Source organism: Homo sapiens, chromosome 7, assembly GCF_000001405.40.
Source record: "Homo sapiens chromosome 7, GRCh38.p14 Primary Assembly".
Lineage (NCBI taxonomy): Eukaryota > Metazoa > Chordata > Mammalia > Primates > Hominidae > Homo > Homo sapiens.
In genome coordinates this window covers 66,959,707-67,536,422 of record NC_000007.14, presented here as the reverse complement: position 1 = coordinate 67,536,422, position 576,716 = coordinate 66,959,707, and the positions used below count along the sequence as shown (strand labels likewise).

The window sequence follows — 576,716 nt, the reverse complement described above, 5'->3', positions numbered from 1 at the left end:
TTAAGCTCTGTGTTTACCCATCTGCATGCATCTATTAAAATCAGCACATATACACCATGGAATACTATGCAGCCATTAAAAAAGAATGAGTTCATGTCCTTTACAGGGACATGGATGAAGCTGGAAACCATCATCCTCAGCAAACTAACACAGAAACAGAAAACCAAACAGCACATGTTCTCACTCATAAGTGGGAGTTGAACAATCAGAACACATGGACACAGGGAGGGGAACATCACACACCAGGGCCTGTCAGGGTGTTAGGGGAAAGCGGAGGGAGAGCATTAGGACAAATACCTAATGCGTGTGGGGCTTAAAACCTAGAGGACGGGTTGATAGGTGCAGCAAACCACCATGACACATGTATACCTGTGTAACAAACCTGCACGTTCTGCACATATATCCCAGAACTGAAAGTAAAGTAAATACAGTAAAATAAATAAAGTAAAATAAAAATTATAAAAATATTTAACATAAAAATTTCCCTACCTAAAATTTCTATTCTCATCCCAAGATGGCCACTGTTGAGGAATATATATATATATGAGCCACTGCACTCTGCCTAAATTATTAAATATTTTAAATAAATGTTATTTATATATATTGTGTACAAGCTAGCCCTCTTTTATTTTTATTTTTATTATTTAATTTATTTTATTTTTATTATTATTATTTTTAAATAGGAACAAATATATATATATGTCTATGTATATATTCTTCCGGTATTCCAGTATTTTTAAAAATGCATATTGTAAAATAAAAGAACATTTTTCTCAAAAAAACAGTCACAGGTTCTGGGCTAGAGGGGTGCGGACTATAACTCGTTTAAGTTGAACTTGGTAAGAAAAGAAACATTCATAAATATTTCAATTTGGAGGTTTGAAAAAAAATAAAAGAATGAGGAGGACCACCAGCGGCTGTCCTTGGAATCCTGAATTGTTAGCGAGAAGCCTGGCATCAAGAAGTGAGAAAATGCCGACAAAACACCAGGCAGAGTGCAAACACACTTGTCAAATTCACAGAGCCAGAAAAAGCGATTCCTGCAGTTTATCTACCCCAAGTGGATTCAATCTAGTAGAGAGGTGGAGATTTTGTGGCATTTACAATTTTCGTTGTTAAGTTTGAAAAAAAAAAAAGGAGAAACATGGGGAAAAGAAAATGAAGAGAGCAAACTAGGAGGTGGGAAGCAGAAAAGCAGCTTCGAGAGTAGGTCAAAGTCCCCCTTTAAGAAGGGAAGAAACTAATGCCTAAATAAGTAACGTGACTCACCCCAAAGTCCTTAAAAAAAGGTTTTAAAGGGTACATGGATATGATTAGTCACAGACATTGGGAAAGGGAAATGGGGAAATTGTCCAAAGTCAAATCTCACAAGTTATCTCTCCCCAACTGCATTAAGTTTCAAGGCTTTGAAAAAATTCTTTGTGCTTTATGGCTCCAGCCTCTCAGCTTATGGATCCACCATTATTCGGCCTACCATAGGGTCCTTGATAATTTTGAAGACTGCAAAGGTGCCGGACACAGTGGCTCACACCTGTAATCCCAGCACTTTGAGAGGCCAACATGGGCAGATCACCTGAGCTCAGGAGTTCAAGACCAGCCTGGCCAACAGGTGAAACCCCGTCTCTACTAAAATTAGCTGGGTGTGGTGGTGGGCACCTGTAATCCCAGCTACTCGGGAGGCTGAGACAGGAGAATCACTGGAACTCGGGAGGCAGAGATTGCAGTGAGCCAATATTGAGCCACTGCACTCCAGCCTGAGTGACAGAGCAAGACTCCATCTCAACATAAAAAAAAAAAAGAAACAAAAAAAAATGCAAAGGTGAAGCCAAGTTTGAGAATTGCTTCATTAAATCAGATGTGATCAGTAGATCAGTAGTTAGGGGTGAAACAGAGGGGAGAGAAGGTTGATTCCAAACATATTGTATTAGTCCATTTTCACGCTGCTGATAAAGACATACCCAAGACTGGATAATTTAGAAAGAAAAGAGGTTTAATGGACTCACAGTTCCACGTGGCTGGGGAGGCCTCACAATCATGGCAGAAGGTGGGGAAAGAACAAAGACACATCTTACATGGGTGGCAGCAGGCAAAGAGAGAACGAGAGCCAACCAAAGGGGAAAACTCCTTATAAAATTATCAGATCTCATGAAACTTATCTACTACCACAAGAACAGTATGGGGGAAACAAGCCCAGTGATTCAATTATCTCCCACTGGATCCTTCCCACAACACATGGGAATTATGGGAATTATGGGAGCTATATTAAAGATGAGATTTCAATGGGGACACAGTCAAACCATATCACATATCTTTCCCCATAATCTGCCAGTGACATACTCTCTTACTCTCTTTTGATTTTTGTTCCAATTATTCTTGCCATATAACAACCCACCCCAAAATGTAGAGACTTAAAACAGCAGTCATTTCTTTTGCTCATGGATCTGCAACTTGGGCAGGACTCAATGGGGACAACTCATCTCTATTCCATGATATCTAGGGCACAGCAAATAAGCCTCAACCACTGGGGGATCTGAAGGCTTGTTTACTAACATCAGTGGTTGATGCTGGCTGTCACTGGGACCTCAGCTAGGGCTGTTGACTGGAGCACCCACACATGGTCTCTCCTTGTGGCCTGGCCTTCCTTGCTCCATGGTGGTTGGGCTCCAAGAATGAATATCACAACAGGACAAGGCTGGAACTTTATTGCCTTTTATGACCTAGCACCAGAAGTCACATAGTGTCACTTTTTCCATAATCACATGTGACACAGATTCCATTGACAGGAGTGTAGACCTCACCTCTCAGTGAATCATATTGATGTTAAACGACTGTTAAAAGAACATTTGGAATGGGAGAGATTATTGACACCATCTTGGAAAATATATTCTGCCACAACTTAGACAGGGATTCTTAACTTAGGATTGGGTGGAAGGAGAAGCCTAACCCTTTTTTAGGCTACTTTGAGGTTGTAGGGGCTGAGTTTGAAAAAGCATAGTAAAAAATGTATAATATTATTCATATTTGTAATATTTTCACAACAAAGACTTCAGAAAATAAAGCTTAACAGGCTTTTCTTGACTAGTAGGCATATTCAGATAATATTATGGCTCCCATTGAAGGAACCATGTCAGAATGGAAGATCAAGACTTTTATGTTCAGAAAAGAGAGGCCATGTGTTTGAAAGGTTTGAAATTTGCTGGCTGAAGACTGTCTTGCAATAAAAGTGGAACCTTCCAGAAAGGCTGGTACATTTGCCTGACTTTGAGTTCATCCAAGTGGGGCACAGTGGCTCACACCTGTAATCCCAGCACTTTGGGAGGCCAAAGCATGTAGATCACTTGAGCTCAGGAGTTTGAGACCAGCCTGGGCAACATGGCAAAACCCTGTCTCTAAAAAAAATACAAAAATTAGCCAGGTGTGATGGCATGCACCTATAATCCCAGCTACTCAGGAGGCTGAGGTGGGAGAATCACTTGAGCCCATGAAGTGGAGGTTGCAGTGAGCCAAGATCACACCACTGCACTTCAGCCTGGGTGACAGAGTTAGGCACTGTCTCAAAAAATAAAATAGAATAAAAAATGAGTTTCTCATATACTTTTATGAAATGAGATTTCAGTGGGGGTGACAAAACATGCCAGGGTCCTAAAATTGTGGGTGGAAGAGACACTGCCGAAATTTGAATAATAGCAAAAAATAGAACTCTCTCATCATTTTTTTCAGGATCAGCTCTGCCTAAAAGGGCCACTGGTCCTAGTTGAAACTGCACAGCTTTTTCTTGTGATATTAATTAGTCCTTCCAGAATGTTCTGAGAACATTCAGCATATGCTGAGAGTATTTGTGGAGTCAGAGACCCACAAAGCTGGAGGGGTCTTTATGGATGATACAGGAATGGTAACCATGCCTGCGTCCCTTCAGGGCCACAGCAGACATTACTAACTGATCAAAGCACTCTCCCTGCTAAGACCACAGCAGACATTACTAAGTCATTGAAGCACCCTTCCAGCTGAATCCAGACAACCTCAGGATCCTTCTCAACAGCTCTCCTGGCACCCAGTCTCTAATGGATCTGATCTAATGTAGCAGTTCTCAAACTTGTGTCCAGGATTCCTTTGCATTCTTAAAAATTAAGGACCCTACGGTTGGCAGAATAAAGGTGGCCATAAACCCAGAGGACAGAGCCACAAACCACAAAGAATTGTTTCCAAACCTTGAAAATTAATGGTGATTGCCTGGCTGGATTTCAAAATTGCTTAGGATCAGTGATTCCATTTTTCCTTCCACTTTCTCCCTTTGGAATGAGAATGTCTATAACTGTTGTCCCATGCCCATTCCACCATTGTATTTTGGAAGCAGATAACTTGTTTTCTAATTTCCCAGGTCCACAGATGGAGAGGAGTGATGCTCCAGGAAGAACCGTACTCAGGATTTCACCCACACTTGATTTAGAGGGAGAAATTTGGAACTTTGGAGTTGATGAGATTTAGATGACATTTTTAGACTTTGAATCGATGTTGTAATGGTTTGAGACGTTGAGGAATATTGGGATGAAATTAATGTAATTTGCTTTGTGGGATAGAAATCAATCTTTAAGGGACAGTGGGTAGACTGTAGTTGGCAGAATAATTAAACCTCAAAGAAGTTAACATCCTTATCCCCCAAACCTATGATTATGTGACTTTTCATGGCCAAAGGGAATTTGCACATGAGTTTAAAGGTAAGAAAATGGGGAGATTATCCTAGATTATCCAGGTGGGCCCAATCTAATCACACAAATCTTATCCATCTGGGATCAGATTGGGAGCTGTGATTATGGGGAGAAAGAAATGCATCATTGCTCACTTTGGAAATGGAGGAAGGGGCCACAAACTAGAGAATGGAGGTGGCCTCTTTAAGCCAGAAAAAGCAAGGAAACAGATTCTCCCCAAAAACCTCCAGAAGGAATGCAGCTCTGCCCCTATCTTGATTTCAGCTCAGGGAGACCTATGTCAGAAATCTAACCTACAGAATTATAAAATAATAAGTTTGTGTTGTTTTAAGTTACTAGATTTGTGATCATTTGTTACAGCGGCAATAGAAAACTAATACAAACTTCAAGGAAGTCTTATATCTATTTATCTATTGATATTTATTATGTTGGAAATTATACTAAAAATATCTTCAAATGTTTACTTATTTAAAATCAGAATAACAAATCAATTATGTATTCTCATGGATAACATATTTTTATTTAAAATACAAGTATTTTCTAAACAATCATAATAAAGTGTGGCATTGTCTTACATTTTTATAAATCTCTGTATTATCAGGCTTAATATAAGATAGCTAGATTCTCAGACCTGCTTCTGCATTCGGAAGAATTAAGATATGTTGTTTTGGTCAAAGTACATGAAGAAAATCCAGCCTCATACAAAAATGTAGTTGAAAAGGAAAGGGAACATTTAATAACAGATAATTGTGAATATTATTTGATACTACAATCAAAATGCAACATTAGGTGGGTCTTTTGGTTTTTTGGGGGGGACAGGGTCTTACTCTGCCACCCAGGCTGGAGTACAGTGGGGCAATCATGGCTCACTGCAGCTTCGACCTTCCAGGTTCAAGTGATCCTCCTGTCTCAGCCTCCTGAGTAGCATGTGCCACCACAGGCACTACAGGCATGTGCCACTACACTAAGCTAATGATATGGTTTGGCTGTGTCCCCAGCAAATCTCAACTTGAATTGTATCTTTCAGAATTCCCATGTGTTGTAGGAGGGACCCAGAGGGTGGTAATTGAATCATGGGGGCCAGTCTTTCCTGTGCCATTCTTGTGATAGTGAATAAGTCTCATGAGATCTGATGGGTTTATCAGGGGTTTCTGCTTTTTCTTCTTCCTCATTCTCTCTTACCACTGCCATGTAAGAAGTGTCTTTCACCTTCTGCCATGATTCTGAAGCCTCCTCAGCCATGCGGAACTGTAAGTCCAATTAAACCTCTTTTTCCTTCCAAATCTCAGGTATGTCTTTGTCAGCAGCATGAAAATGGACTAATACAGTAAATTGGTACTGGGAGTGGGGCATTGCTGAAAAGATATCCGAAAATGTGGAAGCGACTCTGGAACTGGGTAACAAGCAGAAATTGGAGGTTTGGAGGGCTCAGAAGAAGAAAGGAAAAATGTGGGAAAGTTTGGAACTTCCTAGAGACTTGTTGAATGGCTTTGCCCAAAATGCTGACAGCGATATGGAAAATAAGGTCCAGGCTGAGATAGTCTCAGAGGGAAATAAGGAACTTGTTGGGAACTGGAGTAAAGGTGACTCTTCTTATGTTTTATCAAAGAGACTGGTGGCATTTTGCCCCTGCCCTAGAGATCTGTAAAACTTTGAACTCAAGAAAGATGATTTAGGGTATCTAGTGGAAGAAATTTCTAAGCAGCAAAGCATGCAAGAGGTGGCTTGGGTACTGTTAAAGGCATTCACCTTTACAAGGGAAGCAGAGCATAAAAGTTTGGAAAAATTTGCAGCTTGACTATGCGACAGGAAAGAAAAACCCATTTTCTGGGGAGAAATTCAAGCCAGCTATAGAAATTAGCATAAATAGCAAGCAGCCTAATGTTAATCCCCAAGACCATAGGGAAAATGTCTCCAGGCCACGCCAGAGACCTTCACAGCAGCCCTTCCCATCATAGGCCCAGAAGCCCAGGAGAAAAAGATGGTTTCGTGGGTCAGGCCCAGGGTCCCCGTGCTGTGTGCAGCCTAGGGACTTGGTTCCCTGTGTCCCAGCTGCTCCAGCCATGGCTGAAAGGGGCCAACATACAGCTCGGGCTGTGGCTTCAGAGGGTGGAAGCCCCAAGCCTTGGCAGCTTCCACATGGTGTTGAACCTGAAGGTGCACAGAAGTCAAGAATTGAGGTTTGGGAACCTCTGTCCAGATTTCAGAAGATGTATAGAAACGCCTGGATGCCCAGGCAGAAGTTTGCTACAGGGGTGGTGCCCTCGTGAAGAACTTCTGCTAGGGCAGTGCGGAAGGGAAATGTGGGGTCGGAGCCCCCACACAGAGTCTCTACTGGGGCACTGCCTAGTGGAGCTGTGAGAAGAGGGCACCCGTTCTCCAGACCCCAGAATGGTAGATCCACCAACAGCTTGCACCGTGCACCCGGAAAAGCCACAGACACTCAATGCCAGCCCATGAAAGCAGCTGGGAGGGAGGCTATTCCCTGCAAAGCCACAGGGGCAGAGCTGCCCAAGACCATGGGAACCCACCTCTTGCCTCAGCGTGACCTGGAAGTGAGAACTGGAATCAAAGGAGACCATTTTGGAGTTTTAAAATTTAACTGCCCTACTGAATTTTGGACTTGCACGGGCCCTGTAACCCCTTTGTTTTGGCTAATTTCTCCCATTGGGAAAGGCTGTATTTACCCAATGTCTGTACCCCCCAACTCCCTCCACCTTGTATCTAGGAAGTAACTAGCTTGCTTTTGATTTTACAGGCTCATAGGCAGAAGGGACTTGCCTTGTCTCAGATGAGACTTTGGACTGTGGACTTTCGGGTTAATGCTGAAATGAGTTAAGACTTTGGGGGACTGTTGGGAAGACATGATTGGTTTTGAAATGTGAAAACATGAGATTTGGAGGCGCCGGGGGTGGAATGATATGGTTTGGCTGTGTCCCCACCAAATCTCAACTTGAATTGTATCTTCTAGAATTCCCACGTGTTGTGGGAGGGATGCAGTGGGAGGTAATTGAATCAAGGAGGCCGGTCTTACCCATGCTATTCTTGTGATAGTGAGTAAGTCTCATGAGGTCTGATGGGTTTATCAGGGGTTTCCACTTTTGCTTCTTCCTCATTCTGTCTTGGCACTGCCATTTCAGAAGTGCCTTTTACCTCCCACTGTGATTCTGAGGCTTCCCCTGCCATGTGGAACTGTAAGTCCAATTAAACCTCTTTTTCTTCTCAGTCTTGGATACGTCTTTATCAGCAGCATGAAAACAGACTAATACAGCTAATTTTTTTATTTTTTGTAGCGATGAGGTTTTGCCATGTTCCTCAGGCTGGTCTCAAATTCTTGACCTCAAGGAATCCTACCACTTGGCCCCCCGAAGTACTGAAATTACAGGTGTGAGCCACTGCGCCTGGCCACATGAGGTAGTTTTTAAAAGGTTGAATACAATGTAGAATCTGAAACATATGAATGAAGTTTTTATAATCTATTTCATTAAAACCCATTGATCTACCTGCCCTTTGGCTCTCTTATTGGAACATGAGTTTGTCACATCATGCTTTGGTCATTAGAAATATGCTACTTCACTGAGTTACATGGGTCTTCAAGATGTGGACACACTATAAGATACAATATCAAAACAAATAGCATATTTGTCAATATCTTCACCAATCTCAGAAAAGTCATTAAGTATTGGGAAGCTGTCAAGCTCATGGTGACAGATACAAGTTTTCCAAAAATCTAATATTCACTTAAAAGCTAGAGTTTTATCCTTGGTAATAAATACTGTGATTTGTTTGACTTGAAGTGACAGGCTCACTTTGTTAATTTCCAAGAAAATGTGTGTCATAGCTTGTCTGTCAATTGTTACTTCGATTAAAAATGTGTTCCATGAAAAAGCCGACTAGTTCAACTTACATCTCCAACTATCCCACCTGAGGTTCTTCTCAAGGCAACCACTGTACCTTATTATGCATTTGGACAATCAGAATAGTAGAAGGAGGTGTACTCAAGGGTGGAGATTTAATAAAATCAATAACTTTTACTGCTTCGTCAAGGACATTCTCAAGTGAAACTCGCTCTTTTTTTTTTTTGCTTTGCTTTTTTTTTTTTATAACTGTGCATGCATGATGGTAAAGAATGTCATGAGACTAGCACAGTTTGAGGTCACCACTAAGGCACGATTGTTTGCACATTCAGTGCAAATGTCAACTCAGTGAACACAGCAAACCACACCTTAATATTCTTGTAGAGATGGGATTTCACCATATTGGCCAGGCTGGTCTCGAACTCCTGACCTCATAATCCACCAGCCTCAGTCTCCCAAAGTACTGTTAAGCTGGGCATGCCTGTAATCCTAGCACTTTGGGAGACCAAGGCAGGTGAATTGCTTGAGCTCAGGAGTTCGAGATCAGCCTGGGCAAAAAATGATTTGGACTTCATACATGTCCTGATAGTGTCTCTGGCACCGTCAGGAGTCCATGGGCCACACACTTTGAGAACTGCTCATCTAATGTACCATTTTCATTTTGTATATGGAGAAACTGGGGCCCAGAGAGGGAATAAATGACTCCTGGCTTCAACATTGTCTCACTGCGTTGTCACAGGTTGGATTCCCCAGCAAGCTGACTCTGAGATGGAGTTGATGTACAGGAAATTGTTAAGGGTAGGGGGAAGAGGAAGTTCTCCTTTCTATACCTGTGAAGAGCTAGGATGTAAGCAACAGTGGCTACTTCCACTGTCCCAATGACAGCCTTGTTACCTGAAAGGAGCCCTGATCCAGACTCCAAGAGAGGGCTCTTGGACCTCACACAAGAAAGAATTCAGAGAAAGTCTAAAAAGTGAAAGCAAGTTTATTAAGAAATAAAGAATGGCTATTCCATAGGCAGAGCAGTAGCTTGGGTTCTCGACTGATAATACTTACAGTTATTTCTTGATTATATGCTAAACAATGGGTGGATTATTCATGAATTTTTCAGGAAAGGAGTGGGCGATTCCTGGAACTGAGGGTTCTTCCCCTTTTTAGATGATCTAGGGTAACATACGGGCATTGCCATGGCATTTGTAAGCTGTCATGGCACTGGTGGGAGTGTCTTTTAGCATGCTAATGCATTATAATTTGCACATAATGAGCAGTAAGGACGACCAGAGGTCACTTTTGTTGACATCTTGGTTTTGGTGGGTTTTGGCCGCTGCTTCACTGCAACCTGTTTTATCAGGAAGGTCTTTATGACCTGTGTCTTGTGCTGACCTCCTATCTCATCCTGTGACGGAATACCTAACCTCCTGGGAATGTGGCCCAGTAGGTCTCAGCCTTATTTTACCTAGCTCCTATTCAAGATGGAGTCACTCTGGTTCAAATGCCTCTGACAGCCTCAGTCAACCATCTGAAGCTAGAACCACCTTTCAGAATTGCCCCGAGTTGCCCTTACCTCCCATCTTGACTTACTCATTAATAAATTATTTCTGAAAGTGGTTCAAGGATTAAATCAGTTAGCACATCAAAGTCTAACATGGCCTTATTATCATTAGATTCTGGCCTCCTCAAGGTCACACATTGATACTGGGAACGTGCAGGTCGTTGAACCCAGGTGCCCTGTTTTCCATCCACTTTGCCTCTCTCTGTTTCCCTGTCCTTTCCACACTGCCCTAAAAAATAATGACTGAGAAACAGCCCTGTGTCTCCAGGCAGGCTCACTATCCAAGGCTTCTTGCTGAAAGTTTATTTGCACTGAAAATGGTCTGTCCTTGAAATTGACAGGCTGTGATTTTGAACAGATCTGTCCTACTCAGAGGCTTAAGGGTTTCATTTGATTCCACTTCAAAGCCATCTCATGCTCCCAAGGTATCCCCAGGCTCCCTGGGACCTGGGTAAATATTCTATTTGCTTGCATAAAGGCCTCTGAGAATGCCTCATTACTCGACACAATAGGTGACTTAATCTGTGGGTCATGGTTAAGTGACTGCACCACTTTGCAACACAACGCAGACTGCATAATCTCCCGGGATGCTCAAGTCAGACAAGAGGCTGAGGGCAGCTCTGCAAGGCACCAGATTGCACGCTTAGTGCTGGGGTGCACCAGCAAATGTGGCTGCTTCCAGGCATTGCTCCCCTGCCCACACCTGCAACCTGCACAACAGCCACCAAGTCAACCTTCAAGATACTCATCAGAGGTCATTCCACCTCCGAAACTTTCTGCATCTCTTGGTAGGCTACCACATTGAGCTCAAACTCCTATCCCCTTCTCAAGGCCTGTCATCGCCCCTTTGTAGCAGGACAAGCTGCAGACAAAACCCCTCAGACACCGAGTTAAAGAAGGAAGGGCTTTATTCGGCCAGGAGCTTCAGCAAGACTCATGTCTCCAACAACTGAGTTCCCCGAGTGAGCAATTTCTGTCCTTCTTAAGGGCTTACAACTCTAAGGGGGTCTGCGTGAGAGGGTAGTGAGCGATTGAGCAAGCAGGGGGTACGTGACTGGGGGCTGCATGCACCGGTAATTAGAACGGAACAGAACAGGACAGGGATTTTCACAGTGCTTTTCTATACAATGTGACTTTTGAACAGATCTGTCTATAGATAACATAACCGATTAGGTCAGGGGTCGATCTTTAACTACCAGGCCCACAGTGTGGCACTGGGCTGTCTGCCTGTGGATTTCATTTCTGCCTTTTAGTTTTTACTTCTTCTTTCTTTGGAGGCAGACATTGGGCATAAGACAATATGAGGGGTGGTCTCCTCCCTTACCCTCACCTCTAACACACACATCCTGCTCCAACAAAACTGGCCCCTTTCTGCTCCCTCCAGCACATTGCAGTCACACTGACCACGTTGCCTCCCAACCCAGAAATTGTCCCCATTTCCCCATGTCCTTTTTAAAGCAGGTCCATCATTCAAGGAACAGCTCAGTTCAACTCCTCCAGAGAGCTCTGCTGATGATTCCAGCCCTATCCTTTGGACTATTTCTATTCAAATTATCTGTCCCATACAACGTGGAACTTGATCATATTGTCAGAGGTGTTTGAACAAGAGTCCATCTCGAATAGGGGCTCGGTAAAAGAAGGCCGAGACCCACTGGGCTGCATTCCCAGGAGGTTAGGCCTTCTAAGTCACAGGATGAGATACAGGTTATAAAGACCTTGCTGATAAAACAGTCTGTGGTAAAGAAGCCGGCCAAAACCCACCAAAACCAAGATGGCGACCAAAGTAACCTCTGGTCATCCTCACTGCTCACCATACACTAATTATAATACATTAGCATGCTAAAAAATATGCCCACCAGTGCCATGACAGTTTACACATGCCATGGCAACGTCCAAAAGTTACCCATAAGCTCTAAAAAGGGGAGAAACCCTTAGTTCCAGGAATTATCCACCACTTTCCCAAAAAACTCATGAGTAATCCACCCCCATTTAGCATATAATCAAGAAATAACTGTAAAAGTGGGCAACCAGCAGCACTTGGGGCTGCTCTGTTTATGGAGTAGCCATTCTTTTATTCCTTTACTTTCCTAATAAACTTGCCTTCACTGTACTCTGTGGACTTGCCCCAAATTCTTTCTTGGGCAAGATTTGAGAATCCAAAAAACAAAACAAAAGATTCCAGAACCCTCTCTCGGGGTCTGCATTGAGACCCCTTTCTGGTAACAATATGCCATCTCGGATGTTCACCTTTGTCTCTTGGCTTATAATCAACTCAGAGCAATTCACTGAGGTATTACTACATTCCACAGTCTGAGCTGAATAGATGCAAAGATGAACCAAGCATCTGCCCTGTCCTGAAGGAGCTGAGGCTGGAGCCGCACCCACCACAGCTGTGCAATGAAACAGGCGGTTGCTATCTTCTGAAGAGTCCCCTAGCACCCAGCCCAAGGAGGAAGCACTGGGCAGTGGGAAGCTTCAGTTTTGGAGCCAGCAGATCCGGGACACATGCCCTTCCACCTGTTAGCTTACAACTACTCTCTAACAAGCCTTAAACAAGTCTGCACCCCTTCCCAGTTTAGTACCAAAAAGCAGGCACCTCCTCTACCTATGGATAAACTCACAGCTGAACGTAGAGATAAATAATAATATAGTATGTGCTGAGCACATTAAGTGGATTAACACACTTAATCTTCTTAACTCTATGAAGTAGCTACACCTATTATTACCCACATTTTATGCTTGTGGAGGTAATGACTAGTCCAAGATCACACAACTAATAAATACAATAGCCAAGAGTGGAACTCAAGTGGGTCTCATTCCAGAGCCCCAGCTCTCAATAACAATAATTATCTTCAGAATAGCAGCCAATGTTTCTGAGCTTAATATATAGGCACTGTGCCAAGTATATTACCTGGATTAGCTCATTAATCCCCCCAAATCAAGTTACTGGAGCCACTTTACAGATGAGAAATAAACTCTTGTGTTGCAGATAGTGACTATCTGAGGCCAGTGTCGTGTGGGCAGTAAGAGAATCTCCCAAGACAGTCACAGGTAAACAAAAGCAGATTTATTAGAGAAAGTATGAAAATACATTGCAAGGAAGCAATGGGCAGGTCAGCAAGATGGGGGCTGACTGCAAAGAGATGACAAAGGCTTGCTGACGATTTTATGGAATGGTGCTTGTGCTGTGTGGTGAAGAGGGCTTTGTACAGTCTGATAATGCCAAGGCTGCAGTGAATTAACTTGCATTTTTCATCAGCCAAGGGTCTGGTGATAGCTGGGTGCAGGAAGATTGTGGGTTATTTGCACAGCAGGCCTATGTGTTCTGGACCATGAAGAAAGGCGGACTTATAGCTTATGGTCTTTCTCTTTTTGCTTTCCCTTGGTCCTGCCAGCCCAACTCCCCCTTCCTAATTAGGACTCCACATCTTGAAGAGGTTAACTTGCTCAAGATGTCACAGCTAAGTAGAGTAAAATCCCAGGCAGCCTAAGGCCAGAAACAACTGTTTAATTCACTTGCAATGATGCCTTCATCTCAGCTATCCGGAATCCAGACAATGGCATAGCTGCCTCTTTTAACAGAGTCATCTGTGACCCAGCGTGAGATCCTGATCAACTACCACCCTGGTTCACGCCCTTCTTCTGTTTTCACAGAAAGTGACCATCTTTCTCTGATGAGAGTGAAACAGCAGGGATCCCCTTTTCTTTTAGGAGCCTGCAGACCTCAAGCATGGAGATTAAGGAAAATCTCCATGCTTGAGGAAGTTCTCTCAAGGGAAATTCCAGGCACCTTGCTAGCCCCAGAAGTAAATAAGTAATTTGTTAAATAAGAAGGTAAGAGTAGCCTAAACGAATATAACCAAGGAAGCTGAAGTTCTACAGACATTTGCATTCCCTATGGAAACTGTAAACCAAAAAGTATCTGACATGAGTCTCAATCAATTTGGAAGTTAATTTTGCCAAGGTTAAGGACATGCCCATAACACAGCCTCAGGAGGTCCTGATGACATGTCCCAAGGTGGCTGGGTTACAGCTTGGTTTAATACATTTAGGGAGACATAAGACCCCAATCAACACATGTAACATGTACCTTGGTTTGGTCCAGAAAGGCAGGACAACTGGAAGCAGGAGCTTTCAGGTCATAGGCAGATTCAAAGATTTTCTGATTGGCAATGAGTTGAGTTCATATCCAAAGACCTGGAATCAATAGAAAGGAATGTCTGAGTTACAGTAAGGAGTTGTGGAGACCAAGGTTTCATCACGTAGATGAAGCCACCAGGTAGCAGGCTTCAGAGAGAACAGATTGTAAATGTTCCTTATCCAACTTAAAGAGTCTGTTCTATCAGTCCTAAGGCCTTTGTGTTGATGTTAACGCTGGTCAGCCATGTGTAAATTCTAAAAAAGAGGAAGATATAATGAGTCATGTTAAGCTCCCCATTCCCATAATAGCCTGAACTAGTTTTTCAGGTTAACTTTGGAATGCCCTTGGCTGAAAGGAGGGGTTCATTCAGATAGTTGGTGGTGCTTAGAATTTTATTTTTGATTTAAAAAAGTAAAGATAATGTTACAGGAAAGGGGTCTCCATCCAGACCCCAAAAGAGGGTTCTTGGATCTCACACAAGAAAGAATTCAGGGCGTGTCCATAGAGTAAAGTGAAAGCAAGTTTATCAGGAAAGTAAAGGAATAAAAGAACGGTTACTCCATAGACAGAGCAGCCCTGAGGGCTGCTGGTTGCCCATTTTTATAGTTATTTCTTGATTATATGCTAAACAAAGGATGGATTATTTGTGCCTCCCTTTTTTAGACCATATAAGGGAACTTCCTGACATTTCCATGGCATTTGTAAACTGTCATGGTGCTGTTGGGAGTGTAGCTGTGAGGATGGCCAGAGGTCACCCTAATGGCCATCTTGATTTCGGTGGGTTTTAGCCAGCTTCTTTACTGCAGCCTGTTTTATCAGCAAGGTCTTTATGACCTGTATCTTGTGGTGAACTTCTATCTCATCCTGTGACTTAGAATGCCTTAACTGTCTGGGAATGCAACCCAGTAGTTCTCAGCTTCATTTTATCCAGCCCCATTCAAGATGGAGTTGCTGGCCGGGCGAGGTGGCTCACACCTGTAATCCCAGCACTTTGGGAGGCCAAGGCAGGTGGATCACAAGGTCAGGAGATCGAGACCATCCTGGCTAAGAAGATGAAACCCCGTCTCTACTAAAAATACAGAAAATTAGCTGGGCATGGTAGCAGGCACCTGTGGTCCCAGCTACTTGGGAGGCTGAGGCAGAAGAATGGTGTGAACCCAGGAGGCGGAGCTTGCAGTGAGCCGAGATTGCGCCACTGCACTCCAGGCTGGGTGACAGAGTGAGACTCCATCTCAAAAAAAAAAAAAAAAGATGGAGTTACTCTGGTTTACACACCTCTGACAATAACATCTTAATGTATGTCCCTGAGTTGATTTTCAGTGGCTTGGACCCCCACTAGAGAACCCTGTGGAACAGATCAGCTGGCACTAGACCCCAGATAAGGGGAAAGTGAAGACCAAACCTTAACTATCACTCTTTATTATAAGTTTCTTCCTGAGGGGCTTGAGGAAAGTCAATCCCCCTTGAAAGCTAACTTTCTTTTTTCTGTCGACTTTAAATTTTTAAACAAAGCTTCTCTATCTTAACCAATTGCAAATCAGAAAATCTTTGAGTCTATCTACAACCTGTAAGCCCCCGCTTCAAGATATCCCACACTTTTAAGCTTAAACCAATGTGTAACCTCCATGTATTGATTTATGATTTTGCCTGTAGCTTCTACTTTCCTAAAATTTATCTCTGCCTTTAAAAACTCTTGCCTGCAAGCCATTGGGGAGGTCAGGTCTTAAGTATGAGCTACCCAATTCTCCTTGCTTGGTGTCTTGCAATACATGCTTTCTTTTCAATTGTTGATGAAAAAAGCCAAACTCTGTAAAATATTTGAAGAGGTTTACTCTGAGCCAAATATGAGTGATTATGGCCTGGAACACAGTCTCAAGAGGTACTGAGAACATGTGCTCAAGATGGTGGGGTTACAACTTGGTTTTATACATTTTAGGGAGAGAGAAGCTACAGGCAAAGACATAAATCAATACATGGAAAGTATATATTGGTGTGGGCTGAAAAAGCAGGATATCTTGAGGGTGTGGAGCAGGGCTTCCAGGTCATAAGTGGATTCAAAGATTTCCTAATTGGCAATTGGTTGAAAGAGTTAAGCTTTGCCTAAGAGTTGAAGTCAGCATAAAGAAATGCTTGAGTTAAGATAACAGGGGTTATGGAAGCCAAGGTTCTTGTTACGTAGATGACACCTCTAAGTAACAGGCTTCAGAGAAAATAGATGGTAAATATCTCTTTTCAGATCTTAAATGGTGTCAGACTCTTAGCTAAATATCTCCTTGATCAGAAAAAAGACCTAGAAAAGGAAGCAGATTCTTTTTTTTTTTTTTTTTTTTTTTTTGAGACGGAGACTCGCTCTGTCACCCAGCCTGGAGTGCAGTGGCGCAATCTTGGCTCACTGCAAGCTCCGCCTCCCGGGTTCACGCCATTCTCCTGCCTCAGCCTCCTGAGTAGCTGGGACTACAGGCGCCCGCCACCACGCCTGGCTAATTTTTTGTATTTTTAGTAGAGACGGGGTTTCACCGTGTTAGCCAGGATGATCTCGATCTCCTGACCTCATGATGTGCTGGCCTTGGCCTCCCAAAGTGCTGGGATTACAGGCATGAGCCACCGTGCCTGGCCCAGGAAGCAGATTCTTTACAGAATGTAGACTTCCCCCACTAGAGACTGCTTTGCAGAACCATTTCAAAATATGTTAAAGAAATATATTTGATTTCCTTTAGGGCCTGCTATTTGTCATGTGATGCTATACCAGATCAGGTTGGAATTTGGTATCTTATTGCCACAGAGTCTGTTTTGTGGTTTCATTATCTCTATTTTAATGTTAGTGCTGGTCAGTTGTGCCTAAACTCCAAAGGGAGGGGGTAAAACAGTGCATATTGGACCTCCCCTTCACCTCATGGGCTGAACTAGTTTTTCAGATTTTCTTAGGATCCCCTCAGCCAGGAGGGGGTTCGTTCAGTTGGTTGGGGGACTCAGAATTGTATTGCTAGTTTACGCTATTGTTGCAAAAACCTCAGTGTGGATATCTAGTTTTACTGCACCAGGTAAGTGAGCCCCAGTTCAGTCCTATTACAAGAATCCAGTTCTGTGGCTAGTGGGCCACCTGACTGCAAAAGCCAGCCCCAGACAGAACCAAAAGATGATGTCCACAGAGCCCCTCCTAGGAATCTGCAGGCTGCCCCACGTGACCCAGGTCCCTCAGCTCAGCAACACCGTGAGGCAAGAGTACAGGACATCTGACTTCTGTGCAACCCTGGCTTTGCTGTCTCTCCTCAAGTGAAAGTTCTTTTTTGAGAGGCAGGGAGGCCTTGGGCAAATCCCTTCCCTCTCTGGCTCGCTGTTCCTTTGTCACTGAGATCAAATGAGAATGGGTTTGGCCTTCCTAGAAACTCAGGAAACAGGAGCTATAAATGAGAATGGGTTTGGCCTTTCCAGAAACTCAGGAAACAGGAGCTATAATTAGTGACAATTGTTACCGGCTCTGTGCCAGGCTGCCTGAATGGTTCCCTGCTTCCTCTGGGATCGAGGGGCCCAACTCAGGGAGGGCCTGGATGGACCCACCCAAATCTCAGTCCTTCCAGCTCCCTGCTCCTCTATCACCTTCATCTTTAGACTGAATTTCCATCTAGAAAGAGCAACCTCAATCTCGGCCCCTGCTTCCCATGCATCCCTGAAGTCGTCTCTAGGATGTCAGCTGGACATAACCAGTGTGCTCAGTGTAGGCAGAGAATAACGCTCTGTTACAGCCTTTCTATGTACCCCATTTATCCTAATGTAAAACTATATGATATTTTAAAAGTTAAAATTGTGATATGTATCTCAATTAGCTACCCACGGCCCAACTAAGCAGAGGCAGTAGGCTGGGTGCAAGGGAGCCGTGGGGCCCACAATGAGAGATGGGAACCCACAGACATCCTACCAGGTGGGCCAGAAGTTAGGGAAGCCCAGCTCTGGTCTGAAGTGCCCATGAGAGCAGCTCCAGAACTTTCCCACATTGAAGGCTCCTGGCTTCATTACATTGACAACGTGGCCTCAAATCTTCCTGTCCTCGTGGGAAATGCATTTCTTAGGAAATTGTTCTATAGCCAGTGTTTCTCAAAATTGCATTTGAATACCAGAGATGTTCAAAGCAGGGCAGAGGATGCAGCGATGCCCACTGGGGCCCATTGAGGGGGTTCTGGGTTAATTTCTGGTGTTGCACTAGGGAGGCAGGAAAGTGGGCATGCTGGTTTGTGAAAAGGGCCATGAAAAGTGTTTCTCTCCTGTTGAAATGTACACACATATTATTGCCTTTTTTCCCCATAATCACTCACTCAAACCAAAGCCTTATTACTTTAAAAAAAATGATAGAGCATCCTAACAATAGTCCATAATTACTTTGCAAATGATTATCTGGAGTAATTATGCCATTAGTCCAAGTGCCTTCTTCCACTTCAAAGATTTCTCTCTCTCTCCTTGGTGTCATCTATTTGGCTTAGGGAATGAGAGGGAGCTCCCAGGAGCCTGAGTGATAGGAACCCAGGCTGTAGGCAGAGGATTCAGAGATGCTTCTCTTAGTGTGTCTATTGTCAAACCAATTATTCCTGCAAATGGCACCTTAGCAGACCACTAAGGCCGTCTTCCCAAGGGAAACAGATTAACCATCAGCCTGACAAAATTCAGGCAGCTGCCTTGAAGGATTTCTGGCCACACTAGATAGAGAAAGGGGCCTTAGAACCATCTTTGGCTTTACTGATCAGTTTGGATTGACAGGCTGTGACCATGTGAAGGTCATCCCCTACCCATAATTAATATATCCAAGTGGGGTTGTTACAGGGAAGGGGTCCCGAACCAGACCCCAAGAGAGGGTTCTTGGATCTCATGCAAGAAAGAATTCGTGGCAAGTCCATAGAGTAAAGTGAAAGCAAGTTTATTAAGAAAGTAAAGTAATAAAAGAATAGCTACTCCATAGACGAGCAGCCCTGAGGGCTGCTAGTTGCCCATTTTTATGGTTAATTGTCGATGATATGCTAATTAAGGAGTGGATCATTCATGGCTCCCCTTTTTAGACCTATAAAGTAACTTCCTGATGTTGCCATGGCATTTGTACACTGTCTGGGCGCTGGTGGGAGTGTAGCAGTGAGGACGACCAGAGGTTACTCTCGTTACCATCTTGGTTTTGGTGGGTTTTGGCCAGCTTCTTTACTGCAGCCTGTTTTATCAGCAAGGTCTTTATGACCTGTATCTTGTGCTGACTTCCTATCTCATCCTGTGACCTGAAATGCTTTAACCATCTGGGAATGCAGCCAAGTAGGTATCAGCCCCATTTTACCCAGCCCCTATTCAAGATGGAGTTGCTCTGGTTCACACTCTTCTGACGGGGTGATCTTCTGTGGTTCCTGTAAATCCTGAAGGGGGGGACAAAGTAGCACAGACCACCTTTTCTCAGGTGCCTGTCCTGTGTCAGCTCCTGGACTGGGCACTTCACTCATATTAGGTAGTAATCTGTGCTGTATTTATTGCCCCCGTTTTACAGGTGAGAAACTGAGGCTTAAAAAAATGATGAACTCACACTAGGGTGAAACTCCATCACAAAAAAAAAGGAGAAAAAAAAAAGAGCTCACTATCCAAAGTCACACAACTGGGAAGCACCAGTGCCAAGATTAACACACAGATCTGTCGACCTGCAAACTCAGTGTTATTTTCTTTACAACACTCCGCGCTATCATTCTAGCTTCAAGAAAACAGGTTGGTCCTGGGTTCAATGCATCATTCACTGTTGCATGACGTTGTCTGAGTAGTAAATTCGCTTCCCTGAGCTTCCGTTTCTCACCTGCAAAATGGAGCCGATGATACTTCCAGAATAAAGGACTACATTAGGAATAGGTTAAAGATGAATGTGGAATGCACCATGATGGAAGAACTAAGGAAACCTTGCTGGTAATCATTTGAGTTTGTGTATCTGAAATTGAACCAGAGGCTCTAAGCCAGGAAAAGCAATACCAGGGCTTTACGAGCTCAAAGCAGTTTATGCCAAGCTTATTATAACCATCACTACCACTATGACCACAATCATGACAGGTACCATTTAGTAAATGCTTACAAGGGGCTGGGCATTGTGTAAAGTGTTTGCATTTATTTAATATTGTTTCTGACTAATATGCCAGCAACAGAGACATGAAGTAACACTGGCTCATAAACAAAATTGAGATTTTTCTTTTTCTCCTATAAAAAAGTCCAAAGGAAGGCAGTCTATGGAAGTTGTGATGATTCCATAAAACCATCCACGCCTAGCCTTCTCCAGTGTTTCTGTCCCAGCATCTTTAATGAATGGCTTTTATCCTGGAGATTATCCCATAGTCAGAAATGGAGCCCCAGGCATCATGCCCATGCTTCAGGCAGGAAGAAAGAAGATGAGGTAGTGGGGAAGCAAAACACCCCCTTTAAAGAGCTTTTCCAAATTCCCACCTGATAATTTCTGATTCAATCTCATTGGAAACCCCATCACCAGGGAGATTGAGAAATAAGAATTTTTAGCCAAGCAAGACCTACCTTCAAAAATATAGGGCTCTGGCTGGACACAGTGGCTCATGCCTGTAATCCCAGTACTTTGGGAGGCCAAGGCGGGTAGATCGTCTGAGGTCAGGAGTTACAGACCAGCCTGGCCAACATGGTGAAACCCTGTCTCTACCAAAAATAGAAAAATTAGCTGGGTGTGGTGGCCCATGCCTGTAATCCAGCTACTCAGGAGGCTGACGCAGGGAATCACTTGAACCTGGCTGGTGGAATTTGCAGGGAGCCAAGATCACGCCACTGCACTCTAGCCTGGGTGGCAGTGAGACTCCATCTCAAAAATAAAATAAAATAAAATAAATATAGCTCTGTAACTAAAGAAGAAGAGATTGGACATTGGGTAGTAGCTTACTCCATTTGTGCAGCTATAACAAATTACCATAGACTGGGTGGCTTAAACAACAAATATTTATTTCTCACAGTTCTAGAGGCTGGGAAGTCCAAGATCACAGTGCCAGCAGGCTGGTGTCTGGTGAGGGCCCAGTTTCTGGTTTGCAAATTGCTGCCTTCTCCTTATATCCTCACACAACAGAAAGAGAGCTAGAGAGCTCTCTGGGGTGCCTCTTATAAGGGCACTACTCCCCCTTCACCCTCATGACTTAATCACCTCCTACAGTAAATTCCTATCATTTTATGTTGCATCCGTATCCATTCTGAATATGTTTAACTTTTTCAAACCTGAAGCAGGACTCACTCCCCCTTGACATGGTTTCTAGTTCTACACCTCCTTCCAGTTCCTCCATGTGGTCAATCCAGATATCTACATGTAATGAGAATGATACAACAAAGGTTCCTGCCTAGGCCTTAGAGGTAGAAAATCATACTCAAATGGCCCAAGGCAGATAACCTCAGGCGGGCAGATAACCTGAGGTCAGGAGTTCGAGATCAACCTGGCCAACATGGTGAAACCCGTCTCTACTAAAAATATAAAAATGAACTGGGCATGGTGGCAGGCACCTGTAATCCCAGCTACTCAAGAGGCTGAGGCAGGAGAATCACTTGAACCCAAGAGGCGGAGGTTGCACTGAGCCAAGGTCGTGCCACTGCACTCCAGCCTGGACGAAAGAGCAAGCCTCTGTCCCAAAAAAAGAAAAAAAAAAAAAGGCTTGTCCCACCTCTCCAGGCTCCATGCCTCTGGCTTCTCATTCTCGTACCCACCCTGCACAGCACAGTTTCTCAAAGTGCTATCTGAGAGCCCCTACATCTAAATAGGCTGAAATGCTTGTTAAAATGTAGATTCCAGCCAGATGCAGTGGCTCATGCCTGTAATCTCAGTGCTTTGGGAGGCCAAGGCACAAGAATCCCTTGAGCTCAGGAGTTCTAGACCAGCCTGGGCAACAAGGTGAAACCCAGTGTCCACAAAAAATACAAAAAATTAACCACACGTGGTGGCAAATGCCTGTCGTCCCAGCTATTAATACTCAGGAGGCTGAGGCAGGAGGATTGCTTGAGCCCAGGAGTTTGAGGCTGCAATGAGCTGTGATTGTACCACTGCACTCATCCTGTGCGCAGAGTGAGATCCTGTCTAAAAAAAAAAAAAAAAAAAAAATGCAGATTCTGACCAAGCATGTGGCTCACACCTGTAATCTCAGCATTTCGGGACGCTGAGGTAGGAAGGATGTTTCAGTTTCAATATCAACTTCTGTGTCCAAATCTCCCCCTTTTTTGAGAGACGAGGTCTCGCTATGTCACCCAGGCTGGAGTGCAGAGGCACCATCATAGCTCATTGCAACCTCAAACTCCTGTGCTCAAGTGACCCTCCCTCCTCAGCCTCCCAAGTAGCTGGGATTACAGGCATGCACCACCATGCTTGGCTATTTTTTATTTTTATTTTTATTTTTTGTAGAGACCACATCATGACATGTTCCCCAGGCTGGTCTTGAACTCCTGGCCACAAGTGATCCTTTCACCTTGGCCTCCCAAAGTGCTGGGAATACAGGCATGAACCACTATGCTGAGCCCCAGATGTCCCTTTTGTAAGGACTCCAGTCATGCTGGATTAGGGCCCACCCTAATGACTTTCTCTTGACCACATCTGCAAAGATGCTATTTGCAAATAAGGTCACATTCTAAGATACTAGAGGTTAGGGCGTCAACCTATCTTTTCCGGGCAGACACAATTCAATCCACAACAGTTACCAAATCTTGGAAGTGACATCCCATCATTTTTGCCATATTCTGTTTATTAGAAGCAAGTCATAGGTCCAGCCCTGACTCAAGGGCAGGGGATCACACGTGGGCATGGATGTCAGGAGGTAGACAGCATCGAGAGCCACTTTAGAAGCTGTCTCCATGACCCATATCCATAAACAGGGCTTGAATGAGCAGTCTGTTATCCATTTACTTCTACTGCAATTGTTTGTGAATTTATTTCTATGTTCCTCCAGACTGTGGGCTTCCCGGAAGCAGGGCTCCTGTCAAATCCATTACTAAAACATTCCTAACACCTAACGCCGGACTCAGCACGTGATGGGGTAGGTGCCCAGTCAATATTTATTGAATAAACAAATAAATAAGCAAATGAATGAGAAGCAGATAATGTTTCTCTCTGTCAAAGGGAAAAATTACTCCTAAAATCTTAGCAGGGGAGCATTGCAATAGGCCGTTTGCCATTCTGTGTCTGTGATTAAACGGATTCTCCTCCAGCCAGCCCAATCTTAACTATTGATCAGCAAACTAAACACTTGTTTATTTAAGGGGAGAAAGGCAGCGTTGTCTGCATACAGAGAATTCATGGAACAAGTCAGATGCCTGATGAGTAATTTTCCCTGCCGTTTAATAAGACCCACGAGGTACATCTGTTTCAATCACTTTGATTGGAACTAAAAACAAGCTCAAACAAGCTGCCTAATGCAGCCTCTACCTGACAGGTGTAGAGGGAGCGATTATATTGTCTCTTTCCATCCCTGGAAGCAATGAATGAAAGCCCACATGACTGGCAGCTTCTGGAAGAGGCGGGGAAAGGAGCAGATAGGAGAAAACTGATTCCACGGGGCAGGCTATGAATGGTGTGTGAAGAGCTCAGCTGGAGTTCCTGATGGGAGAAGAATGAGGGCTGAGGCCAGGGCGCTAATTGGGATCTTGTACTCAGAAGAGGAATTAGACAAAGAGATCTGCCAGCTCTCAACAGTCACGTGAAACACAGCAGATTAATATTAGTAAGCCAATTTGTCACAATCAGTATCCTCAGAGCATATGTGGGAAGTGGTGTCTATTATTCTGGAAGGAATAGTGAACTGGAATTCAGGAGTTGTTGGTTGAAATCCTGTCTCTGTCCCTTGCCAGCTCCGTAAACCAAAAAGTGTCTGAGACAAGTCTCCATCGATTTAGAGGTTTATTTTGCCACAGTTGAGGACACACCCAGGAAAAACAGACAAAAGTTACAGTAGGATCTGTGGCCTGTGCATTCTTCAAAGAGGATTCTGAGGACCTTAATAGTTAAAGGGGGCTGGGTGCAGTAGCTCATGCCTGTAATCTCAGGACTTTGGGAGGCTGAGAGGGGTGGATCCCCTGAGGTCAGGAGTTCGAGACCACCCTGGCCAACATGGTGAAACCCCATCTTTACTAAAAATACAAAAATTAACCAGGCGTGGTGGCAGGCACCTGCAATCCCAGCTACTGGGGAGGCTGAGGCAGGAGAATCGCTTGAACCCGGGAGGTAGAGGTTGTAGTGAGTCAAGATCGCACCATTGCAATCCAGCCTGGGCAACCCAGCAAGACTCTGTCTCAAAAAAAAAAAAAATTAAAGAGGAAAGAGCAGGCAGGAAGGGAAGGAGGAAAGAAGAAAAGGGGAGGGCAGATGGGGGGTGACAGGTGGCGATATTCCTGTGAGGCTTTGATCAGCCCTCACTGAATTTACATATTACATGTGAAAAGAGACAACAGGGTCAGGGGGTCAATTATGCATTCATCTAGCTCTGAGTGGATCTACATTTTATACAAGATAAAGTGAGCGTGTGAAATTACAGCTCTGTTTGTGGACAAAGGGAAAGCTGTGTTTGCATGACTCAGTTTCCCAAGCTTAACTTTCCCTTTGGCATAGTGAGTTTGGGGTCCCAAGATTTTATACTCCTTTCACAGTTCCATGACCTAAGGACACTGGCCTGAGCCCTCAGTCTCTCCAACTATAAAATGGAAATAATGGTTCTCATGGAGAAATGACATTGCGGATGTTTGCATATTATAACGTCTGTGAAAGGGCCCACTCAACACAGAGCCCAGCTCAGAAATGCTTCTCAAGACATATTCAGTCAATCAGCTTCATGTTGCCTTAGTCAAGCTGAGCCTCCATCATTTGGAATGAAGTTTAACAAGGATTTCTATTTCCTTTTTTTTTCTTTTATTTATTTATTTATTTATTTAGAGACAAGAGTCTCACTCCATCACCCAGGCTAGAGTGCAGTGGCGCGATCTCAGCTCACTGCAACCTCCACCTCCTGAGTTCAAGTGATTCTCCTGCCTCAGCCTCCCAAGTAGTTGGGATTACAGGCATGTGCCACCATGCCTGGCTAATTTTTGTATTTTTAATAGAGATGGGGTTTCACCATATTGGCCAGGCTGGTCTCGAACTCCTAACCTCAGGTGATCCACCCTCCTCGGCCTCCCAAAGTGCTGGGATTACAGGCATGAGCCACTGCATCCAGCCTGGATTTCTACAAAATAATTCTTTTGGGCTGAAGGACTAGGGGGAAATCAGTGTGTCTTTTCTGCAGAGCTGCATCATTGGCCCTTGCTTCTGTGGCTTTGTGGTTTTGTCCTTGTATTAGTCAGTTCTTGCATTGCTATAAAGAGATACCTGAGACAGGGTAATTTGTAAAGAAAGGGGGTTTAATTGGCTCACAGTTCTGCAGGCTGTACACAAGGCATGGCGCTGGCATCTGCTCGGCTTCTGGGGAAGCCTCAGGAAACTTACAATCACAGCAGAAGGTGAAGAAGGAAAAGCAGACTCACCGTACATAGCCAGAGCAGAAGGAAGAGGCGGGGGGAAGATGCTACACACTTTTAAACAACCAGATCTCACGAGAGTTCACTCTCTAGCACGACACAGTACCAAGCAGGAAATCCACCTGCATGATTCAATCACCTCCCACCGGGCCCCACCTCCAACGTTGGGGATTACAACTGGACGTGAGATTTGGGCAGGGACACAGACCCAAACCATATCAGTCCTTTTATCATATCTGTGTGCTTGCATATGGGTGCATGTGTACATGTGTGTGTGTATGTGTTCACATTCATAGTTCCACATACATGTGTGTACTGAATATCTGGGTCTCCAGCAATTACTTGTGCTGTCAAAGACTTCAATAATAGCAGGTTCTCATTCATATGCTTAAAAAGTCAATCTCATGGAGGAAGAAAGTAGAGTGATGATTCCCAGAGGCTGAGAAGGGTGGAAGGACAGGGATGAGAGGTTGGTTAATAGGTACAAAAATACAGTTACAGATGGAATAAGTGCTAGTGTTTGATAGCACAGTAGAGTGACTACTGTTAACAATAATTCATTGTATATTTCAAAATAGCTAGAAGAGAAGAACCGGAAAGTTCCCAAAACAAAGACATGATAAATGTTTGAGGTGATGGATATTCTAATTACCCTGATTTGATCATTACACATTATACAATATATCAAATGTCACATGTAGCCCATAAATATGTATAACTATTACAGAGCAATAAAAAAGACTTTTGATGGCCAGGCGCGGTGGCTCACGCCTGTAATCCCAGCACTTTGAAGGCCGAGTCAGGCGGATAATGAGGTCAGGAGTTCGAGACCAGCCTGACCAACATGGTGAAACCCTGTCTCTACTAAAAATACAAAAATTAGTCAGGCTTGGTGGTACGTGCCTGTAATTCCAGCTACATGGGAGGCTGAGGCAGGAGAATCACTTGAACCCAGGAGGCAGAGGTTGCAGTGAACTGAGATCATTGAGATCATGCCACTGCATTCCAGCCTGGGCAACAGAGCAAGCCTCCATCTCAAAAAAAAAAAAAAAGAGTTTTGATAATGGGTATGTATTGAGTCCTAACAAAAGCAGGGTGACGATAGCCCATTTCTGGGTGTTGTGTTGACCCCATCACATGGAAAATCATCTGTCTACATCCACCGCTTAGGTAAGATATCATGTCATGTTTAAGAGCACAGGGCCTGAGTTCAAATGTCTGCTCTACCCTCTCGTGGTGATTCAGAACATAGAAAGAAATTATTTAGGCAGATAGTGATAGTAAGAGTCCTTGGAGGAATTTCCCTTTTTACAAAAAAAAAGCGGCCTCCAAATCATTTCTTTTCTAACAAAGAGCAGCCTGTAAAATCAAGCTGCAGACATAGAAAAGCAAGGGGGAAGCTTGCACAGGTGAATGCCGGCAGCTGTGCCAATAGAAAAGGGCTACCTGGGGGCCAGGCATGTTCAACATGGAGGCTCCATCTTCCCTTTTCTTTGTCACCACGTGTACAGTAAAGAAATGGGCAACATGGTGCCGGCCAGGTAGATAACCCATCTGCATAAAAAAAGATTAGGGACAGTACCAAGCGGGAAATCCACCCCCATGATTCAATCACCTCCCACCAGGCCCTACCTCCAACGTTGGGGATTACAATTGAACGTGAGATTTGGGCAGGGACATAGACCCAAACCACATCATATGAGAAATTCGCACCCTATGCAGATGGCACACCTAGCACTATCCAGTTTTTCATGCTCTATGCAAATGACACACTGGTCCAACCAATCTCTCGTGCCCTATGTAAATCAGATGCCACCTCCTCAAGCTTATCTATAAAACCTCCTGCATTTCACCCTGGAAGCAGCAACGCACTTCTCAGGGATCCCTCTCTACCGCAGAGATCTCTTCTCTTTATTTTGCCTATTAAACTTTCACTCTGAACCTCATCCTCTGTGTGTCCACGTCCTAGTTTTCCACAGCCATGAGACAACAAATCTCAGGTATTTACCCCAGACAACGATGCTGCTTCAATGGGACTTTGAGCCAGTTTCTTACCCTCTGTGCCTTAGTTTCCACATCTGCAAACCAGAGGTAGTCATGGACCCACCTCATAGAGTTGTGATGCAGATTAAATGAATTAGGCTTAGCTCAGCATCACAGCCCACACAGCAGGCCTCCTGGTCCTAACATGGCTATGTTCTGAATTGCTTGGATGACTCTGGGAGGCAGATCACTGTCCTTCATTTCAATGTGCACCCTGAGGAGAGCTGCTTTATCTAGTAACCAACATGCAATCCATGCAGATTCAGCAGATGAAAATGAATGAATGAGTAAATGCAAAGAAATGCACCTGCTGAGTCCACTGAGAAAGGGAAAACCCAGTCTCTGTGTTAAATCTTCTACAAAGCAGTATACGTACATTTGTCTATCACTCAACAGGGATAATACTAATTACTCTTCCACCTTTTTGTGTCCTACTTATTACTTTGCACTTTCCCTACATTATTTCAAACAATCATCTAATAATATTGACAAACCAGATGTGGTGGTGTGCGCCTGTAGTCCCAGCTACTCAGGAGGCTGAGGTGGGAGGATTGCTTGAACCCAGGAGTTTGAGGCTACAGTGAGCTATGATTGAGCCACTGCACTCCAGCCCGGGCAACAGGGCAAGACTCCATCTCTAAAAATAAATGAATATAGATATAGATACAAATGAATATATCAGTGATTGTTATCTTTCCTTTACAGACATTAAAAAAAAACTATAGAAATTAAGACTTTTCCAGGCACAGTGAAGGAAGGCACTGACCAGTATTTTAGATCCAAGGGCTACCTTGGTAGTAAAGGTGATGTGAACCTAAGTATAAGTGATAAATAGGACATAGGCACACATGTGGTGTCAAACAGCTGCCACTCCAGTGGGGACCACTGGGGCATATTGCCTTTTCCTTCCAAAGCAGAACTGGGCTGACAGTAAAAGCCAGAACATGGCAGAAAGAAGCATAGGTGGCATCAGGGTGGGTGTAACACCAAGGCCTTGCCTAGGTGGGAAATTAGGATCTCATCAAGCTGAGAAGTTCAGGAGCAGCCAAGTTAGCAAGGAATTCAAAAATCAGGTTGGCCAAACCCAACCCTTTGTGCAACCCACGAACCACGCTTTCATGGTAAATAAGCACATAAAGATAGCACTACTATGTCCTGGAGCATGTACCTGACACCAAGCGTCCAGAGATCCATGAGAAATGACCCCCTCTCCTTTCACAGAGTCCTTGGTCTGGGCCCAATCAGCAGAGCACAGAGAAGTGCAATAGGATGAGACCACGCAGAGATGGGGTCAGCACAAGGAGCTACGGGATCTTAGAGGAAAGTGCCCACCCAGCCAGGGAACAAAGGAACAGCAGTTCCATTATTTAACAAGCCATCCCATTGAATTGTTTGTGTGCATTCCTTGTTTCTCCAGCACTTCTCACTATGGCTTAAATGTGTTCCCTCCAATATTCATGTGTTGAAACTTAATCTCCATTGCAGTGGTACCAAGAGGTGTTCAAGTGCCCACCTTCCCCAGGAAGCCCCTCTTATTGGGCCAGCTCTCAATGATCTCTCAAAATCATTGAGGAAGTGATTAATCACTGGGGAATGATTAAGTCATGAGAGCTCTGCCCTCATGAATGGATTATTATAAAAGGGCTCAAGGTTAAAGGGAGCACTCTCTTGCCCTTCTGCCACGTGGGAACACAGCGTTTCTCCCCTCCTGGGGATGCAGCCACCAGGTGCTCTCTTGGAAATGGAAACCAATTCCTCACCAGACACTAAACCTGCCAGCATCTTGGCCTTGGACTTCCCAGCCTCCAGAACCATGAGAAATAAATTTCCATTCTTTGTAAATTACCCAGTCTGTGATATTTTATCATAGCAGCACAAATGAACTAAGACACTTCTGTTGTGTCCGCAAGGCCTGATGCAAGCAGAAACAAAATAAGGGCTCAGGGCTTGTTGTTAAATGAAGAGAAGAATCCAACAAGAAAACAGATTCTGATTCAACTAATTTTGAGCTCTTACAAATTATTTCATCTAACCCCCTCTCCCCAGCAACCCCATAGGTAATATAATTGTCTCCATTAACAGATGAATCAGCTGAAGCTCAGAGAGGCTACATGATGTGCCCATGTTCACACAAACAGTACATGGAAAAGCCTATGAGAAAACTAAAAACAAAACCAACTTAGTCTCCCATGCACCTTCCACCAGGCCAGGCAGCTTGTTTTTCTTTCTTTCTTTTTTCTTTTTTTTTTTTTTTTTTTTTGAGACGGAGTCTCGCTCTGTCGCCCAGGCTGGAGTGCAGTGGCTGCAATCTTGGCTCACTGCAAGCTCCGCCTCCCAGGTTCATGCCATTCTCCTGCCTCAGCCTCTCGAGTAGCTGGGACTACAGGTGCCCGCCACCACACCCGGCTAATTTTTTGTATTTTTAGTAGAGACAGGGTTTCACTGTGTTAGCCAGGATGGTCTCGATCTCCTGACCTCGTGATCCACCCGTCTCAGCCTCCCAAATTGCTGGGATTACAGGCGTGAGCCACCACACCTGCCCCCAGGCAGCTTGTTAAATACATGCATATTGCACACTTTGTTTTGCCCTCTACTCATGCTGTCTAAATGTTATTTTGTAGGAGGAAACTAAAGGAAATGTATCTCCTCTGTCTTTTGGCTGGGGAATAGAATGTTCTTGTGATTAAGCAGGACTGGACAGTTTATGGGGTGAGGAGAAGGGCTGGCCTGGGCAGCTAATGGAAGCCCGACCATGAACCAGCATCCCCATGACAGCAAAGACATGTCTACTCTCAACACAACACTCATATGGCCCAAAGCCCTGGGGCAGCCATTCCCTTCTGGCCATCCCCAGTGCAAGACTCTTTGAAAATGTCCCTTTCCTCATCTTGTCAAAATCCACCTCCTGCATAACTGGGAAGCTGTCAGTGTGATCTATAGCCCCCAGGCAGGCCTGGAATATGAGCTAAATTGCCTGAGTCACTAGCAATGATAGAGTCATTCTGCAGGAAATTGGAAATCAATTCTTGTCATCACTGTACAGAACTCCTTTATCAAGAGTTCCAGCTCACTGTATAATGCAACCAAGAACTTGAAGGCCAATACAAACAACAAGAGAAAGTTGTGTGAGTGTGTGTGTGTGTGTGTGTGTGTGTGTGTGTGTGAAAGAGAGAGAGAGAGAGTATTTATCCAAAAACATATCAACATCCAAAGATCAAGTCAAGGCCCCTCCAGCTGACAGAAGACCCCAGTATCCAGAGGATGGAGATGTTGTATTCAAGGGAAGGTTGAGGACCATATAAGCCATGCACCCACCGTACAGTCAACTTGACCATGACCTCTGCTTATGCTGAGTTATTGCAAAACAAAGAACAGTAATAATAACCCTCCACCTTTGCACAGCACTCTGACATTATCAAGGAATTTTCCGGTGTGTTTCCCCAATTTTTAGCTTGAAGGGTTTTGGTTTGCTTTTGGTTTGTGATGCACTTTGCTTGCATTGTATGAGTCTTTGTTTGGTAGTTTGAGGCAACAAGATTCTAGGAGTTATCTAAAAGAGCTGAGCTCAGGTTATCACTCTTATTTATGCACATTTATACACACACACACACACACACAATCTTAGAAAAAGTGCAAATTTTCCTGAACCTCATTTTAAAAGATATTTTCCATAAAATACAAAAAGTAGCACACACCGGTTGGGGCACGGTGGCTCACGCCTATAATCCCACCACTTTGGGAGGTGGAGACAGGCAGATCACTTAAGGTCAGGAGTTCAAGACCAGCCTGGCCAACATGGTGAAACCCCATCTCTACTTTAAAAAATATAAAAATTATCCAGGCGTGGTGGCAGGTGCCTATAATCCTAGTGACTCAGGAGGCTGAGGCTTGAGAATCACTTGAACCCAGGAGGTGGAGGTTGTAGTGAGCTGAGATTGTGCCACTGCACTCCAGCCTGGGCGACAGAGGAAGACCTTGTCTCAAAAAAAAAAAAAAAAAAAAAAAAGTACACATCACAGAGTTATGACGAGTAAGGAAAACAAGCTTGTACAAGGAGAACTGTCTTGTCAATTTGCAATGATATACAATGATTAGTTGCTGATATTCATATAGCCACTGACTCATTAGGCAAATGGGTAAACTAAGCCCCAAAGAACTGAAATGAGCCGTCTAAAACTAGTTCATGTGGAAAACATGAGAAAGAACTTAACATTTATGTTAGGTTTATAAGAAAGAACTTAACATTTATGTTAGGTTTATAAAACAGTTACTTGTCTCTTATGCATTTTGGATAAGGGCCTAAGAAAACATTCTCCTCCTTCTGCTAAGGAAGACGTTTGAAGACCTTGGAGAAGAGCTCACAAAATAGGAATCAGCAGTCTTAGTCCTATTTTCTACCCTTCTTAGTGGTTCTAATAAGCTCTCCCATGAGAAGAATCATTCTAGAGATTTATTTATTTATTTATTTATTTAGGTACAGGGTCTCGCTCTGTCACCCAGGCTGGAGTGAAATGATGCCTTCATAGCTCACTGCACCCTCGATCTCCCAGTCTCAAGTGATCCTCCTGCTTTAGACTTCTGAGTAGCTGGGGCCACAGGTGTGCACCACCACATCAGGCTAATTTTTTTTTTTTTTAGCAGAGATGGAATCTCACCATGTTGCCCACACTGGTCTCAAACTCCTGAGCTCATGTGATTCTCCCACCTCGGCCTTCCAAAGTGCTGGAATTATAGGCATGAGCCACACTGCACCTGGCCAAGAATTCTGAATATTTCAGGCTCATACTATCAAACTCCCCTCCATGATCACTAACAGGAGTCTACACATGGGAAAGAAGGCATCTAACAGCTGCTGTCACACACGTACTTATCAATATCTCACCCTCCCACGGCTTGGCTCAAGCGCCCATCTCTCCCAGGAAGCCTCTCTTATTGTGCCAACCCTCAATGATCTCTTGAAATCATTACTTTGTCCCAGTTATTTGGCACCTATTTCCTGCTTTTTTTCCATATTTCTTTGCATATGTAAATCTTGCCTCCCAATCTGACCATAAGTCCCTTCAGGGAGGGGACCCCGCCTATCTCCTTGAGTGTCCAGGCTATGCTGTGGATTAGGGTTGCCAAGAGATGTCCAGGAAATCTCTGATGAGGATGAGGGTAATGAAGTATTTCCATTTCTCTCTGGGCATAAACAGCTGTAGGTCTCGTGGAGGGGCCAGGGCTAAAAGTCACAGAGGTAGCAGATTACCCTCCCCGCATGATCACAGTCCTTTACATAGGTATTCACCCCAAAAGCTTTGGCCACATGGGGTTCTACATTATGCTGGGGTCTCACAACACAGCTAGAAGATAAGGAGAAGAGTCAAATCAGTTGTAGAATGACTGGCTCTGGGAGAGTTAACCTGGGTTCAGTAGACAGGGCCCAGGACCACAGTGAACTAAAGCATAGTTCAGGAGTACACAGAGGTCCAAGGAGGCCTATGCAGGGGACAGAACACTGATGAGTAGCAGATGACACTTGGTGTTGACAGGGAGCAACTTCACAGTCCCAGGCATCAGGACACAGACCGGGCACGTGAGGGAAGCCCAAGGGAGAGGACTGGTGTAATCGAGGCTGACTCCACTTTTAATGTTTGACTGATGATAGGTTTCAAGTCTCACTAAGTCTCCTTCCCCTTCTGCCCACATCTCAGCAAGATGATGAGAAAGCCTGGGCTCTCCCTGCGTTGGCATAGGTGGGAAGTTTAAGTCATACAAGCCTCCACTCCCATGTGCATGGGAACTCTCACTCTGGCTCCGACCTCTAGGCCACCTGCTATGAACCAAATTCTGCCCTCCAAAATCCATATGTTGAAGGCGTAACTTCCAATGGGATGGTATTTGGAGATGGTGGTGTTTGGGAGATTTTTACATTTAGATGAGGTCATAAAGATGGGGTCCCCATGATTAGTGTCTTCATAAGAAGACACCAGAGAGCTTGCTTGCTCCCTCTCTCTCTCTCTCTGTCTTATGAGGACACAGCAGGAAGGTGGCTGCCCACAAGCCAAGAAGAGAGCCCTCACCAGAATCTGGCCATGCTAACACCCTGATCTTGGACTTCCCGGGCTCCAGAACTATGTAAATTTTTATTGTTTAAGCCACCCAGTCTATGATGTCCTATTATGGCTGCCTGAGCTGACTATGACACTACCATAACACCCCAAGACAGTCTTCTCTCCCTGCTCTCTCATGCCATTGCCAGACCAGCTCGAGAGCACGCCCTGTTCCCTCCAGAAAGCCTTATTACCTGAGTAATAAATCCTCTCATACTCTCTTAGTGTGTGTGTGGCATCATCAGCCTTGATAATATATAAGTCAAATTTTGGGGGCAGGGAATGGCCATCTCACCTTTGCAAGGTGACCACAGCAACTAGCAAGCCCCAAAGAGGACTTCTGCCTGCCACAGTCAAACAAGTCAGTGATCCTAGCTGGACTGACATGGATCAGAGGTCAAGAAACACTAAACTTGAGAAGATCCATGCAACCTTAAGCTCCCACGAGACCAATGGTGGGACACTCTGGTGCTCTGGGGCTGATTCGGGTAACTGCAGAGCTGAGCCTACAAGTAGAGGCAGGCAGATTGCCACCTGGGAGGGGCTGAGGAAGCAGGGGTTTTATTTAGTACAATATGGTTATGTGGAGGGATCCTCTCTCTAGGGAAAATTATGGCACAGCCCTAGCCACGCCCACCAGTAACCTTTGGAGCAAAGCATTTAAGTCAAAAGCTGAGAAAAGGCCATTGCAGCCGCTCATGCCTGTAATCCCATCAATTTGGGAGGCTGAGGCAGGTGGATCACTTGAGGTCAGGAGTTTGAGACCAGCCTGGCCAACATGGTGAAACCCCAACTCTACTAAAAATTAACCAGGCGTGGTGGCAGGTGCCTGTAATCCCAGCTACTCAGGAGGCTGAGGCAGGAGAATCACTTGAACCTGGGAGGTGGAGATTTTAGTGAGCCGAGATCGTGTCACTGCACTCCAGCCTGGGTGTCAGAGTGAGACTCTGACTCAAAAAAAAAAAAAAAAAAAAAAAAAACACCTAAGGAAAAACTGCAGATTGCCTTCCCCAACTATTCCAAGCCCTGTGTTTCTCCCCTTCTTCTATTTAGGAAAACTAAAATATGCAATCTCCAGTCTCCTTTTCAGTTAGGAATGACAGAGTTTTGGACAAGGAGATATAAACAGAAATTTAGTAGAGAAACCAACCCTTTCAGATTGAAAAGGCAAAGCCCAGCAAGGAGAAATTCCTTTGTCTCTTCCTCCTTCTTCCTGCCTGGAATGCAGGTGCAAAGCAGTGCAGTGCAGCAGCTACTTTGTGACCCTGAGGATGGAAGACACATGCTAAGGAAGATGGAGCAGAATTAGAGAAGGACCTGAACCAGCCACGGATTGCTTGCTCATGAGTTTCTGATTATGTGGGGAAAACAAACTCTTGCTTGGTTAAGCTATTGTAGTGGATTTTTCTCTTACTCACAGACAAACATTTTGTCAACTGACACATCAGCAATGCAAGAAGAGAACCTTACAGAGGGCTGGTGGATAATCCCCACCTCTGACTTCTTGCAAACTGGGTGGACTTGGGCAAGTTACTTATCTTTCTAACCCTTAGTTTCTTTATCTGAAAAACAAATATGACAATAGTATCCCTTGCAAAGAGTGGACATCAGACTTAAACGCAAAGCTCTCAGCCCAGGGGACTGGCACAGAAGAAGCCCTCAAAAAATGTAGGATATTTCTGTTAAACTGGGTGTTTCAACAAAGTCTACGCTCCATTTTCCTTAAAAGAACAATTCTGGATAAACTAATTATACCTTTTTCTTTTCTTTTACTTCCAACCATTTAGAGGCTTTTGTGCTGCCATGATATTCTTGTTTCGGGATCAGCAGATCACACAAATGAATCCTAAAGAGTCACTTAGACAGACACTGAAATTGTCAACTATTACCCCATCCTTAAAATTGACAGCAGTCTTTTTTAAAGTTTTATTTTAGGTTCAGGGAGTATACGTGCAGGTTTGTCATATGGGTAAATTGAGTGTTATGGAAGTTTGGTACAGAGATTATTTTGTCACCCAGATAATACGCATAGTACTCAATGGATAGTCTTTTCATCCTCACCCTTCTCCCACCCTCCACCCTCAAGTAGGCCCCAGTATCTGTTGTTCTTTTCTTTCTGTCTATGTGTACTCAATGTTTAGCTCCCACTTACAAGATAGAACATGCAGTATTTGGTTTTTTGTTCTTGTGTTAGTTCACTTAGGATAGTGGCCTCCAGCTCCATCCATATTCCTGCAAACGACATGATCTCCTTATTTTTTATGGCTGCATAGTATTCTATGATTTATATGGACCACATGTTCTTTATCCAGTCTATCATTAATGGGCATTTACACTGATTCCGTGTCTTGGCTTCTGCGAATAGTGCTGCGATGAGCATCCACACACATGTGTCTTTATGGTAGAATGACTTAGATGCCTTTGGGCATATGCCCAGTAATGGGATTTCTGAATTGAATAGTAGTTCTATTTTAAATTATTTAATAAATCATCAAACTGTTTTATACCATGGCTGAACTAATTTGCATTCCTACCAGCAGTGTATACACATTCCCTTCTCTCTACAGCCTCGCCAACATGTTTTTTGTTTTTTGTTTTATTTTTTTATTTTTATTTTTATTTTTATTTTTATTTTTATTTTGAGACGGAGTCTCACTCTGTCACCCAGGTTAGAGTGCAGTGGTGCGATCTCGGCTCACTGCAACCTCCGCCTCCCAGGTTCATGCCGTTCTCCTGCCTCAGCCTCCCAAGTAGCCGGGACTACAGGCGCCCGCCAGCATGCCTGGCCAATTTTTTTGTATTTTTAGTAGAGACGGGGTTTCACCACGTTAGCCAGGATGGTCTCCATCTCCTGATCTCGTGATCCACCCGCCTCAGCCTCCCAAAGTGCTGGGATTACAGGCGTGAGCCACCGCGCCCAGCTGTTTTTTGTTTTTGAGACAGAGTTTCGCTCTTGTTGCCCAGGCTGGAGTGCAGTGGTGCGATCTCAGCTCACCACAACCTCTGCCTCCCAGGTTCAAGCAATTCTCCTGCCTCAGCCTCCCGAGTAGCTGGGATTACAGGCACCCGCCACCACACCCGGCTAATTTTTTGTATTTTTAGTAGAGACAGGGTTTCACCATGTTGGGCAGGCTGGTCTCAAACTCCTGACCTCAGGTGATCCGCCTGCCTCGGCCTCCCAAAGTGCTGGGATTACAGGCGTGAGCCACTGCACCTGGTCCAACATGTTATTTTTCCAGTCTTGTTTTGCTTTTTGTTTTTTTGTTTTTTGGGGTTTTTTTTGAGACAGGGTCTCACTTTGTTGCCCAGACTGGAGTACAGTGACACAGTCACAGCTCACCGCAGCTTTGACCTCCCAGTTTCAAACAATCCTCCCACCTCAGCCTCCCAAGTAGCTGGAATCACAAGCATGTGCCACCACACCTGGCTAATTTTTATATTTTTGGTAGAGACAAAGTTTCACCATGTTGCCCAGGCTGGTCTCAAACTCCTGGGCTCAAACCATTCTCTTGCCTTGGCCTCTCAAAGTACTGGAATTACAGGTGTGAGCCAAGGCACCTGGCCTTGACTTTTCAATAACAGTCGTTCTGACTGGTGTGAGATGGTATCTTATTATGGTTTTGGTTTGCATTTATCTACTGGTTAGTGATGTTCAGCATTTTTGCTGTGTTTGTTGGCCGCATGTATATCTTCTTTTGAAAAGTGTCTGTTCGTGTCCTTTGCCCACTTTTTAATGGGGTTGTTTGTTTTTTGAAGAGCAGTCTTTAAAAGGGTATTGAGCGGGTCACAAGAGGAGTGTCAGGATCAAGCCCTTGCGTTCTTAGGGACAGTGGATGGGGCTGGTTTTCCATTAAGGAAGCAGAGAGGGCAATTTAGGGAGCAAAATATCAGAGATGTCAGGAAATCCTTCCTGCTGCCCTCTCTCAATAAAATCTTTCTAATGGGTAATTGAAGCCTTATTTCCACAATTAACAACCAGCTTTAAATGCAAATCCACTGGGGACATGAGATGAATGAACCCAAACTCTCTTTAAAGTATAGATGACTAGCACTGATGTCTTTCTGGAAATCAGTTTCAATGCAGTGGAGGGAAGTAGAAAATGTGACTGCAGGGAGAGGCAGCCAGGAGCCCAGTGACACACTTTTCAGTGTTCACAAATTTTGCCAGAAATTGGTCCTCAGTTTTAATCCAGTAAAAAATGGTGAGAAACAAGTTCTGTCCTTGTAGCATTTTCTGGGCCCAAGACTCAATGGTTTTCCCCACACAGAGATCACATCCAATCGGGAGCCAAAAATAGCTGTAGGCACAATTCACAATAGCAAAGACATGGAACCAACTCAAATGCCCATCAGTGATAGACTGGATAAAGAAAATGTGGTAAATACATACCATGGAATACTATGCAGCCATAAAAAAGGAATGAGATCATATCTTTCACAGGGACATAGATGAAGCTGCAAGCCATTATCCTCAGCAAACTAACACAGGAACAGAAAACCATGCACAGTATGTTCTCACTCATAAGTGGGAGCTGAATGATGAGAACACACGGACACAGGGAGGGGAACATCACACACCAGGGCCTGTCGGTGGGGGACAAGGGGAAGGAAAGCATCAGGACCAATAGCTAATGCATGCAGGGCTTAAAACCTACGTAATGGGGTGATAGGTACCGCAAACCACCATGGCACACACCTATGTAATATACCTGCACTTTCTGCATGTGGATCCCGGAAGATAAAATATAATAAAATTTTTTAAAAGCTGTAGAACACACGCTAGGCAAGTGCCCAGTCACCTCCAAGACACAGGGGAGCAGGGAGCCTTTCACCTTCCACCTTGGGATCATCACACAAAGGCTTGCTACGGTCTGCAGACCCCACATCCTAGGGGTCTCACAGCCGGCTGTGATGATGATGTCCACTAGGGCTGGCAGGATCCATCCAGCTGGTGGGGCTGGAGCAGAGAGTGCACACTGAGCACTCACGGACTCACTGAGAAACCTCCACACATGGCTGCCAGGCTCTGACCCAGCAGACAAGCCTCCCCTCTCCCTTGAGAGGAAGTCAATTCCTGGGGAAAACAGAAATCCTCCCTCTTTATTTATTTTTTAGAGACAGGGTCTTGCTCTGTCATCCAGGCTGGAGTGCAGTGACACCGTCATAGCTCAATGCAACCTCAGTCTCCTCGCTTCTAGTCATCTTCTGCCTCAAACTCCCAAAGTGTTGGGATTACAGACAAGCACCACCATGCCTAGCTAATTTTTTTTAACAGATGGGGTCTTGCTATGTTGCCCAGGCAGGTCTCAAACGCCTGGCCTTGAGTGACTCCCAAAGTGCTGAGATTAGAGGCACGAGCCACTGTGCCCAGCCAATCCTCTCTTTAAAGCAAGAATGTGAATACACACATACACATATACACCCACACACACATACACTCACACCCATATTCCAACATAATCTCCTTTGATCTTCTCAATGGCCCTGTGAAACAGTCTGGGCAAATACTATCCCAATTAATAGGTGATAAAAGCGAGGCTCGGCAAGCTAAACTAACTCAGCCAACTCAATCCAACGAGTAACTGCAGGCCCAGGCTCCTGGGATGTCACCACTCTCCGCCTTTCTGCGTAATTGCCCTAAATAACTCCCTATGCTCAGTGCAAAGGATCATGAAGCCAATTTGCCCCTCAACGGCAGCAGGGAGGTTTTAAATTTTTATGTTTTTAAATGAGGAGATGTTTTCAATTGTTCCCGCCTCTGTAAGCCTTCTCCTCTGGATGAAAAAGAATCTGGCTGGCAAGCCTGCCCTGCAGATGGCCACAGCCAAATGCCTAACAGCTTCAGTGCTGCATTTGATTGCGAGCGATGAAGAAAAACAGAGAAATCCTTAAACTGTGAAGGGGCCTGCCTGGCTTCAGGACATTCTCTGGTGCCTATATTCAAGATGTGTGCAATGCCGCCTTTCAATAAGTTTTAGTGCATTCTTCTCTAGGATCTTTGAAGTTTCTCTGATGGAGAAAACATTTTCTTTAGTTATTAGCTTTTGTAAAAAGCAAAATATATGAGCCTTACGATCTTCAGTCTCACAGCTCATAAATACTTCTGCAGAAGCACAGCCAGTCCCGCGAGGACTTTTCTCCGTTTTCCAGGCAAAATCAAAGAAATGTGTGGCCCAGCTACCACAGCCCCCTTAGTCAGAGGGAGAAGGGAACATGCTGTCTTTGGGGTCTCCAAGTCCCTCCCAGAGATCAACAAGGAGGCTAAGGACAAAGCCACTTTTCTAAGTCAGTAAGCTCAGGACTCATCTGAGAATCAACACAGCACACAAAATTTCTCTTTTTTTTTTTTTGAGACAGAGTCTCACTCTGTCGCCCAGGCTGGAGTGCAGTGGTGTGATCTCTGCTCACTGCAACCTCCACCTCCCGGGTTCAAGCGATTCTCCTGCCTCAGCCTCCCGAGATTACAGGCGCCCGCCACCACGCCTGACTAATTTTTGTATTTTTAGTGGAGACAGGGTTTCACCATGTTGGCCAGGCTGGTCTTGAATTCCTGATCTCAAATGATCCACTGCCTCAGCCTCCCAAAGTGCTGGGATTACAGGCATGAGCCATTGCACCTGGCCCAGAATTTCCTCTTAACACATCTCCCTGCCCTTTCCTTTCGCTGAAGCACTGCCTTGCACCCAATGGCAAATGACAGTCTTTCTCAAATGTCATTTCTGACCCAGCACTTTCTTTTCAGGAACCTTCCCGGGCTCCCTGAAACCCAGCCCGCTGTATCAAATCAAAACTCCCTAGTCCCAGACCCAAGCGCCTACCTCTCACCTCCCTTCTCAACCTACCCACTGTGGCAGCTCCATGGGGGTCCCCTCTCAACTGACCTCCATGCCTTTGCCTAAATGCTTCCTCCTTCTGTCATACTCAGTAAATGACTCATGTCCCCAAGCCTTCCTTGTCCTGGGTCCTTCAAGGTCTTCCTCCATCATGGTGTTTGTGAAAATGTCATCTTTGCCTTGGAATCAGGAAGACCTGAGTTCAAATCGCCTCTCTGCCACTTAATGGTTGTTCGAACTTTTTGGATAACGTGACAATGAGAACTAAAGTCAACAGGATGACACACATGCAGCTTCATGCCTGGCACGGAGGAGACATTTTGCCTCGTCTGGGTAGAGACACTTACGAAAAAAAAAAAAGTTTTGACAAATTACATTAAACAGAGTTTTTTGGGTTTTGGTTTTCTTGAGATGGAGTCTCGCTCTGTCACCCAGGCTGGAGTGCAGTGGCGCAATCTCAGCTCACTGCAACCTCTGCCTCCCGGGCTCAAGCGATTCTCCTGCCTCAGCCTCCTGAGTAACTGGGATTACAGGTCCACGCCAACACGCCCAGCTAATTTTTTTTTTTTTTTTTTTTGTATTTTTAGTAGAGACAGGGTTTCACCATGTTGATCAGGCTGGTCTCGAAAAGACGGGGTTTCACCATGTTGATCAGGCTGGTTTTGAACTCCTGACCTCATGATCCGCCCTCCTCGGCCTCCCAACGTGCTGGGATTACAGGCCTGAGCCACCACACCCGGCCTAAACAGAGTTTAATCAAGCAAAGAACGATTGCAAATCCAGCAGCTCCCCCTGATCAGCCACGTGGCAAGAAAAGATTTATGGACAGAAAAAGGAAAGTGAGGGCTCCAAAACAGAAGTGAGGTGCAGAAACAGCTGATTGGTTACAACTCGGGGTTTGCCCTATTAGAACCTGGTTTGAACAGGTGGCCGCCTCTGACTGGCCAAAACTCAGTGATTGACAAAGAGTAAGTGTCTGTTTACACATCCAAGTAGGTTAGTTAACTGTGGACAGAGAAACCTTTAGGTCAGGGGTGTCCAATCTTTTGGCTTCCCTCCGCCACACTGGAAGAAGGATTGTCTTGGGCCACACATAAAATACATTAACACTAACAATAGGTAATGAGCTAAAAAAAAAATTAAAAATTGCAAAGAAAAACCTCATAATGTTTTAAGAAAGTTTATGAATTTGTGTTGGGCCACATTCAAAGCCATCCTGGGCCTCATATGACCTGTGGGCCACAGGGTGGGCAAGTTTGCTTTACACAGAACTTAAAATATGTCAGGAGGAGCCAGAAGTGGTGGTTCACACCTATAACCCTAACACTTTGGGAGGCCGAGGCAAGCGGATCACTTGAACTAAAGAATTTGAGACCAGCTTGGCCAACATAGCGAGACCCTGTCTCTACTAAAAATACAAAAATGAGCTGGGCGTGGTGGCAGGCACCTATAATCCCAGCTACTCCAGAGGCTGAGTTAGGAAAATCACTTGAACCTGGGAGGCAGAGGTTGCAGTGAGCCAAGATCACGCCACTGCACTCCAGCCTGGGCAACAGTGCAAGACTCCATCTTAAAAAAAAAAAAAAAAAAAAAAAGTTGTCAGAGGGCTGAACTTAAGATACCCAAGCACTTTCAACTACGCAGCTGGAGAGAGTCAAAGAATTAGAGTTTTAGGTGCATTGACGGAAAGCCTCTTCCTTTCAATAAGACACTAAATGCATGTAATGTATGTATTGTTAAGATTTCCAAGAGAGCCCTTTTCCCAAGGATCCTATCCTAACTTACCTGACATTTCCCAATATCCCTTTCTTTCTTCCTATTGAGACCACCAAATTGGGGGCTTGGTGTGCTTTCTTGCCGATTGTTTCCTGGTCGAGTCTTCACTTCTTTTGCATTCCCCATGGTCTGCTAATCCTCATCCTAAAACAGGGCAGTTTACATCAGGGCACACAGGACCAAGGTCATGCTGATCAGAGGAGAGGAAGAAGAAAGGAAGAGTGTGAGCAAGTATTAGGGCAGGCCCAGGGTTCCGGAACCTCATCACAGAGGTTGGTCTCGGTGGCGGAGCAGCCCGAGAGCTAAGATCCAAAAAGTCATCAGGAAGTCTGGCTTGTCCCCAGTGGGGCCATGCCATCTGGCAGTCTGGCAGGGCCCGGGGATAATCCCTGCTTGGAAAAACAAGCAAATGCAGGGACAAACGAATAGATTGCCAAGTTCTGGATCTTCCAGAGCAGAGTAGCCACTTCCTGCTTCTGAACAACACAGGGATACATTCAAGGAACCAGATGTTACCCAGGTGCTTTAAAAAATGAAGGACTGGGCCGGGCATGGTGGCTCACGCCTGTAATCCCAGCACTTTGAGAGGCTGAGGCAGGTGGATCATCTGAGATCAAGAGTCCGAGACCAGCCTGACCCAATATGGTGAAACTCTGTCCCTACTAAAAATACAAAAATTAGCCAGGTGTGGTAGCATGTGCCTGTAATCCCAGCTACTAGAGAGGTGCTTGAACCCGTGAGGCGAGTGGTGGTTGCAGTGAGCTGAGATTGCGCCACTGCACTCCAGCCTAGGTGACACAGTGAGACTCTGTCTCAAAAAAAAAGAAAGAAAGAAAGAAAAGAAAAGAAAAAAGAAAAAAAGAACTGGTTTGTTAAATGACCATCTCCCTGATAATGTACGGCTGGAGGTGGTCTCACTTGCTGGACAGACTCAGGGGATAATGGAGTTGGGAGAGTGGCAGAGTAAGGGTGACAGACACAAGCGGCCAATAATCATGTGAAAAAATCTCAACATCACTGATCATTAGAGAAATGCAAATCAAAACCACAATGAGATACCATCTCACACCAGTCAAAACTGGCTATTACTAAAAAGTCAAAAAATAACAGATGCTGGTGAGGTTGTGGAGAAAAAGGAATGCTTATACACCATTGGTGGGAGTGTAAATTAGTTTAATCATTGCGGACAGTGTGGTGATTCCTCAAAGACCTAAAGACAGAAATACTATTGGACCCAGTGATCTCATTACTAGGTATATACCCGAAGGAGTTATATACCTAGTAATGATTTATAAATCATTCTACCATAAAGACACATGCACACGTATGTTCATTGCAGCACTGTTCACAATAGCAAAGACATGGAATCAACCCATCAATGATAGACTGGATAAAGAAAATGTGGTACATATACATCATGGAATGCTATGCAACCATAAAACAGAATGAGATCATGTCCTTTGCAGGAACATGGATGGAGCTGGAGGCCGTTATCCTTAGCAAACTAACACAGGAACAGAAAACCAAATACTGCATGTTCTCACTTATAAGTGGGAACTAAATGATGAGAACACACGGACACATAGAGGGGAACAACACACACTGAGGCCTACTGGAGGGTGGAGGGTGGGAGGAGGGAGAGGATCAGGAAAAATAACTAATGTATACTAGGCTTAATACCTGGGTGACGAAATAATCTGTACAAGAAACCCCCATAACACAAGTTTACCTATGTAACAAATCTGCACTTGTACCCCTAAACTTAAAAGTTAAAAAAAATAAAAAAGAGTAACAGCTATGAAGGGCACCTAGAGGAGAAGCCGGGAAGCTAGGAGATTAAGATTCTCCCCACACCACCAGGAGCCCACAGTCCATGTGACCAGCTCCATGGGGTGCAGCAAGCTCAGACCTCATGGGATGAGGCTGGTGTTGGCTTTCAAAGGATGCACAGTGTAGTTAGGGAGCTTGTCTTACTCAGCCCAGGCTGCCCTAACAAAATACCACAGGCTGCCTAATTTGTAAATTTCCAGATTGGGTGGCTGAAACAACAGACATTCATTTCTCATAACTCTGGAGGCTGGGAAGTTCAAGTTCAGTGGTCAACGGTGGGTTCAGGTGAAGGCTCTCTTCCTGGCCTTGTAGATGGCCACCTTCTCACTGTGTCCTCACATGGCAGAGAGAGAAGGCTCTGCATCTCTTCCTATTCTTATAAAGACACTAATTCCATCATGAGAGCCCCACCCTCATGACCTCATCTGAACCTAAGGTCTCCCAAAAGGTCTATGTGCAAATACCATGACATTGGGAGTTAGGGCTTCAACATATGGGTTTTGGAGGAACACAAACCTGCAGTCCATAACAAGGGTTAAATAGGGAGCTGATGTTCAAAAATCATCCAGAATTAGCACCATCTGTACGACAATCTAGTTTTAGATTACTCCATTGGCAGGGAAGGTGTATGCAATGTACTGTGTAGACCAGTTTAGCAGATGGTGGTAGCTGCAGGTTTTTTTTTTTTAATTATGCTTTCTTCTGATAACAGAATATATTCTGCTTTCAAAGGCGCACCCATGAGGCCAGGCACAGTGGCTCACACCTGTAATCCCAGCACTTTCAGAGGCTGAGGCGGGTGGATCACTTGAGGTCAGGAGTTCAAGACCAGCCTGGCCAACATGGTGAAACCCCATCTCTACTAAAAATAAAATTAAAAAATTAGCTGGGCATAGCGGCAGTCACCTGTAATCCCAGCTACTCGGGAGGCTGAGGCAGGAGAACCGCTGGAACCCAGGAGGTGGAGATCCCAGTGAGCAGAGACTGCACCATTGCACTCCAGCCTGGGTGACAGAAAGAAACTCTATTTCAAAAAAAAAAAAAAAGAAGAAGAAGCACCCAGATGATGGGACAGATCCCATCTGCATATTTAGGGACAGTTATGAGATTTGGATCTACATAATTAGACTACTCCATCCCCTTGCTGCAATAATTGGTCAGTGGAGGGTTACATGAACCAAGCTGAACCAATGAGAGTCATTCCTGGGATTTTGGCTAGAGCTGTTGGTGGGGGTGGTAGGGTGTATTAGTCCATTCCCATATTGCTATAAATAGTCCATTCCCATATTGCTATAAATACCTGAGACTGGGTGATTTATAAAGAAAAGAGGTTTAATTGGTTCACAGTTCTGCAGGCTGTACAGGAAACATGATTCTGGCATCTGCTCAGTTTCCAGAAGGTCTCACTAAACTTACAATCATGGCAGAAGTCAAAGGGGGAGCCATGATGTCACACGGCTGGAGCAGCCAGGTTGGGAGGAGAAGGTGCTACACACTTTTAAACAACCAGATCTCATGAAAACTCACTCACTCTCTATCACAAGAATAGCATCGAAGATGGTGCCAACCCATTCATCAGAAATCCACCCCTCTGATCCAGTCACCTCCCACCAAGCCTCACCTCCAGCACTGGGGATTACATTTCAACATGAGATTAGGGTGGGGACACAGATCCAAACCATATCAAGGGGGGGTGCACTCTTTCACTGGGATTACCCAGCTTCAAGGACAATGTAGGTCAATAGCTGTTGGAGGTCATTCTTGCCAACGCATGGGGAGAAAGTCTGTCTGAGAATGAAAACCACCCAGAGAAAAAGAACCAGGAAATAAAAAAGAAAGTCCTGATGATTAGTCGATGAAACCCTAGATCGAACCGTACCTGAAAACCATACTCCTCTCCCTTGAGCTTCCCTAGGGCATGAGCCAGTCACTATCTCTTTTTCTTTCAATTCAGGTCTCCATGACTTATAACCAAAATCGTTCTGACGCACACCACATGTGACTCAATGCCTCAGGAATGGGCTGAGGTCCAATCTTCTGGTGTCTTGCCTTCATTCCTGGGTGCTAGGCAGGACTGGGACAGACAGGGGCCATGTCTGGAGAGCAGCAATGTACAGAAGCCCCAGCCCCACAAAAGCAAGATGAAAAGCTCATGGCACCTCCCAGGGTACACCCTCTTGGCACAATTTTAAAAACACCCAGAATTTGGCACCAGGCAGACTGTATTCAAGTCTTCATCCTTCCATTTACCAGCTATATGACCTGAGCTGGCTATTTCATCACTCTGGGCCTTCATTTCTCCATCTTTTAAAAAAAATGATAACAACATCTACCTCGTAGGCTTTTTGTGAAGTTTTAATGAGTTCGGGAATATAAAGGACTTGATCCCATGTCTGGCACACGGCAGGTGTTTGATAAATGGCAGCAATTTCATGTCGCCGTGGTATACCTGTCCTTGCATGTTCAGCATGGGGAACAGGGGCAGCATAGATTATTGAAATTTTACATAAGACCCTCAAAAGAACATTTCCATCAAATGTTTCCATCTTTCCCCAGATCTCTGTTTTTTTTTTTCTTTTTTAATCAAAGCTGCCAACTGTCAATCAAATCCCCCTGAGATAGGAAAGGAGGAGAAAAATCACAGGGTTGGAGCCTCTGGGTGATGAGGACTGGACCCAAGGTGGCATCCACAGCTACCAGCTTCTCTTTTTTGTGGTGGAGAATTGGGCATCGGAGACTCTGCCTCATCCCCGAAGTGAGTACTTACTCTTTGCATGTGACACCTGCAAAGTCTGAGTGTCACCTCCGGCCCTCCTATGCCACCCTGTCCCATCCTGTCCTGTGTGGAAGTTTCTTTTGGGTAGCGCTGGTCTGGACAAGCCTTGCTTCTCTAAGCAGAGTCTATATCTCAGCTCTGGTCCAGTGCAGAGGCAGCGTGGAACAGCAGCGCCCACCCTTGGTGAGGAATCTGGAAATTCAAGTTCTATGCTGGGGGCAGGTGGCACCTTTCACCACCACCTTTCACGCCAGCTACTCTTGGCTGGACCTCAGTTTCCCCATCCGTAAACTGGGAATGCAAACCAGATGGCCTCGAAGGTCTTCTCCTGCTAGCAGCCTTTGTGTCTGTGAGTTTACAGAGACCAGTCTTAATTAGCACTCTCTCTACTTTGTTTCAAAATAATGGTCCTTCCTGAACCTTCCACAAACTCTTCCTCAGTGGACTCCAGCTCATATCCTGTTGTTAGAGGTAAGTTCATATCAAACCATAATTTTGTCCTCCTGCAGCCAGTATTCAGGTGTGTTCAGGGATGGGGAGTTTACCAGGTGACATGGTTCTCAGACCCATAGCATCAGCATCACCTGGGAACCCATTAGAGATGCAAATTCTGGCTACTCATAATCCCAGCACTTTGGGAGGCCAAGGCAGGAAGATAACTTGAGGCCAGGAGTTTAAGATCAACCTGGGCAACAAAGTGAGACCCAGTCTCTACAAAATAAAAATGTTAAAAACAAAAAACAACAACAAAAAAAGCTAGCCAGGTGTGATGGTGCATGCCTGTAGTTCCAGCTGCTCAGGAGGCCCAGGCAGGAGAATTACTTGAGCCCAGGAATTTGAGGCTGCAGTGAGCCATGATCATTCCAGCTGCCCAGCCTGGGCAACAGAGTAAGATCCCATCTCCAAATAAAAAATAAAAATTTAAACTAAAAAGAGAGAGATGCAAATTCTTAGACCCCGATTCAGACCTCCTGGAGATGGAGCCCAGGAGTCTGTGTTTGTTTGTTGTTTGTTTTGATTTGTTTTGTTTTGAGACGGAGTTTCGCTCTTGTTGCCCAGGCTGGAGTACAATGGCGCGATCTCAGCTCATCACAACCTCCGCCTCCCAGGTTCAAGTGATTCTCCTGCCTCAGCCTCCCGAGTAGCTGGGATTACAGACATGCGCCACTAGGCCAGGATAATGATGTTATCAGAGCCCACCAGTGTTAGGACACAACATCACAGCCTCTATAAAACCCGACATTGCAATGACGGCACACTCAAACAACACAACAATTTCCAGCATCTCAGCATTACAATCAACATAAGTCACAGGCATCGTGGCCTCCATCAATGACAACCAGGTCGCTATGACCATGCAAACAAGGTCACAGCCATCACACCATATGGTAACACACCATAACATACCATATGGTAACACACCATAGCCATTGCCAGAATTACATTATTGTTTTGTGCATGCTAGCACCCTCTTGTCCGCTACCCCATGACTGGGGGTCCACAATGGACTTGGGAAAGATGGCTTATCCAGGAACCTATACTACAGGACTCACTGCCACAAAGCTCTCAATGGCCATAGGGTTTGTGAAGGCTGTCTGTGGTCTCTGATTCCCAAGGATGCTGAAATTGACATTGAGAATCAGGCTTCCTGTGTTGCCATGGAAAGTCTCCTCGTCAACTATTCCCAAGCCCAGAATGAGACGTCACTGTTCATCTCAGAGGAGAGGCACCTATCAGCTTCTTATCCACACCCGCGGAGGAGAGGCTGTGGCCCTCCAACCAGGAACTGCTGGTCATCCGGAAAATCCACTTTGATGAGAACATCCTACTGTCAAGACCGTCTCCAGGTTGCCAGACCACAAGATGATTAGTCAGTTTCAGGGAGGCTCCTAAAAGGGGTGTTAATGGCTCAGACAAATGGATAGCAATGATGATTTTTACAAGACCACTAATAAAATAGAAGCAATGTTGTGGTTTGTTTGATTTTACCTGCTCTCGTGGCCTCTTAGCCTCACCCTCAAATATGGCCCATTGTGAAGATAATAGCACCAATTAACCCCGGCCTAATAGCTGTGATTAGACCAGGACTCTTCTAGAACTAGAAGCTAGTAGGTTTGCAGGGATAGGTGGGCAGCTTTCAGACGGTCCTGCCACTAGCAGATGCTCATGAGGCTGCCGGTCTCAAAATAGTAATTATAAGTTTCCCTGGACCATAAGCCGGAACTATAAGCTCCACTCCTGGCCAGGCGTGGTGGCTTATGCCTATAATCCCAGCACTTTGGGAGGCTGAGGTGGGAGGATTGATTGAGGCCAGGAGTTCAAGACCAGCCTGGGCAACACAGCGAGACATCATCTCTACCAAAAAATATGCATATATACAAAAATTAGTGGGGCATAGTGGTGTGCACATGTAGTCCCAGCTACTCGGAAGGCTTATGCAAGAGGATCGCTTGAGCCCAGGAGTTGGAGGCTGCAGTGAGCTAGGATCACACCATTGCCCTCCAGCCTGGGTGATACAGCAAGACCTTGGCTCTAAAAAAAATAAATAAAAGCTCAGATAGATCCTAAAGCCTGCATTCCTGTTTTGCTGATATATGAACAAAACCAAAGATGTCCCCCACCCTCAAGTGACCCCTGAATGGAATCCACCGTGTCTTTTGCTCAGCCTGGCAATTAAAGCCAACATCAGGACATGCACAGGGCTCTGGAAAATACACTGGGCTGGAAGTCAAGAAAGAGGAATCCGAGGGCCAGTCCAACTGCTTGTTAAGCCTCAGTTTTCTCAGCTAGAAGAAATGGGAGGGGGATAATTAAGTTTTGCAGTTACGGCTATATCATGAATCACTCCAAACTGAGCAGTGTAAAACACCCATTTCTTAGGCTCACAGATTCTGTGGGTCAGGAATTAAGACAGAGCAGAAGGGGAATGGCTTATACCTGCCTCACGGTGTCTGGGGCCTTAGATGGAGGATTTTAACAGCTGAGGCTAGAACAGCTGGGGCTTCTCCAGCCCTGTCTCTACATGGTCTCTCCTTGTGACCCCTTCTGCACGGAGGCTTCTTAGTGTTTCAAAGACACGTGTCCTGACAGAGAGGCTGAGGAAGCTTCGCCACCGTAGGTGACACAGCCTCAGAAATCACATTGCAGCTGGGCACAGTAGCTCACGCCTGTAATCCCAGCACTTTGGGAGGCCAAAGTGGGTGGATCACCTGAGGTCATGAGTTCGAGAACAGCCTGGCCAACATGGTGAAACCCCATCTCTACTAAAAAAAAAAAAATAGCTGGCTGTGGTGGTATGTGCCTCTAATCCCAGCTACTCGGGAGGCTGAGGCAGGAGAATCACTTGAACCCGGGAGGTATAGGTTGCAGTGAGCTGACATCGTGCTACTGCACTCCAGCCTAGGCAACAGAGTGAGACTCCATCTCAAAAAAAAGAAAAAAGAAAAAAAAGAAATCACACTGCATTCGTTTTGCAGCTTTCTATTAACTAGGCCATTAAAAAGTCCATCCAGGCCAGGTGCAGTGGCTCATGCTTGTAATCCCAGCACTTTGTGAGGCAGAGGCAGGTGGATCACTTGAGCTCAGGAGTTCCAGACCAGCCTGGGCAACATGATGAAACCCCGTCTCTACAAAAAAAAAAAAAAAAAAAAAAATTAGCCAGAAGTGGTGGCACGTGCCTGTAGTCCCAGCTACTCGGGAGACTGAAGTAGGAGGATCACTTGAGCCCGGGAGGTCCAGGCTGCAGTGAGCTGTGATCGTGCCACTGCACTTCAGCCTGGGCAACAGAGTGAAAGCCTGTCTCAAGAAAAAAAAAAAAAAAAGCCAATTCATATCCAAAGGAAGGAAATGTAGACCCCCACCTCTCAATGGAGAATGTCAGTGTCACATCGTAAGAAGAGCATGGGATGGGGTAAGATCAGTGTGGCCATTTTTGGAAAATACAGTATGCCCCAATAATATCTTCCTTAAAGAGCCCGCGCAAGGATTAAGCGCTGTGTGGCTGTAAACTCACTCGGGTGATGTAAAGTATTGCCTTCATATAGCCCGTCTAGTTGAAAGAGGCAGTGTGTACCTAAATCACTCTAATTCAAGAAAGCACATGAAAGAGATGAGTTGCTACAGACGGGGAGATTAATAAGGATGTAATGTAATTAGGAAGAATGAACAGGTGGACAGACCAGGATGAATGAGAGAAAGTCCTCTGCAAATAGTCAAGGGCTTGGTATTTCAGTGATTGCGATAATGATGGCTGTAATCTGGAGAGAAATATAGGAAGACACATGAATTGCCCAACTTTTTTACTCTTGGAAAAAAACATCACTTCCCCATCCCAAATCTAAGATGCATTTTTTTCCATTCAGTCAATCATTCATCCAACAACTATTAATGGAGGGTCTAGTACCTGCCAGGCATGATAGAAAACTGGAAGATGAAAAATACTTGGTGTCAGCTCTTAAATGACCGGTCCAAAGTGGGTACAGACGGAGAAAGTTGGCAAATGACACATGTATACGCTGCACCCCGCTGCACCCTGCTACTTTTCCCAGGTTGAATTCGACTCTGGAAAACAAATCCCCACCAGCTAGGGCTCTTGTCCTTGCTCAACCTCCACCAGAGAAGGACGCTAGTCCCCAGCCACAGCTAGGTTGCCCTGCAGTTTCCTTTTCTCTCTCCTTTTTGGCACTTCTCTAGCTCCTGCCCTTCCTCCGGGGCTGGCCTCCGCGGTCACGATCCCCATGTCCGCCTCCAGTCCTTCTTCCCCACCCAACCGGGGGTTAACATTTTCTAATGTTCCCTGCAGGGTTTGAAGTGCAGCTGTTACTGCCATTTGGAAATGGCTTTTTCAAAAAAAAAAAAAAAAAAAAAAAAGCTCAGCTCCTTCTTGGAAACACCCACAGTGCCATCCTCTGGCGAAAGTCAGGAATTCCACCTGCTGCAAGCTTCACGCTGCAATTAGGGGATGGCCTTTAAATGTCTCCTTGGAGATACTTGCAAAGAACTCCCCCGCTCCGCATGTGACCTCTCTATCTCCCGCAGCAGGAGTCTAGAGGTTAGTTCTGCTTCCCACGTGGAAATTCTAGGAATTGAAAGCAAGTTGCCAGGGAGGCTGGGTCCTCAAGGAAAAAAGGAGGAAGGGATGTTACAGCCCCAGGATATGAGAATGAAACTCTTTATTCTCTCTTTTGGTCAGCAGGCGAGAGGTTGTTTGTTTGTTTGTTTGTTTGTTTGTTTGTTTTTGAGACAGTCTCACTCTGTCACGCAGGCTGGAGTGCAGTGGCACGATCACAGCTCACTGCAACCTCCACCTCCTGGGTTTAAGTGATTCTCCTGCCTGCCTCAGCCTCCCGAGTGGCTGAGATTACAGGCATGCGCCACCGTGCCTAACTAATTTTTGTAATTTTAGTAGAAATGGGGTTTCACCATATTGGCCAGGCAGGTCTCGAACTCCCGACCTCAGGCAATCCACCCGCCTTGGCCTCCCAAAGTGCTGGGATTACAGACGTCAGCTACTGCACCTGGCCAGCAGGTGAATTTATTGTGCAAAACAAGAGTGGAGTGAGTTGGAAGACTCTCTCCCCAGACATGGGTTCACTGGCAGAGGAGTGATGCTTGGAGAGACAAACACGCAGTGAGGCCAGTACCCCGATTGGAACTCAGTCTGCATTGGAGCTTTCTGCCCAAGAAAAAAAAGGAATTAAGAAATCTTAGGCCTCCCAAAGGCCAAGAAGGGACGATAACTTGAGGCCAGGAGTTCAAGACCAACCTGGGAAACATAGCAAGACCCCAACTTTAGTTAAAAAAAAACAACAGCAGATGTTTACATGTAGGTCATACTTGTTGGTATCTGGTATTTTCTCCATAAGTAAATTTAGATTCACCTATTCATTTGTCTAGATTCATTTGTTCCTTCAACAGATAGTTTTTGGTGCCTGGCGCTAACCCAGTGCTAAGAATACCAAATACACAAAAGTTCCTGTGTTTGTGGAGGAAAAGGAGACACAGAATAAAAAAAAAATAGGTAAGTAAACCACATAGGATATTAAGAAGGTGCTAAGTAAAACAGCCACAGCCACAAAAAGCAACAAGGAGTGATGGGGTGGTGATGGGGGAAGACCTGGAGATGGTGAGGAATAACCTTTGGCTTCTGGAGGAGAGAGGGAACTCCAGGCAGAGGGAACAGTGCGCACTAAGTCCCTGAGATGGGAGGGTACTCGCCATGCTTAAGAAACCATCAAGGAGCCAATATGGCGGCAAGAGAGAAAGTGAGAAGAATAGATGAAGAAGACGCAGAGAGATCTCTGGGTCCAGATACTATAGGAACTTGCAGGCCATTACAGATGTTGACTTTTCCTCTGATGAAAGGGGATCCTTGCAGGGTTTTGAGGACCTAGTCTGATTTCTATGTTAACCTCTGCACACATTCTGCTGCACGTTCAGGGCACAGTGGTAGAAATGGTACAACAGTTGGGAGGCTGTTACAGTAATCCAAGCAAAAAGAAGAGTGTGGATTGGACCAGGGTGGTAGCAGTGTGGGTGGTAAGAAACAGCTGGATTCAGGACACAGTAGTCCCTGGTTTCAATTACCTGCAGTCAACTGTTATCCGAAAATAGTAAATGGAAAATTCCAGAAGTCAACAATTTATAAGTTTCAAATTGCATGCTGTTCCGAGTGGCGTGATGAATTCTCTCACCATTCTGCTCTGTCACACCCAAGATGCGAATCATCCTTTTGTCCAGTGGATCTATGCTGTCTACACCACCCACCCAATAGTTACTTAGTAGCTGTCTCAATTATCAGATGGACTGTCATGGTATCACAGCATTGGTGTTCAAGGTCAATAGCAACCTAACGCTATGTCACGATGCCTGAATCATCCACCTCACTTCTTCTCAAGATGTAGGTGTTTTATCATCTGGTATCATCACAAGAAGAAGGAAAGGTACAGTACAATAAGCTATTTCATGAGAGAGAGAGATCACATTCACATTACTTTTACTAAAGTGTATTATTATAAGTTGGGTGCAGTGGCTCACACCTGTAATCCCAACACTTTAGGAGGCCAATGAGGGTAGATCCCTTCAGCCCAGGAGTTAGAAACCAGTCTGGGCAACAGAGCGAGACCCTCATCTCTACAAAAAAAATTGAAAAATAGCCAAGCGTGACAGCACACGCCTGAAGTTCCCAGCTATTCAGGAGACTGAGGTGGGAGGATCACTTGAGCCCAGGAGGTGGAGGTTACAGTGAGCAGTCATTGCACCACTGCACTCCAGCCTTGGTGACAGAGTGAGACCCTGTCTCCAAAAAAAAAGGATATTATTATAATTGTTCTGTTTCCTTATTATTGTTGATAATCTCTTACTGTGCCTAATTTATAAATTAAACTCTATCATAGGCATGTAGGAAAAAGCATAGTATCTATAGGATTCGGCACTACCCACAGTTTCAAGCATCCACTGGGGGTCTTGGAAGGTATCCCCTGTGGATAAGCAGGAAATACCGCATGTTGTGATGGTGGAACCAAGTATGGATAATACTGTAAGGTCAGATGTGCTGCAAACAGAAAGAAGGTAGGCAAGGAGGACTCCAGGGTTTTTAGACTGAGCAGCTGCAAGGCCTCCATTGCCATTAAGTGAAATGCGGATGGCTGCAGGAGGAGTAGGTTTGGGGGAAAGATAAAAAGTCCAACATTGAAGCGTTAACATCTCCAGCAGATGCCAATGTAACTATGCAGAACCACTCGATTGGAGTATCTTCCCCCATTCAGGCACTACATAAACACTGGCCCAGAAGATACGGTGCTAACTGGTTTCAAAAAGTTAGGCTGGGGTGTAGTGGCTTGCGGCTGTAATCCCAGTACTTTGAGAGGCCAAGGCAGGAGGATCTCTTGAACTCAGGAGTTCAAGACCAGCCCGGGCAACATAGGGAGACCCTATCTCTACAAAAATTTAAAAATTAGCCGGGTGTCGTGGTGCACGCTTGTGGTCCCAGCTATTTGGAGGCTGAGGTGGGAGGATCGCTTGGGCCTGGGGTCTTGAGGCTGCAATGAGCCATGATCACACCACTGCACTCCAGCCTGGGCAACAGAGCGAGACTGTCTCAAAAAAAAGGAAGAAAGAAAGAAAGGAAAGAGGCTGTATGGGTTAAGAAAACAGGCCACCCTGCAAAGGCTAGCCAAGAGCTGAAGCTCTGATGGAGAGAAGGTTGTATAATGTTGGCAAGTTCAGACATAGCAGGAGAAAAGGCCAGGAAGCTAAGACTAGGGGCAGCTTCAGAAACATCCCATGATCCCTCAGAGAGGACAAAAGCCACCCCGGACCCAAAGGCAAAAAAGAGTAGGTTTGAGGAGCACCTTGGATGGGGCTTGTATGATGCATATTTTCGAATGCTTGCCCCAGCCAGGCCTCCTTCTCAACGAGTCTTTCCTCACCCAGGGTCCCTGACACTCTAAACATGTTTTATTCCAAGAGGCCTAAGGTCGCCCCACCTTCGTTCTATCTACCTCCCAATGGACACAGCCAGTTGAACCAGAAGTGTGGTGGATACTGACACAAGGTTTCCAAATGCTTAGTATGTCAAAGACCCATCAAATTCCCTCCTGAAACTCTGAAATAAGAGACAAAGACATTTGATGGTCAATGGCAGGTACCAGAATGGAAAGGTTATCAAGTAGAGAGAGAATGTGATGAGCAGACTGGGGGTCACATGCAAGAGAGTACACAGAGAAATATGAATGAGAAAGAAGAATGGGGCAGACACAAAGATGAGCAGAAATGAGAGTGATCACCTCACACCTGATGGATGGAGAAAGAGGCCTCAGTCCTTGGCTCTCCCAACCTCTATATTCAATGCCACAATGTTGTACAACTCCAGAGATCACTATGTACACCTCATGGTCCATGCAAACAATACCTTTGGAATTATGCAGTGCACAGCTTGTGCAACTGAACATGGCAGTACTGTCTCTAGCTATATTTTATTCCTGTGACCATGACATTGCCTTTTGTGTCCTCATAGTAATCCTTTTCCATGAGCTAGCACAATGGGTTTCTGTTTCTTTCCAGCAAGAGTTTTGACCAAGCACAGGCTCAGGAGGCACAGACCATTATGCTGGATTCCTACTCCCTAGACCAATTGGATCTAAGATCATCAGTATCTCTCTGTTGTAGATTTCCAGGAAGTGTCATTCACCTAGGGACACTGGACCTAACTGTTTGAGGACCTGAAAAGCAACTACACATAATCTGCTACTGCTGGGAGAAACGGCCACCTTCTTCTTTAATGAAATTTGTGATCACGATCTCTTTGGTATGTTTGTAGTGTGTTGGCATGTAGACCTATAAAGATAAGACTAAGAGAGATGGTGGCCAGAAACACTGGGAAACTAGTTTGGTAAAGACCGGAGTTTTATCCAGGCTAGAAAATTTTGATCCAGTGCTGAGTGGCTGGCAGATCCCATATCTGGGATTGCCTAATTCCTGCATAAAATTCTCATCCCTCTTAAGCAAATTCAACTATATGCATATTGCCTCTCCTCGGGTCTTCACCATCTTTGCCTAGAAGAGAAGCACATAATACACAAGAAAGCCTACAGGCACCTAAGCAGAGGGAGACAGGTGATCAAGGATGTTTGAAAATCATTTTCCTGGCCGGGCACCATGGCTCACACCTGTAATCCCAGCACTTTGGGAAGCCAAGGCAAGCAGATTGCTTCAGCTCAGGAGTTCAAGACCAGCCTGGGCAACATGGCAAAACCCTGTCTCTACCAAAAAATACAAAAAATTAGCTGGGCATGGTGGCACACACCTGTGGCCCCAGCTACTCAGGAGGCTGAAGTGGGACGTTGCCTTCAGCCCGGGAAGCAGGAAGTGGAGGTTGAAGTGAGCTGAGATTGTGTCACTGCACTCCCGCCTGGGCAACAGAGTAAGACCCTGTCTTTAAAAAAGAAAGAAGAGAAAATTATTTTCCTTTTCCCATCTTCTTCCCTCTCCAGCTGTCTGAAGTCTGAGGTCCCCTGCACTTAAATCTCTAATTTATCTATGTTGTAGCTCATGAAAAGAAATTTTTAACAGCAAGCATTCTATTCATTCATATTTCATGCACCTTCCTATGTCAGACAAAGTACATTCCTCAAAAGAAATTCCTCCACTTATTCTAAGCACATTGCAAAGCCCACTCTTCGCATATGCGTTGGTTTTGTGACTATCAGAGTCTCCTCCCCCCACCCCAGGCTGCCACTAATAAATCAAATCACTTAATGCTGTTTTGAATAAATGGAAAGATCAGAGTGCAATTCTAATGCTGTGGTGTTAGGCATTTGTTTGATGGAGGTAACATTTTTCACAACAAGATACATTTCTGTTTCCTCGAGTTATCATTAAAAACAGAAATTGAGCCATATATTGATGGACTCAAACTACAGTGCATACATTTTGTGGATTCTAAAAACAAACAACCAAAAAAAAAATGATGGAAAGGCTGAAAGGCATTCTGGTGCACGTGGTCTCAAACAGCGGTTCTCAGAGCAGGCCCCAGCCCAGCCACAGCAACAACCCCTGGGAACTTGTGGGAAGTGAACATTTGTGAGTCTCACCCCAAACCTACTGACTAGGCATGCTGGGTTCTGGGTTTTTTTTTTTTTTTTTTTTTGAGACAGAGCCTTGCTCTGTCACCCAGGCTGGAGTGCAATGGCATAATCTCTGCTCACTGCAACCTGTGCCTCCTGGGTTCAAGTGATTCTCCTGCCTCAGCCTCCCCAGTAGCTGGGATTACATGCATACACCACCACACCCGGCAAGTTTTTGGATTTTTAGTAGAGACGGGGGTTTCACCATGTTGGCCAGGCTGGTCTCGAACTCCCGACCTCAGGTGCTCTGCCCCCCTCGGCCTCCCAAAGTACTGGGATTATAGGCATGAGTCACCATTCCCGGCTGGGTTCTGGGGCTTTAAACTAGGGTTTTAACAAGGCTTCTAGGTAATTCCGATGAATGATCAAGTTTGAGAACTAAAGAGTTCTGGTTATTGGAGCTCGTTAAAAGGAGATCATTATCCTTAGCAAACTAAAACAGGAAGAGAAAACCAAATACCTCATGTCCTCACTTGTAAGTGGGAGCTAAAGGGCCAGGCATGATGACTCACGCCTATAATCCCAGCACTTTGGGAGGCTGAAGCAAATGGATCACTGGAGGCCAGGAGTTCAAGACCAGCCTGTTTAACATGGTGAAACTCCATCTTTACTAAAAATACAAAAATTTGTTGGGCATGGTGGCGGGTGCCTATAATCCCAGCTACTTGTGAGGCTGAGGCAGGAGAACCGCTTGAACCTGGGAGGCAGAGGTTGCAGTGAGCCAAGATCACACCACTGCACTCCAGCCTGGGCAACAGAGTGAGACCCAGTCTCCAAAAAAAAAAAAAAGAAAAAAAGAAAAAAAGCTAAAGGATGAAAACACTTGGACACACAGAGGGAAACAACAGACACTGGGCCTATTGGAGGGTGGAAGGTGGGAGGAGGGAGAGGATGAGAAAAAAGTGACTAATGGGTACTAGGCTTAGTACCTGGGTGATGAAATAATCTGTACAACAAACTCCTATGACACAAGTTTACCTGTGTAATAAACCTGCACTTGGACCCCTGAACTTAAAAGTCATCTAAAAACTGGCAATGAGTTACTGGTTCAAGAAGACAAATAGAGATTAGAGAGCAAGAGAGAGAGATGTTCCCAAGCAGCAGTACCGGATAGCAGTAAAGCCCTCACCCCACTGTTTATCTGTAAAACCCTAACAATAGGCTTAGGGCTTCACCGCTATCAGATACTGCTGCTAGGGTTAGGGTTTGACGGGATCATTCATTTAAAAACATCAATGAAGCCAGGCACAGTGGCTCACGCCTGTAATCCCAGCACTTTGGGAGGCCAAGGAGGGTGGAACATTTGAGGTCAGGAGTTCGAGCTCAGCCTGGCCAACGTGGTGAAACCCCATCTCTATTAAAAATACAAAATTAGCCGGGGCATGGTGGCATATGTCTGTAATCCCAGCTACCCAGGAGGCTGAGGCAGGAGAATCGCTTGAACCTGGGAGAAGGAGGTTACAGTGAGCCAAGATCATGCCACTCACTACAGCCCGGGCGACAGAGTGAGACCCTGTCTCAAAAAAAAAAATAAAAACATCGATGTAGCAGGCACAGTGGCTCATGCCTATAATCCCAGCACTTTGGGATACAAAGGAGGGAGAAATGCTTGAGGCCAGGAGTTCAAGACCAGCCTGGGCAACATAGCAAGACCCTGTCTCTATAAAAAAATAAATAAACAAAAATTAGCTGGACATAATGGCACTCACTTGTAGTCCCAGCAACTCAGGAGGCTAAGACAGGAGGATTGCTTGATGAACCCAAGAGTTCAAGGCTTCAGTGAGGTATGATGGTGCCACTGCACTCCAGCCTGGGCAACAGAGCGAGACTCCTGTCTCTAAAAAAATAAAATAAGAACACTGATGAAGTTCCCACACTGTGCGAGGAAGTAAGGATTTGGAGCAGAATAAGAGATAGTCGCTGCCTATAGTTTTTTGAGACAGAGAGGTAGAAAATCCTAAGGATAATTACATGTCATAGGTGTTAACTCAGATACATGGGCCAAGGGTGGGGTGAGCACAAAAGGAGCCCTCACTCTGGCTGGGGTAATAAGGGATATCCACAGGGGAGAAAACCCTTAAACTTGACTTGAAAGAGCAGGGGGAGTGTGTAGGAAGGAGTGAGAACTACACATTAAACAGGGAGAGCTACATGTGAAAAAAAAAAAAAAGAGCGAGATTATTAAGGGACCTGGATGTGCCCTGGGAACTCAGATACGTATGTGGGAGGTTTGGGTTGCTTGAAGATCATGCTTCATTCTCCAGGGCCAGCAAAGATGCCAATTTGTGCAGAAAATATATGCCAGGTGGTTCAGAGTTACATTCAAAACCAGTACGCAGACCGGCTGTAACCCCGCCTGCTCCCTGCCTCAGAAGGATTTTTAAAAGTCAGCTCCTCATCAAATGCTGGAATATATATATATATATATATACACACATATATATTTTTTTTTGAGATAGGGTCTTGCTCTGTTGCCCAGGCTGGAGGGTAGGGTGCAATCACAGCTCATTTGGGTCTCAAAATCCTGGGCTCAAGCCATCCTTCCACCTCAGCCTCCCAAGTAGCTGGGGCCACAGGCATGCATCATCATGTCCCACTAATTTTTTGTTTTGTTTTGATTTGTTTTGTTTGGTAGAGATGGGGTCTCACTATGTTACCCAGGCTGGTCTCGAACTCCTGGCCTCAAGTGATCCTCTCACTTTGGAATCCCAAAGTGCTGGGATTACAGGCATGAGACAGGGTGTCCAGCCTGGAATTTTCTAATATATATATATATTTTTTTTTTTTTTTGAGACGAAGTTTTGCTCTCGTCACCTAGGCTGGAGTGCAATGGGGTGCCCTCGGCTCACTGCAACCACTGCAACCTCCACCTCCCAGGTTCAAGCGATTCTCCTGCCTCAGCCTCCCGAGTAGCTGGGATTACAGGCATACACCATCATCACCATCATCATCACTGCCATTATCATCACCATCATCACCATCACCATCATCACCACCATCACCACCACCATTATCACCATCATCACCACCACCATTATCATCACCATCATCACCATCACCATCATCACCATCACCATCATCACCACCACCATCATCACCACCATTATCATCACCATCATCATCATGATTATCATCATCACCATCACCATCACCATGACCATCACCACCATCATCATCACTTTTATCATCATCATCACTATGACCATCACCATCGCCATCACCATCATCACCATCACCATCATAATCACCACTATCATCATCACCACCATTATCATCACCATCATCATCATCACCATCATCACCATGATCACCACCACCACCATCACCACCATTATCATCACCATGAACATCATCATCATTTTTATCATCAATATGACCATCATCATCACCATCACCATCATCACCACCATCATCACCACCACTATCATTACCACCACCATTATCATCACCATCATCATCATGACTATCATCATCATCACCATCATCACCACCACCATCATCACCACCATTATCATCACCATTATTTATCATCATCACCACCACCATCACCACCATCACCACCATCATCATCACAATCATCATCACTATTGTCATTATCATTATAACCATCACCATCACCATCATCATCGTCACTACCATCACCACCATCACTATCATCACCACCATCAGCACCACCACCATCATCATCCAGTCTCTGCTCAATCCCCGAGCCTAATAATTGGAGATGGGAACACCAGGCTAGTGTTATGACAATAGCTATTCACAGGCAACTAATAAATATAACTAAATATATTTCCTTTTCCTCAAGCCAATCCCATTGAAGCTTGACTGCTCTCTACAACATCTCCACAAAGCAGTTGCCAACCCATGTTTGTCCACCTATCCTGGTGGGCAGCTGAAGGCCTTCCCAGGCAACTCATTCCAACTGCAAGATCCAACACATTGGCTCTAGGGCTTTAATATTTCTGCAATCTCAAGAACATCCATACTATCCTACTGTGAGATTACTTTTGTTGGTTAGAAAAAAATTAGAAAATAGGCCATTATTTGTGACACCCCTATCCTCTTTAATGTCCAGGGAAACTTTTTTTGTAACTCTTCCCATTGAAAGGTGGATTCTACTTCCCCTCCCCTTGGATCTGGACTGGCCTTAGTAACTTGCTTGATCAGTTAAATGTGGCAGAAGTGGCTTCCTCCAAGGACTCTTGAAACACTCTTGGAATGCAGCCACCACCCTACCAGAAAGCCCAAGAAGCCCTGTGAGACTCCCATGTGGAGAGGAGCTGAGACCCCCAGACAAGAGTTCCCAGCCAACAGCCAGCCAGCACCAGCTTGCCAGCCATGTGAGTGCACCATCTTGGAAGTGGATATTCCAGCTGATCCACTCAGTCCATCTTCCGAGCTAATGCCATATGAAGCAGATACAGCTGTCTCCATTAAGTCCTGCTCAAACTTCAAACTCATGAGCAAACTAAATCATTATTATCATTTTAAGCTTTTAAGTTTAGGGGTCATTTATTATACTGCAATAATAACAAACATCCTGACTCATCTCCCATAACTGAGAAGTACCCTTAGATTCCTTTGAACCAAAGCATTTAGGAGAGCCACCAACAACTGATCATGAATGTGAACAGAAGCACTGTGTGGTTTTAAGGAAACGCAGTGAAGGGGAACATGTGTTCTGCTTGGTGGGGGACGACAGTGAGCTGACTCCAAAGGGATGAAAAGAATTTCCCAGATGGAGAAGAGGAAGGCGATGGAATAGGGGCATGGGGGTTGAAAGGGCCTGCCAATTTCAGGGATCAGTTAGGAGACTTGAGTGGCAAGGAGAGCAAAGGGCGTGAGGCAAAGGTTGGAGAGATGAGGCTGAGAAACTCGGGTTAAATTGAGAAGGACTTTGTAAACCAGGTTGAGTTTGGATTCCATCTTGAAAGCAATGGAGAGCCATGAAGGGGTTTTAAGTAAGGGTATAGCAGGAGATTTGCATTTCAGAAAGAATGGTCTGGCTGTAGCGATAAGCTCAAATTGAAAGAGGGAAAACCGGGAATCTTTTCAATAGCCCAGTCAGGAGATGAGGGTTTCCTGAAATAAAGCAATGGAGATGTAGAAGACATTTCTTAAGACCATTTAAAAGATGCACTTGGAGATCAATTGGGTGGGGCAGAGAAATCAAACAAGGATGATCCCAGATTTCTGGCTTGGGGCGGTGCCATTCGGCCAACTACAACTAACAATTATAGTAGGCAGAGGTCGGGGGGCATAGCATGGAACACACCCCTTTTTGCAAGCTCCTGCTCCAATCCAGGAGTTTGAGACCAGCCTGGGCAACACAGCAAAACCTCATCTCCACAAAACATTTAAAATTAGCCAGGCATGGTGGCAAGCGCCTTTAGTCACAGCTACTTGGGAGGCTGAGGCAGGAGGATGGCTTATGCCCAGGAGTTTGAGGTTTCAGTGAGCTATGATCATGCCACCATACTCCAGCCTGGGTGACAATGTGAGACCCTGTCTCTTAAAAAATAGAAACAGGCTAGGCGCAGTGGCTCATGCCTATAATCCCAACACTTTGGGAGGCCGGGGCAGGTGGATCACCTGAAGTCAGGAGTTCGAGACCAGCCTGACCAACAAGGTGAAACCTTGTCTCTACTAAAACTACAAAAAATTAGCCGGGTGTGGTGGCACACACCTGTAATCCCAGCTACTCGGGAGGCTGAGGCAGAATTGCTTGAACCTGGAAGGTGAAGGTTGCAGTGAGCTGAGATCATGCCATTGCACTCCAGCCTGGGTGACAGAGTGAAACTCAACCTCAAAAAAAAAAAAAAAAAGAGAAAGAGAGAGAGAAAAGAAAAGAACAAAACAAAAAAGACCCCTTTGATCTCTTTCGGGCAGCTCTGACCTAGCCCTTGGGACATCCCAAACCCTGATTCCGTTTCAGATATCCAAAGACAGTCATAATGTCTCAAGTTTCTTGTGTGATTATTTGCTTGTGCCCAGTAACCCTGGTCCTCTTGTTCCTTCATTCCTAATAGAACAAACATGTGCACATGACCCATGGGGTGAATCTCATTTCCTGAACTCCACACCAGGAAAAGACTGACCTTGTTAAGGTTTTAAGGTTTTTTTTGTTGTTGTTTTTTGTTTTAGCGACAAGGTCTCTGTCACCCAGGCTGGAGTGCAATGGCGCAATCACAGCTCACTGCAGCCTCAACCTTGCAGGCTCAAGCAATCCCCCAGTTTCAGCCTCCAGAGTAGCTAGTACCACAGGTGTGCGCCACCATGCCCCGTTAATTTTTGTATTTTTTGTAGTGACAGGTTTTTGCCATGTTGCCCAGGCTGGTCTCAAACTCCTGAGCCCATTCTCAAGCAATCCCCCAACCTTGGTCTCCCAAAGTCCTGGAATTACAGGCGTGAGCCATGGCACCCAGCCTAAATATCTTTTTTAATGTCTTTTTTTAATAGACTATAACCTCAGCATATGGTGTTGAAAATGTTTGAATGTACATAAAAGTATAACAAATAACATTTTAAAAACCACTCGTAATCCTGTTTCTTAGAAATTATTGATATTTGAGAATATTTCTATTTTTCTTCTATTCATATATATATGTGTTTTATGTGCTTAATTTTGTAGTATGAGCATTTTTCTAGGTCTCTCATATTTCCTGGAAAATATGCTTTTTAAGTGGCTAAGCAGAGTTCAACATGCGTGTACTTACATTAAGTTTGTCCCTATAATTGTATATTTAATATGTTTCTGTGTCTGTATGTGTGCATGTGTATACTGTTTTGTTGTTCTTGCTATGATAAAACCCTGTGCCGAGTATGTTTCTGTATAAATCTTGGGTAATCTTTTCTAATTTTTGTTTTTGAGACAGGGTCTTGCTCTGTCAACCAGGCTGGAGTACAGTGGCATGATCATAGCTCACTGCAGCTCACTAGCTCAGGCGATCCTCCTACCTCAGCCACCCAAGTACCTAGGTGCAGGTACACGCCACACCTGGCCAATTTTTTTATTTTTTGCAGAGACGAGGTCTGTCTGTGTTGCCCAGGCTGGCCTCGAACTCTTGGGCTCAAGCAATCCACCCACCCTGGCCTACCAAAGTGCTGGGATTGCACGTGTGAGCCACCATCCCCAGCCTCTAATTATTTCTTTAAGACAAATTACTGGCATGGTCCAAGGATTAAAAGACTTAGCTGAAGCCGGGCGCAGTGGCTCATGCCTGTAATTCCAGCACTTTGGGAGGCCAAAGCGAGTGGAACACTTGAGGTCACAAGTTCGAGACCAGCCTGGTCAACATAGCAAAACCCCATCTCTACTAAAAATACAAAAATGAGCCAGGCATGGTGACAAGCGCCTGTAATCCCAGCTACTCAAGAGGCTGAGGCAGGAGAATCACTTGAACCCAGGAGGCAGAGGTTGCAGTGAGCCGAGATTATGCCACTGCATTCCAGCCTGGGCGACAAAGCAAGATTCAAAAAAAAAAAAAAAAAGGCCGAGCACAGTGGCTCATGCCTGTAATCCCAGCACTTCAGGAGGCCAAGGCAGGCGTATCACAAGGTCAGGAGATCGAGACCATCCTGGCTAACATGGTGAAACCCTGTCTCTACTAAAAATACAAAAAATTAGCCAGGCATGGTGTCGGGCACCTGTAGTCCCAGCTACTCAGGAGGCTAAGGCAGGAGAATAGCGTGAACCTGGGAGGCGGAGCTTGCGGTGAGTCGAGATCGTGCCACTGCACTCCAGCCTGGACAACAGAGCGAGACTCCGTCTCAAAAAACAAAAAAAAAAAGACTTATTTGAACAAGTTTAAGGGTGTTACTTAAAACAAACTTCTTCCTAAAAGACAATGGGGTGATTTTATCAGGTCCTTTTACTTTTGGCCTTTCTCTGGTTGGCTGGAGGGGAAAGCACATGGCCACACTTCTCACAGCCTGGGGTTTCTGAAAGACATTGACAGATTCTTTCTTGGTGGAAATTTGAAACTCTTTTCTCCTCCTGGAATGGGCAACCCCTGTGACTTACAACCAGCCTGTGCCGGCTCAGTGGCTGCAAGTGCTGTCATCACAGCCCATCAAGCAAATGGAAAGAAACTGCCTGGGTCACTCAGGCTCTGAGCAAACACCGGGGAACAGTGGCTGCTCTCTTCTGTTTTCAAAGGAACATGCTGTTTTAATCACACCCAGGAATGCTTTCCCAAAGTCTTTCTACTCCCCAGAATCTTCCTGTCAAGCCTGGGGCCTGCCCTGCTTATTCTCTGAGTCTGCCTTTCCTGAAATGCAATGGCTGGCCAGGCGAGTCCCCCGCTGCCTCCCCGACCCTGAGCAAGGATTGTGGGGCATGGTAACTGACCAGCATTCAAGGAATGTGAACACCATGTCTTGGCCCAGATTATGAGTTCTGGGTCCAAGGGCTGGACGAGCTTCAGCTGGCTGTGTGCACATCAGCCCACTCTAGTTTTTTCTGCAAAATACACGGGATGTCCTTCTCAAAACTGGACTTACGGTCGGGCAAGGTGGCTCACGCCTGTAATCCCAGCACTTTGGGAGGTCAATGCAGGCGGATCACTGGAGGTCAGGAGTTCGAGACCAGCCTGGCCCACAGGGTGAAACCCCGTCTCTACTAAAAGTACAAAAATTAGCTGGGCATGGTGCTGCATGCCTGTAATCTCAGCTACTTGGGAGGCTGAGGCAGGAGAATCGCTTGAGCCCGGGAGGTGGAGGTTGAAGTGAGGCGAGATCACACCACTGCACTCCAGCCTGGGCGACAGAGTGAGACTCCGTCTCCAAAAAAAACAAAACAAAACAAAACAGAAAACTGGCTTACTGATTAGTAGGGCCCGGGGAGCAAAGATGCAGCATGGTTTTAATCCCACCCAAGTGTAAATCACTCTGCAACACTCATGTCCAGACCCCAGAAGAAGAGGTCTGCTCCAGGCATGCTCAGAGCCCTGCACCAAAGGGAAGGAGGAGGCATAGGGAGGAGCCACACATACCCTACCTCATGGCAGATATAGCCCCAGGAAGGGTGGCTGGAAGATGATGGCAAAACTAAGTGGAAATATGCAATGCATTTGGTGAGGGCAGTGCACAAATCTGTGCTGAAGACAAGAGACAGAAGACAAGGGGAAAATGCTTTCATCCTAAGTTTTGGTCCAAGCTGGGCAGACAGATGGTATTTTACTTTAGGAGGGTCAATCTGGTACAATAAGGATACTTGCAGAAGAGTTTGGGACTGTAGGATGTTAGAAAGATGCTACAATTGTCCGGCCAGGCACAGCAGCTCATGCCTGTAATCCCAGCACTTTGGGAGGCTGAGGCGGGTGAAACTCCTGAGCTCAGGAGTTTGAGAACACCTTGGACGACATGGTGAAACCCCATCTCTACTAAAATACAAAAAAATTAGCTGTGCGTGGTGGCACGTGCCTGTAGTCCCAGCTACTCAGGAGGCTGAGGCAGAAGAGTCACTTGAACCCCGGAGCCAGAGGTTACAGTGAGCTGAGATAGTGCCATGGTACTCCAGCCTGGGCTACAGAGTGAGGGAAGGGGAAGGGAAAGGGAAGGGGAAAGGGCGGAGGGGGGAGGGGGGAGGGAGGGAGGGAGGGAGGGAGGAAGGAAGGAAGGAAGGAAGGAAGGAAGGAAGGAAGGAAGGAAGGAAGGAAAGGGAAGGGAGAGAGGGATGCTACAGTTGTCAAGGAGAGAGGTATTAGAGTCCAAACCACAGATGGGGCAGATGGAGATGGGAAGAAGGAGAACTCAGGAGATATGAAGGAAGTAGAAGTGATAGGTCTTGATTTGTAGAACATTCAGGTGAGGACATCGAAGAGACTCCACTTTCCTTAAATAACGACAATAATAATAAGTGCTACAAAGGAGTTCATGGATCAAGTTAAATGACACATAGAAAGTGCTTAGAACAGTACGTGGCTGAATTAGGCTCATTGAAGATCAGGTCCTAAAATGAGTATGACTTAGACCAATATCACTACTATATAAGCTTGCAGGTCAAGGTCAGAAATATAGAGTCGGAATCAACAAATGGATGTCAGTTTAAGGCATCAAAGTGGACCTGATTGCCCAAAGCACACATGCACAGTTAGGAGATTGGAGAGCAGGGAGGCAAAAGGGGGCACCCATGCTAAGGAGCTGCTAGAGAGGAAGTGGTGGAAGAGTGAGAAAAAATAGCTCAGCTTGAACCAGGTAAGAACACGCCACAGAAGCCAAGAAGAAAAAGTGTGCTGAGAAGGAGAAAGTGCTCAGCGCTGCAGACAGGTAAAGTGAGATGAACATGGACAAAGGCCTATTGGATTTGGCCACAAAGAAGTTAAAAGGCAGAATGTTTTAAGGCAGCAGTCCCCAACCTTTGTGACACCAGGGACCAGCTTCATGGAAGACAATTTTCCCAAGTACCAATTCAGTGGGGTGGTTGGGCGGAGGGGGGGGTGGTTTGGGGATGACTCAACTGCATTACATTTATTGTGCATTTTATTTCTATTATTATTACATTGTAATATATAATGAAATAATTCTACAACTCACCATCATCAGTGGGAGTGCTGAGCTTGTTTTCCTGCAACTAGAGAGTCCCATCTGGGGGTGATGGGAGACAGCAACAGATCATCAGGCATTAGATTTTCATAAGCAGCATGCAACCCAGATCCCTCGCACATGTGCAGTTCACAATAGGGTTCATGCTCAGATGAGACTCAAATGCTGCCACTAATCTGACAGGAGATGGAGTTCAGGCAGTAATGAGAGTGATGGGAAGCAGCTGTGAATACAGATGAAGCTTTGCTCACTTGCCTGCTGCTCATCTCCTGCTGCGCAACCCAGTTCCTAACAGGCCACGGATCAGTACCAACCCGTGGCTCAGGGATTGAGGATGTCTGTTTTAAGGAGGGAAGGTGAGAATGCAGTGAATGGAAAGGACAATGGCATTCATGGAAGATGTTCCCCACCACATTATAAATCATGGAGGAAAAGGGGCACGATCTAAGTGCCCAACAAAAGGGGATTAAATATTTTATGTACAACTATGTTGTACTTTTCTTCATGTCATTATATAAAAATACATTTAAAACAATTGTTATTACATAGCAGAGTTCTAAAAGAGAGATGGAGGCTGGGCTTATGCCTGTAATCCCAGCACTTTGGGAGGCCAAGGTGAGCAGATCACTAGAGGCGAGGAATTTGAGACCATCCTGGCCAACATGGTGAAACCCCATCTCTACTAAAAATACAAAAATTAGCTGGGCATGGTGCCGGGTGCCTGTAATCCCAGCTACTCAGGAGGCTGAGGCACTAGAATCATTTGAACCTGGGAAGCGGAGGCTGCAGTGAGCCGAGATCGCCCCACTGCACTTCAGCCTGGGCAACAGACTGAAACTGTGTCTCAAAAAATAAAGAAAAGAGAAGGAGAGAGAGATGGATTAGTGAATAAAGAAAGCAAAAAGACACAGCTTTCAAAGTAAGGCAGAAAGCCTTTTTTAAAGCCTGTTATGATACAAAGGAAAAACAGGCAAGTGGAAAGTGACTGAGACCTCAGCTTGAGAGATGTGTTGACTCTAGAGAATCTGACAAGAGCAACAAAGACAACTCAAGGGCTGGCAAGTATCAGAGAAAACAAGTAAGAGTAGGATATGGTCCAAAACAATAAATGGTGTAGAATGCAGCTTCATGACTTTGCACCAAGGGTAATGAGAAAACCTGGGAAATGTAAATTCTTATGGGGACTCTATATTATAACTTCGTTCAATTCCCCAGTAGGTAGGCAGCTCCATGAGGACTGGGGCTTTCCTCTCTTCCTCTCTTTGGGATTCCCAGTTCTTAGCACACTGCCTAATAAACCTAAAGATAAGAAGAGTGTAAGAAAATGCAAAAGATTATTATTAATACAAAGATTAAGTGAAAAAATCAAAATACTTGCAATATAGTATCTAAGTTCAAATGGCCACCATTCTAAAAGTGTGCACAGGAAAAAAAAGATATAAACATTTTAAGAGTATATTAGAGTCTGGGATTGTGAATGTGAAATTTTTTCTTTTCTTTCTTTCCATAACTCTTCATGCTGGATTTATAATATGCTTAATTATGTTAAAACATATGCAAATACCAGAGAGAAGAAGGAAGGAAGAAAGGAGGGAGGGAGGGAGGGAGGAAGGGAGAAGGGAAGGAGGGAAAAAGGAAGGAAGGAAGAAGGCGGGAAGGAGGGAGGGAGGAAGGAAGGAAGAAGGAAGGAGAGAAGAAGGAGGGAGGGAGGGAAAAAGGGAGGGAGGGGAGGGGGAGGGGAGAGAGGGAGGAAGGAAGGAAGGAATGAAGGAAGGAAAAGGGAGGAAGAGGGAGAAAAGAAGGAAAGGAAAGGAAAGGAAACAAAAAGTGTGAACCTTGGACCCAGATGACTTAGTTTAGATCCCAGCCATGCCACTTACTGTGTGACATCAAATGAGTTCCTTAACCACTCCATACCTCAGTTTCCTTATCTATAAAATTGATCTAATATCCGGGGGTTTTCTAAGGAAGCAACCCAACAATTTGTGTTAGCTCATCCTTACTCACTCTGGGCTTTTGGGTCCCAGTCTATCCATTAATACATTGATGCTGTGAGGTTTGAGTGGCATTGCATTTATCCTCAAGCTCTTAAAATCAGTTGGAGCTTTCCTTTTCGTGGAAATGTCCAGTTTGGTTTTTCCCCCAAAGTTCCAGCCTTGCTTATATCTCTGACCCAAAGGACCTCACTTATAGACACACTGTTGTCCTTTGGAACAGTAAAAGCCAGGAACAGCATGAGTCCCCAAAAGCAGTTAGCAACTAGCTGACATTGGAGGCTGTAATCCTCTATCCTGCTGAGCCAAGTATCCATCTTTGACCTCAGGATGCTGTACACATTAACAAAGAGGGAATACGGTCTCCTTCCCAGTATTCTGCAACAACACCATTTTTACCTGCTAGAAAGTCTGAAAACTCTTGTCAGAGTCATCTCAGATTTCCTGCCATGGCATGGAGAAAAACACAAAGATACCATTTATGATGATCCAAAGTGGCATGTGGCAATTCCCCTGCTCTGCTTGTTGGTATCAGAAATTGCCTTTTTCCTCTTAAGGAGTAGCAGAGGGGTATGCTACACAACCCACGGGGTCCTTAAGTCCTCCAAAAAGGAGTGGACCCAACATATTCTCCATCCCTGGACTCAACCCTGAATCCCTCTCCTTGACTCTCACATTTTATCCTCCAGCTCTTAGAAATCCCAGCCACCATCTCTAACCACTTCCTCCTTTCCTCTTTCTCTTTGCCCTCCAGATATGGCATATGGGTAATGTTCCCCCAGAGCCCATGGGGAGCTTTTTCGAAAAATCAATGCCTGGGCCATGCTCCAGCTGTTGCTGCTGTGGCTACTGCAGAAGACCATGGGGTAGGTGGGTGGGAAGGGAAGATGAACATAAAGTAGAAAAGAGCAAAAACAATCTGCAACCCACAAGGATAGGCTGGACCATGCACTGGTGTCTCATCATCTCTAAGTCTCCACCTTCAATAATGGGGCTGATCAAAGGAGAAAGAAGCAGGTGTCCTTCCTTATGGAGCCAATTGCACACCTGGCCCAGGAATCAGAGAAGCTGAAGCCAATTAGGTGAAGCATAGATCAGTGCCAGCCCACATGAGCCGCAACAGAGTCCCATGCCTGCACTCACCTTCCAAGTGAATCAAGAATATGGCTGCTGTTTCACATCCACCTTCCAAATATTATGTACAATGTCCCTTAAGGCCCAGGTTAAGCCAGAACTAAGCAGGGAAGGTGTCTTAGTTTGTTTTCTGTTGCTATAACAGAATTCCCAAGACTGAGTAATTTTAAAAGGAAAGAGGTTTATTTTGGCTTGGCTTCTGGAGGTTGGAAAGTCCAAGATCCAGCAGATACATCTGGCCGGCTTCTGATGAGGGCCTCGTGCTGCAACATAACATGGCAGAAGGCAACACAGAGTGAGAAGGGCTCACAAGAGACAGCCAACATGGCTTTTTATAACAGACCTACCCTCATGATAACTAACCCACTCCCTTGATAATCCATTAATGTATTAATCTATTCATGAAGGCAGAGCCCTCATGACCCAATCACCTCCCAAAGGTCTCACCTCTCAATGCTGTTGCACTGGGGACCAACTTTCCAATACATGAACTTTTGGGGGACACATTCAAACCATAACAGAAGGGGATTTCAAGAAACATAAATCCAGCTTAGCTAAATAGGCACGGTATGAATCTACCATACCTCCCCTCTTTCTTTTTCTCTCTTCAACTTTCCCTCTCCTTTCTCTTTTCCTTTTTCCCTGCAAATATCTCAAAGCATTTTCAGTCATGATGGTTTGCTCCTATGTAAATCTAAATATTTAGTAAGAGCCTATGTGTGTTCAACTTTGTTGAACCCTCATGAATGGGATTAGTGCCCTTAAAAATGAAACCCCAGGGAGCTCTCTGCTCCCTGTCATGCACAGAAGGCAGCCATCTGTGAACCAGAAACCAGGCCTGCACCAGACACCGAATCTGCCAGCAATTTCCAGTCTCCAGAGCTGTGAGAAATGAATGGCTTTTTGTTTAAGCCACTTCATCTATGGTATTTTTGTATTGTCCATTAGCAGCACAAATGGACTAGGATGAAGGAGATAGGGGAAAAAAAGAAAGAAGGAAAAAAAGCTATCTGGTAAAGTTAGTGGAGGAAAAACCCACAGTGGAAGTCAAGTCTTCACCTACCACCCAGGCCAAAGGTGCTACAGGGGTCCGCATTGGCCCACCTCTGTTGGCTGAGCCCCTCAAGGTCAGAATCCAGGACCCTCACCACTGCTCAGTGTATCTATGGGTTGCCCTGACAAAGGTCCATGCAAATAAGAGTTGTCCTTGGGTCTTGCAAAAACTGTGACATTGTCCCTAGATTCTTTATGTTTAGAAAGGCTGGTCCCCACTGCTCCCAGCAATGCTTATCTCTGAGAAAACTGAAAATTATAGACCCAATGAGCATCAGACCTTGAAAAGATACTAGCATCATAAGTTACAAATGAAATGGAGGTGCTGGAGAGTCAAATAACCCATCCAAGATCACTCAGCCAGGAAGCAACAGGTTCATGCTTCCAAACCAAGTTTCCTGACTCCTGGCCAAGGAAGTCTTTATCCTCTGTCAAGCAGCTTTGTGAAATAAAGACTCAGAAAGTCACCAGATTTGGCCCCCAAGGGAAGGGCTCAGTCAGCTAAGGCTTATAGAGGAAGCTTCCTAAAGTGGTCTTGCTAGTAAAGCTTGAGTCTACGAAAGGTGGTAGGGTCCCCTTCAGTAAAGTCAAAGTTCTGTTAGCTGGAGAAGAACCACAGACACTGACCCAAAGATCTGACTTAACCCAATAAAACAGTCTTCCCTCCAGTTGAAAGATTTTTCCTAACTAAGGCCCACCAAACCAGGTATTCCTCCATGAGATCCAGAGCAGACCTTTCTTTGAAGTGAGAGTAATGCCTCAGGGAAATAAAAATCCATCTGCTCAGAAGGGATCATTTGGAACTGGGGCCCTCTTGTAGAATCTGCTGGCCTTTTAGCTGAAGCAGTTAACACGTGCTCTGCTGTCTCTTAGAGGGCTCAGAGATGAAACACAGCCAGCCGCCACACTTCCCAGCACAGCCAAAAACAGTCTGCAGGGGCCCATCTGGAGCAAATCAGTCTCACTGGAGTGAAAAATAGCAGATGTCGGAGTGCGCCAGCAGCCCCGGGAAACCCCAGCCCTGCTGCCCTCCGCTCTGCCCTCACAAATCATCCTTGCACAGATCGCTCACTCGCACAAGGCAGCCTCTTGGCTCCCGGCTTCCCTGCTGCCCTGGAGGCCCATCTGTGGCTGAAAAACAGGTTTGCAAGCTGGAAAGGAACCCTGGCATCTCCTTAGGGGACATGATCCAAGAGATTTCTGGACTCTGAAGTCAAAAAATCATAGACTCATAGGACATTTGAGCTCAAATGGACCCTCAGGGTCACTGGGTCCAACCCCACCACTTTACAGATGAGGAGGCTGAGGTCCTGACTCAGCAAGTCAGCCCTGAGAAGTAGACAATGACTGTTGCTAAAGCCAGCCTTGGAAAAACCAAGCATTCAGGAGATTTTCATTGAGCACCTACTGTGTGCTGGGTTCTGTGGTACCCTAAAGGCATTCACGGAATAGTGATGGAAACATACACAGATCATTTCCATCTCTGGCCAGTTTTGAGAAAGGAGGCTATGGAAAGAAAGGGAGGGGCACTTAGCACAGCCTGGAATTCAGTTTCCTAAACAAGCCCCGTGCACCAGTATGAAAGCACCAGGTAACCAACAGGACAAGCAGGTGCAATTAAGCACTTCTCCCTACAGAGCAGCCAAGTCTTCCAGCCAAAGTGTCTGTCCAGGTTCTGGTACTTCACATCCTCCTCCCAGGATCTTTTCTGTGGGCTTCCTGGCCCACAGGACCGGTACTTTCTTTCTTTCTTTTTTTTTTTTTTTTTTTTTTTTTTGAGACAGAGTCTCACTGTCACCCAGGCTGGAGTGCAATGGCGCGATGTCCGCTCACTGCAACCTCCGCCTCCAGGGTTCAAGCAATTCTCCTGCCTCAGCCTCCCGAGTAGCTGGGACTACAGGCATCCGCCATCACACCCAGCTAATTTTTGTATTTTTAGTAGAGATGGAGTTTCACCATGTTTGTCAGGCTGGTCTTGAACTCCTGACCTCAGGTGATCTGCCCGCCTTGGCCTCCCAAAATACTGGGATTACAGGCGTGAGCCACCACATAGGCCTAGGACCAGTACTTTCTTAAGGCAATTAAGTCTCCAGAAACCAGGTTGGGCTCCCCAGACTGCTTCATTTTCTTAGAGTTACCTGCTTCAGCTGTCTCCTCCTGGGGCATGTCTCTTTCTGCCTTTTCACGTCTGTGCACATTACACTGCTGAACATGGAGTTGTTCCCCATCAGGAAAGCCCAGCTCTCCTTTCCTGCTATTGCACTCGGCTTTGGGACTCTGCATTCTCTGTATCGAGCTCCATTTCCCTGCGTTCTAATAACCTGGGATGCCTTCCTAGATTCCACCTCTCAAAGCTGCACTCTTGCAGAGTGTGGTGGCTCACACCTATAATCCCAGCACTTTGGAAGGCCACGGTGTGTGGATTGCTTGATCTCAGGAGTTCAGGACCAGCCTGAGAAACATGCCAAAACCCCATCTCTACAAAATATACAAAAATTAGCTGAGCATGGTGGCATATGCCTGTAGTCCCAACTACTGGGGAAACTGAGGTGGGAGGATCACTTAAGCCTGGAGGTTGAGGCTGCAGTGAACTGTGACTCTGGCACTGTACTCAAACCTGGGAAACAGAGCAAGGCCCTGTCACAAAAAAAAGAAAAAAAAAACTGCACTCTTGTTCTTTGGCCACCTGCCTTTAGGGGTAAATTTCAAAAAGTCACCACCCTAACCTCAATAGAGACAAGCGGCACTATTGAGGTTAGGATGATGACTTTTTGAAATTTACCACTAAATGGCACATGCTTGTGGACCCCTCTGGTTACATAAGCCCTGTTGGTCAGTCTTGAGTTCACCTGGCTGCACATCTTTCTGATTTCTTCACTTCCGACACCTTTAGCAGATTAATCCTCAAGGAATCTTATAATGTTCCTCTCTGACCCCTTACCAGCCCCACTGTTGCCCCGAGGAATGTGAAAGTTCTCTCTCTTCCTTTCACCTTCTTCAATGAGATCTGAATGGCAGCCCTCCGCTAGGGGCAGAACTTTAGACCCAAACATTTCATCAACGTCTGATGATCTCCAATCCCTTCCTGGTTTGTTGGCCTAAAACACCTGAAATGTTACCTGCCTAAGGCCACAACTGGTCAGTTTCAGGCAGGTCAAGCCTTGCAGGTGAAATGCAAGGAAGACTAGGGGTGGAAGGAGGCAGAAAATTGGCTTATTCAATTAGCCACAGATTGAGTGCTTTTTCTGCATCAGGGCCCTGGGGATTCTGGAGCAAATAAGACAGACTCTCTGCTCTCAAAAATATTTTATTTTAGTGACGGGAAATAAATACATAAATAAATAAAAATGCAATTTCAGAACACCACAAGGGCCATGAAGAAGGAGGGACCAGACAGAAGAATGGAAAGGGATAGGGTAAGGAGGGAGCACTAACTACCAAGCTGAAGTCAGGGTGGAGAGAAGGGAGCCACTGGGCAGAGATCTGGGGGAGAGATTTGCTGGGAGCGGGGAGAGTCTCTGCAAAGCCCTGGGGGCAGGGGTGGGGAGGTAAGGTCATTGTGTAGCCGGGACAGAAAGAAGGCCAGAGAATAGCCGGGCAAGGTGGCTCATGCCTGTAATCCCACACTTTGGGAGGCCAAGGCGAGTGGATCATGAGGTCAGGAGATCGAGACCATCCTGGCCAACATGGTGAAACCCTGTCTCTACTAAAAATACAAAAAAAAAAAAAAAATTAGCCAGGCATGGTGGCATGCGCCTGTAGTCCCAGCTACTCAGAAGGCTGAGGCAGGAGAATCACTTGAACCCAGGAGGCAGAGGTTACAGTGAGCCGAGATTGCGCCACTGCACTCCATCCTGGGGAACAGAGGGAGACTCCGTTTCCAAAAAAACAAACAAACAAAAAAAAAAACTAAAGGGCTTTTAGGGTTGAGCAGAAAGACAATGATCAGAAAGTGAGTTACTTAATTCTAGTAACCAACATGGTGAAACCCCATCTCTACTCAAATCACACAAAAAAAATTAGCTGGGCGTGGTGGCGTGTGCCTGTAGTCCCAGCTACTCAGGAGGCTGAGGCAGGAGAATCACTTGAACCCAGGAGGTGGAGGTTGCAGTGAGCTGAGATCACACCAGTGCACACCAGCCTGGGTGACAGAGTGAGACTCTGTCAAAAAAAAAAAGAAGAAAAAGAACAGTAGCTAGAGAAGAGTAGAGTGGGTAAAAGTGGAGAACGGGCTGGGCAGGAGGATGAGAGGGAACAAGTGGGAAATTTGGTATTTATGTTACCTCCTGAAGAGGGACTGGAATTGTGTTGCCAGCATTTGCAGCCTCTTGTTTGCTTCTACCAGCAAGCTGGTGATACGGGAGGGGGGCAGGGAAGTGCTGGGTAGAGAATGTTGCATTTTCCAAGCCCACCCTGGCCCACCACACCCCCATCTTGTGCCTATAAAAAACCTGAGACCCTAGTGGGCATAGACACAAGCAGCTGGACATCGAGAGGAACACACTGGCAGAAGAACACACCAACAGATACCAGCCGACACCAACTGGTCATCTACGGTGGAAAGACGTGGAGTTCGGCTGAGGGCAGTCAGAGGAAAGTCCGGCCACTGAGCTGCCCAACTCCAGGGGAAAACCACCTTCCCACTCCATCCCCCTTCTGGATCCCCATCCATCTGCTGAGAGCTACTTCTACCACTCAATAAAACCTTGCACTCATTCTCCAAGCCCACATATGATCCGATTTTTCTGGTCCACTAGGGCAAGAACCTGGGATATAGAAAGCCCTCTGTCCTTGCAATAAGGCAGAGGGTCTAACTGAGCTGATTAACACAAGCCGCCTATGGACGGCTAAACTAAAAGAATGCACTGTAACACACGCCCACTGGGGCTTCAGTAGTTGTAAGCATTCACCTGTAGACACTGCAGTGGAGCTGGATCCCTACAACCTGCCCATCTGCAGGCTCCCCTAGAGGTTTGAGCAGCAGGGCACTGAAGAAGTGAGCCATACCCCCATCACAGGCCCTACCGGGGAGATAAGGGAACTTTTCCCATTTCACTGGTAACTATCCCACCTCGGCAAGAACCCCCTGTGCCAGACTGTATTTTCCAAAAATAGCCACAACCATGTTTCTGCTCCCACATGCTCTTTGAGACCCTCGTCAATTGCCCCATCAAGAGGTAGAGTCTACATCCTCCCCACCCCTCGAACCTAGGTGGCCCCACAAGACTTCCCTAACTAAGAAAATGCAGCAGAACTGACCCTATGGGACTTCCAAGGCCAGGTCATAAATGGGGATACAGCTTTCATGGGGCTCCAGTGTAACTGCCCAGTGGGTTCACCTTGCTCGCTGCCTAGAAAGAGCTGATTTATCAAGACAGGGGAATTGCAATGGAGAAGGAGTAATTCACGCAGAGCTGACTGTGCAGGAGACCAGAGTTTTACTATTACTCAAATCAGTCTCCCTGAGCATTGGGGGATCAGAGTTTTTAAAGAAATTTGGCGGGTAGGGGCTTGGGAAGTGGGGAGAACTGATTGGTCAGGTTGGAGATGGAATCATAGGGGGTCAAAGTGAGGTTTTCTTTCTTTTTTTTTTTTCTTTTCGAGATGGAGCCTCACTCTGTCACCCAGGCTGGAAAGCAGTGGCATGATCTCGGCTTACTGCAACCTCCGCCTCCCATGTTCAGGCAATCTCATGCCTCAGCCTCCCAAGTAGCTGGGATTACAGGTGCCCACCACCATGCCTGGCTAATTTTTTGTGTGTATTTTTATTAGAGAAGACGTTTCACCATGTTGGTCAGGCTGATCTCGAACTCCTGACCTCAAGTGGTCCGCCCACCTCTGCCTCCCAAAGTGCTGGGATTACAGGCTTGAGCCACTATGCCCAGCCCAAAGTGATGTTTCCTTGCTGTCTTCTGTTCCTAGGTGGGATGGCAGAACTGGCTGAGCCAGATTTTTGGTCTGCGTGCTATTAGCTGATCCATCCAGTGCAGGGTCTGCAAAATATCTGAAGCACTGATCTTAGGTTTTACAATACTAAAGTTATTCCCAGGAGCAGTTAGGGGAGGCTCAGACTCTCGGAGCCAGAGGCTGCATGAACCCTAAACTGTAATTTCTAATCTTGCAGCTAATTTGTTAGTCCTGCAAAGGTAGACAGGTCCCCAGGCAAGAAGGGGGTCTTTTTGGGAAAGGGCTGTTATCAATTTTGTTTCAGAGTCAAACTATGAATGGAAATCCTTCCCAAAGTTAGTTCAGCCTATGCCCAGGGATGAACAAGGACAGCTTAAAGGTTAGAAGCAAGATGGAGTCAGTTAGGTCTGATCTCTTTCACTGTCGTGATTTCCTCGGTTATCATTTTTGCAAAGGCGTTTTCACCAGGGCATGTGATAAATCCAGGGGTGTCTTGGCTGAGTTGGCAGCTGTGATTTTCTCCTTCTGTTCCCTACTGTCCTGACATTGTAGGGTCCCCTTAGATAGGTTGGACTAACTCCCCAGAAGGTGTTTAGACAGTAATTCTCATTAAGTCAATGATGGTAGAACCACAGGACATGCTTTATGCAGACATTAGGAAGGCTGCTCATTAAAAAGTATTTGAATGGTTTTTAATGATCTGGGAGAATTCTTTCATATAATGTTGGGGTAAAATAATCAAAATATACAGTCATATTCATAGAATAAGCATGACTTTTTTTAAGCATAGGAAAAAGACAGGAAATACCTTATGCGGTGGTTGTCAAACTTGTGTGGACCACAGCATTACCTGGAGGGCTGAGTAGCATCCTAGGGTCTCAGAGGTAGGAGGGAAAAGCTGGGGCCCAAGAATTTGCATTTCTGACAAGCTCCCAGGAGATGCTGCTGCAACTGTCCAGTAACCACATTCTGAGAACTGCTGTGCCAAAGGTTGGCAGCTTCTTTTGCTAATGTGCTTGTGCCTCGTTGCCATTTTCATTGTTACATTCTCTGAATTTTCCAAATTTTCTACAATGGTGGTCTGTTAGATGTGCAATCAGAAATGAAAACAAGGCCAGGCATGGTGTCTTACATCTGTAACCCCAGCACTTTGGGAGGCTAAGGAGGGAGGACTCCTTGAGGCCACGAGTTTAATACCAGCCTGGACAACATAGCAAGACCCCATCTCAACAACAACAACAAAAATGTTTTAGTTAGCCAGGCTTGGTGGCATGTGCTTGTAGTGCCAACCACTCAGGAGGCTGAGGCAAGAGGATGACTGGAGCCCAGGAGGTGGAGGCTTCAGTGGGCTATGATCTCACCGCTGCACTCCAGCTGCAGGGGCCGAGTGAGATCCAGCCTCCAAAACAAAGACAATCAAAATTTTAGATGAAGTATCGAGGGTGGGGCCAGGGGAATGAATTAAGGGCACAAAAGCTTTGTGAAGTGGTTTGGGCTGAGGTTCCCACTGCAGTTAGAAATCCTAACTGTGTGATGGAGGCAGTCAATCTGCTTTTGGCATTTCTCCCCTGCCTGTCACTGCAGCGCAGGAGTCTGCAGAGAATGAACAATTGTGAGTCAGAGTCTCTGTTAGGGAACACCAGGTAGACCCAGAAAGCCCTCCTTCCAGCTGTCCTTTTGCCATCCAAAGGAGAAGGGGGTCATCTTGAGTTGCACTGGGAAGACAGCAATGAACAAGACAAACATTTGTACTTCCTGAAAGCCTTGGAGAGAAAATGCCACCCCCCACCCTTTTTTTTTTAAGACAAGGTCTTGCTCTGTTGCCCAGCCTGGTGTGCAGTGGTATGACCACAGCCCATTGCAGCCTCAACCTGGGGAAACTGGGGATGCTGGTTCAAGAAGAGTTGCAGTGCCGGGCATGGTGGCTCACGCCTGTAATCCCAGCACTTTGGAGGGCCGAGGTGGGCAGATCATGAAGTCAGGAGTTCAAGACCGGCCTGGCTAACATGGTGAAACCCCATCTCTACTAAAAATACAAAAATTAGCTGGGCATGGTGGCACACACCTGTAGTCCCAGCTATTCAGGAGGCTGAGGCAGGAGAATCGCTTGAACCCTAAAGGTGGAGGTTGTAGGGAGCCGAGATCACGCCACTGCACTCCAGCCTGGGTCACAGAGCAAGACTTTGTCTCCGAAAAAAAAAAAATGAAAGAGGAAGGAAGGAAGGAAACAGAGAGAAAGAAAGAGAGAGAAGGAAGAAAAGAAGGAAGGAAGGAGAGAGAGAGAGAGAGAGAAAGAGGAAGGAGAGAAAGCAAGAAAGAGAGAAAGAGAGAGAGAAAGAGAAAGAGAGAAGAGAAAGAAAGAGGAAGGAGAGAAAGGAGAGAAAGCAAGAAAGAGAAAGAGAAAAAGAGAAGAAAGAAAAAGAAAGAGAGAGAAAGAAAGAAAAAGAAAGAAAGAAAGAAAGAAAAGAAAAAAGAGAAAAGAAAAGAAGAGTTGCAGCCAATGGGGTAGGGAGGGTTGGGCTGAGGACCCTAGAGCCTGAAGGGGCTAACACATTGAGCAAGGAGGAAGACATCAGGGGTGCCGAAGTTCCAAGAGAAGGCTCAGGGAAATATGGCGGGACAGAAGCTGTAAGGCACCTACCCTTTCTCCATCCCTTCCTTTGGGCCTGCCCCCTTCCTTCCCCAAACCCTAATTCCAACCACCCCAATGCTCCAGCAACTCCCTCCAGGGACATCCTAGCTGACAGCTGTTACCCTCTGAGGGCTTGACTGCCAGTGGTTTCACAGCCTTCTACTCCATTTACTGAGTTTCATGGAGGCCATTGAGGCTTGGAGCTCCTGAATCTTCATGGGTGAGGACATCTGGAAGGAGGGGAAGGGAATAAGATGCCAGGAGAAGAGGCAACCGGCCCAGGGAGCTTAGCTGCAGCAGCCACCCCAGATCCTTCCGCTTGTCCCTCACCACACCAAGGTGGATTTCAAGGTCTGCCTTTTACCCTGGGAGGCTTTGGGACAGGGCAAGAGAAGAAGTAAGGCAGTGGTTCCCCAACTGCACAGTGCAAAAGAATCCCCTGGAAGGCTTGTTAAATCCAGATCACTGCTCCTCCTCTGAGTTTCTGATTCAGTAGGTCTGGGGTGCAGCCTGAGAATCTGCATTCTAACAAGTTCCAGGTGACGCTGCAGCTGCTGGCTCTGCATTTAGGGAATGAGAACTATGAAGACAGGCTGTTGGCCAGGTGCAGCAGCTCATGCCTATAATCCCAGGACTTTGGGGAAGCCAAGATGGGAGGATCACTTGAGGCCAGAAGTTCAAGACCAGCCTGGACAACACAGCGAGACCCTATCTCTTCAGAAAGTACAAAAATTAGCCGGGCATGGTGGTGCATGCCTGTAGTCTCAGCTACTAGGGAGGCTAAGGCAGGAGGGTCGCTTGAGCCCAGGAGGTTGAGGCTACAATGAGCTGTGGTTGCACCACTGTACTCCAGCCTGGGCAACAGAGCAAGACCTTGTCTCAAAACAAAATAAAAAACAAACAAACAAACAAACAAAAAGAGTGGTGGCTGTCCCTGGAGGAATTCTCTCTCCGAGGCTTCTTTCAGGAAGTGTGAATGTTTGTCTCGTTCATTGCTCTCTCCCGAGTGCCAGGTAAACAGTCAGTCTTCAACAAAGATCTGTTGAATTGACATATTTCTATATAAGAAAATTCGGGCCACAAAGCTCAAGATAACCCACCCCCCTCCTTTGGATGGTAAAGGCAACTTGGAGGCAGAGGACCAGTCCCTCCACCCATTTTTATTCCTCAGCTGTGGTCACTGGGTTCAGCTCAAAGGAGATAACTGTCCCCACCCCAACCACTTCCTCCTTTTTTCCCCTGAGCCTGGAGCTGCCTCATTGACATGCGGCCAGCGCAGCTGCGGGGCTCACTTCTGGATCACTGAGAAACAGGTCCGATTTGAAAATGTGAGGATCTCGTTAGCAATTCCAATGGCCGCAGCGGTAATTATGCCTTTTCATGTTCCTGTGTGTTATACCGCATCAAAACTGACACAGACGCCTGGTTTTATAATATCACGGCCTGGAAATAAATGTCCAAAATGATATGAAAATGTACTAGGAAGAGATTAATAACTGTTCTTCCAGGAAGAAAGATAGCCCTTTTCAACCAGTATATTATATATTTTTTCCTCTTAAAAAAAAGCCTCTCTGATAGCATCTCTCCTTGAGGGGAACTGAATTATATTATCACTCACAGGAGGTAATCAGGTCTGTCAGCTGCAGGGCTGAGCCTCTCAAGGCAGAAGAGGAGTGGGAGGCGTTGGAAGGAGGGAAGTCCAGAAGGCGGCCCCTGAAAGGAGCACTCCTGACCTTGTCCCATCCCCAACCCAGAGCTTTTTTCAGAGTAGGCAAAACCTGGATCTGCTGGTATATAAGCAGCTTTTCACGGCGCAGGGAGGTTAGATAGAAGCAAAGCGGTGTCTATAGTATGTACCTGGAAAGACCCTGGCTGGCCACGTGGGAGAGCTTTCCTCTCTATTGCCACCAAGGACTGTCCCTCTGAAGAGTCAAGCCAGGCTGGGCACAGTGGCTCATTCCTGGAATCTCAGCCCTTTGGGATGCTAAGGCGGGAGGGTCGCTTAAGGCCAGGAGTTTGAGACCAGCCTGGGCAACATGGCAAGACCCACCCCCCCCAACCCCCACTGTCTCTTCAAAAAAAAAAAAAATCATCAAATGGCAGAAGGTGAATGAAAGTGGGCCCAACTCCTGCTGTCAGGGGCAGCAAATGGCTCTGGGCAGTGGGTTGAGGCCAAGAAAGAAGGCTCTGAGCCTGATGACCAATGTCAAATGTCAGCCCAGCCCCTGGAGAACTGATTCTAAAGGTCCCAGCTCTCATAATAACTTCAATGTTTTTAACTGTCTCTGTGCATGCATCCCCACAAGCACCATAGGAAAGGAATTCCAATGTTTCCTCACTCTCCCAGCTTTGGCTCTGTATGAACACACACACACAAACACGCACATGCACACACATGCACACAATCGCATCACACACGAACACACAATATACACATACATATATACATATCCAGTCACACATGCATAGACAGACTTTCACACACAATACACACATACATACATATACACACTCACGCACATACATACATACATGCACACACTCATATACACACATACATACACACAAGCACACAATACACACATACACATTCACATATATACGTACACACAGTCACAAATTTACATATACACACATGCATATATACACATTCACATGCAATACACATACACACATGCACACACATACATACACACATACACACTAATGAATTCACATATACACACATGCACATATACACATTCACATATAATACACACATGCACACACATATACATACATACACACTCATGTATTCACATACACATATGCATATACACACATTCACACACACACATACACACATGCATACATATATACATATGCACAATACACGCTCACATATTTACATACGCATACATGCATATACACACATTTGCACATAATACACACATACATATACACACACATACACATATGTGCACTCACTTGCACACACACGTGCAAACATGCACACATATATACATGCAAACACAATACATGCACGCATATAAATATGCACTCATATACACTCACAGGTACACATGCACACACGTGCACACACACACAGATCTATACACACACAGACCTATCCACATACACAGAATCACACATACATACACAAACATGGACACAAACACACAGTCCCCCTCCCAGAGTCCTCTGTCACACCCCATTTCTGGCCTCAACTTGTCCTGTGGGCCACACACTGATACCACCTCTGCAGCCATGACCTTAGCGCCCCCCTTACTTATACACTGATTTCTCAGCCTTTCCTCCAAGCTGCCTCAGTCTACCCTCAATATACACAATCTCTAAGTCATGCTGGCTCCAGAACGTGTTGCCTTAGGGCCTGGCCTCCCTGGGTACCATTTCTGGCCCCATTAGCAAAGCCCAGATTAAAAGGATGGACCAAGATGGCCAAGATGGACCATGCTTGGTCCACTGCTTGGAGGCCCAGCTGGAAAGACATTCTGGACAGCTCGGAATTCCAGGTGCAAAGCATTGGAGTGGAGAGGAGGCCCAAGATGAAATATTTAACTGATTGTTATCACTTAAATACACATACACTTGGCTCCTGGGGGTGCCAAGGTGTACATGGGTGAAGCTCTGTGCCCCTGACTTCATGCTCTGTAACCTCAGAGCACAGCCACAGCCCAGAAGCAAGCCCCCACCTCCTCCCCTAGAGAGAGGCACCTTCCCCAACACCAGACCTCAGACAGGGTGACCGGCACCAGGGTATTGACCAGTCCTCAGGCTCTTGACCACATTTTTGCGGCAGAATCGGGAAGTACAATGGAGAGATGAAAAACAGCACTGAACAGAGGATCGTTTCTAAAGCAAACCAGCAATCTTCAAAAGATGGGAATCGGCAAGATTAATGAGGCTGATTACTGCCAGCTGCTTAAAGGAACTTGAAGGCTTTCGATGTCAGTACATTTATGATGACAGAGTAATTAGAGCTAATTAAGAAAAAATGAAGCTGAGAGCAGCGCAGTCAGATCGTTCCGGCTGAGCCTCAAGGTGCCTCAGACTCTCTCTGCAGACTCTGGAAAAACTCTCAGGTGAGCAACCTGTGGCCACTGGTCCCCTCTGGCCTCTAGAAATACGGGATCAACTAAGGGCAGGGAGATAGGGAGGCAGGCTCAGGGTAGCTCACCCAACCCAACAAGTTTCATAGGATGCAGTGTGGGGAAGGAAGCCTAGTTCAATCCAAAAATCAAGAATCTGGTTTGTAATCCCAGCACTTTGGGAGGCCGAGGCGTGCAGATTACCTGAGGTCAGAAGTTGGAGACCAGCCTGGCCAACATGGTGAAACCCTGTCTCTATTAAAAATACAAAAATTAGCTGAGTATGGTGGCACGTGCCTGTAATCTCAGCTACTCGGGAGGCTGAGGTAGGAGAATTGCTTGAACCCGGGAGGCGAAGTTTGCAGTGAGCCAAAATTGCGCCACTGCACTCCAGCCTGGGCAACAGAGTGAGACTCCATCTCAAAAAATAATAATAGTAATAATAATAATCTGTGGGCCAGGCACGGTAGCTCACACCTGTAATCCTAGCACTTTGGGAGGCCAAGGTGGAACGATGGCTTGATCCCAGGATTTGGAAACCAGCCTGAGCAACATGGTGAGACCCCCATCTCTACAAACAACAATAACATTTTAAAATAAGCCAGGTGTGATGGTGCATCCCTGTAATCCCAGCAACTCAAGAGGCTGATATAGGAGTCGCCTAAGCCCAAGAGGTTGAGGCTGCAGTGAGCCACAGTCACACCCTGCACTCCAGCTGGGTGATGGAGAAGACCCTGTCTCTAAAAAAAAAAAAAAAAAAAAAAAAGATTCTGTTTTGTCTATGTGAGAACTAGTAACCATTCCAAAAAATTTCTCTTTCAGTCAAGTATGCAGGAGTCACACAAAGTTCGCTAAGAGGGAGAGCCCTTGTTAGATTTTGTCCAATGAAGATTTACATCAAAGCTGCATCTTCATTGGACAGACGCATCCCAAGGCATAAACTGATGCACCATGCTGCTTTTTACTGTGGTCACATGACCAGTAGGTTTTCTAACGGGTGGGTGTGTCTTAAGCCATCCATGCTCCTCACTCCAGCTTCCACTGCACAGACTTACAAGGAGGCCAGCCCCAACTGGGCAGAAGTTGCTGGTCTGTAACAGAAAGGAGGTAACTGCTCTATCCCAAACTCAAGATGCTGGAAAGCAGATGGATTGACAGCTTGGGAGCAGCTCATGACCCTTGGTTTATCTGCCACCTTCTCCCCTGATCTTCCTAGAGTTGTTCAAGAAAGCTTTTTGCTGTGGCTTGAATGTTTTTCCCCTCCAAAACTCATGCTGAAATTTAATCCCCAGTGCACCAGTACTGAGAGGTGGAGCTTTAAGAGATGATTGGGGTGCAGTGGCTCAGGCCTGTAATCTCAGCACTTTCGGAGGCCGAGGCAGGCAGATAGCTTGAGCCCAGGGGTTCAAGACCAGCTTGGGCAACATGGCAAAACCTGGTCTCTACAAAACCTATAAAAAAGAGCCGGGCATGGTGGCTTGGGCCTATAATCCTAGCTGCTTGGGAGGCTGAGGTGGGACGATCACTTGAGACCAGGAGGTCGAGGCTGCAGTGAGACAAGATCACACCACTGCACTCCAGCCTGGGCAACAGAGCAAGACCCCGTCTCCCCCCGCAACAACAAAAAAAGAGGTGATTAAGTCATGAGGCCTCTACCCTCATGAATAGATTAATTCATTCATGGGTTAATGGTGTTATGGGTTAGTAGATTACAAGGTTATCTTGGGAGTGGGACTAGTGGCTTTACAAGAAAAGGAAGAGAGAACTGAGCTAGCATGCTCAGCCCCCTCGCCAAGTGATGCCCTGTGCTGCCTGGGAACTCTGCAGAGTCTCCACCAGCAAGAAGATCCTTACCAGATGCAGTCCCTTGACCTTGGACTTCTCAGCCTCCATCATGGTAAGAAATAAATTCCTTTTCCTTATACATTACCCAGTTTCAGGTATTCCAGTATAAGCAACAGAAAATGGACTAAGACACCATGTCCATGGCTTATTCGGAGATTAGCCTTGAGATATCAACACAGAAAGATCAGGGAAGCCCTGGAGAGCTCCCAGACCCCACACCCACCATTGGCTTTCTCATCCCTGAACCTTGCTACCACAAACCAAACCCTTTACCCCCACCCAGGGGTAACCCAGCTCAAAATGCAAATTCCTCCAGGCATGAGTCATGAGCACCAAAGTTCTAACTCAAAAGTAAATGACTGACTCCTCCCACTGAGCCAACATGCAGGAAACCCAGCCCGGGTCCAGCCATTCCCTTCATCTCCCACCTCCCCACCCAAAGCAGACCCTGATGGGCCAACAGCACGGTAGGGTTCTGCAGGGGTGGAAGCAGAGCAGATTTTCATCACTATAGAAATAAAAATGAACAATAAAGTCTGAAGCTTGTCTTTAAAAGACCCACCCCCACCAGATGGAAGTAATATGCACTTGTCAACCATTTAGTTATGGTCGGCCTATAGGCTCAGAGACCTTTAAGGCAAAGGCAGAGTGGGAAAAAGAAACACAAGTTCATAAATGAAGCAGTCAGATTCTTCTCCAACAGGCTGAGAAAGCCAAAGTACACGTGCTAATCCCAATGCCTGCCCTCACCAGCTGCTCCCACTGGCCAATGTACTCATCTGCAAAGTGACTGAGAGAAGACACATGACTTTTCCATGCTCCTCAATGGGTCTAAGTTTCTGCACCCATCTCTGATTCTTAAGGACTGTTGCTTAAGTGGAATCACAGGGAGGGGGTGGAAAACCTCTATAAGAACCAGTGGATGTATTTCTTGGCTAAAATAAAATGAACTACATCCCTGTTACAGGCATTAAATCAAGAAGCATCCTGAAACCATATGATCAGGGCATAAGAGACATGTGAATCCAATTAAAATATTTAAGTTCATTCTCTTTCTTCAGAGGATCACAAAGTTTAACTACCTACACATGTCTGGCATTTTTCTGAGGCTCATGATGAGGTTTTCGCCTGCATTGTTTGGGGTTTGGATTTTATTGGATCAATACCAGGTGTGGGTCATGTAACAAGAAAAAAAAGGTAGGAAAAAAAAACATCTGGTATGTTTTTAATTCCTAATGGTTTCTATGCTTTCTTTGATTTCTTTAGCCATTTTAAACATACTGTATTTGTTTTGTCATCTCCGTCAGCCTGTTGCTTTGCTATCTCAAGTGCTCTTGTTCTTTTCATTAGAGATAGAGATCTTTGTTGGGTATTAAGTTTCCTGCTTTATCTCCATGACATCAAGGCAAGTGACCAGGAATGCTATTGGATGAGGAGCTCACGGGCTTTCCTGGAGAAATCGTGATGAGGACCAAGTAAGTACAAGCTTGAGATTCCCTTTGTATTGAAGATGGAGAGTATCATTCTAACGAAAAGATGGAGATTAATATATAAAAGAGTTAAAGGCTCCTGTGTCTAGCCAGGTGAGGTGGTTCACGCCTGTAATCCCAGAACTTTGGGAGGCTGAGGTGGGAAGATTGCTTGCAGTCCAGGAGTTTGAGACCAGCATGGCCAACATAGGGAGAGTCCATCTCTACAAAAAAATTTAAAATTAGTTGGGCATTTTGGTGGTGCCCACCTGTAGTCCCAGCTGCTTGGGAGGTTGAGCAGTGAGCTGTGATTGTGCCACTGCACACCAGCCAGGGCAAAAAATAAATTAAAAAAATTTTAAAAAGCTCCTGCATCTTATACTGAGAAACTAGTTCATTGAACACAATGGCTTAAACAAGTTAAAAGCATATTTATCTGTCATTTAACAGTCCTGAGACATCTCAGGGATAGAAGAGCAGTTCTGCTGTCCTCAACATGCAGCTTCTGTCTCTGGGTCCAAAGTGGCTGCTTTGGCTCCTGCCATTACATCTACATCTGAGCCAGTGCAGAGGAGGAAAGTCTAAAGCAAGTGCATGCCCATTTCTTTTAAGATTATGTGGTAGGGGCTGCTAACTATGCATCAAAAGCTGTTGTCCCCATCAAGGGATGCTACATTTGTAAGCCCTCTTGCACTTGGTTATGATCATATGACAAAATTCTCTCCAATAAAATGTAAGAAGCAGGGGATTCGTGGAGAGGACCTACAGGCATACATTAATTCTACCCCCTTTCGTTGGCTGGAGCTCTGTCCCATGGCCCCACCTACCTGCAAAGGAGGCTGGGAGATGCCTACTCTCATGTCCTGCCTTCATCATTAAAATGTCCCTGTATTAGTCCATTCTCATGCTGCTAATAAAGACATACCCAAGACTGGTAATTTATATAAAGGAAAGAGGTTTAATTGACTCACAGTTCTGCAGGGCTGAGGAGGCCTCAGGAAACTTACAATCATGGCAAAGGGGAAACAAACATGTCCTTTTTCACATAGTGGCAGCAAAGAGAAGTTCAGGGGAACTGCCCTTTATAAAACCATCAGATCTCATGAGAATTATTCACTATCCCAAGAACAGCACGGGAAAACCTGCCCCCATAATTCAGTTACCCCCCACCGGGTCCCTCCCACGATACGTGGGGATTATGGGAGCTACAATTCAAGATGAGATTCGGGTAGGGGCATGGCCAAACCACATCAGTCCCCATGCAAATGAAAGAGAACCCATGCTCATGGTGCAGACACCATGGATCAGTAGCTGTGCTGGGTCCATTGTAAATATTTGCTTAGTTAATTCTTTGTAGTAAGAATAAAAATTTTCACTTAGCAAATGAAGCTCGAGAAATTTGCTCAAAGTCATACAACAAAGCAAGGCCACGATACAGACACAGGTACTTCTCCTCAATCCTTGCATTTCCCTGCACCCCAGGATATTTCTGGGTTCTTCCCCTGCTAAACACCTTGGTCTTCCCCATAGAATGGGCTTCTTTGACTTTTTTTTTCTTTTTTTGAGACAGAGTTTCACTCTTGTTGCCCAGGCTAGAGTGCAGTGGCGCAATCTCAGCTCACTGCAACCTCTGCCTCCTGGGTTCAAGCAATTCTCCTGCCTCAGCCTCTCAGTAGCTGGAATTACAGGCATGCGCCACCACACCCAATCAATTTTTTGTATTTAGTAGAGATGGGATTTTACCGTGTTGATCAGCCTGGTCTCAAACTCCTGACCTCAGGTGATACGCCCGCCTCAGCCTCCCAAAGTACTGGGATTACAGGTGTGAGCCACTGCACCTGGCCCCACTTCGTTATATTCTTATCAAAGAATAGATGAGATCTTCCTTCTAGAGTCCCAGATGAGCAAAGGAAAGCTGTGATCGAAGGTCGCCACTGCCATCATCTCAGATCTCAGGGCCCTCCCCTGGGAAAGCCAGGCCAAGCTCACAGAATTTGCCCAGAAACAAAACTCTCTCTCTTTGTCACCCTCCCCTATTCATTTAGGGGAAACATTCATCCAGCAAAGGACCAATAGACCATGGAGACTATTACCTTATTTCATAATATTATCTTGAGTAGAAAAATAAAAGGGCCTTTGTTTAAAATCCCTTCGGTCTCATGTCTAAGCCTTAGTTCAGAATCTTTGGTTCACTGCATTAGAAAAAGAATCAAGACACCAATTAGGGCTAACAAAGCAATCAGGCCTCCCCTGATCTCTGGCTGGAATGACCGAAAGAGTATTGAATGCTTTGGGAGGAGGCAGGTGTTTCAAAAGAGGTGGAGCACAGACAGTCAGCAGGAGTGAGGATGGGTCTGCAATGAGGTCACCAAGCAATAAGGAGAAAGAAAAAGGAAAGGAAAGGCAGGAAAGCTTGCAGCCTCAAACTCCTGGGCTCAAGGGATCTTCCTGCCTCAGCCTCCAGAGTAGCTGGGACTACAGGCATGCACCACCATGCCTGGCTAATTTTTAAAAATTTTTTTTGTAGAAACAGGGTCTCACTATGTTGCCCAGAATGGCCTCAAACTCCTGGCCTCAAGTGGCCCTCCTCCCTCAGCCTCCCAAAGTGCTAGGATTACAGGCATGAGCCACCAGGCATGGCCTGGGAGCTGACTTTTGAACTCAATCTATTCTGGAGCTCATGCTATACTCTCTCCTAATAAAATGAATGAATGAATGATTCCAATTCGGGAAAGAAAATGAGCAAGTAGGAATATTGGTGAAAGGAGAACTAAGATTGGAAAGAAAGAAGAAAGATAAAAGGGGTAGCAGAGCTGGGATTTTTTTTTTCCCAAGCATCCTCAGAAGAAGCTAAGGAAGTTTCCTCCCAGCTAGGGTGTGGTGAGGGCCAAGGCAGCACACCAGTGCATCCTGCTTTCTTCCACTGGGCTCAAAGGGCAACAGTAAACCTGACCAACAGCAATAAAGACATCAGTTCTTATGAATAAAAGAAGCCTGGGCGTTGGCAGTTCCAAGTTGAATGCAGTGGCTCGACCATATCATAAAAGACATAGGCTCCTTCTGTCTTCCTGCAGTACCAACCCCAGGGTGTTGGCTTTCTGTCCTTAGAATTGTCACCTCATGATCACAAAAGGGCTGCTGAAGCACCACAGAACCACATTCAAGATGGGAAGATGGGAAAGTTCAGGAAAGGGGCTTTGTTTCTGTAGCATCCTCTTCTGTTAGAGAAAGACATCTTTCCCAGGAGCCCCCCAAAACTTGTATCCTGTCTTATTGGCTGGAATAGGTCTCATGGCCATCCCTAAAGCAATCACTGGCAAAGAGGAAGTGGATTATCATGACTGATCTGGGAAATTTAAGGTTCATTCTCTGGGTTGAGGGCAGGTTTACCTTCACTGAGCACATTGCTGCCTGAAAATAGAATAAAACTAGGATCTCCTGGCACAGAAGGAGGAACTATGGATGACAGCTGAGTAGGCCAAGCTCTAGCATGGAGTGTTCCTGCCTAGAACTAATGCTTCAAATCCTTGGGCATTGCAGGGATTAGAAGAGCCATCCTCTGGCCGGGCGCAGTGGTTCATGCCTGTAATCCTAACACTTTGGGAGGCCAAGGTGGGTGGATCACCTGAGGCCAGGAGTTCAAGACCAGCATGGCCAACATGGCAAAACCCTGTCTCTACTAAAAATACAAAAATTAGCCAGACATGGTAGCACACACCTGTAATCCCAGCTACTCAGGAGGCGGAAGCACAAGAATCGCTTTACTCCTGGAAGCAGAGGTTGCAGTGAGCCAAGATCGTGCCACTGCACTCCAGCTTGGGCTACAGAGTGACATTCCATCTCAAAAAAAAAAAAAAGAAAGAAAAGAAAAGAAGGCAAGAAAGGGATCTATCTACAGCTTGGCAGAGAATTCCCAGCCAGCTCAACCTCCCAGAACCATGTTTGGTTGCTTTAGTTTTCTTTTGTTCTTGTTATTTTATTTTTATTTTTAAATAATATTTATCATCTCATCATTTTTAAATACGTAGTTCAGTCATGTTAAGTACATTCACTTTGTTGTGCAGCCAATCTCTGGGACTCTTTTCATCTTGCAAAACTGAAACTATTAATATATATCCATTAAGCAACAACTCCCAATTCCTCCCTCCTCTAACCCCTGCACCTGTAGTCCCATCTACTCGGGGGACTGAGCAGAGAGGATCCCTTGAGCACTGGTGTTCAAGGCTGCAGTGAGCTAACATTGCTGCAGCCTGGGCAACAGAGCAAGACCTGTCTCTTCAAAAAAAAAAAAAAAAAAACTCAGCTCCCCACAACTTACCAGATGTGGGAACTTGGGCAAACCAGTTCATCTAACCAGGCCTAAGTTTCCTCCAAAAATTAAAAATAGAATTACCAAAAGGTCCAGCAATTTCCATATCTGGATGTATATGCAAAAGAATTGAAATTAGGGTCTCAAAGAGATATTTGTATATCCATGTTCACAGCAGCATTATTCTGTGTTCAAATTTCCTCTCTTTTTTAAAAAATATTTCTTATAGGCCGGGCACGGCGGCTCGCGCCTGTAATCCCAGCACTTTGGGAGGCTAAGGTGGGCTGACCAAGAGGTCAAGAGATGGAGACCATCCTGGCCAACATGGTGAAACCCCATCTCTACTAAAAATACAAAAATTAGCTGGGTGTAGTGGTGCGCTCCTATAGTCCCAGCTACTCGGAGGGCAAGAGAATCATTTGAACTCGAGAGGCAAAGGTTGCAGTGAGCCAAGATCGCACCACTGCACTCCAGCCTGGTGACAGAGCAAGACTCCAACTCAAAAAAAAAAAAAAAAGAAAAAAATTCTAGAGATAGGATCTCATTGTGTTGGCCAGGCTGGTTTCAGACTCCTAGCTTCAAGTGATCCTTCTCACCTCAGCCTCCCGAAGTGCTGGGATTACAGACATGAGCCATTACACCCAGCCAAATTTCCTCTTCTTATAAAGACAACAGTCAAATGGGATTACGGTTTGCCCTAAAGACCTCTTTTTAACTTAATTATCTCTTTAAAGAACTTATGGCCAAATGCAGTCATATTCTGAGATACTAAGGGTTCGGACTTTGTCTCTTAGCTTATTTTCTGTTGCTTATAACAGAATACCCAAAACTGGGTAATTTACAAAAATAAAATAATCTCTCTCTCTCTCTCTCTCTTTTTTTTTTTTTTTTTTTTTTTTTTTTGTGACAGTCTTGCTCTGTAGCCCAGGCTGGAGTGTAGTGGCACGATCTCAGCTCACTGCAAACCTCCACCTCCCAGGTTCAAGCAACTCTCCTGACTCAGCCTCCTGAGTAGCTGATACTGCAGGCACTCACCACCATGCCCAGCTAATTTTTATATTTTTAGTAGAGATGGAGTTTCACCATGTTGGCCATAAATTCCATTTTTAGGCCACCATTCCCAAACTAAAAAAGGAATTTATTTCTTACAGTTATGGAAGCTGAGAAGTCCAAGGTCGGGGCACTGTGTCTGGTGAGGACCTTCTTGCTGGTGGGGATTTTCTACAGGGTCCTGAGATGGTATAGAGCATCACATGGCAAGGGTCTTCCTTCCTCTTCTTATAAAGCCACCAGTCCCATTCCCATGAAAAGTGATTCATCCATTAATCCAGGAATAGCTCTGCCCTCATGGCTCAGTCGCCTCTTAAAAGTCCCACCTCTCCATACTGCCACATTAGGAATTAAGTTTCAGCATTAAGTTTTGGAGGAGAAAAACATTCAAATCATAGCAGATTTCAACGTGGTGGGCGCTGGGGGGACAGGACATAATTTAGCTTATCACAGGGGTTAAGAAGACAGACTCTGGGGCCCAAATGCTTGAGCACCAGCTGTGGCAAGTTATTTTATCTATGGCAAGTTACTTAACTACCCTGTGCCCTAATTTCCACATGCATAAAATGAGCTTAATAATAGTGACTACTTTGAGAGGCTGTTTTAAGAGTAAATGAGTTAAATATTAAAATCTTTAGAATAGCCTCTGGCACAGAGGAAGTGCTATATAAATGTTAGCTATTATTATTATTATTGCTACAACTACATCATGTCTGGATTTTACTTTTATGGAATCACCTTTTCCAAGCTGAAATTTTACAAAGTAATGAAAATGAAAGCAATAACACTGCTACCAAGTATTGCTCTCAATAAGCATCAGGCAGAAGCCAAGTGCTTTACAAATTTCATCACCTTGGATCTCGAGAGATACTGTGGTTTCAAAGTGGTCTCAGTTTTTAAAAGGCCAAGAGTGACCAAGTATGGTGGCTCACACCCAGCACTTTAGGAAGCCAAGGCGGGCAGATTACTTGAGGTCAGGAGTTCAAGACCAGCCTGGTCAACATGGCAAAACCCTGTCTCTACTAAAAATACAAAAGTTAGCTGGACATGGTGGTGCACATCTGTAATCCCAGTTACTCGGGAGGCTGAGGCATAAGAATCTCTTGAACCCACGAGGCAGAGGTTGCAGTGAGCTGAGATCATGCCACTGCACTCCAGCCTGGGTTACAGAGCAAGACTTTATCTCAAAAAAACACAAAATTAAAAAAAAAAAAAGGCCAAGAGGATTTTGGGATCAGGTCCCAACTAGACTTGTAAATAAAATCTAGATAAAATCAAAATCAAAAGTTGATGCTTGACCATCATTAGGATTGGTGGTAATTATGCTCTGTCTTACTCCATTTGGGCTGCCATGACAAAATACCATAGACAGGATAGCTTATAAACAACAGAAATGTAGCTGAGTACAGTGGCTCACACCTGTAATCCCAGCTCCACGGGAAGCTGAGACAGGAGGATCACTTGAGGCCAAGAGTTCGAGATCAGCATGGGCAACCTAGCAAGACCCTGTCTCTAAAAATAAAAATTAAAAAATTAGCCAGGTGTGGTGGTACACACCTGTAGTCCCAGCTACTCGGGAAGTTGAGGTGGGAGGATCACTTGAGCCCAGGAGTATGAGGCTGCAGTGAGCCATGATCATGCCACTGTACTCCACCCTGGGTGACATTAGCCCACTACCGTGCCTGGCTAATTTTTGTATTTTTAGTAGAGACGGAGTTTCACCATCTTGGCCAGGCTGGTCTCGCACTCCTGATCTCATGATCCACCCACCTCGGCCTCTCAAAGTGCTGGGATTACAGACGTGAGCCACCGCAGCCAGCCTGAAAATTTTTTAAATAATAATAAATAAAATAAATAAATAAACAACAGAAATTTATTTCTAACAATTCAGGAGGCTGGGGAAGTCACAGGAGCAAGTCGCTGACAGATTCAGCATCTGGTGACACTTTGTCACTGACAGCATCTTTTCATTCTAACCTCATGTGGCAGAAAGGTCTCTCTTGGGCCTCTTTTATAAGGACCTTAACCCCATTCATGAAGACTTCACCTCCCCTTGACCTAATCACCTCTCAAAAGCTCCACCACCTCCTAATACCATCATCTTGGAGGTGGGAAAGGAAAATAACTCTTGGGGCGGCCAAATCACTAAGCTAAAGGAAAAAGTCAAGCTGTGACCTGCTTAGCACAAACCTGCCTCCCATTCTATTCAAAGTCATCCCTCTCCTCACTGAGATAAATGCATATCTGATTGCCTCCTTTGGAAAGGCTAGTCAGAAACTCAAAAGAAAGCAACCATGTGTCTCTCACCTACCTGTGACCTGGAAGCCTCCTCCCTGCTTCAAATCGTCCCACCTTTCTGGAGGGAACCAATGTACATCTTACACATATTGATCAACGTCTCATGTCTCCCTAAAATGTATAAAAACAAGCTGTGCCCCGACCACCTTGGGCACATGTCATCAGGACCTCCTGAGGCTGTGTCACGGGCGTACATCCTCAACCTTGGCAAAATAAATTTTCTAAATTAACCAAGATCTGTCTCAGATATTTGGGGTACAAAGAGGTGAGGGTTTCAACGTATGAATTTGGGCAGGACATAAACATTCTGACCATAGCATGGTCTTAGGATCAGTGTTAATTACTTGGAAGGGGGCAGCATGGGCTACAGGCCAGAGCATGGCTTGGAGACAGACTTCTGTGGTCTCTGGCCCACTTCTGACCAGCTCTCAGCTGCCCACAGTAGGGCTGGGGAGGGAGAGACCCCCTGGAGACACTGTTGTCTCTTGCTGTAGAGGTGAAACCAGCCTCTCAACTTTCCACCATTCATGCTCAGGACATCAAGACCAGCCATTCATGCCCCGCTGTGTTCCTAAAACCATTCTATCCAGAAGAGGTATTGTTCCATCAGCACTTAACATGATGTTTTTCTTTCTTAAACCACATTTGCATATAATGAGTTTCCTTTGGAGCTGAGCACACAGTAGGCATCCAAGGGGGATCTAACGCTCAGTAAAGGAGAAGGGGCCAGACTGAGAGGACAACAAAACACAAACAGAAGGCCTTAGCCATCATCCCCCACCAACCCACATAAGCCTAACAAGTCTTACAGCCTCAGAAAGAGAAATCTTTAACCCAATTATGTCAAACCCCACTGGATACATTTGATCCGGGAAAAATATCATCTCTGGCAATCATAAAGAATATTAAGGTATTAGCAGCCGTCGTTTCAGAATTGCATTGGAAAGAGAGCTGGAAATAATCACACATCAGTTGCTCAAAAATCAGCAGTAAAAGAAATTTACATTAGTGTATAAATTACCCTTCTAGCAATATAAATTAGGATTTTATGCCTCCTAATGACAACAGTAAAGGCCCTGGCTGTGCTAAGCAGAGATTTCCTGGAGAAAGGAGCGGCTGTGCTCTGAATCCAGCAGGTACCTGGGCCCAAGTGCTGAGCTGGGGAGCAGAAGTGATTTGAATCTAACTGTCGCCCGCCTGGAAGCCGACCCTGCTGGAAGATTCCCCAAATCTGCAGAGCACCAGGGAGGCAGAAAAACCTCTTCAAAGCCCAGCTCAGGCTCTGCAGAGAACAAAAGTAATTTGCCTCGCTCACCTACCCGCCGCCCCCCAACAACGGCACACACAGCCCTCCTCAGCCCTCCCTTGGAAACAGAAGCTCTGGATTTACTTGCAAAGCTGTTACGTTATCAGCACTTTTGCTATACACGGTTGGGGGCTAGAGCTGCAGTTTTTCAGCTTTGAGTCAGGGCAGCCTAAGCTATCCAGAATCATGGACTATCTTTGCTGGAAGGGCCAACAGAAAATGTCTAGCAACCCCTTAGTGGGGAGACAGAGCAGGGGCCAAGGATCAGGGCAAGGAGAGTGAGGGTAAGACGAGGGCTTCTCCTGGGTCAGGTGACAGAAGCTAGAGGCAACTTCATTCCACAGGGCAGGTGCATGAAAGGTTGCCACTAGCTACAAGGATAGACAGTCCCTCAAATAATGGTCTCTCTCTCTCTCTCTCCTCTCTCTCTCTCTCTCTCTCTCTCTCGCTCGCTCGCTCTCTCTCTCTCTCTCTCCCCCCCCCCCCGTATGCCTTTGTGTGTTGGCTTCTTTCTCTCCCACTATATAGACTGACTTTTTCCATTCATCCAAGTAGATGACTGCCAACACCTTGTACTCACTGCCTCCCAGATTAACAACTCCTGACAAACAATGAAAAAAAAGCAAAGCAAACACACAAAGAATAAACAGAGCAGTTTTCTCGGCTCAGCCTGAGGGAGGCACTCTGATTGGCTCTTCTTGGTTACACACCCACCCCCTAGACCAATCACTGTTGAGAGGGGATGGAGTATTATGATTGGCTAGGTTTGGGTCACATGTTCACCATTAAGCCTCACTCATGGACCCTCTAGTTTGGATGGGCAGCGGTATTGGTGGTAAGGATGGGGGTCCCACCAAAACCATGAAGAAAGGGAGAACAGTTCTCCCAAAGGAAACAGAGTTACTGGGTCCTCTAGTGAGTGGCTGGTTCAAGGGACCCAAGAAATTCAATGATGAAGCCAGAACCACTGCACCTAGCTAATTTGTTTTATTTTATTTTTTCTAGAAATGAGGTCTTGCTATGTTGTGATGCATTGAGATCACTTGGGGAGCTGTTTAAAATCATAGATGCACAAGGCTGTGTTTCATGACCTACGGCACCCAGAGTAATACCTGGACCGTTGTCTCTAAATGCCTGTGAGACAAGCAGGCTGGGGTGGCCTCTTTCTTAGATCAGCCTCTGCTCCAAACCTTAGAGTCTTCCACTGGGCACATGGCCCAGAGAAAGTGCCGAGGACCACCGGGAGGGGATGGAGGTCCTGGTTCTGGCTTCATAATCGATTTTCTTGGGTCCCTTGAACCAGCCACTCACTAGAGGATCCAGTAACCCTGTTTCCTTTGGGAGAACTATTCTTCTCTCTTTCTCCACGTTTTTGGTGGGACCCCCATCCTTACCACCAAGACCACTGCCCATCCAAACTAGAGGGTCCATGAGTGAGGCTTAATGGTGAACATATGACCCAAACCTAGCCAATCACAATACTCCATCCCCTCTCAACAGTGATTGGTCCAGGAGGCGGGCCTGTAACCAAGAGCCTTCAATGCTGGGTATGCACTGAGATCACTTGAGGAGCTGTTTAAAATCATAGATGGTGTCCAAAACAGCCCTGTTCAAATTGCAAACAGACGGAACAGAGTAAGATGTCAGGGCCACACCACACAAGCAAGTGGCCCCAGATATGTCTGGAGACTGGTTGTGTTGTAGGGTCTCCAGTGAGATCGGTGGTACTAATGGGTGAACCTCTAGAATCACAGACTCACAGCCTCTGCCATGAAGAGGATACTTGGTGGCCAATCCCAGTTTAGAGGTCCTGAGATGAGGAGGTGTCCAGCTAAGGTCCATGCCAAGGTCATGGCTGAAGTGGGAATAGAACCTACACGTCTACACTCCCTCTCCAGTGTGTTTCCAGCAAAGGTGGCTGCGCCGCCTCATTTCCTTCCCCTCCTTATACCAGTAGTCTGTTCCCAATTTAACCTGGGGCTTTCCTTCCCCTCCACTCTGGGGTCCAGTGATAATCCGGGGCCATGACTGTTTCTGCTGTGTTGGGGTCTTACATGCCAATTGGACTGGAAGCCCCGTAAGGGACCCAGAGGGCCTGTGGGATTATGGAGAAAGTGTGCTCCCAATAAGGAAGAAGAAGAGGGTTTGGTACCTGCCTTGCTGTTTACAAGCTGTGTAAAAGCATTCTAATTTTCATTTCTTTTTTTTGTTTGTTTTTGAGACAGGATCTCACTCTGTCACCCAGACTGGAGTGCAGTGGTATGATCATACATAGCTCACGGCAGCCTCCACCTCCTGGGCTCAAGTGATCCTCCCGCCTCAGCCTCCTGAGTAGCTGGGACTGCAGGAATGCACCACCACGCTGGCTAATTTGTTTTTTTGTTTTTTTTTAAGAGATGAGGACTTGCTACGTTGCCCAGGCTGGTCTCAGATTCCTGGGCTCAAGCAATCTTCCTGCCTTGACCTCCCAAACTACTGGAATTACAGGTATGAGCCATCACACTCAACCAGCACCCTAATTTCCAAGGATTCCGGAGCCTCAGTCATCCTCATCCAGATAATGAAGGCAATAGTACCTCCCTCCCCAGGCAGAGGTGAGGAGTGAGAGAAGTGAATAAAGAGATTACTTCTATAAAAATCTAGCACAGCACCAGCCTCTCCAAAGGCCTCAAGCAAATGGGAAGCCAACCACTTCCTACCTCTCCTGGAGGTTGAGGCCAACTCCTGCCCTCTCTGAATCCCCTATGGGCCAAGAACCAGTCCCTGATTGATTGGTCGATTAATTAATGTGAAGACCAGGTCTCCACGAGGAAGTTTTCCGATGACAAAAAAATCTCTGGAGAATGAAATGTTATGTGTCACTTGTCAACAAAACCCAGCATTTTTCAGTGAAATAAGCATCTGATTCTAGAAAAACTTAATTAAAACTGCTGTTGGCGTTCAAATGATTTATGCCATCATTCCCAGCCTTCGCCCGGCAATTCCCTGGAGAGACACCAATTATCTCCCGGGGATGTTGTGAAATTCTCAAAATACTCCTCTAAACAACATGAATCTTTAATACATTTTAACTTTAAAAAAAATCGGATCATGCAGCACTTTTTTCCAGAAAAAAAAAAAAAAAAAAAGCTCCAAAGTTTGGAGTGAAGAGAAATCTAACAGAAATGGAAGGTCAGCTGGGGGCAGTGGCTCACACCTGTAATCCTCCACAATTTGGGAGGCTGAGGGGGGAGGACTGCTTGAGATTACAAGTTCAAGACCAGCCTGGGCAACACATGGAGACCCTGTCTCTACAAAAATAAAATAAAATAAAATTAGCTAGATATGCTGGCACTTACCTGTAGTCCCAGCTACTCAGGAGGCTGAGGCTGGAGGATCACTTAAGCCCAGGATTTCAAGGCTGCAGTAAGCTATGATCATGCCACTGCTATCCAGCGTGGGCAACAGAGCAAGACCCTGTCTCAAAAAAAAAAAAAAAAAAAAGGAATTAAAAAAGAAATGGAAGGCTCTTGCAAACAGACACTGGCAGGCATGGATTTTAACTCCAGGATTTGCTGATCACAGCCCACTGTGTGCTAGTCACTGGGCAGTATCCCAAGCCTGCTCACTTCCCCTTTGACTGGAAAAGAAATGGGCTTTGTAAATACAGGTGGAGAAATCAGACTTTCAGTTTCTCTGTCTCCAGCAGCAAAGCCTGAATTAATCAGCCTCTTGCATGAACCCAGAATTGGCAAAAAACAAACAAACAACAAAAACACACCTGAGAGGCCAGGCAAGGTGGCTGGTGAAGTAATTGTTCCTCAATTTCCCTATCCATGAAATGAGTTTAATTCCCACCTCACAAGGCCACTTTAGGGATTAAATGGCAGTGTCTGCAAAGCCCCACACAGAAGCACCTGCACATAGTGGGCCTTCACAAATGGTGGCTGCAGTGACAGTGGTGATGATATGAAGACAGTGACAACGAAGATGAATGTTCTAATGGGGACAATCACGCCTGAACCAAATTACCATGACACAAGAAAGAATGTGATACCTGACTATGGTATAATCAAATATGTGTTTGGTCTTTGTTCCTAGTTGCTGGAACAAGGCTTCAAAAGCCCTCAGAATTGGCCAGGCACACTGGCTCATGCCTGCAATCTCAGCACTTTGGGAGGCCAAGGTGGGCGGATCACAAGGTCAAGAGATCAAGACCATCATGGCCAACTTGGTGAAACCCTGTCTCTACTAAAAATACAAAAATTAGCTGGGCATGATGGCACACCCCTATAGTCCCAGCTACTCAGGAGGCTGATGCAGGAGAATCACTTGAACCCAGGAGGCGGAGGCTGCAGTGAGCTGAGATCTCACCACTGCACTCCAGCCCAGACGAGATTAAAGGGTTGGAACTTTCAGCCTTACTCCTCACCTCTGGGGAGAGGTGAGGGACTGGGGATTGAGTTCAATAATGTGGCCTATTATGTAATCAATCATGCTATATAAGTTTGTTTTCATGCTGCTGAAAAAGACATACCCAAGACTGGGCAGTTTACAAAAGCAAGAAGTTTAATGGACTCAGAGTTCCACGTGGCTGGGAAGGCCTTGCAATCATGGCAGAAGGTGAAAGGCATGTCTTACATGGCAATAGACAAGAGAAGGGTAACAGCCAAGTGAAAGGGGTTTCCCCTTATAAAACCATCATATTGGGCTGGGCATGGTGGCTCATGCCTGTAATCCCAGCACTTTGGGAGGCTGAGGCCGGTGGATTGCCTGAGGTCAGGAGTTCGAGACCAGCCTGGCCAACACAGTGAAACCCCATCTCTACTAAAATTACAAAAATTAGCTGGGTGTGATGGCAGGCACCTGTAATCCCAGCTACTCAGGAGGTTGAGGCAGGAGAATCGCTTCAACCTGGGAGGCAGAGGTTGCAGTGAGCTGAGATCACACCATTGCACTCCAGCCTGGGGACCAAAAGTGAAACTCCATCTCAAAAAAAAAAAAAAAAAAAAAAAAATCAGATCTTGCAAGACTTAATTGCTACCATGACAACAGTATGGGGGAAACTGCCCCCATAATTCAGTTATCTCCCACTGGGTCCCTCCCACAACACAAGGGAATTATAGGAACTACAATTCGAGATGAGATTTGGGTGGGGACAGAGCCAAACCATATCACATGCCTACAGAATGGAGCCCCAAATAAAAACTCAGGAACTACGAGGCTCAGGGAGCTTCCAGCTTAGTGAACATCCCACGCGCTAGGAAGACGGCACTGCAGGAGAAGGCACAGAAGTTCTATGCCCCCTCCCTTGCCTCTGCATCTCTTCCATTTGGCTGTTCCTGAGCTGTATCTTTCATTATAAAACTGTAATCATAAGCATAGCACATTCCTGAGTTCCACAGCCATTTTAGCAAATTATCAACCCTAAGAAGGAGTTGTGGGAACCTTAAATTTGTATCTGACCAGGCAGAAGTAGGAGTCACCTGGGGGTGCCCAAGACTTGCAGCTGATGTCTGACATGGGGGCAGTCACATGGGCTGAGCCCTTTATTTGGGGGTTCTGTGCTGACTCCAGGTAGTGAGTGTCAGAATTGAACTGAATTGTAGGTCACACTGCTGGTATCTGAGAGTCTGTGTCTAAGTCCGGTGACATGGACAGGGAGCACAAAGGGAGCTTGTGGGGATGGAAAGGAGTGACTGGCAGGTCCAGGTGGGAATGGAGGAGAGACAGCTCCTAGCCGAAGCTGTTTAATATCTCCTCCTTCTCTCCCCCTGCTTTTCCTCCCCAGCCTCCCCTGCCCCACCTTCACTAAGTCCTAGGAAACAGAAAGAGGAATGAGAGGAGGAGATGGGGTTATGGCCAGGGTTGATTAGCGAGGGAGAACCTCGGGCCCCTTTTGCCCATCCCAAGTTGAAGACACGTCCCCCTGGCACCCTGCTCCTGTTTCTGCTCTGTCTGCAGCAGTTCTTTGTTCAACCTGCAGACTGGTGACTCCATGGAAAGAGCATGTGGGGCCCCAGACAGAGGAGGAGAGCCGAGCCAGGGAAGACAAATAGCCGAGGAGTAGCGTGTACTCTCCCAGCAACGTGGCAGCGTAGGGGAAGAAGATCTATTCCAGGGAAGATCTGCTTCATAACAAATCTCCCCCCAGAGTAAAACTCCCTTAAAGTGCTAATAGCAGAATTCATAAGAAGGAAAGTTCCCCGTGAACAGAGCATATTCCTGAGGGGCCACTTTGCTTCTTGCTGTGTAGTTATGACCCTCCGAGGAAGACTGTCTTCCTGTCAATTGCTTGTTTCAAGAGAGCAGAGGGCCTGAGTTTGACAGAACAGGACAAACATCTTTCAGCCAGGCAGGCAGTAGGGAAAAGGGGTGGGGGCAGAGGAGCCAGTAGCCAGAACAATGCATTGCAAAGTGGATCTGGGAGGCCTGGGTTGAAAACCTCAATCCATTCTCTGCCAGTTATGTGACCTTAAGCAAGTCAGCCCTTCCCTCTTCCTTGGCCTCTTCTGTTTCCAACTGGGAGCAGCAGCATCCACTCATAGGGTTGTTTGAAGATAAAATAAAAGGATGCCTATTGTGGCTGGGTACGGTGGCTCACACCTATAATCCCAGCACTTTGGGAGGCCAAGGTGGGTGGGATGCCTGAGCTCAGGAGTTCAAGACCAGTCTAGGCAACATAGTGAAATCCTGTCTCTACAAAAAGTACAAAAATTAGCTGGGAGCAGTGGCAGGCACCTGCAGTCCCAGCTACTTAGGAGGCTAAGGCGGGAGGATCACTTGAGCCCGGGAGGTGGAGGTTGCAGTGAGCCAAGATTGCAACACTGCACTCCAGCCTGAGTGACTGAGCGAGACCCATGTCAAAAAAAAAAAAAAAAGAAAAAAAAAAAAAAAAGATGTATTTTGAGATTCCTGGCCCAGAGGAGATAATCAACCACACGTGTTGACTCCCATATTGCATCTAGCTAGCTGCTGTTCCAACCAAGCCCCACATAAGAAACACCAGGAAATACTCTGAATATGCAGATGCCTGGCCAGGCCCCAGGCTCACATATTCTGAGAAGGGGCCCAGGAATCTGTATTTCTTTTTTCTTTCTTTTTTTTTTTTTTACTTAAATTCTGGGATACATGTGCAGAATGTGCAGGTTTGTTACATAGGTATACATGTGCCATCATGGTTTGCTCAGCCTATCAACCCATCATCTAGGTTTTAAGCTCTGCATGCATCATGCATTAGGTATTGGCCTAATGCTCTCCCTCCCCTTGCCCCCCACCCCCTGAAAGGCCCTGGTGCGTGATGTTCCCCTTCCTGTGTCCATGTGTTCTCATTGTTCAACTCCTACTTATGAGTGAGAACTTAATGGTTTTCTCTTCCTGTGTTAGTTTGCTGAGAATGATGGTTTCTAGCTTCATCCATGTCCCTGCAAAGGACATGAACTCATTCTTTTTTATGGCTGCATAGTAAGGAATATGTATTTCTAAAGGGCTCTGCAGCAAAACACTGAGCCAGCCAATGAGCTGGCCCAGAGCATCAGGACACTGCCGAAAGATAACTAGACATGTGAGCTGGGGTCATAGGGCTGCGAGCAGGAAAGGAATTCTCTCCATATTGTTACAGTTCACCCTTGAACAAGGTAGAGTTGGGGTGCCAACCCCCCATGCAGTTGAAAATCAGAGTATAACGTTTGTCTCCTCCAAAACTTAACTACTAACAACCTACTATTTACAGAAAGACTTACTGGTAAACACGAACAGGCAATTAAGACATATTTCGCATGGCATATGTATTATAGGCTGTATTCTTACAATAAAGTAAGCTAGAGAAAAGGAAATTTTTAATTTTTTTTTTTGAGACGGAGTCTTGCTCTGTCGCCCAGGCTGGAGTGCAGTGGCATGATCTCAGCTCACTGCAACCTCCGCCTCCTGGGTTCATGCCATTCTCCTGCTTGAGCCTCCCGAGTAGCTGGGACTACAGGCGCCCACCACCATGCCCGGCTAATTTTTTGTATTTTTAGTAGAGACGGGGTTTCACTGTGTTAGCCAGGATGGTCTCGATCTCCTGACCTCATGATCCACCTACCTCGGCCCCTCAAAGTGCTGGGATTACAGGCGCGAGCCACCGTGCTGGGCCGAGAAAAGGAAATATTATTAAGAAAATCATAATGAAGGCAGGGCACAGTGGCTCACGCCTGTAATCCCAGCATTTTGGGAGACCAAGGCAGGCAGATCACTTGAGGCCAGGAGTTTGAGACCAGCCTGGGCAACATGACAAAACCCATCTCTACTAAAAATACAAAAATTAGCCAGCCAGGTGCGGTGGTGGGTGCCTGTAATCCCAGCTACTCGGGAGGCTGAGGCATGAGAATCACTTGGACCCAGGAGGCAGGGGTTGCAGTGAGCCAAGATGATGCCACTGCACTCCAGCCTGGGCTGCAGAGTGAGACTCTTGTCTCAAAAAAAAAAAAGGAAAAGAAAATCATAAGGAAGAAAAAATATATTTACTGTTCATTCAGTGGGAGCGGATCATCATAAAGGTTGTCATCCTCATCATCTTCACATTGACTAGCCTGAGGAAGAGGAGGAAGAGGAAGGGTTGATCCTGTTGCCTCAGGGGTGGCAGAGGCAGAAGGAAATCCGTTATAGGTGGACCCTCACACTTCAAACCTGTGTTGCTCAAGGATCAGCAGTATTTATTTATATATATATATTTATTTATTTATTTATTTGAGATGGAGCCTCACTCTGTCACCCAGGCTGGAGTGCAGTGGCGTGATCTCAGCTCACTGCAACCTCCACTTCCTGGGTTCAAGCAATTCTCCTGCCTCAGCCTCCCAATTACTTGGGATTACAGTCATCCACCACCATGCCTGGCTAATTTTTTTATGTTTTTTTTTAGTAGAGACGGGGTTTCACCATGTTAGCCAGGCTGGTCTCGTAATCCTGACCTTGTAATCCACCCGCCTCAGCCTCCCAGAGTGCTGGGATTACAGGTGTGAGCCACTGAGCCCGGCCCCAGCAGTATTTATTTTTTCGTATTGTGGAACAACCATATCTTCCTTTCATCCCTCCCTTAACCAACCTGGCTAAGACAACTGCCTCCATTCTCAAAATGCTTCCTGCCATATTTGCTGATGTGCAAATTTCTAGGCCAGAGGTTCCCAAACTCAAGCCCACTTCAACAACACCTGGTGTGGGGTGAGGAGAGCTTGTTAAAACACAGATCAGGTGGCATGGTGACTCACACCTGTAATCCCAACGCTTTGGGAGGCTGAGGTGGGAGGATCCCTTGAAGCCAGGAGTTCAAGCTAAAAAATTAATTAGCTGGGCATGGTAAGGCATGCCTATAGTCCCAGCTACTTGGGAGGCTGAGGTGGGAGGATTGCTTGAGGCCAGGAGTGTGAGGCTGCAGTGAGCTATGATCACACCACTGCACTCCAGCCTGGGCAACAGAGTGAAACCCTGTCTCTAAAACAACAACAACAACAACAAAATGTAGATCACTGGGTCCTCCTCCCAGTCTGATGCACCAGAATTTACATTTCTAACAATGCCCAGGGGGTGCCTTGCTGCTGGTCTAGGGAGCACATTGCCCCACTTTGATGATGGCGGGACACCATGCTTCATGTTAGTTGAGCCCCACTCAGAATGCCACTCTGCCAGAATATCCTCCCACCTGCCCATCTCCATGGCCTCTATTTCTCCCATTCAAAATCTGTTTGGGTTAAAATTCAGATATTTAGGAAAGGTGCATTGCACCCCAGATCCACTTTTTGCTCTTCTCTGGCTCTTCTCCTCTTCTGGGGGGTGCTGCCAACCTGGACAATATCTCTTAGACTCCTATGTCATCCAGCTTTGGGCAAATAGGAGACAGGGGTGGGAAATCAGATGACAGGAACAGGGAAAGGCTGCAGTGCGTCTCTTCTCCTTCCCTGCTTCATAGCCATGTTCTGGCATCGCAATAACAGCTCTCACCAGACTCCAGGAACCCCATTCCATCCTGCCCCTTTAGACCTAGGGGTAGTAAGAGCTTCCAGATATTGCTAGTCCCTGAGTGCCTCCCCATCTTTTGTGGGTTCCCTTGACTCTGCCCACTGCTCTAGAAGTGGTCCCTTCATTGAGTACCTTATTGTAAACTATCAGCTGAGATACTAATGAATACAAATGGACTATCCGTCAATCATTCAAATGGATGTGAATGATTGGCTGATGTCAATTCCATGTGAATTCACATCACACAAAATTTATTTTTTTATTTTTAAGTTCCAGGGTATATGTGCAGGATATGGTTTGTTACATAGGTAAACATGTGCCATGGTGGTTTGCTGCATCTATCAACCCATCACCTAGGTATTAAATCCAGCAGGCATTAGCTATTATTCCTGATGCTCTCCCTCCCCTGACCACAACCCCCGACAGGCCCCAGTGGGAATTTCTTGATTCTCAAAAAGTCTCTTGATTCTCAAGAATTAAAGTCTTCCTGATTCTCAAAATGATTCTCAAAAATGGCTGCACATTAGAAGTACTACATCATTGAGGCAGGTGGATCACCTGAGGTCAGGAGTTCGAGACCAGCCTGGCCAACATGGTGAACTCCAGTCTCTACTAAAAATACAAAGCAATTAGCCGGACGCAGTGGTGCACGCCTATAGTCCCAGCTACTTGGGAGGCTGAGGCTGGAGAATCACTTGAACCTGGGAGGCGGAGGTTGCAGTGAGCCAAGATCATGCCACTGCACTCCAACCTGGGCAACAGAGCGAGACTTCATCTCAAAAAAAAAAAAAAAAAGCCATACTATATAGTCTTAAAAACAATACTAGCATCTAGGGTCTCACCTCCAAAGATTCTGATTTAGTCAATCTGGCATATGGCCTGGATATCAGAATCTTTTAAAAGCTCCCTAAGTACCTCCGGTTCTGGATAAGATGGAGTAGACACACTTCTATCTATTCCTCTGACTAAATACAGCTACAAAGTACAAAGAAAGAAAACTACAGACTGATATTTCTCAAGATTATGGAGGCAAAAATCCTTAACAAAATATTAGCAAATAGAGGTCAGCAATATATAAAAAGAATTATATACTATAACCGGCTGGGTGCAGTGGCTCATGCCTGCAATCCCAGCACTTTAGGAGGCCAAGGTGGGTGGATCGCCTGAGGTCAAGAGTTCAAGACCAGCCTGGCCAACATAGCGAAACCCCATCTCTATTAAAAATACAAAAATTAGCCGGGCATGGTGGCAGGTGTCTGTAATCCCGGTTACTCAGGAGACTAAGGCAGGAGAATCGCTTGAACTCAGGAGACAGAGGTTGCAGTGAGCCAAGATCACACCACTGCACTCCAGCTTGGGTAATGGAGCAAAACTCTATATCAAAAAAAAAAAAAAAAAAAAAAAGAATTATATACCATAACCAAGTCAAGTTTAGTCCAGGAGGGATACAAAGATGTTTCTTTACAAATCAATCAATGTAACCTAACATATTAACAGGCTAAAGAAATAAAACCATAGGATGATATCAATAGATGCAGAAAAACCATTTGACAAAACCCAACACCCATTTATAATAAAGACTCTCAGCAAACCAGAAATAGAGAGGAACTTCCTTGACTTGATAAAGAATGTCTGCAAAAAACCTACAGTGAATATCATACTTAATGGTAAAAGACCATGTATTTTACCAAAGCAATGTTGTTTCCCTAAAATTGAAAACAAAGTTAAGAATGGTTGTTCTAACCACTCTCCTTTGTGCTAGAAGTCCTAGCCATCACAACAAGAAAGGAAAATAAGGAAGGGTGCTGTGGTTCACACCTGTAATCCCAGCACTTTGGGAGGCCGAGGTGGGCGAATCACAAGGTCAGGGGTTCAACATCAGCCTGGCCAACATGATGAAACCCCATCTCTACTAAAAATAACAAAAAAATTAGCTGGGCATGGTGGGCGCATGCCTGTAATCCCAGCTACTCGGGAGGCTGAGGCAGGAGAATTGCTTAAACTGGGACCCGGGAGGCAGAGGTTGCAGTGAGCCAAGATCATGCCACCACACTCCAGCCTGGGCTACAGAGCGAGACTCCATCTCGACGACAAAAAAAAAAAAAGGGAAAGGAAGGGAAGGGAGGGGAGGGGAGGGGGAGGGGGAGGGGGAAGGGGAAGGGGAAGGGGAAGGGAAAAAGAAAGAAATAAAACTGTCCTTGTTTGCAGAAAATTGTCTGTGAAGAAAATCCTAAGCAATATACCAAAATTAAAAAAAAAAAAAAACCACCCAGAACTAATGACTTCATCAAGGACATAGAATATATAATCAACATACAGATAGTAGTTATATTTCTATATACTAACCATGAACACAAGGAAACTGAAATTAAGCATACAATACCATTTACAATTTGCTCCCAAAAGTGACATACTTAAATATAAATCTGAAAGATGTACAGAACTTGTATGCAAAAAATTGCAAAATGTTGATGAAAGAAAAAAAGAAAATATAAATAAATGGAAAGATGTGTTTATGGATTGGAAGACTCAACACAATAAAGATATTAGTTCTCCCCAAATTTATTTAAACATTTAATGCAATTCTTATCAAGACCCAGCAGGGTTTCTTACAGATAAAGACAAGCTTATTATAAAGTATACATGGACCGGGCACGGTGGCTCACACCTGTAATCCCAGCACTTTAGGAGGCCAAGGTGGTGAATCAGTTGAGGTCAGGAGTTTGAGACCAGCCTGTACAACACGGTGAAACCCTGTCTCTACTAAAAATACAAAAATTAGCCAGGTGTGGTGGCATGCACCTGTAATCTCCGCTACTCAGCAGGCTGAGGCATGAGAATTGCTTGAACCCAGGGACCAGAGGTTGCAGTGAGCCAAGATCACGCCACTGCACTCCAACCTGGATGACTGAGTGAGACTCTATCTCAAAACAAAAAATAAAAATAAAAATAAATAAAGTATACATGGAAATACAAAGGAATTAGAATAGCTCAAACAACTCGGAGAAAGAAAGATAAAATGGGAAGAATTAGTCTACCTAATTTCCAGACTTATTCTATGGCTATAATGATCAAGGCTGTGATACTGGGGGAGGACAGATTCATAAATCAATGGAACAGAACAGAGAATTCAGAAACAGTACTACACAAGTACAGCCCACTGATTTTTGACAAAGATGTAAAAGCCATTCAATGAAGGAAGGATATTCTCTTCAACAAATGGTGCTGGAGATATTGGATTTCCATCAGCAAAAAAAATAAACCTTAACCTAAACCTCACATCTGATTTAAAAAAACTCAAAATAGATCAAAGACTTAAATGTAAAACACAAAGTACTAAAACTTGTAGGAGAAAAGAAACGAGAAAATCTTCAGGGGGCTATGAAGAGAGGTTGAGTAATGGGTCCAAATATACGGTTTGATTGAAAAAATAAGATCTAGCATCTGATAGATGATAAGTATGACTATTGTATACAATCATCTATTTTATATTTCAAAATAACTAGAAGACAATAATTGAAGTATATCTAGCATAAAGACAAATATTTAAGGTGACGAACATCCCAATTACACTGATTTGATTTTTACAAATTATATGAATGTATTAAATTATCACATATACCCTGAAAATTTTTAAAAATATATTTTTAAAAAGTAGGAATAAAAACTTTGAAAAAAAGTCTTCAGGACATAGGGCTTGGTGAAGAGTTCTTAGCATGATCTATAAAAGAAAAAACATGGATAAATTGGACTTCGTCAAAATTAAAAACATTTGCTTTGCAAAAGACCATGTCAAGGAAATCCGGCTGGGTGCAGTGGCTCATGCCTATAATCCCAGCACTTTGGGAGGCTGAGGTGGGTGGATCACTTGAGGTCAGGAGTTGAAGACCAGCCTGGCCAACACGGTGAAATCCTGTCTCTAAAAAATATACAAAAACTAACTGGACGTGATGGCGTGTGCTTGTAATCCCAGCTACTTGGGAGGCTGAGGCAGGAGGATCTCTTGAACCTGGGAGGTGGAGGCTGCAGTGAGCCGAGATGGTGCCACTCCACTGAAGCCTGCAACAGAGTGAGACTCCTTCTCAAAAAAAAAAAAAAAAAAAAAAAAAAAAAAAAAAAAATTGTGGCGTCTAGGCTATAGGGCCCCAGGTTCTGAATTTCTAACAAGCTCCCAAGAATGCCCAAGCTCCTGGTCTGTGGACCATACTTTCAGTAGCAGGGTTCCAATAGTATTTCCTGGCCAAGGCTGGTGGGTCATGCCTGTAATCCCAGCACTTTGGAAGGTGGCGGGCAGATCACCTGAGGTCAGGAGTTTGAGACCAGCCTGGCTAACACAGTGAAACCCCATCTCTACTAAAAATACAAAAATCAGCTGGGCATAGGTGCACACAACTGTAATCCCAGCTACTCGGGAGTCTGAGGCAGGAGAATCGCTTGAACCCAGGAGGCGGAGGTTGCAGTGACCTGAGATCATGCCACTGCACTCTAGCCTAGGCGACAGAGTGGCACTGCATCATGAAAGAAAGAAAGAGAGGGAGGGAGGGAGGGAGGGAGGAAGGAAGGAAGGAAGGAAGGAAGGAAGGAAGGAAGGAAGGGGAAAATGGCAACATAAGCCAGACTGGGAAATAGGGGAATTGAGGGGGCTTGGTCAGCCAGAGGGCCAGGGCCTAAGAGATGGGGAGAGGCACCTAGGAGATGGCAAGAGAGCCCTGAAGACAAAGTCCCATTGCTACACCTTTGCCAAACGCGAGTTTTGGGCACTTACAGGGTTTATGGTCAAGAAAGTGGCCTCTGCCAGCCTTTTCCTCACTTCACAAATGCTGAAAAGCTTTGATTTATGTTAAAGCTGTCTCCTGGGGGGACCTAAAACACATAAAAACTTCAGCACCTACAACAGATGCTACCAGTCTGCCGAGAGGCACATGTGGCCCTATAAATATCTGGATTAACAGGGAAAGGGTGAGTCAGGGTCTGCAGTCCATGGTTCCAGCTCAGCTCTCCTGCCAGGGTGGGATCTGGGGTGAACCTAGGTACCTCTAGGAGCCTCAGTTCCACTAAATGAAAGATACAGGTCAATACATCTCCAACAAAGTTCTTTTTTTTTGTTTGTTTGTTTTTTGAGATGGAGTCTCTCTCTGTCACCCAGGCTGGAGTGTGCAGTGGTGCGATCTCAGCTCACTGCAACCTCCACCTCCTGGTTTCAAGCAATTCTTCTGCCTCAGCCTCCCAAGTAGCTGGGACTACAGGCATGTGCCACCACACCTGGCTAATTTTTGTATTTTTAGTACAGACAGTATTTTACCATCTTGGCCAAACTGGCCTCAAACTCCTGACCTCAAGTGATCCTCCCGCCTTGGCCTCTCAAAGTGCTGGGATTACAGGCGTGAGCCACCGCGCCCAGCTGTACTTTTTCTAATTCTCACAGATGACTGACACAGTCCTACTTAAAGCAGTTTACCCTCCTCTGTAAGTATCACTTTCCACATCTGCAATATGACAATGTTTCATTTAGATGACTTTCAGACCCCTGTGAAATTCTCTGACTTCAGTGAATCACTTTGTGGGCTCACCAGGGTACTGCTCCAAGCCCTCTTGACCGTAGGCTGCTTTTAAAAGCACTGGACCCGGCTTTCTTGAACAAAATCGTCAATAATCTGCTCTTCTCTCATTCCTGAGAGCTCCAACTGAAGCTGTGAATTTTGATCACACCGCTTTCTTCTGGTCATTTCTCCCTGGCTTTCATTATTTGGCTCATTGCCACAGATGTGCACCGAAGACAAGCACACAAAGCCTCCCGCTGGCACGGAAAACAGGAGCATCTGCCGGAATCCATGGGCAGCTGGCTGTGGGTGTCCAATGACAGAGACGCCTGCACTGAATCAGATCCCACTAGGATCTGCACACAGCTCTGCAAGCCATCAACCTTCCGTACGGGGCAGCTACAGGCTCTAGGAGAGTGTTGGCTGGGCTTCAAAAAACATTATGCACAGGAAGAAATGGCTTGGAGTAAAAACACCCCAGATACCTTATTGCCTTCCTTGCTCTTCTCCTTGATGGACATCCTCAGTTTCTAGCTAGCACAGGTTGATTTTAGCAATTCCTTCCTTTTTTCTGTTCTACAAGCATTTCCCTAACATGTCCCCCATGCCAGGCACTGGGTCAGCCTGCACTTACTACCAAGGATTCCAGGGCTCATTCTAGAGCAGGGAGGTCCCCAACCCCCAGGCTATGGACCAGTACTGAGTCTGTGGCCTGATAGGAGCCGGGCTGTAAAGCAGGAGCTGAGCAGCCACTGAGCAAGCAAAGCTTCATCTGTATTTACAGCCACTCCCCATCGCTCATGTTACCGCCTGAGCCTCGCCTCCTGTCAGATCACTGGTAGCGTTAGATTCTCATAGGAACACGAACCCTATAGTGAACTGTGCATGCGATGCTCCTTATGAGAATCTAATGCCTGATGATCTGTCACTGTCTCCCATCACCCCCAGATAGGACTGTCTAGTTGCAGGAAAACAAACTAGGGGCTCCCCACTGATTCTACATGATGGTGAGTTGTAGAATTATTTCATTATGTATTACAATCTAATAATAAGAGAAATAAAGTACACAATAAATGGAATGCACTTGAATCATCCCAAAACCATCCCCCTCCCAGTCTGTAGAAAATTGTCTTCCACGAAATTAGTCCCAGGTGCCAGAAAGTTTGGGGACCGCTGTTCTAGAGTAGCCCACACCGTAGCAGGTTAGAGGCATGTAATCAAATAGTTGCCATATAGTTTGGAGGGTCGCTGTAAGTTTCACAACCACCAAGTAGTACCAGTGTTGGACACATGGCCTGTGGAAGGCTGGAGGATGGATCAGAAAGAACATGGGTTGTGGAGTCCAGCACCACTGACTTCAGACACCCACTCCACTGTTGCCATTTTTCATTACTTTTTCTTTTTTAGAAACGGAGTCTTGCTATGTTGCCCAGGCTGATCTCAAACTCCTGGCCTCAAGCAATCCTCCCACTGCAGCCTTCCCAGGCCTGTAGCCTGAGACTACAGGCATGTGCCACCATGCCTGGCTATTTTGTTTTTTATTATTTTTTGTAGAAACAGGGTCACACTATGTTGCCAGAGAGGGTCTTGAACTCCTGACACCAAGTGATACTCCTGCCTCAGCCTCCTAAAGTCCTGTGATTACAGGTGTGAGCCACTTCACCTGGCTATTTTGTGTGTGTTTGTAGAGATTGTCTCTCACTACATTGTCCAAGCTGGTCTTGAACTCTTGGCCTCAAGTGATCCTCCCAACTCATCTCCCAAGAGGATCATTTTTCATTTCTAAAATGGAGATACTAACAGCCCCTCACAGGTTCTGAGCCATCCTGGCTCATGGAAATCTCTTGCTATTTCTTTGTTGTTGTTGTTGTTGTTGTTGTTTGTTTTTTAGAGATGAAGTCTCATTCTGTCATCCAGGCTGGAGTACAGTGGCATGATCTTAACTTACAGCAACCTCCGCCTCCTGGGTTCAAGTGATTCTCCTGCCACAGCCTCCTGAGTAGCTGGGATTACAGGTGTATGCCACTGTGTCTGGCTAATTTTTGTATTATTAGTAGAGACAGGGTTTCACCATGTTAGCCAGGCTGGTCTCAAACTCCTGACCTCAAGAGCTCTGCCCACCTCTGCCTCCCAAAGTGCTGGAATTACAAGTGTGAGCCACTGCACCCGGCCAAAAACTCTTTTTTAATTAATTTTTTTTTTAATTTTTTTGAGAAAGAGTCTCACCTTGTCGCCCAGGCTGGAGTGCAGTGGTGCAATCTGGACTCACTACAACCTCTGCCTCCTGGGTCCAAGCAATTCTCCTGCCTCAGCCTCCCGAGTAGCTGGGATTATAGGTGCCTGCCACCACACCCAGCTAATTTTTGTATTTTTTGTAGAGACAGGGGTCTCACCATGTTGGCCAGGCTAGTCTCAAACTCCTGACCTCCGGTGATCTGCCCACCTCGGCCTCTCAAAGTGCTAGGATTACAGCAGCCCACCACCATGTCCAGCTAATTTTTGTATTTTTAGTAGGGACGGATTTTCACCATGTTGGCCAGGATGGTCTCAAACTCCTGACCTCAGGTGATTCACCCGCTTTGGCCTCCCAAAGTTCTGGGATTACAGGCATGAGCCACCGCACCCAGCCACTCTCCTGCTATTTCTGCCACTGGTTGACAACTATCAAACCTAACCATCCCCCACCCCCCCACCCTCATGTCTCTCATAATCCCAAAAGACACAATCAAATCCCCAATGTTGACCTTCAGAAAGATCAAAATCCCTAACATCTAAAATCCCAAAAATCACAATCCTGAAACAGTAAAATCCCAAATGTTGAAACCCTGAAATTCAAATGCTGAGGAAGGTTTTAGTGTGTTTGGGGTTGTACAGAGAATAGTAGCATCATGTTAGTTGCATCAAGTTAGGCTGAACTAGGACCTTGTGATTGCCTTTCTTCGAAAATTAACTATGGTTTAAGAAGATGTAATCACAGCATGTTGGGAGGCCAAGAGGGGTGGATCACGAGGTCAGGAGTGTTAGACCAGCCTGACTAACATGGTGAAACCCCATCTCTACTAAAAATACAAATATTAGCCAGGCATGGTGGTAGGTGCCTGTAATCCCAGCTACTCGGGAGGATGAGGCAGGAGAATCGCTTGAACCCGGGAGGTGGAGGTTGCAGTGAGCCGATATCACACCACTGTACTCCAGCCTGGGCAACAGAGCAAGACTTGGTCTCAAAAAAAAAAAAAAAAGAAGAAGAAGAAGACGGGTCTGGGTCCCAAGCTGACAAGGAGTGGACCTACTTCTAGACGTCAGGTTGGCTGGATGGAAGAATAGCTAGAAACCTGGTAAGGCATCATTGGGATGTGTCAGTGAGGATGTTTCCAGAGATTAGTGTGTGAGTCTGAGTGGACTAGATGAGGAAGATCTGCCCTTGATATTGGCAGATACATTTATTTATTTCTCAAATAAACACCTTTTTTAAAATGCAAATCTTTTAAACAATTTTTTTTATTTTTTTTCCAAGAATTATATTTTCAGGATTTTTATCTTTGGAGACTGTGATTTTTAGGATTGAAGACTTGAAGGATGTTGAGCTTTTAGGATTTCCACATTTGAGATTATGGAGTAGTTTGGGATTGTGTCTTTTGGGTTTATGGCCGAAGTCCCCCACCCCCTAACCAATCTTTTCTTTTTCTTTTTCTTTTTTTTTGAGACGGCATCTTGCTCTGTCACCCAGATTGGAGTGCAGTGCGCGATCTTGGCTCACTACAACCTCTGCCTCTTGGGTTCAAGTGATTCTCCTGCCTCAGGCTCCTAAGTAGCTGGGATTACAGGCCCCCGCCACCATGCCTGGCTAATTTTTGTATTTTTAGTAGAGACAGGGTTTCACCATGTTGGCCAGGCTGGTCTCAAACTCCTGATCTCAAATGATCTGCCCACCTTAGCCTCCCAAACTGCTGGGATTACAGGCGTGAGCCACCGTGCCCAGCCCCTCTAACCACTTTTTACCAAGTTTATCAGCAGAACTCAGACAGACATTACCAACCACTCAAATTATTGCCTGATTCAGGCTTCCCGCTAGGCTGAGCTCGAGAGCCCTTCTGAAGTTTGTGGCCGGCTGTTTCTGCCATTCTCTACGTCTTTGCCATCCTTGACCACAGCCCACATGCCAGCCTCCCCCACCACCCACCCCTACCCAGGGTCCTTCTCCTAATGACCCACCCTCCCAATCTCTGGAGTTTTTGTGATGAGAAAAATTTGCTTCCCTAGACCCTCTGTTTCTTCACAAAATGCCGTTTCCCTCTTCCCTAAACTTTAACCCCAGGTACTGGAAAGAGTTTCCATAATGGAGTGGCCAGTGGTAACAAATGGTCCCAAGAGACTAAATAAGATAAGGACAGAACATTACTCTTGGGATTTAACAATAACGAGGCCATTGGAGGTCTCGGTGGAGACACTCTTGGTAGGTCATAGTAAGAAGAAACCAGATTGTAGCAGGCTGAGTTGTGGGTGGGAGATGAGAAAAAGAGGAGAAGTGTGGACAATGCTTTCCAGAAGTTTAATGAGAAGGAAGGAGAGAAAGGGTGACAGATGGATGGGATCAAAGAGCCTAGCAGAAGACACAGATGGAAAGCCACCTTAGAGAGACCTCTGTACCTTGAGAAATGTGCTCTCTAACCCTGTAACAATTTAATCTATTGGTGCATAGACTGACATATGCTACACGTTATTACTTAAAGAAACCTTATCTATCGGCCGGGCATGGCGGCTCATGCCTATAATCCCAGCACTTTGGGAGGCCGAGGCGGGTGGATTACCTGAGGTCAGGAGTTTGAGACCAGCCTGACCAACATGGTGAAACCCCATCTCTACTAAAAATACAAAAGTTAGCAGGACATGGTGGTGCATGCCTATAATCCCAGCTACTCAGGAGGCTGAGGCAGGAGAAGCACTGGAACCTTGGAGGCAGAGGTTGCAGTGATGGCGCCACTGCATTCCAGCCTGGACGACAGAGTGAGACTCCATCTCAATTAAAAAAAAAAAAAAAAGAAAAGAAACTTTATCTATCTAGCCTAGCACACTCACTTTACAGATGAGAAAACTCAAGACCAGAGAGGTCAACTATCCTACCCAAGGTCACCTAGCATCTGAGTGGCAAAATCAAGAATGGGTTCCCCGGTCTTTTCCTCCTCTGAACTTGGTTATGCTCCAAGTGCAGTGCAAATCAAATTCCCTGACGTAAGATAATATCATGCGTGTCTAGGGCATCGTAAACATGGGTAGGTCCGCCGAGGCCCTATTTGCACTGGGAGAGGAATGCTCCCAGCACAATGAGCTTGAGTCTGCAGAAGGAAGCCATAACTCAGAGGGTGGCATGGTGGCCGTGTGACACAGAACCCAGCTGGTCCTGCAAAGTCACATCTGAGTCTTCTGCAGGCAAAGCAGATCTCCATAAAACCCAAATGAGTTGTTTCTATGAAATTCTGCTATGACCTTGGAGCACCAGCCTCATCTTATGGTGACCCTCACCCACTACCAGAGGGTCATGAAGAAAATAGGGGGTGTTCTGCAACCCTCACCACACCTCATGACATCCCACTGCTCTGGGCCATGAAGCAAGAGGCAGAGCAGGGTGGAGCTGCATGGCCAGCTATTGATGGAGAAGCCACAGAGCCTGCGGAGCCTCTATGCCCAGTAGGTCTCCGTGGGGATGTATCCCAGGCAACGTGGCAGTGCCCAGCGAGGGACAGTGAGCAGTGGCCAGGCCTGTCAAGACCATATTTATGAGCCCATGTGAGATACCCCTGAGGGCTCCAGAACCACATGGGGAGAAGTGCTTTGCAGGGAACTTGAGCTCCCACATCTGCAGGTCATACACCAGCAAGAGCTGGAGAGACTTTGAAAGCCATGAGAGCTGTGGAAACTCACGTTGCAAGTAAAAGGTTGATGGAAAAATTATCTCCCTATATCTATGGACATGTCCATTTTCACTATGTCCACACAGTTACTTGTGCAATTCCCGGAACACCCCTCTTCTCTCCTTGCAGCTATCCACAGCCTCTCATTGCCAAGGCCAAGCCAAGTCCCCCCCCACAAGAACTCCTGTCCCCATTTCTCTCTCCTTCTTCTGAGGTCTTGAACTCACAGCATCACCCAGAGGACCTGCCTTAGCCAGTTCACACTGCTGTAACAAGAACATCATAGACTAGGTGGCTTATAAACAACAGAGATGTGTTTCTCACAGTCTTGAAGTCTGGAAGTCCAGGATCAGAAGGCTAGCATGGCCATGTTCTGATGAGGACTCTCTTCCCAGTTGCAGATAGGGTTGATCTCTGGCTGTTTCTTATAAGGGCATTAATCCCATTTGTGAGGGCTCCATCCTCATGACCTAATCACCTGCCAAAGTCTCTGCCTCCTAATACCATCACATCAAGGTTAGGGTTTCAATATATACATTTTGGGGAAACACAAACATTTAGTCAATAATAGGAGTCTTTTCTTTCTTTTTTGAGACAGTCTGCTCTGCCACCCAGGCTGGAGTGCAGTGGTGCAATCTCAGGTCACTACAACCTCTGCCTCCTGGGTTCAAACAATTATCCTGCCTCAGCCTCCCAAGTAGCTAGGATTACAGGTGAGCACCATGATGCTGGCTAATTTTAATATTTTTAGTAGAGATGGGATTTCACCATGTTGTCCAGGCTGGTCTCGAATTCCTGACCTCAGGTGATCTGTCCACCTCAGCCTCCCAAAGTGCTGGGATTACAGGCATGAGCCACTGTGCCCGGCCAATAGGAGCCTTTTCTTGGTCTCTCGCTTTGGTGGCGAGATTTCCTTCCCCTGCTAGCTGGAAAAGCCAGGACATCCTCCTCTGCCCCTAACACAGTGTCAGGCATCCAAGGACCCTCCATGAGCCCACTCTAGTCCACCTGCTTCACCAGGGCAAGCCACCAAGGAAGGTGCCACTTAAAATAGGGCCAATTAAGAAGAAGCTGTGGGTCTCCATGGAGACAATTTCTGCCAGCCTCCCACTGCACAAAGAGTTTTCCCATAGCCACTTCCGAGTGTGAAATCAAACCCTGGTCTACGCCCTGCTGGGACAAGAAGTACAGCTGTCATTAAATTGTCAGGGTCTCTGTGGCTTCTTCTTATTGTCTCTCTCCCAACAGTGCTGTTATGGGCCAAATTCTGTGCCTCCCACCAACAATGCACAGGTTGAAATCTAAACCCCAAGTACCTCAAAATGTGACTATGTTTGGAGATAGGGTCTTTAAAGAGCTAATTAAGTTAAAATGAGGTAATTGGTGATTGAGTTAAAATAAGGTCCCTATAAGAAGAGGAAATTTGAAACCACAATGAGAAACCATCTCATACCAGTCAGAATGGCTATTATTAAAGTGTCAAAAAAATGACAGACGCTGGTGAGGTTGAGGAGTAAAGGGAACGCTGATACATTGCTGGTGGGAGTGTTAATTAGTTCAACCACTGTGGAATGCAGTGTGGTGATTCCTCAAAGAGCTAAAAACAGAACTGCCATTTGACCCAGCAATCCCATTACTGGGTATATACCCAAAGAAGTATAAATCGTTCTATTATAAAGACACATGCACACATATGTTTGTTGCAGCACTATTGACAATAGCAAAGACATGGAATCAACCTAAATGCCCATCAATGACAGGATAAAGAAAGAAAATGTGGTACATACACACCATGAAATACTATGCAGCCATAAAAAAGAATGAGATCATGTCCTTTAGAGGAACATGGATGGAGCTGCAGGCCATCATCGTTAGCAAACTAATGCAGGAACAGAAAACCAAATACCACATGTTCTCACTTATAAGTGAGAGCTAAACAATGAGAACACATGGGCACAAAGAGGGGAACAACACGCACTGGGGCCTACTCTAGGGTGGAGGGTGAGTGGAGGGAGAGGATCAGAAAAAAATAACTATTGGGTACTAGGCTTATACCTGGGTGATGAAATAATCTGTACAACAAACTCCCATGACATGAGTTTACCTATATAACAAACCCTGAGCCTAAAATAAAAGTTAAAAAAAAAAAATCAATGAGTCAGAAAAAAAGAAAAGAAGAGGAAATTTGGACATAGAACAATACACAGGGAAGACCACATGAGACAAAACAAAACCAACCCTGCTGATGTCTTGGTCTCAGACTTTCAGCCTCCAAAACTAAAAGAAAATAAATTTCTGTTGCTTAAGCCATCCAGTCTGTGGCACTTTGTTGCTATGGCCTGAATGTTTGTGTCACCCCCAGAATTCATGCTGAAATTCGCACCCCAAGGTGACGGTATTAGGAGATGAGGCCTTTGGGAGGTGATTAGGTCACGGGGGTGGAGGCTTCATGAATGGGATTACGGCCTTTATAAAAGAGACCTGAGAGAGAACCCTTGCCTTTTTCATTATGTGAGGACACAGCAAGAATTTGCTGTCTATGAACCGGAAACCCGTCCCTCATCAGATGCTAAATCTGTTGGTGCCGTGCTCTTGGACTTCCCAGCCTCCAGAACCATGAGAAATAAATTTCTGGCATTTGTAAGCTACCTAGTCTATGGCATTTTTGTTACTGTACCCCAAATGGACTGACACTTGTACTGGCAGCCCCAGCAAACTAACACACTGGCTGTGTTGCCTCTGAGTGGCTTTTCCATTCCAGGTCAAAAATGAAAATGGCTATTTGCAAAGGGCCTTTATTCTCCTCTCTTGGGGGCATTGCTTTCCCTGCTGGGATTTTTATTCTTTTTTATTTTTATTTTTTTTCTGAGATGGAGTTTTGCTCCTGTTGTCCCGGCTGGAGTGCAATGGAGCTATCTCAGCTCACTGCAACCTCCACCTCCCGAGTTCAAGTGACTCTCCTGCCTCTGCCTCCTGAGTAGCTGGGATTACAGGTGCCCACTACCATGCTCAGCTAATTTTTGTATTTTTAGTAGAGATGGGGTTTCACCATGTTAGCCAAGCTAATCTCAAACTCTGGACCTCAGGTAAGCCACCTGCCTCGGCCTCCCAAAGTGCTGGGATTACAGGTGTGAGCCACCACACCCAGCCTTGAAGGTATGCATCATTCTCAGCCTCCATGAATACATGGCCCCAGAAAAGGAGTATTGGGATGAGGGACATGAATGTGCAGGTCTCTAAAAGCTACTTACCCCCATTCCACCCGCCCCTTAGAATCACACACGAGCCAGCCCCTCCTGTCTGCTCTGCCTGCCACAGGTCCCACTTAGACCAGGTATACCAAAATTGCAAAACTTCCTTCTTCTCTCCTGCATCCCCTAGCCTCTCTCTGTTGCATTCTGAATTCTCTCCAGGAGCCTAAGTACGAACGAGTAGGAAGGATCAAGGGCAATTCACCAGGAAATCTACAAGGGATTCTCTAAATGTTGATGAAGCTGCGGCTCATCCACTGTGTTGAACTTTGATTTATTATCATTTTAATATCTCAGCAAGTGAAGGGCACCCTCATAAAGCATTATCACAGCCTTTAAATGGAGAGAAATTGTTTCCCTTGTGCCAGGGCAATGAAACTGTGGTATCGTGATCTGCAGTCCAAGAGGAAATCTTCAGCAGAGGTTAAGAGCATAAATACAAATTGAGTCAGGTTCTTTTCTAGCCTGCTGAGCAAACCACTTCACGGCCATTAACATGGCAATATTTAAATAGACTTGCCTTCCATTGAGAGAGGGAGCTGGAGAGAGTATCTGCTTGCAGCAGGTGGGTGGATGGGATTGTGGGATAAGGACGTAATGCCATGCAGGTGTTTCCAAGGAGCCCTGGCTGCAGGCTATGCAGGGTCCACATTGCCATTCAACTTCTGTCTCTGCCCACAGCTGCTTCTTCCCCATTCCTCTTGCACAGGTGTGATCCCTATAAACATTTTGCACTCCAAATTCCATCTTAGCATCTGCTCCTGCAAAATGAGACAGGTTGAGAAGGAGCTGGGAGCCACAGCTGGCCCTGCCCAGCTCAGGCTTGGGGACGGGGTATATTCAGGGAAGTGAGTCTGATCTGCCCTGGAGGGGGTCAACATCTTGCCTATACTTGAATGACACCAAGAAATACCCAAGACATATAAGCCTTACCAATAGAGAGGAGTGTCTGAACTTCACATGAGCTGTTGACCATCCCACATCAGATGTTGGGAGTGAGAAAGAGAGATGACAAATCAGAATTGCCAGAAGAAAAGCTGGCTGGGAGGGGAAGGAGGTGAATTCAGTTCTGACTATATTGATTCCAGTGAGATCTGAATTGGAGGGAAGAGAGAAGAGCAAAAGTCTAGGAGGTGGAGAATAAATGGACCCAGAACTCTGAGCAGCAATCTGTCCCAGAGATATACACCTGGCAGCCATTAGCACATTCATGACGCAGCTGAGAACATCTGCACCCAGGTGTTCAGGGAGTTAGCAGAAGGAGAGAAGAGGAGCCCCAAAGACAGGGCACAAAGAATAAGGATAAATTGCTTCCAACCATGAGGCTATGGAAACATGGAGAAAAAGGAAATCCCTATAGATGGGAGTGGTTATCCAAGAGTTCCCCAAAGAGATGGACCTTGAGATGAGCCTGGAGGAAGAGGTAGGCAGAGACCATGGTTACATGATAACAAAGTAGGTGTAGTCAAGAGGTGAGGATGGAAGACACAGGAAAGAAAAGAATATTCAGTGGTGTTGGCCACTCACTGCTCTGTGACCTTGGATGTCATATCACTGAGTCTGACTCTTCCTCTATAAAAGAAAGTCACAGATGACTTCCCTGCAGATTGTTTTATGGATTCAAGGTAATAAGAGGAAAGTGTTTGACACAGTGTCTGTCAGCTAGTAGGTTCTAAACAAGCCATAATTATTTTTTATGAATGGGATATCCTGCTTGTTACAATGCAGCAGCAGATACAGTGGCTTCTTGTTAAAAGAATTTTCCAGGCCGGGCGCGGTGGCTCACACCTGTAATCCCAGCACTTTGGAAGGCCGAGGCGGGCGGATCACAAGGTCAGGAGTTCGAGACCAGCCTGACCAACATGGTGGAACCCCGTCTCTACTAAAAATACGAAAATTAGCCGGGCGTGGTGGTGAGCACCTGTAATCCCAGCTTCTCAGGAGGCTGAGGCAGGAAAATCGCTTGAACCCAGGAGACGAAGGTTGCAGTGAACCGAGATCGTGCCACTGCACTCCAGCCTGGGAAACAGAGCGAGACTTCGTCTCAAAAAAAAAAAAAAAAGAATTTTCCAAGAACAGAACTATGACTCACCATATCAGCTTAAACCTTTTGAGTTGGCAATCTCTCGAAAGCGCAATCTGAAGTGCATTCGGATGTTTAAGGGACTGTGATTTGATCTGTGAGACATGCAGACAGATTAATAAAGCCATGGCCACATAAAGGGACTGCTCCAGTGCAACTGTGTGACAAACACCACCCACCATCTGCAGCCCACAGAGGCAGCCCACCATCTCAGAAAGCAAGACTCATGTATGCAAGGTTATGGGGTGCCAGATGCCTCTAATTCTGTATTTCATTTTGTTCTCAAGACACCCTTGCTGAGCAACTGATATCCTTCTTGTTTTTACAGATGAGGAAATTGGAGCTCAGAGACATTAAAAACCCTGCCCAGGGGTCACACAGCAGCAGGGGGTGGGACTGGATTTGAACTCGCCTGTCTGAACTTGGGGCTCTGACATTCCACCCCATTGCAAAGTTTTCCAAACTCTCTGCCACTTGTCTTGCAATGACCACGGTATACTAAGCCCTTCCCCTTGCTTGCTTGCTTTCCTTCTGTATTAGCCAGGGTTCTCTAGAGGGATAGAACTAATAGGATATATGTATATATAAAAAGGGAGTTTATTAAGGAGTATTGACTCTCACGATCACAGGGTGAGGTCCCATGATAAGCTATCTGCAAGCTGAGGAGCAAGGAAGCCAGTCCGAGTCCCAAAGCTGAAGAACTTGGAGTCTGATGTTCAAGGGCAGGAAGCATCCAGCATGGGAGAAAGATGTAGGTGAAAAGACTAAGCCAGTCTAGTCTTTCCACTTTCCTTCTTTTTTTTTTTTTTTTTTTTTTTTGAGATGGAGTCTTACTCTATTGCCCAGGCATGAGTGCAGTGCTGCAATCTTGGCTCACTGCAACCTCCACCTCCCGGGTTCAAGCAATTCTCCTGCCTCAGCCTCCTGAGTAGTTGGGATTACAGATGCCTGCCACCACGCTCAGCTAATTTTTGTATTTTTAGTAGAGGTGGGCTTTCACCATGTTGGCCAGGCTGGTCTCGAACTCCTGACCTCAGGTGATCCACCCCCACCCCCTCGGCCTCCCAAAGAGCTAGGATTACCGGCATAAGCCACCACGTCTGGCCTGTCTTTCCACCTTCTGCCTGCTTTTTTGCAGGCCCTGCTGGCTTCTGATTAGATGGTGCCCACCCAGATTGAGGGTGGATCTGCCTTTCCCAGCCCACTGACTCAAATGTTAATCTCCTTTGGCAACACCCTCACAGACACACCCAGGAACAATACTTTGTATCCTTCAATCCAATCAAGTTGACACTCAATATTAACCATCACACCTTCCCAGAAACACTTCATCATCTCCCTTCTGTCTCAGTTGGTTCAGGTGTTATGACAAAAATACCATAGACTTGGTAGATTATAAATAATATGAATGTGTTGCTCATGGTTCTGGAGGCTGCCAAGTCCAAGATCAAGACACCAGCAGATTTGGTGTCGGGTGAGGGCCCACTTCCTAGTTCCTAGATGGTACCTCCTTGCTGTGTCCTCAAAAGGGGCAAAGCAGCTCTCTGGGGACTGTTTTAGAAGGGCAGTCATCCCATTCATGAGGGTTCCACCCTCATGACCTAATCACCTCTCAGGAGCCTTGCCTCCTAAATACCATCACATTGGAGATTAGGTTTCAACATATACAATTTGGGGGAACACATATGTTCAGTCCATAACACCTTCTCGCCCTGAGTCCCTTTCCCACCCTCTCCCACTAAGTCCTCAAAGTCCTCTGAATCCTCCTCTTCTGGTTGCTCTAAAGCCACGTGGCCTTGCTGTGACCCATCATGACCCTCTGGCATGACCAGACAATTCCAGGTATGGGCTCCAAGGGATGCAGCATGCATAACTGTGATGAAGGCAGGACCACAGGTAGTCCATAGGGTACAACCCTGGTGCTTTGGGAGACTATGGCAGGAGGATAGCTTGATGCCAGTAGTTCAAGACTAACCCGGACAACATAATGAGACCCCATCTCTTAAAAAATAAAAAAATTAGTGGGACACGGTGGTGCACACCTATAGTCACAGCTACTTGGGAGGCTGAGGTGGGAGGGCTGCTTGAGACCAGGAGGAACGAGGTCTGCAATGAGCTATGACTGCACCACCATACTCCAGCCTGGCCAACAGAGTGAGACTCTAAGACTCTATCTGGAAAGAGGTGGGGGGAGGAAGGAAGGAGAGAGGGAGGGAGGGAGGGAAGGAAGGAAGGAAGGAAGGAAGGAAGGAAGGAAGGAAGGAAGGAAGGAAAGAAGGAAGGAAGGAAGGAAAGAAGGAAGGCAGAGAGGGAGGGAGGAGGGAGGGGAGGAGAGGAGAAATAAAGAGAAGAAACAAAAGAAAAAATAAAGAGAGAATAAGAAAAGAAGGAAGGAAGGAAAGAAAGAAAGAAAAGAAGAAAGAAGAAAGAAAGAAAGAAAGAAAGAGAGAGAGAGAGAGAAAGGAGGGAGGGAGGGAAGGAAGGAGAGAAAGAGAGAGAGAGGTGGCTCTCAGCTGGGCGCAGTGGCTCACGCCTGTAATCCCAGCACTTTGGGAGGCCAAGGTGGGTGGATCACCTGAGGTCAGGAGCCTGACCAACATGGTGAAACCCCGTCTCTATAAATAGAAAAAATTAGCTGGGCTTGTGGCGGCGGGCACCTGTATGTAATCCCAGCTGCTTGGGAGGTTGAGGTGGGAGAATTGCTTGAACCTGGGAGGCAGAGATTGCAGGGAGCCAAGATTGTGCCATTGTACTCCAGCCTGGGCAATAAGAGTGAAACTCCATCTCAAAAAAAAAAACAAGAAAGAGAGAAAGTAAGTAAAAGAAAAAGGTGGATCTCAGGACAGACATGGCCCCCATGAGGGTTCATGCTTTCCAGTTTCTGTGTCCCCACCCTTGGCAGGGCGCTTGCACTAAGGAATGAGTGACTGGTCTTAAGAGGCATTGTCAGGCCCTCTCTCCACGCCCTTGACCTTCAGAGGTTCCAGTCAGAGACCCCACAACACTGTATCCAGGGGGAAAAAAAAAAGGTAAGGTTTCAGGGAAGAGATTAATCAATCTTAAAATCCAAAAGCAGCAGACAGTCAAAGCAGCAAAACAAAAAAGAAAAAAAAATGAATATTTGGGCTAGAAACCTATTCCTCAGCACCAGAAAAAGAATTGCCTCTTCCAAGCCCCAACTGACAAGGAAATGGAGCGAAAGAGAGCCAGTCCACATTTGAAGTAAGCACCACATAAATCCCCACGTAAGAGCTGTCGGGTGTAAAGGTTAAGAATCATTTACTGCCAGAGAATGAGAAAAACTCTTACACTTTGGGACATTGACTTCTCCCTGGAACATCACGATGACAGGAACGTGGCTAGGTAGGTTCCCAACACGAACACATCTCGAAGCTTTCCCACGAACTTTGGCAGGTCAAAGAACTGTCCTCTATCTCCCTGTCCCCCAGACCACACTTTGTGGTTATTAAAAAGAGCTGGGTACAGTGATATACTTTGGATATTTGTCTCCACCCAAATCTCATGTTGAGTCGTAATCCCCAGTGTTGGAGGTGGGGCCTGGTGGGAGGTGATTGGATCATGTGGGTGGATTTCTCATGAATGGTTTAGCACCATCCCCTTGGTGCTGCCTTCATGATAATGAGTGAGTTCTCGCAAGATCTGGTCATTTTAAAGTGTGTGACTCTCTTGCTTTTGCTCCTACTATGTGAGATGTCTGCTCCTGCTTCAGCTTCTGCCATGACTGGAAGCTTCCTGAGGCCTCCCCAGAAGCTGATGCCAGAGCTATGCTTCCGGTACAGCCTGCAGAACCATGAATCAATTAAACCTCTTTTCTTTGTAAATTACTGAATCTCAAGCATTTATTTAAAAACAATGCAAGAATAATCTAACACAGCACTGTATTGAAAGAGACATCTGGCCACTTAAATGTCTCTTGCAGAAGCACAAGTCATTCCAAGGTTCTGGCATGGAGAGTGTATCAGTCAGTGTCAGGTAGGTTATGCTGCAGGAACAAACAACCCCCAAATCTCAGTGGCACAAAACAACAAACATTTGTTCTCTTTCTTGCTACACATTTAGCCAGGGTCAGCTATGTCACACTGCTTCCAGGCCCCAGGCCAATGGGGTAGCCAGCATTTCAAGCATTGCTGGTCACTGTGGCAGAGAAAAAGAAGTGGGCAACACAGACACTGGCTCTTAAAGCATCTGCACACAAAACATTCACTCCCACTCCACTGGCCAAAACAAAACACATGAGCGAACCTCATTTCAAACTGGAGCAGAAGTGCAGAGGAGAGAGAGCCATTTATGAACAGCCCTGATGCCTAGAGGGAGAGAATATGATGAAAGAAAAAGACAGGGGAGGGGAGGAGAGAGGGGAGGGAACACAGAAGGAGAAGGAAGTGGGAGGGAGGGGAGGAGGGATGAGGAAGGGGAGACAGGAGGGACACTCAGAGGAGGGGAGAGGAGAGGAATGCCCAGTTGCCTGAGGCTAAGGTGTCCTCTAGAAAGCCCCTGGATGCTTGAGAACATGTTTGGCTTCTTTGATTAGAGAAAGAGCTTCAGGAAGGTTCTTCTGTCTTCCCTCTTTCTGAGGAGGGAGGGTCCCCCGCCACAGGCTGCCACCCCGATCATTCTGTCTGATTCACCTTGCCTGTCTCCTCTCTCTCCCCAGAGGCCCCTTTAGCCCACTGAATGGCTTTCTGGGAAATCTCATTTCGCACCCTGGCAGCATTCTCAATTCTTCCTGTCAGATCCTGGAGGCAGCCCTATAAATAAGGCCCGAATTCTTTATTGCTGGAGCCGGCAGAAGGCTTACACATGGGATGTCCTCACTCGCACGACAGTCGTATTTTCATAAAACCTATGCAGAGAGCTTTGTATGAAGAGGGATGGGTTGGGAGAGTGAAAACTCAAGCCTGTCTTTGCAGCCAAGGCCCCTCTCCCTTTGGGAAAGTCTCAGGCTAGCACAGAAGACTGGCAATAAAAAGAATTGTCAGTGACCTTGCCCACTTTCAGACAGATGGTTAAACAGTTGATGAATTCTAGGGCCTTCTCTGACATGTCTGGCCTTGTCTCCTGGTGAGCCAGTCCTTGTAGAAGTGTTCTTGCTTAAGCAGGACCACCTAGGGCTAAACTACTAACCCAGCCAAGCTTCTCAATCTCCCACTTTCTCTGGCCCAGAGCCATCTTCTCACGTACTTCCAAAGAGGCAGGCAAAGTGCCACTGAATTCTTCATCTATTCAAAGCCAAGGCATGGGGAAAAACAAGAGTAAAGTTCCCCAGACTCAACTCTACTGCTGGAGCAAGAACTGGGCTCCACAGAGCAGGAAGAAAAATGGGTGTGTACAAGTGGCTGCAGGTGGCAGGGAGTGTAAGGGAGATCTGTGGAGCTGGAGGAAAGGCATCCTCCAGGTTATAAGTCTTTGAAGACATCACTGTAAAGACATTGCACCAATTTGCCTACTTCTCCTATCCTCAAGGTGGATGGATGATTATGCTTCTCAGTTGCCTTGCAGTTAAATAGGTCCATGTTCTAGGGACTGATTCTAGTCAGTGAGTTTGAAAGAAGTAATATGTATTGCTTTCAGGCCAAAACATAACCCCCCAACTATCTCCTGGCTCCCACTCCCATCACTGGATCACAAAGGGGACCTCATGTTGAGACGGAGCCACAAGATCAAAGGAACCTGTATCCCTGAATCACCACATGGAGAAGAGTTGACCTGCAGAGTCCACAAATTCTCAGTGGACTTACAGTGAGCAAGAAATAAATCTCTGTGGGTTAAGCCACTGAGATGTTGGGGTTGTTACTAACTTAACCTATGTCAACTGATATTGTCTTTCCATGTCTGCCCTAACCTCGTCTGTGAGATAGGCACCATCTTGACCATTGGTCAAGTCACCTCCTCTTTGGTAGAAAAGAGGTATCCCAGCTCTGAATCACATCTTTAGAATCAAAGGCCAAGACTGAACATGAAAAAAGTCTTAAACAAAAACTATGCCAAACTATGCTTTCTTGTAAATCTGAGTGTGTCTTAGTTGACATTCTCTCTGTGTGTTGGGTAGATGTACTGTGGTATCCAAGATTAGATTTTGTTTGTTCAGCAGGTGAATGCAGCAGGGACAAGCCAAAATTGTACAGTCTGGTTATCTTTTCTTCACTCTTTTTCCGCTGACTGGCACCTCTCTACCACTCCCACTCCAGAGAAGTTTTTAACTCCAGGCCATGACCACTTTGTGGGTCAAAAAATCAATTTAGTGGTCTTATCCAGCACTGTGTGGAATTGAACAGATCAAATAGTCTTTCACATGCAGGAAAGCTACACATTTATGGAATGTTTGTGTAGTTTAATATGTGTTTATATGTGCATGTGAGCATATAAATGTAAAATGTATTTCTTGTACTTTGAATCATGGTCAAAACGACTCCAGGAAACAACTCACACATTCACTGACAGGTGAGTACATAAACAAAATGTAGTACATCCAGTCAATGGATGCTATTCAGCATCAAAATGAATGACCTACTGATACAATTCACAGTAGAAATGAATCTCAAGGCTGGGCGCAGTGGCTGATGCCTGTAATCCCAGCACTTTGGGAGGCCGAGGCAGGCAGATCACGAAGTCAGGAGTTCGAGACCAGCCTGGCCAGCATGGTGAAACCCCGTCCCTACTAAAAATACAAAAAATTAGCCGGGCATGGTGGTGCATGCCTGTAATCCCAGCTACTCAGGAGGCTGAGGCAGGATAATTGCTTGAATCCAGGAGGCGGAGGTTGCAGTGAGCTGAGATTGTGCCACTGCACTCTAGCCTGGGCGACAGAGCAAGACCCCATCTCAAAAAAAAAAAAAAAAAACTCAAAAACATCACAGACTAAGCAAAAGAAACAGACACAACAGAACGTATACTGTATGATCCCATTTATATGAAACTCTAGAACTGGCAAACTAATCTAGGTTTACTGAAAGCACTTCTGTGATTGCCTGGGGTGAGGGTGGGGTGTTAACTGTGTTGTAAATTGAACTGTGTTCCCCCTTCAAATTTATATGTTGAAATCCTAATGCCCAATACCTCAGAACATGACCTTATTTGGAGACTGAGCCTTTACAGGAGTAATCAAGTTAAAATGAGGTCATGGTGGTGGATGCTAATCCAATATGACTGGTGTCCTTACAAAAAGGAGAAATTTGGACACAGAGACACAACCAGAAGGAAGATGACATGAAGAGACGTAGATAGAAGACAATCATCTACAAGCCAAGGAAGGAAGCCTGGAATAGATCCCTCCCTCACAGCCTTCAGAAGGAGCCAACCCTGCCTACATCTTGATCTCAGACTTCTAGTTTCCAGACCTGTGAGACAATAAATGTCTGCTGTTTAATGCACTCCATTTGTGGTACTTTTGTTACAGCAGCCCTGGAAAATGAATATAGACTGTAAAGATGCATGAAGGAATTTTCTGGGTTAAGAAATGTTCTACACCTTGATTGCAATAGTAGTTACATGGATGTGCATGTTTGTCAAATCTCATCAAATTGTATACTTAGAATAAGTGCACTTTATTATACATGTGTATACCTCAATAAAGCTGATTGTAAAGAATTTTTAATAAAGAACTTGAGGACCTCTAAATCAAGTCACATAGAGAAGCAAGAAGAATCCCCCATTATCACCCACCCACCCACCCACTCACCAGCACTGAGCTGTGTGCCTCAAATACATCATCACTCTTAACCTTCACAGCAACCCTTTCATGGAGTTGTTATCTTTCCTGTTTTAGAGATAAAGAAACTGAGGCTCAGAACGGTCACTTAATCCAGATCACACAAGCTGTGCAGGGCAAAGTCAGCATTTGAACCCAGTCTGTCTGCCTCTCTGCTGGTCTCGGAACAGCCTGCAAAACACAGATTTCTTGACACTCAAGCAGTAGCAGGTTTGCTGCAATTTTATTCCTCACCCAATATCATGAACGTTCACAGGCTCCTATAAATAAGGATAGCTCCTAGGCTTTTAGCTCTGCAGATAAACAGGCTTTTGATGGCCTCTTCTTCACTGTGGTAGAGAAGTTTATGGTACTGAAAATAAAAGTCCTTGGAAGAAAGCCACCGCCAGCCTCTCAGCTGCAGTTGTAATTCAAAGAAAAATACCTCCATCTTCTAGTGAACTCCCCTTGTGTATCAGAATAAGACGTGCCCCAGCAGGAAAATAAACTAGAGACACTATGTGTGGACCATGGAGAAATAACCAAAAGAAGATGAATGAAAAGTAGGAAGGAAATGAAAGATATTGCAGAAAAGATCCATAGTAAATTGGTCATTCTGTCAGTTTCTCAAGTAAGGATTTTTTTTTTGCTTTGGTTTGAACGTTTGTCCCCTCCAAAACTTGTGTTGAAATTTAGTTGCCATTGTAACAGTATTAAAAGGTGGGACCTTAGCCAGATGTGATGACTCACACCTGTAATCCCAGCACTTTGGGAGGCTAAGGCAGGTGGATCACCTAAGGTCAAGAGTTCGAGACCAGCCTGACCAACATGGTGAAACTGTCTCTACTAAAAATACAAAAATTAGCCAGACATGATGGCAGGCACCTATAATCCCAGCTACTCAGGAAGCTGAGGCAAGAGAATCACTTGAACCTGGGAGGCAGAGGTTGCAGTGAGCTGAGATCACACCACTGCACTCCAGCCTGGGTGACAGAGCGAGTCTGTCTCAAAAAAAAAAAAAAGAGGCAGGACCTTTTAAGAGTCATGAGGGCTCCACCCTAATGGGTGGACTAATGCTGGTATCATGGCAGTGGGTTCTCTGTTGTGGGAGTGGGTTCACCCACTCTTGTTCATTTCCTCTCTCTTTGCCCTTCCACCATGTGATGACACAGCAAGAAGGCCCTTGCCAGATGCAGCCCCTTGATCTTGGACTTCTCAGACTCTAGAACCATGAGCCAATAAATTTCTGTTCATTTATAAATTACCCAGTCTGTGCTATTCTGTTATAGCAGCATAAAATGGACTAAGACAATTACTAGATGGTGTTCATTCCAACTCAGGGATATACCAAAAGCACATGTTTCCATGAGACTTACAAGTTCCCAATATTGTCTCAGAAGTTTCAGCCCTGTCTTATATGAGAAGACATTTTCTTATGCAAGGAGTATCTGGATGCCAGACCCTTGGGTGGAATCGAGAATGTCTAGACACAGTCCCTGGTACTGGCTGCCAAGAGCTGGTGGGACTGCTGACTCAAGGTCACACAGAGGGAGAAGACTGCAGAGCCTTAGTTCAACTGCAAAGGGTGCTTATCTTGGGTGCTCAGAATTGAAAGGAAGCCATAAGCCATAGTTGTCTTAGTTTTAATCCCTCAGAAGAAATGCCTGAGACAAAGATTAGAAAGCAAGTAGCTTATCTGGGAGGTGATCTGCTGTGATCTAAATGTTGGTGTCCCCCAAAAATTCACATGTTGGAGCTTAATCCCAATGTGACAGTATTAAGAGGTAATTAGGAGGTAACATGGTCATGAGGGCTCCACCCTCACGAATGGAACTCGTGCTCTTATGAAAGAGGTTGAAGGGAGCTGTCTTTCCCTCTCTGCCATGGGAGGACACAGCAAAAAGGAGCCATCTATGAGGAACAGTCCCTCACCAGACACAGAATCTGCTGCCGCCTGGATCTTGGACTTCCCAGCCTCGAGAACTGTGAGCAATAAATTCCTGTTTATAAATTACTAAGTCTAAGGTATTCTCATTTTAGTAGAAGGAACTGACTAAGATGTGATTCTAGGAAGCTCTGGTAGGGAGTGGGGAAGCAAGACAGGGAAGAGAAGGAAGCCACCGAAGGGTGAGTCATCATGCAGGTTACCAGCGTGAGCAATTGAGTTCCATCTTCCTGAGGGCCTTTGGGACACAATGTAGAGTATACATATCTCAGAGCTTCCTGGCAGAGGGGTAAGGAAGCAGGGGTACTTTTTCCTCCACCTCCTGCCATCATTGGTGAAGGCTGCTGAAGGGCTTGGGGGGTAATCTTCTAGCACATATGGCCTGTTGGACCTGACCAGAGAAAGTCCTCAGACAAAAAGATAATGCTGGCAGTCAGAAGTCCCGGTGGTACATGGAAAATATCCCAGGATATAGGAGAGATACTATATGTGTTGTAAGGGCTGCCATAATAAAGTTGTACAGATTGAGAAGCTTAAACAACACACTTTTTTTGAAGTAGGGTCTTACTCTGTTGCCCAGGCTGGAGTGCAATGGCGTGATCATAGCTTGCTATAAAACTCCTGAGCTCAAGGAAACCTCCTGCCTCAGACTCTTGAGTAGATAGGACTATGGGCATGCACCACCATGCCTGATTACTTTTTTAATTTTATTTATGTATTTATTTATTTTAGAGACAGGGTCTCACTTTGTTTCCCAGGCTGGTCTTGAACTCCTGGCCTCAAGGAATCCTCCCACCTCAGCCTCCCATGTGCTGGGATTACAGACATGTGCCACCACACCCAGCCAACAGCAGACATTTATTTCCTCACAATTCTAGAGGCTGGAAGTCTGAGATCAAAGAGTCAGCAGGGCTGTTTTCCTCTGAGGCCTCTCTGGATTGCTGATAACCATCTTCTCCCTCTGTCTTCACATGGTCTTCCCTCTGTGTGTGTCTGCATTCAAATTCCCTCTTCGTATAAAGATATTGGTCATATTGTATTAGGGCCCACCCTAATGACCTCATTTCAAAGATGTTATCTGTTACAGCAGCATGAAATGGACTAAGGCAAATAACAGCGAAATTATGTTATAGCAGCATGAAATGGACTAAGGCAAATAACAGCGAAATTATGTTATAGCAGCATAAAATGCACTAAGACAATTTCTAGGTGATGTTTATTCTAGTTCAGAGATTTACCAAAAGCAGTCACATTCTGAGGTGCTAGGGATTAAAGCTTCAATATATGAATTTAAGGGAGACACAATTCAGCCCATAAAAGATGCCAGTAGCTCCTGCTACAATACTCAACAAGAGGTGTCCAGTCACAATTTAGAAAATTGGGTTGAGCTCAGGTTTCAAAGTGAACCACTGTAACAGTGAACATGACATAAGTCACAATCTAGGAGGATCAGAGAGAGGTTGAGAGTCATGTCAGGTAGGAACCAGAGCTGCAAAGAATGAAATCGTGTTGGAAAGTTTCTTTATGTGGTGCTAGCTATGTGCTGTTGAGGTGACCAGCATCTATCTGACTCCTTGGCTTCCAAGGCTGGGAGTGGTGGACCCCAGGCCCCTGTCATTCCCCTGCAGACTTATCAAGTAGTGATGGGATAGGTCATTTTTACTAATGGTACCGATGGAATGGGAGCGGTGCACAGGGCCCAGGTTATTAGCATTAAGGCAACCTGGGCTTGGATTTCCTCTTTTCCATTCACTTGCTATAAGAAATAAGGTGAGTCCCTTCACCCATCTTAGCCTCTGTCTCCTGAAGTGTACATTGAGATGGAAAAGAAAAAAACCTGCAATAATCATAGAACCACTCTTAACATCACAAAATATCAATTCCATTTCATATACCATTGGTAGGAGTCAAAATGAGTTCAACCACTTTGCAAAACAGTTGGACAATATCTCCTACAGCAAAAAATACTCCTTCCCTTGGGCCCAGCAATTCCACTCCTAGGTACAGTCCAGTAGAAATGATTGCATGTTTCCACGCAAAAAAAAAAGCTAATGGCTGGGCACGGTGGCTCACACCTGTAATCCCAACACTTTGAGAGGCTGAGGCGGGAGGATCACCCGAGGTCAGGAGTTTGAGACTAACCTGGCCAACATGGTGAAACCCCATCTCTACTAAAAAGACAAAAATTAGTCGGGCATGGTGGCACACACCTGTAATCCCAGCTACTCAGGAGGCTGAGGCATGAGAAGTGCCTGAACTCAGCAGGTGGAGGTTGCAGTGAGCTGAGATCATGCCACTGCACTCCACCTGGGTGACAGAGCAAGACTCCATCTCAAAAAAAAAAAAAAAAAGTACATACCAACTTGATTCACCATAACCAAAAATGGGAAACATCCAATGTCCATCAACATGAAAATGGATACCTAAAGTGTGGTGCGTTCATACAACAGAATGCTATTGATCACATTGATGACATGCACATGTAGCCACATGAATGAGCACCACAGAATAGTGCATTGTGTGAATGTTGAGATCTCTCAAGAGGGTGAAGTTTTCACTGTAGTATGTATATACAATGGAATACTACTCAGCCATAAAAAGGAATGAATTAATGGCATTCGCAGCAACCTGGATGAGATTGGAATCCATTATTCTAGGTGAAGTAACTCAGGAATGGAAAACCAAACATCATATGTTCTCACTTATAAGTGGGAGCTAAGCTATGAGAATGCAAAGGCATAAGAATGACACATTGGACTTTGGGGACTCGGGGAAAGAGTGGGAAGGGGGTAAGAGATAAAAGATGACACACTGGGTGTAGTGTATACTGCTTGGGTGATGGGTGCGCCAAAATCTCACAAATCACCACTAAAGAACTTACTCATGTAACCAAACACCACCTGCTCCAAAATAACCAACAGAAAGAAAAATTAAAAAAAAAAAAGTGTGAAGTTTTCGAAGTCCAAGGACTGGGCTTTATTCATCCCAGTATTTCAGTACCCTGTACAAAGTAGGTGCCCAGGGCAGGCCTCATGGTGCAACAGTAGTGTGTCTGACTCCAGATCAGAAGGTTGTATGTTCAAATCACGTAGGGGTCAAACCAGACATTGTTTTCCCTGATCAAAATAGGTGACCAGTAAATGTTTTTCTGAAACAAATGCGTGTGTGTGTGTGTGTGTGTGTGTGTGTGTGTGTGTGTGTGTGTGTGTGTGTAGGTGGGGAGGGAAGTTCTGGAGCTGGGAGGCTGCCTACATTCAAAGCCTGATCATCCAGCCAGATTACTGCCAGCTGCCACACAGCCCGGGTTCTGACACAGGGCTGCAAGCTGGATGTGTAGCCAGTAAGCCAACACAAGGAATTTTCACAGTTCACCCCAACCCAGCCTAAGGCAGCCGGCAAACCCTCATAACCCAGCATACCCATGGAGGCTGAAGGGCCTCCATGGAAGAAGTCCTCTTGCTCCTTTACTCCTCCATCAGCTCCATGGCTCTCCAAGCTCTAATTCACCCTACAATCGCTAGAGGTTGAACCGGCTTGTAACACATTTGTTACATCTGGAAGCTGACCCCAGCGCAGCATGCACCACTGCAGGTCTCTGCACTCGGCCTGCATCAGGGCAGATGGATTAGCAGCAAGACAGTGCCCTTGGCAGCACCGTGTGGAGCCGGCTCACCCCAAGAACCCCACAGCATTGTGTTTGGATTTCTCTTAAAGCCCTTTTCATGCTGTGCCCCCCATGACAATGTGACAGAAGCAAGATTTATTAACAGGTGAGATTTCTCCTACCTCCCTCATCTCACTCCCTCTCCCTCGTCCTGCTTTTAAAAAAATATATCTCAGACTGGGCACAGCGGCTTATGCCTGTAATCCCAGCACTTTGGGAGGCTGAGGCAGGAGGGTTACTTGAGCCCAGGAGTTCAAGACCAGCCTGGGCAACATAGGGAGACCCCGTCTCTACAAAAAAATACAAAAATTAGCCTGGCATGGTGAGACATTCCTGTAGTTCCTGTTTCTTGGGAGCTGGAGGCTGGATGATCACTTGAGTCCAGGAGTTTGAGGCTGCAGTGAGCTATGATGGGGTCACTGCACTCCTGCCTAGATGACAGAGCTTATTTTTATGTCTCAAAAATAAAATTAAAATCAAATGATAATAAATAAAAATCAGTCTAGTCCCTGGGTTCTAGAATGCTTCATGAGGCCAAATGAGATCTGAGAGGCTTGGGATTGGAGGCCTTCATAAAAGAAGCTAAATTGATTGACATCGTAAAAAGCTGTGGAAAAAGGAGAGGATGCGGTGGAGTCACTAACGCCAGGACTGTCGTGATCTGAATGTTTCTGCCCCCCCAAAATAAATACGTCCAAATCTAATACCCAATGTGATGCTGTTAGGAGGTGGGGCCTTTGGGAGGTGATTAGGTCTATGAGGGTGGGGCCCTTATGAATGGGATTAGTGCCCTTATAAAAGGGACCCCAAAGAGCTAGCTCACCCCTTCCAACATGTGAAGACACAGCTAGGAGACACCATCTATGAACCAGAAAGCATCGCTTACCAGACCTTAACCCTGCTGGCACCTTGACTGTGGACTTTCCAGCCTCCAAAACTGTGAGAAATAAATTTCCGTCATTTAAAAGCTACCCAGTTGGCTGGGCGTGGTGGCTCACGCTTGTAATCCTAGTACTTTGGGAGGCCAAGGCAGGCAGATTACCTGAAGTCAGGGGTTCAAGGCCAGCCTGGCCAACATGGTGAAACCCTGTCTCTACTAAAAATACAAAAGTTAGCTGGGCATGGTGGTGGGTGCCTGTAATCCCAGCTACTTGGGAGACCGAGGCAGGAGAATCGCTTGAACCAAGGAGGCAGAGGTTTCAGTGAGCCAAGATTAAGCCACTGCACTCCAGCCTGGGCAACAGAGTGAGACTCCTTCTCAAAAAAAAAAAAAAAAAAAAAAAAGTTACCCAGTTTATTATATTTGGTTATAGCAGCCCACACAGACTGAAACAAAGGCTAAGGAGGAGAAAGTCTGGGTTTGGCAGGGACTGGTTTGTGGATCTGCCGTGGAAAATGCAAACAAGGGTGGGAAAAGGGTTTCGAAAAGTGTGACTGAGGATTATAAATTGAGACCTTGTTGGTATTCTTTCGGACACATAAAGTGGCATTTTTTAAAATAATTACCACCTAAGGGTCTAGATTCCGCATAAATCCTTAGTGTCATCACTGCCCGCTTCTATTTGGTAGATGGTTCTTGGTGTCACTGACTGCTTCTCATGCCAAACATTGAGTTCTCATTCAAATGCAAGCCCTGTTGCACGTGCTTAGTCCCTGAGAGCAGGCCAGATCGGGATGGTGGGTGCCTGTGACTGCATTCGGTGCCACCCCAAAAGCTGATGCACGTCTACCTACATGCCTCATGGCAATCAGCAGAAGGACAAAATGACCAATCCTGGCCCTGGTAGGAGACTATAGCTTTCTTAGGACTGTCTTTTTTTTTTTTTTTTTTTTTTTTTTTTGAGACAGAGTCCCATTCTGTAGCCCAGGCTGGAGTGCAATGGCGCTGTCTGGGCTCACTGCAACCTCCGCTTCCCAGGTTCAAGCGACCTCCTGCGTCAGCCTCCTGAGCAGCTAAGACTACAGGCACCCGCCACCACACCCAACTAATTTTTGTATTTTTAGTGGAGATGGGGTTTCGCCATGTTGGCCAGGCTAGTCTTGAACCCCTGACCTCAGATGATCCACCCACCTCGACTCCCAAAGTGCTGGGATTACAGGCGTGAGCCACTGCTCCCAGCCTGGACTGTCAAATTTTTTAAACTATGGATTACTAAAGAGAGACTTCTTATTTGAAAAGATTATTGCAGGTGGAGGGAAAGGGGCTATCATAATAGGAGAGGAAACTATTGGAAAAAGAAAAGCACTGTGACAACAAACTCTGCAGATGTCTCAACAGCTAGGCAAAAAGAAAACCAGCATGGTGGCTTACCCCTGGAATCCCAGTGCTTTGGAAGACTGAGACAGGGAGATCACTTGAGGTCAGGAGTTCAAGACCAGCCTGGGCAACATAGCGAGACCCCATCACTACAAGAGATTTTTTAAAAGTAGCCGGGCATGGTGGCACGTGTCTATAGTCCCAGCTACTCAGGAGGCTGAGGCAGGAGGATCACTTAAGCCCAGGAGTTGGAAGCTGCAGTCAGCTATGATCAGCCCGACTGTACTGCAGCCTGGGCAATAGAATGAGACACTATCTAAAAAATAAATAAATAAATGAGAATTAGGCCAAAAGAGATTTTCTTTTATAGAAAGGGATAAGTGAGACTGGAAAGAACAAGGTGTGGGAAGTGAGATGAAAGGGGGTGTGATCAGATAGCAGGTCAGGGCATGTTTTACCCCGAAGCCAGCCTGTTCCCAAGAGGGGCTGTCTGCCATCAGGCTGCTGGCTGGCCACAGTTCAGGGGCCTGGGGGAAGGAGGGAAGCTGGACCAATATTCAGTTAACAAGCATTTTATTCCCACTGATCAGTGGAGACAAGTATCTCAGCTAATTACTTCTAATTACTCATTTTCTTTCTTTTTTATTTATTTATTTTTTTTTTGAGACAGACTCTTACTCTATAGCCCAGGCTGGAGTACAATGGCACGATCTCAGCTCACTGCAACCTCTGCCTCCTAGGCTCAAGCAATTCTCCCACCTCAGCCTCCCGAGTAGCTGGGACCACAGATGTGCACCACCACACCCAGCTAATTTTTATATTTTTAGTAGAGATGGGGTTTCACCATATTGGCCAGGCTGGTCTCAAACTCATGAACTCAAGTGATCCGCCCACCTCGGCCTCCCAAAGTGCTGGGATTACAGGCATGAGCCACCATGCCCAGCCTCGGCTAATCACTTATGAAGCAAAGAATGGGAATTTAGAGGGTCCTCATCTAGCCTTGTCATCGGTAACAATGGGAGCATCTGAGAGTCTTAGGTATTTGGGAAAGGGGGAATAATATGGTTTGGATGTGTGCCTCCTCCTAATCTCATGTTGAAATGTGACCTCTAATGTTGGAGGTGGGGCTTGGTGGGGCTTGGTGGGGGCTTTTCTGGTAGATCCTTCGTGAATGGCTTGGTGACCTCCCCATGGTAATGAGTTCATTCAAGAGCTGCTTGTTTAAAGGGCCTGGCATGTCAGCTGGGCATGGTGGCTCACACCTATAATCCCAGCACTTTAGGAGGCCAAGGAGTGCAGATCACCTGAGCCCAGGAGTTCAAGGCCAGCCTGGGCAACACGACAAAACCCCATCTCTACAAAATATACAAAAATTAGCTGGGTGTGGTGGCGGGTGCCTGTGGTCCCAGCTACTCAGGAGGCTGAGGCAGGAGAATGGCTTGAGCCTGAGAGTCAAAGGTTGCAGTGAGTTGATATTGCACCACTGCACTCCAGCGTGGGCGACAGAGTGAGACCCTGTCTCCAAAAAAAAAAAAAAAAAGACACACATTTCTCGTCATGTGACACACCTGCTCCCCACTCACCTTCTGCCATGATTAGAAGCTTCCTGAGGCCTCACCAGAACCAGATGCTGGCATCAAGCTTCTTGCACAGCCTGCAGGACCATGAGCCAAATAAACCTCCTTTTTTAATACATGTCCCAGTCTCAAGTATTCTGTTATAGCAATGTGAAACAGACTAATACAGGGGGTTTTTGCAGTAAGCCATTATCCAGAACACAAAAGGATGAGGGAGTTTCTTAATGAGGGTTAAACTTCAAGATTGCCAGAATGCACTTGAGCTTTGAGTCTCTCCATGCTCTTTTCCTGAAGGAGGACAGTTGTGGAACCAGCTGGGTGATGCTGGTTAGGGGCTCAGAAGGGTACCCTTTGCCATTAAGAGTCCAAGAAGCACATCAGAGCCTGGTGGCCTAGCAGAGGATGGCGTGCTCAGCACACACCCCCAGTCCAGCAAGGGATGTTCCACACATACTTAACAAGGACAGATGAACCCCATGCTGGGGGAGCATCCTTGCACTTTGTTCAGTGCACAAACCACACAACCATCCATGGCAGGCCTAACCATTTCTTCTTCCAACCAGCATTTTCCAGAGTCTGACCTGCCTCCACAGGGCATATCCAGCCCACAAATAACCCTCCTGTTTGACCTTTCTCAAGTTTCTGCCGCCCCTAAACTGGGCTATGCTCTACTTAACTAGGCTATCCTCTATATGCTGCAGGGAGCTCTCGGCTCACCCTTCAGCTTCCACATCCCCATCTCAGGCTGCTCTGCAACCCCCTGCATAGGCCCAGAGGAAGCAGGTCGGACTCCTGAGGTGCTGGTTGGAGGAAGAAATGGGCAGGCCTGCCACGGATGGTTGCGTGGTTTGTGCACTGAACAAAGGCAACAAGTGGAAGTGGGAGGTGGGGTGGAATTCCAGTGTGTAGTTTGCTGGCCAAGCCACTTGGCATGACACAGATTTCCTTCCCCCTTTTAGGACCCCTTACAGAACTCTTCACAGCTCCCTCCAAGGCATGGAAGAGCCACTGGGCCACTTGATTTGAACATCTTTCACAGAGAGAGACATACTCTTACCATCAAAGCTTTGCCAACACATAGTCACAAGGTGATAAATTCTTGTAACTTGCACAGGGCCAAGCCTGGCAAGACTTGCAGACTGCACTTGGTGAATCTGTTTGCACGAATTAAGTAGCTCAGTCACTAATCATCTCAAAATATAAATGATTTAGATGTCCATCTATTTGAAGACCATGAAATATTTGTATTTTGCTAACAAAATGACCAGTGTTTCAGCCCTGAAGAAGGGCGTGGTATACCAGAAAGCCAGAGCCCTGAAAATCAGTTTGACAATCATGCTTCAAGGTGGTCTTGATGCTGACTCAGAGGAGGAGAGTCATTCCACTCCAGGAGAACAATGCATTGTGCAGACCCCGGGATGTGGACCATCTCCACCCTCAGCTCCCAGAGCTCAAGTACTTTGGCCCACAAGCCCTGGATCCTGCAAACCTATACAGTAACCTCATGCAAACGAGCAGATACAGCACTATGCATGCATAGTCTGGTGAGAGAAGGCATCTTTGTGCAAAGAAACAAGCATCCTTTCCTCTGGGTAGAAGCAAGCCTATGTCATGCCACATGGCTTGGCCAGCAAAACACATACTGGAATTCAGCCCCACCTACACCTTCCATCTGTTGCCTTTGTTCAGTGCACAAACCACACAACCATCCATGGCAGGCCTGCCCATTTCTTCCTCCAACCAGCAGCTCCAGAGTCTGACCTGCCTCCTCAGGGTGTATCCAGCCAACAAATAACCCTCCTATTGGATTTTTCTCAAGTTTCTGCTGCCCCTAAGCTGGTATTTTCTCCTGTTAAATCCATTGGTTCAAATTGTCTGGCCCCCCACTAGGAGGTCTATATACCCATTTCCACCATTGCCACCACCACCATCCAAAATTATTCCATAGTTTGTAGTGTATGAAACAAACAACCAACAGATCGACATTCAAACCTAATTACAGAGGTTCAAGTACCTTCCACTTTCCTATGCAGACTTCCTTTGTCCTCAGGGCTTTTCCTCCCTGGGGAACCCCTGGGAAGGACATGGTGATTTTGAAGCGGCCTCGTTGTCTGGGGTGATACCTGATATTCATTGTCTCATGCCAAGGAAATCAAGGACGCAGGCACACAAGGAGTGATGTTAAGCGTGGAGGTTTAATAGGCAAAAGAAAAAGAAGCGCTCTCTCCTGCAGAGAGACGGTCCTGAACGGGTTTCCCACTTCTGTGGTGCAATGCATGCAGAAGGTTTTATAGATGAGTTTGAGGATGCGGTGTCCGATTTACATAGGGCACAAAAGATTGGTCGGACCACGTATGCCATTTGCATAGGGCAGGAAAAACCGGTTAGGGCTAGGTGTGCCATTTGCATAGGGAGTGAAAAGCTGGTCACCCCACCAAAATCTTTCATTATGCAGATGGGTTCTCTATTTGGCTAGAACCAAGTTGCCTGATTCTCTTTTTTTTTTTTTTCTTTTGAGATGGAATCTCGCTCTGTCTCCCAGGCTGGAGTGCTGTGGCGCGATCTCAGCTCACTGCAAGCTCCACCTCCCGGGTTCACGCTGTTCTCCTGCCTCAGCCTCCCAAGTAGCTGGGACTATAGGTACCCACCAGCATGCCCTGCTAATTTTTGTATTTTTAGTAGAGACAGGGTTTCACCATGTTAGCCAGGATGGTCTCCATCTCCTGACCTCGTGTTCTGCCCGCCTCGGCCTCCCAAAGTGCTGGGATTACAGGCGTGAGCCACCGCGCCCGGCCGCCTGGTTCTTTACTGTACACATGGTGACAAGGAAAAGGGAAGATGGAGGGGGCAGTGGCTAAATAATTTCTGCCTAAATAATATCTATGTCCTGTATCAATTTCTCTCTTCCTAGCATCCCTCCACCCACAGGATCACCCAGCATCATCAGAAAATGCCTCATTCCCAAGACCCCACATATTGCTTCTGATACTGTGTAAAGTATTTGGAGCAAGAAAAACTAAGACCCATTTCCCAGCACTAAATGGAACAGAACAATTTTGGCTGGAATTATTGAGCTAAAATGAAGTGTCTACACTGCCTGATCCCACCAGTGTCAGTCTCCCCTTTAAATTTCTTATCTCAGTGGAAACATCATTTTCATGGAGGAAAAGAAATCCAAGCTGGGCATGGTGGCTCATGCCCGTAATTCCAGCACTTCAGGAGGCCAAGGTGGGAGGATCATTTGAGGCCAGGAGTTTGAGACCAGCCTGGGCAACATAGCAAAACTCTGTCTCTACACAAAAAAATTAAAATTAGCCAGGCGTGGTGATGCATACCTGTAGTCCCAGCTACTCGGGAGGCTGAGGCAGGAGGATCACTTGAGGCGAGGAGTTGGAGGCTGCAGCGAGCTATGATGATGCCAATGCACTCCAGCCTGGGCAACAGAGCAAGACCCTATCTCAAAAAAAATATTTTTTTAAGAAATCCTTTCCCATCTGTTTTGAAGAAAGAAAATAAATAATTTTGCTAACCTGTTAATGATTTCATGGCTTCCAAAAAAATAAAAGATTCTTACAGAATTTTGTTTTTCCTTCCTAGCTTTTTAAGACTGAGCTGAAATTCGCCTGCTAAGAAATGCTGCAGCCCTGTCATTGCCCCTGAAAGAGAAGACATCACCATGATCCCAGGCTCCTGTCCCCCTTCTCGCCAGAAGAGGGATCAATGTCACCGCTAAAGTTTACATGTCATCGAGTTGGCAGTTACCACCGAGCGCACGGCGGAGAGGCGGCCGTCCCACTGACAGCATCAGCTGTTGTTTCGCGTGTTCCCAGTCGGGATGTCACGTACAACAGAAGGAGGCGGCAGGGAAGAGCTTCAAACAAGCAAGAAGTGTCACGCAGAGAGTTAACTCAAGCCCATCCCTCTGCCTCTCACCTCCTGTTGACAGCAGAGATGCCCAGACCCCCTTCGCCCGCTCCTTCAACGCACACAAATGGAAATCCAACTCCGCCTTTGAGCCACCTCATTTACCATTCATTCACTACTTATGGAGTTCTGTTGTTACGGGCTGATGGGGTCCCCTCAAAATCTATATGCTGACGCCCTAACCCCCAGTACCTCCGAATGGGACTGTCTTTGGAGACAGGGTATTTTAAGAGGTGGTTAGGGGCTGGGCATGGTTGCAGGTAACAGAAAACTCAGCTAATGTTCCTTTAAGCAAAAAGACACATGGCCGCATAGGTAGCAAGAAGTCTGGACTTCCAGCTGGGCACAGTGGCTCACGCCTGTAATCCCAGCACTTTGGAAGGCTGAGGCAGGCGGATCACCTGATGTCAGGAGTTCTAGGCCAGCCTGGCCAACATGGCGAAACCCCGTTTCTACAAAAAAAATAATGCCTCCACCTCCCGGCTTCAAGCGATTCTCCTGCCTCAGCCTCCCAAGTAGCTGGGATTACAGTCATGCACCATCACACCCAGCTAATTTTTTGTGTTTTTAGTAGAGACGGGGTTTCTCCATGTTGGTCAGGCTGATCTCAAAGTCCTGACCTCAGGTGATCCGCCCACCTCGGCCTCCCAAAATGCTGGGATTACAGGCCTCCAGCATCTTTTAAACACACTAGACTCCCAGAAATCCCTCCAGGGGCTGAACGGGCCCCAAGCCACAGATGGTGGTTGCAGAATCCACCTGCCACATGGACAGGATAATTCCAAAGGCTTCCATGTGGGTCTGGTCATTGGAAGCCCTAGAAGCCAGCAGGCCCCTCTCCCCACAACTCTCCCAGGTTACAGCCTGGTGTCACACCCTCCAATGCCACCAGCACTAGGACTAGAGTGGGAAAGAGAGAAGGTGGTGTCTGCAGAGCCAGGAGCTGTGCTGTGGGAAGGGGAGGGGGATTACTCAGCTTGCCAGATTACCAGAAAGGGACCACCAGATCTGTGCTGGGGTCATGGAAAGAAAAGGAGCACCAGCAGAAACTAGGGATAGAAAGGAAACGAGGGGAGGGGCAGAGAGTGATGGACAGTTTAGAAGTTGCAATAGATGGGGTGCTCCCAGCATAAAGAGGAGGTCACTGAGGACCAAGCTGGCATCAGGGATGGAACATGACCACTTCTTTTTGTTTTGTTTTGTTTTGTTTTGAAATAGAGTCTCCCTCTGTTGCCCAGGCTGGGGTGCAGTGGCGTGATCTCGGCTCACTGCAACCTCTGCCTCCCGGGCTCAATTGATTCTCCTGCCTCAGCTTCTCGAGTAGCTGGGATTACAGGCACGTGCCACCACGCCCACCTACTTTTTTGTATTTTTAGTAGAGACGGGGTTTCACCATGTTAGCCAGGATGGTCTCGATCTCCTGACCTTGTAATCCACCCGCCTCGGCCTCCCAAAGTGCTAGGATTACAGGCTTGAGCCACCCTGCCTGGCCTAGAACATGACCACTTCTACAGATGCTTCCAGAAGCAGTCAGAGAAGAACAACAGCTTCTTCCTTGCAATCCTGCATTCTGATTTCTTGTTGCCTCCTCTGGGCAGAGACACCAGGAAACCAGAGGGTGGGAAATGAGCTGTGCAGATGCACAACCCAGTGTGAGAGAGCAGGGCATGGAAGGGCAGAGTGGGGCAACTAGAAGGTGGGGCTGATAGCAGCCCCTCAACAGGGCCAGCCCAATCCATACAAAGCCAGCTACAGTGTACACGAAGCTGCAAGCAAGCCTGGGCTCTTCTCCCAGTGCCCACTTGTTCTACCCCAGCACCAGGATGCCAGGCACCACACTTGTGTCAGCTATAGCTTATGCACATGCGGTATTGAGCCACGAGGGACCCTGTGGGCCATCAGGTCTAACACACCTCTGATATAGACATGACAACTGAGGGCCGGACGTGGTGACTCCCACCTGTAATCCCAGCACCTTGGGAGGCTGAGTTAGGCGGATCACCTGAGGTCAGGAGTTCGAGACCAGCCTGGCCAACATGGTGAAACCCCATCTCTATTTTAAAAATACAAAAATTAGCCAGGCATGGTGGTGGGTGCCTGTAATCCCAGCTACTCAGGAGGCCAAGGCAGGAGAATTTCTTGAAACCGGCAGGCGGAGGTTGCAGTGAGCCGAGATCACACCACTACACCCCAGCCTGGGCAACAGAGGGAGACTCTATCTCAAAAAAAAAAAAAATGCAAGCACTGAAACCCAGAGAGATGAAGTGACCTGCCCAATGTACACAGATGGGTAAGGGACCATCAAAACCTCTCTCCAGTGAGGATGAGCCTCAGACATCTCTTTGACCAGATTGGAGTATTATATTGATTCCTGCTCTGGAAAATTCCACCTCTCTGTGCAGCTAGACCTTGCAAAGCCATGACCTCAAAAGTCAGCCAGCATAATGTGCATGGGGCATGGGGCAAAGACCAGGAAGAGACAGCTGTCGGTCAGGGTCTCTGCCCTTACACTGCCTGGGGCCATCCATGGCCTCTAACGGGCAGACAAGCTTGTGTTCAGGGCAGAGTATCTGGTAGCTGCCTGTCTACATCCATGGTGAGACAGCACTGAGCACACTCCCAGGAAAGGGGCGGACAGAAGGCACTTCCCACATGGTAACATGGCATCTTAGCAATTACAGAGTCGTTTAAAGGCACTTTGTCAGCACTCCGCCCATAACAAGAATAGAGGCTCCCAACCCATTATTATATGGGGAAGAAAAAAATAGGTGACCAGGCAAATGTTCATGGCAATTTCTGCTTTGCACACAGTTTTGCCCTCAGTGAGCTTGTACGGATAAGGCTCCCTGCAAAAGGGAACTGTGGGCCCGGGTGCAGTGGTTCACACCTGTAATCCCAGCACTTTAGGAGGCCAAGGTGGGAGGATCACTTGAGGCCAGGAGTTCAAGAACAGCCTGGCCAACATGGTGAAAACCCGTCTCTACTAAAATTACAAAAATTGACTGGGTGTGGTGGCACACGCCTGTAATCCTAGCTACTCGGGAGACTGAGGTGGGAAAATTGCTTGAACCTGGGAGGCAGAGGTTGCAGCACTCCAGCATGGGAGACAGAAAAAGAAAAAAAAAAAAAAGGCAACTGTGTGATCAATGGGCACTTGTTTGCCTGAGGGTTGCCAAGGAAGGATTCGCTTTCTGCTTCCTGTGGGTTTCCCAGTGCGAGCCAGCTAGAGCCCTGGCCATGAGGCTGACCTCTAATACACATTTTCCATTCCCTCCCCAGCCTCTCCTTTTCTGTATCTCCCTCTCCAGTTCCTCTTTCTCTACCACATCCTTGCTCTGTCTCCCTCCCCTCTCTTGATATCTCTCTCTCTCTGTCCTCCTGCCATTTATTTCATCTTTCTCCTTTTGCCATGTCTAAGCCATCACTCCTCCTTTTATTTATTTATTTATTATGTGAGACAGGACCTTGCTGTGTTGCCCAGGCTGAAGCGCAGTGGTGTGATCATAGCTCACTGCAGCCTCCAACTCCTGGGTTCAAGCGATAATCCTGCCTCAGCCTCCCAAGTAGCTGAGACTACAGGTGCACACCATGACATCCAGCTAATTTTTATTATTTGTAGAAACAGGATCTTGCTGTGTTGCCTAGGCTGGTCTTGAACTCCTGGGCTCAAGCAATCCTCCCTCCTCAGCCTCCCAAGTAGCTGAGACTACAGGTGCACACCATGACATCTGGCTAATTTTTATTATTTGTAGAAACAGGATCTTGCTGTGTTGCCCAGGCTGGTCTTGAACTCCTGGGCTCAAGCAAGCCTCCCTCCTCAGCCTCTCAAGTAGCTGAGACTACAGGTGCACACCATGACATCCAGCTAATTTTTATTATTTGTAGAAACAGGATCTTGCTGTACTCCTGGGCTCAAGCAATCCTCCCTCCTCAGCCTCTCAAGTAGCTGAGACTACAGGTGCACACCATGACATCCAGCTAATTTTTATTATTTGTAGAAACAGGATCTTGCTGTGTTGCCCAGGCTGGTCTTAAACTCCTGGGCTCAAGCAATCCTCCCTCCTCAGCCTCCCAAGTAGCTGGGACTACAGGTGCACACCACCATGCCCAGCTAATTTTTATTATTTGTAGAGACAAGGTTTGCTGTGTTGCCCAGGCTGGCCTTGAACTCCTGGGCTCAAGCAATCCTCCCTCCTCAGCCTCCCAAGTAGCTGGGACTACAGGTGCACACCACCAGGCCCAGCTAATTTTATTATTTGTAGAGACAAGGTCTTGCTGTGTTGCCCAGGCTGGTCTTGAGCTCCTGGGCTCAAGCAGTGCTCCCATCTCAGCCTCCCAGGTAGCTGGAACTACAGACATGCACCACCACATCCAGTTGATTTTTAAATTTTCGTAGAGATGGGATCTCACAATGTTGCCCAGACTGGTCTCAAACTCCTGCGTCAAGCCTCCCACCTCAGCCTCCCAAAGCACTGATTACAGACATGAGCCTCCACATCTGACCTCACCTCCTTTTTCTTTTTCTGTGATTGAATTCTAGCTCTAGCACTTTCTCTGGGACTGAGGATCTCAGCTATTTAATCTCTCCACTCCTTCATCCGTAAATGAGGTATGTCACTGTGCCCCAGATGCTGCGGCCTATTCACTTACTGTTCCTCAAGTAGACCAAACATGTTCCCACCGAAGGGACTTTGCACCTGCTCCTCTCTCATTTCATGCTGCAAGCACCCTGTCTATTGCAGCTCTTCAACTGTCCATCACTCTCCAGCCCTCCCCTTGTTTCCTTTCTATCCTGAGTACTAACCCCTGCCTGAGGGTATATTTCATATTTATTGTTCAACCTTCTGTTGCCTGTCTCCCAACTAGAAGGTAGATTCCAAAGGGCAGGGACTTTGTTTTGTCCATTGCTGTATCCTAAACACCTCAAACAGCCCCAGATGCATAGTAGGCATTCAACAGGTATTGGCTGGGCGCAGTGGCTCACACTTGTAATCCCAGCACTCTGGGAGGCCGAGGCAGGTGGATCACTTGAGGTCAGGAGTTTGAGACCAGCCTGGCCAACATGATGAAACCATGTCTTTACCAAAAATATAAAAAATTAGCTGGGTGTGGGCCGGGTGCGGTGGCTCACATCTGTAATCCCAGCACTTTGGGAGGCTGAAGCGGGTGGATCACGAGATCAGGAGATCAAGACCATCCTGGCTAACACGGTGAAACCCCATCTCTACTAAAAATACAAAAAAAATTAGCCAGGCGTGGTGGCGGGTGCCTGTAGTCCCAGCTACTCGGGAGGCTGAGACAGGAGAATGGCGTGAACCTGGGAGGCAGAGCTTGCAGTGAGCAGAGATCACGCCACTGCACTCCAGCCTGGGTGACAGAGCGAGACTCCGTTTTAAAAAAAAAAAAAAAATTAGCTGGGTGCGGTGGCATGCACCTGTAATCCCAGCTACTCAGGAGGCTGAGGCAGGAGAATGGCTTGAACCCCAGAGGTGCAGGTTGCAGTGAGCTGAGATTGTGCCACTGGACTCCAGCCTGGGTGACAGAGCAAGACTCTGTCTCAAAAAAAAAAAATGACCATTGAATGATTGAATTATGTCTGCAAGCTGCCTAGCACAGTGCTGAGAACAAAGTGTTTAGTAAAGTCAGAGGTGATGATGATAATGATCCACATTCAACAAAAACTAGGCCAAGCACAGTGGCTTATGCCTATAATTCCAGTGCTGTGGGAGGGGCTGAGGCACGAGGATAGCTTGAGGCCAGGAATTCGAGATCAGCCTGGGAAACATAGTGAGACTTCATCTCTACTAAAAACTTAAAAAATTAGCCAGGCATGGTGGTGCATGATTGTAGTCCCAGCTACTCAGGAAGCTGAAGTGAGAGGATCCTTTGAGCCCAATAGTTCAAGGCTGTAGTGAGCTATGATCACACCACTGTACTCCAGCCTGGGCAACAGAGTGAGACCCAGTCTCTTAGAAACAAGTTAGGCTGGGTGCTATGGCTTATGCCTGTAATCCCAGCATTTTGGGAGGCCAAGGCAGGCAGATCACCTGAGGTGAGGAGTTCAAGACCAGCCTGGCCACCATGGTGAAACCCTGTCTCTACTAAAAAATACAAAATTAGCCAAGTGTGGTGGTGCATGCCTGTAATTCCAGCTACTCGGGAGGCTGAGGCAGGAGAATCCCTTGAATCCGGGAGGCGGAGGTTGCAGTGAGCCGAGATCGCGCCACTGCACTCCAGCCTGGGCAATAGAGTGAGACTCTGTCTCAAAAAAAAAAAAAATTAAATTAAATTAAATTTTAAAATAAAAAAATTCAACAAAAACTAAAGGGCCAGGGGGCATTCCAAAATGACAGTGTCCTCCCTGCACATGAGTAAGGAGGACATCTTAAAATTCCTAGCCTAGAACTTGCCAAACCGAGACCTCGAAAGAATCACTCCAGGGCCGGGCACGGTGGCTCACGCCTGTAATCCCAGCACTTTGGGAGGCCGAGGCAGGCAGATCACGAGATCAGGAGATCGAGACCATCCTGGCTAACACAGTGAAACCCCGTCTCTACTAAAAATACAAAAATTAGCCGGGCGTGGTGGCGGGCGCCTGTAGTCCCAGCTACTCGGGAGGCTGAGGCAGGAGAACGGCGTGAACCCGGGAGGTGGAGCTTGCAGTGAGCGGAGATTGCGCCATTGTACTCCAGCCTGGGCAACAGAGCGAGACTCCATCTCAAAAAAAAAAAAAAAAAAAAATTCACTCCAAAGTGCGCGTGTTCAATACTAAAGAGTGACATTTAGGTATAAACTGCATCTTGAGACGCAGAACCAGCAAAGAACACAAGCTGAGTTTGGCTGAAATCTCAGGATGAAAAATCATCATGCTGGAAACATTTGGGGACACTGCCCCCGCCCCCGCCCCAGCCAGCCTCCTTTCTGCCCTTGGGCTGGTCCTCCACTGGCCACCACCTCTGGTCCAATAGCTTGCCCTGAGAAAATTTCGGCTTGGCCTCTGCAGTTGAAGTGGCTGATCAGCTGGGAGTCACTTGGGATCTGTTGGTCACAGGGAATAGTAGGAAGTTCCTAAAACCAAGAGTCTGGCCAGGTGCGGTGGCTCACACCTATAATCCCAGCACTTTGGGAGGCCGAGGTGGGCAGATCACTTGAGGTCAGGAGTTTGAGACCAGCCTGGCCAACATGGTGAAACCCCATCTCTACTAAAAATACAAAAATTAGCTGGGTGTGGTGTCACACACCTGTGGTCCCAGCTACTCTGGAGGCTGAGGCAGGAGAATTGCTTGAACCTGGGAGGCGGAGGTTGCGGTGAGCTGAGATCACACCACTACACTCCAGCCTGCGCGACAGAGCCAAACTCCATCTCAATAAACAAAACAAACAAACAAACAAACAAAAAACAAGAGTCTTTCTTTCTTGGGCAGTCTTAAAAACCAAGAGACTTGCTTCTGCTGAGTGTCCTTATGGGCCACCTAAATCCTCTCAGCCACCAGCCACACACACCTAAAGGTATTTCCTTCTTGCTTTGTGATCAAAGAACTGGCTGGTACACATACACCTCCCATCTTGCTTTGGGATATTAACAGCCAAATTGGCAGCATCTCCACCTGTAGTAATACTGCAATACTATCAGAATTTCTAGCTTATATCCCTATATATTGCCATTTACATTCTACCTTCATCTTTTTTGGTTGGGGGGACGGAGTCCGGCTCTGTAACCCAGGTGGGAGTGCAGTGGCACAATCTCGGCTCACTGCAACTTCTGCCTCCGGGCTTCAAGTGAGTCTCCTGGCTCAGCCTCCTGAGTAGCTGGAATTACAGGCACATGTCACTATATCTGCCTAATTTTTTGATTTTTAGTAGATGTGGGGTTTCACCATGTTGGCTAGGCTGGTCTCAAACTCCTGACCTCAAGTCATCCACCTACCTTGGCCTCCCAAAGTGCTGTGATTACAGGAGTGAGCCACCACGCCGGGCCTCTGCCTTCATCTTTCTCTTCCACTTTTAACTTTCCTTTATCCTGATCAATTTTTCTCTTTATTCTTTTTTTTTTTTAATGTGTTGTTTGTTTGTTTGTTTGTTGAGATAGGGTCTCACTCTATTACCCAGGCTGGAGTGCAGTGGTGTAATCATAGCTCACTGCAGCCTCCAACCCTTGGGCTCAAGCAATCCTCCCACCTCAGTCTCCCAAATAGCTGGAATTAGAGGTGTGAGCTACCACACCCAGCCTGTGTTGTTTTAGTTTTATAAGCTGCCTCAGATATTTTTGGAATAGATAGGGAATTTTAAAAACCAGTAAATAGGCCGGGCGTGGTGGCTCATGCCTGTAATCCCAGCACTTTGGGAGGCCGAGGCGGGTGGATCATTTGAGGTCAGGAGTTCAAGACCAGCCCGGCCAACATGGTGAAATCCTGTCTCTACTAAAAATAAAAATAAAAATATATATTAGCCAGGCGTTGTAATCCCAGCTACTGGAGAGGCTGAGGCACAAGAATCGCTTGAACCCAGGAGGCAGAGGTTGCAGTGAGTTGAGGTCGCACCTCTGCACTCCGGCCTGGGCGACAGAGCAAGACTCCACCTAAAAAAAATAATAATAAATAAATAAATCATAGCTAATAATAATAGCACTCACTGAGTCTTTTACCACGAGGAGACACTGAACTGAGCCCATCTCATGCAGCACCTTATTTAATCTTCCAAAGACTCATACAACAGACATGATATGGAAAGTAGGATTGAAACAATTTTTTTTTTTTTTTGAGATGGAGTCTCGCTCTGTCACCCAGGCTGGAGTGCAGTGGCGCGCAATCTCGGCTCACTGCAACCTCTGCCTCCCGGGTTCAAGCGATTCTCCTGCCTCAGCCTCCCAAGTAGCTGGGACTACAGGCGCGTGCCACCACGCCCGGCTAATTCTTTGCATTTTTAGTAGAGATGGGGTTTCACCATGTTAGCCAGGATGGTCTCGATCTCCTGACCTTGTGATCTGCCTGCCTCGGCCTCCCAAAGTGCTGGGATTACAGATGTGAGCCACCGCGCCCAGCCGAAATAATTTTACAGATCAAGAAACTATAGCATAGCGAGGCTATGGAATTTAAGTAACATACATGACAGGTCCTGGCTTCCTTATAGACAGGCAACTCCAAGTAGGGCCCCCCAGCACCAAGCTGACTGCCAGTCCCCAACCCTCCAGAAACACAGAAATGTAAACAGCAGTTCTTCAGCTCCTGTCTTTTTCCTCCATTGTTTATTGAGCTAACTTCGAAGAAACTGTTTCCCAAGTATTCAGAGCAGGTAGTTGGGAAGAAAAGTAGTAACCAATGAAAGTTTGCACTAGCCAATGTCACATTAGCCATAGATGAAAGTACATTTGTGAGATTCAGATGCTGCAAAATAAACCACCGTGAGTGAGAGTATTAACATTTACTATCACAAGCATATTGCAAATCGTGTCTGCAGAAAACTAATTTAGCTGTGTCCTGATTTCCATACAATCATGTTTGCATTATCCGAGAGGCACACTACGGTCCTGCCTCTGACAAGCAAAGGTCTCCTGTCTGGCTTGATGTGAAATGACTCTAGCTGCCTCAAGGAGTCCTTGTCTCAGTAACCTTTGCACTTCTGGCCCCCTACCTTCCATGTGCCATGCCAGCCAGGACCTCAAACATAACAGAGCAGGCACCAGAAAGGGGCAGGAACTACTGGGCTGGCACCCAGGACTTCTGCACTTCTTAATTCGCAATGCTGGGAACAAGATGATCACGTGCCACTCATCCCAGACAAACTAATGCTTCTATACCCCTAAGAAAATGCAAAATGCCTTTCAAGGGTCTGATTTCAAGGGCCAAGCTCCATTTCTTGGACAGAAAAAATGGAAAATGGCCTCCCATCCAAATTGAAGCCACCTAGGGACTGGATGCAAGGAACAGAATCTGCCTGAGATGGTCCTGGAGAGCTTAGACTGAGTCTGCAGGTGCCCTGAGTTCTCCACGCTCTCTCAGGAGGCCCGGCCCACCTCCATCTCAAATCATATGTGCACATGCATGTACACACATATGCACAGCATACACACACACACACCATGTGCCACATGTACACATGCACATACATACACCATGCACACATGCATGCACACACAGCATGCACACACCATGCACATGTACTTATGTACACATGCACATGTGCGGACTATGGACCACATGTACACATGTACAAACATAAATCATGCATATATGCATGCACACACATGCACACACCATGCATCACATGTACATATGTACAAACATACATCGTGCATACATGTGTGTGCACACATGGGCACACCATGTGCCACATGTACTCATGTACAAATATCATGCATACATGCATATATGCATGCATACACCATGTACCACATGTACACAGGTATAAACATAAATCACACATGCATGCATACAAATGCAAACAATATACACATGTACATATGTACAAACACGCATCATACATACATGCATGCACACACATGCACATACCATGTACATGTACGCATGTACAAACATCACACATACATGCATTCACATGCATGCATACACCGTGAACATGTACATATGTACAAACATACATCGTGCATACATGCATACACACATGCACATACCATATACCACATGTACATATGTACAAAGATAAACACATGCATGCAGGCACACACATGCACACACCATGTGCCACATGTACACATGCACACACATGCACATTCACACAGCATGCACTACATGTACACATGCACATACATATATCATGCACACAGAGAATGCACAGACCATGTACCATACATACACATGTGCACATACATATACATACATCATGCACACATGCATGCACACACCATGTGCACACATCCACACATACGTACATATACACACACATACACACATGCAGTCCACACACACTTGCCCCTGACTCTCCAAGCAGCTGAACCATCTATCCACAAAGGCTCTGTAAAGTACACATTACTAACTGGCCTGCCCACATTCATGGTGAAGAGCTCAGGCTGTATGGAAATCAGGCTGAACCCTGGAAGATATGTAGGGAAAATACACAAAGGTCATGTCTACACGGTATTAGAAACCAATCTCTCTAGTACATGGATTTTTTTAGCCAGAAATAGGTCAGAAATAAACAATGCTGGTAGCAAGAGAGTTCCAGATACACTCAAATCCCTTCCAGCTGGCGTGCAGATGTGAGCAGCACCCAGATCTGCAGAAAAGTGGGGTTCCTTTACCCCAAGTGTGGACTGTGACACTGAATTAGAGGGGTAGAGAGAGAAGGAGTCAGACCTAGGAAAGTCCTCAGCTATTTTTCAGCTATTTTCTCAGACCAACTGGCTCTTTTTACAGATGTGAAACTGAGTCTCAGAGGACCATTGTCCACTGTCTACCAGTTTGGCAGGCTGCTGTCTCCCCGCACCCAGGATCCCCACACCTCTGGGGTCTTCCAGAAGCTTCTTTCAGTCTGAGAGACCCTAGGTTCCCTCCTCATCTTTCCCCTTCTTCTCTGTATATTCAAGCCACAGAACTGACGGCCCCATAGGAGCAAAGAATAAACATCCTCTCCAAGAGCAAAGAGCCCTGGCCCAGGCACTGCACCTCCATCTCTGGGCCTCAGTTTCCATCTGTGAAATGGGACGATGGGACTCAGCTCCCTTCTATCTCTGTTGCTCCATGACCCTGTGTTACTGCTAATCCAGCAAAACGGTGATGCTCATGAAGTTTGCCCTTTGTGGTCCTTTATATCCCTGAACTTTTCAGGACTTGCTTCCCTGTCCTGCCCTGGCCCCGGTACAAAGGCCTGAAGCTGGCCAGGCACGGTGGCTCACCCGTGTAATCCCAGCACTTTGGGAGGCCAAGACGGGCAGATCACCTGAGGTCAGGAGTTTGAGACCAGCCTGACCAACATGGAGAAACCCCGTCTCTCCTAAAAATACAAAATTAGCCGGGCGTGGTCGTGGGCGCCTGTAATCTCAGATACTCAGGAGGCTGAGGCAGGAGAATCGCTTGAACCCAGGAGGCGGAGGTTGCAGTGAGCCAAGATCACGCCATTGCACTCCATTCTGCGCAACAAGAGTGAAACTCTGTCTCAAAAAAAAAAAGCCTGAAGTTCTCATATTATCCCAGTTTCTCGGGACAGGGAGAAAAGCTCATTAGGAAAAATTATTCACAATGAAGTATTTTAGCCCGAAATAGATCAGAAATAAACGCTGGTAGCAAGAAAGTTCCAGATACACTCAAATCCCTTTCAGCTGGTGTGCAGATGTGAACAGCAGCCACACCTACAGAAAAGTGGGGTTCCTGAAGAGGACAACACTGAACCCAACGGTGATAGGAACGGCTGAGTGCAACCCTAAATTTGTCATCTGACACCCAGGGCACCTCCTTGACTCTGGATGTACCAGAAAGTCCTGTGTCTTGCAAAGGTCATGTTCCCAGCTGAGGCCGGGATGTGCCTCTCCAGGCCTCTGCAGCTTTGAGGTCCTGGGACGATCATTGTTCTACCCACGACTCCATGAATGCAGCCTTGACACTGTGCCAGGACCATGGTCGCCTTTCATCCTCCCTCAAATCCTGGCAGTGGGAACCAAGGCTGAGGGCACGAGGCCAGCTGCCCAGGCTGAAACAGAGAGAGGCTGGAGCAAAAGAGACTAATGTTCCTCCCCGGCTCGGGGTCTCCGAGTTGAGCCACCTAAGGCACGTGGCGGCTCCCAGCTAGACCATGCACTGGGTCTCCCAGGCCTTTAGACCCCCTGGGGACTGCCAAGCTACAGGCCCAAGACACCCAGCACGTGGGGCCTGCAAGCATCTTTCATGAATCAAGAGTGACCCCTGGTGGCTGCCAGGAGTACTCCTCCCACTGCTCCACCTACTCACAAGCAAGCCTGTGGCCATCCCAGCCCAGCTGCTCCTGTGTGCCCAGCCTCATGACTGATGGGGCTCCCTTCTCCTCCCTGAGGCCAGCTGTCTTCCAGAAGGAACTGTTCAAGAGTTCTGCAGGCTAGGATCTCAGCCCTGGAACCCTACCGTGTGCAGCCCGGGTGTCCTCAGGCTGAAAGGTGGCCCTGCACCAGGAGGGCTCTGGGGCTCTCGGAAGCCCTGCCTTGGCTCAGAAGGCCCTCCAAGCTCTCTACCCAGGCCCGCACTACCTTGGGTTCAACCTACAACTCAAGGACCACCTCCCTGGAACCCTTCCCCAGAACCGTTCCCTAGAAATGTGTCTCTCTTTGGGATCACACTGTCCCAACCAAATTGTGGGATCCAAGGTCTGATAAGGTACGTGGGGGGTTTCTTTGTTTCATTTTGTTTTGTTTTTTGAGACGGAGTCCCGCTGTGTCGCCCAGGCTGGAGTGCAGTGGTGCAACCTCTGCTCACTGCAGCCTCTGCCTCCTGGGTTCAAGTGATTCTCCTGCCTCAGCCTCCCAAGTAGCTGGGATTAGAGGCGTGCACCACCACACCCGGCTAATTTTTGTATTTTTAGTAGAGACAGGGTTTCACTATGTTGGCCAGGCTGGTCTCAAACTCCTGACCTCAGGTGATCCACCTGCCTCGGCCATCCAAACTGCTGGGATTACAGACGTGAGCCACTGTGCCTGGCCTCTTTTTTCCTTTTTTTTGTTTTTTGTTTTTTTGCCACAGGGTCTTGCTCTGTTGCCCAAGCTAGACAGAGTACAGTGGCACACTCATAGCTCACTGCAGCCTCCAATTATTGGGTTCAACCAATCCTCCCACTTCAGCCTCCTGAGCTGGGACTGCAGGTGCAAACCACCATGCCCAGCTGATTTTTTTTTTTTTTTTTTTTTTTTTTTTACTTTTTATAGAGACAGGAGTCTCACAATGCTGCCCAGGCTGGTCTCAAACTCCTGGCCTCAATTGCTCCTCCCAAGTTGGCCTCCCAAAGTGCTGGGATTATAGGCATGAAACTCTATGCCTTGTTACATACTTGGTTGTTTGTTTGTCATTTTTGTTTTTTGAGATGGAGTCTCACTCTGTTGCCCAGACTGGAGTGCAGTGGTGTGATCTCGGCTCACTGCAACCTCTGCCTCCCAGGATCAAGCAATTCTCCTGCCTCAGCCTCCCAAGTAGCTGAAATTACAGGCATGTGCCACCACGTCTGGCTAATTTTTATATTTTTAGTAGAACAACAGTTCCACCATGTTGCCCAGGCTGGTCTTGAACTCCTAACCTCAGGTGATCTGCCCACCTCAGCCTCTCAAAATGCTGGGATTATAGGCATAAGCCACCACGCCCAGCCACATACTTGGTTCTTAATCTTTGACTGGACTGAAACATTTTTAACTTCTCCCAGCATTGTCTGAAACTGAATTAAATTTTTTTTTTCAGTGAATGAAGGTTTTTAATGCATTCATGTGAATGGTGGGTTCTTAGAGGCATATTTTTAGATGCAAGAAATTTTCTCAATTGTGGCTGAATATATATATAACAAAAAAATGTGTCATTTTCAGCATTTCTAAGGACAGAGTTTGGTAGTCTTAAATAAATTCCCATTATCATGCAACCTTCACTGTCATCCATCTCCAGAACTTTCTCATCTTCTCAAACTGAAACCCTGTCCCCATGAAACACTCACTCCCCATTTCTCCCTCCCACCAGCCCTTGCCAACCATCATCCTTCTCTCTGCCTCTGTGAATATGATGATTGCAACAGTGAATTAATGATGTTAACACCATTTAAATCTTCACCTGTCTGTGTTCATCTTCTCCTCCCCAATGTGTGGGAATGAGGACGTGTTTGGGTCTTTCCAGGCCCCTCATAACACACACACCATTCCCAGGACACGGCTATGCCTGGCCCATGATGAGAGTGAACTCAATGAGAAGCTCACTCATTCATGCATTTTATAAACATTCCCGTTTTACAGACATTCGTGCATTTTACAAACATTCCACATGCTCATTGTACACACATTCCTTGATCCTCTGTGGGGTCCAGGCTCATGTTGTGTGCCTGAGACACACCTGTGAAGAAGACAGCCATGTATTGGGAGGCTGGTACTGGGGCCAGGCGTGGTAGTATTGGGGCAGGATGTGGTGACTCACGCCTGTCATCCCAGCACTTTGGGAGGCCAAGGAGGGAAGATCACTTGAGGCCAGGAGTTCGAGACTAGCCTGACCAACATGGCAAAACCCTGTCTCTACCAAAAATACAAAAATTAGCCAAGTGTGGTGGTGTACACCTGTAATCCCAGCTACTAAGGTGGCTGAAGTAGGGACAATCTCCTGAACCCAGGAGGCAGAGGGTGCAGTGAGTCGAGATCACACAACTGCACTCCAGCCTGGGCGGCAGAGCAAGACTCTGCCTTGGAAAAAAGAAAAAAAAAGAACTGGTATTGGAACCAGGGAAATAAGCACCAACCAGGCATGACACAGATGTTGACATGATTCTACAATTGCGCTGTTGCTCTTTGAAACCATTCTGGGAGCTAAAAGGGCATCTCTAGTCAGGCAACAGAGGGGAGGCTTCCTTGAGAAAGCTGCATTTCACCTGAGATCACCAGAAAGGGAGATCATGAGATGAGGGAATGGGGAAAAACGAGGAAATGAGAAGTATTAGGAGGTATCAGCTTCCTATGGCTGCTGTAACAAATAGCCACCAACTCAGTGGCTTAAAACAACACAAATCCATTCTCTAACTGTTCTGGGGGTCAGAAGTCTTGAAATCAAGATGTTGAGAGCTTGCAACATAGAACTCCTGGGCTCAAGCGATCCTCCCACCTCACCCTCCCAAGTAACTGGGACTACAGGTACGCACCACCACGCCCAGCTAATTTTTTTACATTTTTTTTGTAGAGACAGGGGTCTCGCTATGTTGTCCAGGCAGGTCTTGAATTCCTGGTCTTGAACAGCTGTGTTCCTTCTGGAGGCTTTGCAGGGAAATCTGTTTCTTTGTCTCCAACAACTTTTAGAGGCTTCCTGCATTCCTTGGCTGGTGGACCCTTCCTCTAACTTCAAAGCCTACAGCATAACATCTTCACAATCTCTCTGCGTGTGTATGTGTGTGTATGTGTTTCTCTCCATCTCTCTCTGTCTCTCTGTCTCTCTCCCTCTACTCTCTCCCTCTGTCTCTCTCTTTCTCTCCCTCTCCTCTATTTCTCTGTCTCTCTGTCTCTTTTTCTTTCCCTCTCCTCTATTTCTCTCTCTCTCTGTCTCTCTCTCTCTCCCTCTACTTTTTCTTTCCCTCTTCTCTATTTCTGTCTCTCTCTCTCTCTCTGTCTCTCTTCCTCTACTCTCTCTGTCTCTCTGTCTCTTTTTCTCTCCCTCTCCTCTCCCTATTTCTGTCTCTCCCTGTCTCTCTCCTTCTCCTTTCTCTCTTTCTCTTTGTGTCCCCCTACGCTTTCATCCATCCTCACATCCCTCTCTCTCTAATTCTCCTGCCTCCTTCTTTCCTGTATAAGAACTTTCATGACTACACTGGACCCATGTGGATAATCCAAGACAATATCTCCATCCCCAGATCCTGAACATAATCACAACTGCAAAATGCCTTCTGCCATATAGGCTACCCTGTCCACAAGTTCTAGGGATGAGAATGAAGACATCTTTGGGAGCACGTTATTCCACCTACTACACAACAAATATAGTGATTTCCTTTTTCAAGAACAAGAACACTTTTCTGGGAATGCAGATACACTGTTGGTGGGAGTGTAAATTAGTTCAGCCATTGTGGAAAGCAGTGTGGCGATTCCTCAAAGGGCTAAAAGCAGAACTACCATTCAACCCAGCAATCCCATTACTGGGTATCTACCCAAAGGAATATAAATCATTCTATCATAAAGACACACGCACGGCCAGGCGCAGTGGCTCACGCCTATAATCCCAGCACTTTGGGAGGCCGAGGCAGGCGGATCAGCTGAGGTTGGGAGTTCGAGACCAGCCTGACCAACATGGAGAAATCCTGTCACTACTAAAAATACGAAATTAGCTGGCCGTGGTGGTGTCATGCCTGTAATCCCAGCTACTCGGGAGGCTGAGGCAGGAGAATCGCTTGAACCCAGGAGGCAGAGGTTGCGGTGAGCCCAGATCACGCCATTGCACTCCAGCCTGGGCAACAAGAGCAAAACTCCATCTCAAAAGAAAAAAAAAAAAAAAGACACATGCATGTGAATGTTAATTGCAGCACTATTCAAAATAGTAAAGACAAATGTGGCACATATACACCGTGGAATACTATGCAGCCATAAAAAAAGATGAGTTCATGTCCTTTGCAGGGACACGGATGAAGCTGGAAACCATCATTCTCAGCAAACTATCACAAGGACAGAAAACCAAACACCGCATGTTCTCACTCATAGGTGGGAATTGAACAATGAGAACACCTGGACACAGGGTGAGGAACATCACACACCAAGGCCTGTTGTGGGGTGGGGGGCAGGGGGAGGGATAGCATTAGAAGAAATACCTAATGTAAATGTTGAGTTGATGGGTTCAGCAAACCAACATGGCACATGTATACATATGTAACAAACCTGCATGTTGTGCACATGTACCCTAGAACTTAAAGCATAATAAAAAAAAATAGTAAACACGTGGAATAAACCCAAATACTCATCAATGACAGATTGAATAAAGAAAATGTGGTACAGATACACCATGGAATACTATGCAGCCATCAAAAAGAGCAAGATCATGTCTTTTGCAGGGACATGGATGGAACTGGAGGCCATCATCCTTAGCAAACTAGAGCAAGAACAGGAATACTGAAATATAAAATACTAAAAATACCAAAATTAGCCAGACATGATGGCACACACCTGTAATCTTAGCTACTCCAGAGGCTGAGGCAGGAGAATCGCTTGAATCACGTGTTCTCACTTATAAGTGGGAGATAAATGTTGACAACTTATGAACACAAAGAAGGAACAACAAACATTGGGATCTATGTGAGGGTGGAGGGTCGGGGAGGGATAGGAGCAGAAAAGATGACTAGTGGGTACTCGGCTTTAATACCTGGGTGATGAAATAGCCTGTACAACAAACCCCCATGATATGAGTTTACCTATGTCACAAACTTTCACATGTACCCCAAACCTAAAATAAAAGTTAAGACCCAGTGCGGTGGCTCATGCCTGTAATCCCAGCACTTTGGGAGACTGAGGCGGGCGGATCAAGAGATCAGGAGTTCAAGACCAGCCTGGCCAATGTGGTGAAACCCCGTCTCTACTAAAAATACAAAAATTAGCCAGGTGTGGTGGCGCCCGCCTGTAGTCCTAGCTACTCGGGAGGCTGAGGCAGGAGAATCACTTGAACCTAGGAGGCAGAGGTTGCAGTGAGCCAAGATTGCACCATTGCACTCCAGCCTGGGCAACAGAGCCAGACTCCGTCAAAACAAAACAAAAAAAAAGAGATTCGCCTGCCTCAGCCTCCCGAGTAGCGGGGATTACAGGTGTATGCCACCACATCTGGCTAATTTTTGTATTTTTAGTAGAGACAGTGTTTTACCATGTTGGTCAGGCTGGTCTCAAAGTCCTGACCTCAAGTGATCCACCCACCTCAACCTCCCAAAGTGCTGGGATTACAGGTGTGAGCCACTGAGCCCGGCCTGCAACCTAATAGCTTTTTTCCCCCAGGCAAAGCCAAGAAAAATCCCCCTCGCTCCTGACTTCCATGTAAGATTTCATCAGAATGAAAACATCTTGTAATTAGATAGTGGTGATGGACCGGGTGCGGTGGCTCACGTCTGTAATCCCAGCATTTGGGGAGGCCGAGACGGGCAGAACACCTGAGGTCAGGAGTTTGAGACCAGCCTGGCCAACATGGCGAAACCCTGTCTCTACTAAAAATACAAAAATTAGCTGGTCACGGTGGTGCACCCCTGTAGTCCCAGCTACTCAGGAGGCTGAGGCAGAAGAATCGCTTGAACTGGGGAGGCGGAGGTTGCAGTGAGCCGAGGTGGCTGCCACTGCACTCCAGCCTGGGCGACAGAGTGGGACTCCAACTCCAAAAAAAAAACCATAGTGGTGATGGCTGCAGTCTTGTGAATAGCCTAAAAATCACTGTACGCGTTTAAAGGGTGGATTTTATAGTATGTGATGTCTACTTCCATTTTTTTAAGTCAGGGGCAAAGGATCTTATCAGAAGAAAGGATTCCAAGGCTAAAAAGAGCATAACTGTGCTGAGCTGGCTGATGTCAAGGCCCCTCTGCACCTGGACTGGTGGCCTCTGAGGCCGACGGGCTGCTCTAGGTTATTCATAGGGAACCAGTGACACCTAGTGTCCAAAGTATGAACAGCAAGAACATAACGACGTCAGGGAGAAGGCAGCCGGGGACTGCTCAGGACAGGGGCAGACACAGCTCCGGAAAACGTTCCCATGTTCCCATCTCCCTGAATTACACACCAGCAGGGTGCAGTTGCTCAAACACAGCCAATGCCCCATTTCTTGTCAAGTGTTAATAAAACATGGTGAGATGTGAACCTAACCACTTGTAATTGCTCTGACAAAAGGAGGACAAGTCTGGCCTCTGAGGGTGACCGCAGCTCACTCCTGGCCCTCTCTGGGTCTTCTAGATCGTTGCCTCAACTGAAAAACGAAGGAAGGCCAGGCGCAGTGGCTCACGTTTGTAATCCCAACATTTGGGAGGCTGAAACGGGAGGATGGCTTGAGGTCCGGAGTTCAAAACCAGCCTGGACAGCATAGTGAGACCCCATCTCTATAAAAAAAATTTTTTTTAATTAGCCAGGCATGGTGGTGCATGCCTGTAGTCCCAGTTACTTAGGAAGCTGAGGCAAAGGATCGTTTGCACCCAGAAGTTTAGAGCTGCAGTGAGCTGTGTTTGCACCACTGCACTCCAGCCTGGGCAACAGAGGGAGACCCTACCTCTGAAAAATTTTTAAAAATAATAATAAATAAATAAATAAATGGGATATTCAGCAAGAGTTGTACACTCAGTACCTGCCTGGCCAGGTGGGCTCCCCTAGATGACCAAGGGGAAAGCAAAGAGAGAGTATGACACTCCAGTACTCCCACCCCCATCTCAAGCACCCACTGTCCAGCTCCAACTGGCCATTCCCCGCAGGAGCCTAGCCCAGGGGGCCAGAGTGTAGCTATCTGTTCATAAGAGTATCCAGAAACCAAGACAATATGTAAAATCTCTCAGGTTTTAATATTGGCAACTGGTTCCACTTTTTTTCAAAGACTCGGAGCAGAAGACACAACATCGCTTAGGAATTACTCCTGCCAAAAATGCATAGCCCATTTGGAAAACATCAGACAAATCCAAATTGAAGGGCATTCTGCAAAACAACTGGCTTGCGCTTTTTAAAAATATCAAGATAAAGAAAGACAAAGGAAGACTGAGTGACTATTTCAGAAGAAAGGGAAGGAGACAGTCAAGATAGCTAAATGCAGTTCATGATCTTAGAGGATATTCTAAATCAAGTGGGGAAAAGAACTATTCGGAAAGGGCAGTATTGGGGACAATTGTCAAAATGTGCATATGTTCTATATATTACATACTAGTATTACATAAGCTGAATTTCCTGAATTGGGTAAGTGCACTTTGGTCTTATAAAATAATGTCCTTATTCTTTTTTTTGGAGGGGGGTGCTGGGGGATGGAGTCTCGCTCTGTGCCCCAGGCTGGAGTGCAGTGGCGTGATCTCAGCTCACTGCAACTTCTGCCTCCTGGGTTCATGCCATTCTCCTGCCTCAGCATCCTGAGTAGCTGGGACTACAGGTGGGCGCCACCATGTCCAGCTAATTTTTGTATTTTTAGAAGAGAGGGGTTTTCACCATGTTGGCCAGGATGGTCTCGATCTCTTGACCTTATGATCCACCTGCCTCAGCCTCCCAAAGTGCTGGGATTACAGGTGTGAGCCACCATGCCCGGCCAGTCCTTGTTCTTATAATATACACACTCAAGCATGTAGGAGTGATAAGCATGACATCTATAACTCTCAAATGGTTAAGGGGGAAATATGTACATATAGAAAGCAAAATGGGCTGGGCGTGGTGGCTCATGCCTGTAATCCCAGCACTTTGGGAGTCCAAGGCAAGTGGATCACTTGAGGTAAAAGAGTTTGAGACCAGCCTGGCCAACATGATGAAACCCCATCTCTACTAAAAACACAAAAATTAGCTCAGCATGGTGGCAGTCACCTGTAATCCCAGCTACTTGTAAGGCTGAGGCAGGAGAATTGCTTGAACCCAGGAGGTGGAGGTTGCAGTGAGCTGAGATTGCACCACTGCACTCCAGCCTGGGTGACAGAGGGAGACTCTGTCTTGAAAGAAAGAAAAGAAAGAAAAAGAAGGAAAGAAGGAAGGAGGGAAGGAAGGAAGGAAGGAAAAGGAAAGAAAGAGAAAGAAAGGAAGGAAGGAAGGAAGGAAGGAGAGAGAGAGAAAGAAAGAAAGAAAGAAAGAAAGAAAGAAAGAAAGAAAGAAAGAAGAGGAAGAAAGAAAGAGAAAGAAAGATAGGAGGGAGGGAGGGAGGGAAAGAAGAAAGAGAGAAAGAAAGAAGAAAAGAAGAAGAGGAAGGAAGGAGAGAGAGAAAGAAAGAAAGAAAGAAAGAAAGAAAGAAAGAAAGAGAAAGGAGGGAGGGAGGGAAAGAAAAAGAGAGAAAGAAAGAGAAAGAGAGAGAAGGAAGGAAGAAAGGAAGGAAAAGAAAGGAAGGGAGGAAAAGAAAGATGTGCCAAAATGTCAATAATGGGTTTTTATGGTATTCTTGCAATTCTTGGTCTTTATACTCTTGATGTTGTATTGTTGTATACTTTATACTATTGTTGCACACAGTGGTTTATACTATTGTAGCAATATGTTTGAAATTACTTCTAATTTTTTTAATAAAGAGACTGAACAGGGTCTGGCCTGGGACCACAGTTTCCACCCTCAGGATTGGTTGCCCTCCAAGGGGCTTGCAGATCTGACACTGAGTGGCACTGCCCAGGCTGGCAGAGCCAAATGGTGGAGAAGCCCCAGCTGTTCTCACCCTTCCCTGCTCCTTGCCAGCCCTTCCCCTCTCTCAGTGGGAGTGTGGCCTCCTCTTGCCCATGATCGGCTTCAATTCTGGGTGCATTCCCAGCCCAGTTGTGCCTCCAGCTTCTTAGGTGACCCTATGTGAGTTGCTCAACCTCTCTGATTCCCAGTTTCCTTACTGGTAAGATAAGACAGCACTTCTAACAAGGTGTCATCCAGGAATGATGGGCAAGGACAAGGAGTGGAAAGGGGAGGGCACCTGGACAGAGAGGCCCTTGGAGTAACACAAAGACCCCGACAGCAAATCTGGGAGGGCAGGGTAGAAAAAGTGAGGGAGGAAGAGAAGAACAGGACACAGGCCAGGAAGATAACGGGACCCTTCCCAAGGCTCCCACCCACCCAGGAAAAGGGAAGAAACCTCAGGGCCCCAGGTTCTGCAGCCAGAGCTCACCCAGGAATTACCAGGGGTTGGTGTTTTCCATGTAGGTTAATTATCATCCTCAGTCCACAGAACGCCCAGACGGCTTGCCTTGCCACATAGCAAGAAGAGTTCTTGATGCTAATGCCCTGGGGGTTGGAGGGGCTTCACAAAAACTTACCTGGTAAGGGCTATGCAATAGCAGCCACCTCTGCTGGGAGTCTTAAAAGACACCAGGTTTAATGCCCCGGTGTCATTTCTATGTCTCCCATGGTTGGTGCCATGGGGCCTGGCGCATAGAAAAAGCTGTTTTAGTGGTTGATGACTGAGTGATTAATAAACATGTTAATTGCCTCTAAAAATGGGATAGCCAGCAAAGCCTAGAAATGACGAGCCCTGACCCCAGAGCCCACATGCCCAGATTTAAATCCAGGCTCTGCTGCTCTAGCTGGGTGGCCTCATTGGTGAGCCTGATTGCCCCCATGTCTTAATCAGCTCTGGCTGCTATAACACATACCACAGACTGGGTGATTTACCAAGAAACATTTATTCCTCATGATTCTGGAGGCTGGGAAGTCCAAGATCAAAGTGCCAGCAAATCTTATGTCTGGTGAGGGCTCACTTCCCAGTTTACAGCTGCAACCTTCCCATTGTGCCTTCACATGGGAGAGCGTGGAGAGGAATCATCTCCTTCCATCTGCCTTGTGTCTTTTTTTTTTAAGAGACAGGGTCTGTCTCTGCCCAGGCTCGAGTGCAGTGGTGCAATCATAGCCCACTGCAGCCTTGAACTCCTGGGCTCAAGCGATCCTCCTGCCTCAGCCTCCTCAGGAGCTGGGGCTATAGGCGCATGCCACAACACCTAACTAATTTTTTAAATTTTTTATAGAGATGGGGGTCTCACTATTTTGCCCAGTCTGGTCCAGAAATCTTGGTCTCAAGTAATCCTCCCACTTTGCCCAACCAAAGCACTGAGACTACAGACATGAGCCACCATGTCCACCTAAAATCTCTATTTCTCACAGTTCTGGAGGCTGGGAAGTCCAAGAGCAAGGTGCTAGCAAGCCCTGTGTCTGGTGAGAGCCCATTCCCTGAGTTGTAGATGGCAGCCTTCTCATTGAGAAAGTAGAGAGCAATCCTCTCCTTCCATCTCTCTTGTGTCTTTCCTTATAAGGGCACTAACGGCACTAATCCTATTTGTAGGGCTTCATCCTCATGACCTAATGACCTCCCCAATGCCCCACCTCCACATATCACTTCAGGGATTTAGGCTTCAACATATGAATTCTGCGGGGGACACATTCAGTCCATAGCAACCCTTCTCTCAAAGTTACAGGGAAGAGTGAATGATTCTTTGTGATGTGTTTGGAATAAATGAAATGCTGAGGGCAGCCCCTGCCTGTCTCCTGTGTCAATGAGAAGAATCGCCAACCTTGAACAAGTGGATAAGTCTCCCATGGCTGTATTAGACTCCAGATCCCTCAGAAGGTTGACCCCCACATCCCATCACACCTTACCAAGCGTGGCTCATCCCAGCCACATCTAAACAGTCTCAAAGTTGGAGAACACACACCAGTCACTTTCCCAGGATGTGACAGCAAACAAAAACATAAAGATAGAGATCCCAATCCGCCCAGAAGGCGTTCCTCCTACGTTCTCCCTGTTTGAATGCTGCTCTCTCAAACAGTCTCTTTTTTAAAAAATTTATTTCAATATTTTGAGGGGTACAAGTGTTTTTTTGTTACATGGATGAATTCTGAGCTTTTAGTGCACCTGTCACTCAAGTAGTATACCTTATACTTCAGAGGCAGTTTTTTATCCCTAACTCCCCTCCCATCCTTCTACCTTCTGCATCTCTAAAGTTCATTATACTATTCTGTTTGCCTTTGCATGCCTGTAGCTTTTTTTTTTTTTTTTTTTGAGATGGAGTCTCACTCTGTTTCCCAGGCTGCAGTGCAGTGGCACAATCTTGGCTCACTGCAACCTCTGCCTCCCAGGTTCAAGTGATCCTCCTGCCTCACCCTCCCGAGTAGCTGGGATTACAGGCGTGTGCCACCACACCCGGCTAATTTTTGTATTTTTTTAGTGGAGACAGGGTTTCACCATGTTGGCCAGGCTAGTCTCGAACTCCTGACCTCAAGTGAGCCATCCGTCTCGGCCTCCCAAAGTGCTGGGATTACAGGCGTGAGTCACCGTGCCAGGCCTTAGCTCCCACTTGTAAGTGAGAACGTAAGGTTTTTGGTTTTTCCCCCCTGAGTTACTTCACTTCAGTTGATCCATCAATCACTCTGCCTCATCCCTTCTGACCCCCGCTTAACTCCCAGAGGTGATATCTGTGGCCAAAGATCTGTGACCAGATGTTCCCTTCCCTTGCGCCTTCTCATCCTCTGTTACTGCAATAACTATTTGTAAAACTCAAATCAGGACAGCTACTCTAAAATATTTATTTATTTATTTTTAGAGACAGGATCTCGCTCATTCGCCCAGGCTGGGGTGCTGTGGTGCAATCATAGCTCACTGCAGCCTTGAACTACTGGTCTCAAGTGATCCTCCCACCTCAGCCTCCCAAGGAGCTGGGACCACAGGCACGGGTCACCATACCAGGCTAATTTTAATTTTATTTTTTGTAGAGCAAGGTTCTCACTATGTTGTCTGGGCTAGTCTCGAACTCCTGACTTCAAGAGATCCTCCCACTTCGGCTCCCAAAGTGCTGGGATTACGGGCATGAGCCATCGTTCCTGGCCAGTCTCATTTTTAAATGTGTATATTTATTTCTATGGAGAAAAACCTCTTAAGTTATAATAATAAAACCTACAGAGCTATGTATTATCATCTATTATTCTTTGTTGAAAGAATAAAGTTATACAAAAAGACAAACACTGCATAATTCCACTCAGATGAGGTAGTTAGAGGAGTCAAATTCATACAGACAGAAAGCAGAAGGGTGGTTGCCAGAGATTGAGGGAAGGGAGGAACGAGGAGTTAAGTGTTTAATAGGGACAGGGTTTCAATTTTTTTACAAGATGGAAAGCATTCTGGAGACAGATGGTGGGGATGTTTGCACAAAATTATGCATGCATTTAATACTACTGAGGTGTACATTTAAAATGGTTAAGATAGTAAATTTTATGTTATGTGTATTTTATCACAATAAAAAAATTGGGGGAAAACAGAATAAAGTTATGTAAAATTAGGTCCCCCTGGCAACTGCTAGATTTGTCCACCAGTGACAGTTTTTAGAATAACACAACTTTCATGAACCCATCAGCTCCATCTGCCCCTAAAAACATCAGAAATTAAAACCACCTGCCAGGGCTTTGGCCTGGTTAGGCACAGTTGTGAATGCATTGGGGGCTACATTTTTTTTTTTTTTTTTTTTTTGAGGCAGAGTCTTGCTCTGTCGCCCAGGCTGGAGTGCAGTGGTGCGATCTCGGCTCACTGCTGCCTCCACCTCCCAGGTTCAAGCAATTCTTCTGCCTCAGTCTCCCGAGTAGCTGGGATTACAGGCGCCTGCCACCACGCCCGGCTAATTTTTCTATTTTTAGTAGAGACACGGTTTTGCCATGTTGGCCAGGCTGGTCTCAAACTCCTTACCTTAAGTGATCCACTCACCTTGACCTCCCAAAGTGCTGGGATTACAGGCATGAGCCACTGCACCCAGCCAGAAATATTACAATTCTTCGACTGCATTTTCCCAACCAAAAACATGGCATTTCTCTCCATTTATTCAGTTTCTAAGGGGGGTGTGTGTGTGTTTAGAGACACGGACCCACTCTGTTATCTGGGCTGGAGTACAGTGGCGCTGAGAGGTGACAACGTGCTGGCGGCCCTCGCTCGCTCTCAGTGCCTCCTCGACGGCGGCGTCCGCTCTGGCCACGCTTGAGGAGCCCTTCGGCCCGCCGCTGCACCGTGAGAGCCCCTCTCTGGGCTGGCCGAGGCTGGAGCCGGCTCCCTCTGCTTGCAGGGAGAAGCGCGGGCGGGAACCGGGCTGCGCGCGGAGCTCGCGGGCCAGCGCGAGTTCCGGGTGAGCGTGGGCTCGGCGGGCTCCGCACTCAAAGCGGCCAGCAGGCGCCGCTGGCCCCAGGCAGTGAGGGGCTTAGCACCTGGGCCAGCAGCTGCGGAGGGGGCGCAGGGTCCCCTAGTACTGCCGGCCCGCCCGCGCCACGCTGGAATTCTCGCGGGGCCTCAGCCGCCTCCCGGCCGGGCAGGGCTCGGGACCTGCAGCCCGCCATGCCAGAGTCCCCCGCGGTGGGCTCCTCGGCAGCCCGAGACTCCTCGACGGGCGCCGCCCACTGCGCCCGGTCCCATCGACCGCCCAAGGGCTGAGGAGTGCAGGTGAGCACCACAGGACTAGCGGGCAGCTCCTCCCACGGCCCTGGCGTGTGATCCACTAGGGGAAGCCAGCTGGGCTCCTGAGTCAGGTGGGGACTTGGAGAACCTTTATGTCTAGCTAAAGGATTGTAAATGCACCAATCAGTGCTCTGTGTCTAGCTCGGAGTTTGTGGATGCACCAATCAGCACTCTGTATCTGGCTAATCTGGTAGGGACTTGGAGAACCTTTATATCTAGCTAAAGGATTGTAAATAACACCAATCAGCACTCTGTGTCTAGCTCAAGGTTTGTAAATGCACCAGTGTTCTGTGTCTAGCTAATCTAGTGGGGACTTGGAGGGCCAGATAAGAGAATAAAAGCAGGCGGCTGGAGCCAGCAGCAGCAACCTGCTTGGGTCCCCTTCCACACTGTGGAAGTTTTGTTTTTTCACTCGTTGCAATAAATCTTGCTGCTGCTCGCTCTTTGGGTGTGCACTGCCTTTATGAGCTGTAACACTCACCTAGAAGGTCTGCAGCTTCACTCCTGAGGTCAGCGAGACCACGAACCCACCTAGAGGAATGAACAACTCCAGACGCGCCGCCTTAAGAGCTGTAACACTCACGGCGAAGGTCTGCAGTTTCACTCCTGAAGCCAGTGAGACCACGAACCCACCAGAAGGAAAAAACTCTGACCACGTCTGAACATCAGAAGGAACAAACTCCGGACACACCATCTTTAAGAACTGTAACACTCACCTCGAGGGTGTGCAGCTTCATTCTTGAAGTCAGTAAGACCAAGAACCCACCAATTCTGGACACAGTGCAATCATAGCTCACTGCAGCCTTGAACTCCTCAGGTCAAGCAATCCTCCTGCCACAGCCTCCTAAGTAGCTGGGACTACAAGTACACACCACCATGTCCAGCTAATTTTTGTATTTTTTATAGAGATGAGGTCTCACTATGTTGCCCAAGCTGGTCTCAAACTCCTGGCTTTCAGAAATCGTCCTTCCTCGTCCTCCCAAAGTACTAGGATTATAGGTATGAGCCATTTTGCCCAATCTAATTTGTGGTCTTTTCACAAATACCCTCCCCCTCTCACATTCCGTGTGTGTGTGTGTGACTATCATAAATACTGTCATTTTTTTCCATGTTGATGAAAGAGCTTAATACAAATATATAATAGAAGGAAAAAATAAAATTGGGTAATTTTCACTTCGTTGATGTTATTATTATTTTCCAAGCTTTGAAGCAATCACAGATGAGAAGATCTTCATTTGAAAACACATAAAAGTCCTGAAAATAGTACAATTAAAATGAAAAGGAAATTACCAGAGTAAATAATTGCTGTAAATATGACCCACGAAGTGTTAATTTCCAAGTCTTTGGAAAGTCTAATGTATGTCTGGGGCGGGGAGGGGAGCCAAAGAATGCAGGAGGAATGTTCCTCAAAAGAAGAAACACAATTCACACAAAAGGCAATGCTTATTTTTAAATGGTTCAACCTCACAGTAATCAAAGAAATGCAAATTAAAAGTACAATAAGAAATCATTTATCCATTGTAGCCGGGTGCGGTGGCTCACGCCTGTAATCCCAGCACTTTGGGAGGCCGAGGCGGGTGGATCACAAGGTCAGGAGATCAAGACCATCCTGGCTAACACAGTGAAACCTCGTCTCTACTAAAAAAAAAAAATACAAAAAATTAGCTGGGCATGGTGGTGGGCGCCTGTAGTCCCAGCTACTTGGGAGGCTGAGGCAGGAGAATGGCGTGAACCCAGGAGGCAGAGCTTGCAGTGAGCAGAGATTGTGCCACTGCACTCCAGCCTGGGCGACAGAGCGAGACTTCATCTAAAAAAAAAAAAAAATTCATTTATCCATTGTAAATGAGCTGGGAAACCTTTTTCTCGTAATGTTCCTTGTTAGAGAGTTGCAGTAGGAAAGAAATAAAGAAGCTCACTGAAACAATGTACATGAGGACTGCTGGAAACAAGCCCTTTGCAAAGCATTTTGCCAAAGGGTATCAAGAGACTCAACAATGCTCATACTCTTTGATCCAACAATCCCACACCTAGGAACTTGACCAAAGCAAACCATTCTCAAGAGGAAAGAAAGTTATTTGAAAATCTTAGCTCAGGCGGGGCGCATGCCTGTAATCCCAGCACCTTGGGAGGCCAAGGCGGATGGATCACGAGGTCAGGAGTTCGAGACCAGCCTGGCCAACATGGTGAAACCCTGTTTCTACTAAAAATACAAAAAATTAGCCAGGCATGGTAGCACACACCTGTAATCCCAGCTACTCGGGAAACTGAGGCAGGAGAATTGCTTGAACCCAGGAGGCAGAGGTTGCAGTAAGCTGAGATCACGCCATTGCACTCCAGCTTGGGCAACAAGAGCAAAACTCCATCTAAAAAAAAAAAATTAGCTGAAGTTTTTTTTTTGTTTTCTTTTTTTTTTTTTTTTTTTTTTTTTTTTTGAGACACAGTCTCACTCTGTCACCCAGGCTGGAGTGCAGTGACACGATCTCAGCTCACTGCAACCTCCACCTCCCAGGTTCAAGAGATTCTCCTGTCTCAGCCTCCTGAGTAGCTGGGACTACAGGCATGAGTCAATTTTTGTATTTTTAGTAGAGAAGGGGTTTCATCATGTTGGCCAGGCTGGTCTGGAACTTCTGACCTCAAGCGATCTGCCTGCCTCAGCCTCCAAAAGTGCTGGGATTACAGGTGTTAGCCACCACACCTGGCCTAATTTTTGTGTTTTTAGTAGAGGCAGTGGTTTCACCATGTTGGCCAGGCTGGTCTCGAACTCCTGACCTCAGGTGATCCACCCACCTCGGCCTCCCAAAGTGCTGGGATTACAGGCGTTAGCCACTGTGCCCAGCCCACCACAGTTTTATTTGTAAAATCTGGAAAGCAATATAGTATAGTGGAAAGAGTGTTACCAGAAAGGGGTCCCCATCCAGACCACAAGAGTGGGTTCTCAGACCTCACACAAGAAAGAATTCAGGGTGAATCCATACAGTAATGTGAAAGCAAGTTTATTAAGAAAGTAAATGAATAAATAATGGCTACTCCATACGCATAGCAGCAGCTTGGGATGCTTGATTGATAATACTTAGTTACTTCTTGATTATGTGCTAAACAAGAGGTGGACTGTTCATGAGTTTTCCAGGAAAGAGGGGGGTAATTATTGGAACTGAGAGTCCCCTCCCCCTTTCTAGACCATATAGGATGACTTCTGTAAAACGTCATGGCACTGGCGGGAGTGTCTCTTAGCATGCTAATGCATTATAATGAAGCAGCGTTATTTGTCTGGGGTAATACCAGAGGTTTGTTGCCCCACACCTGGAGAAATTGAGGATGCAGACACACACAAGGAGTGAGGTTAAGAGTGGAGGTTTAGTAGGCAAAAGAAAGAGTAAAGCTCTTTCTGCTGCAGAGAGGGAGGGGCTCTTAAGTTGGTCTTCTAGTCTCGTGGTGAAATGCAGGGGATTTTTACAGACAAGCTTGAGGAGGTGGTATCTGATTTACCTAGGGCCCAAGAGATTGACTGGACCAGGTGTGCCATTTGCATAGCATGCAAAGAAGCTGGCCATCCCACCCTAATCTCTTCGTTTCTTTTTTTTTTTTTTTTTGAGACAGGGTCTCACTCTGTCGCCCAGACTGGAGTGCAGTGGCGCAATCTCAGCTAACCACAACCTCTGCCTCCCAAGCTCAAGCGATTCTCTTGCCTCAGCCTCCTGAGTAGCTAGGATTACAGGCGTGGGCCACTACCACTCAGCTAATTTTTGTATTTTTAGTAGAGAGAGGGTTTCACCATGTTGGCCAGGCTGGTCTCAAACTCCTGACCTCAGGTGATCCGCCTGCCTTGGCCTCCCAAAGTGCTGGCACTACAGGTGTGAGCCACCGCGCCCAACCCCACCCTAATCTTTTATTATGCAAATGGAGTCTCTACCTGGCCGTCTCCATGTTGCCTGCTTTTTTACTGCACACGTGGCGACAAAGAAAAGGGAAGAGGGAACTTCCATGTTGAATATACCTGGCTTCCAGGTATCCCTTTTCTATTGGCACAGCTGTCAGCATTTACCTATGCAAGCTTTTAGCTTGCTTATCTATGTTTGCAGCTTGATTTTTCAGGCTGCTTTCTGTTAGAAAAGAAATGATTTGGGGGCTGCTTTTTATTAAAAGGTAACCTTACTGAAGACTCTCTTACCCTCACTATCTGCCTAAATAATTTCTTTCTAGCTCCTGTATCAATAATTAGCATATAATGAGCAGTGAGGACAACCAGAGGTCACTCTCATTGCCATGTTGGTTTTGGTGACTTTTGGCTGGCTTTACCGCATCCTGTTTTATCAGCAAGGTCCTTGTGACCTGTATCTTGTGCTGACCTCTTATCTCATCCTGTGACTAAGAATACCTAACCTGGGAATGCAGCCCAGCAGGTCTCAGCCTTATTTCACCCAGCCCCTATTCAAAATGGAGTCACTCTGGTTTGAATGCCTCTGACAAGAGTAAAAAGTTTCATTTCAAAAAAAGAATGGACTCAAATTCCGGTTGTCTCCCGATCCTTCCCTTGTCACCTTATGGCTTCTTCATTTCCACCCTGTAATTGCCTGTAATAGTGAAGTACATTCACCTTGCAAGCTTTAGGAAAGATTGAACAAAAGGTATTTACACAACTGTGTTGTAACTGACTATAAAAGACAATTTTATTATTTTGATCATCAAAAGGAAGACATGGGAAGAGCCCATACTGCCAACAATAAGAAAAATTTAAGTCACTTATAATACAACCACTGCTGTGGAAAACTATAGCCACTAGGGGCTATAATTACGAAGATAATGGATCAATCCAAAAAAAAAAAAAAAAACACTCCTGATTCTTTCGGGCAGACAACAAAATGATATAATTATGTAAAAATTATGCCATGAATGAGAACAGGAAAGAAAGATAGAATAAAATGAAGACAGCTTCTGCATTTGGGAGGTAGAATTGCAGGCAGTCTTTGTTTATCTTATTATCACTATGATTTGTTTGTACAATAAATAAGAGTTAGACTTGGGGAGAATCACTACTGAATTTTATCAAAAGCCTCGTCCTATCTACTGAGATAACAGCATGTTTCATTACTTTTCCCATAGATTGTGGTAATAGCTTTCCTTCCATTACCCCAGCCTCGGTCTCCTAGGTGAACATCTACCAGATCCTAGTGCATTCCATTTAATTCAAGCCTGAGAACTTTTACTGAGCAACTACTTTGTACCAAGTTCTGCCGCTAAGAGAGGAAGAGGTCAATGGGGGATATTACCTTGGTGAGGGTCCAATCCAGGACCCCAGGACCAGAGAGGGGCCCACAGGGGAAAGAGAAGGGCTGGGGCCTTCACAGAAGGCAAGTAGAATGGGCAGAGTGAGGCCATGAGGGGAAGCACTTTGCCATGAGTGTCAGAGCTTAGCATGGGGCTTGGCACATAGTGGGTGCCCAATAAACATTTTATGAATTGAACTGAACTGTATTGCATGGGGGAGTCTCACTCCCATCCCCAACCTCTCTTACTCCAGACCAGCATCAGGGACAAGCCCTTGCCCTCCCAGCAACTGAAACCACCTTTGCAAAATTATGACTGAGACAGTGAAAGAGATCTAACTTCACTGACTCCATCTTGTTTCTAACCTCCAAGCTGTCTTCGTTCATTCCTGGGCATAGGCTGAACTAACTTTGGGAGAAATTTAGTTTATAGTTTAAACAAAAGCGACTAGATTGCCTTTGTAGGACTAACATTAGCCACAAGATTAGAAATTACGGTTTTAGGAGTCATGCAGCTGGAGGCTACAAGATTCTGACCCTCCCTAAACTGCTCCTAAGACCAGTGCTTGAGATATTTTACAGACCCTGCATTTGATAGAGCAGCTGGCCCCACCCAGACTGATAAACTGGCTCATCTAATCTTGTGGCTCCTCCCACCCAGGAACTGACTCAGTGCAAGAAGACAGCATGTACCCACTACGATTTTATCTCTGACAAATCAGCACTCCCGGGTCACTGGCTCAACTCACCCACCAAGTAGTCCTTAAAAACTCTGCTCTCCTTGGCCAGGCGTGGTGGCTCATGCCTGTAATCCCATAATCCTGGCACTCTGGGAGGCCGAGGCAGGCAGATCACGAGGTCAAGAGATTGAGACCATCCTGGCCAACATGGTGAAACCTCGTCTCTACTAAAAATACAAAAATTAGCCGAGCGTGGTGGCACAGGCATGTAATCCCAGCTACTCAGGAGGCTGAGGCAGGAGAATCGCTTGAACCTGAGAGGCGGAGGTTGCAGTGAGCTGAGATCGTGACACTGCACTCCAGCCTGACAGAGTGAGACTCCGTCTCAAAACAAAACAAAACAAAAACAAACAAACAAAAACTCTGCTCCCCGAATGCTCCAGGGGACTGCTTTGAGTAATAATAGAACTCCAGTCTCCCACACAGCCAGCTCTGCATGAAGTACTCCTTCTCTATTGCAATTCCCCTGTCATGAAAAACTGGCCCTGTCTAGACAGCATGCAAGGTGAACCCACTGGGCAGTTACAGAATCCCCTGACCTTTCTCCCCATGGTCTCCTTCTCCAAAGCCTAGTCCAAGCCAGTGAGAAAGGAGGAAGGAAGAAACCAGTCAGGCAGGCAGTTAGGGTGGGTCCTCAGTTGAGTTCTTTCAAATGAAAGAACAGCCTGCAGGCACAGACAAAGGAACTTGCACAAGGGGGCTTGCCTAAGACGTGCCTATAGCTGCATAGACCCAGCACCTTGGGATGCTGAGGCAGGTGGATCACCTGAGGTCAGGAGTTCGAAACTAGCCTGGCCAACATGGTGAAACCCCATCTCTACTAAAAATACAAAATTAGCCAGGGGTAGTGGCATGCGCCAGTAATCCCAGCTATTCGGGAGCCTGAGGCAGGAGAATCACTTGAACCTGGGAGGCAGAGGTTGCAGCAAGCAGAGATCTCACCACTGCACTCCAGTCTAGGAGACAGAGTGAGACCCTGTCTCAAAAAAAAAAAAAAAAGTCCACACAAGAGACTTGCCCAGACATACCTGCAATGGAAAATTCAATTCCCTGACACATGCGCAGTATGGGGAACAAAGCAATATGAGAGTAACTCAAGCTGAGGGCCCGCATGCACACTAGGAGGACGGGGACCAGAAATTCACACCTTATGCAAATGAGACACCTACCTCTCATCAATTTCTTTAGAAAGCCTCTGTATTCACCTGTGCAACATCGACCCTTGGCCGGGCGCGGTGGCTCACACCTGTAATTCCAGCACTTTGGAAGGCCGAGGCAGGCGGACCACAAGGTCAGGAGATCGAGACTATCCTGGCTAACCCAGTGAAACCACATCTCTACTAAAAAAATACAAAATGAATCAGCCGGGCGTGGTGGTGGGTGCCTGTAGTCCCAGCTACTCGGGAGGCTGAGGCAGGAGAATGGCGTGAACCTGGGAGATGGAGCTTTCAGTGAGCCGAGATCACACCACTGCACTCCAGCCTGGGCGACAGAGTGAGACTCTGTCTCAAAAAAAAAAAAGAAGAAGAAGAAACAGCAACCCTTTTTCAGGACCCCTCTCTGCGGCAGATAACTATCTCTCTCTCTTTCATTTATTAAACTCCTGCTCTAACCTCACCTGGGAGAGTTCATGCCCTTGATTTCTTCAGCCGTGAGACAGAGAACTTCAGGTGGCACCCTAGACGATGAGGCCATTTCACGAAAGCTCTAGTCCTAGTGGTTTGTTTTTGTTTTTTGAGACAGGGTCTTGCTCTGTCACCCAGGCTGGAGTGCAGTGGTGTGATCATGGCTTACTGCAGCCTCAAACTCCTAGACTCAAGCAGTCCTCCCACCTCGGCCTCCCAAGCAGCTGGGACTACAGGTGCACCCCACTATGCCTAATTTTTTTTTTTTTTTTTGAGACCAAATCTTGCTGTTTCCCCCAGGCTGGAGTGCAGTGGCGCAATCTCAACTCACTGCAACCTCTGCCTCCAGGGTTTGAGCAATTCTCCTGCCTCAGCCTCCCAAGTAGCTGGGATTACAGGCATGTGCCACTAGGCCCAGCTAATTTTTTGTATTTTTAGTAGAGGTTTCGCCATGTTAGCCAGGCTGGTCTCGAACTCCTGACCTCAGGTGATCCACCTGCTTCTGCCTCCCAAAGTACTGGGATTACAGGCGTGAGCCACTGCACCTGGCCCTGACAAATTATTTTTAATTTCTTTGTAGAGATGAGGTCTTGCTATGTTGTCCAGTCTGGTCTCAAACTCCTGGCTTCAAGTGGTCTTCCCATTGAAGTGTTGGGATTACAAGTGTGAGCCACCGCGCCCAGCCCTGGCCTTGGTTCTTTGCTCCTACAAAGTGCTAGAAAAAAAACCCTGCCTGGTCCCTAAACAGACCTCCAGGGACCATATTTGATCAACGAAAACTCCATACCTGGGGTATACTGACAAGGCACGTTTTCCGATTTGTAGAGTTACTTGTTTAACAAGCAAAACAAAATACATCCTGCAAAGAAACAAGAAACCATCACAGCTAGGTTTAGATTTAATGAATTACTTTTACTGAAAAGAACAAAACTATGTGAGAAGAGTATAAAACTCTAGTGTGGAAAAAAAAAGAAAAAAACAGCGTATCTATCTTTTTTTTTTTTAGGCGGAGTTTCACTCTGTTGCCCAGGGTGGAGTGCAGTGGTGCAATCTCGGCTCACTGCAAGCTCCGCCTCCCAGGTTCACGCCATTCTCCTGCCTCAGCCTCCCCAGTAGCTGGGACTACAGGCGCCCGCCACCACGCCCGGCTAATATTTTGTATTTTTAGTAGAGACAGGGTTTCACCGTGTTAGCCAGGATGGTCTCGATCTCCTGACCTCATGATCTGCCCGCCTCGGCCTCCCAAAGTGCTGGGATTACAGGCGTGAGCCACTATCTTTTCTTTTTTCTTTATTCTTTTTTTTTTTTTTTTTTTTTTTGAGAGAGTCTTGCTCTGTTGCCAGGCTGGAGTGCAGTGGTGTGATCTTGGCTCACAGCAACCTCCACCTCCCAGATTCAAGTGATTCCCCTGCTTCAGCCTCCCAAGTAGCTGGGATTACAGACATCTGCCACCACATTTCTACAAAAATATAATAATTTTTGTATTTTAGTAAAGACAGGGTTTCACCATGTTAGCCAAGATGGTCTCGATCTCCTGACCTCGTGATCTGCCCACCTCAGCCTCCCAAAGTGCTGGGATTACAGGCGTGAGCCACGGCGCCCGGCCTAAGCGCATCTATCTTTTCTCTGTCATTCATCTTCTGCAGAAGCTGACGATGCATCGTTCTTCTCCTCTTTGAAGGGCCCATCGTGATCCATAATTCCTATTTCTCTTAATATTTTCAAATATCTCTTGGGCAAGCCATCAAGCAATCCGCTTGGCCCATGAGTGATTTTCCAGTCCATTATTTTATTTTATTTTATTTTTGAGACAGAGTGTCACTCTGTTTTCCAGGCTGAAGTGTAGTAGTGTGATCTCAGCTCACTGCAAACTCCACCTCCCAGGTTCAGGCAATTCTCCTGCCTCAGCCTCCTGAGTAGCTGGGATTACAGGTGCCCACCACCACACCTGGCCAATTTTTGTATTTTTAGTAGAGACGACTTTTCACCATGTTGGCCAGGCTAATCTGAAACTCCTGACCTCATGTGATCTGCCTGCCTCGGCCTCCCAAAGTGCTGGCATTACAGGCATGAGCCATCGTGCCCGGCCGATTTTCTAGCAGCATTGTTGTGAGCCCAAGCTGTCCCCCTCCTTGACTGTGTGAAAATGTTTAACTGGGAATTGTCACCTGTAAAAAAAAAAAACAAAAAAAATTCCTCTCGCACAGCAAGGCTTGCCATCAGTTTTCTTTACCTGACCTGGTTATTTATTTTTATTCTGAAATAAAACGTTATAGCTAAGGAATTTGAAGCACACTTCAAGGAACATCACATTACAGGGCGGAAGGAGCAAGCTGCCCAGTGGAAGGGGGCCACCAGCGTCCCCTCAAACCTGGTGGCAGCCGCATGGTTGCTGGGGTTTATGTGCTATAGCCGTGTTCCCCACATTTACTACTCAAAAATGCACCGCTGGCTGAGCGCAGTGGTTCACACCTGTAATCCCAGCACTTTGGAAGGCCGAGGCAGGCTGATCACCTGAGTTCAGGTGTTCAAGACCAGCCCGGTCAACATGGTGAAACCCCATCTCTACTAAAAATACAAAAATTAGCCGGGCGTGGTGGTGGGCACCTGTAGTCCCAGCTATTCTGGAGGCTGAGGTGGCAGAATCGCTTGAACCCGGGAGGGAGAGGCTGTAGTGAGCTGAGATCGTGCCACTGCACTCCAGACTGGGCGACAGAGTGAAACTCTGTCTCAAAAAATAAAAATAAAAATAAACACACAAAATGCACCCCTTTGGCCAGGCACAGTGGCTCACACCTGTAATCCTAGCACTTTGGGAGACCAAAGCAGAAGGATTCCTTGATCCCAGGAATTCAAGATCAGCCTAGGCAACATAGCAAGACCCCACCCCTACAAAAAAATAAAATTAGCCGGACATGGTGGTGCATGCCTGTAGGCTTAGCTACTCGGGTGACTGAGGTGGGAAGATCACTTGAGCCCAGGAGTTGGAGGCCACAGTTAGCTATGATCATGCCACTGCACTCCAGTCTGCATGACAGTGTGAGACCCTGTCTCAAAACAAACAAACAAGAGACCCTGGAGATGGCCTGAACTAATACTTGACCTGATCACGCCATTTCACAAATGCTGGAAGCCGGTTTTTTGCTTTTTTTTTTCTTTTGAGAGAGTCATCATTCTATTACTCAGGCTGCAATGCAGTGGCTCGATCTCAGTTCACTGCAACTTCCGCCTCCCGGGTTCAAGTGATTCTCCTGCCTCAGCCTCCCGAGTAGCTGGGATTATAGGCACGTGCCACCACACCCGGCTAATTTTTGTATTTTTAGTAGAGATGAAGTTTCACCATGTTGGCCAGGCTGGTCTCGAACTCCTGACCTCGTGATCTGCCTGCCTCAGCCTCCCAAAGTGCTGGGATTACAGGCATGAGCCACCGCGCCTGGCCTGGAAGCCAGTATTATTGGAGGAGGTGCAGGATGGAATTTGATTTCCTTTAGGGACCTCAGGCAAGTCACTAGCTCTTCATGGTACTCAGTCTCTCATCCCCTCAAGGGCTGCCCGACAGCCTCTTCCAGCCCTGACATTTGTGATTCCGGTGTCTGTTGTGAGAGTGGGTGCTGGTAACAGCCCTGTGCACTCTTAACTCAGGAAAGATTCCATTTAGATTCCTTGTTGGAAACATGTTGGCTTTCTTGTGGAAGGCGACGATTTATGCTGAAAGTCGCCTCTGCAGTAGGAAGCTAAGATTTCCCTCCCTGCCCCATTTTTTTCCCAACTCCTCAAGACTCATTTGGCCTGAGTGCAACAGAATAAAAGAGGAAAGTTTAGTATCAGCTTCACCGGGTTCATTTTGCAAACCTCACTTAGATTTAGCATTAGGTTTAGGGCTAGAGTAGGGCTTATGGTAGAGTTAGGATTGAAGCTAGGGCTGTTTTTAGGATTAGGATTTGATTTAGGGGTAGGGTTAGGGATAGGACTAGAGTTAAGTTAGGGTTAAGTGATGGCTACGGCTAGGATTCAGGCTAGGTTTAGGGTTATGAGCAGGATTAGTCTTAGGGTTAGGGATAAGGGTAGGGCTAAAACCAGGGCTAGGATTAGAGATATTTGTAGGCTTAATTTTGTGTATATGTATATAGATAGATAGATAGATAGATAGATAGATAGATAGATAGATAGATATACACACACACACATATATATATAATTGTGTGTGTGTGTGTGTGTGTATATATATATATATATATATATATATTTTTTTTTTTTTTTTTTTTTTTTTTTTTTGAGACAGAATCTCGCTCTGTTGCCCAGGCTGGAGTGCAGTGGCTCAATTTCGGCTCACTGCAACCTCCACTTCCCGGGTTTAAACAATTCTTGTGCCTCAACCACCCGAGTAGCTGGGACTACAGGCATACTCCATCATGCCCGGCTATTTTTTGTATTTTTAGTAGAGACGGGGTTTCACCATGTTGGCCAAGCTGGTCTCAAACTCCTGGCCTCAAGTGATCCACCTGCCTTGGTCTCCCAATGTGCTGGGATTGCAGGTGTGAGCCACTGCACCTGGCCAGTAGGCTTAATTTTAGGATTAAAATTGATGGATTTGCTTGGTCAGGGATCCATCATCTCCTTGTGGTGCTTCTTCCTTCTGACTCTTTAGCAGTCTTCTGTACCCTGCAAAGCCACAGGGGCAGAGCTGCCCAAGGCCATGGGAGCCCACCTCTTGCACCAGCATGACCTGGATGTGAGACGTGGAGTCAAAGGAGATCATTTCAGAACTTTAAGATTTGACTGCCAGCCAGGCGTGGTGGCTCACACCTGTAATCCCAGCACTTTGGGAGGCCAAGGTGGGCGGATCATGAGGTCAGGAGATCGAGACCGTCCTGGCCAACATGGTGAAGCCCCATCTCTGCTAAAAATACAAAAAAAAAAAAAATTAACTGGGTGTGGTGGTGTGCACCTGCAGTCCCAGCTACTCAGGAGGCTGAGGCAGGGGAATCGCTTGAACCCAGGAGGTGGAGGTTGCAGTGAGCCAAGATCACGCCACTGCACTCCAGCCTGGTGACAGAGGGAGACTCTGTCTCAAAAAAAGAAAAAAAAAAAAAGATTTGGCTGCCCTGCTGGATTTCAGACTTGCAAGGGATCTGTAGCCCCGTTGTTTTGGCCAATTTTCTCCCATTTGGAATGGGCATATTTACCCAATGCCTGTCCCCTCCTTGTATCTAGGAAGTAACTAACTTGCTTTTGATTTTACAGGCTCATAGGCAGAAGGAACTTGCTTTGTCTCAGATGAGACTTTGGACTTGGACTTTTGGGTTAATGCTGGAATGAATTAAGACTTAGGGGGACTGTTGGGAAGACATGATTGGTTTTGAAAGGAACATGAGATTTGTGAGGGGCCAAGGGTGGAATTATATGATTAGGCTTTGTGTCCCCACCCAAATCTCATCTTGAATTATAATCCCCCAAATCCCCATAATCCCCACGTGTCAAGGGAGAGACCAGGTGGAGGTAAGTGAATCATGGGGGTGGTTTCCCCCATGCTGTTCTCATGATAGTGAGTGAGTTCTCATGAGATCTGATGGCTTTATAAGGGCCTCTTCTCCCTTCGCTCAGCACTTCTCCCTCCTGCCACCTTGTGAAGAAGGTGCCTTGCTTTCCCCTTCATCTTCCACCACGATTGTAAGTTTCCTGAGGCCTCCCCAGCCATGCTGAACTGTGGGTCAATTAAACCTCTTTTCTTTATAAAGAAAAGTAACTCTCATTCAAGTTACTTCATTACCTTTCATCTTCCAGCATATTGTGTTAGTTACTGACTTTTATTTTTCAGAGATAATTTCCTCATAGCCAAATGCACAGATCTTACCTGTGTCATTCAATCAGTTTTGACAAATCAAATTCCCACGTAACCAGCACCTCTGTCAAGACACAGAACATTTTATCACCCCACAATGTTGCCTGTATAGCTTTTCCCTAAAAGCTACCACTGATCTGATTTCTGGGGTTTTTTTTTTGTTTTTTTGTTTTTGAAACGGAGTCTCACTCTGTCACCCAGTCTGGAGTGCAGTGGTGCAATCTCAGCTCATTGCAGCAACCTCCACCTCCCGGGTTCAAGCGATTCTCCCACCTCAGCCTCTCGAGTAGCTGGGACTACACGCACCTGCCACCACGCCCAGCTAATTTTTTGTATTTTTAGTAGAGACAGGGTTTCACCATGTTGGCCCAGATGGTCTCAATCTCCTGACCTCGTGATCTGCCCACCTCAGTCTCCCAAAGTGCTGGGATTACAGGCGTGAGCCACCGTGCCCGGTCCTCTGATCTGATTTTTATGGCTATAGGTTGGTTTTACTAGTTCCAGAACTTAAATGAAATCATACATTATAGACCGTTTGATCTAAGATTTTTTTTCATTGTTTTTATAGAGACAAGGTCTTGCTCTGTCGCCCAGGATGGAGTGCAGTGAAGTGATCATAGCTCACTGCAGCCTCAAATTCCTGGGTTCAAGTGATCCTCCTGCCTCAGCCTCACGAGTAGCTGGGAGCACGCCACTCTATCTGGCTAATTTTTTTTTAATTTTTGTAAAGATGGGGTGTCACTATGTTGCCTAGGCTGATCCGAAACTCCTGGGCTCGAGCAATCTGCCTGCCTTGGCTTCCCAGACTGTTAGGATTACAGGCATGAGCCACCATGCCCAGCCTAATATTTTTTTTAAGCAGCACAATATTTTTCAGGTTTATTTATGTTGTTTGTGTTCTACTGACTTTTTTAGTACAAGACTTATATTCTGATATTTTTAGTACCAAGTACTTTTTCACTATCTGCCCAAAGCCTGTCACAATTAATGTATAAACCTACCGTCTACAGTGTTAGCTGTGACCTCGGTTCTCATACAAAGTGCTCTGCTGAACCATCTGTTTCAGATGATTTCTACACTTAAATTTGCTTTCATTAAATAAAAGAGGGACCCATAATTTATTCCAAGTGAGATGTCATACCTCACATGTCAGCACCTTCTTCATTAACCCATCCAATTTGCACTGAGAAGACTTGGAATAGAACCTGTGTGGCAGGTAATGGAGGTATGGCGGGGGGTGGAGGGTGGAGAAAGCACTTCTCCAATAAGGGTGGGGAGTGATATCTTTCTGGAAGCAGAGAACCTGGTCAGAAGTGGCTTGTCTTAATGAAGAGATGGCCAAATACAGAGCTGGGAGAAGGCTGGGTGTAGCGGCTTATGCTTCTAATCCCAATGTTTTGGGAGGCCAAGACAGGAGGATTGCTTGAGGCCAAGAGTTTGAGACCAGCCTGGGAAACATAGTGAGACCCTATCTCTTAAAAAAAAATTTTTTTTTTTTTTTGAGAGGGAGTCTCATTCTGTCACCCAGGCTGGAGTGCAGTGGTGCAATCTCAGCTCACCGCAACCTCCACCTCCTGGGTTCAAGCGATTCTCCTGCCTCAGCCTCCTGAGTTGCTGGGATTACAGGCACCCACCACCACACCTAGATAATTTTTGTATTTTAGTAGAGTTGGGGTTTCACCATGTTGGCCAGGCTAATCTCAAACTCCTGACCTCAGGTGATCTGCCCGCCTCGGCCTTCCAAAGTGCTGGGATTATAGGCATGAGACACCACACCCGGCCATCTTAAAAAATTTTTTTTTAATTAGCTGAGCATGGTGATACATGCTTGTAGTCCCAGCTACTTGGAAGGCTGAGGCAGTAGGATGACTTGAGCCCACAAGTTCAAGGCAGCAGTGAGCTGTGATCATGCCACTGCACTCCAGCCTAGGCAACAGAGCAAGACCCTGTTTCTAAAAACAAATAAATAAAAAGTTGGATTAAAAATGAGTTTTAGATCCAGCTCGGTCACTTGGCTTCACAACTTTTGGCCAATCACCTAGGGTCGCCTCCTTTATAAAATGGGAATGACATAATTGCCATTGCAATAATAACTAGCATTCGGATATTGCCTTAGACAGCAAATGAGACCCTGAAAAACAGCAGACACCTGCTAAAAGTTAAATGAATGTAATCAAAAGTGCCTTGTGGGCCGGGCGCGGTATCTCACACCTATAACCCCAGTACTTTGGGAGGTTGAGGCAGGCACATCGCTTGAGGTCAGGAGTTCGAGACCAGCCTGGCCAACATGTTGAAACCCCATCTGTATAAAAAAAAAAAAATTTAAATTAGCTGGGTGTTATGGCTGACACCTGTAGTCCCAGCTACTCCAGAGGCTGAGGCAGGATAATTGCTTGAGCCTGGGAAGTGGTGGTTGCAGTGAGCCCAGATTGCGCCACTGCACTCCAGCCTGGGTGACAGAGTGAGTCCCTGAATCGATAAAATTAAAAAATAAAGTTCATTGTAAACTGTAAAATGTGTGTTGAAGCCTCCGCCCATGGGCTGCAGGGACAGGGACAGGTCACACAGTCTGTCCTCAGGAATCTTGCAAAGTTGGCTTCACAGAATGATTCACCCGCGGACCTTCCTTTGACTGCATCACGAGCACAAGAGTTTTTCCAAAACCCAGCCTCACCGCAGAGCCGTCCATTCAGAATCTCTAGGCAGAGCCCCGGAGCTGACTGTTTTTAGCTTTCCTGGGTGATCTGGATGTCCCATCAGGGGACAGCAATGAGAGGGGGCTGCTCCTTTTTGGGGAATGGACCTTATGGAGGCAGTATGAGGAGAGTAACTCCCCAAAGAGAAGACACCCTTGGGTTGGGCCTGCTTTTTTTAATAGAGACAGAGTCTCAATCTGTCTCCCAGGCTGGAGTGCAGTGGTGCGATCATAGCTCACTGCAGCCTCGACCTCCTGACCTCAAGCGATCCTCCCAGCTCAGCCTCCTGAGTAGCTGGGACTACAGGCACATACCACCACACCTGGCTTTTTTTTTTTTTTAAGACATAGGGTCTCACTATGTTGCCCAGGCTGGTCTCAAACTCCTGGCCTCAAGCAATCCTCCCACCTCAGGCTCCCAAAGTGCTAAGATTACAAGCATGAGCCACAGTGCCCAGTCTAAGATTTTTTTTTTTAAGCAGCATAATGTTTTTCAGGTTTACTTATGTTGTTTGTGATCTACTGACGTTTTTAGTATAAGACTTATATTCTGACTTTTTTACTGCCCGGTACTTTTAGACAGGGTCTCACTCTGTCTCCCAGGCTGGAGTGTGCTGGTGCAATCATGGCTAACTGCAGCCGCCAACTCCTGGTCCCAAGCCATGCTCCCGAGTAGCTGGGACTGCAGGTATACACCACTACACCTGGGTAAGTTTTTTATTTTTTTTCTTTTCTTTCTTGCTTTCTTTATTTATTTTTTGAGACAGAGTCTCGCTCTGTCACCCAGGCTGGAGAGCAGTGGCACAATCTCAGCTTACTGCAACCTCCGCCTCCCAGGTTCAGGCAATTCTCCTGCCTCAGCCTCCCAAATAGCTGGGACTATAGGTGTATGCCACCACGCCCGGCTGATTTTTTGTATTGTTAGTAGAGACGGGGTTTCACCGTGTTAGCCAGGATGGTCTTGATACCCTGACCTCATGATCCTCCCGCCTTGGCCTCCCAAAGTGCTGGGATTACAGGTGTGAGCCACCGTGCCCAGCCTTATTTTTTAATTTTTTTAGTATAGGATCTTGCTATGCTGCCCAGGCTGGTCTTGAACTCCTGGCCTCAAGTACTCCTTCTGCCTGAGCCTCCCAGAGTACTGGCATTAGAGGTGTGAGACACCATGCCTGGCTTGCTTTTATATCAATGCATGTCACTGCCTTCCATAGGTGGGCTGACTCCTGGAGGCCAGATGGTGGACACCAGCCCACAGCAACGTGCTAATAAAGAGGGTGTCTGCCGTGGCCACATGCTGCCACCTCCCAAAATGCCAGGGAATCCCAGGGGGAAGCAGCTGTGCAGACAAGTTCATGCTCACCAAGTGTGCCCTCTGTACCCTGATCGTCCCCTGCCTTCCTTACAAACCACTTGAAAATGTGTAACCAGTTTAGACCAATGGACTGTGTGAACTTGTAAAATATATATTTAGTCTTCGTCCCCTTTCCTGGCACACAACTCCCAACAGCCTTAGAATCCTTAAAGTGATCATCTTTTTGTATGTTAATGAGTAGCTTCAGGATAGGGGCTAAGTCACCCAAAGACCAAGGAAGGATTAGAGGGTTGGGACTTTCAGCCCCACCCCTAACCTCCAGGGAGGAGAGATGGGCTCAACGGTGACCTGAATCACCAACAGCCAGTCACTTAATCCATCATGCCCTATGTAATGATTCTATAAAAACCCTAAAGGACTGGGTTCAGGGGGCTTCCAGAAGGCTGAACAAGTGGAGATTCCTAGTGGGGGTGGGGGGGTGTTGCACCCAGGGATGGCATGGAATCTCTCCATCCCTTCCTCCATACCTCACCCTATGCACCTGTGAAAGGAAAATATCTTGAGCTCCTTCAAGCTGGGATCTGCTCAGGGCAAATCTGCCTCCCATTCTATCCAAAGTCATCCCTTAGCTCACTGAGATAGATGCATATCTGACTGCCTTAAAGGCTACTCAGAAGCTCAGAAGAATGCAACCATTCCTCTCTCACCTATGACCGGGAAGCCTCCTCCCTGCTTGCAGTCTTCCAGCCTTTGCTTCAAGTTGTCCTGTCTTTCCAGACCAAACCAATGTACTTCTTACATATATTGATTGATGTCTCACGTCTCCCTGAAATGCATAAAACCAAGCTGTGCCCCGACCTCCTTGGGCACATGACGTCAGCACTTCCTGAGGCTGTGTCATGGGTGTGCATCCTCAACCTTGGTAAAATAAGCTTTCTAAATTTACCGAGACCTGTCTCAAATGCTCGGGGTTCACAGTCCTCTTCCTCTGTAGCCTTTGGAACATCTTTTATAATAAACCAGTAAATGTAAGTGTTTCCCTGAGTTCTGTGAGCCACTCCAGCAAATTAAGCAAACCCAAAGAGGGAGTTGTGGGAACCCTGATTTATAGTCACCAGTCAGAAGCACAGATAAAACAACCTGGGGCTTGTGATTGGCATCAAAGTAGGGAGTAGTCTTGGGGGCTGATTTCTCAACCTATGGGATCAGATGCTGTCTCCAAGGAGAGGATGCCCAGCTAGTATCTGCTGCAGAATGAATTACGTGTTTGCTAGTGGGGAGAAATCCCTAAACATTTGGTCACAGAAGTCTTCCGTGTTGGTTGTTGTGGGGTGAGAGCAGAGAAAAACCAGCTTGTGGCTGAGTGTGGTGGCTCACGCTTGTAATCCCAGCACTTTGGGAGGCCGAATTGGGCAGATCACTTGAGGTCAGGAGTTCGAGACCAGCCTGGCCAACATGGTGAAACCCCTACTAAAAATACAAAAATGAGCTGGGTGTGGTGACACACATTTGTAATCCCAGCTACTTGGGAGGCTGAGGTGAGAGGATTCCTTGAACCTAGGAGGCAGAGGTTGCAGTGAGCCGAGATCGTGCCACTGCACTCCAGTCTGTGCAAGAGAGAGAGCCTCAAAAAAACACTGTTTTTTCCACACAGAGATGTTGCAGTCTCCCCAATGCACCACAATGTAGCAGTCTCTCTTTGTGAGGTGTCAGTCGGAGTTCTTTGTCTCATGACCAAGAGAATTAAGGAGCGTGGACACATAGGGTGAGGTAGGAGTGAAAGTTTAATAAGTGAAAGAAAGCTCTCTGCAGCAGAGAGGGAGCCCAAATGGGTTGCTGTTTTTACAGTTGAATGCAAAGGCTTTTATAAGAAACTGATGAGGGCTGGGTATCTCATTTGCATAAAGGCACAAACTTCTGGTAGCTCCCCACCCCATTCTCCTAATGCACATGCAGCCCCTTAGCTTGAGTTCTCTATATTGCTTTGTTCCCCTTACTGCACATTTGTCAGGAGATGTACTTTTCCATTGTGGGCATGTCTAGGCAAGTCACCTGTGTAGGCTTTTTTATCTGTGGAGCTGTGCGCATGTCTCAGGCAAGCCCCCCTGTGCAAGTTCCCTTATTTGTGCCTGCAGCTTGATTTTTCAGGCTGTTCTTTTGTTTGAAAGAATTCAACTGAGGACCCACTCTAACTGCCTGCCTGTCCGGTTTCTTTCTCCTCTCTCAGAGACTGTGACAAAAATGACATGTGTTACCTCCAGGTCAAGGCAGTTAAGGCCAGCATGCCTCATCCATTCCTCTCTTCCTTCCATAGAGATCTCAAAGACAACATGTCTTCTGTAATGTCTCCTCTAGCCTGGGGCCCTGAGTGACTATATGGAGCAGAGAGACACTCCTGTTGGCTCTCACTGGAGATGCAGCATGAGCAAGGAATAAGCCTGTGTTGTGTAAACCAGTGGTGATTTAAGGCTATTTAGTTGCAGCAACTAGTAACAGTAATCCTGACTAATGCAATTGTATATCCGGTGGTTTCTACTTACTCTCCCAGAAACTAGAATGCTCTGAATGTTAGTAGAAGAAACTAAGGACATTAGCAGATTTAATAACCACCAGCAAGAATTCCCAAATGATGGCCGGGTGTGCTGGTGGCTCACATCTGTAATCCCAGTGCTTTGGGAGGCCGAGATGGAAAGATCACTTGAGCCCAGAAGTTTAAGACCAGGCTGAGCAATATAGTGAAACCCTGTCTCTACAAAAAAAGAAAATTTTTAATCAGCCACACCTGTAGTCCCAGCTAATCTGAAGGCTGAGGTGGGAGGATCATGTCAGCCCAGGAGTTTGAGGCTGCAGTGAGCTATGATTGCACCACTGTGCTCCAATCTGAGTGACAGAGCAAGATTCTGTCTCTAAAAAAACAAAAAACAAAGAAAGACTTCCCAAGTGAATAAGTCTACCTCCTAAACACCTTGGAACAGTTCTAAAAGAAGTCGATCTGAGTGCACAACATCAGAAATTCTTAAGATATCGCCCTGGCTAGGGACACCCCAGGTGTTACCCCTGGCCAAAAGCCAAGCGCTGGCCACCCATTCAGCCCCCTTGGTTATGCCTCATAAACATTTTATGGACCCTGTTCAATTGAACAGCGATTCACACTATTAACTCCCATCACGGTTTTATTGTGGAAAGATGTTGCAAGCTTGGTCCATGCAAGCAGAGCCATGCATCAGTTCAGGAATCACGGCTGCCAAAGCCCAGCTGGAGCAGGTGCAGATGCAGATCGGCAACTCATGGCTAATGGACTGCTCCCAATCTCACCCCAGCCAGCTGGCACTGAGCCCTGAGGCTTCAACCTCCCAGCAAAGGTCCTGGAAATGGCTGGACTGAATTAGTCCCCAATATAACATGGGATGATGTTGCATTCACCCCAGTGGGATGTATGATCATAAAAATCTGTTCTATCAGCCTTCCTGCCTTCATCCTGCACCCAGGACAGACCCATGTCCTATTACTGCCAATGCAATTTCACATCAGACATCTATAGGGTGATATCTATTCAGGAATGACAGAGAGAGTGACAGAAAAGGAAGACTTGGGCCCTTGACATGCTGAGCATGAGGAGTGAGGGGTAAGCAGTCTGGGTGATTCCCCTGCCCAGCCCGAGATACTTGCATAAAGCCGCATTTCCCCCAGCAACAGTCTCTGGTCCCTGTCTGTCCATTAGCTGACTCCAGTCCTGACCAGCCTGTTCTCAGTCCTCCTGCCAGGACACATTCTAAAGACCGTGGGAGACTCAGCTCAGCCTCACTCCTCCCCAGAGCCAGATTACAACCTTTTGAGGCTCTAAGCATTGACTATGGTGATGCCCCCAGTCACTGTCCCAGCCCCTCACTGTTCAATTCACAACAAAACAGTATTTTGCAGAATGACACAAAACTGATATTGATACTGGAATTCAAATAGCCTTATTCTGAATTTTCAGATTGCAAAATCCTGTATAAGTTTGTCAAGAATGAGCGCCTCTCTGTCTCTTCGGGTGTGTGTTCTTGTGTGAGTGTGTGCCTGGATGTGGGTGTGGGTGACTCTGGTGTGAGTCTGGATGCAGGGGTGTGAGTATGTGTGTTTCCTGGCTTTTTATTTTTTGGTGGGCAGAGTCTCGTTCTATCACCCAGGCTGGAGTGTAGTGGCATGATCTCAGCTCACTGCAAATTCCTCCTCCTGGGTTCAAGCGATTCTCGTGCCTCAGCCTCCCGAGTAGCTGGGACTACAGTTGTGCATCACCACGCCTGGCTAATTTTTGTATTTCTAGTAGAGACGGGGTTTCATCATGTTGGCCAGGTTGGTCTTGAACTTCTGACATTAAGCGTTCCACCCACCTCAGCTTCCCAAAGTGCTGAGATTACAGGCGTGAGCCACCACACCCAGCCTTTTTTTTTTTTTTTTTTTTTTTTTTGAGATGGAGTCTCGCTCTGTCACCCAGGCTGGACTGCAGTGAAGCGATCTCGGCTCACTGGGTTCAAGTGATTCTCCTGTCTCAGCCTTCCGAGTAGCTGGGATTACAGGCATGCACCACCATGCTCGGTTAATTTTTGTATTTTTAGTGGAGATGAGGTTTCCCCATGTTGGCCAGGCTGGTCTCGAACTCCTGAACTCAGGTCATCCGCGGCTCAGCCTCCCAAAGTGCTGGGATTACAGGCATGAGCCACCACACCCAGCCTGTTTCCTGACTTTGATTGGCCCCTGAGTCTGTCTCCTCACCCCTTCTTCAGCATTTATCTCCTTCACAGCTTCTCTGTCTATGGAGGGCCCCAGACAGGCTTTGCTTCCCAAAGGAAACCAGGCAAAGTGATTTTGGGATGTGACTGGAAGGCCAGGATCATGCCAGGGAGAGAGGGCAGAGGGGCAGGACGTGGAGGCAGGTGCTGAAAGGATCTGGACACAAGGAGGGAGGGCTTGAGGCCTATCAAGTAGGGGTACTTCCCTGGATACCCACCCATCCAGATCAGAGGGACAGAGGGACAGGCTGAGCCCAAGGCCCTGTGGCCAATGCCACCCCATCACCATAATAAGCTCCTACTATGTGCCTTGTATTAGGTGGTTTGCATACACTGTCCCATTGAATCCTCACAACAATCCCAATGCACCCCTTTTTTTTTTTTTGAGACAGAGTCTCACTCTGTCGCCCAGGCTGGAGTGTCGTGCTGTGATCTCGGCTCACTGCAACTTCTGCCTCCCACATTCAGGCAATTCTCCTGCCTCAGTCCCCCAAGTAGCTGGGATTACAGGCTCCTGCCAACACACCCAGCTAATTATTGTATTTTTACTAAAGAGGGGTTTTGTCATGTTGGCCAGGCTGGTCTCAAACTCCTGACCTCAGGTGATCTGCCCACCTCAGCCTCCCAAAGTGCTACGATTACAGGCATGAGCCACCGCGCCCAGCCCCTATGTACTCTTGTTCCCAATTTTACAAATGAGGACTGGAAGCTCAGAGAGGTTAAGTGACTTTCCCAGGGTCACACAGCTGGTAAATGGGGAGCTAGGTTTCAAACCTAGTGTGCCTCGCTCTAAAGGCTGTGCTCTTTCTGCTAAGTCATGCTACCTCCAGGGAGGAACACATCAGGTATTAGAAGTGGCAGGACTAAGCAGACGCCAGAGCCAAGGAGACTCACGTGGATAGGCAACAAGGATACAAGAAAGTGGGAAAGTCTAGGATAAAGACACCCCAGGCCAGGCACGGTGGCTTATGCCTGTGATTCCAGGATTTTGGGAGGCCAAAGCAGGAGGATCACGTGTGGTCAGGAGTTCAAGACCAGCCTGGCCAACATAGTGAAATACAAAAATTAGCCAGGTGTCGTGGCACACGCCTATAGTCCCAGCTACTCAGGAGGCTGAGGTGGGAGGATCACTTGAACCCAGGAGGCAGAGGTTGCAGTGAGCCAAGATCCCACTCCACTCCATCCTGGGTGACAGAGTGAGACTCCATCTTAAAAAAAAAAAAAAAATACCCCAAAGGCTCTTCTCTTGTCAGACTATGGAGAGAATGTGGGGCCAAGCAAGAAACTCCAGTGATATGAGGTGGGGTGGGCAACTGTACCACCAGATCTTTTTTTTTTTTTTTTTGATATAGTCATTCTCTGTCACCCAGACTGTGGTACAGTGAAGCAATCATAGCTCACTGCATCCTCCAACTCCTGGGGTCAAGCGATCCTCCTGCCTCAGCCTCCCAAAGTGCTGAAATTATAGGCATGCACCACCATGCCTGGCTAATATTTTTATATTTTGTAGAAATGAGGGTCTCACTATGTTACCCAGGCTGGTCTCGAACTCCTGGCATCAAGTGATCCTTCCTACTCAGCCTCCGAAAGCGCTGGGATTACAGGTATGAGCCACTGCGCCCCTGCCTCATGGTCTCTTATGTAATCCCAGCACTTTGGGAGGCCGAGGGGGGCGGATCACGAGGTCAGGAGATCGAGACCATCCTGGCTAACACGATGAAACCCCGTCTCTACTAAAAATACAAAAAAATTAGCCGGGCGTCGTGGCGGGCACCTGTAGTCCCAGCTACTCAGGAGGCTGAGGCAGGAGAAAGGCGTGAACCCGGGAGGCGGAGCTTGAAGTGAGCCGAGATCGAGCCACTGCACACTCCAGCCTGGGCGACAGAGCGAGACTCTGTCTCAAAAAAAAAAAAAAAGAAAGAAAGAAAAACTATAAATTCCAGCAAAACAGAATCCTCCCTCTCACTGCATGTCCAAGGGCAACCAGCTGACACTTCATAATCTTCCAAATTCCCCATCCCATAAAATAGTGGCAATGACCAACCCAGCCCCACGACCAAGGATCTGCTGCAATACAGTGACCTATTTCCTCAAGTCGGCAAAGACCATCGAGCCCCCTATGGAGAGGACAGCCGGACAGCAGGGTGGATGCTCAATGAGCTCTAGGGGACGGGTCCTTCTACAGTTCATCCTAACCGCACCTTGCCTTCTCCTTCATTAGCAGTTTGCAATCATTCTGTTCAATTGCTTGTTGTACTGACGTTTGGCATTGCCTTTATTTACTTTGCAAATGACCCATTCTCAGGCTGAGGCGTTCAGATACTTCACTTCTCTCTCCGAAGAGTAAGCATGACGGCCCAGTGCGGTGGCTCATACCTGTAATAATCCCAGTGCTTTGGGAGGCAGAGGCAGGAGGATTGCTTGAGGTCAGGAATTCAAGACCAGCTTGGACAATAGAACAAGACCCTGTCTCTACAAAAAAAAATTAAAATTAGCCGAATGTAGTGGTTCATGCCTGTAGTCCCAGCCACTCAGGAAGCTGAGGCAGAAGGATTGCTTCAGCCCAGAACTTCAAGGCCACAGTGAGCTATGACAGTGCCACTGCTCTCCAATTTAGGTGACAGAGTGAGACCCCATCTCTTAAAAAAAAAAAAAAAAAGGTTGTTTTTAATTCGCTGGGCATTGTGATGCATACCTGTAGTCCCAGCTACTCAGGAGGCTGAGGCAGGAAGATTGCTTGAGCACAGACGTTCAAGGTTACAGTAAGCTACGATGGCACCATTGCGCTCCAGCCTGAGCAACAGAGCAAGATGTTTTCTCTAAAAATAAAGATAAAAATTAAAATCCAAGTAAAATAAATCTTTAAAAGAAACAAAGTGCTTCTCAAACATTCAAGTACAGGGACCTCGGGTAGACTGAAAAAATGAGCCACTAGTGCCTTCCCTGGAAACAACTCATTAAACAACTTCCACGTGATCATTGTTACTTATAGTTTACTAGTCAACATGCTTAAAGTCTAATTAGAAAAAAAATCCCTGGATATTAAGTTGGGAAACAGACCCAAGTCTGTATCTACATAAAGGTCACCACCTTGGTGACCTTTGGTAAATTTCATTTTTGTTCTTTGATTTCATTTTCTTTGAGAATGAGAAGCTGAAAGCTTTAAAGCTTTCTTCCCATAACTCCGAAATAGTTTATGAGCTCAAAAGAAAATATGACTAAAAGAAATGTGTGGTCATCAATACCTGGCTGCCCAGTATTTTCATGGACACAGACTTGTAACATATTCTGAAAGTTCCTTTAAGGAAAATAACTCTGTAGATATGGACAGCAAGGGAAAAGGGATCAATAAGAAAAAGAAAGGGAAATGAGTTAATGACAAAGGAGGAATGGTAGGTAGTAGAAATGATTCCCCACTTACTTGTTTTTTATCTATAGTCTAGTTATTCCTATTTGAAAACCTACTGGCACCAGGTATTATCAACAGGGATGAGTAATATGTAATTTTTATCTTTACTGGGTTACATTTGGCACATGGACAGTTGACAGCTGTCAGTCAGGTGGCTGGTCAATGAGGAGATACATATAAAGCTGCCAAAATATTTTTGTTGCTTTAAATACTTACAAGTAAACCATTTTAGCTGGAAATTTTGTTGCACTGAAATTAAATAGGCTGATATTTAAAATATAATTAATTGAAGTTAACTACTGGGAGAATCAAGATTTTCCCTATTAATATATAAGGTTAAATAACATGTTTTTCCAAGTGTCTTTCTGAAACAGGAAAACAATTTTTCTCCACTGTAAATAAGCTATCTGTAAGATAGGAAGATAACTTGCAAATAATGTTTAAAATGCATATGTTTTAATGTTAAATATTTAGAGCAGGTGTAAACCAATGCTACTTTAAACTCCAATATTTTATTAAAATAAACCATTCCCATACATTGAGGGAGTTGGCATAGGTTTTTTTGTGACACAATGTTGAAGATTTATTAGAAAGGACAAACATAGCTGCATGGTAGACAAGAATTTACAGCTTCTCATAATGAAAATTTTAAAAAATGGGATTTTAGACTAAGTCTACAACTCAGGCACAGCTAAAATGATAAATTTTAGTTATTTTGAAATATTTGAGCTATATTTAATATTATTTCCAATAGCTTCATTTATACTTAAATAATTGACAGAGTCATAAACAATAGTTTGGCAGAAGCTTTTGGTTTGCTTATACTTAATGACAATGTAATAATTATAGCCAATGGTAATGCATGTGAAAACTTAACAAATACAATTCTGAAGTTGACATAAGAACACATGTTGTTCAGTTTTGCAGTAACTATCATCTTTAAAAGTAAATATTGTGATTGTTTAGGAATATAGTATTTAACAGACTAGAAAAATATAAGTAAAATTTTCAAGTGCATGAAATACATACTAATTCTTTAAGAGACTAATGAAGTTATTCTAAAAATTTAGCGACTATAGTTACTCAGGTGTCTGAATCAATATAATGAAACATAATGAAGCATGACAAAATATATATGAAAGTAGCAGCTTGAAATCGCAATAAATACATATATATTTTTAAATGTTTTAATCATTTGAAATATATATGTAACAATTTATAATAAAAAGTATATTTGGATTTTAATGTTTTAAAATAGGGGTTCATTAAAATGTTTGTGGGTAACGTTATGTTTTTAAAATATTAGCTATTTTGTTTGGGTGGAGTATTTCTGATAATTTTTTAAACCACAAATGTTTCATAATTTTCAACAGTAATTACAACAGTTTAAAAGAGTATGTTAGTTATACATTTGTGGCATATCCATGTCGTCACTGATTTAAAAATCATTTCAGGTACAGTGGTCATTAAAAAAGTCAGACCTTATTTTTTTTCCACTATAAAATCATGTGTTAAGGATGTAGATTTAAAGTTATTTATGGGATCATCAGAATAAAACAACTGCCTCATAGTATTAGTAATTTATATTGGTAGGAGTCTTTTCTTTCTTAAGCACCAATTCTACCCCCCACAGCCCAGAAAATTGATTTTATCCATAATAATTTATAGCATTCTTCATCAATGTATACTGTTGTTTCTTTTAAATTCATTAGCCCATGTTGCTTGTGAATATGGAATTTGGTTATTAAAATGGTTTCATATGTTTACTATGTATAGGCTCTAGCTTTGAGCTGCTTACTTGCTTAAATAAATGTTTTCAATTTACTATAATACAACAATTTGTAGAGAAATGCTGTGAAGCATAGTTAAAAGAATGAATCCCTGAAATAGAATCACTTTTTAAAAATATGCCCTAACATGTGGTCTCATTTTTTCATGTTTTGCATTAATTAAAGTCCTATTCTGAAAAAAATATTTTTGCCTAAACTTTTGAATTAACAAAATAAAAATAAAAAATATACAAATATACGAATTTTGGAAATCAGTGATGTAAAAACATGCTTTAATACCGTCTTGGTTGTTAATTTCAAAGATTTTTCTCAAAAGACACTCTTTGTAAAGTAATGAGAAAATATTGCCACTTTTAATTATTAAATAATATTTACTACAATACAATTTACTTTTAATTATTAAACATGCAATATATTTTAAATTATTTAATTATATATGCAACGTATATTTTAAAAATGTATTAAAATAAAGTTAATTGCATGTTCTCTCTAATCATGTTCTTGTAGCATGCACACATTTTAAAAAACCCAGTACATGTAATTTTTGAAAATAGTATGTACCATTACACCTTTTTATTTGGGAGATTTATTAGAAAATAACTTTTTATTCAGAAAAGATTATGACAGAATTAGATAAAAAGGAGACTAAAATGTGTGTTAAATCATGTAATATTATAAATGTAATTAACTCTTCATCTTCCAAATATTGAAAACAGTAATGAAAGAGACCAATATTTAAAAATAGAATCTTTTTTTAAACCTAAAAAAAAAACTAAAAAATTGTTATATGGTAACAGCTTTACTTTCACATAAGGCAAACCCACTGTTGAGTGAGTTGGCTCTGATTCCAATGGTCTCATCAACTTTGTGAACACAGGTACCTCAGTGGTGCCTCTTTCAAGACAACAAAATTAACTTTTAGAGATTAAAAAATATATTTTGGCAATTGAAACTCACCAGTGCCTTTCTGCTTCTCCAGGAAGTTGTACCCGTCAGCACCTGCTGAGGGCTTTGTTGTCCAAACCCTGACAGGTAAAAAAATTCCTGTAGAATAAAGCCAGACCAGCTGGCTTTGAAGAGAAACCCCCCAGTTTGGGCTGCGTTTGCCTCCTCTCCTTTTCTATGAAGACCGAGGCTTTGCCCCCTTGATCGTCAAGCCGTGAGATGCGTGATCTCTCTGCACAAGTGTCTGGCAGGCCGAGGTGCACCTGTTTCTGTCACTCTGGAGTAAATTTAGCTGTAAAGGTATCACTGACAACCAGACCTTTGTCAGTGCTGGCAAAAGAACACAGAATTGCTTCCCTCCCCTCCCCCCTCCCGACCCCCTATGCTGCTAGTTCCAATGGAAAATATCCAATCGGAAGTCTATCCAAAAATCATTCCTAAAAAATGAAATTGCTTTCATATGGTATAAAAAAGTAAGTTTCCTCATTTCAAGCAGATTTTAAAATTACATTTCCAAGAATAATCTTGGAACAAGACAAGTTTTCGTTCAATTAATTGTGGCTGGAAACTTTTTAATGGAAACATAGCACATACTTACTTCATTTCAGGTTATTAAATTGTGTTAAGCATAAAAGTTATTTGCCATTCTTTGCTGCAGCTCATTTGTTCTTTTCGATTCTAAGAAATATTAGAAGGTTAAATAACTTATCACATAGGAGAGATTATTCATACTACCAAAATTAGAATGTGTGTAGTTCTGAGGGACTGAATGTCAAAATTGTATGCTCATAGCACTAAAACTATTGGGAATCTAGGATGACACTGGAACATGTAAAATGGCAGCTAAGGTCTATGGAAACCCTTCATGTTTAGAAACTGGCTAAAGCTTGAGTTCTCTTATCTTTTGGTTAAGGTAAGGACATTTATCATTTATGTGAATGTTTTAGACTAATTTCTTTATTAGTGGTTTGAGCAATATTCCTTTTGAGGAAAATAGAGAGGCAGGCAATATTCATTAATATGTCTGACATAAATAAAATAGTCAAGATATATAAAGCAGCCCAAGGAGTAACATCCTTAGCCAAAGCATTCTGAGCTTCTGCCTTAATAATTATGATTTCTTAAGTGGAGTTAAAAAGAGTTGTACAGAGTACCTGTTCTACCATATTATTGCTGTTTACAGGAGTTGGGTGTGATGAGAAAAGGAAAGCTGGGTCAAAATAAAAAATGCTTTGTAAAATAAACAAAGTTCCTATTTACTTACTATGTATAAACAGCCACTCACCAAGCCTCGTTTCTCCACAGGGCACCATTTTCAGATAAAAACATAGACCTGAATGGCATCATCCAGTATCCAAGGAAACCATGTAAGTACCTCTCTCACTGTGTACTTCTGTTATTCAGATCTTAAAAGCTAGCTGAGTACTGAATAAGTGAGTGTTTTTATTTAATAATTATAAGGGAAGTACTTTTTAGGAGCCTGCTAAAAAGAAACAGGTTCTTTATTGTTATGTGCGTCATAACAAAACTCTCATGTTTTCATCATATTTCATAAAATTATGTGCTTAGTACCACTCTCTCCATCAATTCTCATTCTTAGGTACAAAATAGTTACTCAAAGTCCTAATGAATTGGAAGTTTCAAACTTTTCCAAGACCCAAACAATGTTTCAGAGTCCTTGTGCCGGGAGTACTTTATTAATTGTAGTTAAACTTGTTAAATTTTAAAAATTAAGAAAAAATTCCTTGGAAAATAATGGTTTATTGGTAAACAAGTATGGCAATTTATTTGGCTGTAGGCTTGCTTGAAGAGTGAGCAGGTGAGCAAAGAGACAAGATTACATGTTTAAACCAAGAAAAGAATCTTGAAAGTAAGTGTAATGACCAAGATGCAAAAATCTGTTTGGGGAAATTGTTGGAAGGTTGGCACATTATTTTCTTTATCCCCTCCCCACAAACTAATGTACATTTCTGCAGCTAATATCAAAGTTTTAATTCATGTTCAGGAGCTATGAAATCTACTGTGGAAATTTAGTTTCTAAACAACATGCTACTCTGGAGAAAGACATTCCTAAAATATTTGAAATTTCTACTATTACCGTACTTCGACTTTTTTTTTTGTTATTTGTACTATCTCCTTTTAAAATTAAATTATTTTCAATGTGAAATGATTATTCATTATTGTTTATATACCTTTTCACGAAAACACTTAACATTTTCTATATACTCATGTAATTATAGACCTCGTTTTTTACCTTCTAAATTCACTATATGATTTACCTACTCTTTAAATACAGACATATTACTTTTCATTGAGGGTGGTTTCAGAGTTTTTCATATATATATTTTTTTGCTTTTGTCACTCGTGTGTATTTCTACTTTTCCTCTGCAGCATGGCTCCTTGCTAAGCATAAATGGTAGAGATTATCTCACAGTTTCTCTGAAGAATTAGAGAGGTCCTTCATGTTCAATAACTAACTGCAGGAGCATTTCACTTTATCACATAATTATGTCAAATTCTATTGTTTATGCATTTGCATATTTCTGCCTTTTAATATATGTTACCAAACACATCTTTCTGAATTGAGAAAAGTTGTCAGACTAAGGAATTCGCTGGAACTTTGGAAGGGCCTCCTCACCCAATAGGAAGACCTGGCTAGGAATTTAATTTTTTTTTTTTTTTTTTTTTTTTTTTTTGAGACGGAGTCTCGCTCTGTCGCCCAGGCCGGACTGCGGACTGCAGTGGCGCAATCTCGGCTCACTGCAAGCTCCGCTTCCCGGGTTCACGCCATTCTCCTGCCTCAGCCTCCCGAGTAGCTGGGACTACAGGCGCCCGCCACCGCGCCCGGCTAATTTTTTGTATTTTTAGTAGAGACGGGGTTTCACCTTGTTAGCCAGGATGGTCTCGATCTCCTGACCTCCTGATCCACCCGCCTCGGCCTCCCAAAGTGCTGGGATTACAGGCGTGAGCCACCGCGCCCGGCCAGGAATTTAATTTTTTATGTAACTCGCAAACTTCACAAGTGTGGAGTCTGAGACCGGAAGTGCTACCAAACTCCACTGAAAGTGAAGTTTGAGGCCAGAAGTGGGATTTCCTTGCTGCATAATAAAAGTGGGCTTTGGCTGAGTAAAATTGGAAGCAGAGAGGGCTTAGAATAGATGTTTATAAAGAAAGAAAATCCTAATTGAAGGGGAAGACCAGGTAATGTTATAATTCACTATTTTGAGAAAATGGAATCTTTTGAATTCATTCTCCTTGTAATACAAGGGAAATGAAAATCTATAGTACAATGCTCATGGCACAATTTTAACTGTTTACATTAAAATATAAATTTTTCCAGAAAAAAAATTTAAATTTGACATATTTAATGAAACCTCCTATAACAAAAGGAAAATTGCTATAGAAATAAATGTATATATATATATATATATATACACACACACACACATTTATGTATATATTTGAGATTTTCCATTCATCAGTAGTAACCTCTCTAATGTAGACCAACCTTGTTTAGTAGAACTTTCTGTGATAATGGACATGTTCCATAGCTGCACCATCCAATATGGTACTCACTAGCCATATGTGGCTATTGAGTACTTGAAACATGGCTAGTGCAACAGAGAAACTTAATTTTGAATTTTATTTACATTTAATTAATTTAAATATAAATAGCCCACATGTAACTAGTGGCTACCATATAAACAACCTAGCTCTGGTCTAGATCACTTAGAAATGTGGGGAGAGTCAAATATGTATAGATTTGATATCACTATCAGTTATTTCTTATCTGTATCAACTACCATTGACCATTACTGAAATCATTAATGCCTGAAGAAGTGTGCTCCAACATTAATTTAGCAGGATTTTGAGAAATACTGTCATGTGATAGGCCAAATTGTAAAGAGTACTATTTTGTTTTCATCAGAAATTAAATACCCTCTTGCGGAGATTTTCTATTTCTTTTGGTATTCTGTCATACAATATAATTTTTTATGTTTACTTTAATATTTGAATTATTACAGTAGAATTTCTTTATGATACTTTCTCAGAGATGAATGCTTTTCATATGGTCGATAGGAAGACATTATAAAATTACTTTATAAGCCTGGGACAGCAACTTTTAAAATGGCCTTTGTAAACAAGACTACATGAAAAAGATAAATACACTAATGAAAATTCTAACTATGGGGACAAATATTTTTAAAAGTTTAGTTATAATTGGCTGGGTGTCGTGGCTCATGACTGTAATCCCAGAACTTTGGGAGGCCAAGGTGAGTGGATCATCTGAGGTCAGGATTCAAGACCAGCCTGACCAACATGGTGAAACCCTGTCTCTACTAAAAATACAAAATTAGCCGGGCGTGGTGGCAGGCGCCTGTAATCCTAGCTACTTGGGAGGCTGAGGCAAGAGAATCACTTGAACCCGGGAGGTGGAGGTTCCAGTGAGCTGAGACCACACCATTGCACTCCAGCCTGGGCAACAAGAGTGAAACTCCATCTCAAAAAATAAATAAATAAATAAATAAATAAAATAAAAATAAAAAAAGGAAAAAGTTTTCTTACAAGTTCTGCAATGCAACTTGGCAATACAACTTGGCAAATAATTCCAAAAATGTAATCGGCCTCAAAAAGTGCTCCCTAGCCTTGTTTCTCCAAAAGCTGATTCTACTTCCAAAGCACACATCAGAGTTTAAATCTCCCATGACCTTTTCAGGCGTTTAGTGGAAATGATCATTAGGATTTGTGATGATACTTTTATAATAATGCTAGACAGTAATATTATAGATAGGATAATTGCGTATAAAATAATATTGAAAATTTTAAATTTGTATAGATTTTAAAAGTTAGTAAATTCATATCTTGAATGCTGATTATTTGTAGGACATTGAACCTAGAGACTCTGGGAAATATTTTTTTAAATGGGAGACATCCGTCCTTTTAGGAACTCCATTTATTGGACCTGGGCATGTTCTTTTGGAAGGATAGGATTCAGATAAGCGAGAGAGAGGAGACTTCCTTTGGCATAACCTTGGACAAGCTACTGAGTGTTCCTTCTGCAGTGAAACAATAGGATTCTGGATAAAACATACTTTCTAATGAATTACTTGACTTCAGGAAACTTTTTTAACAACTCTAAAGATCCTTCTTCCTTGCCTCAGGATGAAAAAATTAAAAAGCATGAGGTGAAACTGCTGTTGAAGAGTAATAAACAAACAGGAAAAGTGGGATGGACAATTAAATTGTATGGGTTGTATTTATTTGCAAAGATACTGTTGGAAGTATAGCAGTCACATGCTCTATTAGACTGCTCCTAAACCGAGCCTTATTTGAAAAAAAAAACAAGGAGAACCAACAACCACATTTGTAGACCCAGTTTTTTGGTGTCCTTTTTTTTTTTCCTTTTGGTATCTTCAGTTAAGTAGCCAACCACTTTCATATTGTCAGATCTGTTTTCAGAAAGAGGGCCTACTTTTGCTCAGAAACCAGTGTTCTGTGTGGAGAAAACATGGGTCTCCATTGAAGGAATCCTACAAATCTCTGATATCTGCATGTTTGAGAAAGTACTTTCATTCAGACACATGGACTGTAACTTCTGAGTCCTTAACCACCACCTCAAATTAGTATTTGTCTACTTTTAAGTGTATTTAACTTTTTGTTATGAAAATTCAGAATATATTAGAAAAGTAGAGGGAAAAGTGTAATGAAATTTTGTATAACCATACCTACCTTCCACAGCTATCATCTCATGGGCCAGGTTGTTTCATAATTGTTGTTTCCACTTTCCACTTCCACCTCAAATTATTTTGAAGCGAATCCCAGACATGACATCATTTTATCTGGTAACATTTCAGTCTGTATCTTTAAAAGATAAGATTTTTTTAACTTAAAAATGAACCACATCTAGAAAATTAACCACACTTAAAAAGTCAACATTTTCTTACTATTCTCAAATATACAAAACCAATATTCAAAATTTTCTGGTTGTCTCCTAAAGTTTTGTATTCTTTACTGTTTGAAGCAGGATACAAATAAGGTCCATACATTGTAATTGGTTAATATGTCTCCTCTTTTAATCTATAGGTTTATGTTTATTTTTCCTTGTTTCTTAAGAAACTGGATTGTTTGTGCTGTAGAGCTTTCCATAGTCTGCATTTGCTGATGCTTTCCTGCAGAGTCATTTAATGAGCTCCTCAGCCCTGTTTCTTACCTGTTAATGGGTAGTGAAGACTCTAGAAACTTGATGAAATTCATTTAGGGGATGGGGGGCAAGACTACTGGCTCTTTCTCTTTTTGTGACGTTAGCAGGTGTTGTTGATCATTGCCTACATCTATTTATTCCTTAGAGCTTGAAAAATGGCAATATAATTGTCATTTCTGGTTTATTTATTGCGTGGAATAGTTCTATAAAGATAAACTAGTTTGTTAGAGTTTCAATTTATATAAGAAAATCAGGATGGATGCTTTATTCTCTCCCTTTATCAGTTCTTAATATAATGTGTGGTTCCTTAACATCCTCTAAAGTTTACCAATGGTTTAAAAAATTTCATTGTGAACATTAATGCGCTTCAAGCTATTGCAGTTATCATACTTATGAATGCCCAGTTTGCCACATCTCTGATTACTCAAAGTTTATCTCAGTTGGTTCCTCTGTGTTTTTGAAAGAACCTCAAGTTTTTGAGAGCTTCCAGGATAATTGGTGTGACAAAATATAACAGGCTCATCTTTAATATTTCCTTTCCAAACCTGGAATCAGGCAATTATCCAAGAAATTTTAGTTCTTTCTTTTTTTTTTTTTGTCTTGGAACTAGTACTTGAAAACCGTAATCTTAAAATTAGTGAGCTCATTGCTACTGACTTTGTCCTTAATCTAGGCCCTTTCAAAGGAAAGAGCTAGAAAAAGTGTGTGTATGTGTGTGTGTGAGAGTGTGCGTGTGTATGTTTAATTTTAAGACTAAATACATCAGGAGCTCACACTAATACTTCCTATTAATATACAACCCAACAGGATTTTAATTTAGTCACATAAATCTTGTATCATATCAATGTCCTTTCTTCCCAGCTGACCATCCTACAATCTTAATTCTTAATGATAGTAGCGTACTTATTTGCTTATGCTACAAATACACTTATAACAGGCTCAGAATAATAATACCAAGACTACTACCATCAGTAGTGATGTACACATCCTGTGTACACCCTGTGTACAGCCCCCTTCTCTTTAAAGATGTATGTATTACTGAGGTTTTAAGTCATGTAAAATTGTTTCTTTTGGTGTGATTATGCCACCAGCTAGATATAGATAGATTCACTTGGCTCTTTTTGCTTTCAATTTTTTGGGATTAAAATGTTAGCTAGGAGAGACCAGAGCAGTGCATAGTCTACCTCATTTCTCACTACTGAGGTTCTACCTAATTGCATATGAATTAAGAGATTTTCCATTGTGACTGGTGAGAAAAGGCCTATTTCCAGCCCTAGGAAGGTGCCAGGTACTGTTCCCCGTATAATTATTTCCGATGCTTCTTTCCTCAGCCTTGGGTAGCTTCCTCATGCACATATCCAGATCTCTGAGACTCTCTGCAGATTTCAAGAGATTGTTGTCTGTGCATCTGCTCTCTCCTGAACTCTGTCCTGTAAGCTCTAGCTACTTTATTATCCCATATCTTTAGCTCTGTTTCCTCAATTCATGGAGTTTGCCTCCCTTGAGTTAGTTGCCCTTCCTGTGCCACTGCTAAGAAACCTTCACGGGCTTAAGCCAGAGCCTTCATAGGATTCACCTCCCTCAGGGATCAACGTCCTTTGTGGTCTGATAGCTCATGTCTTGACAACCATTGTTTCATATATTTTGTCGGGGTTTATTTTTGGTTGTTTCAGGAAGCAGGGCACATCCAGTCCCTTTCAGTCCATCTTGGCTAGAAATGGAAGTCTCCCCAGTTGTTTCTTAAAAAGGTCAGCTATAGCTTATTAATCCAAACAGTTTCTTAATATGAAGCTCAATATTTAAATTAAATTTAAAAATATTCTGATTGATGTGTGTTTGTTCGTGTGTCGGAAATCTTTCTGAAACACTGCTGTAGTCTTAAAGCTACCAGTTCCACTTCAAGACCTCTTCTTGGCCTATTTCCTCCCAACTAGGTTTCCCCCAACAGATGAGTCCTTTTTTATTTTCTGCCACTTAGAGGCAATTTTTGGGTTCACTCATTCATTTCTTTAACAGACATTTTTGATTACCTATTATGTGTCATATGAAGTGTTGAGAATACAATGGTGAATAAAACACCACTCATTCCCTTAAAAATGTTGCAATTTAATTTTCACACAGAAATTTGAACATGAATGTTCACAGCAACTTTATTTGTAATAGCACCAAACTGGAAATGCCCATATGCCCATCAATGGGTGAATGGTTGGACAGACTGTGATATAAGCATGCTATAGACTACAGCAATAAAGACTAACAAACTGTTATTATGGGTAACAACCTGGATGAACCTCAAGGAAATTGTGCTGAGTGAAAAAAAAAAACCTGTCTTAAAAAGATACATTACTGAATGATTTCATTTATACAACCTTCATGAAATAAGATCATTATGGAGAAAGATTAGTGGTAGCCAGGGGTTAGGGAGGGGAAGGGGAGAGGGTGGGGTGTGCATAAAGTGGTAGCACTAGGGAGTCTTATGGTGATGGTACAGTTAAGTGTCTTGATTGTGCTAGTGGTTACTCGAAGCTACACATGTGATACAATGACATAGAGCTATACACACATACAAACAAAAATAACTGTATGTATAGCTGGTGAAATATCTATGGATTCTATGAAAAGCTCCATGGATTGTACTATTGTCAGTTTCCTGGTTTTAATATTGCAGTTTTGCAAGATGTTAACACTGAGAATGAGGACTGGATGAAGGGTGCACATGACCTTCCCGTCCATTTCTTTGCATGTTTTTTGTGAAATTTTAATTACTTTAAAATAAAAAGTTAAAAAATATCTTGCAATTTTGTGGAGGGTACAAAGAACTAAACAGCCAATTATAATAGCCAATTGTATACTACCTTTCACTGAAAATTTTTATTAATTTTTATTTTCTGAAATAATAACTGGTTGTTCACTAAATCCTTTAAAATTTCTTCTAAGAAGACATTCCAGTGTATGTCAGTAGTATAGTTGACAGAGTATTTCTCTCTCATCTTCTGGTAATTTGTGGTGACTGTGTAGTCCTGATTTTTATTATGGCCATGGTCTTTTTTGTATCCTTTCCTATCTCTGTCTCTATAGCGGAGAAAACCATTAGTTATTTCTTGCGCTTATTTCAGCAAAGGGGAAGTAATACATACATATGGGGGAATACCTTATTCCCACTCCCAAGTCATAAGACAATGTCTCTACTACTCTTGTCTCTTAAAGCTTCCCCATCAGGTCATGCTTCTATTTGCAGGACATGTATTAGCAGTAGTGCACTAGCAAAATAGTTGTGTTGATTCTCCTCTACCCCCACCAAAGTAATGTGCCCTCCTTTTATAGCCTCAGTAAAATACCTTAACCATACAAGGCAAACATTTTGTAAGAATGAGCATGTATTACTACAAAGCAACAGGAGGCTCATGTTCTCACAACATGTTCAAATGTAAGCACAAAGACCCACTCCAGATTTAAATATCAATGAGTTTTGGAATACACACAGCTTTGGCTCATTTCTGGCCCTATTCTGCCATCAGCATGTATCAGCCAAAGCTTTACTCTGACCCATTTAGAAATAGCCTTTGTACGTGAAGATGAACGCATAGTTGTAGTGGGTTTTTTACATAGTCACTTATTACTATAGCTTATTTTAATTTAGTGACAGATTGTCATATATTTTGAGTTTTCTCAAGTTATAAAAGTTTTTTTTCTTTCTTGGAACTAAATAGAATATATATTATTTCTGATATGTTGAGGGAAATTTATGTTGGTTTTGTTCATATTACTAGAAAAGTCACTCAATATGAATTTGTGCTCTTGTGACGTTGTGACAACTCAGTTGTCCTAGAATTTTTATTAGGCTGTTTCTAAATTTCACAAATCCATGAATAGGTGAGTTTACAATATATAGACTGGAAGTACTTTATTTTTAAAAATTTTTCCCCCAAAACTCACCCCCTCTTCTCAGTGTCAGGAAAACCTCTTTGGAGTTCTATTGGACTAAGTGTCTGAGTCTGTGCCTATGTGGGTTGCTGGAATATTTATTTACCAGGCAGAAAACATTCTTGAAGTTTTTAATTTGATCTGTCTCCTTGAAATAAATATCATGAAAAGAATATATAGGTACCTTTGGTTTGTGTCCTTTACCTTGAAAAGTATAGCAGCCAATTTGAAATTGCCTAGGTCTACTTTGTGAAATTCACCACTTAGTTCTACCTTTGATCTCATGCTTCTTTTTAAAAAATTGATGAATTCATTGGGTCTTGGGCCTTTTTTTTTTTTTAATTTTGCTTATATAGTCATAATGTACTTTACATTTAACAGGTCATTTATGGTTGATTCAATCCCAAGACTTTTCCTCATTTTTTGTTGTAGTCAATTGTGTACTACTTTTCACTTAAAATGTTTATTGATTTTGATTCTCTGAAATGAAACCCATTTTTGTGCTAAATCTTTTAAAATCATTCTAAGAAAATAGTCAAGTTTATGTATACTTGACTTAGAATATTTCTGATAATTTGTGGTGACTCTGTGGTCCTGATTTTTATATGGCCATGATCTTTCCTGTGTCCTCGTCTTCTCATATCTCTCTCTATAGCTGAAAAAATTACTAGTTATTCCTTGTTGTTAATTCTTTAAAATGCAGTCATAAGGATTCTCAAAGTTACACAACGTTCCACAAATTCTATACTTTTTCTACAACCTTAATTAAGATTGCACCAGTGCTAAAATGGATATACACAACCATACTATTAAAAATATTACAAGCATTTTTGGAGAGGAATAGGAATTAACAGGAAGCAGTACGCTTTCCATAGATTTGGAAAGCCACCGAAGAGGAATTTTTTTTTTTTTTTTTTTTTTGGACAGAGTCTCGCACTGTCGCCCGGGCTGGAGTGCAATGGCGTCATCTTGGCTCACTGCAACCTCCGCCTCCCAGGTTCAAGCAATTCTCCTTGCCTCAGCCTCCCTAGTAGCTGGGATTACAGGCGCCCGCTACCATGCCCAGCTAATTTTGTTTTTGTATTTTTAGTAGAGACGGGGTTTCACTATGTTGGCCAGGCTCAGAAGAAGTATTTATTTTATTTTTATTTTTATTTTTTATTTTTTATTTTTTTTGAGACGGAGTCTCGCTCTGTTGCCCAGGCCGGACTGCGGACTGCAGTGGCGCAATCTCGGCTCACTGCAAGCTCCGCTTCCCGGGTTCACGCCATTCTCCTGCCTCAGCCTCCCGAGTAGCTGGGACTACAGGCGCCCGCCACCGCGCCCGGCTAATTTTTTGTATTTTTAGTAGAGACGGGGTTTCACCTTGTTAGCCAGGATGGTCTCGATCTCCTGACCTCATGATCCACCCGCCTCGGCCTCCCAAAGTGCTGGGATTACAGGCGTGAGCCACCGCGCCCGGCCAAGTATTTCTTTTAAAGTTGCCTAAATATTCTTAAAGCGTTGATTTTGGAACAAGAGTTGCATAGGCACCACTATAATCCCTCCAGTTTATAAAGAGAAGTCATTTGCCACATCTTCCTTCCCTCCTCTGCTTCTGCCTGAACAAAAGTGTGCAGAATCTACTCCCACCTGCAGCAAACCTATCAGTCCCTGGACCAAACTCAACAATAGGAAGCATATTTGGAGCCTTTGACTCTCTTTTCCTCATTGGGTACATATAGTGGCCCTGCTACTACTGCTGGGCTCCCGTATTATTGCTCATTCTGAGCTGGAATCTCTGCAGTTCACTAGATCTGGGAGGCCATGATTCCGAATTATATCCTAGGGGCCAGTGTGGCTCTATAGATATGGAAATTGTCCCCTTCTGTCTACACGGTACTAGGCCTCTGCTAAGTTTCCTTGGATCTTTAGATGCTGTCACTATGCCCTAATTCCACTCTGTGGTGTTTCATGAAATAGAATCAGATCTGATGATGGCCACCATCTGCCTGATTTCTAAGTATTCCTGATAGTCTCTGCTACTTCTGCCTGATATGATACCCTATTACTTACAGCTGCTTGCATGACTTCAGTGCTCTTTCTGCCCTTTGAATATGGTGCCTTTCTGTCTTATGGATCTGTGGTTGTCAGTTGTGAATAGTTTCTGCTGTATATTTGTGATCCCAAATGTGTGTCCTGGCTGGTATTGCTAAACATCCCTTGTGCTTCACACCTGTATCAGAGAGATGGGCCTCAGACATAATGAGTCTTTCCAAGCTCTGAAGGGTGGCATCTCACTGATTGCACCATAGTATGAGTCTCATTCACTCTGTTTCTCCATAGCTCTTCTTGGTTCCAAAACGCTATCTTGGTAACTTATGATAATAAAACCATTAAAATAAGGATTAAAACAAAGGCACGTAATAAAAGGGCGTAGGATAAAACTAAACCAGAAAACCAGGACCTCCCTCAAAGATCCTGCAGTTGAATAACTTGAATTTTAGGCTCACCTTTCTGCCAGTTGGAGAAAAAGAGAGGCATAGAAATGATGCCACCTACTATCAGATCAGAGTAGGGCAGGAGATTCCAGTTCGTCAGGAGAAATGTTTATGTTTTTCCTAGCTATGGGGAAGCATGTGTTGAGTAGCTTATTATTTTTATATCAAATAATCATATTAAAATGCCAGTGCATCCTTCCTTTCTAGCATGATATACTTCAAAAAATTATTCTTCACAATGCCTTTAGACATGCACTAATCCAAGAGAAATATGTGAGCCACATATATGATTTTAAATTTCCTAGTATCCACAGTAAAAAGTAAAAAGATATATGTGAAAATAATTTAATGATATATGCATTCTAGTCAATATACCCCCAAATCTTATTATATCAACAGGTGATCGATATAAAACTATGGACGTATTTTATATTATTTAAAAAATAAATCTTCGGGCTGGGCACGGTGGCTCACACCTGTAATCTTAGCACTTTGGGAGGCCAAGGCGGGAGGATCACGAGGTCAGGAGATCAAGACCATCCTGGCTAACACAGTGAAACCCCGTCTCTACTAAAAATACAAAAAAAAAAAAAAAATTAGCCAGGCGTGGTGGCACGTGCCTGTAGTCCCAGCTAGTCAGGAGGCTGAGGCAGGGGAATCACCTGAACCTGGGAGGCGGAGGTTGCAGTGAGCCGAGATTGTGCTACTGCACTCCAGCCTGGGCAACAGAGCGAGACTCCGTCTCAATAAAAATAAAATAAATCTTTGAAGTGCAGTGTGTATTTTACACCAATGGCACAACTCAGTTTGAGAAAGTTACATTTCAAGTACTCAATAGCCACATGTGGTCAGGGGCTACTGTATTGCAGTGTGGCCTTCCACAATGCGGCAAGTGGTGCAACGGTAGGAGGGCACCTCCTGATTGTTAAAATATTCTTGTGATACTTGCAGTCTTGAGATTCCTCAGCTACAATTACCATCAGGAACCATGAAAGGAAATTTCTTCAGTGTTCTTCATACTGAATGGCCATTAATTCAGAAGTTATAATTTTTTTATGTCACCAAACTAACTTGATGAGATGAACAAACAGATTGCTGTTTTTAAGAAAGTGAGTAACTTACTCTGAAAACCTCTGGACCTTTACTTTCAATGCCTTCATCACTAGTGAATTCACTAATTTATGTAATCAGGGAAATTCTCTTGAACTATTTTTAATGGCACCTACTTCCTTAAGACTTCCATGATTTCACCTGCTTTCTTTCCCGAGGCTTCAAAGGGAATCAGTTTGTAATTTTTCAGTGATATTCATGACTTTGTGCTTGGCATGCAGTTACTTGTTAATTTCTTTTTTAGCTTCTTGTTGAGAACTGAGACTTGTTGGCTGTCCTCCTCCCTTTTAGTGCCTTGCATGGTGTAAAGTGTAGTCAGTAACGTTTGTTGAATGCACATGTATGTACCTTCTCTGATTTAAGGTCTGGAAGGCAGGACATGGTTTTCTTTTTTAATATATCCTTTCATATATTTTTAGCTGCTAGCATAGTTTGGTTTATTCAGTTGGTGCTTAATAAATTCTTGCCAGCTGGACTCATAACTTATAAGTAGCCTCCCAAGTCTTAGTCCGCAACTATGTTCATCAAGTTGTTAAATTACATATTTGAAAAAAAATCACCATTTTCATTTAGAGGAACAAATACAAACAAATATATCTACCAACCTACCTTGATGGTTCTATGAAACCTAACTGACTCTATGAAAAAAACGAAAAAGTTAACTAAGAGTGTACTACTACTTTTAGTTAAATGCCAATGAAGTATAATATATAGTTGTCAGAAGAAAAAACATAAGTATTGTTGTAGTTCATAAACATTATGATAAAATAATTTAGTTCATGATATTTGAATCATTCAATTCTTTCATTCAACAAACTGACCACCTATTATGATTAACACATTGTGTTGGGCACAGGGGATAAAAAAAGATAAGTTTGACCCTCAAGTTGCTCACATTTTAGTTGGAAAGTCAGATCATGCCAAAGAATTCTCTAAAACATTTGTAAGTTTAGAGCAAGCTACTAATGGGAGAAAGGCTCAGTGAAGTCTACTTTTTATTATGTTTTCCTTATATGGTGTCAGCTAATAAGTATTTGGGGAATAAATGTGTAGATAGTGGTCTGTTTAAAAGAAGTTACATTATTTGGCATTTATTACATTTTATTTTTCTTAATTGATTAATTGCAGTTAAATTACCTTAGCATGCAAGAGCAGATTTTACAGATTTTGACGTATGATTAAGCAGCATAAAGCATAACTAATGTGGTTTTAGTGGCATGCTATGTATTAAGGCATGAAATTTAAATACACACTTCATCAAGATTTTTTTGCAGTTACAGTGAATTAGAAAGATTCAGATATTGGAACTCCCTCCAACTCCTGTGTTAGGGAGAGGCAGGAATTTTATAATTGAGATTATTATAGAAGAGTGTCCTGACATAACTGATTGACTTTAGTGATGTGCCTTGAAAGTTCAAATTCAAGGTGTGCACTTATTTCAGTCAGCTTGTCCTGAATGTTTAAATAAGAAATACTCTTTCTGGGTATTCTGAATAACTCGTTGTACATTTATTCCTAATAGTGAGCATTTGGACTAATGATGGATTACTAATGAGCATGTAAACGTACCACCTGATTACATTAATATATGATCTTCCATGACGAGGTCTGAAATGAACATTTCTAATATGTATTTCTTTTCCCCAAATGGCACTGTGGTGTATACTGAGCGGGACTGAGATGAGGGTGTTTTTAAGAGCCACTGATTTAGTCAATTATCAAAAATCACATTATAATAAATGCTGTTCTAAGAATTTTGATAAACCTTTAAATAAATGTTACTTTGGAGAAAAAAAAATCTGCCAAATGCGTTAATGATAAATTGTGAAGTGGTAGTAATTGCAAGTATGGCTTTATAGATAATATAGTTAATTGATACCACCCTCTCAAGCATATACAGCACATCAGCTGCTATGAGCCTACGTGATAGTAATGGTGTCTATGGCATTTATGATGCATTGAGGATGACATGAGTAAAATGAAAACTTAGAGCACTCACCAGGGTCATTCTTTCATGGACATCTGTTGCCCATGGTCAAGTAAATTTTTAATGACACATAGTCACTACACACCTTTCAGCCTTCTGGAGAGGTAAGTGTACATTGATCTGTCCTAATTAGCCTTGCAGAGTACTTCAGACATCCCTGCAGGAACACTATTATTTAATAAAATAGAAGCTGTTTTTTCACAAGCTCAGCACTTGCTCCTTGGATAGCTGTATTGTTTTTTTGCTCTTCTCTCCTTTTAAAACTCATATCGCATGTCTCATGTTCGTCTTTGTCTTTGACAATGTAGTATTAATGCAGCTGCATGAAAAAGTAAGCAAAATTAAGGAATGAGTCTGATTATGAAGGTTCATTGCTATTCTAAGAACCCGTAGAGCACACATCCATTCCTTCCCTAATGACCCCCAAAAAAGGCAGCTTGACCCAGGAAAGTAACCCTTTTAAATTGTGGCATCTGGGCTGGGCGCCATGGCTCACACCTGTAATCCCAGCACTTTGGGAGGCTGAGGCAGGCAGGTCACTTGAGGTCAGGAGTTCAAGACCAAGCTGGCCAACATGAGACTTTGTCTCTTCTAAAAATACAAAAATTAGCCAGGCGCGGTGGCTCATGCCTGTAGTCCCAGCTACTTGGGAGGCTGAGACAGGAGAATCACTTGAACCCAAGAGGCAGAGGTTGCAGTGAGCCGAGATTGTGCCACTGCACTCAAGCCTGCGCTACAGGGTAGGACTCCTTCTTAAAAAAAAAAAAAAAAGGTGGAGTCTGGGCTATAGGGCCCAAGGTTCTGAATTTCTAACAAGCTCCCGATAATGCCCAAGCTCCTGGTCCATGGGCCACACTTTCAGTAGCAGGGTTCCAATAGTATTTCCTGGCCGAAGCCAGTGGCTCATGCCTATAATCCCAGCACTTTCGAAGGCAGCAGGTAGATCACCTGAGGTCAGGAGATTGAGACCAGCCTGGCTAACATGGTGAAACGCCATCTCTACTAAAAATACAAAAATCAGCTGGGCATGGTGGCACACACCTGTAATCCCAGCTACTTGGGAGTCTGAGGCAGGAGAATCGCTTGAACCCGGGAGGGGGAGGTTGCAGTGAGCTGTGATTGCACCACTGCACTTCAGCCTGGGTGACAGAGCAAGACCCTGTCTCAAAAAAATATAAAATACTGGCTGGGTGCAGTGGCTCATGCCTGTAATCCCAGCACTTTGGGAGGCCAAGAGGGTGGATCACCTGAGGTCAGGAGTTCAAGACCAGCCTGGCCAACATGGGGAAACCCTGTCTCTACTAAAAATGCAAAAATTAGCCAGGCATGGTGGCAGGCACCTGTAATCCCAGGTACTCAGGAGGCTGTGGCAGGAGAATCGCTTGAACCCAGAAGGCGGAGGTTGCAGTGAGCTGAGATCACACCACTGTACTCCAGCCTGGGCAACAAAAGGGAAACTCTGTCTCAAAAAAAAAAAAAAAAAAAGATGTCTATTTATTCAAATGAGGAATGCACATATACAAAATTCCAAAGGTACAAAAGAGTAAGCTGTTAGAATTTCATGTTTCTCTCCTGTCTCGCAGCCACGTTGGTTTGTTCTCCTGAGGGAAGAGCTGTTTCCAATTTCTTGTGTGCATTCTCTGAAACGGTTATGCATATACATTCACATCTGGGTGTATACAATTTTTTTTTTTTTTGAGACGGAGTCTCGCTCTGTCACCCAGGCTGGAGTGCAGTGGCATGATCTCGGCTCACTGCAAGCTCCACCTCCCGGGTTCACGCCATTCTCCTGCCTCAGCCTCCTGAGTAGCTGGGACTACAGACACCCACCACCACGCCCGGCTAATTTTTTGTATTTTTAGTAAAGACGGGGTTTCACCGTGTTAGCCAGGATGGTCTCGATCTCCTGACCTCGTGATCCGCCCACCTCGGCCTCCCAGAGTGCTGGGATTACAGGGGTGAGCCACCGTGCCTGGCCATATAATTATTTTTACACAAACTGTATGCCATTTACACTGTTCAGCACCTCACTTTTCTCACTAATGATATATCTTGGAGATTGGCCTCTGTGGGTGCAGGAAGGCTTCCTCACTTTTCATGGCTGCAGAGTCTATGGTACGGAGGTCCACAGTTTTATTTCATTTATTTATTTATTTAATTTTGAGACAGGGTCTCACTCTGTCACCCAGGCTGGAGTGCAGAGGCACCATCTCGGCTCACTGCAACCTCCCAGGTTCAAGCTATCCCCCTGCCTCAGCCTCCCTAGTAGCTGGGATTACAGGTGCCCACCACCAAGCCTGCCTAATTTTTGTATTTTTAGTAGAGACGGGGTTTTACCATGTTGGCCAGGCTGGTCTTGGACTCCTGAGCTCAAGTGATCCGCCCACCTCGGCCTCCCAAAGAGCTGGGATTACAGGCGTGAGCACCATGCCCACCCATGCCTCCTCTTTTTTTAAGAGAGAGAGTCTCACTCTGTCACCCAGGCTGGAGTGCAGTGGTGCAATCATAACTCACTGCATCCTCGAACTCCTGGGCTCAAACAATCCTCCTGCCTCAGCCTCCTGAATAGCTGAAACTACATGTGAATGCCACCACACCCAGCTAATTTTTTGTTTGTAGAGATGTAGAGACAAGGATCTTGCTATGTTGCTCAAGCTGGTCTTGAACACCTGACTTCCAGCCCTCCTCCTGCCTCAGCCTCCCAAACTGCTGGGATTACCAGAGTGAGCCACCTCGCCCAGCCTCCAGACCTTTTTGAATTCCAGAATTGAAAAGCAATTTTAGATCTATAATATGGTTTTTAGAAGATTGCTGAGGGCCTTGATAAGAAACAACAGTGGGGAGAGGAGAGCTTGAACTAACACTTACTGGAAGAAGACAAAGAAATCCTAGGCTGGGCACAGTGGCTCAGGCCTGTAAACCCTGCAGTTTTGGAGGCCGAGGCAGGCAGATCACTTGAAGTCAAGAGTTTGAGACCAGCCTGGCCAACATGGTGAAACTCCATCTCTCCTAAAAATACAAAATTATCCAGGTACAGTGGCACGTGTCTGTAGTCAGGAGGCTGAGGCAGGAGAATTGCTTGAAACGAAGAGGCGGAGGTTGCAGTGAGCCAAGATCATGCCACTGCACTCCAGCCTGGGTGACAGAATGGCATTTTGGTATTTTAGATACCAAAAAAAACCATTAAAAATTAAAAATAAAAACATAAAAATCTGCCCAGAGGCCAGGTGTGGTGGGTACACCGGTAATCCCAGCATTTGGGGAGGCCAAGGCAGGAGAATCACTTGAGCCCAGGAGTTGGAGACCAGTCTAGGCAACATTGCGAAACCTCATCTCTACAAAAAATACAAAAGTTAGCCAGGCATGGTGGCAGGCACCTGTAGTCCCAGTTACTCAGGAGGCTGAAGTGGGAGGGTGCTTTGAGCCCAGGAAGCAGAGGTTGCAGTGAGCCGAGATCTCGCCACTGCACTCCAACCTGGGCAAGAGAGCCAGACTTCATCTCAAAAATAAATGAATACATACTAAAATAAATAAAATGTATTTTTAAAATGCCTAGAACATTCTGTTCTTCTTTTTTTTTTTTTTTTTTGAGACGGAGTCTTGCTCCGTCACCCAGGCTGGAGTGCAGTGGTACAATCTCAGCTCACTGCAACCTCTGCCTCCCAGGTTCAAGCGATACTCCTGCCTCAGCCTCCTGAGTAGCTGGGATTACAGGCGCCTGCCACCATGCCCAGCTGTTTTTTGTATTTTTAGTGGAGCTAGGGTTTCACCATGTTGATCAGGCTGGTCTCAAACTCCTGACCTCGTGATCCACCTGCCTCGGACTTCCAAAGTCCTGGGATTACAGGTGTTGCGCCACCGCACCTGGCCGGGTTTTGTTTTCTCATTTCTGTTGTGTTTGTTTTGTTTTGTTTTTTCGAGATGGAGTCTCACTCTACTGCCCAGGCTGGAGTCAGTGGTTCAATCTCAGCTCACTGCAACCTCCAACTCCCGGGTTCAAGCAATTCTCCTGCCTCAGCCTCCCGAGTAGCTGAGATTACAGTCGCTCACTACCATGCCCTGCTAATTTTTGTATTTTTAGTACAGACAGGGTTTCACGATGTTGACCAGGCTGGTCTCAAATTTCTGACCTCAGACGATCCACCTGCCTCTGCCTCCCTAAGTGCTGTAATTACAGGCATGAGCCACTGTGCCTGGTCTGTTTTTGTTTGTTTGTTTGTCTTTTGAGACAGAGTCTAGTTGCCCAGGCTGGAGTGCAATGGCGTGATCTCGGCTCACTGCAACCTCTGCTTCCCCGGTTCGAGATTCTTCTACCTCAGCCCCCTAAGTAGCTGGGATTATTGGTGCATGCCACAACACCCAGCTAATTTTTTTTTTGTATTTTTAGTAGAGATGGAGTTTTCACCATGTTGGCCAGGCTGGTCTCAAGCTCCTGACCTCAAGTGATCTGCCTGTCTTGGCCTCCCAAAGTCCTTGGATTACAGGCATGAGCCATCATGCCTGGCCAGCAGGCAAGACATAGGGTTTATTAAGGGGACTTACAGGGTAGTCCAGACATGGCAGGTGGAACAGGAGAATCACACCTGCTTACAAAAAGCATGCAGTTGGGCCGGGCGTGGTGGCTCACGCCTGTAATCCCAGCACTTTGGGAGGCCAAGGTGGGCGGATCACAAGGTCAGATTGAGACCATCCTGGCTAACATGGTGAAACCCCGTCATCTCTACTAAAAATACAAAAAATTAGCCAGGCGTGGTGGGAGGTGCCTGTAGTCCCAGCTACTCGGGAGGCTGAGGCAGGAGAATGGTGTGAACCCAGGCGGCAGAGCTTGCAGTGAGCCGAGATTGTGCCACTGCACTCCAGCCTGGGTGACAGAGCAAGACTCTGTCTCAAAAAAAAAAAAAAAAAAAAAGCATGCAGTTTATAGAGCATTTCCACTTAGCACCCTCCCCCTAGCACCCTCCCTCTGGCAAACCTTCACTGAACCCCAAACAAAGGCCACCATCCCCTAGATGGTCCAGGGGTTCAGATGTTCCTCACAGATAAGAAATGAATCTCTGGGTTGGCCACTCCTGGATTCCTTAGCTTAGAATTTTCAACACATACTCTTCTTAAGACCATGGGGTCATTTTCAAGGTATGCTGATGTTACTGTTGTCAGATGTGTTTGCCATGCATCATAGCTAACCACTAGGAAGTTCTATAAGTGAGGCAAGGCCTTAAGAACATACTCTGAGCTAGAAGTGTCAAGTTGGAGGCCCTCGACATTAGAAGCCAGAGACTGGGTACACCCCACATAGTGAGAGAAGGTGAGGGATGTGGGGATGTGTCAGCTATATCCATTGCTACCCAGCAAACCATTCCAAGTCTTAGTGGAGAAAAATAACTTTTTTTTTTTTTTTTTTTTTTTGTCAGAGGCAGGTTCTCATTCTGTCACCCAGGCTGGAGTGCAATGGTGCAAACACGGCTTACTGCAGCCTCAACCTCCTGGGCTCAAGTGATCCCCCCCACCTCAGCCTCCCAAGTAGCTGCAACTACAGGCATGCATCACCATGCCCCAGTAATTTTTGTATTTTTTTGTAGAGAAGGGGTTTTGCCATGTTGCCCAGTCTGGTCTTGAAGTCCTGACCTCAAGGTCTCCACCCGCCTTGGCCTCCCAAAATGCTGGGATTACAGGCATGGGCCATCACACCCAGCCTGATGTTACTACTATAACTGTTTTGGGGTACCACGAACCATGCCCATATAAGATGGCAAACTTAACAAATGTTGTCTGTGTTCTGACTACCCTACCAACAAGCTTCCCTGTCTCTGTCTCTCTCCTCAGGCCTCCCTATTCATTCCTTGAGACATAAAAGTATTGTAATTAGGTCAATTAATAACCCTCTTAAGTATCCAAATGAAAGGAAGAGTCATATGTTTCTCATTTTAAATCAAAAGCTAGAAATGATTAAGCTTAGAGGCCAGGCGTGGTGGCTCATACCTATATTCTCAGCACTTTAGGTGGCCGAGGTGGCAAATCACTTGAGGTCAGTTTGAGACCAGCCTGGCCAACATGGCGAAACCCTGTCTTTACTAAAAACAGAAAATTAGCCGGGCACGGTGGCAGGCACCTATAATCCCAGCTACTCAGGAGGCTGAGGCAGGAGAATCGCTTGAACCTGGGAGGCGGAGGTTGCAGTGAGCCGAGATCACGCCATTGCACTCTAGCCTGGGCAACAAAGCGAGACACTATCTCAAAAAGACAAAAAAAAAAAAAAAAAAAAAGAAATGATTAAGCTTAGTTGAAAGCCAAGACAGGCCAATCAATAGCTAGGCCTCTTGTGCCAAACAGCCAAGTTGTGAATGCAAAAGAAAAATTCTTGAAAGAAATTAAAAACGCTACTCCAGTGAACACACAAAGGGTAAGAAAGTTAAACAGTCTTATTGCTGATATAGAGACAGTTTTAGTAGTCGGAACAGAAGATCAAACCAGCCACAACATTCCCTTCGGCCAAAGCCCAATCCAGATCAACATCCTAGCTGTCTTCCATTCTATGAAGGCTGAGCAAAGTAAGGAAGCCACAGAAGAAAAGTTTGAAGCTAGAAGTTAGTTCATGAGGTTTAAGAAAAGAAGCCCTCTCCATAACATAAAAGTACAAGGTGAAGCAGCAAATACTGATAGAGAAGCAACAAGTTATCAAGAAAATCTAGCTAAGATCATTGATGAAGGTGGCTACACTAAACAATGAATTTTCAGTGTGGACTAAACTGCCTTATATTGGAAAATGCCACCTAGGACTTTCACAGCTATTGAGGAGAAGTCAATGCCTGGCTTCAAAGCGTCAAAGGACAGCCTGACTCCTTGTTAGGGGCTAATGCAGTTGGTGACTTTATGTTGAAGCCAATACTCATTTACCATTTTAAAAATCCTAAGGCTCTTAAGAATTATGCTAAATCTACTCTGCCTATGCTCTATAAATGAAACAACAAAGCTTAATGATATCACATCTGTTCACAGCATGGTTTCCTGAATATTTTAAGCACATGGGTGAGACCTACTGCTCAGAAAACAAGATTCCTTTCAAAATATTACTGCTCAGTGATAAGGCACCTGGTCACCCACGAGCTCTGGTGAGGATGTACAAGGAGATCCATGTTGCTTTTTTCATGCCCACTAACACAACATCCATTTTGCAGCCCATGGAACAAGGAGTAATTTCAACTTTCAAGTCTTATTATTTCAGAAATATATTTCATAAGGCTATAGCTGCCACAGTGATTTCTCTGATGATTTGGGCAAAGTCCATCTAAAACCTCCTGGGGTTAGGCATGGTGGCTCATGCCTACAATCCCAACTTTTTGGGAGGCTGAGGTGGGAGGACTGATTAAGCCCAGGAGTTCAAGACTAGCCTGGGCAGCATAGTGAGACCCTGCCTCTACAGAAACAAAACAAAAACTAGCCAGGTGTGGTATGCAATCTGTAGTCCCAGATACTTGGGAGGATAAGGCAGGAACATCACTCAAGCACAGGAGGTTGAGGCTGCGGTGAGCCATGACTGCACCAGTGCATTCCGGTCTAGGCAAGAGAGCGAGACCCTGTCTTCAAAACAAAATACAAAAACCAGAAAAAGCCAACCCCCCATCTGGGAAGGATTCTTCATTTCATCTCATTTCATTATTTCATTTCATTTCATTTCATTTATTTATTTATTTCATTTCATTTCATTTCATCATTCCATTTCATTTCATTTCTTCCTTTCTTTTCTTTTCTCTTCTCTTCTTTTCTTTTTGAGATGGAGTCTTGCTCTGTAGCGCAGGCTAGAGTGTAGTGGTGTGATCTTGGCTCACTGCAACCTCTGCCTCCTGGGTTCAAGCAATTCTCCTGCTTCAGCCTCCCAAGTAGGTGGGATTACAAACATGCACCACCACACCTGGCTAATTTTTGTATTTTTAGTAGAGATGGGTTTTTGCCATGTTGGTCAGGCTGGTCTCAAACTCCTGACCTCACGTGATCCACCTACCTCAGCCTCCCAAAGTGCTGGGATTACAGGTTTGAGCCACTGTGCCTGGCTGGGATTCACCATTTTAAATGCCATAAAGAACATTTGTGGTTCATGGGAGGAGGTCGAAATATCAACATTAACAAGACTTAAGTTGATTCTAACCCTCACGGATGACTTTGAGAGGTTTAAGACTTCAGTAGAGGAAGTAACTACAGATGCAGTGGAAACAGCAAGAGAACTAGAAGTAGAAACTGAAGATGTGGCTGAATTGCTGCAACTTCATGACCTTGAACAAATAAGGAATTGCTTCTTACGGATGAGCAAGGAAAGTGGTTTCCTCAAATGGAATCTATTCCTGGTGAAGAGGTTGTGAATATTGTTGAAATGACAACAAATGATTCAGACTATGACCTAAACTTAGCTGATAAAGCAGCACCAGGGCTTGAGAGAATTGACTCTTGTTTTGAAAGAATTTCTATTGTGGGTAAAATGTCATCAAACAGCATTTCATGTTACAGAGAAATCTTTTGTAAAAGGAAGAGTCAACAGATGCAGCAAACTTCACTGTTGTCTTACTTTAAGAAATTGCTACAGCCACCCTAACCTTCAGCAACCACTACCCTGATTAGTCAGCAGCCATCAACATGGAAGCAAGACCCTCTACCAACAAAAAGATGTAACTCGCTAAAGGTTCAGATTGCCATTAGCATTTTTTAGCAATAAAATATTTTTAAATTAAGGTACATACATGTTTTTTAGACAATAGTCTTGCACACTTAAGAGACTACAGTGTAAACATTACTTTCATATGCACTGAGAAATAAAAATTTTGATTTTTTGACTGTGTGACTCACTGTACTTCAATATTCACTTTATTGTGGTGATCTGGAACTGAACCTGCAAGATCTTCCAGGTATGATGCCCGTATATGTTTCTAACAATTTGGAAAACAAATTTTTAGTAAGTGCAGTTTGTTTAATAGTAGTGGAACCAGCAAAAATAAGAAGAAAGGAATTAGATCAGTGGTTCTCAACTGAGGCTAATTCTGTTCCCCAGGGGAGATTTAGCAGTGTCTAAAGATTTTTTTGGCTACCTGAACTTGGTGGGGGAGCAGGGTACTACTGGTATCTATCTAGTAGATAAAGGCCAGAGATGCTGCTAAACATCCCACCACGGCAGGACAGCCCCGCAATGTCCGTAGTGCCATTGTTGAAAAATCCTGGATCACATGAACAATAGACACCAAAGAACCAGAATTATAAGGAGAAAGGGAACATTCTTTAAGACAACAGACCCCACCTCTTCAATTATGTAAGAACAACATATCATTTTCGACAAGACATACTTAAGTCTTTACGGCTGAAGTACCTATATGTCCATATTTTACAGTAACATAGCAAAAACAGGTGAAGCAAATATGTGAAATATTTGGGAAAGGGAGACTGAGAAAAGGCTACTGGCTTTAGGAATTAGGAAGTCATTGGTTTGGAAAGAACAGTTTCAAAGAAAAATGGGAAAATAAGCTAGGTAGCAAAAAGGATTCAGTTAGTTGGACATTAAGGAAGTAAGGAAATACTACCCTAAAAGGAAGGATGGAAAAAAAGAGTAATTCACAGAGGAGCAGAGTCAAATAAAGATTCAAGAGCCTATATACATTTATAAGTGGAGAGAAGAAAATAGTGGGGAGGAAGAAATTAAGGATAAAATGGGGGAATTACAATGATAATTGACTAAGCAAGAGCCCAGAGAAGCCAAAAAAAAAAGAAAGAATAAGAAAAATAAAAGAAAGATTCACAGTGTACATAATTTAAAATCCAGGATAGATTAATACACATAAGCTTTTAAGATCAAACTGACAATTAAAAATAACAAAAGAGAATGAGAGAAGTAGAAAGTTTCCTTCTCTAATGATTTAGAATGGAAGAGACCTTTTGTGAGGGCTAGAGAAATAGCCAAATGATATGGTCAGACATGGTGAGTCCTGCCAACCTCATAGGAGGGGTCTCAGACACTAACAGAAAGTAAGGAGAAAAACAGTAGTGTTACTCTTATGACAGACCCAGCTGATTAAAGATTTCATCAGTGTCAAAGATTTTGCTATGGCTTATGCCCTCCAGTGGTCATCTTTAAGTTTAAAAGGAAACAAAACTACTATGTGCCAAGTGAGGCAATTTACTCATCATCTCATTTATTCTTCACAAAAAGGTGAGATTATCCCTTTCTTTAAAGAAAAGAAAACTGAAGAGAGGTTACATAAGGCTATGGAGCTAGTGACTAAATGGAACAGAATTTAAAGCCAGGAGTTCACTGGAAGGCCTGTGCTCTTTCCATTCCTTGAAAATTTGGCCTCCCTTGTCAATGGTTGGCTTTTAGTACTCCTGCGGTCACTTGCACACTGCACACTTGACGAGTAGGTCAAAACTTAATTCCTTGCATGACAGGCAGGTACAGCACTTAAACTCTTCTGACAATAAGTGCTGACAAAGAAAAACTGAGCAAAAGTGGAATTCGAGAGAACTCTAAATTACACATTATTTGTTGAGCCCACAACCCAGAAAAAAGGTGAGCATTGCAATGAGCCCTTACAGGATGGGTCTATGAAACTATTGCCAGACTCCGTTATTCATGATCTTGAAAGACTGCCCAGGGCCTGATAAGGGGGTCTGTGGCAGAAGTGGGTGCAAGTTGGGAAAAAGGGAAGGAAGAAGCAGGGAACACTCCTCACCTCTTTGTGTTTCTCCAACAGGCTCTCCAGCCGCTCAGGTGCCCTCTGCCCTGGCCCCTTGTTTCTTTCAGCCTCATACTGACGCTGATTGATATCTTCGTGCAGACTCAGTTGGAGGGCAACTCTTACCAGGGAGGTCATCAGTTTCATAGCTTTGAGTAAGGAAAAAGAGATAAAGAAATCATTACTGAGGTCAGAGGAGAGAGGATGAGTAGAAGGAAAAATAGAAGGAAAGAAGGGCAATAAAAATGAGAAGCCAGAGGTAGGTGACCCTAAAATCCTGACTGCCTGTCCTGGAGTGGACTGTTTCCCTCTAACCCTTGTGGTCTTCTTTTAACCATCAGCATACCCTAGTGGTGAGCTCTGACAAAAATACTAAGCCTGGAAATTGTTGCTGTGATCTACCCCTTCTCAAAACTCCACCAGTGAGAAACTGGATTGAAGTTTAGGATAAAAGAGGCATGGCCTTGAAGTGAAGAGCCAAGACACAGGTAGGAAAGAAGACCCTGAATCAGAGAACAGAGGAAAGTCCTATAAATCCCCAGAAGAATGTCCGGAATGAAAATGAATGCTCACCAGCCAGGGTGCTAGTGTGACAGAAGGCGCAGACTTGTGAGTCTGAGAAGCCAGTGAGCAGGGAGATGAGGTTGTCCATAGGGAAGTCATCATGGAGGAGGATGTACTGGCACCGACAGACCAATGTCCCCACAAACTCACAGAAGCTGCCCTGGAACTTCTTCCAGGATAGACCTGGAGCTGTCAGAGGATAGTCCCCCGAGTCCTACAAAAGGATGTATGAAAAGGATGGGAAAGTTATGACCAGGTATATGAAGTCATAGGGGCTTGGATGTCAAAACCCAACAGTCTAGTAAAAATATCTGTTATGCTTCATTTCCTAGCTGTCTCCCCAGTTTGAGAGGCATATTCAGATCTCTTTTACCCCCAAGAGACTGAACTCCACCTTCTAAAAGCTACCCTATTTCACAGAATCAAAAAGAAGGGGATAATAGGCATTGTGTTTTGAAATAAGAGGGGTAAGAGGATCCTGGTCATCTTCTTCCACCTCATTAAACGCTCTGTTAGGTGCTGGATGATCTCTGAGTTGGACATCTTCTTGAACATCTCAGGGCTCACAGTGCCTAAAGAATGAAGGATATGAGGTGCTTACGAGGAAAATAACAGGATGCTGTGATCATTTACAGATATACCTGAATATGAGCAAGGAAACACTGTGCAAAGAGCTTAGGTGGGGAATCAAAAGACCCCCTGGTCAACGGTCTGCCAACATCCAACTGTGTATCTGCTATAAGGCAATCTCTCTAAAAACCCAAAGGAAGGGAGCCATAGGTTATGGTGTAGACACGGCCAAATCCAAAAACCACACCTCACACAACCAGGCTGAAAATTACACAGAAATGGCATCAAGAAACCCCAATCACAAAGATACAACTCTCTTAAGGGGATGGACCCCAAGTTCCTGAGGAATATGTGCTTTGCCAAGAAGCACAACAAGAAGGGCCTAAAGAAGATGCAGGCTGGCCGGGCGCAGTCGGTCAAGCCTGTAATCCCAGCACTTTGGGAGGCCGAGGCAGGAGAATCACAAGGTCAGGAATTCTAGACCAGCCTGGCCAACATGATGAAACCCAGTTCTCTACTAAAAATGGAAAAAATGAGCTGGGCGTAGTGGCGGGTGCCTGTAATCCCAGCTACTCGGGAGGCTGAGGCAGGAGAATTGCTTCAACCCGGGAGGCAGAGGTTGCAGTGAGCTGAGATCGCACTACTGCACTCCAGCCTGGGCAACAAGTGAGACTCTGTCTCAAAACAAAAAAAGCAAAACAAAAAAAAAAAGAAGATGCAGGGCAACAATGCCAGGGTCATGGGTGTACATGCCGAGGCTATCGAGCCCCTCGTAAAGCCCAAGGACGTTAAGCCCACTTGCCTACACTGCCCACCCCAAGCTTGAGAAGCATGCTTGTGCCCACAATGCCAAGGGGCTCAGACTGTACCAGCCAAAGGCCAAGGATCAAATGAAGGCCCAGGCTGCAGCTCCAGCTTCAGTTCCAGCTCAGGCTCCCAAAGGTGCCCAGGCCTGTACAAAGGCTTCAGAGTAGAGATCTCTGTCTGCCAACGTGAGGACAGAAGGACTGGTGTCCTCCTGCACTATTTGTACAAATAAACCTGAGGCAGGATTTGTTTAAAAAAAAAAAAGGAATCAAGCAGTGAAAAACTGTGCCCCAAAATAAACAACAACAAAACAACAACAACAACAAAACAGGCCAGGCGCGATGGCTAACGCCTGTAATCCCAACACTTTGGGAGGCCGAGGCAGGTGAATCACCTGAGGTCAGGAGTACAAGACCAGCCTGGCGAAACCCCATCTCTACTAAAAATACAAAAATTAGCCACGTAGGCCGGGCGCAGTGGCTCAAGCCTGTAATCCCAGCACTTTGGGAGGGTGAGATGGGCGGATCACGAGGTCAGGAGTTCAAGACCAGCCTGGCCAATATGGTGAAACCCTGTCTCTACTAAAAATACAAAAATTAGCTAGGCATGGTGGTGCACACCTGTAGTCCCAGCTACTCAGGAGGCTGTGGCAGAAGAATCACTTGAACCTGGGATGCGGAGGTTGCGGTGAGCCGAGATTGTGCCACTGGACTCCAGCCTGGGCGACAGAGCCAGACTCCGTCTCAAAGAAAAAAAAAAAAATTAGCCACATATGGTGGCACATGCTTGTAATCCCAGCCACTTGAGAGGCTGAGGCATGAGAATCACTTAAACCCAGGATGTAGAGGTTGCAGTGAGCCCAGATCGTGCCACTGCACTCCAGCCTGGACAATCGAGTGAGATTCTGTCTCAAAAACAAAAACAAAAACAAAACAAAACAAAACAAAAGAGAGTAATAAAACTAAGCCAGACGCTGATTTCTTATATAATACAACCTGACTGAGACCATCTGTCCCAATAAATCAAGCCATGGCAGTAAGAGTTCTGGGGGTACCACAGCTACAGAGGAGAAATATGGGCAAAGTAGCTGGGAAATAAAGAGTAAGAAAATAACAGATTATTGCATCTAGAAAGACTAAAAGGTGTCCTCAAATTTGTGCCATAACATAAGCATGATTACTTCTTTTTCCCCAAAGTTTCTTGTCTCTAAACCAACATGGTTCCCTACTGGATCACTTCCCGTATTTATCAACAAAAAATTTAGTTAAAGAAGTGAAACTTTTCTCTCTCTTTTTTTTTTTTTTGAAGACAGTCTGGCTCTGTCGCCCAGGTTGGAGTGCAGTGGCGCTATCCAGGCTCACTATAACCTCCACCTCCTGGGTTCAAGCAATTCTACAGGCATGAGCCACATACCCAGATAATTTTTTGTATTTTAGTAGGGGTTTCACCATGTTGCCCAGGCTGGTCTTCAACTCCTGACCTCAAGTGATCCACCCGCCTCAGCTTCCCAAAGTGCTGGGATTACAGGTGTGAGTCACAGTGCCCAGCCTAAATAAGTAAAATTTTTCTAATGCTTTACTATCTTCCTTTATTTAGGAAATATCTAATCCTACTTATCTAAATGGAGAAAGAATTCATAACATAGGAACAAAAGGCTGGGAATTAGAAAGGGGGAGCAGTTTCCTCACCTTTACATCCACAAGATCAGATGAAAAAGTTAACAAGCTCCAGAAATCCTGCATCCTGGTCTTGCTTGTAGCTATCCAGCCACTCATCTACCAAAGACTAGTAAAAAAAAAATACAGATGACTTCTACTTCTGGCAATATAACAGAACAGAAATCCTATATGATCTTCCCAGTTGAACCATCTAAACTTCTGTAAAACATTTAAAACATCTTTCACAATGTACTGGTGAACTAGAATGAAAGGTAAAATTTCATATAGTCCAAAAATGAGGTGTAGTAGCAACCCTGGGAGGTAAGCAAACTGACTTTTGCCCTAAAGGTTTCATTAATCCCTGGGGACCCTGACTTTGTATCCAGATGGCTGCATGGAGTGCAGAGCACAGGAGGTAGAGTCTAAGCTTCTTCCAAGACGAGTAGTCCAAGAGGAGGCACCTAAATAAAGCTGGGTCCTGCAAAGAGTCACATCCTCAAGGAAGTGAGATTGAACACTAAACCTATAGGGCAGATGGCGACAGCAAGAAAACTAGCTTGTTATGACCTGAGGGTGCAGTGGAGGGGAAAAAAAATAACTCCTCCTTGAGAATTCATAACCATAGTGAGCGCTCAGATCTGGATTTGCAGTCAAGATTCATACCACATACATGATCAGAATAATCTTTTTTATCTTTTCCTTTTGTTTTTTTTTTTTTTTGAGACAGTCTCACTCTGTAGCCCAAGCTAGAGCGCAATGGCGAGATCTCAGCTCACTACAACCTCCACCTCCCAGGTTCAAGCATTCTCCTGCTTCAGCCTCCCGAGTAGCTGGGATTACAGGTATGTGCCACCACGCCTGGCTAATGGCTAATTTTTGTATTTTTAGTAGACACAGGGTTTCACCATATTGGCCAGGCTGGTCTCGAACTCCTGACCTCAAGTGAGGCCCACCTTAGCCTCCCAAAGTGCTTGGATTATAGGCATGAGCCACCACACCCAGCCCAGAATAATCATTCAGATAATTAAAAGTGATTCAGGCTGGGAGCAGTAACCCAAGTAAAGTGAAACTCATGTTGCCCAGGCTGGTCTACCAAAAACAGAATAATTAGTCAGGCATGGTGGCACATGCCTATAGTCCCAGCTATGCGAGAAGCTGAGGTGGGAGGGTCACCACCTTGCCACTGAGGGAGGTCAAATCAGCAGGGAGCCGTGATAGCACCACTGCACTCCAGCCTAGAAAGAATGAGAACCTGTCTCAAAAAAAAAAAAAAAAGAAAAGAAAAGTGATTCTGGAGTGTCCCCAGGCAACTGTCAAAGCAACAGCACGTTCCTCTCTTGAAAACCCACCTTTGGGGCCAGGCGCGGTGGCTCACACCTGTAATCCCAGCACTTTGGGAGGCCGAGGCAGGCGGATCATGAGGTCAGGAGATCGAGACCATCCTGGCTAACATGGTGAAACCCCATCTCTACTAAAAATACAAAAATTTAGCCAGCATGGTTGCAGGTGCCTGTAGTCCCAGCTATTCGGGAGGCTGAGGCAGGAGAATGGCCTGAACCCGGGAGGCGGAGCTTGCAGTGAGCAGAGATCACACCACTGCACTCCAGCCTGGGTGACAGAGCGAGACTCGGTCTCAAAAAAAAAAAAACCCACCTTTGACCTAGGCCCCAAAGAACTCCAGGGAAAATGAGTGGCTCACAATAAACCTAGTAAAACATATAAAGAAACAAGGCACTGACAAAATTATTTCACAAACACTTTAGATAATCATCTATCATAGATTATAAAATGACTATGTTTAATAAAATTTTAAAAATAAAACAGGGAGAGAATGGGCTCAAAAAAAGAAATAAAAGGCCAGGCATGGTGGCTCGCACCTGTAATCCCAGCACTTTGGAAGGCTGAGGCGGGTGGATCATGAGGTCAAGAGATCAAGACCATCCTGGCCAAAATGGTGAAACCCCGTCTCTGCTAAAAATACAAAAATTAGTTGGGTGTGGTGGCGTGCACCTGTAATCCAAGCTACTCAGGAGGCTGAGATGGGAGAACTGCTTGAACCCGGGAGGCAGAGGTTGCAGTGAGCCGAGCTCACACCACTGCACTCCAGCCTGGGTGACACAGTGAAACTCCGTCTGAAAAAAACAACAAAAAAAAAAACAAATAAAAACCCAGACTATATTGTTTAGGGATACTTAGGTGACAAAATAATAGACACAAATAGAACATAATTACCATAAAAATCAGGACCTTGAGGGGGTTGGGGGGAAGGTTTAAGTGGAAAGAATGGAGCGGTGACAATGTGTGTCAACCTGGGAGGTGGTGACCCTGGAGTTCGCTTTGTAATTCCTCAAAATGAGCATTTATGTGCTATTCACTTTTCACAGGGCAGAATCTCTGAACTAACATGTTTAAGCAGCCATATAAAAAAAAAATTATTCTCAAAATGTCTCAAAAAAACAAAAATGTTATATATATACGTATAAAAGAAATATATACACATACGTATATATCTATACATATACGTGTGTATATATATGTATATATACATACACGTGTACATATATATATATATATATATATATATATATATATATTTTTTTTTTCCTAGTCGGGCGCGGTGGTTCACGCCTGGTATCTCAGCGCTTTGGGAGACCGAGGCGAGAGGATTGCTTGAGCCCTGAGAGTCTGAGACCAGCGTGAGCAACATAGTGAGACCCTTGTCTCTATTTTTTTTTTTTTTTTTTGAGTCGGAGTCTAGCTCTGTCGCCCAGGCTCGAGTGCAATGGCTCGATCTCAGCTCACTGCAAACTCCGCCTCCAGGGTTCAAACGATTCTCCTGCCTCAGCCTCCCGAGTGGCTGGGATTACAGGCGCCCGCCACACGCCCGGCTGATTTTTGTATTTTTAGTAGAGACGAGGCTTCAACGTGTTGGTCAGGTTGGTCTCGAACTCCTGACCTCAGGTGACCTGCCTGCTTGGGCCTCCCAAAGTGCTGGGATTACAGGCGTGAGCCACGGCGCCCGGCCTGAATAAATCTTTTAAAACATAAAGGTTTGGGTGAGTCCCTGGCCGGCCGGCACAAATGCCGGGGTGGGACCGCGAACCGGGTGGGACCGCAAACCGGGTGGGACACACTCGTTCCGGCCCGGGGGGACTCGGGCCAGCAGCCGGCCGCCGCGCGTGCGCACTTGGCGCGGGGTGGGGGGGAAGGAGGGGCCCGCGCTCCTACCTGTAGGTGGCCAACGCCGGGCGCTGGGCCGCCGCTCCTGCCTTGCACGTTAGAGAGCCGGTACATGCAGGTGGGAAGCTCCACACGGAGAGGCGCGCCGCGCCCGTGATAAGGTTTTACCTGGTACATCGGCATGGCGGAACCAAAGCAAGAGAGGGTGGCGCGTGCCAAACACCAACGCTCAGAAACCGTCCGAGGCTACGACTGGGGGCGGACATCTCCCTTGTGACCCTGCTGCGGTCGTTCGGGAAAAAAAAAAAAAGCAGTCCGGTGTGCTCTGATTGGCCCATGCTCTTTGACGTCACGGACTCGACCTTTGACGGAGCTAATAGGCGAAAAGGAGAGACGGGAAGTATTTTTTCCGCCCCGCCCAGAAAGGGTGGAGCACAACGTCAAAAGCAGCCAATGGGAGCCCAGGAGGCGGGGCGCCTGTGGGAGTCGTGGAGGGAACTTTCCCAGGCCCCGAGGCGGATCGGGTATTGAGTCCATGGAGCGAGCTGAGAGCTAGAGGTGAGCTGGGCTCGCGGTCTCCCTTCTCGCGCGTCCTCCTTGAGAACCACGGCGTTCCAACCTCCCTGGAAATGGGGGGAACATGGCCGAGGGGCGTGGCGAGGCGTGGAGGCCCCGGAGCGGCGTCCTCAGCGCCCCAGCCATCCAGTGCTCCTTGGTTGCGCCTTAAGGCCGAGGCAGGCTCCTTCGGGGTCTTTGGCTGCGGGCAAAGGATTCGGCCCTGTAAGGAGCTGGGTTCGGCCTGTCCCAGACAGGCCCTGCCCACATCCCATCACAGGGCCGTGAACTTGAAGCCCTAGCGTGAAATCCCCATAGACTGAATGCATTTCCTTTCTACCTGTTCTCTCTCCCCTTTTATTTTTATTTTTATATTATTTAATTTTTAATTTTTTATTTTTGTAGAGACGGGGATTTCGCTATGTTGCTGAGGCTGATCTCGAACTCCTGAGCTCAAGCAATCCGCCCGCCTTGGCCCCCCAAGGTGCTGGAATTACAGGCCTGATGCACGCTGCCTGGCCTTTTTAAAAAATTGAGGTTATTTTGGGGAAGGTAGAGCGTCCAGACACATCCTAATTTGCATAGCTGCGCAGTTTTACAAAATGCAATGCATTTCTACCTGTTAGGATATGTGATTTCTGGCTGGTAAGCTACACCGAATCTTGGCTAGCACAGTTGCATTCCATGTCAGATATGTAAACACAAATTCGCTCTCTGCATTTAAATATATTAGATAGATTTAAGTAACTACATTTAAATGTATTCACATTTAAATACATTTTCGGTCTGTATCTAAATGCGCTCCCTCCTGAAAATAAATATCTGAAGTGGGCCGGGCGCGGTGGCTCACACCTATAATCCCAGCACTCTGGGAGGCCAAGGCGGGTGGATCATGAGGTCAGGAGCTCATGCCTAGCCTGGCCAACATGGTGAAATCCAGTTTCTACTAAAAATACAAAAATTAACTGGGCATGGTTGGCGGGCGCCTGTAATCCCAGCTACTTGGGAGGCTGAGGCAGGAGAATCGCTGGAACCCAGGAGGCGGAGGTTGCAGTGAGCTGAGATCGAGCCACTGCAGTCCGGCCTGGGTGACACAGCAAGACTCCGCCTCAAAAAAAAAAAAAAAAATCAGAAGTGGACTGTAGCCTATAGTGTGTTGCCTAATAAATTTATTTTTAGAGATACTTCTTTCAATTTTCTGTGAGGTCATCTGCAGTTTCACATGGTAGACAGACTTAGGTGAGATTCTTAGCAAGGTGGAATGAAGAGTAAAGAGGTTTGTTTATTTCACAAGGGTTTATTGAAGGCCTACAATGTGGTAAATGCTGTAGGAAATACCCAATGATTTCTCTTTCATGGAGGTTTCCTGCCTTCTCTTAACAAGTTATCAATTAAACGGTTTACTGGAAATTGCTAAGTTAATGAACACACGGGATACATTCTTTGGATGAGCAGACATTGGTTGGGCAGAGGAGGAAGAGGAGAGTGGTTTAGAGAGAGACCTGCTTATACACTGTAGTGTTTAAAAGAGCTTGTGATGTTCAGGAAACAATTGTTCACTGCGCTACAATATAGGGGACGGCCGGTTGCAGTGGCTCACACCTGTAATCCTAGCGCTTTGGGAGGCCAAGGAGGGCAGATCACCTGAGGTCAGGAGTTCAAGACAAGCCTGCCCAACATGGTGAAACCCCATCTCTACTAAAAACACAAAAATTAGCCGGGTGTGATGGTGGGTGCCTGTAATCCCAGCTACTTGGGAGGCTCAGACAGGAGAATCGCTTGAACCTGGGAGGCGGAGGCTGCAGTGAGCTAAGATCATACCATTGCACTCTAGCCTGGGCGACAGGGTGAGCACTCTCAAATAATAATAATAATAAATAATAATAATGGTGATGATGTAGGGGACTTGATGAAGGGAAAGGATTAGAGAGATTCTGAAAAGAAGGTAGTTTTGGGCCCAGTGATGACTAGATCTTAAATTTCATGTAGTAGGAAGTGGGGCACTAGTAAATTTTTAAGAAGAAAAATTATTTGACCAGATCTGTGATTTCAAAAATATCTCTGGTGATAGAGTGGAGGATGGCTTGGAGCAGGGAATAAGGGCAGATAAAACTGTTATAAAACTCTTAAAGTTAGTACAGCAAGAACTTTGAGGGTCTTTGCTAAGACAGCAGCTGGCAGCTTCAGTTTGGAGTAGGGTATCAAAGGCAACTGTGTATAAGGAATAGTTATGTAACTGGTACCCAATTTCTGAGATGATTTTAACTTAAACATTGTGTATTTTCCAGCATACTGTTGGTTTTTCTAATTATGTGGGAAATTATGTTGCTTTCACTTTTTTTTTTTATTTTTGCTCCTTACCCAGGCTGGAGTGCAATGCTGCAATCTCAGCTCACTGCAACCTCTGCCTTCTGGGTTTAAGTGATTCTCCTGCCTCAGCCTCCCGAGTAGCTGGGTTTATAGGCGCCCACCGTGATGCCTGCCTAATTTTTTGTATTTTTAGTAGAGACAGGGTTTCACCATGTTGGCCGGGATGGTCTCCAACTCCTGACCTCAAGTGATCCGCCTGCCTCTGCCTCCCAAAGTGCTGGGATTACAGGCATGAGCCACCCCACCAGGCCATGCTTTCAGTTTTCAAGAAAGACACCATTGTTGCCAAAGATTTTGGTAATTTGAGAGATAGAATGTATGTTTTCTCCATGTGGATCCTAGTATAATTAGATAGTAAGGATCTGTTGAATTTGAAGTATCTATCCAGAAGTATCTTGGGTACATGTTTAAGGATTGTAAAACAGTGTTTCTATTTCTGGATATAATAAATGTATTTGTTAATATAATAAATGAATAGATTAGACCCATAAACTATTTACAGTGTTGAGTCATTTCCCACAGTTAAAATCAGGATGAAAATATATAGCTGAATACTTGCTTTGTTTCTTGTAACATTTCTTTAGTACAGAACCTGCTAAGGCCATCAAACCTATCGATCGGAAGTCAGTCCATCAGATTTGCTCTGGGCCGGTGGTACTGAGTCTAAGCACTGCGGTGAAGGAGTTAGTAGAAAACAGTCTGGATGCTGGTGCCACCAATATTGGTAAGTTTGGGAGAGTTTTAAGCCACAAGAAATGATCAGTGTGTGTTGTTGTAGTCAAGAAACATTTGTTATTGAAATAAGACTATCAAGTGTTGATGTAGTAATAAACTATTATTTTTAAGTTAAAGTTAGCACCTATTATGTGCCTAGTACTTAGCTAGGTAGTAATAATAATAACGACAGCTTTTCTTGTGTTCTTATGGTGTGCCAGGCAGGTGTTATGCTAAGAATTGCACAGAAATATCTCATTTAATTTGCAGAATAGCTGGGCGTGGTGTCTGACGCCTGTAATCCTAGCCCTTTGAGAGGCTGAGGTGGGGGGATTGCTTGAGGCCAGAGTTCAAGACCAACCTGGCCAATTGGTGAGACCTCGTCTCTATTAAAAAAATAAAGTAGGCTGGGTGTGGTGGCTCACACCTGTAATCCCAGCACTTTGGGAGACCAAGGCGGGTGGATACCTGAGGTCAGCAGTTTGAGACCAGCCTGTCCAAAATGGTGAAACTCTGTCTCTACTAAAAATATAAAAATTAGCCGGACCTGGTGGCAGAAGCCTGTAATCCCAGCTACTTGGGAGGCTGAGGCATGAGAATGGCTTGAACCCGGGAGGCAGAGGTTGCAGTGAGCCGAGATCGTGCCACTGCACACCAGCCTGGGACAGAGCAAGACTCCGTCTCAATAAAATAAAATAAAATAGGCGTGGAGTAGTGGCTCACATCTATAATCCCAGCACTTTGGGAGGCAGAGCAGGGCTGATCATTTGAGGTCAGGAGTTCAAGACCAGCCTAACCAACATGGTAAAACCCTGTCTCTACTAAAAATACAAAAATTAGCCAGATGTGATGGTGCATGGCTGTAATCTCAGCTCCTCGGGAGGCTGAGGGAGGAGAATTGCTTGAACCTCGGAGGTGGAGGTTGCAGTGAGCCAAGATCAGATCATGCCACTCCATTCCAGCCTGGGTGACAAGAGCAAAACTCCATCTCAAAAAAAAAACAAGAAAAAAAAAGAAAATAACAAAATAAAATAAACCTAAAAAATTATTAATCAGCTGAGTAACTTTATGAGATAGAACTTATTATCTTCATTTTACAGATGAGGAAATTAAGGAACAGGAAATTTCCTTTTTTTGAGATTATAAAGCTAATAAAATAGGATCCAGGAAGTCTGATTCCAGAACCAGTTGTCTTTTTTTTTTTTTTTTTTTGAGATGGAGTTTCACTCTTGTTGCCCAGGCTATAGTGCAATGGCATGATCTCGGCTCACCGCAACCTCCGCCTCCCGGGTTCAAGCAATTCTGCCTCAGCCTTACGAGCAGCTGGGATTACAGGCATGCACCACCACACCTGGCTAATTTTGTATTTTTAGTAGAGACAGGGTTTCTCCACGTTGGTCAGGCTAGTCTGGAACTCCTGACCTCAGGTGATCTGCTCACTTTGGCCTCCCAAAGTGCTGGGATTACAGGCATGAACAACCGTGCCTGCCCCCGCTTTCTCCTTACTGGGTATGTTAAAATTATTTCTTTCAAAAGAAAAGGCTGGTCAAAGTGCAACGGTGTTAACCACTAATTGATCACAACCAGTTACAGATTTTTTTGTTCCTTCTCCACTCCAACTGCTTCATTTGACTAGCCTATGGACAAAAAAAAAAAAAGAGGAAAGAAAAAGCTAAACTATTTAATCTGGGCTAGTAAATGGCCAGAAAGGGCTTTATAAAAATGAAATATACAAAATGATACTCGTACGTTTAACTAAAGGTATAGTTATGACTCTTCAATTTGCATATGTTATAAATAATATCAATATAAAAGCTTATAGCATGGGTCCATTTTTTTTTTTTTTTTTCTTTTTGAGACGGAGTCTCACTGTCTCCCAGGCTGGAGTGCAGTGGTGCGATCTCGGCTCACTGCAAGCTCCGCCCCCCGGGTTCATGCCATTCTAGCATGGGTCCATTTTTAATAAATACATAAATATTTAAACTTTCTAGATCTAAAGCTTAAGGACTATGGAGTGGATCTCATTGAAGTTTCAGACAATGGATGTGGGGTAGAAGAAGAAAACTTTGAAGGCTTAAGTAAGTTGACTTTTTCTAATCCTATTATAAAATAATTGGGCCACATGTCTCAGAATTTTGAGTAACACTGTCTTGGGAAACGCAAAAACAGTTTTTTAAGCCAGTTACTAGATATCATGTATATCCGTTGTTTTAGCACTTGAGGTATCTTAGTCCTTACTTTACAGTCTCTTTCAGCTCTGAAACATCACACATGTAAGATTCAAGAGTTTGCCAACCTAACTGAGGTTGAAACTTTCGGCTTTCAGGGGGAAGCTCTGAGCTCACTGTGTGCACTGAGGTGATACAATGTTTTTATCCATTCACTTGACCCCTTAGAAAAACCTCTCAGAAAGTTAATTGGAATCGTTATTATTTACAATTTTCTATCTCGGTATCTCAGCTTCTAGCTTCTGAATTCTGTTTTGTCTCACTGCCAATCTAAGTCCTAATACTTCTGAAATGTGGGAAATAAATGAATGAAATGAAGCAAATAGTATTGTTAAAAAAAATGGTTACCCTTATTAGAACAGTAACTTCTCAATTTTAACATAACATATAGGTAATAAATGATAGTTACCATTGCTTTTCATCATCAAATTTTAGGGAAACATTTCACCAAAGCACTATTTAATTATAGCACAGATACTAAATTTTTATAATTATATTTAAATATATATATACATATATATGTGTGTGTGTATATATGTGTGTATATATATATATATGTATTTTTTTTTTTTTTTTTTTAAGACAGAGTCTCACTCTGTCACCCAGGCTGGAGTGCAGTGGCACAGTCTCAGTTCGCTGCAATCTCTGCCTCCCAGGTTCAAGTGATTCTCGTGCCTCAGCCTCCTGAAGAGCTGGGACTATAGCGTGCACCACCACTCCTGGCTAATTTTTGTATTTTTAGTAGAGATGGGGTTTTGCCGTGTTGCCCAGGCTGGTCTGGAACTCCAGGCCTCAAGTGATCTGTGCTCCTCGGCCTCCCAAAGTGCTGGAATTACAGGCATGAGCCACCGCACCCTGCCCTACATATACATTTTAATTATAATATCTTTTGGATTCTTTAAAAATTTTAAAAAAATTTTTTAATTCTTTAAAACAATTTTATTTGAAGAGTAATAACAAAACAAATCTCTATTTGTGAATAAATAAACCTTGAGATCATTTATGGTTTTGCAATTCAACCTGAAAAATGAAATCAAAGCTTTTATCAAAACAAAGCATGTTTAGTGCTCTCTGTCTCGCTGTCCTTTAGATGCCAAACCTTAGATTTTATGATGACTCCTCAACCGTTTAGATCTTGGTTATCTCAGAGGGATCATCAGCTTTTTAAGAAAGTTTTGAGAGAAAAGCAAGTGAAGAAAAACATAGTCAATGCTCAACATCACGGGTCTCTCACTGAACACACCACACCTGGTATTCTCTCACAGCGATGTCACCATTTCTACCTGCCACGCATCGGCGAAGGTTGGGACTCGACTGGTGTTTGATCACGATGGGAAAATCATCCAGAAAACCCCCTACCCCCACCCCAGAGGGACCACAGTCAGCGTGAAGCAGTTATTTTCTACACTACCTGTGCACCATAAGGAATTTCAAAGGAATATTAAGAAGGTACAGTAAATTAATCCTGGTTTTCAAGAGTATTGGTTAATGCACATGAGCAAAAGATTTACTAAAGATGTTTATTCTTCAGTTGATTCTCTTACCATAATCTATTGAGACATGCTTTATTTGCATTTCTCGTTAAAGACTTAACATTAAAGACTTAACTTTAGGGTGATTTACTTTTTTCTTTTCATCACATAGTGTTTATTAGGACTGGGCAACATAGTGAGACTCTGTTTCTATGAAAAATTAAAAAAAAAATTGACTGGGCATGGTGGCATCCACCTGTAGTTCCAGCTACTTGGGAAGCTGAAGTGGGAGATTCACTTGAGCCCAGAAACTTGAGGCTGCAGTGAGCTATGATTGTGCCACTGTATTTCAGACTGGGAGACAGAGTAAGACCCTGTCTGGAAAAATATATAAACATATATATATTTTATTTTTATTTTTTATTTTTATCTTTTTTTGAGATGGAGTCTTACTTTGGCGCCCTGGCTGGAGTGCAGTGGCACGATCTCGATTCACTGCAACCTCCACCTCCCGAGTTTAAGCGATTCACCTGCCTCAGCCTTCTGAATAGCTGGGATTACAGGCGCGCACCACCACACCTGGCTCATTTTTGTATTTTTAGCAGAGACGGGGTTTCACCATGTTGTCCAGGCTGGCCAGGCTGGTCTCGAATTCCTGACCTCAGGTGATCCACCCACCTCGGCCTCTCAAAGTGCTGGGATTATAGGCGTGAGCCACCATGCCTGCCTTATGTACTTATATTTTAATGAGACTATTTCTCTTGGTTTTCTGATAAATGAGTTACTGGAACCCTTATGAATCTGAATGCAAAAGAAACAGCTAAATGTTATGTAATTGTTGTGTTTAAAAACCAGATTATAAAACTATCTGTATTATATGATTACAGTTTTATAAAAACAAAACAGCGGCCTAAATGTGTATAGTATAAAGGCTGGAAGAGTCAGCACTTTCATGTTCTCAGCGGTTATCCTTGGATGTGAGATCTCATGCACTTTTTGCTCTCTTCTTTGTGCCTTTCCATTTTGTATGTGTATTTTTTACAATCTAAAAAGTTACTTAAACATATGCAGCTAAAAACTTTTTTTACTCGTAAAGCATTTGGTGCTAATTTTAACTGTTCTTTTTTTAGACAGAGTCTTCTCACTCTGTCGCCCAGGCTGGAGTGCAGTGGTGTGATCTTGGCTCACTGCAACCTCTACCTCCTGGGTTCAAGTGATTCTCCTGCCTCAGTCTCCCAAGTAGCTGGGATTATAGGTATGTGTCACCATGACCAGCTAATTTTTGTATTTTTAGTAGAGATAGGGTTTCCCCATGTTGGCCAGGCTGGTCTTGCACCCCTGACCTCAAGTGATCTGCCTGCCTCAGCCTCCCAAAGTGCTGGGATTACAGGCATGAGCCACCACGCATGGCCTTTTTTTTAAAGCTTTTTTGTAAGTCAGCTAGCAAGAACACAGAAAGAAATACTCAAATCTCCCTTACCCAGCTGGGGGCTATGTCAGGTTTTATAAGCATAGGGTAATGAGTTGTGATTTGATTGGATCTTGCAATAAAGTAATGCTGGGAGGTGTGATCTGACTGGATCCTGCCATGGGGTGACACCAAAACTCAATCTGATTGGATCCTGGCTCCTGCCATGGAGTGTCCAGTTCTTAAATCAGTCTCAGCTCTTCAGGCCGAGCTTTTAGTTTCCACTCCATGGTTGCATGCTTGGTTAACCTGGGCATGCACAGGGTACATGCCCTTCAACCTGTGGGTCCATGGCAATTGAAAAACAACTGACAACCTCATTACATAAAAGTTGAACTGAGCCGGGTGCAGTGACTCACGCCTGTAATCCCAGCACTTTGGGAGGCCAAGGCAGGTGGAGGTCAGGACTTCAAGACCAGCCTGGCCAAAATGGTAAAACCCCGTCTCTACTAAAAATATAAATATTAGCCAGGTGTGGTGGTGCACCCTTATAATCCCAGCTATCTGGAGGCTGAGGCAGCAGAATCACTTGAACCTAGGAGGTGGAGGTTGCAGTGAGCTGAGTTCATACCACTGCACTCCAGCCTGGGTGACAAGAGTGAAGCTCCGTCAAAAAAAAAAAAAAAAAGTTGAACCAGATTTGGTCTGATGCAGTTACAGATCTACAAACCTCACCCCCACCCTCCTGCCAACACCTTCCACTCCTCATTCTTGAGGGATTAGGGATGGAGGTCATGCTTCTGCTTTGACTTCATGCTGAGCAGGGCACTGAGTCCCCTAAAGTGAAAGGAATGAAACTCTTGGGCTTCTGAGTTCAAATGAGTTCTGGGGTCACCTGGAGTAGCTTGAAAGGCTGGTATTGTTGTAATACAAGCTGAAGGTGGAAGTGTTGGAGCCTGGAGGACAAACAGCTCACCATCCATTTAATAAATAGGACCAAAAAGTAACAGAACAGTGGCCACGAGGGGCCCCAACAGAGGAAGAAACCAGGTGAGGTGCGGTATAGTGGACTCGACTGCCTTCTAAATCTCCGTTGTTGGCCGGGTGCAGTGGCTCACGCCTGTAATTCCAGCAAAAGAAAAGCCGAGGCAGGGTGATCACGAGGTCAGGAGTTCAAGACCAGCCTGGCAAACATGGTGAAGCCCTGTCTCTACTAAAAATACAAAAATTAGCTAGGCATGGTGGCATGTGCTGTAGTCCCAGCTACTCGGGAGGCTGAGGCAGGAGAATCACTTGAACCCGGGAGGCGGAGGTTGCAGTGAGCTGAGATTGTGCCACTGCACTCCAGCCTAGGTAACAGAGCAGGACTCCATCTCAGTCAATCAATCAATCAATCAATCTCAGCGGTTGAACTACCCTTGACATGGTTCAGCTCTGTATCCACACCCAAATCTCATGTCAAATTGTAATTCCCAGTGTTGTGGGAGGGACCTGGTGGGAGGTGATTGGCTCATGGGGGCCGACTTCCCCCTTGCTGTTCTCGTGATATTGAGTGAGCGCTTGTGGGATCTGGTTGTTTAAAAGCGTGCAGCCCTCCCACTTCACTCTCTCTGTCTCTCCTGCTCCAACATGGCCAGACGTGCCTGTTTCCCCTTCGCCTTCTGCCGTGATTGTCAGTTTCCTGAGGCCTCCCCAGCCATGCTTCCTGTACAGCCTGCAGAACTGTGAGTCAATTAAACCTCTTTTCTTCATAAATTACCCAGTTTCTCATAGTTCTTTATAGCAGTGTGAAAACAAGACTAATGGCCCTTCTGGTTGAAGGAATGCAGCCATTCTGCTTGTTTGACTATGTCCTTTCTATTCATCTCTATTTCCTGGGAGGTGTTTATCCAAGTGCAATAGGAGGTATTGGTGACCGCACAGTCCCCTCAGTGTTCTGCTAGTAAATAGTTGAAGGTTGATCAGTGATCTCCTGCGTTTTCAGTCTGGCATGGAAAAGCCCCCATGCAACTGGTAAAGATATCAGTAAGCACCAGGAGGTATCTAAATCCACCAGGAGCCATAGGCATCACGTTGATGTCCATTTACCAGTCTTCCCTGGCAAGATTCTTCTGAATTGTGCTGCCTTGACCAAAAGAGGTATGGGAGGGGCTGGGCGCAGTGGCTTGTGCCTGTAATCCCAACATTTTGGGAAACCAATTCAGGTGGATCATTAGAGGTCAGGGGTTCAAGACCATCCTGGCCAACATGGTGACATCCCATCTCTACTAAAAATACAATAAGTTAGCTGGGTTTGGTGTTGGGTGCCTGTAATCCCAGCTACTCGAGAGGCTGAGGCAGGATAATCACTTGAACCTGGGAGGAGGAGGTGGCAGTGAGCTGAGATTGTGCCATTGCACTCCAGCGTGGGCAACAAGAGTGAAACGTCGTCTCAAAAAATAAAAAAAAAGTCCAGGCGTGATGGCTCACACCTGTAATCCCAGCACTTTGGGAGGCCAAGACGGGTGGATCACGAGGTCAGGAGTTCAAGACCAGCCTGGCCTAGATGGTGAAACCCTGTCTCTACTAAAAATGCAAATATTAGCTGGACATGGTGGCATGCACCTGTAATCTCAGCTACTCAGAAGTCTGATGCAGGAGAATTGCCAAAACCCAGGAGGGAGAGGTTACATTGAGCCGAGATTGCACCACTGCACTCTAGCCTGGGCGCCAGAGCAAGACTCCATCTCGAAAGAAAGAAAGAGAAAGGAAATTCCCCAGGGAAGTACCTCAGCTTATTTCATAAACAGGTACTGAAGGAAGCAGAGGCTTGTGGAGGACTTCCCCACCTCATGCAGCTATTTGGGCCATGGCGTCTGAAATTTATTATTTCAGAGTCACCCCTTTGATGACCTTGGCAGTGGACTGCAGTCATCTGTTTAGGCCTCCCCATGGCCCGTGTCAATGCCGGTATTTCTGTTTGTTGCACATTTGATTTCCTTGTTGTTGGCATTTAGAAGGCCCCCCGTTTCCCAGATCACACCATGGGCATGGACTGCAGAGATTGCGTCTTGTGAGTCTGTAGAAACAGTCAAGGCCTTGTCCTCTCTTAGGTCCAGAGCTCAGGTTAATGCAGATTTTCCCGGCCATCTGTGCTGAAGTCCCTGTGGGGAGGCTCCTGGCTGGTTTCCTGTAGGTAGACAGCTACACGTCCTGCCCTTCATTGGCTTCTTTTCATGAAGCTCCTGCCATCTACAAAACATGTCCCTTCTTGAATCACATCTCTGTTATTGAAACTCTAGAAGTCGACCGGGCATGGTGGCTATGCCTATAATCCCAGCATTTTAGGATGCCAAGGCGGGTGGATCACCTGAGGTCAGGAGTTCAAGACCAGCCTGGCCAACATGGCGAAATCCCGTCTCTAATACAAATACAAAAATTAGCCAAGCATGGTGGCCACTGTACTCCAGCCTGGGCGACAGAGCAAGACTCCGTCTCAAAAAAAAAAAAAAAAAAGAGAAAGAAAGTATCATGCTTTTCTGCATTCTGTGAATTGTTTTAGTGAGTTATCGAACTTGAGGGCATGGTGGGAACCTCCAAATTTGCAGCCAGTTGGTGAGAAGTACATGTGGTCTGAGGACACCCAAGCCTGCAGGTGTGTCTAAAGCGAGGGCAGCCTAGTGGGGGCTGGTGGCCTTAACCTGTGGCATTTGAGGTAACATCAGGGAGTTGACATCAGAATTGCATCACATAGGCTGGGCGCGGTGGCTCACGCCTGTAATCCTAGCACTTTGGGAGGCCAAGGCGGGCAGATCACGAGGTCAGGAGATCGAGACCATCCTGGCTAACACAGTGAAACCCCGTCTCTACTAAAAATACAAAAAATTAGCCAGGCATGGTGGCGGGTGCCTGTAGTCCCAGCTACTTGGGAGGCTGAGGCAGGAGAATGGCGTGAACCCAGGAGGCGGAGCTTGCATTGAGCCAAGATCACGCCACCGCACTCCAGCCTGGGTGACAGAGCGAGACTCCATCCCCCCCCCCCAAAAAAAAAAGACAAAAAACAGAATTGTGTCACATAGGCCAGATGCAGTGGCTCATGCTTATAATCCCAGCAATTTGAAAGGCAAGGTAAGAGGATCGCTTGAGCTTGAGTTTGAGGCCGCAGTGAGCTATGACCACACCACTGCACCCCAGTCTGGGTGACAGTGCAAGACCCCAACTCCAAAAAGAAAAAAGAAAAATCACAAAGAATTGCATGGCAGAGTGCCTGTCTTTCACAGCTTTAACTGCTGCAGGAACTTCCTTTTTTTTTTTTTTTGAGAGGGGGTGAGGAGACACAATCTCTGCTAGTGATTCTCTTGCCTCAGCCTCCCAAATAGCTGGGATTATAGGCGTGCACCACCACGCCTGCCTAATTTTTGTATTTTTAGTAGAGACAGGGTTTCACCATGTTGGCTAGGCTGGTCTCAAACTCCTGCTGGGATCATGGGCGTGAGCCACCACGCCCGGCCACCTTTAGAGTTTTCTTACCACCTGGTTTTCCTCTCTCAATATCTTTCTCTCATTTCCTGCCTTAAAACTCTAGCTTGGCATCTGGGCGCAGTAGCTCATGCCTGTAATCCCAGCACTTTGGGAGGCCGAGGTGGGTGGATCACTTGAAGTCAGGAGTTCGAGACCAGCCTGGCCAACATGGTGAAACCTTGTCTCTACTATTTTTACAAAAGTTAGTCGGACGTACAGACGGGTGCCTGTAGTCCCAGCTACTTGGGAGGCTGAGGCAGGAGAATTTGTTTGAACCCGGAGGTGAAAGTTGCAGGGAGCCGAGGTTGTGCCACTGCACTCCAGCCTGGGAGACAGAGCAAGACTCTGTCTCCAAAACAAACAAACAAACAAAAAAACCCTGTAGCTTGGGATCAGCCTTCTCTTCTATTGTTTTTCTTTAAAAAATAAAAATTAAAAATAGATGTAGATGCTATGTTGCTGAGGCTGGCCTCAAACTCCTGGCCTCAGGTGATCCTCCCGCCATGACCTCCAAAACTGCAGGGATTGTAGGTGTGAGCACTGCACCCAGCCTTATGTTTTTTTCTACATAAAAAACAGCACAGGATTATCTTCCAGAGCTAATAAATATGTTCAAATAACCACAACCCCATTAAGGAAAAATATCACTGGGCAGCAAATAATCAGTCCAGACCAATATGATCACAATTGCTGTGAAGGTGAGAAAAGTTCATTTTTATTATGTTTCCCCAAGAGACGCACTCTATTGTTCTCTTGAAAACACACAGCTCATGTCCTCCTTTAGAACACACATCCTCTTTAAAGTAATATACAAACATGCCAAAACAAGGTAAAAAATTACATCTGAATTCTCACATTTCAAATATATATGAAATATCAAATAAAAATTTATTTTTACAAGAATTTAGGGGAACTACTACATAGCTATAAATGTAATATATATGTTAACTAAGTATCATAGATAAAAACATGCTCCCTTCAGCAGCACGTGTAATAATAGATACAAAGATTGAAAGGTAAAAGATTTAGGATGAAAAGAATCCTCTCTTAAAAAGGAAAACAAAATTATATGTATGTGTATATAACAGTTATAATACCCATCACACAGCTTTATAGAAACAGCATCTATTCAAAAATACCAGTATTTCCAAAATATTTAAAATAATATTTAAAGTAATAATAATATTTAAATAAATAAATATATTTAATAAATATTTAAATAAATAAAATAATATTTAAATAATTCTATACCCATGTTTTTCAAAATAAACCAATAAAATAGATAGTATATATTAGACGTGTTAGTATATATATCTGAGACATGTTAAAAATCACAACTGAATTCTCACAATTCAGTCACAAACCTAAACAGCAAATAAAAATTTCTATCACCAGAATTATGTTTTTTTCTGGTGGGGAACTACCAATAGCTATAAATAGAAGAGATTATTATGGAAGTATCATAGATAAAAAGAGTGCTCGCTTCAGGAGCACATATAATAATACAGAAAAAAATTTAAAGATAATAAAATATTTAGGATAAAAAGAATTGTCTCTTAAAAATGAAAAGAAAATTATCTTTATGTATATATAACAACTATAACTCTCATCAAAAAACTACAGGAACAGCATGTTTTCAAAAGTACAACAATTTCCAAACTATTTGAAATAAATCTATGAATAATTCAATGGCCAACATTTTCCAAACAAACCAATAAAATGCAGAGTGTGCATGAAGCTATCTGTTACAATCTGTGGCACTGATATTTCACAAAAGAATTCTGTGCCAATCTGAGCCCCTGCATTGTGCCTTCAAATGCTCCTGGACTGTGGCAACCAAGTCCGTAAGAAACAGCACCTCCAGGTTCCGCCCCAGGGAGGTTGGAATTCAGCAATATAAAAAGGGTGGTGGTGCCGCAGGAAAGGGTGGAACTGGAAACACTCCTGGTTTCTTACTTTTCTCCAAGGACTCCTAGAAGGACCCCACCCCCCTCCCCCAACCCCTGCTCCCAGGAGGACACGTGATCACTGTATTCAGCTCCATCAAGAATGGTCCAGGTTCTTCTAGATGATCTGCACAAATGGTTCCTCTTCTCCTTCCTGGTGTCTGCCATTAGCATTGGAATAAAGTTCCTGCTGAAAATCCACATCTCCCCTGGGTCCGGTGTTCTGGAAGTGAGAGAGACAATGTCACACTTCAAGGAGGCAGCTCTCTAGACAGGAAGGTTATTCACGTCCCATGTCAAGTCTAGAGTTCAGAGCAATTGAGAAATACAATTTTATCTGCTGCCTTTCATTCTATACCCTGCTTCTGAACCATCGTGTTCAACTGTGAAACTCACATTTTGGTGACCACGACTCCAAAACTCACTTAATACACCCAAGGTCAGCCCCAGTGATCTGCTTCATAGCAAGGACTTTGGGTGGGTCTGCCCAGGGAGTAGGGCACCCTCAGAGAATGTGGCTTTGGACTTCATCACAGCTGGGGCCTTTTGTGTCACTTAAGATCTAAACTTGTAACCATGCTAGATGTGTTTCTAATGTGACAACATCACGAACCACGAGTCCAGAAGCCTAATCCTTAATCCTACCTCCTCATGATGAAGTCTCATGCTCTGTGCTCAACGTGGTTAGCTGCACAAGATGTAAACCAAAGCTTCACTGAACCCTCGACCCAAATCAGTAACTCAAGTGCGTCAATCATAATGAACCTCCCCAAACTCAGTATTTATGATTATTTTTGAGGCAGGGTCTCACTCTGTCGCCCAGACTGGAGTGCAGTGGCAGGATCAGGGCTCCGTGCAGCCCCAACCTTCCAGGCTCCAGCAATCCTCCCGCCTCAGCCTCCTGAGTAGTTGGGAGTAGAGATGCGTCCCACATCGCCTGGCTAATTTTTGTATTTTTGTGGAGAGGGGATCTCACCACGTTGCCCAGGCTTGAAGCCGGATCAAGCAATTGGGTTCTTCGGATTTCCGAAATAGACCCCAATATTCTGCCTTTACCCCGGAGGATGCAGATGTACCTTCTCTCAGGCCGATGACCTCAGGCCTCCACGGTCCCTGGAGCTCTAGGAAAGGTGAGCGCGATCTCGTGCCCACACCCAGTGCTCTGGGTCATAAGCCTGGATCTGGAAAAACAAACGCCCTTTGAGAAGACGGGGACTCGCCAGGATACCCCTCTCTCCCCTCATCCAGCCTCCAGCCCACCCGATTCCTCCCCACCTCCTCCACCTCCCCAGGCCCCACTCACCTCCTCCAACTCCTCCGGGGAAACCCAAGCCCTGCCGCTCATGGAACAGAAGAACTGGAACCGAAGTTTCTGGAACAGGACTATCTGAGAGCGGTTCTTCCTGGCCCTCGGGTTCATGCAACGGCGTAACTGGAACCGACGCTTACGGACCAAGGGTATGCGAGAGCGGTACTTCCTGGCCCTCGGGTTCATGGAACGGCCTAACTGGAACCGACGCTTACGGAGCAAGGGTATGCGAGAGCGGTTCTTCCTGGCCCTCGGGTTCATGGAACGGCCTAACTGGAACCAACGCTTACGGAGCAAGGGTATGCGAGAGCGGGTCTTCCCATACAGGAAGTGGAAGATGTTTTGTTTGGAGTCCTCGTCGTCCTCCTCCATGTCATTGGCCAGGTAGCTGAGGATAGAAATCAGGTTGCTGCTCAGGGGCACCACCAGGAGAGGCCTCCGGCTGAGGTCAGCTTCCCAGAGAGGAAGGTAAGGGACCGTCCCTAGCTCAGGACTGGCACCCACCCTGCAGAGAGCCACGCCTTCCTCAGGAGGGCTCTGCTGGACAGAGACCTGATCAAGGGCGTCTCCCACTCCTTCAGGATGGAGACAAAAACCCAACTGGTGGCCGAGAGTGGTGGCTTACGCCTGGAATCCCAGCACATTGGGAGGCCAAAGCAGGAGGATCACTTGAGGCCAGGAGTTTGAGACGGGCCTGGGCAACATAGCAAGACCCTCGTCTCTATTAAAAATATAAGAAATATGCCAGACGCAGTGGCTCATGCCTGTAATCCCAGCACTTTAGAAGGCTGAAGCAGGTGGATCGCTTGAGACCAGGAGTTGGAGACCAGCCTGGTCAACACGGAGAAACCCCATCTCTACTAAAAATACAAAAATCAGCCTGGTGCCGTGGCACACCCGTTAGGCCTAGCTACTCAGGAGGCTGAAGCATAAGAATTGTGTGAACCCAGGAGGCAGAGGCTGCAGTGAGTTGAGATTGGGCCACTCCATTCCAGCCTGAGAGGCAGAGCAAGACTCTGTCTCAATAAACAAACAAACAAACAAACAAACTGTCCAGGTGTGGTGGCACAGCCCTGTAGTCGGAGCTAATAAAGAAGCTGAGGTGGGAGGATCGCTTGAGCCCAGGATATGGAGGCTGTGGTGAGCTATGATCTCACCACTGCACTCTAGCTTGGGGGACAGGGCAAGTCTGTCTCAAAAAAATAAAAGCAATTGAATACATTGATATTTTGCCAGGACCCTGCCTTCTACAGGCATCTAGTCTAATGGGACTGGGAGTAATCAAGGCAGATGACCTAATCCCAGTGTCCAGGATGTAACTAGAGAGCTACGGGCATGCAGAAGTTGGAAGATGAGGGAAGGCATCACAGAGGCTGTGGGTGAACTGACTTCAAGGAATGGGTCCTTCCCTTCAGAGCCACATGTGTGCGGGACACCCAGACAGAAAACACAAACACAAAGTCGAGTGGAGGGCATTTGGAAGGAGCAGTGAAGCCGAGCCAGGAAATACCAAGATGGTGAGCCAGTGTGCTTGTAGAGATTGTAGAGAGGGTAGAATTGACACTGTGGACCCTGGCCTCGATAGAGAAAGGCATCAGCTAAGGAAGTTGTTCAGGTGGGCAGTGAGGTTGTTGTGCTTTGGAAAGATGTTCAGGCTGCACTAGGAAGCCCCCTGGCTTGGGGAGAGACTCCAGGAGACCCCAGCAGGGAGCATTTGACAGTGGATTCGAGTGATGCGAGGGGGACCTGAACTGTGGCCTCTGTCATGGGAACCCAGAGGAGGTCGATGGCGTTTGTGGTTGATGTGGGAAGGAGAGAGAGAGAAGAACCAGAAACGTCTGCTTGCTGGAGGAAGCGGCATGTCCGCTCCTCCACTCCTTTTCTTTTCCCCTTAGGAGCGGTTTATGGTTCCTTTTGTTTTATTCTTTTATTTGTACACTGGCATTGGAGTTTGTTTTTTTGGCTTTTTTTTTTTTTTTTTTTGAGAAAAAGTCTCACTCTGTCACCCAGGCTGGAGTGCAGTGGCTCGACCTTAGCTTACTGCAACCTCCACCTCCTGGGTTCAAAGGGTTCTCTTGCCTCAGCCTCCCAAGTAGCTGGGATTACAGATGCACACCACCACGCCCAGCTAATTTTTCTAGTTTTAGTAGAGACGGGGTTTGGCCATGTTGGCCAGGCTGGTCTCGAACTGCTGACCTCAGGTAATCTGCCTGCCTCGGCCTCCCAAAGTGCTGGGATTACAGGCGTATGCCACTGTGCCCAGCCTGAGTTTCTGTTTAGAAACAACAGTCTATGATAGTATAATCCTCTCTTTTTTGTACACAGAGTAAAGAGGACAAATAGGTGAAAGAATAAATGAAAGGCTGGAATCCCACTTCCCCCGCTGTCCCAGGGCATTGGATATTGACGGATAGGAGGCAGCAAACCACTCACAGAGCCAGGAAGAAATGAATGCGTTGGTATTGCCAGGAGGGGAGGCCGGCCCGGCTGAAATACACTATGACCATAGCCAGGAGATACTGATGGAGAGAAAGGAACACAGAGAGGGAGAGGTCACATCTTGGAAGAGGAAGATTGTGGAGAGGGGGAATGAGGGTCTGGGGAGGGGCTGCCCATCAGAGAAGGGACCTCAGTGTTGGGGTGACTGTACTCATTTGGAAATTGCGGGATGGAGGGGTATTCGAAGGTCGGATGCAAATCCGAGAAGCCAGAGGAAGGGTTTTGGGTGATGCTCCCAGGATGGTGGGCTCCGATGGGATCTTTGGAGGGGGTGTGTCTGGGTCGGCTGGTGTCAGGAGGGTCTTTTGTGTGCCAGGCAGAGAACTGTCCTGAAGAGCTGAGAGTAGAGGGGCCAGGAGATTCAGGGCTGCGGCCAGACTGTGGCCCAGAGCTCAGATCCCAAAGGACCCATAGGAGAGGCAGGGGCCACTCATTCACTCTGCAAGAGACCAGCAGAATCCTGAGGGAGATGCTGACAAATCATAAAAAGACCAAGAATAGCCGGGAGTGGCTGCTCAAGCCTGTGATCCCAGTACTTTTTGAGAGGTGGAGTCAGGAGGATCACGTGAGCCCAACAGTTTGAGAACAACCTGGGCAACATAGTGAGACCCTGTTTCTACAAACATTTCAAAAATTAGTTGAGCATGGTGGCATGTGCCTAGTCCCAGCTCCTCAGGGGGCTGAGGAAAGAAGATTGCTTGAGCCCAGGAATTAGAGGCTGCAATGAGCTATGATCATGCCACTGCACTCCATCCTGGGGAGCAGAGCTAGACTGTGTCTCACAAAAAAAAAATTTGTGGGTGCCAAGACTCAAGACCATGGGAGCTGGTCGGGCACAGTGGCTGACATCTATAATCTCAGCACTTTGGGAGGCCAAGGCGGGTGGATCGCCTGAGGTCAGGTGTTCAGGACCAACCTGGCCAACATGGCAAAACCCCATTTCTACTAAAAACACAAAAATTAGCCAGGCGTGGTGGTTCATGTCTGTAATCCCAGCTGCTTGGAGGCTGAGGCAGGAGAATCGCTTGAACCCGGGAGGCATCGGCTGCAGTGAGTCAAGATCGAGACACTGCCCTCCAGCCTGGGCAACAGAGCAAGACTCTGTCTCACAAAAAAAAAAAAAAAGACTGTAGGAGCATCTGGTGGGAGGTGGTGGAGGGAGAACTGTGGGTTTGGAAGCTGCGCCCTCCCCCCAGCCATGTGTTGGAACAGGAACAGTTACATGGAGAACAACCTTACCTTGTCCGACACCCTCAGATCTTTGTCCCAGGCCAGGAATCTTTTAATGACAGGATCCTCTGTGATTAGAGAGCAGATGTCAGTGTGAGAAGCAGGACAGGGTTTCCGTGGGAGCAGCAGGGCAGCGAGAAGTGTGCCTCCCGGGGGGAAGTCTCAGGATTGTGGCCGCGGGTGAGGTGGATGGGAGAGGGGAGAATGACTTTCACTGGGCAAGGGAGAGAGGCTCCTGCTCTGAGACTCCCCTGAGAAGAGGCCGAAGGAGGCCCTGGGTGTGAGAATCTACAGGATGTAGAGCTGGGAATCAGCCAGGACCCCCTCCAGCAGACACGGAGGGACCACTGCAGAGTCATAAAGGAATTCCCATCATTTCCTCATGAGACAGTCACATCAGGGTGTGACCATGGCCTTGGGATCCCCCACTATGGATGGAGACACTTAGGTTTAGAAAAGTCAGTAAGAGACATTAAGTTTCAGAGGGCACAGCTGAAACCACTTTCTTTGTTTATTGATTTTGTTTTTCTTTATTTGATTTTTATTTTTATTTACTTATTAATTTATTTTGAGACAGAGTCTTGCTCTGTGGGCCAGGCTGGAATGCAGTTGCCTGATCTTGGCTCACTGCAACCTCTGCCTCCCGGGTTTAAGCGATTCTCCTGTCTCAGCCTCCCGAGTAGCTGGGATTACATGCATGAGCTACTGTGCCCAGCCTTGGTTTTTCTTTTGAGACAGGGTTTTGCTCTGTCACCCAGGCTGGAGTGCAGTGGTGTAGTCACAGCTCACTGCAGCCTCAAAGTTCTGAGTTCAAGCAATCCTCTTGCCTCAGCCTCCCAACGTGCTGGGATCTCAGGCGGGAGCCACTGCGCCTGGCCCGAAACCAAGCTTTCTTATCCCAAGCACTGACCTTTATCAAGTTGACCTAATCCTTTATCATCTCCTAAGTGTCCCTCATGAGTGATCACTTCACATTCCTCCCACATGGAGAGCTCACCCACTGGGGCATATTTTTCCCATTGGAAAAGTGTGGTTATTGGAAGTTTCCTGTTTTTGGAAAGAACAGGATTGGAGGTGCTCTCTGGGGTGTCCTCCTACCAAGCAGCCTGTTGAAGGCCTCGTGGTGCTCAGGGAGCACGAGCAACACTCGCCGTCGCTTCAGCTTCATCTTGAGGCCACACAGCATCTCCGCCACCCAGATCTCCTCAGGCTCAGGGGCGAGCACCTTCCGTGGCTCCTCCTCCAACGACTCCTCAGATTCGTCCCACCACTCCCTCTTCCTTTTCCAGCAAAAGGACCTATGCGGGGGGCTGGGATCTACCCCAGGGGCTGAGTAAAGAAACCAGGCCACGGTGTAATGCTTCTGCAGTTGATCACACTAGAGCCCGACCCAAAACCCCAAACCACTCTCCATCCTCCCCAGCCTCGCAGACTGCTGGCTTCTCCAAGCCATCTTTCCTTCTGTCTGTCTCCTCTGCTGAGCTCCATGTGCCGCTCCTTCTCCTCCCCATTCTCCCGTTTCTCTGTCCTCAGAACACTTCCTCATATCCTTCCCTGGTCCCTGGCTCTCTGAGTCCCTTTTTTTTTTTTTTTTTTTTTTTTTGTTGTTGTTGTTGTTGTTGCGAAACAGTCTTGCTTTGTGGCCTAGGCTGGAGTGTAGTGGTGCGATCTTGGCTCACTGCAACCTCCGCCTCCTGGGTTCCAGTGATTCTCCTGCCTAAGCCTCCCAAGTAGCTGGGATTACAGGTGCCCACCAGAACGCCCAGCTCATTTTTGTGCTTCTAGAAGAGACAGGGTTTCACCATGTTGGCCAGGCTGGTCTCCAACTCCTGGCCTCAAGTGATCTGCCTGCCTGGCCTCCCAAAGTGCTGGGATTACAGGTGTGAGCCACTGCACCCTGCCTCAGTACCTCCATTCTTCCCACACACCCTCCTCACGTGCTCCTTCCTGACTTCTGGGCCCTTCCTTCCTTCTTTTTTTTTTTTTTTTTTTTTTTTTTTTTTTTTTTTTTGAGACAGCTTCTCACTCTCTCACCCAGAATGGAATGCAGTGGCGCTATCTTGGCTCAAAGCAACCTCTTCCACCTGGGTTCAAGCGATTATCCTGTCTCAGCCTCCCGAGTAGCTGGGATAACAGGCATGCCTGGCTAATTTTTGTATTGTTAGTATAAATGAGGTTTCGCTATATTGGTCTGGTTGGTCTCGAACAACTGACCTCAAGTGATCCACCCATCTCAGCCTCCCAAAGTAACGGGATTACAGGCATGAGCTACCACACCCAGCCTTCGTTTTTCTTTTGACACAGGGTTTTGCTCTGTCACCCAGGCTGGAGTGCAGTGGTGCAGTCATAGCTCACTGCAGCCTCAAAGTCCTGAGTTCAAGCAATCCTCTTGCCTCAGCCTCCCAACATGCTAGGATCTCAGGCGTGAGCCACTGCACCTGGTGCGAAACCAAGCTTTCTCATCCCAAGCGCCAACCTTTATCAAGTCTAGCCTAGTCCTCTATCGTCTCCTAAGTGTCCCTCATGAGTGATCACTTCTGAGTCCTCCTGCGTGGAGAGCTCACCCACTGGGGGCGTATCTTTCCCATTGGAAAAGTGTGGTTATTGGAAGTTTCCTCTTTTTAGAAAGAACAGGATTGGAGGTGCTCTCTGGGGTGTCCTCCTACCAAGCTGACTGTTGAAGTCCTTGTGGTGCTCAGGGAGGATGGGTGACACTCGCTGTTGCTTCAGCTTCATCTTAAGCCCACACAGCGTCTCCACTACCCAGGTCTCCTCAGGCTCAGGGGCGAGCTCCTTCTCCGGCTCCTCCTCAGATTCATCTGACCACTCCTTCTTCCTTTTCCAGCCAAGGGACCTACATGGGGGGCTGGGATCTACCCCAGGGGCTGAGTAAAGAAACCAGGCCACTGTGTAATGCTTCTGCATCTGATCACCTTAGACCCCGACCCAAAACCCCAAACCACTCTCCATCCTCCCCAGCCTCGCAGACTGCTGGCTTCTCTAAGCCATCTGTCTGATTTTCTCCTCTGCTCAACCCCATGTGCCGCTCCTTCCCCTCCCCATTCTTCTCTCTCTCTGTCCTCCGAACACTGCTTCATGTCCTTCCCTGGTCCCTGGCTCTCTGAGTCCCTCCTTTTTTGTTTTGTTTTGACACAGAATCTTGCTTTGTCACCCAGGCTGGAGTGTAGTGGTGCAATCTCAGCTCACTGCAACATCCATCTCCTGGATTCCATTTATTCTTCTGCCTCAGCCTCTCAGGTAGCTGGGATTACAGGTGCCTGCCATAATGCCCAGCTCAATTTTGTACTTTTAGTAGAGACAGGGTTTCACCATGTTGGCCAGGCTGGTCTCAAACTCCTGGCCTCAAGTGATCCGCCTGCCTTGGCCTCCCAAAGTTCTGGGATTACAGGTGTGAGCCACTGCACCCAGCCTGAATTTCTCCATTCTTCCCACACACCCTCCTCAGGTTCTCCTTCCTGACCGCTGACCCTTCTTTTCTTTTTTCTTTTTTTTTTTTTTGGGAGTGCAGTAGCGTGATCTCAGCTCACTGCAACCTCTTCCTCCCAGTCTCAAGTGATTCTCCTGTCTCAGCCTCCTGAGTAGCTGGGATTACAGGTGTGCACCACTACCACTTGGCTAATTTTTATACTTTTAGTAGAGATGGGGTTTCACCATATTGGCCAGGCTGGCCTTGAACTCCTGACCTCAGGTGATCCGCCCGCCTCGGCCTCCCAAAGTGCTGGGGTTACAGGCGTGAGCCACCGCACCCGGCCCCCTTCCTTCGTCTTAGTCAATCCTATCCCACCTCTTCTTCCACCAGTCCCCTCACCTGATGGTCCCAACACTTCATCATCCACCACCTCCTGGAGGGGGTACCCCGAGGTGCTCCGCTGGGGACTCTGCTCATTCTGGGGGTGCAGTTGACGGCTGGTCGTGATCTTTCCCGTAATCTGTCCCCTCTTACGGAACCTAGTCTCCGTTCTGTCCATGGCCTTCTTCTGGACACTGCTAGGATCCAGAAGAGTATGTTATCAATTCTCAAGCCTAGGAGAAGTCAGGAGTGGAGAACAGCTCTGAGAAGATACTGTTGTCCAACTGATCTCCAGGCACCACGGAGTCCGGTCCCTCCAATCAGGAAGGTCGGAATCTCTGATGTCATCGTTCATGCCAACCTGGCAACCAGTTTGAAAAAAAAACACATGTAACTGCCAGGCTGATCTCTTGTCCTGGAGATCCTGGGTGAATGGTATCTCCTGCCACTGTCCCAACCTCAGACCATTGTCCAAAAGCATCTTCAGGGACTCCACATCCCTCTGTTCCCTGTCCCAGCAGAGGCTGTGTCCTCTCCACTCAAAGCCTGAAGCATGTTGGGGTCTCTTCGTCTCTGTACATGCCCATTTCAGAGTCCAGGCTGGTGGGAGAGGGAACAGAGTGGGAAAGAAAACTAGGGTAAGCAGAAACGATGAAACCTTATAAGAGTGAGATTATCATGTACAAGAGTGAGATTATCATGTGCAAGAGTGAGATTATCATGTACAAGAGTGAGATTATCATGTGCAAGAGTGAGATTATCATGTACAAGAGATCCCAGGAATACTGACTTGATGAAAAAGTCACATCAGAGCACTCAGTTTGGCAGAGCTTTTCTGCCGAATGTTTACTCACATTCACTGTCCCAGATTCTATACTGGGGGTACACACGTCCTCTGCCCTAAGGCAATTTTGAGTCCAAGAGACATTTTGAGGCCTAAAAATCATAGGAAACTGCCCCTGAGCTCACACATATTTCCAATGGTGTCCCCAATTTCAGGGAATCCATGGATTACCTAAGCCAGCCCCTCCAGTTCGGCTAAGAAACTCTAGTCTATATATCAAGTTTTGTATCATATGTATTGCTCTGAACTCAGAAATTTCCCTTCCATTTATGGATTCTATGAATAAAATATCACATGTACAAAAAGACTAAGTCAAAAAATTTCAGCTGTGCACAGTGGCTCATGCTTGTAATCCCAGCACTTTGGGTGGCCAAGGGAGGAAGATTGCCTGAGGCCAGCAGTTCAAGACCAGTATAGGCAACATGGCAAGAGCCCATCTCTAAAAAAACAAAACCAAACCAAATTAGCCAGGTGTGGTGGCTGGCACCTGTGTTCCAACTACTTGGGAGACTCATGTGACAGGAAGATCACTTGAGCCCAGGAGTTAGAAGCTGCAGTGAGCTATGATCTTGCCACTGCACTCCAGTCTGGGCAACACAGCAAGATATTGTGTCAAAAAAAATTTTTTTGATAAAAAATGAAAGAGTTACATGACATTCAGAGACCATCCAAAAAACCTGTGGGTTCCCGGCTGGGCTCAGTGGCTCATGCCTGTAATCCCAGCACTTTGGGAGGCCAAAGTGGGTGGATCACTTGAGGTCAGGAGTTTGAGACCAGCCTGGACAACATGGTGAAACCCCATCTCTACTAAAAATACAAAAAATTAGCCAGGCATGGTGGATGCCTGTAATCGCAGCTACTCAGGAGAGGGCGCTGGAGAATCACTTGAACTCATGGTGCGCAGGTTGCAGGGAGCCAAGATCGCACCATTGTGCTCCAGCCTGGGCAACAAGAGCAAAACTCCATCTCAAAAAAAATAAAGAACCTGCGAGTGAGTTCCCACACGTTTTCCTAATGGGCTGCTGCTTTCCTAGGAGTCTCTCGCTCATAGAAAAGGCACACACTGAAAGAGGAAGCCGATCCCATTGCTGTGGAAGTCCCATTGTTAGGAAGCTCTGCTTTTCTGGAGTTCAAATTCGCATTCATGACGCTTTAAACCGTCAGAGCTGGGTGGGTCCTCCTACAACAAAATCGTTTGCTCTCTCTTTCCTAGTTAACAGGCTTTCAAATATTAGAAGATCAATGTTCTGACCCCATTGAAATTTCTCTTTTGTGGAATGAAAAGCTCTGATTTAACCCATCTTCAAGCCTGGTTTGCATATTCCTCTCTCTTCCGGCCATCTTGTCTAGACACACTACACTGAGGCCGTGCCCATCGTAAATGATGTTGATACGTTGTCAAAAAATTGGCAAACCAGGCGCGGTGGCTCATGCCTGTAATCCTACCACTTTAAGAAGCAGAGGCAGACAGATCACCAGAGGTCAGAAGTTCGAGACCAGCCTGTCCAACATGTTTAAATCCGTCTCTACTAAAAATACAGAAAAAATGAGCTGGGCATGGGGGTGCACATCTGTAATCCCAGCTACTTGGGAGGCTGAGGCAGGAGAATCGCTTGAACCTGGAAGGCAGAGGTTGCAGTGAGCCGAGATTGCATCACTGCACTCCAGCCTGGGTGACAGAGCGAGACACCATCGCAAAAAAAAAAAAAAAAAAAAAAATGGCTAAACAGCCCAGGTTTGGTCTGATATGTTCAGAAAAAAGCAAAACAGTCACCTCTCACCTTTTCTTTTCCCGCAGTGATGCAGTTGAATACAACAATGGCTGTAGGTATGCTGCAGAAATATCATTCAAGTGAAACAGAAGGGCTTTCCTGGCCAGACACAGTGGTCAGTCCTGCAATCCCAACACTTTGGTTGGCTAAGGTGGGAGGATTTCTTGCGGCCAGGGGTTCAAGGCTGCAGTGAGCTGTGATCCACCACTGCATTCCAGGCTGGGCATCAGAGTGAGGCCTCTCTCTAAAAAAAAAAACCCTTCACTCCCCAAAAAAAGGGATTTGCAAATACCAGCCTTTCAGCATGAGGATCACATGGAGGAACATTAAGATACAGATGCTGGGACCCAGCCCTATTGATTGTAATTCAAAAACTGAGGTGGGGCCTGATTTAGCTCCATCATTGGAATCCATTCCGATTTGAAACTCTCTGGGTTGGACAGTTCAAGAGAGATCCTAAAGAAAGCAAAATCACTGTGGACTGAAATGAGCAGACAAGGTTTTCTGAGCATGGTGAAATATGATCTGGGCCTCGCTTGGGAGGGCTGTGGCCAGGCCTTGAGTCCTTGGCTCAGTGGGACCTTCTGAAACAGCCTCCAAGCTGCGCCCCTGCTTCCTTTGCTTTTGGATGACCCCCTCCAGCAGCTTTGGTGCTGATGGGAATAAGTCGACCTGCAGCGGAAGTTCAGCCCAAGTCTCAGCCCAGCAGCCTCCCCAAACCTGGCCAGGGTCTGGTCATGCTGCCGTCTCTGCGGTTCTCTGTGGAGTTGTGGTTTCTGTACCTTGAAGAGAACTTCCCCTTCTGGGACCCAGAAACCCAGTGAACCCTCAGGAAAAAAGGGAATGAAATTACTGAAGACAACTCTGTGGCAGGGAGAGGGAAAAGAGGCTCTTTGTTTTTGTTTTTTATTTTTTATTTTTTTATTTTTTGAGACAGAGCTTCACTCTTGTTGCCCAGACTGGATTGTAATGGCTCAATCTCGGCTCACTGCAACCTCTGCCTCCCATGTTCAAGCACTTCTCGTGCCTCCGCCTCCAGAGTAGCTGGGACAATAGGCACACACCACCACACCCAGCTAATTTTTGTATTTGTAGTAGAGATGGGGTTTTGCCATGTTGCCCAGGCTGGTCTCGAACTCCTGGCCTCAAGTAATCCACCTGCCTTGGCCTCCCAAAGTGCTGGGACTACAGATGTGGGCCACCGTGCCCAGCCCTCACTGTATGGATTTTCTAAAAAAAAAAAAAGATTACATTTGTCTTACTTACGTTACTCCTCTCCTCTCCTTTTTAAAGAGTATTTCCTTGATAAACCTTGTAATATAAATAACTTCTTTTGTGCCTTTGATATGTACCTAAATCTTTTAAAAAGGTAAATGAACTTCTTGCCAACATTACAACCCAGGATTTTTTTTTTTTTTTTTTTTTTTTTTTTTTTTTTTTTTTTGAGACAGAATCTCGCTGTCACCCAGGCTGGAGTGCAGGGGTATAATCTCGGCTCACTGCAACCTCCACTTCCCAGGTTCAAGCAATTCTCCCATCTCAACCTCCTGAGTAGCTGAGACTACAGGCGTCTGCCACCACGCCTGGCTAATTTTTGTATTTTTAGTAGAGACAGGGTTTCACCTTGTTGGTCTGGCTGGTCTTGAACTCCTGACCTCAGGTGATCCACCAGCCTCGGCCTCCCAGTGTGCTGGGATTATGGGCGTGAGCCACCGTGCCTGGTCACAATCCAGGAATTGTTTTCTTAAGAGCCTAAGAGTCTTGTCTTTGAAATGTAAACCTGGAGGAAAATAGTGTCCCTATCTTCCTGTTGCCTAGGGAATTTAGCCTAGGCACCTTGAGCTGTTACTACCTGCTTGTCAAGGAGATGTGAGAAGTTTTATTTTTTCATTGGATACAGGTAATTAACTAGCATGGATGGCCACGTTGATTTCCAGGTGAATTTAGGATGAGTGTTTAAGAATGCATAGCAGGCCAGGCCTGGTGGCTCACACCTGTAATCCCAGCACTCTGGGGGAGGCAGAGACAGGCGGATCACTTGAAGCCACACAGAAATCGAAAGAAGAAGTTTGAGTCCAGCCTGGCCAGTATGGCGAAACTCTGTCTCTACTAAAATACAAATATTAGCTGGGCATGATGGCACGTCTGTAATTCCAGCTACTTGGGAGGCTTAGGCACGAGAATCACTTGAACCCAGGAGGTGGAGGTTACAGTGAGCCAAGAAGATCACACCACTACACTCCAGCCTGGATGACAGAATGAGACCCTGTCTCAAAAAAAACAAAACAAAAAAAACTGCATAGCAAGTCCTTTTGCATGAGGATGAGTTACTATTTATCTTGAGAGCGTGTATGCAATGGATTGTATCTGCCAGGCTATATAAAAAGGACGCTTTGGCCGGGCGCCATAGCTCACGCCTATAATCCCAGCACTTTGGGAGGCCTAGGCGGGCGAATTACGAGGTCAGGATTTCGAGACCATCCTAGCTAACATAACGAAACCCCATCTCTACTAAAAATACAAAAAATTAGCCAGGTGTGGTGGCACGCACCTGTAGTCTCAGTTACTTGGGAGGCTGAGGCAGGAGAATCGCTTAAACTGGGGAGGCGGAGGTTGCAGTGAGCCGAGATCGCACCACTGCACTCCAGCCTGGGCGACAGAGCAAGATTTTGTCTCAAAAAAAAAAAAAAAAAAAAAGGAGGGTTTATTTTTCTTTGCATCTCATTAATGGATCATCTGTGATGGGCATCACAGTCTGGTTTAATGCTTATTCAATAATAAAATTGTTTGCTTTGTCTTCTGAATTTGTGGAGAGAATATTCTAGGTTAACAGAATAATCTATTTATTTACTTATTTATTTTGAGATGGAGTCTTGCTCTGTCTCCCAGGCTGGAGTGCAGTGGCCTGATCTCGGCTCACTGCAATCTCTGCCTCCCAGGTTCAAGTGATTCCCCTGCCTCAGCCTCCCAAGTATCTGGGACTACAGGCACGCACCACCGCACCCAGCTAATTTTTTGTGTTTTAGTAGAGACGGGGTTTCACCATGTTGGCCAGGATGGTCTTGATTTCCTGACCTCATGATCCGCCGGCCTCGGCCTCCCAAAGTGCTGGGATTACAGGCGTGAGCCACCGCGCCCGGCCCATTGCTGACATTTCTAAACAGCGAAACAAATGCAGAACAACCACCTCAGACTGGTTACCGTGTGAGAGGGTTCAGTGTCTTTTGTGCTTAAGCCACTGTTGACATGGGGTTGTTACTTGTAGCCAAATGCACACGCCAAGACCTTTGTGGTCTCCATCGGTGTCGACTTGTCAGTGAGGGGGTGCACTCACTGAGTCCCCAGCCTGACGGTTCCACCTATGCCTCCTGGATCAGCCTCCTTTTTTTTTTTTTTTTTTTTTTTTGCCAAGAGATAACACAATTTATTTAAATATATTCCAACTCAAGATGAAGGCAAGCGGTTTACTTAGAAAGGTTTACATATTTTAGCTATAGTTTTTCACTGAACCATCTTTTTTGAAGTGCCATTCTTTTCATTCATGCTTCTTTTATTCTCTCTCTTTAGAAGTTCACAGTGTTATATAAGTCAAAAACAAGACAGAAACCACCCTAAACATATGGCTTTATGTACATAAAAAATTCAATAATGTTGCCATAACCCCTAATACAGTGCTGGATCAACCTGCTTTAAGAAGCAGGTGGCGGCAGGTCTCAGCATTGTAGAACCCCAGTATTTAGGTCCGTGTACCCGATTCACAGTAAGGCAAACATTGACACATCAGCGCTTAGGAGCAGAGAAAGATACATTCAATTTGGCCAAAGCAAGAAGGCGGGAGACCTGAACTCTCACAACCGACTGACTTGAACTCTCACATAACTGGGGGCTTTCATGAGTGAGGTGGGTATCCGGGAGGTGACATCCCCAATGATCAACACTGTCTGCACCCCTCGGTGAAACTTCTGGATGCCATCAGGGAGGTCTGCATGACCTAAAGATTGTTGTTCTTTAGAAGAAAGACAAGTTCATTAATCATGCATGCAGCCCCTGGGGGTCAGGATATAAAATTTATCAATGATTAGTGACTCCCCCCTACTGAAATGACTATGAAATGAATCATGCACAAAGAAACAAAAGGACAAAGAAAAAGGAAAATAAGTGAAACAAACACCTTATTTTTTGTTTGTTTGTTGGTTTTAAGTTCTAGGGTACATGTGCACAACATGCAGGTTTGTCACATATATGTACATGTGCCATGTTGGTGTGCTGCACCCGTTAACTCGTCATTTACATTAGGTATATCTCCTAATGCTATCCCTCCCCGCTCCCCCCACCCCCTGACAGGCCCTGGTGTGTGGGGTTCCCCACCCTGTGTCCAAGTGGAAATTGAACAATGTTTTTGTTTTTGTTTTTTTGACACGGAGTTTCTCTCTTGTTGCCCAGGCTAGAATGCAATGGCATGATCTTGGGTCACTGCAACCTCCGCCTCGTGGGTTCAAGCAATTCTCCTGTCTCAGCCTCCTGAGTAGCTGGGATTATAGGCATCCACCACCAGGCCCAGCTAATTTTTGTATTTTTAGTAGAGACCGGGTTTCACCATGTTGGCCAGGCTGGTCTCGAACTCGTGGCCTCAGGTGATCAGCCCGCCTCAGCCTCCCAAAGTGCTGGGATTAGAGGCATGAGCCACTGCGCCCGGCCACCTTATGATTTTTATAACACAGGCTCAGTTGCAACAGGACTCAGACTCTGGAATGGCACTGGGAGGAACCGGAAATCGTGGCAAGGCTAGCTGAGTCTGCTGGCAGGGACAGCACCCTAGGACTTCAGGTTCCAAATAGAACGTTAGTGAGAGGTTGCCACGGTGGCCCAAAGACATCCTGGCCCGAAGTCTCAATTAGTTTCCTGAATCCCCATAGCAAGGTAGAAACATCGGCTGACCCGTGGAAGTGGGGAGACTCAGGCCCTTTTCTTTTTTTTTTTTTTTTCCTTTTGAGATAGAGGCTCGCTCTGTCGCCGAGGCTGGAGTGCAATGGCGTGATCTCGGCTCACTGCAACCTCTGCCTCCCAGGTTCAAGCAATTCTCCTGCCTCAGCCTCCCGAGTAGCTGGGACTACAGGCGCGTGCTGTCGTGCCTGGGTAATTTTTTGTATTTTTAGTAGAGATGGGGTTTCACCATAACCAGGATGTTCTCTCTCTCCTGGCCTTGTGATCTGCCCGCCTTGGCCTCCCAAAGTGCTGGGATTACAGGCATGAGCCACCACTTCCGGCTAACTCAGGCTCTTTTCTATGGAGCTAGCCAGGGACCAATGGGACAGCCCCCAAGGCAGCCCTCAGCAGGTGCACAGGTGATAAGAATGTTGTGGAAGTGGCAGCCGCCCCGTGGCTGGCATGGGGTCAGCCTCTGTATCTGAGGCACACAGTGATGCATGTTGTGACTTGAAGGGTCTCAGGAGCCCACTCCACCCCTAAGAAGTGCCCCACATAGGACAGTGCAGTGGCTCATGCCTGTAGTCCCAACACTTTGGGAGGCTGAGGCAAGAGGATCGCTGGAGGTCAGGAGATCAAGACCAGCCTGGACAGCATAGCAAGACTTCATCTTTATGAAAAAGTTTTAAAATTAGCCTGGCATGGTAGCACACACGTGTAGTCTCAGCTACTCAGGAGGCCAGGGTGGGAGAATTGCTTGAGCCCAGGAGTTTGAGGCTGCAATAACTTAAGATCACGCATACCACTGCTCTCCAGCCTAGGAGACAGACCAAAACCCGGGGAGGGGAGGGGAGGGGATGGAGAAGGAAGGGGAGGGAAGGGAGAAGGAAAAAAAATGGGGGGGAGTCCCTAACCTGAAATTCCAGCACTAACAAATTATTTGATTTTAGACAATGGTCTCTTTCTGTGTCCCCTTTAAACTCTAAGTCCCCACAAAGGAACAGCATAATGAGTGTTCCGTTCCCTTAGAAGATTTGTGTGGAAGAGAAGTCACCAGAAAGCTGAAGGGAAAAGATAGGGCAAGGTCCCCAAACCTTTTCTGGAAAGGGTTGTGTGGTCTCTGGCCCACTATTCACTCTCTGCCATCCCAGCATGAAAACAACCACAGACAATTCACAAATAAATGAGTGTGGCAGTGTTACAACAAGTCTTCAGTTACAGACACTGAAATCAATTTCACGTGATTTTCACATGTCAGGAAATACTATGTTTCTAATTTTTTTCCAACCATTTAAACATGTAAAAGCAATTCTTAGCTCACAGTCACAAGGAAAAAGGTTGCAGGATGAATCTGAATCATAGGTGATAATTTTCCAATCCCTAGGATAGAAACACGCCTGTAATCCCAACACTTTGAAAGGCTGAGGTAGGAGGATCACTTGAGACCAGGAGTTTAAGACCAGCCTTGGCAACACAGCGATTTCTCATCTGTAGAAAAAAATTTAACAATTAAAATTAGCTGGGCATGATGACCTGTGCCTGTGGTCCCAGATACTTGGGAGGCTGAGGCAGGAGGATTGCTTGAGCCCAGGAGGTCAAAGCTTCAGTGAGCTATGATTGCGCCACTGCACTCCAGCCTGGCTAATGGAACAAGACCCTGTCTCGATTAAAAAAAAAGAAGAAGAAGATAGAAAGGAAGGAAGGAAGAAAAGGAAGGGAGGGAGGGAGGGAAGGAAGGAAGGGAGAAAGAAATGTGGAGCACAATGATCATTTATCTAATACTAGGATAATCTTTTATTTATTTATTTATTTATTTTTGAGATGGAGTCTTGCTCTGTTGCCAGGCTGGAGTGTAGTGGCACAATCTCGGCTCACTGCAACTTCTTCCTCCCAGATTCAAGTGATTCCCCTGCCTCAGCCTCCCAAGTAGCTGGGACTATAGGTGCACGCCACCACACCCGGCTAATTTTTTGTATTTTAGTAGAGATGAGGTTTCACCATGTTGGACAGGATGTCTCGATCTCCTGAGCTCATGATCTACCCGCCTCGGCCTCCCAAAGTGCTGGGATTACAGGCGAGAGTGATAATAGGATAATCTTATTATGGGGGGCATAGACTCTTGGCTTCCTAAAGTTTCACTAAAAATCACTGACTTGAGGCAGTTTGATTAACAGGAGAAAAGACACACAAATTTATTTAACGTATATACAGGGGACCCTTCAAAAGGAAGACCCAATCTCCCAAGGAGTTACAGAAACTTAAATACCATCCTGATGCCACAGTAGAAAATGCAGACTCAGCCAGGCTCGGTGGCTCACGCCTGTAATCCCAGCACTTTGGGAGGCCAAGGCAGGTGGATCACCTGAGGTCCAGAGTTCAAGACCACCCTGGCCAACATGGTGAAACCCCATCTCTACTAAAAATACAAAAATCAGCTGGGCGTGGTAATCCCAGCAGGTGCCTGTAATCCCAGCTACTCCGGAGGCTGAGGCAGGAGAATTGCTTGAACCCGGGAGGCAGAGGTTGCAGTGAGCCAAGATAGCACCATTGCACTCCAGCCTCGGCGACAGAGCAAGATTCTATCTCCAAAAAAAAAAAATACACATGCAAATTTCCCCCAAAAGACAACTTTGCAGGGTCCCCACATCTCCCCCTGACAACCTTTTTTAGAGACAGGGTCTTGCTGTGTTGCCCAGGCTGCAGTGCTGTGGCACGATGATCATTTGCTGCAGCCTCAAACTCCCGGGCTCAAGCGATCCTCCCACCTCAGCCTTCCAAGTAGCTGGGACCACAGGCATGTGATTCCACACCCAGCTAATTTTTTAATTTTCTTTTTTAATAGAGATAGGATCTCACTTTTTGCCCAGGCTGGTGTTGAACTCCTGGCCTCAAATGATCCTCCCACCTTGGCCTCCCAAAGTGCTGGGATTGCAACTGACAGCCACTGTGCCCAGCCCAAGGCTACTTCTGTTTACTGGTGAAACAGCAGCCATTTCAAAATATGTGAAAAATATATATTTTGGGGTAAAATATGTTCATTTCCTTCACTGCTAAAAGCTCTGAAAAGCCCCAGCTGGGGTTGGCTGCCTGGGGAAGGAAACTCATCAATCCCACAGAAGTGGGAGAGGCGCTGATTTTGCCCGGCCTCGGTGCTCTGGCTCTGAGTCAGCTACTTAATGAGCTCCCTGGAGCTGACCCTGAGCACAGCAGGAAGGTGTGAACACTCCCTCCCAAAAGAGTGAAAAGGTGGAGAGAGTTTTGTCACCTGCTGCAGGCTCCCGCTGCTCCCAGGGGTAATGGCCTGGGCGGCATTCACACCCCCATGTAGCTGTGGGCAGGAAACTCACAGCCAGGCTGCTGGGACGAGAAGAGCCATGTGACGGCTTGAAGTGAAAGGGAGTCAGAGGGATGTCTTTGGAGAGATGAGAAGAGACTCACTAAAGCAGAATTCGCAAGGAATTATTTTCTTCCTCCTTCCAGACTCAGCAGGATGGAGGGAAAGTCTCACTGCAGACAGGGACACAGTCAGATGACGTGGCAGCCAGGCAGCAGACAGCTTTTGCTGATGATGAGCTATTACATTGGTCAAGACTTTATTGCAGGTGATAAAACCCACTTCCAATACACCCAAGTGAAAAAGAAGGTGATTTGTGTTTCCCATGACTGGGGTGTATAGGGGCAAAGCTGTGCTCTGGAATGATTGAGACCTGACGGGATATGGGCTCCATCTCCAGATCAGCCTCTGCACACAGTCAGTGTGGACAGAAAGAGTCACACTGTAAAATACTTGAGGAGATTTATTATGAGCCAAATATGAGTGACCATGGCCCATGATACAGCCTCAGGAGATTCTGAGACAAGTGCTCAAGGTGTTAGGCAACAGCTTGGTTTTATACACGTTAGGGAGACACGAGACATCAGTCAATACATGCAAGGTGTACATTGGTTCAACCTGGAAACGTGGGACAGCCTGAAGCAGGCGAAGCCGGGGAGGGGGGTTGGGGTGATCTGAGGTCATAGGTGGATTCAGAGATTTTCTGATGGGCAATTGGTTGAAAGAGTTAAGTTATTATCAGGCCGGGCACGGTGGCTCACGCCTGTAATCCCAGCACTTTGGGAGGCCGAGGCGGGCGGATCATGAGGTCAGGAGATCGAGACCATCCTGGCTAACACGGTGAAACCCCGTCTCTACTAAAAATACAAAAAATTAGCCGGGCGTAGTGGCAGGCGCCTGTAGTCCCAGCTACTCGGGAGGCTGAGGCAGGAGAATGGCGTGAGCCTGGCAGGCGGAGCTTGCAGTGAGCCGAGATAGTGCCACTGCACTCCAGCCTGGGCAAAAGAGTGAGACTCCATCTCAAAAAAAAAAAAAGAGTGAAGTTATTATCTAAAGACCTGGAATCAATAGAAGGAAGATCTTTGATTTTTCCCAATATTGAACCCAGACAAGGGGCTGTAGAGACCAAGAATCTTATTTGTACATGAAGCCTCCCGCTAGCAGGCCTCAGAGAGGATGGATTGTAACTGTTTCTTATCAGACTTAATAAGGTGCCAGAGGCCAGGTGCAGTGGCTTGTGCCTGTAATCCTAGCACTTTGGGAGGACGAGGCGGGCGGATCACGAGGTCAAGAGATCGAGGCCATCCTGGCCAACATGGTGAAAACCTATCTCTACTAAGAATACAAAACTGAGCTGGGCATGATGGCACGCACCTGTAGTCCCAGCTACTCAGGAGGCTGAGGCAGGAGAATCACTTGAACCCAGGAGGTGGAGGTTGCAGTGAGCCAAGATCGCACCACTGCACTCCAGCCTGGTGACAGAGCCAGACTCCATCTCAAAAAAAAAAAAAAAAAAAAAAAAATGGTGCCAGACTCTTAGTTAATTCTCTCCTGGATCAGGGAAAAGACCTGGAAGGGGAAGGGGATTCTCTACAGAATGTAGATTTTCCCCACAAGAGACAGCTTTGCAGGGCCGTTTCAAAATATGTCAAAGAAATATATTTTATGGTAAAATAATTCAATTTCTTTTGGGGCCTGCTATCTGTCATGTGACGCTATGCTACAGTCACATTGGAATGTGATACCTTACTGCTCCAAAAAGTCTGTTTTGTCAGTCTTAAGATCTGTTTTAATGGTTAATGCAGGTCAGCTGTGTCGGAATTTCAAAGGGCTGAGAGTATAATGAGGTATGCCCACTTCCATGAAGATCTGAAATAGATTTTCAGGTTTACTTTGGAAAGCCTTTTGCCAAGGGCTGGTGGGGGAGGGTGGTCCATCAGTCAGTTGCGGGGCTTAGAATTTTATTTTTGGTTTATACCAGGGATAAGGGAATGGGCAGTTCTGACCTTTCATCCTTACGTTGTGTGTCCAAAGAGGAAATAAAGCCCCTTTTTTCAGCGTGATTTGCAGAAATCCAGGTAGGTCCTCCAGTTGGTGCAGCGTGGGTCCTGCACACATCCAGACCATCGCCATCTCCAGGGGGCAGCTATAGCAGCTGACCCAAGTCACAGTGATGTGGCCAGTCTCAGGGCCATGACAGGTTAAGGAGGCTGAGCCCCCCAGCTTCAGTGAGTGAGTGTATCCCACAAAAGGGGATGCCATTGTAGGCTGAACAAAACAAATGCCCCGCACAGCACCCCATCCCTCCCACTGTAATTCTGAAGGACATGACTGCCCTCCAAATGAAGAATACGCAAGTGGAATGAGCACATCTCCACTACTCTAAGAACAGCCAAAATAGGCAGTGAAGCTCAGCTTTCAGGAAGCGTTGCTTTCATTCAGAGTGGGTGTGCTGATGGAGACGGGAGAAAACTCAAAAGGGGGTGGTGGTTATTGTCAAAAACAAAAGGCATTTTAAAAACTCTGGATATGCTCTTTCTACCCCTAGGCCTTAAATGGCCTTTCCTGTCTTCTTCATCTGGGAATCTCCTATGCATCTGTTAAGACACTGCTCAAGTCCTGGTGCAGTGGCTCACACCTGTAATCCCAGCACTCTGGGATGCCAAGGTGGGCAGATCACCTGAGGTCAGGAGTTCAAGACCAGCCTGGCCAACATGGTGAAACCCCATCTCTACTAAAAATATACAAAAATTAGCTGGGTGTGGTGGTGGGCACCTGTAATCCCAGCTACTCGGGAGGCTGAGGCAGGAGAATCACTTGAGCCTGGAATGTCAAGGTTGCAGTGAGCCAAGATCACACCACTGCACTCCAGCATGGGTGATAGAGCAAGACTCCATCTCAAAAAAAAAAAAAAAAAAAAAAAGACATTGCTCAACCATCGCCTCCTCCGTGAAGCCTGCCTTGGTTCTCCAAGACAAAGTTGGCATCTCATTGCTGCTCCAGATTCCAAGAGTAGTTTGCATTTACTTCACTGGTGTTTGTTTTTTGTTTGTTTGTTTGTTTGAGACAGGGTCTCACTCTGTGAGTGAGGCTGGAGTGCAGTGGCACCATCTCAGCTCACTGAAACCTCCACCTCCTGGATTCAAGTAATCCTCATGCCTCAGCCTCCTGAGTAGCTGGGGTTACAGGCACACACCACCACACCCGACTAATTTTTGTATTTTTAGTAGAGATGGAGTTTCGCCATGTTGGCCAGGCTGGTCTCGAACACCTGACTTCAAGTGATCTGCCCATCTCAGCCTCCCAGAGTGCTGGGATTACAGGCAGAGCCGCCATGCCTGGCCTCTTCACTGGTTTTTAATCTCTGGCTCATGGGTACTGCCTCTCTCCTGGGTACTTCACTATGTGAAGTTTTTCTTCCAGCATCCCAAGCATAAACCTAACCCTCAGCAGGTGTTCCTGACCAGTTTGGTGGGTGGTTAAACTACACAGCAAGATGTATATTTCCTGTGAGAGATGGTATTATTTACCACGTGGTTTTCTCCTAATAGAACCCACCTCCCATAATAGAGGCTGTAAATTCCACCAACTTCTGCTCCCAGCCTCCCTTACAAATGGAGGTTGACAAGGGACTCATTTATGGTGAATAAGACTTAAGAAGTCTCCAAGGGGCTTTTCCCCCTCCTTGATATAAAGAGCACCTCAAAAGAGAGAAACTCTCTTGCCTGTCCTCTTCCTTCCTGTCGCTGAACACAACTGTGAGAGACTGTGATGCCTGGAGCTGCAGCAGTGATCTTGAGATGATGAGGCAATAGCTGTGGTGGTCATCTTGAGACCGTGAGGCAACAGCTGTGGCAGCCATCTTGAGACCATGAGGCAACAGCCTGGAGACAAAAGCCAACATGTTCAAAATGATGCAGTAGAAATGTTGGAAGTGGGTCTTTGATTATTCATCCTTAGATTCAAGGTGGGTAACATACTTCCATATCACTTCAAAGAGAAAACAGAAACCTCTATTGTTTAAAGGCATTTTTAGTTAGCGATTCCATTACTGGAACCAGAGAGCATGCTCACTGACATATGCTTTCTCACCCATGGCAGCAGTTAGGGACTCCACAGTACAAACATCTTTTCCCATCTAGCACCAGTTTAGAAAAAGGAGGGCCAAAAACTACCTCAAAAATTAAAATTATGGCCGCGAGCAGTGGCTCATTCCTGTAATCCCAGTACTTTGGGAGGCCGAGTCAGGTGGATAACTTCTGATCAGGAGTTCAAGACCAGCCTGGCCAACATGGTGAAACCTTGTCTTTACTAAAAATACAAAAATTAGCCGGGCACAGTGGTGTACGTCTGTAATCCCAGCTACTCAGGAGGTTGAGGTAGAAGAATTCCTTGAACCCAGGAGATGGAGATTGCAGTGAGCTGAGATCACACCATTGCACTCCAGCCTGGGCAACAAAGTGAGCTATGATCATGTCTCAAAAAACGTATATACATATATTAAAATTATGGGTCATGTATTATGGCTCATACCTGTAATCCCAATGCTTTTGGATGTTAAGGCAGGAAGATTGCTTGAGGCTAGGAGTTTGAGACCAGCCTGGGCAACATAAGACCCTATCTCTACCAAAAAATATTTAATAATTTAAAAAATTAAAATTATGAAGGTATTGTCCTTGTTTTGTTTCCAACTATCAATTTATTTGAAGTTAAACACTAAGTGAATAATAATGTTCTGTGGCTTGAGCATAAACTCAAAGATCGGACCTCCTGGTTGGTCACCTGAGTGCATGTCTAAGTCACCTATCTATTCAGTCTTTCCCCTCATGTTTTTGTTTTGCTTTGTTTTGTTTTGTTTTTGAGATGGGGTCTCGCTCTGTTGCCCAGGCTGGAGTGCAGTGGCATGATCTCAGCTCACTGCGACCTCCACCTCCCAGGTTCAAGTGATTCTCCTGCCTCAGCCTCCCGAGTAGCTGGGATTACAGGTGCCTGCCACCATGCCTAGCTAATTTTTGTATTTTTAGTAGAGATGGGGTTTCACAATGTTGGCCAGGCTGGTCTTGAACTCCTGAGCTCAAGCGATCCGCCCGCCTCGGCCTCCCAAAGTGCTGGGATTACAGGCATGAGCCACACAACCTCCCCTCATGTTTGTGAAGCATCATGTCCCTCCCCAACCCTCTGACCCTGAAGATGGCACCATGAATAAGGATGCTGTGCCACAAGGGTAATAGTTCACTCAGTAATTTACTCAAAGGCTATGAATTATGCAAATATGCTGAAAAGCTATGTGCTGAGTTGCCTTAGGTGAAAAAAAAGAAAATCAGGCAAATATGTACTTTAACCATCAAGCCAATGCAATAATCTGAATGTTACTTGCAAATCACAACTCAAAAGTTTGAGTTCAGAAGCTAAGCAGGAGCTGGTCAGGTGGATGGAGGTAGGGATGGGTATTATAGACTGAAACAGTGAGCGGTGGGGAACAGCCAACTGTCCTCAGGCTGATAAGCTATTCCACAGAACTCAGGAGTGAAATGTGTCAGAGCAAGAGGTCGGAGCATGTGGAGCCAGCTGACATGCTGAGGAGTTTGCACTTGCCCATGGGCTTGAAGGAGACATTGGAGGGTTTAGGTGGAAGAGACATGGTCAAGTACACATTTTAAAAGCCAGGTGCAGTGGCGCACACCTTTAATACTAGCACTGTGGGAGGCCAAGGCAGGAGGACTGCTTGAGGCAGGACTTCAAGACCAGCCTGGACAACACAGAGAGACCCCATTTCTACAAAAAAATTTGGCTCATGTCTCTAATCCCAGCACTTTGGGAGGCCAAGGTGGGTGGATCATGAAGTCAGGAGTTTGAGACCAGCCTGACCAACATGGTGAACCCTGTTTCTACTAAAAATACAAAAATTAGCCAGGCGTGGTGGCACATGCCTGTAATTCCAGCTACTCGGGAGGCTGAGGCAGGAGAATTGCTTGAACCTGGGAGGTGGAGGTTGCAGTGAGCTGAGATCGCCCCACTGCACTCCAGCCTGGGCAACAAAGCAAGACTCCGTCTCAAAACAAACAAAATATTAGTCAAGCGTGGTGGCATGTGCCTGTAGTCCTTGTTATTCTGGAGGCTGAGGTGGGAGGATCACTTGAGGTCACGAGTTTGAGGCTACAGTGAGCTATGATCATGCTTCTGAACTCCAGACTGGGTGGCAGACCCAGTTTCTTAAAAAACAAAACAAAACAAAAACAACACACACATTTATGCATTCTAGGATCATTACTCTGGAAGCTATCTGGTGGCTGGACAGAAAAGAGGGAAATGGAATTTGGGTTTAGTCATAGAGTTATAATTTGTTTTGGGATTTTTTTGTTGTGTGTTTTTTGAAACAGGATCTTGCTCTGTCACCCAGGCTGGAGTGCAGTGACACAATCACAGCTCACTGTAGCCTCAAACTCCTGGGCTCAAGTGATCCTCCCACCTCTGCCTCCTGAGTGTCTAGGACTGCAGGCATGTGCCACCATGCCTTGCTAACTTTTTAACTTTTTGTAGAGACAGGGTTTTGCCATGTTGCCCAGAGTGGTCTCAAACTCCTGGCCTCTAGCAATCCTCCTGCCTTGGCCTCCCAAAGTGCTTGGATTACAGGCATGAGCCACTGCGCCTGGCTAAGTTAATAGTTCTTGCCAGTGTCTGCCATTTAAACCCTGAATCTAAAGGGTGTGGGTCATTCACAGTGCCTGGCATATAGGAAGGAGGAAGGGCTCAATAAATAGCCACCGTTATTATTTCTATGATTATGTGTCCACCACCACCATCTGCAGAATGATGGCTAGATAAAATATATCAGCTAGAGGAGTAACTCAGCTGATACTGCAACCTCCACCTCCTGGGTTCAAGTGATTCTCCTGCCTCAGCCTCCTGAGTAGCTGGGATTACAGGCACCTGTCACGATGCCCAGTTAATTTTTTGTATTTTTATAGAGACAGGGTTTCACCATGTTGGCCAAGTTGGTCTCGAACTCCTGACAAGTAATCCACCCACCTCAGCCTCCCAAAGTACTGGGATTACAGGCATGAGCCACTGCGCCGCTGGCTGATACTGTTTCTATCAGCAACACCTAACACCACCAACCCCAGTGACATGCCACACACACTTGCTGACGACCTGCTATGGCAGCCTTTCAACTGCACCTTCATGTTCCATGTAGGCCCCTGTCTTTCACCACTCCACATTCTACCTGATTCACTAGGGCCTCACTTCTCATACTGAACCCCAGCTCTCCCCATCCTAACACTGGCAGTCAGAAGCTGGCTGTGTTATAGAGGAAGTGCTGTCTTCTTCTCCGTTGGGTAGGGTCTAGGTCAGAGATAAGTCACAGGATTCCAAGTCCCTAGGAAGAAATGTTTCAGGGGCCATGGGAGCCTTTCACCAGGAATTACCATTCTGTGTGTGGCAAACAAATGGTGAGAGTTCCCAGACCATCTTGTGCCCCTGCAGACATCACAAATCGATCACTGCACTCTTTCCTGCTAAACCAGATGTGCCTGAATGTCCTCCTCAACATGGTGCCCAGGCAATCATTAGTAACAGGTCTAAGCGAGCACATGCTTCACTAGGGGCCTTAGTCTGTTTATGCTGCTGTAACAGGATACTTGAGACTGAGTGATTTATAATGAACAGAAATTTATTTTCTCATTCTACAGGCTGGGAAGTCCAAGATCAAGGTGCTGGCATTTTGCCAGGGCCTTCTTGCTGTGTCACCACATCCGTGGCTGAAGGTAGAAGGGAGAGAGTGAGAAGCTGGGCACGGTGGTTCACGCCTGTAATCCCAGCACTTTGGTTCACGCCTGTAATCCCAGCACTTTGGGAGGCCAAGGTGGGTGGATTACTTGAGCTCAGGAATTCAAGACCAGCCTGGACAATATGGTGAAACCCTGTCTCCACCAAAAATACAAAAAAAAATTAGCCAGGCATGGTGGCGTGCAACTGTAGTCCCAGCTACTCAGGAGGCTGAGGTGGGAGGATTACTTGAGCCCAAGAGGAGGAGGCTGCAGTGAGTCAACATTGCACCACTGCACTCCAGCCTGGGCAACAGAGTGTGACCCCATCTCAAAAAAAAAAAAAAAAAGGAGAGAGGGTGAGAAAGTAAAAGAGAGCTGAACTCGCCCTTTTATAACAAACCCACTCTAGCGATAACAACATTAATCATTCACTGCACCCTCATGGCCTAATTGTCACAGGACAGACTCCAAAATTGGGCTTCATCTTGGAAGGCCACACGGATTTTTGGCTTTGTGCAGGAAGGAATTCAAGAGCAAGCCGACAGAGTGAAGTGAAAGCAAGTTTATTAAGAAAAGAAAGGAAGAAAAGGGTGGCTACTCCATAGGCAGAGCAGCCCTGAGGGCTTCTGGTTGGCTATTTTTATGGTTATTTATTGATCATATGCTAAACAAGGGGTGGACTTATAAAGAGGCAGGGAATTCCCAGAACTGAGAGTTCCTCTCACTTTCAGACCATATAAGATAACTTTTGGATGCTCCCATGGCATTTGTAAATTGTCGTGGCGCTGGTGGGGCTTTCCTTTGGTATGCTAATGTATTATAATTAGGGTGTAAAGAGCAGCGAGGATGACCAGAAGTTGCTGTCATCGCCATCTTGGTTTTGGTTGGCTTTTTTTTTTTTTTTTCGAGACGAGCTCTTGCTTGCTCTGTCGCCCAGGCTGGAGTGTAGTGACGTAACTATAGATCACTGCAGCCTAGACCACCTGGGCTCAAGCAATCCTCCTGCCTCGGCCTCCCAAGTAGCTGGGACTACAGGCACATGCCACCACACCTAGCTAATTTTTTGAATTTTTAGTAGAGGTGAGGTCTTGCTATGTTGCCCAGGCTGGGATTGAACTTCTGAGCTCAAGCAATCCTCCAAGTTTGGCCTCCCAAAGTGCTGGGATTACAGGCATGAGCCACCGTACCTGGTCTTGGCAAGCTTCTTTACTGCACCCTGTTTTATCAGCAGTCTTTGTGATCTGTGTCTTGTGAAACCAGTCCTGGTGAACTCCTATCTCATAATCATGTCTCATTAGGCCCACCTACCAATACTGTTGCATTGGGGATTAAGTTCCCATCACATGCTCTTTGGGGGATACTTTTTTTTTTTGAGACGGAGTCTTGCTGTGACATCCAGGCTGGAGTGCAATGGCACAACCTCGGATCACTGCAAACTCTGCCTTCTGTTTTCAAGTGATTCTCCTGCCTCAGCCTCCTGAATAGCTGGAACTACAGACATGCACCACCAAACCCAGCTAATTTTTGTATTTTTAATAGAGATGGGGTTTCACCATGTTGGCCAGGCTGGTCTCGAACTCCTGAGTTCAGGTGATCCGCCTGCCTCAGCCTCCCACAGTGCTTGGATTCCAGGCATGAACTGCCGTGCCCGGCCTAGGGGATACTTTCAAACCATAGAAGGGCTCTTATCCCCTATGCTCATGTTTTCCCGCTCTACTGCTCTGGAGTGAATTAGATTATGCTGACACTCCTGGGCCCTCGTCTCTATCCCCTCCTTAAGGGAGGAAGATGCTTCGTAGTGGTGAGAATGGCGTTTCCTAATCCCCACCTGATATGGTTTGAATATGTGTCTCCACCCAAATCTCATGTTGAAATGTAATCCCTGATGCTGAAGGTGGGTCCTGGTGGGAGGTGATTGGACCATGGGGGTAGTTTCTCATGGTTTAGTACCATCCCCGCCTTGGTACTATACAGTAAGTTAGTTCTCATAAGACATGGTTGTTTAAAAGTGTGAGGCACCTCCCCTGTCTCTCTTCCTCCTGCTCCTGCCATGTAAGACGTGCCTCTCCTTTCTCTTCACCTTCTGCCACAATTGTAAGTTTCCCAAGGCCTCCTCAGCCATGCTTCCTATACAGTCTGCAGAACCAGAAGCCAATTAAATATCTTCCCTTTAAAAATTACCCAATCTCAGGTATTTCTTTATAGCCATGTGAGAACAGACTAATACACTACCTGAGCAAGGGTTAATGTGTTGGCAGACAGCCCAAGCCCTCTGATTTACTGAGTCACAGCACAAAGGAACTGCAGGCTCCTCCCTGCAGGTGCGTAGAGGGACCCTCTCTCTCCCATCAGCATGCACACAAATCTTGCAGGGGAGTGGAGGCCCCAGTTGATTGAAAAAACTATTTTGACTTTTCAACAGTCCAAGTTATTTATTTCATCCAACTTCTCCTAAGCCAATAATCAGAGTATAAATTTCTAGTAGTTCTCAGTAAGAGACAATTAATTAGCTACCTAGTTAATTAGCTTCCTCAATAAGCGGGGAGGCAAAGACATTAACGGAGGCTTCAGTGTGTTTGATAAGTGTTTGCAAGTAGAAGAAGCCCAGAGAATTGCAGAACGTTTGCCTGCTGCGATTTTTTTTTTCTTTTTTTTTTTTTTTTTCAGAGTCTCGCTCTGTCGCCCAGGCTGGAGTGCAGTGGTGCAATCTCAGCTAGCTGCAAGCTCCGCCTCCCAAGTTCACGCCATTCTCCTGCCTCAGCCTCCCGAGTAGCTGGGACTACAGGGCCTGCCACCACGCCCAGCTAATTTTTTGTATTTTTAGTAGAGACGGGGTTTCACTGTGTTAGCCAGGATGGTCTCGATCTCCTGACCTCGTGATCCGCCCACCTCGGCCACCCAAAGTGCTGGGATTACAGGCATGAGCCACCGCACCTGGCCTGTGATTTTTTTTTTTTACAAAGATGCGCTGTCTTTGTTCCCCCAGAGATGTGTTGTTTCCCTGACAGTCAGATGCATCCCTGCCTGCCTTAAACAAAGGTCTGTGATCACTTTCTTTAACATCAAGGCCAGAGTTCCTGAAATCAATGAGAAATTCTAAACATACCAGGATGCCTTACAAACAGGTGGGCTTTTTGTTCTCCAGAAAATGCAATGAATTTAAAACATTGTACCAAACATCTTCAAAACCTAGTCATGAAAGTAACATGCTTTATTACATTAAATGAAATTAAATCAGTAGAGGACAAATGCACTAAGGAGGCTAATGGCCAACATGATTAGTCACTGCTAACTTGCATGAAATCAATAGTAACCAAGAGGAGTTCCATCAGTTTGTACTGAAACAAAACGTGAGAGAAGAATCCAGCATACTGGAAGAACAACGAAAAAGATGAAATAATCTTTTAGCTGGGAAAAATATGTTGTTTTGAATATTTTGAGTATATTTTAACTTCAGGATATTATTTAAGGAAAAGCTTAGAAGTGTACTCCACAAAGAATTAAGAAACACATGTCCTCATAACTTTTATTATGTTCTTTTGATTAAAATAATACATATTCATTCCTATATGCTCCTTCATATTACAAATGATTTTTACATCATGAAGATGATGCTATTCTGTGCTCTGTATTCTGTTTCAAACTTAGAATTATACTTCATAAACCTCTTCTGTGACTAAAACTTCTCCAAAAACTTTCACTGGCTGCTGGCGTTCCACTAAAAGTGTCATCAATGACCCCATCAAAGGATATTTTTCTGTCATCCTCCCAGAATTCACTTCTCATTGGCATCTGGTCCTGTCAATTCGTCTTTTTTTTTTTTTTTTTTTTGAGATGGAGTCTTGCTCTGTCACCCAGGCTTGGAGTGCAGTGGTGCGGTCTCACCTCACTGCAACCTCCACCTCCCAGGCTTAAGCGATTCTCCTTCCTCAGCCTCCCAAGTAGCTGGGACTAGAGGTGTGTGCCACCACCTCCAGCTAATTTTTTGTATTCTCAGCAGAGACAAGGTTTCACCATGTTAGCTAGGCCAGGCTCAAACTCCTGGCCTCAAGTGATCTCCCTGCCTCGGCCTCTCAATGTGCTGGGATAACAGATATGAGCCACCATGCCTGGCTGATTAGTCTTTTCTTGATCCACTCTTCCCACTGGATTTCTGTGACTCCACGGCCTGGTGTCTCTCCTAAAACTGTCTTTGCAAAAAATTATAACAGTAAGGAAATTACGACAGTGAAAGATTGGGTCTCACCAATCCCCATCTTGCCTTCAACATCCAAACTGCCTTTAATCATATCTGGGCTTGGGCCAAGCAAACTTTGGGAGACATTTAGTTTATAGTTTAAATGATAATATCCCTTCTCCAAAACTCAACCGCCTTCGTAAAGCTAATGAGAGACCACCAGGCGAGGAGGATGAGAAGAGCCTGAATTCTGCTGAGATGTAGACTAAACGATTACCAGCCATTATTCCAGAGGTCACAAGATTTGCAACCCCCCAATAACTCCTACAGATAACATCACTATTATTACAGAAACTAAGATTGGCCTTTTGAGATAAGGTTTCAGGTTTGTGCATTTCTGACAACCAACGGCTCCACCTGGACCCGCCAAACTCCCTCTGGCCCCACCCAGAAGTGAACTCGGCAGACAAGGACCATTTTTCACACCCCTATGATTGCATCCCCAACCAGTTAGCAGCACCCCTACCCTAGCCCCCTGCCCACCAAATTATCATTACCTCTGAATTCTCAGGGAGATCAAGTTGAGTAATAATAAAACTCCAGTCTCTCATTCAGCTGGCTGTATGTGAAGTAAGCTCTTTCTCTGTTGCAATTGCCCTGTCTTGGTAAGTCAGCTCTCTCTGGACAGCCAGCAAAATGAACTCATTGCACACGGTTACACTCTCATCTCTACCTGCTGTAGACTCACCTCCTCTATTGGAGCTCATCAAGGCTGGGTCTTTCCTGTTCTCATTTTATTCTCTCTCCTTAGGTGATCTCAGCCCTCCTCCAGGCTTCGATTATAACTTACAGGATTGTGATTCACACATTTCAGTTTCCACCACAGGCCCCTCCAGACATGTCCATCTGCCTGCTGTGTTGACTTTTCCCTTTGGAGTCTTGAGGCAGCTACAAGCTTACTGACCAGAAATGAACTCAAGCTCTCCCCGAAGCCTGGTCCTCTTCCAGGATCAGCCAGCCTGGAAGATGGCACTGTCATCCACCCTGTTCTCAGGCCTGCCACCCAGGAGTCAACCTTAGCCCCATCTAATTGTCAGAGGCATCTGAACCACAGCAACTCCATCTTGAGTAGGGGATGGGTAAAATGAGGCTGAGACCTGCTGGGCTGCATTCCCAGACAGCCAAGGCATTAGCCACAGGATAAGATAGGCGGTCGGTACAAGACACAGGTCATAAAGACCTTGCTGATAAAACAGTTGGCAGTAAAGAAGCCAGCCAAAACCCACTAAAACCAAGATGGCAACGAGAGTGACCTCTGGTCGTCCTCACTGCTACCCTCCCACCAGCACCATGACAGTTTACAAATGCCATGGCAATGTCAGAAAGTTACCCTATAGGGTCTAAAAAGGGGAGGCATGAATAATCTACCCCTTGTTTAGCATATCATCAAGAAATAACCATAAAAATAGGCAACCAGCAGCCCTCAGGGATGCTCTGTCTATGGAGTAGCCATTCTTTTGTTCCTTTACTCTCTTAATAAACTTGTTTTCACTTTACTCTATGGACTCGCCCTGAATTCTCTCTTGTGCAAGATCCAAGAACCCTCTCTTGGGGTCTGGATCGGGACCCCTTTCCTGTAACATAATCAATTTGGTGCCAAATGCATGAAGTGTTATCTTCTAGGTCTCTCAAATCCATCCACTGTTCTCCATCCAGGAGAGTGTCACCAGGGCTGGCACAGATGGTTGCATACTGCAGAAAGGTCACCACGCAAGCCATTACCTCTCACCTGTTCCATGAAAATACCAACTCATCTCCTTCCCTTTTGGCCTCTCCAAGCCATATTCCAATCCACAGCTAAAACGATTTCATTAAAATGCAAATCTAATCCCGTTGTTCCTTTGCATAACTGCCCTGGGGAGAGGCCCGGCCTCTGCCTCCCCGAGTCATCACCCATTATGTGCCCCTGGTGTCCCCGTGTGGCCTGGCTCTTCCCTTCACTTCCCACATCGTCCTTCAGCTCCAGCCACTGTGGCCTTCCTGCAGCTGCCCAGGTGTGTCACGCTCCAGTATTTGTCCATTTTCACGCTGCTGATAAAGACATGCCCGAGACTGGGTAATTTATAAAGAAAAAGAGGTTTAATGGACTCACAGTTCCATGTGGCTGGAGAGGCCTCACAATCGTGGTGGAAGGCAAAAGCCATGTCTTACATGGCGGCAGACAAGAGAGAGAGTGAGAGCCAAGCAAAAGGGGAAATCCCTTTTAAAACCATCAGATCTCGTGAGACTTATTCACTACCATGAAGACAGTATGGGAGAAAGAGCCCCCATGATTCAATTACCTCCCACCAGGTCCCTCCCTAAACGTGGGAATTATGGGAGCTATCATTCAAGATGAGATTTGGGTGGGGACACAGCCAAACCCTATCAGCCCCCGCCCCCTACCCCAGGAATTGGAAGAATTCTTCTCTTAGGCACCAGCACAATCAGTGCACGCCTCCTCCCACATCTCTGACTCCATCTCTCCAATGACAATCACCCAGAGACTGTCTCTCTCTTCTGTGGCTCTTACCATCACTTGTATTTGATGTATAATATTTATTTCTGTGGATCTTTGTCTTTGATGAATGTGGCACATCATAATGATAAGAAATATCCTTTCTTTTTCCTATCCTCCTTTTACTTATCAATAAATCCCCTGTAACTAGAACAAAATTGGTATTCAGTAAACATCTGTTGAATGACTTGAATTATCTAGACAATAGAGTGTACTGTAATGATTTTGCCATGCTTTCAAGAAATATTAAATGCCGGCCGGGCATGGTGGCTCACGCCTGTAATCCCAGCACTTTGGGAGGCCGAGGCAGGTGGATCATGAGGTCAGGAGATCGAGACCATCCTGGCTAACAAGGTGAAACCCTGTCTCTACTAAAAATACAAAAAATTAGCCGGGCGCGGTGGCAGGCACCTGTAGTCCCAGCTACTCGGGAGGCTGAGGCAGGAGAATGGCGTGAACCCGGGAAGCGGAGCTTGCAGTGAGCCGAGATTGCGCCACTGCAGTCCGCAGTCTGGCCTGGGCGACAGAGCGAGACTCCGTCTCAAAAAAAAAAAAAAAAAAAAAGAAATATTAAATGCCTCCTGTATTTTATTTTATTTATTTATTTATTTATTTATTTGAGATGGAGTTTTGCTCTTGTTGCCCAGGCTGGAGTGCACTGGTGTGATCTTGGCTCACTGCAACCTCCATGTCCCAGGATAAAGTGATTCTCCTGCCTTGGCCTCCCAAGTAGCTGGGATTACAGACATGTGCCACCATATCTGGTTACTTTCGTATTTTTAATACAGACAGGGTTTCACCATCTTGGCCAGGCTGATCTCGAACTACTGACCTCAGGTGATCCACCCGCCTTGACCTCCCAAAGTGCTGGGATTACAGGCATGAGCCACCGTGCCCAGTGGACTACTGCATTTTACGTTAAAGTTTCCTGGGTTTTGCTATTATTAAATGCTTTAATAATTGTAAGATACAATGAATTTCTCTTCAAAAGTTCAGCCTGTTAACTTCCTTGTTCTCAAACCTAACTTTCTTGTTCTCCATGCCTCCTTGCCCCTAGTTACTGTAAACAACTTTTCTGTCAGCTCTAATCAAGAACTCACATCTGTTCCCTTGGTTACTCACTCTGCACCCATTCCACCCTTTGAAACCACACCTCCCACACATCCCACCATTGTAACTCACATCCCCCTTCCCCCTTCCTTATTTGGGAAAACTATTCACAAATAGCCAATTGGGTCAGTTTAGATTGTGCAGTCCAACCCCAGCTCATGGGGGAGTAACACAGAGTTAGGGATTGCATTAAGAACAAAAACCCCTGTTTTCCTTTGTTCCCTGTGCTCCTGCAATCGTGATTGATGCAGGCAGCACCCTTCTGCAGAAGTAAACTGCCTTGCTGAGAAAAAACTTTTGCCTGAGTGAGTACTGGTTTCACTTTGTGGCACCAAGCATTTACTTCTAACATAAATATCTTTCTTTAAATATTTTTTTTTTTTTTTGGCCAGGCATGGTGGCTCATACCTGTAATCCCAGCACTGTGGAAGGCTGAGGCAGGCGGATCATGAGGTCAAGAAATCAAGACCATTCTGGCCTACATGATGAAACCTCATCTCTACTAAAAATACAAAAATTAGCTGGATGTGGTAGCGTGCACCTGTAGTTCCAGCTACTCAGGAGGCTGAGGCAGGAGAATTGCTTGAACCTGGGAGGTGGAGGTTGCAGTGAGCTGAGATCACACCACTGCACTCCAGCCTGGCAACACAGCGAGACTCCATCTCAAAATATATATATGTGTGTGTGTGTGTGTGTGTGTGTGTGTGTGTGTGTGTGTGTGTGTAATTTTTTTTCTTTAAATCATTTAACCCAAAGGTAAAGATAAAAGTTCTCGGTATGTATTGCCAAACTGCTTTTGAAATATCTGTATTTGGCCAAGTGCAGTGGCTCATACCTGTAATCCCAGCAATTTGGAAGGCCAAGGTGGGTGAATTGCTTGAGCCCAGTAGTTTGAGACCAGCCTGAGCAACAAAGTGAAACCCTGTTTTTACAAAAAAAAATACAAAAATTAGCCAGGTGTGGTGGTGTGCACCTGTAATCCCAGCTACTTGAGAGGCTGAGGTGGGAGCATAGCTTGAGCCTGGGAGGTCAGGGTTGCAGTGAGCCATGCTCATGCCACTGTACTGGAGCCTGGGCAACAGAGTGAGACCATGTCTCAAAAAAGAAGTCTATATTTTATTGTAATATAATACTTTTTAAAACTTTTGCTAATTTTATAACTGCCTGATAGGTTCTTTCTGCCCACTGCACAAACAAAATAGACCATGGCATTGCAATAAAGAAAAACTTTAACTGACACGCCAGCCACATCACGTAGGAGACAAATTTACTACTCAAACCTGTCTGCATGAAGGCTCAGAGGTTAGGGATTTTTCAAGGATGGTTTGGTGGAGGCTGGGCGCAGTGGCTCACGCCTGTAATCCCAGCACTTTGGGAGTCAAGGCAAGCAGATCACTTGAGGCCAGGAGTTTGAAACTAGCCTGGCCAACATGGTGAAACCCTGTCTCTACTAAAAACACAAAGATTAGCTGGGCGTGGTGGTGCAAGCCTGTAATCCCAGCTACTTAGGAGGCTGAGGCAGGAGAATTGCTTAAACCCAGGAGGTGGAGGTTGCAGTGAGCCAAGATCATGCCACTGCACTCCAGCCTGGGCAACAGAGTGAGACTGCAATTCAAAAAAAAAAAAAATGGTTTGGTGAGCTAGGGATAAGGGTGGCTAGGCAGTGGGTGCTTGCTGCCAATTGGTGGGTGAGAGAGAAAATCCTAGGGAGCTTGGCCTGATGTGGTGGCTCACATCTGTAATCCCAGCACTGTGGGAGGCCGAGGCAGGTGGATCACGAGGTCAGGAGATTGAGACCATCCTGGCTAACACGGTGAAACCCTGCCTCTACTAAAACTACAAAAATTAGCTGGGCATGGTGGCGGGCGCCTGTAGTCCCAGCTACTCAGGAGGCTGAGTCAGGAGAATGGCATGAACCCGGGAGGCAGAGCTTGCAGTGAGTGGAGATCGTGCCACTGCACTGTAGCCTGGGCGACAGAGCAAAACTCTGTCTCGAAGAAAAAAAAAAAATCCTAGGGAGCTGAAGCTATCTTCTTGTGCTGAGTCAATTCTGGGTGTGGCCACAGGAGCAGCTGGCAGGTCCAGGCAGAGCCAGGTGTGGAAAAGACATCTCAAAAGGTCAATCTTAGGTTCTACGATAATGATGTTACCTGCAGGAGTAATTGGAGAAATTGCATATCTTGTGACCTCCAGAATAATGGCTGGCAATTGTTTATATTTACAGATAGTAGAAATCAGGCTTCTCTGTCCTCCTCGCCTGATGGTCTCTCATTAGCTTTACGAAGGCAGTTGAGTTTGGGGAAGAGCTATTACCATTTAAACCATAAACTAAATGTCTCCCAAAGTCGGCCCAGTCTAATCCCAAGAATAATTAAGGCAGCTTTAAGGCTAAAGTCAAGAGGGGGGTTGGCTAGATCAGATCTCCCCTGCTGCCATAATTTTCTTGCTGATATAATTTTTGCAAAGGTGGTTTCAATTTGATGAATAAAATATTCTTTTAATTTGCATTTCCCTGGAGAAAGTGAACAGTTCATATTTTGCAGCCATCTGTATGTCCTCACTGATAACACTTTATGTCCCATGTCCTTTGTTCATTCAGCCAGCCAAGTCTTAACATTTTTAAAATTCAACTATATGAGGTTTTTGAGGATTTGTCTATCACACTTCATACAAATTATTTCTCCCAATCTTTGCCTTTTGAGTTTATGTGATGTTTGATATATCAGACGCTTAAACATATTCTACAGTCAAGGATTTTTCGACCTTTCCTTTATGAGTTCTTACACTGGCTTTAGACCAACAATGGTTCTGAAAGTGTGGTCTCTGGGCTAGCAGCATTAGCAGCATCTAATGAAACCACCTTTGCAAAATTACGATTGAGACAGTGAAAGAGATCTAACTTCACTGACTCCATCTTGCTGTCCTTGTTCATTCCTGGGCATAGGCTGAACTAACTTTGGGAGAAACTTGGTTTATAGCTTAAACAAAGATGGTAACAGCCCTTTCCCAAAGCAAAACTCTTCTTGCCTGGGGACTAGAATGCCTTTGTAGGACTAACATTAACCACAACATTAGATATTATGGTTTAGGAGTCATGCTGCTGGAGGCTACAAGATTCTGACCCTCCCTAAATTGCTCCTAAGATCAGTGCTCCAGATATTTTGCAGACACTGCACTTGATGGATCAGCTGGTGCCACCCAGATTGATAAACTGGCTCATCTGATCTTGTGGTTCCCACCCAGGAACTGACTGAGCACAAGAAGACAGCTGCGACTCCCTGTGATTTCATCTCTGACCAATCAGGATTCCTGGCTCACTGGCTTCCCCCCACCCATCAAGTTGTCCTTAAAAACTCTGCTCCCCCGCGCCGGGCGCGGTGGCTCACGCCTGTAATCCCAGCACTTTGGGAGGCCGAGACGGGCGGATCACGAGGTCAGGAGATCGAGACCATCCTGGCTAACACGGTGAAACCCCGTCTCTACTAAAAATACAAAAATTAGCCGGGCATGGTGGCACGCGCCTGTAGTCCCAGCTACACGGGAGGCTGAGGCAGGAGAATGGCGTGAACCCGGGAGGCGGAGCTTGCAGTGAGTCGAGATCGCGCCACTGCACTCCAGCCTGGGCGACAGAGCGAAACTCCGCCTCAAAAAAAAAAAAAAAAAAAAAAAAAAACTCTGCTCCCCAAGTGCTCTGGGAGACTGATTTAATAATAAAACTCCAGTCTCCCGCACAGCCGGCTCTGTGTGAATTACTCTTTCTCTGTTGCAATTCCCCCATCTTGAGGAATTGGCTCTGTCTAGGCAGGGGGCAAGGTGAACCCCTTAGGCGGTTACACTAGGAGCCTTTTAGAAATGCAAATTCTACTCACTGAAGACCTATGATATCAGGATATCAGATACTCTGGGGCTGACCCCAGTAATCTGTATTAAGTTCTCCAGGAGATTTCTGATGCAAAGGAAAGTTGTGGAAGCCACTAGTCAAGAAACAGCTTCCTTACGTAAGCTTTCTTCTGAGCATTTTGTTTCTCCTGATTCCTTTTGGTATATAATAGCACTAAATGTTTTTCTCCCAAACCCCCACCGATTTAGGATGCTTCCTTTATCTTAAGTTTTATAAACATTCAGATTTGCCTCTGTGCTTTCATTCTTTTTTAACAGCTTTATGAGATAAAATTCGCATACCATAAGATTCACCCATTTAAAGTATACAACAGTAAGGGGAGCCAGGCATGGTGGCTCATGCCTGTGAATCCCAGCACTTTGGGAGGCTGAGGGTGGATCACTTGAGTTCAGGAGTTCAAGACCAGTCTGGCCAACATGGTGAAACCCTGTCTCTACCAAAAATACAAAAACTAGCCAGGTGTGGTGGCACACGCCTATAGTCCCAGCTACTCAGGAGGCTGAGTCATGAGAATCGTTTGAACCCGGGAGGTGGAGGTTGTAGTGAGCCAGATCTCACCACTGCACTCCAGCCTGGGTGACAGAGCCAGACTCCATCTCAAAAAAAAAAAAAAAAAAAAGTGTACACAACAATTTGGGGACTTTCAGTATATTCAGACTCGTGCCAACATCACAGTGTTCCCACATTCTGATTTTAGTCATTTGCATCTTCTCTTTTGTTCCTGGTGAGTCTAACTAAAGGGTTGCCAATTTTGTTGATCTTTTCAAAGAACTAACTTACTATTTCACAGATTTTTCTCCACTGTTTCCTTTTCTGTATTTCATTTATTTCCACTCTAATGTTTATTATTTTCTTCATTCTGTTTGCTTTGAGTTTCATTTGCTCTTCTTTTTCTAGTTTCTTAAGGTAGAATGTTAGATTATTGATTTGAGATATATCTTCTTTTCAATGTAAGCATTAACTATAAATGTCCCTCTAAGCACTGGTTTAGTAGTATTCCATAAATTTTGGTGTTTTTATTTTCATCCATCTCAAAGTATTTCCTACTTTCCCTGGATGATCTCTTTTTTTGACCTGTTGATTCTTTAGGATTTTTAAAAATGTTTACATATTTGTGAATTTCTTAAATTTTTTTCTGTGGTTGGTTTCTAATTTCCTCCCATTGGTTGCAGAACATAACTTGTATATTTTCAGTCTTTTTTAATTTACTGAGACTTATTTTATGGTCTAACATATAGTCTATCCTGGAATGTTCCATGTGCCCTTGAGAATAATGTATTGCTAGATGGAGTGTTCTGTCATGTCTATTAGGTGGAGTTAGTTTATAGTGTTACCCAAATCTTCCATTTCTTGCTGGTCTTCTGACTAGTCCTTCTATCTATTATTGGAAGTGGGGTATGTAAGTCTCTATTATTGTGGTCTTTCTCGTATACATTCTGTCAGGTTTCGCTTTATATATTTTGGGGCTCTATTGTTAGGTGCATGTATGTTTATAATCATTATATCTTTCTAGTAAATTGGTCCTCTTATCATTTTAAAATGTTCTTTGTTTTTAGTAGCAATTTTATCTTAAAGTCGCTACATATTTTTTTCATGCCTGTAATCCCAGCACTTTGGGAGCCCAAGGCAGGTAGATCACAAGGTCAGGAGTGATGGTGACCAAGATGGTGAAACTCTGTCTCTACTAAAAATACAAAAATTGGCTGGGTGTGGTGGCGTGCACCTATAATCCCAGCTACTTGGGAGGCTGAGGCAGGAGAATTGCTTGACCCAGGAGGTGGTGTTTGCAGTGAGCCAAGATCGTGCCACTGCACTCTAGCCTGGGTGACAGAATGAGACTCCATCTCAAAAAAAAAAAGTCTCTACATATTTTTAATATTGCTGTAGCCACTCCAGCTCTCTTTTGGTTACTGCTTTCATGGGATATCTTTTTCCTTCCTTTAACTTTCCACCTATTTGCCTTTGAATCTAAAGTATGTCTCTTATAGACAGCATATAGTTGGATTTTTAAACAATTTTATTGTCTTTTTAAAATTTTAGATTCAGTGGGTACATGTGCAGGTTTGTTACAGGGGTATACAGCATGATGCTCAGGTTTGAGGTATGATTAAACCCATCACCCAAGTAGTGAGCATAGCACTCAACAGGTTTCTCTCAACCCTTGCTTCCCTTCCTCCCTCCCCAGTTTTGTAGACCCCAGGGTCTATTGTCCCCATATTTATGTCCATTTGTACCGGTGAAAACAATGCAGTTATTGGTTTTCTGTCTCTGCATCAGTTCACTGAGTAATGGCCTCCAGCTTCATTCATGTTGTTGCAAAGGACATGATTTCATTCTTTTTTTATGGCTATGGGGTATTCCATGGTATATATGTGCCACATTTTCTTTTTTTTTTTTTTTTTTTTTTTGAGACTGACTTTTGCTCTTGTCAGCCAGGCTGCAGTGCAGTGGCATGATCTCAGCCCACTGCAATCTCCCACTCCCGGGTTCAAGCGATTTTCCGCCTTAGCTTCCTGAGTAGCTGGGATTACAGGTGCCTACCACCACGCCTGGTGAATTTTTGTATTTTTAGTAGAGATGCGGTTTTACCATGTTGGCCAGGTGGTCTTGAACTCCTGACCTCAGGTGATCCACCTGCCTCAGCCTCCCAAAGTGCTGGGATTACAGACATGAGCCACCATGCGTGGCCACCACATTTTCTTTATCCAGTCCACTGTTGATGGGCATCTAGGCTAATTCCATGTGGTTTGCTAGGGCAAATAGTGCTGCAATGAACATAGTTAATCCATTCTTCCATCTCTGTCTTTTGATTGGGGTGTTTAATCCATCCACATACTATAGTTACCTATAAGGTAGAAGTAATGTCTGCAATTTTTACTACTTCTTTTTTTAATGTCTTATGATTATGCTCTTCTATTCCTCCATTACTGTCATCTTTTGTAATCAACAGACATTTTCCATTGTATCTTTTAAAATTCCTTTGTTATTTCCTTTGCCATATGTATTTTAAATGTATTCTCTTAGTGGTTAGCCTGGGGATTACAATTAACATCTTAAAACAATCTCTTTTGGATTCATATCCACTTAATTTCAATAGTGGCAGTCAAGAGTCACTCCAATATACCTTTATTCTCTCCTCACTCCCTTGTGCTATTATTATCATACAAATTACATCTCTATATATTATAAGCCCATCAACACAGTTTTGTAATTATTGCTTTAGGCAGCTGTCCTTTAAAACAGAAAATTTACAAACAAAACTGTTTATATTGTCTTTCACCATACCTACATAGTTACCCTTACCTCTGCTCTTTATTTCTTCATCTGGATGCAAGTTAATGTCTGGTGTTCTGGTCGGGCGCAGTGGCTCATGCCTGTAATCCCAGCACTTTGGGAAGCCGAGTCGGGTGGATCACCTGAGGTCAGCAGTTTGAGACCAGCCTGGCCAACATGCCGAAACCCTGTCTGTACTAAAAATACAAAAATTAGCCGGGCGTGGTGGCGTGTGCCTGTAATCTCAGCTACTCAGGAGGTTGAGGCAGGAGAATCGCTTGAACCTGGTAGGCAGAGGTTGTAGTGAGCCGAGGTCGCACCACTGCACTGCAGCCTGGGTGACAGAGTGAGACTCTGTCTCAAAAAAAAAAAAAAAAAATCTGGTGTCCTTTCATTAAAGCCTGAAAAAACTCCCTTTAGTACTTCTTTTGGGAAGGTTTGCTAATGACAAATTCTTTGTTTATCTGGCAATGTCTTCATTTCTCCATTAATTCTGAAAAAGGGTTTAACTAGATAGAACATTTTTGGCTAACCATCTATTTCATCCTCTCTTCTGGCATCCATGTTTTCTGCTGAGAAGTCAACAGCTAATTTTACTGAAGTTCATTCGATAGATGATTTTCAGTTTGTGGTGAAATTCCAGTTTATTATCAGAATTCTAAAATTGGTTTATTTTAGATGTATTGCGCATATTTTCATTGTTTTAGAGGGAGACAGAGTTCACTGAGGCCCCCACTCTGCCGTTTTGGAACTGATCTCATTTCATTTTAATTATTTAGGTAGCATATTTTAATATAAACCAACTTTCACTTAATAGTTATTTTTTCTAAAATTTCTTAACTATTGTCTGTTTGGCTAATTTTTCAGTTGAATGTTAGAATCATTTTCTTAAGCTCCAAAAAGAAATTCTGATAGAACTTGGGATGTTATTTTGCCAACAGATCACCTTCTTAGAACATTCAGGTTTCCCATTCTCTCCCACTTTTATACTGTTCAGCAAACTTAATGAATGTTTTCATGTAGATTGCATTGTATTTTCCTTAGACATTTCAAATGTTCTGTTGTGACTGTGAACTGGGCTTAAAGTGCTGTTATTTTAAATATGAATCAATACATCAATATTTTCTGGGATGAAAGAAAAACACTCATCTATCAATGAGAATCAGGAGATTGAGATCACGAGGTCAGGAGATTGAGACCATCCTGGATAACACAGTGAAACCCCGTCTCTACTAAAAATACAAAAAATTAGCCAGGCGTGGTGGCGGGTGCCTGTGGTCCCAGCTACTGGGGAGGCTGAGGCAGGACAATGACGTGAACCTGGGAGACGGAGCTTGCAGTGAGCTGAGATTGTGCCATTGCACTCCAGCCTGGGCGACAGAGCGAGACTCTGTCTCAAAAAAAAAAAAAAGTTAATGGAATCAGGAGGGTTCATTCTGTAGGTAAGAGGTTTGCTTTTTTTTTTTCTTTGAAACAATAAAATATCTTTGTTCAATTTAAATCTTGAGGCCACTCATGGTGGCTCACACTTATAATCACAGCACTTTGGGAGGCTGAGGTGGGCGGATCACTTGAGGTCAGGAGTTTGAGACTAGCCTGGCCAACATGGTGAGACCCCCCCCCCCGCCATCTCTACCAAAAATACAAAAATTCACCAGGCATGGTGATTTGTGCCTGAAATCTCAGCTAATCAGGAGGCTGAGGCAGAGAATCACTTGAACCCGGGATGCAGAGGTTGCAGTGAGCTGAGATCACACCACTGCACTCCAGCCTGGGTGGCAGAGCAAGACTGTCTCAAAAAAAAAAAAAAAAAAAAAAAAATATATATATATATATATATTAAGCAGGACTTCAATTCATAAAAAAGAAAAGCAGACCTGTGTGGTTGAAAAGAGGTTGAGGAGTAGCACAAAGTCCTGCATGCTCTGCCTCCTTCCTCACTCCTTAGGGCAGCCTCCGAGTTGCTTTCCAACAACTGGATGCTTTGTTAACTCTCCTGTATAAGAGCCCATCTGTGGGCTCCTTAGCATAAGCTCTTACTTTCTAACACTTCATCCTACTTGAAAGACTTTTTCCATCTCTCTTCAGTGACCACTAACACATCTGTGTCTCAGTAAGACCCTGCTTCACTGACTTGGACCACCTGGCCCTGTCTGTTGCATTAAGTCAGTCAGCAGAACAGGGGACTGAACAGAAGCTGAAAGATGTGGCGGGGACCAGGCATGGTGGTTCACACCTATAATCCCAGTGCTTTGGGAGTCTAAGATGGTAGAATTGCTTGAGGCCAGGAGTTCAAGACCAGATTGGGTAACACAGCAAGACCCCATCTCTACAAAAAATTGAAAAATTAGGCATGGTGGCATGTGCTGGTGGTCCCAGCTACTTAAGAGACTGAGGTGGGAGGATTGCTTGAGCCCAGGAGTTTGAGGCTGCAGTGAGCAGTGATTGCACCGCTGCACTCCAGCCTGGGTGACAGAGTGAGACCCCATCTGTTAAAGAAAATTTAAAAACAAAAAACGTTCTTAAAGACCTGGTGACTTGGGCCAATCGCAGTGGCTCACACCTGTAATCCCAGCACTCTGGGAGGTCGAGGCGGATCACTTGAGGTCAGGAGTTCGAGGCCAGCCTGGCCAACATGGTGAAACCCCATCTCTACTAAAAATACAAAAATTAGCCAGGCGTTCGTGGCGCATGCCTATAGTCCTAGCTACTCAGGAGGCTGAGGCAGGAGAATCACTTGAACCTGAAGGCAGAGGTTGCAGTGAGCCAAGATCTCACCACTGCACTCCAGCCTGGGCAACAGAGTGAAACTCCATCTCAAAAAAAAGACCCAGTGACTTCAAGAAAGATAACACTTCTGTGCTACTTTGTCACTATCCCATCTGTGACATAATTTTATATATATATTTGGTATTTAGTCTCTGTCCTCGGTACCTGGAACAGAGCTCTTGAAACCCTTGTAATCTCCTGAGTGCACCCAGCACGGGTGCAGCTTTTATCCTCATATTTGCTTTTTGACCCAGCTCCTGCCATTGAGCTCCAAATCTCTTGGAATGTCCTGGGTTACAGGAGCATCTTTTGTTCTAATGAAGTGGGCTTGCTTTTGGTGGGCTCCTGGATGAGGCTGGCCACCAGAAGGACCGACATGATTAGAAGATTGGAACTTTCAGCCCCACCCCCGATCTGCTGGGGTGCCTACATGATGAAGCTTCCGTAACAACCACTAACTATGGCACATAGGGAGCTTCCAGACTGCTAAATACATCAACATGCTGGGAGGGTGGCACAGCTCAACTCCCCAGGGACAGAAGCTTCTCTGCCCAGGATCTTCCCAGACCTTGCCCTCTGTATCTTTTCATCTGCCTGTTCATTTGCATCCTTTGAAATATCCTAATAAGTTGGGTGCGGTGGCTCAAGCCTGTAATCCCAGCACTTTGGAAGGCTGAGAAAGGTAGATCACTTGAGGTCAGGAGTTCAAGACCAGCCTGACCAACATGGTGAAATCCTGTCTGTACTAAAAATATAAAAATTAGCCAGGTGTGGTGGTTCATGCCTGTAATCCCAGCTACTTGGGAGGCTGAGGCACAAGAATCGCTTGAACCCAGGAGGCAGAGGTTGTACTGAGCTGAGATTGTACCACTGCACTCCGGCATGGGCAATGCAGCAAGACTGTTTCCAAAAAAAAAAAAATCCTAATAAATCCGCAATAGTAAGTGAATTGTTTTCTTGGGTTCTGTGGGCTACTCTAGCAAATTATTGAACCTAAGAATGTGGTTCCTCTGATTTACAGAGGAAGAACCTCTGATTTATGGCCATGTCAAACAGAAGCTGTGGGTAACCTGGGGACCTCCTACCTGCAACTAGTGTCTGAAGTGAGGGACAGTCTTGTGGGACTGAGCTTTTTTTTTTTTTGAGACAGAGTCTTGCTCTGTCACCCAGGCTGGAGTGCAGTGGTGCCATCTCAGTTCACTGCAACCTCTGCCTCTTGGGTTCAAGCCATTCTCCTGCCTCAGCCTCCTGAGTAGCTGGGATTACAGGTGCACACCACCACATCCGGCTAATTTTGGTAATTTTAGTAGAGACGGGGTTTCACCATGTCGGTCAGGCTGGTCTTGAACTCCTGACCTCAGGTAATCCGCCTGCCTGGGCCTCCCAAAGTGCTGGGATTACAGGCGTGAGCCATGGTGCCGGGCGTTGGGACTGAGCTCTTAACTCAGGGAGTCTTTGTTAATTCATTAGCATCAGAATTGAACTGAACAGTAGGATGCCCGGCTGGTGTCAGAGAATTGATTGGTATAGCAAAAAGCCCCACAAATTTGGTGTCAGAAGTGAAGGATTGAGTGGTGTGAGTACAGAGAGAAAAACGATTGGTCTTTCCTGTATTCACTGATCCATGTAACAATACAGAAAAGTATTTTGATTGATTCTACCATTTAGAAATAAGTATGGTGGGGGTGGGTGCAGTGGCTCCCGGCTGTAATCCCAGCACTTTGGGAGGCCGAGGCAGGCGGATCACAAGGTCAGGAGTTCAAGACCAGCCTGGCCAATATGGTGAAACCCCGGCTCTACTAAAAATACAAAAATTAGCCAGGCATGGTGGTGGGTACCTGTAGTCCCAGCTACTCGGGAGGCTGAGGCAGGAGAATCGCTTGAACTTAGGAGGTGGAGCTTGCAGTGAGCTGCGATCACGCCACTGCACTCCAGCCTGGGCAACAGAGCAAGACTCCATCTCAAAAAAAAAAAAAAAAAGAAAAAAAAGGAAAGAGAAATAATAAGTATGGTGGCCAGGTGTGGTGGCTCATGCCTGTAATCCTAGCTACTATGGGAGGTTGAGGCAGGAGGATCTCTCAAGTTCAGGAGTTCAAGACCAGCCTGGGCAACATAGTGAGACCCTGTGTCTACAAAAAACATCAAAAAAATTTAGCTGAGCTTGGTGGTGTACGCCTGCAGTCCCAGCTACGCAGGAGGCTGAGGTGGGAGGACTGCTTGGGCCCAGGAGATTTGAGGCTGCAGTGAGCCGTGATTGTGCTACTGCACTCCGGCTTCAGCAACAGAGCAAGACCCTGTTGCCAAAAAAAAAAAAAAAAAAAAAAAAGAAAAGTGTCCAGTTTTCAACTGGGTAGGTAGATTATATATCTATGAATTTTAATTCAGCATAGAATAGAGGATAGAGTTACAAAAGGTGGGTCTAACAGGGTTTAGAACTGCAGGACTGGCCGGGCGTGGTGGCTCATGCCTGTAATCCTAGCACTTTGGGAAGCTGAGGCAGGAGGATCACCTGAGGTCAGGAGTTCAAGACCAGCCTGGCCAACATGGTGAAATCCCATCTCTACTAAAAATGCAAAAATTAATTAGCCAGGCATGGTGGTGCATGCCTGTAATCCCAGCTATTCGGGAGGCTGAGGCAGGAGAATCAATTGAACCCGGGAGGCAGAAGTGACAGTGAGCCAAGATTACACCACTGCACTCCAGTCTGGGTGACAGTAAGACTCTGTCTCAAAATAAATAAATAAATAAAAATAAAAAATAACTAAAAGAGTATAATTGGATTGGTTTTAGCACAAAGGATAAATGCTCGTGGGGATGGAGACCCCATTCTCCATGATGTGATTATTACGCATGCATGCTTGTATGAAAACATCCCATGTACCCCATATATACACCTAATATGTAGCCACAATAATTAGAAAATTTTAAAAAACTCATGCTGCAAGTCTTTACAAAAGATTATTTTATTAATTCAATTTTTGCATAAAAGACTGTTAAAAGAACTTGCTAACTTGAAAACAATTTTGAGTATTTATGATCTTTCCAACTTGAAAACACCTGAACCTTATAGAACAGATTGTGTAAAGCAGCCAGGGCCACAGGAGTGAAAGAAGATGGAGACCCGCCGTCTGGTCATGATATGAGAGGCCTGGACAGTGACCTCACGAACAAAAAGAAATGATCCTCTTCAGTCCAAAGTGTGTTTGTGAGACTAATGACTCCATGCCCTCACATGGCCACTCCTCTTACAGCAGACAGCTTCACTCCGCTCCAGCCCCGGTACTGCGGTCTGTGGTAATTTACATGGGAATGGGATGAGATCTAGTAGTTTTAGATCCAACGCAATTCTGGGAAGGGTTGGTAATAAACCAAAACTCAATCTATGCAGTATTTAAAAAATAATTGAGAGTTGTGACAACTTCGATTCTTTTCAGGAGGTGCTGTCTTAAGATAGAAGAAAGGGATCAAGCTCTTATCTTAGAAAGCACAGACACGTTTAGCTCAGGGTAGTGCAATTCAATGCTAAGTGGCTGCTCCATGAAATCTAAGGGCCGGGTAAGGGGAAGAGGCCCAGGGACTTCTTCCTTGTCTGACACTCTCGGGACTAGCATTCTGGCAGGTCTTACAAGTTATAATACAAAACCATCAGATAAATTCTAATCACGACTGTGTAGTTCCTCCCCAAAATAATTTTCCTCTTAGAAGTAAAATCAGGAAAGGGGCTGAGTTCTGAAAAGAAACATCGGGGCTGTGGCCCAGGCCCTCTGAGTGTGGACGCTGTCCCCCGTGTCTCCATGTTTACTGCCTTATCGTCTCCTTTGTATGAAAGTATAATTTACGTAATTCGTCCTTGGAGAATCACAGTGGTGTTCAAGAACCTTTTGAGGCCATCCAAGTTTTTGTCCTTCAGTACCTTGAAATCAGATAATCTCAACATCCAGAAATAGCCTTTGATTTGTTCTTTCTCTGATGTCTTGTGTCCTTGGGATCAAAGCCTCTTTCACTGGCACCAAATAATGCCCAGTGAGGAGTTCTGGCCATATAATCCTTTGCGCTGAACGTTTTTGATCCACCACTATCTTCATATTCCTGGATGAGCTCCTGGAAGCGGTTATAATCGATCCATGTCCACCATTCACCACCAATTTTAAACTGGAAAGAAAAAAATGTGTCAAGTCAGAAGTAAAAACATCCCTAGAAAAAAAAAATGAATGTTTTTAAAATCATGAACAAGTCTGATCTTTTCTCCCTATCACGTCAAGAAAACAAAAACAAAAACAAACACAAAAAAACCTCTTCCATGTTCCAGACATGACTTCCTATCAAACCAAGATGCGCTACAATCACAGGAGAGCTTCCTTTCCCTTGGGCCTGCAGTTTTGCTGGGCCCGGAAGACAAGTCAAGTTTATCTCAAGCAGTCCCGCTGACACAGGGTTAAATGTTTCCATGTTACCATGTGACTAATTCAAACTCATTCTAATTCCTGCTGTTGCTGCTTTTGATCGGTTACAAATTTTCAAGGCTGTGTTAACAGCACCTCGTGGAATCCTTTTTAGACTCAACTTGGCTTGAGTTATTAGTGAAGGTTTCATCAATAACTTCTAATTCAAACATGCTAACTAAATGACTCAAACTAGCTTTTCTGGCCTAACGTGGATACAATATCTCATTAGTGGAAAGCCTGAAAAATTTCAATTCAGTAAGAGGGGATAATCCAATTTGTACTCTCTTAAGAAAATTGCTTCTCAAAAGTCACGGTGGAATAATGACCTGGAATGAAGAAAACAGAAAGAAAGTTGAAGAGGCTCAGAAGGAAATACTAATTGAACTGTGAAGGCTTTTAATTCAAAGCTATTGTTTGGCATTCATTTCTGTAAATGTATTAACTAATATGCTGATACCTGACTCATAAACAGACAAGTACTTGTCATGCCACTGTCTTTTTTTTTTTTTTTTTTTGAGACAGAGTCTCACTCTGTAGCCCAGGCTGGAGTGTAGTGGCCTGATCTCGGCTCACTGCAAGCTCTGCCTCCTGCGTTCATGCCATTCTCCTGCCTCAGCCTCCCGAGTAGCTGGGACTACTGGCTCCTGCCAGCACACCTGGCTAATTTTTTGTATTTTTAGTAGAGACGGGGTTTCACCGTGTTAGCCAGGATGGTCTCGATCTCCTAACCTCGTGATCCACCGGCCTTGGCCTCCCAAAGTGCTGGGATTACAGGCGTGAGCCACCACGCCCGGCCCATGCCACTGTCTTTTAAAAAACTTCGACTAATGGCCAGGCACGGTGGCTCACGCCTGTCATCCCAGCGCTTTCAAAGGCCGAGGCAGGTGGATCGCCTGAGGTCAGGCGTTCAAGACTAGCTTGGCCAACATGGTAAAACCCTATCTCTACTAAAAATACAAAAATTAGCCAGGCGTGGTGGTGTGTGCATGTAATCCCAGCTACTCGGGAGGCTGAGGCAGGAGAATCGCTTGAACCTGGGAGGTGGAGGTTGCAGTGAGCTGAGACAGTGCCACTGCACTCTAGCCTCAGTGACGTGAGTGAAATTCCATCTCAAAAATAAAAATAAGAAAACTCCAATGAACTAAATGAACTAAGGAACAATTTCCTGTTCTAGCCACAAAAAAAAGAAAGAAAATACATAGGTTCCTGAATTTAGAATATTAAAATATGCTGAATTTAAATGACATCTGATTTTTTACCCACTAGCTAAGAGCTTTCTAGGGGGAAAATGCTGAATATGTGGAAAAGTTTAATTACTCTATGAATTAGAAGAAATTTTCTTGTAATAAGACCATTCATGGAAATGGTGCCTCAAGGGCCCTGTGAACTCTACAACCCAAGATGTAAAATTTATATCTCACCATCATTTTCTCTCCCAAGACAGACTGTCCCTGAAGTGTTGTCTACTGTTGTGGAGGCAATCACTGTCATTCCCAGGCACTGAGCCTCGAAACTGCAGAGTCAAAGGTGACCTCCTTTTCCCTGGCCGCTCACACCACCTCCATCGATTCTCCCTGGGCAGCACTTCTGCTGCCAGTGGCGTGACTTGGTCACGCAGGCCCTTCCTCTGGGCCACAGCCACTGTCTTCCAGCCAATTGACCTTCTGATTCCAGCTGTGGCTTCTCTCAACTTCCCACAGACGGCCTGAGACTGTGCCGACAGCAGAATTGATTCCTATGATCCTGAATGTAAAGTCTGAGTATCAAATCTGCATCTCTTGGTGAGCTGTGGTCCTCTCACGTGACGCCCAAGCTGTTCCCTCTGTCTAACTCACATGTCCTTCATCCTTTGCTCTGGGAAGTCTTCCTAAATCCTGTTAGTTCGGTTGCAGTGAGAGAGTTCCCATGTTAGACAATTTCTGTCAGTTTCCTGGCCACAGGACCTCACTGTCTTGAACTTCCGCAGACACTATAATGGTCCCTGCAGTTTCCTCCTGCATTCCACCCCACCAAGCCTGCTGGCTCTGTGAATATAGGAACTTAACAACATATGCCATCACCCAGGACATGCGAGGGCCCAGTCTTTCTTCCTCACCTCTTTTTCTTTTTTTTTTTTTTTTTGAGACAGAGTCTCGCTCTGTCTCCCAGGCTGGAGTGCAGTGGTGCTATCTCGGCTCACTGCAAGCTCCGCCTCCCGGGTTCTCGCCATTCTCCTGCCTCAGCCTCCCAAGTAGCTGGGACTACTGGCACCTGCCACCACACCTGGCTAATTTTTTTTTGTATTTTCAGTAGACACAGTGTTTTACCGAGTTAGCCAGGATGGTCTCGATCTCCTGACCTTGTGATCCGCCCATCTCGGCCTCCCAAAGTGCTGGGATAACAGGCGTGAGCCACTGCACCCAGCCCTTCCTCACCTCTTAACAAATCTAGAAGACCATACAAAGAATCAAAATTCCACCCGTTCTACTGACATCTTGAGACATGATGGGATTTTGCTGCTACTGGCTCCATGGAATAAAAGGGACTGCTTCACTGTGTATTCATGACAGAGGCATGACACTCACCCTTGACTGAGCCTGGGGTGACTGACATGACATTAACATGTAATTCAACATGCATGACAGTCAAATGAGGCCAAAAATCATGATCCATCCATCAACATGGGCCAATTGGGACAACTATGGACTTGGCCCAGTTACATACATTTAGAAAATAATTATAATACAACATAGCATGTATAGCAGGTGAGGTTATGTACAAGGCACTTGGGGAGTACAGGGACAGGTGTGATAAATCACACAAGCTTGGCCCTGTAGAGGAGTCTCTTTGGGGATCCCAGTGTTGCTTGCTGAAAGACAAGAGATGACCATACTCTCTTCTTCCCTATTTGTGTCCCTTTGGTGTTTTGATTTCTAGATCTGAAGTCTGACCCCTCTGGTTCATAATCCTGATGCTCCTTCACCCTCAAACTCTAACATGATCATTTACCATGGGTGTTCTAAGAGAGAGTAAAGGATTAGTTTGAGCAATACAATGGACTTAAATTTTTTTTTTTTTTTACCATACCTACAGTCAAAAATATACTTTATATCTCAATCTAGTACACGCAAATATACACACACAAGCTGGGAATACAACTTTCACAAAACTGCAGGCAATGCACTTCATAAGAGAACTGCTGGCTGCAACTCACAAAACCAACTTCCTCACTTCTAATACAGTGTGAAAGCTTCTGCACTAAAAGATCTGGTTTCTTTTGACTCTAAAACTCTGCTCTGGTTTAAAATGGAAGAAATTTCAGTTGCACAGGTAGGACAACTGTAAGCTAAAATCTGACAACTGACTGCTCTGATTCCCAAAGTCTAAAAAACTAACTGGAAGACCAAGTAAATGCAGGACAAAGTAGGAGTATTAGCTCAGGCTGCCGTAACAAAATGCCATAGTGTGGGGGACTGAAACAACAGAAAATTCTTTTCTCACAGTTCTGGAGGCTGGAATTCCAAGGTTCTGGCTCAGTTTCTGGTGAGGGCTCTCTTCCTGTCTTGAAGGCGGCTGCCTTCTTGCTCTTTCCCACATGGCCTTTTCTTGGTACATGTACACGGAAAGTGAGTGAGCAAGTGACTTGGGCCCTCTCATGTCTCTTCTTCCTTTTTTTTTTTTTTTTTTAAGAGATAGGTTCTCACTCTGTCACCCAGGCTGGAGTGCAGTGGTGCAACTATTGCACATTGCAGCCTCAATCTTGTGGGCTCAAGCCATCCTCCCACCTCAGCCTCCTGCGTAGCTCAGATTACAGGTACATGTCACCATGCCCAACTAATTTTTAAATTTTCTGTAGAGAAAGGGTCTAGCTATTTTGCCCAGGCTGCTCTTGAACTCCTGGCCTCAAGTGATCCTCCCACCTTGATCTCCCAAAATGCTAGGATCATAGGCATGAGCCACCGCACCCAGCCCTGATGTCTCTTCTTATAAAGACACTGATCCTATTAGATCAGGGCTTACCCTTATAACCTCATTTAATCCCAGTTGCTTCCTTTGAAACCCCATCTCCAAATATAGCCACGCTGGGAGTTAGGACCTCAACCTATGAACTTGGGAGGGGAGGGGGGCCACAAACATTCAGTCCTTAAGAGTAAGTTATTCTGAAATGAACAGAACCACTAGACCCAAAAGACAAAACTGAACCACATGTGCCGCCTCTCAGGGCAATCTGAGACGAATCATACTGAATAATCACAGCTCAGAAAAAATCAAAGTGTTCCATGTAAAAGGCAGAAGCTGAAAGAGCAAAATTTGGTATGACTGACACACAAACAGCGCTGAGAGACAGCTGCATAAACAGAGGCATGAGACCCCAAATCGTAAAATCTGAAGTTAAGTATCCTGAGACACGAGGTCACCCTGCTAAAAGAATCCCTCGAATCCAACAGTAAGGGAAGAACGGAATCTATGCAGAATTACAAATAAACTCAAAAGGTCATAAATGATCTTAAAAACACACAAGTGCAATAAGATACAGCCTGACTTAAAAAAGCCAGGCTGCTAAGGGTCTGTGGCCTTGCTGGCTAGATGAGGCAATGCAGGCTCCCACTCTCTGCAAGAATCAAACTGCTGTACAAAGGGCCTTGTTCTCCTTATGTTCTCCTCTTTCACACAGGGAGAATTTCGCTAAACAATAATAATGGCATAGGTTCTCTGTTAGTGTAAATGTTTAAAAAGATTCTATTAAAGATGGTAGATTAAACACATGCATTTACTATTACTTCCTCTTGAAACCCCACTAAAATGACAGTAAGAACATTTAAAAAAGATATATAACATAAAAATAAAGCTACCAGGAGAGGAGAAAACAGTATTGGACTTTCAGAAGCTGAACAGATGATGGGTGAGCAAACTGGTTTAGCAGACCCAAGAGAGCTGAATCCTAAGCCAGCAAATAGAGAAATCCAAGATTCAGCCCAAATTATGCTTTAGAATTCCTCAAAGGCTCAGAAACTGGCTGCACTAGTTCCCCCGACAGGAAGCATGGATTGAGGAGGTACCAAACCCACTCCCCACCAAAAACCCAAAGGCAGGTTTATATTCTGTTTAAGACACGATTAGAATCTCAAGTTCCTGAGCCCCCTGCATATATTCACAGCTGAGCACCTGCCCACTCCATGCCCCGACAGATGCTTAGAGGTTTCTTCTCAGAAGACAATTCAGAAAGGATCTGTGGTCTGTGGGACAGCAGGTATAGCTGAGAGCAGGGCTGCCATAATAAAACTATTTCCTTTCCTGTTTCTGGACCACCAGGGACCATTGCAAGCTGCAGAAAATGAGAAGACCCTACTGACCAGCCCAAGAAGACAGATGACAAGATACTGAGGTTGGGATTCCCTAAGGAAATGATCCAGCAGATCACTCCAAGATAGAGTCAACCCCAAACCATTAGGGTGCTCTTTATTTTTTATTATTATTTTTATTTATTTATTTTTGAGACGGAGTCATGCTCTGTTGCCCAGGCTGGAGTGCAGTGGCGCAATCTCGGCTTCATTGCAACCTCCACCTCTCGGGTTCAAGTGATTCTCCTGCCTCAGCCTCCCGAGTAGCTGGGATTACAGGTGTGCACCACCATACCCAGCTAATTTTTGTATTTTTTGAAGAGATGGGGTTGCACCATGTTGGCCAGGCTGGTCTTTAGTCTCCCATTCTCAAATACAAGCATATAACCAATGACCATCAGCCACCTCAGAAAAACTTCTAACATGATAGAGGGATAAAAATAAAAAGAGGCTGGGGGCAGTGGCTGGGCGCAGACACTCTGTCACCCAGGCTGGAGTGCAATGGCATGATCTCAGCTCACTGCAACCTCTACATCCCAGGTACAAGAGATTCTCCTGCCTCAGCCTCCAGGGTAGCTGGGACTACAGGCACACGCCACCACGCCCGGCTAATTTTTTGTATTTTTAGTAGAGATGGGGTTTCACCATGTTAGCCAGGCTGGTCTTGAACTCCTGACCTCAGGTGATTCACCTGCCTAGGCCTCCCAAAGTGCTGGGATAACAGGCGTGAGCTACTGCACCTGACAAAAAAGATTTTTTTTTTAATATTAAAGAACTAGTCCATAAGACCCAATTTAAAACTTTTCTTTTTAGTAGTTCTAGACAGAAAGGAGAAAAAAAAAATAGAAGAGAGGATATATTCATTGAAATAATTCTGGAAATGTTAAGAAGTGAAGGACATGAGTTTCCACATTAAAGGTGTCTACAATGGATAAAACCAGACACACCGTCTGAGGCACATTATAGCGAAATTTCAAAACAATGGAGACAAAGAGAAAATCGAATGAGAAAAACATGGTCATACACAGAGGATTAGGAATCTGAATGCCTTTTGAGTTCTCAATTACTGCAAGGAAAGCTGAAAGACAGCAGGTCCAACCTCAAAGGGGGAATAGTTTCCAGCCAAGAATTCTATATCCAAATCAAATGCGTAGGGAGAATGAAAACACGTTTGGACATTAAAGGTCTCAAAAAGTTGTACTTTTTACATGCCAGTTTCTTAGGAATCTCCTAGAAGTTGTGTTTCCTGTGAATGAAGGAGTAACTTTAGGAAACACAGGATCCCAGAGACATTTCACTCAAGACAGAGCTGGTGATCCCAGGATAACAGCTGTGAACTAGGTGGTAGAGAGTGAACTGTCCAAGGTAGGTGGGTAAGTAAGTGTCCTGCAGAGACTTCTTCAAAAAGATGAACCTGATAGCAAATCCAATGCATCTGAAAGTCTGCGAGGCAATATATTTGAGATGGCAGAGAGTTTGAGAGTTGTTAGCGAAATAACACAGAAATCTAGATGAAGAAAATAATAAAAATTAACCAAAGGTGGCACTGGAAACAAATAGCAATTGCAGGAGATGGCATGGCTTGGCCATGAACAGTGTTCACGTGGTTATAATAATGCAAAAAAAAATCATCTAAATAAAAATCTGGTATGTGTATGTTAGGAGGGTGGGGGAATGGGAAAGGATGTTCCAGGAGAAGGTAGAAGCAAGCTCAAGCCTCATCTTCCATGGTACACAGTAAAGAGATAATAAGCAGCCAGGCATGGTGGCTCACACCTGTAATCCCAGCACTTTGGGAGGCCGAGGTGGGTGGATCATTTGAGGTCAGGAGTTCAAGACCAGCCTGGCCAACAAGGTGAAACCCCGCCTCTACTAAAAATACAAAAACTGGCAGCCTCCTGTAGTCCCAGCTACCCAGGAGGCTAAAGCAGGAGAATTGGTTGAACCCGGGAGGTAGAGGTTGCAGTGAGCCGAGATCGCGCCACTGCACTCCAGCCTGGGGGACAGAGCAAGACTCCGCCTCAAAAAAAAAAAAAAAAAAGAGATAATAAGCAAAATGGTGGGTTGGGGGTGCAGGGGCGAGCAGCAATATAAGTATGCTATTTAGAGATACGGAGATAAATACCAAATGAATCACCTAGAAAATCTGAAAGTGGTTGTTGCTTGAGAGGGGGAAATGGAGGTGTGTTTGTGTTTGAGGAGGGTACAAGGAACTGCTGCTTTTTTGTTTTGTTTTGTTTTTTAATAAACTTGGACTTTTTAACTGTCCATGTAGAATTTTGACAAAACTAAAAATAAGGTTTAAAATAGTGGTGACTGTATCCAAGAAAGGAAAAAGCACATCAACAACCTCAGCCAAAAAATGTAGGGCAGAGGAAAGGAGAGGACTGGCAGGCAAACAGTAGTGACAAATCCTTGTGAAGTGTCCTACTGGGTACTAGGTGCTATGTTTGGTTCTGTATCTTGTGTAATCCACATAATAAACATGTTGTAGTCACATTCCTATCTTTTGAATGAGAGCAAAAGTCCAAAAAAAGCTAAGTGATAGATGTGCTTAGGCCATATCCTAAGGAAGTAGAGGGCCAAGATTCAAATTGGAGGGTGTTAAAGAGACCGTGGCCATTACATGATCCCATGTGACTGGTAGCTTTCAAACTGGAAAATGACAGAACTAACAGTCATGTCTTTCAAATATTTCTCAAGGAAACTGCAAAGAGAGGCTTTTTGTTTTGTTTTGTTTTAGAGACAGGGTCTTCCTCTGTCACCCAGACTGGAGTGCAGTGGTGCAATCATAGCTCACTGAAGCCTCAACTTCTTCGGCTCAAGGATCCTCCCTCCTCAGTCTCTGGAAGAGCTGGGACTACAGTGCATGCCACCATATCCAGCTAATGTTTTAACGTTTTGTAGAGAGACAGTCTTGCTATGCAGCCCAGGATGGTCTTGAATTCCAGGACTCAAGCAATTCTCCCATTTCAGCCTCTTAAAATGCTGGGAATACATGTGTGAGCCACCTCACCTGGCCAGAGCATTGTTTTTTTTGTTTGTTTGATTTTGTTTTACCCCTTATTTGTGTGCAATATCCCTAAGTTAACTCCCTTTGTTTAACTTATCTAAAACTTACAGAAAACAGTGTATATTCCAATTTTTTTTTTTTTGAGATGGAGTCTCACTCTGTTGCCCAGGCTAGAGTGCAGTGGCACAATCTCGGCTCACTGAAACCTCTGCCTCCCAGGTTCAAGAGATTCTCCTGTCTCAGCCTCCTGAGTAGCTGGGATTACAGGCATGCCCCACCACGGCCCAGCTAATTTTTGCAATTTTAGTAGAAATGGGGTTTCGCTACGTTGGCCTGGCTGGTCTCAAACTCCTGACCTCAGGTGATCCGCCCGCCTCAGCCTCCCAAAGTGCTAGGATTACAGGCATGAGCCACCGCACCCGGCCTATATTCTAAATTCTTAAGGTACTTCAACTTCTCTTGGCATTCAGTCTAAACAATGAGTGCACTGAAAAGCCTACTATCTGTTAATTATTTCTCTACTCAAGTACAGCACAAGAGGCCTTAGGCAAACGAGGGGAGCCGAAAGCTTTTTATGCAGACCTCTAAAGTCAGTGTACTCTGCCTTTGATTTCTTTGATTTTATTTACAAGCTTCCATCCCTTCTCAGAAAATAATAACCAAAAAAATAAAACTGGCACAGTGAAGTACATTCTCCTCCCATTACATGAACTAGTTCCTAACAGTTACAGGCAAGAGGTTGCAGATGAAGAACTGACTTCCCATCGGTTTCCCTTGTAACTTCTCCAGAGACTCATCTATACGGGAAATCCAGTCATCTCAAACTCAAAATGTCACAAAGAAAAAACTTGTATCATTCGGCTGGCCCCCAGCCACTGTCTCAAACCAGGTTCTGCTGAAAGTTGTTCCAGCTTTTGTTACAAATACTGCAGAGTCACTGAAAAAAGTTCTAATCATACAAAGGTCTCATAGTTCTACACATTCAAGAGTTGAAATAAGAAGGAAATCTTATATATGAGCTGAAAAAAGAGTACCCCACAAGCTATTTATTAGCATCAACATTGGAGGTGGTTTGTATGACTATTCCTCCACGTAACACTATACCATTCTTTATTTAAAAAGCAAATGGTCAGAACCTTTAGGAAAAAGCCTTTATTAAGAAACTGCTTGATATGGTTTGGCTGTGTTTCCACCCAAATCTCATCTTGAATTGTAGTTCCCACAATTCCCATGTGTTGTGGGAGGGACCAGGTAGGAGGTAATTGAATCATGGAGGAGGGCCTTTCCTGTGCTGTTCTTGAGATAGTGAATAAATCTCACAAGATCTGATGGTTTTACGAAGGGGGGTTTCCCTGCACAAGTTCTCTTCTCTTGTCTGCCTCCATGTGAGACGTGACTTTCACCTTCCGCCACGATTGTGATGCCACCCCAGCCACGTGAACTGTGAGTCCATTAAACCTCTTTTTTCTTATAAATTACCCAATCTCAGGTATGTCTTTATCAGCAGCGTGAGAAAAGACTAATACACTGCTATAGGCAAGGCACAATTCTAGATGCTTTTTATACTTCACTTCATTTAGCCGTCACAATCACCCCAGAAAACAGAGCTACTCCCACATTGCAGTTAAGAATGAGAAACTGTGAAACGAGGATTAGAAAACACATTCACCAGTGCAAAGTTCAGCGGCCCGCAAGACCACCTCCAGATTTAACAGTTCACTAGAAGGACCCACAGAACTCTCTGAAAGCTGTTATATTCATGTATGTTTTATTATAGCATAAGGACACACATTAACGCTAACCGAGGGAACAGGCACGTGGGACCGAGTCTAGGAGAATTCCATGCCTGGAGCTTCCGGTTGTCCTATCGCAGAGGGGTTATAGACAGAGCTAACTTCTCCCAGCAGGGATGTGTGATGATATGCACAGAGTGCTGCCAACCTTGGAAATGCACCTGAGTCTTGGTGTCCAAAGATTTTACTGCAGCTCAGTCACCTAGACACAGTTGACTGCTACATGTCTGACCTTAATTTCCAGCCCCTCCAGAGGTTGAGCCAATAACTGCATGGCCCAAAGCCCCAACTATATGAAACCATTTGGTTGGCAGAGAATATCTGGTGTGGGGGCCGGGTTTGGTGGCTCACGCCTGTAATCCCAGCACTTTGGGCAGCTGAGGTGGGAGGATCACCTGAGGTCAGGAGTTTGAGACCAGCCTGGCCAACATGGTGAAACTCCGTCTCTACTAAAAATACAAAAATTAGCCGGGTGTGGTGGTGCATGCCTGTAATCCCAGCTACGTAGGAGGCTGAGGCAGGAGAATCAATTGAACCTGGGAGGCGGAGGTTGCTGTGAGCAGAGATCGTGCCACTGCATTCCAGCATGGGCGACAGAGTGAGACGCCCATCTCAAAAAAATAATAATAATAATAGAATATCTGGTGTGGCCTAAGGCCTACAAATAAACAAAGGTACTCTTATCAGGCAGGACATTCCAAGGGCTTGGAGGTCACCTCCCAGAAGCTGAGGGCAAAGGTCAGCCCTTTGTTTGGGTAAAATTCATCTATCTGCACAATCAGCATTTCAAAGGCCATATATAATAGACAAAACGGAATAAAACAAAAATAAAAAAGAACACTAATGCAAAACGAATCATTCATATTATTTTCATTTCTACACTCAAGGGCTTTTATGTGATCTTAGTGTCAATTATTATTTTCTAAATGGGTCTTCCAAACATACAATCATACTTACAAGCCACACAGCAGGGGAAGTATTGATGAAAGAAGAGAGGCTACCGGACCTTCTCACAACTCAAAATTAATGTTAACTGTGTGGGAGTAGAGGAAGTCCAGGGGTCGTCTGAGGGAGAAGTGATTTTGGAATACTGAGGGGTGATTTTTAGACTACAAAAAAGAGTATTACTGAAACCACCCAGTGGGTTCACCTTGCCCACTGCCTAGACAGAGCCAATTAATCAAGACAGGGGAACTGTAATGGAGAAAGAGTAATTCACACAGAGCCAGCTGTGCGGGAGACTGGAGTTTTATGATTACTCAAATCGGTGTCCCTGAACATTCAAGCAGCAGAGTTTTTAAGGACAACTTGGTGGGTTGGGGGAAGCCAGTGAGCCAGGAGTGCTGATTGGTCAGAGATGACATCACTGGGAACTGAAGATGTCCTCTTGAGCTGAGTCAGTTCCTGGGTGGTGGCCACAAGATCAGATGAGCCAGTTTATCGAGCTGGGTGGTGCCAGCTGATCCATCAAGTGCAAGGTCTGCAAAATTTCTCAAGCACTCATCCTAGGGGCAGTTTAGGGAGGGTCAGAATCTTGTAGCCTCCAGCTGCATGACTCCTAAACACTAATTTCTAATCGTTTGGCTAATTTCTTAGTCCTACAAAGGCCATCGGGTCCCTAGCAAGAAGGAGGTTTGTTTTAGGGAAGGGCTATTATCATCTTTGTTTTAAATTATAAACTATAAACTAAATTCCTCCCAAAGTTAGTTCAGTCTATACCCAAGAATGAAGAAGGACAGCTTGGAGGTTAGAAGCAAGATGCAGTCGGTTAGGTGAGATCTCTTTCATTGTCTCAGTCATAATTTTGCAATGGTGGTTTCATTACAGTGGTATCTTGTGAACTTCCCAGATTTACCAAAATTTGTTCTTGCTGGTTGTAGCTACAACTGTGTAGTTTCTTCTTTGGGTAAGAAGAGGCAGAGATCACAAGGGCAGACTTGTGATTGCCTGCAATAGTGGAATGCTGAGAGCTGTTGCCACCTTCTTCTGAGTTTACTGGTAATAAGTAGGATTCACATGGTAACAGTTGCCCGTGGAACCATTTTCACAGACAAAACTATAACCATAAGATTACATTCTTGACATAGCCAAGTGCAACTCTAAAAGTTTATCTGGAAACTCATTTTCTGAAGTTTCAACCTTAATCTCCAGTGGAGCTAAATCCTCTGAGCAGTGTTACCAAAATGCCAATTTCCTCTGATATTTCTCTAAAAGCAACTGCTGCTGGGAGCAATCAGGCCTCTGATGAGGGTGAGTTCCACATGTACCACAGTCACTAGGTTTTGCTAAGAGAACACTGGCAAAACCTAAATGGAGATACACAAGTCCCTTCTTATTCCAAGATGGGAGGGTGTGGGGGTGGTGATAGCTCTTCTTCCCCTCCCTTCACAGACTACAAGTTTTATTATCTCCAAAAAGGAGGTCCCTGTGATCAGTGCCTAATTATCTACAGGATCTTAATTATGGCCAGACTCTCAGAGCTAATGATCATGGAGATCAAGGAGACTGCTGTTGGCTGTGCTGGGACAGGGACTCTGTCTCCTGTTTCCAAAGGACATTTCACCTTCCCTACCTTGTCTGTGCAACGTACTTGTTCAAAGTAGGCTTTGTATTTGGAAACACTTGGGATTGAATTCTAGTCGTGTCCTACTTGCCCTTGGACAAGACTTCTACTTTTTTTTTTTTTTTTTTTTTTTTGAGACGGAGTCTTGCTCTGTCATCCAGGCTGGAGTACAGTGGTGCAATCTCGGCTCACTGCAACCTCTGCCTCCTGGGTTCAAGTGATTTTCCAGCCTCAGCCTCCCAAGTAGCTAGGATTACAGGCAAGTGCCACCATGCCCACCTAATTTTTATATTTTCAGTAAAGATGGGGTTTTGCCATGTTGGCCAGACTGGTCTTGAACCCCTGACCTCAGGTGATCCACCCGCCTCAGCCTCTCAAAGTGCTGGGATTACAGGCATGAGCCACTGCACCCAGCTAGACTTGTACTCATTTAAGCCTCAGTTTCCTCCTTTGGAATATGAGAAAAAATAGTATCTATGATCCAATAGACTTTTGTAAGGATTAAATGAGTTATGGCATGTATAGTGCTCACCACGGTAACCTTAATAAATGTTACTGGTTGCTGAATTTATCAGCAGACTCCGAAACTAAGGAATGACACCAGACATTTTCTTCGTGGTGATGAAAGACACTAGAAGATAATGAAATAATTATGTTGGAAGGCAATAGAGGAATATCTTCAAAGTGCTAATAGGAAATACCTCGATTTAGAGTTTCTACTCTGATGATCTATTATTCAAGAAAGTGAAATAAAGATGTTTTGGGGAGAAAAAAGAAGGCTAAGTTTACCACTGAGTTCAGTAAGAAGGAAACTGTGCCAGCAGGAACAGCTGGGAGTGCCAGAAACAAAGGTGAACTGAGAAAGTGGTATGTACGAGGACACATCTAAACAAGTATTGGCCGGGCATGGTGGCTCATGCCTGTAATCCCAGCATTTTGGGAGGCCAAGGCAGGCGGATCACTTGAGATCAGGAGTTCAAGACCGGCCTGACCAACATGGTGAAACCCCATCTCTACTAAAAATACAAAATTAGCCACGTGTGGTGGTGTACACCTGTAATCTCGGCTACTTGGGAGGCTGAGGCAGGACAATCACTTGAACCCGGGAGGCGGAGGTTGCAGTGAGCTGAGATCGTGCCATTGCACTCCAGCCTGGGCAACCAGAGCGAAACTCTGTCTCAAAAATAAATAAACAAACAAACAAGTATCAACTTGTTTAAAAGGAAACTTGTAGGAAAAAGCACAGGAAAGTCCTTGTGTTGTGCTGAAGGAGAATAGCAAAGTTAATTTACTTCAGAATCCAACTAAGTATAAATTTTAAAAATATCCAGGTAGAGGATTCTGGGAAGATGCTGGAGTAGAAAGCACTAGGAATACTTTACCCCACCCAGACAAAAATTACACTGGCAGAATTTGTCTGATGTAACTATTTTGGAACTCTGGAGTCTATTGAAGGCTTGTAACATTCAGGGGAAGGCTTGACAGTAAATTGCAGTTATTTTCAGTCAATCTCTGCTCTTAGCTCCAAAGCCGCTACCAGTCCCCGATGACTCAGCCCCATGGCAGGCAGCTGTGTACATGTTATGGGAGCAGCTTGCATGCAGCTTCTAAGAGCCAGGATAGGCAATAAGAACACTGTCTTCAAAATATTAAGGATCTGTGTTCTTGTCATGGAAGGGTGGAATAGAGGCAGCCAGTCAGGGTGCCAAGCCCCTCCCTGTCTAGCTTAAGTGACTCCCTGGGGACTTCAAGGGCCAGTGCTTCCCCCATCCCTACTCTTTCACTTTTCTCTTTCCCACCTTTGGGAGGTGTACATTAAAGACTAAGACATTAAAAAATAAACATATTTATAGGGAAATTATAGTTACCATGGATGCCCAGGGAAAGGTACAGTCTTCAAAGAGAACTGAAAAGACTTTAAGTTCATACCTCGGGCTGATCCTTGGCACAGAGACAGCCTTCAATAATCAAACAAAACAAAACAAAACTCCAGAAAACACTGAGAGGCAAAGAATCTGATTCACACAGTGGCCACATGATAAGATACAAATGTCCAGTTTTCAACAAGAAAATCACAAGGCACACAAAGAAACAGTGATATACGGTCCATCCAAAAGAAAACTACAAATCCAACAGAAACTCACCCTGAGAAAGGGTAGATGGCAGATCCACTAGAAACAGACTTTAAAACAGCGATCTTAAAGATGCTCTAAAAACTACAGGAATATGTGGGAAAAGTCAAGAAAAGGACATATGAACAAAATAGAAATATCAATAGGCATAGAAAACCTAAAAAGAAACCAAAAAGAAATTCTGGAACTAAAAAGTGTAATAACTGAAATGAAAAATTCATTAGAAGAATTCAAAGGCATATTTCTACAGGCAGAAGGATTAGTGAACCTGAAAACAGGACAATGGAAATGATCACGTCCGAATAGCAAAAAAAAAAAAAAAAAAAGAAAAAAAGCGAACAGAGATTAAGGGACCATGAACACCATCAAGTGAACTGACATTTGCACGTGGCAATCTCAGAAGGAGAGAGACAGAAGACGACAGAGAGAATGCTTGAAGAAATAATGGTCAAAATTTTCCCTAAATTTAATGAAAGACATAAATATAAACATTGAAGAAGTTCAAGGAACTCCAAGGATAATGAACTAAAAAAGACACACACCAAGACACATTATAATCAAACTGTCAAAAGTCAAAGACAGAGAATCTTGAAAGCAGCAAGAGAGCAGTGACTTGTCACACACACAGGGTATACTTAATAAGGTCATAGAAGATTTCTAATCAGACATTTTGGAGCTCAGAAAGCTAATAATGTTTAAAGTGCTGAAAGAAAAAAAATGTCAACCAGGAATCCTATACTGGCAAAACACGAGGAAGGAAATAAGACATTTCCAAATAAACAAAAGCTGAGGGAGTTCATCAATCTACTAGATCTTCCCTGTAAGAAATGCTAAATGGAGTCCTGCAGGTTGAAATGAAAGGGCACTAGACAGTAATTTGAAGCTGCATGAAGAAGTAAAGATCATAGTAAAGGTAAATATATGGGCAAATATAAAATTGATTGTTACAGCTTTGTTTTGTAACTCTATATTTTTTTCTTTTCTTTTTATTTTTTTGAGATGGAGTCTCGCTCTGTTGCCCAGACTGGAGTGTAGTGGTGCGATCTCAGCTCACTGCAACTTCCACCTCCCAGGTTCAAGCAATTCTCGTGCCTCAGCCTCCCGAGTATCTGGGATTACAGGCGCCCACCACAATGCCTGGACAATTTTTGTATTTTTAGTAGAGATGGGGGTTTGCCATTTAGCCAGGCTGGTCTTGAACTCCTGACCTCAGATGATCTGCCCACCTCGGCCTCCCAAAGTGCTGGGATTACAGGCGTCAGCCACCACACCCAGCCTCTATGTTTTGTTTTCTATGTTAACACACTAATGTGTTTAAAAAAAAAAAAAAAGACAAGTATTAGTTTATGTTTTGGGGCACACAATGTATCAAAAAGGTGTTATTCTGTGACATCAACAACTGAAATGGGTGGGAACAGAGCTGTAAAGGAACATAGTTTTGTATGCTGTTGAAGTTAAGCTGGTATAAATTAAAATTAGAGTATTAAAACTTTAGAATGTTAAATGCGATGTCCATTGTAAGCACAAGGAGAATAGCTACAGCATCTACACAAAAGGAAATGAAAAGGTAATTTAAATGTTTCACTGCAAAGAATCAACTCAACACAAAGAAGACAATATTCAGAAAATGAGACAAAAAAGCTGTAAGGCATATGAGAAATAACAAAATGACAGAAGTAAATCCCTCCATATCGGTCATTATTTTCGATGAATATTAATTAAACCCTCCCATCCAAAGACACAGATTGGTAGAATAAACAAAAAGATATGATCCCATTCTATGCTATCTACAATAGATTCGCTTTGAACCCAAAGATACAAGTGGATTGAAAGGGAAAGGATGGAAAAAGGTATTCCATGCAAAGAGTAACCCAAAGACAGCAGGAGCGGCTCTACTAATATCAAAGAAAATAAGACTTTGAATTAAAAAGGTTATGAAACAAAGAAAAATATTACATATTGATAAAAGGTTCAACAGAGCAAGAACATATAACTATTATAAACATTTAGGCAGCTCATAACAGATAATCAACATATACAAAGCAGATATTGATATAATTGAAAGGAGAAATGACAATTCTACAACAATACTCAGAGACTTCAATACCTCATTCTCATTCATAGATACAACAACCAGAGAAAGATAAGCAAGAAAATAAAGCACTTGGACGGGCGCGGTGGCTCACACCTGTAAACCCAGCACTTTGGGAGGCCAAGGCAGGTGGATCACCTGAGGTCCCGAGTTCAAGACCAGCCTGACCAACCCCATCTCTACTAAAAATACAAAATTAGCTGGGCATGGTGGCACATGCCTGTAATCCCAGCTACTCGGGGGGCTGAGGCAGAAGAATCGCTTGAACCTGGGAGGTGGAGGTTGTGGCAAGCCGAGATCGCGCCATTGCACTCCAGCCTGGGCAACAAGAGCAAAACTCCGTCTCAAAAAAAAAAAAGAAAAAGAAAGAAAGAAAATAAAGCACTTGAAGGGCACGATAAGCCAACTTGATTTAACAGGCACACAGAACACTGTACCTAACAACAACAGAATACACATCCTTCCCAAGTACACATGGGACATTTTCCAGGAAAGGCGGTAAGTTAGGCTACCAATTAGGCCTAGATTCAACAACATAGATATCATACAAAGCATATTCTCCAAGAACAATGGGATGAAGTTAAAAATCAATAAATGAGGCCAGGCGTGGTGGCTTAGGCCTGTAATCCCAGCACTTTGGGAGGCCAAGGCAGGCGGATCACGAGGTCAGGAGATCGAGACTATCCTGGCTAACACGGTGAAACCCCATCTTTACTAAAAATACAAAAAATTAGCCAGGCATGGTGGCAGGCGCCTGTAGTCCCAGCTACTCGGGAGGCTGAGGCAGGAGAATGGCATGAACCCGGGAGGCGGAGCTTGCAGTGAGCTGAGATCGCGCCACTGCACTCCAGCCTGGGTGACAGAGCCAGACTCCATCTCAAAAAAAAAAAAAAAAAAAATCAATAAATGAATGAAACTAAAAAATTCACAAATTTGTAGAGATTAAGCAACACACCCCTAAATATTACCAATGGATCACAGAAGAAATCACAAGGGAAATTAGAAAATGCTTACAGACTAATGAAAATGAAACCACCACATATCAAAACGTATGGGACACAGTGAAAGCAATGCTAAGGTAAGAACTTATAGCTATAAACACTGATTTTTAAAAAAGGAGACCTCAAATCAACAACCTAACTTCAAAACTTCAGGAACTAAAAACAGGACAAACTGAACCAAAAGCTAGCAGAAGGAAATAATAAAGATTAGAGCAGAGATTAACAAAATAGAGAATAGAAAAAAAAAAAAAAAACCCACAAAACCCAAAGCTGGTTCTTTTAAAAGATCAACAAAATTGACAAACCTTTAGCTGGATGAATTTTTAAAAGGAGAGAAATAAGACTCGAATTACCAAAATCAGAAATGATTTTGCTACCAATTCTGCATTTAAAAAAAAAAACTGTAAGAGTGTACTATAAACAATGGTACGCCAACAAATGGATAACCTAGATGAAACAGACAAATTCCTAGAAACATGAAATCTACCAAGACTAAGTCACAAAGAAATAGAAAATCTGATTGGACTTATAACTATTACGGAGATTAAATCAGTAATTTAAGATCTCCCTACGAAGAATAGCCCTGGACCTGATGGCTTCACTTGTGAATTCTACAAAACATTTAAAAGAGAACTAACACCAATCTTTCTCAAACTTTTCCAAAACACTGAAGAGGAGGGAATACTTTCAACTCATTCAGTGAGGTCAGCATTATCCTGATACCAAAGCCAGACAAAGATCGTACTGGAAGAAAACTGTATATGAATATCACTTTTGAATACTGACACAAAAATCCTCAAAACACCAGCAAGCCAAATTCAGCAGCATATTAAAAGAATTATATGCCCTGGACAAGTGGGATTTAACCCTGGAATGCAAGGATGGATCCATGTAATATACCACATTAATAGAATGAAGGACAAAAACCACATGATCATCTCAATTAATGCAGGAAAGGCATCTGACAAAACAACACCCTTTCGCGTTTTTCATGATAAAAACACTCGACAAAGAAGGAATAGCTGGAAACTATCTTAACATAATAAAAGCCACATATGAAAAAACCTACAGTGAATATCATACTCAATAGTAAAACACTGAAAGCTTTTCCTCTAAAATAGAGCAAGGCAAGGATGACCATCTTCACTACTTTCGTTCAAAATAATAATGGAAGTTCTCATCACAGCAATTAGGTAAGAAGAAGAAATACAAGGTATCCAAATTGGAGAGGAAAAAGTAAAACAATTTTTGTTTTTAAATGATATGATGTTATATGTAGAAAATTATAAAGATTCAACCAAAAAACTGTTTAAACTAATAAAGGAATTCAGCAAAGTGGCAGGATACAAAGTTAACATGCAAAAATCAGCTGCATTTCCACATACTAATAATGAACAATCTGAAAAGAAAAAACAAAAACAAAAACAGGTTCATAAACAATAGCCACCATAGTGAGTGGTGGCTCATGCCTGTAATCCCAACACTTTGGAAGGCCGAGGTGGGCAGATTGCTTGAGCTCAGGAGTTTGAGGTAAGTCTGGTCAACATGGTAAAACCCTGTCTCTAAAAAAATACAAAAATTAGCCAGTTGTGATGGCATGCACTTGTAGTCCCAGCTACTCAGGAGGCTGAGGTGGGAGGATCTCTTGAGTCTCAGAGGTGGAAGTAGCACCAAGTTGAGACCATGCCACTGCACTAGAGCCTGAGCAACAGGGCGAGACTCCATCTCAAAAAAAAAAAATAAATAAATATAAATAAAACAAAATTAAAAATACAATAGCATCAAAAATAATAAAATACTTCAAATTAAATTTAACCAAAGAGATGAAAGACTTGTACAATGAAAAGTATAAAATATTACTGAAAGTAAAGAACACATAAATAAATAGAAATACATCCCATGTTCATGGATTGAAAGATTTAATATTAAGATGTCAACACTGGCCGGGCATGGTGGCTCACACCTGTAATCCCAGCATTTTGGGAGGCCAAGGCAGGGAGATCACCTAAGGTCAGGAGTTCGAGACCAGCCTGGCCAACATGGTGAAATCCCATCTCTACTAAAAACACAAAAATTAGACGGGCATGGTGGCAGGTGCCTGTAATCCCAGCTACTTGGGAGGCTGAGGAAGGAGAATCACTTGAACCCGGGAGGCAGAGGTTGCAGTGAGCCAAGATCACATCATTGCACTCCAGCCTGGGTGACAAGAGTGAAAAACTCTGTCTCAAAAAAAAAAAAAAAAAAAAAAAAAAAGACATCAACACTACCCAAAGTTATCTACATATCCAATACAATATCTATCAAAATAACAAAAACATTTTTTGTAGAAATAGAAATCTATCCTAAAATTCATATGGATTCTCATGGGACCCTTAATAGCCAAAACAATCTTGAGAAAAAACACAAAACTGGAGGACTCACACTCCCTGATTTCAAAACTTACAACAAAGCTATAATAATCAAAACAGTGTGATACTGGCATAAAGACAGACATGTAGAACAATGGAATAGAGAGCCCAGAAATAAACCCTAACAAATATAGTCAAATTATCTTTGACAAGGGTGCCAAGACTACTCAATGGGGAAAGGACAGCATCCTTAACAAATGGTGTTGGAAAAACACTACATGCAAAGCAATGAGGCTGGACCCTTATCTAACACCACATGCAAAAATTAACTCAAAATGGATCAAAGACCTAAACATAAGACTTAAAACTATAAGACTCTTAGAAGGAAACATATGGCAAAAGCTTCATGACATTGAATATAGCAGTGATTTCGTGGGTATAGAGAATAGGCAAGAAAAGAAAGAATAGACAAACTGGACTTTATGAAAAAATTTAAAAGGCATGCATCAAAAGGCAGTATCAACAGAGTAAAAAGGCAACTCAGAAAATGGGGAAAAAAATTGCAAATGATGTATCTGGTAAGGGATACTACCCAAAATATATAGAGAATGCCTAAAACTCAACAACAACAACAACAAAATCCCAATTCTTTTCCAAAGAAGATATAGAAATGGACAATAAGCACAGAAAAAAAAGTGCTCAGCATCACTTATTAGGCAAATATAAGTCAAAACTACAATAAGAACTCAGAGTATTGATAAAATTATCTGCACACCAAGCCACATAACCAGTCTCAAAAAATACTCCAGATAAATATAAGGCAGACCACTACATATGAATAAAATGCAATAAAATTCAAATCAAAATAATGAAAAATATTCATATGACAGATTAAAAAATACTACTAAATAATTCATAGATTGAATAAGAAATCATGATGGAAATTGTAACAAACTTAGATCTCAATGACAAGAAAAGTTCTATAGGGCAAAATTTGTGGGATGCAGCTAAAGTAGTACCTAAAGGGAAAGTTATGGCCCCAAATGCCCATGTTAGCTTAGAGAAAAAAAGAGGTAGAGTAAAATATTATGAGCAACGTAATCAACTCAAGATAGAAAAATAACAGAGTCATTTCAGAGAAAGTAGGAAGGAAAGAAACAATAAAAATAAACAGCATTCTAGTGAAATAGCAAACAAGAGAAATAAGCAAAAATTCCAAATGCTGGTTCTTTGTAAACACACTGAAATAGACACACCTCGTCTATGGCGGTACCACCCTGAACGCACCCGATCTCGGCTGAACTAGACACACCTCTGGGCAAGACAATTAAGAAAAGATGAGATGAGACCAATAGTGACAATGATAGGATTACAGATTTGAAATTTTTTATCTTAGAGAAAATCGTAAGTAACTTTTGCCAAGATTTTGAGAACTTAGATGAAATGCACAATATTCTAGAAAAATACACATTACAAAAAATGATTCAAGGAGAAAAACTTGCATCATATTATATCCATTAAAGAAAAAAATTATCTATAGAAGGCAGCAGCCCTAGATGACTTCAAAGAACAAGCAACTTCAGGGAAAAGAAAGAAAACACTCCCTATCTCCTATTATGAGCTGAATATTACCTTAAGTCCAAGGTAGATAAGGACAGTACAGAAAGGAAAAAGAACAGATTAATCTCATGAGGACAGATTCGAACATGATGGTTAATATTGAGTGTCAACTTTGATTGTACTGAAGGACACAAAGTATTAATCCTGGGTGTGTCTGTATGGGTGTTGCCAAAAGAGATTAACATTTGAGTCAGTGGGCTGGGGAAGGCAGACCCACCCTTAATGTGGTGGGCACAATTTAATCAGTTTCCAGTGAATATAAAGCAGGCAGAAAAACATGAAAAGGAGAGACGGGCCTAGCCTCCCAGCCTACATCTCTCTCCCATGCTGGATGCTTCCTGCCCTCGAACATCGGACTCCAAGTTCTTCAGGTTTGGGACTCATACTGGCTCTCCTTGCTCCTCAGCTTGCAGACAGCTTATTGTGGGACCTTGTGATCGTGTAAGTTAGTACTTAATAAACTCCCCTATTAGTTCTATCCCTCTAACAGAACCCTGACTAATACACATACCAAGTAAAATATTACACAACAAAATCCAAAATATGCAGGAAAAGTTGTACAGAAAAGGGAGAGGTGACAGGAAGAGTGGAGGTGTCTTGAGGCCAGAGCTCTCAATGAGGCTGAAAAGCAGGTTTATGCAGAAGAACTTTTAAAAAGTAAATGAACTGGAAGAAACATGAAGAAAAATTCATTTTGTCCAGTAATGGCTTTAGTAAGTTTAATAGCCTGAGGAGTTATTACAAGTAAGAGTGGGCTACTCAACTGGATCAAAGGGAAGGGGCTGTTAAGAGTTAACCTAGGTTAATTTTGTCTTGAGAATTTGGGACTTGTGACTGCGTCAAGTGGGGGTGGGTGCTTGAGCTAATGTGGGTCTACAGCAGGTGATTTGAAAAATTAAAATGCAAAAAGAGCCCAGAGAGGAAGGAGGAAGGGATAAACAGGTGGAGGAAGACAGACAGACAGGTGGAGGTGAGGAGTGGCCTGATAGTTTCCTAGTTCCTTGTCCTAGGTGGGTTCACTGGTGAATCCTACCAAACATTTAAGAAAGGAATAACATCCATTCTCTGCAGTACCTTCATGAAAATAGAAGCAGAGGAAACACTTCCTAACCCATTCTATGAGACTGGCATTACCCTGATACCAAAATGAGATAAAGATACTACAAGAAAGGAAAACCACAGAACAATAATTGCCATAAACACAGATGTAAAATCAATAAAATGTTAGCAAATCAAATCTAACAATGTATCAAAAGAATTATATGCCATGACCAAGTGGGACTTATTCCAGGTAGGGAAGACTGGTTCAACATTCAAAAATCAATTAATGTAATCTGTCATATCAATAGGCTAAAGAAAAAAAAAAATCACATGATCTTATCAATAGTTGAAGAAAATCAATTTGACAAAATTGTAACTGATTTATGATTAAAAACCCTCAGCAAACTAGAAACAGAAGGGAACTTTCTCAACCTAATAAATAATATATACCAAAAAGCCTTCTGCTAACATCATACTTAATGGTGAGAAGCTAGATATTCCCCCATTAAGATCTTAATAAGGCAAGGATGTCCCCTCTCACCATTCCTATTCAAGATTATACTGGAAGTCCTAGCTAATACAATAAGACAAGAAAAGGAAATAAAAGATATACAGATTAGGAAGGAAGAAATAAAACTCTCTGTGTACAGATGACATGATTATACATGTAGAAGATCCCAAAGAATCAATGAAAAACAAAGCCCTCTAGGAACTAACAAGTGATTATAGCAAGGTTGTAAGACACAAAGTTAATATATATATAAAATTAATTGCTTTCCTATATACTAGCAAGGAACAACTGGAATTTGAAATTCCAAACAATCATGTTTACATTAGCATCAAAAATTGAAATATAAATCTAACAAAACATATACAGGATATATATATGTAGAAAACAAAGTCTGATTAAAAAAAATCAGGCATATTTCAGTAAATGGGAGGATATTCCATGTTCACGGATTAGAAGACTCAATATAGCTGTCAGTTTTTCCCAAATGGGTTTGTAGATTCAGGGCAATCCCAATCAAAATCCTAGAGAGTGATTTTGTAGACATTGACAAACTGATTCTGAGGTTTATATGGAAAGGGAAAGGATCTAGAATAGCCAACATAATAGTGAAGAAGAACAAGTTAGAAGAGTGACACTACTCAGCTTCAAAACTTACTATAAAGTTACAGAAATCAAGACTGCATGGTATTGGGGAAAGAACAGACACATAGATCAATGCAGTGGAATAGAAAGGCCAGAAATAGATTCACACAAATACAGTCAACTCATCTTTGACAAAGGAGCAAAGGTAATTTAATGAAGAAATGATAACCTTTTCAACAAATGGTACTTTAACAATTGGATGTCCACATGCAAGAAAGATAAATCTAGATACAGATCTAACTTATCTCTTTCAAAATGGATCACAGACTTAACCATAAAACATAAAACTTCTAGAAAATAGCATGGGAGGAAATCTAGGTGACCTTGAATGTCACAATGAATTTTTAGATACACCATCAAAAGTAGGATCCATGACAAAAAATTAGTCAGTTGGACTTTATTAAAATTGAAAACATTTGCTCTGAGAAGGGCATAATTAAGAGAATGAAGAGTCAAACCACAGACTAAGAGAAAATATTTTCAAAATACATATCTGCTAAACAATTTGCATCCAAAATATATAAAGAACTCTTAAACTCAGCCATAAGAAAATAACCAACTACCAGCCTAGGCAACAAAATGAAACCCCGTCTCAACTAAAAATAAGCCAGGCACAGTGGCATGAACCTGTAGTCCCAGCTACTTAAGAGAGTGAGGTGGGAGGATCCCCTTAGCCCAGGAATTAGAGGCTGCAGTGAGCCATGACTGTGTCATGGCACTCCAGCCTGGGCGACAGAGTGAGACCTTGTCTCTTAAAAAAAAAAAGGGCCGGGCGTGGTGGCTCATACCTGTAATCCCAGCACTTTGGAGGCTGAGGAGGGCGAATCACCTGAGGTCAGGAGTTCGAGACTAGCCTGGCTAACATCGTGAAGCCCTGTTTCTACTAAAAATACAAAAAATTAGCTGGGTGTGGTGGCACCTGTAATCCCAGCTACTTGGGAGGCTGAGGCAGAAGAATCGTTTGAACCTGGGGGGCAGAGGTTGCAGTGAGCTGAGATCTCGCCATTGCACTCCAGCTTGGGCAACAAGAGCAAAACTCTGTCTCAAAACATAAAAAAATAAATAAATAAAAATAAACCAACCTAATTAAAAAATGGGCACAAGATCTGAGCAGACACATCATAATACAAAATACACAGATGGCAAATAAGCATATGAAAAGATGCTCATCATTATTTGTCATCAGAAAATTTCAAATTAAAGCAACAGCAATATGCCACTACAAATCTATTAGAATAGCTAAACCTCAAAAAAAACAAAAAAAAACAAAAAAACCGTGATATACACCAAATTCTGGCAAGGATGTATAGCAACAGGAACAGCCATTCATCAATGGTGGGAATGCAAAATGGCACAGCTACTTTGGAAGACAGTTTTTTACAACACTTAACATAATCCTACCATATGATCCAGCAATTGCATTTAGATATTTACCCAACTAATTTGAAAACATATTCACACAAAAACCTGTGCATTAATGTTTATAGCAGCTTTGTTCATAATTGTCCCAAACTGGAAGCAACCAAGATGTCCTTCAATAGGTGAATGAATAAACCAACTGTGGTACATCCACACAATGGGAGTTTTATTTGCCAATAAAAAAAAAAAATGAGCTATCAAGCCAGGAAAATGCACGAAAGAATCTTAAATGCATATTGCTAAGTTAAAAAAAAAAAAGGTTAAAAAAAAAAGAAAGAAGCCAGTTTGATAAAACTACATAGTATATACTTCCCATTATATGACCCTTGGAAGAGGCACAACTATAAATATAGAACAATAATCAGTGGCTGCCAGCAGTTCCAAGTTTGGCGGGAGGGACGAAAAGAGGAAGTGCAGGGGCATTTTTAGGGCAGAAAATTATTCTAAGTGATACTGTCATGGTAAATGTATGACATTATGCACTTGTCAAAATCTATAGCATTTTATAGCTGAAATGCTGAATCTTAATGTATGCAAATTTTTTTAAATGCAGAAGTTAGGAGATCCCAGGAAGGAGTGAAGACTGTGATAAGAGAATGGAATTCTATTACAAATGTATGAAATAATCTCGCTGAAGGGCATAGAGGGGGAAAGACGCTGACCTAAGTCATTTTGGAAACGGGTGGAGTCTGCAAGACTAGAGGCAAAAGGAACTGCACATAGCGCTGTGCTCCAGGGTTAACAACTCCAACGCCGCTATATACACTGCAGTCGAATAGTGAAGTAAATGGATGGCTGAGGGTGGGAGCCAGGTCTCTCACTGTTGGGTTGGGAATTTACAGATGAGCAAGGGGAGGAGGCTAGAATGACCCATGGGGAGATGGATTAGAGACATCAGTGTGTTCACTTGAATATAGGTATAGACAGAAATATAGAAATGTGGATACACACATGTATTTCTCTGCTCTGTCAGCTGAGAAGGCCTAAAAAGACAGCCCAACAATGAGCATACCTTCCCCAGAGCTTGATTTCTAACACCATTCTCCAATAAACCATGGCTGAGGCAGAAAATACAGATGCTCCTCAACTTACAATGGGGTTATGTCCTGATAAACCCATAATAAGTCAAAAACACGTGGCTGACTGAGAGCTGCGGCTTACTGCCAGTGCCCAGCATGGCAGCATACGTACAGTTTCCACTGAATTTGTATCGCTTTCACACTATCATAAAGTCAAAAGACTGCAAGTTGAACCACTGTAAGTTGGGACCATCTGTGTGTGAGATAATCCTGGAGAATCTTGTAGTGCCAGAAAGAAAGTGCTCAAAACACACACACACACACACACACACACACACACACACACACAATGTTGATGGGGGTATGGCAAAGTAACACAGGAGCCAACTGAAAGAGATCCGAATGGCCAAAGCTGGGACAATTTGAGCAACAAAAGAAATAAGGTAGTACTGGATTATAACCCTAGGTAAAAAATAAATATTCATGCATTCACACTGATATAGACACATAGACAGACAGGCAGGCAGGCAGACACAGAAAGACAGACAGACAGATGATGGATGGATGGATGGATGGATGGTTGGATAGATGGATGGACAGATGGATAGATGGATGGACAGATGGATAGATAGATGATAGAAGGTGGATGGATGGATTGATAGATGGATGAATAGACAGAGATTAGCTGGACAGATAGACACAGACAGATGATGGACGGATGGATGGATGGATGGACGGACAGACGACAGACAAACAGATGACAGATGACTGATGGACATACAGATGATGAATGGATGGATGGATGGACGAATGGATGGATAGACAGATGACGGATGGATGGATGCACAGAAGGATGGAAAGACAGAGATGGTGATACAGATATATGACTGAATACGTTAATAAATGAGGGAGAAGGGACAAACCTTCGGTGTGGAAGAATTCCAAATAACTTACATAGATACTCTGCCCTCAAGGACGGGGAGCCTAACACTACGCCCCTTGGATATGGACCACACACGGTGATTTCCTCCCAAAGAGCACAGTATGAAAAGCAGGAGCAGATGCAGTAATTTGACAGTGGAGAAACCTGACAAATACTGCCTCAGTTGGAGGATCGAGGTCAGCATTGTTAGTCATAAGCCATGCTGGCAGTAGGTGCGTGCCCTTGACATGATGTGATGAAAATGGCACTTCACCTCAGTGATCTTCCTCCTAAAAATTCATAACCCAAGTCTCATGAGAAAAACATCAGACAAATTTCAATAATAGGGCATTCCACAAAATCCCTCGAGTACCCCTCAAAGCTATCAAGGTCATCAAAAATAAGGAAAGTCTGAGAACTGCCACGCCAAGAGGAGCCTAAAGAGAATTGACAACTAAATGTAATGGGATCCTAGAACAGAAAAAGGACATTAGGTAAAACCTAAGGAAATCTAAATAAACTGTGGACTTCAGTTAACAATCACAAATCAATATTGGCTCACGAATTGTAACACACGTACCACACCAACGTAAGATGCTAATAGGACAAATCTAGGGTATATGGGAACTCTCCATAATACAGTCTCAATTTTTCTGTAAATCAAAAACTTCTGTAAAACATAAAGTCTATTGAAAAAAAAAATAATTGGCCAGGTGCAGTGCTCATGCCTGTGATCCCAGCAATTTGAGAGGCCAAGGCGGGTGGATCACTTGAGGTCAGGAGTTCAAGACCAGACTAGCCAACATGGTGAAACCCTGTCTCTATTAAAAATACAAAAGTAGCCGGGCGTGGTGGCGTGCGCTTGTAATCCCAGCTACTCAGGAGGCTGAGGTAGGAGAATTGCTTGAACCCGGGAGATGGAGGTTGCAGCGAGCTGAGATCGCGCCACTGCACTCCAATCTGGGTGACAGAGTAAGACTCTGTCTCAAAAAATAAAAAAATTTAAAAAAATTTTACAGGAAGAATGAAGTTTTGAAACACTGCTATGTGGATTCTGCAAGCCATATATATCACTTATCACTCAGCTTCCACTGGCCTGTGACCCGCTGTACTAGGATGTTGCCAATATGTGGAGGGAATTTCAGTGTTTCTGCACTAAAATTATCAAAGCTTCTTGGATTGTCATGGTCTAATTAATTTCCAGACTGATAGGACCAAGGTTACATTTAAGCTGCTAGGCTGAAAGCCCAGAAACAGCTGACTGTACCACCTTCTCCCAGCCACCCCCTCCAAAGCACAGAGGCCCACCCTCCCCTGTAGGCAACTGTGGTCATCTCCTTGTCCCTCTAGCTCAACCCTGAAACTAAAACATGCAGGCTCATTTACCTGAATGTGAGTGGGATTTGTCTTTCCGCTGCTCAAAGCCAAGGTCATTGAGCTTTCTGCACCCTTCTATTATGTTGGTGCAAAAGTAATTGCGGTCTTTGCCACTGAAAGTCATACTTACTATCCTAGCCACTAAGTAGCCTGCCTCTTATCAAATGCAGAAGCTCCACTCTCTAGACTCTGACATAATATCTACATGACAAAACTCAGAAGGATATTTAAATAAATCATCCATTTTCAAAAATATTTCACTACAATTAAGAAATGATTCGCATGTGGCATAGAATATGACAATGACAATATCACTGCACTGCCAACGACCACAAAGTATTCCAGGTATGAATAGGGTGATACAGATCATAAGACACTCTCCAGAGGCTATATCATGTTGTGAAAATCTTACAAATTTAATGCGGGATCTTTAAAGGTCATGTAAATGTAAATATTCAACTGATGTCTGGGATCCCTCTAGAATGTTGTGGTTTTTTTTTTTTTTTTTTTTGAGACAGCGTCTCACTCTGTTGCCCTGGCTAGAGTGCAGTGGCGCGATCTCGGCTCACTGCAACCTCCGCCTCACGGGTTCAAGCGATTCTCCTGCCTCAGCCTCCTGAATAGCTGGGACTACAGGCACGCGCCACCACGCCTGGTTAATTTTTGTATTTATAGTAGAGATGGGGATTCACCATATTGGCCAGGCTGGTCTCGAACTTCTGACCTCATGATCCGCCCACCTCGGCCTCCCAAAGTGCTGGGATTACAGGCGTAAGCCACCGCGCCCGATGGTTGTGGGTTTTTTTTAAAAGAATCACTTTACATTTTGGATTATGTGGTATCATGAATCAGATGGTATGTTTTGTTATTTTATTTTATTTAGACAAGGTCTGGCTCTGTTCCCCAGGCTGGGGTGCGGTGGCACAATCTCTGCTCACTGCAACCACTGTCTCCCAGGCTCAAGCGATCCTCTTGCCTCAGCCTCGCAAGTAGTTGGGACTACATGGGCACACGCCACCACATCTGGCTAATTTTTGTAGAGATGGGGTTTCATTACATTGCCCAGGCTAGTCTCAAACTCCTGGCCTCAAGTGACCCTCCCACCTCCACCTCCCAAAGTGCTGGGATTACAGATGTGAGCCACCACACCAGCCAGAGGGTATTTTAAATTTGTGAAGTGAGCTGGGTGCAGTGGCTTACACCTAAAATTCCAGCACTTTGTGAGGCCGAGGCAGGTGGATCATTTGAGGTCATGAGTTCAAGACCAGCCTGCCAAACATGGTAAAACCCCATCTCTACTAAAAATACAAAAAATAGCTGGGCATGGTGTCAGGCACCTGTAGTCCCAGTTACTTAGGAGGCTGAGGCAGGAGAATCACTTGAACCTGGGAGGCAGAGGTTGCAGTGAGCCAAGATTGTGCCATTGCACTCCAGCCTGGGAGACAGAACAAGACTCCATCTCCAAAAAAAAAAAAAAAAAAAAGGCAAACAAAATGACTCCATCTCCAAAAAAAAAAAAGGCAAACAAAATTTGTGAAGTAGATAAACAAATGTCACAACTGGGGAATTTTCAATGTTCTACTTTGTAACAATATTCTTATTTCTGCTAGCCAATTTTACTATAATCAAAAAAGTACAGTACAGTAGATAGGGATGACTTTCACCAAGCATGGATGGCATCAGTTTCCTGCTGCAGAAAAAGGAAGGTATGGTGAATGAGAAAAGGTCACTGGATTTAACAATTAGCAGGTCACTGATGACATACAAAATAGCAAACTCAGCCTGGTAAATATTTACTGAATAAATGGAGTGAATGAATGATAAGGAAGAAGGTTGGTAGGTACCAAAACTAGCAAAGAAGATGGAACAAAGTTTCTGATTCCAGAAGGGAAGACAATGAGAAAGGAAAGCGGATGAAGGAAAGGGGGCTATTGATCCACTAAGCACACGGAGAATCTGATATGTACCAGTTACTCTAGAAAGTACTGGGAGTAACGGTCCTGGTGTTCTAGGAACTCACAGCTTCCTGGAGGAGGCATGCTTGGTATATGTACATACAGATCTGACAGAAGTAGTCTCAAAGGAAAAGAAGTTTGTTTTACAATTTTAAAGAGTGGAACTACACAAGGTGAATTGGGGTGGGTAGGGAAAGGAGGGCGTTTCTGGCCAAAGAAATACCTTGAGCAAATAAATGCACAGAAGAAAGAAGGAATATGGCAGTACCGTTTAAAAGCCCAGGGAGGGAGCATGAAATGAAGTGAAAAAGGAACCGATTGTGAAGGCCATTACAAATCCAATAAAATGATTAGGTGTTTCTCTTGCATGTTATGTGATATGTCACATGTTCCAAAATGTAGAGAAACAATAAGCTTGGAATTAGCGGCATAAACAAGGAAGATGTTGAGTAGTTGATATCTGCCCTCGGTTATGTATGGATTGTATGATCATTTTAGTGTATTCTTCTAGTCTTTAGGGTTTGTTTTGCTCCTTTTCTGCTTCTTTCCCTTGTCTTTTAGTTACATCTCTGCTTCATTTTATTTATTTATTTATTTATTTATTTATTTATTTATTTATTTATGTTTGAGACAGAGTCTCATTTTGTCGCCCAGTGGCACGATCTTGGCTCACTGCAACCTCTGCCTCCCAGGTTCAAGCAATTCTTCTGCCTCCGCCTCCCAAGTAGTTGTGATTACAGGTGCCAGCCACCACACCCAGCTAAGTTTTGTATTTTTAGTAAAGATGGGGTTTCACCATGTTGGCCAGGCTGGTCTCGAACTCCTGACCTAAGGTGATCCACCTGCCTTGGCGTCCCAAAGTGCTGAGATTACAGGTGTGAGCCACCGTGCCTGGCCACATCTCTGCTTTTCAACACTAGTACCCTTAGAGTAAATTGCTAGCCATTTATTAAATGGGATCTGATGAGATCTGATTAGGATTAGGAAAAGATGTTTTCATGTGTCAGGAAATTCTTTCCAGTAACACTGCAAGAGCAGCCATACAACCTTAACTGGGCGACACCTTTCAATTAAATAAAGAAAATGAGTTCACCTGGAAATAATCTACCAATATCAAATAGTCCCATCTGGATTGGCATTACTGTTCACTAGGAGATGTGAACCCCAACTCTACAGTGGTATAATGTCTGGTTCTGGACAAGATGGAGTAGACGTGCCTCTCCCTATTCTGCCTGCTAAGTACAGCTAAAAATAGAGGATATTACATATAAGGCAAGCAAAAAGATTCTCAAAGGTAGAGATAAGAAGGCACACTGGCTAGGGGCCTTGGGATCTGAGGAACAACATGGTGGTGGCTTTCTTGAGTTTTATTTTTGGCTCAGATATCCTGGACTGGGCTGCAAGCCAGAAACACCAATGGCTGCGGACAATTATTGGATTAAAAAAAAAAGAGTCCCAAGTAAAGGCTGCTCTCTTAGGACAGCAGGAACAGGGCAGCCTAGCAAGACAGAAAATTTTTAGACAATAACCAACCTAGGCCATGAGAAAAACGGGCCTCATTCCCATCCGGTCAGCAAATACTGAGTGGGGAACCTAGATTCCCACCTTCACCTGGTTATAATGAGGCACTCTTCTTGACTCCTACTACCAGGGCGGTATCAGAGAAGGTGAGCGGGGAATCCTGCCCTCCTCCTCCCCTCCAGCTGTAATGTCATACAGACTACACAGGGAGCCTGGACTTTCACTCCACCTAGCAGTAACAAGGCACCTCTCCCCCATACACTTGAGTGGTGTCAGAAGAAGCTTAGTGGAGAACCAGGACTTCTGCCACCACCCAGCAGCAATAAGGCCCCCCCCCCGCCTCCATCCTATAATGTCAGTGGAGTCTAAGGGGGGAACAGTCACAAGATGGCTCTCCCTTCCTCATCAGAATGGTATCACAGGAGGCTGACGGGAGCCAGAACTTCTGCCCCTACTTGGCAGTAACAAGGCACCCTTCCTACAATAGGTCAATAGAAGCTGAGGGGGGAAATGGACTTTTACCTCTCCCTGGAAGTAAGGAGGTAACACCCTCTCATGCCATCCCCACAGTGCAGTGTCAAAGGAGGCTGGCTAAGACAGAAGATTTATTAATAAATAAGATCCAGAGTCTCCTAACATAACACCCAAAATGTCTGGGAAACAACTGAAAATCACTTATCATACCAAGAAACAGGAAAATCTCAACTTGAATGAGAAAAGACAATCAAAAGATGCCAACGTGGTATGTGCGTTGGTATTATCTGATTAAGATTTTAAAGTAGCCATCACAAATGTGCTTCAATGGGCAATTAAAAACGGACATGATAAATAGAAAGTTGGCTGGGCGTGGTGGCTCATGCCTGTAATCCCAGGGAGGTGGAGGTGGGTGGATCACTGGAAGCCAGGAGTTCAAGACCAGCCTGGCCAACATGGTGAAACCCCATCTCTAATAAAAATGAGAAAATTAGCTGGGCATGGTGGTACACGCCTGTAATCCCAGCTACTCAGGAGGCTGAGGCAGGAGAATCACTTGAACTCGGAGGTGGAGGTTGCAGTGAGCCGAGATTGTGCCATTGGATTCCAGCCTGGATGACAGAGTGAGATTCTCTCTCTCAAAAAAAAAAAGAAAAGAAGAAGAAGAAAGAAGGAAGAAGGAAGAAGAAAGAAGAAGAAGAAGAAGAGGAAGAGGAAGAGGAAGAAGAAGAAGGAAAATAAAAAAAGAGAAGAAGGAAGGGAGGGAGGAAGGAAGGAAGGGAGGGAGGAAGGAGAAATAGTTAAATAGAAATAGGAAAATAATCAAATGGAAATTTTAGAACTGAAAAATACAATAACTAAAATAATAAATGGTTCAACAGAATGGAAGAGTAAAAAGACAGAATGAATCAATCTAAAGTTAGAACAAGAGTCTAAAAAACAGAGAGACTAAAAGAGAAACAAACAAAGCCTCAGATACCTGTGGGACCATAACAAAAAAAAATCTAACATTTGTGTCATCAGAGATCTAAAAAGAAAAGAGAAATAAGATGAGGCTGAAAAAAGTATCTGGAGAACAACTAGAAATTCCCCCAATTTGTAAAGGGCATATACCTGCAGATTCAGGAAGCTGAGCATGCCTCCAAAACAACAGACCCAAAGAAATCCAGTCCAAGGCAACCTGTAATCAAACTTCTGAAAACTCAAGACCTGAATATTTTTAAAAATCTTGAAAGCAGGGAGAGAAACATCTTACCTAAAGGAGAAAAACAATCAAATGACAAAGAATTTTTCATCAGATACCAGAGAAGCCAGAAGGAAAGAAAAGAGCTGTCAATCCAGAATACTTTACCTGCCAAAAACATCCTTCAGGAATGGAGAGGAAACCAAGACAGTGGCAGATGAAGGAAAACTAAGAGGACTGGTTGCTATCACACTGGCTCTAAGAGAATTGCTAAAGGAAGTTCTTCAAACAGATGGGGAAGATTCCAAAGGAAACCTGGACCATCTGGAAGAAAGAACGAACAACAGAAGGAGTAAGAATATGAGTAAATACAATAAACTCTTCTTCTCTTGAGTTTTCTAAGTTACCTTTGATAGTTGAAGCAAAAATTGTAATATGATGCCATGTGATTTTCACTGTGGGTGCAGGAAACACCTAAGATATTCTAAGTAAGGGAGGGAAAAGAGATTTAAGAGAGGTAAAGTTTCCACATTTCACTCAAACTGCTAACATGCCGACACCAGTAGACTGTGATATATTATATATGCATAATGTAATATGTAAATCAACCACTAAAAAGTCTATACGAAGAGACGCACTCAACAACAGTACAGAGAAATAAAAATGGAATTCTAAAATAGATTGGCATAGAAGACTAAAAAAGTATGACAACTGTATGTTGCCTATAAGAAACACTTCAAATATAATGATACAGGCAGGTTGAAAGGCAAAGGACAGAAAAACATATACCATGCAAACACTGATCAAAAGAAAGCCGAAGTGGCTCTATTATCGTCAGATAGAGTAAACTTCTGTTTATATATCCTTCTTCCAATGAGGAAACTACAGAGATGGAGGAGATTAGCGGTCGCCAGAGGCTAGGGATAGTTGGTATCGGACTACAAAGGAATAGCATGAGAAAGATCTTTGTGGTGATAGAACAGTTTTCTATCTGGGTCGTGGTGATGGCTACATAAATCTAAACACAAAACAGCACAGAACTAAACACACACATGTGAATGCATTTAAAATTGGTGAAATCTGAATAAGGTCTATGGGTTGTACCAATGTCTATTTCCTGATTTTGATAACGTACTATGATCACGTAAGACGTTATCACTGGGGAAAACTACATGAAGGGTACCTGAGACCTTTCTGTACCATTTTGCAGCTTCCTGTGAATCTATAATTGTTTTAAAGTAAAGACTTGGTATTCAGTTTTCTTTTGTGGCTGTCTTGGTGTAAGAATAGGAAAGTAGTCCTTCATTCAACATGACTGCAGCAGTTTGCACTCTCTTTCAGAAGTCCCGGGATTATTAGTAGAAATTGAGGCTGGGCTTACGGTGGCTCATGTCTGTAATCCCAGCACTTTGGGAGGCTGAGGTGGGAGGGCTGCTCGAGCCCAGGAGTTTGACAGCAGCCTGGCCAACACAGTGGGACCCCATCTCAATAACAAATTTAAAAATTAGCTGGGCATGGTGGTTCATGCCTATAGTCCCAGCTACTCGAGAGGCTTAAGCAGGAGGACTGCTGGAGCCTGGGAGGTTGAGGTTGCAATGAGCCATGTTCACGCCACTGCACTCCAGCCTGGGTGACAGAGCGAGATGAGACCCTGTCTCCAAAATAAAAAAAATAAATTGAGCAATCTCCTGAGAAAGCTGAGAATGATAAACAGGTATTTGATGATTCGGACCTCTCTGGTTTCAGGTCACCTGACCCAGCTCAGGAGCTTAAAGACAGGGCCAATGGACCAGGCCTGAGAAGTGACTACTTCCTAAGAAGTGGTACCATATTTTCATTTCTTTCACTAGACACTAGTATAAGAATACAGAGGCCATGACTGGAAAATGACAAGATCTGCATACTCCGAGATCAACAACGAAAAGGAAAAGAAGCGCCAGAAAACACATAATTGGAAGGAATCTAAATGAGCCTTGTTTTGCTTTTTGGATGGGTTTCTGTATTATTTCTTCGTGGCCATGGTTCCCAAGCAGTGGGAACAGAGTACTCACTGGGACACTGCAGGGTATCTTGAATTTTAAAGAGGAACGCAGTGACACTGGACATCTGTTGGGCATTTCAACAACTGCTAGCTTGAGATAGTTCCCAGTTTCAACGTTAGGCTGTGTCACACTTCTTTCAATGATGTCATAACAAATAGAACTGCTAGGTATCTCTTTTGACCTACAGGTCTTGTGAAAAAGCTATTGAGGCACTAGAGCACTATGAATGTGCAAGTTGGAAACCTCCACGTTAGGGTATATCTGGTGTTTAAGTAATTAATTTCAAAGCATTTTGGATGCTTGACCATCTGTCTCACTCTGGGCATTCTAAGGACAACTTCTCATAATCTGGACTCCATAATTTGATATCTATATCTTTGCTGGAATTTCTTCCTGACGTCACCGAGTCAACCCATTCACTCTCTACCTACATGAAAAATAAATATGCAAGTAACATCATCTCCATGGACGACACCATCACAATCACTCATTTCCCAGGTTAGAGGCCAGGGAGTCATGCCTGAACCTGCACACTCGTTAATGGTCCTCATTTAATACTTTGCCAGGTCTACCACTCACCACTCTCATTCATCACAGCCTTTGTCTCAGACCCCCATTTCACCCTCAGATTGCTAGACCTGAGGGTGAAACAGTTGCTGGACCTGAGGGTTATAACAGGTTTGTTGTTGTTGTTGTTGTTGTTGTTGTTGTTGTTGTTTTAGAAATGGAGGAGGGTCTCACTCTGTTGTCCAGGCTGAGCTAGAATTCCTGCACTCAAGTGAGTCTCCCGCCTCAGCCTCCCGAGTAGCCAAGACTACAGGCACACGACACCACAGCTGGCTATCGCAACAGTGTTTTAACTGGTTTCTCTGTCTTGCAGCTTTTCAATCCATCCCCTGTAATGCTGCCAGACAATTTTTTCTGAAACACAAATCTTCACTGTGGCACTCCCCTACCTAAAGCTCTTCAGTGCCTCCCCATGCCCTTTAGGGAAATAGAGAAAATGACATTTAGGATGCCATTCAATGCTATCTGTGATCTTAACCCTGCCTAATAATCTCCTTTCCCTGCAACCCTTCTCTTGACCTTCAGCCATCCCAAACTACTTGTGGTTCTCAATGTGCCATGTCTCCGTGCTTTTCCTTGGACCTCTGCTTGTACTGTTTCTGCTTAAATGTTTTTCCTACTTCAGCCATCATTTAAGATCCAGTTAAATGGTGCCTCCTCTGTGAAGCCTCTCCTGATGGGACCAAGTAGTCCTCAGAATGCACCCATTGAGCTCCATTCCATTCTTCCACCATAGCTCTGATTACACTTCTCAGCACTTTTTTTGTTGAGATATTTGTCGTTTTCTGTTAGCCCATTCTTGAAGGCAGGAACTGATATGGTTTGACTGTGTCCCCACCCAAATCTCACCTTGAATGGCAGTTCCCGTAATTCCCACGTATTGTGGGAAGGACCTGGTGGGAGATAACTGAATCATGGGGTGGTTTCCCCCATACTGTTCTTGTGGTAGTGAATAAGGCTCATGAGATCCGATGGTTTTATAAGGAGTTTCCTCTTTCGCTTGGCCCTCTTTTCTCTCGTCTAACACCATGTAAGAGGTGCCTTCCACCATTATTGTGAGGCCTCCCCAGCCATGTGGAACTGTGAGTCCATTAAACCTCTTTTCCTTTATAAATTACCCAGTCTCGGGTATGTCTTTATCAGCAGCGTGAAAGCGGACAAATACAGGGACCATTGTTTACTCATCTTTGTATTCTCAGAGTACCCAGCCCTCTGTATTCTCAGAATACCCATGTGCCTGACACACATGGGTATTCAACAAACATTATAGAGAATAATGAGGGTCTATCTCAGATTCTCTCCTTTGTCCTGGCGCACACTTGGTGCCATGTCTGGTTTTGCACTGATCACACTGATTTTCAGTCATTTTCCCCACTAAACCGCGAGCTCCTTGTGGGTGGGGGAAGACCAATAAAAGCAGCAGTAACAACTATTTATTAACTGCCTACTTCACTTCAGGTTCCCTTCTAAGTTCTTTCTTTCTTCTTTTTCCTTCCTTCTTTCCTTCCATCCTCCCTCCCTCTCTTCTCTTCTTCTCTTTCTCTCTCTCTTTCTTTCTTGATGGGTTCTCGCTCTGTCGCCCAGGCTGGAATCCTTCTAGGTACTTTAAATATGTTACTTTTAATGTTGATAATGGCCTTGAAAGCAATACTATTAGTATCAATTTTGAATAAGGATATGAGGGATTTAATTAGAGAGAACGGAGAGACAGAGAGAGAGGAACAGGGAGTCTAGAAGAGTGGTTTAAAATCAGTACAGTAATGAATAATGACCCACTGGGACAAAGAGTAGAATTCCTGAGTCCGTACTGATAAATAAACATATAAATGGGAGGAAAGGGAGGGCTTTTGTTTACAATAGAATGCTGAAGGCAAATGTGGAAGGAGTGGTACACTTACAAAAATCACTATTTTACAATCAATAAAACATTTTATCAGGCAGGAACCATCAATAAGTGCTAAGTCAATGGGGAAATTTTGGTAAGAAGCGAGATACTGCATTGTCTTAAGGTACCTTTTCATAGATAGCTTATCAGGTGCAAAGGAGAGAAACAGAAGAACTGGGTCAAAGTAGTTGGCTGAACAAAATCATCACCACTAACGAGGGAGATGTGGACACCGGGTACCAAGTGTGACACGCTGAAAAGGACACGTCGCCAACACAGTATTCCATCTGAGGACATACAACCTCAATCTAGCCACAAGGAAAAATCAGGCAAATATAAAACAAAAACCATTTCTTTTATTTATTTATTTTTTTTTTTTGAGATGGTCTCACTCTGTTGCCCAGAATAAAGTGCAATGGCATAATCACGGGTCACTGCAGCCTTGACCTCCTGGGCTCAGATGATCCTTCCACCTTAGTCCCCTAAGTAGCTGGGACTACAGGTTCATGCCATCACGCCTAGGAAATTTTTCTATTTTTAAATAGTGATGGAGTCTCACTATGTTGCCCAGAGTGGTCTTGAACTCCTGGGGTCAAGGGATCCACCTGCCTCGGTCTCCCAAAGTTCTAGGATTACAGGTGTAAGCCACTGCACCTCACCAAGAAACATTTCTATTAAAAGAAAGGGAAGGGGGGAACTGTATTCTTTTAAAATAGCAACATCATAAAAGACAAAGGAAGACTGTGGAAATGTTCCAAATTGAAGGTGACTACAGAGACTTAAGAAGAAAATATAGTATCTGCCTAGATTAGGGGTTGGGTAACTGTGGCTGGTAGGCCCAATCTGGCCACATTTAGCTCACAAACCTGTTTTAGGGACAGTCTTTGCATTTTTAAAAGGTTGCAAATGAGTAAACAAGCAAAGAAGAATATCTGACAGAGGCTGTATGTGCCTTGCAAACCTCAAATATTTACTTTATATAAAAATTAAAATATTTACTTTATATCTTCTTTTTTTTTTTTTGAGATGGAGTCTCACCCTGTCGCCCAGGCTGGAGTGCAGTCGCCCAGGCTCGACTCACTGCAACCTCCACCTCCCGGGTTCAAGAGATTCTCCTGCCTCAGCTTCCTGAGTACCTGAGATTACAGGCCCCCGCCACCACACCCCGCTAATTTTAGTATTTTTATTAGAGATGGAGTTTCACTATGTTGGCCAGGTTGGTCTCGAACTCCTGACCTCAAGTGATCTGCCCGCCTCAGCCTTCCTCCCAAAGTGCTGGGATTACAGGCATGAGCCACCACACCGGGCCTACATTTTCTTTATAAACAAAGTTGGCTGACTCCTATAGAGTAGATCCTGAACTGGAGGGGGAAATGCTATAAAGGACATTACAAGCTGATCTGACAAAATTTGAATATGGATGGTAGATTAAAGTCATGTATCAGTTTACAATTTTGAAGTTGATAACTGTATTGTGGTTGTAAGAGAAAATATTCCTAGTCTTAAGAAATTCACACTGAAACATTTAGGGCAAAGGACCATGACCAATGCAACATTTCCTCAAAGGGTTCAGAAAAGACGATGCGTGCACGTGTATGCTGCGGGGGCGGGGGGCAGGGGTAGGGAAGGGAGGGAGAGAGAACGAGAGAGAACGGGAGCAAAAGAGAGAGAGCAAGAGAACAAGCAAATGGCAGAAAAATGGTAACAGGTGATTTTGCAAATCTATGTCCTTTGTTCTATTTTTATCATTGCACTTTTTTGTAAATTTGAAATAATTTCCAAATTTAAAACAAAAGAAAAAGAAAGAAGGAAGGAAAGAAGGGAATACAGGCTCTGGAGTCAGATGCCAGGGCTTAAATCCCATTTCTACTCCTTACTGGCTGTTTCATCTTGGGCAAGTTACTGAACCCCTTGATGTGTCAATTTCTCTTCCATAAGACAGAGCTCAGACTGGGCATGGTGGCCCATGCCTGTAATCCCAGCACTTTGGGAGACTGAGACAGGTGTATCACTTGAGGTCAGGAGGTCGAAACCAGCCTGGCTAACACGGTGAAACCCCGTCTCTACTAAAAACACAAAAATTAGCTGGGTGTGGTGGCTCACGCCTGTAGTCCCAGCTACTCGGGCGGCTAAGGCAGGAGAATCGCTTGAAGCGAGGAGGCAGAGGTTGCAGTGAGCCGAGGTTGCATCACTGCACTCCAGCCTGTGCAACAGAGCAAGACTCCATCTTAAAAAAAAAAAAAAAAAGACAGAGGTCTCGATAGTACCTACCTTGTAGGGATGCTGTGAGGATTTAAAAATACACTTGGCAGTGTCTGTCACATATTAAGCATTCACCAAATTAGGTGGTTTTATAAAAATAAAAATAACTGAAGCAGCAATAACTGAATCATGCTATGAGCCAGGTGCTGTGTTAAGTGTTTCATAATAATGGCCTTGGCTAGCAATATACCCATTTTCCAGATGAAAAGCTAAAGAGACAGGGGCCAAGATTAAAGCCCTCTAATCAATCTGACTCCACGCATAATCTCTTCTCATTCATTACACTACAGAAAGATGAAAGAACTTGCACAAAGTCACCTAGTTAACAAGTGGTAGTGTAAGATTTGTGCCAAGTCTACTTTTCAATTAACCCTGTGGCTTTCCATTCTTCATGTCTGAGCACTGTGTCCCTTGCTGCACACCCTGGTGTCCAGAACTCAGCAGGCATTCAATAAACACTTGAAGAACTGAATTGGCTTGAATGAGATGGTTTGCTATCTATTTCCCCTATCCTCATGGGAAAAGAGAAGAAATCTTACAGACTGAAGTAAAGGATTAGACTAAAATTAAATTGTCCTGTTTTAAATGTTCCTTTGAATACTGCCAATGGTTTTGAAAGATGCCTTGTATTATAAAAAAGATCAATGGACTAGAGGGAGAGAAGGCTGTGATTCCAGTTTGACACAGCCATTTAAGCCAGTTTCTTCACCGTTCAGACCTCAGATTCCATAAGGAAAAAGTGAAAGGGTTAAATCACATATCTAAAACACCACATTAGAGATCTTCTGATCCTAGGCTTGACTTGATTTCTAGAAATAATCTTCTAAATGCAACGTACAGAATGCAATCACAGGTAACAAGGCACTGGAGAAGACAAGGCAACATGAATGAGAACCTGCAGAAATGACAGACAACAGACACACGCCCACAGGAACTTTAGTCATTGGAATTATCAGATACAAACCATAAAACAACTCACTTCCAGTACTCAAGAAGATAAAACCCAAGCTTGAAAACTTCAGCAGGGAAATAGAAATTATACAAAATAGCATTTTTGAAATAAACCAAGCAGAAATTATACAATTAAAAAAACATAAAATACAAAATTAAGAAATTAATGGTTGAATTTAATAGCACAGGAGACACAGCTGAAGCAAGACTTAGTGAACTGGAAGATGAATCAATAGAAACTACCCAAAATGAAATATGGAGAGATGGAGAGACAAAAGCACAAAAAATACAAATGAGAAGGCAAGAGATATTAAAAAAATATGTAATGACGTCTAACATATGTTTAATTGGAGTCCTAGAGGAGAACATATAATGAGAAAGAATAAGTATTTAAAGAAATAAAGACTAAGAAATTTTCCAGAACTTCTCCAGAAAATTAGCAAACTATTTTAGTGGCCCACCTCTATCAAGAACTGGATTTTTCCTTTGCTAGGAGTTATTTACTTAAGAAAGATACTAGATTCATATACTTGTTCTATCTAATAAAAGGACTAAAGGGGAAAAATGGAAATAGTGTTATAAACTAAAATCCCAAACAAAATTCTCCAGATGCCAAGATTCAAGCAATCTAAAATTTGATAGATACCACAATATTGCTTCTGACAGCTAGAAACTCATATGGGGACTATTTACTATTTTAGCTTTTCCCTGTCATTCCAGGAAAGGACTAGAGGTTATTACAAGGGCATTTTGCTTTTGTTTTGTTAGCATGCACCTTCTAAAATTGCAAACCAGAAAGTACTTCAAGATGTCCAGAGGAGGGCTAAACAAGAAGCAATTTCACATGGAAAAGAGTTTATGAGCCCAGCAGACAGAATTTAGTGCTCTCTTATTTTTGTTTTGGGAAAGGTAGCAAACAAGCAGATAATCCCTATAACAATGTAAGAGGAAAATAAAGAGAGAAGAGAAGGAAAGAACAGCAGGGTCGGGGAACAGAAGAATCCATGTTTGAGTTATTCTTACCTTTCTGTGTGCTATCAGGAGGCAATTAGAGTGTTCGTGTTCACATGCAATTTCATATTCGGGGATCAGATCCACCAACTCGTGGACAAACTGTACCACTTCCTCATGCCAGGGCACGTGGGCCATGGTAAGACTGCTTGCTGAACTTTCTCCGCAGTAGGTAACGCCCTGTGGAAACAGTATAACCATCAGAGATGACTACAGACCTACCTGCATGTCATAGAAGAAGACTTTCAGAGCCGGAAAACCTTCTTGAGGTCAACCAATGCAATCCAGTCCGTATTTTACAGTGAAGGAAGTGAATATAGAGATGATAAAATCTGCCTAGGAGACCATACAAGTAGCTACTGACAAAGACAGCAGGCTGATGCTCTTGCTACTCTATGACATTGCTGGGGCTTAAGTACCTGCGCTTTCTACCGTTGTCGCAATCTAGGCTGTCTGGTCACAATAATGTATTTGAATCAACAGCATGTCTTTTGATTCAGATTCATCTGTGCACTATAATTGAGGAATTATGAAGGGGTTATCACCCCTTAGGACAATAATGGGGGCATAGTGGACACTCATAAAAATTCACTGACCAAGTAATTGATTCACTGGGAAAATAAGCTGAGCTTCCATTTTCTAGTATAATTGAGATTGAAACTGGCAAACTTTTTCCTTAAAGTGACAGATAAGGATCCCTTTAAAATTATTATTATTATCATTTTTGAGTCAGAGTCTTGCTCTGTCGCCTAGGCTGGAGTGCAGTGGCGCAATCGGGGCTCACCACAACCTCCACTTCCTGGTTCAAGAGAGTCTCGTGCCTCAGCCTTCTGAGTGGCTGGGATTACAGGCGCCTGCCACCATGCCTGGCTAATTTTTGTATTTTTAGTAGAGATGGGGTTTCGCCATGTTGACCAGGCTGGTCTTGAATTCCTGGCCTCAAGCAATCTACCTGCCCCAGCCTCCCAAGGTGCTGGGATCACAGGTGTGAGCCACTACACCTGGCCTAAAATTATTCTTTAGGGAGTTAATTTTGTAATGCACTTTGAATGTGGTTACATAAACAATCATGCCAAAAGGGAAATATATTTGTGCATGTACCTATATACCTTTACACACAACTACATATACACATGTATTTCACCAACACAGAAATTCTTAAGTACAACTGCAGAAAGTTAAGTTATCTAACTCTTTTGGACTCTACCTAATAGCCAAGGCATACAAGACCCCAGAATTTCATAACTAAGTTCTTTATTTGGTAAATTACATAATGGTAAAATGATTAATTTTCTAATACTAAAAGATTTATCTTATTTCTTCAAATAAATCTTAACTCTGTGGGCTCTTCAAATACCCACAAATCAAACTTTTCTCAACAACTTGTTGAGAAAATCCCAGAAATGATTCCGCTAAGTGGGGAATAACTTGGAGGGAGTGGGGAGAAAGGCATGTGCACCCCTCATACACATTCACTCACACACACACACACACACAAACACACACAAATACATATAAAGACAGGACACACACACACCACAGACAAACTGGAGAATGCAGAATGACACTGAATTTTTTTTTTTTTTTTTTGAGACAGAGTCTCATTCTTGTTGCCCAGGCTGGAGTGCAGTGGCCTGATCTCGGCTCACTGCAGCCTCCGCCTCCTGGGTTGAAGTGATTCTCCTGCCTTAGCCTCCCATGTAGCTGGGAATACAGGCACGTGCCACCACGCCCAGCTAATTTTTGTATTTTTAGTAGAGATGGAGTTTCGCCATGTTGGCCAGGCTGGTCTTGAACTCCTGACCTCAATTGATCTGCCCATCTCGGCCTCCTATGTGCTGGGATTACAGATGTGAGCCAACACGCCTGGCCAACACTTAATTTTTAAAAACCAACAAATGAGCAGAGTGACCCTGACCCTGATGACAGAGCTGGGACTTGGATGAAGACTCACATGAGCTTTGCCAAACACTCTACTCAAGACAGCTGTTCAAACAGATGACTGGTGCACTAAACTGTGATGGCCTTTGTGGAATATAAACCACAGCCACCCAGCTTAATTACAATAAACAAGAGAATCTTCTCAGTTTGCCCGGTGATTTAGAGAATTCATTAAACGGAGTTCAAGCTGAAACTGTGCCCTACAGAGTTAAAGAAACCAACGACTAACAGAAATCCTTGTGTTTGCAGGATGGCCGTATAAGAAAATAAACAACTTGCTAAAACTGCTGAAACTCCCTCTGCTTGTGAGATTTAAAAAAACTGGCTGAAATTGGTTGGAACCAACATGTCCAATGGAGTCTGAATAGAAAGAGCTTGCTGACATCACAGCCCGAATTTCCACCACATTTCATACTAACTCCCCCTGAATTTGCATATGCAAACCACAAGCAAGCATGATCAAACAGACAACTGCGCGTGTCCGAGGACTTTCCAGATCTCCCCTTTCCTTCCACCAATCACTTACTAATCTGAGAATCCATCCCCTAATAAAATCACTGCCTTAAAGCCTGCACAGGAAGACAAATTTGAGCTGGACTCAGTGTCTCTTTATTAGTCGACTTGCAATAAAAAAGCTTTCTTTTCCCCCCTCAAAAACCCTATGTCAATTAGTATTGGCTTCCAGAGCATCAGGTAGTGAGCCCCTTTTGCTCAGTAACAGAGCTTAAGGTGAATAAAAAAGGCAAATAATGATATGGTTCAAGACATCATTACGAAAGCATGGCTGGAAAACTGCTAGCCTTACCAAGTGCATAAAAAACATGAAAATTATTTATTGATAAGCATTAGTCATAAAAGTGTACTCTACCTCAATTTAAATACTGCTTATGTGTGGATTACACAAACAACCATGTATGCAGTAGCTACTTCAAAGGACTTTCTTTTTAATATTTAAAAAGTTAGTTCACTGAATCATAGAGTTGTTAGATAAAATCTTGTCTTCGTGAGAACAGCTTTTGAAAATATTTTAATATTTTATTACTCAGCAAAAATAGCCATGAAGCACTGAGGGGAGATTTAGTTTGGGAATGGAATGAGAGAATGCCTGCTGCGGTTCATTATCATGACTCCACCCATTCCTTATGACTCTATGATGCTTTATGGTATTTTCACATAAAAGTTCTCATTTTTGCCAGACAAAACCCTTTGAGGAGGCTAGGCACGGTGGCTCATGCCTGTAATCCCAGCTCTTTGGGAGGCTGAGGCGGGCAGATCACTTGAGGTCAGGAATTCGAGACCAGCCTTGCCGACATGGTGAAACCCTGTCTCTATTAAAAATACAAAAATTGGCTGGGCGTGGTGGTGCCCGCCTGTAATCCCAGCTACTTGGGAGGCTGAGGCAGGAGAATAGCTCGAACCCGGCAGGCGGAGATTGCAGCAAGCTGAGATAGTGCCTCTCCACTCCAGCCTGGGCAACAGAGCAACACTCTTGTCTCAAAACAAAACAAAACAAAAACCAAACAACAACAGCAACAAAACCCTCTGAGGGAAGCAGTCCTGGGTAACTTCCTGAGTCAACCGCAGAGCCAGAGGCTGCACCGTGACAGAAATGCTCTGGGCAGAAAATGTTCTTGGTGACTTAGACTGGGGGTCACCTCAGGGACCCCGAGCTCTCACTCAGAGCCCAATGGCTCTGTCTGGTTTTCTCTCTGCTGCGACTGCCCCACTTCATCCTACCCTCTAGTCTACTGATGGCTTGCCCTGACTTTATTCCTGAGCACAGAATTATCTAAAAAACTTTCCCTTCATATCACAGCTGTCTGCCACCTTCTCACCCACTCTCACCCTCACCCTCACCCCCAACTCCATTTATCAGAAGCAGCAAGTTCTTCACCAAAACTCTGAATAAAGAACAGTCTGAAGAAAATAGATGGGTACAGCGTGGTGATGGAAAAGCCAAGTCACTCACACCAGAATCTGCAGGCTGAGGAGTAACAAGCAGACCCCAAGAATGTTTGTGAAGAACAGGATCATTTATGCATCCTTGAGTTTGCAGTGAAAAGCATAACCCACACTTTTATAACCTGTGGCTTTTGGACCCACCCCACTGCCCTAGGAGATGGGGGCTGCTATACTGTGGCTATCTGAGCGTTCAAACCTCATGCTGAAATGTGATCCCCAGTGTTGGGGGTGGAGCCCAGTGGGAGGTGTTTGGGTCACAAGGGCAGTGTCCATCTGTCTGTCTCTCTGTCCGTCCGTCTGTCTCTCTTTCTCTGCCTTCTGCCATGACTGAAAGCAGCCTGTGGCCCTCACCACAAGCAGCTGTTGGCACCATGCTTCTTGTAGAGCCTGCAGAACCATGAACCAAACAAACCTCCTTTCTTTATAAATTAGCCTCAGGTATTCCTTTATAGTGATGCAAACAGACTAAGATGGGGCCATAAAGTCTTCCTCACTGGCTGCTTGGAGAGTTTGCCTTGGGATTCATGGTCTGTGGGAAGAGCAGTATTTTGCTGGTTTGACTATTTGATATTCTAATTAAACCAACTGGGTGTCAAAAGACTCCTAATACTGTTTTTGTCCCCTATAGTTTGATGAGAAAATAAATAATGACGTTATGACATTTTTTCCCCATAATATACCCCAAATACTTCATTCCTTTATCCTAAAAATGCTTCAATAACTCTTTAAACCAGCCCGAGCTTCTCACCACGGCACGAGGCCTTCCTCACCTGCCTCCGTAGCTTGCGCTAACAATGGACCATCAGCCATTCAAGCCCCTGTCTTTGGCCATATGCACAAGTAACTCTAGAGCTGGACTGCCCACTCAGCATCCTGTCTGCACCTGGCTAAAGTGACCCATCATTTCTTTAACCTCCATTCAGGAACCTCTACGCTATCTGACCCTGATCTTATCACATCCTGTGCAGTTATCTGTTACCAGGTAACTGGTATAAAGAAGCGTCAAAACTCTGAGCCCTTTGAGGGCAGGGGCTGTGCCTTGCTCTTCTTGGCACCCCAAATCAATCTATGCTAAATGAACAAAAAATCAAGTCAGACATTCTCCTATGACATTAAACTCCACAACTCTTTTCTAATCTAGTACAAAATTTCATTCACATGACTCAGGAGTTTTCTACTCTGTAACAGGTATGAACCAGCTGATAAACGCTGGCTAGGGACTGCTACATACAAGAAAAACTGACAGTATTCCTCACCTTTGTGGGAGAGAGTGAGGCTATGCTAAGACAATCATTTTGCAGGGTGCGTTCTGCAAGGATTGAGCACTACACACAGCTAGGGTGCCAACAGTAAGTAGTTTTAAGTCATTTGACAACAAATAATTACTGAGCACGTCCTATTCTCAAGGTGTAATGCTAGGCAGAGAACACACAGACAGTATTTCATTTACAAATGGATTGTGTTACAAAAGTTTTCAGCAAGACAGATGGTTGTAACATGAAACCTTTTCACAAGCAAGCAAGCAAATAATGACAAGGAAGATTCTCAGGCTAGCAAATAAAGGCCTCTTTAAGCCTAATGAAGCTAAGATACATGCTAATTTACAAGGAATATAGCAGAAAAATATTTTACAAGACTGGTAAAGAAAGAAAAGAGGAAATCGATATGATAAAGCAATAGCCTCTATTGATTTTGTTTAAATAAATGTGCTTAATGGAAAGTGATCTAAAAACTTAATGAATCTGGGCATACATTACCCCATTGAATTCTCAAAACAAACTTATTAAAGAGATATTCTTATGCAAATTTTAATATTGACAGAATTTAGGCTCAAGGAGGATGAATAACCTGTCCTAGGCTACACTGGCACATTTTAGGTGGGTATCAAAACTGGGCACTGCCTCTCACCCCACATGAGACTCTAGTAAGTGCAGACTATGGGAGACCCCAGATCTGACACGCACACACGGACAGACACACACAAACACAAACACACACACATACATACACATACCACACACACATGCACATACACACAACACACGCACACAACACACACATGAACACACATACATGCACACATACAACACACAAGTGCACACACCACACACATGCACACACACAACACAGATGCACACACACCACACACATAAACACACCACACACTCACACGTCAGGGAGAAAAGATGCCGAGGGCATGCCTGGCCATGACGCCACTCCCGCATTTACAGTCGCCCTTCCTGACCCAAGGGTTGTTCATGCTACCACTTCTATGACCAAAGTTAAGATGATTTTTCCTTTGACTCACAAAAGAGAAACTGCACACAGGGTAGATAGAAAAAGGAAGGTAGCGTTTCCTAAATCCAATTAGGTTAGTGCTACAAGCAAAATGAGAAAAAGAAGTTGAATGGGGTGATACATACATGTTAGAAACCTTCCTCACACTGGATTTAGAAATTTGTCAACAATTCAGTACAGTACTCTGAATGCACACACATACACATACATGTGTGTTTCCATTTTAAAATCAAAGAACTTAATAACAAAAAGATAAGCAACTCAATTGAAATACAAAGGGTATGAACAGCATTGTGTCTGCATCTGCAGGGAGCTCCAGGCATATCTGTGAATCTAGGGCCAATTTGTATTATTGATTTCACATCTTGGGGGCATTTATATGACCTTGAGGTACCATAATACTAAATTTGAATTCCAAGGCCATTTGAGGGTAAGGCCCTGGAGAGACTTTTCCTTTTTACCAAACGCACGGGTAGGGAACAAGCCTTCCAAGTGTTACTGTGTCCGTGGGTAAGTTTTTCCCTAATCCATCCTTTCATTGAAGGTGAAAGGGCCTAGTCTTCTGTCCTTTAAACCCGAGTACTGTCTACTAGGACCATGGAGTACTTCCAGAATGGTCTCTTTTCTTCCCGCTCCAAGAGTGTCTCCCTTACAGCCCTGACAGATATGCACCTTCCCAAACGTATGGTTTTCATAACAGATTCACTTCTAAGTGTTAATCCTTAGAGAGGTTTGAGGTTATAGCCTGCCATATTGCTAGTTCTTATCAAATGTTTTATGGAGAGGTCTTATTATTATTATTGTTGTTGTTATTTATTAATTTTTTTTTGAGACAGAGTCTCGCTCTTTTGACCAGGCTGGAGTACAGTGGCATGATCTCAGCTCACTGCAGCCTCTGCCTCCTGGATTCAAGTGATTCTCATGCCTCAGCCTCCCGAGTAGCTGGGATTATAGGCACCTGCCACCACGCCCAGCTAATTTTTGTATTTTTAGTAGAGACAGGGTTTCACCATGTGGCCAGGCTGGTCTCGAACTCCTGACCTCAAGTGATCTGCCTGACTCGGCCTCCCAAAGTGCTGGGATTACAGGCATGAGCCATGAGGCCCAGACAATGATTTTTAAAACTCCTCTATTTTAGAAATTTTTAACTTTAATTAATAAGACAACAATGACAAAAAGATGTATTTTCAGACATTCTGTAGTTCAATCCTATTGAACAGGAAAAGCATGCCTTCTCCATTTACTGATTTCATTTGTCTTTTGAATTACAAACCAATGCATGCTCATTGTAATAATCCACACAATACATAATTACAAAAAGTAAAATTAATAAACATTTCCCTCCCCTTCTCCCAAATAGGTCACTGTTAACAATCTGACAGATATCCTTCCATACTTTTCTTACATAAATACATCTGAACATACAACATTGAAAATGTAATCAAGGATTTAAAATGCAAATTAAAATTTAAAAAATGGAATTGCATAATAAATATTATTCTAGAATTTGTTTTTCCTCTTAGTAGCAGTATGCTATATTCTATAAACATCCCTTTTGCGACTACAGCATCAAAGGAAGAATCTCATTAACTTGCTGGACAAATGACAGGTAAGTTAACAAAGCATGAGACTGACCTCCAGTGACCAGGCATTTGACATTCATTGCAGGACATTTCTCCCTGGGGTCTTTTATGAAAGATATGACATGACTGAATGTGCCTCCCTCTGATGTAACATGAACTGTTATTTATTACATTATATTTTATCATCAAAATATTTATTTTAAGCCAGGCGTGGTGGCTCACGCCTGTAATCCCAACACTTTGGGAGGCCAAGGCGGGTGGATCACCTGAGCTCAGGAGTTCAAGACCAGCCTGGGCAACATGGCAAGACCCTGTCTCTACAAAAAGTACACAAATTGGCCAAGCATGGTGGTATACACCTGTAATCCCAGCTATTTGGGTGGCAGAGGCATGAGAACTGCTTGAACCCAGGAGGCGGCGGTTGCAGTGAACCGAGATTGTGCCACTGCGCTCCAGTCTGGGAGACAGAGTAAGACCCTATCTCAAAAAAAAAAAAAAAAAAAAAAAAAAAAATTTAATTGTGGTTATACATTTCTCCAAGAGTTTTCAATTATAAAATCTCTCAGAGTAGGTCATTTTACTTTTATAGATTTTTGCTTATTTTCAATAAAACATTCATTTCCCAACAGCACATTCATATAAAATTTTTCATCTCCAGAGCTTTAACAAGGCCTATCACATGGAGAGAGCTCACAAATATTGTTGAATGCAAGGACAAAATAGTAAAATGGAAATTTTGAAAGAAAACTTTGTTGTTAATAGCATCTTAGCTAGGCCGGCTGCAGTGGCTCATGTCTGTAATCCCAGCACTTTGGGAGGCTAACGTAGGAGGACTGCTTGAGGCCAGGAGTTCAAGACCAGCCTGGGCAACATAGTGAGACCCCATTTCTATAAATACAAAAATGTTTTAAATTAGCCAGGTGTGGTGGTGTGCGTCTGTCATCCAGCTACTTGGGAGGCTGAGGTGGGAGGATCACTTGAGCCCAGGAGCTGGAGGCTGCTGTGAGCCATGATTGCACCACTGCACTCCAGTCTAGGCAACTGAGCAAGACTGTCTCAGAAAAACAAAACAAAACAAAACATCTCAGCTATAGACAGAAGGCTTTATCTATTTCCTAGTGATGTTCATAGTTTGGTGAACCAAATAATACCCATCAGAGAAGTATACTGTTTACCAAGTAGCTGTCATTCTTTAAAAAATAATGTTGACTGATTTTTTTCAGATTTAAAATACCTGTCCTTTATAGAAAAACATGACTGCGAAAGTAAGAAAGGAGGGGGGAGAGGTGGGGCGGGGGGGAAGAAAGGAAGGAAATGAAAAAAAGGGAGATCCAGCCAAGCTGCTTTATTATAATAGAGGTTTTACTACAACATAATTTGAGGCAGCATTCTTTAATAGCTAAATCATAAATTAAAACACCACTAATCTCTGATGTTGGCAAGGTTTGCTTAAGCTGATACATATATTTTCAGCTGCAGTTTGTATCTTTGCATCATTAGAGCTCCTGCCAAGAGTAGCCTTTTGAAATTAAGTGCAATTTCAAGAGTGTCTTCAGCCTGACCAGAGATAAAATGTTACGTACTCAGACAGCAGTATTTCATCTGTTCCCACCTCCCCACCCCTCTAGAGTAACACCAAAAGCTAAACTCACCAAAAGACAGCTGTAAAACCTCTGATATGACACAGACAGGGTTCAGTTTCAAAGCCATAAACGGAAATGAGCAGAGTTGGCTTTCCCAGACAGGGTACATTTTCTCATCACTTCTCTTGTCTTGTGGACAATTAGTTGCCTAAAAAAGCCATTACTTCCAAACATTATTTCTAGCCCTATCTTACCCCTGAAACTTCGAGCTTATAAAACCTATGATCTATTTAAACTTCTACTTGGATATTTAAAAGATATCTCAAATTTAATGTTGCCAACAGGGAGCTCAACATTTCTCCCCAAATATGTCCCCTTTTCCCTCCTGGTTTCCTGTATCTCAGCAAACAGTTTCACCATCCACGCAATGGCTTAAGCCAAAAACCCAGGTGCTATTCTTGATTCTTTTTTCTTTCAGCCCGTACCTATAATCTAGCAAAATGTTTTATTGGTTCTACTTCCAAAAGGAATCCTAAATGTACCCACGGCTCTCCGGCCCTAGTCCCACTGACCTTCCCCAAACCATCTCTTGCTTGGACTAACCACTCACTTTGTGACTGTTGTGCCTACTCTACTGCCCTCTATAACCAAGCCATGCTGCAGCAGTGGGGTGATCTTTTAAAATCACAAATCAGACTGCATCTCTCCCCAGCTTCACGCCCTTTCCTAGTGCACCTATATTTACAAAGCTTACCATCAAACTTAGTTTAAAATCCAATCCCCTTATCTTTGCTTGAAAGGCCTCATAAAAGCTGCCCCAGCCCACTGCTCTGATTTATCCTGTGCCGCTGCCAACCTCAGCCACTCCACTAGGATAGCACAGGACCTCCATGCACTAGCACCACCTGCCTGGAACGCCCTTACCCCAGGTTTCTGCTTACCATTTAGGTATCAGTTTTTAAAATGTCATCTCAGGCCTGGCGCGGTAGTTCTAACCCTGTAATCTCAGCACTTTGGGAGGCTGAGGTGGGTGGATCACTCAAGGTCAGGAGTTCGAGACCAGCCTGGTCAACATGGTGAAACCCCGTCTCTACTAAAAACAGAAAAATTAGCCAGGTGCGGTAGTGGGCAGCTGTAGCACCAGCTACTTGGGAGGCTGAGGGAGGAGAATCGCTTGAACCCGGGAGGCGGAGGTTTCAGTGAGCCAAGATCACGCCACTGTACTCCAGCCTGGGTGACAGAGCGAGACTTCATCTCAAAAAACCATAACATAACATAACATAACATAACATAACATAACATAACATAACATAACATAACATAACATAACATAAATAAAATAAAATAAAATAAAATAAAATAAAATAAAATAAAATAAAATAAAATAAAATGTCATCTCAGAAAAGCTTCCCTAAAATAGTCAACCACCATATCTAGTAAAATAATATATGCATTTACCCTTTGACCCAGCAATACACTCATCGGAATCTATCCCAAAGAAACACTTGCAAAAATATGAGAGGCAAGCAGACATTATGTGACTCCTGATTGGAGTATACAAGACCACCAGTGAAATATTCCTGAAATACAAACAAACCCACACACACATGCACCCCTGAATTTAATCAATCTTCTCTTGATCTAACTGTAGGCACCAATCCACAGGATACACAGGAACATGCACTCAACAAAATCTAAAATATAAACACAGGGCATCAGCCAAGATGCATGATCCATTTTCTACAGCAAAGTGATTTCTAAGAGGAAAAACAAAACACATAGAAGAGGAAATTAAAATTTTTAGTTGAAAATTTTTAGGTATGAGCCCAGCACTCTGAATAACTGTTTCAAAAGAATACACATCAGCCGGGCACAGTGGCTCACACCTATAATCCCAGCACTTTGAGAGGCCGAGGTAGGAAGGTCGCTTGAGGCCAGGAGTTTGAGACCAGCCTGGGCAAAACAGTGAGACCTTCTCGCTACAAAAAATAGCCAGGCATAGTGGCGTGCACCTCTAGTCCCAGCTACTCAGGAGGCTGAGGCAGGAGGACTACTGGAACCCAAGAGTTGGAGGCTGCAGTAAGCTACGATCACAGCACTGCACTCCAACCTGGGTGACAGAGCAAGTCCTTGTCTCAAAATAAAATAAAATAAAATAAAATATGAAATAAAGTAAATAAAATAAGAGTAGAAATCTTTTAGGAATATATGCTGAAATAATTCTGGGTAAATGATATAATTTTGGTGGTTTGCTTTAAAATAATCTGGGCTAAGAGCAGAAAAAATGGGTAAAGGTATAATTGAAACAACTCTGGGTCATGAGTTGATCATTTTTGAAGGTGAGTGATGGTTGGATGGGAGTTCATTAGACCAATCTCTCTACTTCCGTATATGTCTGAAATAAAGGTTTATGTAAAAGCCAACCAATTACTCACCACCACACTATTTTATTTCTCAGCATATTCATGTCACTACATGGTTTTTAATGACTCACTTTGTGTGGACTGTCCATCCTCCCACTAAAATACTAGCTTTATAAGAGCAAGAGCTTGGTCTTCTTGACTGCTATTATCCCCAAGGCCTAGAACAATTCCAGGTTCTTGATGAATATCGATCACGAAATGAATACATCAATAAAATTCCTGGGACCTCTAGAGTTTTACAAGGTTTTAACTCCACGATGGCCAACGAAGCACCACGATTCTTTGTCACTCCACCACAGCCACCAGAGTCAGCAGGGGCTTACCTTCACTTCGATGAAGTCAGGATTCCCCAGGGACACGAGCTGCGCGTAGGCCTGGAGCTCGTCCACGTTCCATGCTTTCACGAGCGTCAGTCTGTAGACAGTTCGTTGTTGCTAAAACAAAGGAAAAGCCAAGTTCGTTGTTATCTTGGTGGACGTCACCTCTTAACCTAGAGGGTTTCTCAAGCTTTTTCAATCCAGAGAACCCAGGGCAGGCAAAACTCATCATGAACTTTTGTAAACTGAAGCTATATTTTGAGGAAAGATGAAACAAAAATAAACACTATGATTCTAACATGCCTTATGGAAGGCACATGAGATACTGACATATTTATTTTCTCTTCCCCACAACATTTAACACTATGCCAGGCACCCAGAGGTTTCTTGACACAGACACACTGAATTACATTTAGTAAGGAATGATAAACTGACCAAACAGTGTTAGGCTATAAAAAATTAATTGAAATACCCTCTAGGCTTTCAGGTAATAATCACCCAAGTTGTTAGTGACAAGAATTGTTAGTAAGTCCTGTCTTCTTTCCTACTCCCTCATTATTTAATGATCTCTTGGCATTTCTTGCTGGCAGAAAAGGCACATGGATGGATTATCAATGTTGCCATTTGTGTGCCATATAACCACAAGAGGGACTGGCTTGCTTTCTTTTCTTCTTTATTTTTTTAGAGACAGGGTCTCGCCCTCCAGGCTGGAGTGCAGTGGTGCAATCCTAACTCACCACAGCCTCAATCTCCTGGACTCAAGTGATCCTCCTGCCTCAGCTTCCCAAGTAGCTGGGACTATAGGCACACGTCATCACGCCTGGCTAAGTTTAAAAATTTTTTTAGAGATGGGGTCCTTGCTATGTTATTCAGGCTGGTCTCGAACTCTCGGCCTTAAGTGACCCTCATGCCTGAGGCTTCCGAAGGGCTGGGATTATAGGCACACACCACTGAGCCAAGCTAGATTTCTGAAAATGTAATTAGACACTAGGCATTAAAGCCTTTAAAAAGCTTACACTCTGACTTTGTAGCTCCCTTTTAGAACCCAAAACAAATGATTAAAAATTCAAAAACACTAAAAAATCTCAGGACAACATTATTAATAATGGCTTAAGGCCGGGTGTGGTGGCTCATGCCTGTAATCCCAGCACTTTGGGAGGCCGAGGTGCGGGGATCACCTGAGGTAAGGAGTTTGAGACCAGCCTGGCCAACATGGTGAAACCCCGTCTCTACTAAAAATACAAAAATGAGCCAGGCGTGGCGGCATGCACCTGTAATCCCAGCTACTTGGGAGGCTGAGGCAGGAGAATCATTTGAACCTGGGAGGTGAAGGTTGCAGTGAGCTGAGATCACGCCACTGCACTGAGACAGAGCAAGACTGTCTCAAAATAAATAAATAAATAAAAATAAGAAGAAGAATGGCTTAAAATCTAAAGTGAGACCCACCCCTTGAGTAGGTGCAGGACCTGTGACTTGCCTATAACCAACAGACTATGGCAAAGGTGATGGGATGCATGTGGTTCTATGTACATGATTACATGCATCTGTAGCAAATGCCCAGGTAACACTCAGGCTGCCAACCCTCAAACCACACCTGAAGTAGCAATGCTCAAAATACTCAAGAAAAAAAAACAGTAAAGTGAAAGGGATGCACAAAATGATACCAATCTTATTAGTCTATGTTTGAAAACTTCCAACATTAATAAAAAAGAAGAAACACTTGAGACCTTCATTGAAGAAAACTAAGAGATCGTTAATAAGGAATATTAGGCAGCCACACCAGAAATTAATGTTTTCCAAGCATATTTACTCATGTGTACTCAAAAGTTCCTTCCAAAATGCAGTATATCATGCAAGGAAAGACAGAAATCTTCCAGATTCCCTTTACATATAATTCTTCCAATGCCAAAAGCTAACAAAAATAGTAGAAAACTGCAGACCTATCTCACTCATACTTATATATGTAAAAATCTTATAGAAATTTTAGCAAGTAAAATTCAGCATTTTGTTAAAAATTCCGGGAATGCAAAAACAATTCAATATTAGGCTATACAGTAATACAATTCATTATACTAGTAGTTCAACACAGAAAAACCACATGATCATCTTCATAGATACCCAAAGGTATCTGATATAGTTTAAAAGCCATCCCTGCTTTTAAAACAAAACAGAATGAGCAAATCAAACACCATTTGGTAAATTCAGTTAATTAAACACATCCTTAACATTAAAAAAAAAAAATCCACAACATTCTCCAGTCAATAGTCAACACTACTCTTACTGGCTAAAAAAATGGAGGGGCCGGACGCAGTGGCTCACGCCTGTAATCCCAGCACTTTGGGAGGCCGAGGTGGGTGGCTCACTTGAGGTCAGGAGTTCGAGGCCAGCCTGGTCAACGTGGTGAAACCCCATCTCCACTAAAAAATACAAAAATTAGCCAGGCATGATGGCAGGCGCCTGTAATCCCAGCTACTTGGGAGGCTGAGGCAAGAGAATTGCTTCAACCCGGGAGGCAGAGGTTGCAATGGGCCAAGACTGCACCACTGCACTCCAGCCTGGGCAACAGAGTGAGACTCTGTCTCAAATAAATAAATAAATAAATAAATAAATGCATTTCTATTTAGTTGGACTAACAGAAGAATTTCTGCTCTTTCTTAAAAAACACTTTTCTACAAGTTATAATCAAAGCAACAAGGCCAGGATAAGAATTACTGGAGAATATACGAAAAATAATTAATTGTAAATAATATGACTGGCTTCTTGGAAACCTGAAAGAATCAACTAAAAATGAGATTAGGCCAGTTACCAAAAAAAAAATTATATATATATATATATAAATATATATATATATATATAAACCAACAGCTTTCCAAGGATACGGTAGTGAGTTAAATGTGGACACGGGGGCCAGAATGAATCCCAACCCATGTACTAGGTATCATTACCTCTCTGTTCTTAGTTTCTACCTGAATGTAGCATTTAGCATGTGGAATCTGGAACCAAGCTTGGCAGCAGCGTATCATACCAAATATTAGCTATTATATGCCAGCAATCAGCAATTTCAAAATTCAAGAGAAAGCATATTCTACTTATAATTATGAAATGCCTAGTGTTTCAGCTGGGTGCACTGGCTCACGCCTGTAATCTCAGCACATTGGAAGACCAAGATGGGAGGATTACTTGAGGCCAGGAATTCGAGACCAGCCTGGGCAACATAAAGAGACCCCATCACTACAAAAAATACAACAGCTGGGCATGGCTGAAGCAGGAGGATTGCTTGAGCTTGGGAGGTGGAGGCTGCCGTGAGCCATGATCACACCAACGCACTCCAGCCTGGGTGACACAGCAAGACCCTGTCCCCCGCCAAAAAAAAAAAATATATATATATATATATATTCCTAATGATTAAATTATGAAATAGCATGCAGGACAGTGAGTAAAATAAACTTTTCTAAGAGACCTAAACAAAAACCCATCTACATGGAGAGCCATGATGGATTTATAAATATAATGTAATTCCAATGAGAGTTTACAATTCATCTGAACAAATAAACTGGCAACAGTAACCATAAAAATAATAGCAGGAGTTTGCAATTACTCAGCCCTTACTATGTGCCAGCTGTTGTTATAAAGTGCTTTGTAGCTTGGCAAAGATTCCAATATCTGTCTAATCTTTACAACAAATCTCACAAAATAGATTGGATTATTATCTTCACTTTACAGATACGAAGGTGAGGCTGACAGCTGTTAAGTAAATTGCCTGAAGTTACACAGCTGGAGAGCAGCAAAGCTGGGGTGTGAACCCAAGCAGTAGTGAGGTGGGAGACTGGCAGGACTTGTTTTCTGGTCACAACCCTGCTGACCAAAACAGGTCCAGACAGGATGAAGTGAAGAAACCAGCAGGAACCAGCAGATGGCCACTAAGGTGATCCCAAGATAGCCTTCTTATTCATTAGCATAAGACACTCCCACCAGGGCCATGACAGTTTACAAATGCCATGCAACAACCCAGAAGTTACTGCCCCTTTCCTAGAAAGTTCTAAATAACACATCCCTTTATTTGCATTGGCCTGCCCCTTAATTTGCATGTAAATATGTGCATAAATACAGTTGCCAGGAGCCCATACAATGCCCATTCTGGGTGCGCTGCCTATGAGTTAGCCCTGCTCTGCAAGGAGCTGTACCCTTCAATAAAAGATTCCCGTCTAACACCACCGGCTTGCCCTTGAATTCTTTACTGGACAAAGCCAAAAATCCTCCCAAGCTAAGCCCCGGTTTTGGGGCTCACCTGTCATGCAACAGTAGGAACCAGAATAGGCTCTCTCTCACTTTGCTAAATCTTCTAAAACTGTGAAATGAAACACAAAGAGAAATGTACACAAAACATGAATGTATAACTCCAGGGATTATCACAAAATGCCCATCACCCAGACACCCTTCTGCTCCTCCCAGTGAATATCCACTCCCTTCACCTGACTAATATCTAATATCCTGACTTTAACATAATAGTCTAGTTTTTGCCTGTGTTTGGAATTTATGTCAGTGGAATCATACATTATTTTGTGTTTGGTGTCTATCACTCAACACTGTGTTTATAAAATTCACCTATGTTGCTCCATGTTTAGGTTTGTTCATTTTCATTATCCAGTATTGGGTTGCATGAATATACAACAAGTTATTCAACCATTCCCTAAACATTTGGATTATGTCCAGGTTTTAGCTATTATAAAACAATGTGGTTATCTCTTTGAACACCAGAGTTTAGTTTTGCCTGTTTAAGGAAATTTTATAAAATGCTACTGTGACATACATTCTTTTGTGTCTGGCTTCTTTCACTGAATTCGATGTTTGCAAGATTCATTCATGCTGTTGATGTAACTGGAGCTCCAGTGGCCCAGTAGAGTGCATGGTACTTATGTGTCACCATAAATACATCTTTATGGCCACATTGTATGAACACACTACTAGTGAACGATTTTAACCCTCTACTTTGGGTTTCTTAGAAAATACTGCTGCCATGAGTGCTACTGTACTCATCTCTCTCTCCCTCTCCCCACCTCCTGTTTTTTTTTCTGGCTTGAGATAGGGTCTGGCTCCACCACTCAGGCTGGAGTGCAGTGGCATAAGCATGGCCCACTCCAGCCTCAACCTCCCAGTCTCAAGGGATCCTCCTGTCTCAGCCTCCTGAGTAGCTGGGACTACAGGCACATGCTGCCACTCCTAGCTTTTTTTTTTTTTCTTTTTTTTTTTCTGTAGAGACAGGCTCTCACTTTGTTGCCCAGGCTGGTCTCGAACTCTTGGGCTCAAGCAATCCTCTTGCCTTGGCCTCCCAAAGTGCTAGGATTACAGGCATGAGCCAACGTGCCCAGCTGTACTTGTCTCTTGATGCACAAGAACACACATTTTCTAGGATCTACCTAAATATGGACATGCTGGGTCATGGGGGATATGTATACATTCGACCTTAGCAGATATTGGCAATCTGATTGCCAAAGTCATTTTGCCACACTTTCACCCGCGTTGTATCAGAGTTTTGGTTGGTTGTTATCTTCAACAACACTTAGTGTTGCTAGTTTTCACCACTTTTGCATTGTTTTGGCTTTGCATCTGCCTGTGGATGTAAGCAAGCTGAGTTCATATGTTTTCTGGCTATCTGTATCTCTGTTTTTGTGAAGTACTGGTTCAAATGTCTTGAATATTTCTCTGTTGGAATATTTGTCTTTTTTCCAACTGATTTTCAATAAATTATTTGCATTTGCTGGAAAGAAAAGCTCTGTTATAAACGTATTAGAAATAATTTCATCCACTTTATGGCTTCCTTTTTTTCACAATGTCTTCTGATCAATAAGAACTCCTAACTTTCACACATTTCCACTTTCTTTCCTTATTAGCGTTTCTTTCATATTAGTGTTTCTTGTGTCTCTTTAACGGATCATTCCATGCTATCAAGAGCATGAAGATAAGCTCTTACATTTTTTTCTAAAGTTTTATCATATTGCCACTCACATTTGTGTCAAAAATCCACCAAAACTGACTTTTGCGTGTGGTGTTGAGAAGTTAAACTTATTTAACATATGGATAGTCCACTGTAATAAATATGATAGAATCATTGTCTATGCATGTGAGGATCTGCTTCTGGTTTTTTCTATTCTGTTCCACTGATCTAATTGTTTCTCATTGTCTCAATATCACACTTTTAATTACTGTTGCTCTACACTAAGACTTGATATCCAATAGAGACGGTTCTCAACCAGGAGCGATTCTGCACCGCAGGGGACAATTAGCAACATCTTGAGAAAATTTTTTGGTTTTCACAAATGGGGGCTGCTACTGACATCTAGTGGGTAAAGGCCAGGGCTGCTGCTGAATATCCTACAATGCACGGGACAGTCTCCCCAACCCTTTTCCTAAAAAGAACTATCCAGTCTAAAATGTCGATGGTGCCAATGTTGAAAAATCCTACAGTGGAGCAAGTTCTCTTATGTCGTCCTTCTGAAAGAGTATGGTGGCCATTCTTGGCCCTTTGCATATCCATGTACATTTTAGAATCAGCTTATTAATTTCCACAAACATATACAACCCTTTATGATTCTGCCTGATATAGCATTGAATCTATAAGCCAGTGTTGCTCAACAGAAATATAAGTTCACAGGTGAAATTTTTTTTAATGTATTTTAACTTAACATATCCTCAAAATTATCAACTCAAGAAGAAATCAATATTTAAATATTGGGATACCTGACATTCTTTTTACCAGACTAAGTCTTTGAATTCCATCGCTTCTTGGCCTTTTGGCTAAGATCAAGTGTAGTCTTTAAATTCCAATGCACAGCACGGCTCAATTCAGGGTAGCCACGTTTCAAGTACTCAATGGTCACATGTAGCTAGTGGCTACCATAAATAAATATAATCAGTGTATGGAGAAATGATACTTTTACAACCCTGAATCTGCCAAAATAATTACCTTTATTTAGATCCTTTAAAATTTCTCTCAATAATATTTTATAGTTTTCAATATAAAGGTCAAAAACATCTTTCCATAGATTTATTCCTAGGTAATATACTTTTGATGCTTTGTTATGGTAGTATCTTTTCTATTTTTCCTCTTTTAACTAATATTTAACTGATATTTTAATAGCTGGTATACAGAAATATAACTGATTTTTGTAAGCTGACTGTGTATCTATATAGCAGTCTTGTAAAATACATTTATTAAAGCGAATAATTACAAATTTTGGAAAGGATTGTTTATGTACACATTTATTTACTAAAAATGACATCTTCCTTTCCAATCATAACTTTTTCCCCTTTTTCTTGTCTTTTAGCACTAGCCAGAACTTTGATTCCATGTTAAATGGAAGTGGTGATAAATATAGTGGGTATGCTTGTCTTATTCTGCACAGTAAGATTTTAAACATTTACTCAAGAAGTATGACTTTTATGGGTAAATATATCAGATTAGGAAGTTTCCTTCTAATCCTAATTGGCTACAAGATTTTAATCATAAATAAATATTGATTTCTGTCAAATTCTTTTTATGCATCTATTAACCTTATCCTACCAGCTTTCTTTTTATTATGACATCATAAATAGGTTGATTTTTACACATTAAACAAAACTCGCATTCTTAGAATAAAGCCAATTTTTCATGGTTTTATAGACTGCTGTATTTAGTTTATTGATCTTTTCTTTAAAATATTTGCTTCTATGCTTATGAGTAAAAATCGCTTTTGTCTTATTCTTCTTAGAATTTGGTATAAATATTCTGAACTGGCTGGACGCAGTGGCTTATGCCTGTAATCCCAGCACTTTGGGAGGCTGAGGCAGGTGGATCACCTGAGGTTGGGAGTTCGAGACCAGCCTCACCAACATGGAGAAACCCCATCTCTACTAAAAATACAAAATTAGCTGGGCATGATGGCACATGCCTGTAGTCCCAGCTACTCGTGGGGCTGAGGCACGAGAATCACTTGAGCCCAGGAGGTGGAGGTTGCGGTGAGCTGAGATCACGCCATCGCACTCCAGCCTGGGCAATAAGAGCAAAACTCCATCTCAAAAAAAAAAAAAAAAAATTCTGAACTAATAAAATGAGATGGAAAGTGCTACTATTCCTCTCTGGAATAGTTGTGTAGGGTTGGTGTTAGTTCTCCTGATGACTGGTATCATCAAGAATTGGTATAATTCAACGATGAAATCATCTGGGCCTGGAGTTTCCTTTGGACGAGGTTTTAAATTTAAAAAAGCAATTTATTTAACAATTATAAGTCCATGTAGATCATTTCATCTAGTATTAATTTTCTTAAGCTTCATTTTCTAGGAATTTGTGTATTTCATCTAAATTCCCAAATTAATTGGCATAAAGTAATTCAAAATATCCTCCTATCTTTTTAATGTCTATAGGATCTATAGTGATGTTTCATTTTCATTTCTAACATTACTTATTTGTACCATCTCTCATTTTATTGATCAAACTTGCCAGGTAATCATCAGTTTTGTAAGATTTTTTGAATAACCAACTTCCGCTTTTTTATAATCCTATTTTATGGATGTTTTTTATTTCCTTAATTTCTGCTCTTTTTATTTCCTTCCAAGTACTTACTCTATGTTTAATTTACTGCTCTGTTCTTTTTTTTAAAAAAAAAAACATTGTGGGTACCAATTAACTTCTCAATATATGCATTTAGCTTATTGATTTTTAACCTATTTCCTTTACTAAGTAGGCATTTTGTCTTCTTCAAAACTTTTTTTTTCTCCTTCACTCTTGAAAAATATTTTCATTGGGAACAGACTTCTAGATTGGCAGCTCTTGGCAAATTTCAGCCCTTTGAGGCTCCATGGTTTGTGCTCTCATTTCTGTTGTGCAATCAAGTACTGGCCTATTGTTGCTCTTTTGAAAGTAATCTCTCTTTATCTCTGCCTGCTTTTAAAAATTTCATAAAATGTTTTTATTTATCCCGTTTGGGTTTATGTTTTCCTGTATTGCCCCAAATTTCTACAGTAAATGAGTAAAACTTTTGTAATGGGGGAAAAAAGCACATGCAGAAATGTTAATCTGATAAGCAGCATAATGGTAAATTCAGAATATCCCAAGAGCATAGGGGAAGGGGGTCCTAATGTGACAAATGTCCCAAACAGTCTAACTACAGACATCTTGGTTATCAAACAAAAGACCAGCACTGTGCAATAGAGCTTCTCACAGTTCTCCACTAAAATACTCCCAGGAAAACCATTTGCCACTTGTATGTAAGCAAACAAAATGGGTTGTTTGCCTGCAACCCATCTGTAGGTAAGGCTGATTCAACATTTGAAAATCAGTTAATGTAATCCATCACATCAACAAGATAAAGAAGGAAAATCACGTGATCATATCAATAGATGCCAAAAAGCATATGACACCATTCACCACCCATTCATAATAAAAACTCTCAGCAAACTAGGAAAATTTTCTCAACTTAATAAGGATATCTACAAAAAACCTACAGCTAACATCATACTTAATGGCAAGAACCTGGAAGCTTTCCCATTAATATCAGGAACAAAGCAAGGATGTCTTCTCTCACCACTGCTTTTCAACATGGTACTGGAAGTCCTAATCAATGTTGTTAAGACAAGACAGGGGAATACAAAGAAAACAGATTTGGAAGAAAGAAATAAAACGGTCTTTGTTTAGAGATAGCATGATTATCTATGTAGAAAATCTACTAATCAATCTTAACAACCAGATGTTGTGTGCCACTTGATTGATGCACTAGGAAACAGTACAGCAACAATTATTAAGTATTCTTGACAAAAACTGAATATATCGTCAATCGAGCCTTTAGTTGTAACTACCATTTTACAGGAATTACAAAGAAACACAGACTATATTAAAAGATACCAAAAGGATTCAATCAGCCAAATTCGGGATGTTGCAAATTCTAATGACAAATGACCCACCTTCTTCCACAAATAAGTAGCACACAAGAAAGGGAAACAGGATTGGAGCAATCACATTACAAGAAGTATAAACAAAGTACAATGTGAGAATCTTGTTTAGATATTACTCTGAGAAAAAAAGTTATAAAAACACATTCTTTTGGAAACTATCAGAGAAAATGAGATACATTTGAATTTTCAGGAAATGCATTAAAATGCATTGTTAATTGTATTAGGAGTGATAATGGTATTGTGTTTATATTTTGTTTTTAATTTTTTTGTTTTTGTTTTTTGAGACAGGGTTTCACTCTGTCACTCAGGCTGGAGTGCACTGGTGCATCACCATACCCAGTTAATTTTTTTTACTTTTTGTAGAGACAGGGTCTCATTATGTTGCCCAGGCTGGTCTTGAACCCCTGGACTCAAGTGATCCTCCTACCTTGAACTCCCAAAGTGCTGGGATTACAGGTGTTAGCCACCACATCCAGCTTGTTTGTTTTTTAAAAAGTCCTTCAGCTGGAAGAAGAGACATAGGAAAGACTGAAGAGAAAATCTGTGGTTAAATCATGAATACTGAATGTATGAAACAAGAATGGTAAGGTCTTAGCTGGGCACAGTGGCTCATGCCTATAACCCCAGCACTCTGGGAGGCCGAGGTGAGCAGATCCCCTGAGGTCAGGAGTCCAAGACAAGCCTGGCCAACATGGTGAAATGCAGTTTCTACTAAAAATACAAAAAAAATAGCCAGGCGTGGTGGCACACACCTGTAATCCCAGCTACTCGGGAGGCTCAGGCAGGAGAATCACTTGAACTCAGGAGGCAGAGGCTGCAGTGAGCTGAGACTGGGCTGCTGCACTCCAGCCTGGGCAACAGAGTGAGACTCCATCTCAAAAAAAAGAATGGTAAGGTCATGTGGGGTTCAAAAAATATGCAAAAGTAAAATGTACAACAAAAACAGCATAAAAGTTGGGATGGAGTTAATGGAGTTAAGTATTCTAAGTACTATTGCTTATAAAATGATATAAACGTTAATTTACATTGACTTTAATAAGTCAAGCATGCCTGCGTCAATCACTAGGGCAACAACTAAAAGAACAATAATAAAAAAATAAATACTAAAAAACCAACAGAATGGAAAACTTATAATAAAATTCCTTAGTTAAAAACAAAAGAAAGCAAAAAAATAGAGAAAAAGACAGCTGAAAAGGGGAGGAAAATAATGCAAATAATTAGATGCTACATTTAAATTCAAATATATCAATTATTGTATTTCATGCAAACTATAAACACTCAAAAAGATAAAGATTTTCCAACTGTTTAAGAAAACAAACCCAATTACATGTTATTAAAAAGTCCTTCAGATGGAAGCAGAGATGCACGATAGACTAGAGAGAAAATTTTTGGGTAAATCATGAATACTGACTGCATGACACAAAAATGGTAATGTCTTGTGGAGATATAACTTAAATATAAAGATACAAAAAAGGTTGAAAATAAAAACAAAAAGAAAAAAGTTGTACTATGCAAACACTGACCATAAAAAAAACTAGTGTTGCTTTACTAGTATTAGACAGACTTTAAGATGAGAAGGTGAGAAGGGCATTATAAAAAGGCCAATTCACCCAAAATATGTAACAATTCTTAACTAGTATAACAATATACTAGTACCTAACAATATAGCATCAATATGAAGTAACAATTGACATAACTAAAATGAGAAATGAACATACCCATAGTCACAATGGAACATTTGTACACATCTCTCTCAGTAACCAATAATATAAGACAAAAGAACTTTCTCAGTAACTAACAATTAAAGACAAAGGAGTAAAAGCACAGAACACATGAACGACATGATTAACTTAACTCTCCTCCAAGACCTAGCAAAAGAAGAGTAAATTAAATCAACAGGGTTAGGAAAGAGAAACAAAGACTAGAACAGAGGTAAAAGAAATAGAGAACAGAAAAACAACTCGGGAGACAAAGAAACCAAAAGTATGTTCTATGAAAAAATCAACTAAACGGACCTTTAGCTAGACTAAGAAAAAGAAGACACAGATAACTAAAATCAGAAATGAAAGTGGAGAAAATACTACTAACCTCACACAAATAAAAGGAATTATAAGAAAATACTATGAACAACTATATACCAAAAAAAGTGGATAACCTAAATTAAATGGACAAATTCTTAGAAATATGTAAATTACCAAAAATGACTCAAGGAGAAATGGACAATCGGAACAGACCTACAAGTCAAGAGATTGAACAATCAAAAAACTCCCAACAAATAAAAGCTTAAGAGCAGATGGCTTCATTGCCAAACATTTCAAGAAGAATATTCTCAAACTCTTCCAAAAAAAATAGCAGAGGAAACACTTCACACCTCCTTCTCCGAGGCCAGCATTATCTTCATAACAAACCAGAAAAAGACATCACCAGAAAACTATAATCCAATCCCTTATGATGTAGAAATTCTCAGCAGAATACTACCAAACCAAATACATCATATTAAAATATTTTACATTATTACCAAGTGGGATTTATTCCAGGAATGAAAGCAAGTCACGTAACACACAAATCCATTTATATGAAATTTCCAGAACAGCTATATCCATAGTAACAGAAAACAGATTGGTGGTTATAAGGGACTGGTTTACGAGGTATGGGGAGTAACTGCTTAATGGGTACAGGATTCTATGTTGGGGTAATAAAAATGTTTAGGAACTAGATAAAGGTGATAATTACACAAGACTGTAAATGTATGAAATGCCACTTCGTTGTTCATGTTAAAACAGTTCATTTTATGTTACGTGAATGCTACCTCAATACAAAATTTTAAATCCCTGTTAAAGTTCCAGCTGCCTGTTTTGCAGGCTTTAAAAGCTGATCCCAAAATGCATATGGAAATGCATAGGAACCCAAAGACCCAAAATAATTTGAAAAAGAAGAAAGTTAGAAGATTCAAACACTGTGATTTCAAAACATACTCAAAGCTATGTTAATCAAGATTATGTGGTACCACCATAAGGATAAAACTGAAGATCAATGGAACAGAACTGGACAGTCCACAAATAAAACCCATACACTTAACAGCCAATTGATTTTGACAAGGGTACAAAGACAATGCAATGGGGAAAAAATAGTCTTTTCAACACATGGTACTGAGACAACTAGTTATTCACAGGCAAATGAACCTCTCACATTGTCCACCAAAATTAACTCAAAACTGCTCAAAGAGCTAAAACAATAAAACTCTTGGAAGAAAACATAAGGTAAATCTCTGTCACCTTGCATTAGGAAATTAGATATGACACCAAAAACATAAGCAACAGAAGGAGGAAAAAAAGATACAATGGACTTTTCAAAGTTAAAACTTTCTGTGCTTCAAGTTGGCAGCTCCTGAAAAAGTTAAATATAGAATTACTATATGACCCAGCAATTTTACTCATAAGTGTGAACTGAAACATATATTCACACTAAAACCTGTGCATGAATATTCCCAGCAGTATTACTCATAACAGCCAAAAGCTGGAAACAATGCCAACGTCCATCAGCTGAAGAACGGACAAAGAAAATATAGTACATATCCATCCAAGAGAATAGTATTCAGCAAAAAAGATGAAGTTCTAGGCTGGGAGCAGTGGCTCACGCCTGTAATCCCAGCACTTTGGGAGGCCAAGGCAGGTGGATCACAAGGTCAGGAGTTCGAGACCAGCCTGGCCAATATGGTGAAACTCCATCTCTACTAAAAATACAAAAATTAGCTCGGTGTGGTGGAGGGTGCCTGTAGTCCCAGCTACTCAGGAGGTTGAGGCAGGAGAATCACTTGAACCCGGGAGACAGAAGTTGCAGTGAGCCAAGATCACGCCACTGCACTCCAGCCTGGGGAACAGAGCGAGACTCCATCTCAAAAAAAAAAGATGAAGTTCTGATTCATGCTATATAACATGCGCTAACTTGGAAAACATTATACTAACTGTAAGAAGACAGACACTATTGGAAGTTCTGAAATTAAATAATCCACATGGTCACACTGTTTTGTAAATAAACTAAAAGCCACTAAATTATATACTTTAAAAAGTCATTTTTATGCAAAGTAAATTATTTCTTAATTTTAAAATGGAAAGGATGAACATCTATAATTTACTATGTACAAGATGTTAAAAAGTAAACAATAATATAAATATAAGAAAAAAGGAAATAAAAGAACAGAAGTTAATAGAAGAAATGCCATAAAATAAGGATGGCAAGTATTCCAAAAATTACTTGTAAAAAAATTTAACAAGAGTTACAAATTAATGGAAAGAGTAAGAAACAGGCCGGCCACAGTGCTCACACCTATAATCCCAGCAGTTTGGGAGGCCGAGGTGGGCGGATCACCTAAGGTCAGGAGTTCGAGACCAGCCTGACCAACACTGTGAAACCTCGTCTTTACTAAAAATTCAAAAATTAGCCAGGCATGGTGTTGCATGCCTGTAGTCCCAGCTACTCGGGAGGCTGAGGCAGGAGAACCGCTTGAACCTGGGAGGCGGAGGTGGCAGTGAGCCAAGATCGCAACACTGCACTCCAGCCTGGGCAACAGAGCCAGACTCCATCTTAAAAGAAAAAAAGAAAAAAAAAGAATAAGAAATAAAAATATGCATACTATTACTAGGAATGAGGTACTATTTGGGCTTATCAAATTGGCATTTGATATTTGATATTTGGCATTTGAATATTACGGGCAGTTACACAAAGTCATTTTGAAAATTTAAATGAAATGTACAAAGTCCTAAAGAAAACACAACTTAATAAAATTGATAAACAGAAAACCTAAATGGTCCTATAATTATTTATGGTGTTTGATTTGAAATATTAAACTCTTCCAGAGAACAGAAAAAGAGGGCCTATTCTCCTTACTCATTTTATGAGGTCACCATAATACTGATATTAAAACTTAAAATCATTAAAAGAAAGAAAATGACAGTTCAGCATCTCTCATGAACAGAAATGGAAACATCTTTTAAATATTAGTATACAAAAGAATCCCAAGATACACAAAAAAGATAATACATAGTAACCAAGATGAGTTTATTGCATGAATAGAATTTGGTTTGTTATTTGAAAATCAATGCAATTCACCATATTAGCAGAATAAAGGAAATCATATAATCTCAATAGACGCAAAAAAAATGATATGATAAAAACCCAATAGCCATTGATAATAGTCACATAAAGCTAGGAATAAAAAGAAATTTCTTCAGTATGGTGGAGTATTTATAAAAAATCAACAGTAGGTAGGGGGCTGGGGCTCACACCTATAATCCCAACACTTTGGGAGGCCGAGGTGGGCGGATCATGAGGTCAGGAGTTCGAGACAAGCCTGGCCAAGATGGTGAAAGCCCGTCTCTACTAAAAATACAAAAATGATCTGGGCGTGGTGGTGGGTACCTATAATCCCAGCTACTTGGGAGGCTGAGGCAGGAGAATCGCTTGAACTCAGGAGGCAGAGGTTGCAGTGAACTGAGATCGCGCTACTGCACTCCAGCCTGGGCGACAGAGTGAGACTCTGTCTCAATCAATCAATAAATATAAATAAATAAAAACAAATAAAAACAGACCCAAACATGTAAGGATACTTAATTTATGACAAAACTGACACTGCAGAACAGGGCAGGAAAGGATTGTTTTTTAAAAAAATAAACAGCATTGAATCAAATGATACCCATTGCAGTGGGAAAAAAAATCCCCATTTTAATGACTTTAAAAAAATTATAGACTTTAAAATGCGAAAGGAAGGAAAAACAACACAATGTCTAGGAAATTACAGAAGAAACTCTCTTCATGACTTTCCTTTTTTTTTTTTTTTTTTTTTTTTTTGAGACAGAGTCTCTCTCTGTCGCCCAGGCTGGAGTGCAGTGCCGCAATCTCGGCTCACTGCAACCTCTGCCTCCCAAGTTCAAGCGATTCTCCTGCCTCAGCCTCCCAAGTAGCTGGGATTACAGGCGTGTGCCACCAGGCCCGGCTAATTTTTTGTATTTTTAGTAGAGACGCGGTTTCACCGTGTTAGCCAGGATGGTCTTGATCTCCTGACCTCATGATCCAACCGCCTCGGCCTCCCAAAGAGCTGGGATTATAGGCGTGAGCCGCCGCGCCCGGCCATGACTTTCTTAAACAGGATAAAATGCACTCACCAGATAAAGACACCTGATAAACTGACTACATTGAAGTTGGCTACTTCTTATCAAAAGTCATGAGGCAATGGAGAGAGAAGACATAGAGCAGAAAGGGACATTTACTCCTGTCTAGAATACATTTAAAAATCCTATAAACCAATAAGAAAAAGACAATGCAAAAGAAACATTGACCAAAGCCTTGAATGTTCTTATATGGCCGTGCGATTGTCTGGCACTATCTACTAATGATGACTGAATGCAGAACACCCAATCAGGTGGCAATTCCACTCCCAAATACACAGTGAACATCAGTTAGCCCACATGTATATCAAAAAACATGTACAGAAAAGTTATTAGTGCAATTATTCATCATAGCCCCAACCAGGATGCAATGTGAATATCCCTCAATAGTGGAAGGAATAAATCGTGGCATACTCATATATTGACATATAGCAATGAAAATGGATGAATTACAGCTGCACACATCATGGATGAATCTAACAAACATACATAAAGAAAAAATACATATATTCACAAAAGAATTTAAATTGTTAGGATTCCACAACATTCAAAACCAGGCAAATCTACCTTACGGTGTTAGCAATCAAAATAGCAATTATTTTTAGAGAGGGGAGGGGCTGATGACCAGGAGAGAACTCTGAAGGTGCTATTAACGTTCTATTTCTTGAGCTATTTGCTGGCTGTGTTCATTTTGTAATAATTCATCCAGCAGTTCATGTAAGATCTGTGCCCTTTTCTGTGTGTATGGTATACTCCAATTTAAAAACTTATTAAAAATCATGTATATATGTATTATATATAATTATATATTATATATATTATATATGTTATATATTATATATAAAAAGTACTGGGAGGAGGCATTCAAATTTTAAAAGTCTTTTCGTTTGTTTTTTGTTGAGAGGTTCACGCTCTGTCACACAGGCTGGAGAGCAGTGGCACAATCATAGCTCACTGTACCTGGAATTCAAACTCCTGGGCTCCTCAAAAGATTATCCTACCTCAGCCTCCTGAGTAGCTGGGACTACAGGTGCACACAACCATGTCCAGCTTATTTTTTTATTTTTAATTTTTTTGTAGAGATGGAGTGTCGCTATATTGTCAGGCTGGTCTCAAACTCCTGGCCTCAAGTGATCCACCCACCTTGGCCTCCCAAAGTGTTGGGATTACAGGCATAAGCCACTGTGCCTGGCCTAAAAAGTCTTTATTTTATTTTATTTTTGAGACAGGGTCTCATTCTGTTGCCCAGGCTGGAGTGCAGTGGCACGATCTTGGCTCACTGCAGCCTTCACCTCCCTGGCTCAAGTGATCCTCCTGCCTCAGCCCCCCAAACAGCTGGGACTAGAGGTGTGTGCCACCGCACCTGGCTAATTTTTGTAATTTTTTTGTAGAGACGAGGTTTTGCTATGTTGCCCAGGCTGGTCTCAAATACCTGAGCTCAAGCGATCTGCCTGCCTCGGCCTCCCAGAGTGCTGGGATTACAGGTGTGAGCCACCACGCCTGGCCCTAAAAATTCTTTATATGTTGTATACAGAAGTATTCACGGATAAAATGATATTATGTCTGTTATTAGATTTTAAATATTCCAATGCCTTCCCTACTGCCAAAACTGGGAAGATAGAGAAAATCAGAACTGTAGAATGCTGATGGTTGTCAAAGCTAAGATGATGGTTACACGGAATTGGTTATATTATTCTCTCCCCTCTTGAGTATTACAAAAATCCACAATTAAAAGTTTAAAAATATATAGTCATGAGTTAGAGTTCTGTTGCTTCTAATTAGGCAGCTTTCAGTGCTACATAGACTGGATGAGGTTATTATAACCCAGGATTACAGCTTTTAATTTCAATGATTTATCTTGACAGTTGCAATTCAACACATACTCTAGTTGAGGCTGTGTCAAAACAAGATAAAATGGTCTCCTAAAATATGGTACTGACTTACTAGTAATCAAAGATATGCAAATTGAAGCAGTAATGAGGTACTATTTGGGCTTATCAAATTGGCAAAGATTTTTTTTTAAACAGCAATATTCAGTGCTGCCTAGAGTTTAGCACGACAGGCATATTTGTTCATTGACGGTGGGAGTGTAATTCAGTACCAACGTTTAGAAAAGTAACATGGCAAGATGATTAAAGAATCTGAAAAATATTCAAATCTGTTGACCTAGTAATTGCATTTCTAAAAATGTAGCCTATGGACATGATGAAAATTATGAACAAAGACTGATGAATAAGCATGTTTATTCTAGCTTTATAATAACGAGACACTACAAACTCAAGATGATGACAAGATGTTCAATCCCAAGGAATGGCTAGATGATTTATGATATCACCCTTTAGCTAACACTAAAGATGTTATTTCAGAACAATGGTCACGAACCCCAACATATCTGAGGAACATCCTCCTAACAATAGCAGGGTCAATCTAGATGTGACTCTCAGAAAGAGAGGGAGACTTATTTTTTGTACCTCGTTCCCATTGAGAATAACTGTTTTAGAGGAGTATTTGTTGACAAGGGGTAACTTTTTTTTTTTTTTTTTGAGACAGTTTTGCTCTGTTGCCCAGGCTGGAATGCAATAGTGCCATCATAGCTCACTGCAGCCTTGACTTCCCAAGCTCAAACCATCCTCCCACCTCAGCCTCCTGAGTAGCTGGAACTACAGGCACATGCCATCACATCCAGCCAATTTTTTTTGTATTTTTTAGTAGAGATGTTTCGCTATGTTGCCCAGGCTTGTCTCGAACTCCTGACCTCAAGTGATCCACCCACCTCGGCCTCCCAAAATGCTGGGATTACAGGCATTAGCTATAACACCTGGCTGCAAGGGGTAATTTTTATGTTACAATGATGAATTTTTTAAAAGCTGAAAACAAACTTATACATGCAGCATGGCATTAACAATATAAATATATCTACACCAAAAAAATTTAAATGAATTTTTTAAAAGCTGAAAACAAACTTATAAACGCAGCATGGCATTAATAATATAAATCTATCTACACCAAAAAAATTAAGGTTTAGAAGGAAATACAACAAAAGTTTTGGGATCAGAAAACACGTATACATACACACTTTTTAATAGTATTGATACTTAAGATGAGATTGGTTGGGTTTAACAGTCTCTTGATATGCCTGATCTCCGCTATCCATTACAGTAGATACTTAAAACTCTCCTGCTCTGCCAGGCGTGGTGGTTTACGCTTGTAATCCCAGCACTTTGGGGGACCAAGGTGGGCGGATCATCTGAGGTCAGGAGTTCGAGACCAGCCTGGCCAACATGGTGAAACCCCATCTCTACTAAAAATACAAAAATTAGCTGGACGTGGTAGCGCATGCCTGTAAACTCAGCTACTCAGAAGGCTGAGGCATGAGAATCACTTGAACCCAGGAGGCGGAGGTTGCAGAGAGCTGAGATCACACCACTGCACTCCAGCCTGAGCGACAGAGCAAGACTCTGTCTCAGAAAAAAAAAAAAAAAATTCTCCTGCTTAAAGATCAGAAATTTGGCAGAGAGTAGAAAAGACATGCCTTGAGTTCAGTAGAACCTAAGAAGATCATGCACATCAACTGAATCGTAGGACAGTGTGGCCAGAGCCTGAAGAGTCATGTACTCTACAGGTTACTTACAACAGGAAACAGAAAAACAGAGCTTGACATCCACCCGGCAACTTGGTTAGTGTGCAGGAAGATATCATCTGTGTGAAGGAGTAAGCGGAGGGTGAAACCACAAGAAGAGATGAGCGCAAGAAAGCTGAGAGGTGCAAGATGCACACAGAAGAGGCTCGGAGCACTGGCAGCAGAATGTGAAAAAGAGGGACTGTAAGCAAAGTAACCATGTAATGGCAGAAATAAAATTCCCACTGGAATTTTAGTGTAAATACTACTGTGGTATTTACACTTTGGGAAAATCAAATGAGTAGTATGGAGCAATGTTTCCTCATCCTTTGGAGGTTGGGAGAAATTAGATGAGGGTGCTTACTGACATTTTGAACAAGACAGTCCATAGTATGAAAATGATATGTGCCCTGAGAAGCAGAATGCGGAAATTTACAACATGGGAATTGTATGGAAAAGGACAAAGAAATGAGAATATTCAAAGAACGAATGACTAGTAAGGAATACAAAATGTAAACAGCTGAAGACAAAATAGCTGAAAGAGAATAAATAAGTGGTAAGGTTTCTAGAGAAAGAAAGATGCAACTATAAAATCCTAAGGGCTACTCTATATACTTTCCATCTGGGAGAAGAGCTTTCTAAAAAATCTAAAACCACCACCACAAGATGAACAAGAGAGGTGCCCTATCTACAGAATAGTAAACAGAAATAAGAGAAACAATGTCATAAAAATCAATCAGCAGAAGATCATGTTATTGCCTAAACCAGGATGTCATCTCAGACTCCCATGACTTCAAGCAACGTACTGACTTGGATGTCCGAGGATATTGACAAAAGTAAAATCTCTGGCAATGTTCCTGCACACAAAATCTATCCATCACTCCTGCATCAAATACAAATGAATAGAAATAACTGGACTCCATGTGTGCAGAAGACAGGGTATGAGAAGGATATTTAAGACAGCCAAATTATGCTTCACAAAACGACTGAGACAAAGTAAATTTTAAAGGAATATAGGGCAGCCCCAAACTATACATCTCTAAAATCAATATGCCTTAGAGCAGGTCTATTTCTCCAGAAATATTACTTGTACCAATCTACAAGTTCCCAAAGTCCCAAATATTATAGCAAATACTCCCTCCCTGGAAAATTAATCATTCAAATGCAAAAACTCTATAGTCCAGGGATGTTCAGAATTTTTTTTTTTTTTTTTTTTTTTGAGACAGAGTCTTGCTCTGTCACCCAGGCTGGAGTGCAGTGGTGCAATCTTGGCTCAGTGCAAGCTCTGCCTCCCGGGTTCACGCCATTCTCCTGCCTCAGCCTCCTGAGTAGCTGGGACTACAGGCACCCGCCACCACGCCCGGCCAATTTTTTTGTTTTTTTGTTTTTTTTGTATTTTTAATAGAGACAGGGTTTCACCGTGTTAGCCAGAATGGTCTCGATCTCCTGAACTTGTGATCCGCCCAACTTGGCCTCCCAAAGTGCTGGGATTACAGGCGTGAGCCACTGCGCCCGGTCCAGAATGTTTTTAACCCATCAATTAACCTCCCTGTGCCGAAGCTTGGTCTTGCAAAACAACAAAAACAAAAACCAGACTCTTTAGAAGGTGACTCAGTCCGTGAAGTAAGCCTATAAAGTTTCCTCCCTGGAAAGCTTATTAGTGACAAGATATGCCTGGGGGTACAGCAGTCTACTTTATGTCTGACACATAAGAACGTGAATCTGGAATGATAGGAAGATGAGCCCAGAAAGAAGAGTAGACCACACTTATTATACTAACATTAGGATGCCAAAAATTAAGCCTTCCATGCAAAATCCTTCTTTATCTAATGTGCATTATTTACTAAATAATATATATATAATGGACACATGGTCAAATAAGTGCTATAAATTCATCTCCTGAGACATCCACACTGCAACACAGATAAAATGAAAATCAAATAAAGCTGGTTAAAACATACAATGAAACAATCTCCTGGCCAGGAATTGGACCTAGCTGCCCGTTAGAGCACACAGGCATGCAAAAATAACACCTACTCAAGATGAGCCTGCAAACCAAAATTCCAAAAGATACGTGGTAATCTAACATTTCAGAAAGAGAGCCAACCTAATCTACAATTAGAACATAAGCTTTAGTGAAAGAAAATTAAAGTGACAGGACAGGCAATTTTAAAATAAATGGAAGACATGGCTTCATAAAGATGGCAACTTTTCCAAATTAATCTACAAATTCAATGCATTCTAATCAATATCTCAAAGTTGTATGTGTGTGAAAACAAAACCTGATTCTAAAATAAATATGAAAATGTAATTAAAGGATAAGCACAGGCAAGACCATTCTGGAAAAAAACAATTTTGAAGAACATAGCATGTATTTTATGCTAGAAAACAAGGCTTACTATAAAGCTATGCTAACTTAGTGAGGTAAGTGACAAGAGAGAAAAACTAACCAATATAACACAGTAGAAAGCTCAGAAACAGATTCAAGCATACATGGAAACTTAATTATGAGAGGCCACCATTAGAAATCATGGAGGTAGAGAATGAATTATCCAACAAATGATGCTGGTTCAATCATTTATCCACTTGGGGAGGGTGAAATATCCCTGTGTCTTATCATACCTTAAAAAAGAAATAGAGAGGCCGGGCACAGTGGATCACGCCTCTAATCCCAGCACTCTGGGAGGCCGAGGTGGGCAGATCACTTGAGGTCAGGAGTTCGAAATCAGCCTGGCCAACGTGGTGAAACCCTATCTCTACTAAAAGTACAAAAATTAGCTGGGCATGGTGGCAGGCACCTATAATCCTAGCTACACAGGAGACTGAGGCAGGAGAATTGCTTGAACCCGGGAGGCAGAGGTGGTAGTGAGCCGAAATCGCATCACTGCACTCCAGCCTGGCCAACAGAGTGAGACTCCAATTCAAAAAAGTGAAAAATTTTAAAAATATATAGATAAATGTGTGTATATGTATATGTATATGTATATGTATATGTATATGTATATGTATACACATACCTTAAGTCCTTAAGTCCTTAATAAAACACATTTGCAAGTCATAAAAAATCACAAACATCTCAAAAGAAAAAACTGGCAAGGAACCAAAACAGATACTTCAAAAAGAATAGAAATTGTTAACAAAAATATAAATTATTTCAATATCACAAATAATTAAACACATATTACAACAATAGACACATGTAACAAAAATATTCAGAGTTGCAATGTTCATAATAGACACAAATTGGAAACAATTTTAATTAATTAATTAAGAGATAGGGTCTTGCTCTGTGGCTCAGGCTGGAGTGCAGTGGTGCAATCACAGCTCACTGCAGCCTCAACCTCCTGGGCTCAAGGGATTCGCCCACCTCAGCCTCCCGGTAAGACTACAGGCACTAGCCACCGCCTCTGGCTCAACTTAAAAATTTTTGGGGCCAGGCGTGGTGGCTCATGTCTGTAATCCCAGCACTTTGGGAGGCTGAGGCGGGCTGATCACGAGGTCAGGAGATCGAGACCATCTGGCTAACACAGTGATACCCCATCTCTACTAAAAAAAATACAAAACATTAGCCGGGCGTGGTGGCGGGCGCCTGTAGTCCCAGCTAATTGGGAGGCTGAGGCAGGAGAATGGCGTGAACCCGGGAGGCAGAGCTTGCAGTGAGCCGAGATTGTGCCACTGCACTCCAGCCTGGGCTACAGAGCAAGACTCTGTCTCAAAAAAATAAATAAATAAATAAAATAAAATAAAATTTTGTGATATTGTTACAATGGAATTCTTCAAAGGAATGAAAAAAATTAACTATTACTACATACAGCATGGCTAAATGATAGACATAATGCTACTAAAGAAGCTAGTCAAAATAAAAGACTATATTGAATGATTGGGAATAGTGGCTACCTTTGGAGGTGGGGGATGACAGGGAAGAAACAGGAAAAATGCCTTTGGACTGCTAGTTATACTGGTGAGTTGAACTTACAGAAAGTCAGCTGTACACTTTTTATACACCTTAGTGATATAGTATACTGTAAAACATTAACATTAAAATCAGACATATATGTTATTGTTTATAAAGCTGATAATGATGAAATATTAACATCTGGAGTTGTACTTCATCATGTAAGAATGTGCAAAAATGACAAGACCATGAGATATAACCTTACTAAAGGGCAAATTCGGAAATATCTGTTAAACTTTACAACTGTAGCCTCCTATCCCTGGAATTTGCCTTCCAGAATTTAAGTAAATGATCAGAAATATGTGCAAAGGTGTACATAAATTTTTGCAGTGCTATTTAATAGTAGATGGGTTAAGAAAATCATGACAAACCCAACTAATGAATATGCAGCAATTTAAACTTGAGGTAATATAATACTTAGACAAAGGATCACGATATATTACTAAGTGAAAAAAATCAGTAATCGAAGCCTTCATTTTAGGAAAGTAGAAAAACAAGAGCAATTTAAGCTAAAGTGAGCAGAGGAAAATAAATTATAAAAGTCAGAGCAGAAATCAATAAAATAGGTAAGAGAAAACCAAAAGAGAATAATCAACAAAACAAAAATTTGGCTCTGGAAAAATAAAATTACATTAACAAACTTCTAGCCAGGCTAATCAAGAAAAACGGAGAGAAGACACAAATTACCAATATCAAAAATGAAAAGAGGGCGGGTGCAGTGGCTCACGCCTGTAATCCCAGCACTTTGGGAGGCTGAGGCGGGCAGATCACGAGGTCAGGAGATCGAGACCATCCTGGCTAACACAGTGAAACCCCCGTCTCTTCTAAAAATACAAAAAAATTAGCCAGGCGTGGTGGCGAGCACCTGTAGTCCCAGCTACACGGTAGGCTGAGGCAGGAGAATGGTATGAACCCGGGAGGCGGAGCTTGCAGTGAGCCAAGATCATGCCACTGCACTCCAGCCTGGGCGACAGAGCAAGACTCCGTCTCCAGAAAAAAATAATAACAATAATAATATACCTGCTGACCAGCTGGGATTTATTCCAGGTATGCAAGGCTGGTTCAACATTCAAAATTCATTCAACATCACACATTGGCAGGCTAGTACAGAAAAATCATATGATCATATCAATTGACGATGAAAAGCATTTGACAAAAGCCAACATCTATTCATGATAAAATCCTTAGCAGGCCAGGCATGGTGGCTCACGCCTGTGATCCCAGCACTTTGGGAGGCCGAAGGCGGGCAGATCACAAGGTCAGGAGTTTGAGACCAGCCTGACCAACACAGCTGAACCCTGTCTCTATTAAAAATACAAAAATTAGCCACATGTGGTGGCGCACACCTGTAATCCCAGCTACTCAGGAGGCTGAGGCAGGAGAATCACATGAACCCAGGAGGCAGAGGCTGCAGTGAGCTAAGAGCGTGCCACTGCACTCCAGCCTAGGCGACACAGCAAGGCTCCATCACAAAAAAAAAAAAAAAAAAAAAAAATCCTCAGCAAACAAGGAATTAAGAGGAACTTCCCCAACATAATAAAAAATATCTACAGAAAACCTACTGCCAATAGCAAACTTAATAGTAAGAAAGTGCATACTTTCCCCCTAAAACATAACAGTCTTTACTAATCAAAATCACAGAACTTTATAGCACAAAGAATGAGCCTTAATATATACAAATTTTATTACAGCTCTCTGGTCTTCCTCCCCAAAACACATAAGCACGATTTCATCACAAGAAAAGTATCAGAAAAATCCTAATCAAGGGACATTCTACAAAATACCTGACCAGTCCTGCTCAAAACTTTCAAGGTATCAAAGACAAGGGAAGTCTGAGAAACTGTCCCGCCTAGAGAAGCCTAAGGAAGTAAGTCCATTAAATGTAAGGTGCTATCCTGAATGGGATCCTGGAATATAAAAGGGGCATCCGTTCAGCCAAACCTAAAGAAATCTAAATAAATGTATGAATTTTATGTATTAATATTGGTCATAGGCCGGGCACGGTGGCTCACACCTGTAATCCCAATACTTTGGGAGGTTGAGGCGAGTGGATCACCTGATGTCAGGAGTTCAAGACCAGCCTGGCCAATATAGTGGAACCCCATCTCTACTGAAAATACAAACATTAGCCAGGCATGGTGGTTGACACCTGCAATCCCAGCTACTCGGGAGGCTGAGGCAGGAGAATTGCTTGAACCCACGAGGCAGAGGTTGCAGTGAGCCGAGATTGTGCCATTGCACTCCAGCCTGGGTGACAGAGCGAGACTCCATCTCAAAAAATAAACAACAAAAAATATTGGTTCATAAATTGTAACAAATGTACCATAGTAATGTAAAACGTTAACAATAACAGAAACGGTGTGTGCTGGGAAAGGGGGTGTGCATGGGAATTCTGTACTATCTTTGTAATTTTTCTGTAAATCTAAAACTGTCATAGGAGATGTCATCAAGATGGTTGACTAGAGGCGCTTGGTACTCACCTCCTCCACAAAGAAGGACCAGAATAGCAAGTAGATAACCACACCTCGAAAAGAGCATCTAAGAGACAATATGGGGTTTTTGGCAGGGAAGTGACTGAGAATGTCTAAGACACAGAAGGAAAGGGGAAAGGTAAGTGAGAGGTCCCCAGTGGCCCACATCCCCACCACTGACACCTGCAACCCTACCCCCAGAAGAGTCCCTCAGCTCTCACAAGCCCTAAGCCTGGTACAGGAGGCTTTCTGGAATCCACATGACTAACTGTTCCAGAGAGAGAATTCACACTGGGTCCCACTCACACCAGGAGCCCCAAGCAACTACATCACAGCACCGTATTGAGCTCAACCCCCACCAGACTGCATCCTGCCCTGGAGACCAATAGCCCCTGCATCTCCACATCTCTGGAGCCCTGCTGGCATCTCCCATGTTCTTCCAGAAGGCTGTAGCAGCACAATGCCAGCCAGACCCAGTGATGTGGCCAGGTCCCCAGCACTCTAGTCCACCCCATGTCCTATGCCTTGGGAAACAGATGGCCAACACACCAGGATGACTACTCCCAGGACGAAAAGAGCCAAAACATGTGTTCTCCAAAGCCTGGGAGCTACCTGCCTAGGGCCACAGTCACCAGTAGCAACCCCTGGCAGGGCTGCCAATGTACCTGCACACACCTTCAGGTGCCCTGAAAACGTGGTTTCTCTGGGCATGAAGATGTGTCTGCCCATCTGCACACACTGTCCAGGAGCCTGGGGATCAACCCACTCCACCTGTCACCGCCCACTGTCACCACCTGCGTGTCTCCCAGGGGCCTGAGGATTGGTCCGCTGCCACTACTGCTAGAGCCAGCACCATGGCACACTGCCTGGGGCCTAAGAACACACAGGCCCAGCCCATGACTGCCACCACTATTGCATGAGCATGCCACCTGGAGGCCCAAAGACTGGCCCGACCAGGACCCCACAGCCACCACTGGCATCTTTGTCTGCCATCCAGGGCCATGCTGCCACCACCACTGACTGGTGCCTTACGAATGATCGGGCTGGTATCCCCTTCCCAGCAAAGCCCTACCACAGCCTCCACTAACAACCACAGCCTATGCCACTGAGAGGAACTCTCAGACACCACTGACATTGATTACAATCAAAAAAGTCATAAAAAGACTACACTGCTGCGCCCACCCAGAACCACTACCCAACCAATAGTATAAATACATCTACAGGAAAAAGTCTTTGCCTCTGAAAGCTAATCCATAAAATTGGAAGAAGTGACCATTAAACCAGGTGTAAGATATCAATGATAAGGACACAAGAACGATGAGGAAGCAAGAAAACATGATACCTCTTGTGTTAGTCCATTTGCACCACTATAAAAGAATACTTAGCCGGGCTCAGTGGCTCACGCCTATAATCCCAGCACTTTGGGAAGCTGAGGCATGAGAATCACTTGAACCTGGGAGGTGGAGTCTGCAGTGAGCTGATATTGAGATCGCGCCACTGCACTCCAGCCTGGGTGACAGAGCAACTCTGTCTCAAAAAAAAAAAAAGAATACCTAAAGCTGGGTAATTTATGAAGAAAAGAGGTTTAATTCGCTCACAGTTTTGCACGGTGTACAGGAAGCATGGTGCTGTGTCCTGCTTCTGGTGAGGCCTCAGGAGGCATACACTCACGGTGGAAGGTGAAGGGGCAGCAGGTGCATCACCTGGTGAGAGTGGGAGCAAGAGCGAAGGAGGAGAAAGGTGCCACACACTTTTACACAACCAGGTCTTGCAAGAACTCACGCACTATCACAAGGACAGCGCCAACTCATTCCTGAGGGATCTGTCTCCATGACCTAAACACCTTCTACCAGGCCCCACCTCCAACATTGGGGATCACATTTCAACATGAGATTTGGAGGGGACAAACATCCAAACTATATCTCCTCCAAAGGAAAATCGTAATTCTCCAGTAAAAGATCTCAAAGAAAAGGAAATTTATGAAATGCCTGAAAAGAATTCAAAATAATGATCTTGGGGAAACTCAGTGGATTATAACACAGATCAACAATACAAAGATACAGATATCCTAAAATAGAACCAAATCAGAAATCTTGGAACAGAAGAATTCAATGAATGAAATAAAAAATAAAATCAAGAGCATCAACAAGAGATTAGAGTGGAAGAAAGAACTTCTGAACTCGAAGACAAGACTTTTGAAACAACTCGGATTTTTTTTAAAAAAGATAATTTAAAAGTATACAGAAAGCCTATGTGACATGCAGGACACCATAAAGCAAACATATATTTGAATTTCAGGAGTTCCAGAAAGAGAAGAAATGGACAAAGGCATAAAAAACCTATTTAATAAAATAATAGTTTAAAATTTCTCCAAGTCTTGAGAGAGAGAGATAGACAACCAGATACAGCAGGCTCAAAGATCCCCACATATATTCAATCCAAAAAGGTCTTCTCTAGGCACACTATAGTCAAGCTGTCAAAAGTGAAAGAGAATTCTAAAAACAGCAAGAGTGTCAAGTCATATATAAGGGAATCTCCATTAGACTAAGAGCAAATTTCTTAGCAGAACCCTTATAGAACAGGAGAGAATGGGATGATACAATCAAAGTACTGAAAGAAAAAAACTGCTTATCAAATCCAGCAAAACTATCCTTCAGAAATGAAGGAGAAATAAAGTCTTTCCCAGACAAGTAAAAACAGATAATTCCTCACCACTAGACTGACTGTACAAGAAATGTTTAAGGGAGTCCTATATCTGGAAGTGAAAGAATGGTATCTACCATCATAAAACTGTTCCAAAATACAAGTTTATTGAAAAATAAAAGTATGCTCAACTGTTTATAATCACAGACAAATGGAAGTAACCATCAGAAAGTCGTTAAATGGGCCAGGCGCGGTGGCTCACAACTGTAATCCCAGCACTTTGGCAGGCCAAGGCAGGTGGATCATGAGGTCAGGAGATCAAGACCATCCTGGCTAACATGGTGAAACCCCATCTCTACTAAAAAATACAAAAAAAATAGCCAGGTGTGGTGGCAGGCACCTGTAGTCCCAGCTACTTGGGAGGCTGAGAATGGTGTGAACCCACGAGGCAGAACTTGCAGTAAGCTAAGGTCACGCCACTGCGCTCCAGCCTGGGTGACAGAGCGAGACTCCGTCTCAAAAAAAAAAAAAAAAAAAAGAAAGTCGTTAAAATGAATGACATATCCATGGAATACAATGCAACTAATTAAACACTGAGGTAAAACTGCTTGTATACAAAGAGGTAAAACACATTAAACATATTGTTAAACAAACAAAAAAAGCAACTTGTAGGCAGTATGCAAAGCATGATTCAATTTGCACTTTAAAAATTCAAGTATAGTTAGTATAAACTAAACATGTCAATAAAGATGGTTTCTAAATTATAAATAGATACTCCTTCTAGGGAGTGAAACTTAAGCGGGAAGGAAATGGGGGTCCAACCAGGGTGGTTTTCATTTTTATATTTCTGTATATTTTATGAGAGCAAATTTGATAAAGTAATTATTTTCCTTAAAAACAGACTACATTATACATATAGCATGATACATTAAAACAATATGGCTATGTATGTACAAATATACATCTACATATATAAACATAAGACTATTTTGTATTGTTTTGTTTTTTGAGACTGAGTCTTGCTTTGTCACCCAGGCTGGAGTGCAGTGGCACAATCTCGGCTCACTGCAACCTCCACCTCCCATGTTCAAGCGATTCTCCTGTCTCGGTCTCCCAAGCAGCTGGGATTATAGATGTGCACCACAACACCCAGCTAATTTGTGTATTTTTAGTAGAGATGGGGCTTTGCCATGTTGGCCAGGCTGGTCTTGAACTCCTGACCTCAAGTGATCTGCCCACCTTGGCCTCCCAAAGTGCCGGGATTACAGGCATGAGCCACCACACCCACCCATAAACATAAGATTTAAAAAGCATGCATTCAGCATGTATTACCTTAATCATTAGGAAGAAAGCCCAAGAAACCTAATATAAACATCATCTAGCAACTGTGAAGGCTGGGGCTAAATGTTACAAGAATAGAAAAATGACCTCCCCCTGGTGTGATGTGACTGGAGAACTACACAGCTGGAGCTAGCAAGGAGGAAGGCAGGCTTGAGAACAGAGACAATAAGCTCAGTTGTGTTCCTTTAGATTCCAAGGTGCCAGCAAAAAACTGGGGAATATGGCAGGGCATGGTGGCTCACGCCTGCAATCCCAGCACTTTGGGAGGCCCAGGCAGGCGGATCACCAGAGGTCAGGAGTTCAAGACCAAACTGGCTAACATGGTGAAACCTGTCTCTGCTAAAAATACAAAAATGAGCCAGGCGTGGTGGCCCACACCTGTAGTCCCAGCTACTCGGGAGGCTGAGGCAGGAGAATCACTTGAACCCGGGAGGCTGAGGGTACAGTGAGCCGAGATCATGCCACTGCACTCTAGCCTGGGTGACAGAGGGAGACTCTGTCTCAAAGAAAAGAAAAGAAAAAAACAAAAAACTGTGAATATGTGTAAGCAGCACGTTGAGTTCAAAATACGGAAACAGAACCTAGGTGTGCAAACAGGGTGGCGGGGTGAGGGAGGATACAATGATATGCTCAAGCAAGATTGTCAAAAGATGAGGGGAAGATGCCAGCAAAGAAGAAAAAAACAATGAGAGCAAAATCTTCTAAAACCCCCAAAGGAGAGAGTTTCAAGAGGAAACTGATGGTGAGCAAGGTGAAATAGCACTGCATTCAGGAGGATGAACGAGGAAGCCATTATAGATAGGGCAATTCATGAGTAAAGTCTTAGCAGAGCAGTTTCCGAGTATCCTAATGGTGAGTCTAATCCAGGGGTCAGCTAACTTTTTCTATAAATACCATGTAAACATAGTAAATATTTTAGGCTTTGAGAACCAAATGGTCTCTGTGGCAGCTACCCCACTCTGCCAGTGTGGCAGGAAAGCACCACAGACAATATGTAAACAAGAATCATGGTGACCAGGCGTGGCAGCTCATGCCTACAATCCCAGCACTTTAAGAGGCCAAGGTGAGAAGATCACTTGAGCCAGGAGTTTGAGACCTACCTGCACAACATAGCAAGACCTCATCTCTACTAAAATTAAATTTTAAAAATTAGCCAGGTGTGATGGTGCATGCCTGTGGTCCCAGCTACTGGGGAGGCTGAGGTGGGAGGATCGCTTGAGCCCAGGAGACTGAGGCTGCAGTGAGCTGTGATTGGGCCATTGCACCCCAGCCTGGTCAAAAGAGCAAGTCCCTATCTCAACAACAACAACAACAACAAAAAAAGCAGCAGCAGCATGGCTGTGTTCCAATAAAACTTTATTTATAAAAACAAGTCACGCCAGATTTGGGCCCTGAGCTGCAGTTTCCTGACCCCTCACACCAGTCACTACCATTTCTGTTGAGAAAGAACTACTTTCAGATTCTGCCATCTGACACAATAATTCTTGTTTGAACACCAGTTTCCTGTTTGCAAAATCCTGCTACTGCTTGTAGATATATTCCTCTATGTATTTTCCTTAACTGTGAAGATTTAAATGAAAATATATAAGAATTCTGAATCACTCCTAAAGGAGACATTAGGAAAAAGAAAGACCTAGGTATTGGTAAGAGAGAAAGGGATATAAAATAAAAGGCAGAGCAGTAGAAGGTTCTGGATTACAGTCACAAGTAAGAATTAAAAGACAAAACAAACCCAGGCCTTAAAAATGCACTTTAGAATTAGGTTCTAATGGTGAGCCAGGCACAGCGGCTCATGCCTGTAATCCCAACACTTTGGGAGGCTGAGGCGGGTGGATCACCTGAGGTCAGGAGTTCAAGACCAGCCTGGCCAACATGAAACCTCATCTCTACTAAAAATACAAAAGATTAGCCAGGCGTGGTGGCACACACCTTTAATTCCAGCTATTCGGGAGGCTGAGGCAGGAGAATCGCTTGAACCCGGGAGGCGGAGGTTGCAGTGAGCCAAGATCTCGCCACTACACTCCAGTCTGGACATCAGAGTAAGATTCTGTCTCCAAAAAAAAAAAAAAAAGAAGAAGAATATAATGGCAGGAAAAGAATCAGCTGAATAATTGGAGCAGCTCTGCTGAATTCTAGGGAGGTCTGGTGTAAAGTTACCGTGGGTGCACTATAGGTAACTAATGTGTTAGAAAGTAAGTTTGAAATAGGATACATTAAATGGATTAAATAAAATTTACCCACAGGTTTTTAATTTCAAGCACGAAATTATCTGGGTTTCTTGAGCCCAGTGGACCCTGAAAGTCAATAGCTCAGTCATGGGTCAGACAGGGGGGAAAAAAAAGACAAGGCCTGTATTTACTATGCACAAACACAGGACAAAACAAATTTATAATTATCACGTGGATGCTGTAGGAGAATCTGAAATTTTAGTTGCAAGAAAGAAACAGAAAAGTAGAAATTCATTGAATAGTACTCATTACTAATTAAAGGTGTATAAAATGTTACTAATATTCTCTATTCAACATTATTTCCTTGGTCCTTTTACTAAATGAACATAATATTTAGAAGGGTTTTCACTGATTGCTACAATTCCCAACTTTGATCTAAATTTTGCTTTAAAGAGCTTAATTCTTCAAACTTGACTTCCCCTATCACACAGATGTTGTAGGATATAATCTTTGTGTTTGATAATGAAATGACTGTATCCAAACTGCACCTCCACTAAGAGATGGGCAGGTGGTAGTTTTTTTGTTTTGGGTTTTGTTTTGTTTTCCTGATCTGAGAATGACACCAAAGGTGGTAGGTTTGTGTTTGTTGTGGACTCTGCTTCTCTACTTCCCTATTTCCCTTTCAGAGATTATGAGGAAGTTCTAGAAAACTAGGCAGTCTCTAGCTTTCCTCTAATCCCTGTCCTCAGTCCTACCACACCCAGAAAATGGCAACCAGGAGTCCAAAAAGAATCACTGCCTTTACGCTAGGAGGAATGGTGAAGACATGGTCATGTCATAATGGGTTATAAACAGACAAATGGACCTACAACCTGGGAATTCTCCAGTGTTTTTCAGAGTCTACCAGATATTTTCAAAGAACATAAAGGCAAAAGATGGTAATTTGCTTTCATAAGCCAGGAGAAGAAAAGAAGGGAAATGTGCTTTCTGGTGACATAAATCTTTAAATAGTTAGCTTTGAAAGTCAATGGAGTCAACAGATAAGAGTGAACAAAAATAAAATGAAGTGTTCCTTCAGCCACTGGACCAGGTCGGGGTCTCCCCACATCTCATGATGTGGTTCACGTGTTAGGAGGAGAAATGAATGATGATATATCCCTTCAGGTTTTTAACATAGAGAGATAGATAGATAGATAGATAGATAGATAGATAGATAGATAGATAGATAGATATTTTTTTTCCTTTTTTGACAAGCTCCAAAGCTAGAAAAATATCACATCAGAAAGATTCTAAAACTGGTAGAGAAAAAGCTAACAAACTCTAAGAGCTGCTCAAATTTTATTTACATGATTTTTAACATTTCTAACAGGCAAAACACATTTTTTCCCCCAGTGTGTGGAAGGGAAGGTGCAAATGGCTGAATATAAATGGTATTTATTTCAATCCAATATCTCAGACTATGAAGGAACTAATGGCAAAATTTTTTTTATTCCTAGGAAAGTGGCAAATGAGTTTTTGCCATGTATATGAGTTTCTTATGGACCCACATCAGAAGAGCAAGCCATCTTCACACTGCCATAAATCAAATAGAACCCATATAGTTTCTATTATCTTCATTTCCCAGATGCACTAATATAGGTTTTCAAATGTCAACTTGAGAAAGTGCTTCCTTCTTTCTAGTTTGAATGAGCAAAAGAAATTAGCTTCTGATCATTCTTTTTAATTTCCCTTTCCTGTAAATTCTCTTTTTCATAAATCAAACATGATGATTCTCATAAAAAGGTTCAGCTCTAATCTCCAAAATGGCAATAGCCAGGCTAAAAATTTTTAAACAAGTGGTGAGGTGAATGGCCGTGAATGATTCCATTTAGAAGAAATTAAGGAGGATGAAATCTACTTGGTAACGGGGTAAAATGCCACTGGTCTCTTAGTCAAGACCGGGGGTTGGGGGTGGTGCGCGATGACTTCTTTGTTATCTGTTTGTGGCAATGGGTCACAATCATTTTAAATCCCAAGCCACTTTTGATAAACATGAAAATGTTCCTTCAATGCTATTTGAAATTTCAAAGGAAATATCATTAAAAACAAATTGAAAGCAATGGTTATTTTTTAAAATGTCAGTTCAAACCACCTGGGTGCTCTTGGAGTGCCCCCTCCCCCAATTCTCTGCTAGGTGAAAATCCATTATCTGTGTGACCTAGAACAAATAAAAATCACTTTCAACAGCCGGGCACAGTGGCTCACGCCTGTAATCCCAGCATTTTGGGAGGCCAAGGTGGGCGGATAACGAGGTCAGGAGATCGAGACCATCCTGGCTAACACAGTGAAACCCCGTCTCTACTAAAAATATATATATAAAAAATTAGCCGGGCGTGGTGGCAGGCGCCTGTAGTCCCAGCTACTCGGGAGGCTGAGGCAGGAGAATGGCGTGAACCCGGGGGGCGGAGCTTGCAGTGAGCCGAGATCACGCCACTGCACTCCAGCCTGGGAGACAGCAAGACTCCATCTCAAAAAAAAAAAAAAAAAAAATCACTTTCAAGTAAACCTTGTTAAGTGACCTTAGTTCCAACTTGGAGTCTCGGACTCATGTTAATTTTTTTTTTTTAATCTTACGACACTCTGTTGAACGAGTACAAACCATTTACACACATATCACAATAACTCAAGAATCCTGAGAAACAGGTGAAACCATTATTCTAGAAATTAGAAATAAAACATATCTCTACTGAGATATATAAAGATCAACTCTCTTACATCTTCTTCTCTACCTACATGTCCATGTTCAAGTCTCCCCACTTCAAACCAACAGACCAATAACCCTCCCCTCAAAGCCCCCCCACAAACCCCAAAGCCTTCTGTGACCCTTCCTCCCAAGATGACCATCTGTTCTCTTTCTTGCCAAATATTATGACAATCTGCCGTCCATCTCCACCAAACCATTGAGATTACTTTGGTAACAGGCATCAATAATCTCTGATTTGTCAAATATTTGGGTTTCTTTTTTTTTTTCCAAATTAATTTATTTTTTCTTTTACCTTGATTCTTTCCTTCTTCCTAATTTCCATAGGCTTATTTTGCTATTTCTTAGATTTAATGCTTAGCTTACTAAGCTAACTAGTAGATGACTAGTTGCCCACCAATCCCTATTCTCCCCTTTGTCCTTATAAGCAGAGAACCTTGCAGACGTAAAAAAGAACAAGATCATGTCCTTTGCAGGGACATGGTTGGAGCTGGAGGCCATTATCCTCAGTAAACTAACACAGGAATGGAAAACCAAATACCACATGCTCTCACTTATAAGTGGTAGCTAAATGATGAGAACACATGGACACATAGAGAGGAACAACACACACTGGGGCCTATCACAGAGTGGAGAATGGGAGGACGGAGAGGATCAGGAAAAAAACAAATGGGTAGCAGGCTTAATACCTGGATGATGAAATAATCTGTACAACGAACTCCCATGACACAAGTTTATCTGTGTAACCAATGTGCACGTATACCTTTGAACTTAAGAGTTAAAAAAAAAAATACAGAGCATGCTTGAGCTACTTGGTCACAGCAATATATGATCTGTGGGGGAATGGATCCAGGAACCTCATGGATGGCAAAATCCATGGATGCTCCAGTTTCTTCATAAAATGATGTCATATTTGCATTTAACCTATGCACATTCTCCAATATACTTTAAATAATCTCTAGATTACTTACAATAGCTAATACAATGTAAACGCTAGGTAGTCTTTACACTGTATTTTTTTACTGTTGTATTGTTATTTTTTTCTGAATATTTTCAATCTGTGGTTGGTTGAATCTGCAAGGACACAGCCTGTGGATACAGAGGGCTGACTCTGCTCTGCTAAAAGAACCTATTTCCCAGTCTCCCTCTAGCAAGGGGTGACTAAGACACCTAGTTCTGGCTAAAAAGATGTAAATGGAAGAGTTATGCAAATAATTTTAAAAGAAAGAAGATGTGCCCTTCTTGTACACATCTTTGTACTGTCTACTCAAAATGAAGGCTGGAATGCCAACATGATGGCTCTAGCAACCATTATGAACCATGAAGTACACTGCAGAATGAAAGTCATCTGTTGAATGTCAAAGAAGACAGGAATCTGAGTCTCTGATGACACTGTGAAGCCACTGTATCAGCCTCTGGTTCACCTACAATCAGGCTTCTGTGACATTAGAAGAAAAGATATTTCTAACTTGATTAACCTACTCACTATCTGGGGATGTTATATGCAGCTGATCTGAATCCCAAGTGATATAATTCACATTTGGTCCAATTCTGAATATTGTTATACAATATTCTTATTTTCACTATCTTACAAGTATCTATAATTGTAGTTTTGATTCCCTTTCACTTAATGAAGATTAAAATTGAGTCTTGTGAATTACCAAGTGGTTGGGCTTTGTTTACACTTTTGTTGGTCTTGCTCCATTGTGTTCAGTGGCAGTAGCCTATGTTATATTTTTATTTTTCATCTCTCCTATCAGAAAATAGGGGCCTTATCTGCCTATTCGCTTGTCCTCAGAAGCTAGAAGAATCTTTACCAGATATTAAGCACTCAATAAATATTTGTTGAGTGAATGAATACAGTTTGGACAGTTCAGATCTTTTTAACATTGTTTATGGTCTAGTATATTAAATGTTATGCAAACATAAGAAGGCATCATAAAAATAAAAATACAAGGGAAAATGGGTAAGTATTGGAGGAAGGCAATCTATCATTATGAAGAAATAGAGCAAGATTCTATCACAGGATGGAAAACTACTTATGTTACAAAGGAGATAAAGTTATGCACATAGTATGATTATAACTATGAACCCCAAACTTAAGCTTATATCTAAATAAGTACCATAAAAATAATAAAAAAAGAACAAAGGCCAGGCACGGTGGCTCACACCTATAATCCCAGTACTTTGCGAAGTCCAGGTGGGCAGATTGCTTGAGCCCAGGAGTTCAAGACCAGCCTGGGCAACATGCCAAACTCTGTCTCTAAAAAAAATAAATAAATAAAATAAAAATTTAGCTGAGCATGGTGGCACGCACCTGTAGTCCCAGCTATTTGGGAGGTTGAGGTGGGAAGATTGCTTAAGCCCAGGAGGCAGAGGCTGCAGTGAGCTGTGATTGTGCAACTGTGCTCCAGCCTGGGCAACAGAGCAAAACCCTGTCTCAAAAAAACCCCAAACAAACAAAACATAAAAATCATAAGCTAAATACTATAAATTTGAAAAATACTACTTGAAATACAGTGGGCAGCAGGAAGGCATTCAGAAAAAAATGACCATAGGAAATATATACCCAATGCATTTAAAGAACCACCATATCACTGGCTGATCTAAGATGATGAAACAATAGTAACACAGGAATCTCCTAGCTGAGAGCACCAACCTGTTCCTGAAAATGCTAAATGAAGCATATTTCACACTATTTTAATTGGGAAAAATTAAAATGTGTTACACATCAACTCAAAATCTCCAGTTTTTAAAAATGAAACCAGTCAGGCGCGGTGGCTCACGCCTGTAATCCCAGCACTTTGGGAGGCCGAGGCGGGTGGATCAAGAGGTCAGGAGATCGAGACCATCCTGGCTAACACGGTGAAACCCCGTCTCTATTAAAAATACAAAAAAATTAGCCGGGCGTGCTGGCGGGCACCTGTAGTCCCAGCTACACGGGAGGCTGAGGCAGGAGAATGGCATGAACCTGGGAGGCAGAGCTTGCAGTGAGCCAAGATCATGCCACTGCACTCCAGACTGGGAGAGAGAGCGAGACTCGTTTCAAAAAAAAAAAAAAAAAGAAACTAAAACAGGGTAAAATGCCCATATGTACAATAGCCATTGTATTGGTCTGTAAAATATGTAAAAGACTGCTAACAACTGAAAACAAAAAAACAAGATTCACATCAACTGCTCAGGATGGGAAAGTGGCCTCTCTCAGTGCCAGCACCAGCAAGAAGCAAATTAGTAGGCCTTTCAAATCACCCACATCTGACTCTCACCATCGACTGATTGTATTTGGAGCTGGCATTCTGGATTTTTCCTGCATATGTTTTTGTTTAAAATGCTGTATTAGTTTTTGGAAATAAATATAAATGTTGCCTTTGTAAGTATCAGTTAAAAACGTTGTATTGAAAGACTGCTGTGCTGTAGGAAGTTTGGATATTAAAAACAAAGAGGAGGCCAGGCCCGGTGGCTCACGCCTGCAATCTCAGCACTTTGGGAGGCCAACCCGGGCAGATAGCTTCAGCTCAGAGCTCTAGAGGAGGCTGGGCAACACGGCGAAACCCTGTCTCTATAAAAAATACAAAAATTAGCCAGGTGTGGTGACACACGCCTGTAGTTCCAGCTACTCGGAAGGCTGAGGCAGGAGGATTGCTTGAGTCGGGAGGTGGAGGCTGCAGTGAGCTGAGATCATGCCACTGCACTCCAGCCTGGGTGACAGAGCAAGACTCCAGCTCAAAAAAACAAAACAAAACAAAGAGATGTTGTAGTGGAAAACCAGCAACACAAAGAGGTGACCTGTAGGGTACGCCTGTATTTGGAAGAGATGTCTGTTCATATACTCTTCAGACAATCTGATGATATATGAATCAAAAGTCAAAGGGTAGAGAAAATTCTATTCCCTTGTGGCTTGCCAGATCTTTAAAACCATTTTTCTTATTTTTTAGGTAGTTGTGTGTCACTACTATTCAAGCCATAATTTACTCAAGGCTGACCTTAATACACAGCTAGCGTCACATAAAAGATACTTTCTCAAATGAAAAAAGTCTTTAAGTCACCCTCCCATGACACACACTACCCATGTATTTGGTCATCTAGGCCTTGGAGTCCTAGAAATGTCTACTGAATTAATGATCCACTGCTACATTAATGACCTATATAAAATTTCATTAAACTTTTAAAGATAAAATACAAATTGTTTTTCTGTAATGTTATCATAGATTTTGTTTGTTTTCAGTGGAAACTGGAAAACATGAGAAAATGTCATCCATGACTCAATACTTTTACACTATTATAAATGTTTTTGTTCAACCGGTTTTAAGTCAAAAAATTAGCTAATTAGCATATACACCAAAAAACGCTTTCTCAGCTTCTGTCAAATGATTACTTGAATGTTTTTAGAATCACAGAATTATTTAAACAGCCTTTTAAAAGCTCTCTCAGTGTGCCAGGCACTACCAGCTTGTGGACAGCTAGATCGTTAAGACCATTTCCCATTTTTGGAGTAGTGTAGCTTTGTTTTTTAACATGAAGGCTGAGAAAACTCCTTCTCAACACCCCAGCTTATCCACTGTCATTCCACTCCCCATCTGACCCCATGCTCTTGGACTCTGGTGGAACTGAACTGCTCCACAAGCCACACGTGCTTTCCCAAATCGCCAAACTCTGCCTGCTTCCGCAAACAGGAAGGCTCTTTAGTAATCAGTGGTGGCTCTTAAGGAACACAGAGCAGCTGGAGGTCAGAGTGGAGGGAAAGCTTACTTCTAACTCCCTATCAGTCTGTGACATTTTAAGTTTATGCCAGATGAATAAAGTATGCATTAAATAACACTACGTTTTAAGTCTCAGTTCCGCTATCACTTCTTGCAGAATGCCTTTTCTGATGTCAATGTCAGCATCTCTCCTCACGCTCCTTGTAGCCCAGCACTTCTCACCAAGTCCTGAAACTATCTATCTCCCACACAAACAATTCCTCTAAGGCAAAGACCACATCCCAGTTGTAACTATATGCCCCGGCCTAGCACAGAACTTGAAATATACTACGCACAAAGCAAGAGTTGGTGGAAATGATTATAGTATAAACAAAGTCTCCAAAATATTGACAGTCATTTATACACAAAAATTATTCTAAGAAGCAAACCACTATTTAATTTTAAACTTTTTTTTTTTTTTGAGATGGAGTTTTGCTCCTGTTGTTCCAGGCTGGAGTGCAATGGCGCTATCTTGGCTCATTTCAACTTCCGCCCCCCGGGTTCAAGAGATTCTCCTGCCTCAGCCTCCCAAGTAGCTCAGATTACAGGCGCCTGCCACCACGCCCGGCTAATTTTTTGTGTTTTTAGTAGAGATGGGGTTTCACCATGTTGGCCAGGCTGCTCTCGAATTCCTGACCTCAGGTGATCCACCCACCTCAGCCTCCCAAAAATGTTGGGATTACAGGCATAAGCCACTGCACCTGGCCTAATTCTGAACTAATTTTATTAATAAAAGCACTGGCTGGCCAGGCGCAGTGGCTCATGCCTGTAATCCCAGCACTTTGGGAGGCCTAGGTGCGCAGACCACTTGAGGCCAGTTGTTCAAGACTAGCCTGGCCAACATGGCGAAACCCTGCCTCTTAAAAAATAAATCAGCCAGGCATGGTGGCATGGTGGCTTGTGCCTGTAGTCCCAGCTACTTGGGAAGCTGAGGCAGGAGAATTTCTTGAACCCGGGAGGCAGAGACTTCAGTGAGCTGAGATCATGCCACTGCACTCCAGACTGGGTGACAGAGCGAGGCTCTGTCTCGAAAAAAAAATTATAAAAAATAAATAACAATAATAATAGCACTGGCTGGATGTGGTGGCTCACATCTATAATCCCAGTGCCTCGGGAGGCCAAGGTAGGAAAACCACTTGAGGCCAGGAGCTGAAGACCAGCCTATGCAACACAGTGAGACCCCATTTCTACAAAATAAATAAATAAATAAAGATTAACTGGCTGTGGTGACACATGCCTGTAGTCTCAGCTGCTCCGGCAACTGAGGTGGGAGGATTGTTTGAGCCCAGGGGTTCAAGGCTGCTGAGAACCATGATTGTGCCACTGCACTCCAGCCTGGGCGACAGAACAAGTCCCTGTCTCTAAATAATAATAGCACTGACATTATTGAGCCCATGTGCCAAGCAATGTATTCAGAGTTTTCATGTGTTATCTTTTTTTGAGACTGAGTTTCACTCTTGTTGCCCAGGCTGGAATGCAATGGCATGATCTTGGCTCACTGCAACCTCCACCTCCCGGGTTCAAGCGATTCTCCTGCCTCAGCCTCCCGAGTAGCTGGGATTACAGGCGCCTACCACCACGCCCAGCTAATTTTGTATTTTTAGTAGAGAGGGCGTCTCCCCATGTTGGTCAGGGTGGTCTCAAACTCTTGAACTCAAGTGATCCACCCGCCTTGGCCTCCCAAAGTGCCGGGATTACAGGTGTGAGCCACCATGCCTGGCCTCATGTGTTATCATTTAATTCCAATTAGGAAGTACTCTTAACCCCACTTTACAGTGAGGAAGCAAAGACTTCACAGAGGTTCAGTGGTTTGGCCAAGGTTGCATAGCTATTATAGTATGGTGCCCTGGGAGTCAAACACTCACACTCTGCTCGCTTTCTGAGGAGTAGAAAGACCCCCATGGGCTTCCAGTGAAATATTTTGGCTAGACAAACACGAACTGTAAAAATGTCTGAACACTTCCAAAAGGCGGGGGAATAAATGGAGTATGAAAGGAAACACTCAGTGCTTTTCAGTAGCCACTGTACCAAATGGTGCTCAAACAACATATTCAAGTTGAGCAATTACTAGTCTAAGACTTGGAAAATTATTTTGCGTGTTGGTTAGAATATTTAGGGAAAATAAATATACATGATGTATTTTTATTTTTATGATGGCCTCTTAGGTTTGCATAAAGCTTAATATTCCAGTCTGTAAATAAATGTTAAAAAGAACTAAACTGCACAAACTGTATTGATTCACTCAGCAAATATTTATTGAGCATTTAATATCTGGTAAAAATTCTTCTAGTTTCTGGGGACCAATGACTAAGGCCGACAAGGGCCCTGTTCTCTGGTCAGAGAGACAGAAAAATAAATGAATAAAGATAAACACTTATAGGCTATTTTTCCCCAGAAAAATAACCTACAAAATAGAAAATACTAGCTTTCTAGGTTATTATTCCTTAGAAAAATGATCTTCTTAGGGGTGGCTTCTGACAGTTGTCCTTTTTAAAAATAAGTCACACTCAGAAAAGGTACAAGGAAGAATACAGCCAAAGGTCTCCCTCCACCCCCAGACACTTGGGTCAAAACCAATTCAATGTGTGGTTGAACCATAACTTATTTTAACTGGCTCCTGACTGATGGATAGTTTGCTTCTAATCTTCTGCTATTATAAATAATGTCACAATGAATAATCTTGTATATATTTTTCTTCACATGAATGTATGTCTCAGGGGAAATTACTAGATATGAACTGTTGACTCAAAGTGCACATTTTTTATTTTAACAGGTACCATAAAAGTGACCTTCAAAGATGAGGCTGAAGCAATTTATAGTCTCACCAGGTGTATGAGAGTACTTACTTCTTCACTAATTTTTTATCTATATTTAAGAGCTGTGTGGATTTCATTAAAGGATTTGTTTCTTTTCCTTATTTTTCTATTTTCTTATTTTCTATTGGCTTATAGGTCTTTATTTAATGATTGGCAGTAGTATTTTCAGTATGTTTAGGACATTTTAGTACCAACTTTAAACATTTTTTAAAAGTGTACCAACTTTATTCACTTTATTAACTTTAATTTCTTTTAAAATTGTATTTAAAAAGTCTTTTTTTTTTTCAGAATTATTCAATCTCAAAACACACCATTATGTAAGTGGGAAAAATTCAAGGAAAGAATAGGAGGCTGGATAAATATTTTATAAAGTCTAAAGGCAAAGAACAAGGTGATATGGTTTGGCTGGGTCCCCACCCAAATCTCATCTTGAATTCCCACATGTTGTGGGGGGACCTGGTAGGAGGTAACTGAATCATGGGGCAAGTGTTTCCCATGCTGTTCTCATGATAGTGAATAAGTCTCACGAGAGCTGATGGCTTCAAAAAGTGGGGTTCCCCTGCACAAGTTCTCTCATTTTTTTTGCCTGCCACCATCCATGTAAGATGTGACTTGCTCCTCCTTGCCTTCCATCATGATTGCGAGGCTTCTCCAGCCATGTGGAACTGTAAGTCCCATTAAACCTCTTTGTTTTGTGAATTGCTCAGTCTCGGGTGTGTCTTTATCAGCAGCATGAAAATGGACTAACACCCAAGGGATTCTGTTCCTCTTACATTAACAGAGCATGAAGCAAAATGATGATTCACAAAAAAAGATAATTTTAAGAGGGAAATCTTTTTTAAATATGGTGATCATTACAGTTTGAGGACCTGAATTTATTTGGGCATACACACACACACACACACACACACACACACACACACACACACACCTGTATACACAGGTATGTAATATGCAGTTAGCCTTCTGTATTTCTGGGTTCCTTCAGCATCTGGAGATTCAACCAACTGCAAATAGAAAGGGCAGTACTCGAGGGATGTGGGAACCTTGAATAGAGAAGGCCAACTTTTCATATCTGTGGGTTCTGCAGGGTGAACTGCAGGATGGTAACTGTAGATTTTGGTATCCACGGGGGTCCTGGAACCAATCCCCTGCAGATACTGACAGACAACAGCATATATGTACATATATACACATATGTGTATATGCATATGTATGTGTGCATACACATGTGTGTACATTTTGTTTCAAGGATTACAAATACTTGCTCGATTTTAGAAACTCAAGATTTCAAAAGATCCATAAATAGGCCGGGCATGGTGGCTCATGCCTGTAATCCCAGCACTTTGGGAGGCCAAGGTGACTGGATCACTTGAGGTCAGGAGTTGGAGACCAGCCTGGCCAACATAGTGAAACCCCATCTCTACTGAAAATACAAAAATTAGCCGGGTGTGGCGGCGTGCACCTGTAGTCCCAGTTACTTGAAGGCTGAGGCAGGAGAATTGCTTGAACCCAGGAGGTGGAGGCTGCAGTGAGCCGAGATCGGCCACTGCACTCCAGCCTGGGCGACAGAGCAAGACTCCGTCTCAATAAAATAAAAAGATCCACAAATAACTACAGGTTTTGAAGTAAGGCATTAGAGAAGTTTATATACTACATATATTTGTATCAAAACTCTTTTCAGATCAGTATATCGAACATGGAAGAGACATCTGCATTCCCATGTTTATTGCAACACTAGTCACAATGGCCAAGATTTGGAAGCAACCTAAGTATCCAATGGCAGATGAATGGATAAAGAAAATGTGGTATTTATATATAATGGAGTACTATTCACCCATAAAAAAAGAATGAGGTCCTGTCATCTCCAACATGGATGGAACTGGAGGTCATTATGCTAAGTGATATTAGCCAGGCACAGAAAGGCAAACATCGCATGTTCTCACTTAACTGTGGGATCGAAAAATCAAAACAATTCAACTCATGGAGACAGACAGTAGAAGGATGGTTACCAGAGGCTGGGAAGGGTAGTGGGGGTGTTGGGAGGAAGGTGGGATGGTTAATGGGTACAAAAAATAGAAAAAATGAATAAGACCTAGTCTTTGATAGCACAACAGGTTGACAATATAGTCAAACATAATTTAATTGTACATTTAAAAGTGACTAAAGGAGTATAATTGGATTGTTTGTAACACAAAGGATAAATGCTGGAGGGGATAGATACCACATTTTCTATCACATAATGATTACATATTATATGCCTGTATCAAAGTATCTCAGGTACCTTATAAATATATACACCTACTATGTACCCACAAAACTTAAAATTTAAAAACAAAACTCTTTTTAGAACCCTCCTCCTTCATAGAGTTATTATTATTACTTTTTTTAAAAAGGTAATTTCTGGTCTAGAGAATAAACACTCGAAGCAGAGAAACCAGGAGGACTACCAGTTCAATACGCACTATTCCCTGTGGGCATCATACAGATGGCTTGCTAGGACACTGCCTAGGCTTCACAGGGGATGGAACCCCTCGCTCCTCTCTGTGAAGTGTGGGGTGTCTGCAAAGCAAGCCCTTAGCCACAAGGAGGTAGCTGGCCAGCCCATTCTCAGAAAGTCACTTTAAGCATTAACAAGAGCACAAGGCCTAGTCCAGATCGGTAGCAACCTCCCAGGTTTCTTAGTCCAAAACTCTTTTTCGGTACTCTGGGATCAAGAGGAAGAGGTGCATGGTGTGAGAGTGTGGGCCTCTCTCTGCTGCTAAGATGAGGTTGTTTTCGGCAGTGGCTGTGATGTCTCCTTAGAGAAACACTTACTAAGCACCACAGAGATGAGAAAACTAGGCCCTTTGGACAGGATGTCTGATGCAGGGCGTCTTCATAGATTCCTCCTATAGATTCCATTCCACCTCAAATTTTTTTTTAATTAGGTCTTAATCCACACCTCCATACACACCAATCTTTCCACATAGAGAAGATGTAATGCTCAGCCACGCAGACCAAGTCACCCAACCACACCTCCCAGAGTCTTGTTTAAACTGGCCACATAGTGTTGAATCATTCCACTCCAACTAAGGTTGATTCCTGTGCTTAAAAGCATTTTGCCCAATGGAATTGTTTCCTGTTAGGTAGGCTGTCAAATACAATCTTTTAAAAAGCACAGTTTCAAATTTTCCTTTTTTCTCTTTTATTTTATTTATTTTTTTTAAAGAGATGAGGTCTTGCCATGTTGCCTAGGCTAGTCTCAAACTCCTGGGCTCAAGAGTTCCTCCCACCTCGGCCTCCCAAAGTGCTGAGATTACAGGTGTGAGCCACCATGCCTGGCTTAAAATCTTCTATACTTGTCCTTAGAAAGGGATTTCTAGCCTTAGAATAAAAAGAGTACCAAAAAATAAGGGATGACTTGCAAGTAAGTGGGAATTCCAAGGACCTGCCTAGAATAACTTTTAGTTCTAGCATCTTTCTTTCTAGAAAGTGCTGGAGGAAGGAGTTTGCTTGAAACAACCGATTCCCAACCAAAAATCCTGTAGGAAAATAACAAAACAAAGGCCAGGCGCGGTGGCTCACACCTGTAATCCCAGAACTTTGGGAGGCCAGGGTGGGTGGATCAGAAGTTTGAGACCAGCCTGGCCAACATGGTGAAACCCCGTCTCTACTAAAAACACAAAAATTAGCCGGGTGTGGTGGCAGGCACCTGTAATCCCAGCTACTCAGGAGGCTGAGGCAGGAGAATTGCTTGAACCCAGGAGGCAGAGGTTGCGGTGAGCCGAGATTATGCCACTGCACTCCAGCCTGGGCGACAGAGTGAAAGTCTGTCTCAAAAAAAGAAAAAAAAGAAAACAGGAAAACTTGCAATTTTTTCCCATCACTAAGTCAACTGGAAAAGGACAACTACACATTATTAGTTTTGACAGTCAATAATTTTAGTATTTTTATGTTGCCCTAATATAGTGATGTCAGCATATATATATATACACACACACACACACACACACACACACACACACACGCACTGTATAAACACACACACATACTAATATATGGTATGTGGATCTACACTTCATCAAATTACAAACACTACTCCACAGTCATCACAGTTCATCAGCTAACAGTTTAAATGTCACATTATTAATTACAATGATTAAATACAAAACAATTTTCTTCTCATGTGAAAAAAAAGCCAATTTATAATAGAAGAGATTATTCAGATCAGATGAAATCTTCCTCTAGTACTAATAATACCTTGGCAACAGATCACTACAGAATTACATAACTGTAATAGTTTCATACGCTAACCCATGAAAATCTTAACATCACAGTACATAACATGGAAACATACTATGCTGTTCTGGTTCAAAGAATAAATAAGAGAAGGAAAAATGATAACTTTAGGTAGCAGGACTAACTTCTGTGTTCTGGAAACGGTTATGGTTAACAAACTGAAGCTCTTTGGGGCTAAACAGGGGTTCAAATACCAGTTTGATTTTAGTGGCTGGTATTCAGGTTCCCACACACGATCACCTCCACTTTGGGCTATGTCAAATAAACAAGTGCTAAAAGATAATAAAAATATACCATGAAGCCAAACAGCTCTGTGACCTTCAATTTCCTCATCTGTAAAACAAGGTGAACAATATCTACGACTCATATAAAAGGTATGAAGATAAGATGATACATACTCAGGATTAGCAGTACCAGAATTTAGTAAGAGGTTGTTTAACAGATGTTAGCTATTAGAGCTATGATTATTAAATAAAAGAACTTATGATAAGAATGTTCTCTGCAGGACCCAATGTCTGCTGTACACTATATTTAGTTCAATAATGAAACACAACAGAGTCTCAACAGCAAACCCTGAGTGGTACAGTGACTGGCTTTCCAGGTCAGACACAAGGAACTGGTGGGGCTGCCATACCTGGACAGGGTGGATTTGCTGGCCAGGTGCTAGAAGAGCAGCAGCTCTGGGAGTGAGCAGATCCTTTATTTACAGAGAAACTCAGTTATTTGGATGCTTCAGCATAAACCATAAAGGCTTTAAAAAAAAAAAAAAAACTGTTGGCTGGACGTGGTAGCTCACGCCTATAATCTCAGCACTTTGGGAGGCCGAGGCGGTGGATTGCTTGAGGCCAGGAGTTCAAGACCAGCCTGGCCAATATGGGGAAACCTCATCTCTACTAAAATACAAAAAAATAGCCAGTGTGGTGGCATGTGCCTGTAATCTCAGATACTTGGGAAGCTGAGGTGGGAGGATCGCTTGAACCCAGGAGGCGGAGGTTGCAGCATGCTAAGATCATGCCACTGTACTCCAGCCTGGGTGACAGAGTGAGAGACTGTCTCAAAAAAAAAAAAAAAAAAAACTGTTTTAACATCATATTCAAAAAGAAACTTGGTTGGGGTGATGACAATGTTCTCGAGTTAGGTAGTGATTATTTCACAAGCTTGTGAATATACTAAAAATCATACTTTAGAAGGGTGAACTTCCTCTCTCTCTCTCTCTGTATATACATATGCATGTATTCATTGATTCATTCATCCATTCTAGACAGGGTGTCACTCTGTCACCTAGGCTGGAGGGCAGTGACACAATCATAGCTCACTGCAGCCTTGGCCTCTTGAGCTCAACTGATCCTCCCACCTCAGCCTCCTAAGTAGGTGGGACTACAAGAATGCATTAGCACACCTGGTTGATTTTTTTTTTTTTTTTTTTTTTTTTTGGTAGAGAAAGGGTCTTGCTATATTGCTCAGGCTGGTCTCAAACTCCTGGGCTGAAGCAATCCTCCCACCTTGGCCTCCCAAAGTGCTGGGATTACAGGCATGAGCCATCACATCTTGAACTTTATGATATGTAAATTATACCTCAATTATTAAAAAAAAAAAAAACACATGGGCATGGAACATTTGTCTCCTGATTTCCAGGATTCTGAGTTTTTATACAGTTGAGGGAGGTTGGGAGCCCTTGGCAGAATGAAGAATGGCTACCTGTATCTTTGACAGCTTCCGCTTCCTGGCCTAGCAGAAACTTTTTCTGCTTTTCCCTGGGTTCTCCGACATGCACCCTGCTAAGGTTCACAGAGTTGTTTGGATATATGGTATCCTTTTATTTATCTTTTTTTTTTTTGAGATGAAGTCTTGCTCTATCACCTAGCCTGGAGTGCAGTAGCGTGATCTTGGCTCACTGCAACCTCCATCTCCCGGGTTCAAGCGATTCTCCTGCCTCAGCCTCCTGAGTAGCTGAATTACAGGCGCCTGCCACCATGCCAGGCTAATTTTTGTATTTTTAGTACTAACAGGGTTTCACCATGTTGTCCAGGCTGGTCTCGAACTCCTGACCTCGAGTGATCCACCCACCTCAGTCTCCAAAAGTGCTGAGATTACAGGCGTGAGCCACCGCGCCCAGCCCCTTTTATTTATCTATTAGCACTTGTTTATTTCACCTAGCCCAAGGTGAAGGTAATCATTTCTGGGAACCTGAATACTAGGATGCATGAATTATTATATTAATCCTATTTTTACTAAATGCATACTACAGGCAAAGCACTATCCGCGGCACTGAGGATAGTGCAGGGAATGAGAAAATGTCTCTGCTTTCACAGTTGAAAGGAATAAAAACCAATAACATGCAAGTCTGGAGTTGATGCTGCTATGGAAAAAAACAAGCAGAGAAGAGGGATGGGCAGTGCTGCTGAGGAGGGATATTATTTTCCACAGGATGAGGAGGGGCTAACTCTCTGATAAGGTGATATTTGAGTGGAGTCCTGAAGGAAATGAGAAAACAAACCATATCAACATAGAGAAGCCCATTACAGGCAGAAAGAATGAATTCTAAGAGTCTAGACAAAGGCAAACAGCCAACGGAGAAATGGGCAAGGTATGGAAAGGCTATTAAAGACATGGCCAAACACAACAAAATGCTCACCCACTCCTGGGAGGATTATAAAATAAAACCTCAAATCAGACTGGCAAAACCTAAAACCCTGACAATGGCCAGGCACAGTGGCTCACACCTGTAATTCCAAAACTTTTTTTTTTCTTTTTTTTTTTTTTTGAGATGGAAACTCGCTCAGCCGCCAAGTACCTGGGACAACAGGCGCACATCATCACGCCCAGCTAATTTTTGTATTTTTAGTAGAGACGGGGTTTCACCATGTTGGTCAGGATGGTCTCGATCTCTTGATTTCATGATCCGCCTGCCTTGGCCTCCCAAAGTGCTGGGGATTACAGGTGTAAGCCACCGTGCCCGGACAATCCCAGCACTTTTGAAAGCCAAGGTAGGAGGATCACTTGAGGCCAGGAGTTTAAGACAAGCTGGGCAACATAGTGAGACTCCATCTGTACAAGTTAAAGAATCAAAAAAATTAGCCAGGCATGGTGGTGCACGGCTGTAGTCCGAGCTTCGTGGGGGGACTGAGGTGGGAAGATCACTTGAGCCCAGGAGGTTGAGACTGCAGTGAGCCATGATGGCACCACTGCATCCAGTCTGCCAATAGAGCAAGATCCTGTCTCAAAAAATAAATAAAATAGAATCAACAACTAACAAGACCAAGTATTCGTGAGGATAGAAAATAGAAATTTAATGCAGTAGTCTCCTAAGTATAATCACGTAGGACAGGGTACGGTGACAAAAATCTAATCAAGTTCAAGTTTAAGATGTACATATCCTATGATCCAGCAACTTCCAACCACAGGTTAGTTCCGAAAGAAATTATTGCACATGTGCACAAAGAGACACTCTCAATAATGTTCACTGCAGAGTTAGAAACTGTGAAACAATCCAAATGCCCATCTGTAGGAGGATGAATTTCTCCTACATCGGGGAATATTTACAGGATAGAAGGCTACCTAGCAGTTACAAAGTCTCAAAAGCTAAATATAACAATATGAATATGTCACGAGCATAATATCAAACAAAAGAAAAACAGGTTGCAGGGAGGAAGAAATGAGGGAGGCTACTATTTAATGGGTATGAAGTTTCATAGTTTGGGGGAAAGAATGGGGAGATTAAACAGCTCTGGAGATGGATGGTGGTAATAGTTGCATATAATATGAATGTACATGATACCACTGAACTGTACACTTTAAAATGGTAAAAATGTAATTTTTTATTTTAAAAAAATGGTCAAAAATTAAATCAAGTTGCTTAAGGATACATATAGGGTTACAATATTATATAAAGTTTTAAAATATGGAAAACACTATGCTCTGTTACTTATGGAGTTATACATAAGAGTGAAGTATAAATATGGAATGATAGGCCAGGAGCAGTAGATCACGTCTGTAATCCCAGCACTTTGGGAGGCCAAAGCGAGAGGATCACTTGACGCCAGGAGTTCGAGACCAACCTGAGCAACACAGTGAGACCATATCTCTACAAAATGCAAAAATTAGCCGGGCACAGTGGCGGACACCTATTGTCTCTAGCTACTTGGGAGGCTGAAGTGGGAGGACTGCTTGAGTCCAGGAGTTCAAGGCTGTGGTGAGCCATGATCATACTTGTGGCACTCCACCCTGGGCAACAGAGCAAGACCCTGTGTGATGGTTAACACTGAGTGTCAACTTGATTGTATTAAAGGATACAAAGTATTGCTCCTGGGTGTGTCTGTGAGGGTGTTGCCAAAGGAGATTAACATTTGAGTCAGTGGACTGGGAAAGGCAGATCCACCCCTCAATCTGGGTGGGCACCATCTAATCAGCTGCCAGTGCAGCCGGAATAAAAGCAGGCAGAAGAACGTGGAAAAACTAGACTGGCTGAGTCTTCTGGCCTTCATCTTTCTCCCGTGCTGGATGCTTCCTGCCCTCGAACATCAAACTCCAAGTTCTTCAGCTTTTGGACTCTTGGACTTACACCAGTGGTTTGCCAGGGGCTCTCAGGCCTTTTGGCCACAGACTGAAGGCTGCACTGTCAGCTTCCCTACTTCTGAGGTTTTGGGACTTGGAACGGCTTCCTGGCACCTCAGCTTGCAGATGACCTATTGTGGGACTTCACCTTGTGATAGTGCGAGTCAATTCTCCAATAAACTCCCCTTCATATGTACATCTATCCTATTAGTTCTGTCCCTCTAGAGAACCCTCATTAATACAATATGGAATGATAAACACCAAACATGAAATACTGAAGACAATATGGAACGATAAACACCAATTACAGGATACTGATTCCCTCTGAAAGAAAGAGAAGGAAAAGAAGTATGATAGGATAGAAATGAGGTCCACAGAGACTGCAAATGAATTTGTAATATTTATTTCTTAAGCTAGACTATAGTTATAGTGGTACTTACTATCTTATTCACTGTATCTTTTCATATGTATAAAATATTTAATCATATACACAAAAATGACAATAGAGGGCATCATTTTGTAAAATTCAAACAAAATTACCTACTGTAATGTTTCTAGGTGTTTTTGTCTAGACCCTATAAGGTAGGCACTGTTATTTACCCCATTTCACAGGTGAGAAAAGTGAGTCCCTTGCCCAAAATTACACACACAATAGGTGGCAGAGCCAGTATCCAAACCTTGGTAGCCTTGTTTCAGAGACCCAAGCTTTCAATTACTAAACCAAGCAGGTTGTTGGGAAATAACAGAATATACACCAAGAGGAGATCAGATAAATGCAATTTGCTCATTGACCAAATACTTATGTGGCAATCATGTGTCAGTCACCGTGTTAAGGGCTTTGAATACCACAGTGAACAAAAAGGCATAACACACATCTTGCCTTCCCTAGGGGACTTTTCAATTCAGAGCAAGGACAATTAAATAAGCAGTCACACCAACCCCTGCTCTCCTGGGTGGTAAAAGAAAGCACAAGTACCCTTCACCCAGAAGTGCCAAATGCAGACTGTGGGAGGGGAGGGAAGGAGTTAGGGAAGGCTGCCAAAGACAAGACTTGTGAGGTTATTTGTTAAATCCATATTAAAAAATATTATTCAGACAGTAAGAAGAGTGTTGGAGTGTTATATTTACTTCATTTTTGTATTTTGCATTTTTTTTTTTTTGAGTTAAGAGTCTCGCTCTGTCGCCCAGGCTGGAGTGCAGGGGCATGATCCCCACTCACTGCAAGCTCTACCTCCCAGGTTCACATCATTCTCCTGCCTCAGCCTCCCGAGTAGCTGGGACCCACCACCATGCTCAGCTAATTTTTTGTATTTTTAGTAGAGACGGGGTTTCACCATGTTAGCCAGGATGGTCTCGACCTCCTGAACTCGTGATCCACCCACCTCAGTCTCCCAAAGTGCTGGGATTCCAGATGTGAGCCACCGCACCCAGCCATCTGTTTGTTTTTTGAGATGGAGTCTCTGTTTCCCAAGCTGAAGTGCAGTGACACAATCTCGGCTCACTGCAACCTCCGCCTCCCGGGTTCAGGTGATTCTCCTGCCTCAGCCTCCCGAGTAGCTGGGATTACAGGTACCCACCACCACACCCAACTGATTTTTGTATTTGTAGTAGAGATGGGGTTTCACTGTGTTTGCCAGGCTGGTCTCAAACTCCTGACCTCAGGTGATCCACCCACCTCAGCCTCCCAAAGTGCTGGGATTAGAGGCATGAGCCACCACGCACGGCCTATAATTACTTCTATAGAAAGATATGACACTCTGTTAACAAAAAAAAAAAAGTAGAAATCAACACACAGAGTATCTTCTGGGAATGGAACAGCACATATATCAAGTTTCAATACGTAGTAATGATAGCTTATCAAATCTGTACTTTAAAGATGGTTCATCAATAAATGGTACTTGGGAACGACATAAAAATGAATGCTAAGTTATATCCCAACTGGATTAAAGAGTTGAGATTTAAACAACTGGGCTAGGAAAGAACCAGAAAATATACATAAGTATTTTTATATCCTAAGGGTCTAAGCATGACACTAAAAGGAGAATTCACAAAGACAAAAATTACTAGGTCTTAAAGAAAAAAGCTGTGAGACTTATACTATCAGATTTTAAAACTTAAAATTAACCCCTACGAGCCTTCTAGTTTCCAATGCAGCAAGAAAGTTGCTTGGACGTCATCACTGTGTCTTAACAAGTAAAAAGCTGAACAAATTGAAAAATCAACAACTGTTCTTAGATCCATCAGAGAAGTGAGGTCACAGGGCAAACCTGCTGTCCCCATAATTGGAGGGAAAAACAGGCAGGCACAGAGAATCACAACTTAACAGGAGCAGAAACCTCCACAGAGACCAGCGCTAACACAGGGAAACTGAACTGTAATTGACAAAGTGCTGGAGGCTCAGTGTGGACAAGTCTGACACATAAAAATTCCAGACAGACCCAGTCATTAGGGGCCCTACACTTTTGTGAGTTTTACCTACTGGAGCTCTGCCAGATTCTCACAGTAAGTATACAGGGGGAAATCCCTTGTGCTTCCGGTAAGGGGAGGGAAACAGGAACCATTTGACATGTGTCAGAGCATTCTGTTGATAACAAGGTCTGCTCCCAGGAGAAACGATTTAACCAGAACCTAACTTGCTTGGTTTTATCAGAGCCTAACTAACCAAGTGGAAGAGAAATACCCAACTCCAGCCAGCACCGGCCTTCCATGTAAGAAAAGGGAAATAGCCAACTGCAGCACACTCTAGCCAACCTGTCCCAAGGGGGAAGAAAAAACTGAGAAGTATTTGTGAAGTTCACAGTCCAGGGGTACAGCCTCACTAAAAGACTGAGACCTAGACTGGGCGCGGTGGCTCACACCTGTAATCCCAGCACTTTGGGAGGCCAAGGCAGGTGGATCATTTGAGGTTAGGAGTTCAAGACTAGCCTGCCCAACATGGTAAAACCCCGTATCTAGTAAAAATACAAAAATTAGTGGAGCATGGTGGCGGGTGCCTGTAATCCTAGCTACTTGGAAGGCTGAGGCAGGAGAATTGCTTGAACCTGGGAGGCAGAAGTTGCAGTGAGCCAAGATCGTGCCACTGCACTCCAGCCTGTGACAGAGCAAGACTCCGTCTCAAAAAAAAAAAAAAAAAACACTGAGACCTAATCATAAGACTACAGAATGCTTCCCCTCCCCATACACCATACCATCACATTATTAAAGGTCTAGTGAGAGCAGTTCCTTTTACCCAGGATATCACGTTCAGTGACAAGAAGTTACAAGGCACACTAAAAGGCAAAAAGCAAAGTTTAAAGAGATAGCACAAGGATCCAAACCAGGCTCTGACACGGCAGGGATGTTGGGATAACCCGACCAGATGCAAAGGGCTCCAGTGGATAAAGTACACAGCACACAAGAACAGATAGACAATGTAAACAGAGATCGAAATCCTAAGAAAGAACAAAATCGAAATGCTGGAGCTCTAAAACACTCTAACTTTGGAAATGAAGAATGGCCTTGAGACTGGATATGGCTGATGAAGGAATCTCTGAGTTTAAGGATTCTCAACAGAAACCTCTAAAACTGAAAAGCAAAATGAAAAAAGACTGAAATAAACCAGAATGGAATATTCAGGAGCTGTGGGATAACTATAAAGGGTGTAATGTATGTGTAACAGGAATACCAAGAGGAAAAGAAAGAGAGAAAAGAACAAAAGTAGTATTTGAACGAATAATCACTCAGGATTTCCCCATGTTAATGTCAGGCCCCAAACCACAGTCAGGAGGCTCCCAGAACACCAAGTAGGATAAATGTCAGAAAAACTATAGATAAGCATGTAAGTTTCAAACCACAGAAAATCAAATATTTAACAAAATCCAGAAAGAAGACAGAGGGAAAAAAGCCTTACCTATAGAAAAGGAAAGAATGATTTCAACTTCTACCCAGAAAGCATGCAAGCAAGGAGACGGCAGGGTGAAATATTTAAGCCCTGAAAGAAAAAATCACCACCTAGAATCTGCACCCTATGAAAATGTCCTTCAACACTAAGGGAGAAATACTTTTTCAGACAACTGGAATCTGGGGGAATTTGTTGCCAGTAGATCTTCCTTGAAAGAAATGTTAAAAGAAGTTCTTCAGAGAAAAGGAAAATGATACAGGTCAGAAACTCAGATCTAAGAAAAGAAAGGAAGAACATCAGAGAAGGAGTAAAATAAAAATGTTTATTTTTCTTATTCTTAATTCATCCAACAGATAGCAATTTGGCCAAAATAATAAGATAGCAACAATATATTGATTATGCATGCCTATGTATAAGTAAAATGAGTGATGGCAATGATACAAGGACAGGAGGGAAGAATCAGGATTATTTTGTTATTATAAGGAGGCCGGGCACAGTGGGTCAAGCCTATAATCCCAGCACTTTGGGAGGCCGAGCCAGGTGGATCACTTGAGGTCAGGAGTTCAAGACCAGCCTGGCCAACATGGTAAAACCCTGTCTCTACTAAAGATTAAAAAAATTAGCCAAGTGTAATGGTGAGCGCCTGTAATCCCTGCTACTTGGGAGGCTGAGGTAGGCAAATTGCTTGAACCTGGGAGGTGGAGGTTGCAGTGAGCCGAGATCAGGCCACTGAACTCCAGCCTGGATGACAGAGTGAGACTCGATCTCGAAAAAAAAAAAAAAAAGATTATTTTATTATCATAAAATACTTGTCCTACTCAGGAAGGAATATAGTGTTCTTTGAAAATGGACTTCAATTACTGGTAGACCTATATTACAAACTCTAGGGAAAACACTAAAAAAACAACAAGTGAAGTATGATTAATATGCTAAGAAAAGAGAGAAAATGGAATCATATTTAACATACTCAAAACCACAAAAGAAAAAATGTGGAATACAAAAATAGAAACAAAGAACAAGACCAACAAATAGAAAACATTAACAAATACAGTAGATGTTAATCCAACTATATCAAATCCCCTGAAATGTATGTGATATTGTTGCAAGAACAGACAAATAGACCAAAGGAACAGAACACAGCCCAGGAAAAGAGTCACACAAATATAGTCAACTGATCTTTAGCAAAAGAGAAAAAAGTGAAAAAAGTAATACAATGGGGAGAAGATAATTTTTTTCAACAAATAGTGCTGGAACTAGAAATCCACATGCAAAAAAAAGAATCTAGACGAACACCTTATACCTCTCCCAAAAATTAACTCTAAGTGGATTACAAAATTAAATGTAAAAGGCAAAACTGTAAGAGTTCTAGAAGATAACACAGGAGAAAGTCTAGATGACCGTGGATTTGGTAATAGCTTTTTAGATAGCAAACCAAAGGCATGACCCATGAGAGAAAAAATTGGTAAGTATTAAACATTTTTGCTCTGCAGAAGACACTGCCAAGAGATGAAAAGACAAGCTACAGACTGGGAGAACACATTTGCAAAAGACATATCTGATAAAGGACTCCAAAATATACAAAGAACTCTTAAATCTCAACAATAAGAAAATGAACAACCCAATTAAAAATGGGCCAAAGACCATAGCAGACATCTCATCAAAGATATATGAATGGCAAATAAGCATATGAAAAAATGTTCCACATCACCTGTCATCAGGGGAATGCAAAATAAAGCAACAGTGACAGAACTCTCATCCATTGCTCATGGGAATACAAAATGGTACAGCCACTTTGGAAGACAGTTTGGCAGTTTCTTAAAAAACTAAACAATACTCTTATGAAACTACCCAGCAACTACACTCTTTGGTATTTACTCCAAGGAGTTGAAAATTTATATGCAAACACAAACTTGCACACAGATGTTTATAGCAGCTGGGTTCAAAATTGCCAAAACTTGGAAGAAACCAAGATGCCCTTCAGTGGGTGAGTAAACTGTGGTACATCCAGACAACAGAATATTGTTTAGCTCTAAAAAGAGATGAACTATCCATGTGAAAACACATGAAAGGAACCTTAAATGCATATTGCTAAGTGAAAGAAGCAAATCTGAAAAGGCTACATACAGTATGATTCCAACTATATGACATTCTGGAAAAGGCAAAGCTACGCAGACAGTAAAAGATCCATCCATGGTTGCCAGGGATGAGGGAGGGAGAGATAAACAGGCAGAGTACAGGAGATTCTTAGGGCAGTGAAACTACCCCATATGACACTGTAATGGTGGATACATGTCACTATACATTTGTCCACACCCACAGATGTACAACCACAACAATGAACCCTAATGTAAAATACAGACCATGGCTGATAATGATGGATCCGTGTAGGTTCATCAGTTATAATAAATGTGCCACTCTTGCGGGTGATGTTGATAAGGAGGTAATGTACGCATGCATGGAATAGGGGGGATATGGAAAATCTCTGGACCCTCTGCTCAATTTTGTTTTGAGTCTAAAACTGCTCTAAAATATAAAGTCCATTAAAAAAAAAAATCCAGACCCCCTACCTTATGCAATACCCCCAAATTAATCTCAGATGATTCACAGACCAAATTGAAAAATAATAATAACAACACTTCTGAAAGAGGAAAACATAAGAAACTATCTTCATGACCTTGGGGTGGGCAAAGATTTCACAAATAGGACAGAAAAAGCACTAAACATATACTTTTTTAAAGTGATAAACTAGACTTTGTTAAAATGAAGAGCTCTGTTTATCAAGCAATATTAAGAGTTTAAACTGGCAAAGACAGGCCAGGCGCAGTGGCTCACGCCTGTAATCCCAGAACTTTGGGAGGGCAAGGTGGGTGGATCACTTGAAGTCAGGAGTTCGAGACCAGCCTGACCAAACTGGTGAAACCCCATCTCTACTAAAAATATAAAATTAGCTGGGCATGGTGGTGCATGCCTATAATTCCAGCTACTTGGGAGCTGAGGCAGGAGAATCGCTTGAACCCAGGAGGCAGAGGGTGCAGTGAGCAAAGATCACGCCATTGCACTCCAGCCTGGGCAACAAGAGCAAAACTCCACCTCAAAAAAATAAAATAAAATAAATAAACTGGTAAAGACAGACTGGGAGAAGATATATTCAGTACCTGTATCTGGACTTGTATTCAGAACCACTATTACTTGCAAAATCATGGAGGAATCTCTGAACACCATGTTGAATGTTATTATAATATTATAATGTTGAGAAATCAGACACAAAGGCATAAACAATCGTTTCATTTATATAAAGTTAAAAAACAAGCAAAACAAAAATAAATTTAAAAGTTCAATAACAGGCAAAATTAATCTACGATGATCAAAGTTGGCATAGTTGTTCACAACATATAAACTATATAAATAGTTGAAGGCCAGGCACAGTGGCTCATGCCTGTAATTCCAGCATTTTGGGAGGCCAAGGTAGGAGGATCACTTGAAACCAGGAATTCAAGACCAGCCTGGGCAACAAACAAGACCCCATCTCTCAAAAAAAAATATTTTTAGCCAGGTGTGGTGGAGCACATCTGTATCCCAATTACTAGGGAGGCTGAGGCAGGAGGATTGCTTGAGTCCAGGAGTTCAAGACCAGCTTGGGCAACAAAAGGAAACCACCATCTCCACAAAAATAATAATAATTAATAACATATATATAGTTGCAAAAATATGTACAACATGATTTCAATTTTATAAGTGAAATATAGACACATATGTATGAACATGCATAAAAACCGTAGAAGATGTAATGCAGTATAGTAACTGTTTACCTTTGAATTCTGGTAAAGTATGAGTCATTTTCTTCAATATCTATGTTCTAAATGTAAAGTTTTTAGCAGATATGCTATGCAATTCTTTAAGCTGATGAAAGGAAATGCCTTTGACTTCTTTATTATTGGTACTCTTGGTTCAAAAGGTCAGTATTCATTACATTCAGATCTATTATTTACTCTCCCCATTTCCATCTTTCCCATTCATCCCTCTATACAATGGCTTCCACACAAAACACTGCACCATACTTCCTTTTTGACATAGTAATTAAAGACCAACTGGTAAAGCTATTTTCTTTTTTGTCATACCTTTACTTCGTAATCTTTCTGGAAACTCACTGTTTCCTTGAGTTGCATGGAATTCAACCAGTATCTTTATCAAATTCTTCCCAGACTCATTCTCTATGTGCTTCACGTTGAAAGCTTCAACACCCGCAGACTCCCTCTTTGCCTTCTTTAGGCACTTCTTGGGTCATCCCATCTGCTTACTTGCCTTTAACTACAATCCGTTGCTAAAGAGATGACTTTCAGATCTACACCTGGTATTCCTTCCCCAATGTTCTCCTGAGTCTCCAAACCCATAGAAGCTATTATCCACTAGACATTACCTGATGCCTCAACACGAACCTAAGATGCAATACACTTACATTTCTCTAAAACGATATTAGGTAAAAGGTCTGGAGGGAACCAGTTTACTAAGGAGTTAGCCAGCTTGCAGACACTGGCTTTAGACAACATATTTGCACAAATCAAGCACAGCAGTCTTGTCTGATTTCAGAAGTGGCTGAAAGCAGGATAGTATTTTAGCTAAGCAGAGCAGGGTAAAATGGCATTAAATCCAAGCTGAATGGAATCAGCCCTGGGGGATCTATGCCTGTGGATAGGGGTCCCACGGTTTACATGAAAGTTAAAGCCTTCAAAAAAGTGGTAGGAAACAGATGTCCAGATTAGCCAGATGGGTTAAGGCTCAAGAATAGACTTTGGCACTGATGATGAGAGGTGGAAATAAACAAAATAGGTCAATAAGAAGGGAAACTTGTCAGAACCATGAAAGGGAGACGAGCTCATCCTAAAGCAAAGGAAAGAAGAAGATATATTTCATTGACTACAAGAAACTCTAGGATAAAGGCCATGCCATGATTTAATGTACCATTATCTTATGCTTCTCCTTTGTGAAAGTCTCAATGCCACCAATTAAATGTAACATGTCATCTCTGGCTGCATTCAATTTTCAAAATGTTCAAAAGTGACAAAATGTGCATGCTGCAACTCAGGAGTAGCTGAGACTTTGTCCTCAGTGTGCTAAGGACAGAAAATGTGACTCTCAGGCCTCTAGGATGGGAAGAAGGATGCAGGGACATCACACACTCCTGCTGCTCCCTACTACTGGCCAACAAGCAGGAAACTGAGCAGGATGAAATGACTACACTGTCTTTAACATGACAATCACAGAGAAGTGTAATGATAAGGAAAAATACTTATGACACGATGTTAAACAAAAACAAAAGTAACATATAAGATGGAATTAAATTTGCAAAAAAGCATGCCCTCCCCCAGTGGATTAAGTAGAAGTACTTCAAATGTTAATTACTGTGTTAAGGTCCTGGAATTATAGGTAATTTCTTTCCTTGCTTCTTTGTATTTCTCTTTACTTCCCCCAAATTGCCATAAGCAGCACATAATATTTTTATAACCTGATATAAGGCCAAATGTGAAATGTTTGTTTTTTAATTTGCAAATTGGCCACATACATAAATTGGTTTATTTAAATATTAGATAGAGGGCTATCTCATTAATGTACAATAAGCCCCTCGTAGCAATGGAACAACCATTATTTAGATAATGATGTCAGGTCAGAGTATCCTAACATCTGTAGAGAGAGGGCCAATGGTCATTGTTAACGTGCAATGCAAGAAATTATGTTGGTCATTTTTCTTTTTTTAAATATGGGTTTCAAGAATGTTAATGCTATTACTTAAACAGAGAGAAGAATTAAATAGTTCAGTTTACTACTGGATCTTGACCTTGGCATAATCATAGTTCAGCAGAAACACATCTGGTCACATTGCTGATAAAAGTTTACTGCTAAAAGCTGGCAGCGTTTTCTTGTATAAGATATATTTCTCTTTTTTTAAAAAAAGGACTGTTTGACAAGTAGCTATCGCGGACAGAAATTGAAGTTAACACATTTTTTACTCTGGTATCTTGATGGAATTGGTTTTTAGCCCACATACTCAAGTACCAATATATTTCTCTCCTCATATTGAAAAGGAACATTTTGACAAAGGATAAAGATCTGGAAATGTAAACATTGTACTTGCCAAGAGTTAAAAACAAAATATGCTACCTTCTTCTTTGGGTAGTACTAGATCAGAAATAGGCTGAAAATCTTGGGACAAATCAAAATTTTTTGTTTATAAAGTTTAAGAAATTCTCTTCAAATGCCTTTCCTTGCTCAGGCATAGTAAAAGTCTAATCAAATAACAGAAGATAACAGTATGGATGCTCTAATTAAAATATCTGAAATAACACTCTTATTTATAGTAATCTGGTATCACTTGAGTTTTTATTTTTTATTGTAATATATTTATTTTGAGACAGAGTCTTGCTCTTGTTGACCAGGCTGGAGTGCAATGGTGCGATCTCGGCTCACTACAACCTCCGCCTCCTCGGTTGAAGCAATTCTCCTGCCTCAGCCTCCCGAGTAGCTGGGATTACAGGTACCTGCCACCACTCCTGGCTAATTGTTTTTTTGTATTTGTAGTAGAGACGGGGTTTCACCATATTAACCGGGCTGGTCTTGAACTCCTGACCTCAAGTGATCTGCCCACCTCAGCCTCCCAAAGTGCTGGGAATACTGGCGTGAGCCACCGCGCCCAGCCAGCATTTGAGTTTTTATGTTTGACCCTAGCTAACACATATAACTACAAAATATATGTTTTAAGTGCTAAACAACAGTAAAACAAATCTTTCTTAATAGCATCTACTATGTCTTATAAGATCAGACATTCAGAAGGAAATAACAGCTTGAGTCAATTTAAAGGAAAATTTTTAAGAGCAGCATCCTGCCACAGATCTTCTCTCACAAGGCAACAAAAACAATGCCAAGAACAAGAAACAACAACTCTTAATTGCTACAAAATGCTCAGAAAGTCATTGCCCTAATGTGTGGGCAGTTTAAATTGCCCAAAGAAACATTCCAACAAGAATTACATAGAGACAATAATGACTTCTATTTAAGATGCTCCTGGGTTGAAATTATTTTCTAACTTTAAGTTACTGCATTACTGTCATGAGCAAACCCAAAGTAATTACAATTGAATTCATCACCCAAAGGCTAGTGACTTTGAGGTAAGAATTCAGTTTTTGGAACATTTTGACCAAAGACAGGAAGTAAACTATTAAGCTATTGTGTTAATGTTTCCTTGTCATCTTCCATACTCAAAGAACACAGCCTAGATAACAATGTCAGATGGGCCTGACTTTGCCAGCTCCTGCTGTTTAACTCCCATTTAAATCCATTCTAATTTTTATGCTATGTAAATCCAAGACCGCTTAGAAACTAAAGTAAGGCCTTTTTGCATTTCTTAAATAACATCAGTATTAATAACCAAAGAAAGCATGGATTTAACTTCGGGCATAAAACAGCAAAAGAAACCCACAAAGATTTAATCAGCTGGACAACTGGTAAAACACATATGGTACTTTACAAATCTCTGTTGAGTTTCCACCCATTCATTCTTTTAAGAAACAGACTGGGTGCAGTGGCTCACACCTGTAATCCCAGCACTTTCGGAGGTTGAGGCAGGCGGATCACTTGAGGTCAGGAGTTTTGAGACCAGCCTGGCCAACATGGTGAAACCCCATCTCTACTAAAAATACAAAAATTAGCCGGGCATGGTGGTACACACCTGTAATCCTAGCTACTGGGGAGGCTGAGGCATGAGAATCACTTGAACCCAGGAGGCAGACGTTGCAGTGAGCCAAGATCACACCACCGCAAACCAGCCTAGGCAACAGAAAGAGACTCCATCTCAAAAAAAGAAAAAAAAGAAGAAAAAAAGAAACATTTATCAGGCCTGGAGCAGTGGCTCATGCCTATAATCCCAACACTTCCAAGGCAGGAAGATTGCCTGAGGCCAGGAGTTTGAGATTGTCTCTACAAAAAAAAAAATCAAAAAATTAACTAGGCATGGCAGTATGTGCCTGTGGTCCCAGTACTTGGAAGGCTGAGGAAGGAGGACCGTTTGGGCCCAGGAGTTGGAGGCTCCAGTGAGCTATGATGGTGCCACTGTGTTCTAGCTTTGGTGACAGAGCAAGACCCAGTCTCCAAGAAAAAAATGGAAGCATTTATCAAATACCTTAAAGTGTACTATGCTAGACATTGTGCAGAATTCAGACATAAGGAAGGAATCCAGCTCAGGAGAGAGCAGCTAAGACAAAACAGAAGAAAAACAGTGTTTTTTAATAGATATAAAACTTAGGAAGGGAAAAAGGGGCAGCTAATTGTAATCAGAAAAGACTTTGCAGTATAGTAATCACAAAACTGGGTCTAGGAGGTGCACAGAATTTCTACAAGTCAAAGAATGGAAAGAAAGAACATTCCTTCCAAAATCTGGGGAGACAGTAACCGAAGACTCAGAAGGGAGAAGGTGGTGGGTACATGTGCAGAAATGGTAACGTAAGCAGGGAAGCATGGCCCTCCTGGGGAATACGGTGAAAAATGAGCCAGGAAATGTACATCGAGGCCAGACAGTGATGGGTTAGGAATGTCAAAGTAAGCGCTGGGCACAGGAGAGAAAGGCAAGTTTTCTGGGACAGTGACTCCCATATCTGGCTGCATACCAAATGACGCCTGGGATGTCTAACAAGCAGATCTCAGATGCCATGAGGACCAGGAAACTGTCATTTTTTTAAGCTCCTGGGGTGATTGTCATTATCAGTCAAATGTCAAGAAGGCATAAAGAACGCTTAGAAAAGTGACAGAAAGGAAGCAAGGAAGGAAGGAAGGAAGGAGGATTAATGGAAAAGCAGAACCAGATGGTTACTTTAGGTGAAAAAGAAAAGGAAGGTAAGTATGCCATATGAAAACACACAAGAAAGGCCAAATGTTTGCAGAAAATGACATTCAGTGTGAACATTCTGAGGCTATTGATGGCTTAGGAAATGTGGTTCTAGAAATTCAGGAAAATTAACTTCATATTTAAATGTATACTATTTGCAGACCCTTTTTTTTTTTTTTTTTTTTTTTTTTTTTCAGATAGGGGTCTCACTGTCACCCACGCTGGAGTGCAGTGGCGCAATCTCGGCTCACTACAACCTCTGCCTCCCAGGCTCAAGTGATTCTCCCACCTTAGCCTCCTGAGTAGCTGGGACCACAGGTAATTTTTGTATTTTGTTTTTTGGTAGAGACGGGGTTTTGCCATGTTGCCAGGCTGGTCTTGAACTCCTGACCTCAAGTGATCTGCCCACCTTGGCCTCTCAAAGTGCTGGGATTACAGGTGTGAGCTACCACACCTGGCCTGCAGACGCCTCTTTTAAGGTGGTTACGTGTAGTCGGTCCTCCATATCTGTGGGCTCCATTTCCACACATTCAACCAACCATGGATGAAAAATATTTGGAAAAAATAAAACAATTAAAAGTCACACAAATATTTAAAATGCAGTATAACAACCACTTACATGGCATTTACATTGTACTACATATTATAAGTAATGTAGAGATGATTTAAAGTATACAGGAAGATAAGTGTAGATTATGTGCAAATACTATGCCATTTTATTTTTATTATTTATTTATTTATTTTTTGAGACAGAGTCTCACTCTGTCACCCAGGCTGCAGTGCAGTGGCATGATCTTGGCTCACTGCAGCCTCCACCTCCCAGGTTCAAGTGATTCTCCTGCCTCAGCCTCCCAAATAGCTGGGATAACAGGTGCATGTCATCACAACTGGCTAATTTTTTGGTATTTCTAGTAGAGATGAGGTCTGACCATGTTGGCCAGGCTGGTCTTGAACTCCTGACCTCAAGTGATCCACCTGCCTCGCCCTCCCAAAGTACTGGGTTTGCAGGCAGGCATGAACCACCATGCTTGGCCTATGCGATTTTATATAAACTTGAGCATCTGTGGATTTTGGTACCCATGGGGAGTCCTACGACCAATCTTCCATAGATTCCGGGTTGGGTATCTATGGGGAATTGGTTCTAGGACCAACTGTTATTAACTTTGGGAGTATATATACCTCTCTCCTTAAATGAATAAAAGGCAAATGATACATACAAAGCATTGTGCTACAAACTTAAGAGGAACTCAATAATTATTTAACAAATAGTAAATGTTCAAAATTCCTTGAAGAAGGAAGTCTCTAAAAAGTTGAAAGTTATATTTCATCTTTTTTTATTTTAAAGAGAAAAGAGGAAAAAGTACCTCTGTTCTTTTCTTCCATCTTTCTTTCTTCTTAACTTCAGTACACACCTGAGGGTTGTTTATTTATTTTTAAGATGTCATAATTCTTACCTTGACTGCCAAGGCTTTTAAACTGTCAAGGAATCTCTGCCAGAAATCCTTGAAGAGTGGGCGGTCGATTTTCTTCAGGCTGTCTTTGGTACTGGCATCCACACTGACATACAGCTGAGTAACCGGCTCGAGGTTCCTTAGTAATATTTTTTTTAAAAGAAGAAAGAAAAATTATTCCTCTATCAGGCTTTCCATGATATAAAACCTGCAATCTGTAATAGACATGGGGATTAAACACTTCACTGGGTCTAGAGACTTCCACTTCCCCCAAAAGACTGAACTAATGATTTTAATCATGTGACAAAATGGGACGGCCTCTGGTTATTTTTTAAATGACTGGAAACCATCCCTAATACATTGAAAATATTGAATTACTTAAAATTGGTCCTTCTTCAAATACTAAGTTTGAATGGAAAATAAACAAAATGTGATCTAACTTCAAGTCTGACAGCATCAGCCCAGCACAATTAGAGGGGCTCTCTGATCTAACTTCCCCACCCACACACTCTGCCAACCACATGGGGTCTGTGCTGCTGGGCCACCTCCCTCCATCAATCACTGACGGAAGTCTTCTAAGGAACAAGAAACAATCCCAAAAGCTCAGGCCTTACTCAAAGGACGCAGAGTCACACCTATGCTTCCATAAGTGGGACTGGGTTTCATGTCAAGCCTTGGGTGGGCAAACAATGACCCATTTGGGGAACTTTAAGTAGTGCAGACCTAAAACAGTAGAAACCTCATACTTACACAGGACCACAGCCCAGAAGAAAAAAATGCATTCTTATTTTCCTTGCCTTTACAATCAGTTTCCATGAATACCACTCATTCTCCGCTTCTCTCAAATTCACTGCCTCATTTCATAATTTCATTCCTACCTACTAGATTTCTAGTAGGTCCTTCTTCTAGTAGGTCTTTTCCCCCGGCCCAATCCCCAGACAGGATCTCATTCTCATCCAGGCTGGAGTGCAGTGGCACAATCACAGCTCACTGCAGTCTCAACCTCCCAGGCTCAAGTGACCCTCTTATCTCAGTGTCTCAAGTAGCTGGGACCACATGCATGTGCCACCATACCCGGCTAATTTTTAAAATTTTTTTGTAGAGACAGGGGTCCCACTACATTACCTAGGCTGGTCTGGAACTCCTGGGCTCAAGCGATCCACCCACCTCAGCCTCCCAAACTGTTAGAATTAGAGGCGTGAGCCACTGCACCCGACCCTACTAGATTTCTTGCAAGTTCTACATTAAACCTAGACTATACTTTTTTTCTTTTCTTTTCTTTTCTTTTTTTTTTTTTGAGATGGATTCTCCCTCTGCCACCCAGGCTAGAGTACAGTGGTGCAATCTCAGCTCACTGCAACCTCTGCCTCCGGGTTCAAGTGATTCTCCTGCCTCAGTCTCCTAAGTAGCTGGGATTACAAGTGTACCGTGCCACATCCGGCTAATTTTTGTATTTTTAGTAGAGAAGGGGTTTCACTATGTTGGCCAGGCTGGTCTTGAACTCCTGACCTCAGGTGATCCACACACCTTGGCCTCCCAAAGTGCTGGGATTACAGGCGTGAGCCACTGTGCCTGGCTTAGACTGTACTTTTTCTAAAGCCTCTCCCCTTCTCTCTTCAAATAGGTCTCATAATTCAATCTCTTCAGTAAATTTAGAACTAGAAAAAACAAATTCCCCCTTAATCATCTTCTGATCAAATTCTCCCAATATTCTTTTTCTATAAGGATTCCACAATTTATTCCACATTTCCACCTAGAAGTTTTGTGCATTTTTTGTTTCAAAGTCCATGCATTTTTAAAAAATGAAAATATCACTCACATGCCATACAATTCACCACTTTATAATGGTTTATGTGCTTTATATATGTATCAGTAGCAGCCTTATCAATCTTTGAGTGTAAGATCTTGAAGAGCAAGAATCCTGTTTTTCTTTTTATCCAGCCACACAGGCAGATATTAAAGCTACTTTTTAGGAGATATTGTTGATTTCAGCAGACAGAATTTTTAAGGGAATATAGGCCAAACAGATGCTTGCAATGATGTGGCTTAGTGATATATAGAAAAATCACAAGTGTCTAGACTTCTGTTCACTTCTGTTGAAAGTGGAGAGGCTCTGACCAAATGTAGGACAGAGGTGATTAAGATCCTGGCAGGCTCTCATTGCTTTAATGCCTCTGCAATACCGATATACTAAGGGGATCCTTCAAAGTTCAGGTAATGTGCCACTACTGAGCAAAGCACGTTAATTACTGAAAATGTAAAACAAAAGCATCAGTAATAACAGCATTCTGTCTCATCACCCCTTTGCTGAGTGCCTCTTTAATAAAAGACAAGCTATGCTTCCTTAACTGGACTTCTATTTAAAAAAAAAAAAAAAAAAAGGACTGTCTTAATGGTTACTGCTGGCTATCATCATCTGATAACTAACAGGACTTTGTCAAAAGCTTCCTGATGCAAAATGAGAACTGCCCTGACCTTTTCAGTATGCTTCCATAACTACTTAAGATTATGAACAGCACATTCCAAAGGCCATACTCCTTTTACAAACCTCTATCATTTACAAAATAGGAAGCCCTGGACACTGACACTACCAATAAGGAATTCTAGCCAATACTAGATGTCTGAGATGCTACACTCAAGGAAGTCCAATAAGGAATTCTAGTCAATACCAGATGTCTGAGATGCTGCACTCAAGGAAGTCTACAGATCTCTTGTCAAGGAGCAGAGGAAGAATGGAGAAGAGGAAAAGGTCCCCAGGAATTACAGAGCTCATTTCTAAGGGGCTCAAAATTAGCAAAGAGACTTTTGGAGATATTTTCTGAGCTTTAGGGATCTTATTTCTGCCTCACACTGGTCTCTATTCACCCAGAAGAGATAATGAGGCTCCCAGTAGAGTCAGTTATCTGTCTCTATTCTATACAGAGATAACAAATGTTCCCAAAAAGCAAAAGAGTCTTACATCATCAAAATCATCATAATAATTCCTGTATCTGAGAATCTCAACAGCACTGCTGGGAGTAATTAAAAAGGATATCCTCTGCTCTCCCAAAAACAGACAATATTTAAGATAGACAACCTTAAGCCCAATCCTCTGTACAAATGCCCCAGGATTCTTGATCTGAGTACTGTAAGGACCCTTCATCTTAATTTTAAATCTCTGAGTGAAGAATTATCATATATAAAAATGTGCTGATGAACATAAAAATCCCTCTCCCATGTTGCCTTTCTGTAGAGATTATCAGGCCTCTTTCTACCTTCCAAGGCTCAGAAGGTAGAATGAGGCCTGACATATCTGCAGGAAAAAAAAGGAGAGAGATTTATGTTTGTAAGAAATTCAAGTAAACAGTGACTTTGAAGCTCCTCCTTGGGATAAAAAAAATAAGCAGAGTGACCCAAACAAGCAATGATATTAAAACCTAAATCTCTAAGACAATCTGAGGCTGTCAGATCAAGCCAAATAGCTCAGGAGGAAGAGGGGAGGAGGGTGAAAGAGAAGGAGAGAATTATTTACCACTCAGCGAGCTGGCACACTCTGCTGTGTGCTTTACCCTTCTTGATCAGTTCACTGAATCCTCACAATAAAACGACCACGCAGTTGCTACTTATGCCCATTTTAGAGACGATGAAGCTGAGGTTCAAAAGGTTAAGTAACGTGTGCAAGGATCTATAAAGAATAAGCATCATGCCGGGCACAGTGGCTCATGCCTGTAATCCCAACACTTTGGGAGGCTGAGACAGGAGGATCACCTGAGGACAGGAGTTTGAGACCAGCCTGGCCAACATGGTGAAACCCCATCTCTACTAAAAAATACAAAAATTAGCCAGGCATGGTGGCGCACGCCTGTAATCCCAGCTACTCAGGAGGCTGAGGCACAAAAATCACTTAAACCCAGGAGGCGGAGGCTGCATGAGCCAAGATTGCGCCACTGTACTCCAGCCTGGGCAACAGAGCAAGACTCCACATCAAAAAAAAAAAGAAAGAAAAAGAAAAAGAAAGAAAGAAAGAAAAGAAAAACAGTAAGCGTCAAGGAGATTCAAGTCCAGAGATGACTCCAGAGCCTTTCTCCTAACTCTGCACCATGATGGCAAAATCCACAGTGTGGCTCAGTGTTCAAGTCACAGCGGTTACATGTAACAAACGGTATTCCATAAATGAAAAATCCAAGAGAATACGGATGATCTGTGAAATGCAGATTCTGACTGCAAAGTCCTAAGAGAAGCCAAAACAACAAGTCCTCAGGAAGAAATTCTGAACTTAATTCTTTTCAGGGGCTTATGCACTTCATTCAACATTTATTCAGGGATTACTATGAACTGCACACTGAGGCCAAGAGGCTCAGCCCTTAATATTTACATTCTGGAGGGAACAGAAGATGGATGAGAGTCCCACCACGCAGCGCCATGACTAAGGTGGGGAAAATGTAATGGGTATAAATGGAGGAGTGAGTTGATTTTGCTTGGCAAAATCATACAAAAGACGTAACAAGGTCAAAGTCAAAGCTGATCTCTGAAGGACACAGAGTTCATCAGGAAGAGAATGAGATCATTTCCACGGATGTCCAAAGAAGAAATGCAAAGGCCTGCAGCTGTGAGATGCAGCAGGATAAAGGAATCACAAACTATCCCCCATGGTTCTAACATGGCAAATGGAATTCGGGGATGCCTGCAGCCAGGTCTCATGTCCTGCCAGGGTTAGGTTTGGCTTACTGAAGTTTTATGTAGCCAGTGACACAGTCAGATCAGTGCTGATGAAAGTCACGTGGCTCCAGTGTGATGGATGGATTAAAAAGCCAGCACAGCGCACCGTTCTGCATCTGGCTCCCCTGTGCCTCCCACTTATCACCAATCCAACAACCTCTTAACCACAATTTAAAAATCCAAAAAGCTCTAATAACAAAAAGGTTGCTTTTCTAAGTTGGGAGACATACTTACCTCGAAGTAGAATCTGACTTACAAAGCTGTTTGTATTCTTAATTTTTCTTTTGTTTTCTTTTTTTTTTTTTTAAAGACAAGAGTCTTGCTCTGTCACCCAGGCTGGAGTGCAGGGGCATGATCTTGGCTCACCACAACCTCCACCTCCCGGGTTCAAGCAACTCTCCTACCTCAGCCTCCCAAGTAGCTGGTTCTACAGGCACGCACCACCACACCTGCCTAATTTTTGTATTTTTAGTGGAGATGGGGTTTTGCCATGTTGGCCAGGCTGGTCTTAAATTCCTGGCCTCAGGTGATCTGCCTGCCTCGGCCTCCGAAAGTACTGGGATTACAGGCATGAGCCACTGTGCCTGGCCTAATTTTTCCATTTCTGTGACTAAGCATACTTTATTGTAGAACTAATTACATGTGTGTGGCTCTAGGGTGCTGGAGATATACCATAAAATACAGTGGATAAACTGTATTGTCTTTCTAAAATTCTGAAACACTTTTGGGCACAAGGGGTAAAAGATTGTGAACTTGTAGAAATCATTCCATATCAATACATAAAGAGCTTTTGCACTTTCTTTTTTTTTTTTTTTTTTTTTTTGTCAGACAGAGTCTCGCTCTGTCACCCAGGCTGGAGTGCAATGGCACAATCTTGGCCCACTGCAACCTCTGCCTCCCAGGTTCAAGCGATTCTCCTGCCTCAGCCTCCGGAGTAGCTGGGATTATAGGCACCCACCACCATGCCCAGCCAATTTTTTTGAATTTTTAGTAAAGACAGCGTTTCGCCACGTTGGCCAGGCTGTTCTTGAACTGACTGCAGGTGACCCACCTGGCTCAGCCTCCCAAAGTGCTGGGATTATGGGTGTGAGCCACCACGCCGGGATCTTTCTTTGATTTTCTAACAACTACAGAGAAAGAATGTACTTTGTGATTTCTCTTTGATATTCTGGTTATTTAACAAGTGTGTTGTTTAATTTCCACATATTTGTGAATTTCCCAAATTCTAGTTTGTGAAGTTCTTGATCATTATTTGTTCAAATATTCTTTCTTCTCATTTCTCTCTCTCCTGTCCTTCTGGAATTCCCTTTATAAATATGTTGGCATGCCTGAAGGTGCCCCATGGGTCTCTGAGAGACTTTAGTGATAGTCTATTTGATGAGTCATCATTTTCATACTTTTGTTTCTTTGAAAATGCTTTTCTGGCCAGGTGTGTTGGCTCACGCCTGTAATCCCACCACTTTGGGAGGGCGAGAGGGGCAGATCACTTGAGGTCAGGAGTTCAAGACCATCCTGGCCAACAAGGTGAAACCCTGTCTCTTCTAAAAATACAAAAATTAGCCAGGAGTGCCACATGCCTTAATCCCTTGCTGCTCAGGAGGCTGAGGCAGGAGAATTGCTTGAACCCGGGAGGCGGAGGTTGCAGTGAGCTGAGATTGTGCCACTGCACTCTAGCCTGGGTGACAGAGCAAGATTCCGTCTCGGAAAAAAAAAAAGGATAAGAAAATGCTTTCCTGTAGTTCTTTGAACACATTTAAAATAGCCAATGTCAAATCTTTGTCTAGTAAGTCCAACATCTAGGCTTCCTTGTAGATGGATTCTATTCTGTTTCCTTTCATGTGTATAGGCCACATTCTTGTTTCTTTGTATATCTTGTCGGTTTCTTTAAACACTAGACATTTTCTTTTTATTTATTTTTTGCGACAAGGTCTCACTCTGTCCCCCAGGCTGGAGTGCAGTGGCATGATCATGGCTCACTGCAATCTTGAACTCCTGAGCTCAAGCAACCCTCCCAACTCAGCATCCTCAGTAGCTGGGACTACAGGCATGCACCAAAACACTTGGCTAATGTTTTAATTTTTTGTAGAGACAGGGTCTCACTATGTTGCCCAGGCCAGTCTCAAACTCCTGGCCTCAAACAATCCTCCCGTCCCAGCCTCCCGAAGTTCAAGCAATGACAGACATGAGCCACCACGCCTGGCTATTATTTTAAATATCATTAGTGGCAACTCTGGAAATCAGATACCTCTCAACCCAGGTTTGTTTGGTTTGGTTGGTTACTTTGGTTTTGGGAATATTGTTTTGTTCGTTTCTTGGTTTTCTTTTTTGCTGTTTGTTGTGCTTATTTTTGCTGAAATAATTTGGTAAATTCGATATTCATTGTTGTGTTTGGCCACTGAAGTCTCTGTTTGGTTAGCTTAGTGGTCAGCTCATTAATGGACAGAGATATCCTTAAATGCTTCCAACTGGTAAGCCTCCCAGCCTTTGTCGAGGGGCTCTGTGTTTTTGTTAGGGGATGCCTTCATCACCCAGGCAGGCAGTTTGCAACTCTGCCTTGGTTTTCGCTGCCTGCTTACTCAGTAAGAACCAAAAGCACAGGGCCTTCTCAAGTCTTCTCTGGCATGCCCACAGCCCTGATCGTGTGAGTGGGGTTGGAGATTCCCAGGAATACGATGGAGCTTTTCAAAGTCCCCTATGACATCTCATGGCCCAGCTTTTCCTTTTCCATTTATTGGTGAGCTTCTTGTCTGCCCTAGCTGTTAATGCCACATGAGGCGGCTTTGTGAAGCTAAACAATCGTCTATAATTGTTTAGGAGAAACATCCAAAGGCTTTTTGCACCAGACAAACTTGAGTCACTTCAAATAAAGACAACCCCTGTGAGAGAAAGTTTCCAGGTTTGCCATACAAGTCATATATAATGACAATTTCCCAGGAATGAGACTTTGAAGGAGTTCCCACTCTGTTTTGCCCCCTCCCACAGCGGCTGGGCTGCTGGTTTTCACTGTGGTTGTGAGCTACTGGTTTTCTTTTTTATTTTCTTTTGAAAGGGAGTCTTGCTCTATCCCCCAGGCAGGGGTGCAATGGTGCGATTTCAGTTCACTGCAACCTCCGCCTCCTGGGTTCAAGCGATTCTCTTGCCTCAGCCTCTCGAGTAGCTGGGATTACAGGTGCCCGCCACCACACCCGGCTAATTTTTGTATTTCAGTTGAGACAGGGTTTCACTATGTAGGTCAAGCTGGTCTTGAACTCCTGACCTCAAATGATCCGCCCGCCTCAGCCTCCCAAAGTGCTGGGATTACAGGCGTGAGCCACTGCTCCCAGCCGAGCTACTGGTTTTCAAGGCTAGGGAAAGTGAGAATGGAATAGAACAAGTTAACATCACAAAGCTCTTTTTTCTTACTGAGATGCAACCATTTTTTCGTGAATATATGCTCCTCACATTGTTGCATGCCTTTGGTTAATTTCCACAGGTAAAAAACAGTCGCTTGTGATCATTTTTGCCAGTATTCTCATTGTTTTCACAGAGAAACAAGATTTTTAAGGTCTGTGCTCTGCTATTTCTGCTGACATCCAACCCACATATTTTGTTTTCTTATCTATCATCATTCATCAATATATTTTCTTTCTTTTTTTTTTTTTTTTTTTTTTGAGACGGAGTCTCGCTCTTTTGCTGAGGCCGGAGTACAGTGGCACTATCTCGGCTCACTGCAAGCTCTGCCTCCCGGGTTCACACCATTCTCCTGCCTCAGCCTCCCGAGTAGCTGGGACTACAGGTGCCCGCCACTGCGCCCGGCTAATTTTTTTGTATTTTTAGTAGAGACAGGGTTTCACCGTGTTAGCCAGGATGGTCTCGATCTCCTGACCTCGTGATCCGCCCGCCTCGGCCTCCCAAAGTGCTGGGATTACAGGCGTGAGCCACCGCACCCGGCCTCATCAGTATATTTTCTATTTTCACTGTAACTTCTTTTTGACCCACAAGTAAATAAGAAGTGTGTTGCTTAAATTCCAGAATATTCTAATTATCTCTTGGTATTGGTTTCTAGTTTAATTCTATTGTGTTCAGATATCATGCTCTATACAATTTCGACCCTGTTTTGAAATGTCTATAATGTTCAGCAAATGGCCATTTGGTAATTTTTCTGTGAACAAGTTCTGTGCTCTTGAAAAGAACCTGTATTCAGACCAGACACGGTGGCTCATGTCTGTAATCCCAGCACTTTGGGAGGCCAAGGCGGGCAAAGCAGCTGAGGTCAGGAGTTCGAGACCAGCCTGGCCAACATGGTGAAACCCCGTTTCTCTCAGAAAATAAAAAAATTAGCCGGTGTGGTGGCGCGCACCGGTATTCCCAGCTACTGGGGATGGTGAGGTGGGAGAATCACTTGAACTCAAAAGGCAGCGGCTGCAGTGAGCCAAGATTGCACCACTGCACTCCAGGCTGGGTGACAGGGTGAGACCCTGTCTCAAAAAAAAAAAAAAAAGAAAAAATCTGTATTCCAAAGTTACTGGTTGGAATGCTCTATTTCTGTGATATAGGTTAAATTTGTTAATTCCATTGTTCAAATCTTTAATACTCCTACTAATTTTATCAGTTTGAGAGAAATCAGTTAAAAATCTACTACTGTTCCTCGCCCTTTGTAGTCTGTCAATCTTGAGACTATATTATTCAGTGTTAAAAATTTTGAGTTGTTATATGATTTTATGTTTCTGGTGGGCTTAACGTTTTATTATTAAGAAATGTCCATCTTGTCTGGGCGCAGTAGCTCATTCTTGTAATCCCAGCACTCTGGGAGGCCAAGGCAGGCAAATCACTTGAAGTCAGGCATTTGAGACCAGCCTGGCCAACATGGTGAAACCCTGTCTCTACTATAAATACAAAAATTAGCTGGGCATGGCGGTGCATGCCTGTAATCCCAGATACTCGGGAGGCTGAGGCATGAGAACTGCTTGAACCTGGGAGGTGCAGGTTGTAGTGAGCCCAGATCGCACCACTGCACTCCAGCATAGGAGACAGAATGAGACTCTATCTTAAAAAAAAAAAAAAAAAAAAGTCCATCTTGGCCAGGCATGGTGGCTCCCACCTGTAATCCCAGCACTTTTGGAGGCCAGGGTGGGAGGATCACTTGAGCACAGGAGTTCAAGACCAGCCTGGCCAATATAATGGGACCCTGTCTCTGAAGAAAAAAAAAAAAAAAGTCAATCTTATCTCAAGTAACAGGTTTTGCCTTAAAGTATATTTTGACCAACATTACTTAGCCTGCCTTGCCAAAGGTGAAACTTCCATGTTTCATGTCTTATCTCACATACTCGCAATGCCACCATAAGGCAGTCATTATTATTATTATCATTTTACAAATGAGGAAAGCGGGCACTGAAAAGTTATCCTCCAACATCAGAAAGACACCAGGAGATCCAGTCAAGATTCAAACCTAGCCCACAGCCCAAGCTTTTTGCCACCTCTCTGCACTTTCTCTCTCTCTCTTTAGCCCATCCAGACATGCATGTTTCAGAAAAATATTCCATGAACTCAAAGACAGGAGAGAAAATTAGATTTTAAACTTCATATGTTTAGTGCAAACAAGATAGGCTGGGGGTCGGGGAACTTCTATTGAAAGTATCAGGCCGTATTTACTTCTACTGAAACTTCTATTGAAAGACTCAGGCGGCAGTATTTACTTCTATTGCAAGAAACTTCTATTAAAAGAATCAGGCAATATTCAATCTTCATTTCATTGTAGCTGTTTTCTGGAACCATTCTGAGCTAACACATACAAGAAAACTGCATGTTTATTAAACTTCACTCATCTCTTCAAACATATACTATGCACCTAATACGTAAAGAGACATCCAGTTTATAGAGGTTCTCTAAAAGATGGGGTGAATGTCTCAGCAAAAACTAAAGAAAACAAAACACAAAGCAAACAAAACAGAAATACAGAAGTAGCAGAGGAAAGAGAATAAAGTTCCTACATAGTTTCAATGAAAAGGTGTTCGAAAGTAAACGTACACAGGGATGAAATTTGGGAGCAGGAGGTGAGTCTGAGAAGTTAATCATGTCATAGTGAAATGCTGAACACAGCTCTGTCTTCTTATGATAAACCTGCTAGCAGCCAAAAAGCTTTAGATTTACAGTACTCACCAAAAAAGAGCTATGAGATTCTAAATGTAAATTTTAAAATAATGTAAAATAGATGATTATGATACATAACAGTTAACGTGGACTAAATATGAAAATAAGAGTTTGTGAGTCTACAAATGACTACAAATTTGACTCTGAACTCTGGCACACTCATGAAGTGGGAGATGCTGTTACAGGATTCAAATGTCCACAAGATAAGAACAAACCAGTTCTCTGAGGTTCCTCAGAGGGAAGAAGCTATTCAGTGTTGGGAAACATCCTCCTCAACAACTTCCTTGCCTTACAACACGATGCCATACAGAGATCTGCTTTTACAAGGTGTCGTCAGCATTACAGCGTGGAGCTATATATAAGAAATGACTCTATGGAGTCTTCCATCGCAGCAATAACATCAGCTATGATGCACCTCTCTAGGACTGCAAAGCTGAATGCACAGATGGTACAGTGTTCTGGAACAAAGTTCTAAACTCACATGTCTACAGGGACCAAGGAAATAATGTGAGTCAAGTAAGCCACTTTTAAGAGGGAAAAGAATTCTTTGTGTATCAAAATGCGGATTGCATATGAAACATACATGAATATTCTCTCCAGCCAGGCACAGTGGCTCACACCTGTAATCCCAGCACTTTGGGAGGCCAAGGTGGGCGGATCACCTGAGGTCAGGAGTTTGAGACCAGCCTGACCAACATGGAGAAACCCTGTCTCTACTAAAAATACAAAATTAGCCGGGTGTGGTGGCAAATGCCTGTAATCCCAGCTACCTGGGAGGCTGAGGCAGGAGAATCACTTGAACCCGGGAAGTGGAGGTTGTGGTGAGCCGAGATCGCACCAGTGTACTCCAGCCTGGGCAACAAGAGCGAAACTCCTCCATCTCCAAAAAAAAAAAAAAAAAAAAAAAAGAATATTCTCTCCTCTCTCAAAAGTTCTTTGTGTACCAAAATGCAGACTGCATATGAAACACACAAGAATATTCTCTCCTTACTCAAAGTGATATGATTTCTTCCATTTTTCTGGGACTATGTGGCCTCTCAGTTTACCTTTCATTATTTCACTTTTTTAGGAATGGTGACAGGAATTTCTCTGCTATAAGAAAATCAACCGTGCAATACCTCTGACAAGTGGCAGATGACACTCAGCCTCAGGGCTGAAGAAACAGCAAGACGGGAGGAGTGTGGGAAACTGAAAACCACAGGGCTTCCTGGAAAAGATAAGTACTCCTTGGCTCTTGACAACTTTTGCCAGATCATCTTTTCAAAGTCAAAAGTCCAGATTTTATGTAAAACCTCTTGGTTTTTCAGCGTTGGCTCCAAAAAAAAGTGATAAACAGGCTGTAGGAAAAGCAAAACCTACTTCTTATCAACGCAGGGCTTGAGACCTCTGGGCTTAAGGAGAAAATGGATTGCATATCATCTGGGCTATTCACATAATTATAATCATCAACTGAGTTTCTGAAGAATACTGAGCCCCAGTAGGTTCAAGGTTATACTCCTTGACAAGTGTGGTCTGTTGTGCTGTATGTAGACTGTAAATGTGGCCATCGACTCCTCCTGTCCCAGTACCCAAGTGCCCCTGCCCTGTAGATCTGAGTGCCTTCTCATTGACTTGAAGCTCCACCGTGTGACTAGCTTTGGTCCATGGGAAGTGAGCAAATGTGATACAAGCAAAGGCTTGAAAGATGCTCGTGCAATGGGGCTTGCCCCCCTCGCTGCTCTTTGAAACCCTGCCACCCTGTGATAAAGTGCAGCATAGCTGCTGGGGGATGAGAGGCCATGTGAGTAGAGGCCCCTGGGCCCCAGCCCAGCCCATCATCAACCAGCAAAGTCACCCAAGACCAAAAGACTTCCAGGCTGATTTGAAGAATTATGAGCTAAATAAATTATTGTTAGTTAGTTTGAGGTGGGTGGTTGCAGCAAAAGAGAACTGACACATATTAAAATATATCAGTACCTTCCTATCAAGAAATGGCTTTTTTCTTGTCTCATCACCACCAGGCCTATTAACATGAAGTGTGTTACACATTCTTGTCACTTTTATTAACCTCTGTTTTGACAAAAGCATACAGCTACTCAGAGAGCAAAAGCTTTCTCATTTGCCTAAGGTGTTTGCTTCTACACAGCATCCACAACAAATACCTGGCTCTCCCAAAAGTCCTGGTGGACCACTCACTGTGAAAACTCCTCTAAGGGGCAGAACTGTCAGAAAGAGTCTGATATAATCTGGCTCTGTCCCCACCCAAATCTCATGTTGAATTCATAATCCTCAATGTTGGAGGAGGGGCCTGGTGGGAGATGGCTGGGTGATGGGGACGTCCCCCTTGCTGTTCTCGTGATAATGAGTAAGTTCTCACGAAATCTGGTTGTTTAAAAGTGTGTAACATTTCCCTTCCCCCTTCATTCTCTTCCTCCTGCTGTGTGAAGATGTGCCTGCTTTCCCCTTTGCCTTCTGCCATGATTTTAAGTTTCCTGAGGCCTCCCCTGCCGTGCTTCCTGTACAGCCCGCAGAACTGTGAGCCAATTAAACCTCTTTTCTTCACAAATTACCCAGTCTCAGTTAATTCCTTATGGCAATGCGAGAACAGACTAATACACAGTTACATGCTTTGGAGCTGGAGGGAAGACTGAAACCCTTTTAGGGAAAGGTTTAGTACCCTGAAAAAGCCACTAGCCTGAATATAATACAGACAATTGACAAAGTCTAGATTCCCCTGAAAAGATACCAGAGTACAGGTGGTATTGCAGTTACTTAGAAAAAGAAATTCTAATTAAAAAAATAAAAAATAAATAGGCCACCCAACCACCCAGAGAACATTATTACTTCCTAGTGTGTGTGTAAGGTCAAAAGCCCCTCCCAGGTTTAAAATAAACCTATTGACTGTCAAGCTGCCCTTCTTGTTTCTCTCTTCTTTCTTTAATTCTTACAGTGTGCTCAAAGATGACATGGCTGCAAGAGGCTCAGCAAATAGCTGAACTTGTTGACTTGCTGTATGAGCTGACTTGCTGTATAAAATTAGCATTATCAACATTAAAGGAAACTTCCAAAATACATGGCCTCTGTGTTCTATTAGTTAACCTACAGCCTTATTTTTCTGAAAGAAACTAAGACACCAGAGACAACTGGTATTTTGATTCCTCCTATTCACAGAAATAAGTAAGATTATCTCCTCTTAGAAAACTTTTTCTTTCTGTTTTCTCTTGGGATATGGGGGTTGGCAGGGAGCGTCCTTAGTTTAATTCGGAGAGGCCTCAAGTCCTGAAAGTATTAGTTTAAAAGTAAAGGCTGTCTGAAGACTATCTTGTTTCACTATTCTATAGCCCAGAGTGTTTGAAACTTGTGGTTTTATGACACGTCATAATATCTAGCATGGCAATCCTAATCATTTTGTTTTTGAAGTTTTTTCTAGATAATTCAAATCTTTCATTGGGAAAATGTGGGGCTAGGAGGGTTGTCTTATACTTAGGACTTCCTAACATTTGGACACACATTATTCCCAAGCCAGGAGGACTGCTCTGTTTCAGAAAAAGGTAAACTGAAAGATTATGTCCTCAACCCATGTCTACCAGACTTCCATTATCAGAAATTCTTCCCATATCCTAGCAGTAATCTGCAGATCTCAGACTTGCTTTTGTTCTTCTCTTTCTAGATAGGTATTTCAACGGATAACAAAGACGTGCCCACTTTTTGAGATCTGAATCTAGAATGGCTACTTTCTACATATTCTGTCTTGTTCCAGGGAAGGACATACCCTAAAAAATGCAACACAATTTGCCTGCTTATTCCCTGAAGCACAGCACCCTTCATATTAGGAGCTTCAAGGATGCTTTAAAAATCCAAAAGCGTGACCGGGCGTGATGGCTCACGCCTATAATCCCAGCACTTTGGGAGGCCAAGGCGGGCGGATTACGAGGTCAGGAGATCGAGACCATCCTGCTAACACGGTGAAACCCGTCTCTACTAAAAATACAAAAAATTAGCTGGGTGTGGTGGTGGGTGCCTGTAGTCCCAGCTACTCGGGAGGCTGAGGCAGGAGAATCACTTGAACCCTGGAGGCGGAGCTTGTAGTGAGCCGAGATGGCGCCACTGCACTCTAGCCTGGGTGACGGAGCGAGACTCCATCTCAAAAAAAAAAAAATTCCAAAAGTGTAACCTCTATTTCCTAAGCATTCCTTCTTTCTTGATGATTCCTGATAGAGTAAACCCATCCACTTTTTAAACTCTCATTTTCAGGATCGGAGAAATTTGCTAATCTTCCTATTAGCCCAACCCTGCCACCTTACTTCCTCCTTTTTGTCTCCCTCCTCATTTCCCAGTCAGGTTTAGTAAATGAAGAATTATTTCTTTGGAATCATATGCCATTCTATCTCATTTGTTTGTTGAAGATGGCAATCAAGGCTAGTACGAACATCTTGTCGTATTCCACAATCCCTCTGCAGGCCTGAGAAGACTCACCAGCAAGAGAGGGAAAGAGAGACTCGATAACATCTACCAAATGTGGCCGGCATTTTGTTGGACGTTTTCGGGTAAATATCTTATATCATACTCTATAATTTTCCTCAATCCATGATGGCATTCACAGACAATTCCATTCATGATCAAACAATGAAACATCTTCTCTGGTTATCATTTTGCAAAAAATTACTTTATCCTACTACTAACAGATTCCATTCTTTTGGGGGATATATGCCTTTAATTTAAGACAGACTCCCTTTTTTTATGCATATACCCCAAACACCATTCTATCCCAATGTCCCCCACATGAGCCATGTGAAAATTCAGGAATTTAAAACCCAACTAAAGTTTAAAAACAGAAATGGCAACCCTATGTAAAACAGACACATTGACTTCTTAAAAACATTTTAACTTCACCTTTTTATACAACTTCAAAAAGTAATAGCTTAGATATCTTTATGACAATACACTGATTTTCATATTATTGCCTGGTAGCTAATAATTTTAATCAACTCTTCGATTTCCTATGACATTAAATTTCAGGCTGGGCTCGGTGGTTCACGCCTGTAATCCCAGCACTTTGGGAGGCCGAGGCAGGTGTATCACTTGAGGTCAGGAGTTTGAAACCAGCCTGACCAACATGGTGAAACCCCATCTTTTAGCTGGTGTGGTGGTGTGCGCCTGTAGTCCCAGCTACTGGGGAGACTGAGGCAGGAGAATCGCTTGAATCTGGGAGGCGGAGGTTGCAGTGAGCCAAGATTGTGCCACTGCACTCCAGCCTGGGCGACAAAGCTAGACTTTGTCTCAAAAATAAATAAATAAATATTTCAAGCTGACTGCGTGTGCGAATGTATGTGATCAATCTTTCTAGAAATAACCGTGATCTTAATTTTTTGCAAATATTTTCACCTTTTTTCACATCTTTGACAGAGCAGGAGCACCGTCATCTCGGACAAACCCCGCCACTTCAAGTTCCACCTCCCTTTATAGCTTCACGCATTCAAGGAAATCACTTCCAACTACAAGCAGCCAGAAACAGCAGACAGTAAAACACAGATAAGACTCCTGGGGCACAGAGGGAGGTAAGGGAAAAGTCTCTTGGGTAACTGCCAAACTTCACTCTCATACACTGGGCCCCAGTAAAACAGTGGGCCTTAATAAGCACATTCCTTTCCGTTCAGGTGCACTAAGATAGGGCAGCTAAAAGCAGACTCAGGGGTATGCCTGCGGCTGCAGAAAGAGGTATGAGAACAGACACACACCACCTCTCCCTCCCACATAAGCACAACAAAGAGACACAGAAGCAGTACAGGCTTCTGATAAACTCACCCGCCCTGAATCCTTGAAAACTCTTAGTCTGTAACAGAGTGTGGCTTCTGACCTAACTCAGTCAGAAGTCCCTCCCAGGTTCAGAATAAACCTGTTAACTGTTAAGCAGCCCTTCGTGTTTCTCTCCTCTTTCTTTAACTCTTTTTTTTTTTTTTTTTTTGCTCTGTAGCCCAGGCTGGAGTGCAGTGGCGTGATCTTGGCTCACTGCAAGCTCCGCCTCCCAGGTTCTCGCCATTCTCCTGCCTCAGCCTCCCGACTAGCTGGGACTACAGACAACTGCCACCATGCCTGGCTTATTATTATCATTATTATTTGTATTTGTATTTTTAGTAGAGACGGGGTTTCACCATGTTAGCCAGGATGGTCTCAATCTCATGACCTCGTGATCCACCCGTCTCGGCCTCCCAAAGTGCTGGGATTACAGGCGTGAGTCACCACGCCCTGCCCCTTTAATTCTTACAATCTTATACTTTATTGGCCAGTGTTTACGAAACAAACTTGAATTCAAAAAGATCTTTTTTTTTTTCCTATTTCCCCAATATTTCACTACCCATGTACTGAGCACCTTTAGTGCGCCAGGCAAAAAATGCACCGAGATAAATAAGCAGAGGTCTTGACCTCAAGGAACTTGCAGTCTAATCGGGGAAAACACCAATACATAACGGATGAGTAAATTTTGTAATACTTTTGGTGTTACAGCGTGTGCCTAGTCCCAGTATGACACAAAAACAGATCATTTCCCCAGAGGCCCCAGGAGATGCCTTTGATCATCCCTATAAGGAGAGCCCTCCCTTAAGTCATCCAACCCAACCTCATCATCCTACCACCTAAACCTGACCCTTCCTTACAAGAGCCCTCTGCTGTTATGGGGCCCCATAATCCTAGCAATCAACATGGCTGGAACCCTCAGTGTAATTACCTAGTCCTCTTCTCCGCTAGCCTCTCAAAGCCATACAAGCAGTTTGCCAATCATACCTAGCAATCCTTCAATAGCATCTTTTTTTTTTTGAGTCAGAGTTTCACTCTTGTTGCCCAGGCTGGAGTGCAATGGTGCGATCTCGGCTCACTGAAACCTCCGCCTCCCGGGTTCAAGCGATTCTCCTGCCTCAGCCTCCCGAGTAGCTGGGATTACAGGCATGCACCATCATGCCCAGCTAATTTTGTATTTTTAGTAGAGATGGGGTTTCCCCATGTTGGTCAGACTGGTCTTGAACTCTCAACCTCAGGTGATCCACCGGCCTCAGTCTCCCAAAGTGCTGGGATGACAGGCATGAGCCACCGCGCCTGGCTTAACAGCATCTTTTTTAAGACTCCCTCATTCACACTGACTTGCTTCCACCCTTATAACTCTGACCTAAGCAAACATCATAATCTCCTATCTAGGTTCCTGCTGCTTCTTGTCTCCCCAGTTGCATACCATGCCAGCAGACTGCTCTGCAGGAAACAAGATCTTTCCAAAGGACCGCATTTGAAGTCCTAGACCATCTAATCCCAACCTTTCTAACTTGACTTCCACCTGCCACTCTCTTTCACACATTCTGTGGTCTAAATAAACTACACTTATATAATGGTTATCACAAATACCCCAACTCCACGTCTTTCTCAGGAAGTTCCTTATTAACAACAATATAGTTTCCAACCTTCTCAAGTACCAATCCCAGACATAAAGATAAAAATTAGGCCAGGCGCAGTGGCTCACACCTGTAATGCCAGCACTTTCAGAAGCTGAGGCAGGAGGATCACTTGAGGTAAGGAGTTCAAGACCAGTTTGGCCAACATGGTGAAAGCCCATCTCTATTAAAAAATAAAATAAAAAAATTAGCTGGGCATGGTGCCAGGCGCCTGTAGACCCAGCTACTCAGGAGGCTGAGACAGGAGAATCACTTGAACCTGGGAGGCGGAGGTAGCAGTGAGCCATGATCACGCCACTGCACTCAAGCCGGGGAGACAGAGTGAGACTCCGACTCAAAAAAAAAAAATAATAATAATAAAATAAAATAAATGACAGCTTCTCTGGTAAGTTTTACCCTGCCTCTCCCATTTGGAAAAAAAAAATTCATTCTCTTTTGAATTCCCCTAGCGATGTATCTGTGCCTCTAGTCTTTTTACTAATGTTGTTGTGCCTAATAGAACAGATTTTGAAGAGCAGGACCATCTTCACCTCCCAAAGCCCAACATTTGTATGTAGTAAGTAATCAATAAATCCTATTTGATTGCATTAATGCCTATTAGTTTTACTTTGCAGTGAAACATAGATTCAAGCAGCATCTCTCCATAGGCTGGAGAACTCACCTGATTTCCGCAGGAAATTGTGCGTTTGTGACCAGGAAGCTGGAAATTTTACACTGGTGGAGTAGCTTCAAAAACCTGTTGATCTCTGGGTACATTATTGGTTCTCCCACGAGGGACAATGCACAGTGCTTTACCGTCATTCCTTCTTCAAAGCGTTCTGCTTTGACGCCCGGTACTCCTGGAGAATACAGTGAGAAGGACCCAGCTACATAAGGCACAGATAGAGGATGTCACTTACGTTTTTCTTAATGATGCTTTGATTTTATAGAGCAAATTCATTTTTGATACCAAAGAATACAAAACAAAGGCTAAAGGGCAGGGCAGGACTAGAATTATTAAATCAGAAAAATCAGTCAGTAACCTCATTCTTAGTTTTGGTACCAGTTAAACTACATCAATACAAACAGGCAAAACTAGCTTTGTTAGCTAATTATTTGGAATGCAGAATAAGTCCCTTTGCATAATTTGCTTAGCTTTGCATTCTTTCATGTTGATCCAAGAAAATGAACTCAGTATATCTGCATAAGAACAAGCTTCTTCTAGACCAATCATTCCTCAAGTATCCTGAACTGGGAAAGTAAATGTAGTTGGTCCAAAGCTGTATAGGAGAGAAAAAGAAGAGACCTAATCGTTCTTATCTTTGGCTTCATACTGGAATACTTCATAATTCATACTTCATACTGGAATCACCTGAGGAGCTTCAAAAAATACTTCTACAGGCCAGGCGCAGTAGCTCACACCTGTAATCCCAGCACTTTGGGAGGCCAAGGCAGGAGGATTGCTTGAGCCAAGGAGTTCAAAACTAGCCTGGGCAATATAGTGAGACCTTGCCACTACTAAAAATTAAAAAAAAAAAAAAATAGCTGGGCATGGTGGCACATGTCTGTGGTCCCAACTACTTGGGAGGCTGAGGTGGGAAGATCACTTGAGTCTGGGAGATTGAGGCTGCAGTGAACCACTATCATGCCACTGCACTCCAGCCTGGATGACAGAGCAAGGCCTGTCTCAAAAAACAAAAATAGGCTGGGCGCAGTGGCTCACACCTGTAATCCCAGCACTTTGGGAGGCCAAGGTGGGCAGATCACTTGAGGTCAGGAGTTCAACACCAGCCTGGCAACATGGTGAAACCCTGTCTCTACTAAAAATGCAAAAATTAGCTGGGCGTGGTGGCGGATGCCTGTAATCCCAGCTACTCGGGAGGCTGAGGCAGGAGAATCGCTTGAACCCAGGAGGCACAGATTGCAGTGAGAGGAGACAGTGCCACCGCACTCCAGCCTGGGCAACAGAGTGAGACTCCGTCTCCAAAAAAACCAAAAATACTGCCACCTAGGTCCACCTCTAAAGAGTCTGTTTCATCAGAGTGGGTGCAAGGCTGGGCAATAAGTTTTGTTAAAGCTTCTCAGATGGTTGTTACGTATAGCCAAGGCTAAAAGCCACTGCATGAAACCAGAGGGGCCCAACCTGTCTGCACATTGGAATCACCTTGGAATCTTAAAATTCCCACAATCCAGGCCACAGCTCAGATCAACTAAACGCCAATCTCTGGCGGAGGGGTGCAGGCAATTCGCAGTTTCTGAAGCCCCCCAGGTGATTCCAATGTGTAGACAAGTTTAGTAGCCACTAGCACACACCACTCGTTCTGAATCCTAGCTGGACACTGGGATTACCCAAAAAACATTTAAGAATCCCAATGTCCAGGCCATATCCCAAACATATTAAATCACAGTCTCTGGGGAGGGGCCTCATGCATCAGGATTTCTAAAGGGCTCTCCGTGTGATTCCAGCATGCAGCTTGGTTTGTCAGGTACTGCTCTTGACTCAATGTAGAAGGCATTACAAGATATGCTGTCCTAAAAGTCCTTCAGTCTAACAGAGAATGCGAAAGACTCGGAAAGAGTGTAAATAGGCAAAAATATGTATCCTAAGAACACATGAACACATAGAGGGGAATGACACACACTGGGGCCTATCAGAGGGTGGAGGGTGGGAGAAGGGAGAGGATCAGGAAAAACAACTAATGGGTACTGGGCTTAATACCTGGGTGATGAAATAATCTGTACAACAAACCCCCATGACACAAGTTTACCTATGTAACAAACCTGCACTTGTACCCCTGAACTTAAGAGTTAAAAAAAAAACAAAGAAAAAATATATATCACCTTGACTCCTGATAGTTCTAAATCAATGATTTCTAGGTTCCTTTTGAAGAATATATTCTCTCTGCAGGATAGGGATTCCTCATGGAGCTTGGGCCTAGGGGAGAAGCGTGTTCATGTGTCTTCTCCTACTCCTATTGGACATCTTTGTTTTGTTTGTTTGTTTGTTTGTTTTTGAGATGGAGTTGCGCTCCATCACCCAGGCTGGATTGCAGTGGCAAAATAGCTCACTGCAAGCTCCACCTCCTCGGTTCAAGCCATTCTCCTGCCTCAGCCTCCCGAGTAGCTGGGACTACAGGTGCCCACCACCATGCCCGGCTAATTTTTTTGTAGTTTCAGTAGAGATGTGGTTTCACCATGTTGGCCAGGATGGTCTCGATCTCCTGACCTCGTGATCTGCCCGCCTCGGCCTCCCAAAGTGCTGGGATTACAGGCGTGAGCCACCATGCCCAGCCATTATTGGCCATCTTTGAAACATAACTTTCTTACCTGTGAATGGTAAGTACCTTGAAGAATTTTTGTTGGGATTAAATGAGATAATGCATGTAAAGGCCTTAGCGGAGTGTCTGGCACACAAGAAACGTTCATTAACGATTTGCTATTACCACCTTTATCCTCATTTATGAAACTGATTCGATCCCAGTCACTGTCACCTTAACAACAGTAACAAAGAACGTGGGCGAAATAAAGTTAAATTTCACTGCTCAGTTGTGCCTCAGTTTTCAGAAAGTGATTTTATTTTAGACACACTGTTCCGCCAGACCCTGATTGACTTCAGTAGGGATAGCACCACGTGTGAGGGGCTGGCAAAGAGATGCAGAGCCAGTGAACGAGACATAGGGGCTGCTGCTGCTGCTGCTGCTGTTGTTGTTGTTGTTGTTGTTGTTGTTGTTGTTGTTGTTTTTGAGACAGAGTCTCGCCCTGTTGCCCAGGCAGGAGTGCAATGGCGTGATCTCAGCTCACTGCAACCTCCGCCTCCCGGGTTCAAGCAATTCTCCTGCCTCAGCCTCCTCAGTATCTGGGATTACAGGCGCACACCACCACGTCTGTCTAATTTTTTTTTTTTTGTATTTTTAGTAGAGATGGGGTTTCACTATGTTGGCCTGCCTCAGCCTCCCAAAGTGCTGGGATTACAGGCGTGAGCCACCATGCCCAGCCAAGACATAGGGTTTATTGAAGGGACTCACAAACTCACAAACAGGGCAGTCCAGTGGCAGTGGGCTGGGCAGGAGAACCACAGTTGCTTGTAAAAAGCATGCAGTTCGGTTGGGCACGGCAGCTCATGCCTGTAATCCCAGCACTTAGTGAGGCCGAGATGGGTGCATCAGTTGAGGTCAGGAGTTCAAGACCAGCTCGGCCAACATGGCAAAACCTCATCTCTACTAAAACTACAAAAATTAGCCAGGCGTGGTGGTGCATGCTTGTAGGCCCAGCTACTCGGGAGGCTGAGGCAGAAGAATCACTTGAACCCGGGAGGCGGAGGTTGCAGTGAGCTGAGACTGCGCCACTGCACTCTAGCCTAGGCAACAGGACAAGACCCTGTCTGGAAAAAAAAAAAATCATGCAGTTTATACAGCATTTTCACTTAGTACCCCCCCACCAGCAATCTCCACCAGGCACCACTTTATTTAACCCAAAACAACGGGCCTTGATCCCCTGTACAACCTGCATTCCACAGGAAGCGCTAGGGATTCAGATGTTCCTCATAGATAGAGAATGATCTGTCCAAAATAAAAAAACAAAGAGAATGAATCCCCAGGTTGGCCACTCCTGGATCTCCTAGTTCAGAGCTCAGAACACACATTCTTCTTAGAACATACAGTCATTCTCTGGGTATGTTTAAGTTAAGGTATTGGTGTCAGCTGTGCTTGACACACACACACACACACACACACACACACACACACACACTCTAATTCTCTCTCTCTCTTCCTCCCACACCTTAGAAATACGAAAGTGTAAGTTACGTGAAAAAAACACTCAGCATTACTAATAATCATTTGCAGAGAAATGCAAATTAAAATTACAATGGGATATCATCTTATACTAGTCAGAATGGCTATTATTAAAGCAAAACAACAGAATTGGCATGGATTACACACTGTTGGTGGGGATGTAAATTAGTTCAACCTCTATAGAGAGATTTCTCAAAGAACTAAAAATAGAACTACCATCCAACCTAGCAACCCATTACCGGGTATCTAACCAAAGGAAAAGAAATCATTATATTAAAAAAAAACCTGTACCCACTCGTATGTTCATCGCAGCACTATTCACAATAGCTAAAAGTCATGAAACCATGACCTAAGTGTCCATCAACGGTTGACTGGATAAAGAAAATATGGTACATATACACCATGGAATACTATGCAGCCATAAAAACGAACAAAATCATGTCCTTTACAGGAACATGGATGAAGCTGGAGGCCATCATCCTAGGTGAACTAAAAAACAGAACATCAAATATCACACGTTCTCACTTTTAAGTGGGAACTAACCAATGGGTACACACGGACCTAAAGATGGAAATAATAGAGACTAGAGACTCCAAAAGAGGATGGGACGGGGTGAGAGTTGAAAAATTACCTATCAGGTACAATGTTCACTATTTGAGTAATGGGTATGCAAGAAGCCTAATTCCCGCAGTACACAATACACCGATGTAAATAACATGCACATGTACCCCTAATACAAAATAATAAATAAAATAAAACACAAAGTGCAAGTAAATCCCCAAGAGATCAAAGCAACAGAGTACAGACCAAAATGAGAACAATCTAAGCATGACAGGTGATGTCTTCTTTTATGACTATGTAACTGCAATTGTAAGAATGTATTTCGTGTCAGTATTTTTGGATGGATGAATAATTTTTTAGGTTATTGAAATCTAAGATCTTAACTCAAGTAAAACAAGGTTTTCAAATAAAATTTGATCCTTAAGCTCATTCTACGTTGCCAAGACAACTCAGCATTAAGCATAACATTTGCTTTTCAAAAAGCATATCATTAACTATAATCCGCACCATGAGCAGCTGAGTAGAAAGGCAGGTTGAACCTGAACTCCAAAACCAACCTAAAACTCAGAAAGTGGAAGGAGCATCGGCTAGGCCCTGGCCACTGGGATTCAGATGCACCGGGTTCACACTCTAGCTCCACCGCGAAGGTAGTTTTATATCCTTGGTCAAGCCTCTCTCACCCTCTCCAAGCCCATTCCCTGATCTTTAAAATGGAGATTTTACACACACACATACAGCTATTATAACAATTAAATGAAATAAGCTACATGAAATACTTAATGGGGTGCCAGGCCCAACATACACATTCAAAACGTGCTAGCTGCAAATGTTTTTATTTTGTGAACTGAAAAATAAATTCAATTATTATTATTTCTTTTTTTTAGACAAGGTCTGCCTCTGTCACCCAGGCTGGAGTGCAGTGATGTGATCAAGCTGACTGCAGTCTCAATCTCCTGGGCTCAGGTGACCCTCCCACCTCTGCCTCCTCAGGTGCTAGGACCACAGGCATATGCCACCACACTTGGCTAATTTTTTTTTAAATTTTTGGTAAAGACGAAGTTTTGGGCCGGGCGTGGTGGCTCACGCCTGTAATCTCAGCACTTTGGGAGGCTGAGGCAGGTGGATCATGAGGTTAGGGGTTCGAGACCAGCCTGAACAACATGGTGAAACCCCATCTCTACCAAAAATTTAAAAACATTAGCCGGGCATGGTGGCAGGTGCCTGTAATCCCAGCTATTCGGGAGGCTGAGCCAGGAGAATTGCTTGAACCCAGGAGGCGGAGGTTGCAGTGAGCCGAGATCTCACCACTGCACTCCAGCCTTGGCAGCAGGGTGAGATTCCGTCTCAAAAAAAAAAAAAAAAAAAAAAAAAAGAAGGTGATAGGCACGTGGAAAAGAAAAGAAAGAGCAGGGCAATGAAGATGTGGGGTGCCAAGAGGAAAAAGAGGCAGGCTGACCTGTCAATCAGGCTGGTCAGGATAAGTCTTGCTGAAAAGGAGAGTGTAGCTGGAGGAGGTGAGGGAGTAGGCCAAGAGGGCAAAGACGGAAGAGCATTCCAGTCGGAGAAAAGACCCCAAGGTGGGAGCCTGCCTGATTATGTCTAGGGAACCTGAGTCACATGGGTAGCCAATGCAGGATTTTGAGAAGAGGGTGGCATAAACTAATTTTTGTTTTAAGTAGATCACATCGGGTTCTCCGTTGAGAACAGAGGGGCAAGGAGAGAGGATAATCTGCCGACAGACTATAATATAATACAAAAAGGAAATGGTGGCTTGGACCAAGGTGGTGACACTGGAGGTGGCACGATAGTGGAGGTGGCAAAGTCAATCAGCTGGCTCTACTTTCAAGGTATCATCAAGAGGGATTTTCAAATGGATTGGATGTAGGGTATGAGAAAGTGAGAGGGTTCAATGATTTCTACAAAGTGTTTGGCTCCAGCAACATGGCTGCCATCAACTCAGACAAAGCAAGCATTGGGGCTAACAGGACAGGGAGGAGGACCACGGACTGAGTCGTACAACACTCACAGTTCTGGGGAGAGGAAGAGGGATCAACAAAGGGCACTACCACAGAGCAGCCACGAGGACAGGAGGAAACCTAGAAGCAAAGACACCAAAGCCATCCTTTCCAGAAAGCTACAAATAAAAATATCATAATCATATTCCCCCATTTAGACAATCACAAAAACAAACAAAATACAAGACAAAAAAAATTCTTGATGATCAACTTTTTAAAGTAATGGATTCTTAGATTTTAAAGTTATCCTGATTCTCTCACAAGTAAGATATTGAAAAGCTTATGTAAAACCTTGGTTCTCTCCTTCATAAGAGCATGTTTCTATTTATTTCTTGCTCTCTGCCAGAGGCTGTTACACTGGTCCTCCCAAAAACAAAGCCTCAAGGACTCCACTTCATGTCTTCTTGCACTGTCCTCAAGGAAATATGACAGAAATTGAAACAGCCTCTAAATTTCTTTTTTATTATTATTATACTTTAAGTTCTAGGGTACATGTGAGCAATGTGCAGGTTTGTTACATATGTAAACATGTGCCACGTTGGCGTGCTGTACCCGTTAACTCGTCATTTACATTAGGTGTATCTCCTAATGCTATCCCTCCCCCCTCCCCCCAACCCATGACAGGCCCCGATGTGTGATGTTCCCCTTCCTATGTCTAAGTGTTCTCATTGTTCAGTTCCCACCTATGAGTGAGAACATGCAGTGTTTGGTTTTCTGTCCTTGTGATAGTTTACTCAGAATGATGGTTTCCAGCTTCATCCATGTCCCTAAAAAAAACATGAATTCATCCTTTTTTATGGCTGCATAGTATTCCATGGTGTATATGTGCCACATTTTCTTAATCCAGTCTATCATTGATGGACACTTGGGTTGGTTCCAAGTCTTTGCTATTGTGAATAGTGCTGCAATAAACATACGTGTACATGTGTCTTTATAACAGCATGATTTATAATCCTTTGGGTATACACCCAGTAATGGGATGGCTGGGTCAAATGGTATTTCTAGTTCTAGATCCTTGAGGAATCGCCACACTGTCTTCCACAATGGTTGAACTAGTTTACAGTCCCATCAACAGTGTAAAAGTGTTCCTATTTCTCCACATCCTCTCCAGCACCTGTTGTTTCCTGACTTTTTAATGATCACCATTCCAACTGGTATGAGATGGTATCTTACTGTGGTTTTGATTTGCATTTCTCTGGTAATAGCCTCTAAATTTCTAATGGAAAGGATTCCTGGAGAAGAAAGAAAGAGTCCACATGAGACACAGGACATTTCAACAGCAAATCGATAGTGCTGTTTCCCATTATCTGACACTCACACACACACACAGGCACACATACACGCACATGCACACACACGATCTGTTCTCTTCATGGTGCCCAAATCTTAACCCTTTCACAACTAAACTCTGCTTTGTTATTCTAATTCTTTGGGTTTTTTGGTTAAGCAAGTTTTCTGACATTTTTCTTATTCTGAACACCTTCCTGATCTTGGATAATCACAATTACAGTCAGCAGAGTAACTAACAAGCGGACTTCATCTCATTGAAAGATGACAAAGCCAGAACTTAAGATCCGAAAATTTTCATCCTAATGTCATAGCGATAAACCAAATAACACACAAATAAACATGATGTAATGCTCAGTATATTCCTATTTCTAAAGTTTGGGCCGATCAGAAATAAAACATTCTCTTCTTTCTTCTCATAACAATGCAGTTCCTGGCCAAAAATCTTCCCAACGACCTGCCCTGACTAAAAGTCATAAATAATACCTGTTTGATATAGATACTCCACTTGAGGTTTTTCATAAATTAGTTTCTGAAAACAATTAACAGGTGGTGTTCTCTTCCCCACCTTCACATTTTCTTTATGATGTGTATGTTAGCATACCTAGCTTGTGAAAACCATCTGTTGGAGATCTTTTATGTCTTGCAGTACTTTGCTTCTAGCCTAAAGTATAGATAAAAACACCTAGCAATAAATGATGTCTTTTTCATCTTTGCAGCTTTAGTACCGAGGACGTTCCTGACAAAGACGGTGCAATCACTTGATGTTTGCTGAACGGGTGGAAAATTGAGCTAAAGAAACCTCAGCCCCATTTTCTGGGAACTATTTCTCCCTGCCATGGTAGTACTTAGAAGGGGGCAGGCAGCATTTTGAATAGACGCTGAGTGGCACTGAAATTCTGACCCACTTTTAATCAATGCAAAGTTAATTTTGTATGTATATAAAAGGAACGCTAATAAAGGTCAGGAAAAGAAAGATATTTTTATAACTCAGTGAAATAACTGAAAAGACAATGATTGCCCTCAGAATTAAGAACACAAAAGACAAGCATTGAAAACATCAGGAATTATCTTCCAAAGCTGCTCAGGACTGGCCACGTAGCTCCAGTTGGGGAACTCAGACAATAAGCAACAATCCCCACAGCCAGTTCCACCTTTCACACAACTGAACCAGACCCAGGACAGACGGCAGGCGTTCTTTGTCATGGGGTGGGAACTCACCCTAGAAAGCAAAGGACTCTCCAAGCCAGAGTGAGGTAAATAATTAATGAGCATTCCTGTCTCAAGGCCACGCCTTCCACCTGCAGTGGAGTCTTCCGCACCCAGCGCTTCGACCTTTACCAGCAGGCCTCCCCACCAGATGCCCTGCACTGGATACCTAAGCCTTGGGAATGGACAGGGCCGCCACCTCGAGAAGGGCCCTCCCAAAAGGCAGAGGAGCCTGGGTCCCGAGGGGACAAGGAGCCTGGTTTGCCCCCACCCCACTGAGGGAGTTCCTCTTGCCCGCTACCCCCAGGGCTTGTATATAGATTATAAATATATAAGGGGGAAAGGGGTGGCGAGGGAGGGGTTGTGGGGCTGGGGCCTCACTTCCCCTCCTCCCCCTTCCCCTGGTCCCCTGTCCCTGGGGCTATTTGTTAAAAAAGAGTAATAAAAGGATTTTTAAAATAATAATAATTAATGAGCTAAGAGTGGACCTCCAAAAAGAGGCCAAAGTGGAGATACCAGGAATATCACAAACTACGAAGGAAATGCCTTCAAGCCTTTGAAATTGACTATAATTGCCATTTATACAAGAAATCTGTTCGTAAGCATTTCTGTTTAAGCCTGAAATTTGTATTCCCATAGATACAATATTATTAAAATGAAAATTAAGGCCAGGTGCAGTGGTTCACACCTATAATCCCAGCACTTTGGGAGACTGAGACTGAAGGATTGCTTGAGCCCAGGAGTTCGAGATCAGACTGGGCAACATAGTGAGACCCCCATATCTACAAAAATGTTTTTTAAAATATTAGCTGAGTTTGGTAGCATGTGCCTGTAATCCCAGATATTTGAGAGGCTGAGACAGGAGGACTGCTTGAGCCCAGGAGGTTGAGGCTGCAGTGAGCTATGATCATGCCACTGCATTCCAGCCTGGGCAACAGAACAAGACCCTATCCCTTTACGGTCTTTTTCAGTTGAAATTACTTGCTGCCAAGAGAACAGAAAATACAATCAATATTCTGAAGTACTAAAATTCTATAATGCTGTCAAAGTTATCATTTTAAAAGAAATCACATAACATTTTTTTCTTTGAAGTGTTACAGACTACCACCAGTTTTCCAGAAGGGCTCTGGATTCTTACAAATTATGCACTTTACCCTTTACTAATTAGGGTTTTTTTTTTCTTTTCTATTATCATAATTTTACAGCAATATTTACTATGACTATTATAGCAATAAGATGGATTTTCAAAAATAATGGCTTGTTTAACCTAACTTAGAACACAGAAAAAAGCATTAAACAAATAGTCATCAAGGCCCCAAAATTACAAATTAAGGGATCTCTCATTCATTGTGAAAATGTATAACAAATGAGAGCCAGACACGGTGGCTCATGCCTGTAATCCCAGCACTTTGGGAGGCCCAGGCAGAAGGATCATTTGAGCCCAGGAGTTCAAGACCAGCCTGCGCAATATAGGGAAAACCCATCTCTATTAAAAATTTTTAAATTAGCTGAAGCGCGGTAGCATGCACCTGTAGTTCCGGCTACTTGGGAGGCTGAGGTGGGAGGATCACTTGAGCCCAGGAGGCAGAGGTTGCAGTGAGCCAAGATCATGCCACTGCACTCCAGCCTGGGCAACAGAGTGAGACCCTGTCTCCAAGTAAATAAATAAAGTAAAATAAAATAAAATAAAAAGAAAACAAATGAGGCTCCCTTATGCCTACGTGCTGACCCATCTACACCCTCCGCACCTTCAAACATGCACCTGTTTTCTGCTAGCTTCAAGAAAAACTGCTTTGCTAACCTGAAGAACATCAATGCACAAATATTAACCAGTTCCACTCTGAAAACCCTTCCAGCAAATTTGTTGCTGATTAAATACACTGAGGTTTTCCTGACATGGTAACGTGTTATCAAGTCAATCCATTCAGATATGAAAAAAAAAATCCGTTGTAGGAATTACCAGGGTAAAATAGATACTGTATAAATACCATTTTTAAGAATGAAATTGGTGGCAGTTGTTGAATTTCTGGGGATCATTCCTTCCATCTTATGCATTCTAATGCCTACTCAGGATTCACGCATCCATAGACGTGCTCTATTCTTTCTCTCTGCTATCCTGCATCCTATCATCCCTCAAGAGAATATAAATTTTAAAACTCTTTTGTTTTCCTCACATCATAAGAACCCATAGACAAACCATTTGAGATGCCTGCTGATTAACGTTAAGCCTAAGGTCACTATTGGACACCCCTTTCTGCACAGGACAGGACCCTCAACAGGCCCAGCAGACAATGAAAAACACGTGCTCACGGAACTCACCTAACACATTTTATTAAAATCAACAAAGTCTACCTCATGGTTTATTCATTACATATTTCCATTTAAAGTGCATTTGCAAAAACGCTCCTGTCAGAAAAATTACTATCCAAACTCAGATCGTCATTCTGTAGGAAGGACATTTCAGCATAAAGAAATGAAGGTGTCTATTCTTCAAGGCAGTGCTGATTCCTCCTCACACAAACTGCCCGAGACACAGTTCATTCAGGGAGACTCCAGGATGTCCAGGAAACACACATCCTCAGTCATCGTCCCATTAGCTCCTTAAGCACTAACTCAAAAATCAACTTCATATAAAAATAAAAGTACTGGCATTTCCTGCTTCTGATATTACTATCTGTGATGGTTAATTTTATGTGTCAACCTGTCTGGGTCACGGCGTCCAGATATTTGTTCAGCCATTATTCTGGATGTTTCTGTGGAGGTGTTTTGGATGAGATTAACATTTAAATTGCTGGGCTTTCAGTAAAGTAGATTGCCCGTCATAATGTGGATGGACCTCATCCAATCATTTGAAGGCTTTAATATAAAAAGATTGACCTGTTCCAAGCAAGAAGGAATTCTGCCAGGATAATGCCTTTGAACTTGAACTCCCACTCTTCCCTGAGTCTCCAACCTCCCAGTCAACCCATGAGATGTTGAACTCACCAAGCCTCCACAAATACATGAGCCAACTCCTAAAAATGAACAAATGAATCTCAATCTCAGTCTCTCTTTCTGTCTCTCTCTCTCTCCCCTCACACACATTCACATACACATACACATACACATACACCCACTGGTTCTGTTTTTCTGGAGAACCCTAACACACTCTCCAAAGGAAAATAAGACTTTGCCTTGAAATTTATTAAAAAGACACATAGCTTACTTGAAGATCAACAATCAATTATTAACTAAACCAACAATGAGTCTAGGAAAAGCCAGTCAAATTCCAGATGTGGGGCTTACTAGTTCTTTACCAACAGTTTCATTTAATTTTCCAAAACACTGGTAAGAGACACTGCTTTATCCAAGTATAAGAATGTAACTTGTACCCCACCTCCCGCCATCGAAAAATGCTTGAAACTAAAAATCAAGATGAGAAATTAAAATAATCATTAGCTTCTTTGTAAATGTACAAAAAAAAGTCAGCCTATCTACAGATACACACAAATATGTACAGGTCAACTTTCCCTAGAAAATTCATAAAGAAAAAAAGTATAATTATTGACTAATTTTTTTTTTTTTGAGATGGAGTCTCACTTTGTCACCCAGGCTGGAGTCCAGTGGAGTGTGAACTCAGCTCACTGCAACCTTTGCCTCCTGGGTTCAAGAGATTCTCCTGCCTCAGCCTCCCAAGTAGCTGAGATTAAAAGGCACACACCACCATGCCTGGCTAATTTTTGTATTTTTAGTAGAGATGGGGTTTCACCATGTTGGCCAGGCTGGTCTCGAACTCCTGACGTCAGGTGATCCGCCTACCTCAGCCTCTCAAAGTCCTGGGATTACAAGCGTGAGGCACCGTGCTAAGCCTACTGAATAATTATCTTTTATAAATTACTACTGATCTTGAACCATTATTTGCATGACTTTTCTCCATTTCTCATAAAAATGAGAAATAAGTATGAGCCCATTTTCATACTGCTATAAAGAACTGCCGGAGACAGGGTAATTTATAAAGGAAAAGAGGTTTAATTGATTCGCAGTTCAGCATGGCTGGGGAGGCCACAGGAAATTTACAATCACAGCGGAAGGCAAAGGGGAAGCAAGGCACCTCCTTCACAAGGCAGCAGGAAGGAGAAGTGCAGAGCAAAGGGGGAAGAGCCCCTCATAAAACCATCAGATCTCGTGAGAACTCACTCACTATCATGAGAACACCATGGGGGAAACAGCCCCCACATTTCAATTACCTCCACCTGGTCTCTCTCAACGCATAGGGATTATGGGGATTATGGAGATTACAATTCAAGATGAGATTTGGGTGAGGGGAACAAAGCCTAACCATATCAAGTGGTAAGGAGTATTATAATATTACGAATGAGTGGCCAGAACAGAACAAATTTCCTTACGTGAAAGAATCATCTGATCTTCAGAATGCTAATTACTGAGGTTTCTAAAGACTCCCATATGCGCTATTAATACCTTAAGAGTGTCTATATTAAAACAGTCTTGGCTGGGACTATTTTTTAATGGTTGCATATGACGGAAAAGAAGAATACAGGAGAGAAGGAATCACCAGTGGTAGGTAGAGACCAGAGCATAGAGATTCAACAGGGAACCTAACAAATTCCAATTCATCACCTACAGCTGTTGCTTTATGAAGACATCACATGTACAGTAGTGGTTCTCAAAGCATGGTCCCCAGTTGAACAACATCAACACCAACCAGAAACCTGTTAGAAATGCACATTCTCAGGTGGCTCACACCTGTAATCCCAGCAATTTGGGAGGCCAAAGTGGGTGGATGGCTTGAGTCCAAGAGTTTGAGACCAGCCTGGACAACATGGCTAGACCCCATCTTCACAAAAAATTAGCCAGGTGTGGTGGCCCGTGCCTGTAGCCCCAACTACTCAGGAGGCAAGGCTGAGGTGGGAGGATCATCTGATCCTGGGAAGTGAAGGTTGCAGTGAGCCAAGATGGCACCACATACTCCAGCCTGGGTGACAGAGCGAGATCTGGTCCAAAAAAAAAAAAGAAGAAAGAAAAAAAAGCATACTCTTGGGCTTACTGACCCAATCTCTGGGAAAGGAAACCAACAATCTGTGTTTTAACAAGCTCTCCAGATGATTCCGATGCATGATAAAGTTTGAGAACCAGTAACCTCCAGTGAAGTCAATATTTGTTAATATGAGACAGAATTAAATCAGGAAATTCAAAAAAATGGAGTGGCTGAATTTTTACCACATTACTGTGCATTAGATGGAAGAAACTGTTATTTATATTATCCCTCCTTTTTTTTAAATAAGGAATTCATTCAAAACGGTTTTCCCATCACTAACTAACATTATTTAAGACTTTCCACTAACCTAAAATTTCCAATCCATTCAAAAGGCTGCTCAGCTCAGCCAGACAGAACAACAGCAAAGGTTTCTAGGAAGATTGATGGTACATTCCCAGGTAAAGCTTTCAGGCTGAATGCAGCATATTATAAGTTGCTAAACTTTTTATTTATTTATTTATTTCTGAGATGGAGTTTCGCTCTTTTTGCCCAGGTTGGAGTGGAGTGGAGAGATCTTGGCTCACTGCAACCTCTGCCTCCCAGGTTCAAGCAATTCTCCTGCCTCAGCCTCCCAAGTAGCTGGGATTACAGGCAACCACCATCATGTCCAGTTAATTTTTGCATTTTTAGTAGAGACGGGGTTTCACCATGTTAGCCAGGCTCATCTCGAACTCCTGACCTCAGGTGATCCACCCGCCTCGGCCTCCCAAAGTGCTGGGATTACAGGCGTGAGCCAGCACACCTGGCCAAGTTGCTACATTTTAAATTTTTAGTTCTTCCATCATATGGGACGTAAAAGCTAAAAAGGCAAAATATATATAATATTCCTACAAAGTTTTCACTTCCTTAGAGGAAAATTTGCCAGTGGGGACAAAATCCTACCAAAGAGGCAATTCTTCTGCCAATCTGATTCAGACTATTAACAGGTATTAGCATTCCTTTGTAGAGGGAAGATAAATACCTTTAAACTGCTTAATCATGTTCTGATGGTTTTCAATGGCTTCCTTCAAGATCATTTCAGGCTGGTCCATCTTCCACCGCCACTCAGTGCCCACGGGGTTGGTGTGGTGCCTAGGAACAAGATGCAAAGTTCTAAAAGACCCTTCTGTAATAAGATCTGGGCTAGTCATTTATGATGAAGTCATCCATTTTTAAAAATCACAAAATCAGGACTGGTTTCCTCCTAAGAGTTCAACCATGTATAGTGGTATTTTCCAACTTATTTTAAATCATGACACCCAACAGAGAGGGGTGAATAGAGAAATCATTCAACTCTTCCCAGAGATGTTGGGCACCTAACTCACTCAATTCCAGTTACAGGTTGACAGAACGCTCTCTGCTGCTTTAACCATGTTAACTGTGAATGTACACAAACAAGGCAAACTGTCAACACCATGTTACTGTCATCTACGTCGACACTTCATAAAGTGAGTGACGACAGCTGGAACACTTGCTTGGAAATCACACTGACAGGGCCTGAGAATGAGTTTCTCCTGATGCAGGCCTGGGGAAAGGACAAGAACCTCCACCTGGGACCCAAGCAGCTACAACACAATGTCATTTTGAGACCAAAACCACTGCTAGAGTGTATCCTGCCCTGGGAGCCAAAGCCCCTGTATCTCCATATTCCTGAGGTCCCACCACCATCACTCCATGGCCATACAAAAGATTACAATGCCATAACCCAAGCTATACCTAGCAGTACAACCATATCCAAGCACCTGAGCCCATGCAGAACCTTGTAGTCCAAAAAAACAGGCAGCGCAGTACAGCAAGGAGACCACCCCCAAGACAGACACAACGCCAGGGCCCAAGGACCAGCTCCCCAGTGTCCACCACTGCCAACCATCTCAACCTCCCGACAGGCAGAACTACCATGTGCCCTTCAGGCCCCTCAAGGCCCAAGGACCATTCTGCCCAGAAACCAGCACCACTGAAGACACTACCCCCATAAGCAACAGAGCTGCCAGAAATAGCACAAGCTCCCCTAGGGTCTAAGGACCAGCAAGCCCAGCAATACTGCCCCTAGCAAAGTCATGCCACTGCCTCCACAAACACCCACAGTCCAGGCCAGTGAGGCACTCATAGGAACCACAGGCACCGATTATGGCCAAAGAAATCACATGTACACTACTATACTACTACACTACTGTACCCGTCTAGAGGACAAGTCAAAGCACCCCACTCAACCAACACTATAAAATACTTCTCCAGGAAAGTCTTTCCCTACGAAAACTACTCCATAAAAATGGAAGGGGTGACTGTTATACCAGATGTGCAGATATCAATGTAGTAAAAAACAAAAACATGAAATAGCAAGAAAACATGACACTCCCAAAGAAACACAATAATTCTCCAGTAACAGACCTGAAAGAAAAAGGAAAATCGAGGCCTGTAACAGAATTTAAAATAATGGTCTTAAGGAAACTCAGAGAGATACAAGAGAATACACATAGACAATTCAATGAAATCAGGAAAAGAATTCATGACCTAAATGAGAAATTCAAGAGAGATAGATATCACAAAAAAACAGCCAAACAGAAAACTTGAAGGTGAGGAATTCGATGAATGAAATAAATACAACTCAGAGTTTCAACAACATACTAGATCAAGGAGAACAAACAATGTCTGAATTTGAAGACAGGACTTTTGAAATGACCCAGTCAGACCAAAAAAAAGGAAGGAAGAAGAAGAAAGAATAAAAGGAGAAAAGAAAAAGAAAAGGAAAAGAAGAAGGAAGAGGAAGAGGAGAAGATGAGAAAAAGAAAGAAGAAAAGAAGAAGAAGAGAGAAGGGAGAAGGAAGAAAGGATAGAGGAGAGAGGAGGAGGAACAGCAGGAGGAGGAGCAGCAGCAGGAGGCGTAGGAAAAAAAGCCTACAGGAATGATGGGACACCATTACATGAACAAATGTTTGCATTTAGGAATTCCAGAAGGAGAACAGGTGGGAAAAGGCATGGAAAAGTAAACAGGTTTTAATGAAATAAAAGCTGAAAACTTCCCACATTTGGGGAGAGATATGGACATTCAGATCAAGCAAGCTAAAAATTCCTCAAATGGATTAAATGCCAAAAAAAAAAAAAAGCCACCTTGAGACACATTATAGTCGAACTGTCAAAAGACAATGACAAAGAGAATTCTAAAAACAGCAATTGAAAAGCATCACGTCACATGTAAGGAAACCTCCATAAGAATAACAGCAGATTTCTCAGCAGAAACCTCACAGGCCAGGAGAGAATGGGATGATATATTCTAAGGGCTGGAAAAAAAAAAAAAAAAAAAGACCACCAAGCAAAACTGTCCTCTGGAAATGAAGGAGAAATAAAGCCTGTCCCAGACAAGTAAAAACTGAGGGAATTCATCACCACTAGACTGGCCTTACAAGAAAAGCTTAGGGACTCCTATATCAGGAAGTGAAAGAATAATTACCATCATGAAAATACACAAAAGTATAAACTCACTGGTAGGGCAGATATACAAATGAGAAAAAAAAAAAGGATTCAAATGTTACCGCTATGGAAGACCACCAAACTGCAAAAAAAAAAAAAAAAAAAAAAAAAAACAGTAAGAAAGCAAAAACAATATACAAAACAACATGAGTAAGTCATCATCTACCATGAATAACCTTGAATGTAAATGGATTAAAGTCCCTTGTTAAAAGATATAAACTGGCTGAATGAATTTTAAAAAAAAACACCCAACTATGTGTTGCCTACAAGAAACTCACTTCACCTGTAAAGATATACACAGACTGAAAGTGAATGCGATGGAAAAATACATACCACACAAACCAAAACCAAAAGCAGCTGGGTGTGGTGGCTCACGCCTGTAATCCCATCACTTTGGGAGGCTGAGGCAGGGAGAATCACGAGGTCAGGAGTTCGAGACCAGCCTGGCCAACATGGTGATACCCCATCTCTACTAAAAATACAAAAATTAGCCAGGTGTGGTGGTGGGCAATCCCAGCTACTCAAGAGGCTGAGGCAGAAGAATTGCTTGAACCTGAGAGGCGGAAGTTGCAGTGAGCCGAGATTGTGCCACTGCACCCCAGCCTGGGCAACAGAGCAGGATTCCATCTCAAATTAAAAAAAAAAAAAAAAGTAAGCAAGAGTAGCTATCCTTGTATAAGATAAAATAGACTTTAAGTCAGAAACTGTAAAATGAGACCAAGGAAAAGGTCACTGTATAATGATAAAGGAATCACTGCAGCAAGAGGATCTAACAACTGTAAATATTTATGTACCTAACACTGGAGCACTGAGATATAAAGCAAACATTATGAGATCTAATGGGAAAGATAGACTCTACTACCATAATAGTTGGGGGCATCAACATCACACTCTCTCAGAATTGGACAGATCACCTAGACAGAAAATCAGTAAAGAAACACCAGATTCAAACCACAGGCCAAACTGACCTAACAGACACTGACAAAATATTTCATACTACACCTGCAGAATACACGATCTTCTCATCCATACATAAAATATTCTCCAGGGCAGACCATATTTTAGTCTCAAAAAATGTTAAAAAATCAAAATCCTATCAAGTATGTTTTTGGACAATGGAATACAACAAGAAATCAGTCATAAAAGGAACTTTGGAACCTATATAAAGTAATGGAAACCAAATAGCACACTCTTGAACAGCCAATGAGTCAATGAAGAAAGCAAGAAAAAAATTTAAATATGTACTGAAACAAATGAAAATAGAAGCAAATGTCAAAACTTAAGGGACAGAGCAAAAGCAGTACTAAGAGGGAAGTTTATAATAATAAACAACTATATCAAAAATGTAGAATCATTTCAAATATCAATCTAACAATGCACTTCAGGGAACTAGAAAAGCAAAAACACACCAAACCCAAAATTACTAGAACAGAAAAAAATAATAATCAGAGCAAAAATAAATGAAGTTGAGACTAAAAGAACACAAAAATCAACAAAACAGAAAGTTCATTTGTTAAAAAGATAAACATCGACAAACCATTAGACTAACCAAGAAAAAAAAAAAGATCCAAATAAATATAATCAGAAACAAAAAAAGAGACATTACTACTGATACCACAGAAATACAAAGAATCATTAAAGACTGTTATAACCAACTGTACACCAACAAATTGGAAAACCTAGAGGAAACGTAGAAATTCCTGTACACACACAACCTACCAAGAATAAACCAGGAAGAAAGAGAAAACCTGAACAGATCATTAACAAGATTAAATCAATTATAAAAAGTCTTCCAACAAAGAAAAAAGTACATGGCCAGATGGCTTCCCTAATAAATTCCACCAAACCTAAAACACACACACACACACACACACACACACACCTCTCACACGAATACTTTTCAAACTATTTCAAAAAATTAAGGGGGAAGAAATTCTTAGAAACTCAGTATTATACGAGGCCAGTATTACCCTGAAAACAAAACAAGACAAAAACACAACAAAAAAGAAAAGGAAAATAGCATGCCAATATCCCTGATAAACAAAGGTATAAAAATCCTCAGCCAGGCGCGGTGGCTCACGTCTGTAATCCCAGCACTTTGGGAGGCCAAGGTGGGCGGATCATGAATTCAGGAGATCGAGACCATCCTGGCTAATACAGTGAAACCCTGTCTCTACTAAAAAAATACAAAAAGTTAGCCAGGCGTGGTGGCAGGCATCTATAATCCCAGCTACTCAGGAGGCTGAGGCAGGGGAATCGCTTGAACCCAGGAGGTGGAGGTTGCAGTGAACCGAGATTGTGCCATTGCACTCCAGCCTGGGTGACAGAGCGAGACTCTGTCTCAAAGAAAAAAGAAAGAAAAAAAAGAAAATTTCATATCACTGAGGAAAGAAATTGAAGAGAGCACACACAAAAAAATGGAAAGATACCCCATCTCCATGGGTTGGAAGAATAAATATAGTTAAAGTTATCATACCACCCAAAGCAATTTACAGATTTGATGCAATCCCTATCAAACCACCAAAGACATTTTTCACAGAAATAGAAAACAATTCTAAAAATCACATGGAACCATTAAAATCCCCAAATAGCCAAAGAAATCCTATGCAGAATGAACACAGCTCAAGGTATTACAGTACATGACTTCAAAATATACTATAGCCAGGTGCAGTGGCTCACACCTCTAATCCCAGCACTTTGGGAGGCTGAGGCAGGAGGATCACAAAGTCAGGAGTTCAAGACCAGCCTGGCCAACATAGTGAAACCCCATCTCTACTAAAAATACAAAAAATTAGCCAGGAGTGGTGGCAGGCACCTGTAATCTCTGTTACTCGGGAGGCTGAGGCAGGAGAATCACTTGAACCGGGCAGGTGGATGTTGCAGTGAGCTGAGATCACATCATTGCACTCCAGCCCAGGCAACAGTGTAAAACTCCATCTCAAAAAAAAAACAAAAACAAAAAACAAAAAATAAACTATAAACCTACTGTAACCAAAGCAGCATGGTATTGACATAAGAACAGACACATAGACTCAACAGAACAAAATAGAGAACCCAGAAATAAATCCAAATATTTACAGGAAACCAATTTTTGACTAAGGTGCCAAGGTCATGCAGTGGGGAAAGACAATATACAAAAATCAACTCAAGACAGATTAACGACATAAACGTAAGACCTGAAACTGTGAAATTACATACTGTGAAAACACAGAGGAAACACTTTAGGACACTGGTCTGGGCAATGATTTTATGAATAGAACTTCGAAATTACAGGCAACAAAAGTAAAAACAAATAAATAGGATGATATCAAACTAAAAAGCTGCTGCACTGCAAAGGAAACAATCAACAGGGTAAAGAGACAACCTGCAGAATGACAGAAAATATTTCCAAACCATTCATCAAACAAGGGATTAATATCCAGAATATACAAAAAATTCAAACAACCCAACAGCAAAAAAACCCACAAATAATCTGATTTTTAAAAGGTCGAATGATGTAAATAGACATTTCTCAAAAGAACATATACAAGTAGCCAACAGACACATTTTTAAATGCTCAACATCACTAATCATCAAAGAAATGCAAATCAAAACCGCAATGAGATTCCATCTCACCCAAGTTAAAATGACTATTATCAAATAATAACAAATGCTGACAAGGATGTGGAGAAAGGGAACTCTTATACACTGTTGTTGGCAATGTAAACTACCACAGTCATTATGGAAAACAATATGGAGATTCCTCAAAAAACTAAAGCTAGAACTACCATATGATCCAGCAACCCCACTACTGAATATACATCCAAAGGAAAGGAAATCAGTATGTTGAAGACATAGCTGCATTCTCATGCTTATGGCAGCACTATTCACAATCACCAAGATACAGAACCAACCTAAGTGTCCATCAGCAGATAAATGGATAAAGGAAATGTGATATATATTCACAATGGAATATTATTTAGCCCTATAAAAAAGAATGAGGCTGGGCATAGTGGGTCACGCCTGTAATCCCAGCACTTTGGGAGGCTGAGGCCAGTGGATCACTTGAGGTCAGGAGTTTGAAGCCAGCCTGGCCAACTTGGTGAAATCCCGTCTCTACTAAAAATATAAAAAATTAGCCAGGTGGTGGCACGAGCCTGTAATCCCAGTTAGTCAGGAGGCTGAGGCAAGAGAATCACTTGAACCTGGGAGGTGGAGGTTGCAGTGGGCCAAGATTGTGTCATTGCACTCCAGCCTGGGCAACAGCAAGACTCTGCCTTAAAAAAAAAAAAAAAAAAAGGCTGAGTGCAGTGGCTCAAGCCTGTAATCCCAGCACTTTGGAAGGCCAAGGGAGGCGGATCACCTGAGGTCAGGAGTTCAAGATCAGTCTGGCCAACTTGGCAAAACTCCACCTCTACTAAAAATACAAAAATTATCCAGGCTTGGTGGCGTGTGCCTGTAATCCCAGCTACTTGGGAGGCTGAGGGACAAGAATCGCTTGAACCTGGGAGGCAGAGATTGCAGTGAGCTGAGATCAGGCCACTGCACTCCAGCCTGGGCAAAAGAGCGAGACTCTGTCTAAAAAAAAAAAAAATTCACATACCATAAAATTCTCCTATTTAAGGTTTATAAATCATTGGCTTTTGCTATAATCACAGAGTTGTGCATTGTTAGAAATGCTTGTTCCCCAGTGTCACAAAGAAATAGCAACTGAACATAAATTTAATTTTCTCAGCAAGGCCATTTTTTTACTTTCTGCAGAAAGGGTACACTCGCCAGCACTTCTGCCATGAGAGTACACTGAACAAAGGAGACAGGGACATTTATAACCTGAAACATTCACCCTACTGCTGTTACCAGTTTCCATTGGCTGGAATGGGACCTCACATTCTGTATTTGTCCCAATTGGCTAGCAACTTAGAACTTTTCAAAAGAGGCAAAGGCAGAGGAGAACAAAGGAAGGAGGAAGTAAATTGTGGAATGCTCAGAAAGGTAAAAACACCTCCGAATAAAGAAGAGGAATAGGCTACGACTTAATGCTTGCTTTGACCAGTATAAGTATGCCAGGGAAAATATTTAGGCTAAATTGTGGGAGCTAAGAACACAAAGTACATTGATTTCTTTATTACAGCTAGCAGATATCTAAGAATGTTAGCACAGGTCTTTGAATAAATTTTGCTTCTAAGAGAAGTTACTATTTATTCTTAATTAGATGGGGAGGAAAGTCTCTTTGAAGAGGAGCCTCTACTTCACTTTTTACATGCATCCATGACCAAAATCCATTTTAAATGTTTTGTCATTCCCAAAAAGAAACCCTATCCCCTTGGGTATTGCTCCTCAACCCCCATATTCCCTCCGGCCCTAGGCAACCACTATTCTACTTTCTGTCTCTACAGATTTGTCTATTCTAGGCAATGCACAGAAATGCAATCTTACTATAGATGCAGCCTGTTGTGATCGGCTTCTTTCACTTAGTATAATATTTTCAACATTAATCCATGCTGTAGCATGTATCAGTACTTAACCTCTTTTTATTGACAGATGACATTCCTTGGAATGGATACACCACATGTTCATCAGTTAATGGACACCTAGAGTATATCTACTTTTTGGATATTATGAATATCTTTTCATGTGCTTACTGGTCATTTGTATATCTTCTTTGGAGAACTGTCTAACAAGATTTTTTGGGTTATTTCTTCAAGACAGATATAACTCTTTCCTCCACCCTGCCCCCACTTCACAGGCTAACCCAGGAGCAAGGAAAACAGACAAAACCCTTGATTCAAAATTTCAAAGAATAAAACCTTAAAATAAAATTTTAAAAACAGGAATAAGAGACACACAATGGTAAATATGTGGTATCTATACATACATAAAAATACCCAATATATCCTTCTGAAAATTGGTGGAACAGCATTTTATCTATCCATAACAGTCTACTTCACATATAATCAAAATAAAGTAAAAATTTCACTTTGAAAAAATCACATCTATGTACATCATGTTGTAGTTTAAAAACACAGTCATTGGTCAGGCCCGGTGGCTCACGCCTGTAATCCCAGTTATTAAAAATACAAAAATCAGCTGGCATGGTGGCACATGTCTTTAGTCCCAGGAAGGCTGAGGCAGGAGAATCGCTTGAACCCAGGAGACAGAGGTTACAGTGAGCCAAGATCACACCACTGCACTCCAGCCTGGGTGACAGAGCGAGACTCCATCTCAAAAGAATAAAAAAAAAAACCCACTGTCATATACAGAATCTCACTCAAGCAATTAAGCCTTACAGCAACCCTGTAAGGAAGGTATGTTGTTTTATTCTACAGTTGAGAAACTGAGGCTCAGAGGCTATTTTAAGAATCCACTGCAAGAAAAGGACAATAATAAAAGCATTTATGTAACATTTAAATCAATTTTTAATGAACCTTTTCTGACATTCTTGTTATATATTTCATTGAAACAGATGGCAAATTCTAATTTTAAAACCTCGTATATTAGTCCTTCTTTACCAGAAGCCATGGTAAATGAAATATCTCCATTTACTTAGATCTTTCTAAAAATCTCATTAAGGAATGTGTTAATGATACTGTTTGCTTTCCAAAACTCTGGGTAAATGTACTGCTCAAGAAACTGAAAGACTGCATTGTTGGCTATGAACAGGAAATTAAGATTAAGGAGCACTACCCATTAGATCCTGTTATTTCTTTTGAATTTTGACCTGTAAAAAAACCAACTACTTATGCCAACAATCTTAAGAAGAGATTAGGATTTATACTTAGTGTAAACTGTGAAACAAGAAAAACTAGGACACAAAATACTTGATTATTTGTCCTACAACCTAAGTATGATGTGATCCCAATACTTCAGTCTACATAATCATATGGCTAACATACTTTTGTCTTGCAAGCGCTCACCCTATAATATTTCAAACTCTGTAAGCACATACTCTATTCCTAAAAAGTGGTTTTTTGGTCACATTTTATTTCTTTTTTTTTTTTTTTTTGAGATGGAGTAGCCCAGGTTAGAGTGCAGTGGCGTGATCTCGGCTCACTGCAAGCTCCACCTCCTGGGTTCACACCATTCTCCTGCCTCAGCCTCCCGAGTAGCTGGGACTACAGGCGTCCGCCACCACGCCCGGCTAATGTTTTCTATTTTTAGTGGAGACGGAGTTTCACCGTGTTAGCCAGGATGGTTTCGATCTCCTGACCTCGTGATCTGCCCGCCTCAGCCTCCCGAAGTGCTGGGATTATGGGCGTGAGCAACCGCGCCTGGCCATATTTCTTTTTTTTTTTTTTTTTTTTTTTTTTGAAGAGTCTCGCACTGTCACCCAGGCTGGAGTGCAGTGGCATGATAGCTCACTGCAACCTCCACCTCCTGGGTTCAAGCAGTTCTCCTGCCTCAGCCTCCCAAGTAGCTGGGATTACAGGCGCCTGCCACCACGCCCAGCTAATTTTTTGTATTTTTTTAAGTAGAGACGGGGTTTCCCTCTGTTGGCCAGGCTGGTCTTGAACTCCTGACCTCGTGATCCGCCTGCCTCAGCCTCCCAAAGTGCTGGGATTACAGGCATGAGCCACTGCACCCGGCCTGGTCACATTCTATTTCAGTGCTGCCATGTTCCAGCAATACCCTTCACTGAAATAGTAACTGTAGACCATGGCACACAGGTTATTTCAACCTCAGCACAACTGCCATTTTGGACTAGATAATCCTTTGTTGCGGAGCACTGTCCTATGCATTAGGGAATGCTTAGCAACGTCCCCAGCCTCTACCCACCAGATACCAGCAGCACTCTCCTTGGTTCTAACAATAAAAAATATCTCGAGACATTGTCAAATGTTCCAAATCTCCGTATGGGACAAGAAATAGCAATTTTGCCCCCAGTTGAGAACCACTGATTTAACAGGATGACCTAAGAGATACTTGTAGTGTTTTGTTTTTTGTTTGTTCTTACCACATCTCGAGATAACTAAAAGAGGAAATACAAGTAAAAGAATATGGTATGGTAGCCCACGCCTATAATCTCAGCACTTTGGGAGGCTAAGAGGAGAGGACTGCTTGAGGCCAAGAGTTTGAGACCAGCTTGAGAAACATAGCAAGACCCTGTCTCTATAAAAAAAAAAAAAAAAAAAAAAAAAAAAAACTGGATAGGCATTGTGGCACAAGCCTGTAGCTGGAGTTACTCAAGTGGCTGAGACAGGAGGATCACATGAGCCCATGGGTTCAAGGTACCAGTGAGCTATGATTGCACCACTGTACTCCAGCCTAGGTGACAGGGCTTAATATGGGATGATAGTATTGTGGCCATATCATTTTTTAACAGACCTTATTATTTACATTTTACATGATCTGTCAGTTGAAGTATGTACAGATAAAACAATATGATGGCTAGGATTTGTATTAAAATAGGTAAATGGAATATGATTATCCATATGACGATAAATGTTCACCGAGGTTTAATATATTGTTCTCTCTCTGCTTATGTTAAAAAAAAATCTATAATAAGAATTTTTTAAAAGTGGGTAGAGAGGGGTCAGGCGCGGTGGCTCACTCCTGTAATCTCAGCACTTTGGGAGGCCAAGGAGGGCAGATCACAAGGTGAGGAGTTCAAGACCAGCCTGGCCAACATGGTGAAACCCTGTCTCTGGTAAAAGATACAAAAAATTAGCAGGGCATGGTGGCACGCACCTGTAATCCCAGCTACTCAGGAGGCTGAGGCAGGAGAATGGTGTGAACCCAGGAGGTGGAGGTTGCGGTGAGCCAAGATCATCCCATTGCACTCCAGGCTGGGTGACAGAGTGAGACTCCGTCTCAAAAAAAAAAAAAAAAGTGGGTAGAGGGGTTAACAAAGGTCTCAGTAGGTACATGAACAACTTGCTGTTAAGAAAAAAATTATAGTTGAGGTAAACAATACACAGCTGAATGCCTGGGAAGAAGAGCTAGGCACCAAGGCTAATGTGGTGAACTGGAGCACTGAAAAGCACCTGCATGCGCCTGGGATTTAGAAAGGCACACTGGACAGGAGACATGCTAAGAAGCGGCCTAGGAAGAGTCTAAACTTTCACCTCTGCCCGATCTTTAGGCTCAGCACAAGCAGGAAGCAAAGGCTAAGGCAGAGTTGTAAATGGCCTGGCTAAACATTAAAAGAGTGTTCCAGGCCGGGTATGGTGGCTCAAGTCTGTAATCCCGGCACTTTGGAAGGCCAAGGCGGGTGGATCACTTGAGGCCAGGAGTTTGAGACCAGTCTGGCTAACACCGTGAAACCCCGTCTCTACTAAAAACACAAAAAATTAGCCGGGTGTGGTGGCGGGCGCCTGCAATCCCAGCTACTCAGGAGGCTGAGGCAGGAGAATGGCATGAACCTGGGAGGTGGAGCTTGCAGTGAGCTGAGATTGTGCCACTGCACTCCAGCCTGGGTGACAGAGCGAGACTCTGTCTCAAAAAAAAGAAAAAAAAAATTAGCCAGGTATAGTAGCACACACCTGTAATCCTAGCTACTCAGGAGGCTGAGGAATGAGAATTGCTTGAACCCAGGAAGTGGAGGTTGCAGTGGGCCAAGATTCCACCACTGTACTACAGCCTGGGTGACAGAGCAAGACCCTGTCTCAAAAGGAAAAAAAAAAAAAGCGAAAGAAATGTTCCAAGACAGAGTCAATCTGCAAAGACTGGGAGAAGCTTTTTTTTTTTTTTCCAATTTTTTTTCTTTGGCTCCATGAGCTCAAGGAAATCTCTGTCAAATCATTAGCTGACCCCTGAGCTTAAGACACAGACTTCAGAGATAATATAAAACAAAGAATAAAATCTTTACAAATATAGTTTAGAAAACTCACTAAACAAACAAAACCCAGAGCAAGCAATAAAAAACAAACCCTGAAGAGTGAGAAAAATCTGACTTCCAGAGTTAACACATTCTAATAATCAAAATATGCAGTTTCCTTTTTTTTTTTGAGACGGAGTCTTGCTCTGTTGCCCAGGCTGGAGTGCAGTGGCGCGATCTAGGCTCACTGCAAGCTCCACCTCCCGGGTTCACGCCATTCTCCTGCCTCAGCCTCCCGAGTAGCTGGGACTACAGGCGCCCACCACCACGCCCGGCTAATTTTTTCTATTTTTAGAAGAGACAGGGTTTCACTGTGTTAGCCAGGATGGTCTCAATCTCCTGATCTCGTGAGCTGCCCACCTCAGCCTCCCAAAGTGCTGGAATTACAGGCATGAGCCACCGTGCCAGGCCAAAATATACAGTTTTCAACAAAACATTTCTTTGCATACAAACCATGCAAAGAAACAAGTGTGTATTCCCAGCATGTATTGGAAAAACTCTCCCTGAGGAGGCATAGGCATTAGACCAACTAAAAAAATACTTTAAGCCAACTATCTTAAACATGCTCAAAGAGCTAATGGAAACCATGGACAAAGAGATGAAGGAAACCAAGAAAACAATGTCTAAACAAATCCAGAATATCAATGAAGAGATACAAATGATAAGAAGGAACCAAACAGAAGATGTGAAAGAATAATAACTGAAATGAAGACTTCACTAGAGGGTTTCAACAGAAGATTTGAACAGGCCAAAGAAAAACCTCAGTGAAGTGGAAGACAAATCAATTTGGAATTATCTTGTCTAAGTAGAAAAAAAAAAGTGTGAAGAAAATTGAACAGAGCCTTAGGACACCATCAAATTGAAAAGAGCTGGGGGACACCATCAAGCATACCAACATATGCATAATAAAAGTTCCAGAAGGAGATAAGAAGGAACAGAAAGAACATGTGAAGAAATAATTATTGAAAAATTCCCAAATTTGGTAGAAGACTTGAATTCACAGAACTAAGAAGCTCAACATACTCTAAGTAGTACAAACACAAAGAGATCCATACCAAGATATGTTATAATCAAACTGTTGGAAGAATAAGACAAAGAAAGAAACTTGAAAGAAGCGAGAGAGAAGGCACTCATCACATATAAGGGATCCTTAGTAAAATTAACAGCCAATTTCTCAGCAGAAACCATGGAGGCCAGAAGGCAGTGGGAGAGCATATTTAAAATGTTACAAGAAAAAAACTGTCAGTCTAGATTTCTATATCTAACAAAACAATTCTTCAAAACTGAAGGAGACATTAAGACACTGATAAATAAAGGCTGAGGGAGTTCACTGCTAACAGACCTGCCCTACGATAAATACTAAAGGGAGTCCTTCAGACAAAAATGAAAGGACACTAAACAGACCCATATCATACAAATATACAAAGAACAACATAAAGGTAAAATACATAGGTAAATACAAAAGTCACCACTGTTGTATTTTTGGATTTTTGTTTGTGTTTGTTTTTCATTTGTTTGTTTTGAGACAGGGTCTTGCTCTGCCACCCAGGCTGGAGTGCAGTGGCACAATCAAGGCTCATTGCACCCTCCACCTCCCAGGCTTATGATCACCCCCACCTCAGCCTTCTGGAGTAGCTGGGACTTCAGACATGCACCACCATGCCCGGCGAATTTTTGCAAGTTTCGTAGAGACAAGGTTTCGTCATGTTACCCAGACAGGTCTTGAACCCCTGGGCTCAAATGCTCCACCCACCTTGGCATCCCAAGATGCTAGTATTACAGGCATAAGCCACTGCACCTGGCCAGTATTTTTGGATTGTAACTCCTCTATTTTTTCTCTTGATGATGTAAAAGACAAATGTATAAAACAGCAATTATAAATCTATGTTAATGGGCATACAGTATATAAAGTTGTCATTTGTGACAATGACATAAAGGAGGAGGGACAGAGCTGTTTATGGGCAAAGTTTTTGACTGCTATTGAGTCAAATAATATCAATTCAAAATAGTTTACCAATTCAAAATAGTCAATCCCATTAATATCTGATTTCATATTTGTAACATTGTCTACTTGCTAAAATTTATTTGTAACCCCCAAATAATCATAACAAAATCACCCCCAAATCAAGTTATTATAAGCATTTATAATAATCAAAACAAAATTTTTAGGAATAACTGGAAAAAAAAAGAATTATAACTCTTGTGCAAATATGGAGATAAATTAAGAGATGACATTGACTAGAAAGTATTAAATCATTTTGGTTGCTAAAGGAAGAAATAATGAGAATCTGAAACATAATCAATAGAATTAGATAAGCAAATGGATACAGTGGGTTTGAGAAAAAGAGAAGAAATGTCCAGTCTGGGCCATTAGATGGCTAATAGTGCCATTACCCAAAACAGAACAAGTTAACACAAGCCTAATAAATTCCATGATAAATACATTAAGCTTGAAATGACTGCGGATGATCCAAGAGAAGATATGCAACAGGAAATTGGAAATGGAGAAGGAAAACTCAGAAAAGAGACTGAGACTGGAGATGAAGTATTTAAAGGTGTCAAACTACAGATAAATGAAGCCACGGAAATGGTTTACTTCTCCTACCATCATAACACAGAGTCATAAAAGACAGCTGAAGGACAGAAGCAGAAAGAAGAGCTAACAGGGGAAACTGAAAAGAAACTGACAAGGGTGGGTGGGGTACTAGAAGAGACTGGTATCTCTGAATCCAACAGAAGGAGTGGCCTCCCCCTTCTTTCCTAGCATGCTTCACTGGAGTTCAACTAAGATAAGAATTAAGTAGCTTCTATTAGATCTGATAGTAAGGAAGTCATTAGTGACCACAACAACATGAGCTGCTATGGAGATGTGAGTTGGCATAGAGAACTAGGAGTTGAAGAGTAAGCAGTTCTAAGTGAAGGAAAGAAATGGGTTAGTAGGCTGGGTGCGGTGGCTCACGCCTGTAATCCCAGCACTTTGGGAGGCCAAGGCGGGCGGATCACCTGAGGTCAGGAGTTCAAAATCAGCCTGGCCAACATGGTGAAACCCCATCTCTACTAAAAATACAAAAATTAGCTGGGCATGGTGGTGCGCACCTGTAGTCCCAGCTACTTGGGAGGCTGAGACAGGAGAATCACTTGAACCTGGGAGGCAGAGGTTGCAGTGAGCCAAGATGACGCCATTGCCCTCCACCCTGGGCAACAAGAGCGAAACTCCATCTCAAAAAAAAAAAAAAGAAAAGAAAAAGAAATGGGTTAGTAGCAAGCACCACTGCCCCCAAAAAGAGAGAGACAGAATTGTGCAATTTAGCCATTTTCTTTCACTTAAACTATTCCCAATTGTTGTAAAAGACTCAATTCTGCATACAATGGGCTGTAACCAGCTGAAAAACAACATTCACTGCTTGTATTTCCAGCAAGATAAACTGAAAAGCCTCCAATAAAAAGACACCCAAGCTGACACCTTAGCATAAAATTAGTCATAGATAGAAAAAAAAGAAAACAATGTAGGAGAGCAAGATAAACAGAAAGCACAAAAGGATAGAATAAAAATAAACTTTTATCACTAATGTATCACTATTTATCGATAATCACTATAAATAAGACAAACTAAACTCACCAGTTAAAAAAGACAAACTGTCCAAATGGATGTTTACAAATCCAGCAATTCCTCACAGTGTTTGTCCAAGAGAAACAAAAATATTTGTCTACAAAATTTTTATACACTAACATTCACAGTTGAAAAGATTAATCACCAAGACAGCAGAGCTCTTAGGTAAGTCTGAGTGTGAGCTGGGCAGATTGATTACCACAGCTCATTACATATTCGATCACCATGACCTTTCATTTTTACTTACCGCCAACAGAAGACACATTTATTAGCACACGCCAAGCTCGGGGTGGTTTCCATGCAGCGATGGCTCTCAATTCCATAGAATGTGTGTTTGTAACAACCTCCTCTCCCTCGGAGCATGGACTATGACAAGTAAACAAATCACAATTTGAATAAAATTGTCAAAGCACAGAAACAAACCACCAAGGCATCATTTTTAAGAGAAACCATGTGTTTCGTAACCATGAATACTCCTACTGGTAACTGCATGACGCAGGAAATTCGCATCAGAGCATTTCAGTGTTTTGGCAGTGCTTTGGGTTTTTACTAAAGCCCAGTGAAATAAACCTATGATTCATTAACTCTGAAAACTCTACAGGGAGAACCACTAATGCTTTCATTTTCAAATCCATCAGACTCCTTCAAATAACATTAATACAATAATATATAATGCTAGGAAACAGATAAAACAGACTCCTAAAAAATGGGGGCTGTCTGCCTATGCAAGCATATCCCTGCTCTGAATAAAGAAGGATGGGTAAGGGAATGCATCCTGGAGTGTTGTTCCTTTGTTTTGTTTTGAGACAGGGTCTTGCTCTGTTCCTTAGGCTGGAGTGCAGTGGTACAATCATAGCTCACTGCAACCTCCAACTCCTGGGTTCAAGCAATCTTCCTGCCTCAGACTCTCAAGTAGCTGGGACTATGGGTGTGAGCCACCATGCCTGGTTATTTTTTAATTTTTTGTAGAGATGAGGTCTCACTATGTTGCCCAGGCTGGTCTTGAACTCCTGGTCTCAAGCGATCCTCCCACCTCAGCCTCTTCAAATGCTAAGATTACAGTTGTGAGCAAACCACTGTGCCCAGCCCTGGAGCATACATATTTGAGACATTGTGGAAGCAAGCAGCAGGTATACAAGAAATACATTATTCCCATTTCCAAAAAGATCACTATTTGATGATGCAAGGGATAAAAACAAATATCACGAGTCATATAAGTTGGTACATGTAGTAAGAAGGTAATCTAAAAAAATGTCTAGATCAACCAGGGTTGGAATCAAGATAATATCAAGCTTTAAAAGGTAAAATCAGATCTGTCCAGAGCTCTGGGTAAGACAAGCTTGATTTCAGTACAAGTGAAAGCAGTGAAGCCTGGGAGGAGGTTATGTGAGACAGGTAATGATGACTTTCTCCTAAGATCAGTGGGACAGGTAGGGTACTAAAGAAGTGAAATCAATGTCATTCCCCACTGAGGAGCAAAACAGAGGAAGTCATCCAAAATAACTGATTTTGAGGCCAAGTGACTGAAATAATATGGAATTAATAATACCAACAACGAACAAGGAGAAGGAAAGCAGAGACACGAATGAGTAGCCTTTACACGTGTATAGGGGTGTGGGTGTGTGTGTGTGTGTGTGTGTGTGTGTGTAGTCTCACTCTGTCACCTAGGCTGGAGTGCAGTAGTGTGATCTCAACTCACTGCACCCTCCGCCTCCCAGTTCAAGCGGTTCTCCTGCCTCAGCCTCCCAAGTAGCTGGGATTATAGGCATGCGGCACCACGCCCAGCTAGTATTTGTATTTTTTGTAGATACAGGGTTTTACCATATTGGTCAGGCTGGTCTTGAACTCCTGACCTCAAGTGATCCGCCCACCTCGACCTCCCAAAGTACTGTTATTAATATAAGCCTGTCCACAATGAAAGAATATTACATAAATGTCTACTAGCTTATTTACTGTCAGTTGACCATGAAGCCTTTTAACTATTTTTTGTTTTAATTAAAAAAAAAAAAAGTTTCCCTGTCCATATTAGTACTGCATTTGAAAAAAAGGTGTGAAGGGAAAACCTGTGCCTACAAACCTCTTCCAAGTTCCTAATAAAATGTACAAGGCAGCAAACAAAACATTCAAATCTTGTAAATAGCACTGAAAACCGAAACGTCCAACAAATGCCAGAGTCACAGAGTAATTTCCACAAAATCTCATGCCACTAGAGAAACAAAGCTGAAGAACTGTACACTTCAATCACTATTGATTAAGAAGTTAATACACTTTGTTCTGAACTGCCCTGTGCTCCCCTGTCCCATTCAGGTTGAAGTCCTAAACTTCAATGCAATGCAACGGCATGTGGATATAGGCTCTTTAATGAGGTATTTAAGGTTAAGTGAGGTCACGTGAATGGGACCAAAATCTGACAGAACTACCGTCCTTATAAGAACAGGAAGAGAGACCAGAGATCTCTCTGCATGTGCACAGAGGACAGATCATGTAAGGACTAGAGCCCATAAGATGGAAAAGCAACCAAGGTAGCTTCACCAAAGGACCAGTGAGAGCTTCCCAGAGGTGTGCGGTCCAAATCCAATACTGAAGGACTAAAAGGATTTTTCAAAAGGACTCTGTAAGACACAGGCATAGAAGCATGTGAGAAGAGGATGGAATGTTTTTCGTTTTAAAAAATGATGTCTCCAAATGTTTAAGTCTGTGATCCATTTTGAATTAATTTTTATATAAGGTGTGAAGTTTAAGACACTCTTTTTCGGAATTTGTTGCGGGGAGCAGTATTTGGGTCTTTTATTTTTTTCTGTTGGTTTTGGCCTATGGTTATCTAATTGCTCCAGCAGCATTTGTTGAAAATTTCACCATGGAACTTGAAATGGTTTGGCTGTGTCCCCACTCAAATGTCAACTTGAATTTATCTCCCAGAATTCCCACGTGTTGTGGGAGAGACCCGGGGAGGAACTGAATCACAGGGGTCAGTCTTTCCTGTACTATTCTTGTGATAGTGAATAAGTCTCACAAGATCCGATGGGTTTATCAGGGGTTTCCACTTTTGCTTCTTCATTTTCTCTTGCCACCACCATGTAAAAAGTGCCTTTTGCCTCCTGCCATGATTCTGAGGCCTCCCCAGCCATGTGAAACTGTAAGTCCAATTGAACCTCTTTTTCTTCCCAGTCTTGGGTATGTCTTTATCAGCAGCATGAAAACGGACTAATACAGAACAGCTTTTGCATTTTTGTAAAAACCCAGTTAAACATATTTTGTGAGTCTATTTCTGAGATCTCTAGTCTTTCCCTTGATTTATATGTCTATCTCTCTACCAGTAGTACCACACCATCTTGATAACTGCAACAATATAGTAAGCTACAAGATCAGAGTGAACTATTCTTCCCATTTCTGTCTTCTTTGTCAACATTGTTTAAGCTATTCTAGGGCCTGTGTCTTTCAAGTCTTGAATAAGTTTGCCTATTTCTACAAAAATCTTATTGGTATTTTTGTAAGAACTTCATTCAACCTACAGAATCAATTTGGGGAGAATTGACAGTTTATTATACTGAGTTTTCTAATCCATGAACATGGTATGTCTATTTGTTTAGATTTTCATTTATTTTTTATCAGCATTTTAAAAATTTTCAGCATCCAGTCCTGTGTATGTTTTGTTAAATGTAAATCGAAGCATATTACTTTCGTTGGAGTGACTGTAAATGAACTTTTTAGTTTTGGTTTTCATATGTTCATTGTTAATATACAGAATACGGCCAGGCACAGTGGCTCACGCCTGTAATCCAGCACTTTGGGAGGCTGAGGTGGGCGGATCACAAGGTCAGGAGATCAAGACCATCCTGGCTAACATGGTGAAACCCCGTCTCTACTAAAAATACAAAAATTAGCTGGGCTTGGTGGCGGGCACCTGTAGTCCCAGCTACTAGGGAGGCTGAGGCAGGAGAATGACGGGAACCTGGAAGGCGGAACTTGCAGTGAGCCGAGATCGCGCCACTACACTCCAGCCTGGGTGACAGAGCGAGACTCCGCCTCAAAAAAAAAAATACAGAATACAACTGATTTTTGTGCTTTGATATTGTATCCTGTAACCTTGCTGAACTCAGGTTCTAGGAAATTTATTTGTCATTTCCTTGAGATTTTCTACATAACAATCACGTCACCTGCAAAACAAGACAGCTTTATTTCTGCCTTTGCAACCTGTATGCATTTTCTTTTTCTTGACTAATTCCAGTGGCTAGAATTTACAATACTATGTAAAACAGGAGTGGTGAACACAGACATACTTGTCTTGTTCCCAATCTAATGGGAAAAGCATTTACTCTCTCATATTAGGTATGATGTTAGCTGTAAGAATTTTGTAGAGGTTAATATTCCTCTATTTCTAACTTGCTAAGAGTTTTTAATGATGAAGGGTTAGACTCTGCCAAATGCTTTTTCAGAATCAATTGATATGACTGACTGATATTTTTCTTCTTAGCATGTTTGATATGGTGGATTGCTTTGGTTTTTAAATGTTGAACCTGCCTTGCATACCTGGGAAAAATTCCACTTGGTTATGGCATATAATTCTTTCTATACTTGGCTGAATTCAATTTGCTCATATCTTGTTGAGGATTTCTACATCTAAATTCCTGAGAGATTAGTCTTTAGTTCTCTTTTAGTGCATTGTCTTTGTCAGGTTTTATCGGGTTACTATTGGCCTCATAAAATGAGTTCAGAAATGTTCCCCACCTCTTGTATTTTGGGGAAGATATTAAGTAAAACTGGCATTAATTCTTCATTAAATATTTGGTAGAATTCTTCAGGAAAACCATTGAAAACTAGGATATCACTTTGGGGAGGCTTTTAATTACAAAATCAGTTTCTTCAATGATTACAGGATTATTCCGATTATATATTTTGGTTGAGTTTTAATAAGTTACGGTTTTTGAGGAATAGATGTATTTCACCTAAGTTGCCAAATTTACTAACATAAAATTGTTTGCAGCACTCCCTTATCATCCTTTCAATCGCTGCAGGACCTGTAATAATATTGTTTCATTCCTGATACTGATGATTTGTGTTTTCTTTTCTTTTTTTTTTTTTTTGAGACGGAGTCTCGCTCTGTCACCCAGGCTATATCTGGGTGACATCTGGGTGACTGCAGATGGGCTACATCTGGGTGATTGCAGAAAACATCTGCAATCAGCTACATTCCAAAACTGCTTTTTATGGAAATGACTTCAACAAGTACTTTTTTTTTTTCTTTTAAGACAGAGTCTCTGTTGCCCAGACTGGAGTGCAGTGGTGCAATCTTGGCTCACTGCAACCTCCGCCTCCCGGGTTTGAGTGATTCTTCTGCCTCAGCCTCCTGAGTAGCTGCGACTACAGGCGCCCACCACTACGCCCAGCTAATTTTTGTATTTTTAGTAGAGACAGGGTTTCACCATATTGGCCAGGCTGGTCTCAAATTCCTAACCTCATGATCCGCCCACCTCAGCCTCCCGAAGTGCTGGAATTACAGGGGTGAGCCACCGCACCCAGCCCAACAAGTACTCTTGAACACATTTCTGATAATTTTAAGATCAATGGACTAAATGACAACTTCCAGAACTCTAATATATTTTAAAAACTGATTGGTGCATAAAACTGTTAATGGCCAACCTCACAGTACAACGGCACTGCTCCATAAAACTGCTAATCAAGATCAAGCAAAACTAAAATTTAATGACTTCAAATTAAGTAATTAATGACGATGATGTGTTTGTGACTTTTCATTTTTGGTTCTTTACTTAAAATATTTTGTCTTACAGATTTAAGACATTTTTCTCGCATAAGCTATCTATAGTATACAACAATTTGGTAAAGCATACTTTTGTGAACAAAGATGGAACCATTTGCTTTTCCTCCCTATTGGATTCCTCCCAAAATTCACCAACCATTAGTATTCTTATTTTTATTTATATAAATTCAATAAAAATCTGCTCTCAAGTAGGATACAATTAGAAATATAAACATCGGTTATATACCACCAAGGCTTTGGCTGAAATGTCTTATTTGAAAATGTGCATTGAATGCCTGGCTTCCAGAGTTCCCAGACTTCCAGTGAGTCAGTAAAAATGGTCACTTCCTGGAAGGCCAAAGATCCTTAAGATTGTACGTAAGATCTAAAATCTGCCCTGGTTTGGCTTCCTAGCTCAGGAGGTTTTTAAATCTGAGATTCCTGTGTGATCAATGTGGGAAGAAAAAGTTATGTCTCTATAGAAAAACTGTAATATACCTATTCTTATTACAGTTTGTAGCCCCGTGCATTGTTTTAAAGTTCTTGTTATCTACGTGTAGACTGGACTAGATTCTGAATTCTTCTAATTTCCTCCAATACTTGGTCACAATTCTCCAGCTGGCTTAAAAAGCTTTATTAGCTGAAACTAGATAATTTTTCTTTTTGAGATGGAGTCTCACTCTCTCGACCAGGCTGGAGTGCAGTGGTGCAATCATGATTCACTGCAACCTCCACCTCCCGGGTTCAAATGATTTTCGTGCCTCAGCCTCCCGAGTAGCTGAGACTACAGGCACACACCACCACACCCATCTAACTTTTGTATTTTTAGTAGAGACGGGGTTTCACATTGTTGGCCAGGCTAGTCTTGAACTCCTGACCTCAAGTGATCTGCCAGCCTTGGCCTCTGAAAGTGCTGGGATTTCAGGTGTGAACAACTGGTGCCCGGCTGAAACTGGATAAATTTTAAGAAACAAGCCTCATGTCTGATTTATGAACCACAAAAAAGGTTCACCCAACTGCCCAATGTCATGACCAAAGATATTCAAACTACAAACCAGAAGAAAAAGTTGCTATTTTCACACTGTAAACAGCTTTCTCCAAGAGGTTGGAATAAGAACTTCATATCATAATGAGACTTTTACTCCTCTTAATGCTACTTTTCTCACTTGGCAGACTAACAGTGTAATTGAAATTTTATAATCAATAGCCTCTGCTGGTGAGTTAACAAAACCTAACTTAAGAAATACTTTTGTATCGATTCATTAAATAAGAAAATGTCTGTGCTGTTTCTAATATTACAAGCTGTACCTGGATAAATTCCTCTGGGAAAGCTGAAACCCATATACACAAAACAAAACAGCTCATAGGGTTACAGCAGGTCTCTTCTAATTCCCTATGGTGATTTAACTTATTCAATTTGTTTTCTTTAAGCCTAGATTCACAACTCAAAGCCATTATGCAAACTGACATTGTCATATTAAGTTTACCTTTTATTTTCCCTTTCTAAACTTTGAATCTGGGCCAGGCACAGTGGCTCATGCCTATAATCCCACCTTTGGGAGGCCAAGGCGGACGGATCACTTGAGGTCAGGAGTTCAAGACCAGCCTGGCCAACGTGGCAAAACCCCGTCTCTACTGAAAATATAAAAATTAGTTGGGAGTGGTGGCAATTGCCTGTAATTCCAGCTACTCCAGAGGCTGAGGCAGGAGAATCACTTGAACCTGGAAGGCAGAGGTTGCCGTAAGCCAAGATCACGCCACTGTACTCCAGCCTGGGCGACAGAGTGAGATTCAGTCTCAAAAAAAAAACATAACTACAGGGCCGGGCACGGTGGCTCACACCTGTAATCCCAGAACTTTGGGAGGCCAAGGCAGGTAGATCACTTGAGATCAAGAGTTCGAGACCAGCCTGGCCAACATGGTGAAACCCTGTCTCTACTAAAAATACAAAAATTACCCAGGCGTGGTGATGCATACCTGTAATCCCAGCTACTCAGGAGGCTGAGGCAGGAGAATTGCTTGAACCCAGGGGGCAGAGGTTGCAGGGAGCCGAGATCACACCACTGCACTCCAGCCTGGGTGACAGAGAAACACTTTGTCTCAAAAAAATAAATAAATAAAAATAACTACAAGATGAATGATCAGTCATGCTTTCTGAGAAAGATCTTGATCAAAAGGAAGAAATGTAAAAGTTGTCAAAATCAGAATGGAATCACTAATGTTAAGAAAAACAGAAGCAGGGAAGACCATGAGGAGAGTTATCTTGTATGCCTGGTAATGAAAAAGACTCTACAAAAACCACAACCTTGCACAAAGGCTACCACGACCTTATACAAAAAAATGCTTCTCTGCCAACGTCATCTGCCCAGCAACTGCCAGCCTACCCTCAGACTGCCGTCACCCTTGTTACTGATCTTTGCAGCCAATGATAATTATTTCAAAACAATTACATAATCCTCCTCAATTTTTCCTTTAAAAATCTTTGTCTTTGGCCAGGCACGGTGGCTCACGCCTGTAATCCCAGCACTTTGGGAGACCAAGGTAGGTGGATCACGAGGTCAGGAGATCGAGACCATCCTGGCTAACAAGGTGAAACCCCGTCTCTACTAAAAATACAAAAAAAAAATTAGCCGGGAGTGGTGGCGGGCGCCTGCAGTCCCAGCTACTCAGGAGGCTGAGGCAGGAGAATGGTGTGAACCTGGGAGGCAGAGCCTGCAGTAAGCTGAGATCACACCACTGCACTCCAGCCTGGGTGACAGAGCGAGACCCTGTCTCAAAAAAAAAAAAAAAAAAAAACTTTGTCTTCATTGACTTATACTAACTCACAAAACATTAAAAAGTATACTGTCTTCCTGTACCTCCCCAAAAACACAGTTTACTGTGGCTTGCATATTCCCATTGCAATGCTCTATTCCAAAATAACCATCATTTTCTTCTAGAGAGCCCCTCTCTGTTTGTTATTCAGGTTGACAAAAGTCTTCAACAAATGGTGCCAAAACAACTGGATATCCATATTGGCAGAGGTGGGATAAATCTTAACCTTTACCTCACATCATTCATAAAAATTGATTCAAGACGAATCACAGGCCCAAACATAAAAGTTAAAACTACATATGGGGCCAGGCACAGTGGCTCATGACTATAATCCCAGCACTTTCAGAGGCCAAGGCAGGCAGATCACCTGAGTCCAAGAGTTCAAAACCAGCATGGGCAACATGATGAAACCCTGTCTCTACAAAAAATACAAAAAAAAAACTTTTGCCAGGCATGGTGGCACACTACTTGGGAGGCTGAGGAGGGAGGATCACTTCAGCCCAGGAGGTGGGAGGCTGCAGTGAGCCGAAATTGCACCACTACACTATAGACTGGATGACAGGGCAAGACTCTACCTCAAAAAAATAAACAATTTTTAAAAATGGCTTCTTCCACACAGGTTGCTTAGGAGGAATCTGCCCAAGCAACTCTGTCCGCCCCCTCGGCCAATGACCCCCTGAAGAGCTCCTGCCACACCGCTCTAGGAATACAGACATTGAAGTCTGGGGACAATATGTTTATATAACTTCTGTATCAAAACTAAAGACCTGCTATGGCAGTGAAAAAAGAAACTGAATTTGTCATTTTCACCTAAAGAAAAACGACAGACAAAAATCAAACCTGTAGGCCAGGCGCAGTGGCCTACGCCTGTAACCTCAGCACTTTGGGAGGCCAAGGCGGGTAGATCACGAGGTCAGGAGATTGAGACCATCCTGGCTAACACGGTGAAACCCTGTCTCTACTAAAAATACAAAAAATTAGCCGGGCATGGTGGCGGGTGCCTGTAGTCCCAGCTACTCGGGAGGCTGAGGCAGGAGAATGGCGTGAACCCGGGAGGCAGAGCTTGCAGTGAGCCGACGAAGCTTCTAGAAGAAAATCTAGAATATCTTTGTGACCTTGTGGTTGGCAGAAATGTCTTAAAATACAAAAAACACTAACCATAAAAGAAAAATATGATATAGTGAACTGTATCCAAATTAAAATTTTCAAAAGATACCTTTATGGAAATAGAAAAGCCACAGTCTAGAGAAATATTCACAATGCACATTCAACAAAAGATTCACATCCACAACATATAAAGAACTTCTAGAAATCAATAATATAGAGTCAAACAACCAAGTTTGAACAAAGATGTGAACAGACATTTCACAAGTATAAACAGCCAATACGCACAACACAAGATGTTCTTGGCTGGGCATGGTGGCTCACGCCTATAATCCCAGCACTTTGGGAGGCTGAGGTGCATGGATCGCTTGAGGTCAGGAGTTTGAGACCAGCCTGGCCAACATAGTGAAACCCCGTCTCAACTAAAAATACACAAATTCAAAACTTAGCTGGGCGTGTTGGCACACGCTTGTAATCCCACTTACTCAGGAGACTGAGACATGATAATCACTTGAACCCAGGAGGTGCAGTGATACAAGATTGCACCACTGCACTCCAGCCTGGGTGAGACAACGAGACTCTGTCTCGAAAAAAAAAAAACAAAAAAAATGTTCCCAATCATCAACCATCACCAGCAAAATGTAAATTAAAACCACAATGAGGGCCAGGCACGGTGGCTCAAACCTGTAATCCCAGCACTTTGGGAGGCCGAGGTGGGCAGATCACGAGGTCAAGAGATCAAGACCATCCTGGCTAACATGGTGAAACCCCATCTCTACTAAAAATAGAAAAATTAGCTGGGCGTGGTGGTGCGCGCCTGTAGTCCCAGCTACTAGGGAGGCTGAGGCAGGAGAATCATTTGAACCCAGGAGGCGGAGGTTGCAGTGAGCCAAGATCATGACACTGTACTCCAGGATGGCAACAGAGCGAGACTCCATCTCAAAAAAAAAAAAAAGAAAAGAAAAAACTCAATGAGGTACCACTTCACAACCACTTCACAACCATGAAAATGCCTAAAATTAAAAGACAATACCACATGATGGTGAGAATGTGCAACAAATGGAACTTTCATAAATTGCTGAGCAAGTATAAAGTAGTACAACCACACTGACAACAGTTTCGGAGTTTCTTCTAAAGTTAAATATATACCTACTCTATGACTTAACAATTGCACTTCTAGGCATTTACCCAAGGAAAACTGAAATTTACATTCACAAAGTCTTGTGAAGAATGCTCATAGCACTTTTTTTCATAATAGCCAAAAATTAAAAACAGACCAAATGTCTATTTACAGATCTTTAAAAACTGGTATATTCATACAATGGCATACTACTGAGCAATAAAAGTGAATGAACTACTGATGCATGTTACATGATACGACACGGATGCATCTCAAAAATATGTTGAGTTTAAGAAGCCAGTTGCAAAAGACTGCACATTACATGATTCCACTCATATGAAATTCTTTTTTTTTTTTTTTTTGAGATGGAATCTCACTCTTATCACCCAGGCTGGAGTGCAGTGGCAAGATCTGGGCTCACTGAAACCTCTGCCTCCTGGGTTCAAGTGATTCTCCTGCCTCAGCCTCCCGAATAGCTGGGATTACAGACGCCCACCACCACACCTGACTAATTTTGATATTTTTAGTAGAAACGGGGTTTCACCATTTTGGCCAGGCTGGTCTCGAACTCCTGACCTCAAATGATCCGCCCACCTGGCCTCCGAAAGTGCTAGGATTACAGGCGTGAGCCACTGCATCTGGCCACTCATATGAAATTCTAAAAAGGCAAAGCCAAATAACAGTAATAGCAATTAGAACAAGAATTCCCTAGGGAAAGGGAGTTATTGACTAGAAATGGGCACAATAAATTCACTGGGGTGGGGATAATAACTTATATCTTAATTGGAGTTGGTGAATATAGGTTCTACATCAAAATTTGCTGAACTCATTTTAAAGAATCATTTAAAAATCTGTGCAAATTAAATGTAAATTATACCTCTAAATAGTAAATTTATAGACAGTGTATAATAATAGCTATTTAAAAGTTGCATGTAATAGACATATTGAATAAAAACAAAAAAAATACCTTTGTCCACCTGCAAAGCTTCACCCCCGAGTGGCTCCCAATCAACTGATAACCTGAGTGGAAAAGCAGGGAACACAAAGTTGGACTGATCCAAAGCGTCATATCAAAAAGTGACTTTAAAATTTAGCAAAAATTTTTTTTTTTTTTTGCTAAATTATTGCAGTCAACCAACCCATGGCAGGAAACATTAAAGATTTAATTCAGCAAGATGAGAAAACAATTTAAAATCTATATGTATCTAATAATATAGACTCAAAATACATAAAGAAATGATCTTTTTTTTTTTTTTTTAAGACAGTCCCGCTCTGTCACCCAGGCAGGAGTGCAGTGTTGTGATCTCAGCTCACTGCAGCCTCTGCCTCCTGGGTTTAATAGATTCTCATGCCTCAGACTCCCGCGTAATTGGGACTACAGTTGTGCTTCACCCTGCCAGGCTGATTTTTTTGTATTTTCAGTAGGAATGGGGTATCACCATGTTGGCCAGGCTGGTCTCGAACTCCTGTCCTCAAGTGATCCATCTACCTCCGCCTCCCAAAGTGCTGGGATTACAAGCGTGAGCCACCACACCCAATCATGAAACAATAAATTAATCCAAAAATTATACGAGGAGATTTTAACCTCTCTGTCTCTAACAGATCTCATAGGTAAAAACTCGGTAAAGCTCTAAAAGATGTAAGCAACACAACACATAAACTTGACCAAAAACATACAGAGCCCTGCACTCATCAACTATAGAATTTACATTCTTTCATGGACCAGTGAAACATTTATAAAAATGAACGGTATGCTGGGCCATAAAACAAAAGTAATGATATATTTCAAATGAACGGGGAGCTATCATCAGTAATCTTTGAAAGAAGATGAAGAACCAGATGTCAATGGGAGATTAAAACAAAGTAATGCTGACCCAAAGAGAGAAAAATCAAATTCTAGGAACTACATCTTAAACGTGAATTCTCAGTAGCACTATAACCTGTCATTTCAAATTTTTGAGCTACATAGGACATGAAAAGCATGGAAAAAGCCAGGCCAAAGTAATCTCATTTCCTTTTTAAACAAACTAGTAGTACAAACAAGTAGTACATTCTGATTTCAGAAAGCATTCAATACCGTTTCTCATGAGGCTTCAGGTAATAAGCCACAATTATCATGAGTCGCTCTCACAAAAAGACTCTTGCAGGCAAATAAGGCAAATGGAGAAATACAGTCTGGATGACAGCATAAGTGGATCAGTGGCTGGTTAAACAACCATATTCATACTGTGATGATTATTGGAGCAATGTCAATTTTGATTACAAGTTTCCAGTGGTAACATTTACAGGGCTTTGTCTTGTATCCTCTTCTGTATTTATGTAAACATCTTGCATATAAATAAACAAAGGACTGCTTATGTACTCCAAGGTGGAACTGAGTCCAATTGAGTAACTCATCTCTGATACCAAATATGCATTTAAAAGATCCCCAGAGGAAATTCTAGTTCTTCTCTTGGAATTCCATATTATACTGTTCATACTATCATAGAAATCATCCTCTATTATATTAACTCTTTATATTTTTCTCTCCCAAGATACATAGGTTTCTATAAATTTTGCATTTAGGTAAAGAAAAAAAACTGTACATTACAGAATGAAGAGATCTGTAGTTGACCACAGCACAAATATAAGCCAACAGTGTACAGTTGCTGAAAATAATAGTGTGGAATTCTGCTTCTAGCCAAGATGGAATAACAAAGAGGATTTACAATCCTACTTGAAATACCAAAAAATGGACAAAATATATGAAACAACAGATTTCAGAACATGAGACATCAGGCAACAAAGGATGGTGATCCCATAGAGATAGGAAACAATTAAGGTGAGCCCTCCCATTACCTTGGCTTACTGTCTAGAAACCTTCCAGGCCATGTAGCAAAGAGAGACTACCCAAGCGAAGCCCAGTGGACTCTTGAGTTTGGAAAATGCAACAGAGCCTGGGGAGACAAAGGTGGCTACAGTTTGCAGGATTGAAAGCTAGAGAGATGAAACCTACAAAGAGACTCCAAGAGTCTACAGGGGATTTCTCTCAAGTATTTGCCCAAGTACTGTTCAGCACATTCACAAGAGAAACACTACCCAAGGATGGGAAAGAACCATTTTTGGAAGACTAGACATTTAGAGAAGAAACAATTACTGAACTTGAAGACACAGTGATAGAAACTATCCCAAATGGGATGGGCATGGTGGCTCACACCTGTAAATCCCAGCACTTTGGGAGGCCAAGGCGGGTGGATCACCTGAGGTCAGGAGTTTGAGAACAGTCTGATCAACATGGTGAAACCCTGTCTCTACTAAAAATATAAAAATTAGCCAGGCGTGGTGGCGTATGCATGTAATCCCAGCTACTCGGGAGGCTGAGGCAGGAGAATCGCTTGAACTCAGGAGGAGGAGGATGTGGTGAGCCAAGATCACACCACTGCACCCCAGACTGGGCAACAAGAGTGAAACTCCATCTCAAAAAAAAAAAAAAAAGAAACAAACTATCCCAAATGAAAAGAGGGAGAGAGGAAGGGAAGGACTGGGGGCAATGCCTGATGCTTACAGCAGGCTGAGAATTGTACCTGCTTCTGCCAGTCAGACTAGAAATCTAAAGATGCACAAGTCATTAGGTAGACTACAAATAGAAGTGTTTTGCCTCAACAGTGAAGAATAATTAGCCCCATATTGAGCCAGCTCTTGTCTCATCTAAGAAGCCATAAAAGTAAGATATAAAGCTCATATTATTTCCAAGTAACTTAACCTTGTCCCAGGAAAAAAAAAAAAAAAAAAAAGCTTAAAACTGTTTATAAGAGTGTTTATATAAAAATATCCAGGCCAGGCACCGTGGCTCAAGCCTGTAATCCCAACAGTTTGGGAGGCCAAGGTGGGCAGATCAGGAGGTCAGGAGATCGAGACCATCCTGGCTAACACGGTAAAACCCCGTCTCTACTAAAAATACAAAAAATTAGCCAGGCGTGGTAGTGGGCACGCAATTACTCAGGAGGCTGAGGCAGGTGAATCACTTGAGGCAGGAGAATCGCTTGAACCCGGGAGGCAGAGGTTGCAGTGAGCCAAGATCACGCCACTGCACTCCGGCCTGGGCAACAGAGTGAGACTCCGTCTCAAAATAAATAAATAAATAATAAAAATAAAAATACCCAGTACCTAATAAGGTAAAATTAGGTCTGACATCCAATCAAAGATATGAAGTATGCAAACAGACAGGAAAACATGACGAATGAGGGAAAAAATCCATCAACCAAAGCTGATCCAGAAATGACAAAGACATTAGCAGATTAGGACATTAAAACAGTTATAACTGTTTTCTATAGGCTCAAAAAGGTAATAGATGTGGAAAATATAAAAAGACCCAAACTGAACTTCTAGAAATGAAAACTACAATGTCTAAGTTGAAAAACATATTACATAGGATTAACGGAACATGAGACATTACAGAAGAAAGATTATTGAACTTGAAAACATAGCAATAGAAACTAACCAAAATGAAAAGTGAGACAGAAGAAAGAACTTTTTTTAAATGAATAGAACATGAGTGAGTTGTGGGTCAAATTCAAGCAGATTATTACATATATAACTGTAGTCTTCTAGGAAGCAAGTGGGTGGGTGGGGAGGAGAATATTTGAAGAAATAATGGCCAAAATTTGTCCGAATTTCATGAAGACCATAAATCCACAAAACCAAGACACTCAACAAAACCCAAATAAAAGAAACATGAAGAAAACTAAACTGAGGCACATTATAATTAAATTGCTCAAAATCAGCCTTAAGAGAAAATCTTCCAAGTAGCAGGGGGTTGGGAGAAGGAGGATCCTATTTAAAGGAACAAACAAAAGGATGACTGATTGCTGAACTCTAATCAGAAGCAATGTGAGTAAGAGGACAGTGGAGTAACATCTGTAAAACACTGAAGGAAAAAACAGCTGTCAACCTACAATTCTATATCCAGCAAAAAATTACTGAACTTGAAGACACAGTGATAGAAAATGAAGGCAAAGTAAAGCCATTTTCAGATATACGAAAGCTGAAAGAATTCACCACCAACAAACCTGCACTACAAGAGATGTTCAAAAAGTCCTTGGAGTCGCCACAGGTAAGCTTAAATTAGAAAAAAAAAAAAAAACAAAAAAACAAAAACAGTCCTTCAGGCAGATGGAAAAGGATACCAGACGGAACACAGATCTACATGAATAAGACATGGCAACTACATGAGTACTGAAAATAGTAACTACATAAGTAAATATGTAAGATTCTAAGATTCTAAGTATATAAATCTTTAGTACATAATTAAATAGATGTTTTGATTGGGTTAGATATAAAAATAGGTATTTTTGTTGAAGAAAAAAATAATAATAAAGTGTAGGCTTTAGAGCATACGTAAAACACTCAGTGTGGTGGCTTACACCTGTAGTCTCAGCTATTCAGGGGGATGAGGCAGGAGGATTCCTTGAGCCCAGGAGTTCAAGGCTACAGTGAGCCATGATCATACCACTGCACTCCAGCCTAAGCAAAAGAGCAAGACCCGACTCAACCAAAAAACAAAAGTAAAAGTAAAATGTGTGATAAAAATTACATATGGGTTAAGAAAGAAATAATGGAAGTATAGTACTGTAAGGTTCTTCTACACATTGAGTGAGATAACATCACTCAAAGATATACTATGAAATGATAAAGTAGTATGGTGTAGGCCAGGTGCAGTGGCTCACACCTGTAATCCCAGCACTTTGGGAGGCTGAGGCGGCAGATCACACTTGAGGCCAGGAGTTCAAGACCAGCATGGCCAACATGGCAAAAAAATTAGCTGAGCATGGTGGCATATGTCTCTAGTCCCAGCTGCTCAGGAGGCTAAAGCAGGAGAATCACTTGAACCCAGGAGGCAGAGGTTGCAGTGAGCCAAGATTATGCCACTGCACTCCAGACTGGGTGAGAGAGACTCTGTCTCAAAGAAAAAAAAAGAGGTATAGTGTAAAACCTTGAGCAACTATTCGTGAAAATGTTATTGCTAGTAAGCAAACAAAATATAAAATAGAGTCATTTTTAAAAAATGAATTAATTTGAAAGAACACAGAAAAACAGGAAAAGGGAAATCAAAAAGCAGATGAAATAGAAAATAGCAAGATAAATTTAAATCTATAATGAAATCACATTAATATAATCTACCCTAATTAAAATATAGACATAGATATTAAAATACAAACATATATATATTTCTCTAGTGCACCAGACCGACGGTTCCTTGAAGCAGATATAGTTTCCTGTGTTTCTCTGCATTGCCAGAACGGTCACATAAAAGGCCTCTCATAAATATAGAGGGGAAGTGGGGAGGGGGATGAAGGAAAGGAGGTCGGTCTACTGATTCCCATTTTACTACTCTTTCCTCCACAGGAAACTAATATTATTACTCATTCATGCAACTATAACCTCCTTAATAAGGTAAGACCACAAAAACCCAGATATGACACCTCTACATAAACACTTCTAATTAACCCAGTCTCATATCATATAAGCTTTTCTATGCATTTTTAATAGCTTTCCCAATGACAGCACTTTTGATCTGTGAACTTGACCCACACTGATAGTAATATCCCAATAAACCAAGAAAAAAGGTAACTCACTGGTGCAGGCAGCCAACAGAAGCAATCCGCAGAAATAAAAAGGTAAATCTTTAGACTGTTATATCTGCCACTATGAACAGCTGCTGAGCTAATTAGAGAGAGACTTCATTCCAGGTATCAAATGAGAATGCCTAAGACTACAGTCATATAACAACAATTCTTGAAGATTTTCACCTTGTTTAGTAAGGGCTTCTCGGAGAGCAGGAGTTATCATAGCTCTTCTTTCACCATCTTCATTCCTCCCCATGTTCCTGAACAAACCAGACTTCTCTTCCTGCTGTTCCTTTTCTCTCTGCATTAAAATAAAAAAGAATGAAATCCAGAATTGGTAATGTGCAATGTAAATAACAGCACAATCATGAACACCTAGCATCAATAAAAAGGTCCATTATGAGGCCGGGCACGGTGGCTCACGCCTGTAATCCCAGCATTTTAGGAGGCCAGGGCAGGCGGATCACCTGAGGTCAGGAGATCGAGACCAGCCCGGCCAAGATGGTGAAACCTCATCTCTACTAAAAACACAAAAATTAGCTGGGGATGGTGGCTCACACCTGTAATCCCAGCTACTCAGGAGGCTGAGGCAGGAGAATCACTTGAACCCAGAAAACGAAAGTTGCAGTGAGCCGAGATCACACCACCGTACTCCAGCCTGGGCAACAGAGAAAGACTCCATCTCAAAAAATAAATAATTATAAATAATTTAAAAAAAAATTTTTAAAAAGGGCTGTTATGAACCATGGCCCACAAAACCCATCCTCTCCAAAGTGAACACAATCCCAATGAGACAACAATCTAAAGACATGCCAGGATGCTCTTTTGTTAAGTAACTATATACTCAAACATACATATCCAAAAACCATAAATCTACAATTCACTTATCTAAGTGTCAAACATTTTCAGCAATCTCAGTACAGATAGCTGCCTTACTTTAGCAAGTTGTTTATTTTCTCTGAATTTCAATTTCCTCACCTGAAAAGGGCGAAAAATAATAATAGCAATAGAGAAGAAATATGTTGAAGGTTAAATGCAATAAAATCACAGCACAACCCCTGATGTACAATAGGCGTTCAATAAATTAGAGCTGCTGCTGGTATTACATCTCTAAACCCCAAAAACAAATGAAAAAAGTACTCTAAGCCACCCTGAGAGCCATCGGCTCAGAGACCAAGTTATCCCACTACCACCAACAGCCATCCCAATGGTTCCTTCTCCTTTATTTTATTTTTTGAAACAGAGTCTCGCTTTGTCACCCAGGCCAGAGTGCAATGGCACGATCTTGGCTCACTGCAAACACCACCTCCCGGGTTCAAGCAATTCTCATGCCTCAGCCTCCCAAGTAGCTGGGACTACAGGCATGCTAATTTTTTTGTATTTTTAGTATAGACAGGGTTTCGCCATGTTGGCCAGGCTGGTCTGAAACTGCTGGCCAATGTCTACTTCTAGAAGATCCTATGCAGGATATTTTTCTTCAGTGATAGAAAAAGAAACACTTAAGAAATCCAAAGGATAATATAAAAATAATTGTGTTTCCTGTTGACTTTGGCCACCAGGAAATTTCACCAGCACACCTTTGATTACTGTTACAAAACCTTGCAGCATGTTGGTCTTCTATTCATTGTAACTGGCTTGATATGACAAGATGACCCTCATTCACTCTTTCCACTGATTTCTTCTTCTCTTTTTAAAAGTTTATTTGTGTACATTTTTAGGGATATCTCCCTATCTTTTTGGGAATGGCAGAGTGCTGAGTAATAATTTCAGAGACAACACACGAGATCTGTGTTACACTTTAGGGGAGATACTCATCAAATCTTACTGACAGCTGCAGAAATTCACAATAACTCATCCAGGCAGTGGCCCTACCACCAAGCCCCAGCCCACCCTTGGTCCCTGTCTATTTTAAATGTCCAGCCATCCAGCCCCCAGGTGAATAAGTGAATGGACTCACCGTAACACCATTTCTACTTTAACATGAGAATATCTCACAGATGAGGTCTGACATTTGCTTCAAACTAAAACAGAAAGGGGTATACAAAGGGTACCTAGGGGAGGATGGCCCATAAGTTGCTGGTTGATGAGGCCAGGCAATAGGTAATAAGAATTCACTATATCACTCTGTGTACTTTTGAGAACATTCAATGTCCCCCATATGTGGCTGGGCACGTTGGCTCACGCCTATAATCCGAGCACTATGGGAGGCCGAGGCAGGTGGATCACCTGAGGTCAGGAGTTCGAGACCAGCCTGGCCAACATGGGGAAACCCTGTCTCTACTAAAAATACAAAAATTAGCCAGGCATGGTGGCGGGCACCTATAATCCCAGCTACCAGGGAGGCTGAGGCAGGAGAATCACTTGAACCCGGGAGGCGGAGGTTACGGTGAGCCAAGACTGTGCCACTGCACTCCAGCCTGGGCGACAGAGACTCTGCCTCAAAAAAAAAAAAAAAAAAAAAAAAAATTGACACTCACAGAAAGTAAGTGAAATTTGGAGTCAATATCTCTACATTCTCTGTTACTTCAGGGACATGCTCTGAAATAGGAGATCAGTGAAAAAAGTACTTTAGAGAATCAAATGTACCAAATGAGAAAAAAAAAAAAAAGTCGCATTAAGTCCTATCTGTCCTAAAAGTCAGCATTCCAAATTACTAAATATAATCAAAATGCAAGGCAAATGAACATTTTTGCTTCCAGTAATAGGGTTCTTAATTACACATTACTGGATGGAGCTGAAAAAATTCATAAACAAACATTGATCATTTGTTCTTATAATAAATGTAATTAGCTTAATGCTAGGCCTTTTATACAAATAAAAAGGCTCCAGTTATTATTTTATTAAGATAGTTTAAAATAGAAGGAATCCTTTGCCTTTTGTTTTCTGAGATGAAGTCTCGCTATGTTGCCCACGCTGGTCTCAAACTCCTGGGCTCAAGCGACCCTCCCGCCTCAGCTACCCAAGTAGTTTGCTTTGTTTTTTTTAATCTAAAAGCAAAGGTGTGAGCTTGATAAAGAAGTCTTGTGGTGAAGCAAAATGAAAAAATCTCAACCTTGAAAGCATTTAAATTATCTGAAGCAATTCTATAGCAAGTCTTTATAATTCCTCTACAAATCATGTAAAAAATTGATAAGACATGGCAGTATTTGCCCTCAAAAGCCTCTGTCACCACAAAACATCACCAGCTTATTTGCTTAACCCAAAGGCCAGATAAATCCAAAACTGGACCGAGGTCCATGACACTGGCCTCTGACCACTATGCCCAAAGCTCCACAGACACCTTCTTGGGGTTTTAAACAGAGACTTCTGTCCCCTACAAAATGAACAGACTCCAAAGGACGGCCATGGAATACTGTCCCTGTCCCTTCACTAGAGAAAGTATCTATTATAAAATGTGAGTGTTGCAACCCCAGAGTCAGTCATAAGGGCAATGATTAAAAGTCTTGAGCACTCAGGACAAACAAAATTCATCACTCCTTCCCACTAAGGCAGCTCAGTCCTATCCTCCATATGCAGTAGTAATTTCGTTTCTGAAAAGAAATGTAATGGTTTATAACACTCCGCAAGGGAGTTGAATGCACCATTCAAATTCTAACTCTAATCTGCTAGGTGCAGACATTGTTTACTCTCTGCCCAGAATGTAACAATATAACAACCATGTAAGATCCATATATTTTTGTGTATTTATTCATTTATAGCTGTTACATGGCCTAAACAGAAATAAATAAGATCCCAGAATCAGCCAACCTTGATTTCTTCCTCTCCTGTACCATCCCATTTAAAGATGAGTGGCCAAGTTCTGTAACCACATAACTAGCCCAATCTGGTTCAATTATGTGTAGTAAACTAGTAAGTTGTATTTCAGTTGCCACGAACCCCCAGGTTGTAGGTCAGGTAACTCGAGCACAGATGAACCCAGTGTGCCCAATGCGTGATACCAGAGGCAATCAGAACTAAAAAGTCAACCACAAGCAGAACCAAAGGGCTCGGATCAGGGAAAAGAGAGAATTAAGAAGCAAGCCTCGGCATCACCTCAGGGCATGCGCCAATCAGATCATGTCTTGGCATCACCTCACGGCATGCTCCAATCAAATCACACCTCCTGGCTTCACTTCGTTGCAAGATCCAATCAGATCACACTTCACTAATTATACTGCCTCATATTAATCCCTCTGCCTATAAAACCTGCCCCAGCCTCTAACTCAGGGAGACAGATTTGAGTGTTTCTTCCTATCTCCTTGCCAGTCGACTCCCAATAAAGCCTTTCTTTTTTTAAAAGCCAGTGCCACAGTATTGGCTTCTATATACATCCAGCAGTGAGCCCATTGCCCAGTAAAACAGTTCTAGGGTTTCATTTCCCAACATAACTGTTCTCTCCATCTACAATGCCACCATTCTTGTCCACGGCCTTGATTTCTCCTAAGGGACAATGGCAAAAGCCAAACTAAATGGCCTCCCTGTCTCCAACCTCTACTTCCACTCCTCCCATCTCCCATACCCATCACACTTGCCTTGAAAGAAAACTCATGTCCTCGCCAAGCTGCAGTGGCCTGACATGCAACCAGGAAAGGCAATTATGAGCTAACTTCCTAAGCACTTATGAAAATGGCAATGAATACACAAAACGTTCTTTATAAACTGACAGGACTACATGAATCTTACAGAATAATAGTAATAAAGCAGTGGTGCTAATGTTTTTTGTTTGTTTTTGTTTTAAATATCATACGATACTGGTTGGGTACAGTGGCTCATGCCTGTAAACCCAGGACTTTTAGAGGCCAAGGCAGGAAGACTGGTTGAGCCAAGGAATTGGAAACCAGCCTGGGCAACATAGTGAGATCTCAGCTCTACAAAAAAAAAATTTTTTTTTAATTAGCCAGGTGTGGTGGCATGTGCCTGTCATCTGAGCTACTTGGGAGGCTGAGGTGGCAGAATCACTTGAGCACAGGAGTTCAAGGCTGTGGTGAGCTATGATCACACCACTGCACTCTAGCATGGGTTACAAAGCAAGACCCTGTCTCTAAAAATAAAAAAAATTTAAAAAAAAAATCATACGATACCACTTAATTCATTTTGATACCATCATCCCAGAAACCACAGTACCACCCAATTTTGCCTAGGATAAAAACAAGGCCAAAACCTGATTTGCTGAAGACTTTAAGGTAAAATGCTATATAGTTGGAAACTGACAAACATGAGTTTTACAACAAACAAGCTTTTTCTTACCAAAACATACATTTCTCCTGGGAAAGAGTCTTTCTGATTGTTTGATCCTTTTTTACCATCAAGTGATTCCTTTTCTTATCAATTCCTATAGAAAAGGTTGGCTTGGCCGGGTGTGGTGGCTCACGTCTGTAATCCTAGCACTTTGGGAGGTGGAGGTGGGTGGATAACCTGAGGTCAGCAGTTTGAGACCAGTCTGGCCAACATGGTGAAACCCCATCTCTACTAAAAATACAAAAATTAGCCGGGCATGGTGGCAAAGGCCTATAATTTCAGCTACTGGGGAGGCTGAGGCACGAGAATCACTTGAACCCAGGAGGCAGAGGTTGCAGTGAGCCGAGATGGTGCCACCGCACTCCAGCCTGGGCAACAGACTCTGTCTCAAAGAAAAGAAAAAGAGAAGATTGGCTACAGAACGCCCAAATTCTCTAGAGGTCATTTTTCTAGACAGTCAACCTGGCTAGGCCTGGAGCCATGCCAGCACAGGATGGGCCTTCAGTAAATGTTGGTTGAATAAATGAAGAAATGCCTCAAAACTATCAGACAGCTATTTCCAGACCCGGAAACTTAGACCATACTTCTTTTAGTAACTAATTCTAAGCCTGGTAACTTTCAATATTAAAAACTCAGGTCGGACGTGGTGGCTCACACCTGTAATCCCAGCACTTTGGGAGGCTGAGGCGGGCAGATCACTTGAGGTCAGGAGTTCTAGAACAGCCTGGCCAACATGATGAAACCCATCTCTTCTGAAAATACAAAAATTAGCCAGGCGTGGTGGCATGCGCTTGTGGTCGCAGCTATTCAGGAGGCTGAGGCAGAAGAATCACTTGCACCTAGCAGGCAGAGGTTGCAATGAGCCAAGATCACACCTGGGCAACAAAGCAAGACTTCATCTCAAAAAAAAAAAAAAAAAAACTCTTATTCATGCTTAATTATACATGAAGTAGAGTTTTAATATTAATCTAAACTAATAAAAATTATATCACTGAAAAGGAATCACAGTAAAAAATTAAATTATTAATATTTAATAACTTTTGCTGCAATTTAACCCCACATTTAGATTCCTATTTCTTTAATAAATGAATCTCCAAGATATCACTCACTAGTCATGGTTCAGTTTTAAAATGACCAATTTTCACCATTACGCAAAGCTTTTGTATATACTGAGTTCTAAAAATGCCTTTTGAACTGGTGGAAAAGCAGCGTGCCCAAGCGTGTCAAGAGCTTTACTCTGACACCGTAATTCTATTTTGGATAACCTACCTTAACAAGATAACATGGGGACTCATTGCTAAGTGCTCCTAGCTACAGAGACCATGGTGAGTCAAGATGGTTTAAGGGCAGTGTATTGGGGTTGAAAGGATATCACCTCTTGTTTCTAGGTGAAGTAAACACTCCAAAGCCTTAAAAATAATTCTGAAACTAGCTTCCTGTTATTCCACTGCAATACCAACAGAAATTTATAATCAGAACTGGACATACTGAGATCCTTCTGCAATTTAAATAGCTGGCAAATGGAAATGTTTCTCCAGTGAGTAACTGTCAAGCATTTGCCATTTATTTCCAAAATTAATGATGCTGATGTTAGTGTTTGTCTGCTTAGCCAGAACATTGCTGTGGGGATTATTTAGCAACATTTATTTACTGCAGGAAAAAAAAAAAAAAAAGTAGCAATGGGCTTTACATTTACAAACCACAACATAAGAGAAAGAGAAAATAAACAATATAAAAATTATCAGGCTCCTCCTGACTCATGGTTCTCTAAACACTACAGCTTCTCTTCTGAGAACCACTCCTCCCTGGGGAAGCAGCCAAGAGGAGTGACACAGACAGATGGAGTCCAGGCTTGAGCCTGTCAACTTACCAGCCAACTGACGATGGACAAATTGCTTAAACTAAGCCTCAGTTGCTATCTGTTAAATGGTAAATTGCAGATGATAATAGTTTGATCATCTCAAGGTCACTGTGAGGATTGAGTGAGATAATCTAGTATGTATTTTGATTTCTCCTTTTTTCCTTTATTTTTTGAGACAGGGTTGTCTCAGGCTGTTGCCTAAGCTGGAGTACAGAGGCACAATCTCTGCTCACTGAAACCTCCATCTCTCAGGTTCAAGCGATTCTCCTGCCTCAGTCTCCCGAGTAGCTGGGATTACAGGCGTGTGCCACCACATCCCACTAACTTTTGTATTTTTAGTAGAAATGAGGTTTCGCCATGTTTGCCAGGCTGATCTTGAACTCCAGACCTCAGGTGATCCACCAGCCTCAGCCTCCCAAAGCTCTGGGATTACAGGCATAAGCCACTGCACCCGGCCTCCTAATATTTTAAACCTACACTGGAACTCTCCTCTCTCCCCACACCCGCTAACCCATTCTCCAATTCAATCAAATCACATTGCCTCCCACTGCCTTCAGGAGAAAGCTCAGCCCCCTCCACTGCAGGACTTGAGAAGCCTCTAGGATCCTACCCCATCTTCCTTCTCTATGTCACAGCTCCAAATATCCCTACCCCCAGTCAACTCTAGGCACACCAAACTGTTTAGGGTTCCCCAAACATGCCACCCCTAACACCCTATTCCTCCCATATCTCCATCTGTCTCCCTAACATTCCAGTGTTTCAAACTTTAGTGCTCTAGTTCTTAGAAACCACTCTCATACTTCAAATTATCTTCAGTCCTAGAAGAAGTCTTAAATAGTACTACAGAGGGAGGGAGGTAGAATACCAAGGTGGTGTTTTGGTAGGACCAAATCTATCCTATTTGAAGACATATACTTATATAAGCTAATTATTAACTATTATAGTTAATATATTCTAATTCTAATTATATTGAAATAATTAGTTAATATTATATTCTAATTCTAATTATATATTATACTAATAATATATAATTATATCAGAATAATTAGTTAAAATTATATTCTAATTCTAATTATATAATTGTTATATAATTCTAATATAATTATATAATTCTAATATAATTATATATTAATTCTAATATAATTATATAATTCTAATATAATTATACATTAATTCTAATAGAATTAGAATATAATGTTATTATATAAAAAATATATTAACTACTATACAAGAAAATACAATGCGGCTGGATTAACTTTTTCAATCTACATAAGAACTTTATAAGGCAGATACTGTTATCTCCCACATTACAAATGAGAAAACGGAAGCACAGAGGGGTAAAATAATTTGTCCAGATACACAAGCTGAGACGTATGACTCCATGAAAGTTAGTGAGTATTACTCAAAAACCAGTCTTACAATGACAGTGCTTCGACCCAACTCTTAAGCACTGGCACGTACTACTTCCCTCGACAGTAACAACTAAGGCAATTTCATGTGGTGTGTCATGGATGATCACGCGGAAAGCATTCGGGGAATGTGTGAGCCAGCCCCAAAGAAAATGCCAGAAAAAGCCAGGCTCAGTGGCTTGCACCTGTAATCCCAGCACTTCGAGAGGCTGAGGCAGGTGGATCACCTGAGGTCAGGAGTTCAAGACCAGCCTGGCCAACATGGCGAGGCACTGTCTCTACTAAAAATACAAAAATTAGCCGGGCGTGGTGGCGGGTGCTATAATCCCACCTACTGGGGAGGCTGAGGCAGAATTGCATGAACCCGGGAGGCGGGGGCTGCCATGAGATGATATTGTGCCACTGCACTCCAGCCTGGGCAACACAGCAAGACTGTCTCAAAAAAAAGAAAAGAAAAAACAAAATGCCAGAAAAAGAAAAGAAAAAGAAAAGCCAAGCAGTAAAAACCTCCAATGCCAAGTTTAGTATCCCATATCCCATAGAAATCGAAAACAAGATCTATTTGAACACCCTGCTGTAACCTAACAATCATGAAAAATGAAAACTGGTAGCTTATTTTGTGTCATACCAAAATTGGGAAAAAACACGTATTTTTCCCAAAGACCTGATGATTTTATGAGAGATTTTTATGAGAAATCTGAAATATCATAAACCAGCTGCTTAAAGCTCATAAAGCCCAAAATCATTTCATTTCAAAAAAATAATGTACATGGATGTCTGAAATCTTCATTAGTGTTTTCTCCAGTGCCCTCTAATGGCCATAAGATGAAAAAGCAAAGAAAATTACATACCCACAAATTATCCCAAACTCTTCACCCACTATAAACAAAGTTTTTAAATTCTTTTTCTTTTTTTTTTTGAGATAGGGTCTCACTCTGTCACCCAGGCTGGAGTGCAGTGGCGTGATCTCGGCTCACTACAACCTCCGCCTCCTGGGATCAAGCAATCCTCCCACCTCAGCCTCCCAGTAGCTGGGATTATAGGCACGCACCATCACCCCCAGCTAATTTTTGTATTTTTCGTAGAGATAGGGTTTCGTCATGTTGCCCAGGCTGGTCTCAAACTCCTGAGCTCAAGCGATCCACTTGTCTAGGCTTCCCAAAGAGCTAGGATTACAGGCATGAGCCACTGCGCCCTGCTAAACAAAGCTTTTAAATAAAGCTTAACCTGGTAGAAAATACAAAAATCTCTCAATCAGCTATCACATGCATCATTTTCAGACAATTTCACCAATGAAAATTACTCAGATTTTTAATTAAGAGTCATAACATTACACATTCACGTTGACCCAGTATATCAATATGGGGAATGTGTAAATGTAGGAAAACATTCATACATTTTTCAAAAGTAAGAAAGGTCTCAGACCAGTGTTAATTATAAGAGCAGAAAACTTGAAAGCACATCAAATGACCAACTCTAAGAAAATGTATAAGCAAATTTTAAATGTTTAAGCAAGGCCAGGCCCGGTGGCTATCCTAGCACTTTGGGAGGCCAAGGCGGGCGGATCACTTGAGGTCAGGAGTTCAAAATTACCCTGGCCAACACGGTAAAAACCCCATCTCTACAAAAAATACAAAAATTAGGCAGGCATGGTGGCACATGCCTGTAATCCTAGCTACTCGGGAGGCTGGGATGGGAGAACTGCTTGAACCCAGGAGGCGGAGGCTGCAGTGAGCCAAGATTGCACCACTGCACTCCAGCCTAGGTGACACAGTGAGACTCCATCTCAAAAAAAAAAAATAGACCAGGCATGGTGGCTCATGCTTGTAATCCCAGGACTTTGGGAGGCCAAGGCAGGTGGATCACAAGGTCAATGGATCAAGACCATCCTGGCCAACACGGTGAAACCCCGTCTATACTAAAAATACAAAAATTAGCTGGGCGTGGTGGCACGTACCTGTAGTCCCAGCTACTCAGGAGGCTGAGGCAGAACAATCACTTGAAAGAGGGAGTAGAGGCTGCAGTGAGCCGAGATCGCGCCACTGCACCCCAGCCTGATGACAGAGTGAGACTCTGTCTCAAAAAAAAAAAAGTAATTAAAAAAATAATAAAATGCTCATTTCAATGTCTGTCGGGCTTTTCAAGATTATAAAGCACTTTCATATACAACAACTCTATGTTCCTCAGGAAAGGAGATTAAAGCTAGGGAAGGTTAAACTGTACCTTTAGATCACCAAGTTACAATCTGGCTGGACCAGACCTTGTACCCATATTCCATCTACTTGTCATTCTTTTTTTTTTTTTTGAGACGGAGTCTCACACTGTCACCCAGGCTGGAGTGCAGTGGCGGGATCTCGGCTCACTGCAAGCTCCACCTCCTGGGTTCATGCCACTCTTCTGCCTCAGCCTCCCGAGTAGCTGGGACTACAGGTGCCTGCCACCACACCTGGCTAATATTTTTGTATTTTTTAGTAGAGATGGGGTTTCATTGTGTTAGCCAGGATGGTCTTGATCTCCTGACCTCATGATCTGCCCGTCTCAGCCTCCCAAAGGACTGGGATTACAGGAGTGAGCCACTGCACCCGGCCTACTTGTCATTCTTAATAGCTCCTCTTCCCGGGCTTCAAAATACAAAAGCTACTAAAAATGACAAAGACCACATGGCCACATGGAAGTACAAGTTGAGTAGCTTTAGCTGAAATGCTTAGGGGATCAGAAGTTTTTCAGATTTCACAATTTTTTTTAGATTTTCAAATACTTGCATTTTGCTTAACAGTTGAGCATCCCAAATCTTCAAAGCCAAAATCCGAACTGCTCCAATGAGTATTTCCTTTGTTTTGTTTGTTTTGTTTTGCTTTTGAGATGGAGTCTTGCTGTGTTGCCCAGGCTGGAGTGCAGTGGCACAATCTTGGCTCACTGCAACCTCTGCTTCTGGGGTTCAAGCGATTCTCCTGTCTCAACCTCCCGAGTAGCTGGGACTACAGGCATGCGCCACCATACCCGGCTAATTTTTATATTTTTAGTAGAGACGGGGTTTCGCCATGTTGGCCAGGTTGGTTTCGAACTCCTGACCTCAGGTGATCTGCCTGCCTCAGCCTCCCAAAGTGCTGGGATTACAGGTGTGAGCCATCATGCCTGGCCACATGTTTGTATTTTGGAGACAAGGTTTTACTCTGTTGTCCAGGCTGGAGTGCAGTGGTGCGATCATAGCTCACTGCAGCCTTGACCTCCCAGGCTCAAACAATCCTCCCACCTCAGCCTCCCAAGTAGCTGGGACCACAGGTACCAGCCACCATGCCCAGCTAACTTTTTATGTTTTGTAGAGACAAGGGTCTCACTATGTTGCCCAGGCTGGTCTCAAACTCCAGGGGTCAAGAGATCCACCCACCTCAGCCTCCCAAAGTTCTGGGATTACAGGAATGAGCCACCAAGCCCGGCCTGGTGTGGACGTGAATTTATTTTGAGACAGTCTCACTCTGTCACCCAGGCTGGAGTGCAGTGGCGTAATCTAGGCTCACTGCAACCCCTGCCTCCCAAGTTCAGGCAATTCTCCTGTCTCAGCCTCCTGAGTAGTTGGGACTACATGCATCTGCCACCACGCCAGGCTAATTTTTATATTTTTTTAGTAGAGACAGGGTTTCACCATGTTAGCCAGGCTGGTCTCGAACTCCTGACCTCAGGTGATCTGCCCGCCTCGGCCTCCCAAAGTACTGGGATGATAGGCATGAGCCACCAAGCTCGGCCCGAGCATTTCCTTTGAATGTCATATCAGGACTCAAAAAGTTTCATATTTTGAAGCATTTTGGATTTCAGACTTTTGGATTAAGGACACATGACATGTATTAGGAAGTAAGTAACAAAATGCTAAAACAAGAGAAAGATGCTAATTTTAAATTTAGAAAATAACTATAATGTTAGAGTATTATATTCATCACAGTATTTTTTAAATTTTTTTTATTAATAGAGACAGTGTTGCTATGTTGCCGAGGCTGGTCTCAAATTCCCGGGCTCAAGCAATCCTCCCACCTCAGGCTCCCAAAGTGCTGGGATTACAGGCAGAGTCGCCGCACCCAGCCTGGGATATTTTTTTATGATAAGCTTTACAAAAGAAACCAAATAATCCAATATAAAAATAGATGAAACACAGTGTACAATAAAGAATAAGATGTCTAGCCTTTGTCCCCAGCTCCTGGAAAATTAACCTCTAAATCCTTGAACATTCTCAAGTGATAGGATTATCTTTTTTTTTTTTTTTTTTGAGACGGAGTTTCGCTCTTGTTGCCCAGGCTGGAGTGCAATGGTGCAATCTTGGCTCACTGCAACCTCCGCCTTCTGGGTTCAAGGGATTCTCCTGCCTTAGTCTCCCAAGTAGCTGGGATTACAGGCATGCACCACCACGCCTGGCTAATTCTTTTTTTTATTTAGTAGAAATGGGGTTTCACCATGGTGGTCAGGCTGGTCTCCTGACGTCAGGTGATCCACCTGCCTCGGCCTCCCAAAATGCTGGGATGACAGGTGTGAGCCACTGCGCCCGGCTAGGAGTATCTTTGTTACTCATGGTGAGCCCTTCAGACTACATCTGATATTTTATGCTAATTAGGTGTCTCATGGCGGACCCCTAGGGCAATGTGGTATCAGCCCAAAATTCAGGAGGAAGAGGGGGTGCTCAAGACTGAGCCTTACCACAGAGGCAATCAATTAATCAATCATGCCTAGCTAATGAAGGCTCAATAAAAACTGGGCCAGGCACAGTGGCTGACGTCTGTCACCAGCTGCTGGTCTGCCCCACTGGGTCTGGCAGCCCTCCCAGGATGGGCCCACACCCTCCTCCCTCCAGTCCCTGCCCAGCAGCTGCACTTGATCCCTCTGTAGTCTCTTTGCTTCTGGCTGGTAAATGATGTCAACCTGCTGCCTTGGCTGCCAGACCCTGTACACAACTCAGCTTCTGTTGTGTGACCAGTTCATGGTTTATTCTCTATTTGTCTCTCATGTCTTCCTTTTCCGCTGAAGAATCCTGTCTTCTCTTTGGCCATCTCAAATTGAAATCCTAAACTATTCCTGCAGAACTGCCTGGCTGGCACCCACAAGCAATACCTCTTGTTCCAGCACGACCAAGGGAGCCAGCCTCCAGTGAGTGACTCCAGCAAGTGCGGTCACCTCTCCCTTGAGGGTCTGGGAGCCTGGCCCCAGCAAGGGGCCCTCCTGACCTCTGGCTCTAGTGAAGCTGAATGTCCTCACTTTATGGGTCACACTCTTTCCATTTCTGTAAAGAATCTTGGCACACCTGGGGCTTACCAGTGGCCCAGGTAATTTTTGTTTCATGGACTATGGACTGTTTCAAAGGGATCTGATCCTTTTGAATTGTGCACAGCCCTAGATATAATCTCTTTTGATAAAAGGGTCTTTGCTTCTGATTAGAGGAGCGCTATGGAACGTCTGTAAACATGTTTTTATAATCCCATGTATAATTGGTATGCACTCACATAATACCAGTCCCCAGCAGCCACTCTTCTCTGTATAGGGCCATAATAGGATTCCGAAGAAACCTTGGGGAGGGAGGGGGAGTTGGAACAAATGTCTATTCCCTGGAGCCCAGTCTGGTGCTCAGACTTTTAGACTCATTATAAGTTGCCACTGCCAACATGACACCAAAGTGTGTGAGTTGTCGATGCAGCGCGACAGCATTAAAGACTGATGCTAAACCTCAAAAAAAAAAAAAAAAGGAAATATCAAAACCATTCTGATCTGAGGACAATGGGAGCCTTGGACTTAAGAACAATAGAACCGGCCGGGCACAGTGGCTCACGCCTGTAATCCCAGCACTTTGGGAGGCCAAGGTGGGCGGATCATAAGATCAGCAAATCGGGACCATCCTGGCTAACACGGTGAAACCTCGTCTCTACTAAAAACACAAAAAATTAGCTGGGCATGGTGGCATGCACCTGTAGTCCCAGCTACTCGGGAGGCTAAAGCAGGAGAATCGCTTGAACCTGGAAGGTAGAGGTTGCAGTCAGCGAGATGGCGCCACTGTACTCTGGCCTGGGCAACAGAGGAAGACTCCATCTCAAACAAACAAACAAAAAGAACAATGGAACTTCCCAGGCATTGCCTTGTGCATGTCTTCCCTTAGCTGATTTTCTGTATCCTTTCCTCACAATGAACTATACCCTTGAGTATAAAAGCTTTCAGGGAGCTCTGTGCGTTTTTCTAGCAAATTATCAACCTGAGGATGGTCTAAGGACCGCAACAAATCTGTAGCTGGTGTCAAAAGTGGGAGCAGTCTTGGAGACTGTGGTCTCAGACCTTGCAGTTTGTCTAATTTCAGGCAGACAGAAAGAAATGATTCAGGCCAGGCGCAGTGGCTCACGCTTGTAATCCCAACACTTTGGGAGACCGAGGCGGGTGATCATTTGAGGCCAGGAGTTTGAGACCAACCTGGCCAACATGGTGAAACCCCATCTCTATAAAAAATACAAATTAGTTGTGCATGGTGGCATGCACCTGTAATCCCAGCTACTTGGGAGGATGAGGCAGGAGAATCACTTAAAACTGGGAGGCGGAAGTTGCAGTGAGCCAAGATCACACTACTACACTCCAGCCTGGGCAACAGAGCAAGACTCCATCTCAAAAAAAAAAAAGAAAGAAATGTTTCACATGAAAAGAAAAAAGAAAGAAAAAATGCAAATGAACAATAAACACAAAATGCATCCAATCTCACTCAAAATTTTAAAAATGCAAATTAACACAAAGCTACTATTTTTCAGATTGACAAGATTTGAAAGATTGATAACATCTCAGATGTAGAGAACAGGTACTCTCATTTCTCTTCTACAATGGAAACAGATGGGAAACTCTTTGCAACTTTCACAAGGCGATTTGGAAATATCAAAACTACAAACTCCCTTTGACGCCGGAATTTCAATTTTAGGAATTTATTCTTCGGATAAGTTTATATCAGCCACAAAAAATATGAGCAAGAGTATCCATTACAAAAATGAGAAAACACCTGAATGTTAATGAACAAGAGCCAAATAAATTGTGGGACATCATTACGAACTACCTTAAAATGAACCTTACATTGAATTCATCTAATATGACAGGACCAGAAAGCTGTCATGTTAAAGCGAAAGAAAAGCAGTCTGTAGACCAGGAGTACAAAATGATCCCATTTGTGTAGCCAAAAAACAAAATTATACCAAAACAAATGTGTTTATAAAAGGCAATAAAATACCTGCAAGAATACTGTCAAACTGAAAACTGTGGTTACTATGAAAAGCGGATCCAGGAAAAACAGGAACAGAGGACTGCTGTCTGTGAAATTTTAAAACACATGTCAACAGGGTTTTAAATTAAAGGAGGCCGGGCACAGTGGCTCACGACTGTAATCCCAGCACTTTGGGAGGCCAAGGCAGGTGGATATCTTGAGGCCAGGAACTGGACATCAGCCCAGCCAACATGGCAAAACCCCGTCTGTACTAAAAAAAATACAAAAATAGCCAGGTGTGGTGGCACACATCTGTAATCCCAGCTACTCGGGAGGCTGAGGCAGGAGAATTGCTTGAACCCAGAAGGAGGAGGTTGCAGTGAGCTGAGATCGCATCACTGCACTCCGGCCTGGGCAACAGAGCAAGACTCCATCTCAAAAAAAAAAAATAAAATAAAAATAAATAAATAAATTAAATGAAACTACAAAGAGAAGATCAGATCAAGTTAAAAATTTTCAAAGACATATCTGAGAAACAGTTTTACAACATTAAAAATGGCTCCCCTGGCCAGGAACGGTGGCTCACGCCTGTAATCCCAGCACTCTGGGAGGCCGAGGTGGGCAGATCACAAGGTCAGGAGTTCAAGACCAGCCTGGCCAAGATGGTGAAACCTCGTCTCTACTAAACATATAAAAATTAGCCAGGCATGGTTGCAGGCGCCTGTAATCCCAGCTACTCGGGAGGCTGAGGCAGAGAATTGCTTGAATCCCAGAGGCAGAGGTTGTACTGAGCCAAGATCACGCCACTGCACTCCAGCCTTGGCAACAGAGCGAGACTCCGTCTCAAAAAAAAAAAAAAAGGGTCCCCCAGATCACAGAGATGAAAGAGTAGAGAGCATGGAGGTAATGGGACAGGGTTTTTGAAGATTTCTCTAGAGAATGTTGGTAAGGTACTTTAAGTTCTCTCCACTCCCTCAAAAGGAGAGAGGCTACAGGGAGCTGTCAGCTTCTTACCTCTAGCCCCACAAGAAAACTGCCAATCCAGCCTCTCAAAGAAGTTGCTCTGTATCCCCCGCCCTCAGAGGATTACAGATTGACGTACGGCTGCCGCCTAGGAAATTCAGAAGCAAACGGATCAGCTACTTGCATTAGCAAGTGAGCACTGCTGCTGGGTAGGAATTGGCCTGTCCCCTCCAAATAAAGAACTCAGGAGTGTTCCCCTGACAGCAGGATGGGGGCAAGGGAGATCTCAGATCCTGACCCATTGGTCAAGTAGAGCAGACAGCAGGTGACAGACTTCAAAAGAGAAGCCAGAGGGACAGGGCACAGAGGAGGGACTAAGCAGCCATCAGTATACTTCTTGGACAGGTGCAGTGGCTCATGCCTGGAATCCCAACACTTTGGGAGGCTCAGGCAGGAGGATCGCCTGAGGTAAGGAGTTCAAGACCAGCCTGGCCAATATGGTGAAACTCCATCTCTACTAAAATTACAAAAATTAGCCGGGCGTGGTGGTACGCACCTGTAATCGCAGCTACTCAGGAGGCTTACACAGGACAATCGCTTGAACCTGGGAGGCAGAGGTTGCAGTGAGCTGAGATTGTGCCACTGCACCCCAGCCTGGATGAGACAGCGAGATTCTGTCTCAAAAAAAAAAAAAAAAAAAAAAAAAAAAAGGTATACTTCTCTGCTGCTGGAAAATGGGCTCAAAAAAGAAGGAAAAAGAAAGACAAGTACACTTCTCAGCTTCTCAGAGTACATTTTGCTCAGCGCAAGGGACTTGCCAGGGAGATGGTCATGGAAGATATCTCCAAAGAAGCCATGAAAACATTCCCTGGAAAGAGAGTCAACTCAAAACACATGACTAGGAGAGTGAGCACAAAGACCTCTATGACAGCAGTGATCAAGTAAGAACTTCCCCACTTTTCTTTTTTTTCTTTGAGACAGGGTCTAACTCCCATCGCCCAGACTGGAGTGCAGTGGCACGATCTCAGCTCACTGCAACCTCTGCCTCCCAGGCTCAAGCGATTCTCCTACCTCAGCCTCCCGAGTAGCTGAGATTACAGGCGCCATCACATCTGGCTAATTTTTGTTTTTGTATTTTTGGTAGAGACAGGGTTTTGCCATGTTGCCCAGGCTGGTCTCAAACTCCTGGGCTTAAGTGATCCATCCGTCTCGGCCTCCCAAAGTGCTGGGATTACATGTGCAATTCAGCACGCCAGGCCTCCTACTTCTGTTTATCTGTCCTGCCTCCCCGCAGCTGCTCCCAAACCCTACGGAGATCCAAAACAGCAGCTAACAAATAGGCTGGGTGACAGAGTGAGACCCTGTCTCCAAAAAAAATAAAATAAAAATACAACAAAAAAATCCACTGCAAATTTCCCAAAATGTCCAGACAATGGTCTTTTCTCTTTGATCCAAGACTAAAATTTACAAAATGCTTTTGGATTTTCTCATCGTCTCTTTTAATCCTAGAATGGTTATCGCCTCACCATGTTTTTTTGTTGTTATTGTTTATGATATTGACATTTACAAAGTCTAAAAGGCTTGTGGCAAATACTGGATTTGTCTCATTGTTTCCCCATGATGAGATTCAAGCTAAACATTTTTTGACGAGAAACTACAGAGATGATGTGTATGTGTCTTGCTATACATCATATCAGCAGGAACATGGGTCACATTTTAGTAGAAATGATGATGCTAAATTTGGTTGGTTGGTGTAGGTGGGAATCACCTGATCTCTCCATTTGTAAAGGCACATTGTTCCCTCTGTAATTAGAAACTAATATGTGGGGGGTTTTCCCCACTCATTCCTCATTTCTAGTTGGTTTAGTTTGTGGGATGATATTTTGAGACACTGAGTATCTATTCCCCAAAGACATTTCACACAATCCTTGCTTAAACCAATTTGTTTTGTTTTGTTTTGTTTTTGAGAAGGAATCTTGCTCTGTTGCCCAGGGTGGAGTGCAATGGTGCAATCTCAGCTCACTGCAACCTCCGCCTTCCAGGTTCAAGTGACTCTCCTGCCTCAGCCTCCCCAGTAGCTGGGACTACAGGTGTGTGCCAACACGCCTGGCTAATTTTTGTATTTTTAGTAGAGACGGGGTTTCACTATGTTGGCCAGACTGGTCTCGAACTCCCGACCACAGGTGATCCGCCCACCTCGGCCTCCCAAAGTACTGGGATTACAGGCGTGAGCCACCATACCCGGCTGAATCCTTGCTTAAATCAATTATTACACTAGGAATTGCAAACAGCTGATTTTCTAATTCTCTCATGCCTTACATAGTTAGTATCTAGAAGCCTTCTCCTACACAACACGCCTCCTGTTTGAGCCGCACACAGACTGATTTTTTTTTTTTTTTTTTTGAGATGGAGTCTCGCTCTGTCGCCTAGGCTGGAGTGCAATGGCGCAATCTCAGCTCACTGCAAGCTCCGCCTCCCGGGTTCAAGTGATTCTCCTGCCTCAGCCTCCCGAGTAGCTGGGATTACAGGTATGCGCCACCACGCCCAGCTAATTTTTAGTCGAGACAGGGTTTCACCATGTTGGCCAGGTTGGTCTTGAACTCCTGACCTCAGGTGATCCACCCACCTCGGTCTCCCAAAGTGCTGGGATTACAGGCATGAGCCACCGTGCCAGGCCAACTAATTTTTTTTTTAATTTGATGTAATGTAATCTATTACGTTCATTCATCTTTTTGAAGCTCTAATTGTTCCAAGTTTGGCCTGTAAGAAACCCTTCGAGTTGGTTCCTACGTCTTTTTGGCAGGTGTCCATAAGTCTCTGAGGCCCCACTTGTTCAGTAAGATGTCCCAGGGCTCATCTGTTACCCTTCTTTCACCAGTCCTGAAACCAGCCCTTTATCATAAGGAATGCTATTCAGAAAAACAAGATCTGAGTGCTTAGTACATTGATTATTTCTGGGTCTGTGGCACAATAAAGAATATATCTGGGCCAGTCATGGTACAATGGTGCAATCTTGGCTCACTGCAACCTCCACCTCCTGGGGTCAAGCGATTCTCCTGCCTCAGCCTCCTGAGTAGCTGGGATTACAGGCACGTACCACTACGCCCAGCTAATTTTTGTATTTTTTTAATAGAGATGGGGTTTCATCATGTTGGTTAGGCTGGTCTCGAACTCGTGACCTCAGGTGATCCGCCTGCCTCAGCCTCCCAAAGTGCTGGGATTACAGGCATGAGCCACCACACCCAGCCATATATATCTGACCTTTGACCCTGGTTCTTGGTACACAGCTTCAAAAAACCTTGGCATTTCCTAAGTAATAGATTCAGGATGAAGGCTGATCACCAGAAAGAAACCAGTGATTAGAGGATTAGAATTTAGGGCCAGCCTGACCTTTGAGAAAAGGAAATACACTGGAGATTCAGCTTAATCAACTGCCCAATGATTTAACCAATCTTGCTTGCATGATGGGATACCAATAAAAACCCTGGACACTGAAGCTCAGTGGGGCTTCCTGGTTGAGGAACACACTGATGTGCCTGGATTCCAAGAGGACAGGACACAGAAGCTCTGTGTCTCTTCCTCATGCCCACTCCCCAGAGTATCTCTTCCTTGACCGAGAGTATCTCTTCCATTTGACCGTTTCTGATCTGTGGCCTTTATAATAAAACTGCAACCTAGATCGGCCTGGGCAACATGGTGAGACCTTGTCTCTAGAAAGAAATTTAAAATGACCTTGGCGTGGTGGTGCGTGTCTGTAGTCCCAGCTACTCAGGAGGCCGAGATGGGAGGATCCCTTGAGCCCAGGAGTTCAAGGTTGCAGTGAGCCGTGATCACACCACTGCACTTCAGTCTGGATGAAGGAGTGAGACTCTGTCTCAAAAACATCAAAAAACAAAAAACAAACCTGCAATCTTAACTATAGTGCTTTCAGGGAGTTCTGTGAGTCATTCCGGCAAAAAAGTAGATAGCCGTGAGACTTCCAGCAGGTATCTGAAGTCAGGGCAGTCTTCTATAGGACTCTGCCCTAAACCTGTCCAGTCAGACACTAACTCTGGGTAGGATATATCAGAATTGAATTGAACTACAGGATACCCATTTGGTGCCAGAGATCGATGTCAGAACATGCAAAGTCTTTCAGTGAACCCAGCTAGAAAATACTATTTATATATATATATATATACACACACACACACACACACACACACACACACACGCACACACACATATTTAACTAAGTTTGCAAATATAAATGCACATTTTTTTAAATCTTAAGTCCACATCATTTTTTTAAATCTTAAGTCCATATCAGCCAGCCGGGCGCGGTAGCTCACGCCTGTAATCCCAGCACTTTGGGAGGCCGAGGTGGGTGATCACGAGGTCAGGAGATCAAGACCACGGTGAAACCCCGTCTCTACTAAAAATACAAAAAATTAGCTGGGCGCAGTGGCAGGCGCCTGTAGTCCCAGCTACTCGGGAGGCTGAGGCAGGAGAATGACGTGAACCCAGGAGGCAGAGCTTGCAGTGAGCCGAGATTGCGCCACTGCACTCCAGCCTGGGCAACAGAGCGAGACTCCGTCTCAAAAAAAAAAAAAAGTCCATATCAGCGTCCAAATAAAATCCAACACCACTTGGAAATCACATTAATGCATATCAATCCACCATAGTGTTATTCAGAGCCACACAACAATATTCCATTGTGTGGATATACCATGCTTTTTTCAACCAGTATTCGACAGAGTTGTTTGCTATGTATGCTGCAATGCATAAGCCTGTGGAAATGCTGTTTTGCATTAATGAAGCTGTATCTTTAAGGCAAATTCATACAACTGGGCCTGCTGGATCATGGATAAATGCATATGTGATTTTGGTAAAAACTGTCAAAAGCCCTTCCATACAGGCTAGACCATCCTGGACTCCCACCTGCAAGGTATGAGTGCCTGTTTACTCACAGCCTCGCCTAACTGAGTATGTCATCCAGCTTTGGAGTTTTGTTATTATATTCTGAAAGGCGAGAAATGTTTATCAGTGTAGTTTTCATTTGTATTTCTCTTATTATGAGTAAAGTTAAGCATCTTTTCATGTTTAAATCTCTTTGTAGAGCCATTTCTGAGAAATTCTTATTCGTGTGTTTTGCCAACTTTTTCTACTAGGTTTTTGGTCAGCTGGAATTACAGGCATGCGCCACCACACCCAGCTAATTTTGCATTTTCAGAAAAGACGGGGTTTCACCATGTTGGTCAGGCTGGTCTCGAACTCCTGACCTCAAGTGATCCACCTGCCTTGGCCTCTCAAAGTGTGGGGATTACAGGCGTGAGCCACGGCACCTGGACAGGTCTGCCTTTTTTTTTTTTTTTTTTGAGACAGAGTCTTGCTCTGTTGCCCAGGCTTGAATGCAGCAGCATGATCTCAGCTGAATGCAACCTCTGCCGCCAGGGTTCAAAAGATTCTCGTGCCTTAGCCTCCCAAGTAGCTGGGACTACAGATATGCGCCACTATGCCCAGCTTATTTTTTTTGTATTTTTTAGTAGAGATGGGGTTTCACCATGTTGGCCAGGCTGGTCTCAAGCTCCTGACCTCAAGCAATCCACCCACCTCGGCCTCCCAAAGTGCTGGGATTACAAGCATGAGCCACCACACCCAGTCAGGTCTGCTTTTTTTTTTTTTTTGAGATGGAGTCTCGCTCTGTCACCCAGGCTGGAGTGCAGTGGCGCGATCTCTGCTCACTACAAGCTCTGCCTCCCGGGTTCACGCCATTCTCTTGCCTCAGCCTCCCGAGTAGCTGGGACTACAGACATCCACTACCACACCTGGCTAATTTTTTGTATTTTTAGTAGAGACGGGGTTTCACCGTGTTAGCCAGGATGGTCTCGATCACCTGACCTCGTGATCTGCCTGCCTCGACCTCCCAAAGTGCTGGAATTACAGGTGTGAGCCACCGCGCCTGCAGGTCTGCCTTTTTTTGAAAGAGTTCATTGCATAGTAAAAAGATTAACACCTTGTCTGAGATATAAGAGGCAAATAGTTCCTCCTGTTTTGCCTTTTGATTTTTCTTATGGCCATGTAAAACACTTTAAAGTCATTCATAAATTTAATATTTTTTTATTGCTTCTAGATTTTGAATCATACAGAAAAGCTTTCTCCAGGTTATACAATAATCCATCTGATTCTACTATGGTCATGTAAAACACTTTAAAATCATTCATAAATTTAATTTTTTTTATTGCTTCTAGATTTTGAATCATATAGAAAAGCTTTCTCCAGGTTATACAATAATCCATCTGATTCTACTATCTATATGATTTTTTCAACATTCAGCATTTAGCTCGCTCATCCATTTGGAAATTATTCTGACATATATACAAGCTAACAGACGTTTCACATCTTTTTTTTTTTTTTGAAACAAGGTCTCACAATGTCATGCAGGCCGGGGTGCAGTGACATGATCACAGCTCACTGCAGCCTCAAACTCCCAGGTCCAAGCAACCCTTCCACCTCAGCCTCCCAAGCAGTTGTGACTACGGGCACATGCCACTACAACTAGCTAATTTTTTTTATTTCTTGTAGAGATGGGGTTTCACTATGTTGCTGAGCCTGGTCCCAAACTTCTGGCCTCAAGAAATCCTCCCATCACGTCAGCCTCCCAAAGTGCTGGGATTACAGGGTGAGCCACTGCACTCAGCCAACATAATTTATTTTTAGAGTCCCTTTTAAACTCCAGGTCTTCAGAGTCCACCTTTAATATATATGAAATTCCTACATATTCTTAGAATTTTATTCTGTTGCAAGGGTCTTTGTCTCATCATGAGCCAGTACTACAGTTTTAATTAGAGATACCTTGTGGTATGGTTCAATATGTGGGAGTCTTGACAGAGCAAGACTCCGTCTCAAAAAAAAAAAAATAGGCAGACCTGGCTGGGTGTGGTGGCTCATCCTTCTCATCACTACTTTCACCAGGGTTTTCATAACTATTATTCCATGTTTATTTTTTCCACATGAATAGATCAATCTAGATCTAAGAGTCTAGAGGACCTACTAGAATTTTTATTGGGATTCCATCAAACTTATATATTAAGAGAACTGACATCTTTACCATTCTGAGTCACTCTACCTAAAACAAGGAATGTCTTTCCATTTGTTCGAGTCCACTTTGATGCCATTCAGGAATGTTTTAAAGTTTTCCAACGTAGGTTTAAGACACTTCTTTTTAAATTAATCTGTAGGTAGGCCAGGTGTGGTAACTCATGTGTGTAATCCCAGCACCACAGGAGGCCAAGGCGGGCAGATCACCTGAGGTCAGGAGTTCGAGACCAGCCTGGCCAACATGGTGAAATCCCGTCTCTACTAAAAATACAAAAATTAGCTCAGCGTGGTGGTATGCACCTGTAGTCCCGGCTACTCGGGAGGCTGAGGCAGGAGAATCACTTGAAACCAGGAGGCAGAGGTTGCAGTGAGCCGAGATTGCACCACTGCACTCCAGCCTGGGTGACAGAATGAGACTCCATTTCAAAAAAATAAAAAATAAATTAATCGATAGGTAATTATTTATCTTTTATGTAGCTAGTCTAAATGAGGTGTTCTCTTTTACTATAGCTTCTAACTGGCTATTGTTTGGAAATATAAAGTCTATTGACTTTCTACATTATGATATCCTGCTAACCTTACTGAGTTCATTTGAATTTGTATAGGTTTTAGCATTGATTTTCTTGGATTTTCTAGTAGCTTTTTTTTTTAAGGCTTATGGACTACATATAATTTTAATTTGGGGGATTCTCATTTTCCAAAACTCACAGTTAAATTGAGGCTGTTATTTTTATAGTATAGTATACACAATATTACTTCAATTTTAGATCACTGGAATCTGCATGAAATCCTACTGCATCGTACATTCTCACATTCATCTAGTCACTGAAACAGTCACATCCCAGATTGGTATTTCCTGGATTCCTAGGGGCCCCAGTCATGCTGATCTCCACACCCACAGACCAGGCTGCCATCCTTAAGCCCCAACACCACTTAGTCTATACAGCAGAGAAGCAAATTTACACTGGAGTTTCACTTGGAATCTCAACCATAATAAATCCTATCATGCTGTTCATCTTCAAATAGCCCTGAATAAAATCTCTCTAACCATCTACAACAAGCTTGTCCAACCCACAGCCCACTGGCCCAACACAAATTTGTAAGCTTTCTTAAAACATTATGAGATTTATTTTGCGATTTTTTTTTTTTAGCTCATCAGCTATCATTAGTGTATTTTATGTGTAGCCCAAGACATTTTTTCTACCAATGTGGCCCAGGAAAGCCAAAAGATTGGACACCCCCAATCTACAATGTCCTCAGTCCTTGTTCTCAAATCTCCTGCTTATCCTCTGATGAGCTGACTTTCACAGGCCTGAGAAGGGAGATGCTCACCACGCTCATGAAAAATGGCAAAAAAATTATAAAACTCTCAAGACAGAAGCTAGAGAAATGAAACTCCTCTGTGAGCTCAGATGGACTACACAGTAATAAAGAAATACTAAATGTTAACCAACTGCGGGAGCCAAGTGCAACATTTCCCAAAGTAACGGTACCTTTTCTTTCTTCACATGATCCATAATTTTGCCCAAATCTTCAACATCAACAATGGAATTTAGGCTCTGATGGTCCTCACCACCAAACTCTTCTTCACTGGAGCTCTCAAAGGGTTCTTCCTCCTGGAAGAGAAATGCTTCAGAAATACATTGTTCAAAGGGGCAAAGGCAAAGCTCTCTTACCCTCCCTCCCACACTGAGAATTCACTATGTCTCTAAATTCTTTTTTTTTTTTTTTCTTTGAGACAGGGTCTCGCTCTGTCGCCCAGGCTGGAGCACAGTGGCGTCATCTCAGCTCACTGCAACCTCCACCTCTCAGGTTCAAGCCATTCTCCTGCCTCAGCCTCCCAAGTAGCTAGGATCACAGGCGCCTACCACCACGCCTGGCTAATTTTTGTAGTTTTAGTAGAGACAGGGTTTCACCATGTTGGCCAGGCTGGTCTCGAACCCCTGACCTCAGGTAATCCACCCACCTCAGCCTCCCAAAGTGCTGAGATTACAGGCGTGACGACAGTGCTCGGCTGTCTATAAATTCTTACTTTAAAAATAAAATCTAGGCTGGGCATGGTGGCTCACACTCATAATCCCAGCACTCTGTGAGGCCAAGATGGGAGGACTTTGAAACCTCAGGAGTTTGAAACCAGCCTGGGGAACATAGCAAGACCACATTGCTACAAAAAAATGTATACAATTAGCCAGATGTGGTAGCACATGCCTATAATCCCAACTACTTAGGAGGCTGACGCAGGAGCATCACTTGAAGCCAGGAGTTCAAGACCAGCCTGGGCAACATAGTGAAACCCTCATCTCTACAAAAACAACAACAACAACAATGAAGAAATAAATCTTAAGTCTTTAGCATCAGACTAACAACTGTGAAAGGGCATGATGGAGTGGGAACAACTAACACTTCACCTGCCCTCTCACGTCACAGTGACATGAGCTGGGCTCAGGGGAACGAGACACATACCAAGCAGAAGTAGAGGAAATGTGACATCACTGGGAAGACACATTTGCTGAGTATCTACTACGTCCCCAACACAATGTTCATATACCCATTCATTTCATCCTTAACTACTTATGATGTAGACAGGTTCAACATCATCTCATAGATGAGGAAATTAAAGGTAGAGAAGTTAAGAAATCACAGCTAATACGTGGCAGCCTTCATCCCTTTCTCCAATTGAGGATAAGGCAGAATAAAACGTTAGAGAGATTTTTTTGTTTGTTCTTTGTTGTTGTTGTTTTTGTTGTTGTTGTTGAGTCTTGCTCTGTCACCCAGGCTGGAGTGCAGTGGCGTGATCTTGGCTCACTGCAACCTCTACCTCCTTGGTTCAAGCAATTCTCATGCCTCAGCCTCCAGAGTAGCTGGGACTACAGGCATGCACCATCACACCCAGCTAATTTTTGTATTTTTAGTAGAGACAGGGTTTCACCATGTCAGCCAGGCTGGTCTCAGACTCTTGACCTCAGGTGACGCGCCCGCCTCAGCCTCCCAAATTGCTGGGGTTACAAATGTGAGCCACCGTGCCCAGCTGATAAAGAGATTTTTAAGAGGTGAAGTAGTTCTTTGTTTTCAACAGCAGGTACTTTCTCAGTAACTCAAGGGTCACTTTAAAAGAAACGGGCCGGACACAGTGGCTCACTCCTGTAATCCCAGCACTTTGGGAGGCCAAGGAAGATGGATCACCTGAGGTCAAGAGTTCGAGACAAGCCTGACCAACATGGTGAAACTCTGTCCCTACTAAAAATACAAAAATTAGCCGAGCGTGGTGGCATGCGCCTGTAGTCCCAACTACTCCAAAGGCTGAGACAGGAGAATTGCTTGAACCCAGGAGGTGGAGGTTGCAGTGAGCCGAGATCGTGACCCTGCACTCCAGCTTTGGCAACAGAGCAAGACTCCATCTCAAAAAAAAGAAAAGAAAAAAATTAAATTAAAAGAAACAAAATGTCAATAACCTTCATATGCTGGCCAATATGCCCCACAGTATAGCAGAGAGATGTCATATAATCAGATGCTGCTGATAAGTGTTCAATACAAAATAAAACAGCCCCTCTTAGACGAGGTCACGCCTGTCCTGTGCCAGATGATAGGATTATCACGGACGATCTTACGCTCTCCTATTTGAAACCAAGCCTGAGACTACAGAAGTGGCGCTGTGGCTGGCTCTCTGGTTCTCTTTTGCTTTGTCAATAAATGAGTAGTCTTCTCTGCCTTGCTTCCAGATGACAAAATAAATTGTTCCCAGAAATAAGTGTATGAATGTGTTCTTTAATTTAGCCCAGCTTCAACAGAAAGTCTCTGCCAGTTAACTCCACCCTGATATCCCAGCCTCATGCCCAAGCTGTCAAGAAGAGACAAGTACACCACGTGAAACATACTTGCTAACAATTAGTCCATTTTTAGATCTTCTAGTCCAGTGTCTCCCAACCAGTTTGTCTAAATATATAACAATACCTTCAGTATTAGGATCTCCTGATGCACTCATTTTCCTAGAATTGCAAGAAGTTCCGTATTGCCCATGTGCCCTATGCTCCTACCTCATCATTTCCAATAAATTTCAGAATATTAGACACAGAAGAGACATCAGGGATCATCTAGTCCAATCTCACCATGTTATCCTGGACAAGAAGTCAGTAAACTTTTACTGTAAAACACCAAATTGTAAGTATTTCTGACCTTGTGGGGCATACAATCCTGTCTTTACTATGCAAATCTGCCCCTCTAACACCAAAGCAGCTATGACAATACATAAATGAATGAACATGGCTATGCTTCCAAAACTTTTATTTTAAAAAATTAAAAAACAAGCTGGGTGCAGTGGCTCACACTTATAATCCCAACACTTTGGGAGGCCAAGGCAGGAGGATCGCTTGAGCTCAGCAGTTTGAGACCAGCCTGGGCAACACAGTGGGACCTCATCTCTACAAAAAATTAAAAAAACTTAGCTGGGCATGATGGTGCATGCCTGTAGGCCCAGCTACTCAGGAGGCTGAGATAGGAGGATCACTTGAGCCCAGGAGTTAGAGGCTGCAGTGAGCTATGCACTACTGCACTCCAGCCTGGGGAACAGACCAGCCCCTGTCTCAAAAGAAAAACAGGCAATAGGCTGGATCTGGCCAGTGAGCCTGTTTGCTGGTCCTTGTCCTAGACTCTTCTTGATAACTTCTCCTTAGACTCAAGTTTCTAATGGAAAGACTCATGTCGAGAATTTACTTTTTCCAAAAGGAACCTATTTCATCTTCACATCAAATCAAATCAAAACTGCTAACTTGGTTCTGTGACCTTGGGAAACTTCAAAAGTTATCTTGAACACTGCATATACTCATGGTAGCCAGTAGTGCTTGAAAATTAATGCGACACATTCCCCTGGTCCTCACAAAGATTCCAATCCAGTAAGAGACACACAGATACTACATCGAAAGGGGAAATGCTTTAATGAAAGGGTTTAGGAATACGAAAAGGAGCCATGCAGTGGGCTCCAAATCTACGGGTGGCTGCCCGAATGAGACGATACCTGAGTCAAATGTGAAGGGTAAGTAAACAGGCCCAGCCAGGGAAAGACATGTGGGAACGCTGTTGGAAGGGGATGGGCAAAGTCACTTAGGCAAGCACCAGGAGGCATGCAGCTACTATCAGTCACTCAGAAAGTACCAGCAGATGGAGAATAAAGCACATGACATGGGAAGAAAATGTAGCAGAGAAAGATGTGGGCCGGACTGCAAAGGATCTTGCCTGTCCTGGAAAGAGAGAATGAGAAGCGTCTAACATGGTCTGAACAGAGAAGTAACACAGACCTGCACTTCAATAGCTCACTCAACTGGGAAGACAGAAGGTAATTTAAGGGAAACAAGAATATAGACAAGGATAAATCTGAACAACGTATGACAATCCCCTAGGGAAGAAAAGATGTTGGCCTGAACTAAAGAGTAACAGGTGAGCACAAAGTTGGATATTCAAACTCATTTGACAAATTTGTTTTTTATTTTTTTTGGAGACAGCGTCTCGCTCTGTCACCCAGGCTGGAGTGCAGTGACGCAATCTCGGCTCACTGCAACCTCCACCTCCCAAGTTCAAGCGATTCTCCTGCTTCAGCCTCCCGAGTAGCTGGGATTACAGGTGCCTGCCAGCATACCCAGCTAATTTTTGTATTTTTAATAGAGACAGGGTTTCACCATGTTGGTCAGGCTGGTCTCGAACTCCCAACCTCATGATCCGCCTGCCTTGGATTCCCAAAGTGCTGGGATTATAGGCATGAGCCACCGCGCCCAGCCTTGACAAATATTTTTAGAACCAAGGAGACCACGTAGCTAGAGGCTGGAGAGGAAGAGAGAGAATAATAGGATGACAATGGAGAAATTCAAGAGTCAGATTAGGTGCTAAGGTCACACTAAGCAACGAAGTTTTTATGAAAGCAGCAGCAATGAAAAATCACTTTTAAACAGGAGGTTAACATGGTCTGATTTGTATTTTTAAGATTACTTGGCCGGACACAATGGCTCACGTCTGTAATCCCAGCACTTTGGGAGGCCGAGGCAGGTGGATCACGAGGTCAGGAGATTGAGACCATCCTGGCTAATGTGGTGAAAGCCGGTATCTACTAAAAACATAAAAAATTAGCTGGGCGTGGTGGCGGGCGTCTGTAGTCTCAGCTACTCGGGAGCCTGAGGCAGGAGAACTGCTTGATCATAGCTCACTGCAGCTTTGAACTCCTGAGCTCAAGTGATCCTCCTGCCTCGGCCTCCTGAGTAGCAGGGATTTACAGGCCTGAGCCACCATCCTGTCTACTTTTAATTTTTGTTTTTGTGGAAACAGGGTCTCACTATTTTGCCCAGGCTGATCTTGAACTCCTAGCCTCCAGCAATCCTCCCACCCACCTTGGCCTCCCAAAGTGTTGGGATTATAGGCATGAGCCTCCACACTGGCTGTAAGCTCTTTAACTTATGGGACCCATAACCTGAATTGAAATTGATGTTTCATTCCAATTTCATTGCAGTCATAGCTTGGACTGAAATGAAATTGGAATGAAACATCTGTCATATCACTTCCTGTTGAGCTAAGTAATTATCTCTTGAAGCCATCTGCTCTGTGGGCTTGACTCAGACTGACTGACTCCAGGTAGCCATAAAATGCTATTTGCATTGCACACCATACCTCATATCCTGTCATTCAACAGTGCATAGCTAATCACTAATCAATATTATCGCTATAAAGCAATGAGAATTTCTGTCCAACAACTTGGTATCGACCACTCCTTGTTCCCTTTGCTTTTAAAAACCTGCTTGTAACAAAAGCTAATGGAGCAGTCCCTTCAGCTGCAAAGTGTGTCTGAGACAGCTGCCCTCATTTTGGCTCAAATAAACTCTTTAAATTATATTTATATATTTTGGCTAGGTGCAGTGGCTCACCCCTGTAATCCCAATCCCAGCGCTGTCCGAGGCCAAGATGGGAGGTTTGCTCGAGGCCAGGAGTTAGAGACTAGCCTGGGCAACATAGTGAGACACTGTCTCTAATTTACAAAACGGTCTGGGCATGGTGGCTCATGCCTGTAATCCCAGCACTTTGGGAGGCCGAGGCGGGCAGATCACCTGAGGTCAGGAGTTCGAGACCAGCCTAACCAACATGATGAAACCCCATCTCTATTAAAAAAATACAAAAATTAGCTGGGCGTAGTGGTACGTGCCTGTAATCCCAGCTACTCAGGAGGCTGAGGCAGGAGATGGGAGCTGGGGGAAGGGTTGGGGAGGAAATGAGTATGAAACAGTCAACTTGGAGAGTAAGAAGGGGAATCTGCAAGGGAAGGTGTGAGCCTGTAGAGCACTTCTGAGTCTAAACTTGAGCCCGTGGTCGTGAATCTATAGTCAAACAATCAGCAGCAGACACGGGGAAGGCTGATGTGAAGGGGATGGTTTCAGCCTGGCTTGGGGTTTGGCCAGTCGGGTTACAAGAGTGAGTGAGAGGTAAAGCAATTGAAAACGTTAAGGCTGGGCACGGTGGGTCACGCCTGTAATCCCAGTATTTTGGGAGGCCCAGTATTTTGTTTTTTTCTTTTTTTTTTTTTTTTTTGAGACTGAGTCTCACTCTGTCGCCCGGGCTGGAGTGCAGTCGCATGATCTCAGATCACTGGAACCTCCACCTCCCGGGTTCAAGCGATTCTCGTGCCTCAGCCTCCCAAGTAGCTGGGATTACAGGTGCCCGCCACCACACCTGGCTAATTTTTGTATTTTTAGTAGAGATGGGGTTTCGCCACGTTGGCCAGAATGGTCTCGAACTCCCGACTTCAAGTGATCCACCCACCTTGGCCTCCCAAAAGTGCTGGGATTACAAGCGTGAGCCACCGTGCCCGGCCTAAAGAAGAGATTCTGGAAAGCATCTAGCACGATATGGCTTAATTCCTAAGGCCTCTCTCTCTCTCTGAAACACCACCACATGAGTTTCACATCTTCCTTCTTTTTTTGTTATTGTTTCTGTCTTTGTTTTTGGGGCAGGGTCTCACTCTGTTGCCCAGGCTGGAGGGCAGTGGCATGATCACAGCTCACTGCAGTCTCAAACTCCTGGGCTCAAGCAATCCTCCCAACTCCACCTCCTACGTAGCTGAGACAACAGGCATGCACCACCATGCCTTGCTAAATTTAAAATTATTGTGGTAAAGATAGGGTCTTGCTATGTTGCCCAGGCTGGTCTTGAACTCCCGGACTCAAGCAATACCCCCACCTTGGTCTCCCAAAGTGTGGGGATTACAAGTGCGAGCCACTGCACTCAGCCAGATCTTCCTTCTAACCAGAAGCCAACGAGATGGTTTATTGAGAAAGAGGTCAAGCTCGAGATCTCCAAGCAGAAGAGGAAAGCCTCGAGAGATGAACACACAGGCGGTATACCTCGGTGTCTCTATGATGCAATTCATCCTGCTCATGAGATCCTTCCTCCCTCTCCTCTGAGCCATGTTGGTGAGATTCACATTTGCCTTTCTTGCAGTGGCCGCCACAGGACTTCTTTCTCTCCCCTTTCTGAAGTGCCTGCAGCTGGGAGATGAACTTGGTCTTCCATGCTCTGAAGTCGGCCTCAATGCTGCCGTGCTTGCTTTTAACCACGTCGCAGTCGCCCTCCCCTCGACTCATCACACGATGCGCGCCAAGCATCCAGAGCCACTTGTCAACATTTTTGCCAACCTGTGAGGAAAAGATAGATAGGCTAAAAGCACGGTTCTCTAAATCAGGGTTTTCCAGACTGCTCTGCAAAAGCCCAAAGTCCTTCCGAGGCCCCTGGTCATGGGCTGCCGCTAAGGAAGAGGAAATTGCTGGCAAAATGACCTTCAAGCCTTCAAGCTCCAGCCTTGACCCAGAAGAGGGTCATTTTATGTATTCTACTTTTCTGCCTTAGATTTATTTTTTTAAACAAAAGGACAAACAAACCCCCTTTATCAAATGAAGGATTAATGACTAAAAAAAAAAATTTGAAACCTACCATTCTATATCATGATAAGAACAAAACAGGAGTTAACAAAATAAATGAGTTCCAAAAATGTAACAAAGCCTATGGGGCCTAAGCCTACTCAGTTATAAAATGAAAATGTAATCAATTTGGCAAGATTCGTAATTTCCTAAACTCAGTAATTTATTTCACTGTGATATGAAGCAATTAAGCTGAGGAACAGGAGTTATCAGAGGCATAGTTAAGAGTTCAAAAACTTAATAAGCTTCCTGAGTGGCAAGGCATTAAACAAAATATTTACGTATCTACGCCAGGCGAAGTGTCTCATGTCTGTAATCCCAGCACTTTGGGAGGCTGAGGCAGGCAGATTGTTTCAGGCCAGGAGTTCAAGACCAGCCTGGCCAACACGGTGAGACCCCATCTCTACTAAAAATACAAAAATTAGTGGGGCATGGTGGCACATGCCTATAATTCAGGCTACTTGTAAGGTCGAGTCATGAGAATTCCTTGAACCCTGGAGGCAGAAGTTGCAATGAGCCGAGATTGTGCCATTGCACTCCAGCCTGGGCAAGAGAGTGACTCTGTCTCAAAAAAAAAAAAAAAAAAAAAATTTACATATCTGAATTTTCCCAATCATAGTCTAATTTATTTGAAAATATGGGGAGAGGCCAGATGCAGTGGCTCACGCCTATAATTCCAGCACCTTGGGAGACCGGGGTGAGAAGAATGCTCAAGCCCGAGTTCAACACCAGCCTGGGCACCAAAGTAAAACCCCATCTCTACAAAAAATACAAAAACTAGCTGGATGTGTGGTGGGCGCCTGTGGTCCCAGCTACTCAGTAGGCTAAGGTGGGAGGATCACCTGAGCCCAGGGAGGTCGAGGCTGCAGCAAGCCACTGAACTCCAACCTAGGCAACATGGTGAGACCCTCTCTCAAAAAACACATAATCAAAAATGTTTTTAATGAAAATATGGAGCAAAATCTACATTGTGACACAACAATAGAATGAAAACAGCTTTTATTTTATTTATTTATTTTTTTTGAGACAGAGTTTCACTCTTGTTACCAAGGCTGGAGTGCAATGGCACGACCTCGGCTCACTGCAAACTCTACCTCCCGGGTTCAAGTGATTCTCCTGCCTCAGCCTCCCAAGTAGTTGGGACTACAGGCATGCACCACCACGCCCGGCTAATTTTGTATTTTTAGTAGAGATGGGGTTTCTCCATGTTGGTCAGGCTGGGGTCGAACTCCCGACCTCAGGTGATCCGCCCGCCTCTGCCTCCCAAAGTGCTGGCATTACAGGAGTGTGCCACTGCGCCCGGCCGTAAACAGCTTTTAAAAAAAACTCCCCACCTCCACCGTCACTCACACTCCACCAGAGACAGACAGCTAGGCAGGGCCCATCCCTAGGAAGAGGTACACAATGCAAATGACCAAGAAACTGAGAGGCTCCATCGTTTCATTTTTTCAAGTGTAGAGAACAGGATGCAAAAGGAGCCAAGTTAATTTCATTTAGAAAAATAGCCCGGGAAAACTAACCAAAAAATTTAATGTTTTATTATGTAAAGTGCAATGAATGTTTTTTCCTTCATTTCCCTTGAAAAATTCATGATCTTTTTTTTTTTTTGAGACATAGTCTCACTCTGTTGCCCAGGCTAGAGTGCAGTGGTGAGATCTCGGCTCACTGCAAGCTCTGCCTCCCGAGTACACGCCATTCTCCTGCCTCAGCCTCCCGAGTAGCTGGAACTACAGGCACCCGCCACCACACCTGGCTAATTTTTTTGTATTTTTAGCAGAGACGGGGCTTCAGCATGTTAGCCAGGATGGTCTCGATCTCCTGACCTCGTGATCCGCCTGCCTCAGCCTCCCAAAGTGCTGGGATTACAGGCGTGAGCCACCATGCCCAGCCAAAAATTTCATGATTTCTTAAAACTGAGCTCAGGCTGGACACGTTCATGCCTGTAATCCCAGAAATTTGGGAGGCTGAGGTGGGTAGGACTGCTTGAGGCCAGGAGTTTGAACCAAGCCTGGGCAACACAGTGAGACCCTCATCTCTAAAAAAATTGAAAGATTAGCCAGGGGTAGTGGTGCACGCCTATAGTTCCAGCTACTAGGGAGGCTGACTTGGGAGGATCCCTTGAGCCTAGGACTTCAAGGTTCAGAGAATTTTGATCAGGTCACTGCATTCCAGCCTGGATGACAAAGCAAGACCCTGTCCTGAAAAAATAAACATAATTTTAAAAAAAAATTTTTTTTAAGAGTTCACCTGCATAAAGAGCTTGGGCAGGCTGGGCATGCTGGCTCACACCTGTAATCCCAGCACTCTGGGAGGCCGAGGTGGGTGGATCACCTGAGGTCAGGAGTTCGAGAACAGCCTGGCCAACATGGTGAAACCCTGTCTCTACTAAAAATGCAAAAAAATTAGCCAGGCATGGTGGTGGGTGCCTGTAATCCCAGCTACTCGGGAGGCTGATAAATGAGAACCGCTTGAACCCGGGAGGCGGAGGTTGCAGTCAGCTGAGATCCCGCCACTGCACTCCAGCTGGGGATTAGAGCAAGACTCTGTTTCCAAAAAAAAAAAAACAGAAGAGGCCGGGCACGGTGGCTCACTTTGGGCGGATCACATGAGGCCAGGAGTTCACAACTAGCCTGGCTGGCATGGTGAAACCCCGTCTCTAGTAAAAATACAAAAATTAGCCAAGCCTGGTGGCACATGCCTGTAATCCCAGCTACTCGGGAGGTTGAGGCAGGAGAAATCACTTGAACCCGGGAGCTAGAAGTTGCAGTGAGCTGAGATGGTGCCACTGCACTCCAGCCTGGGCGACAGAGCAAAACTCTATCTCAATCAATCAATTAATAAAATAATAGAAGAAATGTATTTATTACTAGCTACCAAAGTTTGTGGATTATTTCACATACATGTGTGTTTATGTGTGTGTGCGTGTGTGCACGTGTGTGTGTTTACGTGTGTGTGCGTGTGTGTGTGTTTATGGGGAGAATTTATTCCTATAATTCAATATAGACCTACCTTGTTGAAGTGGCTAGCATAGGCAGAATTTCCCAGGCCAAATACCGCATATCTCATACCCTTCAGGTAAGTTTTGCCAAATCGAAAATCAATGGATGCTTCCTCTAACCATTTGCAGAACCACTCTGCACTTTCAGTTGGTAGGCCGTCAGTGTATGTCGCAACCAGGAAGACACAGACATTTTTACTAGTCACCTAACCAAGAAAGTAATTGTTTCAGTGGAACATACAAGGCATAAATTATCTCAATGAAGAAAATCCTTTGAAAAAAAGCATACTCATCTCAAAGAACAAAGGGCACCTTCATAAACATGGTTCATCTTCAAAAGTGAAGGGCATGACTAAGAAACACAGCAAGAACAGCTTGCACGGGGGAGAAAACCCAGTCCCTTGCTCCTGCCAGTATACCTCCTGGTATATTTCACCATATACGCCATTCCGTTATCCAGACTATACATTCTCATCATCGCTAATTTGCCACAGTGGAAACAAAATCCAAATCAATCAAGAAAAAATACAGGCCGGGTGCGGTGGCTCAAGCCTGTAATCCCAGCACTTTGGGAGGCTGAGGCGGGCGGATCACAATGTCAGGAGATCGAGACCATCCTGGCTAATACGGTGAAACCTCGTCTCTACTAAAAATACAAAAAATTAGCCGGGCGTGGTGGCGGGTGCCTGTAGTCCCAGCTACTCAGGAGGCTGAGGCAGGAGAATGGCATGAATCCAGGAGGCAGAGCTTGCAGCGAGCCAAGATCACGTCACTGCACTCCAGCCTGGGCGACAGAGCAAGACTCCATCTCAAAAAAAAAAAAAAAAAAAAAAGGAAAAAATGCAGAGAGATGGCCAGGCACGGTGGCTACTAATGGAAGAACACACTGGGGGAAAATAAGGCACCTGAGTTTCAAACCTTAAGAGAAAACAACAGCTCATGTTCCTGCTTCCTTAGAGTGGAAGCTGCTCTGTGGTGTCAGAAAGACAAGGAATGTGGTGACCTTGCTTACCCAATAAGAGTTGTATTTGGTGTTTGAGATTGTTTTAAATCTCTGAAGTCTCCAAGGAATAGGGGAACCATGTTCTAGGTCCATTACCATCTCCTCAGGCAGGAAGCTGTGAATATCCATATCAAGGCAGTGGATGTTGGCTGGGCCCAGTGGCTCATACCTGTAATCCCAGGACTTTGGGAGGTTGAGGCGGGTGGATCACTTGAGATCAGGAGTTCAAGACCAGCCTAAGCAACACAGTGAAACCCCATCTCTACTAAAAATACAAAAACTAGGCAAGCGTGGTAGTGGGTGCCTGTAGTTCCAGCTACTCGGGAGGCTGAGGCAGGAGAACTGCTTGAGCCCAGGAGGCAGAGGCTGCAGTGGGCCACCATCACACCCCTGCACACTGCACTCCAGCCTGGGCAACGAAGCGAAGACTCCATCTCAAAAAAAAAAAAGAAAAGAAAAGAAAAAATACAGAGAGATCTCTAAAAAATTATCTAATAAATTAAAGCAATAAAAAGTTTTAAACATAAAGTAATTTAACACTTGGCACCATTATCTAAACAGAACTGTTGCAAATCCCGGGGATACAAAATACAGGCTAGGTATCCGTTATCCAAAATGTTTGGGATGGGAAGTTTTTTGGATTTTAGAGGTTTTTTTCTGTTTTGGTTTTTTTTTTTAAATCTGCATATACATAATGATGTACCTTGGGGATATATCAAGTCTAAACACAAAATTCCTTTGTTTCATATACACCTTACACACATAGCCTGTAGGTAACTTTATACAATATTTTTCACAATTTCATATATGAAACAAACTTTTGACTGCGTTTTGACCTTGACCCATTACAGGAGGTCAGGTGCGAAATTTTCCACTTGTGGCCTCCTGTCAGCGCTCCAGAAATTTGGATTTTAAAGCATTTCCAATTTGCGGTTCAGGGATTCTCAACCTGTGTATCCTTAGTCTTGATAGCCTGGTGTTTGAATTCATCTTAAGAGTTCCAAGTCATGAGGTAAGTTATAAGTAATATCAAAGTTTGCTAATAATTTTTCACAAATAATTTAGAGCACATTCAAGCTCACTCATGTGCACACCAGTACATTTTCTTGGGGGACAAAGAAATGGACAGAGTTAAAGCTAGATATTTAACCACTAAGACGGGGCCGGTAAACTACAATCCACGAGCCACATCTTGCTTGCTGCCTTTTTGCGGTTTTTTTTTGAGACAGAGTCTCGCTCTGTCACCCAGGCTGGAATGCAGTGGCATGATCTCAGCTCACTGCAACCTCCACCTCCCGAGTTTAAGCAATTCTCATGCCTCAGCCTCCCAAGTAGCTGGGACTACAGGCGCGCACCACCATGGCTAATTTTTCTATTTTTAATAGAGACGGGGTTTCACCATGTTGCCCAGGCTGTTCTTACATGTCTGAGCTCAAGCGATCCACCAGCCTTGACCTCTCAACTTGCTGGGATTATACAGGCGAGAGCCACCACGCCTGGCCTCTATTTTTTTTAAAGAAAGTTTTAGTGCAACACAGCCACACTCATTCATTTACATATTATCTATGGCTGTTTTGTGCCTCAGTGGCAAAACTGAGTAGCTGCCCAGCCCACAAAGGTGAAGATACTACCTGGCCCTTCACGTGAAAGTTTGTCAACCCCAGCTCTATGTGCTGCTTCTTTTTTTTTTTTTTTTGAGACGGAGATTTGCTTTTGTCGCCCAGGCTAGAGGGCAATGGCACGATCTTGGCTCACTGCGACCTCCGCCTCCCAGGTTCAAGCAATTCTCCTGCCTCAGCCTCCCGAGTAGTTGGGATTAACAGGCGCCCACCACCAACCCCAGCTAATTTTTGTATTTTGAGTAGAGACGTGGTTTCACCGTGTTGGCCAGGCTGGTCTCGAACTCCTGACCTCAGGTGATCCACCTACCTCAGCCTCCCAAAGTGCTGGGATTACAGGCGTGAGCCACCACACCCAGCCTCTGCTTCTCTAACTCTACCTGTGTCAGCATCACCAGGAGCACTGTTTAAGCTCTACGATGCAGCTAGGCTAAGACCTGAGATTCTGCATTTCTAGCAAGTTCACAGGAGATGCTGATGCTGCTGGCTCAGGGGCCACACTTGAGAACCACTGCTGTAGGGTGAAATCCCCTAACTGGGCATGACTGGAGAAAAAAGGGGAGGAACACTTTTCAGATGAAGAAATTAAACCCTCATAGATATTAAGTAATGCGCCTGGGCGCAGTGGCTCATGCCTGTGAACCCAGCACTATGGGAGGCCGAGGCAAATAAATCACCTGATGTCAGGAGTTCAACACCAGCCTGGCCAACACAGTGAAACCCCATCTCTACTAAAAATACAAAAATTAGCCAGGCATGGTGGTGGGCACCTGTAATCCCAGCTACTCAGGAGGCTGAGGTAGGAGAATCACTTGAACCCTGGAGTTGGAGGTTGCAGTGAGCCAAGATCATACCACTGCACTCCAGCCTGGGCAACAAGAGCGAAACTCCATTAAAAAAAAAGACATTAACTAATGCATTGAGGTCACACAGCTAATAAGAGATTTCTCTGATTCCGAAACCCATACTCTCTGCTTTTGACCTTTTGGTTGGATTGCCCATGGTCTACAAGTATAGCACACTGCCATCAATAACAACCCTTCCTTAATTAAGAGATTCAAAATAGCGGGGAGGGCTGGGCATATCTATAATCCTAGTACTTTGGGAGACTGAGGCCAGGAGTTCGAGACCCACCTGGGCAATATAGTGAGACCGTATCTCTATAAAAAATCTTTTGGCCAGGCGCGGTGACTCACGTCTGTAATCCTAGCACTTTGGGAGGCCGAGGCAGGCGGATCACAAGGTCAGGAGATTGAGACCATCCTGGCGAACACGGTGAAACCCCATCTCTACTAAAAATACAAAAAATTTGTCGGGTGTGGCGGCGGGCGCCTGTAGTCCCACCTACTCGGGAGGCTGAGGCAGGAGAATGGCGTGAACCCGGGAGGCGGAGCTTGCAGTGAGCTGAGATCGCGCCACTACACTCCAGCCTGGGTGACAGAGCGAGACTCCATGTCAAAAAAAAAAAAAAAATCTTTTAAAATTAGCAGGGCATGGCAGCACATGCCTGTAGTCTCAGCTACTTTAGGAGGCTGAGGAAGGAGGATCACTTGAGCCCGGGAGGTTGAAATTGCACCACTGTACTCCAGAGCCTGGGTGAGAGAGTGAGAGCCTGTCTCTATAAAATAAATTTTAAAAAAATAAAAATAGTAGGGGCCAGGCACAGTGGCCCATGCCTGTAATCCCAGCACTTTGGGAGGCCAAGGCGGGCAGATCACTTGAGGCCAGGAGTTTCAGACCAGCCTGGCCAACATGGTGAAACCTCATCTCTAGCAAAAAACACAGACACACACAAAAAAAATTAGCTGGGCATGGTGGTGCATGCCTGTAAATCCCAGCTACTTGGGAGGCTGAGGCAGGAGAATCACTTGAACCTGGAGACGGACATTGCACTGAACTGAGATTGCACCACTGCACTCCAGCCTGGGTGACATAGTGAGACTCCATCTCAAAAAAAAAAAAAAAGAAAAGAAAAAAGAAAATTGTGGGAAGGAGTGAACTTCCAACCACCCAAGCTTTCTCACCTCTAGCCCTGCCCCAGGAGAATTTAACATGCCTGAAGAACAAGCCCCACACCACGTGAGAATCAGTGAACCTTACCCCACATTCAATTCTCTGATTCACACTGGAATTCAACTAACTGAAATCCCTTAGCACGAAAATTAAATTTATTCTGAAGATTCTAGTTATCTAATTAAATTTACTGTGAAGATTGCAGATCAGTTAAATTTGAGAGTTTTGACTGAAGAAAAAGACAATTACCAACCTCTTCTATCAGATGATCATCTGGATCATATTCTTTTAGATTAATAATGGCCACAGGCAGATCCAGGGATGTAACTGCTTCAGCAAGAACTGTTGCGAATCCCTAATAGGACCAAAAAAAACATCAAATAAAGTCTTCAATGAGCCAAATATAACCCTCATTACCCCTGTTGGCACAAGAATGTGGCATTCCTCATGAAAAATATTTTCAGTGACTGATATGTATCTTCATGAACACAAATTCTATCCTCACTCTTACCATTTTCTTGGGCACCATTACAGAGATCATTCATTTGTGTTGTTCTCACCCGATCAGGGTTTACATAGGACTGAATCTAATTTGGCTTTGGATGATCAATCTGCCTTGCCCTACTAGAGTAAACATATCAGCCAGGCAAGATGGCTTATGCCTATAATCCCAGCACTTTGGGAGGCTGAGGTGGGAGGATCACTTGAGGCCAAGCCTGGACAACAAAGTGAGACCTCATCGTTATAAAAAAATTTAAAAATTAGCCAGGTGTGATGGCACACACCTATAGTCCCAGCTACTCAAGAGGCTGAGACGGGAAGATCCCCCGAGCCCAGGGGTTAGAGGATACAGTGAGCTACGATCACACCAATGCACTCTAGCCTGGGCCACAGACTCAGATCCTGTCTCATAAAGAAAATAACATATTAAAAAACAATAAACACAGAGAAGTGCAAAAAGAAATAGTGAAGAATGGGCTGGGCACAGTGGCTCACACCTGTAATCCCAGTACCTTGGGAGGCCGATGCAGTTGGATCACTTGAGGTCAGGAATGCGAGACCAGCCTGACCAACATGGTAAAACCCCGTCTCTACTAAAAATACAAAATTAGCCAAGCGTGGTGGCACACACCTATAATCCCAGCTACCCGGGAGGCTGAGGCAGGAGAATCACTTGAATCCAGGAGGCGGAGGTTGCAGTGAGCCAAGATTGCACCATTGCACTCCAGTCTGGGCAACAAAACTCCATCTCCAAAATAAATAAATAAATAAAATAAAAGAAAGAGTGAAGAGTGAAAAGAATGGGAAACATGAAAAGAAGCCGGTTGACAGACAGGAAAAAGTCCTAGGGAAGAGTTCACAGGGCTAACAGAACCCCAGAGAAGCTCTAGGCTGGGAGCAGCCACTACAACAAAAGATGGAATGAATATCTTTTGTACGCTAATGAGATGGCTTACTGGAGTGAGGCCTCAGATAGCTTCAGGATGGAGGCTCGTTGCCAGAGAAACTGATGAGAAGTTAAACTCAGCACCTCCTACCCCAGCCCCAACAGGGAACACTAGGGAGAGAAGAGGGGCTGGAGATTGAGTTTAATCACCAAGGCCAATGATTTAATCAATCGTGCCTATGTAATGGAGCCTCCAAGAAAAACCCCTGAACAATGGAGACTGTTGACTTGGTGAACATACCAATGTGCTGGGGAGAAGACACGGCCAGAAACGGCCTGGAAGCCCTGCTCAACCCCCACCCCTCCATAGCTGGCCCTGTGCAGCTCTTCCATTCGGCCGTTCCTGAGTTGCATCCTTTATGATAAACCACTAAACATAAGTCAAGCAACTTCCTGAGGTCTGTGAGTCATCCTATAGAACCTGAGGAGGCAGTGGTGCAGAACCCTAAATTTAAAGCCGGGACTTGTGACTGGTGTCTGAAGTGGGGGCAGTCTTGTGGGCTAATGATAACTCCCAATAGTAAGCATGAGAACTGGTATAGAAAAAGGACAGGTTGGCCAGGCGTGGTGGCTCACACCTGTAATCCCAACACTTTGGGAAGCCGAGGCGGACAGATCACCTGAGGTCAGGAGTTCAAGACCAGCCAGACCAACATGGTGAAACCCCATCTCTACTAAAAATACAAAAATTAGCCAGGAGTGGTGGTGGGCACCTGTAATCCCAGCTACTTGGGAGGCTGAGGGAGGAGAACTGCTTGAATCCAGGAGGCAGAGGTTGCAGTGAGCCGAGATCGTGCCACACTGCACTCCAGCCTGGACGACAGAGCGAGACTCCATCTCAAAAAAAAAGAGAAAAGGTATTTGGGGGTCAGAAAACAGTACTGCAGCAGGCCTCAAGGACTGATACGGTTTGGATATTCGTCCCCTCCAAATATCATTAACACGTAATCTCCAATGTTGGAAGTGAGCTCGAATAGGAGGTGTTTGGGTCATGGGGGTGGGTCCCTCAGGAGTGGCTTTGTTACCAGTGGAGGGTCTTGCCTAGGAGTTGTCCAGGTTGTTCACATGTTCAACAAAGAACTGAAAAAAATGCAACAAGCGAAGCAACAAAAACACAGATTTATTGATGGGAAGGTACACTCTACAGTCAGGAAGCAGGCTTGAGCAAGTGGCTCAAGAGCTCCAGTTGTTTTTATTAAGCTTAGGTTTTTATTAAGCTAGAAGAATTTGGTAACACCCCCAGGTATCCTTGGGAGGCTTCCAATTGGTTACACCCTATATAAATGAAGAATTGGCTCATGGCCAATCAGAGGCTGCAGTGGAGTTATACCATATGCAAATAAAGAATTAGCCCACAGCCCATCAGAGGCTAAAGCTTTCCTTTCAGTTTAATTCAAGGACGTCAGCCACAGGTTGGCCTTAGGCTCTGTCTCCAGACTCTACTTTCCTACCTCAGCTTGCCGCCCTCCCCTTGGTGTTGAGTTCTTGCCCTATTAGTTCATAGATGGCTGTTAAAAAAAAAAAAAAAAAAAAAAAAAAAAAGCCTCACATCTCTCCCTACTGTTTTGCTCCCTCTCTCACCATGTGGTACCTATTCCTCCATGGGTGGAAGCTTCCTGAAGCTTCACCAGAAGCCAAGTGGATGTTGGCACCATGCTTGTAGAGCCTGCAGAACCATGAACCAAATAAACCTCTTTTCTTTATAAATTACAGTATTAGTCCATTCTTGCATTGCTATAAAAAAAATACCTGGCCGGGCATGGTGGCTCATGCCTGTAATCCCAGCTCTTTGGGAGGTCAAGGCGGGCGGATCACTTGAGGTCAGGAGATCGAGACCAGCCTGGGCAACATGGTGAAACCCCATCTCTACCAAAAATACAAAAAATTAGCTGGGCATGGTGGCATATACCTGTGGTCCAGCTACTTGGGAGGCTGAGGTGGAAGGATCGCTTGAGCCTGGGAGGCAGAGGCCGCAGTGAGCCGAGATCACGCCACTGCACTCCAGCCTGGGCAACTGGGTGAGACTCCATCTCAAAAAAAAAAAAAAAAAAAGGAAAAAAGAAATACCTGAGATTGGGCAATTTATAAAAAAAAGACATTTAATTGGCTCACAGTTCTGCAGACTGTACAGGAAGTGTAACGGCATCTGCTTCTGAGGAGGCCTCAGGGAGCTTCCAATATTGGTGGAAGGCAAAGGAGGGGCAGGCACATGACATGGCAGGAACAAGAGAGAGAAGGAGGCAGTGCCACACACTTTTAAACAGCCAGATCTCATGAGAACTCACTGTCACGAGGACAGTACAAGGGAGATGGTGCTAAACCTCTCATGCAAAATCTGCCCTCAAGATCTAAGCACCTCCCGCCAAGCCCCACCTCCAACAATGGGACTACGATCCGACGTAAGATTTGGTGGGGACACAGATCCAAACCATATCAATTACCCAGCTGCAGGTATTCCTTTATGGCAATGCAAAACAGACTAACACAAGGATAAAGTGAGATTTGAGCCAAAGCCAAAGGAACTGGGAGAACCATGAGGTTATCCCAGGCGGCAGGAACAGTGAACTGCAAAGGCCCAGAGGAGGTTACTAAGACTGAAAAAAAAGAAACCAAGGAGATGGGGTAAGAGAGTTAACAAAGAGCCACACGTGTAGGATCTCTGGGCCACTGTGAGGACTCAAGCATTGACTCTTGAATGAAGGGGTCAGTGCAGGGTTTTAAGCAGAGGGATGACGTGACTTCACCTAAGTTTTCAAACAGTCACTGAGGTTGCTGAGTTGAGAGTACACTGGAGTCAGAAGAGGGCCAAGTGGTACTGAATCAGAAACACTGTCTTAGTCCATTTTGCTATAAAGGAGTACCTGAGACTGGGTAATCTATGTCTTTTATTTTTTTGAGACAAGGTCTCACTCTGTCACCCAGGCTGAAGTGCAGTGGCACAGTCACGGCTTACTGCAGCCTTGACCTCCTGGGCTCAAGCAATCGTCCCACCTCAGCCGCCCAAGTAGCTAGGACTACAGGCACATGCCACCATGCCTGGCTAATTTTTGAATTTTTTGTAGAGATAGAGTTTTGCCATGTTGCACAGGTTGGTCTCAAACTCCTGGTCTCAAGTGATCCACCTGCCTTGGCCTCCCAAAGTGCTGGGATTATAGGCGTGAGCCACTGTGCCTAGCCCAATCTATGTTTTAAAAAGGTTTATTTAATGCAGAGAACCCCAGTGAGATATTACGTAAGATGGCCATCCCCAAGACACAAAATCATCAGATTCTCCAGTCGAAATGAAAGAAAAAATGTTAAAGGCAGCTAGAGAGAAGGGGCAGGTCAGCTACATAGGGAATCCCATCAGGGTAACAGTGGACCTTTCAGCAGAAACCCTACAATCCAGAAGAGATTGGGGCCTATATTGAGCATTCTTAAAGAAAAGAAATTTCAAGCAGGGCATGGTGGCTCACATCTGTAATCCCAGCACTTTGGGAGGCCAAGATGGGTGGATCACCTGAGGTCAGGAGTTGGAGACCAGCCTGACCAACATGGTGAAACCCCATCTCTACTAAAAATGCAAAAATCAGCCAGATGTGGTGGCGCACACCTGTAGTCCCAGCTACTCGGGAGGCTGAGGCAGGAGAATCACTTGAACTCGGGAGGCAAAGGTTGCAGTGAGCTGAGATCGCACCACTGCACTCCAGCCTGGGTGACAGAGAAAGACTCTGTCTCAAAAAAGAAAACAAGAAATTTCAACCAAGAATTTCATATCCAGCCAAATTAAGCTTCATAAGCGAAGGAGAAACAAGATCCTTTCAGGCAAACAAATGCTAAGGGAATTTATTACAACCAGACCTGCCTTACAAGAGGTCCTTAAGGAAGTGCTAACTATGTAAAGGAAAAATTGTTATGGGCCACCATAAAAAGGTTTATTTGGTTCACAATTCTGATATCTGAAAAAGTTCAAGATTGGACAACTACATCTGGTGAGGGCTCCAGGCTGCTTCTACTCCTGGCAGAGTAGAAGTGAAAGGGAGCTGGCGAGCACAAAGATCACATAGCAAGAGAGGAAACAAGAGTGCAGGAGAGGTTCCAGGCTCTTCTTACCAACAAGCTCTCTTGGGAACTAAGACAGCAAGAACTCACTCACCCCTCCCCCAGGGATTCATCTATTCAGGAGGGATCTGCCCCCAGGACCCAAACACCTCCCATTAGGCCCATCACCAACACGAGGGATCAAATTTCAACATCAGTTTTGGGGGAACAAACAACAAATTATAGCAGAAATCAATGGTGAGATGACTGTCCTAATCCAGACAAAATATCATGGCAGTGTCAAAGCTGTCAGAATCAACAACATGGAGTTACTTATGTTAAAATATCCCTGACAATAAGAGCTAGGGAAGACAAAGAATTCGCACACTTAGATTGTTTTTTTTGTTTTTTGTTTTTTGTTTTTTTTGAGACAAGGTTTCACTCTGTCCCCCAGACTGGAGTGCAGTGGCGCCATCTTGGCTCACTGCAACCTCTGCCTCCCGGGTTCAAGTGATTCTCATGCCTTAGCCTCCCGTGTAGCTGGGATTACAGGCATGTGCCACCACACCAGGCTAATTTTTGTATTTTTTAGTACAAATGGGGTTTTGCCATGTTGGCCAGGCTAATCTCAAACTCCTGACCTCAAGTGACCCACCTGCCTCAGCCTCCTAAACTGCTGGGATTACAGGCATGAGCCACCACACCTGGCCTCACACTCAAATTCCTGACAATGAGAAAGATTCTACAAAAAATACAACCTTGCACAAAGACCAGTGCAACCTTACACAAAAAATACTACTGCAAGGACATCTGCCCAGCAACTTCATGTCCAACCTTGGATTGTGTCACCTTTGTTATTAACCTTTGTAGGCAAGAATAATTATTTCAAAACAATTCTGTAATCCTCATTTTTTCCCTTACAAATCTTTGCCTTCCTTTACTTCCCTGAATACATGCAGTTTACTATGGCAATTGTATCCCCATTGCAATGTACGTGCTATTCCCAAACAAACATCTTTTCTTTTGGAGAGCCTCTCTATGGTATTTAGGTTGACAATGGCATGGACCAGGGGAGTAGCAGTGAAGGTGGTAAGAAGTGATTGGAAACTGAATCTATTCTTAAAGTAGAACAAACAGAATCTGCTGACAGACTGGACATGGGTTGTATAAAAAGAAGTCAAAAGGTGTTTTGGACCAAGCAATTGGAAGGATAAAGTTGTCATTTACTGAAATTGTAAGGATTACAAGTAGAGCAGGCTTGGGCAGAAAATTGGGAGTTCAGTTTTGAGCACACTGATGTTAAGATGCTTACTAGACATTCATATGATGCTCTAAGATAGGTAACTCGATATGAAAGTCTGGAGTTGAGAGAAACAGTTAAGATTAGAAACAGAAATTTAGGGCCAGGCGCGTGGCTCAAGCCTGTAATCCTAACACTTTCAGTGGCCGAGGCGGGTGAATCACTTGAGGCTAGGAGTTTGAGACCAGCCTGGCCAACATGCAGAAACCCCGTCTCCACTAAAAATACAAAAATCCCAGCACTTTGGGAGGCCAATGCCACTGCACTCCAGCCTGGGTGACAGAGTAAGACCCTGTCTCAAAAAAAAAAAAAAAGAAAAAAGAAAAAGAAAAAGAAAAAGTTACAAAAAATATAAGAGAAAAGATCTGAGACACAGAAGACGATCCAAAAGGTAGAACATCCCACAGGAATCCCAGAAAAAAAGAAATGAAAAGGGGAAAAAAAAATTCATCCAAGAAATATTAACAGAACTAATGCACACAAATCGTCAAAATGCATACAAATCGTCAAAACAAAAAAAATTCAAGTATACAGAACAATAGCTGAAAAAGATCCAAATAGTCACCTTCCCATAAAATTTCCAGAAATCAAGGACAAAGAAATGATCCGAAAATCTTCCAGAAACAAAATAATCAAGTCATCTACAAATTCGCTTTCTCATTAGCAATACTAACATGCTGGAAGACAATGAAGCTACGCCTTCTGAGGCAAAAGTTTTTAATAGTCTTCTACACACGACCAAATATGAATCAATCAAATCCAACAGCAGAATGAAGAAATATTGAGATGGGCTGGGCACAGTGGCTCACACCTGTAATCCTAGCCCAATATTGAGATGGGCTGGGCATAGTGGTTCATGCCTGTAATCCTAGACAGAAGGATCTCTTGAGGCCAGGAGTCAAGACCAGCCTGGGCAACATAAGGAGACCCCATCTCTACAAAAAAAATTTTTTTAATTAGCCCAGCATGGTGGCACAAGCCCATATTCCCATCTACCCAGGAGGGTGGGTCAGGAGAATCGCTGGAGCCCAAGAGGTCGAGGCTGCAGTGAACTAAAATCATGCCACTGCACTCCAGCTTGGGTAACAGAGCAAGACCCTATCTCTTTTTTTCTTCTTTCCTTTTTTTTTTTTGTTTGAGACAGGTTCTCACTCTGCTGCCCAGGCTGGAGTGCAGTGGTGCAATCTAGGCTCACTGCAACCTCCACCTCCCAGATTCAAGCAATTCTTCTGCCTCAGCTTCCCAAGTAGCTGGAATTACAGACGTGCACCACCACGCCCAGCTAATTTTTTGTATTTTTAGTAGAAATGGGGTTTTGCTTTGTTGCCGAGGCTGGTCTCGAACTCCTGGCCTCAAGTGGTCTGCCCACCTCGGCCTCCCAAAGTGCTGAGATTACAGGCATGAGCCACCACGCCAGGCCAAGACCTTGTCTCTTAAAAAATAAAAATAAAGGCTGGGCGCGGTGGCTCACGCCTGTAATCCCAACACTTTGGGAGGCCAAGGTGGGCAGATCATGAGGTCAGGAGTTCGAGAACAGTCTGACCACCGTGGTGAAACCCCATCTCTACTAAAAATACAAAAACTAGCTGGGCATAGTGGTGGGCGCCTATAGTCCCTGCTACTCAGGAGGCTGAGGCAGAAGAATCGCTTGAACCCGGGAAGCAGAGGTTGCAGTGAGCCGAGATCGCGCCACTGCACTCCAGCCTGGCGACACAGCGAGGCTCCATCTCAAAAAAATAAATAAATAAAAAATAAATAAATAAAATAAAATAAATAAAAATAAATTCAGATGGCGCAGCTTTAAGATGGAAGATGGCTATCTACCCCAAAATCAACTATGATATGGACAGCAACATTAAGCCACTGAGACTTGAGGGCTGTTTGTATAAACTAATTAATATAAAGAGCCAATAACTTTTGTGTAATGTTGATAAATCTCGAAACACAGCATAAGCATCAGAGGAACTAAAAATAGAAATAGTTAAAAGGTTTCTGGAGAGTACATTTCATTATGAACTTTCTGTACACCTGGATTTGTTACCATCTGCAAGTATTCGTTTGATCTTTTTGATCATTTTTTTTAAAAAGGTAAAAACATGCATAAAGAGGCTCTGAAAAAGGTTTTTTATAAGTAACATTAAAAGGACTTTGCTTTGGCTGCTCAGACACCTTTTTGCTTTTTTTCAGGTTTCCCACCTCCACTGCTTAAGGTTTAACTTAACAACTGACCTTCGACTGTAAAATGAAGCAAAGTATCTGCACTCAAGTAGTGAAAACCTAAGAAGTACTATTCTGCGCAACTTCCACAAGAGGGCAGTAGAACCCTCTGAAGTAGTCCACAAAAGTAACAGACCTTGATTTTTCCTCTAATTTATTTTCATGCTAGCCTTCCTTAAAATCTTTTCCTAGAAAGCACTAACTAGCTGTGACCTGGCTAGGCCTCGTGGCTCATGCCTATCATCTCAGCACTTTGAGGGCCAAGGTGGGTGAATATCTTGAAGCCAGGAATTCAAGACCAGCCTGGACAAGATTGCAAGATCTTGTCTCTACAAAAAAATTAAATAAATTTTTTGGCTGGGAGCGGTGCCTCACGCCTGTAATCCCAGCACTTTAGGAGGCTGAGGCGGGTGGCTCATCTGAGGTCAGGAGTTTGAGAGCAGTGTGACCAATATGGTGAAACCTCGTCTCTACTAAAAATACAAAAATTAACTAGATGTGATGGCAGGCACCTGTAATCCCAGCTACTAGGGAGGCTGAGGCAGGAGAATTGCTCGAACCCAGGAGGCAGAGGTTGTGGTGAGCCGAGATCACACCACTGCACTCCAGGCTGGGGGACAGAGTGAGATACCATCTCAAAAATAAAATAAATTTTTTTAAAATAGCTGTGACCTTGTAACACAGAAACAGGTAGCATCTAGATATAATTAGAGAATGGGACTGGGCACGGTGGCTCACGACTGTAATCCCAACACTTTAGGAGGCCGAGGCGGGCAGATTGCTTGAGCCCAAGAGTTTAAGACCAGCCTGGGCAACATGGCAAAACCCCATCTCTACAAAAAGTACAAAAATTAGCTGGGTATGGTGGCATGCACCTATAGTCCCAGATACTCAGGAGGCTGAGGTGGGAGGATGCCTTGAGCCCGAGAGGCAGAGGTTGCAGTGAGCGAAGATGGCACAACTGCACTCCAGCCTGGGCAACAGAGAGAGACCCTGTCTTTAAAAAAAGAAAAAAAAAAGCAAAAAGGAGAAATCAAAGTACATGCCAGATAATATCACTAAATCCTCACAGTGACCCTGAGATAACCATACTATTACCATCTGCAATTTACCATTTCACAGATAAGCAACTGAAGCTTAGATGGCACTACAGCCAGACACTGTTCCCCCGCAAAAAAGAGAGAGAATGGGAAGCATCTTTCAACTAGATATCAGCTGTATTTACTTTAGTGTCTACCTTTAACACTTTTAGCACTATTAGAAATCAAAACAAGTTTCATTACATAGATGTGTGACGTGAGGCCAGGTGCAGTGGCTCACGCCTGTAATCCCAGCACTTTGGGAGGCCGAGGCAAGCGGATCACCTGAGCCCAGGAGTTTGAGAGCAGCCTAGCCAACATGGCAAAACACCCATCTCTACTAAAAATACAAAAATTAGCCAGGCATGGTAGCAGGCACCTATAATCCCAGCTACTCGGGAGGCTGAGGCAGGAGAATCGCTTGAGGTGGAGGTGGAGGTTGCAGTGAGCCGAGATCGTGCCACTGCACTCCAGCCTGGGTGACAGAGTGAGACTCTGTCTCAAAAAACAAAATAAAAAATAAACATAGATGTGTGATGTGAAAGTCAGGCCCATATTGGAACTATTAGTGCCATCCTTTTTTCCCTATTCCCTACTTCCATACCCATGGGCATCGATAATGGACTCACAACTTTCTCTAGCCTGCTGAGGCAGAAGCAAACTTCAGAACAAAGGCCCCCTCAAGACACTGACCATCAGACACCACCAATCAGCTCTAACTGGGCACAGGAGATGAAACCTGCCTACCGTCACAGAATGGAAAAATATTTGAGGGGAAAAGGCTGGGAGAAAGAATAAAGAAGGTTAGATGACCAATTCAGTTCACTGCTAAAGGACAGTTCACTGCTAAAGTTCACTGCTAAAGGGATTTTCTTAAAATGTCAGGAAACCAAAGGAAAAGCATCATATAAATTTCTTACCTTCGCTGTTCCAGTCTGAGAACCATAAAAAATCTTCACTCCAGACACAAAGATGTCTTTCTCTTGAAGGGAGACATAACCATTTGTCATCAAATCCTGAGCTGCTTTTGGAACAGATTTTTCCTGTAAGTTCTTGCCCTTGAAGACAAATAATTACACAAAATCCATCAAGTCTAAATCGTTTCCCAACTTCAGCAGGGATGAAAATTAGCACAGATACTGACACATTTTATTTTTCTCTTAATCTGACACACTGTATTTTTCTCTTAATCTTTCTGGTTGTATTCCTCAAATATTAGCCCCTTGGTATAATAAGGTCCTTTAATAGGCAGGACCCACATTTTTAAGGCTCATGATTTCCTTTCCCTCCAAGAAAAAACTTTACATACTTTTATCCTATAAGGTATTTTAGTAGAATAATAGTAGGAACTTATTTTCTGATCCTTAATTAATGGAAAGAGAGGACTACTGACCCTTAAAGGTATAAAACAAATTTGTTTTTCATATAAAAGGTTCACTTTTCATTACAAAAATCTTCCTGTATCTTAAAAATGAGACACACCTATCAAAGAAAAAGTAAAGAACTTAATCCAAGATAACTTAGTCTCCAAAAACTTAGAGAAGAAATTTATTTTAGGCATTTCATTAAAATGTCTAAAGACCAAACACAAAAGTAATTAAAGGTTCCTTTTAGTATTTAAATCCTCTATAAAATCTGATGCCTAAATACTCCATTAAAAAAAAAATAACTCCACTTACCTGCGTCTTGATGACAATCTGGACACAAATCCAAAGGCTAATGCTAACAGCAAAGCCCAAATAAATGTAAAACCTGTTTATCCATAATGATATTAAAGGTGAGAAGAGGTCCCATGTATCCGCAGAAGGATCTAAATTTAAAATGACACACACAATTTCATTTAAAGCTACATATACAAAGATATCCATCCCAATTTTAAGAAGAAAATAAAACCAACCTTACATTCAACAACCCAGCTAAGAAATCTAATTTAAAAATCAACTGTTGGCCGGGCACGATGGCTCATGCCTGTAATTCCAGCACTTTGGGTGGCTGAGGCGGGCAGATCACCTGAGGTCAGGAGTTCGAGACCAGCCTGGCCAACATGGTGAAACCCCGCCTCTACTAAAAATACAAAAATTAGCCGGGCGTGGTGGCGCGCACCTGTAATCCCAGCTACTCGGGGGGCTGAGGCAGGAGAACTGTTTGAACCTGGGAGGGAGAAGTTGCAGTGAGCCAAGATTGCGCCACCGCACTCCAGCCTGGGCGACAGAGCAAGGCTCCATCTCGGGGGCGGGGGGGTGGGGAACAACTGTAATAAAAATAACACACTATGTAGTAACGTAATAAAATTATCACACTGTTAACACTAACTCAAAGAAAAAACAGAATATAAAATTGTATCTTCACTTCGAAATGAGCATTTAGAAGCAAGAGAAGGAACACAAAGTAAAAATACTTCATGTGAAATTAATTTTGTTTTGTTGTGCTTGCTCCATAAAAAAAGCTTAAGTAGTAAAAGCACTCTTTTTACTAACTGTACTTTCAAAGGCTCACGGTTAAACTTGTAAAAGATTCTCAAGTAACTGACCTTACACCTCATTTTTTTTTTTTTAAGAGAGATATGCAGGGACCTGGCTTCAAACGTTCAACCTGGGAGCAATTTCAAAAGTCGAGGCCTGAAATTTAGGCTTTACAGGTGCAAAAGTCCTAATACACGTAGGTAAAGTGGGAGGGGTAGTTTTCTGTCTAACCCCCTAGCCTCAAAAGGCAAAAGCCAGGTCAAAAGTAGGGATCAGTCCTCCTTGCTCTCAGCGGCGACTAGCCGGTGCTGTCAAGTGCAACAGTCTCCGAAGGAAAGGGACCGAGGACGCCACTCCGCCCGGAGAGGGTCTCAGTAAAACGTTTACCTCCCCTGCCGCCCCAGGGTCCTTGCCCGCCGAGTGCCCTTACCCATCCTCCTCAGAGCCGACAGGAGACTAGGATCTCGGACCTGGATAGCCCGATGATTCGCACTGGTACCGCGAGACGCACCGAGCTACCTCGCCGCGTTAGCGGCGTACCGAGTGCCTGCAGACCTGTGGGCAGCCATGACACTGCCAGGCCGGTCCTGATTGGTTCAGAGGACGAAGAGGTGGGCCCAGAGGAAAGCCCAGAGCTCCGGGAAAGGAAGCCAGTGCCCGGTGCGCTCTCGGCCCTGCTCCGATTGGCTCAGAGGGGAAAGGGGGCGTGCCCAGAAATAAGCACCTCCCAGAGTTCCAGGCGATGAAGGCGGAGCGCTTCCGCCTCCATTTGGATTGGCTCAGACTGGGAAAAGGCGGGCCCAGAGAGAAATGATTGGCATGGGAAAATTAAAAGAGGAAAGGAGCGGGGAGCGGGGGAAATGCTATGTGGGCCTGTTTGGATCTTAACTGAAATAAACCGACTGTAGAAAGGCATTATTTTTGGGAAACCCGAGGATGGACTCGCTATTAGATGATATTAAGGAATTGTAGTTAATCTCGTCGCGTGTATCTGTTAAGGGCTATAGGCTGAAGTATTTAATGCTGAAACCATATGATGGTTTCTTTAAAATACCCCCAACCGGCCGGGCGCTGTGACTCAAACCTGTAATCCCAGCACTTGGGAAGCCGAAGCGGGAGGATCGCTTGAGCCCAGGAGTTCGAGACCAGCCTGAGCAACATAGTGAGACCTCGTCTGTACAAAAAATTTTTTTTAATTATTTATTTAATTAAATTAGCTTGGCGTGGCCGCTCACACCTGTAGTCCCAGCTACTTGGGAAGCTAACGCTGGAAGATCGCTCGAACCCAGGAGGTCGAAGCTGCAGTGGGGCCATGACCCTGCCACTGCACTCCAGCCTGGGTGACAGAGTGAGACTGACTTAAAAAAAAAACTGTAAATAAAAAAGCAACAAAAAAATGAAAAAAGAATAAAACAAGGATGGCAAAATGTTGATAGCGGGGTGATGGGTACATAGAAGGTTCATTACACTTTTTTGTCTACATTTTATGTTAAAATATTTCTATTATAAAAGGGTGAGTAAATAAAAATATTTATTATAAAATAATTCTATTATAAAAAATATTTATATTATAAAGTGGGTCTGGCCCTTGAATTCCGCGGAACGAGGTGGTGCCAACGCTGTGTTTTAACCCGGTCACTAAACATCCGCGAGCATCCTGTCAGAGCTCTCAGCTCATTGGCGAAAGTAAATACGCCAAGGAAAAGCACCTCCCTTTTTGGGCGTGGAAAGATGGCGTAAAAAGCCACAATACGCAGGCGTCATCGCTCACTTTTCCCCTCCCGGCTTCTGCTCCACCTGACGCCTGCGCAGTAAGTAAGCCTGCCAGACACACTGTGACGGCTGCCTGAAGCTAGTGAGTCGCGGCGCCGCGCACTGGTGGTTGGGTCAGTGCCGCGCGCCGATCGGTCGTTACCGCGAGGCGCTGGTGGCCTTCAGGCTGGACGGCGCGGGTCAGCCCTGGTTCGCCGGCTTCTGGGTCTTTGAACAGCCGCGATGTCGATCTTCACCCCCACCAACCAGATCCGCCTAACCAATGTGGCCGTGGTACGGATGAAGCGTGCCGGGAAGCGCTTCGAAATCGCCTGCTACAAAAACAAGGTCGTCGGCTGGCGGAGCGGCGTGTGAGTAGCCCCCTCCCTCGGGCCTGGGCCTGGGCCTGAGCCGTCACCTCCGAGGCGGCCTGTCTCTGCCCAAGTCGAGTGAATGGGCCAGGCTGGGGTGTTGGCCGGGGAGGAAATGGAACATTCCTGCTGTGAGCATGAGACGTCGCTGTCCGAGCTTGGCGCCTAAGCCAAGGGTTTCTTCTTTATTTGGTTGGTTCGGATTGGGTTGTTGGTTTGGGGTTTTGTTTTGTTGGTGTCATAAAAGCTGCAGCCAAGAAATCTCGTAATTGTGGTCCTTTTCCTAGAATAATGATGGCTGAGAACCTAGTCTTACGAATACTGTCATAGTTGTGGGTACATCTGGTGTCATAGATCTCAGTAGCCCTAGCAGTTTAAAGTGCGTAGTGTCTTCACTGCTGCCATCTAGGGACTGGCATTCCGTGGCAGCAGCTGTCTGCACCCCACCCCACCCTTGTGTTTCTTACGTCCTCCCATGACATTTTTCTCCAGTGAGCAAATGGTAAGGCAAATACGGTTCTGAGTTTTGAAAATGTTCCCTCAGGCCGATGCGGGCAGTTCACTTGAGGCCAGGAGTTCGAGGCCAGCCTGGCCAACATGAAACCCCATCTCTACTAAAAATACAAAGTTAGCCGGGTGTGGTGGCGCATGCCTGTAATCCCAGTTACTCAGGAGGCTGAGGCGGGAGAATCACTTGAACCCGGGAGGCTGAGGTTACAGTGACCCGAGATCGCGCCATTGCACTCCAGCCTGGGCAAAAACAGTGAAATTCCATCTAGGGGCGGGGGTTGGGGGGTAAGAAAAAGAAAACTGCCCTCTACACTAAAGGTCATCAGGGGGATTTGTTGTGTCTTGCCGTTCATGTTGTTGCCATCTCGTATTTAAATGTAAATGCATGTCCAAGTTTCAAGTATATTCACATAGGACTTTCTCTCCTGCCCTCACAAGGGAAAAAGACCTCGATGAAGTTCTGCAGACCCACTCAGTGTTTGTAAATGTTTCTAAAGGTCAGGTTGCCAAAAAGGAAGATCTCATCAGTGCGTTTGGAACAGATGACCAAACTGAAATCTGTAAGCAGGTGGGTAACAGCTGCAGCATAGCTAACCCTAATAACCATTTATAACGTATTTGTAGATATATTAAACATTAAAGGCTGTTTTTCTGGAGGAAAGACTAACCAAGCAATAATGTGAACTGCACAGTGTCACTTCTAATAATAAAGAACTTGGTGGTTTTGTTTGTTTTTTGTGGTTTTTTTTTTTTTTTTTTTGCCAAAACCTCCTGAAATCAGATTTTCTACTAAATTACCTCATTTTTCTATAAATTGCCCCATTTATAGAATGTGGTATACCTGAAAACTGAATTTGTTTTCAAGTATTTCATCTTTCAGATCCTTTTTTTTTTGGGTGGGGGGACAGAGTCTTGCTCTGTTGCCCAGGCTGGAGTGCAGTGCACTTCACTGCACTCAGCTCACTGCAACCTCTGCCTCCTGGATTCAAGCGATTCTCTTGCCTCAGCTTCCAGGGTAGCTGGGATTACAGGTGCCCACCACCCTGCCTGGCTAATTTTTGGATTTTTAGTAGAGATGGGGTTTCACCATGTTGGCCAGGTTGGTCTCAAACTCCTGACCTTGGGTGATATGCCCGCCTTAGCCACCCAAAGTGCTGGGATTACAGATGTGAGCCACTGAGCCCAGCCAAAAGATTCTTGCATCTTTTGGGCAAAGCTCAAACCATTACTTACATATTGATAGCTGGAGAGGATGAAATTTAATTTTCTCTCCATCCAGTTACTCATTTTTTATGGTTAGTTAATAAATAGTGTGTGATAGAGAAAGATAGTGATTTCTTAAATGTGTTGGCATTTTTTTAGATTTTGACTAAAGGAGAAGTTCAAGTATCAGATAAAGAAAGACACACACAACTGGAGCAGATGTTTAGGGACATTGCAACTATTGTGGCAGACAAATGTGTGAATCCTGAAACAAAGAGACCATACACCGTGATCCTTATTGAGAGAGCCATGAAGGACATCCACTATTCGGTGAAAACCAACAAGAGTACAAAACAGCAGGTGAGTGGTTTCTCATGTCATCAAAATATAGCCATGGAAATCAGTTTTCTCTGAAGAAATCATTAAAATAATGGGTCTGGGGCCAGGCACAATGGTTCATGCCTGTAATCCTAGCACTTTGGGAGCCAAGATGGGAGGATTGCTTGAGGCCTGGAAACAGCCTGGGAAACATAGGGACGCCCCATCTCTAAATTTTTTTTTTTTTTTTTTGAGACAGAGTCTTACTCTATTGCCCAGGCTGGAGTGCAGTAGTATGATCTCGGCTCACTACAATCTCCACCTCCCGCGTTCAAGCAAGTCTCCTGCCTCAGCCTCCTGAGTAGCTGGGATTATAGGCACGTGCCACCACACTCAGCTAATTTTGTATTTTTAGTAGAGTTGAGGTTTCACCATGTTGGCCAGGCTGGTCTTGAACTCCTGACCCTAGGTGATCCGTCCGCCTTGGCCTCCCAAAGTGCTGGGATTACAGGCATCAGCTACCGTACCCTACCTCTAAATTTTTTAATATAAAAAATTAAATTTAAAAAAATGGGTCTGCATGGAAGCAAGTGGGTAGAGGTTTGGGGAAGAGATGGAGGAAAAGGACGGGGTTGTAAAGATAGGTAATTTTTTTTTTTCAAGTAAACACAAATATGTATATAGGACTTTCTTCTTCCTATCCAAATCAAACTTTTAAAGACAAAACTTGAGTTTTTAAAGGGTCATTTTAACACTTCTTTTTGAATTTTTTAATTTATATATAATTCACATACCATAAATTTCACACTCATAAAGTATGTACACTTTAAGTGGTATATTAACAAAGTTTTGGAACCTTCCCTGCTACCTGGTTCGAGAACATTTTCATCACCACAAAAAGAAAGTCAGTATCCATTAGTAGCCATCCCCCATTTTCCCCCCACAGGCCCCTCCCAACCACTAATCTCCTCTCGTTATGGACTTCTCAATTCTGGACATTTCATATAAATGGAATCATACAATATGTGGCCTTTTCATGGTTCATACATGTTGTAACCTGCATCAGCATGTCATTTCTTTTTTATGCCGGAATAATAGCCCACTGTACGGAAAGAAACACATTTTGTTCATTCATCTATCAGTTGATAGACATTGGGTTGCTTTCACTTTTGAGCTATGATGAGCAATGCTGCTATAAAATTTCTTGTATGTTTCTGTGTAGACATATGTTTTCATTTCTGTATACCTGGTGACTACCAAACCTATTTCTAAAACAGCTGCACCATTTTACTTTACCACCATCAGTGTTTAAGAGTTCAGTTTCTCCACATCCTCAGTAATACTTGTCATTGTCTGCCTTTTTGATGATGGCCATCCTGGTGGTATCTTGTCGTGGTTTTGATTTGCATTTCCTTAATGATGATTTGAGCATATTTCCATGTGCTTATTGGTGCCTCGTCTGTCTTCTTTTGAGAAATCTCTGTTCAGGTTCTTTGCCCACCCCCCCCGCCCTCTTTTTGCAAACTCTGCCTCCCGGATTCAAGCAATTCTCCTGCCTCAGCCTCTTGAGTAGCTGGGATTACAGGCGTGCACTACCACACCCGGCTAATTTTTCTTTTTTTGTATTTTTAGTGGAGACGGGGTTTCACCATGTTGGCCAGGCTGGTCTCGAATTCCTGACCTTGTGATGCACCCGCCTCGGCCTCCCAAAGTGCTGGAATTACAGGCGTGAGCCACCACACCTGGCCTTCACTTTCTTCATAGTTTTTTGAAACACAAAAGCTTTTCTTCTTGATAAGTCCAATTTTTCTATTTTTTTTTTAACGGTCACTTATGTTCTTAATGTTATACCTAAGAAACCATTACCTAATCCAACTACATGGAAACTACTTTGTTTTTGAAAACCTTATGAAATAATATAGTAGAAGAAATTGCATTCTCGATTTTGTCTTGGTAGGCTTTGGAAGTGATAAAGCAGTTAAAAGAGAAAATGAAGATAGAACGTGCTCACATGAGGCTTCGGTTCATCCTTCCAGTCAATGAAGGCAAGAAGCTGAAAGAAAAGCTCAAGCCACTGATCAAGGTCATAGAAAGTGAAGATTATGGCCAACAGTTAGAAATCGTAAGAGTCAAATATTTTCTTTGCTTCATGTTACCTAAATATTGTATTCTCTAGTAATAAATTTGTAGCAAACATTTAGATGTTGTAAACGTCAGATATTTTCTTTTCTTTTTTTTTTTTGAGATGGAGTCTCGCTCTGTTGCCCAGGCTGGAGTGCAGTGGTGCTATCTCAGCTCACTGCAAGCTCCGCCTCCCGGGTACACGCCATTCTCCTGCCTCAGCCTCCTGTGTAGCTGGGACTACAGGCACCCGCCACCAAGCCTGGCTAATTTTTCGTATTTTTTAGTAGAGACGGAGTTTCACCGTGTTAGCCAGGACGGTCTTGATCTCCTGACCTCATGATCCACCTGCCTCAGCCTCCCAAAGTGCAGGGATTACAGGCGTGAGCCACCGCGCCCAGCCAGATATTTTCTTAAGACTAAAGGTTGGTCAGCCTTGTTTACCACAAATCCTTTTATTTTTTTCCCAGCATTTATTTTTGTCATATATTATGCGTAGTGTTTTAGATACATGATTTTAGCAAATTTAGCAACTATTTAAAATAAGCCACTTAAAAATTGCTATTTTAGTGGAAGATTGATAATTCCAATTACCTTAAAAATTTTGCAAAAATTAGTACAAAGCACACTATGGAAATTTACATTGAGTTTTCAGAGATAGCTCAATTGCATGCTTTACTCCAGTGCTGATCATAATCCTAAAAGACAATCCCAAATGCCACAATCCCAATGTTGAAATCATAAAAAAATCAAAATCTCTAAAGTCCAAAGCCTGAACTTCTAATATCTTGAAAATCACAGTTCCAAAAGATTGAATCCTGGCTGGGCGCGGTGGCTCATGCCTGTAATCCCAGCACTTTGGGAGGCCAAGGCAGGTGGATCACCTGAGGTCGGGAGTTCGAGACCAGTCTGACCAACATGGAGAAACCCTGTCTCTACTAAAAATACAAAATAGTCTGGCGTGGTGGCACATGCCTGTAATCCCAGCTACTCGGGAGGCTGAGGCAGGAGAATCACTTGAACCTGGAAGGCAGAGGTTGCGGTGAGCCAAGATTGCACCATTGCACTCCAGCCTGGGCAACAAGAGCGAAACTCCATCTCAAAAAAAAAAAAAAAAGATTGAATTCTGAATGATGAAATTCTGAAAGCTGAATTCTGGCAAAAGGATTAGCACTCTTTGAGTTGTATGCAGGATAGTCGCGTCTGGTTAATTGCATCATGTGAGGAAAAGCTAGGACCTTGTTATTGTCTTCATTTGAAAATTAAAAATGGTTTAAAGAGATGAGTCTGGGTGCCAAGTTGATAAGGGGTGGAATTGTGGATGTAATTTTAGGTGTCAACTTGACTGGAAAGGAATCCCTAGAAGCCTGATAAAGCATTGTTTGGGGTATGTCTGTGAGGGTGTTTCCAGAGGATATTAGTGTGTGAACCTGGTGACACTAAACACAGAACATTTTAAAGAAGCAGCGAAACCATTATGTCCTTATGACCTCACCCCACAGCTTCAAACACAGTGTAAATTGAGCTGTCTACAAATTCATGTTTTCAAGGCTTTGCAGCTTATTTATTTATTTATTTATTTATTTATTTTTGAGACAGGGTTTCACTCTTATTGCCCAAGCTAGAGTGCAATGGCGTGATCTCAGCTCACTGCAACCTCTGCCTCCCGGGTTCAAGCGATTCTCCTGCCTCAGCCTCCCGAGTAGCTGGGATTACAGGCATGTGCCACCTCGCCCAGCTAATTTTGTATTTTTAGTAGAGACGGGGTCTCTCCATGTTGGTCAGGCTGGTCTCGAACTCCCGACCTCAGGTGATCCACCCGCCTCGGCCTCCCAAAGTGCTGGGATTACAGGCTTGAGCCACCGCGCCCTGTCTGCAGCTTCTTTTTAAAAGTAAATGAGCTGTAGAGAAGTGTTGAGTATGTGAGTATCCACTGTAGATGTGAACTAACTCATCTGACACTACTTGAAGTTCTAAAATCTTTGCAAAACTGTACACATGGGCCAGGCACAGTGGCTCGTGCCTGTAATCCCAGCACTTTGGGAGGCCAAGGTGAGCAGATAACATGGTGAAACCCTATCTCTACTAAAAATACAAAAAATAAGCCAGGTGTGGTGGTGGGTTCCTGTAATCCCAGTTTCTTGGGAGGCTGAGGCAGGAGAATCACTTGAACCTGGGAGGCGGAGGCTGCAGTGAGCCAAGATCACACCACTGCACTCTATCTCAAAAAAAAATAAATTAACATACACATGGTGTCTACATAAGTCTTCACATTGCTTTTTCTCCTTCATACGTGGAGGTGACTTTACTGAGCTATAAAATGTAATGCTAAATTTTAGTATGAGAAGAATCAGAGTTTTCTAGTTTGTCCCTTCCATTTACAGCTGAAGAATCAGAATAAGTGTTTAAACATAGGGATTAATGCCTTGTCACAGGGGGCTACATGGACACTTGAGGGCAGAGGCTAAACTGGAACCCAGTGTGCCGCCCTACCCATTGTCTTATCTATTGCACCATAGAACTGTGGTATTATTAGAGATCTGGACAGCATTGTGCTTGCCTCAAAGGAAGTTAAAGCTGAGTTTATTCTGTGTCTTGCTCATCCTCATGTGGTAATCTGCTACGTTAAATGTTTCAGGTATGTCTGATTGACCCGGGCTGCTTCCGAGAAATTGATGAGCTAATAAAAAAGGAAACTAAAGGCAAAGGTTCTTTGGAAGTACTCAATCTGAAAGATGTAGAAGAAGGAGATGAGAAATTTGAATGACACCCATCAATCTCTTCACCTCTAAAACACTAAAGTGTTTCCGTTTCCGACGGCACTGTTTCATGTCTGTGGTCTGCCAAATACTTGCTTAAACTATTTGACATTTTCTATCTTTGTGTTAACAGTGGACACAGCAAGGCTTTCCTACATAAGTATAATAATGTGGGAATGATTTGGTTTTAATTATAAACTGGGGTCTAAATCCTAAAGCAAAATTGAAACTCCAAGATGCAAAGTCCAGAGTGGCATTTTGCTACTCTGTCTCATGCCTTGATAGCTTTCCAAAATGAAAGTTACTTGAGGCAGCTCTTGTGGGTGAAAAGTTATTTGTACAGTAGAGTAAGATTATTAGGGGTATGTCTATACAACAAAAGGGGGGGTCTTTCCTAAAAAAGAAAACATATGATGCTTCATTTCTACTTAATGGAACTTGTGTTCTGAGGGTCATTATGGTATCGTAATGTAAAGCTTGGATGATGTTCCTGATTATCTGAGAAACAGATATAGAAAAATTGTGCCGGACTTACCTTTCATTGAACATGCTGCCATAACTTAGATTATTCTTGGTTAAAAAATAAAAGTCACTTATTTCTAATTCTTAAAGTTTATAATATATATTAATATAGCTAAAATTGTATGTAATCAATAAAACCACTCTTATGTTTATTAAACTATGGCTTGTGTTTCTAGACAACTTCCTAACTCCCTTTCTTTTCTCTGCCTGTGTCTGTGGTAGGGTTAGGGAGTTGTCAGGAGAACTGAATAAGTCCATATGAAGAGTGCTTAGAACAGGGCCTGTACTTGTAAACACCTGAAAAATTTTTGCTAACACTTGGGATGTAATTGGGAAGAATTATTTTAGTATTTAAACACTTAAATGGACAAGATGCAAGCTTTTAAAAATCTACTTCAAGGCCAGGGGAGGTGACTCACACCTGCAATCCCAACACTTTGGGAGGCCGAGGCAGGCGGATCACCTGAGGTCAGGAGTTTGAGACCAGCCTGACCCACATGGTGAAACCCTGTCTCTACTAAAAATACAAAAATTAGCCAGGCATGGTGGTGCACGCCTGTAGTCCCAGCTACTCGGGAGGCTGAAGCAGGAGAATCACTTGAACCCAGGAGGCAGAGGTTGCAATGAGCTGAGAATGTGCCACTGCACTCCAGTCTAGGTGACAGAGTGAAACTCGGTCTCCAAAAAAAAGAAAAAAAATCTATTTCAAAAGATACATTCTAGAATATAAATTAAATTCACTCAAAATAAACATACAGATGTATTTCTGGACAGCAGTTTTTAACTGAAGACAGGCTTCTTGACTTGAAAAGGTACTGATTGGTTTATAAGCACACACAACTCCCTGCTAATACAAGCTCTCAGAAATGTCCCTTTAGTTTAAAATAACTAACATTGAGGTTATAAAGTCAAAATTTTTTCTTATATTGTTAACAAAATACATTGATAACATGGGAATGAACACTTTTTCTGTTAATGCTAAAGCTAGGCTGCTGTTTTGATACAGCTATTTGTTCAATATATCAATAGTTCTATCTTAGTAAAAAAATATAAACATTTAATAGAACATTTCCTTAAGATTTTCTGGGGCCAGGCGCAGTGGCTCCCACCGGTAATCCCAGCACTTTGGGAGGCCAAGGCGGGTGAATCACTTGAGCTTGGGAGTTTGAGACCAGCCTGGGCAACACAGTGAAACCCCGTCTCTACAAAAATACAAAAAATTAGGCATGGTGGTGTGCACCTGTTTTCCCAACTACTTGGGAGGCTGAGGCAGGAGGATCACTTGAGCCCGGGAGGCGGAGGTTGCAGTGAGCTAAAATCACCCCACTGCACTCCAGCCTGGACAACAGAGCCAGACCCCATCTCAAAACAAAGATTTTCTGATTCTGAATATTCATTTTTTCTAAAAAGCTGGAACTTCAAGAAATGTCAAATGTGGATCACATCTGAGTCATCATCTAAACTTATTTTTTTAATTTTATACTAATTTCATTATCAAAGAACTTAACATTTTTTGGTTCATGATCATCTTCCCAGTACCACAGCCATAATGGATTATTTTAAGGATTGGTTTGACTTTTTCAATGCAAGCTGATGGTGTGTGCATTTGGTCACAATGACATTTCAGACTTAGGCCTCTTCTTTTACCACAGTTCTTTTCTCTGAAGCTTCCCTTGTACCCCATACACAAGTATTTGCTCCAGTTGCTGGAAGCCAGTACTCTACTTAAATTCCTTCATGGGTCTGGATTTATTCAAACTTGTATTAGAGCTGCTTAATTATCTGCCTTCAGGCTAGACTGTGAGCTCCTTAAGGGCAAGGGACTTAGCAATGTGTGTGTATATCCCACCATGCTTTGGACCTAGCAGATGTGGAGTAAATGTCTGAAATAATAAACACGTGGACCAGGCACAGTGGCTCATGCCTGTAATCCCAGCACTTTGGGAGGCCCAGGTGGGCAGATCACCTGAGGTCAGGAGTTCAAGACCAGCCTGGCCAAAATGACGAAACCCAGTCTCTATTAAAAATACAAAAATTAGCTGGCTGTGGTTGCTCACGCCTGTAATACCAAGACTTTGGGAGGCCAAGGCAGGCAGATCACGAGGTCAAGAGATCGAGACCATCCTGGCCAACATGCTGAAACCCTGTCTCTACTAAAAATACAAAAATTAGCTGGGCACGGTGGCGCATGCCTCTAGTCCCAGCTACTCAGGAGGCTGAGGCAGGAGAATCACTTGAACCTGGTAGGCAGAGGTTGCAGTGAGCCACTGCACTCCAGCCTGGGTGACAGAGCGAGACGCTGACTCAAAAAAAAAAAGAAATTAGCTGGGCATGGTGGCGGCCGCCTGTAATCCCAGCTGCTCAAGAGGCTGAGGCTAGAGAATCTCTTGAACCTAGGAGGCAGAGGTTGCAGTGAGCCAAGATTCTGCCACTACACTCCAGCCTGGGTGACAAGAGCAAAACTCCATCTCAAAAAAAATATATTTTATATCAGAACTAAATGTAAACATAAAACTATCAGATACTGGCTTACACCTGTAATCTCAACACTTGGGGAGGCCAAGGCTGCCGGATCACGATGTCAGGAGATGGAGACCATCCTGGCTAACACGGTGAAACCCCGTCTCTACTAAAAATACAAAAAATTAGCCGGGAGTGGTGGCACGTGTCTGTAGTCCCAGCTACTCGGGAGGCTGAGGCAGGAGAATCACTTGACCCTGGAAGATGGAGATTGCAGTGAGCCAAGATCACACCACTGCACTCCAGCCTGGGCGACAGAGCGAGACTCCATCTCAAAAAACAAACAAACAACAACAACAAAAAACTGTGAGTTAGTAGAAAATATAAGGAAATATTTAACCTAAGGGTTAAAAGACTTTCTTAAGAAAAACAGAAACCTAAAAATTATCAAGGAAAATACCAACAGATTTAACTACATAAAAATGTAAAATTTCAGAATGACAGAAGACACTTTAAAGAAAGTTTAAAGAGTCCAGGCACAGTGGCTCATGCCTATAATCCCAGCACTTTGGGAGACCAAGGCAGGAGCATCGCTTGAGTCCAGGAGTTCAAGACCAGCCTGAGCAACATAGCAAGACTCTGTCTGTACAAAAATTAAAGAATTAACTGGGTGTAGGCTGGGTGCAGTGGCTCACGCCTGTAATGCCAGCACTTGGGAGGTTGAGGCGGGCAGATCACCTGAGGTCAGAAGTTCAAGACCAGCCTGGCTAACACGGTGAAACCCCATCTCTACTAAAAATACAAAAAATTAGCCGGGTGTAGTGGCACGTGCCTGTAGTCCCAGCTACTTGGGAGCCTGAGGCAGGAGAATCGCTTGAACCCGGGAGGCAAAGGTTGCAGTGAGTTGAGATTGCACCATAGCACTCCAGCCTGAGCCTAGGCGACAGAACAAGACTCCGTCTCAAAAAAAAAAAAAAAAGAATTAACTGGGTATAATGACACATGCCTGTAGTCCCAGCTACTAGAAAGGCTGAGGTAGGAGGATTGCTTGAGCCTGAGAGGTTGAGGATGCAGTGAACCATGATCAGGCCACTGCACTCAGCCTAGGCAACACAGTGAGACCCTGTCTCAAGAAAAAAGTTTAAAGATATTATGGCTCAGCTAGGCACAGTGGCTCATGCCTGTAATCCCAGCACTTTGGGAGGCCAAAGCTGGTGGATCACTTTAAGTCAGGAGTTCAATACCAGCCTGGGCAACATGGTAAAACCCTGTCTCTACTAAAAATACAAAAAAAAAAAAAATTATCTGAGCATGGTGGCACGCGCCTGTAATCCCAGCTACTCAGGAAGCTGAGGCAGAAGAATCTCTTGAGCCCAGGAAGCGGAGGATGCAGTGAGCTGACATTGTGCCATTGCACTCCAGCCTAGGCGACAGAGAATAAGACTCTGTCTCAAAAAAAAAAAAAAAAAAAAAAAAAAAATTATGGCTAGGAGAAAATATGTGCAACAGGTAAGACAGGTAAAATGCCAATAAGTTATGACCAACCAAGAAAAAGGTCTAATATTCACCCCTAAGCATGGGGAAAATTGACACATTAATTTAAAATTAAATGCAAAATAGGATATTCAGCTTCTCTCAGAGAAATGCTAAACAATGAGAAATCATTTTCTACCCATCATATTGAAGAAAAGGTAAGAGATTAATTGTGATATTGGCAAGGAAGTGAAGGAACAGGCACGTTCATGCATTTACTGATAGAAGCATAACTGGCTCTAACCTTTCAAGAAAGTAATTTGGTGGTATCTTTTTTTGTGATGGAGTCTCCCTTTGTTGCCTAGGCTGGAGTACAGTGGCACGATCTTGGCTCACTGCAAACTCTGCTTCCTGGGTTCAAGCGATTCTCCTGCCTCAGCCTCTCCAAGTAGCTGGGATTACAGGTGCATGCCACCACGCCCAGATAATTTTTTTTTTTTTTTGTATTTTTAGTAGAGACGAGGTTTCACCATGTTGGCCAGGCTGGTCTCAAACTCTGTTTTTTTGTTTTGTTTTGTTTTTTTGAAATGAAGTCTAGCTCTGTCACCCAGGCTGGAGTGCAGTGGCGTGATCTCGGCTCATTGCAACCTCCACCTCCCAGGTTCAAGCAATTCTCATGCCTCAGCCTCCCCAGTAGCTGGGATTACAGGCACCCGCCTCCATGCCCAGCTAATTTTTATATTTTTAGTAGAGACGGGGTTTCACTGTGTTGACCAGGCTGGTCTCGAACTCCTGACCTCATGATCCGCCTGCCTCAGCCTCCCAAAGTGCTGGGATTACAAGAGTGAGCCACCATGCCTGGCCAGGTCTCAAACTCTTGACCTCAGGAGATCCACCTGCCTCAGCCTCCCAAAGTGCTGGGATTACGGCATGAGCCACTGCACCTGGCCTGGTGGTATCTTAAAATTTTTAAATATGTGCACTTTTTTTTGTTGTTGTTGTTGCAGGAGGAGGGTCTTGCTCTGTCGCCCAGGCTGGAGTGCAGTAGCAAGATCACTGCTCACTACAGCCTCAACCTCCCTGGCTCAAGTGATCCTCCCACCTCAGCCTCCTGAGTACCTGGGAAGACAGGCAGGCACCACCATGCCCGGCTAATTTTTTTTTATTTTTCGTAGATACAGAGCCTTGCTATGTTGCTCAGGCTGGTCTCAAACTCCTGGCCTCAAGCAATCCTACCACCCCGACCTCCCAAAGCCCTGAGATTATAGGCATGAACCACTGTACCTGGCCATGTGCACCATTTGATACAGCAATTGATTGCTCTTTAGGCATCTATCTGCCAGAAATAAAATTACCTAAATTCTAATGTTATTTTCTGCTTGTATTAGTAAAAACTGAAAATGGCCATCAATAGCAAATATAGGCTGAGTATCACTTATTCCAAATGCTTGGGAAATAAGTATTTAAAATTTCAGATATTTTTTCAGATTTTGGCATATTTTCATGCCTAATTCAAAAATTCAAAAATCAAAATGCTCAGGGACCATTTCCTTTGAGCATTATGTTTCTAATTTGGGGTTTTTTTCAGATTAGGGATACTCAACCTATAGTTAAATGAATTGTAACATCTACTTATTGTGGATTTTTTTTTTTTTTTTTTTTTTTTTTTGAGATGGAGTCTCGCCCTGTTGCCCAGGTTGGAGTGCAGTAGTGCAATCTCAGCTCACTGCCACCTCCAACTCCCGGATTCAAGTGATTTTCCTGCCTCAGCTCCTGAATAGCAGGGACTACAGGCACGCATCACCATGCCTGGCTAATTTTTGTACTTTTAGTAAAGACAGGGTATCCCTATTTTGGCCAGGCTGGTTTTGAACTCCTGACCTCAGGTGATCCGGCCCATCTCAGCCTCCCAAAAGTGCTGGGATTACAGGTGTGGGCAACTGCACCCAGCCTATTGTGGAATATTAAGTATATTTTAACAAATGAGACATCTTCCCGTATGTCCTACAGGGATGTCCATGGTAATAAGTGGAGGAGGGGTAGAGATGGAAGAGGGAATAAAACTATGGAGGAATGTATTATGGCGTGATCCCATTTTTGTCACTTTTTTGGAGGAAAAACCCTAAATATGTGTGTACAGGTGTATATACGGTTGAAAGAGCATAGAAAAATCTGTGGAAAAATATACATGTAACCTACACAAGCATATTACAACCAGCATGATTAGTTTTGAAATAAAGTTTTCAGCCAGTCACGGTAGCTCATGCCTGCAATCCCAGCACTTTGGGAGGCAGAGGTAGGCGGATCACCTGAGGTCAGGAGTTCGAGACCAGCCTGGCCAATGTGGTGAAACCTCATCTCTACTGAAAATATAAAAATTAGGCCAGGCGCAGTGGCTCATGCCTATAATCCCATCCTTCTGGGATGCCAAGGCTGGTGGATCACTTGAGGACAGGAGTTCAAGACCAGCCTCGCCAACATGGTGAAACCCCATATCCACTAAAACACAAAAAATCAGCTGGATGTGGTGGTGGGCACCTGTAATCCCACGTACTTGGGAGGCTGAGGCAGGAGAATCACTTGAACCAGGGAGGTGGAGGTTGCAGTGAGCCAAGTTTGCACCATCGCACTCCAGCCTGGGCAACAAGGGCGAAACTAGCGAAATCTGTCTCAAAAAAAAAAAAAAATACAAAAATTAGCTGGGCATGGTGGTGGTGCCACCTGTAATCCCAGCTACTCAGGAGGCTGAGGCAGGAGAATCGCTTGAGCCTGAAAGGCAGAGGTTGCAGTGAGACGAGAGCACGCCACTGCACTCCAACCTAGGTGACAGAGTGAGACTCTGTCTCTAAATAAATAAATAAATAAAGTTTTCAAAAGCATATGAAAATACCAATTTAATAAGCTTTTTGGAAAATTTAAAGTGAAACTGCACTTTTATTCTCATTCAGATTCACTTTCAAAGATCTCTTCTGCCCTGCCCTTTAGAAATTGTGAGAGGCTTCCCTGGGTCTTGGAAGTTGAGATCTTGAACTTTTTCCCTAGCATGACCAGTGCTGTTGCCAAAATGCCAGGGGTTTGGTGTAGGTCCTGCCGCTTGCTGCACAGAAAGCCAATCAGTAGTGCCAGGGAAGAAGGCTTTAATTGGGTGCTCCAGCCAAGGAGATGGGAGATCAGTTTCAAATTTGTCTCCCTGACCAACTAAAATTAGAGGTTTATATAGGAAGGAAGAAATGTAACTACATGCAGTAAAACAGGAATTAGGGAGGGGTAAGGAAGAGGAGTTGATCAACAGGCAGCAGGTGGTCTGTTAGGCCATTATGACAGATGAGGGGTTCTGCATCTCATTGTCCAAATGCAGTGATCTGGTAAGTTTCAGTTCCTTGATACCATCTGGGAGGCTTGATGGTTGATTTCCTGAGAAAGGAACTCAGATAAGGCAAATGTCACTTTCTCAAATTTCAAGACTGGAAAGGTCAATTTGTTTCTCTTTTTGCTTTTGCTTTTGTTTTGTTTTGAGACAGGGTCTCACTATGTTGCCCAGGCTGAAGTGCAGTGGCTATTCACAGGCGTGATGCCACTACTCATCAGCACAGGAGTTTTGACCTGCTCAGTCTCCGACCTGAACTGGTTAACCCCTCCTTAAGCAACCTGGTGGTCCCCCACTCCCAGGAAGTTGATGCTAAACTTAGTGCAGACACCTGATTGGCATAGCGCACTACAGCCCAGAACTCCTGGGCTCAAAGGATCCTCCCGCCTCAGCCTCCCAAGTAGCTGGGAATACCAGCACACTCCACCACACCAGGCTAGAAGTGTCAATTTCTATGTTTATTCAAAAGAAACCATAAACATCTGCTCTATGAAAGAACTGAGTCAGTTTCAGTACCTTAGCAGGTGACACAGACTCTGTTGTGAGAACGGAAAGCCCAGGAAAGAATTGTAGATTACTGGTTTCAAGCTGTCTTATACCTACCTCAGGCACTAGGAGGCATGGAGAGTTTGCAAGGAAGTGATGAGGAGATTTAAAAAGAAAAGGCAGAAGAGATGGAGAGTGGATGGAAAGCTCCCAATAAAGAGAGGCTGGCCAGGCGCGTTGGCTCATGCCTATAATCCCAGCATTTTGGAAGGCTGAGGCAGGCGGATCACCCAAGGTCAGGAGTTCGAGGCCAGCCTGGCCAAAATGGTGAAATCCCTTCTCTACTAAAAATACAAAAAATTAGCTGGGAGTGGTGGTAGGTACCTGTAATCCCAACTACTAGGGAGACTGAGGCAGGAGAATCACATGAACCCAGGAGGCACAGGTTGCAGTGAGCCGAGATCGCACCACTGCACTCCAGCCTGAGTGACAGAGTGAGACGAGAGAGAGAGAGAATAGGAATGTTTTGAGCAGAGCAGTTACTTCTTGCTGCAGTTCCTTTTCCCCAGAACAGTCAAAATGTGCTGGCCCTTACTTTTCTTCACGTCCCTCTCCTCCTAGGCTGGGATCCAGGAGCCCCAGGACTTGGTGCCACTAAAATAACTGCCGCATTTTTTTTTCCTTGAGTTTCATGGCATGGATCACAGATTTCAGCTTTGAATCTTTGAATGTTTTGAATGTTTCAGCTTTCAAATGTTTTGCTTTTCTCCAAATAGCCTAAGCTATAGTGAACCATAGAAGGGCAATGAGCAAGCCATCATACCCAAACATTTCTAAATCAATCCATTTTCCATCATGACTCAGTACATGTATACATCTGTAACAGAGTGCAGTGGTGCAATCATAGCTCTCTGCAGCCTAGAACTCTTAGGTTCAATCAATCCTCCTGCCTCAGCCTCCAGAGTTGCTGGAACTACAGGCTTGTGCCACCACGCCTAGCTAATTATTTTAACTTTTTGTAGGGACAGGGTCTTCCTATGTTGCCCAAACTTAATCTACTATTTTGTTTGTTTGTTTGAGACAGAGTCTCGCTCTGTTGCCCAGGCTGGAGTGCAGTGGGGCAATCTCTCCTCACTGCAATCTCCGCCTCCTGGGTTCAAGTGATTCTCCTGCCTCAGCTTCCCAAGTAGCTGGGATTACAGGCGCCCCCTACCATGCCCAGCTAAATTTTTTTTTTTTATTAGAGACGGGGTTTCATCACAGTGGCCACGCTGGTCTCGAACCCTTGAACCCAGGTGATCCACCTGCCTCAGCCTCCCAAAGTGCTAGGATTACAGGCGTGAGCCACTGTGCATGGCCTTAATCTACTATTTTTTGTGGCAATAATTAGATGCTTAATTCTCTAAGTAAAAATTAAATCCAATTCCAAGGTTTGCAAAGCATACTAAGTATACCCAAACATCTTCAGAGAAACTATGCTGAGCAATTTCTTTACCGTATTTTGCCCAAACACAGTAATGAATACAGCTGAATATTCCCTGCATGTTTTGCTAATTTCATACTTTCCGTCAGTACACAGAACATGGCAACTGTGTGTCTCAAGTGTTTTTCAGACATCGTCTGACTTACCGTAACTGTCTGCATAGTAGACCTGGTATTATGCATCTTACACAGATGGAGAATTTGAAGTTAAATACGGGCCCAGGTGCACAATTACATTTCAGGGCCCAGAATTTAGGTATAAATGTTGGACTTAAAGAGTGCTGTTTTATTTTTAGAACACTAATTCAGTAAATAAAGCAGCAGACATGGGCTTATGATTCATTCACCTTATTTGTGAAAAGAAAAGCCTAATAACCTCAGCTTCTTTGTCAAGTGGTTTAGCAAGTCACATCAAGAGAAAAGGAAAGCGCTGGGTGCGGTGGCTCATGCCTATAATCCCAGCACTTGGGAGGCTGAGGCAGGCATATCACTTGAGGTGAGGAGTTCGAGACCAGCCTTGCCAACATGGTGAAATGCCATCTCTACTAAAAATACAAAAATTAGCCGGGCGTGGTGGTGGGCACCTGTAATCCCAGCTACTTGGGAGGCTGAGGCAGGAGAATCGCTTGAACCTGAGAGGTGGAGGTTGGCGTGAGCCAAGATTTTATCACTGCACTCCAACCTCGGTAACAAAGCAAGACTCGGTCTCAATTAAAAAAAAAAAAAAAGGAAAGGAAGCTGGGAAAAAATGCAATGAGACTAAAAGTTACTAAAAAATAGCCCAAACCTTTAACAAAAGAAGCTTTGAGGCCAGGCGGTGGCTCAGGCCTGTAATCCCAGCAAGTTGGGAGGCCAAGGCAGGCGGATCACTTGAGGTCAGGAGTTCGAGACCAGCCTGACCAACATGGAGAAACCCTGTCTCTACCAAAAATACAAAATTAGCTGGGCATGGTGGCGCATGCCTGTAATTCCAGCTACTCGGGAGGCTGAGGCAGGAGAATTGCTTGAACCCGTGAGACGGAGGTTGCGGTGAGCTGAGATCACGCCATTGCACTCCAGCCTGGGCCACAAGAGTGAAACTGTCTCAGAAAAAAAAAAAAAAAAAGAAGCTTTGAAAAGTGGGGAGGGAGAGAAATATTTCATTACTATTTATCGCAGAGAAACTCTCCACCAGGCTGCCACATGTGGTTGCACAGGCTGAGCACTGCACAATTTCCACGGCTGCCATACAACAGCTACTCCTGAAGTGCAATGGTCCAGCTATCAAGATAGCTCTTTATGGCAATAACAGGCATTTTCTGTATTGAAATCATTTTTAAAAATAAAGATGGGGTCTCACAATGTTTCCCAGGTTAGTCTCAACCCCCTGGGCTCGAGCGATCCTCCTGACTCAGCCTCCAGAAGTGCTGGGATTACAGGCATGAGCCACCATACCCACCCGATTGAAACACTTAATTTTTTAAAATTGTTAAAGTACTTTGCATTAGAAAGAAAGAAGAGCTAAAATAAATCTTATTTATAAAGGCAAACATAGGGCCAGGTGCAGTGGCTCACGCCTGTAATTCCAGCACTTTGGGAGGCCAAGGGTGGATGGATCACCTGAGGTCAGGAGTTCGAGACCAGCCTGGCTAACACAGTGATGAGGGAAGAGAGAGATCCTCTCATATTGTTTTATATTGTTTTATACTCAGTACCTGTTTTAAGAAAAAACAACAAGGAAGTAAAACCAAAGACAGGCAGCCCAGCGCCATGCCCGAAACCACGCCTGGGCCTGCCTGGTCTAAACCCAGTAGTTAAAACTCAACTCATAACTTAGAAACCAATGTTATTCATAGATTCCAGACATCATGTAATCCCAGCTACTCAGGAGGCTGAGGCAGAAGAATCGTTTGAACCCTGGAGGCGAAGGTTGCAGTGAGCCAGGATCAGGCCACTGCACTCCAGCATGGGTGACAGAGAGAGACTCCGTCCTGAAAATAAATAAATGCATAAATAATAAAGGCAAACAGAACTTTTTATTACAATTATTCCCCCCCCCCCCCCCCACCGCTTAATTCTGAAACAGCATGTTTTGGACAAAGACTCCAATCTTTTTTTTTTTTTTTTTGAGACGGTGTTTCGCTCTTGTTGCCCAGGCTGGAGTGCAATGGCGCCATCTCAGCTTACCGCAACCTCCGCCTCCCAGGTTCAAGCGATTCTCCTGCCTCGGCCTCCCAAGTAGCTGGGATTACAGGCATATACCACCACGCCCGGCAAATTTTGTATTTTTAATAGAGATGGGGTTTCTCCATGTTGGTCAGGCTGGTCTCGAACTCCTGACCTCAGGTGATCCCCCCGCCTCAGCCTCCCAATGTGCTGGGATTACAGGAGTGAGCCACTGCGCCCGGCTGACAAAGACTCCAATCTAAGTAATTAAATCGACGTGAAGAAATAGAGAAAAATTGGACTCTCTGCATTAGGAAGTTTATAAAATAAGCATGTATTGATCGCCTGCTAGTTGTGAGGCTTTGCATTAGGGGATGTATTCGTGACTTTGGCTTCTTCTAGTTAAGTAGTTCTCAAAGTGGGGATACACCATTAGGATCGCCTGCCTCAGCCTCCCAAAGTCCTGGGATTACAGGCGTGAGCCACCGCGCCTGTAGCTGCACTAGACCAATCTGGTTCAACTTTTTTTTTTTTTTTTTTTTGAGACAGAGTCTCGCTCTGTTGCCCAGGCTGGAGTGCAGTGGCTCAATCTCGGCTCACTGCAAGCTCCGCCTCCTGGGTTCACGCCATTCTCCTGCCTCAGCCTTCTGAGTAGCTGGGTCTACAAGTGTGTGCCACCAGGCCGGCTAATTTTTTGTATTTTTAGTAGAGATGGGGTTTCACCGTGTTAGCCAGGATGGTCTCGATCTCCTGACCTCGTGATCCGCCCGTCTCGGCCTCCCAAAGTGCTGGGATTACAGGCATGAGCCACCGCGCCCGGCCTGCTTCAACTTTTATGTAACAAAGTCGTTAGTTTATCAGTTGCCTGGAACCCTCAGATTATGTAACCTGAGCACGTCCAGACGAACCAAGCCTGCACCCACAGGGGGATCCTAAGTGCTAGGATCGGGGCATGGGGACTAAATTAAGAAACAGACACAGCCCACCAGGATCCAGGATCCAATCAGATTGAGCCCTGGCATCACCCCATTGCAGCATCCAGTCAGATCACACCTCCTGGCATCACCTGACTACAAGATCCAATCATATCATGACTCATTAGCCTAGGCCTATAAAAGCCAACCCAGCCCCCACTCTCCAAGTGGCACTGTTTTGGGAGCTGTCTGTAATCCACCAAGCGACTGAACTCATCCACTGCGTAGGTAACAAGAACTTGTTACAAATGCAAAATCTTGGCCGGGCGCGCTGGCTCACGCCTGGATTCCCAGCACTTTGGGAGGCCGAGGCAGGCAGATAACCTGAGGTCAGGAATTCGAGACCAGCCTGGCCAAAATGGCGAAACCCCATCTCTACTATAAATACAAAAATTAGCCGGGTGTGGTGGCTCACGCCAGCAATCACAGCCACTCATGAGGCTGAGGCAGGAGAATTGGTTGAACCTGGGAGGCGGGGGTTGCAGTGAGCCGAGATCGCACCATTGCACTCCAGCCTGGGTGACAGAGCGGGACTCCGTCTCAAAAAAGAAAAATCTTAAACCTCATTCCAAACCTAATCAATCAGAGACGGGGCCCAGCAATTTTTAATCTCAATAAACTGTAAATCTATAAGTCAGTAAACTCTCCAAGTGACTCTGATGCACGCTAAAGTTTCAGAACCACTATTCTAGTTTGTAGATCAATATTTTAAGGTAAGAACAGGCATTTAGACAGTTCAGAGCTGGGGGCGTAGGGAGGAACACAACAGAAATGCCGAGAGATCAAACGTACGTAAGACTTCAGCCCAGCAAGATCTGCCGCAGATTTTCTCAAACCCTGGTGGTCCTTTTGGTGAGATGGGATGTTTCAGAGGGATATGGCTATAGATGGGATGGCCCTCTTGAGAGGCTGACAGAGACTTAAGTATCAGGCCAGGCGCGGTGGCTCACGCCTGTAATCCCAGCACTTTGGGAGGCCGAGGTGGGTGGATCACAAGGTCAGGAGATCAAGACCATCCTGGCTAACACGGTGAAACCACGTCTCTACCAAAAATACAAAAAATTAGCCGGGCGTGGTCGTGGGCACCTGTAGTCCCAGCTACTCGGGAGGCTGAGGCAGGAGCATGGCGTGAACCTGGGAGGCAGAGCTTGCAGTGAGCCGAGATTGCCCCACTGCCCTCCAGCCTGGGCGACAGAGCGAGATTCCCTCTCGGGAAGAAAAAAAAAGTATCAGATTTGTTTTAAAGTACTATGGAAGTGGGAATAGCCCAGCCAGAGGTGTTTGTTCCTTAATTTGTTTGTTGCTTTGTTTTTGAGACAGAGTTTCACTCTTGTTGCCCAGGCTAGAGTGCAATGGCGCGATCTCGGCTCACCACAACCTCCGCCTCCCGGGTTCAAATGATCCTCCTGCCTCAGCCTCCCGAGTAGCTGGGATTACAGGCATGCACCACAATGCCTGGCTAATTTTCTATTTTCAGTAGAGACGGGGTTTCTCCATTTTAGTCAGGCTGGTCTCAAACTCCTGACCTCAGGTGACCTGCCCCCTTCAGCCTCCCAAAGTGCTGGGATTACAGGTGGGAGCCACCTCGCTTGGCCTGTTTAGTGTTTTTTTTTTTTTTTTTTTTTTTTTGAGACGGAGTCTTGCCCTATTGCCCAGGCTGGAGTAGTCTTGCTCTGTCGCCCAGGCTGGAATGTAGTGATGGGACCTCTGCTCACTGCAACCTCTGCCTCCCAGGTTCAAGTGATTCTCCCGCCTTAGCCTCCTGAGTAGCTGGGATTACAGGCGCCCGCCACCACGCCCGGCTAATTTTTGTGTGTTTAGTAGAGACCGCGTTTCGCCATGTTGCACAGGCTGGTCTCGAACTCCTGGCCTCAAGTGATCTGCCCGCCTCAGCCTCCCAAAGTGCTGGGATTGCAGGTGTGAGCCACTGCGGCTGACCAGTCCAGAGTCTATTTGAAACAGAGTTGGAAAGACAGGAATTTAAACCTTACTAGTTGTGTAAAGTTGGTATGCAGCAGGCACATTTTAGGATATCTGCCCAGCCCACGATTCTTCCATTTCTTCTCTAGAATCTCTGTCTCTCAACACAAGGGGGAAGAAAGAGAGAGCGAGACAGACAGACTCTTATGCAACCACATAAAAGGAATAACCTTTGCTAAGAAGATAACGATTGTCTCTCTAAGGAGTTTAGAATATGGACAGAACAATAATCATGGATTTTTGCAGATGGCTGAACCTGTCTTCTGTGATTCCAGGAGTTGTGGGGCAGCCATGCTTCTCTACAAGGATACAGATACCAAGAGAAAGAACCCATTCTGCAGGTGGAGAAAAAGAGGACTCTGGGGTCTGTTACCTGAGTTTCCAGCTGTCTCCTGAGCCAGGTTCAGCACCTTCCTCTGTCTCGTAGCAAATCAGCCCCTGGATTCAGCGAGATATCCTGAGAGCCTACAAGTAACTTTGGCTGCCCACCTGTATTCTTTTTCTTATTTGTTATTAATTTATGTTGAGACGGAGTCTCGCTCTGTCGCCCAGGCTGGAGTGCAATGGCGTGATCTCAGCTCACTGCAACCTCCACCTACCGGGTTCAAGCAATTCTCCTGCCTCAGCTTCCTGAGTAGCTGGGACTACAGGTGCCCATCACCACGCCTGGCTAATTTTTGTATTTTTAGTAGAGACAGGATTTCACCATGTTGGCCTGGTTGATCTCAAACTCCTGACCTCAGGTGACCCGCCTGCCTTTGCCTTCCAAAGTGCTGGGATTATAGGCGTGAGCCACGCCCCGGGTCCCATATTCTTTTTCTTTGCAAAAGATTCAGCTGAAGTTCGTTTCTGTAACTCATACCAGAAAGCCTTTGCTAAGACAGGTGAGCAATTTATCTAATCTCACTCAACTTCAATGTATTTGTGGAAGGAGGCTGCTAATAGGTACCTCATTCACTGGTAAAGAGCTAAGTGAGATAATGTGCGTAAATACTTAGGGCAATGTCCAGCACACATTAAAATCACCCTTTCAAGTCATAGGAATGAGTTCTTTATCACCCTGGGCTGTGGTAATCACCTGTGCGTTCCAGGTCAAAAGGCCTGAGGTGGCTCCCTGGAATATGGCCTGGTCTCCACTCGAGTCTACTAATCTGAAGGCTGGGCAACCACAGATTACTTGCTCTGATTGAAAAGTTTGACAAGAAAATGATGACCAGGTGCCTTTCAGTGATTTCAATTTTTGAAGATGGCCAGGTCCACCGGCTCACCCACTGGGAGGCCAAGGCAGGAAGATCTGTTGAGCCCAGGAGTTCAAGACCAGCCTGGGTAATAGAGTGAGACCCTGTCTCTTAAAATAAGTAAATAAATAAATGAAGTAAAGAAAAAATCTGCAGGCCGGGCGCAGTGGCTCACGCCTGTAATCCCAGCACTTTGGGAGGCCGAGGCGGGCAGATCACGAGGTCAGGACATGGAGACCATCCTGGCTAACATGGTGAAACCCCATCTCTACTAAAAATACAAAAAATTAGCTGGGCGTGGTGGTGGGCGCCTGTAGTCCCAGCTACTCAGGAGGCTGAGGCAGGAGAATGGTGTGAACCCGGGAGGCGGAGCTTGCAGTGAGCCGAGATTGTGCCACTGCACTCCAGCCTGGGTGACAGAGTGAGACTCCATCTCAAAAAAAAAAAAAAAAAGAAAGAAAAAGAAAAAGAAAGAAAAGAAAAAATCTGAATATAATGTGAAAACTTCTTTCCTAAGATTATTCTTCCTTTTAATTTTAATTTTTTTTTTTTTTGGAGACAGAGTATCGTTCTGTCACCCAGGCTGGAGTGCAGTGGCACGATCTCAGCTCACTGCCACCTGTGCCCAGAGGTTTTAGGGGTATTTTTGTGTTGAGATGCTGATATGGTTTGGATTTGTGTCTCTGCCCAAATCTGATGTTGAATTGTGGTCCCCAGTGTTGGAGGAGGGGCCTGGTGGGAGGTGATTGGATCATGGGGGCGGATTTCCCTCTTGCTGTTCCTATGATAGTGAGTTCTCGCAAGATCTGGTTGTTTAAAAGTATGTGGCACCAGCTGGACGTGGTGGCTCACACTTGTAATCCCAGCACTTTGGGAGACCAAAGCGGCTGGATCACCTGAGGTCAGGAGTTCAAGACAAGCCTGACCAACATGGTGAAATCCCATCTCTACTAAAAATACAAAAATTAGCTGGGTGTGGTGGCGCATGCCTATAATCCCAGCTACTTGGGAGGCTGAGGCAGGAGAATCACTTGAACCCGGGAGGTGGAGGTTGCAGTGAGCCAAGATCTTGCCATTGCACTGCAACCTGGGCAATAGAGTGAGACTCCATCTCAAAACAAAACCAAAAAAAGTATGTGGCACCTCCCCCTTCACTCTCTTCCTCCTGCTCCAGCCATGCAGACGTGCCTCTTCGCCTTCTGCCATGATTGTAAGTTTCCTGAGGCCTCCCTAGCCATGCTTCCTGTACAGCCTGTGGAACCGTGAACCAATTTAGCTTCTTTTCTTTATAACTTACCCAGTCTCAGGTAGCTCTTTATAGCAATGCAAGAATGGGCTGATACAGATGCCATGTTTGTACCCATGCCATTGTGCCAGCCGAAGACTGCCACAGGGCTGGCCAGTCCCAAACACCCTCCACATCCAGCTCCAGCCAGGTTCCTGCAGCTTTGGGCTGGCTTTGCAGGACCAGAACTCAATACATAACTATCTGACTGCTCCCTGCAACCTCTGGCAGGGCTGGGCAGCCACGACCTCACTCCCCTGCCCTAACTCCAAGGTACTGGCATTACCAATGGGGGCTCGAAACTGCAGCTGGGTGAGCTCCAAGCCCTCTGCATCCTTCAGCAGGAAGGTCATAAGAAGTGGAAAATGCAACATTTGGGCATGAAGGCAGATGTGCCTGTCCTCACCTAGGTCCATGGGGATGCAGCCCTAGCAGGGACCCGCCTTTCTCTACCCAGCACTTCCCTGCCCTCCTCCAGTATCACAGGGACTGAGGTAGGAAGGGCCTGAATAGGACAGGGGCGGGGCTTGTAAACACAGCTCTGTTCCTGCCTCTGCCAAACTGTTTTGCAGTTTTGACCTGCAAAAACTGTCCCACGCACACACGTAATTCCCTGGATGGACTGAGTGTGAGGTAGGCAGGCTGACTCTAACCACCCTTCCTCCAATTACAGAAAACAATGACCATCTACAGGCTTCACATATCTTAATTCATTTAATCTTCACAAGAACGCTGGGTAGTAAGTGCTATTATTATCCCTATTTTTACAGATGATGAAATGGAGGCATACAGAGTACAAATGAAATTTGCGGCCGGGCATGGTGGCTCACTCCTGTAGTCCCAGCACTTTGGGAGGCCGAGGCAGGTGGATCACGTGAGGTCAGGAGACCAGTATGGCCAACATGGTGAAACCCCGTCTCTACTAAAAATACAAAAATTAGCCAGGCATGGTGGCAGGCACGTGTAATCCTAGCCTCTCGGGAGGCTGAGGCAGGAGAATGCTTGAACCTGGGAGGCGGAAATTGTAGTGAGCTGAGACCATGCCATTGCACTCCAACCTGGGCAACAAGAGCAAGACTCCATCTCAAAAAAAAAGAAGAAGAAAAGAAATTTGTGGCTGGGGGCAGTGGCTCACGCCTGTAATTCCACCATTTAGAGAGGTGGAGGTGGGAGGATCACTTGAAACCACGAGTTCGAGACCAGCCTGGGTAACATAGTGAGACACCCCCCCCCCCAACCAACTCTATTTTTTTAAAAAAAGAAATTTGCCCAAAATTACCCAAAGAAGCATCAGTGCCAGATTTTGAACCCAGGCAAGCCAGCTCCTAATCCTAAACCCAACCTGCTAACCACTAGGTTCTCCTGTCTCCCAGTAAGCCACTCCCTGTCCATGACCTGGACATTAGTAATTGCTGGCTACCAGGAATCAGAACTGGCTACCAAGGAGAAAAGCACCATTGTTTGCTCTAAATAAGGTATGCATGTTTCAGGTTTTTAGAATTGGGGCTTAAAATACACAAAGATGGGCTGGGCACAGTGGCTCACGCCTATAATCCCAGCACTTTGGGATGCTGAGGCAAGAGGATCACTTGAGCCCAGGACTTCAAGACCAGCATGGATGACATCACAAGACCCTGTTTCTAAAAAAAAAAAAAAAAAAAAAGAAAAAAGAAAAGCCAGGTGTGGTGACACTCACCTGTAGTCCCAGTTACTTGGGAGGCTGAGGCAGGAGGATCGCTCAGCAGATCAAGGCTGCAGTGAGCTATGATTGAGCCACTGCACTCCAGCCTGAGTGACTAAGACCTTGTCTCAAAAAAAGAAGAGGCCAGGTGTGGTGGCTCACGCCTGTAACCCCAGCACTTTGGGAGGCCGAGGCAGGCAGATCACCTGAGGTCAGGAATTCGAGACCAGCCTGGACAACATGGTGAAACCTCGTCTCTACTAAAAATACAAAAAGTAGCTGGGCGTGGTTGTGGGTGCCTGTAATCCCAGCTATTCAGGAGGCTGAGGCAGGAGAATCACTTGAACCCGGGAGGCAATGATTGCAGTGAGCTGAGATCACGCCACTGCCCTCCAGCCTGGGTGACAGAGCAAGGTTCCATCTCAAAAAAAAAAAAAAGAAAAGATACACGAAGATTGTCTGGGCATAGTGGCTCACACTTATAATCCCAGCAGTTTGGGAGGCCAAGGCAGGAAGATTGCTTGGAACCAGGAGTTCAAGACCAACCTGGCCAACATAGCAAGACCCCATCTCCAAAAAAAAAATTATAAAATAAAATAAATAGGACACATGAAAGTGGGCTGGGTGGAGTGGCTCACAGCTATAATCCCTGTGTTTTGGGAGGCCAAGGCGAGAGGATCACTTGAGGCCAGGAGTTTGAGGCTGCAGTAAGCTATGCTTACATCACTACACTCCAGCCTGGGTGACAGAGCAAGTCCCTGTCTCTAAAAAAAAAAAAAAATTTGGCCGAAGATATACTCTGGAAGGTCCCATCTAAGAAACACACACGCGTGCACGCATGCACACACACAAACACACACACTTCATCCATTTGTTGCTGACACTCGAATTGTGGCCAGACCCACCTCCAGGATTTTCTTTGCCTGGCTTGCTTTGCTTAGACTTTTGACATCTCTCATTTTTCTGGAATCTAACCCAGGCCAAGATCTCTAATGTCGCTGTCACTAAAAGTTGCATATCCCACATCCTCTAGATATCACACACTTCTGGCCAACCTTTTGGTTTCCCACTGTGTATTTTTGGCTCATTCTTTCCAATTCACGCCATTTGTGAATCATCCAACACGGGCCGCACATCTCGTCCAATCCATGGCATGGCCGTGTTGTGCTACCAACTTTGTGGGTGGCATTTCCCACACCCCAGAGTATGGGCTATCATTATGTATCTGGGTGCGAAAAAAATGCACATGACAGTGGGTACAGTTACTCCCTCTTCTAGTTCCCACAGCATTCTGTGATTTGCTTGTGTGTGTGTGTGTGTGTGTGTGTGTGTGTGTGTGTGTGTGTGTGTGTGTGGTGGGGGGGGCAAGGATACATGCAGAAAACAAGATGGAAATAAAAGAAGTATACCATTTGTCTCCCAGCATCAATGGCTGCCTGGGTGGAACCTGGGCTTCCTTTTTTTTTTTTTTAGAGGCGGAGTCTTGCTCTGTGGCCCAGGCTGGAGTGCAGTGGCGTGATCTCAGCTCACTGCAACCTCTGCCTACTGGATTCAAGCAATTCTCCTGCCTCAGCCTCCCAAGTAGCTGGGATTACAGGCATGCGCCACCACGGCCGGTTAATTGTTGTAATTTTTGTAGATACGGCGTTTTCCCATGTTGGCCAGGCTGGTCTCGAACTGCTGGCCTCAAGTGATCCTCCTGCCTTGGCCTCCCAAAGTGCTAGGATTATAGGCGGGAACCACCACGCCCAACACTGGGCTTCCTTGGGTGTCAAATGGACATCTTTAGGGCTGGTCCATCCTCTGGATCCATTCCCTCTCCCTCCAGGAGGGCTAGGAAGAGGGCAGTCCCTCCTCAGCCGCCATCATCATCTTGAGGTGCAGGGCAGTCAGGTAAACCCCAAGGAAGAGGAACAGACCTCAGGCTGGTGGACCTGGCCTGCGGGGGTAGGGGGTGACAGCTGCCCTAGGTGCCCAGGGTGGGTCGAAAGTCAAAGGCTGAGGCAATCAGGAACCGCTCTGTCTTGGGCAGGATGCTAGAACCGTGGTGGGTGATGCCACCCCCTTGAGGTCACTTTGGAAATTTGGGGTTTTCTGATCATCACAATAATGTAATAGCAACCTGTGGCCAGGCGCAGTGTCTCACACCTGTAATCCCAACAGTTTGGGAGGCTGAGGGAGGTGGATTGTTTGAGCCCAAAAGTTCAAGACCAGCCTAGGCAACATAGCAAGCCAAAACAAAACAAAACAACCTAGCTGGGCATGGTGGTGCCTGCCTGTGGTCCCAGCTACTTGGGAGGCTGGGGCGGGAGGATCACTTTAGCTGGGGAGGTTGAGGCTGCAGTGAGCTATGATCATGCCACTGTAGTGTACTCCAGCCTGGGCAACAGAGTGAGGCTCTATCTAAAAGATAATATTAATAATAGCAACCCACTCCTGGGATACAGACATAGACTCTGCAAAGATCTGTCCCAAGTTCCATGTGGCTCCAGTGTCGTATCCAACATTCACACAGATGAAAAATGTTCATCCTCATTTGAGCCCTGAACTGAACTCTATTTTGCAGAAAGGATTTTTTGCACAGTCTTAACATACATTGTATTTTCCAGCAATGAAACTAAATTGAAGCAAAAGTGTACTTTGTTTGGGGCTGGGCACGGTGGCTCATGCCTGTAATCCCAGCAGTTTGGGAGGCCGAGGTGAGTGGATCACCTGAGGTCAGGAGTTCAAGACCAGCCTGGGCAACATGGCGAAACCCCGTCTCTACTAAAAATACAAAAAAATTATAGCCAGGCGTGGTGGCAGGTGCTGTAACCCCAGCTACTCGGGAGGCTGAAGCCGGAAGAATTGCTTGAACCGGGGAGGCAGAGTTTGCAGTGAGCCGAGATCGTGCCACTGCACTCCAGCCTGGGAGACAAGAGTGACCTCTGCCTCCTGGACCAAAGCAATTCTCCTGCCTCAGCCTGCCGAGTAGCTGGGATTACAGGCATGCAGCACCACGCCTGGCTATTTTTTGTATTTTTGGTAGAGACAGGTTTTCGCCACATTGGCGAGGCTGGTCTCAAACTCCCGACCTCAGATGATCCACCTACCTTGGCCTCCCAAAGTGTTGGGATTACAGGTGTGAGCCACCGTGCCCAGTCTTTTTTTCTTTTTTGGGACAGGGTCTTGCTCTGTCACCCAGCCTTGGGTGCAGTGGGGTGATCATAGCTCAGTGGTCTCCAGTGCCCAGGCTGCACAGCAGGAGGTGAGCAGCGGGCAAGCAAGTGAAGCTGCATCTGTATTTATAGCCACTCCCCATTGCTCGCATTCCCACCTGAGCTCCACCCCCTGTCAGATCAGTGGCAGCATTAGGTTCTCATAAGAGCACCTATTGTGTACTGCACATTGGAGGGATCTGGGTTGCATGTTCCTTATGAGAATCTAATGCCTGATGATCTGAGGTGGAACAGTTTCATCCCAAAACCATCCCCTACTACTCCCCATCCATGGAAAAACTGTCTTCCACAAAACCAGTCCCTGGTGCCAAAAAGATAGCTCACTGTAGCCTCAAACTGCTGGACTCAAGCAATCCTCCCACCTCAGCCTCCAAGTAGCTGGGACTACAGGTGTATGCCACCACACCCGGCTAATTTTTTTATTTTTTGTGGAGATAGGGTCTTGCTGTGTTGCCCAGGCTGGGTTGATACCTTTTGAATTTTTTTTTTTTTTTTGAGACAGAGTCTTGCTCTGTCACCAGGCTGGAGTGCAGTGGCACACTCGGCTCACTGCAACCTTCACCTCCCAGGCTCAAGTGATTCTCCTGCCTCAGCCTCCTGAGTAGCTGGGACTACAGGCATGCACCACCACCACCCAGTCAATTTTTGGTTTTTTTTGTTTGTTTTTTTTTGAGATGGAGTCTTGCTCTGTCACCCAGGCTGGAGTGCAGTGGCGAGATCTCGGCTCATTGCAAGCTCCGCCTCCCGGGTTCAAGCCATTCTCCTGCCTCAGCCTCCAGAGTAGCTGGGACTACAGGCGCCCGCCACTACGCCTGGCTAATTTTTTTGTATTTTTAGTAGAGACGGGGTTTCACTGCATTAGCCAGGATGGTCTCGATCTCCTGACCTCGTGATCCGCCCGCCTCGGCCTCCCAAAGCGCTGGGATTACAGGTTTGAGCCACCGTGCCTGGCCCTAATTTTTGTATTTTTAGTAGAGATGGGGTTTCACCATGTTGGCCAGGATGGTCTCAATCTCTTGACCTCGTGATCCACCCTCCTCGGCCTCTGAAAGTGCTAGGATTACAGGCATGAGCCTCCGCACCTGGCCCAAATTTTTCTTAACTTTCAAGGTCAAGGGTACAGGTTCAGGTTTGTTACGTAGGTACACTTGTGTCATGGGGGTTATTTCATCACCCAGGTATTAAGCCTAGTACCCATTAGTTGTTTCTCCTGATCCTCTCCCTCCTTCCACTCTCCGCCCTCTAATAGGCCCCAGTGCGTGTTGTTTCCCTCTATGTGTCCATGTGTTCTCATCATTTAGCTCCCACTTATAATCAAGAACATGCGGTATTTGGTTTCCTGTTCCTGCGTTTAGTTTGCTAAGGGATATCTTTTTTAGAATTTTTTTTTTTAAAGGAGCCTGCATCCTGACTAAACATCAGCATGCCTTCACCATGCTGTGACCCAGGCAGCTGCAGGATCTTCCCAGCAGAATGTTCCCTTGAACATTCTCAGACACTGATAAAGGCATCTAGATTGTTGCTCGAAACACTGGAAAAAAAAAAAAAAACTGGTCCTGAGCCAAATTTCTCATACTCTCATAAAAATTCCTGTCCCTGAGCCCCTCACTGAAGACATACCTAGGTAGAACCTCCCTTTTCTCTCACTGTTGTGAGGATCACTGCAGCCCTCCTAAGTAAATTCCCCTAATAAATGTTCTGGCCTGATCACCCTGGCAGTTAGTGTTTCTTTCTTTAGAATCTCAACCAGCCCCAGCTGCTGCGGTGGCTCACGCCTGTAATCCCAGCACTTTGGGAGGCCGACGGGGGCAGATCACTTGAGGTTAGAAGTTTGAGACCAGCCTGGCCAATATGGCGAAACCCTGTCTCTACTAAAAATACAAAAAAAAAAAAAAAAAAATTAGCTGGGCATGGTGACAGGCGCCTGTAATCTCAGCTACTCGGGAGGCTGAGGCAGGAAAATCGCTTGAGCCCAGAAGGTGGAGGTTGCAGTGAGCTGAGATCGCGCCATTGCACTCCAGCCTGGGTGACAGAGCAAGACTGTCTCAAAAAAGGGCTGGGTGCAGTGGCTCACACCTGTAATCCCGGCACTTTGGGAGGCCAAGGTGGGCAGATTGCCTGAGGTGAGGAGTTCAAGACCAGCCTGACCAACATGGTGAAACGCCGTCTCTACTAAAAATACAAAAATTAGCCAGGTGTGGTGGCGTGCACCTGTAATCCCAGCTACTTGGGAGGCTGAGACAGGAGAATCGCTTGAACCAGGGAGGCGGAGGTTGCAGTGAGCCAAGACCGGGCCATTGCACTCCAGCCTAGGCAACAAGAGTGAAACTCCGTCTCAAAAAAAAAAAAAAAAAGGAGCTGCGTGTGGTGGCTCGCGTCTGGAATCCCAGCACTTTGGGAAGCCAAGGTGGGCAGATCACCTGAGGTCAGGAGTTTGAGACCAGCCTGGCCAATATGGCAAAACCCCGTCTCTACTAAAAATACAAAAATTAGCCGGGCATGGTGGTGGGGACCTGTAATCCCAGCTACTTGGGAGGCTGAGGCAGGATAATTGTTTGAACCAGGAGGTGGAGGTTGCAGTGAGCTGAGATTGTGCCATTGCACTCAAGCCTGGGCAACAGAGCGAGACTCCATCTCAAAAAAATAAAAAATAAAAATAAAAAGACAAAATTCTTGATAGCTAGCATGTTGGCATTCAGAGTCAGAACTCTCCCAGCTGTAAAAGATTTTTTCTAGATCAGTGTCTTGAAACTGCAGGCTGCCTTCCATTTGTGGGCCATGCGATCAATGTACTGGTCACGCCCTGTGTTTTAGTTAAACGAAAAGAGACTAAATGGAAACGTGTCAGTGTGTGTCCTATGCAGTGAGGGTGATTATCATGTAGTGAAACTTGTTTCTGTTACATACACATCCTTTCAGAGACTGGTTCTCATACCCCCACAACGAATGTTAAGAAGCCACAGCACAGATAGCATCACGGTGATGAAGGACTAGGGCTTAGGGAAGATTCTCTTTGCTTGGTGAACTCTCCTCTCCAAAGGGTAACCAAGGTTGACACACCAGCTGCATTCTCGGACACCTCCACTTACCATTTCCTGTAATTCCGGCACTTTGGGAGGCTTAGGTGACAGGATTGCTTGAGGCCAGGAGTTTGAGAACAGCCTGCGAAACTGCATCTCTACCAAAAAATACTTCTTTTTTTTTTAGACAGGATCTCACTCTGTCACCCAGGCTGGAGTGCAGTAGCACAATCATAGCTCACTGGAGCCTGGATCGCCCGGGTTTAGATGATCTTCACACCTCAACCGCCCAGGGAGGTGGGACTACAGGTGTGCGTCTCCATGCTTAGCTCATTTTTTTTATTTTTTCTAGTAACGGGGTTTTGCATGTTGGCCAGGCTGGTCTCAAACTACTGGGCTCAAGTGATCTGCCCACCTTGACCTCCCAAAGTGCTGGGATTACAGGTGTGAGCCACCATGCCCAGCCAAAAAATTCTTTAAAAAATTAGTTGCGCCTGTAATCCCAGCACTTTAGGAGGCGGAGGCGGGCGGATCATGAGGTCAGGAGTTTGAGACCAGCCTGACCAACATGGTGAAACCCGTCTCTACTAAAAATACAAGAATTAGCCGGGCGTGGTGGCGTGTGCCTGTAATCCCAGCTACTCAGGAGGATGAGGAAGGATGAATCACTTGAACCAGGGAGGTGGAGGTTGCAGTGAGCTGAGATTGTGCCACTGCACTCCAGCCTGGGCGACAGAACAAGACTCTGTCTCAAAAAAAAAAAAAAGTTAGTTGGGCTCAGTGTTGCACACCAGTAGTCCCAGCTGCTCAGGAGACCGAGGCAGGAGGATCGCTTGAGCCCAGGAGATTGAGATTACAGTGAGCTGTGACTGTGATCACACCAGTGCACTCCAGCCTGGGTAATACGAGACCCTGCCTCTAAAAAATAATTATAATAAAAAACTTAGCTGGACGTGATGGTGCCTGGATGTAATCTCAGCTACTCGGAAGGCTGAGGCAGGAAGACTACTTGAGGCTGGGAGGTCGAGGCTGCAGTGAGCTATGATCGTGCCACTGCACTCCAGCCTGGGCAACAGAATGAAACTCTATCTCTAAAAATAAATAAATAAACATTCACTGTGTGCCACACACTGTGTTGACGTGCTGAATCCTCACCACATTAAAATGAGTCCCACCATCCTTGTTTTACAGATGAGGGAACTGAGGCACAAGAGGCTCAGCCACAGATAGACGCAGAGACGCAGACGCGGTGGCTCATGCCTGCAATCCCAGCACTTTGGGAGGCTGAGACGGGTGGATCACCTGAGGTCAGGAGTTCAAGACCAGCCTGGCCATCATAGTGAAATTCCGTCTCTACTGAAAATATAAAAATTAGCTGGGTGTGGTGGCAGTTGCCTGTAATCCCAGCTATTCAGGAGGCTGAGGCAGGAGAACTGCTGGAACCCAGGAAGAGGTCACAGTGAGCCGAGATCGCGCCACTGCACTCCAGCCTAGGCAACAGACAGAGCAAGACTCCGTCTCAAAAACAAAACAAAAGGCTCAGCCACTTGGCAACAGTTACAGGCCTGTAGGAGTCAGGGTCTAAGCTCACACCCACCATGCTGTGCTTCAGCTCTGGGAGCTCCCTTCTTGGACTGTCTTTGGAGGAGCGTCTCCCTGTGCGTCCTCCTGCTGACCACCCCCTGGGGTCCCTCTGGCAGCAGCCTGGGGGAATCCTGTCCTCAGATGGGGAGACACGTCCCTACAGGACTCCTAGTCTCCACTTAGCAATGACCCAGGGCACCTGAGCATGGCTTCTGTGCACCAGGAGCACAGCCCGCCGCCTCCACATGGAGTGCCTGGGTCCAGAACTCCCCATGTTCATCTACAAATGGAGCCTCTTCCAAGATGTCTTTTTTTTTTCTTTTTTTTAGGCAAGGTCTTTCTCTGTTGCCCAGGCAGAGTACAATGGCGTCATCTTGGCTCACTGCAACCTCCGCCTCCCGGGTTCAAGTGATTCTCCTGCCTCAGCGTCCCGAGTAGCTGGGATTACAGATGTGCACCACCATGCCGAGCTAATTGTTGTATTTTTAGTAGAGACGGGGTTTCGCCATGTTGGTCAGGCAGGTCTCGAACTCCTGACCTCAGGTGATCCACCCACCTCGGCCTCCCAAAGTGCCGGGATTATAGGCGTGAGCCACCATGCCTGGCCCCAAGATGCCTTCTGTGAGCACCTCAACTGAAGTATCATGTCCATCCTCTCTATCCTGCTCCTCTTCACCTCCCCATGATCTGCCATCAGATGATGTATTTGTGTCTCCTTATGACTAGAAGGTAAGTGCCAAGAGGGCAAGCACTGTCTGTGAACTGTTGTATCTCCAGCTCTTAGAAGAGTGACCAGCAATAAGAGGATCCTGGGAAATGTTATTGAATGAGCAAAAAAGTTTGGAGGCACCAGGTGTGGTGGTGCACGCCTGTAATCCCAGCACTTCGGGGAGGCCAAGGTAGGAGAATCGCTTGAGCACAGGAGTTCGAGACCAGCCTGGGAAATACAGCAGACCCTGTCTCTACAAAAAAAATGTAAAAAATTATCTAGGCATGGTGGTGTGCACCTGTGGTCCCAGCTACTCAGTAGGCAGATGCGGGAGGATTGCTTGAGCCCAGGAGTTCAAGGTTACAGTGAGCCATGACTGAACCACTGCATTCCAGCCTCCTGGGTGACAGAGTGAGGCCCTGTCTCAAAAAAGAAAGGAGAGAGAGAGAAGTAAAGGAGGAAAGAAAGAAAAGAAAAAAGAATTTGGAGAAAAGAGACTGAATGTCAACAGCAAAACTCAACCCCTGCTTCTTTCCCCTTGGATGTAGCATGATTTACTGCCAAGTCTTCTAGCATTTTTTTTTTGAGACAGGGTCTCAGCCTGTCGTCCAGGAGGGAGTACAGGGGTGTGATCATAACTCAGTGCAGCCTTGACTTCCCAGGTTCAAGTGGTCCTCCCACTTCAGCCTCCCAAGTAGCTGGGACTATAGTCATGTGCCACCACCACGCCTGGCTAATTTTTGCATTTTTTGCAGAGCCGGGGTTGCCCAGGGTGGTCTCAAACTCCTTAGCTCAAGTGATCCTCCCGCCTTGGCCTCCCCAAGGGCTAGGACTCCAGGTGTGAGCACCATGGCCAGCCTCTTCTTGCAGTTTTTCAAACCACCCTAGTTCTCCCATCATCAACAACTAGCGTGATACGTGAAGTGTGCGTGGTCTTCAGAGGTGGAAACAATGTGGGCTCTCAAATGGGCAGGGATACGCTTATTTTGTTGAGACAAAGTCTTGCTCTGTTTCCCAGGCTGGAGTCCAGTGGCGTGATCTCAGCTCA

General features: G+C 44.0%; 3 protein-coding genes, 5 long non-coding RNA genes, 1 other non-coding gene and 3 pseudogenes across 21 annotated transcripts, besides 25 other annotated features; 6 read left to right on the top strand and 6 right to left on the bottom strand.

The window, feature by feature from the left end:
* Positions 10,162–11,035: an enhancer, noted in NCBI's record as "OCT4-NANOG hESC enhancer chr7:66990375-66991248 (GRCh37/hg19 assembly coordinates)". NCBI's record gives its function as "activates a minimal SCP1, AML or CMV promoter by ChIP-STARR-seq in naive and primed H9 embryonic stem cells {active_cell/tissue: H9 hESC(naive and primed)}" and the evidence as "EXISTENCE:reporter gene assay evidence [ECO:0000049][PMID:30033119]".
* Positions 13,488–13,998: an enhancer, noted in NCBI's record as "NANOG hESC enhancer chr7:66987412-66987922 (GRCh37/hg19 assembly coordinates)". NCBI's record gives its function as "activates a minimal SCP1, AML or CMV promoter by ChIP-STARR-seq in naive H9 embryonic stem cells {active_cell/tissue: H9 hESC(naive)}" and the evidence as "EXISTENCE:reporter gene assay evidence [ECO:0000049][PMID:30033119]".
* Positions 21,160–21,371: a silencer, noted in NCBI's record as "fragment chr7:66980039-66980250 (GRCh37/hg19 assembly coordinates)". NCBI's record gives its function as "represses an EF-1alpha promoter that drives an FKBP-Casp9 reporter gene in an ReSE screen in K562 erythroleukemia cells {active_cell/tissue: K562}" and the evidence as "EXISTENCE:reporter gene assay evidence [ECO:0000049][PMID:32094911]".
* Positions 23,552–24,114: an enhancer, noted in NCBI's record as "NANOG hESC enhancer chr7:66977296-66977858 (GRCh37/hg19 assembly coordinates)". NCBI's record gives its function as "activates a minimal SCP1, AML or CMV promoter by ChIP-STARR-seq in naive H9 embryonic stem cells {active_cell/tissue: H9 hESC(naive)}" and the evidence as "EXISTENCE:reporter gene assay evidence [ECO:0000049][PMID:30033119]".
* Positions 97,296–97,795: an enhancer, noted in NCBI's record as "H3K4me1 hESC enhancer chr7:66903615-66904114 (GRCh37/hg19 assembly coordinates)". NCBI's record gives its function as "activates a minimal SCP1, AML or CMV promoter by ChIP-STARR-seq in naive H9 embryonic stem cells {active_cell/tissue: H9 hESC(naive)}" and the evidence as "EXISTENCE:reporter gene assay evidence [ECO:0000049][PMID:30033119]".
* Positions 97,796–98,297: an enhancer, noted in NCBI's record as "H3K4me1 hESC enhancer chr7:66903113-66903614 (GRCh37/hg19 assembly coordinates)". NCBI's record gives its function as "activates a minimal SCP1, AML or CMV promoter by ChIP-STARR-seq in naive H9 embryonic stem cells {active_cell/tissue: H9 hESC(naive)}" and the evidence as "EXISTENCE:reporter gene assay evidence [ECO:0000049][PMID:30033119]".
* Positions 122,062–122,750: an enhancer, noted in NCBI's record as "OCT4-NANOG hESC enhancer chr7:66878660-66879348 (GRCh37/hg19 assembly coordinates)". NCBI's record gives its function as "activates a minimal SCP1, AML or CMV promoter by ChIP-STARR-seq in naive and primed H9 embryonic stem cells {active_cell/tissue: H9 hESC(naive and primed)}" and the evidence as "EXISTENCE:reporter gene assay evidence [ECO:0000049][PMID:30033119]".
* Positions 143,507–143,801: an enhancer, noted in NCBI's record as "tiled region #817; K562 Activating non-DNase unmatched - State 21:Repr". NCBI's record gives its function as "activates a minimal TATA promoter and a strong SV40 promoter by Sharpr-MPRA in K562 cells {active_cell/tissue: K562}" and the evidence as "EXISTENCE:reporter gene assay evidence [ECO:0000049][PMID:27701403]".
* Positions 143,507–143,801: a silencer, noted in NCBI's record as "tiled region #817; HepG2 Repressive non-DNase unmatched - State 22:ReprW". NCBI's record gives its function as "represses a minimal TATA promoter and a strong SV40 promoter by Sharpr-MPRA in HepG2 cells {active_cell/tissue: HepG2}" and the evidence as "EXISTENCE:reporter gene assay evidence [ECO:0000049][PMID:27701403]".
* Positions 157,886–158,055: a silencer, noted in NCBI's record as "silent region_18221". NCBI's record gives its function as "represses an Ori minimal core promoter by ATAC-STARR-seq in GM12878 lymphoblastoid cells {active_cell/tissue: GM12878}" and the evidence as "EXISTENCE:reporter gene assay evidence [ECO:0000049][PMID:35858748]".
* Positions 157,886–158,483: a biological region, named in NCBI's record as "H3K4me1 hESC enhancer GRCh37_chr7:66842927-66843428".
* Positions 157,982–158,483: an enhancer, noted in NCBI's record as "H3K4me1 hESC enhancer chr7:66842927-66843428 (GRCh37/hg19 assembly coordinates)". NCBI's record gives its function as "activates a minimal SCP1, AML or CMV promoter by ChIP-STARR-seq in naive and primed H9 embryonic stem cells {active_cell/tissue: H9 hESC(naive and primed)}" and the evidence as "EXISTENCE:reporter gene assay evidence [ECO:0000049][PMID:30033119]".
* Positions 180,149–190,814, bottom strand: LOC105375337 (uncharacterized). Its single transcript, XR_927635.2, has 3 exons — positions 190,090–190,814; positions 185,388–185,439; positions 180,149–180,392 (listed from the first exon to the last, which is right to left on the bottom strand). It is a non-coding gene; the product is annotated as an uncharacterized LOC105375337 (long non-coding RNA).
* Positions 190,748–191,947: an enhancer, noted in NCBI's record as "MED14-independent group 3 enhancer chr7:66809463-66810662 (GRCh37/hg19 assembly coordinates)". NCBI's record gives its function as "activates an origin of replication core promoter dependent on BRD2, BRD4, P300/CBP and CDK7 cofactors, and independent of MED14, by STARR-seq in HCT116 cells {active_cell/tissue: HCT116}" and the evidence as "EXISTENCE:reporter gene assay evidence [ECO:0000049][PMID:35650434]".
* On the bottom strand, positions 196,399–200,447 carry LINC01372 (long intergenic non-protein coding RNA 1372). The gene is made up of 3 exons (NR_108104.1): positions 200,311–200,447; positions 196,850–196,973; positions 196,399–196,626 (listed from the first exon to the last, which is right to left on the bottom strand). It is a non-coding gene; the product is annotated as a long intergenic non-protein coding RNA 1372 (long non-coding RNA).
* Positions 200,448–214,896: 14,449 nt separating this feature from the next.
* On the bottom strand, positions 214,897–233,785 carry STAG3L4 (STAG3 cohesin complex component like 4 (pseudogene); annotated as a pseudogene). 2 transcript variants are annotated; one of them, NR_040585.1, is made up of 6 exons: positions 233,538–233,785; positions 230,340–230,436; positions 227,771–227,846; positions 227,284–227,488; positions 226,708–226,859; positions 214,897–216,320 (listed from the first exon to the last, which is right to left on the bottom strand). The product of NR_040585.1 is annotated as an STAG3 cohesin complex component like 4 (pseudogene), transcript variant 1 (transcript). The 2 variants fall into 2 exon arrangements; NR_040586.1 differs by lacking the exon at positions 227,771–227,846.
* Positions 233,393–233,572: a silencer, noted in NCBI's record as "silent region_18220". NCBI's record gives its function as "represses an Ori minimal core promoter by ATAC-STARR-seq in GM12878 lymphoblastoid cells {active_cell/tissue: GM12878}" and the evidence as "EXISTENCE:reporter gene assay evidence [ECO:0000049][PMID:35858748]".
* Positions 233,753–233,802: an enhancer, noted in NCBI's record as "active region_26092". NCBI's record gives its function as "activates an Ori minimal core promoter by ATAC-STARR-seq in GM12878 lymphoblastoid cells {active_cell/tissue: GM12878}" and the evidence as "EXISTENCE:reporter gene assay evidence [ECO:0000049][PMID:35858748]".
* On the top strand, positions 233,981–260,292 carry PMS2P4 (PMS1 homolog 2, mismatch repair system component pseudogene 4; annotated as a pseudogene). Of its 3 annotated transcripts, none has more exons than NR_046299.1 (6): positions 233,981–234,047; positions 236,999–237,138; positions 239,120–239,206; positions 240,622–240,805; positions 243,874–243,960; positions 260,174–260,292. The product of NR_046299.1 is annotated as a PMS1 homolog 2, mismatch repair system component pseudogene 4, transcript variant 3 (transcript). The 3 variants fall into 3 exon arrangements; NR_046297.1 differs by lacking the exon at positions 260,174–260,292 and adding an exon at positions 248,704–248,883; NR_022007.2 differs by lacking the exon at positions 260,174–260,292 and having other exon boundaries at positions 243,874–243,987.
* On the bottom strand, positions 247,418–259,482 carry SPDYE21 (speedy/RINGO cell cycle regulator family member E21). 2 transcript variants are annotated; one of them, NM_001382715.2, is made up of 9 exons: positions 259,361–259,482; positions 257,550–258,131; positions 256,387–256,605; positions 254,819–255,049; positions 253,730–253,788; positions 252,425–252,510; positions 249,986–250,379; positions 249,759–249,863; positions 247,418–248,905 (listed from the first exon to the last, which is right to left on the bottom strand). In NM_001382715.2, exons 2-8 carry the CDS (start codon positions 257,707–257,709, stop codon positions 249,804–249,806), a joined length of 1,209 nt encoding a protein of 402 aa, NP_001369644.1. In that variant the 5' UTR covers positions 257,710–258,131; positions 259,361–259,482; the 3' UTR covers positions 247,418–248,905; positions 249,759–249,803. The 2 variants fall into 2 exon arrangements, with proteins under 2 accessions (NP_001369644.1, XP_047276362.1); XM_047420406.1 differs by lacking the exons at positions 247,418–248,905; positions 249,759–249,863; positions 252,425–252,510; positions 259,361–259,482 and having other exon boundaries at positions 250,313–250,379.
* Positions 295,164–295,706: an enhancer, noted in NCBI's record as "OCT4-NANOG hESC enhancer chr7:66705704-66706246 (GRCh37/hg19 assembly coordinates)". NCBI's record gives its function as "activates a minimal SCP1, AML or CMV promoter by ChIP-STARR-seq in primed H9 embryonic stem cells {active_cell/tissue: H9 hESC(primed)}" and the evidence as "EXISTENCE:reporter gene assay evidence [ECO:0000049][PMID:30033119]".
* Positions 295,187–295,481: a silencer, noted in NCBI's record as "tiled region #9158; K562 Repressive non-DNase unmatched - State 16:ElonW". NCBI's record gives its function as "represses a minimal TATA promoter and a strong SV40 promoter by Sharpr-MPRA in K562 cells {active_cell/tissue: K562}" and the evidence as "EXISTENCE:reporter gene assay evidence [ECO:0000049][PMID:27701403]".
* On the bottom strand, positions 296,909–539,590 carry TYW1 (tRNA-yW synthesizing protein 1 homolog). 6 transcript variants are annotated; one of them, NM_018264.4, is made up of 16 exons: positions 539,441–539,590; positions 538,228–538,358; positions 537,469–537,606; positions 526,739–526,840; positions 521,862–522,056; positions 518,280–518,570; positions 511,401–511,523; positions 486,357–486,474; positions 480,536–480,588; positions 469,020–469,138; positions 452,884–452,993; positions 437,705–437,882; positions 418,805–418,940; positions 353,187–353,297; positions 341,086–341,253; positions 296,909–298,115 (listed from the first exon to the last, which is right to left on the bottom strand). In NM_018264.4, the coding sequence occupies exons 1-16, from the start codon at positions 539,442–539,444 to the stop codon at positions 297,894–297,896; spliced, it is 2,199 nt and encodes a 732-aa protein (NP_060734.2). In that variant the 5' UTR covers positions 539,445–539,590; the 3' UTR covers positions 296,909–297,893. The 6 variants fall into 6 exon arrangements, 5 of the variants coding, with proteins under 5 accessions (NP_060734.2, XP_016867881.1, XP_011514674.1 ...); XM_011516372.4 differs by lacking the exon at positions 296,909–298,115 and adding an exon at positions 308,494–310,040; XM_047420568.1 differs by lacking the exon at positions 296,909–298,115 and adding an exon at positions 328,729–332,679.
* Positions 299,471–308,220, top strand: LOC124901665 (uncharacterized). 2 transcript variants are annotated; one of them, XR_007060372.1, is made up of 3 exons: positions 299,471–300,189; positions 303,701–303,773; positions 306,473–308,220. It is a non-coding gene; the product is annotated as an uncharacterized LOC124901665 (long non-coding RNA). The 2 variants fall into 2 exon arrangements; XR_007060371.1 differs by lacking the exon at positions 306,473–308,220 and having other exon boundaries at positions 303,701–306,228.
* Positions 312,574–312,774: a silencer, noted in NCBI's record as "peak6550 fragment used in MPRA reporter construct". NCBI's record gives its function as "represses an SCP1 promoter by STARR-seq MPRAs in K562 erythroleukemia cells {active_cell/tissue: K562}" and the evidence as "EXISTENCE:reporter gene assay evidence [ECO:0000049][PMID:32103011]".
* Positions 357,047–357,341: an enhancer, noted in NCBI's record as "tiled region #9636; K562 Activating DNase unmatched - State 5:Enh". NCBI's record gives its function as "activates a minimal TATA promoter and a strong SV40 promoter by Sharpr-MPRA in K562 cells {active_cell/tissue: K562}" and the evidence as "EXISTENCE:reporter gene assay evidence [ECO:0000049][PMID:27701403]".
* Positions 357,047–357,341: a silencer, noted in NCBI's record as "tiled region #9636; HepG2 Repressive non-DNase unmatched - State 13:Ctcf". NCBI's record gives its function as "represses a minimal TATA promoter and a strong SV40 promoter by Sharpr-MPRA in HepG2 cells {active_cell/tissue: HepG2}" and the evidence as "EXISTENCE:reporter gene assay evidence [ECO:0000049][PMID:27701403]".
* LOC124901666 (uncharacterized) lies at positions 378,350–389,868 on the top strand. The gene is made up of 2 exons (XR_007060373.1): positions 378,350–378,712; positions 379,283–389,868. It is a non-coding gene; the product is annotated as an uncharacterized LOC124901666 (long non-coding RNA).
* Positions 401,704–401,881: a silencer, noted in NCBI's record as "fragment chr7:66599529-66599706 (GRCh37/hg19 assembly coordinates)". NCBI's record gives its function as "represses an EF-1alpha promoter that drives an FKBP-Casp9 reporter gene in an ReSE screen in HepG2 liver carcinoma cells {active_cell/tissue: HepG2}" and the evidence as "EXISTENCE:reporter gene assay evidence [ECO:0000049][PMID:32094911]".
* Positions 401,841–432,679, top strand: LOC124901664 (uncharacterized). Its single transcript, XR_007060370.1, has 2 exons — positions 401,841–417,668; positions 430,698–432,679. It is a non-coding gene; the product is annotated as an uncharacterized LOC124901664 (long non-coding RNA).
* MIR4650-1 (microRNA 4650-1) lies at positions 422,026–422,101 on the top strand. The gene has a single exon (NR_039793.1). It is a non-coding gene; the product is annotated as a microRNA 4650-1 (primary transcript).
* Positions 478,622–478,802: a silencer, noted in NCBI's record as "fragment chr7:66522608-66522788 (GRCh37/hg19 assembly coordinates)". NCBI's record gives its function as "represses an EF-1alpha promoter that drives an FKBP-Casp9 reporter gene in an ReSE screen in both phorbol 12-myristate 13-acetate-treated (for megakaryocytic differentiation) and untreated K562 erythroleukemia cells {active_cell/tissue: K562 | K562(+PMA)}" and the evidence as "EXISTENCE:reporter gene assay evidence [ECO:0000049][PMID:32094911]".
* Positions 539,720–539,839: a silencer, noted in NCBI's record as "silent region_18219". NCBI's record gives its function as "represses an Ori minimal core promoter by ATAC-STARR-seq in GM12878 lymphoblastoid cells {active_cell/tissue: GM12878}" and the evidence as "EXISTENCE:reporter gene assay evidence [ECO:0000049][PMID:35858748]".
* On the top strand, positions 540,837–548,743 carry SBDS (SBDS ribosome maturation factor). Its single transcript, NM_016038.4, has 5 exons — positions 540,837–541,133; positions 542,082–542,211; positions 543,006–543,206; positions 545,122–545,286; positions 547,924–548,743. The coding sequence occupies exons 1-5, from the start codon at positions 541,006–541,008 to the stop codon at positions 548,050–548,052; spliced, it is 753 nt and encodes a 250-aa protein (NP_057122.2). The 5' UTR covers positions 540,837–541,005; the 3' UTR covers positions 548,053–548,743.
* Positions 541,404–541,453: an enhancer, noted in NCBI's record as "active region_26091". NCBI's record gives its function as "activates an Ori minimal core promoter by ATAC-STARR-seq in GM12878 lymphoblastoid cells {active_cell/tissue: GM12878}" and the evidence as "EXISTENCE:reporter gene assay evidence [ECO:0000049][PMID:35858748]".
* RN7SL43P (RNA, 7SL, cytoplasmic 43, pseudogene) lies at positions 556,014–556,303 on the bottom strand (annotated as a pseudogene).
* Positions 571,754–571,954: a silencer, noted in NCBI's record as "peak6549 fragment used in MPRA reporter construct". NCBI's record gives its function as "represses an SCP1 promoter by STARR-seq MPRAs in K562 erythroleukemia cells {active_cell/tissue: K562}" and the evidence as "EXISTENCE:reporter gene assay evidence [ECO:0000049][PMID:32103011]".

Excerpts from the sequence above, each read along its gene's own strand:
- SPDYE21 (NM_001382715.2), bottom strand. The coding sequence starts at position 257,709 with ATGGACAGAACGGAGACTAGGTTCCGTAAGAGGGGACAGATTACGGGA. Across the intron at positions 253,789-254,818 it reads GGCCTTCAACAGGCTGCTTG|AGGATCCTGTCATTAAAAGA; the intron begins GTAGGAGGACAC and ends CTCTAATCACAG. Across the intron at positions 252,511-253,729 it reads ATCTGAGGGTGTCGGACAAG|TATCTCCTGGCTATGGTCAT; the intron begins GTAAGGTTGTTC and ends TCTCTCCATCAG.
- TYW1 (NM_018264.4), bottom strand. Across the intron at positions 511,524-518,279 it reads TGCATCATAGAGACACCGAG|GAGGAAGAACCCTTTGAGAG; the intron begins GTATACCGCCTG and ends TTTCTCTTCCAG. Across the intron at positions 469,139-480,535 it reads AGCTTTGCAGGTGGACAAAG|TCCATGCTCCGAGGGAGAGG; the intron begins GTATTTTTTTTG and ends TACTTGTCATAG.
- SBDS (NM_016038.4), top strand. The coding sequence starts at position 541,006 with ATGTCGATCTTCACCCCCACCAACCAGATCCGCCTAACCAATGTGGCC. Across the intron at positions 541,134-542,081 it reads GTCGGCTGGCGGAGCGGCGT|GGAAAAAGACCTCGATGAAG; the intron begins GTGAGTAGCCCC and ends TGCCCTCACAAG. Across the intron at positions 543,207-545,121 it reads ACAAGAGTACAAAACAGCAG|GCTTTGGAAGTGATAAAGCA; the intron begins GTGAGTGGTTTC and ends TTGTCTTGGTAG.